This window comes from Lissotriton vulgaris, chromosome 11 (genome assembly GCF_964263255.1).
Source record: "Lissotriton vulgaris chromosome 11, aLisVul1.2, whole genome shotgun sequence".
Lineage (NCBI taxonomy): Eukaryota > Metazoa > Chordata > Amphibia > Caudata > Salamandridae > Lissotriton > Lissotriton vulgaris.
Genome location: NC_141699.1, coordinates 1,105,468,182 through 1,105,992,050, shown reverse-complemented (window position 1 = coordinate 1,105,992,050; position 523,869 = coordinate 1,105,468,182). Strand labels below are relative to the sequence as shown.

General features: G+C 43.1%; 1 protein-coding gene and 1 non-coding gene across 2 annotated transcripts; one reads left to right on the top strand and one right to left on the bottom strand.

Annotated features, from left to right (window-relative positions):
- Positions 1–38,714: 38,714 nt before the first annotated feature.
- On the bottom strand, positions 38,715–423,806 carry LOC147684246 (putative cation-transporting ATPase 13A4). Its single transcript, XM_086944646.1, has 30 exons — positions 422,776–423,806; positions 389,751–389,924; positions 346,844–346,990; positions 333,860–333,930; positions 333,685–333,765; positions 323,879–323,948; positions 323,104–323,238; positions 296,823–296,895; positions 291,859–291,990; positions 291,111–291,281; positions 263,665–263,822; positions 241,060–241,248; positions 234,404–234,465; positions 230,891–231,041; positions 228,888–228,971; positions 171,067–171,223; positions 166,659–166,776; positions 159,195–159,319; positions 151,565–151,728; positions 143,932–144,054; positions 141,672–141,751; positions 104,218–104,260; positions 94,158–94,267; positions 85,535–85,631; positions 68,958–69,030; positions 63,417–63,591; positions 57,250–57,428; positions 45,807–45,895; positions 41,285–41,365; positions 38,715–39,008 (listed from the first exon to the last, which is right to left on the bottom strand). The coding sequence occupies exons 1-30, from the start codon at positions 422,839–422,841 to the stop codon at positions 38,811–38,813; spliced, it is 3,576 nt and encodes a 1,191-aa protein (XP_086800772.1). The 5' UTR covers positions 422,842–423,806; the 3' UTR covers positions 38,715–38,810.
- A 65,095-nt stretch (positions 423,807–488,901) lies between these two features.
- LOC147684245 (small nucleolar RNA SNORD16) lies at positions 488,902–489,001 on the top strand. The gene has a single exon (XR_015301963.1). It is a non-coding gene; the product is annotated as a small nucleolar RNA SNORD16 (small nucleolar RNA).
- The last annotated feature ends 34,868 nt before the right edge of the window (positions 489,002–523,869 follow it).

Below are 523,869 nucleotides of genomic sequence, written 5' to 3'. Positions count from 1 at the left end.
TCTTGCGCTTTCTTTGAGGCATTCAGCACTTTCATGCAATGGGCCCTCTCCGCGAAGTATGGCATCACAGCTGTGTCACATTACCTGGATGACTTCCTTTTCATTGGGAGGGAGGGCACACAGTAATGTCAGGAGGGCTTGGATTGTTTCATCGATTTGGCTAGTCACCTGGGGGTGCCATTGGCGCCGGGCAAGACTGAAGGTCCGGCTCAGGTCTTGACTTTCCTGGGCATTGAGCTTGACACGCTCACGGGTGTGTCTCGACTCCCGGCCGAGAAGGTACAGGGACTGAAGCTGGACATTCAAGACTTGCTGGGTAGAGACAAGGCACCACTAGGGGTCATTCAGAGTCTCCTAGGCAAACTGAACTTTGCGGCCAGAGTCATCCTGGTGGGGCGGGTGTTTGCGAGACGTTTAGCCAGGGCTACTGCAAGGGTCCACAAACGTCATCACTTTGTCAAATTGTCTTCGGGCCTTAAGAAAGATTTGCTGATGTGGGCCGAATTCCTCACAGACTTTAATGGGACTGTCATTTGGAGGTCCCCGTGGGTGGAGAGCCCCGAACTCAGTATGTTCACTGACGCCTCTGGGCGGGAGGGCTTCGGTGCAATTCTAGGAGAGCTGTGGTGCGCGCAGGAATGGCCCAACACCTGGCGCAAGTGAGGGATCACTTCTAACATAACTGTCCTTGAACTTTTTCCTATTGTGGTGTCATTACATCTATGGCCAGGCCCATTGTCCAACAGGAAGGTCAGTTTTGGTCGGACAATATGGCGTTGGTGCAGGCAATCAATGGTCAAACTGCTAGTTGCCCGTTAGTTCTGTCCTTACTCCGTGAATTGGCCAGTAGGAGCTTGCGCTGTAATGTGGAATTTAGAGCTAGGCACATTGCGGGGGTCAAAAATGTCGCGGCTGACGCTCTTTTTCATTTTCAGTGGGACCGTTTCCGGGCGGCCTGCCCACAGGCGAGAGAGGAGATGACCCCCTTTGCACCAGGACTTTGGCACATCTTGGAGTGGAGCAGGAGCTGAGAGAGTTAGGGGAGAAATCCTTAGCCCCAGGTACTAGGAAGCGCTATTCTAGTCATCGCTCTACATTCCACAAAGCCATTTCTGACTTAGGTTTGCAGGCCCTGACACTGGAAGACAGGGTTCAGGCCTTTGTAGTGTGGGCCAAGAAACAGAAGAAATCACACTCCTGGGTCTGCGGCCACCTGGCAGCCATTAGTCACGAGGCTAGGTTGAGCGGGGGGGTGATCCAGCCAAGTCTTTTGTAATCAGGGCCGCTTTGAAAGGTTGGGTTCAGGAAGAACCTAAGATCCCTGATGACCGGTCCCCCATAGACTTTCCCTTGCTGCAGGCCATGTTAGCGGTCTTGCAGTCGGTGGTACATTCACAGTATGAGGCGGCCCTCTTTTCGGCGGCTTTCATCCTGGCATTCTTTGGGGCTTTTCGGAGCAGTAAGTTAGTTGCACGCTCCAAGGCAGATCTCTCTGGGGACACCCTCGGGGTAGCAGATATTTCTTTTGAGGAGGGTTTGTCCATCACGCTCAGACGGTCCAAGACTGACCAGGCTGGCAAAGGGTCAGTCATTAGATTGGCCCCCCTCGGGGATCCCCGTTACTGCCCGGTGTCAGCCTTACAAGCTTTTCTGGCACTACGGCCTGCGGGGTTGGGTTACCTCTTCGTCCATTCTGATCCTAGCCCCCTGACCAAATATCAGATGGATAAAATAATGCTTGCCTGCCTGGACTGGGCTGGTTTGTTGAAGCAAGGGAAAAAGTTCTCCAGTCATTCCTTCCGCATAGGGGCGGCTACCTCTGCTTTCAGAGCGGGCCTGCAGCCAGATAAGGTTCAACTGGTTGGGCGTTGGGAGTCTTCTTGCTATAAACGGTACATTAGACCCTGAACGGTTTTCCCAACATGTACATTTTGTATAATTTGCTTGCTGTGTTGTGATTTTGGAGGTTATGCCTCTTTGCTGTGTAATATGACTCAATAAACATTCGTGAATATATTGCGTCTTTCTTTGGCAGGATCAAGAGTGTGGGTCGTGGGGCACTCCATGGTCGACAGGTTGGGCCAGTGGGCAGCGATCAGGCATTGGACTCGTGGCTTTAAGATCATGGACTGTGTTTGGTTGGGTTTCCCTGGCATGCGCTGGAATAGCTTGCTGTACCGGCTGCGGGAAGCCCTCGCTTTAGCAGGACCTCCTCCTCAGCACTTGATAATTCACCTGGGTGGCAATGACCTTTCAAATCTGGGGAGATCTACTTTGCTGCAAAAGATGAAGACTGACTTGGGGGTCATCTGTGGGCTCATGCGCGAATGCGAGCTGGTGGGTGAAATAGTGCCTAGGAGATTCTGGCGGGGCGCTAATTCTAGTGAGGCAATTGAGAAGTCTAGGAGGCGGGTCAATGGTGCCATGAAAAGGTTCACCCACCGTAGAGGTCTAGGCTTCATCAAACATGACATGATTCAGGATAAAGTCAAAGGTTATTTTGAGGCGGATGGTGTTCACCTCACACCTGTTGGCTTAGACCTCTTCCTCCTTGATTTAAAAGAGGCACTCATGAACAAAGGTTTCAGGTAATAAGGGTAGCAGTGGTGTGGGGCCCGTGCGGCAGCGGGTACCACCGCACGGGCTGTGGCGGAGTTACTGGGCGATCCGGAAGAAGAGAGGTGCAAACACTGTACTTCAGCAGGCACATAGGGGTGCCAGAGCCTAACCTGTAACCTCATGGGAGGTGCAGGAACTCGTGTCGGTGCCCCAGTAGTCCTTCGGGCGGTTGTGGGCCTGTGCAACCGGGGGTTTGCCAAGTCACGCCCCGCAATGGGCGTGTCTAGTATAATTATGGTAATTGTGCAGCAGTTGGGTGGTTCGCCACTGTGCTGTTTGGCTCAACAGGCGGGCAGGTGGCGAGAATGCGGCCTGCCCTTGGATCGCCCGTAAGTTAACCCACCATCATTACATATGTTGTATGTAATAAACCTGCAGCAAATTTTCCCAAACTTAACACTTGTGTCTGTGTGTTATTTGCGGGTTTGGGCATTGTGGGGCGGGGGGTTCTTGTGGCCCTGATGTGACTATGCGCTTGCCCGAGGCCACGCAGTGGCCATCAGGAGGGCGGGCCCCTAGTCACGGAGGGCTGCCTTGCCCATGTTTGGCCAGCCACTCCTCTCACGGGCAGGCCCTCCCGGTGGGAGGAGGCATGTCCATGACGCACGTCCGGGCGGCTGGGAGGAGCCTCCAGGGGTACTTTACTCCCCTGCCTCTGTTGGGAGGCCTCTTTGCCGCTCCGGACGGCGTCGCACTGTTTCGTCGGGACACTCTTTCCCCACCCTTCCTCGAACCCAGAGTGTCTGATTGAGGGGGGCTCTTGGGGAGCTTTTAATGTGTTCCTTTTTCGTTGCAGGCGGAGTTACTGGGCGATCTGGAAGAAGAGAGGTTCAAGCACTGTACTTCAGAGGGCACATAGGGGTGCCAGAGCCTAACCTGTAACCTCATGGGAGGTGCAGGAACTCGTGTCGGCGCCCCAGTAGTCCTTCGGGCGGTTGTGGGCCTGTGCAACCGGGGGTTTGCCAAGTCACGCCCGCAATGGGAGTGTCTAGTATAATTATGGTAATTGTGCAGCAGTTGGGTGGTTCGCCACTGTGCTGTTTGGCTCAACAGGCGGTTAGGTGGCGAGAATGCGGCCTGCCCTAGGATCGCCCGTAAGTTAACCCACCATCATTACATATGTTGTATGTAATAAACCTGTAGCAAATTTTCCCAAACTTAACACTTGTGTCTGTGTGTTATTTGCGGGTTTGGGCATTGTGGGGCGGGGGGTTCTTGCGGCCCTGATGTGACTATGCCACTGTTACAGGATTGCTCCCTTCATATTCTCTTCGCATTCAGACAGGGCAGGGTTGTCCCTCCTTCGAGGCGGGAATCAGAGTTCAATGTTTTGAGTTCACTCAATGCTTTCACCAGGGGGGATGTCCCTGCCCTCTGACACCCAGGGGTGGCGTCAACCAACGTGCCAGTCCTTGTCCTGGCGTGCAAACCACTGTGCACAGCTTAGCTGTGTGGTCACAGCACTTGCTCCGTGTGGCACTCAGGGCACTCGGGATGCTCTTGACGCCTCCGGTAGATTGAGCTCCAGGCTTATGGCAAGCGAAAGCTCCCCAGTGGCCCAAAACAGGCAAGCAGGCAGGCAAGCAATCTAACCTCTCCCCGCCTGCAAGTCAAGGGCCCTTCTGTCCCGGTCGGGATACCACTGCTTAGCGCTCAGAGGAAATCGGGCAGGCCCAGCATCTGTGCTAGCCCAGCTCGGGGAAGCTGCGCTCACCTCCTTGTAGACATGCAGCCCTGGGCACAGGTATCTCTCTGGTGCTCTAGTGCTCTCGGTTTCTGCCCTGTTGCACCATTCGTCACTGCTGCGCCATTCATAATTTTTTCGCGCACACCGTCGTACCTTGCGCTCGAACCCGCCCCAGGGACAGTTCCGCCACAAGTCAGCCCCTGATCAGAGTACTCCCAGTCCGCTGATCACCGGCCGCCGTAAATCCCGGGCGCACAGCCCCTCAAGCAGAATTGAGAGCCAGGGGGGCTAACTGCTGGGTGCCACAGGGCGCGGTACAGGCGTCCTTCAGCGTCGCTCCTCGCTGCCTCACTACCTCGCCGTCGGTGGACAAACCCGGCACAGACCATCTCCAATTCCTCTGATCCGACTGGGCTGAGTACTGCTTCTGCACTCGCAGGCACTGGGTGCTTGTGGAAACACCTTGGCAGGATGAAGAGCCAAGCTCTGCCTCCCACAGAAAATGCCTGAATGGTGACTGATTGTCTGGTGCCTAGTGCAGTGACAAAGCTGGGGCCACACGCTCCATGTTCCACAGACTGCTACAGACTGCTACAGACAGCTGGTGACCACCTGCTCCTCACACCCAACACTGGCTGGAGATGTAGTAAGGCAGGGTGACTGTTCTCATGTGAACCCGGCTCTCGCTGCCTTCCACCCCCATACCGCCTCATGCCTGAGATTTACAGGAGGGTGCGCGGCACAGGAGATGAAAACCGGAGTAGGCAACACAATGCAGAGGCTTCATAGAGCAACAGAGTGGCAGAGCTTTATGCCGCCGTGAGCCACCCGGTACAGACGCGCAGTGGAGTTTTTTCCCCGCTCGCGATCGCGAACGGTAAATTCGAGAGCGCGAGCTGCCGCTCGAGTAGAATATCTACCACAGCAGCAGGAATATCATCACAAACTGCAGTTCGCACTGCACTCTGCCACTCACGGAACTTCACAGAGTTTTTTAATGACTTTGCAGAATTTTGCGTAGCAAAACCCTGCGAACCATGCCCAGACCTGGATGATACATGTGAAGGAGAGGAGCGTTCGAGTGAGGAGGTGGACTGCAGTGCCACTATAGAAGTTCAGCCACATCAACAGTCCATCAATGGTAAAGTTCAACATGTGGACAAAGCAAGTAGAGAACAGTGCCAGATGTTGAATACACTGGCATGGTCATAAGTACAGCCCAAAGGAGTAACTGGGCATGTGACACAGAGAAATGCTAGGGGCGACTTACACTGGAATTGGCACCTCCCGGGTGGTGGCTGTTGTTGGTGCCATAGGTGGTTGAGGTACACACATATCAGGGGCTGAGGGTGTGCCTGCAGCAGCATTTCCCTGTGCCAACAGGTAAGGCAGCAGAGCACTGAGGCGGGTCTACTGGTTTTTCAACACAGCTTTACCATCGCGGTGGTAGGCAGCCATTGCAGGTGATATGATGAAAGTGGTTCTGCGTGTGCCCCATATGCACTCTCAGTACGTTTCCCATGTTACAGTTATCCTTGAATACATTGTTCATTCATGAAAGAGGATTTGGTGTTCCACTCTTTGCCCTTGTCTCGTGTCTCTTGAGGCTGTAGGTTGCCTGAAACACATCCTAATGCAAATGCTGCAGTTCAACTGGTTTACCTATTGTAATGTGATCTGGGCCACCTCTCACCACCAGAGCCACAGGGGTTTGATTTCTAAACTCTTGGCACAAGGACTTGCCAAGCAGTACAGTGTAAGAAGTGTTTCTGTTACTGATGAATCCCAGAAGATTAGGTCAGGGGCATGGTAGAACACCAAACCCTCTTTTGTCAATGAATTCCACACTCAAAATAGCACCAAGAAACAGGAGAGATACTTTAAAACGTTTATTATTAAATCCCAGTCTAATTAATAAAATATGAGTAGAAACCACACATTCATTCCATGATCAGCGAAAACAGCAAAAACATTTTGGTTAAAGAGTTCTCAACATCCTAACACCCTGAAGATATTTCTAAGCACTATGCTTAGTTTTAGCAGAAGCAGTAAATAGCATGCCTGTGGTTCGAGTTTCTTAGCGTGGATCGCACAGCATACCTGGCTTCATTAGGAAAATAGGAACTCAGCCTTTCTCTATTACAGCTTTGTCTGGGAATGAGAAACAGTGTGCCGTTGAAGGTCACTGCACTGCTACCCGGCATCACCCCTGAACCTGCTTGGCGCTGTACACAAGAGTGACCTCTGGCTTGAAAGTTCTAGCGGTAAGTCCCTCCCACCTATGATAAAATACCTCGGGCATATTATCAAGAATGGCGTTAAAAATTATTGCTGGTTTAGCAGCAGAAAACTGCAGCTAAATTGGCGATAATGGGCTTGATAATATGCCTTTGAGAATTCCCATAGCAGCCCAGGTTCTGGTGTGAACCTGGTCTTCTATGGAACAAAATGGTATTGACCCATAAAAGGGTGGGGGGGGCTCTTCTCAAAGAGTTTAATAACTCAACTAAACACTGTGTTGCCCCTCTACTTGATATTTACAAAGCCCGTGCGGTCCCTGGGTCATTGTACGGAGCCGAATTATGGGGTCTGGGTAAAGTGGATCTACTGTGCAAGGCGGAAAATAAATTCATCAAAGACCTCCTTGCCATACCATCAAGTAGTCCGACTATCCCAGTGCTCATGGATGCAGGCTGTAAAGCGATAGGGGACCAGGCTCGCCTTCGACCCCTCTTGCTCTGGGCCCGACTGTGGAGGGTACCGGAGCTAAAACCTTATGCTGACGGCCTGGCTGAGGTGATGCACTCTGACGGATGGCACAGAATCAAATGGTTGAAGAACATCAAACACCTTCTAGGGGACCTAGGCTTGGATTCCTGCTGGGATAGCCACTCCGCTCCCCCGAAGGAGACCCTAAAAAGACTGTTCTGGGAGTGGGTCCGCATGAAGCGCAACAGTAATCAGCACCATTGCAAAGCCACCGCAGCTTTCCTGTTGATAAAAGATGTTGTTGCCTACGAGCCATACATGGACCTAATAACAATTGCCATGGACCGGTCCCTGTATATTAAATTTCGGCTGGGGCTGCTACCCTTGGCTGATCTCTGCTCCAGGTGGAATAACTCCCAGCCCTCCTCACGATACTGTGCTCTCTGTCCCGACAAACCAGAGACTGTGCCACATTTTCTTTTTGAATGCCCTGATTACGGCCGACCAAGAACACGCTGGCTCGGCCCTATCTGCAGAGAATTGGGTACTCGCCAGCACTCTGTCGCCCTTCGGATTCTTTTAACTGACACTGCCCCCTCGATTGTTTGTGCCGTTGCTAAGTTCTTAAAATGGGCTTGGTTGATTAGACTTAGAAGACTGTCAGTATCAATTTAATCCCTTTTTAACTAATTTATGATGGTTTAACGTGTTTTTAATGCTTTTATTTATTGCACAGTCATACTTTCTTCGACATGCTGTTTTAACTTTTTGTATCGCTTTTATGATATATGCATATCGAAATAAAGCAATCAACCAACCAACCTATTGGAATTCTCCAGGGCATATTATCAAGCCCATTATCGCCACTGTAGCAGCATTTTTTTGCTGCTAATCCGGCGATAATTCTAACGTCGTCCTTGATAATATGCCCCCTAGGATTTTAAATTATCAGATGCCCAGTCTTATCTTAATATTTATGAAACAAAACTGCACTTGCAGACACTAAAGTATCCACAAGACTACACAAACATGATGGCAAACGTATCACCTCAATTCTCATAAAGATTATATGCCTCTAAAACTAAAAACAACAAAAACATGTCAACTTCTTCATTGAACGGCCATAATGTTAAGCTCTGTCCTACAGGCACCGTTGTTGAAAAACCTATTGGGGAAAAAACAATATTTACCTTGGACTTTGAGCCAGCTCGTTGCATGTCATTGGTTGGATTTCTTGTCAATCTTATTTAGTTGCTTTTCATTCAATGGCTTTCCTTCCTCTTCTTGTGTTTGTCCCTCCACGAGAGCATCCTTTTGTTTAGGTGACCTGCATCCTCTTGCTGCTCACATTCATGAAACTACTTTTTCTTTTAGCTCTCTATGGGAGGGCATATCTTTCATTGATCTAACTCCATCTCCCCTGTATACCGCTTCCCCATTTACAGCTTTGCCTCCTGAACTCTTTATATTGTTTTTACCCCAGCTTGTTGATGATTTCCTGACCCCTTTCCACTCATTATTGCCCTATCACCTTTTATTGTTTCCCTACCCCTTGGTAATAACTGTCACTGCTCATCAGCAGCATTTACTTCCCCCATTCTCTGCTTCCCCTTTGTCATCCATCCCACCAGTTCTTTTTTTGCTTTAATTCTTTATTTCTGTAATTGTTTAGGAGGGCCTGGTAGTTAGAATTTGCTACCGGTCCTGCTCATTTGTCATAACAAACTTTATTGGATTTTTTTAAAGTACAGCTCCAAGGGAAGCCGCCATCTTGAGACATAAAATTAAAAAAATGGCTGTGGCATCATGCCATATGTGCACACATTTCTAGAGCAGTATGCACACCTAAGTGTCATCACGGCGGAGCTGCCACATCGTCCAGGAGCGTGCACGAGGATACATATCAGTGCACGGATTCTGAGTGCACACAAAAGAGTCTCCTCTGATCAGTGCAAAAAGAAGAATTGGTAGACGGAATGCTGAGCAATCAGTCTTGACCCTGCTCCCCATGGCAACAATCCAGCTTGAACTGCCAGCCTAGGTCCTCCCTGGACCAGAAAAAAGCATCCTAGGACCAGTTTTGGGGTATTACCACTCATCAGCCAGGATAGCCTGAATCCAGTGGCAAGGCGAGCACAGGACCATTATGCTGGTAGCAACTACATACATTACATACTGGTATTAGCTGCTACATAGTCATTGTGGTGTCTAGGCTTAACAATCCTTCTGCCTGACCTTGTTACACTATGTTCTGCTTCTGCACTCTCCTCTTTCCTTTTTATGTTCTCAATCTTCCCAGCATAATCTATCTTCTGATTCTCCTGCAGAACAGTGAACAATTGGCAAATAAACACATGTTGGGAGACGTATCATCTACCCAAATATACTTGCTTACTCTGGATTCAACATTGAATTTGTCGTCTTTAAACAATGACAATCATTTAGCATGCCACATTTGCAATGAATTTAACAACTCATAAAAGTTCAAAATATCTACTCTCCCCCTTCTTAACAAGTCTTTCCTTCTTCACCTTTAAAAAATCCACCACCTTGAGGTTAACCTTCTTCACTGCATGCAATGAATCATATCTACTCTTATATTTCACTTGGCTCATTAACATTTGGTTTCTCAGTCCCATGGGTGACCAATCAACCTTCTTAGTCTTGGCTAGCCAACCCATGTTATCTTTAATGCTAGGTGTTTTCCCTCTGATACGTTCAAAATAACTATACTCAGTTTACTCACACCATGCCAACCTGTAAGCCCCATCAGTTTTCATTAATTTGTTCTCCCAATTCACATTGTTACGGTTAACTAACTCAATGATCCCTTTTATCACTCTATTAAATCATTCAACGTTTCCATTCCCTTTGGATGGCAACGAGCTGTTGTTTTGTGTATTATTCTGGTGTTTTCCATGAATTTCTTGAAAACATCTGAGATAAAGTGTCCCCCATTATCACTGACCACAACTTTGGGTAGTTCTTTTCTGCAGAATATCTCTTCCAAACATTTTACCACCACCCAGGTGTCAGCTTTTTGTACAGTTTTGATTTCTGGCCATTTTGAGAAATGATCCACAGCAGCCAGGCTGTGTCTGGATTTCCCATAAACATCCTGGATTCGACCAAAGTAATCCACCCCTTTCCTCTCCCACGGCATTTGAGGAAATTCTGTGGGATGTAGATGTGGTTTGAATGCAACCATTGCCTTATCTGAGTTTACACATTTCATGTATTCCCTTACCACATATACAATTTCCTCCTTGCCACCAACAGGATTGTTTGACTCTAAGGTTATTTTTTACAATACCCAGATGACCCTTGTGACATAGATTAATGATTCTATCACAAAAATAACTGGACGGAATCAGTTTAGCACCTCTCAATAAGAAACCTTCCTTCACAAACTACTCATTCTTCACTTCCCAGAATGCAGTCCAATCCTTGTCCAAAGGTTTTTTCTCTGGCCAGCCTTCCTTGACATTCTTCATGACCTTCAGTAACATGCAATCTCATGTCTTCTTTTTGCGGCAATGGTAACCTGCTTAAAATAATCTGCAATTTGATTGCAAGCTCTTAGGACATATTGAACTTCAAACACATAGTCCAACAGTCCCATGGACAACCTGGTTCTCCTAGGTGAAACATTACTGAGACCCTGTGAAGTGAGAACCTTGGTCAAGGGTTTGTGGTCACTTCTCTCTACCACCTTAGTTTCCCAAATGAAATGTCTGAAGTATTTTAAACCCCACACGCAACCTAGGGTTTCACTTTTTATAACAAAGTACTTTCAGGGATTCACGGGTAGACACCATATTTGCCACAGGGGAATCGCGCTGGTGGTCTTTGCCTACAAACCTGCGGTTCTCTTGATGCTGTGCTCTCATGCACATCTTAAGCGCTGCACTCATGTGACCTTCTGAGCACACTTTCAGTTCATCAAGGTCTTGGGAATGAAGGGTTTAGAGCTTGAAACCTTTGGTCACCTTTTGGGAAGATCATTAGGGTATCTCTTCCCCTACATGCATGGCGGTTTATGCTTTAATTGCACTCTGTCTCAGATTTTTTCCCACGCCTTGGAAGGGGGTCTGAATACTGGTGAGTCATCCACAGTTGGCAAGCCATACACAACAACAGTCATTCTCAGCTGCTGAGTCATCCACAACAACAACATGAGATGGCCAACCAAGATCTCTCGTGACCTCAAAGTCTCAGTTGTCATTTTAAAGCTCTGAACTATAAGTAGCCTGGCTCCTGAACATTTGATGCTTTGCCTCAAGGAATCGAGACTTGACACATCTCATGCCCAGTCTCCAAATTCGAATCACACGTCTTCATATAGCCACGGTAAGAACTCTATTTAGAGTCCTCCCACTTTGATATAATTCCAGTGGCCACCATGCTCATTGGTCATGGCTTGGTCACCTTGCTTGGACCTCCGGACGCAAACCAGGATAAAGGAAAGCTTTGTACCTCTAACTGCCAGTGAAACCTCTGGGCATTCAAGCTGCTTAACATTCTAAAAACAGTTACGCTATGGTTATTTAGCTGCCCAGCTTAGTTTGTTGTTTACTGTGTATATTGTGTTGTCTTTCAACCTCCTTAGGAACTCTATATGTTGTGCAATCTGGTGCTATCATATGAGAAGAAACACTAAACATTGGTGTGCACTTGTCAGCGTACTAGTGGAGATCCCGCATCTACTAGGTAGAAGGTTGATACTCTACACGAGTTATGTGCTGTGATATATAATTAGGATTTCCTGTTTACATCTTCTATTTTTGGTAAATTCTGTTGGGGTTTTTTCAGTATTTCCCAGTGATTTCAAAACCTTAAAAAACAGTGGCTATCAGTGGTTACACATTTTGCGCCATAGTATTTTCTCCTCACTAATTCCTTATCCTGTATGAGATTTACTTGCTGTGTTATACTCTCAGTAAATCTGCATCAGGAGGGAATATTTTGACTGCGCTTTATGGGTAGAACAAAGGCCATCCAAAGTCAAAGCACATTTTTATAAAAAATTCAAAGATTTACACTGAATTCTCTAAACTGGAAGATTCTCTGGCATCTTTTGCTCACAGCTCAAAGATAATAATGGATCCTTCTTCCACAGTTTTAGGGAAATCTATCACCAAACGACTAAAAAAGGACCCTCCATCGCCACCTAAGTCAATCTCGCTGGTGTCTATAGAAATGTTGTTGGAGGAAATCAGAGCTTTTTGCCCCTTCATAGAATAGACTAATACCAATTTGCAAACCTTAACGGATATTTTGCCTCAACTAGAAACAAGGGTCTCTTCAATTGAGCAAAGCATGTCCTCCTTAAAAGAAACCCGCGTCAATGTTTCTCAACTCCATTCTCAATTCTCCACTCTTCAAAGACAGGTCGAGGACCTAGAAAATTGGAATAGGCGAAACAATTTACGTATTTACGGCCTGAGAGAAGGACTTGAAGGATCAGACTCTCTTGCTTTTTTCAAATCATTCCTTCCTAAATTACTTCACATGCCAGAAGGAAGTATCCTCAATATTCAGCAGGCACATCGGTTGGGATATGTTTCATCTAACGCCTCACATGCACAAAGGCCAAGAGGAGTCATCTTATATTTGTTAGAATATACAGACTTGTTGAAAGTATTATCAGCGGTCAAAGCTTCCCCGAGATTTACATGGTCAGGCTCAACTTTGTTTTTTGCACAGGATTACGCTAAAGCGACTGCCAACAGACGTAAGGCTTTTCTCAACATGAGAGCTGATCTTCGTTCAATAGGAGCTCGATACAGCCGTTTTCATCCCTGTCTCTTCAAAGTTACGTATAATAACAGAACGATAACATATAAAGATTCGCTTCAGTTACAAAGTTTCATAAACTCTTGCAAAACAACTGCCATAGATTCCTCTGGTCATCCTTCTTCATTCAATACTTGACACTATATTTTTTCCAAACAGATTGCTCAGGCTTTCTTCTCTTCTTTATAACACTTGATAGTTCATAAAATGTTTTTCCTTGGTTTTGACAGATGTGTTACCCTCAACAAGTTTCAAGATCTATACATTTCTTATTGTAAGTTTTTGGTTATTCTTGCTCTCGTTCGTTCCGGTATTTACCCTACCTTTTAGTATTTTTCGACTCCACAGATTTTGATCCCTTGTTTCATGGTGTCTCCCTGATTCTCCTTTTGGCTGATCCTGGTTATGTCGTCTGTTCCATGTGGTTCCACCCCCTCCCTTGTGTTTTCCTGATCTCTCCCTATGTAGGTATGTTATTTTCCTGCATTTCTATCCTATTGTGTTCCTAATCTCCTTTTTTTCTCCCCTTCCAAACGTACCTCTTCTTCTTTTTTCGGGTGTCATTTTCTTCTCGTCTCCTCATGTTCTTTCTTATTTTCTCACCTTTCTCCCTTTGGTTACACTTAATACTGTTGTTGTCAAGCTCCAGCTTTCATTGTTAAATACTTTTGTCAGCACTCATTAACTTCCCTATAATTTCCTTTTCAATGACAGTTCCAACTATGTTTATTCTCATGTTATTGCTCTATCTTATCAATTATGTTGTTGGTTTATATCACTTTCTGCTTATTTTCTTTTCTTCATCTCAGTTGTGCTCCTTATACGCATGAAACTTTCTTTTTCCCATGTTCTTTTCTGATGGTCCACTGAATTGGTTTATTATTGCTCAATTTCTTTATTTTTCATTCCTTTTAAACCACCATGCCGTTGAAATTGGTATAGTGGAATGTTAGAGGACTAAACTCTCCCATAAAAAGACAGAGATTCCTGACTCATTTGACTAAACTAAATGCAGATATAATATTTCTACAAGAGACTCATCTCACGGAGATTGAATCATTAAAACTAAAAAAAGGTTGGGTGGGGGAAATGCTCTATTCTAACGGTGATGGCAAACGTAATGGAGTCATGATACTCTGCCACAAATCACTCCATATCAACTTTATTTCACAAGATTCTGATGTGGAGGGTCGGTGGCTTAATGTTAAAATGATGTTGAAGGATGTTCCAGTTTCTTTTTTAAACGTTTATGCCCCTACTAGTGGTGATTTCTCTTTTTGTCCTTCATTAGCAAAGCAAACCACTCTTTGTATGGAAGACAATTTTATACTAGCAGATGACTGCAATCAGAGTTTTGACCCGTTTATAGATTGGAATTCCAAAGTTTCATACATCCCTAATAAATCTCACAAATCTTTTACCCATGCTATCACCCAGCATAAACTTCTAGATGCATGGAGATTATGCAATCCTGTCACAAGAGAATATACTTTTTACTCCCCGGTTCACTATTCTCAATCACAAATTGATTACTTTTTTGTATCCCATAATATAGCGCAAGCTCTTATGAGTGCTGGGATTGGGCCCATATTGTTGTCAGATTGTGCCCCTAATTCTATCTGCCTACACATTTTGCCTAAAGCTAATGCTCCCAGGAGATGGCGATTTAATAACTCTCTTCTTCTGGATTCAGCATTTTCTTCTTCCTTTACCGCCTTTTTTGATGAATATTTTTCCATAAATCAAACCAACGCTCTATCCTTCTCAACCATTCGGGATGCCTTCAAGGCTTCAGCAAGGAATTTTATCATAAATTATGGTGCTAGAAACACAAACCCTTCTCCAAGATATAAGGAGACTGGAGCATTCTTTTTACACATCTAATTCAAAAGATGTTCTCAATGCCTTCATAAAAGCAAAAGTACAGTTTAACAAGGATTCAACAGACAATTCCGCATTATATCTATTGAAAGCCAGCACAACATTTTATGGTGGTAAAAATAAGGCAAGAACATTTTTGGCTAAGCACTTGAAAACCAAAAATAACAAGTTTAACATTGATTCTATTTATGATGAACAGTCTACCTTAAAATTTAAGGATGCAGACATTTTGAATCAATTTTCTATGTTTTATAAATGATTATACTCCTCTAAAACAAATCCCACAGACCTTATGTTATCTCACTTTTTTACAACTATACAAAAACTATACATCTTAAAAAAGACAAGCTACCCGGACCAGATGGATTTACTGTTGAATTCTTTCTCCATTTTTCCAAACTACTATTATCCAATTTACACCTCTTGATTAATTCTTTTCAATCCCTAGGAAATTCTGTAGGCTCCTTCTCAGAAGCGCACATATGTCTCATACCTAAAGAAGGTAAAGATTCGAAGTATTGTAAAAAATGTAGACTCATTTTTCTTGTTACTATAGATTACAAAATGTTTTCCAAAGCACTAGCCCTACGTTTAGATTTTCAAGTACCAAATATATTAGGCAAGGAACAATCTGGCTTTGTGAAAGGACGAGTGATCTCAGATAATACAAGACTCTTTTTTAATATCTTATCAAAAGTCTCACATCTAAAACACTCCCTCACAGCCATAGCGCTAGATGCGGAAAAAGCGTTTGATAGAGTTGAATGGCAATATTTATTTTACGCCCTCAAATGGTTCGGCTTCGGTCCAAAATTCATATCCCTAATCTCATTTCTATATTCTAATCCACGCACTGCTGTGTGTGCTAATGGTCTAATAACACAATTTCTTTTACCTCGGCAGAGGAGTACGTCAACGCTGTCCTCTATCCCTTTTTCTCTTTAATCTAGCCCTCAATCAATCAATCAATCAATCAATCAATCAATCAATCATGTCACTTGTAAACCACACTACTTACCCGTGAGGGTCTCAAGGTGCTGGGGGAGGGGGGAGGGGAGGTGATGCTACTGCTGAAAGAGCCAGGTCTTGAGGAGTCTTCTGAAGACCAGCAGGTCTTGGGTCTGCCGTAGCAGGGTGGGGAGGGTGTTCCAGGCCTTGGCGGCGAGGTGGGAGAAGGATCTGCCGCCGGCAGTTGTTCTTTGGATGCGGGGAACTGCGGCGCGGGCGAGGCCGGCGGAGAGGAGCTGGCGGGTGGGGGTTTAGAGTCGTCTGTTGAGGTATGCTGGTCCGGTGTTGTGGAGTGCTTTGTGTGCATGGATGAGGAGCTTGAAGGTTATCCTCTTGTTGATGGGGAGCCAGTGCAGGTCTCTCAGGTGGGGTGTGATGTGGCTGCGGCAGGGGATGTCGAGGATCAGACGTGCAGAGGCGTTCTGAATGCGTTGAAGCCGTCTCAGGAGTTTGGCTGAGGTTCCTGCATAGAGGGTGTTTCCATAGTCCAACCAGCTGGTGACGAGGGCCTGGGTGACCGTTCTTCTTGTTTCGGTGGGGATCCACTTGTAGATCCTGCGGAGCATGCGGAGGGTGTTGAAGCAGGAGGAAGAGAAGGCGTTGACCTGCTTAGTCATGGAGAGGGTGGAGTAGAGGATGACCCCTAGGTTGCGTGCGTGGTCGGTGGGTGTCGAGGCTGTTCCCAGTGTGGTCGGCCACCAGTAGTCGTCCCAGGCTAAAGGGTGGATCCAGGGATGAGAACCTCCATCTTGTTTGAGTTCAGCTTCAGTCGGCTGTTCCTCATCCATTCGGCGATGGCCTTCATTCCTTTGTGGAGGTCGGTCTTGGGGGTGTGAGGGTCTTTGGTGAGGGAGAGGATCAGCTGCGTGTCATCGGCGTAGGAGATGATGTTGAGGTCATGCTGTCAGGCGACGTGGGCAAGTGGTGCCATGTAGATGTTGAACAGCGTCGGGCTGAGGGATGAGCCCAGGGGTACGCTGCAGATGATCTTGTGGCATTGGAGCCGAAGGGGGGGAGGCGGATGCTTTGTGTTCTGCCGGAGAGGAAGGATGTGGTCCAGTCCAGGGCCTTCTCTTGGCCCTTGAACCATTTATCTCAAGAATTTGTCAAAATATACACATACTGGGTTTTGAAACACATACAACCCAAGTTAAAATTGCAGCATATGCTGATAACATTTTGCGTTTTATTTCAAATCCTAGTGATTCGATCCCTGTCTTTTTAACAGAGGTTCATTCCTTTACGTCAATCTCTGGGTATAAATTAAATAGTGATAAATGTGAGATTTTACCCTAAAGGAAATATACCTTTAGAGCAGACTTCACCTCTACTAATTTTACTTGGAAGTCCTCTCACATTAAATATTTAGGATTACATTTCACACCTACCATCCCGGGCACAGTAACTTTATGTATGAATAATTACTTTCAGAAACTTTCGGAGCTTACAACTAAATGGCATTTACTTTATCTATCTCAGTGGGGTCACCTGGATACTATAAAGATGATGCTCTCTCCAATAGTCTTATATACTATTTCCAACATTCCAGTCCCTATTTCTGGTAAATTATTTAAAACTGTTAACTCCATACTCTCCTCCTTTCTATGGAATAAGAAGAAGCCTTGTATGTTTATTTCCAAGTTAATTTGTCCCAAAAATGAAGGTGGCGTTAACTTTCCCAATTTCTCCGCTTATCAAAAAGCATTTCTGCTACATCAAGCCTCATATTGGTTGCTTGACTCTGCAGCAGAGTATCCTTTATGGACATCAGTTGAAAATTCGTTTCTATCCCCTTTTTCTTTTCAAGAATATCTTTCCTTTTCTTCTAAGTCCCAAGCACTTTCCACTCCCTTAATTAAGTTCACTTCCAAACTCCTTGGCCCACTCTATCCCTCTATTCCCGATACTCTTGACTCTTTTCTTGAATCAACTATATGGCACAACAAAACTTTGTTAAAACGCAAAATTTATTGGAAACCTTGGAGACAGAATGGTTTAATATGGGTCCATCAATTATTCTCACACTAAGAATTCATTTATTTTTCTTCACTTAGGCAGCCATATAATATACCCACTTCATTCATCATACCATACTCTTAAAAAGGCTGTGCTAGACATATACACCCAATTGGTTAACAAATCTTCCATGATTGAAACAGGTCATTTACCTAAGGATCTGTCCACGCTATTGCACACTCAACAAAAGCATCTAATATATATTGTTTTTTACAGTCTACTGATACGATTAGGCAAAAATCCAGTATTGAAACAGCCTGGGAGAAAGATTTCAATACAGTTTGTGGAACAATATTTGGACCAAAATATGTAAATCTTCACAAGCAGCTAGCTTAACACAAACACTGTTTTATATATATAACAGACTTTTACTATCTCCGAATGCCGTAAGTGAAAGATTATCCCATATACTAGATACTTGTTGGTCCTGCACATCTGCAAACACTGCATCTGTTTCCTATGTTGTTTTCATGTTTGCCAGTGCAGAATTTCTGGAAACGTGTCTGGACTCAAATAATTACATTTTTGATACCAATATCTCATTTTCTGTTATAAACATCGTTTTAGGTAGTCTATCGCCAATTTGGAGTAATTATGCTTTCAATATCAAAAGTATCGATTTGTTAATAGCGGTTGCTTTTCAGCAAATAACAAGAAACTGGAAAGATTTTATGAAAATTTCTTGTAGAGCCTGGTGGTATGATATATGCCATTATCATATGTTAGACACATTCCTTGCCTTTCCTATCCATATGGCAATGAAGCGAATTCAGTTATGGTCACCTGTCACAACGTTCTTTGATATTTGTGCAAAGCAACATTACTAATTACACCCTTCCCAGCCAGAAGTACTTAAACCCCATGAATTTTCCAGATTTTCACTCGAATATTTATTGTATTTTTCCTTGTCATCTCATTATTATGGTTTTTTATCTTTTATTTCCATTTGTGTATTTATGCTGGAGTATATATGTGATGTTTTGACTTACGATTAATCATATGTATTGTATATTGAGACCTTTTTGCCTTTAATAAAATTCTCTTTTGAACTGAAAAGAGTACTTACCTCAACCCAATAGGATACAAAGAAGAGGATGACCACAGTGATGAACAAATAAATTCGCCAAAGGATGGAAATGCAGACAAGCTGTCAAAGGACAAACATGAATACCTTTGTAATAGCTTCTTAAGGAGTCAGCTGAACACTACATTTTCCTAATCAGTATCCAATGCACATGGGGCCATCTGTCGAAAGATGACCTTGTTTGATCTAATCAGTACTATTGAAATGGGTAAATATGATGTCAGTAATTACTGTGATGTGTGCAGGCCCGATAACGGCAAAACCAATAAATGCAATATCAATGTATGCCATAACCTGTGCCTGCACAACCGTGCCTGTACCAGTCAATGCAAAGTTAATGTATGTCATAACATAAAATTGCTTTATTGTACCTAATGAACTGTGTATAACAGCAGCCAAAACTTTGTACACAGAGAGACTTTGAGCAGATGCACTTTGTCGAAGCTCTCAAGCCACAGCCTTTAAATAAACCAACTTGTTCATGTTTTGTAAAATGCCTCTTGTCATGTCATTTATTTAAGGTAAACTAATATATGAGCAACAGCACCATGTGGCATGCAAGACAAGAGCACCCTCCTTGAAATTAAAAACTTCTAAAATATCAGGATCAATTTTAAGGTGAATTTTGCTGCTCAGTTTAATTTCTGATTAGCATGGTTTAATTTCGGATTATTATATAATTTATATATTCTAAAGTAAAATCAAGTTGCATTTTATGACTGTCCATCAATTCTTTGCTTTTGCCCCTCTTGAAAGTACTTGAATCTCCCATTGCCGGAGGGTGAAGAGATGCAGAAACAATTCAAATTGAATATCAATTTACTTTTTTAATCCAATGCAGGGGACATTCTAAAATAAGGGTGACTTTAAGGAGCAGGAGCCGAACCTGGACAGATATAGGGACACGACTTGGCTCAGTTAAGAAGGTAGAGGTCATTGGCTGTCCGCTTAATCTTAGCCTCATTCATACATCAGGGCTCCTGTCATTAAGGAAGAGTGTGCTGCCTCAGTGGAGCCGATGAGGTGGAGATAATATGCGGTAGATGACCAGAAGGGGGGATTATTCACAGATCTAGGGGTTTACTTGTTACCTTGTCAATTGGATGGGAATATGCTATTCATAAGAAGAATGAAATCTGTGTAATCTCGTGCTGTAGTTGCCACTATCTTCACCCTCCATTGGTGTCTTTGTCTGTCCATCATGATTGGTGGGCTCTTGATCTTGTATGGATAGATGGTCTTACACATACATATTAGTATTTATTAATTTTGGAGCTATCTGGGGAGCAACCGGGCACCATAGAGTTTTGGGGATGGGATGCAGGGAAATTAACATATTTTTGAGTTACACAATTACAATTCACATTTTTACAACTTCATTTCACTTCTAAAGTCAAAGCCCATGGTAACATCACAGACATACTTGTAGCACTGGAAAGTGAAAAATATAAATGAGCAAGTTTTAAGATATTGGTGGCTCAATCAGAGAGATTCAGACTAGCAGTGTGAGCAAAAAAGCATATTTTTTTCTTGTGAGACTAAATGATGCTCAATTAAAACTTTGCAAAATTACAGTTTCATATGTGTTTCGTGTCTTGCATGACTTTTCTTAAGTGGTTATGTACTTTGTGTAAGAAAGTTGTGTGAGATTCCACCAGGAGACAAGTTTTAACAGAAATATCTCTTGTAGAGACGTTCCCTGGGCTAACCAGACTCCCACTGGTATCTCAGGAGACTACTTTGAGAGAGGTGCCCTCTTGCTTCAAACAAAGTCCACAAAAATTAAATTAGTGAACATTTTTGAAAATGTAATGAATTCTGCTGGCAGAAACTGAATGTCCCACAGGCCTAATTCAGATACTTACATTCAAAAAATATATGGTTCAAACTTCCAACAACCTCTCTAGACTGCAAAGAATATAAGGCCTGGCGGCACTTACATATTCAGACATTTTAATCTACCAACTGCAGAAACATTGATACTCCCTGAGCATGTTGTTTACTCAGGTTATATTATATTTGTCATTGATATGACATGGCCTTGAGGTAAACAGACAAAATATAGAATTCAAAATATAGAATGGACAAAATATCGAATGGACAGAATATAGTGGTGAAAAATATCGAATTGATTTAGTAATTTTTATCCCTACGCTATCCAACGTTTTCCCTACTGTTGCACTCTCTGGAGTGGGAATAGTAATTTTTACCCCAACGCTATCCAACGCTTTCCCTACTGTTGCACTCACTGGAGTGGGAATAGTAATGTTTACCCCTATGCTATCCAACGTTTTCCCTACTGTTGCACTCACTATTTAATTTTTAATATTTAATCATTTGAAAAGTATTTAAGTATTTTTAAGTATGTTTTACTTAATTATCTTTATTATTTCATTAATTTTAAATTACTTTTAAGACATTTAAAAAAAATCAATATTTTGACTAACTATGGGCCCGATGTAGGTCGGTCGGTAACGGCCGAAAATCGGTATTTTCGGCCGTTACCGACCGGTATTCAAGGATTGGCATGTAGGGGCACAATTTTACAGAATCGGTAAATTTACCGATTCAGTAAATTTACCGATTCTGTAAAATACCGAATCGGTATTTTTACCGATTCGGTAAATCTCAGATGTAGGTGGGACTCTTCTGAGTCCCAAAGGCCCTACAAAATCGGTATTTTACCACACAATCCTATTGTGTGGTAAAATACCGAATTCAGGTGTGCATGCACATGTGTGCATGCACACCTAGCCATGTGATAGACAGACATGCCCTTAGGGCATGTCTGTGTGCCACATGGCGCACATGCCTATTTGTGGGGTGCCAGAGGGTGTCAAAGTGACACCCCCTGCACCCTTGCAAAAATCGGTATTTACCGATTCTGTAAATACAGAATCGGTATTTCCCATTGATTCCTATGGGCTTCAAAGCCCATAGGAATCAATGGGAAATACCGATTCTGTATTTACAGAATCGGTAAATACCGATTGTTACAGATTCGGTATTTCAACATCTGGAAATACCTACATATCCACCCTTTAGATTTACCGATTTTTAATTACCGAATCGGTAAAATTCGGTAATTAAAAATCGGTAAATCTAATTTACCTACATCTGGCCTTATATTTTTTAAAACGATATTTTTAATTCGATATTTTTGTACTTACCTGTTTGTAGATAGGAATTCGATATTTTTGCATTCTATATTTTGGCATTGATATTTTGGTAAGTCTATATTTTTGTATTCGATATTATGTCAGTGTCGGCTTTGAAATGTAAGTTCTTCTCCACCTCTAAAATGTGAAAAGGCATGAGTAAGCAAACAAGTATGGCTGATGATACTGTTCTAAGTGGGCTAGTAATGGAAAATACCTCTCCATTGTTGATGAATTGTCTCATCTGAAGAGAATAAAACACAATTTAAGTGCTCTTCAAACCATCAGGAGAACAGTGATCCACACATTAGGAAAAGGTGCATTTGCCTGTCAGATTACAGATGACTGCCTCTGCTCCAAACTGAGAAAGTGGTTGTGGAAGGCGGATACCCCAAACTCTTTGTGTTATCCATGTAGAGGCTCTTTAGGTCCATCTGCTGAAGTACTGGCAAACCATGAAGATGGAGATGGAGTCTCTGGCGGGGGTGGGGGTGGGCGCGCCGGCAAATGGATTTGAGGCAATTGGTTTAAGCTGCACTTCTGGGGCTTGGCTGCAGCAAGCGGGTTGTTCAGGGGGTTACAAGTGTGTGTGTAATAAACTGCTCATTGTATCGCCATTACTGACATTACATAGGGTTGGACTGGCCTACAGGGCAATCAGACAGTGCCTGATGGGCTGGCCTGACAGGCGTGTGCGTAGTTGCTTTTTTGGCTGTTTGTGAGCTGGGTTTATGGGCTTCTGAGCTCGTTTTTACTGTTTATTTCCCTGACAATAAAACAAACATTGCCTGCAGCAAGCTCAAACCCATGCAGTCTTCCATCCCTTGGAAAACACTTTTAGAGCTTATCTTTACAAGTTCAAAACTGCCATAATTTGCAAATGTGCACTTTTTTACCTCTCTAAATTACTAGAGGGGCTACTTTTATTTTGGGGCCCGGGACTATTTTATGTCCCAGACCTCCCTGATTACAAATTAACATTGGCCTTTTTGGAGTCAGTTTCAATATTCTGTCCAGAACAAGTCATTTTAAGTGTTTGCATACACACACAGACACAAAGCCAATAGGTGTGCATTGCCAGCAAAAGCCAAAGCCTGTTTCATTTTCTCTGGCATGTTTCTCTTCACATAAAAGGGATTTTTATTTAACACCCTTTACATAGAGTTTTAAAATGAGCCTTTGCCATAGACCTGCTAAATTAATCGTCTGCTGAGCCCCTTTGAGTTGCAGACAATATTTGGAGCAGGAATATTACCCTGAAGAATGCACAGGCCTGGCTGATCCTCCATGCACCAGAAAACAGGAGTGAAAAGGGTAATGATGAACTCACTTAATACAAAAATAAAGAAATCAAACTTACAACACATTTATGAATAACAAATCATCTATTTTCATATTTCTTTCTACAAGTTACACAATTTACAGAGAAAATCCGATGCTGGTCTGCGATGAAATCAAGAACAGAGCAAAGGGGAATGAACCCCATTAGCACCCCGAGATCACACCCAGGGCAAAATATGCCCCATATATATACATACTAGCAAGACAAATGCTGTTCAACCTATTAGGATGTGTGAATGTTTTCAATGATTTTTGCTCAAGCACTTGTAAAACACCAGCATCACACAGACTCCTCACAGAGGAACTCAATGGAGCCTTTAAAATGAGCCTCTAAATATCCCTGCCCCCTCCATGTGTAAAGTATCAAAAGAAAATAGGGATAAATAATCACTAATACAACCTCATCACCAACATTGGCGCCCTGTCTGAATCTAAAACTGGCACTGCATAAAAAGAGTAGCCTGATTTCACCTGCACTTCCATAAAATGACCTCTAGATGTCAGCAGGGCTCCATTGAATGATTTCGACATTGTAAACCCTAACACACTCCATTGTAACCCTAACTCTGCTTGTTATGTACAAAATAAATAATATCATGTGCTGATCTGGCCTCAACCATGTTCTTAGCGCCACAGAGCTAGTGTGTGTGCCTGAGCCTATGGCAGGGTTTGTACTGGAAGGGTCCAATCCAGTACAAACACTATTCTTATTCCCAATTTAAAACCACCCCCTCTTTGTATGTCTGCTGCACAGTGCAGCAGACATGCAAAGTCGGAAAGAAAGGAGAAATAAAAGCATGTGTCCTTTTAAGGCCTCATTTGAAGGGGGGGTTCACTTTTGGGGCCAAACCCTGTCTGCCATTGCTAGTAGATAGGGTTTCGCGTCAAAAGGCATGGATGGCTGTATGGGAATGTACCACCCCCTTGGCGCTAAGGGTACTTTCCAGCGCAAAACAAGTTTTTGCGCTGGATAGTAAATTAGAAAAAATACATATTATGCTGGTTCGCGTCTCTGTTTGTAAATCCACCCCTAAATTAGCACTAGATTATCCAAGTCCATCCTGGGTGCTTCCTTACACATGCTAACCGCTCTCCTAGCTTTAGATGATGTCTCCAACAATATTACAACTTGAGGTCCCTTTATTAAAACAATGAAGCATTGATGATGTACAACAGGATGAGGAGCAATCCACTCTGAGGGAGTTAACAACTATAAGGTAACTGATGTACACGCTGGATGTCATTTCTTCCCTTCCGGGATGTCATTGTTTACACCAATTAAACACATGTTCAAGTGTTAACAAACATGCTGTTTATAGATATGTTTTGTGGCTGGAAAATGGTCACGTGCTTTGGGCAGCCAGTCACTGATGATCCCTTATGTTTTGCCCCTTCCCACCTTGCTTAGTCAGCCATGGGCTTTCTGCAGTGTGGCCCTGTCAGTGTGCTGGGTTGGCTTCTCTGCGGTGCTCCTGAGAAGGACTTATCACCTCTTGCTCTCAGTCATGGGCATATGTACCGAGACTTCTCACTAGTGACCAGATGGCCTGGGATAATGAGTACCAGCACATTTATATTTCCATTTCATGCACTGGCTGCAGAGGTGGCCGCGTCTCCGTGCACACTTCATCTGAACCCCACACTGCAGTGCACAGATTAAAATGAGGAATTCTGAAGACCAGATGAAAAATGGTGCAGAACTCATGATTATCAAGGAGAGTTTGAAGAGAACAGTGTTTGTGGGAAAACCTTAAGCTTCATCTCTAGTGGCTCTCAGTGTGGACAGACCAGATCGGGGAGAGATGCTTAACAGCCACTTATGAAAGGATGCCAGTCCAATCTATAACGTAATTCGTGGGACTGGGAGCACCTCGTGGTCTAAACTGGCTGGGACACAGCCTCACCCTATGGTGAATACCAACCCGTGCGCAACGCAAACACTGATGGTCGACATACCCACCTTCCTGCTTCAAATATGCTGCCTCACCATTTTTGGACATAAGTTTGTTTATTAGCTGTAGACTGCTAATATCTGGCACTGTGCAACTTTTTAGTAACCCTGGGCGGAGTTTGCAGAGTTGCACTACGCAAAGTGCAACAAAAACTCTGTTGCACTACACGGAGTACGGTAGAAAAATGCCGTTTGTGGTGATTGCACAGTGCCGGGTGCTTGTCCGCACTGTGCAATCATTGACAACAGCACCATGCACAGAGCAAGCTTACTTTTTCTGCCCCTCGAGTAGATTTTTACTAGCGCGGCAGCTTTCTCAATGCGAATGGGTAGTTTCTCAACACGAACATACGCGACCACTAACAATGAGAAACCTAACCCCCCCCCCCGAGTTGAGAAATCTCGCCGGGAGGATTATTTCCCATGCTTGAGCTTGCCAACTTGATGTTGGTGATCGCAATTGAGGATAAATCTCGCCAGGAAAAAAACTCCGCTCCGCTGCGTGGAGCTGTGTTTTTCTGAACTCCGTGAGCTCCGCGTAACGCAGAGTGCGGGAAACTCTGCAAACTCCGCGAGCGGTGCGGAGTTCACCGCCCAGGGTTACTTTTTAGGGGACTGGAATTTTTGGCACTTGGCAACATGTTGCACAATCCTTCCTCCTGTTGGTTTTGGGGGGAGAATGAAAGGATCATGGGGTTGGGCTGGGCACGTATCTTGACAGATGCTAGCCAAAACCACTCTGAACATAATTGCCCTAATGTCATTATTAACTCTTGCTCAGCTTTCAAGTTTTGGTGAGGATGTGTCTGTCTGACTCTAGAACAACACAACATTAAATAAAGAAAGAAGTGAGCTTTTTCAAATAGTTATTACAGTTTGACCATCCTGATGAGATGGGAGCATATGGGCTAGAGCTCACTTTGCTCATTACATAAAACATCTCTGATTGATGACATGATTGGTGCTCTGGGATAAACTATTTCACCTCTGCTGGACCTGGCCCTCTCTGCAGAGTCACCCCTGTTAGATTAGACCCGTAAGGGCTTACTCAATGTCATGTTTAAGTTAGCATTCGCTATGCCATTTTCTTTGCAGGCGCCATTTTAGGCTATTCGAAATTGAGCTCCTCCATGTCTGAGAAATGGCCTTTGCTAAGTTTTGTTTCTGAAATGATAAGTTTTGTTTCGGGAATGGATAAACTGTTCATGCCAGCGCACAGCTTTCTCTCTAGATAGAGGCCCTCTCCAACTTGTCTGGTGGAGGGTACAGGGTGAAACAGCCTTGGACTCTACTAGTTTGTGCACGATATGAGAACCGAAACCTTTTTGTATTTCACTGTTCAGCTGCATCTGCTTGGAAAATTCCATTATGGCCGTGTCTTTGCCCAGCTATGAAACATACATAATGATTCTCTATGGTGGCTGTTTTTAGTTCCCTGTGTAGCACTCCCAGCGGCTGTACAGATGGGGCTCCCCTCTGAATGTATATAAATAAAACTGTTATTCTTTTATATTCTCCACTGCCAGACTACTATTCATTTTGGTACGGAAGGCGAAGAGGTGGTCATCAGTGACTCTGGTGGCCCCAAGCGGGTCACTTTCTTCATCCCAAACATTTAGACTTCACCCCTCCTTTTTGTGCTGAAATCGTTATGGCTTCATGCACTTTAACACTGCTAACCAGTGCTAATGTGCTGTGCTCACTCCCTAAAACATAGCAAATTGGTTTGCACCTGATTGTTAAATGTATTTTACTTCGAAGTCTCTAGCAAAGAAATATAACCAGGGATGGTAAATTAAATGCTACTAGTGGGCCTGCAGCACTTATTTTGCCACCCACTTAAGTAGCTCCCTAAAACGTGCCCAGGCATGCAATTGCAGCCTGAATGCAGTTTTTTTTAAACTGAGAATTCGACTTGGCAAAATACCCCTTGCCAAGCCTTAAGCTCCCATTATAGAACATATAAGCCACCCTTAAGGTAAGCCCTAAGTCCCCCATAGGGCAGGGTGCACTGTATTTAAAAGGTTGGACATGTACTTCTAAGTTTTAAAAGTCCTGGGAATGAAAAACACCCACATTTGTATTTCACTACTGTGATGCCTACCTCGCCCATCAGATAATACTGGGTTGCCTTATTTCATTTAATAAGTGGTAACTTTTTATTGGGATTTAACATCCACTTTCATGGTACAGTTGGATTTTAAGTTGCAATTTTAAAAATTCCACTTTTACAAAGTTGGCAATATCCGCCCCTCACTATTTGGTACCAGCTGCCTCTTGCTGGGTCATATGACAGGGTGTGGATGGCACAGACACATAATAGAGGGATCATAGATGGGCCGAGCTCCTATTGCAATTCAATAGGCTATGCCCTGCCTTCACACAAAGGACTTGGCACTGGTGCATTGTGGCTGCAGCCAGGCTGGAGACAGAAAATTACAAGAATTTCAAAAAGACTTCATTTTCTGGACCTGCATAAGGACTGTCAGAGCACTGCCTACTGCTGTGGTCTGCAGTGTACTACGGAAGACTGCTGTGCTACACCTGGAAGGACTGCTCTGCTGTCTGACGCCTGCCTTGAACTCTCAGAGACCTTCCCTGCTGATTGAGCACTGTTCCCCGTCTTGCAACTAGGACTACCCGAGTGACTCCAATGCTAGTTGACTGGCCTCTTGATCTGACCCTCTGGGTCAGAATAGGATTCTTCCCCCTAGTACCCACACCCGGACCTGGCCTGAGTGAGTCCTGGTCCTCCAAGTGGTGCATCTTCATTCTGGGACCTATGAAAGTGGTGATGAAGGTGCCCAGATAGCGAAAATCCAAAACTTTAGATCGAAATGATTTGGGTAAAAACTCCTCTGAGAATTGAGAGGAGACCGGAACCACCCTGCTGTTGTAAACAACCGTCAATGCTAAGCTCCAGATCTCACAAGATGAATGAAGAGTCAGCACCAATTATTATAGTACGGGACTTGTGGAAGGCATTTCTGAGGGGAAGGATTAGCAGAATGTATATGTACAGAAGCAGGAACAAGAGAAAGGAATGGCTCTATATAGAAATAAATATAGTGGATACAGAAAGACTATTAAAAAGTCAATAATTAGAAGAAGAGAGAAACACATTTGTGCAAACACAATCGAGTCTGCAGAAAGATCTTAAAGTTAACTTGAAAGTAAAATATTATAAAGAATGGGACATAGCAGAATATGCCATTTTGAGTATGGTGGAAAGTGTGGGAAGTTCTTGGCCTGGAAAGTTAAGGTACACAAACCTAGGACAATCATAAAAAAAGTGTGCAACTAAGATTCAGGCTTAATGTAAAACATTGATAAAAAACTTGGAGATATTATTCTCAAATTCTATCAAAATCTATACACAAAAGATAACAAACTGGATAAAGTAGAATTAAATAGATGAATAAAAAACTATTGTTTCCTGATGCTACAATAGGGTCAACGAAGGTATATGAGACACAATCGAGAAAATAGTTAGGAAAATTAAGAAGGGCGAAACACCAGGCTCAGAATGCATACAAATGAGGTATACTTAACATTAAGTTATCAGATCATCCCAATTTCGAAAAAGCTATTCAATCCTATATCTATGGAAGGAACCCAGCTGCTATCTACATGAGCTGAGGTCATTGTTAGTGTCATCTTAAAACCAAATTAAACACTGAGGGCCCGATTCACAGAAATAACTTAAGATAAAATCCTAAACTTACTACTTTTGGTATTCACAGAAGGTAGGATTTTGTCTTAAGACAGATTTAAGACAGACTTAAGACAGACTTAAAACAGACTTAAGACAGACTTATGACAGAATTTTGTCTTACGTCTGTCTTGAGTCTGTCTTAAGACAAACTTAAGACAAAATCCCAACTTCTGTGAATACCAAAAGTAGTAAGTTTAGGATTTTGTCTTAAGTTAGTTCTGTGAATCGGCCCCAAATTGAGGGTGAATCATATAAATCTGTTTTGTTGCTAAGTTGTGACTACAAATTGTTTTCTAGTATTCTAGCAGGCAGATAAGCAAGAATGCAAGAGTTTTGATACACAAGAATCAAAATAGCTTTCTACTGAGCGGATATCTTCACAAGCCAACACATGGTCTTAGAGAGCTATAGATCAGTCTGCAGCACTTAAAGCACTCTTAGCGGTCATAGCACATGACTCAACAAAAGCATTTGGTAGAGTTTTTGGGAAATAATGGCATTGTTGACTCATTATGGTTTAGGAAAACTGCTTCATAGATTGGTACATTCAGGAAGCAAGAGCTTAATCAACGGAAATTTGGCCACGCAATTCAACATTATTTCATTTGTTATTTAACTTGTACATTCAACTGTTTGCACACACAAAATCGGATGAGAAATTAATATTATACCATTCTCTTTTTGGGGATTTGAAAATGAAGATTGCTTTATATGTGAATTACCTGAGATATATTTAGGCAGATTTGCAATATCCTCACCATATATAGAGCATTTTGGTGAATGACTTTAAGATGGAAATCATGGCTAGGAATTTACCTGAAGGGAAAATCATTTAAGAGTTAATGTGTATGTCTGTGAATAAAGGTGGCAAAATCTTGATATACCCGTGGACGTACATATTATTGTTAGAATCAAGGGTTTTCATAATGGTATATGGTAAGAGATATCATGTTAAAATGACAATTTTGGCCTGTTCAATATTACACCCCTAAGATTCAATAGCAATATAATGGTGAAATTAAATGCAAAAATGAGTAGCTTTATATTGAAGTTTAAGGGGGGCACAATTTCTTGAAATGAATTGCGTAGGAGATTGGAACAAGGAGGTGAAGCAATACTAGGTTTCAAAATTTACTGCTGGGGTTGTTGCAGGGATTCTGCTCAAGAACAGAACTATGCATAGGATTATGGGACCTTAGTGCATAGAGACTGAGTCTTCTTTCCACCTTAGTGCCCACAAGCCCAGAACTGACTAGCTATAGTGCCTCCCTTGCCCTCCTACTCACTCTCAGAGAAACCAGTGATTAGACATACCGGAACACAACACTCGCGAATCTCTAAGGACTCGTGGTTACAAGACACACCCTTTCGCTCACACTCTTGTTCTTGGCCACAATAAGTTCCTCTATCAAGATATAAATATCATCAATTGACCTTGGGGATTTAATCAAAAGACTGGGAGTGGAAGTAGATTAGACAAATCAAACTAGATCCATAAAGTACAACAACAAGGAAGAAGGAAGTTGCATTATGGTCCTGGATGCTACATAGAGCAGCAGACATAGACCAGAACTCATCAAATTATCTGTGAGAGGAAGATTGGCCTACAAGGGATCTTGAAAACGTAAGGAAAGTATCGATGAACACTCTTTACATTCTGATTTTGGTTGCTGCTCTCAGGAAGAACCATTTGTACACCCTCCACAGGTTATACTGGCATCCCTCGAAGCTGTTGATTATGAAGAAACAAGCAGAAGACAGGGGAAATCAATGTGAGATTGAGGAGGAAATGATCTACACATGTTGAAGAGCTGTCTGAAGATACAATTATTCCAGCAAAATGTGAGTAAGATATTACAGACAAAGATGCAATGGACAATGAAGACAAGACAGCAGGGAGCAGCTGTGCTAGAACTATAAAGGGTTCCTTCTGTGATACTGATGGAAAGGAGAGATATATTTAGAAAATGGACCAGGCAGCCAGTCCCTCTGTATGTAGAATATATTCATGTATGTAGAATATATTCATGTATGTATAATATATTCATGCTCTAGAACTGGAATCTTCACTTGTGAAAAAGGCAGACTTTTGACATCTGGTTGACTAGTGAAGCAACGCCATTGATAAATCTCCAATTACACCTATTAAATTTGGAGTATATTTGGGTCCGCTGTTGATGTAACATAGCTGAATAATTAACTCAGATGATTGGTTGATAGAAAAGATAAGTCATCTGTGGAGGTGACAAGAAAAGGCTCCATCAAACACCGAACTGTGGTAATCCCTGTTCCAGGTTTGTTCCTTTATATTCTGGGGATATAAAAAATGGAGAAAAAAACTATTTCCTCTTAATTAAAAGATTACAAATTATTACACATCATACCTGACGGGACTCCACTACTTCTTTTACAAGGGTATATTGTAATCTTTCCTTTAACAAACTTCATAAGTCATAAATATATATTGTAAACGTTTTTTAACCAGTTAATACATATATTCCACTTTTTATTTCTTTATTATATTGAATGAATGAATGAACCGGTTCTTATCACGCGCAAACTTAGCCCAATGGGCGTCAAGGCGCCTAAATCAAATATAGCAGCAGTGTCCCCCCTTCTACAACCTTCTCTCATTGGTAAGCTCTCTTGAAGAGGCAGGTTTTAAGAGCCTTTTTAAAAAGTTTCAATTGAGGGAAGGGTTTTTATTTGGATAGGGATAGAGTTCCAAAGCTTCGGAGCAACCACAGAGAAAGCTCTGTCTCCCCATCTGGCTAATTTAGCCCGAGGAACAACCAGTTGGCAAAGTCCCGAAGAGCGAAGATCTCGTGTAGGGACGTAACATGTGAGAAGGGAACCAATGGCGCTCGAGGGGCCTTCTACCAAAGCTCTGTAAGCCAGGCATAGAATTTTAAACGAAATTCTGTAGTGGACAGGGAGCCAATGGAGTTCTTTCCTGGCTGCAGTGGCGGAGGAGGATTTAGGGAGAGCCAGAGCAAACCGAGCTGCCGCATTCTGCACCATCTGCAGTCGGTGAACAAGACTGCAATATTCACTTTTTGTATTGTGGTGTGCAATTTGTTCTGTAATCACCTCGTTTTTAATTGTGGCTTTATTGACAGGTATATAGGTGATATTAGGCCTGGGTAAAATTTTAATTATACTGGCATAGTTTGCTTAGTTTTGGGAGGTTCTCATTATGGCTATTGCACAAAATTCCTGACATAATGCCACTTTGCGTAATTACATTACCTAAAGGTACAACTTTACTGCAAATGTGCCATTCAGAGTAAAACATTTTCTACGATTGTACAGGAACTACAGAACACAAGTCATTGCATTAAAAAAGTAATATGAAGCACATTTTGTGCTAAAATGTAGCACAAAATGACGGATTTGTAGTTACTCGAAATATCACATAGTTTCACATAATTTTGTTGAAAGTTAATTTAAATTAAGCCAAAGCAATTAACACAAGTTTTGCACACCCCTAGTTATTATTTTTGTTTTATAGTCTTTTGTATCTACATTATATTCAGGTTGTTTATTTTGGGATGCAATGATTTTTATGGACCTATCTTTGTTTGGCCACTTTTCTTATAGGTGACTATTGTTTTCAATCCGTTAGTTTATGACATGTTTTATCGGTGTTTATCGGTTGCATTTTATTCATAGCCATGTGTACTCCTTACCTTGCATCTTGCTAAGTGTTGCTTCTCTCTTTTGCTCTTCTTGAATAACTCAGTACAATATTCTGAACACAAAGCACATGTAGCATCCCATTTACATCACGTGGGAGGGACAGCATAGTACTATTGGGGCTTCTTTGTTGCGTTGTCTGCGCTCCTTGATTGCATAGTGATTCATGTATCTCTGCGGTAGGGCTTGAATTGTTTCATTTAATCTTCCTTCTCTCCCAATGGGCCCCCCAACAGTCAACAAGCTTTACTTGATGTAAGATCTTGCATGTCTAAAACGCAGCTCAGGTAGAGAGTATAGTAGGGCATCACTAACTATATGCAACTTTACGCAGCCGATGTACCTTTGCAGAGGCCCACCCCGATGACCGCAGTCCTCTTGTTGGATACCCAAGAGTATTCTCTCCCACCATTTTAAGTACTGAAAACCTTTTCAATGACCATCTGCCTTTGTTGATCAGAACATACCAGTCAGAATGCTGACCCCTCATGCATACAACAGGGCACCTAAGCCTAATTCATCTCCAAGTGCTGCTGATTCAACAGCACTGCTGATTTACTCCTCTGCTACTAATATGGCTTGTATACCCAGTATTATTACAACCGGGTTGTGCAACCATAGCCCATTGGTCATATCTGTGTCCCTTCATGATAAAGATGCTATAGAAACTGCATGCATTATAAAAGTCATCCCAGGCAGGCTAATGGTGTTTGTGTGAAGTGGGCAGGGATAGACCCATGGGTTGTGCTGCAAAACTGAGAATTATGAACTCAGTCGAGTTCAATCACTGTTTAGGTAAGTAGGTGGATCATGATAGGCCATTGTGCCCCTTTGGGTCACTTAATTTGTTGAATTTTGATAAAGTTGCAAATGTGAATACAATGTCGCAATGAATAAAGTTATGAAAAGAGAAAATACATGAACACTTCTCAAACACTTTTTGTATTACGATTTGAATAATTCAAACTTTATTGAACAGAGTACAGACTCGAGACGCTTTCCACAGGATGAAGACAATGCTGGTTTAGTTTGTTTATTCATATCTCTCACTCAGGAGGTTACACCAATCTGCACCTACTACAGAAATACCAGACTGCACTTTGAATACATGTGGGTGCATGAGTCTTTCCCACATTTGGATTTGGTTAAACACTTAGTACATTACTCACACGACCCCTGGGACCCAGCTACTTTAGGTATCATGGGTAGTTTGATTATTTATGTACCCAGGCTTCCAAACATTTGGGAATTGGCCTGCATAGCTCCTTTAGGGATTATTCGGCTATGAACCATTCGTATAAAAACTACAAGCAGGCACAAGTCCCAACGAAGAGGGAGTTACGAGAGGAGGCCTGGTCAAATATGGCCCATGCTGCTGTGACCATGGATATGACATTGTTTAGAAGCAGGGTGAAGGAAGGAAGGCCCCAGGACCCGATGGGGTACCAGTTGGTGCGTCTAAAGCATCAGGGGAATTATGGGGTCCGATCTTGGCTCCGCTACTTTATGCCGCCACTGAGGGTACGATTCCCTCTTCCTGGGCTGCATCAACTGATGTACCTATATTTAAAAAGACGGATACATCTGACCCCAAATGCTAACGTCTGATTTCCCTCTTGGACTCCTCAGCCAAACGGATGAGCAAAGTCCTCTTCCAGAGATTTGGGTTCAGGAGAGGCCTGGGGACTGTGTGTTAATCTTGACCTGCTTATCAGGAAGTATACCAAAGCTAAGGCAGGGTTGCTCTATCTATGTTTTGCTGATCTAAGCACAGGGGCGGCTCCTTCGTATTGGCGATGGAGTGTTGACCCATTGGCTCAGAGGTAGCAGATGAAAAATCTTGTTTTATTTTTAATTTACCGGTTCAGAGCCAGCCCTATAGGGAGGGGTGGGGATGGGGTATGGGAGGGGGAGGAGGAGTGCAATGTGCACTTCCAAGTGTGGATGTGTATTTGGCCGGCGGTCTCAGACCAGCCAAACACACATGCGCACTTAGGTTTCTCCAACGTGGCTGGATTAAACAGCTGGGCTGGAGAAACAGCACAGACGCCGTGTCCTGAGCTTAGCATCTTTTTAGACCACTCAGTCCAATCCCATGCGAGAGGCACAGGGAATACGCAGGGAGTCTGATGCTGCTACAGTACCTGCTGAGACAAGGACGAGCAAGGCAGGACGTGGCTGGCAACCCAAGGTAAGTGTTTTAAAAAACAAAAAAAATTACCCCCCTGCACCCCTCCATACACCCACCACCTCTTCATCATGTCGGACGCCACTGTCTAAGCAGTGCTTTCGAACTGGTAGACCACTTTATTCTTTCTACTACCTTGATTTCCCTTGGTGCCCCGGAGGACATAGTCTGCTTCCTTTCATGACTGTATGAAAATCTGTCTCCTAAAGTCCTGTGCAGACCCAATGGGGAAGGTTCCCCTTCATTTAGAATTAGGATGGAAATCAGGCAGAGTTGTGTATTGACACCTTTTCTGTGTTCGCTTTTTGTTAATGGAGTCAAAGGTGCCTTTCAGGCTCTGCAGGCTGACGTGCCAATTGTCACTTGTACTTCTGTTCACGTGTTGTTATGTGCGGGCGACACAGTCCTGTTATAAAGGATGCCTTTTGGCCTTGAAAAAACTGATGGATGCATTTGGTGACTTCATGGGAGCTAGAAAATGAAGATCAGTAAGGCAAAAACATACACAGTGGTCTGTGGCAAAAAGGTGAAGAAGTGCAAGACCTTTCAATGCTAATGCTCACTGTTGGAAAATTGTCCTCTCTGAAGGGTCATCCCAAAGTTTTGCCTTTCCCCTCCTCTTTTTATGATCTTGTTTTTTGGACTCTGAAAACGTTACCACTGCCAACCAGTGCTAAAGTGCTTGATCTCTCTTCCCTAAACATGGTAACATTGGCTCATACCCAATTGTCATTTAATTTACATATAAGTCCTTGTAAAGAGCACTTCATGTGCCCAGGGCCTGAAAATTAAATGCTACTAGTGGGCCTGCAGCACTGACTGTGCCACCCACATAAGCAGCCAATCTTTCCAGCCTCCCTTTGCAGGGCCTATGTTTGTGCAGCAGTGGGGGTGAGGGGTCTAGCGTGTGTAAATGTAAGGATGGAGTGAATTAAAAAAGGTCAGTTAGTCCGAACCAATATTTATTCTGAAGGTGAACTTCCTAGATTGAAAGAAAGAGAGGGGCAAAGAACTGGTCGTAATGTGTTCAATGGTATATGTCCTGCTCTCATATGATCAACATGTTTTGTGTCTCTAAAGTCATAGTGATCGGGAAACTTCTTCAGGAACAAAGTGGAACTATCTACACTACAAGGTAAGTGGAATCTACATACCCCTTACTCTGATGTTAGACCTATACTGTCTGCAAAATGTGTATGCAACATTAGCCGGCGGTATAGAAAGGACACCAGTTGGGTCCAGCATGTGTAACGCTACTCAGCGTTTGACCTACCCTGCCGCCGACATCGAGATGATAGGTCGATCCCGGTGTCGGCGGCAGGGTAGGTCGAACGCTGAGTAGCGTTACACATGCTGGACCCAACAGGTGTCCTTTCTATACCACCGGCTACTATTGCATACACATTTTGCAGACATTATAGGTCTACCACCAGAGTACTAGGTATGTAGATTCCACTTAGGATAAGTTCCAAACATTCATACAAATAAAAGAGGAATTCGGTCTTCCATCGCATCAATCCCTAAAATATAACCAGCTCAAGCAATGTTTGGAACAACAATTAGGTTCACATTCTCTGGTGGTGTCAAATTCACAGATAGTATCATACCTAAATACCTGGGGAAAACATAAAGGAGTGATATCTGGTTTATACGGAGGTTTTACAGCACATCTTTTTTTTCTCAACACAGACCCTACAATTTAAATGGCAGTCACGACTTTCAATTTCTTACACTACTGATGCATGGGAGAGAATGATAGAGAATCTAGATAAAGGAACGTGTATAGCTCGACTTACATTTTGTCTATTTAAGAGTCTTCATGAATGGCAATGGGCTCCTGCAAGATTAAAGAAAGCTGGTTTAATTTCCCATGGCAATTGCTGGAGATGTGATAATACGAACTGTGACTCAGCACACATTATATGTGACTGTCCGTTGATTCAACCTTTCTGGGCATATGTGGGAAAAATCTAATCTTCTACTATGCCTTTACATCTTCAGTTCACTCCTGCTGTTATCATCCTTCATGACCTTCGGTTATCTCCAAAACTCACCAAACCCCAATGTCATCTTTTTCACACATCAATGGCCACAGCAAAAATATGTATTCTACTCCATTGGAAATATCCATCTCCCCGTCGCAAGAAGAATGGTTGACAACTATGTTCCAAACCGCATCACATGAGAGAATAATTTATAATCTTCAAAACCAAACTGACATAGTTCTTCGCGTTAGGTCACCTTTCCTGAATCTGAATAGTGGCATGGATATAGATGACGATATTCCAGGAGTGGATACTAATACCCCTTGATCTGACTTTTGACAATATACTTTCTTTCTTCCTCCCTCCCCTCCCTCCCTCCCCCCCTGGTTCTCATGCTTTCTTATTAATATACTAACTTATAGTTTTGTTGTATTATTATTTTATTATTCCATTATCTTATTAATCTCTCTTTTCTAATTTTCTTCTATTCTTTTCTCATTTCTCTTCATATAACTTTTATTGATATGCTCTGTTAGTTCTTATATCAACTATTTTTCCATATTCTATTCAATACTCCTTTCTCGATATATTTTACAATTTTAAAATTTAAAAAAGAATTACTCCTCGAGGGCTAAGGAGATTTGTCATTTTCTATATTTGTAGCTATATATAATGTTTAATCTTTATACTCATTTTATATATCTATTGAAATAACCTATAATTGATTCTTTAAGAATTTTACACAGCCAAACTTCTGGAGAAGTGTGGCTCACTGATTAGAGGAGGCAGACCCTGAAGCAGACGTCAGACCCGGGACCAGGGTTCAATTCCCGACGCGGCAGGGTCTTGAGCCCAAATGTCCACGGACTCGATAATTCTCGCTTCGGTGCCCACTCAAATCACGGGTTCACACTCTGCAACTCTGGGCATTAGCTTGCTTAATCTCCACAACGGCCCCCCGCGGCGGGATGCCTGGCTTTCACCTTGGGGATGCCCAATACGGGTTATCTCACAGGGAAAAGCCAGGATGGGTTCCCAAGGCAAGCGCCGAGATGCCCCAGGGTGATTCGAGCGCTAAATAAGAACATACAAAAAAAAAAAAGACTCCAACGCATCCAGAACGCCTCTGCACGACTCATCCTGGACATCCCTCGACACAGCCACATCACCAGACACCTGAGAGACCTGCACTGGCTCCCCGTCAGCAAGAGAATGACGTTCAGACTCCTCACCCACGCACACAAGGCTCTTCACGACCTGGGCCCCAAGTACCTCAACGACCGCATGACCTTCTACACGCCCACCCGCCAGCTACGATCGACCAGCCACGCACTCGCCACCGTACCACGCATCCGCAGAGCCACCGCCGGAGGAAGATCCTTCTCCTACCTGGCAGCCAAGACTTGGAACTCCCTCCCCACCCACCTTCGGCGAACCCAAGACCATCTCTCCTTCTGGAATAGCAGCTCAAGACCTGGCTGTTCAAGCAGTAACATACCCCTGTCCTCCAGCGCCTTGAGACCCTCCCGGGTGAGTAGAGCGCTTTATAAATGCAGTGATTGATTGATTGATTGATATATTTCTTTTATATGTTGCTTGCATTATTTAAATATTTAATATTTCTCCACACCATATTTATTCAGGTTACTATTTATCTTTATAGTTGTAAGTGTTATTTATTGGTGCATAGTATTTATCATATATGCATTTTCTCGTTTTCTTTTCCATATATTTTGTATATTTATTCATATCATTCAAATTGTAAGTTATTATTAACTTAATTGTACTTATGATGATATTTTCTCAAAATGTCAATACAATAATTATAACACAAAAAAAAAGATAGTGACACTTATACTGGAAACTTTAAGTTTTATGTAAAAACGTGTCCTTCTGATCAGTACATCGCTGGAGGTTGTGCATATGGAAGACATGTCAGGATACCTTGGGTCAAGCTGAGCTTTCTGCGATTATTCTCACACATTGAGATCCAACAGACCTATTTTGCTGTCAAGATCGGCATTGATTGGCTCTGAAAATTGTGTGACATTTAGCGGTGGCCAGTTTGGGTCCTTCTCCAAGGATCTCTGCAATATCCTATATTTACTTTTAGATTTGTACTTAAATAATATCTTCATGGTGATCCAGAACCTGCGATTGTCAACAATGTATGTCTAGAAAATAAAAATCAAGTGTTAGATAAAAAAACAGTACATATATACAATCAAACAATAGTAAAATCAAACAAATGTAATACTCATCTTTTAAAAATTATTGGACATTAATCATTACAATTTGACAGATAATTAATAAAGTCAATACAATATTTGTATTTAATTTTATGTACAAAGAGTTTTCCAGGCTTCCAAACGCCTTCTGAAAAACCTGAAACCTTTATTCGGACACCAACAAAGTCACAGTGTAAATGTATTGCCCTCAACAAATGAGGGGGGTTCTTTGTTCTGACCCGGTAACTGTAAACTCCTCACACAGGAGAACACAATTGATGCATATTAAGAGTCATAAATACACAAATGTATTTTTCTGGATCTGGAATTCCATTTCTGGACAAAAAATGTATTATTATTTTATTTTTTTCTTTGAATGAAGTGGTAGCGATTAACATTTTCCGGCTAGACAGAAAAGAGAAACACTGATCAATAAACATTTTAGCAAGGTAAGTAATTGAGTGGTAGGGAGTGAAAAAGACATAAATGTAGGTCATGCTTGGGTGAAAGCAAAAAGAAACATAACCAATTCTGGAACTTTTCCGAAATATCTCAAGAGAAGCATCAGGTCCTACCCTTACACGCTTAATAAAAGTAATAAAAAAAAATTGCCCACAAAGCATGAAGCTTCCGACAAAAACCACCCAAAGCTGCTTGGGAAGAAGTATGTGCCTCCAAATATCTTACATACAATCTACCAGTCACTTGACAGTCTCTCAAGCTTGTCCATTAGTGCAAACATCCTGAATCAAAACACATTTGAATTAAATGTACAGTTAATAATCAACTGTGAGCTCTCTTAAATAAATGAGTAATATTTCTTGACATAAAGTCCTCATATTCCTTAGCCAGTGCCCCATCTAAATGCCACCAAATAAAAGCCTCCTTAATAATTACATTTCAATATAATGATGAGCCGTCAACCTGCAAGACTTCAGTTTGCACCAAGCAAGCAAAACTGCCCTAACATGAACCCCTCTGAGACAGGAAGCAACTTATTAATCATAGTCAGTGACAGTCTAGTAGTCCAAAAGATTAAATCTAGTATCCCAAGTTCATGAATATTACAATATGTCTCATGAAATAAATTTGACAGATGTAGACAAACATAAGCTGATGACCATCCATGGACATTTAAAAAGCAGCTATCTGATATATTTAGCACAAAACATGATTAAGGATCTTCAAAAAAGGTATCCTAGGAAAAGGTGATCAGCAAGGTCTCCAGAAATCTGCCTTGAGATGGAAGAAATGCATAAACTTGGCATTCAGAAGAGGTTTGTGTTGAATGCTTCCTACTGTCTCTAGCATAGCTTCTTCTTGTAGGGGGGTCTCATACACAGATGTACTCATGTCAATGCTTAAAATGTGTGATGCCTGGAAGTTGCTCAAACCTGAGAAGTTCACTTGGCTGGGCAGGCAATGTTGTTTCTAGGTGATATATATGTGCTGCTGTTTGTGTTTCACCAAATCTCAGACATGAACATCCCCGTGTATCAGCTATAGCCTATCAGATATGTATGTTTTTTTTTGCTGCAGCAGTTAGCGTCAAATTAGCCTTAGTAACTGGTCTTCAGTCACTATGCATCGCACATGATAAAATGGAGGGTACTCCCTTCCCAAGGCCCACCTTAGAAGTTTATATGCTTGATATGTATTCTAACTTTGCTTGACAACCCCTAACTTGCAGCAGGAGCAATTGTCTGGAATTCTGTGGGATAGAGAATAACATGCCTGAATCAAAAATATGTGGTGTGTATTTATGCCCCTCGTCTGCTTAAGTGTGAATTACACAAGAATTTCCAAAACGGATTCACAAAGCTGCCCATCATACTTCTGTTCCTAAGGAGTAATCCACACCAATGCGATGGGGAAGACACAGCCACTCCCAAAAATGTACAGTGAACCATGTCCAGAACTTCAGGAGTATTTTACACCAAAGATAGAAGTAAAACAAAACTAAAAGAGAACTCAGTTTGTGAATCTGGCCAAATGTGTGGTAGGCTACACCTTTCCAGTGCCAGCATAGGAGGTGAAACATCCCAGCAGGTTCTTGTGCCTTCTGAAAACCCATTGGTTCCACAAACAATAAGCATGAAACTGCCTCCAAAGCACCATCAATAGTTCCAAAAGATGGGAAAGATCCTTCTCATTAAAATCTCATTACCTTACCTCACAGGTATGTTTTGGGAACACCAACAGAAAAATGGTAAATACCTTACCTCCACAGTGTAGGCTGCAATGAAACTCACAACCACCATTAGGATCAATGAGGTCCTCCAGTAAGTGGGAGTGCAGACAAGCTACAAGAGAAGAACACACTGACTGAGTTTATTATGCTCTAGGTGGATCATTCACCAAGTTCATTGGCATTTGGATCTTTAGGGCATTCAAGGATTGTCCAAAAGCATTCACTGGGCCTGGACTGTAAAGAAGAACCTTGTAGCAGCACCATATGCATAAGAGGACCTCATGTTGAGTCTTAAAAGACATGGCTCATGTCTCAAGGCAGAAAATACCTCTACTGGCTTGGGCTAGAGGACCCTGTGCATTTAAAATGCCCATCACAATACACAGGAATATACACAGATTCATGTGACTTTACTTAATAGTGACTCTAGTCAAACAGAACCCTAATACGAACAGGCTTTAGACCACTCCATTCAGCTCCTTCCAGCTTTCCCTCCATGGGCTGCAGCAGATGTTTAGCTGTGATACTAGCTTGGACTTCTGTTCCGCCAGCTCTGAAGTGGAGACATCTCACAAAACATTCAGAATTCCCCTAAACAGGTTCTTCTTTACCTAAGTTCTTCCCTGCTTGTAGTACTGCCCTGCCATAAAGCACATTATATACATGTTGGTCAACTGAACTCAACTCGATTTGTCTCAATATTATTGAATATAATCGCTCATCACATGAAACCCTGTGTGCCAAGAGTAGAGGAGAGATTCTGCCTCTAATACTTCAAAAAGGCAGGATTTAGACATGCTCACACTCCCCATTGCAGATAATGCTGAGAGGATGGGTCACTGAGTGAATGCTTGCACACTGACACATGTTGTACTTTGGAGATCATGAGTTCTAATCCTGGCACTAAAGACAGCCTCACAAGGTGATTAAATATTTTCACATGGTTAATATTAACATGTGTTAATGACACTGGTTTTAAACAGCAGAAATGGGCTATGGCATAGTACATTAAATATGTTTGATGATAAGTAATGTCAGTAGTGCTAGAGGTCAGAGGAGGGGATCTGCACTTCAGGGGTAAATAATGGGGTGAACAAATACACAAATATATATGAGGGGTGGAACAAGGGTCATTCAAATCCCCCTCCTCTCACCAGATCTTGACGCTAAGAAATTTGATTATTCTTTGGAGTAAGTGACAATTCACCTCAAGGAATAATATCAGTCATTGTCGGAATTAACCCGCAAAATCGCTAAATTAATCTGAACTCAATGCCCTGCTAGTCATGGCAGGGAGATGATAGGCTTAATTTTGGGAAATGTGTAAAGAATACATGCAGTACTAAAACAGTCAAAATGCAAAATAATAAGTCAGTGATGTCAGATTCACAACAAAAATTTAGCAAAAGTAACTTTTAGAACATTACCTTTTCCCTGCCTGATGTTTCTGGAGGCTAATTTGCATTGGCTCTAGCTTCTCCCAGCTACTAATTAGCCTTGAATGGGTGTTGGAATGCCTCAGAAGGCTCACCATAATGGTCAGAGATGACTCCCCTGAACCCCACAAATACAGACAATACTTAATTCATAGTGTATTACTAGATAGATATAAGAAGGACCAACACAGTATTGAATTTCACCATTTCAAAAATGGTCTAGTAACTACGAAATATACAGTGTTTTCATAAAGCTTGAATAAGGAATGACAATGAAATCCAGTGTGAGAATATACTATGAGGTTTTAATGGCATGTAGTAGAACAAGCCCCACATAGGGAGGCCGCCTCACACCACGTCATTTGTGACACTGCTTTCATTCCTGAGCTTTTTTACCTACAGTGTGTTGGTTTAACTAGTTCAATGGAAACAAACCAACACTACACCAAACACACTGCGGTAGGTTGATTCAGCGATGCCCTGGACTTGAAGCATTGTCCACAATGACATGGAGTGGGCCGGCCCCACCTGGCACTGAAATAATTAATGATGATTCAAAGAAGTTTGAGGAATGAGCCTGGACCAGGCACCCTGTAATATCTTAGTTATTATAAAGGGAAGCTCAGGCAAGTATAGAATTTAAGACTATATTTTGTGTGCCGTATTTTTAGGAGCACAATTTTAAACTAAATGTTAAAAGGACTCCTTAGAGGATTAGGTCTGAATTAGATTCAAAACATTGCCTATCTTTTCAAATCATTGTTCTATCCAAATCACAGTAATTGAGCAGACACCCAAAGACTCAACAGGCTATATCTAACATTCCATCTGATTTAAGACTTCTCCAAGTGGATCCAACACAGAGGCATTGATCCCACCAATTACCTCACCACAGCAGGTCTGAACGTGCTACCTGTTTCATGCACTGAGATCTCAGTATAACACAACTCATCTCATTTGCTGCACTTTACACGTGTGTTTTGCTATTCTTTTGTCTCTTACCATTCTACATCCCCTCATGACCGTATTGGAAACGTATAAACATGATAATAATAAGACGCTGGAGGCATACACATTGCACTATCCTGCTAAAGAATGTTCAGGATTCTTATACTTTCACCAAGAATCTCTTGTGGTGAGCTGGATGGAGTGGAATCCCTGTTACTGCATGTTTCCTGTCTTTTCTTTGAACAGCAACTCCTATCTCCGTCCCCAACCAGGGGAATCTAACATCCTACATGTGTTTAGGCTGGTTGCAGTGCAATGGACAACACACAGCTTTGGGGTGTACGTGTTCATACAGCCCATGCCATTTTCAAACATGCTGCTACAATATACATTCTGTGACAATACATGCACTTTGAGTACAGGCTACTACAGTACATCCTTCTGTATTAAATGCTACTACAGTGCATGATGTTACAATAAAAGTTACTTCAACAAATGTTAGAACAATACATTTGATTACAACAAAGATTGTTTGACTACACCCTATTAGAATGCATGCTATTACAATGCATACTATTGCAATATATGATATTACTACAAGCTATTATAGTACGTATTCTAAAACAGGACTCACTATTCCAATATTTTGTTAGTCAAATACATGCCACTATGGCAATACATTCTGTCATATACATACTGTGATATATGTTTTACAATTGATGATCTTACAATACTCACAAGGAGAAGATCCCCACATGTGCACAAACCACAGTCAGGATGCTCACGCTGAGAAAGGTCGCAACACTAATGCTCGCACCACCAATAGAGTATCATTTGCTCCAGGGTAGAGCTCTGGTTAATGGTTTGTGACAATAAAGGTGACATACCTTTCATTAAACCTATTGAAGAGAAGTCAGATTTTCTGCCATGGTTATTCGGAAAAATGAGCTGTGTTTAGAAATAGCACCTGTTGCCGAGTTCCTTATGCCTCCTGGACGTTTTGAGTCAGGAATAAAAATTTCAAAATAACTGATAACTTATGTTCATGCTGGAGAGCCATGAACTTTTGTCTATTGGCAGTTTCCACTCATGATAAATTAGCACAGAGGGCTAATGTGCCTGCTGCGAAGAACATGTACAACGCAAATCAGCGTACTGCATTGTATGCGGCTATCTTAGCAGGTTACTGCTTTTGCCACGGAGATCCTTTTCCAGTTCATAAGATACAGCCCAAATATAGCCCATTGAGCTATGAACTGTCATCAAAGAGCTGCATGAAAACTGAAGCAGTACATAACTTAGAACTCTTCCTTTTTACCCCAGTCTTTCATTAGCCTAATATTCCTAAAAAGGGTTCATTTCAGTACATTCTTATTAGTAAAGCCAATCACTGTGGTACATTTTAAATTCTGAGTTTGTGCTTCTCCAGAGCAAACACTCTTAAAATATCCTGCCTACTAGTATCTGTGATTCCTACACCATGTAGTATTCAAAGTATAATTTAAGATTTCTTATGGACTAATTTACAGAAGTAGGATTCTTTGACTCTGTATAATGTGTGTGTGATGTAAAGTGCTCTGACACCCTATAATGGTATTAGAAACACTATAAAACAAATGAAATGCATGTCAAAGAGGAGCTATGGAGAGTTGAGGGGTAGTTGTGAAATGTGGTAGCAGTGGCGACCCGTGCTGGTAGGAGCAGTGGGGTGGTAGGGATTCAACAGACGATGACGAGGGAAAATGGATCACTTGAAAAATGTTCCCTTATCTTCATCTGTATAATCCCCTCCACTACGCCTCATCACTCATACCTTCATGAGCCGCTCCAGTGTGGTAGAGAGAGAATTCATGGAAAATGTGTATTTGGGGAGCACCAACAAAGACTGTTACACTGGGCACTACAAGCGCTAAACCCGGCCCTGTTTTAAATAATTTAAGTCTCCGCAACGGTAGTCCTAAAATGTAACTGTAATGAAAGACATACCAAAAAGTGTACTTTTCGTAAGAAACTGAACTGCGTCTGTTATGATCATTGATAATATTTTAGGAACAAGATATTCAAAGTTGTAATGACATTTCTGATCAGCAGAGGGCGCACACTGAGTTATGCATTAATGGACCACCCATTCTCATATGAGAGTAAAGCATGTAAGATCCCCTCTCTTACCTCCAATGCAGTCTCAACATCTCCACTGCTTGTAAACGTCAGAAAGAGGAAGACTGCAATTTGTGCGACCAACAGAAAGGAATGTACATCTGAAACAAAAAAGGCAACATGGATGCAGACCAACCTTTTAACCTGCAGCATTTAGTAATGTTCTACTCACAAATGTTCATACCAAAAATTCTGAACATGACAACCAACATCTTGTTGTGTGGGATTAGAATGATTAATTAGTCCATGTTGAGAGTTTCGTGTTGAAAGCAAGACCTTGACCTATCCATCACACATGTGCTTTAGCAAACACGCATGTGTGATACCCAGTATGCACCTGTATTCAATCTACCTTTTCTGCATGGTCAATGCAGATTCTTTCCTTTTTCTGGTAGACTTAAAACTCTGTGCACTGTTACCCTACTAAACAACAGTAAATTAACCCTGCTCCTCCTTTAAGTATAGTTAGATTAGTTTAAGAATGATTGGCATATTTACTGTCTGTGTAAGGCAGTAGAATGCTCCTTTGAAAAATATCTATGGTCTTGAAAGTTAAATACTACTTGTGGTCTTTGACATCCAATACAATGACCATAAAAGAAAGTCTTAAGGCCTACCCTGCATAGCCTAATTTATGTAACTTAAACCTGCACAGACCTGTTAAAATCAACCTTTTGACAGGTAGGAAAACCTGATTTTAAATATTAAGTAAGTTACCCCTAGGTAAATCTTGCTAACCACATGGTAGGCTGCAAAATATTTAACTATGGAACATGTGTGACATCATAAAAGGCAGATTCCATCAGGGATTAAGCTCAAAACTTCTTTGCCACTGGTCAGGATAAAACTGACAAAGAAGGAAAATTTGAAGTATTGAATATACACTTTAATCTACAACTTTTGGCCTGTAGCAGCTACAGATGCCATTCAAAGATGTATTTTTTATATTTAATATAAGTCCAACCTAACAATGAAGTCTGATTTTTAATAAATATTTTGAAAAAGTAGATTTTAGGACTAAACCCTTTACCCGCCTGAGCTTTCAGAGGGCTTATTAGCATTAGGCTCTATCAGCTCCATGCCTGTACTTGGCCTGGATGAGGTGTGGACGAAGTGTGAGATTCCTCCCAGAAGCTTCACAATAGGTCAGCTTGATCAACAAATCAACCTGAATGGGCAGGGAGGAAACCTCTGAGTGCAGCAGAATATCAAGGGTGGGGCTGTGGACATCCTGTTGGTACACCAGTGTCAAATCCAGACTGAAAGCTCTGCCTGAAGCACATGTAAAACACTGGAGCACTTGAAAGGTAGTAAACAGGATGCCAGTGCAATTCTTGTGTCTCCCCTGTATGGGTGCTACAGGACTCTGCTTTTCTCTTAGCTGACATCTTTGCCCTGGTTTGTTGTGGGTGATGCGCCTGCTTCAAACTGCATGGTAGTGTTACATATGGGAGGAGAGTAGTGATTTCCCAATGACAGTCCCAAACACACCCAGCACTAAGAGCCCAAGTTTTGTGCAGCATTTTACTTTTTGTATGGCATTTTGAGTCTGTTTATATATAACAACTGATTTTTATATCAAGTGAGCTTGCATATATGAAACTTTTGCTTTGTGTGTCTGCATATATTTTTAATATTTATTACTGATTGTGATACCAAATAAAACCACTTTATGATAAGTCTAATCTTCTGCAATCACTCGACTAAGACCCATTGGCAAAGGGCTGGGTCTATTCTTCGGTGGCATGGTGGGAAATGAACAATAAGTTGGATCCCACCCTGAGTGCCAGTGGTTAGACTTATTGCAATCATCCTCCCGTCACCTTTTGTGTTGTTGATTGTGATAGGCCTGAATGTCATATTTTGCATTCAAAATGTAATATTGACCTAACAGCGGATGCAACAAAATAGTAAATTTCAGCTTAAAGCATTCCAAGTCATAGATTCTATTTGCAATCCTTATCCTTTTCTGAAGAGCTTGGCTATTAAAAGAAAACTGATCTTTGGGCAAAAAGTACATGTCTCTGTTGATAGACAATATTGTGCTCTTGTGATCTATGTACACACGTGTCTCTTTAAATTCCAATAGTTTGACCCTACATACATGTTGGAGATTACCATCTTTTTGTATGGCATTCTCCCTGATTGTTGCCTTCTTATGCTGAACGTAGAACTCTGCAAACTTCACTCCTGCTGACTAGTGGTAAATTGCTTGTGCTCTCCTTTTTAAGCATGTAAAAATTGCCCACGTTCCAAATTACATTTACTTGTAGGTCCTTAGTGTAGGGTGCCACATGTAACCAGGCCCTGTAAAGGCTACCAGTGGATTGCAGCACTGTTTTACCACTCACTAAAGTAGCCCTGTGCAACATTCACTATAAAACCTGTCTCCAGCCTGTACTTCAGCCTGGCTGGGAAGCTTCAAAACAGTTGTTTTGACCTGGCGAAATAACCCTTTTCCCCAAACCTAAACCTTCCTTTTGAATACTTATAAGTCCTCCCTAAGGTAGGCATTCAAAATCCATCAACAGGTGCATGGGGCAGATGCATCAGTTTCCCTGCTCGCAAAAGTCTTGCGCTACCATGGATTTGTCATATTTAAAGTACGGTGCACCATGGTTCAAGGATTGACAGATACGTTAGAAATTCTGATGCATCTGTAGGTGTAGAAGTCACGCATTGCTGGAGTTGTGTCGCAAGCACAACGAAACTCCAGCAATGCATGGGGAGGCCTCTATTTATTGTGCTCCGTCACTCCTTATGCCTGCTCCAAGCAGGTGTAAGGTTTTGACGCAGTGGCGTCCTAGAAGTGGCAAAGTGAAATCGTGTAGATTTCACTGCATCACTTCTACGAGGCTTTCCTGCATGGGAGCACCCACCCTGCATACATTATACCTGATGGAGGTATAATGTTGTGCAGGGATTTACAAAGTGACCCATCTGCCTAGATGCGTCACTTTGTAAATAGGGCGCAATGTGGCAAATATTGACTGCATTTCGGGCGCCGCGGATGGATGAATAGGTCCTAGGAGGAACCAGACCGAACTACTCGGTCTCTTTCTCTGCCAGGCGACCCATGAGGCTTTTTACATTGAAATAACAGAAAAAGCTTGAGGGAATCCCCCTCTAACAGTTACAGCGCCTTAGCGTGCGCGACACATAGAGAAAATAACAACACTCACTTAATATAGTTTATTATTATTTGCACTTTTCACCCCTTTTTGGTCCTGAGGAAAGCCAGCTTATAACAAAGGCACTGGCTGAAACATGTAGACCACACTGGACGCTGGAGGTCATTGTAACTCTCCCTTAAAACGTCCTATTGCCTTTTTAACCTGCTAACAGAGGCCCAGTTCATTAAATATTGCTAATACCCTCGGGTGCTGGGACCTCCTGGATAGCATTTTAATTTCTCACCTTCACACCCCTTCACTGCACACTCAGCAACATACCAGCTCCGCAGTCACCTGGCGTTGAAGCACACCCGGGGCACATTCGGTGCCACTGTGGTGGGCCCGATGATGAAGCATGCCACCGACTAGGTCGGTGGGTGAGGGCTTTCAAAGGAAAACAGTGTTTTTCCCACATATTGTCACTGCTGACGTACCAGAGTCTCCCTAATATTTCCCTTAAACTAGCTAGCCTTTATTGATTTATAAATATTGTACGCCACCACTGTCACAAAAAGTGGCACAACGGTGGGTCATAAATAAGCCCCTTGGCATTTAAAAGAGGAACATGTCTATTTAATGTTTTACATGTCCTGGCAGTGGAAATGCTGCAAAGATGTTTTTCACTGTGGCAAGGCTGGCTCTTCCATAGGTTACCACCTATTTACACTATTACATTTAACAGATGTGTGGAATTCCTATAGCTCGATGCCCGGGACATATTGTTTGAGGTCAAGGACAAGAAGTTTTCATTTTTCCTTTTTCCTTGGGACATGCAGGTCCAACCCCCTGCAGCTCACTACTTTTGATTGCCGGATTACACCACCACAGTATAGGTCAGGGAAGGGCACTGCCTGCAGTTATGATAACATTTGTGTCCTAATGTTAATACTGTTTGAACTTGTATTTATGGTTCATTAATACAAAGCTTTATTATAAGGGTGAGTGCTCTAAGGAAATGTTGTAAGCTCAGACTGCACTACTGACAGTAGTACCAGTGTAAAAATGTGCACACACGTTTGCAAAGTTTAGCAATATAAGGCTATGTATAATGCTCCCAGAATGCTCTCTGATTAGATGCAAATTTATGCATAAGTTTGAAAGCAAGATAGATGATTCTTTGCTTCCAAAATAAAATATTTTAGAGACACAGGTCCCTTACAAAAACAAATATATAAAGTAAAGTTTACACAGAACTACATTGCGACCTGTGTAAGTTTTCTCCAAGTGGACAAACATGTTTATTAAACAAATAATCCGAAAGAAAAATAAGGTATAAATAAAGTGCAGTGGGTAAGAACTGGGTTGGAAATCACCAGATTTCCAGACCTCAGGCATTTACATCCATAGTGACTTCACATACATATTTACAACAGTCACAATTGTAAAAAACATTCTATGCTCCACATGAATCCTCATAAATAAATCTGTATCAAGATGTGGTTGTCAACGGCGTTTCGATCCTGGCTAGATTAGGGGGATCATTATCAGGACAGCAAGGTAAGTGCCTTAGAGTTAGCCTGTATCAGGCCAGACATTAATAAGGAAGGGTGGGGGAAGGGAAAAGGACAAGAACAAGAAGGGGGCAAAAGAAAAGAACAAGTTAGGGTGGGTTCGGCGTGGAAAGTTTTGCATATGTCAAGGTAAGCTATACAACCCAAGTTCGTGGTTGGGCGAGGTGATGATGACATTGAACTTCACAATGTGAGAATTGAAAAACTCAAGTGAGCGTACACCAAAGTGCTGATAGAGTAGATAAAGGATTTCTCATTCTAAACTTATCAAAAGTAGGAGCGGAACAAGAAAGTGCTTGGGATAACGTGGTCTAAAAACAAAGTGAACATGATAATTGGCCTAAGGTCAACCGACTATACGCGAGTGAGTGAGGGTGATCCGCGACAAGAGGATATGGGCAGAAGTGTGCGAGAAGTGCGGAAACAGCGCACTTACAAGGGGTAGCCTTTGCTCTTGCCTGAAGATTGGTGGTCCGAGGAGGGGCCAACTCCATTATGAATGACCCAGAACCAATAACGGCACCTACGGCATGAATTAAGGCGTAGAGGGGCATCAATTCAAGATTAGAGCATTCTGCAGAAATTTGGCTGTGCAGTGAAAGTGAGAATGTCATAAAAACACTTATTTAAGGGTCAGTAACCCTTGCCAGGTGCAGCGTTCATGGAATAGGGAGGAAAGTATAGATTAACTGGTTAGTAGTCACTTTACCACAAGTCCCAAGGCAACTTGCAAAGGAAGCCTGGAAGAATACAGACACTATTAGCTACCGTCAGGCATGTCAAGTAATTTGAAACCAGAAGTGACATATATCTGAAAACCCTTACCTCTTGTCACATGATGGGGGAATATTACAATAGTGCAGCGCTGTACGGGAGTGCTGCGTTGGTGACTCGGAGTGTGGTATAAAAAGTGTAGCGGCCATATGTGATGCACATGTGTGTAAATTACAATGTGACCAGGAGTGAAAAGGGAGTGTAAGCGCCATCTTCAAATGGCAACCAGGGTGAATGAGGAATAGAGTAATGGGGCTAGCACTGTATGGTGGAAGAAATAAGAGAGATGATTTCAAAAACCTTGCAATTTTCATAATTTTACAACCATAGTGAACATATGAAGACAAGTAAAATGAAAAAATAATAATAAATTAGTCATACCGGCAAAGCAATCATACAATTATTAATACTCTGGTATGAAGTGATCAATTGCCTGAGAATCGGTTCTACAAAGAATACAAGACAATACATGTATACAGTCCTCACATTATTATGCGGGCATAGGGATCCCCAGGCAAGAAAAATCAAATGCGTATGCCATATTGGAAAAGGAAGTAATAGAATTAAAGAGATGCAGTAAAGGACAAATATAATAAAACAATAAAAAAGGACACAAATAGGAAGAGGAATGGAATAATACATTTGACAAAATTAACATTAAGTAGACATTGAGCCAAAGATCACACGGAAACTTGCAATAAATACATTTAAAAGGGTAGGCTGAGCTTGCCAGGCTCTAAGATGGCGGCGTGTTTAGCCAACTCTGCTCTCCGTATACATCGATCAGGAATTATTTGCTCTTCACCCAAGGCCTGCCATTCGCTCTTTGGCAGGAAGTGTGCGGGAACCTTGATGCTGCGGACCCGTGCCGAGATCAAGCCAAAATAAAGACCTCCCGCTTTGCAGCACACCATTGAGCAGATGCGACCTGTGACACAGTTGGGAGGCCAGAGAGGCAGCGTTGCTTTGCCGCAGCTGCCTGACAATTATCAGCCCAACATGCAACTGCAATTTACTATTTAAAAATGTTTTTGGTGCCTAAATACTAATCAAGAGGTAAGCATGAAATTCTGAATAGAGGAAACATTCTTAAACTTCATAAGGCAGTGCATTCCCTACTGAAAATCTCTTCAGCGGACATAGAATGTAGTGAATTTGTAGACCCATCAGATAATAAGAGTCAAGAATCAACAGTTGTCACTTGGTTATGTAGCCCTATGGCTAAAGAGTACTTCAGGAAAAGGCCGCCTACAGTCCTGGGGTATCCAAGTTGAAATGGTCTCTCTACCTGCCAATCCAGCACCTGTTGCCTTGGAAAATCCGATAAAAAAAATGAGCAATCATGGAAACAAAAGACAACCATACTCAATTCTGGTCAATTTGTTAGGGAGTACATCTTGCATATCATCCACTCATCAAATAAAGAAGATAATGCTAGATGAAAAGGAAAATATGAAGCTATATACAGGTTGGCTAACCAATGCCTTGCAGTGGAAGAATTGAGAATTGCTCTTGATTAACCCTGGGCGGAGTTTGCGGAGTTGCGCTAGAAGGAACTCCGCAAAGTGGGCAAAAAACTCTGCCGCGCTATGCGAAGCTCTGCAAGCAGCATAGTGCGGTAAAAAAAATGCTGTTCGCTGTGATTTTCAGTGCTGCATACTTGTTCGCAATGTGCTATCATCGTGAGTGGCACCATGCACAAGCAAGCAAGCGCTGCTTTCCTTTCTGCCGCTCAAGTAGATTTTTACTCGAGCAGCAGCTTTCTCAACGCGAATAGGGAGTTTCTCAACATGAGCAGTTGCGAGCTTATGCGACCACTTGCAATTAGAAACCTGATCCCCCGTGTTATTTTCCACGCTTGTGCTTGCCAACTTGATGTTGATGATCGCGAACGAGGAAAAATCTCGCTGGGGAGATGGATTTTCCTCTCTCGCCAACTTCAAGTTGGTAAACGCGAATGAGAAAAAAAACTCAGCTCTCCTGCGCAAAGGGGATTTTTTGGAACTTCGCGAGCTCCACGTAGCGAAGAGTGCAGAAATCTCTGCAAACTCCGTGAGCAGAGCGGAGTTCACCACCCAGGGTTACTCATGATATCAAAAGGTCCACAAAATAGAAGAATCTCCAATGAAAGAAATAGGATTATTAAATATTTGCTCTTGGGATATCATTGGTGCACTAACCCAAGGTCAGTATAAAAACCTCATGGAAATCTTAAAAAATTATCATAAAATATACTTGCAAGAGACATGGGGATTACAACTGTAAACAATAAATGACCATCTAGGTTTTTTCTTCCCAGAAATGAAAGTGAACAAAGCCGGACGCCCAAAAGGAGGTTTGGCAACATTTGTAGTAATTGCGTTAGAGAGAGAAATAGAACCGATTGAACCGGAAGATGTACTAAAGATGTGATAAAACTTACACAGTGGCATAAAATGCAAAAACTCCTCTTTTTTTCTGATTAATCTCTATATTCCATGAAGTTTAAGAACAAGGACTTCAATGCTATCTGAACTCCTGAAAAGAATTCTTGAAAGCTCCCAAGAAGGTTGGTTTCCAGATATTATAATAATAGGGGACTTTAATATGAACTTATTAAAACCATTTCCGCCAGATGAGAAAATAAATCAGCAGGACTAAATGTGGTCAATACCAACACAGACTAAGAGAGATACAAATAAAACATCGAGTGATGCAAAGTCAATTGCACTAATAAAAGACTTTAAATCCCGGGCCTAAGAATCTCAATTGGAGATCTGCAAAGACCCTGCTCCGCAATGGACCTATTATACCACATCTTCAAATTCCATGCTAGATTATACTTTAGCAACTCTTTAGCTTTTGCAACAAGTGGCATCTTTTAGAGTACTGAAGACAAACAAAACTGATCCTGCTCAACATATGACAGAAATGTGTGTCCAAAATCTGTCTCCGTCCGAAAGCGCCTTTCTTATCTAGAGAAATAACTTCAACCAACAAAAGCTGATACGGTCTGAGCACACACAAGTAAGAACAAAAGATAGAGCTGAAATGGTAGCAGATGATTGCTGAAGTAAAGATTCACATAATCCAATAGCAAAGTTTTCCCTCTATCCTGGGAAATTAATGGACGATCACTACACTGTCAGACGTAAAAGGCCTTTCAGAAATACATCCAACTTCGATGAAGAAAGTAAGATAATAATTACGGCACATTGTTGTGCACTGAGAACTGAGCAGAATCGGTCTTGGAGAGTGGCCAAGATATTTCAAGAAATCAGTGGGGCATAATATCAAGCCCCTAGCCGCCATCCAGTCCGAGATTGCCAGGAGATCATCCTTAAACTTGACCGGTGTGCTATCGCACTTCTTCGAGAAAGCCAGCACCAATTGGGTGTCGTCGGCGTAGGACACCAGGGATAGTCCTCTGCTCTTTGCCACCTCTGCCAAGGCCAAGGATCCACCATGCAATTGGAACAACAAGGGACTCAAAACGGAGCCCTGCGGGACTCCCCGATGTAGAGCCACCTTTCAAGAGTGATATGGAGGGACCAGAAACTGGAAAGACCAGTCCTCAAGAAAAGACCGCAGCCAGGCCAGTGCTAAGTCTCCCAATCCCACTTCCCCGAGACGCTTCAAAAGGATGTCGTGAGAGATTGTATCAAATGCGGCACTGAGGTCTAGGAGGACCGGTGCCGCAGAGTCCCTGATGTCAGACTCCCTCGGATGCTCTCTGACACGGTGAGTAGGGCAGACTCAGTGCTGTGCCGTGGCCGAAAGCCATGCTGCGTTACATCAAGGATGGCGTTCTGCTCAAGGAATCCTGCCAAGATGGAATTCACATGGGATTCCATCAGCTTAGCCAGGAATGGAACCTGGGAGATTGGTCAATAGTTCCCAGGGTCGCTCGGGTCCATAGAAGGCTTTTTTAATAATGGGACCACTTTGGCGTGTTTCCATAGGACAATGGGACAGAAGCTGTATTCAAGGATAGATTCATCAACTCAAGATCATATCGGAGAGATGGAGGAATATAGTTGACGATGAAGGGCAGGTGGCAGAGGATCCGCCGGGGAGCCGGATCTAATTTTAGAGCTCAAGATCTTATAACCGGACAGAGTCGAAGGAGGAAATGAGAACAGACTACCTGCCCCTGGGTTGCCAGGAACACAGGACAACTCAGCTTCGGAGTTGAGGGACAGCGTCGGCAGCCCCCTGTAAATCAGCTATCAGCTAGTCTAATGACTGCCTTATGGATTTCAACCACTTGAACATGTATTTGATACATTCTCTTCCCTGTGTTTGTATGAATTAGAGATGAAAAAGTAAATATAGGACTCTTTTCATAATGGTATGCTTTTATGGTGAGATTTGTTGCATCAAATAAAGCTGATTTTGATTTGATTTGATTTGACTCTTGCCGACCGTTACATTTAGTAGTGAAGTACTTCAGGGCAGAGATGCTGCACTTTCAAATCTAATCTCTTCGAAAGTATTTAGATGACTGTTCCACCTTCCTGAAGAAGCATGCCCTTCCCGGATAAGACTGGAGTTTGGTCCAGTGCAAAGGGCCTATGTAAAAACCTGGAACCGAATAAGGTCAGCATCCAAAAGCCAGTTATGCCAAGCTTTGTGGCAGGAGATACATAGGAATGGAATAGCACCAGCACACCTCTAGCTGGAATCAACAAATAAAGGACTGAGGGACATATTATCAAGCAAGGCGTTAACATTATGGCAGTTTTAGCGGCAGAAATCTGCCACTAAAGTGGCAATAATGGGCTTGATCATACGCCGTAGAGAATTCCCATAGAAGCCCATGTTGACACCAGAACATTGGCTTCTATTGGAATTCTCAAGGGCATATTATCAAGCATCGCCGCTTTGGCGGCATTTTTCAGCTGCTAAAACGGCGATAATTTTAACTCCGTTGCTTGAAAATTTGCCCCAGGGAATTAAAAAAAAATGGGCGAATTCCCCTTCTCCAGCTGCTTTAAAAAAAAATGTCATTAGTGAAATTAGCCAGTAGATAGCATGCCTGGTTCAGGACCAATGAATAAAAATACTAAAGTCTCAACCATATCTTGAAGATAGATGGTCAAGATGCTTGAAAATTGATTTTATGCATTTCCATTTAGGCAGCATGCCTGGAGAGACATAAGGAAAAATTGGAACAAGGCCCCCATGGAACTGCTTGGTAGGCAGTGTAATAAAGGGGTAGAAAATATAGTACACATCACATGTGTATGCCTGGGACTATTACAAGAAAGAAAGAAGGCATTTGCTCAGAGTTCCATTTAACAAGTGGGGAAGACATACCTGTGGCAAGGCTGTCATTACAAGCTTTAGAGCAGGGGTCTCCAAACCGGTCCTGGAGGGCCGGATCCATTCCAGATTTTTAAAATTACTACATGTATCTCAATGGGGATATCCCAAAAATCTGGTAAGGATCCGGCCCTCCAGGACCGGTTTGGAGACCCCTGCTTTAGAGCCTTTAACTCCAAGATAAGCTGCTGATTCACAAATTTTAAAAAAGTGATTTGAAAAAACTGTTAACTACTCCCGCGCACTACTTGTCAAAAAAGAAACCTTCACAGCTATTAAAATTGACATTTGTAGATGAACTTTTCTAATGCAACTCTCTGGTGTTTTGACACATACTATGGCTAAATTTGTGCACTTTATGAAAAACATAGCACAGCACATCTGCACTTTAAGATAAGATACAGGACTCTACGGGTTTGAAACAGCTGCTGTGGACCTGTCTTTTATGCATGTATCATATTGTATCAATATTTTTTAATATAATGTGTTTTTAACTCATTGCATAGACAGTGTTATATATTTTTTGTTTTAAAATCATTATTTGGAATTATTGCATGATAAGAATGTCTTTATCAAATGTAATTTAACTGCTACGGTTTTAAATAACTATGCATGAATAAACTTTATTTACTTACTTCTATGTAATGTGTACATAAACAGTCACAATACTTCAAACATAGAAAACATACTCACAGTTTGTGTAAAGGGGCATCCTGAAGGGCTTCCCCTTTGAGACCACAAATGCAGTTATGATGCAGCCGAAATTAGTAATCACCCATAAAGATGTTGTTTCAAAACCTTGCCCAAGAGATGCTTCTTTCTGGGTACCATTTAGTAAAGCAGACATGCTTTCATTTTCAGAGATACAAGCACTGCCAAGAATAACATCAGTGTTTTAGTACATAATTCCCCCAAAATATTTGATATGAATTCAGTGCAGAACATTGTAAAGTTTTCATCACATTTAAATTTCAAGCTCAATTACGGTTATCACCACTTTCCGTAACTCGCACTATACCCATGCAAACCATAACTTACACACCAAATGCAATGCTCATGACCTCACCATTTTTTTTTACAGAGTTTTATATAGCGCAAACTTGGCCCGAATCGGGCATCAGAGCGCCTTACATTGCACCAGTTGCATTACATGAGAACACATTCATTTTTTTTTCTAGGCACAGGGAGATTAAGTGATTTGCCCAGAATCACAGGAGTCGAACCCAGTTCCCCAGATTAGAGGTCGACCGCCCTAGCCGTTAGGCCAACTCCTCTCCCCTTAATCAAACTGATGTACTTACAAATGTTTTAATTCATTTAAATGAATGTGGAGAATCCCCCATGGGTGCGGAGACTCCTCACTCATACCTTTACGAGTCGTAAGTCCCTTTCTTAATTCCTAACCAATACTGCACATTAAATGTATTTTTGTGGGATGAATTTCTGAGGTATTTTTAAGCATATGTTCTAGTGTTGTAATGAAAGCCAAACATAACTTCACTTTGACCTTTGTTTTTTTCAGTGGATTCATTTTTTTTATATATATCCCAGCTCCAAGCGTTCCCTTGGCCCTACCCCAAGGCTGGCTTCTAGGATAAAAAAATCTATGCTTTACTATTAACAGCAGAATGTCTCTGGAACCCCAAATTGGTAAGGTAATGGGTTATGAGTTTCACCAACTGAACAGCCTAAACTCTATTCTTCCTCTTCTGTCTCAGAAACATGTGAGCCTGGTGGTAGGTGTCATGGATACCTCTAGGCTGGAATACTGCAGTGTACATAACATGTCTCTCTGCAGCATCAGTAGGACAACTACAGAGAGGCCAAAAAGCAGCTGTATGGGCAGCGGGTGGCTCAAGAAAAGAGATCAAAACACCCTGGCAAGGAAGGCATTGCCTAAGCCTCTGGCAGAATCAAATCAAAATGAGCATGCTGTATGTACTAACACTACTATCATTTAGGACCTGGGTATCTCAAACAGAGAGTCTCTCTTTAAACTGAGAGTTGTACTTTACATAGTCATGATCAAGTTCTACCAATTATCCCAAAGAATGCACTCAAAGCAAGGGGCTGTAGAACCTTTTCAAACACAAGCCAATTCTCCTGAATTGCCTTCCAGCAAAACAGAGTGCTACCCTTGTTCACAAGCTTCACACCAGCCAAAACACCCATTAATTATAATCCTGAGAGTAAGATTGACACCTAGAAACCTCATTGACGGTAGTGTGTGCCTAACAAAGGGTATCTTTCATTCAGTGATCTATAGAAAGACTGTGTTGATTGCTAATGACATGATGCAGAACTACAAAATACGTAACAGTGTGAAGAAAGCGTTTACGGCTGCTATGATGTGTACGCATGCTGAGGAGGGTGGTGTTGTGGGCAAGGGGTGGACCAAACATGGAGGAGAGTGGGAAGGATGTCCTTTGGAATGCCATTTACAGTCAGAAACCGGTCTTAGGATGCTTGTTTCCAGTCCAGGGAGGACCTGTCCTAGCAGTTCGGGATGGACTGTTCCCATTTGGTGCAGGGTCAAGACTGATTTGCAAATGGCTGGGTCCAAACTGGAATGGCGTGGTGAGCAAAAAAACGATGGATTTAGGCCCAGATCTCTGTACTGGGGTTAGTGTATGACATTGTTCTGCATTCTGTCCATCAATTGTTCTTTTTGCATCTGTCACCCCGAGTGGGACGGGTATGCCCAGACATGGGTCCCGTGCTCGCCATGCCACTAGATTCAAGATAGCCTGGCTGATGAAGGGTGAAACCCCGAAACCAGTCAAGGGATGCTTGTTTCCAGTACAGGGAGGACCTGGCCAGGCAGTTCGGGCTGGACTATTCCCATTGGGCGCAGAGTCAAGACTGATTTGCACATGGCTGGGTACAAACTGGGATGGCATGGTGAGCAAATAAACAATGGATTTAGGCCCAGATCTCTGTACTGGGGTGAATGTATGACATTGTTCTGCATTCTGTCCATCAATTGTTGTTTTTTACAGGCTACAGACCAATGGGATTGAAAATAATTGATGCAGGCATGACATGAGGTTGGTGCAGATCGAGCAGCATGGGACGGAGAGTGAGACTGATTATGCGAAGGTCTCGCCATTTTAAGAACAGTGAGTAGGAGTGAGAATGAAGTAATGCAGGAGACTGATGAGATGCACTATTGACCCAAATGAGTGCAAAATGAGGTTATGCAGGGCCAGCATGAGGCGGGTTCACATAAGGAAGCTGATTTTGACTCTGCAGGACAACCAAGTCATCAGTAAGCACTGAGGGCCTCATATATGGGTTTCTGATGAAGGGCTGTTCAGCAAGTCGCCTTGCAGCACTACCCTGTGTCAAAAGGAAAGGGCAAGAATGCACCATACTTATTAAATACAGTGCCTTCCTGTCCTTTCCCCCTGTGCTGGTGCGATCTTGGCAGCCTAGCACCAACACAGGCACCCTTGCGTTGTTGGCAGGATTGTAGAGGTGTAGGAAGGGACACCTGCTTGCACGAAAACAATAAATAGCGGAAAGAACGAGGAAATACACATATTTCTCCTTGTCCCAGGTTTACAGATCCTTGTGAATCTGGGAAACCGTCCAAACCCATGGGTATTGCGTGGGAGCACCCACTGCAGTGCCCATGGAATGCCACCCTGATGCAGTGTAAGGCAACGCAGCAACTTGCACTGGTTTGCCTTACACAATATGTACGAGGCTATTGAAAGCCACGCAAAGTGGCTTTGCGTAGCCTCGTAGATATGGGCCGGCACTGGCAGCGTAAGGGGCTTGTAAATACACTCCTGAGTGTGAATGTGGTTCTAAATTGCTACCAAGGGGTGCGGTTAAACCATGCATAAGTGTGAATGTGGTGTTGACAACGGAGGTGCATGCACACCACTCAACAGTGTGAATGAGCTGGGGAATGGCCACCAGCAGGTGTGTGCACACCCCACATAAGTGTCAATGAGGTAATGAATTGCCACCATTAGGTTGGTACACACCAAGTACGATTGTGAATGAAGTGATGCTGGACTGCCAGGAAGTGTGCACACATTTAACGGGATTGTGAATATGGAAGTGATTGGCCTCCAGGAGTTGCAGACAAAGGACCCAGACCTGTTATTGAATTGATGAATGAACATCAGGAGGTGTGTTAACACCACACAGAAGTGTGAGTGAGGTGAAGAAAGAACACCGGATATGTGCACACCAAGTCTGGGTAATATCCACATCATTTTCTTTGTGGAACATGCATGGAATGAGCAAACCATTTTGTCAAAATTACTCATTATTATGCAAAATGCCTGATTTGGTATTTTGCATAATTCTTTGCACCCACTGGAGTTGGAATAGTAATTTTAACCCCTACGCTATCCAACGCTTTCCCTACTGTTGCACTCTTTGGAGTGGGAATAGTAATGTTAACCCCTACGCAATCCAACGCTTTCCCTACTGTTGCACCTACTGGAGTGGGAATAGTAATTTTAACCCCTACGCTATCCAACGCTTTCCCTACTGTTGCACCCACTGGAGTGGGAATAGTAATTTTAACCCCTACGCTATCCAACGCTTACCCTATGCTTGCACTCTTTGGAGTGGGAATAGTAATTTTTACAATATTGTTATTGTACGTTAATAATATTGGCTAATATTTAATTATATTTTGTTACTATATATATTTTAAGAAATATGATAAAATAATTTTTTTTTTACTTTCAATAATTATTTAATTATTATAAGTTAATTTAAGTATTTATAAGTATATTTTAGTAATTCATTTTTAATGCCTTAGTGCCTTAGTGCCGCATTTGACACTGTTTCACATGCGGTACTAATAAAATCTCTTCGTTCAATGGGCATCTGTGGCCCTGCCTTAAATTGGATCACATCCTTACTTGAAAATAGAACCTTTCAAATTTTCTCAAATTCCGTGTACTCTGATACATACACTTTTAAACATGGAGTCCCTCAAGGCTCAATTTTAAGTCCATTACTTTTTAATTTATATATGAGCCCTCTTGCCAAAATAGCTAAGGATACCGGACTGATAATGTTCTCCTATGCTGATGACTCTCAGCTTCTCTTTTCCCTTCCACCAACAGGCAATAATGATCCTTCCACCCTGAGAATAGGGCTTACAAAGATCGCTGGATGGATGAAAAATAATTTCCTAAAACTAAACGGTGAAAAAACCGAACTTATAATCCTAGGAAAAAACAAAGAACTCTGGGGACCTCAACATTGGCCTCAGGAAATGGGCCCTCCTCCGATTCCATCCAATCAGGCCCGAAACCTTGGCTTTGTTGTTGATGACACACTCAATATGCACCAGCAGGCCATAAAAACATCAGCCACCTGCTTTGTCATCTTGAAGTGGCTAAAGAAAATCTGCTGGATGCTACCAGATCATACTAAAAGAACTGTCATTAACGCCCTAATAACATCTAGATTGGATTATGCCAATGTATTATACTTAGGGTCCAACAAAGCCACAGTTCGCAAACTACAAACTGTGCAGAATGCTGCTGCAAGACTGCTAGGTAAAATCCCTATCCATGCACCCACTACCAAACTCATACGTGAATTGCACTGGCTAAAAATTGAGAATAGAATTAAATTTAAATCACTATGCTTTATGCATAAAATCTCTGCAAACAAAGCTCCTAAATATCTGCAAAGTCTGGTACAACGCTACCGTCCATTTAGGACGCTGAGATCTGCAACAGCGAACAAATTTGCTGTGCCCAAAATAAGACTATCACGTATGGGAGGCAGATCCTTTGCCTACCTTGGTCCCTATCTGTGGAACTCCATGCCACAATCTGTGCGCTCAGAGGCTAATTACATCAGATTCAGAAAAGCCATTAAAACCTGGCTGTTCAACATCTAAGCCAGCTGTCCTTCTCTCTACACTGAATCACAAGCGCCGGGAAACCCTTTGTTGGGTAGCTGTTTGCGCTATACAAACTAAACAAACTAAACTAAACTAAACTTAATATTAATTAAATTTAACATTGTTTTTAGTAAAGTCGATATTTTTTACAACTATATTTTTGTCAACGATATTTAAAACTCAATATTTTTGTACTTACCTGTTTGTACATAGAAAGTCGATATTTTGACAGTCCATATTTTGTCAACGATATTCTTGAAGGTCGATATTTTTTAGTAATTAATTTTTAATATTAATTTAATTTAACATTGTTTTTAGTAAAGTCGATATTTTTTACAACTATATTTTTGTCAACGATATTTAAAACTCAGTATTTTTGTACTTACCTGTTTGTACATAGAAAGTCGATATTTTGACAGTCTATATTTTGTCAACGATATTCTTGAAGGTCGATATTTTGTCATTCGATATTATTTCAGTGATCCGGGGTGTACACATTGAGTGGGAGTGTATATGAGGTCATGCAGAACTACCAGGCAGGGTATACACATTGAGTGGGGTGTATATGATGTGATGCATAACTGCCAGGTGGTGTCTACACATTGAGTGGGAGTGTATATGAGGACATGCAGAACTACCAGGCGGGGTGTATACATTGAGTGGGAGTGTATATGATGTGATGCAGAACTACCAGGCGGGGTGTACACATTGAGTGGGAATGTACATGAGGACATGCAGAACTACCAGGTGGGGTGTACACATTGAGTGGGAGTGTATATGAGGAGATGCAGAACTACAAGCGGTAGGTGCAAATTAAATGGAAGCGTATATGTAGTGATGTAGAACTACCAGGTGGTATGGACATATTGAGTTGGTGTGTATATGAGGTGATTGTGGGTGGTGAGAAGGTGGTTTCACATTAAGGAGTTATTTTTTTAAGAATGACACACAAATAATCTAGAAATAAATATACCTGAACACATCAGTGTTGCTGTACCATGGCTGCTGCTGGACCAGGAGATAGGTGCATACCACGGCAATCAGGTTGCAAAGAGAATTAACCACAGTGGAGATCACAACAGGAAGGGACACCAGGTGCCTCAGAGGTCTGATCGGAGATAGCTCTGGGGATGCTCTGTTTAAAGTTACTGAAAGGCAATTAAAACATGCATGTATTTATATGCCAATAAATTTCAGTTGAAAATTAGTATACAACGTTATGGTGCCGTCTCATAAATGGATTTTCTTGTTTAAAAGTCCTGCATTGCAAATCCTGCCCTCATAGATGAAATGAAGGAAGTGACAGTGTGATGCCAAACAACATATCCCAACTCCACTGAATATCTGAAAGTACATGGCTATCCATGACAAGATATCTGAAAGAGTGAACATCATCAGATGAGTGTGGGTGTGTGAGTGTATCAGGATCAGTGGGTTTGTGGGTGTCCCTAGGTGAAAGTGGTTGCAGTAATGAGACTAAGAATACTACTTATAGTGTTGTGTTGACACTGTAAAGTGGCCATAAACTAATTCTGCTGTCTACTTAACTAGCCTCCTTAATTAATGGAACACCAATGTCTTTAAAATCATTGATAGACTCTTAATAATAGAAATTTATTAATATGGACCCACCTGTCTCCTTTGAATTTTCAAATTGATTAGGAGATCTCTAACGGTCTCAATTTTCAAGTCTTTGGGTACATTTCCCATCCTTTAAATCTTTAATGAATGTGGCAGGTACTAGATTTTGTAACACAGAAATGAATGTGGCAACTACTTTAAATATCTCATGGAGAATAAGGCAAGCTTGAGATAAAGATAAATTGTCCTGTAGGGAATGTTGTCGGCCAAAGACACTGAGCGACATATTTATGAGAGGCTGGCATCACGTTTACACCCCTCAAAGTCATACATGCATGACGCATGCCAACCACCAGTGCCTGCAAAAAAAAACAAATGGGATATGGAGGCATCAGGATGTTTCTTTGGACTTCCCTCATAATGGATCTGTGGGTATCTGCAGTATTTGGTTCTCAGAACATGAAGCTGCCAAGGAATCTTGCCAACCGCAAACATTTCAAATAAATAGACACGCAGTGTAATCCAGGATGGTTGGGCTTTCATGGATCCAACCGACATTTCTTAACAAAAATGTTCTATAGACACTAAATGTTGGGTAATTTACCTATTTTCCTCACCTTTCCAAGAGGGAAAGTGCTGTAATCTGGGGGATCTCCAGGAAACAATGGTAAACCCATTTGTGTACTTGGCCAATCACCATCCACATGACTGCCTCCCAAATGTTAAATGGAGACATCAAGTTTTAACCTTTAGAATGATGTTCTTAACAGCAATGTGGGTAGCTGCAGTATTTGAGCCCAAGGTTGACCATCACTGATATTTTTGTAAAATAGACACCCAGATAGGTCCAGGATGGTGTAGCTTACATGGATCCTGCCTCACACAGTTTCCTGAGTAGAGGAAGGGGGACTGGGTGTTGGATTAGAGGTCCAGTGCCTGGGCTCCTTAGCTTATATCACAAACATAAATTTAGGGCTACTGTTCCTGGAGAGGGAGAGAATCAATAGCAAGCTTGTATTAGTCTGGAACAAGGACACAGGGGCAGTCAGCAAAACTGTTTCATGTTGCCCTCACACATCCCCAGGGGTTGTCATGCTACGTCATAGGGCCTTTGCTCTTCGTTGGACCTGCGCTGCAATGCCCAATGGTTCCCCCAAAGGGTAATTTTAATGGAGATCTTTTTTTTTAAATGCTGTATGATGAGTGCAAGGTAGAGTATAGGTGGGGTGGTTTCTTAAATGTAAAGATGTGAGTTAAAAATGATGAGGGAGGTCTCCAACTATTCTTTAATAACTGGACCGCTGTGCCAGATTGAAAGGCTTTATAGGTAAATGCTAGACCTCACTCCTCACTTTTAACTCACTTTTTTACACTCAAAAAACCACCCCACTTATACTCTATATAACACTCATCATATGTCATTTCAATAAAATATCAGCGTGAAAGTGACCCTTCGGTGGACCTGTTGGGCATTGCAGCGCTGGCTCAATGAGGTGCAAACGCCCTATGATGAAGTATGACATCCCCCTGGGGTTGTGTGAGGGCAACAGGAGACAGTCTTGCTGACTGCCCCCATGTCCTTCCTCCAGTCTCATACAACCTGCCTATATAGTCTCTCGCTCTCCAGGAACAGTAACCCTAAATGTGTGTTTGTTACATGGATCTTTCCACTTGTTGACACTCAGACTGTCCTGTAGATATCACATTTTGGATAAAATTACAGTTTTGTCTCACATTTCTTTTGGGAACGTTTTGGAATTCGCAGTGATAAACAAATGCCCTACTACTATTGACCACACCCTTCTCCTGATGAATCCCTAGCCTTCTTGTGTGGGTGGGTCAATGTTTTGTTATTGAGGTCTTCATATGGTTACAGTTTTGGTCCTTTCCTATGACGTGGATTAGATCCATAAACACAAGGGGCGAGAATTTCAGTCAGGAGAGATGAAAGTACGCAAGGTGTTAAGACCCCGGCCAAATTGCTGCAGAGACCGCCCTCAAAAGAGAGAGACAAGTGGGTGCATTTGGCATGTTTCTAAGGTTTGCAGGGCATGCTGGGCAAGAACACAATAAAACAAGTCACAACACCCTGTGTTGCTAGTTTTTAGAAACGCCCATGCTTAGTAGGATTTCCTAGGTGCCAGCGGACCCACTGCCCGAATACTGTACCATTCCCCACTGCAAGTGAGAGGAAATGTTGATTTCTTTGGTAGTATTGTTGACATATCGGCTGGCATAAAAGGAGTAAACTACCATTACGCCTTCACCCAAGGACAAAAAATACTGTCTGTGCCACATGCTCCAGTGCTCTACCCTAATACTTTTCGCATATTTTTTACAGATAGTTTGGTAGGTTTTAGCTCCTCCGTGTCGGCAGAGTAGGGCTTTTACCCACCATATGCCCTTCCTCTGGTGTGGCCAGGAAGCCTATCAGTCTATCAGGGAAAAAAGTGAAAAACAGAATGGGGTGCAAGTGTTGCTCATCCTGGAACTGGCCTGCAGACCCTAGGCACCAGGGATTGCTTTAAAAAAAGTGCGTGATGTCAGTTTGTCTTGAACTTGGGGTCTATCCCCAGACACCAGTTAGTCTTTATGTTGCCCCATGGTGGCAAAATGGGAAGAGTTGCTCCCTCTCTGTCGACTTATATATCAAAACTATGCCTAGAAGAATCCAAAGTTCTACTGCTTGTTCTATTGTATGTTTACAATATTTAGATTCTAACCCCAGGTGGCAGAAGGACTTTTTGGGCTCCAGAAGTGGGAAATGTAGCCCAACCAACCCCCACTACTTTTAAAAAGAAATATGGTTCTGAATTTGACATACCATGCACTTTCCATAGTGCACTGGATAGGAAAGACCCCAGTCCTCACTGCAGGAGTGAACTGTGACATTTAATGCTAGTGCTAAGAGAGCACACATGGCAACATGTTGAAACCCCGCTTTGTTTGTCACTGAAGGCAAACTGGCCTCTTCCCAAGGGACACACTCAGCGTCAACTTTGCAACAACACCATGACCTCCAGGAGTAGAAAAGTTTGCATGTGCTTTAGGGGTGGACTGTACAGCCATGTACCATGAGGGGACAACCCTAAAGTCATTCTGTAAATAAATAAATAAATACATCTATTGTGCCAGGAGATGCAGGCTCCCATCAGTTTTTTATACATTTTAACTAAATGTCAATCGATGGTGTTTAGTGTACTTTATGCCCCCCCCCAAAAAAAAAATGACAGACTGGGGTTAATCCTGCAGTATGCCACCCAGGGATGCAAAAGACTGTTTACTGTGAAGTCATTCCTGAGACCAAGATGGTTCCTCACACCCCAACCACCCCTGTTCTATTTTTTTTTGTATTAATTACCCAGGTGTCTAGTGGTCTTTATCCCCCCTGGGAGAGCAGATTGGGGGTAAACAAAAAGCCCTTTGAAACATTTGGTTGGTGTGCAGAGCATTGCCCATGCAGGTAGGGCCACTTCATTGACCTTTCATAGTCCTGGTGGGCCTGCAGCTGGGATGCACCAGGAAGCAGTACCATTGGAAAGGGTACCTTATCTCCTTTCCGACTAGACCTCTCCCATTGTGCTTGGGATGCTGAGATAGGTCCCTGTTACACGGTCACTGTGAAAGCAGCCAGAGTCTCAAGGCACATGTCATGCTGCACATCACAGCAAATAAAAAATGCATCTCATGCTACAAGGAGTTTCTGAAGTAGTAAACACAGGTGAGATGTTTGATAGCCGTACATGAGTTTTGATAAAGGTTTACAGTACATACACTGATAAAGATGTCTCATAAGCTGATAAAACGATTTCTTTGTATGTATGATAGAGGAGCTTAAAAAGTGTGTTAGATGTTTCTAGGATTTTTTTAAATAGATATGTACAAGTAAGTATGTTCATATATATGTGCAGGTTGTTTGATAGATGTATGAGGTTTGTTTGATAGCATCATGCAGGAGGAGTGTTCATTTTGTACAGTGTATTCTTTATAAGGTGATTGTTTTATGAGATATAATAATTGAATTGCCACCCAGGCCGCACACTGTTGAATGCACATATATTTCCAGTCATTGTCGACACAACTTCTTTGGTGTCACCTGTGAAGAAGTGAATGAAGTGTTGTTAAATATAAAACATATTCATTAAACTTTGTGATTACGTCTTATAATTGATGATTGTGAATTATTATTGAAAAGTACCCAGTTGAGATTTGATCTTGCAACATCCACAGAACATTTCTAAAACACATATTGGGGCATATTTATAATACTTTACATAAGGCAATGTTCAAAGCAGGTTGCTGCACTGTGTTGAGTGGATGGAGCTACCTCTATGCACTGGTACGGCTATGGCTGCCTGGCACTAATGCAGGTGCCCTTGTACCATGGTGCAAATATCCCTGCATCACAGGCAGACATTTTTTGTGTAGGAAGGAATACTTTCTTGCACAAAAACAATCCTTAGAGGCATATGCCTGTTAATACATAGAAATAGAAAGTAAGAAGGAGAAAGGAAAATATGTCTCCCTGTTAAGCCTCTGTTGGGTATGCACACCATTAGGGATCAAACACAGGTGTACAACTCCTTGTAAATCTGGGTGTGTGTCAAAATACGTGGGTGGATGCATTTGAACACCCAAGCAAGTAACACACTGCCCAACACAAAGCAATGCAAGACAGCACTATGTGCTGCCTTGATGTGAATTTGTCTTGACTAAGTCACGCAATGTCACTCAACTTGACTTTACGTAGCTTAGTAAATGCCAACATGGATTTTGCATCTTGGCTTCACCACAAAAAGTGATGCAACCTTGACACAACATTTTACTAAATCTGACATTAGTGTTCAGTGCCACTTTCAAGTTAGCTCTTGCTGTTCAGCAGGGATATCCAAAGCTTTTGAATTTGATACAACACACAGGTATTGAGTCTTACTTGTCAAGTAGGTGGGAAAGGCGATGGCCATATCTTGAAGGAGAAAGTGGTAATTTCCAAAAACTCTGTTTTCCTAAAAAACATACCGAAAAAATAAGATGGTCGATTTAGCAATGAAGTAAAGACATGATTTAGGTAGAATATGTGACAAAAGAGTGCAAACAATCCAAAAGAAGACTTGTCATGACACCATAACCAGTCAAAACCATCATCACCATGCCACCAGTACCATGCAGTGCGCCTTTCTTAATCCATGACGGCACAAAATGTTTCCTAACGCTGCTGCCGCCATCTTTAATTTCGACCACATGGAAATGGCATCCCTTCTTTCCAACCAGACAGAAACAGATCATGGAACTAGCAAAACTCCCATTTTATTGTAAGTTGACTGAACGCTCATGATCTGCTGTCAGTATATTCTCGTTAAGTCCTCATTCACACAACAGCCATCAGCCTCTGTGTAACCCAGAGACACCAGAAGAAGAAAGAAATCAACATTTACAACACAGCACCACAATTTCAGCCTCAGGATAAATATCAAACAAAGCTGGACCAACAACTTGGTTAGATGAGCTCCACACCCACATTCAAAGACACTGAGGGGGGGATTTACTTAGATTTACAAAAGTAAAGCAAAACGGGCCAAATCCTTTTTTCCTAATTAACTTTCCAGCACTGAACTTGTTTAGCGCTGCAAATAACGTATTTGCGCTGCTTCGCGTTACTTTGCGCCACGGGCGTGCCAAGGGTGATGCTTGGGCGTTCCGATGCAACCACCCAAGGTTTCTCATACTAAACCCAATTTACTAAATACAGTAGAATGCGCTTAGCGTGAGAAAACTGCGACTCTTTTCAACGAGGTGCAGGGAAGGAGAAATGCTTTTATTTCGCCTTTCTTTTCCGGCTTTGCATGTGTGCTGCACTGTGCAGCACGCATACAAAGTGGGAAAAGCTTCCCCTTGTGTCTAGTATAGTATTTTGTACAAGAAGGGTACCCTTCCTGTACAAAACCTATGCTACACTCATGCACACACCCCAGCGCTGCGGCGCTAAGGTGTGCGCATGGCGCACAGCAGCTAAAATCAGCGCTGGTGCAAGGGAAAGGGGAGGAAAGAGCCATATATTTGAAGATATGGTGCTCCCTCCCTGTCGCGCAACGCAGCACAGCCTCGTGCGGGGCTGCACTGCGTTGCACGACTTTTTTAAACATCTCCCCCTGAAATTGGTGGGTTTTGTAGAACATACAGTATTGAAAAAATGGTTCCATTCATAAATCAGCATCCCAAAAATGACATCATACATTTGAAGTGCGGGTGCCTGGAGGCTCATAGTGTATCATGGTGTATGATGCCAAAATGTGTAGACGAACCGGTTGGAGTAAACTGTGTCTTTCGTCTCTGTGGGTTGCCATGGCTAAAATGTTAATTCTTGGGGAAACAGTGAAGGAGAATGATTTAAGGAATTGAACAGAATCCTATCCATGCAGACACTCAGTGTGTATACAACAAATAGCACTAGCCCCAGTATTTCAGGTAGGTAGTTCTGTGCTGAATGAGAAGTGGGAGGAAACACAATTGTAGCACACAAACTGAGAAACAATGGATTAACACAGTAGAATACACATAAGGATTCATGAGAAACCGACAAATTAAATTCAGTGAATTTGTTTTTGTTTCATCAGCCCTACCTGTCTCAAACCTTTATAACTGATGTTACCTCCTCGCCCGCGGAGGTGAATACCACTCGCAGAGCTTCAACCACAGTTGGGCATTCGTGATAAAATGTTTTATCTGGATAGAAGTAGGGATCCAGAGGATTTTTATTATAATGTCTCAGGGTATACTCAAAGGTTTTTCATTTTTATTCATTGGGTGTCCTGGGCAAGATTAAAAAAATCATTTGTTTGAATGTCTACTGAAAGCAATGTTTCATACATCTGCTGGAAAGTGTGCCTACATGTTTCAGCCATCTTACCTGGCCTGAGGGAGCATTGTATTTCTTCATGACTTGGAAGATCCCAACCTAGTGAATTTAGAATCTCATCCAATCATAATAGAAGCATACAGCTCTCATACCTGTATTTTCAGCAGATCTTTAACCTTGTTTGGGATTTTATCTAAGTCAATGGCTCGGAAGGGGTTCACTTCCTTGTAGTCATGCATTCATCCAGGGTAAAACCTCTCCACTGCACCTAGTTGGTCTTGTTTCTGCACCGATGAAGAAAAACAGTACCCACTGCAGTCTCAGGTGCATCATTTTCCACAATAAATATTCAAGTTGTATCTTGATGTTAAGGAAAGGTGCCTGGGCAAAGAATCTCTTCAATTCATGGAAGGCTTCCCCAGTCTTATCCATCCACAGGAAGCCCCCTGACAGATTTTCCTTTATAAGAGTCAGGGAGATGTGACTTGTCATTTTTGCAAATTGCAAAAAAGCTGATAATAGAAACTTGCCAGTCCGGAAAAACTTTCAAGGACAATTCGGAATGTCCCATATCTTGTAGGGGTCCTCAGAAATTGTCCACCAAGGAGACAGTACACAGACACACACAAGTACACACACATATATAGACATCATTTGAGATGTCATCAGTGATGTCATGAATGATGTAATATTTGACACCATAAGCAGTGCATTGCAGGTACGCGAGTTATAGTTAGCAGAACTAACTATAACAGAGGAATTTCTATGGTTTTGTCTGAGTGAAATGTCCAACTAACTATAACACCCCTGAAACCTATGTTTTTTCTGTGAATTTCTAAGGTTTTTTAAATGCTAATTTCTAACTATAACGTCTCTGAAACCAATGGTTTTTTCAGTGAATTTGAACGGTTTTTTTAAATGCTATTTTTTAAGTGTAATACTAGTTACACCTATGTTTTTGTACTGATTTTTTACAGTTTTTTAACTGTTTATTTATAAATATTTTATTCATTAAATAACATTATATATTTTTCTGAAATTTGCACAAAAAAATTTACAAAAATATTCAAACTGAAGCATTCTTTAATTTTTGTGTTTTATTTTTTTATTTTAATATATTTATATTATTTTCGTTTTTTCCCAATTTTTTTCGGAGTCGCGCACCCAAAGCGAACACATCAGGGTGGGTGCGTGGATCCTAACCGCCATTTTAGAAAAGTCGTGAAAGTTCCGCGTACAATGTGCGACAGCTGCATGTTTTTCAGTTACATCATATACATTTAATATTACGTGATGTGCCCGATTGGTAGGCGACCAGTCCGCGACTCCTGCTCCAAGCATTTGTGACACATGCGTATTACGGTACGCGATGATTGCGCAGTGGCGGGTCCGGAGTCCCGTCATATACGTGCTGGGGCACGCTGTGCGCGTGACTCCTGCAAAAAACTTTTATGTTCTAAAATGATATGCATGTGTCTTTAATATACATATTACAGAAAGAGATTATCTAAGATATTCATAAAAATAATATATTTGTACTTATGATAAACGAATATTATTTTTAAATATATTTTTGCGAAGTCGCATCCGTGTGTGATTCGTAAGCGCAGTGCGTGGATCCCATGTGACCTAAAAAAAAAGATTTCATTGGTTCATAACCTTTCCCACTGTAACTATTGAAGGACCCCACCCATTTTAATCATTCTTGTTGGAGCATCTTTAGAAAGACATCTCTTTTCCTAAAAGAAACCCTTTTGCTTGTTTTTTTGGTGTTTTTCAAAAAATCAAACAAAATGGCTTCTGGACAGCAGCAGCAGCAGGAGGAAGTATCTTCTGAAGAAAAATTCTTGCAGGAGGCACCACGTCCACAGAGGCCGGAATCTGTTGTGTGGAAATTCTTCACTTTTCCACCTGGAGACAAAAAAGTAAATGCGAGAAAGGTGACGTGCAAAATTTGTGACCGAGTCCTGTCAAGAGGCAGTGAAAAAAGATACTCTTGTGGCACTGCTTCTATATACAAGCATCTCCGGACCACACATCCTCTCAATCTTGCTCGGGAGGAAATGAGGCGAGCTGCTTTGAACCCCTCACCTGCTGGGGCAAGTATGTCTGATCCCCTGATCCGTTCCTCCTGCCCTTTATGGTCCGTTATGCTGCAGCTTTCTCTACTGTCTGTCCATTATGGTCAGCTTGCTACCATTGCCTCTTTCCCCTCTGTTCTCTGTTGTCCATGTGCATGGGCCTGTCCCCTCCCTATTGCTTTCTATGGATTTTTGTGCTGCACTCCTGTCCCGCATGCCCTGTGTGGTGTATTGTGTGGCTGCAAACCCTGATGCCTGCTCTGTAGGGTCAGGTTGGTGCACCTCTCCATGTCCCACCTGTCCTCTGTTATCCGAGTCCATGTCCCTACCCCAATTCCTCTAGCCTTCCATGATCCAATGTACCATACTTGCTAACATTTTAAACTTGGTAAGAGGGAGATTTTGAAAAAAACCTGGAGTATTGATTTTCCCCTTTGACTTACATTGAAAAAGAGGAGATTGTAGACAGGAGACAGATCAAATAAAGCCTATTGGGGCTTAAAAACATTGGACGTTTCCTGGCTGAATCGGGTCTGTTGGCATGTATGGTTGTACTACCACTGCCTCTTCTTTCTGCCCACAATGGTCTATTACATTGCCACAGCCTCTCTTGCCAGTCCTGTATTGTCGGTGTGTTGCCCCTGCCCCCCCTTTCCACTGCCCTCCAAACTTTGTTGTGCTGCCACTGCCCTTCCCGCCTGCCCAGTGTGGTCAAATTGTTGTCTCTACACCCTCCTACCTGCCTTCAATTTTCAGAGTCCGTGCCCGTGGCCTCTGCCTATCAACAGTATCCTAATGAACAACTAGATTGCTAACATTCTATATTTATTACAAAAGTGTGGAACTGTCAGGATTTGCATAGCAAGTTGCGATCAGCAAAGGGTTAAAAGAAAAACAAAGACCAAATTGAACACTTATAGGAAATGTCCTTCTCACAAGAACAAGTTGCCAATGACCAAACTCTTTGTACGACAATGTCTACTGACGTTACAGAAGTCTGGTATGTCCGCCGTTAACTCCGCGCCAGAATGGAGTCAGTGGTCTAGTCTTTTTGGGCTCGCAGTGAGCCAGGTGCCTAATGCTCGTGTTCTAGAATAGAACTGTGCACTTCAACCATCGTTGTGACAGAGACGGTTGCATTTTCGTCTCGTTACGCTCCTGTTCTGCTTAGGTGAAATATTTAGTCTAGTCAGAGTTACAGTTAGTATTCGAAGTTTAGTAGTCTCCTTTCTAGACGCCTAAGTGGAGAAGTGTGGCTCAATGGTTAGAGCGGCAGACCCTGATGCAAAGGTCTACCCCGGGACCAGGGTTCAATTCCTGCCTCTCCTCTTGGGCTAAAATTTCCTCGGACCTGATAATTCTTGCCTCGGTGCCTATTCCAATCATGGGTCCCACTCTGCAACTCTGGGCAATAGCTTGCTCAATCTCCACAACGGCCCCAACAACGCTAGGATGCCTGACTTCACCTTGGGGGTGCCCAGGAGTGGGCACTTCACAGGGAAAAGCCAGGAAGGGTTCCACAGCGGTATGCGTACAATCGCTGAGATGCCTCATGGGTGATTCGTGCGCTATACAAGTACTACTACATTTACATTTACAAAACTTCAACGCATGCGCACTGTGGGATTCCAGAACACTACTCTCTTCTTCAAAATTCTACTAAGTAGTGCCCCGAATGCTGCTGTGCGAACACCAGAGACTTGGAGTGTTATTTGTTTTCCTGTGAAGCGATGGTAGGAGGTGTCATCACCAACAACAGCCAAAAAACTTGTTTTACATGATTTGCCTATGAAGTGAATAGAGCAGTAGTTTCTTCAGAGGAAACAGTCAATGTATGTAGAAGTTTGTGGAAAAGATAAAACTCGACATTGGTATTCATAGAAGAGCAGTTTACCGTGTATAAGGTAATCTTAGTGTACCACATTTAAAATATCAACAGACCCATAGAATAATTTAAGGTTTGGCTCACAAATGTGTTTATTTTATAGGTACAGATGTTGCACCTCTAATTAAATTCCAAAGGAAAGAAGCAATAGCCTAGGGGTTTACTGGTTATTACAAAAGTGATATTTAAAACAGTAAAGTGAGAATAAAAGTAAGTGTTGTTTGCTAAAGGTTTATTCCCACTGCAGGTACAGCACACTAGACCACGAAGAGCCCAGCTGATCCAAAGCAGCGTGCTGCACATAGATACCAACACCAGGCTGTCTCTCTTGTTTCTCCACTTCCCCTTTCCCCCCTGCTAGTACGTTGCCCAGAAGAGTTGTAACATTCAGGTGACGGTCTGGTGGAGGGGCGTTGGGACCATCTTCGGCTCCTGTGGAACAAGTTCTGATTTGTGACAGGAACGCCTGACGTCATCTTGATGTAATCAAAACTGTAATACCAAGAGCATTTCCTTTAGAAATGTTATATATGAGAGGGTCTTATTTGCATCAAAATGATGGTTAGTGCTCTAAAAAACTAAAATGAGGACATATTTTCTGAGTTTTCAAATAGCGACAAAGCACTTTTCAATTATTTGTTATCTTTATGTTTTTTTATCCAGTTGACCACTTGATTAAATGTTGCACTTAGGGGAGAGGATGTGGTGTTTCTTCTAGAGCTGCAGATTTTGCAACTGGGAAACCAGGTTGGAGTTTCTGCTTCAGCTCGACATTCTGTGATTCTGGTCAAATCACTTAATCTCCCCATGTCTGAAACCAAATGAATTTGTTCTTGTGTGATGTAACCAATGCTCATGTAAAGCACTCCAATACATGACAAGTCTGCACTATAAAAAACTGCAAAAACACAAAAATAAAAAGTGTTTTGCACACTTCTGTCATTGGGCAATACTTGGCTACATCTAGGTGATATTTGTGTGACATTTGGGCTCTTTTGTCTCTGGTGGCCATCTTGGGAAACTTCTTTGTTATTAAGTTTCCTAATTTCCACATTTACTACAGTCTCCTCAGTAGGAAATACTTTCAGTTTTTTTACTTTGATTCCATCAAGAAGGCATTCAGATGTGTCACACATTTGCCATAAATTCAGAATGTTAGCATTCTGGTTGCTTATTAGATCACTGTAGTAAAGCTACTGCTCACCAGGGACGTCTGCTACTGTATTGAAAGTGCATGTTTCAGTCTGCATGTCAGAAATGTTTAATGAAATAGAAGAGGATTTGAGAAGTCACTCAAAATGTGCCCTAATTTTTATTTCTGTAGCACTAATCATACTTTCTATGGCAAAATGAACCCCCTCATTTTGTTCCTTTTTAAAATAATTTTTTTAAGAGTTACCACTCTATTCCAATCAAGATGGCTTCAGGTGTGCAATACGTTTATCATAAGTAGGACTGTTAGCGCTCTAGTTGTTCTTTAGATCACTCTGGGAAGCTTCAGTAGAATACAAAGGAATCAACTGACGGTCTCTGCCCTTGTTGGATGTACACGTTTTACTGAGAATGTCAGAGTTTATTCTCACATGACTGAGAAAGATAATGTGAATTTAAAGAACATATGCTCTCAGTTTAGCTTAAAGATCACCTTCCAAACCTCTGTGGGAAAAGCATGAGAAAATAGTTTTCTCTCAAACAAGATTCATGATATCCCAGCAGAAGGCTTTTTCACATGGTAAAATCACCTTAGAACTCACCACAATTCCTAAAACGAGTATGGTACCATCAACAAATGGTTTATAATGTAACTAGTCTTAAAACCTTCTATTAACTGCAATGCTTTTTAATGAGGTGCTATCATGTATATTGGTCCTAAGATGGCTGCCAACACTTCTTGGATGAAGTGCTGACAGCCAATCAGATCTCAAGATGAGATGTGCCGTTAGGCTCTGCCCAGATATATATATTTCTTTTTCCATTAATTGTTAAAAAAGTACTGAACGGATTTACACCATTTAACAAAATGGGCTCTTTCTAAACCAAAGGGCTACCTTTTTGCCAAAGTTGGTGTAATTCCGTTCAGCAGTTCGTGCTGTAACCGTGTCTAAAGTTTCCTATGGAAAATTGTGTGGCGAAAACATGTTTTGGGATCCCCCTTTTTTTTCTCGGCCCCCGCTTGCCGAATCATCCCGAAACTTTTGAGATAGGAGCGGACCGAAGCGGGCCATAAGTTTGTGAAAATGTCACGAAGATTCGTGAAACGGCGCCAAAGTTATTGGGAATAGAATGTTGAGATTTTCCTATGGTAACTAGGTCCTAACTATAACTACTGACTGGTGACCACCAGTAGGTAATATATATATATATATTCCAGATTGAGTCAGCAACACCAGCACTGTGCATAGACACGGGCCTTAATATTGTCACAGCTTTAACGCCATTTAAACCAAGATCCACGTTCTGCCCCCTCATGTTGAAAGATAATATAGATCTATTTCAAGACAAAGTCTCTCTTGAGCTAAATCGACTTTTTCTTAAACAGACGAAAATCAAAAACAAACATCACTATTGTGAGGCCGCATACCATCAATTGATTAAGAAACTACAAGGTGATACAAATATCATCATCCGCCAATCAGACAAGGGTGGTAATGTGGTGTTGTGGCCCAGGAACCTATACATGGAAGAGGCTTGGGGTCAGCTCAATGATCGAGACTGTTATAAAAGAACCAACATGTGTGATGTCAAGCAGGCTTGGAATATGGTATCTGGAAAACTAATGGCATGGGGGAGTCTTGGTCTTGTTTCAATGGATGAGTACAAGTTCCTCAAAGTTGTGAATCCAGTGATGCCGGTGGCATATTTCTTCCCGAAGATACACAAAAACAGCTGCAAACCTCCAGGGCGTCCAATAATATCGGCATGCAAAAGTATCCTGGAGAATATGAGTAAATATGTTGACTTCTTTCTCCAAGAATATGTCAGGAATTTACAATCATTTGTTCTTGACACCGGAGATTTGCTCATCAAGTTGAGGGATGTACAATGGAAACCAGGGTATATGCTAATCTCACTGGATGTTTCCTCCCTTTATACATCTATACATCATAGGGATGGACTTAAAGCAGTACAGCGCTACCTTAACAATATACCTGTCTGTCTCAAGGATCATAGTAGAATGCGTCTAGATATGATTGATCTATGTCTGCACAACAATTATTTCCTATTTTCCAATCAGGTTTTCCATCAGGTAAGGGGGGCGGCTACGGGGGCCTGCTTTTCTCCCAGTTATGCCTGTCTCTATATGGGCTACTGGGAGGAACAGGTCCTCCTACCATCTTACCCGCACATATTTGCAAACAAGGTCATCAAATGGCTTTGCTATATCGACGACCTCCTGATTATTTGGAATGCTTCTGAGGAGGAGGCATCTACCTTTATCACTGATTTAAATTGTAACACTTTGAATTTGGGCTTTACTAGTCAGATGAGTTGTACCTCGATATGTTTTTTGGATGTGGAAATTTACATTCACAATCTGGAAGTACACACTAGACTCTTTAGAAAGCCGAGTGCCGGCAAGGGCGTGCTTCACGCATCTAGCCATCATCCAGCCCATCTGATACGCACCATCCCATATGGTGAGATGCTGCGTATTAGAAGGATATGTAGCTCAGATCTGGATTGTAAATTAGCCCAGAATGAGTGCAGGGCTAGGTTTTTGAGAGGGGGATATCCGTCAGAGATTGTGGAGAAAGCCATGTGTCGAGCAAATACTGTGGGAAGGGTGCAATTAGATCAGTTGCCCGCAGAGACACGTCCCACATCTCATGATGAGAGCAGACTGATTTTGACGTATAGCAGGCAACATCAGGCTATACGTAAAATTATACGAAAATATTGGCCCTTGATTTCCAGTGACAATGTCCTGGGGCTTCAATTGCGCACCCCTCCTAGTATCACATTTAGAAAGGCTAGATCTATGCGTGATAGTCTGGTTTCGAGTACTCCTGAAGTCAGTGTAGCAGGAAACTGGCTATCTGGCAGCAAAGGGTTTCTCAAGTGCTCGGTGTGCAAGGCATGCAAAAATGGTATTAACAAAAGCGAGTACCTGATTCCCTTCAGTGACAAACCAGTTCGTATCCGATCCAAATTGACTTGCAAAACCGAGTACGCGGTGTATGTGCTGGAGTGTCCGTGCAGCCTACGTTATGTGGGCAGCACCAAACTACCAGCACATAAGAGGATACTCCAGCACCTCCAAGCCATTACCAACGGCCACACCGCGTACCCGGTTGCAAGACATTTAGAGGAAGTTCATAACAAGAATCCAGAGGGGTTGAAATATATTTTAGAAGAGGGGGTGACCGAGAGGCACTCCTACGCAAATTGGAGACACGCCATATAATACTGTTCGATTGTATGATCCCCAATGGTATGAACTCTTGTGAAGACTTTTTTACCTGCTTGTAAATATTCCTGAAATTTGTGGAATTTATTGCTGACATATCAGTATTTTTGCTGCTCTTCCAACCAAATGAATGGTTTTTAAACTTTTTTATGCATTTTTGGTATTAGATGTGACACTTTTTAATAAGAAATTTTACACTTGGTTTTGATATTAGCGTGCTAGTATTTATTTGCAAACTTTGCCCACATACATTGCACTAGATTGCTGTTTGCACATTAGATATAGCCCACATGGGCTTTATTCTTTTCGAAAAATGCAATGATTTATATAGGCGAATTTGACAGTAATGAATAAAGGTGGAGGAGACATTAGAAAGGGTTCAATTTTATTTATAAGCTGGGCCATGTTCTCCACCTATGTCCATGTTGAACTGTTTGCATGATGGATAAAAAACACAGTAGCGAAATGATTAGACATGTATATATTGATTTTAACTAGAAACCTAATTTATTCATGAACTAGTTTTTACATGTTTTTATCGATTGCACTGTTCTTTTAATCATGCATATCAACTGCCTTTTTTATAATTGCATTTTACAGTTATTGCCCTTTTCATTGCATTGAATTCAAATGTATATTTTATAATACAGAGAGGGAGACGTTAGTCTGTCTTCCATGCTTATGCATTTTTACTAGCACGCTAGCACTTTAAAAAGGTCACCTTACATTTTCCGCATTTGTCATGTGATCAAGGCCCTTCGCGGGCTGAAACGCGTCATGGTCGACTTGGTGTTTGTGCTTGAATAAATAATTTATGCACCAGCTAAGGGTTCATCTCGTCTTTTGCCCAGCAGCTTTTAAGACGTTGTATGCCTCATATATACATACTAGCGGACCGTCCCGACGTTGTCCGTGTAAAAACAGGCTAGGCAGCAATGGTTTTAGTACTGAAAATAACATTTACTTCAAAACTTCATGGTACACCAAATTTCGTATTTCATGAGAATCAGGAAGTAGAATAAATTGGTTGTCGGAATTCCCCGACCTCGATAGCGCAACATATAACTGTCCATGAGTGAAGCAGTCCTCTCGTAAGTCTATCCCAATGACTTTGTATGTCTGACCTTGTGATTTGTTAATGGTGGCTGCAAAAGCAATGTTAATAGGGAATTGTAAGCATTTGAATTGAAATGGTAGATCAGTAGGGATCATGGGTATCCGGGGAATATGGGCTAACTGTCCTGCAGCAGGGCCAGTGAGAATAGTAGTCTCTATTACATAAGGTAAAATAGATTTAACTTGTAGGCGCGTCCCATTGCAAAGATTTGGTGGATGTAGGTTTCGTAATAACATGATAGGAACACCTACTTTCAATTGGAGTGAATGAGGGGGAAGCCCTGAAGGGTTAAGTGAGTGGAAGAATTCTTGGGGATAATGCACGGCGTCTTGCGTATCTAATACTGTATCAATGGAATTATATATTGTGGTTTCACCTGGGAATAGTTGTAGTATGTGTTCATTAATATGATGCACTGCAGAGGTTCGGGCGGCAACTATAGACCTTTCGCAAATCCATGTGTAATCTTTCCTGAGAAGATGCTGGGTGTCTGGGTAAACATGTTGTATGAGTTCATGTAGGGAACAGAGACGCTTACCTAAGTTTTGTATGTAGATAAAGCCATTTGTGTCAGGTATGTCTCCATTACCCACTTCTATTAGAAGATCTGCAAATTGTGTATCTCTACCTCCTAAATGTGTCCTCATGTTAGTGCGCAAGGTAATAGATTGTACAGAGTTCCATAGGTGTGATGCTTTTAAGCATGCTTTTAGTATATCAGCCCGCGTTCCTCTAGGCACCACAGGAAGAGTTTGGCGGAAGTCATCAGCAAACACAAAAGTAACACCTCGCATTATGTTGGATGAATTTCTAATGTTTTTGAGAGTTCCTTCAACTGCCTCAATATGTGAGCGGTGTGTCATTGTACATTCGTCCCACATGATAAGAGACACATTTTGAAGCAGTGTCCCCAAATGTCAGTTTTTCCGAATAGAGCATATTGAATCCTTTTCAAGGGAAGCTGTTAGAGGCAGTTTAAAGGTAGAATGTGCTGTTTTCCCAGCTGTTAGCAAAGTGGCAGCTATTCCAGATGAAGCAACAGCTAGAGCCAATTTCTGAGAAGATCGAACTTTGGCAAGTATGAGGTTGATTAGGTAAGTCTTTCCTGTGCCACCGGGGGCGTCTATGAACAATAGTTTGCCTTGCTTCTTTTCAACACTATCAACTTTGGTGTTGTAGGCGAGTTGTTGATCGGGAACTAAGTTAGGCAAGTGTTGAACAAGGTAGTTATTTAGCTCTGGAATATTGTGTGCGGTAACGATATTGTGGTATCCAGTTAGGTTCGTTCGGACAGCTGGCGGCAGGCTGAAATCTTGTAAGGACTTCTCGCTTAATAGATACAGCGAGTCTTCAATTTCTATAACTCCTTGGTTTATGATTTCATTGTTGATAGCAGCCCGTCCCGACGTTGTCCGGGTATGAATTGCTGCCAGCCAGTAGTATATTGTTTTGTAGGATTTCGTTTTGATAGCATTTCTTATCTGTGACAGGCCTGTGAAACGCTCCGATTCACAGTGCACTGCTGATGCACTTAAGAGTGTGTGTTCAGTAGTGTGTGAACTCGAGTTTCCCTACTATATTTTTCCTTGCAATATTATATAGCGCAAACTCAACAACATGGCATGAGCACAATTTACATTACAGAAGAACACATTCATTTGTGGTAGGCACAGGGAGATAAAGCGATTTGCCTGGAATCACAGGATGTTGAGCTGATGCCGAGATTCAAACGTAGCTCCCCAGCACTAAAGTTCGCAATTCTAGAACTTGTGGCAGGAGGTGTGCCTAAAAGTGTATGTCGGTGCTGGCCATCAATGAGAGAGACCTGTGCATTTTTCAAATGGGTGGTGAAAAAATATGAGTATGTTGCTGGAGATGTGGGCCGCCGTGCCACCAATGTACTTACCTGGGGAGGGTAAACACCGCATACCATCACTCCGCATACTTTCATTACGAAAGTACCATGACTCCGCAATGCCATTATAACGCATGGCATTACATTTTATATGCTTTTACCACGCATACATTTACAACGAAATTTGTTGTAAATGCATGAATGGTAAAAGCATGTTTTTTTTAATGTTTGGATAAGGTAAGTATGGGTATAGGGGTATATGTTTTGGGGGTACTGAGGTATATGTTTTGGGGTGTTTGGGTATTTTAAGGGTTCAGATATAGTTTTGGGGTATGGGGTACAGGGGTAGTTTTAGGATTTAGGGATAGGTATGGGTTTTGGGGTACAGGGGTATTTTTAGGGTTTAGGGGTAGGTTTGGGTTTTGGGGTACAGGGGTATTTTAAGGGTCCATGGCTAGGTTTGGGTTTTGGGGTACAGGGGTATTTTAGGGTTCAGGGGTAGGTTTGAGTTTTGGGGTACAGTGGTATTTTTAGGGTTCAGGGCTAGGTTTGGGTTTTGGGGTACAGGGGTATTTTTAGGGTTCAGGGGTAGGTTTGGGTTTTGAGGTACAAGGGTATTTATAGGGTTCAGGGCTAGGTTTGGGTTTTGGGGTACAGGGGTATTTTTAGGGTTTAGGGATAGGTTTGGGTTTTGGGGGACAGGGTATATTTATAGGGTTAAGATGGGTTAGTGTTTAAGGGTGTTGGGGTATTTTAAGGAGTGAGGGTGGGTTATGATTATGGGGTGCAGGGGTATTTAAAGGGAGCAGGGTGGGATTAGCACACGATATGAGACATGCCATGAAGGGCGGAACATACCACACGCCCCCAGCATTTGTCACGCCCCGTAGCACACGCCCACAGCACAACGCAGACACGCCCACAAGGGACTACTTCGCTGTCACGGGACTTTGACCTTTTAAATGTATATGGTGGGCGTCTGCATAGCCTATGTCTTTCTGCTGCAACTGCCCTTTCCAACGCTGTATTGGATTGTTGTGATTGGTGCTGTGGTTCCTGAGATTACCAGCCTCAAAGGTTTGGGCTCTCTCTTTATTATATTAGTATGGATATATTTATCTATAGTGTTAAATATTTGTGGAATTTATGTAATATACATTATATGACTGTCATACACTAAAATGTTTACAATTTACTACTTGAACTATATACTAGAAAAAGCATATTTCTGTACCTTTTTGGGTGACATTAATGTTAAATTATATTTTATTTCTGATAATTCTGTATTTACCATTAGAAGTATAAGGATACAATATTTGGGGAAACTATAGTTTTGACATGATATTTGTGTCAACCGACATTGTTTACCTCGATATTGTTAGTGATCGGTTGTGTCAGCGGCACATGGTCAGCTGGGTAAAAGCAGAGGTAAATTCAGAGATTGTAATCCAGTGAAGAATGTGATGGCAGCACTGTGGGATAGATTATTGATTTTACTCAACCACCCTTACACTATCTTTTCCTGGAATGAATACCCAATTCTAATTAGTGAGAAAAGGTGCTAAAATATATAGTAATTTGAAGTTGTATAAAGTAGGATGCTCAAGGGAATTTGAGCATTTTACCCCGATAAGAGCTGTCATCTGTTACCCAGAGGGGAAGAAGAGTGGATCAATTGTTTTGCTGACTATAGGGCCCATGGCTTTGTTTCTATTGCACTGCCTCCTTTAATAACAATTTCATATCTGTAGCATTGAGATCTTCAAGCTCTTTAGTTCCTCTACTCCTTAGATGTGTTATTTTTCCTCCTGTTTGCTGCTGCCTCCCTCCACGAAGCCTCTCTGAAGGCGAGCCATCAGATGAGGGGTGGGTAATTTTTCTTTTATTGAACGGGACAGCAATCTTCATTGGCCTCTTTTCCACATGAGCTGACCAACGGATTGTCTATGTCTCAGCAGCAATTTTCAACTAAAATCAAGCACAACAATTTATTGTGTCAGGCTCATGCAGACGCTTTCTGCATGCACACTCTCTCTGACCGAATTTCCAAGCAGGTCCTGAAGAGACTTCAGACCATTTGGAACGCCACCGCTAGACTCATGATCAACCTTTTCTGCTACACCACCATCTCACCTCACCTCAGTGGGCTTCACTGGCTCCCCAGTCACACACACAGCCAGTTCAAGATCTTCATGCACATCAACAAAGCCCTACACCACATTAGACCCATGCACTTTTGCAATCACCCCATACACCTTAGCTCTGTCTCACTCTTGAGTGCACACACTCACTGCATTCACAAAAGCAGTGCAGAATGCCACTTGTCCTCATACTGCACACCAAAAACATGAAACAACCTCCCGCAACAGATCAGAACCTCCTCCTCGCTACTTGAGTTTTGCAGGAAGCTGAAGACTTGGCTCTTGGAATAATTTGGCTGTGACAGCACTCTTACAATCCTGCTCAGCACCAGAACACCCTCTACTTCTAGAGCACTGTACAAATCAACATAACACAACATTCAATTTAAGTGGTCATATTAGGGTCCAGTGTGTAGTTTGGGTTACCGTTTATTATGTTGAGCATTGATTTCAAGGTTTTACCTTCAAACCTTTCTACTGGATCATCTGTTTCTTCTCTAGGAAGCAGAATTTTGCTCCATATAAAGGACCCCGCCAATTTTTCCTCTCCAGAAAGTTCTTTGCAAATTTGGGGGCCTTTTTATACAACCATCTTTCAATAATTTGTTCTGTTGAGCTGCTTCTCAGGTTTCTTTTACACTTCTAGAAGAGGGACTGCCCTAGCTTGCTATCAAGCCCTAATATGGGTAGTTACTCGTTCAAGTTCATTATTGATGATCTGCTAAGTATAAACCTTTTTTCACTTTTGTCCACCAAATAAAATTATTCAATGTAGATTTCTTTAATCCACAATTTTTGTCTTGCTATAGTTCTGTTTTGGCATTAGTACTCAACAAGTCTCCACTTGCAATAACAAGGCTACCCCAGAAGTAAATGATTTCAAAAACGAATTTATTTATGAAAAATGTTTAGCTATGTGTAAAGAAAGGCACATAAAAGAACAGCATGAGGCCTATTTGGTCCTATATATATTGTGAAAGTACAAACAACTATATACAAATGTAAAGAGATAATTTAATTAACCATTTACTATCGAACTGATCATTGGAAGTGCTATAAATCAATTTTTTTTAAATGCATTAATAAAAAGTGTCATAATGAGTGAATTAATATGTGGGTACAGATTAAAGTGTTCAAATCCTGGTTATTTAATAAGGTTAACCTTACCCAATAAATCAAAAGAAGACAGTTGCAGACCATTAGGTTGGTAATGATGATGTATTTGATGACACAGAAGGAAGAAACTAGAGCACAACGCCCTTCTCTGTAAGTGAAAAGCAAGAAGTTCGGTCAATATGTTAGGACACATTTCGATAATTTCATTGAAACATTTTTCATTGGATTTTATCAAAGGAGAATTATTTTTTAAATAACATCAATGGGGTTTCAAAGAACATATTATCAATGTATGCCTGCCCACCATCTACATAATGACAGCCCATATCAAGAATAAGCACCCTTCTGTAATAGTAAAAAAGCATAATGGGTTGTTCTTCAGTACTTAATGAAAAGTGTTCATTAATAGATCAACTTATGAAGGTAAATCAATGTGAGAAGAATTATCAGGTGGTTATCTTGGGGGAAACATTAGCCTGTTGCATTTGACCATGAGCTCATGTGCTCTGTAAAGGGAGACACCCCTACATACTCTGTAGTGATTTCTAACTTAGTATCTAACTTATCCCATAGCCATTTGATTCCATAATTCTAGCTACATGGTATATGTGGGGAGCTCATCTGTGCCCCAATTGGCCATTATCACCAATTGGGTGATCATTAAAAGCTATTGGCATAATACCTGTTTTGCCCACTTCACTGGGTATTTGTGGATGATTGCTTCCCCCAGTAAAATGTAGTATGGGTTATTTATAATTGAGAAAGATAATATGCCTTTAATTGATGACCAACCCATCTCCCGTATTTCTTAGATTGTAAGTGTATGAAACATCAACCTTTTTAATCAACATCCCCATGCAAAAATAATTTCTTATGTCTGATAAATCGCTGTTTAGTCTTAATGGCAAGTAGAACCAACTCAACTGACTTCTTTATATTGTACACAAATTAATGAGACATAGATTCTGGCGCACATCTTGCCACATGAATCTGAATTGGTCCACTTGTCTAGGTCCTTTACCCACAGTAGCTGAGGGGGAAGTGATAAACCTCACCAAGGAAAATGTTGAAGAAACATTTGAAACTATCCATTGTATGAGTTAGAGCTTGTATAAACGGTCAGTTTCATGAACCCACGGATGAATAAAAGGGAAAGCCTCCCTTTTACTCGGACAGCATTAAAAATCTTTTAGATAGTCCGGCTTTTCTTCCCTTAGATTAATGTTTACCTGTGGAAATATCTACCTGAGGCACCTTGATTGCCAACTTATCACCTGGATAGAAATATTCATTTTGACAGCTGCTTTCCTACCAGCCATGAAATGAAGAGCTGTACTCAATTTTGAAGATACTTATCTAGACCTATAACAATAAAGGATAGGGAAAGACATTCAGTTCTCCTACATTTCTTACAATCATGCCCCCCCATGTACTGTAAGCCTTTCCTGGCCCAAACATGTTGAGGTAGATGTTGGAAAATGAGGCATTAGTTGAGTGGCCTGCAAAAGTAATTGGACTACATATGTCTTCCTTTGTAAACCAAACATCCAATTCTAGCACTTGACTCTCATAGAGTAACGCTTCAGAGCAGTCCAAGACCAACTCAAGGGAGGTGGAGTGGCTGGTAATCCCCATTCACAGATAGACATTAATAACATTCAATAAATGATTATCCGAACTGTACTTTCTTTAGAAAACGGAAAACGACATTGTTTACACACGCATTACTCAACTATACAACAATTTACAAATTTACACAAGCTGATGAAATTACTTTTGGGTAACATTGCATAATGTTACCCAAAGGAGGGGGGGGGGGGCGGCTAGTACCATAACTCACATGTCTAAACAATATCTTGTCCCTAAATGCCACGAGTTGAAAATAACTTGGAGGAAGAGCACTTAATACTGACACCAAAGCAAGTTGCTGTCCACCTCCATATTTCAATAAGCATTTCACCATAGAAATACATGCAATAAGTACATATAACCGTGACTAAGGGCACCTAATACTGGCAATAAAGTGTGCAAACCTTAATCTTGAGTGGCTGTCGGTGTCATTATTCAAATAAAGCATGAGCAAGAATCAATGTCTAAGCATGACTGGAAGTGCGGTGTACTCATTATAACTGTCAATATGAATAACACAATTTGATCTCATATAATTACAATACTGTGCAATTATAATTAGTGCTTGCAGGATACACTTCAAAAATGTTCATCATATAATACTGCATTTTAAACATATTGCCCGATTCACAGAACTAACTTAAGACAAAATCTTAAACTTACTACCATTTTGGTATTCACAAAAGGCATTCACTCATTTTGGTATTCACAGAAGGCACTTACTCATTTCGGTGTTCACAGAAGTTATGAGCCCTAACTTTAGGACTCCTAAATGCCTTCTGTGAATATCGAAAGTCTTAAAGTTAGGATCTTTCTCAGTTTAGGAGTCCTAAAGTTAGGGCTCCTAACTTTAGGACTCCTAAATGCCTTCTGTGAATACCAAAAGTCTTAGAGTTAGGATTTTTCTCAGTTTGGGAGTAGTAAAGTTAGGACTCCTAACGTTAGGACTCCTAAACTGAGAAAAAAAAACTACATTTATGACTTTCAGTATTCACAGAAGGCATTTAGGAGTTCTAAAGTTTGGCCTCCTAACTTCTGTGAATACCGAAATGAGTAAGTGCCTTCGGTGAATACCAAAATTGTAGTAAGTTTAGGATTTTGCCTTTAGTTAGTTCTGTGAATTGGGCCCATAGTCCTTAAATAACACCAAGTCTGTAATTACTACACATATAATTACAGACTTTACCCCTACAGGATGTCAACAATCCAATATGAAAGCTCACATTGAGCAACTTTTGGTCACTAAGTTTGCAACCATAATCATTGCCCCTAGAGGGCACAGACAACCTAGCTGTAGAGGCTGAGCTCCAGCCTAGGGAAGACTTGAAAATATTTGCAAATCTGGGGTTCATGATTCTCTTGGAGTTCCACCTAGCTTAGCCTGGGTACTCTGGCAATCTTTTTGGGGGGAGGCTGCACTGCTCCTGCAGATCACCCAATCCGGTAGCACCATTTTGGGAGTGACCCGCTTTCCTGGGGGAGTGTGATGAAAGTTCCTGCGGCCCTGGGCTTCTCTGGGCTCAGCGATGGGGTCCTAGGCCCCTTCCTTTGAACCTAGGGAGTGCGACTGCACTCCCTTGGATCAGTTTTTTTGCTGGGCCCCAGGGATCGGGTCCAGGGCCCCCTTTGACTTTGGCAGGGGGAAGCATGTTGGCACTCCCCTCATCTTTATTTTCTCAGGGCCCAGGCATGGGGTTATGGGCCCCTCCTTCCTGCTGGGGGAAAGCACAATGGTTCTTCCCCTTCAACTCCTTCACTCTTGGGGCCGTTCCAGGGCCCTGTCCCACCCGGGGACACTGCTGAAAATGGCAGGGGAGCCCTAGCTTCATTGCTTGTGTCCCACAAAAGGCAAAAGATCACAGCATTTTTAATGAGGATATGTTGGGTCCCGCAGGTCCAAATTCGACTGCCTTTGGCTCCTCCTGCTCCTGGTGGCGCGACCTAGCTAACTGAAGTACTTTCATATGATCTGGTCATGCCCATCACTGTCAAGATTTTGGGGCAAAGTCTCAGAAGGCCTATCGCACCTGTTGGGAATAAATTCCTGGTCATCCTTGGACTCCTGTCAATTGGGTCTTACTCTACTGCCTAAAACAACTGAAGTGCTCCGGCACTTTACCCACCTTTCCTTACTACTGGCGAAAAGAATGTTAACATAATGCTGGAAGTCACAACGATCTCCGCGGGAGGGGGTCTGGGGGGAGGAGGTTTTACGTTGGGCTGCCGCGGAGGGCGCGGCACTGTGGCAAGAGGAATACAGAGGGCTCCACAAGAAGCCAATATCGTTAGATTGGGCTTTCCTGCTGGAGTGATTCAGTGCACACATTACACAAACAAAGCCTGAAAGGTACAAGGAACGACTATTCTTCCCAGCTAACTGTCAAGCACATTAGGCACTTTCCAATGCATTGACATACCTAGGCCCCTCATGTGCCCCCAACCGCCTGCCCCCTTACCTAAGACACAACCACCCAAACTGATTTCAGGAGAGAGGGTTAAGGAGTTTGTTTTCTTGTTTGGGACATTTTCTATCACTTTGCTACAGTACATACTTGCCTATAATGTAATACTATTGCCTTAACCCCGTAGACGGATCTGTTTTTATTGCATAATACTGTACACAAAACTTGCATAAATGAAACAGGCATGTAAACACGGATGTAATTTGTTGATGCAACATAGGCACTTTGAAAAACCAATAAAATGCTTAAAAAAAAAAAAAAGAATAGGCAGTGGGAAACTGACATCCTAGGATCAGATGTACAACCCTTTTTTGTGGCCACAAATGGGAGATCCTTCTGCAAAAAAGGGTAACAGCATGTACAAATGCTATACTCAACCCAGAAAAGCTGAGTATAGGGCTGCCATAAAAATCTATAAAATGGAGATAAAGACAGCACAAGTTCTTTTTTATGAAGGGAAAATCAATGCGGCGGCGAATGCCCCCAGGGAAATCTTCAAAATCGCTAAATCCCTTATTTCGCCTCCTGCTGAGCGTCCCTCTGCTGAAGGCGCTCAAAACCGTTGTAATGATTTGGCCGTCTTTTTTTCTCAAAAGATTCAGGCCATATACTCCTCATTTAACAACACCACGGATGATCCGAAATCCCTCATCACCCCTGACCCCTCTGTTCCTTGTAAGCTGGAGGAAATCCCACTCCTCGACAACCCCGGACTAGACAAACTGATCCCTAAGATCACCCCTGGCTCTCCCAACGACCCAGCACCTCCTCAGACCCTCATCAAGGTCTTGGACATCGTTCGTACAGTCATCTTAGACGTTCTTAACGCTTCCATCTCTTCCAAATCTGTTCCACCATCTTGGAAATGTGCGATGGTGAAGGCTTTGTTAAAAAAAACCAACCTCGACCAGAGCAACTGGGCAAACTATTGCCCTATCTCTCTTCTTCCGTGGCTGAGCAAATTGCTTGAGAGGCACGTGAATAACATCCTAATGGACTATTTAGAGTCCAATAGCCTATTGCGTGCCTCTCAGACAGGTTTCCGTCCTCAGCACGGAACCGAAACCGCCCTCCTTGCGGTAACGGAAGAAGCGAGAGCCGTGCTGGATCGGGGAGGAAAAGTCGCCATCATTCTATTAGACCTCAGCGCCGCGTTCGACATGGTTAACCATGCCACGCTATTACATCGACTGGCAGGCATGGGCGTGTCGGGCGCGGCCCTAGAATGGCTGACATCCTTCCTGGATGAGCGTTTTTTTTCAAGTCTTTGAGGGTGAAGCGGTGTCTCCCAAACACCCACTTAGGTGCGGGGTCCCCCAGGGCTCCTCCCTAAGTCCTACCCTTTTTAATGCCTACATGGAACCTCTAGACAGGATAGTCCATCCCTTTGGTGTGCGTATTGTCACCTACGTGTCGATACCCAATTGGTGGTCTCTTTAGACCACTCTGAGGGATCGTCCCCCACCTTAGGCCCCTGTCTAGAGGCTGTTGCCAGATGGTTGCAATCTTCCTGCTTAAAGCTTAATGGGGAGAAGACAGACATCATCCTACTGGGCAACCCTTCTCCCTCTGCCCTTGCATCCATCTGGCCACTATGTTTAGGCCCGTCCCCCGTCCCTAAGTCCCAGATAAAGAGCCTTGGGATCTGGCTTGATAAAGCACTCAACTTTTCGGTCCAGGCTACCAAGACGGCCGCCACCTGTTTTAGGCTAATGAGGATGCTGCGGAAGGTGCTCCCTCTGCTCCCATTCCAGGCGAGGAGGGTCATGGTCCAGGCCCTGATACTCTCCCGCCTGGACTATGGGAATGCTCTTTATATGGGAGTCCCGACCTCCGTCACTCAGAAGCTCCAAGTCACACAAATCAGTGCGGCTCGCCTACTTTACAACATCCCCGCTGGCAGTCAGCTAAGAACGCCCTAAAGGAACTTCACTGGCTCCCTGTGGCGGCAAGAGTGCAATTTAAGGCTATGTGTATTTTACACAAATCGTTCCATCGAACGGGCCCTGTAATTCTACACCCTGTGGTCACGCCATATGTTCCGTCCCGTTCCCTTCGCTCTTGCACCCTTCAGCTGGCAACGTCCATCAAAGTCAAGAAAGCCCGCTGGGGAGGCCGCTCTTTCTCTCATACGGCGGCGAGACTTTGGAACTCCCTCCCGCTTTCTCTGCGGGAACACAACAACCATATGTCTTTTAGGAAGGCCCTGAAAACGCACCTGTTTGCTAACACCTGCTGAACTACCCTGAGCCCGCACTAAGTAATCATTCACAAGCGCTGCGAGGCCTCCGGGTAGCTACACGCTATACAAGTGCAATTTTCATTCATTTCATTTCGTGAATCAGTGACTCGCAAAATAGCATTTGCAACTCTTGCTATTAGGAAGGGGCGTCCATTCCTAATAGCGAGTCACCATGCTATGTACTAATGTTTTGCAACTGCATTTCCTGCCACAAAACACTTGCAGTTTACCACCTTTAAATATTTAACCCTTTGTGAATGGCTGAGAAAATATTTTATAAGAGCAGGTAGGGGCCCCAGAGACCATTGCCTGGCTTTAAAAAAATGAAACTGAAAAGTTTCATTTTTCTTTTTTAAATGCATCAAGTTTTTCTTCAAGGAAAACAGGCTGCATTTAAAACAAATCTGCTTTATTGAAAAAGCAGTCACAGACTATGTGTTCTGCAGACCCCAGCAGGCCACCATCCCTGTGCATGCTAGCCATTCCGAATGGGTCGCTAATTGCGCCTGCCTCATTAATAATAATGAGGCATGCAATTTGCGACCCCATTAGGAATCGCAAACAGTGTCTGAGACACTGTTGTGCATTCCAATTAGCGAGTCGCAAATTGTGAGTTGCAAATGCAACGCAATTTGCAACCCACTAATTGGTGAGTGGAACATCTGCCCCTAATCCCTACAGCGTTGCGTCCATGGGCTCTGCCTCCATTGTAGTGATAAGGCTCCAAATGTTGCATCAACGGGCTCCTTGAGCATGTCAAAGATGTCGCTCTTCCCCCGCCCAAGTCACTGTGACCGCCACCGACAACCTGTCAGTGACGGCTTGCCTCACATCGTAATCAGACCCTAAGCGACTGCATTATAGCTAGACCAAACGCTTTGCTGAAAATTTTTTACATGTGTGGAATTTGACAATGCATGTTAACAGTTGAGTGAAATGCTTTGATTTAACTATTCTTTGCCGTTTTGTTATCTCTGGGACCCTCCGGTGGATCTTTCTCATTGTGTATATTTTTATAAATTGGTGTCGGATTTCTTTGCTGTCTTGTCAATTTCTCTTTCAATAGTTTTGATGCTGTTTAAATGCTTCACACATGTTCCTATGTGTAAACCTTGCTTCTCAAAGCCACAGCTACCCAGAGTTGAGCTGAAGGTTTGACAAAAGAAACTCGAGGGCCCTAAAAGGATTAGTAAGTGCACTACACAGTAAGGTGGCACAACCACACCATATAATGCACCCCATTTCCTTGCACTCACCAATGCTGGGAAAAAGCAAATTAACATTTCTTTCAGTACGGAAAGAATATTGAGATAAAGAATTGATGTGTCGAACAGTGTGATGATTGACTGTAAAATAGTTCCTCATATACCAATAGAAGCACTTTCTATAGGATGGAGCCAATAGTTTTAGATTAGCGGGAATTGTCCTCAGGGCGGAGCCAAAGCCCATTCTATGTCTATTTTAAAGAATCAGTAACAATAGGGCTCAATCAGCGGGACTGTCGAGCCAGAACTAACAAGGGACACATGACTTCCTGCCCTTACTTGGCCGTGTGGATTCCACCTGCTGGTAAGCTGGCACCGGGCCAATACCGAGGAGGGTGCTCTACTGCTGAACAGAATACCCAGAAGGCAAAATATCCCCACTCTTCAAAGCTTTGAAGGTACCTTGACTTTAGAATAAGAGTCAGCTGAGGGGGTGGTGTGTCAGATATTTGACAACAGAATACACAAGTTGTAGGTTAAGCTGGATGGTGTTGGCAGTAGGTGTTTGCCATACTTTGTGAGAAATAATGATTGCTGCTGTAAATGTAGGAACAGAACTGAACTCTTCTTGATTATACACTGATTCTGATACAAAGTGAATCCAAGAATAGAAGGCAAGCACATAACCAGATTTAGAAAGATGAAAACATGGATTTAAAAGTTTCAGCAATATTCAAGCTATCAGCAGACATGTGACCCATACTTTAGCAGTAAAGCCATGCTCATCCATGTACAGTGCATTAGTTAACATGTACAACAGAATCGATTGTTACATATGAAAGGGATGTAGTTTTGTACTTTCTTTCAATGAAGGTGCAATACACCCTCATATTGAAGGTTCACTATATATGGGATAGAGTACCCCCTGAAATACACTATAAGGCTATTATTAGTCATTGAGAAGTTCTATTATTATATAGAGAAACAAGCCCTAAGGCTGTGTTGCTCTGTAAGGTCATGGATCTCCTTGGTGACTTGTAATATCCCCAGACTGTGCAGCAGGGGTCCATCCTCTCATAAACAATTTGACAACTTTATAGGGAAGACTTTAATTGATAACAGACTGACAAACTTACTTGATTAACTTTGGGACACACTGAATGTTGGGTGTTTTGGAAGTGAAGGGTGAGGCCACTGACGCCTCCTGCTCTGACAGGGAGATCCCCGCGTGGGCCATTTTCAGAGCCTGAAAGAAAACCACATATGCATTTGAGGAACTCATCTAAGAGCCACTAAATCAACTTTTGAAGGAAGGCATGCATCATTTCCACCATTTTCAGACCATTGTTGGACCACTCATGGAGTTGTCCAGATCCTGAGGACTTCAGATCAGATTCTATAGGCCATGTGCGTGTCTTCTATGTGATTTACCACTGTGCAGGGGGGCATCCACCCAGTGGTCAGGTTGGTAAAATAGACCAGGCTAAAGCTTAGTATACCTGTTCTTAGACTAAATCTGCATAATTGCTTTCTACAGAACCCCCACTGTTTCTTTTGGCTTTGATATTTCTTATTCCCAATGCTTATAGTTTTGGAATTCTCAGGTGTGAAGACCTCAACAGGGCTGCTCAGCATGAAGCAGAGATCACAGCATGTCTTGTCCATGTTCACCAACAAGACCAGATTGTTAAATTAATTCCTAACCACTTTCACTGACCACAGGCAGAGAGAGTGCTGTGTTTCTGTTCCCACCTGAAGTCACCACGGCAGGAGCAGGGAAGGATGGTGGCTCACGTCTGGCACACAGGTGTGCCATGGATACAGGAAGCCGGAAGGGACAACAGGGGCTTTGGGACTTCCTCTGTATCCCAGCATGGACACAAATGCTGTGTGTGTCCAGAGTGAAACAGGGACATCTATTATAATAACAGAAAAAGGAGGAATACAGTTATTTTTCACTCATCAGTCTCATAAAAGAGCTGCTGCAGGGCCCTGATCAGCTGGGGGTGGAGCACTCCATAATCCTCAGAGAAAGAGCAGGGACACTACAAATGTGTTGCTGAAGGTATGTGGGGCTGCCAGGTGTTTGACAATCCCCACAGAAGCCCCACTAAAGTGTTCTCCAAGTTGCACTCACTCTCCTAGGGTATTAAATGGGTGACCCACTTGGGAGTTTCCACACACTTTCAAGCACTCCTACAGCTTGGGATTTGGCTGATAGGCTCTAGAGTGTAGGAACCTTTGTTAGTGGACACTAATGCTGTGCTTGCAGCAAGTTACAAGTGGAAGAAATACATCCTATTTTATTGAAATTGTAATGAATAATAAAGGTGGCAATGATTTATTCAATGTTTTAATGAAAGTCAGAAAGATATTGTTTAGATTATCACCAGATTAATAGTCAATAACAGCTTTAATGAATGTCCACATGACTTCCTGCCCATACTTGGACATGTGGAGTCAATATAACAGCTTTAATGAATGTCCTCATAAGGTGGTAAAGGTGGTATTGACCATACCCTTTTTAATGGTGTTGTAGCAATTTGTGATAATGCAATCTGCTTTTTTGAATGTGCTGACATCCAGACAAAGCCAGTAGGCCCATATTTCAATAACTCTATATGGTGTCTAGTATATGTGGAAAAGTCATGGTGTTAGGGTTCAGGGTGTTAGGGGTGAGGACTGTTACGAGAGTGTCACCCGCCTACTTATAAACATTTGTAAATTAATGCATAGTAAAGTACTTTCCCTTTTTATAAGTAAATGCACTAGCTGGACAATGATGTACTGGTTTGTTGTTTACCTGGCAATAAAAAGGTTAAACTGATGTTATAGTTAGGTATCGTAATAAGATCTTAGCTTACATTTAAGCCAAAAAAGTTCACTGGAAAGGCTATAGTCTTGTTATAGTCAGTACTGGCTGCAACCGGACGGGTGGTGGGGCGGCGGGGGAGGGGGTGAATGAAAAAGAAAGCAAGTTACTTACCTGCAATGGCCTGCTGCCGCCTCTCCTCCATCCTCCAACTCTTCATCTTCGTTTTTCCTGTCTCTAGCAGGAAGCACCTGGGCATACAGGCTCCCTTGAGCCTATCACAACACTGAAATGCAGCGTTGTGAATGGTCTGATTGCCGTGGTTCGGTGCTCAGATGGGGACAGGGAGCCTGTGAATGTTCCTCATCAGGCTGTGCAATGCAGTCTTGTGGGGAACATACAAAGTGTGCATGACTGTTTGGCCGGCCCGAGAGGGCTGGCCAAACAATCATGAGCACTTAGGGAGTGCCAACCACTCCTCCCCCTGCTTTTGCCAGCTCCGCCCCACCCCAAGAGCCGCTGATTTCAATAGGAAAAATAAAACGATGACAGCATCATGTCAATATCATTTTATTTTTCCTTTTGAAGAGTGGGCCGATGCTCCTTCACCCTAGCGGAGGAGCCGCCACCGGTTGTAGTTAGATGTTAAAATGAGATAAAAATGAATGTTTAAAAAATGAAAAAGCTCTGAGAGTCGTGAGTTATAGTTAACGGAGATAACAATAAAAATATGGCCCTTCTCTGCAGAGAATGACATCACATATTACATCACCCATGATATGTTAAAACACATCTTTGAGGACATCACATATGACATCCCAAATGACATCATTGATGGCATCACTGATGACACTATTCAATCATAGGAACAGTATCCTACAGGATTCCTGGGCTTGAAGTGATTCAACACAATAGAACAGTACTTGAGGACAGCATATGGTGCCAGTGCTGTACCCCGCACCACAATCCCTGTGAGAAGCTGCCCCCTGCCCTGGTTACAGTTCAAAGGGCTCTGCCTACAGCAAACTTAAACATCCTTAACAACAAGCCTTCTCCGCCTATTTTCACCCTCAACAATTTGGATCCAGGACCAGGTGAAGGGGAAGAACTGATCAGAGCTTGTTTTGGGTGTAGATCACAGAATCCCCCACACAGAGGCACCAAGTATGCATGTAGGACCTTCAGAATCCACCATCATAATGCTCCTGGGCCTGTGGAAGATTCAGAAAAAACTGTCCTACTGCCAGAAGGGCTGCCCTGCTACTGGAAGGACACACTTGATATCTGAAGAAGGAGGATTTTGCCTGATTGGTTTGAATGCAGGCTACACAGGGGGACCCAAGGGTCAGTTGGCTGAACTCCTGTGTGAACTTACAGAGAGACAACAACCTTCCAGAGGCCTCCCTGCAACTGCCCAACACCAACTGGATCTGCATGGACCTGCCTGAGCCGCTGCTGAAGTGAGTCTTGATCCCCGTGAGTTGTACCGCAGGTCCTTGACCATTGTCTGGCATCAGTCTGAGCCCCTCCTCAAGTAAAAGGTGAAAATCCTGAAGTTTTCGCTCTTCACAACCTCAAATGGTCTCATTTGCACTAAGATTCTGCAGTCTGAGGGAGCTGCCCATGCGAAGTTCCAGTGGGACTTGCTCTTTGCACCAACAGCGACCCTCGCAACGACCGCCAACACAAGCTGTGCATTTTGCGCCAACAGTGACTGTCTGCGATGACCCACCAAAGTGAAGGTCCAGTGATGACCAGCTCTTCGTGCTAAGGAAAACTGGTCCCGAAATCTCGACCAGCTCTTCACGCTGAAAGGCTTCTCCTCACAACCCCCTCAAAATGTGAACAGAAAGCTTTGCACTCTACCCAAACATAAACGCAATCTTTTTGATTTGCTTACTGATGAGGCGCCTGATGCGCTATTTATCACTGAATCTTGGCTCAACGACAACTCTGGCCCTGATATCGCCGAAGCACTGCCCAGTGACTATGCCATTGTCCGCTGTGACCGTCCTGTAAGGACAGGAGGCGGTGTGGCAATAATTTTCAATAAAAAATACCAATGCCATGCTGATTCTATTACTCTGAGCAAATGTGATGCTCTTCACTTCAAGCTCACTCTAAACCCCAATTCGACAATTACTGGACTTTTAATGTATTGTCCCCCTGGCACTACCAATTCTTGGTATACCCAATTTTTGGATTACATAGCTTCTGTGCTCGTATCTTCCAGTAACTTTTTTGTTATTGGTGATTTAAACTTACATTTGGACAACCCCAATGATAAGGCTGCTGATAGTTGTATCACCGATCTTGCTGCTATGAATTTAACCTTACATAACAAGGGCCCCACCCATAGGGGTGGACATCTTTTAGATCCTATTTTTTCAAACTCTTCACTAATAACATGCTTTCCTGCCTTACCTGTCCCTTGGTCAGATCATTATCTAGTTAAATTCACTGTAGCTACCAATAAGACTCTGACCACATCAAATTCCTCCCTCAATTTTAAAAGGAGAATCTGGAAGAATTTGGATACTACAGCTCTCAACTCAAAACTGCTTGATCTTTTGCCTAAATATCAACCTAACTTAGACAATATGAACTTAGCTGCTAATTCGGTGAACTCTTGGCTCTCTGAGGCTATAAATATCTGTCTTCCTCTTACAGACAAAAAAAATGTTGTCCATAATTCTCCCGCCCCATGGTATAATGAAACTCTTCGTCTACACAAAGCTCAATGTAAGAGATTAGAACGGGCCTGGAGGAAAGACTACTCTACTGCTGCCGGGCTTACGTATAAAGCCGAACTGAAACTATACCACAAGGCCTGTGTTCACACCAGAGCCACTTATGCCACAAATTTGATTACTGAAGCCATAAATAAATCAAATGTTTTATTTAAAGTGGTAAAAGACCTTGCTGGTTCACAGACAGTCGCTATACCCCCTCCTCTTTCGAGTAAGAAATGTGACGAACTTGCCCAGTATTTTACATCTAAAATCGACACAATCTATAGAGATATTAAATCACTTGAGGAATCTACTGCCTGCCCTTGGTCACCCCCTATTACCACTTGCCCTTCCCTGGCCTCTCTGCAGACTTGGCCTGACCTTGTACCTGCCACTCTCTTAGAAATTCTAAACAATATCAAATCTGGCTCACCCATGGATCCTGTACCTATTTCGGTTCTACGCCAGCTTGAACCTTCCCAACTTGAAGTGATCTGTTCTTTACTTAATGCTTCCCTTGCTTCAGCCACGGTCCCCCATTGCTGGAAGCATGCAATGGTTACCCCACTTCTCAAGAAACCCACTGCAGATCCTAATGTTGCTGCTAATTTCCGGCCTATCTCATTGCTGCCAGCCTTTTCAAAAATTTTGGAAAGACACATCCATCAACATCTCTCACGTTTTGTCACTTCCAATAATCTTCTTCACTCATCTCAATCTGGCTTTCGCCAAGGTTTCTCCACAGAAACCACTCTATTAGGTGTTACTGAGAACATTCGCCAATTATTAGATCAAGGTCAAACAGCTGCACTGATTTTGCTTGATCTCAGTGCAGCCTTCGATACTGTCTCCCACAATATCCTTCTCGATAGCCTTGCCTCTTTTGGCATTTGTGACAAAGCCTTACTCTGGTTTTCGTCCTTTCTTTCTGATAGGACCTTCTAAATCTTCTCTAATACTTCCACTTCGAATATCTACAATTCCCCTCATGGTGTTCCCCAGGGTTCTATCCTTAGCCCTCTCCTCTTTAATCTTTATGTTGTCCCGTTGGCTCATGTTGCACAGCTTTCTGGCCTCAATCTTTTCACTTATGCTGATGATTCTCAGATTGTGTTTTCCTTATCTCAAGCAGACCCTTCTTTACCTTCCTCTCTGCAATCTGGTCTTAGTGACATTTCTCGCTGGATGAGCCGTAATTTTCTAAAACTTAACAGCGAAAAGACGGAGGTGCTTGTCTTCGGCAACAAGCCTGACCTTTGGAGTCCGAGACATTGGCCGTCAACCATGGGCGTTCTACCTACTCCATCTGAACGTGCTAGGAACCTCGGGGTTCTCATTGACAGGGACCTGTCGATGAAAGACCAAGTCAATAAAGTCTCAGCCACCTGTTTTACTATTCTTAGATGGCTGAGAAAGATCTTCTGGATTCTGCCATCTGACACCCAAAGATCTGTTGTGACGGCCCTGGTGACCTCTAGATTAGATTACAGTAATGTGCTCTATCTGGGGGTTACCAAGACGATCTTGCGTCGTCTCCAATTGGTTCAGAATGCTGCTGCCCGGCTCCTGTGTGGATGCCGGAAATATGATCCAATCACGAAACGTATTAAGCAACTTCATTGGCTTAATATTGAAAATCGTGTAAAATTTAAGGCACTATGCTTTATGCATAAGATTAAAATTGATGTTGCTCCCATTTACCTTCGAGCACTCGTCAAGCCTTATTCACCCACATGCTCACTCCGCTCTTCCTCCCAACAGTTGTTCTGCGTACCTAGGTTCAGGCTCTCCAGAGTGGGAGGCCGTTCCTTTGCTGTACTGGGGCCCAAACTGTGGAACTCCCTTCCCATCGACTTACGAATGGAGCAGTGCCATCTCCGTTTTCGAAAAGCCCTAAAGACCTGGCTGTTTGCCCAATAATTCTTCTCCTTCTGGATCAATCATGTTGTTTACTGTCAATTAGCGCCGGGAAACCCTTACGGGTAGCTGTCGCGCTCTATAAGATTAATAAATAAATAAAATAAATAAATAAATAAATTGCACTGGACTTGAGAAGGTTACATTTCAGCTGGACGAACCTGGTCCCTGTTTCTGGCCTGCACTCCATCATGGACTGCCTGAACGTATGTCTGTCCCCTAGCCCAGAGCAAACTGGTGGAGAAGCGTGGCTCAGTGGATAGAGGCGGCAGACCCGGAAGCTGAGATCGGCCGTGGACCAGGGTTCGATTCCCCGCCTCGGCGGGTCTCGGGCTCAAAATTCCACGGAGTCGACAATTCTCGCTCCGGTGCCTACTCGACTCACGGGGTCACACTCTGCGACTCTGGGCAATAGCTTGCTTAATCTCCACTACGGCCCCTCGCGGCGGGATGCCTGGCTTTCACCTTGTGGATACCCGGCCGGGGTATCTCACAGGGGAATACCAGGACGGGTTCCCTAAGCAAGCGCCTTGAGACCCCTGGGTTAAAGTGTTGCGCTATATAAATCGAAACACATTTACATTTACATTTACATCCTTGAGTGTTGCTTTCTGCTTTTTTCCCCCATTTCCACTAAAAGCTTTACATATCAATATCTATGGTTCTACTGATTGGGTTTTTGTCTTTCTGGTATCATTTCATTTATTATTATGTACTCTATTTTTCCAAATTGGTATGGGATTTTTCTTGTGTTGTGTTTTTACTTTATTATTGTTTACATGCTGAATAAATATATTACACATTGCCTCTAAATTAAGCCTGACTGCTTTTGTGCCACCGTACCAGAGGGTTAAGCACAGGTTTATTTACTGGCTTTTTTGGTTCACCCTGACAAGGATTGTGGCTGTTGTATGAGAAGGGCTTACACTCACCTCAACCAGCAACACAAAGTCTCACACCCAATTAATCAATAATGGAAACACGGGGACCCTCACTGAATAACTATTGGAAGCCGGGGACTCCTGCTGGGAGGCAGGAACCCTGGACAAAGCATTTTTGATGACTTCATTTCCACCACAAAACAATACACAGAAAAATACAGACACAACCATTCATCAAACAAATATGCAAATGATGAAATATTTTATATAATTCAAAAACAATAATTAAAATAATCAAAATTTTAACGGAAAGGTTGAAACTTTTTCAAATTAAATTAAGGCCAATCATCATCCAAATCTGTATTCTGTTTAATGCTCTTGCTTTGCTCCCACTATTCAATCTGAGGATATTGACCTCATTTTAAACCTCTAATTTCAAATTCCTTGACATTTACATTTTGCTTCTTCCCTTTATTAATCAATTTATATTATGTCATTTTCGAAGCAGTCGCCACCCCCTGAGTAGGCTTTGCAGACCCCGAGGGGTACCGGACCCCGGTTAAGAACTATTTTATTGGATGGCAACAAAAAAACACATAGCACTTGCATTTTTATTTTTCAGCAATCCACTTCATTATGTGTTGTACACCACGTTAAGCTTCTTATGATGAGCACCAATGAAAACTGCTCTCTATATTGCATGATACAGCCAGGATGGGGGGCTGTTGTACAGGCGTAGATGAGGGGCTACACTTAGCAGACTCAGGATCCTCTCCACGTGAAGCTTAATCTTCCCTTCAAAACATTGCACTACAGATCCATGAAAGGAACCTAGGCATCAAAGCATCATGATGATAACTGCTCCTACTCCTGAAGAAACCCACAGCAGACCCTACTGAACTTAAGAACTACCGCCCCATTTCGCTCCTCCCATTCCCCGCCAAAGTCATTGAGAAAGCCGTCAACAGTCAACTCGCCGCCTTCCTCGAATCCAACAAATCCCTCGACCCTTCACAGTCCGGCTTCCGAGCCAAACACAGCCCCGAGACCGCCCTCATCTCAGCATCAGACAACATTCGAACTCTACTGGACAACGGAGAAACAGCTGCCCTCATCCTACTTGACCTCTCCGCAGCCTTCGACACAGTCTGTCATAGCACTCTGATACAACGCCTCAGCAACGTCAGGATACAAGGAAAAGCACTGGACTGGATCATCTCGTTCCTCGCCGGAAGAACCCAGAGAGTCTGCCTCCCCCCTTTCACCTCAGAAGCCACCAAAGTCATCTGCGGCGTACCACAAGTATCATCACTCAGTCCCACCCTCTTCAACGTATACATGAGTCCCCTCGCATCCATTGAGTGCCAACACAGCCTCAACATTATCTCCTACGCAGATGACACCCAGCTGATCCTCTCCCTCACCAAAGACCCAAACACCGCCAAAACCAACCTACATGAAGGGATGAAAGAAGTAGCCGAGTGGACGAAGAACAGCCGTTTAAAACTGAACTCGGACAAAACGGAAGTCCTTATCTTAGGATCATCCCCCTCCCCCTGGGACGACTCCTGGTGGCCACCGGCCCTGGGAACCGCACCCATACCAACAGGCCACGCACGTAACCCGGGCTTCATTCTGGACTCCTCCCTCACGATGACCAGACAAGTCAACGCCGTCTCTTCATCATGCTTCAACATCCTACGTATGCTCAAAAAGATCTTCCGTTGGATCCCCATCGAAACAAGAAAGACGGTCACCCATGCACTGGTCACAAGCCGACTGGACTACGGAAACACCCTTTACGCCGGAACCACAGCCAAACTACAGAAAAAACTCCAACGCATCCAAAACGCCTCAGCCAGACTCATCCTAGACATCCCCCCCAAGCTCACATTTCCGGTCACCTGAGAGACCTCCACTGGCTCCCCGTCAACAAGAGAATAACGTTCCGCCTCCTCACCCACGCACACAAAGCCCTCTACGACCTAGGACCCGAATACCTCAACACGCGCCTGTCCTTTTACACCCCCACCCGACAACTTCGATCGTCCAATCAAGCCCTCACGCAATTCCGCGCATCCAAAGATCCACCATGGGGGGAAGATCCTTCTCCTACTTAGCGGCCAAGACCTGGAACTCTCTCCCCACCCACCTTCGCCTTACACAGAACCACCTCTCCTTCAGAAAACAACTAAAAACTTGGATATTTGATAAGTAAAGCTCCCCCCTCCCTCAAGCGCCTTGAGACCCTCTGGGTGAGTAGTGCGCTATACAAATTTAAACTTGACTTGACTTGACCTTCACCACATTGTATATTGGCATATGGATCAGATGGGACCCCCTTTTTTTCAAGGACCATTGCTTAGGAAAAGCCAGCTTGACTGGGTTGTGTAGCAGTCGGTGTGAATATGGTTGAGGAATTGACCTGCTGCTGCTTTGGTTGATAATTTGCGTATAACTAGTCGGCTGGAAGCCAGTAGGGTCTGGAGACAGCTAATGAGTATAGAGGCAGCGGGCTGTGTTTTCTAACAAGTGGTCTCTCTATTCATCTACTGGATGCACCACCAGCTCAGTTCATTGTTTGGCTTAATAAAGGGGCAGTGGGCAAGGGCCAGGTTTAGAGGCAGGGCGTATTGCAAAAGGGGCGTGGCCACTTCATATGAAATGGGCAACATGATATACCACCCACCGATCCTGTATCTACAAAATGTTCTATTTTTCTGAACAGTGAAATATGTTTAACCTCAAGAGGCAAGTAAGTGGGCAGTCTTAAATGTACACTATTGAAATAACCCTTAAGTTCCCTAGTAAATAATATATCGGAAAGAAGAAACAAGCAGGTACTTTTACTCACCCCACAATCATTAGCTCCATCTCCGCACATCCCAACATAGTAACTGTAATAAAAAATAAATAATGACATTATTGTCTGGAAAAAGGTTTGCTTTATGAGTTCATTTTCATTATAACACAAGGGAGCCTACAGCCCCTTATATGGAAGCCAGTCCCCTACTTATTACAGTTGATCGGTGGCATCATAATCCTCCCTGTGAGTAGCCAAGTTCAAGGGTAGGCCCCGAAGTAACATCACAGCTGCAGTTTAAACAACCAAACAAGAACTGGCTGAGTATTCTTGTGATATGTTTTTTTCCCTAAAATTAACAGTGATCACCAAACTGCTTTTTGTTGTGTTTAATTTCACACTACAGATTACGCTTTTATTCTGCAAGTCTCCAACCTTACTATCGCTTTAAATTGGGACAGCTGATGGTGTAATAATGTATTTTAAGGAATACAATACTCTGCAATATTTTAAAAGAATATTGCAAACCAATAGGTGTGTCATGATCTTATTAAGGTACTCACTTTTTTTTGGTTACATTATTCTATATGGAAATGATATTGCTTGGTTTCTTACAATATCTTAATTATGTATGGCCCAGGGTACTACATAATTAGAATTAGAATAAAAACCTGTCTCTAATTTCCTTATTACAGTTGTTTCGTTACATCTCCACTCACATGCATTTGGAAAATGATGCAGCTGCTCAATGGTAATAACTTATTACAGTTGTGTTCTACAGTCATAATGCCTACCATTAGAGCCAGAAGTCACAGTGAAAACAAAAACGGAATTTTCCTCAATGTGACACTTTTTTGTAAAATGAAAAGTGATCAGAAGGAAGGAGAGGTTTATGGCAATGTGTTTATTTTTTCTCCACAGAGTTAATATTTGGAATGAAAGAATCTTCTTGTGTATTACTACATATTGTGACCCATACAGATTCTCTATTTTTGTTTGGTCGGCAACCATGTTATCTCTTTCACATGTTAAGTAAGACACTAAGGAGCAGATTTACGTGGCACTTGCAACGCATTTGCCCTGCCGCTGTGTCACTTCTGTGACGCAGCGGCGGCGTAAAGCAAGCGTCATGCTGCAACGGAATTACAACGTGACGCATCTCGGGAGATGCGTCATGCTGTAACCCCCTATGCCACATTATACCTGCGTCAGATATAATATGGGCATACTTTCGCAGTGTGGGCGGGCCGTCACAGGAAAGCCTCGGAAAATTGCCTGTGTGAAATCTACAAGATTTCACTCAGTCACTTTTCCAACGATGCTGCGTCTAAACCTTGTGCCTGCTTGAAGCAGGCGTAAGGCGAGACGCAGTATGTTGGAGATAGGCCAGGTTGGAACAGTGCTGAAGTGGCGTCGTGCCCACGACATGACTCGAGCACTGAACCAACCTTACGCCACCAGATACGACACGCATATGCCTATCGGTGCGCCACGGCGCGCCGCAGTGTAAATGCGGCGCATCCGTGCTGGCTCACGGGTAGTTTACCGTGTCACAAGTATTCTGGCGCATCCCTGCTGATTTACAGAGATGCGCTAGAACTTGTAAATCTGCCCCTAAAGATTTTAGTAGTTTTTTTGAAGGGTGATGGTGTGAATAAGTATGACTAGTAAAAAAGTACCTTCTTCCTTACTTTGGAAGGTTTTTACAATTCACTAAGATGCGAGTTCTGTGACTTTAAAAAGCAGCTCAGCGTGGCGTTCGGCCTCATTCCTTTACATGTTCATGGAACTCCTCTGTCATGACCAAAATCTTTCTAATGTACAGCATGGGGTTCACTATCACATATATAATATTGCAATCATGACCATACAATGGAAAAAGATGCTCTTGATTTTGCCTTCTTAATGAAAGTTGGAGCAATGAAAAGATGTACAAAGACCCACTCTAAAACCAAGATATGAGATTTGACACTGGCTGGTTTATGAAAGTGTATGCCATTCGGGACGAGACCTGTAGATCACATCACAAATGAATATCACCAAATGATAGCAAAGCGACCTACCTGATGAATCTCAGGCAGGCAGGTCAACATTTGTGACCCCAGAGTAAAAAGCTGTGGATGTTGTAATGATGGTCTGAGAGGGACAGCAGATCCCCATCCTTGCCTTTAATGCCCCAAACTGAAACAATAATTGTAAAGCAGCCAGTGTTCATGAAAGGGATTAGTGCCGCTTTAAGAAATGTTCGAGTGTTTTCATTCTGGGAGCACATTGGGGAGACTGGAAAACCTCACCCTTTGAGAAACAGATAGACCTCCTTTAGAGATATTGGTACCTGATCACTGCTTTGTGACTGTAATTTCTGCAACAATATTACATGGACTCTCCAAAATAAGAGGGGGGTGCTATTGACAATCCCAATTCTAATAGGGATACATACTGGATCACAAATCCATTTTTGGAGTTGGAAAGTCTTCTATGACTCGACAAAGGAGTTTTATACATTTGAACACAAGCTTTTACAGTCACATACCTTGAGAATTTGAGATTAGCGGGATTTGCCACCATAGCATCTTTTTGTATGTTGGGAAAGCACAACAGGTGAGAATGTGACATGAATAGCTGACTGAAATTAAGTTTTAACATTGATAAAGTTGGGGCATGGCTTGACGGCCGAGCGTGATAGCTAAGATGAGGTGAAGCTCCTGACACAGAGGGCCTCAAACCGCCCTAAATATCAGTATATTTTCCGTTCTCACGCCAGGAGCACAGCGGAGTGCCAGGAGAACACCTGCTGTGGCTCCAAAAATCAAATCACTGCGCCGAAGATCGGTGGAAAAGAGGAGCCGCATAGAGATGGGGCCTGAAACCCCCAGGCTTGACTTCGACAGCAGCTGGGCAGTAGTACCATGAGTAGGGGTGGGCAGAATTTGCGAAATTCACTTTCGCAAATTATCGCAAAAATTTTGAAAATCTCCGCGAACATGCCGAAATATCGCAAAGACGCAGAAGATTTTTTTCCCGCCCGTTCGCGATATTTTCTGCGCGAGCACGTTGAAAAATGTCTCGTCAACTTACCCATGCGGTCGCTCATGGGCGCGGCCATCTTGTTTTCACTTGTCCCACCCGCCTGCGGTGGAGAATGACGTGTTCGGGTTCTCTCGCTACTTGTCGTGTTCTATATGACGTGTCCGCGTCCTCATGCTCTCGCACGCTGTGGGGAATGACGTGTTCAAGATCTCATACTCTCGCGGTGCATGATCGAAAGACGAATTACGTGATTGCGCGACAAATTACCTTAATGCGGGCGCGAACTCTCGCGAGATAGCGCAAATGGCTACCAATATTCCAACATCTCATGGAGAACGCGACCGAAACGGGAAAACTTGTTGGCGAACGCAAGGATTCAGGTAAGGCGATTACGCGCATGCGAGAATGTACTATTTTTACAGCGCGAGCAAGAAAAAATTTCAGGTACGATGCAGATTGCAGAAATTTTGACATTTTTGCGCTCTCCGCGGAACGCAAAAATGTCAAATTATTGCAATTTCCGCGAGCGGAACGGAATTGGCGCCCAGGCCTAACCATGAGGGGCGGCCGCAGATGTCAGGAACTGGCGGTGCCCCGGAGAAGCATAAGCCTCATTGCATAACCAGACTCCCGGAGCCTACAATCAGGGTATCTCTCGCTTTCCTCCCCCCCTCTGGACTGTGGCAAGCATAGCCACCGGGGGGAACAAAATGCAAAATAGCGAGCTGTGACATAATGACTCCACCTTGCCGGACGCCCAGCGGGAGTATCAGGGACAGTATACGTAGGGCCAATGAGGGGAATGTGGATCTTAAGGGTCGAGATTCCACCCATGCAGATAAGCCCGGTGGGGGGGAGCTGGGTATGGGCTAAGCGCAAGAGGCCTTCAGCTGAAATGAAACAGCATATAATAAAGCACATTGGAAAGAGACTAATTAAGAGTGGGGGGTCACAGGAGCAAACTACCCCGGCTACGTGACCTACAAATAAATCAAAAATAGTTCAGGAAAATAAGCATTATTTTAATGAGAACAAAGGGATGGTTCAATCGGCGCGGACCCTTCGGGAGGCTTTTAAAAGAGTAATAAGGGGACACGCGATCTCCGAGATCTCAGGAGGGAAGAATGAGAAACATGCTAGACTTCTCTGATTAGAAGAGGAAATATTGAAACTAGAAGAGGGACTCACTATATCCACAGAGCAAGACAAAACACACATTCTAAATTTGACAAAAGAGGAATATAGAAATGAGGCGAGAGAAGCGGCCAAAACAATGATTAGCCATAAACTGGGAAGCATGTACGAATCAGGGGAAAAAGCGGGAAACTATTGGCTTGGTTGGATAAGAGGGAATTAGGGAGCCGACTGGTTTCAGAGCTATGGACAGACACTGGGAGACACCTCACCGACCTGCAGGGCATCGCGGATAAGTTTGCTTGATATTATGAAGAAATTTACACATCTAGGACCACAAGGCAAGAGTTGGAAACAAAAGAATTGATCACAAAAATTCATCTGCCGATACTGGCAGAAGAGGAGAAAAAAACATTGGAGGGAGACATGACACCAGATGAAATTGCCCAGGCCATATGCTCTCTACAGACAGAAAAGGCGATGGGCCCTAAAGACCTTCCAATAGAGCTATACTCGCTCTAACTATGAGGTTAAGGGCGTCCAGAAGACTATGGCTGATGTCAGAAGACCCTGGAATAAATTAACACCAGAGAGCTTTAGGGAGAAATTTACCGAACCTAACTGGGCCGAATGTGGTGACAACGTCACCACTGCACTAGCCAACTTTAATGAAGCCGTAACCACTTCCATTAATCATGTTGTTCCTTTTAGAACATATAAACCACGCCCTGCCCCAAAACAAGAAGTCTGGTTCACAGACGATCTCAGACAACTAAAGATAATTGCACGGAAATCAGAAAAACGATGGAGAGTCACACGTAAGGCAGAGGATAAAGAAATTCATAGGACTTCCCTAAAAAGTTACCATAAAGCTATTCGGTCTGCCCGGAAACATCACATAGCAGCCCAATTATCAGCAGCTGGTAAAAATGCTAAAGTCCTCTATCAAATCTTACAGACCTTTATCAAGCCTGCAGCCTGTGAAACAGAGGGGATTGAGTCTCAGGAACTCTGTAACAACATCTCACAGTTCTTTGTTAGAAAAATAGAAGGCATTTACGCTAAGATCTTAGCCTCAAAATCTACCTCTAATAACTTGAGAACTGTTGACAGTATGGTTCCGCCACACCTTAGCACAGCAGAAAACAATGCAAGCAAGCTTGTTGAATTCCCCCCTATATCAATGGAGGACATAAGCACTCTAATCAATCAAACTAAGAGTGGATGCCCTTCGGATATTATTCCAGCTCGGATCATGTCACTTCTGAGGGATGATCTGGGTGCCGGAATTCGGCGGGTAGTCAATCTATCCTTGAGGTCAGGGGAAGTCCCCCTAGACTGGAAGCGTGCTTTGGTGAGGCCTCTAAGGAAGAACAACTCCATTCCTTGGACTGACCTCACAAACTTGAGACCCATCTCTCTCCTCCCTTTTTTAGGGAAGCTCACCGAGAAGTTTGTTAACCGGCACTTATCCAAATACATCGAGAGTGCAGGGGGACTAGACCCCTCCCAATCGGGTTTTAGGCCCAGGCACAGCACTGAGACCGCCTTGCTGTCCGTCGCTGACAATCTTCATATGCTTCAGGATAAGGGGTACTCCGTTATCCTGGTGTTGTTAGATTTGTCAGCGGCGTTTGACACTGTGTCACATGATATCATGACCACCAGACTAGTTGACATCGGCCTGGGAGGCAAGGCGTTGGCCTGGTTAAGGAGTTTTTTCACCAAACGCACTCAGAGAGTCATACTTGGTCCCTACCAGTCAGAGGAGGTGGAGATCTCAAAGGGGGTGCCACAGGGCTCCTGCTTGAGCCCAACGTTATTTAACATCTATGTGGTCCCCCTAGCTAACATCATGAGATCCCACAGGTTTATCCCCGTATCGTATGCAGACGATACACAACTCCTCTTTCCGTTTAGAATCAGGACTCCTGAAGTGCGTAACTCCTTTGCCCAGGGGATGAAAGAAGTGGCACATTGGATGGCAGCAAACTTCCTTCAGTGTAACGTCTCTAAGACGGAGGTGATGCTCTTTGGGGAAGCCAAACGTCTGTGGACTCCTGACTGGTGGCCGCGAGATCTAGGCCAGTCCCTGAGCCCAAAGTGGTAGTGAAAGATCTAGGAGTTAAACTGGATCAGGAGCTCACTGTTAAACATCACGCTACTCAAGTAGTAAGCTCCTGTTTCCATGTTATTGGGCTTCTCCGAAGGGTGTTCCCCCTGTTACCTGATACCACCAGGAAAACATTAGTTCAGTTGCTCGTGCTGAGTAGACCGGATTACTGTAATGGTTTGCTGCTAGCCGCCAATGAGGGGACCACTGCCAGACTTCAAGTTGTGCAGAACACGGCTGCACGCCTTGTTCTCAATGCCCCGGCTCGGACTCCTTCAAAACCCCTACTCAATAAACTCCACTGGCTCACGGTAAAACAAAGAGTGATGTTCAAAACTTGTTGCATCATCCACAAGTGCCTTTCCGGTAAAGGCCCGGATTATTTAACAAAGAAATTCATCCCATACATCCCGCAAGATCTCTGAGATCTGGAGACCGTGAATTACTATGCGCCCCCAGATTCTGGAAGACACGACAAGGAGGAAGGGCTCTATCAGTAGCATGCCCGAAGCTTTGGAATGAACTTCCATTTGAAATCAGATCATGTAGGGAACACTTTCCCTTCAGGAAAAAATTAAAAACTTTCCTGTTTAATTATTAATTCTGGTTGAGCATCTAACAACACATGACAGGGTTATTTGCTTTCTGATGTTGCCAAAGGCGTGGAGATACTCCTCAGGGAGTCGATTCCCAGCGCGGTATAAGTTTGCAAATAAATAAATAAATAAATAAAATAATTACAAGCTGCAACCAGATAAAATAGCCTCTCATCTCAGGTCAATGTTCGTGGAGAGTCTTGAGAAGGGACTTATTCCACAAGACCAAAAAATAGCCACCCTGGTAGTAATACACAAAGATTGGAAACCCAAATATAGTTGCACATTGTATCGCCCTATATCGCTGCTGAATGCAGAGGCCAAAATACTAGCTAAATTACTAGCCACCCAATTGATCCGAGTTATTCCTGAGCTGGTCCATCCCGACCAGGCTGGATTCATGACGTCAAGGAACAGGTCCCTGAATCTACACAGAGTGCACAGGGTGATGGGAAGGGTGGACACCATCATGGAAGATGCAGTGGTGGTATCCCTCAAAGCTACCATGGCGTATGACACCATAGAGTGGTCATATCTCTTTGCTGTCTTGGAGAGGTTGGGATTTGGTCCTAAGTTTATTAACTGGGTCTGACTCCTATATATGGACCCACTTGCACAAGTCGTAGTAAACAATAAAAAAATCAGCCATATTTCATCTCCGCATGGGGACGAGACAGGGGGGACCATTGTCCCCACTGGTATTTGCGCTCACACTTGAGCCCCTAGCCTGAGGCCTACGCTGAATGGAAGTTTGGGAAGACCGCATATCGCTCTACGCAAACAATATTTTGCTGTATTTGGCCTCGCCAAATATATCTCTGTGTAGAGTTCTCAACATCTTCACTAATTTTGGTACATACGCCGGATACACTATCAATTGGATGAAATTGCTCATTTTTGTACTAAAGGGAAGAACACCAACCCTGCCAAAAGAGTATCAACTTAGGATAGCAACTTAGGGGTTTAAATACCTAGGAATTTTTATCACTAGAGATCCCAAATTTTTTTAGGTATCTAACCTGCTACCGCCACCACAGCGACTGAAGTGTGATGTTGAACACTGGAAGTCTCTTCCATTGTCGCTCTTGGGGAGAGCTGCATTGTTTAAGATAATGTTGCTACCTCGTTTTGATACATTCTTCAAACTTCACCTGCTCTAGTCCCCATATTGCAATTCAGACTGGTAGAAAGTTTCAGACTGGTAGAAAAAACACTTCTTGGGGAAATAGTATGCCAAACATCTCATTCCCAAAGCTAGTGAAAAGCTGGTATGATGGAGGAATCCATTTGCCAAACATCAAAAAATACTTCTGGACGGCAGAACTAGCGGCCATTAATCACTGTATATATCGACCCCTAAAGATCCGGGATATGCCATGAATGGGTGGCTACTCCCCGGTAGCAACCACACATGAGCACTGTATTCAAAGCCCAAAAAATTCCAACTGACAGGCCCCACAAAACACTCTGTGCAGGTGTGGCACTCAGTCCAAAAACTGAGGGATTCCGAAACCTACAGGTGCAACATGCTCTGCAGGCAGTGATTCCGAAGGCAGAGACCCCTCTGAGGCCTCTCCTCTTCAGGATAGGCCTTTGGACGGATACAAGCCCAAGAAGGCAATTTCCCTGACATATTTAAAATTGATAAATAACTCACCGGATCCTCTTCCACAGCTCCGTGTAAAATGTGAAAGCGACTTAGCAGAGTTAGAAGAGGAGGAATGGATGGAAGCGCGAGCATTACCAAGAGTGGGGGCAATATCCTCTAACTAAAACTGGTGCAGTTGAAAATACTGCACATAATTTATGTTACCGGGCCAACATTGGTCAAGATGGGATTAACAGCTAGATTCATGTAGCATTTTTGCGGGCGCAAACGGTGCGAATCGCAGAATTCGGCCGTTTGCACCCGCAAAAATGGCATTTGAAATTCATCATTGGGTCATGTACTCGCAATTTGAGAAATAGCAAAAAATTGCGATTTCTTAAATTGCGATCGCATTTAAGGAATCTCAATTTGAGATTCCTTAAATGATATTCATGACCCAATAAAAAATTGCGAATTCGCTATTTTTTCCCGCTATTTACCACAAAGTCAGACTTCCTGGTAAATAGCGAAAACTTAGAAAAATGCATTTAAATGCATTTTTCTAAGTTGCATGTTACACACACACATGTTCTTTGGACATGTGTGTGTGTGTAGCATCTGTGTAAATTTACATTTCCGGGGTGTTACAGGGTGTCCTTTGAACACCCCTACACCCTTGAAATCGCAATCTCATTTGCGATTAGCTAATTGCTAATCGCAAATAAGGAATGACTCCCCATTCATTCCTATGGGCCTTAAATAAGGAATGACTCCCCATTCATGGGGAGTCATTCCTTATTTGCGATTAGCAATTAGCTAATCGCAAATAAGGAAGCTGTAGGAATCGCAAAAAATATTGTGATTCCTACATGAATCCCGTTTTGCGAGTCTGGAATAGCGATTCCTTAATAATCGCTATTTCAGACTCGCAAAACTTCACAATGATGAATCGGGCTGATAGTCCTGAGTCTGGCTGTCGACGACTGTGTGGCCGAGAGCTCAAATTTATTTATACAATATGGCGAATGCCCCTATATTAGTAGATATTGGAGTGATGTTACCTCATGTATGGGGAACTTATGGGAGAGACAATAACAACTGAAGCAAGCGGTTTCTATGAAATATATGGGAAGCAACAGACTTGGGTAGCACAGAGAAAACATGGGTGACGCTAGGATTGATGGTCGCCAAGAGGAAAAAAATGGATTAAAATATGGGGGAAATGGAATGAATATAGGGGAAATATATGTGAGCCACCTAAGTTACTGTCACAGTTGCCCCCAGAAGAATTAATACCCTAACATGCCAATGCTCTCTGCCAAGAAAAGGTTTTACATAACAATACTGCACAGTGTGCAATGTGACACCGTCTATCATGCTATTTTTAGTTTAGTACATGGAAACTGTGACTTTTATTTGGTTAACAAAAAAAGAATTAAAAAAATGGATAAAGTTATAGTAAAGTGAAAATGTTCAAGAAATTCCATATTTTGCTTTGTTGATTCTTGTCTAATATCTGGAACGAGTCAATAAGAAGACATGTCGCCGATCTTGCTCTCGCTCAACTATTATCTTATAGAATTGTGAAGTGTTTTCAAGTTAGCTTGCATTGTTCATGAGTTTATACATGATATTTCAATGAATGAGTGTGAGAGTGAGTATAGATGAGTGAACGCGGGGGAGTAAAGCAATGTGAATGAGCTACAGTGAGTGAGTGTGGAGGAGAATGTGACAAGGAGTGTGAGTAAGTCAGGAGTGTCACTATTAATGGTGCAGTAAGTGCAGTTGCAAAAGGGCCCAGAGGACTGAGGGCCTCCTGAAACATATTTATGAAAGCAGAGTGTCCCCTCAGGATTTCATATTAGAGTCCCTGTACACCAGTAGTTGGGAGTGAGGGTCAGTGATTGTGAAACAGTGAGTGTAAATGGATTTGAGAATGAAATTAACAGTGCAAATCAGTGGGTGTGAGTGTATGGGTGCATTGTGTGTGTATGAGTTAAAGTGAATATAAATCAGTAGTGAGAGAGTGTGAGTCAGAGGAAGGGAGAGAGAGAGACAGAATGAAACAGAGAGTAATTATGAGTGAAAGTGGGTAAGAGTGTGTTTGTTAACATGTTTTCTACTTGTGAGTCTGCTGCTGGTCAGGGCACACTCAAGATAACTCTTGGGTATGTGGACACTCAAGATAGCTGGCTTTCATTGACAATTCATTGATTTGATGTTATTCTTGGCATATGAGTGAGCTCCTGTTGTAAAATGTGGGCCCTGGACATACTGGTTGTAATTAATGCCATGGGGCAGGGGCACCTAGGGCAAAATGATGGTACTGGCATACTGGAGGTAGAACTTGGTGACCACAGCACATTGGGAGTGGGGTCTGGCAGGGGGAGCAAAACACAAGAAAATCCTGGCTTTGACATGTGAGTAATATAAGACATATGGGTCACCCATGCCATGTGGCTAGCATCAATAGCAAAATTCTGGTACTGTGATTGTATGTGCAGCTCATTGCATAAGTGATTACCATGAACACATTCTGGTATTGTCACACTTGTATGAATTCTTACGATATAGGGGACACAGAAGACAAATGTGGAAAACAATGAGGTGAACCTGTGTCAAATATTATGGCCTACCACTTAAGGGATCATGAGTCACCACTGCCTTGAAGAAATCAACTTCTCTTAACCAAGCTTTATTATGGAGTGGTCAAAGAGTCCGAAATGTCATTCCACTCTCTATTAAAATTATTTTAACCCTTTCAAGAGGGGGCTCAGTTTACTACTCTTTCAACACCATTTCTAACTGGATTATGTGTGTGGACACTTTCAACTTGAATAATGATTTAGACCTAGTCACCCACTGCTTTAGACTCGTGATATTTGTAGTACTTTGTACATATTGGCTCAAATGTGCATTAGTTACTTTTCCTGTCTCCGTAAGGTGTCCTGGTGGGTGTGGTTCACTTCCTAGAAAACTATAAATAAATGCTCTAATGCCATCAAGTAATGTAAAGCAGCCTCTAAGCTACAAAACATATTACAAAGATAAAGTGTGTTTTACATGTTTTAATTTGAAGTTATTCTACCCAACCTTTCTTGAACAAACCATAGCTTTGCATGCCCTGCCAAGAACAGGGATGTTTGCACAAGGTCTCACTGCTGGCACTGTTGGCGATGCACCAGGAGAGGAGCTTAGCCTTTTGAAAGTGAAACATACAAGGGTTTGGAGAGCCGCGGCTGGTCCTTTGGGGCCATGCCCCCCATCTTTTGCCCCTCACAAACAGTGTCTGTTAGGCTGATTAAAGGTCAGCCTGACAGACACTGATCATTTTCAGGTCAAACATCCAGGAGCTAGACATGCGCTAAATGCGCTGGCTCCTGGCGCCAGAGTTGAACTTTACTGGGCTGAGAAAGTCACAGCTCCTGTGGGCGGGACCTCTTCAGCTCAGCAAAGGTCTCTGAAGCCCTCCCCTCAGTGATGAGGGGTAGTGTCACTGATTGTCTTAAGCCCTGAAGCGCCCAGGGTCGAGTGTCAATCAGTGACACTTCATCACAGAGTGGGGTGGGGTCAGCAGTCTAACTGACCCCATCCCACTCTGTGATGATGTTAGGACTGCTGCCTTCCCTCATTGGCTGACTGTATTGCTCTGCCCTCCCAAATAATAGAAAATACCACCCTCCCACACGCAGGCAGAAACACGACGAAGCAATAAACACACATGGAAAGGGATATCACTCTCCTAAAATGAGGTATTAAAAACACTGTTTTCAAAATAAGCAGATAATAATAATGGACGTCCACTGTAAGAAACCAGAAAGCTGGATACACTAAATACATCAGATAATCATAACCACTGGAGACTTAAATGAGGACACAGACACACTCGCACATCACAATACAATTACAATCAAAAATGACACATCACTGGTTTCAAACACTGCACCTTAGCCCACTACTGACTGGGGCATTCACAGCCGGGGACAAGAGACTCAGCAAACCGGGAACTCCTTCACTGAAGTAGATGCATCCGCCTCCATTCAGGTCCAATTCCCGCTTTCCAAGTCAACAAACCCCAGTTTTATAATCTCAAACCACTAGAAGTTTCAGAGAGGTCTGTGCCTAAGAAACATACTGGAGTTGACCACTCTTCATGTAAGCATTCCAAAGGCAAAGGAGTTCTCCTGTATCCTTCTGAGCTCCCACATGTTCCAGCCCCTTATCTTAGCAAAACTTATGAAAGTCTCCAAGAGTACAGAAAACAACCTTGAACATGAATAGCCTAAACAACTTGAGTGACCTGGGGGCCTGCCGTGTGCACAAAGCTCAAGCGAGACAGATTCAGAATGCAAGATGGCATGAGGGCATGTCAAAGGCAATAGTAAGAATTTCATAATATATACTAATGTACTACACAATGCACATTTGAGCACCACAGCTTATACCACTTCCCTGCTAGACCGAGAAGTACATTCCACACCTCTCTCTCTCTCTCTCTCTCTCTCTCTCTCTCTCTCTCTCTCTCTCTCTCCCCTTCTCTCTCTCTCTCTCTCTCTCTCTCTCTCTCTCTCTCTCTCTCTCTCTCTCTCTCTCTCTCTCTCTCTCCCCTTCTCTCTCTCTCTCTCTCTCTCTCTCTCTCTCTCTCTCTCTCTCTCTCTCTCTCCCCTTCTCTCTCTCTCTCTCTCTCTCTCTCTCTCTCTCCCCTTCTCTCTCTCTCTCTCTCTCTCTCTCTCTCTCATCTCTCTCATCTCTCACATGCTTTCAAATGCACATTCTACTCTGTCTGTTCCTGGCAAGGCTGCTCTACTCTGTGAAAGAACTCCCTCTCTGCAGCTACAAGGAGACATGAAACAAATCTCAAGGAAAAGTGCACATGCAGGAAAAATGATATCATACATTCAAGCTAGGATAAAGTAAAACACCAAAGGTCAATTAAAACAATGGTAGTCAAAGGTCATCACGTGGTCCCAATATATGGGGGTGCCTCTGGCACTACACTGACCTTAGGTCAGCCAATGAGGGAAGGCAGCAGTCCCAAGCCTCCCGGGACCTCTGAGGCAGAGCTGCAGGTAAGTTGTTTTTTTTTGTTAATATTTGGTGCGTTTGTGCGTGTATGTATGAAAGTTTGGTAATGAGTGGTGTCTCATCTGTTATGGCCCTGTTGGATTTTGAGCAAAAACTTCTCCGAGAACCAGGAGGAGTCTAGGACCACCCTGCTTGCAAAGAAGCCCCTGGAACTGTCTTCAGCTACAGCCCTCTTCATCAACTCGGTGGAGATTTTTGAGTTGCAAAATAGAGACTAAGGGTCAGATTTTTCACACATTCACAAAACGCAACACTGCAAGACACCTTGCTATGCTCCTTGAAAGGGAGAGGGCAGGAATGCGCTGTATTTTAACATTATACAGCACTTTTCTGCTCTCTGCCTGCGCTGGTGCACAAGCTGTGGCATAGTGACAACGCTGGTGCCCTTCACCATGGTGCAAGGGTGTCTGCATTGTAGGCAGTATTGTTTGCACAAGAAAACCGGCTGCAGCTTTTTTCTCATTCTATGTGTGCTTCAGAATGCAACACACATAGAAAAGGAAACACACTAGGAGAAAAAACATATTTCCACTAGTTATGTCTCCCCTAGGGAGGCATAGCAGATTGCCTCTTTCAAAGGACTACCACGAATGGTAAGTTTGGGAATGTGCCAAAATAGATGGTTGAATGTTTGGGAACACCTACGCAATACCCATTGAATGCCTCCCTGGGGCACAGTACCACCGGGCAGCAAATTGTGCTCCCTTGCACTAATCTAGATTTGCTTAGCAACACAGGGCCATACAAGGTTAAATAAAATAAAAGGACAATTACGCACTTATATAGCGCACGACTACCCGGAGGCATCTCTGCGCTTGTACGAATACCACCGAGGAACCCTTCCTGGCCTTTCCCTGTGAGGAGCCCACTCCTGGTCACCCCCAGGGTGAAGGCCAGGCATCCTTAGCGTTGTGGGGGCCGTTGTGGAGATTAAGCAAGCTATTGCCCAGAGTTGCAGAGTGGGACCCATGATTAGAATAGGCACCGAGGCGAGAATTATCTGGTCCGAGGAAATTGAGCCCGAGACACGCCGAGGCGGGAATTGAACCCTGGTCCCGGCCAGACTACTGCATCAGGGTCTGCCACTCTAACCATTGAGCCACACTTCTCTACAAGGTGACCTTGCTTTGGTTGGTAAATGTTACTTATGGAATGTGTTGCCTTTGATGCACAAGAGCAACTCAATTCCCTACTAAATCTGACCCAAGTCTGAATGAAGAAATCTTCACTATGGCATTGACCCAAGGCTTACAGACTCTAACACTCCCTCCTTGGACACATCCTTGGCCTCAGAACTTGCTTTCTCGGAAAAGTTTTCCTCAAAATGTCTTCTAAGTCAGAAGGCAAGCGCTGACCCGGCCCGATCCACTTCCTGTATGTGAACCGCACTCCATCGCTATTGGACATATTATTTAACTTTGACACTGTCTCGCACAACTAGCTGAAAACTGTTGATATTTTTATCTTTTAGTTGGTAGTTTTTAAAAAAAAATGTAAAAGTTCAGACCTTTGGTTCAACTGAATTATCGTCATTTTGGTGTCAAAGTAGTTATCAAAATGAACTCTATTGTTCCAAATCAGTGTGGGGATTTTCTTGTGTGGTGATTTCACTTTATTAATGTTTGTGTGCTGCATAAATACTTTACACATTGCTTCTAAGTTTAGCCTGTCTGCTTTTTGTGCCAAGCTACTCAGGGCTTAAGCACAGGTTAATGTAGTGACTTTTTGTGGTTCACCTTGCCAGGGATTGTGGCTGTTGCTTGACCAGGACTCCCACCCCAGTCAATCAACAACCCAATTCCTCACAAAGATATTTCTCTGTTGTGTGCTGAATGAAGAATACCCTTGAACCTCTGTGCTATTGAATGGCAAATGTAACCCAAGGAGGAGGAGCTCTTTGCGTTCACATAACAATTGGGGGCATATTTATGTAGGAGTTGCATTGTCCTTGCACTGAGCAATGGGGCGCAAGGAAGACACAACTCCTAAGTTTGATTTATTAAGCTACGCACAGCAATGCTGCATGGCTGAAATATCCAGAATAACACAACACAGAGCAAATTGCTGCTTTGTGTTACTCTGCCCCCTGGCAGGCTTTTCATTGGTGGGGCATGCGTGTTTCTTACATGGAGCCGGAAGCTTTCACACACATCAACGTGAAGAAAGTTGCTTTATTCAAGATAAATCCAAACCCCTTGCAGGCAGCCACTCGCTGACACCTCCAGCTCGCAGATACCTCCAACTGTTACCCCACCCCTGAACATTTCAAATGAATGTCAGAACAGTTATGCAGAGTAGAGGTGTCAAAAGTGGGACAGATGAAAGACCAACTCCTCTAACATTAGTGCATGCTATACATGGAATATATCACCTTTCCCCCTTTTTCTAACACATAAAAATAAATTGCAAATAAAAATAACAAACCGGTACCTTGCCCAAAATTAAAGTTACAAGATATACCACAAACTACAAAACAATATTAAATTGCTAGATATATCTGATAAAGGCTTATAACCAATATAGAACAGTACAACCCCCTGCTGAAGAAGCCATCCTTAGACCCAACAGACCAGAACATTTCAGACCAATCTCCCTCCTCTCCTTTCCAGCCAAGGGCATAGAGAAGGCCATCAACACTCAACTCTCCGAGTTCATCAATGTTAACCACATCCTGGACAGGTCCCAATCCGGTTTACGAAACAACCATAGCACAGAGACCTCACTCCTCGTTGTCACAGATGACAACTGCTCCCTTCTCAACTAGGGTGAAACCACAGCCCTCATCCTACTAGGCCTCTCAGCCGCCTTCAAGACTGTCTCCCACTGTACCCTATTCTACAGACTTCACGACGGCGGCATCCATGATAAGGCTATGGACTGGATCCATTCCTTCTTCACCGGCCAGACCCAGCGAGTCAGACTACCACTGTTCCTCTCGGAACCCACAGAGATCAGTGGTGGACTCCCTCAGGGATCCTCCCTGAGCCCAACCCTCTTCAACATCTACATGGCCCTCCCTCACTGCCATTGTCAGAAGCCACAAACTCAACATTGTCTCCTCTGCCGACGACACCCAGTTGATTGTCTACCTCACTATTGAACCCTCAATTGCCAGAACCAACTTCCACAGTGGAATGAAGGCTGTTGCATCGTGGAGGAAAGAGAGCTGCATCAAGCTCATCTCGGACAAGACCGAAAGTTCTCATCCTGGGACGACTCCTGGTGGCCAGCTACTCTGTGTGCTCCCCCCACCCCAATGGACTACGCATGGAACCTCTGCATTATACTGGACTCTTCACTCACGAAGGACCACCAAAGCATCTAATTTTCATCAGCCTGTTTCCGCATGCTCCGCCTGCTCTGGAAAAAAATTCTGATGGATCCCCACAGAATCCTGAAGGATGGTCACCCACGCAGTCATCACCAACAGAGTCGACTACAGCAATGCACTCTACACTGGCGTCACCAAGAAACAGCTCAATAAACTACAGAACGTCCAAAACGTGGCTGCCAAGGTGGTCCTCGACATTTCCCGCCACAGCCACATCATGCAACACCTCCAACAACTTCACTGGCTCCCTGTCAACATGAGAATACCTTTCAAGCTCCAAACTCACTCCTACAAAGCCCTACATAACGAAGGACCAGCGTACCTGATCCACTGCCTCACATTCCACATACCCACTAAACAACTCTGATCCTTCCAACTAGTCCTCACCTCCATCCCAAGGATCCACAAGACCAGAACCGGAGGAAGATCATTCTCCAACCTCACCACCAAGACATGGAACACCCCGCCCCAGCACCTCAGGCGATCAGCGTCACTGACCCGATTCAGGAAGGACGTCAAGACCTGGCTCTTTGAATGATCCTCCACCCAGTCTGACCAGCAGCTCCCCACCCCCAGTGCCTTGAGACTCTAAGGGATTAGTAACCGTGCTTTACAAGTCCCTGATTGATTGATTTGTGAATGCTAAAATGCAACATTTCAAGTCATTACACAGTCTTTAAATCTTTCGGGAACGTTGCTGACATGATTCTCCAATGTAGATGAAGTACAACTCATAATTTTGTACCCCACAGATTCATTGTACGTCTGTATGGTGCCCTTCACCTTGACTAATCTTGCAAAATTCCACCATTGTTCATTTTGCAATTTTACAGCATAACCGTCTTTGCTTACTTCATCCACACAACAAGCAGGACCAAACCTCAATTTACCCTTGGCACATTTGGCATCAGGTAATTTCACACACACATAATCATCCTTCTCCAACACCATAATTTTAGCTCTTTTAATGATGTCATACCTTTCTGTTCTTCTTGTTTGACTATCCTTAATCCTATTGGCAGCCAGCTCAGTATCATTGTCATTGACACTGCTGAAATAGATTTTGGGCACAATGTCCAACTAAGCTGACGTCAACCAATCCGGAGTACCTCTGCCCCTCAATGCTGAAAAAGGTGCATTACCTGTCCCACTATGAGGAGTGTTGCGATACGACCAGAGCATGGCGCACACAGCATCCCTCACATCAATGACTTCAAGTACAGCTCCCATCCTTGTTGCCAATGTTACAGGGAGACAGTAGCTTCCATGCAAATCAAGGTGAAAAAAGTTGCTTTATACAAGTGAAATCCAAACTCCTTGTAGGAAGCCACTCGCCGACTCCTCCATCTGTCACCTCACCACTTAACATTCAAAATAAATATCCGATTGGCGATGCAGAGCAGATGCATCATGAGCCGGACAGAACACGAGCCAACCCCCCTAACATTAGTACATTGAATATAGCAGGATTCCCACGTACCGTCCATGGAGCTTGGCTCATCCGCAGGTTTACATCAGTGGTAAATCTGTGAATGCATCAAAATGCAACGGTTCACCGGGTGAGGCGTAAGTAGAAGAAATAGCTTCATTTCTGCTCATTAGTTCCTCTTTCAATATGTGCTTAACCCCTTGCATGCTCATGATGAGCTGAGCTCGTCATGGCCTTTAGAACGCTAGCACGCTGGGCTAATTCCCCTGCTGTGCTGAGCGTTCTAAAGAAACAGGTGAGGCCAAGACGAACTCAGCTCGTCATGAGCATGGGAGCACTGCGCGTGCCCCCCCCCTTCCCCCCAGCACAGCAGGGGAATGTGCCGAGCAGCGAAGGGGTTAATTCTGCAGCACATCTAGAAAGTGGAAAATGCCTCCAGGGATTGTGTTTGTGCAGGAAGGTTTTCCTTCCGGCACAAAAACACTCCTGCTTAAAATGCAGGCACCCTTCCGCCATAGTGCAAGGGTTACTGCGTTGGCGCTAGACAGCACATTGTGTGCCAGCGCTATGAAAAGACAGGAATGCGCTGTATTATGTTAAATACATTCTTTCCCTATCATGCAGAACAGCAAGTTGACTTGCTGCTCTGTGTGATGATTTCATAAATATGCCCCTTGGTGTTTTGCTATTCACCTATCCATTATGGCTCCCCAGAATGTTTTGCTTATTTTAACCCTATTTCCTAACTTATGTTAGGGTTACACTTTATGCAGCATTATACAAACCCTTGTATGTTTCACTTTTAAAGTCTATGCTCTCCTTCTGGCAGTGCCAGCAGGGCCAGCAGTGAGCCCTGGTGCAAACAGCCCTGTCCCTGGCAGGACATGCAGCTCTCAGATTTAATCAAGAAAGGGGGGAATATAACTTCTAACTAAAGCACGTAAAATAAACTTTAGCTGTGTATTAGGTTTTGTAGCTTGGAGGCTGCTTTAAATAACTTGATGGCATTAGAGCATTTATCTGTATTTTTCTAGGAAGTGAACAACACTCACCAGGACACCCTATGAAGCCAGGTGGAGTAATAAATGCAAATTTGAGCAAATATGGACAAAGTACTTCAAATATCACAAGGGTAAACCAGTGGAGCGTTAGGCTTTAATCATTACTCAAGTTGAAGGTGGCCCCTCCTGTAAATATTCCAGTTAGAAATGGTGTTGAAAGAGTAGGATACTGAGCCCCTGTTGAAGGTAGTAAAAGAATGTTAATAGAGTTCACTCTTTGACCACTCCATGATAAAGTTTGGTTGAGAGTTGTTGGTTTCTTCAAGGCATTGGTGGCTGGTGATCCCTTAAAGTAGTGGCACATAATATTTGACACAGGTTCGCCTTATTGTTTTCCACATTTGCCTTCTGTATCCCCTACATCTTAAGAATTAATTCCAGTGTGACATTGCCAGAATGTTTTCATGGTAATCCCTTATGCAGTGAATATCATGCAAAATCACAGTAGCAGAATGTTGCCATTGATACCAGCCACATGGCATGGATGACCCATATTTCTTATATTACCCACATGTCAAAGTAAGGATTTTCTTGTGGTTTGCTTACCTTCGCCAGACCTCCACTCCCAATGTGCCATGGTCACCAAGTACTACCTCCAGTATGCCAGTGCCATCATTTTGCCCTAGGTGCCTCTCCCTCCCATGGCATGAATTACAACCAGTATGTCGAGGGCCCACATTTTACAACAGGAACCCACTACTATCCCAAGAATAACATTACATGTGTCAGTGAAAGCACGCAGTATTGAGTGTCCTCATTGGCCAAGAAGTATTTCGGGTATGCCCTGACCAGCAGCAGACTCACAACTAGAAAACACGCTAACAAACACACTCCTGCCCACACTCACTCATAATTGCTCACTGTCTCATTCACTCTCTCTTCTGCTGACTCACACTCTCTCACACATTCTGATTCATATTCACTTCCACTCACTCCTTCACACACAAATGTGTCCATACAATCACACTCACTGATTTGCATTGCTAATTTTACTCACATATTCACTTACACTCACTCTTTCACAATCACTGACCTCACTCCCAACAGCTGGTGTAAAGGGACTCTGATTTGAACTCCTGGGTAACAGGTGCTCTGCTTTAATAAATAGGTTTCAGGAACTCCTGTGGGACTCATGCGACCTGGGTACCAAGACAAGAGAGAGTGCCTTAGTTGTGGTTTTGCCCGAGTCAAGCTAGGAGTCATTTGTTTGCCCTCTAGGCACAACAATCCTTTCTGAAGCCCTCCCTGGCTCCCCGCGGTTCCCATTATTGCTATTTCCCCTCCCATCTGGGCTAAACCATTTAGCGCAGGGCACGTGTCAAAGGGTAGTCTATATTTGATAATAATAGAGGTATTAGGAAGTGGGATGGTACGAGAATCAATTGCCATGAGGCCATCGACTATGGCTCTATTGAAAAAGCTAAGTTTCACTAAATCATTTGGCATCCCTGATAAGTTTATCCTTTCCATATGCTTTATGTCTTCCCTTATAATGGAGTAGCAGTGTCATGTTTCCCTCAACAAAAAGGTTATTTTATTCTTGAGTGAGTCAGGGTCCTCTCGTCTATCACTGGGGAGTTTTGGGACCTGCACAAGATGGATTTCCACTTCATCACGCTGGACACAAGTTTTAGTGTAAAAGCCATCTCTAATACCCCTCTTATAAATGGTCAAACCAGGCTAGACATAAGGAAGCACCCCTCATCGAGTACCAACTATCCTATATCGGGTTCTCTTCCCACCCCCCTGCCCTGGGAGGTGGACCTCGGGATATAACTTGTCTACCACTATAGCCATTGTACCATTGTGGCATCTTGAGTGGTTAGTAGGAACTCAACTGTAATGCTGGATGGGAATTCAGTGAGTCTGTTGAGTTTTGGCGACAACTGCATCCCTATCATGCGTCCTTGCTGAGCCAGATTGGACGGGGGAGAGCCCTTATGGTCTTTAACTAACACTTTTGTTTGAGTCACTGGGGATTGAGCCCTTCCAATGCTCACCCTCCCTTCAAAATCAGGAACCACCTTTCTTGGTGATGCAAAAACATCCTTGAGGCACTAAATAGTGTATTTTACGCTCTGCAATAGGGACAGGTCTTCATTACTTGTATCATTCAATCCAAAATTAACACACACTTTTGCTCCATCAATCACCTCTGAGAGCGCCGGCTATCTATTGTGACATTCAACGTAATCTACCTGAACTTCTGCGAAAGTGTCCAAGTGCTGCTCACGAATGCCAGCGGGTGGTTCTGTATTTCTACTTCGTAGAATATTCCTGTTACCCATTCAGGGCTTACTAACCATCTATGGAATTTGTTTTAAAACCTTCTTAGCAGGGGGAGGAACAGGAAATAACTCTTAGTGCTGGTGAAAAAATATCAGAGTTATCGGGGTTAGCAAATAGAGCAGAAGGAAGGGTGGTCGTTGTTAGAGCACTTTCTTGGCATTCCATGAGAAAAGCATCCATCTCAATGGAGAAAATAGCACCAGAGGACATTTTCTTGGACAGTAAGTCACCCTGAGCTTTATCCTGAACTTTCCTTTTAACCCCTTCCGCGCTGCTTGAATGTTCGCGCTGTGCGGGGGTTTTATTGAGTGGGCAGGATTCAGACGGCCGCTGGCCGTCGTCTGCGCACGCCCACCGTTACTTTGGATGGCCGAGGCCGTCCGAAGCACACAAGGGGTTAACTATTACTAGACAATAACAACAACCACCAAAAAAAACACTACTGATGCACAAAACCAAATCCCATAACTTACAGTTTTCTTAATCAGGAAAATACCTCAAGGGATCCCAAAATGTTCCAGAGGATTGTTCACCTCCTCTCTTACTCAGAGCCTCACTACTGGGGTGTAGTTAACTCCTTGATTTGCCGCATTCCAACCGGTCACAATTAGAGGCAAGGAAAGAGGAGGAGCATAATGGTATCAAGGCTAAAACAGAAAAATACCCTTCGATAAGGTGCAAAGCCCAGCTGAAGCGAGAGCAGTGCAGAGAGTCAAAATCCACAGTGAAGGGGGGTTGGGGAGGTGGCCCTGCCTCCTCTTGTCACTGATGGTTGCAGGCCGGGCCCACCCTTGGCCCGGGCTTTACCCGGGCGCATCCCATGCTGCAGGGTAAGAGGTAGCACGTTTGCCACACCTCCCCCATGAAGCCAGCAGCAAAACCAGGCAACTGGTGCACCCTGGGACTGGGATTCCCACTAAGGTGAAATGCAGCAAGAGTGGCGAGATGGTGGCCCCCGTGAGTCAAGGGCGTGCAGCCAAGCGTCCCAAGCCGTGGGGTAAGAAGCTGGTATCTGAGGGTTCAAGGCAGGTTCCAGGCATCAAAGCAGTCCTTCCCGGTACAGCAAAGCGGTCTTGAAGCGTGCACAGGAGGTCACAGCAGTAGGCAGTCCTCTGAGGGTCCTTATGCAGGTCCAGAAGCAAAGTAAAGTGTGGGTCTGGTGGTCCTTTTTTTATACCCTGGTGCTCTTTCTCTGGAAGCTGGGGGAAGCTTCTAGAAAGGTTCTCTGAAGTTCATTGAATTTCCTGACTCCACTGCCCCGGCACCAAGCTAGCTGCAGGGACAATGTGGAGTTGAAAAGTCCTTTCTGTGAGAAAGCAGAGAACAACCTATTCAGTTGGAGGTGGGCCTGCCCTCACCACTGCCCCTCATCCTGCCCATTCAAGCACACCACCTAATCCATCTATTGTATGACTGCCTGTGAGGAATTTGCAAAGTCAAATCATCATGTGGCTCAAGGCAGGTGACAGGCAGAAAAGGGCTAAGGACAGGAAAATTACAACTTTCTAAAAGTGGAATTTTCAAAATTGATGTGTGAGGTTTTCATCACTTTGCCCATATTTACTCAAATATGCATTAATTACTCAATCTATCTCTGTTAACTGCTCTGATATCCTGGTGTGTGTGTGCACTTCCTAGAAATATACAAACAAATACATATTTTGATGCATCAAACAGCCTCTAAGCTAGATTTATTAGGAATGACTGTGTTTTATATTCTTTAATTACAAGTGACTATTGTCACATGTTCTTGTTTAAATCAGACATGCCATGGACAGGGCTGTTTGCTCATGGGTTAACTGATGGTACTGCTGTGGCGGTACTGGAAGTGAAACAAAAAAGGGTTTGTATACTTCTGCATGGAGTGCAACTCTAAGATAAGTTAAGAATTGGGATTAAAACAAGCAAAGGCATTCTGGAGACATAAATAAATATGTGGGTAGCACATCAATTGACCCTTCTCTGAGCTTGAACTAGTTGCACCTCCTGGAATTATAATTCCTAGTCAATTGCATAGTGGTTTAAAGTCATACTCACATCAGCACACAACAGAGAAATGTCTGCAGACAAATATTTTTATGATGCTCACAGAATAAAAAAGCAATGACAAATGCAATAGGTCTTGGTATATGAGATCTTTTGTTTTTTTTGGAGTGGAGTGCAGTGGAGTGGCAAAGCATGACGTGAAGTGGCATTGGGTTGTAGGAGAGGAGAGGCATTGTGTTGCGTGTAATGGAGTGGCATGGTGAACTGTGGAGTGAAGTTTTCATTGTGTGACATGGACTGGCATTGTGTGGTGTCAAGGAGAGGGAAGTGGAATTGTGTGGCATGGAGTGGAGTGCAGTTAAATTGTGTGTAGTGGAGTGGAACTGATAGGAGTTGAATTGTGTGGCGTGGGGAGGAATTGTTTGGTATGGAATTGTGTGTCATGGAGTTGAATTGTGTGGCATGGAGTTGAATTGTGTGGCATGGTATTAAGTGACATTGTGTGACATAGAGGGGCATTGTGTGGACTGCAGTCTCATTGTGCAGCATTGAGTGGCCACCCACCTCAAAACGTTGAAGACATGGATTTTCCCAGCAATAAATCAGAAGAGACTCTGGATACCTCCTGTCATTTGACTATCAGCTGAGTGGAAATGCTTTACTTTCAATGCCTGCCATCTGAAAGTCTGCTACTAGCACAGGGACACACAGGTGATGTAACCATGCGCTCTATAAATGGATAAATAAAATAAATAAATAAAAGTGGCATTGTGTGGAGTACAGAAGAGTGACATATGTCATGGAGTATAGTGGCATTGTGTGGTATGGAGTGGAGTGGGGTGTCATATGTGGAGTGGAGTGCAATTGAATGGAGTGGAGTAAAGTGAAGTGAAGTGGCATTAGGTGGCATGAAGTGGGTGGAGCGTTGTGGAATAGAGTGGAGTGGAGTGGTATTGAATGGAGTGGAGTGGTGTGATACAAAACACAGTTGAGAGAAATTGTGTGGGTGAAGTGGAATTACGTGATGTGGAATTTTGTGGCATGAAGTGTAAATGTACAGTGTACAGTAGAGTACAACTGTGTGGTGTGGAGTTGTGTGGTGGAGTGTAGAAATGTGTGGCATGTAAATCTGTGGCATGGAGTGGAATTGTGTGAAGTGCAGTGTAGTGGAATTTTGTGGGGTGAAGTGAAACTGTGTGGCATAGGGTAGAATTGGGTGTCATGCAGTGGAATTTTGTGACGTTGGTTGTGGTGGGGAATTGTGTCGAGCAGAGTGGATTTGTGTGGCATGGAATCAAGTGGAATGGAGTGGAATTGTGTGGGGTGTAGTAGACTGGAGAGGAGTAGAATTGTGTGAAGTGGCGTGGAATTGTCTAGCATGGATTGAATTTGTGTAGTGAGGAGTTGAACTTTGTGGCATGGTGTGGAGTAGAATTGTGTGATATGGACTTCAATTGTGTAGAATGGAGTGGAATTGTGTGGTGTGGCATGGAGTGGAATTGTGTAAGGTGAGATGTAGAGAATTGTGTGGTGTGGAGTATAAATGTGTGGTGTGGAATTATGTGGAGTTGAAATGAGTGGAGTGGTGTGAAATTGTGCGGAGTGAAAGTCTGCAGCATGGAACAGTGTGGAATAGAGTGGAATTGTGTGAAGTGGAATGAAGTGGAATTGTGTGCTGTAGAGAAGAATTATTATGTGGCGTGCAGTAGAACTGTGTGGTATGGAATTGTGTGTTGTGGAGTGGAATTGTTTGGCCTGGAATGCAATTGTGTGTCATGACAAGCAATTGTGTGACGAGGAGTGAATTGGAATTGTGTGGCGTGGAATGTAATAGCATTATTTGGCATGGAAGAGAAGACTTATGTGGCATGAAGCAGAGCAGAATTGTGTAGCATGAAGTGGAATGTAGTGGAGTGCTTTGAAGTGCAATTGTATGTGGAGTAGAATTGTGTGGTGTGGAGTGGAAATGAAAGGCATTGAGTGGAGTGACATTTTCTAAGATGCAGTGGAATTGTGTGGCATGAAATTGTGTGGTGTGAGGTGGAATTGTGTGGTGTGAAGTTGAATTGTGTGGCATTGGGTGCTAGGGGGTGGAATTTTGTGGCATTGAATGGTGGTATGGACTGAAGAATTGTGTAGCATTGAACTGAACGGCATTATGTGGTGTGGAATTGTGGGGCTTGGAGTTTAGTGAAAGTGTGCAGCATGAACTGTGTAGTTTGGAATGAAATTATGTGGCTTGGAGCAGAGTGGAAGTGTGTGGAGTGGAACGAAGTAGAGTGGGGCAGTGTATACATTGTGTGGCATGGAGTGGAGTAGGGTAGAATGGCATTGTGTGGCATGGTGTGGAGTGACATTGTATGGTGTACTGTAAAGTGGAAAACATTATGTGAAATGGAAAATGTTACACCTATCAGCCTTATTCCCACAAACATTTTGCCTTCATCCTTACTATTTTTGCAGATTGTGTTTTTGCTGGCTTACCTTATTACATTTATTAAGCTGTAATTTACAAATGAAAACAGGTAACCAGTTCATGTTCAGTCTCTTTGGAATTGCAACAAAAAATCCTAACATGTTGAAGTCTGATTTTAAATTACAATTTTTTTTAAATGGAATGATGATGTTTTTTTCTATGCATCAATATATGAATGTTTATAAACGAATGACAAAAGAAAAAAAGTAAAATTAAAATTACCAAGATAAGCTGAAGAAATGTGTTTACTTTTGTGCAGAAATTAATTGCACATTTAAAAGATTGCCTTTTCCTGCCTTAGCCATTAAGTGCCTGCAGTATGTCTCTGGGTCACATGAATGGGTGTAGTTGACAGTTGGCCTTTGTGTATCCCTTCCAGGCAGCCACGCACCACAGAGAGCATAGGTGCATCTGAATGGGCCATCGCTGACAGGAGGTGGGTGTAGCAGGGACTGCCCTTAAGTGGTTGCAGTCCTTTCTCTCCGATAGATCTTTTGCGGTATTTGAAGAAGATGTTCTTTCAAAACAGACTCCTCTGCAGTATGGCGTCCCCCAGGGATATTCTTCAAGCCCTACCATGTTTAACATCTACATGAGGTCCCTTGAGGACATTGTGCTTCCCTGGGGGGTCCAGCTGGTCACCTACGCTTATGACACCCAGTTGGTGGTGTCCCTCAGCCGACATGATACTAGTGACAAGAACCTGACCTCTTGCCTGGTCAGAGTATCTGAGTGGATGGATCTGTATTTTCTCAGACTCAATGGTTCCAAGACGGAAATTATGATGCTAAGACACGCGGCTCCCCCTAATTTAGACCCTTGGTGGCCTAGCTGTCTTGGTCCTCCCCCTTTACCAAAGAAACAAATCAAGAGTCTAGGTGTCTGGTTGGACCCTTATCTTAAAGTTTCTCAGCACAATCGTGTAAAGTTGCTGCTACCTGTTATGGTCTGATTAGACTGATGAGGAAGAATCTGCCTCTCCTTCCTTTTGAAGCTAGACGCTTGCTGGTTCAAGCCCTTTATTTATCGCGGCTGGACTACGCCAATGCGGTCTACCTGGGCGCACCGTAGGGAACTATTAAGATTCTACAGATTATCCAGAACTGTGCCGCTCGACTTCTAATGAATGTGCCAAAGCGCAATTCTTCTAAGTCAGCACTTTGTCAGTTGCACTGGCTTCCAGTGCAGCAAAGAATCAGGTTTAAGGCCATGTGCACCGTCAATAAGTCCATTACCGGCAACGGACCCCCTTTGATTCAACCTATGCTGCAATTATATGAGGTTTCCCAGACACTCAGATCTAACAATAAAAAACTTCTGACAGTCCCTAGGATTAAACGGGCACATATGCGTTGCCGACGTTTTTCGCTTCACGCAGCAAAATTCTGGAACCAGCTTCCCGACTCTGTTCATCTTGAACCTAACTATCTCCGTTTCAGGAAACAGCTGACAGCCTTTCTTTTTCCATGATTAGTGAAGAATGATTAGGTGTCACAATTGCGCTGGGATGCCCTAGGGTAGTCATGCGCTATATAAATGCGTATTCATTCATTCATTCATGGGAGGGAGGAGCTGGGCACAGCCCTACCTTCGCTTGAACAGACTATGTCATGCCTCCAAACAAAAGGCTGCATATACTATGTAGTTAGTAGGAGCCAATGCAGTGGAGGCAGGGCACCTGCACACCTCAAAGGGAAGGCTCTAGAAGGCACAAATGGTATAAATATTGGACCTCAAACACCAACCCTTCAGTACACTGTCCACACTATCTCTTGTCTACACTGCCGCCGTACACTTCTGGACCTGTGGCTACAACGCCAGGACGAGGCACTGCTGTGCTACTGAAACAACTGCCACTCTGCTGGATTGATGACCATTAGGGGATGCTGTCATGCTGTGCTGACCTGCTGCTTTTTCCTTGATGAGGGTCAGGACCTGCGTTTCTTGAACCCAGAACCCCATAGTAACTCCAATAGGTAGTTGGTTGGTCTCCTGATATGAATCTACAGAATGCAACAACCCTATATCTGCACCTGGACTTTGCCAAGTGATATTACCCCAGTCCTAGACCCACAGACGTGGGCCTAAGGTGCTTTGCCAGCCTCAGTTGGTCCAAACTAACTGATGCATCTTCCCTGCTTCGCAGTGCAACCCTTAGCAAAATCAACGGATCACTGCAGCTGCATGGTTCGCAGCCTGTCGCCTCATCGGAACCGCTGTTGTGCAATGCCTCCTTGCCACAGGCCCTAGCATCCCTAATTGACAGCAGCCTCAACAATGATGCCTGTACTCTGCATCTCAGCCTCATAGCTCATTGGAACTGACTAATCACCCTGACTGCACAACACATTCTTAAATTCTCATCACAAGTCTTCATCATGGGGATCCTCGACGACGATGCTGGATCTCACAACGCAGCCCCGCCACATCTCAAATCCGATGCATTGCTTCAGCTATGCAGCGAGTCTTCTACATTGACCCACGCAATGCTCCACAAACCAGTATTTAAGGAACTTTGTTGAGCGGATTTAACTTGGTCCCTGTAGCTGGCTCATGCTCCATTGTGGTCAGACTCAACTTGTGATTTTATTCTGGTCCCCTGCGACCAGATATCCACAATTGGTGCTTTGTGCCTTTTCGTGCTATTTTTACTAAACATTTTAAACCTGAAAATCGCCAGGTCTACTGATTGGATTGTTGGCGTTTTGGTCTTTTATTTAATTTATTTACAATTGCTCTATTTTTCTTACCTGGAGTGAGAATCTTTTGTTGTGTTTTTTTTTACTGTGTTACAGTTTGAAGTGTAACCCAAATACTTTACCCATTTCCTCTAGGATAAGCCTGACTACTCTGTTCCAAACTACCAGGGGTTTGAGCGCAGGTTAATTGGGGTTGTCCTTATGGCTTCATACTGAGAAGAATTGTGATTGTTGATTGAGAAGGGTTTCACCCTCCTCAACCTGTAACCTAATTTCTCACAGCCTGAGATGCCACTGATATGCCCTGTAGTACTTCAAAGCCTTTTGCTATATAAATACAATTATAATCATATATTTTACCAAAGATTGCGACCTACAATGTATGTAAATATCTGATACTCAGACCGTATCAGCATTTTAATATCTGTAGAGTTTTATTCTGATTTTGCTAAGGTGGGCGTACAACAGCTGGATCCATTCCTGATATTACCTACTGGCGGTCGCCAGTAGGTAGTTATAGTTAGGATCTAGTTTCCATAGGAAATCCGCAACATTCTATTGGGAATAACTTTGGTGCCGGTGGACGAATCTTCACAAATTTCTCAAAGTTCGTGGCCCACTCCTTCCCTGAAAATGTGGGGGGATTCGTCAAGCGGGCCTGAGATAAAAGGGGGGTCCTAAAACGTGTTTTCTCCATGTTAATTTCCATAGGGCGGTTGAACTCACTTTTAGCCTGAACGGCTGAATGGATTTCCACCAAACTTGGCAAAATTGTAGGGACTGGTAGCCCGATGTGCCTTTGCTATGTCTCAAGATATGTGCTCCAGTGGATTTTGAGTAATTTAGGTTAAAAAAAATATATATATCTATGGCAGCGCCCCGGTACGCGCACCAGGGAGCGCTCTGGGCGCGCCACGCGGGGTGCGCACGGAAAGCTGATTGGCTCTCGGGTGTCTGTAAACATTCGAAACAGTCCGGCCGCCATCTTGTGTCTCGGTAGGATAGAGACACAAGAGGTGGAAAAAAAAAGGGGAAAATGACCATAAGGGGGCAGGGTTGCTCCCCCCTGACCCCCTAGGTTTGATGTGGGGGTTATAAAAGGGCCCCGTGGAGCAAAATATATATATATTTATTTTTTGATTTGCGCGGGGAAAGCGCCCGGTACGGGCACCGGGGAGCGGCCCATGGGGAAAGAAGGATGATAGAGTTTTTAAAAAATGTAGCCTTTTTTATAAATTGGAGGTAGTTCTAAACAGAACTGTTTTTTTTCTTCTTTTTGTTGTTTTATATTTTTTATTGTTTTTTTGAACATTTTTTACTTTATTTGGGTTTTCTGAACAGTTTTATATTTTTTTTGTATTTTTCATGGGGAGAAACGAAAAAACAGGGAATTGATAATGGCTCAACTGGAGCCCAAAAAAAAGAAGAAAAAATTAGGGTTTTTTGGGGCATTTGTGGTTGTCCCCAGCTAGGACTATGAGCTTTATGCTCAGTTCACCATCAATCAATCAATCAGTGACACTTATAGAGCGCGCTACATACCCGTGGGGTCTCAAGGCGCTGTAGAGATGGTCTTCCCACAATGAATACAAGTAATTCGGAAATCCGCAAACCGTGGCTGAATGCAAGGGATTGTCTCCCTTGCCTCTGGTCCCGACGGAGTGGGTTGCTTTCTTTTGGAGGTGGTGCTTGTAGATTGGGGAGGGTTAGCGGCCAGTTCCCTCATCTCTGCAGCAGAATAGCTCATTGGATGCTTGCGCTGCATGTGGCGAATCATGGTGTTGTTTCCGAATGAATATTTTTTATTCGGGATCCCCCTAGAAAGTTCCATGCCACAGATTAGGCAAGTCACCTTGGCCGCATTGACTTTTTTCTTCCCCTCTGGGATAAAAAAAAACTCCCATACAATGTGTGGTCTTGGCTGGTATGGGGTATTGTGTTCTTCAAGGCATCTTCTCCTCCCCTCCTCCTCCTCCTCCTCCTCCTCTTCCTCCTCTTGTTGACCACCAATGTAATCTTGTGGTGGTCCTCTTGGTGGTTGTGGTGGTGCAGATGCTCCAGCTGCTGCTGCTACTGAAGCCATTTTATAGTTCAAAAAGGTACAGAGAGGTACAAACAGGTCTTCCTCAGTCAAAGGACAAAGTCAGAATAAGGAAAAAAGGTGGGGTCTTTCATCATTTGGAAAAAAAAAAGGCCTGAACCAATGAGAAGTGTTATTTTCAAGTCACAAGACCAGGGATTTCATCATTATGAAACCAAAACTGTTCTGCACCAATTAAAAGTGTTATTTTCAGGTCACATGACCGACGCGCTTACGCGGTGCACCCCCGCACGTCACATGTTTACGTTGCGCGATCGTATTCGCTCGAGTGCTTCCGGGTGCATTTACGCCGTGCGTATCACGCGGACGCGGCTACGCGATACGTCACGATTATGTTTTCGTTCGCGGCAATAGCGATTACGGGACGCTCTCCGGAGAGCGTCCCGGGGCGCTTCAAAAGACTACGCTCTCTGGGGCGCTCACCGGGGCGCCCCCCGGGAGCGCTCCAGGGTAAAAAAAAATTATAATTTTTAAAGACAAATAAAATATAGGATTCATTCATTTTAAAAAATATTACATTTCATAGCTATCGACATTTGCTATTAACAACATTTTGAAATTCAAAGAAAAAAACATAGGTTTGGGGCCTTATATATAGTTAGGAATTAGCATTTAAAAAACCTATGATATTCACTGAAAAAACCATAGGTTTCACATCAGTTATAGTTAGGAATTAGCATTTAAAAAACCTGTGAAATTCACTGAAAAAAACATAGGTTTCACATCCATTATAGTTAGGAATTAGCATTTAAGAACCCTATTAAATTCACTGAAAAAATCATAGGTTTCACACCAGTTATAGTTAGGAATTCACTGAAAAAACTATAGGTTTCACATCCGTTATAGTTAGGAATTAGCATTTAAAAAACCTATTAAATTCACTGAAAAAACCATAGGTTTCACACCAGTTATAGTTAGCTGGAAATTTTACTGACATAAAACCATTGAAATTCCACGTTATAGTTAGTTGGACTCACTATAACTTGCGCGCCTGCAATGCACTGCTGATGACGTCACATATTACATCACTCATGACATGGTCATTGACATCACTCATGACATCACTGATGACACCATCCTTGTGACAGACTGACAGACCTCCTTTCAGTGTAATGTAACCCTTGAAACACATATTGAAAAATAGAAACTAACATTTTCTTAAAAATAGAGATACCCATACCAGTTACAGCAACCAATTCAGTAATTCCACCTTCTATATACACATCCTCTCATTCAGCAACAGTTCTAAATAGTCACTCATACATATACTCACTCATCATATGTAGTGATACACATATACATCCTGTTACACACCGACAGTCATCCAAAAGTTACTCACACACATACTCACACATTCAAATAAACTATTGAATATCCATTTATTTGCATATACAACTATGCACACACTACCACCTTACTTCTAATGAAACTTACACATGCTTACTCTCTTAAACAATCACTTATAGAAACACATACGTATTTAAACAAGAACTCTTTCAATCTCTCACTCCCACAAATACTCACTTATAAACATCAATACTCACATATACTAAATTAAAACAGATGTAGTTACTGATAAAGACACTAGTGAGGCAGTCATTCAGTCACTAACACACACATATACACACTCATCCACCCATACAGTCCTGCACATATGCTGTCTTTAAAACACATACAAACAGTGAGTCAGTCATTGGTGCATCTATGTGCTAAGTAATACCCCCACCAAACCATACAGACACTCATACTGATACTAAAAACAACATCTAATAACCCATATACACACACATGTAGCTACTCACCAACCCATGCAGCCACTTATACACAAAGTGAAACACTAATACATATATTTAAATATTTAAACATTACTCACTAATATATGTATTCACTAAGATACACTTAATAAGCCAGTTAACCAATCCATTTTTTTAAAAAAACATCCATTTAGACACTTATTTAAACATTTATTCTTCCATCGAATTTTACATACACATATAGAAAACATATTTATTTTTCAGAAAGACACACATTCACTGGATGGTGTCATCAGTGATGTCATGAGTGATGTCACTGACCATGTCATGAGTGATGTAATATGTGACGTCATCAGCAGTGCATTGCAGGCGCGCAAGTTATAGTGAGTCCAACTAACTATAACGTGGAATTTCAATGGTTTTATGTCAGTAAAATTTCCAGCTAACTATAACTGGTGTGAAACCTATGGTTTTTTCAGTGAATTTAATAGGTTTTTTAAATGCTAATTCCTAACTATAACGGATGTGAAACCTATGGTTTTTTCAGTGAATTCCTAACTATAACTGGTGTGAAACCTATGGTTTTTTTCAGTGAATATATATATGAGTGGAATACATGTACATACCATGAATCTATGTGACACACTTACAGAGTCAGGGTAGGTGTAGAATTAAGGGCTAGAGGCATCTGCCCTTACAACACTACCACAAGAGGCCACATGATGGCGCCACATTGCTACAAGTGGAATCAATAATACCTTGTTGTTAGAGGTGAGGGAATGTGTGGTGAAGTAGTGTGGCTCACTGATTAGAGGCGGCAGACCCGAGAGCAGAGGACGGCCCGGGACCAGGGTTCGATTCCCGGCGCGGCAGGTTTCTGGACCAGGGTCAGCGGACTCGATAATTCTCTCACCTCGGTGCCCACTCTGATCAGCGATCACACTCGGCAACTCTGGGCATTAGCTTGCCTCATCTTCACTAACGGCCCCACCAGACTGCCGGGGATGCCTGGTCTCACCCTGGAGATACCCATTAAGGGACCATCTCTCAGGGAAGCCAGGAAGGGTTTCGCAGCGGTCGAAGCGCCTTGGGACCCTCCGGGTAAGTAGTGCGCTATATAAATGCCTATACATACATACATACATACAATGCTCAGATGGGATGCTTGCATTGTTACTTGTGCTCCCAAAATACAATAGTTACCTGTACTGATGCTGTACATCTCTTTGTCCTGGTCAGTGTGACTGCTCTACCCCGCGCAGCTCCATCACTACGCTCAGCTCTCTGAGCTCACAGTTGCAGGATGTTCGAGGCCCTCCTCCACCCTCAGGCTCCTGCCTGTGCCTCATCCCTGGTGGTCCAATGGGATAGCACTCTCCTCTTCTGCTGTCTTGCCTCTGCCCTTCTTGACTCTTTCCTTTTGTTCCCTCTTTTTCTCTTTCCTTTCCTTTCCTTCTCTTTCTTTCTCTTTCCTTTGTTGCCCTTCTGTCACTTTTCTCTTTTTTTTTGTTTTTCCCTTGTTTTTCCCCACTGCTGCTGCCACCGCAGCCTCTCCCCCCTCAAGTGTGTCCTTCCTGCTCCCACCTCCCAGCTGACCTGCTCTCCAACCGATCGCTACTTAATGGCATCCACTGCATGGCCGTGCAATGGATGCACACAGTGAGCGCTTTGCTGGTGCTCCAAAGGCACGCTAAAGGCATACCGTCTGCGTCCATTCGCAAACTGACTGCGACCAGCACCAGGGACTCTGGTGCTCTGACCTGCGTCAGCTACAGCTCAAGCACCCTCCATGATCTCAACCCCAAACGCAAAAAGAACTGCCAGCTCTTGAAGCCGACCAACACCCACGGACCTCTCTCCTGTCTACACTGCCTCTGCACCTTCCCCCACCTCCTTTCCCAGAAGCATCTCTGAGCCTACTGGACATCACCTCCCACAAACCACTCAACTGCATCCACCTCAAGATATGTTCCCTACACAAGCACGCCACAGAAATCTGGGACCTCCTCAACACCTACTCGCCCGATGTCGCATTCCTCACAGAAACCTGGACCAATGCCAAATCTGCACCCAATATCGCCACCACCATTCACAACAGATACAAGATATTGCACAAGGACCACCCAATCTGTCCATCACCGTCATCTACACAAGCACCCTCTGCATGACCAACATCTCAGATGACACAATGACCCTCATGCAGCAACTCCACTTCCCGATCCAGACCAGCCCCAAAATAACTCTCCGCAGAACCCTCATCTACAGGCGACCCGCCCCCGTTCCCTTAACCAATGCCATTATCGACCTCATTGCACCCCACTCCATCTCATCCACGGACTACATCCTACTGGGAGACCTAAACTTCCACCTGGATAACCATGACAACTAAAACAGTGCTTCTCTCCTAGAGAACCACGCCAACACAAGACTGAAATAACTAGTCGCTGCTCCCACGCACACATTGGGACACACACTGGACCCTGCTTTCATCAAAGGAAACAGCATCTCCTACAGCCATGCCACGGAACACCTCTGCACAGATCACCACTGCATCCAGTTCTCCTTAAAAAAACACCGTAAACAAGCACCCCCACCACCTCCCCCACAGATTCTGGACCAAAGTCATGAAGACCATCTCACCTCTGCCCTAGTCAGCACCCCATCAGTGACTACGTCAGACGCAAACACCGCAGAGTGCCACCACCATCGCTGGATCATGAACTGTCCTGACACACTTGCCCCTCTCAAAAAAGCCACTGGAAGACACATTAAGAAAACAAGCTGGTTCACCCTTGCACTCCAAGAATCCAGAGGCTCCTGGAGACAACTCGAAATTACATGGAGGAACTGCATAACCCCAGAAACACACAAGGCCTACAAATCAGCCACCACTGCACACCAACAACTCATCAAATCCACAAGGAAGAAATCCCTCCAAGACAGAACACTCACCAATGCACACAACATCAATGAACTCTGCTCCATCCTCTTGGAATTAGCCAAACCCTGCAGAGAAACAACAGATGTCCCACCCTCCCAAGACCTCTGAAACAGACTCAGCACCTTTTTCCACCATAGATTAGGATGATCTATGACAATTTCAACACCTAAGACCACCTCTCTGCTCCAGCTTCCCTCTCAAGTAATGCCACCCAACAGGCCCTGCTCAAATGGATCCCACTCATGACCATGAACAGGATCCACTCCCGAGCACTATCAGACCCCTGCCCACACCACATCTTCCACAGAGCCACCTCTGCCATCGCACCTGACCTATGTTGGATGACCAACTGCTCCTTCGAGACCGCCACCTTCCCTGATGACTGGAAACACGCCAAAGTCAACCCCCTCCTGAAAGAAACCATCTATGAACCCGACGGACTTCAGGCCAATCTCCCTGCTACCATTCGCAGCCAAGGTCATCCAAAAAGACCATCAATACCCGCTAGCAAACTTAATTGAAGCTAACAACGTCCTGGACATCTCAGGAACCAGATTTTGAAGCAAACACAGCACCAAAACCACCCTACTCACCACCACTGATGACATCCGCTCCTTCCTTGACCAGGGCAAAGTCGCAGCTCTCAGCCTCCTGAACTTCACAGCGGCATTCAACATCATCTCCCACCGCACCCTGACCACCAGACTCCATGACGCTGGCATCCATGGCAAGGTCCTCTACTGCATACGCTCCGTCTTCACCAACAGAACCCAGCAAGTCAGACTCCCTCCCCACCTCTCAGAACTGACAGAGACCAATTGTGGAGTGCCCCAGGACTCCTCCCTCAGCACCACCCTTTTCAACATCTACATGGCCCCCCTCGCAACCATCATCAGGAACGACGAACTATGCCGACAACACCCATCTGATCCTCTCCTTCACCAACAATCCCAAAAATCACCAAACGCAACTTCTAAGAAGGGATGAAAGCCATCACCACCTGGATGAAGAACAGCTACTTGAAATTCAACTCAGAAAAGACAGAAGTCCTCATCATTGGCATCACCCCCTTCGCATGCGATGATTCCTGGTGGCCCTCCACCCTCAAAAATCCCCCTACCCCAAAGGACTACACACAAACACTCGGCATTGTTCTAGACTCTTCGCTCACAATGAACCGCAAGATCAACTCCATATCCTCTATCTGCTTCAACATCCTCTGCATGCTTCAAAAGACTTTCAGTTGGATTCCAACTGAATCAAGAAAAACTGTCACACACGCACTCATCATCAGCAGACTGGACTACGGCAACGCTCTGTATGCTGGAATCAACAAGAAACTTCTTCAGAAACCCCAGACTGTCCAGAACGACGCAGCTAGACTGATCCTCGACAATCCCCTTCGCAGTCGCATCACCCAACACCTCTGCGATCCCCACTGACTTCCACCTGAAAGCGAAATAATCTTCAAACTCCTCACCCATGCATACAAGGCCCTTCACAACACTGGACCTGCATACCTGAACAGCCATCTCTCCTTCCATGCACCAAAAAAACACCTCCGATCCACCCAGCTCTCTCTGGCCACAATCCTACGTATCAACAAGACCAGAACAGGAGCAAAATCCTTCTCCTACCTCGCAGCCAAAGCCTGGAACCAACAAACTCCGCTCCTGCAATATCCCACATTGCCCTAGTTCTGTAAGACCTGGTTCTTTGAATGACCCCAGCACTCAAATGAGCCACCCCTTACCCCCAGCGTCTTGAGACCCACACCGGTGACTAGCGCATTTTACCAACCGTGATTGATTGATTGATTGTGCGGCAAAAGGATCAATTTGATTTCAACATAACAATCAACTCCGCATAAAAGGAAAAAAAGCATAGCATACTCTAGTTTTTGGAATTCTTCGACCAGGCTGGTTTTCTGTTGTGGAGACATTCTGGCAAAAACAACCCCATTCAGAAGTAACTGCAAAGACAAAACCAATACATACTGCATCAGGGACTCTAAAGCAGGTGGAAATAAAGGAAACAACCTGGACTATTATTAAAGCTAGGTTCAACAGAAGAAGACACATTCTGACTTTATTTTTTATCATTGTGATGCTTGATGTGAACTCAATCAAATGACTTTGATTCAAATGTACTATTTGTCAACTGGTTTGCAATGACTCAGAGTAGTCAGTTTTGAATCTGTGAACTGAGTCTCCTCAAAATAACTTCAAGCAACACCAGGAAATGAGGCTAGAGTGATATGTTTTGGATCACATTCTTTTGGTGATATAATGTAGGCAGGCCCAGGACCCAGATCCCCTGGTTAAACACCCAACTTACTCCCTTGGTTACAGACACAAAACTGAATATTACCTCATCATTAGACCATTGAACAACGCCCTGTGAAAAAGTCTGACACATTAATGAAGAAGAGCAAACATTTCATTGTACTTTTGATACACCTATAAGTCCATGATGTGATGCACTGCTATTTAATACCTGCTGGGCAATAACATATTCGGATATATGTGTCCAGTAATCTTTTAGACTGCATTTCTCCTGTTGGTTCCGCTGTCTGAAAGCTTCCTCCAGAAGCCAAAGGAGTTGGAGCAGTCAGAGTATGGACATCAGATCACCCGCCCTATTTTGAGCAGATGATCTGATGTGTTTGTTTCTGTTTGAATCCTGGCAATCTGGAACCAAACAAAACGACTCAACATCCTCAGAGAAAACTCCACAGGTGTGGGCACCATTAGTGTTTGCTTTTTTTATAAAACTGCCACTTTAGGAGTAAACAAAAATGTTTGGAGCACAGCTACCTGAAAGTTGACAGTAACACACCAAACTAGCAGTGCCATCTGGGGAACCACCATGGCTGCATTTGCTCTGAAGACACAGAGATCACAGCTGGGGCAAATGGTGATCTCCACACATGGTGGTCTTGCGGGTCAGGGTGGCGGGTGTAATATCTTTCTCCACCCTGTTGGACAGAGTAAAGACCGCCACGGTATAGATCAGGTCCTATATTTGAACTGGTCCATGTTAATATCTTCCCCTCACTTTTCCAGTCCTGGCATCTTTCTCCTTGAGTTCCTAATGACTGCCCCTTCCTTGCCAGACTTTCATTTAAGTGTCTCCTATGCAGATCCGTTGTTGCACTGATATCAAATTATGATCCCACGTCTCGTAGAGTACTCTAGGGCATTCTTTCACTGTCAGTCCAGCAAAGGACTCCTCAGTTGGGTCTTTACTAGAGAATGTCAGGGATCCACCATTCAGTGGAATAGACTCTTCTCAGGAAGGCACACTTCATTGTTGTTCCTCTTTTCCACTCTGAAGATTTCAGTGTGTTTGATGCAATCACCCTCTGTCGTTCAGAGAGTAATCACTGGCATTTACAAGGCTACCTGCATCACACCCTCTCTTGTGTCCTTCTCTCTAGAACAATTTCAAACTTAAAAGCATCAGCAGTCAAAGCCATGGTAAGTGACTTGTTTGCTGACTTCACTCCACCAGGCCTTGGACTCACAGGCTTCCACAACTTCCTGCTCTACAGGGTGCACAGATCTATGTGTTCTTCTCTTATGGTAGCTGCATCAGGGGACTGTAAGCAGCACAGCAGACCCCCTATACATTGGTTTAACCTAAACATGCACCTTCAAGGTGTCCAGCCTGGAGCTCAAGGATGGAGGTCTTTCTGTGCCACATATTTCTTACTCTCACTGCTTCTTCCATTAGTCATGAATGGCTTCTTGGGTGACACTACTAGGCACTGCCAGCTGCCCCTCCTGCTTTCCATCCATGCCAACCCTCTGGGCATGACCTTGGTTCAGATGAGGACACAAAACCTGGAGTCCCTTGGAAGGGACCAGTGGTGGCTCAATGAGTTTTCACAATCTTTTATCAACCTGCACATTTATATGGGACAACATTGTATAACCTCCCCTCTTCTGAAGGCAAAATATCATCACATTTACATTTATTTTTTCTGTGGTAAAAGTGATTAATATAGTCAATCAGTAAATCAAATTCATATTTTTGTGACAGTGCTCACAGACCTTTACAAAGAATAATGCATGACCTGTTCCAAAAATGATCCTAAACGAATGACACATCACTGTACGTTGGAATATGTTCCTCACCTGCAACACTTACTTTTGGGAGCATGCTGTAGAAATGCTGCATTATGACCTGATAGGATTTCCCGCTCATGGCAAAATAAAATTCATCTGCTGCATATTTAGGGGTGGGTGTTTCATCCATCCTTACGAATATGTCCTGTTGACAAAGCGAGAGGTAGTTTCAGATATGTGAATAAATAATATTTTTATATTTTGTTGAAAAAAATCAGGATACTTTCAGAGCCAAAACAAAGCACAAAACAAGAAAAAATATGTTGTTTTTTCTTGGCACACGTTGAAGTGCATCTTGGTAGGACCTTTCACAGAATCAAACAAGAGTCCTCTCATCTCACTCATCACTTAATTCACTTTCCCAGGTGCTTCTATGGCAACAACAAATGCGCCAAATACTCATCACTATGATAGAAACAGCTGCACTTGTGTTAATGGGGTAAAGGGGCCAGCTTTACTAACAAGTGGTGCACCACAGTGCGGCACACAAAGTTGCTGAGCTGCTCTGCGTCACCTGAAGAGGGCAGAACTGTGTCACATCTTGAAAGCAACAGGTCAGTTCTTTTCTCTCCATGTGTTGGCACAGTTTGTGATGCCCAGCACCAACACAGATACCCTTGCAGCATAGTACAAGGTTATCTTCCTCTACAAAAATTAACCATTTGGGCTGTGAGAAATCAGGTTTTTGGCTGACTTTGGTGAGAACCCTGGTCAATCAACAGCCACAATCCCTTGTAGGATGAACCACAAAAAGTCACAAAATGAACCTGTGATTAACCCTGGCGAAGCTTGGTACTAAAAGCAGTCATGCTTAACTTACAGGCAATGTGTAAAGTCTTTTTGAAGCATAAAAACAGTAATAAAGAAAAACATAACGCAAGAAAAATCCCACACCAATTTGAGAAAATACGTACATTTTAATAAATCATTTGGCACCAAAATGACAGAACTCCACATAGTAGAATGGGAGATATTAATTTTTATGTTTTTTGTAAAAACTATATCCTAAAAGATCAAAGCTCTTACCGCAGACTGGATCAAAGGAAAAAAATAAGGCCTACCGTAAAGGAGCATGGTTCAGAAACAAGTACTGTATTGGGCCTGGCAAGAGCTTACCCAATCTAATTTCTGAGAAAGGTGCAAATCAGCAGGGCAAGGCTCCAGGAGGATTCTGAAGAGGGAGTGTAGTCATCGGATAGCCTTGGATAAAAGCCACGTTGAAGATCTTTTGGATGCAGTCTCTTAAATGGAAGTCAAAAAGCTCCAACAGGGGGAGGCAGAGGGCTGTAGCCAAAGACAGCTTCACAAGGCCATATACCAGTTTGGTGAAGGACAGCTGAAAAGGATTTGTTGCGGCTGAAAAGAAAGTAGCGGAAGAAGTCGCAAAGTCAATCCAATCTGTGATGTTCCTCAGGAGGATAGGTGAGCAGGTTGATCTTGTTCTCCTACTGGTTCTCAGAGGAGTTTTTGACCACAGATTTTCAAAATCCTTAGTTATGGGATTTGGCCACCTGGGCACCTTTAGTATCACAATTAAAGGTCTAGGACTGGCGGGACACCTCCAGGTTGTTCAGGACTTACTCAGGCTGGGTCCAGGTGCAGGTTCAAGAAGGTGAAAAACGTTTGTGTCCCTGTGACTCTGAACTAGACGCCATCAAACTAGCCCTTGAAGTTACTCTGGTAGTCCTGGGTACAGGTGAAGATGCAGAGCTCAACAGTAGGCCATGCCTTTGAGGGCTTAAGGCATGCTCCAAGCAGAAAAGCAGTCATTCCAGCTACTGAAAAGCAGTCTTGAAGAGCACACAGAAGGCCACATCAGCAGGCAGTCCACTGAGAGTCTTTCTGTAGGTCCAGGAGTAAACAGAAAGTGTGTCTGAAGGGCCTATTTGTATACCATGGTACCCTTCTTGTGGAAGGTGGGAGAAACTTCTAGAAAGGTTCTTTAAAGTGCATGGAATTTCCTGCCTCCTCTGCCCTGGCTTCAAATGAACATGTGAAGGTGTTAGGTCCTGTATGTGAAGACAGAGCGCACCCTATTCAGTTGCAAGTTAGGCTGTGCACATATCCTGCCAGCAAATGGCCCACTGAGGCACACCTAATTCCTCTAATGTCTGACGGTATGGAAGGAGTTTACAAAGTCTAACTGCCAGCTACACCCAGTCATGTAACCCAAGACAAACTTCAGGCACAAAAGGCTAAGAACAGGAAAAAAACAACTTTCTGAAAGTAGCAACATGACAAGATGATGGACACTGTGATGAAACTTTCAACCATTCACCCACAGTCAAAAGATATCTATTAAATCCATCATTTATTTGCTCACTATGTCACCCCAGTCTGGACCCAGCCATATGCAAATCAATCTTGACCCTGCTCCTCATTGGAACAATCCAGCCTAAAATGCCAGGCAAGGTACTCCATGGACCAGAAAAAAGCATCCTGGGACCGGTTTTGGGGTATCACCCCTCATCAACCAGACTAGCTTGAATACGGTGGCACAGCAAGCAAGGGCCCATGTCTGTGTATACCCTTGGGGAGCAGGTTCAGGACTGATTTGCATATGGCTGGGTGCAAACTGGAATAGCATGGCAAGGAAAATAAACTATGGATGTAACCCATATCCGTGACTGGTGGTGCATGTTTGATTTATTCATCATTCCTCCCATCATCAGTTCTTTTTGCATTTGTCACTCTAAGTGGGTCCCTTGCTCACTATGCCACCAGATTCAAGCTAGCCTGGCTGATGAGGGGTAATACCCTGAAACAGGTCCCAGGATTCATGTTTTATGCCCAGGGAGAGTCTAGCACTTTGGGCTGGATTATTGTCATGGAAAGCAGCGTCCACACCGATTTGCATATGGCTGGGTGCAAACTGGAATGGCATGGCAAGCAATGAAACAATTGTAATGTGTTTGGGGTGAATGTTTTGCTTGATGAGCATTCTGTCCATCATCTATTCTATTAACTTTCTGAAAATGGCAATTAAACATCTGACTTAACCATTAGAGAGGTTTTTTCTTCATTAGTTCTTAGATACCAAACATGAACTGTATATCTGGTCCCAATCAAAATTAAGCACTCATTAGAAAGTAATAAAGCAACCAAATGTTATCCTATGTAACAGGTAGGCATCACCATAGTGAAAAACGAGTGTAGACGTTTTTCACTAACAGGACATGTAAAATGTAAAAGTATATATCCAACCATTAATTTACAATTATTCCTGCCCAGTGGCCTACCTAGGGTTTACCTTAGAGGTACATGATATGGAAATTGGAGTTTAAGGCTTGGCAAAGGGGTTATTTTGACAGTCGAATTGGAAGTTTAAAACTGCATTCTGACTTTAATGGCAGGCCTGGGAAATGATTTACAGTACTACTTAAGTGTGTGGCACAATAAGTGCCGCAGGCTCACTGGTAGCATTGAGTTTACAGGCCCTGGGTATATGGTACACCACTGTACAAGGGACTTGTAAGTAAATTAGATATGTCAATCAGGTGTAAGCTAATCAAACAATGTTTAGGGGAGTGAGCACATGCACTTTAGCACTTTACCACTGGTTGCAGTGGTAAATTGTACACAGTCCTAAGGTCAACAAAAACAAATTGCAGCACAAAATTGGAGGTGCGAATGCCAAACTTTCAGAGGGAAGACCATCCTAAGGCTGGCAGGTGTAACAGGCTATTTGTTTTTTGTGTGTGTGCTGCAAAATCGAAGAGGAAATAGCAAGGATAAAAAAATATATATATTTTTTGTTTTGCCAGCATCAGTGAGGCACACTATTGTGGGGCAAATCAATACCTGTGCGTCATTGAACATGTGAGTTTGCATCAAAATACATGTTTGGGTGTACAGGAATGCCAGTGCAACCCCCACTGAATGCCTCACAGATGCAAAGTAATGCAAAGCAGTGTAATGTATTTGTTTTGTATTTTTACAAGGCAATGTATACAGCCATATCCTTTGCTTTGTGGCAAACAAAAACGATTTTGCTTCAAATCTGCGTAAAGAAAGTAATGCCATACAGATGCAAAACCTTTGTAAATCTGTGAGTCTATTTATATCATAAAGCTTGTATCATAGACAGGGGTGGATTCACAAAATTAATTATGCTAGCATCATTTACAATTGATGGAATTAATGTGGTAAATTACTGTAGATGTGGGAGAAGTTAGCAGCAAAACCTCCAAACAAGCACAATTCACCTTTTAATGAGATGGCCAAGGGCTCTATTATACAATTACCACAAGATTGTGGGCCTGATTTACAAAGGTCCTCCGCACTCATGGTGTAGACCTCTGCCCCTAGTGCAGACTATCCCATGACTGTGGGGCTTCCGCTATGAGCATGGGGGCCCCTAGTGAATCAGGTCCTGCGGCTGTTTTTTGGGTGGACTCAGATCTATTCCAATTAGTAACTCACCTTTTTACAATTTCCCTCTCAGGACGGTGCAGTTGGGCTCTACACTATAGTCTATCAACAAACTGTTGAGAGAAATGATAGTCACCTAGGTAGTTTTGAAAACTGCCTTGACTCAGCCTTTTACAATGAGGGATTAATGGCATTATGTATAACATGGTCGATGGCCTGTTGTCCGCCAGGGTGACGGAATAAGCTACTCGATCAAGCTGGTGGTAATTTATAAAGCATTGGTAGGCTCCACTTTTAAGGCAGTTCCTGTCAAATCATTTCATTATTTTGTGCAGGGCTCTGTTAATGTGACAGAGCCATATATCAGTTTTCTTTTTATTTTCATATAGAGAGTCCCAAAACAGGATGTTCTTTTTGAAAATGTTATATTATGTTATGTTATGTGGAATTGTAGAGTGCAACCAATCACATGTGAGGTTATCCAGGTGCTGGAGCAAGCTTGTAGGTCTAAGACTGAAGGTGTTGCATGTCTGTCCCACAGACACAGTCAATGAGCCAGGTCTGTAGCTTCTTACCAAATTCAAGAAGTTAGGAGGAGACCCTGATGTGTTGAGGTAGGTCCTTTCATGTCTTGACTTCAAGTAGAAGAATTCCCAACCCCCAGCTTAGCTTTTATGGATGCAGGAGGTGCGCAAGAGAGAGTGGGACTGAGCGTAGTTGTCTGATGGGATGGTGAAAGGAAAGTCAGTTTTTGGTCCGGTGTTCTACAGTACTTTGTATGCATGCTTGAGTAGCTTGAATTGACTGCATTTGAGTATGGGGAGCTATAAAGTTCTCTGAGGTGTGGTGCATCTTGAGAGGTCAAAGATGAGTCTTGCTGCAGCATTCTGGATGGTCTTTAGACAGTGGGGGAGATGGTCAGAGATCCCTGCGTAGAGTATATTGCAGTAGTCTAATCTGCTTGTGATGAGGGTTTGCATGTCACTGTGTCTAGCATTCAAGGGAAGTCATTTGAAGATCTTAGGGAGCATGCAGGGAATATGAAACAGGAGGCGCTGATTGCATTGACTTGTGCTGGCATGTTGAGCTTGTCATCCATAATGATTGCCAAGTTTCTGGAGTGGTCGTTTGGTGTGGTTCCAAACTATGATGGCCACCAGGTGGAGTCCGAAGGAGAGTTCTGGTTCCCAAAGATTAGCACTTCTGTCTTGTCAGAGTTGAGTTTCAGACACTAGGATCTCATCTAGGAGTGGGCGGAAGTTGCGAAATTCACTTTCGCAAACTATCGCGAAAATGTCCAAAATCTCCGCACACACGCGGAAATATCGCGAAGACACAGAAGTTTTTTTCCCCCACCTGTTTGCGATATTTTCTGCATGATCACATTGAAAAATGTCTTGCCAACTTGCCCATGCGGTCGCCATCTTGTTTTCACTTGTCCCGCCCGCTAGCGATGCTTATTTCCTGTTCGGGGTCTCGAATACCGTGTTCGCCATCGCAAACTCATGCGGGACAGCGCAACCGGCTACCAACAATCCAACATAGGAAAACTTGTTGCGAATGCAGGGACGCTACCGCGCGCCCTCTAGAACGCATTTTTAAAGTGCGAGCAAGAAAAAACTTCCATTTTGCAGAAGATTGCGAAAGTTCTGACATTTTCGCGCTCTCCGCGGAAAGCAAAAATGTCAAATTATCGCAATTTCCGCGGGCGGAACGAAATTTACCGCCCGGGCCTAATCTCATCCAGTCTGCTCCGTTGATCATGCAGATGGAAAAGTAGGCTCTGTTGGTGGTGAATTTGCTGGTGTAGAATATGATGACAATGTCTTGTGATCTGATGATTTTGTCAACTGGTGTCATGTAGAATTTGGACAGGGTTGAGCTAAGCGATGATTCCTGGAGTGCTCAGCAGATCAGATTCTAGGATTCAAATGTGTATGATGATATTCTGACTCTCAGTGTTCTTCCTGTGTGGATAGAGCTTATCCAGTGTTGGGCCAGTCCTTAGATGCCTCTGTTGTGCAGTCTTCTGACAAGGGTGGGAGGGAGACTGTACCAGGGCAGCAGAGAAGTTGCATAGGATGAGCTCTGCAGTTTCTCTATTGTGCATTATGATGGAGGCTGCAATGAGTTCAGTTTCTGTCTTGTGGCTGCTCCACAATCCTGCTTGTGCATAGTCCAGCAGGTTTTGGGGTTCTAGGGGGTTGGTGAGTTGTTTGCTGATGGCCTTCTCTATCACTTTGGCTGGGTATGGGTGTAGAGAGATGGGTCAGAAGTTGCTCAGCTCACTGGGGTCAGCTGATGGCTTTTTGGGGACGTGTTGACTGCTTTATGTTTCCAGTCTTCAGGGAAGGTGGTAGATTTAATGTAGGGGGTGATGGGGTGAGGGTGTTACTGATTGGTTGTCTTCCCATGTTGTAGATCTGGTGGGGCATGGGTTCCTTTTGGGCTCCTGAGTGGACAGGTTTCATGTTCACTGCGGTGTCTACTATGTGTCTTTTGCATTAAGTCAGGTGTTTGCCTTGTTTGGTGGTGGTCAGGTTAGCGATGAGATCTTAAGGTTTGATTGTGGTACGATGTTGCTGTAGATCTTTTCTATTTTACTGTGGAAGATGCAAAAAGAAAATGCTCCCATAGCAATGGGAGTCCTCTTCCATGGTGAGGAGAGCATTTAGAAGTTTCCACTTGCCATTAACACCAGGGTTTTCCTAGCAGTGACAGGCAGTGAAATCTAACCTCTAGTTCCATTCATCTAATATAGGTGGGTGGAACGAAGAAGTCTCCCTCTGATGGCCCTTACTCTGCAAGGTTGTTGGAGATGTAGTAGTCTCCTCTGTGAGTAAACCGAAGGTCTGCCCACATAAAGATTGGGTGGGTAGACCATTATCTTCATGGTAAAGAGACTCTATTGTGATGGCGTATTGATAGAGCCACAATATAAATCAGCTTCTAAGATTGTTAGTGACATAGGGTAAGTCAATGTAGTTAACCCAAAACCCAAAAGGTCAATTGGCAGTGGCACAGAACGTTTAAACCAGTTGTGTGGTTCTGCTCAGACTGGTATGAACATTGCTGAAGGCCAAGACGTGTTATGGATGCCTCTAAATATCATTGCAGGTAAATGTGGGTATAAGAACATTTGATTAACATTTCTCTAGAGTTGCAAATTCTGTTTGACTTCATCTTACATTTAACATATCAGGTGCACACTGCTAATGTCTCTTCCAAATGATTCATTGTAATATATCCCAAAGTAGATAACCTAAGTAGAAAGAGATAGCTACATTAATCACCTGCCCATTCCTCACACCATCCTTCTGGGTTTGAAATGTAAGCGAGGCGGGTATGGATCCTTTTGGCTCATTGGCCTCAACCACAATCACCTTGCTTCTTTTTGGGATCATGCCTGAATGTTTGGCAACAGTAAGAGCGGTCTGGAGGTTGTCACCTGTGAAAAAGAAAAAGATTGATCTAAGTAAACTTGTTGTGAAACGATGAAAACAACTGTTATACATCACTGTGAACCATTTACCATACAAAGAAATGATGTGTCATTAAGCATAATAATGCCTACAGAAACTTAGCCCAACATAAATATTGTTTAAAATTATACCATTCCCTGGGTTGAAATGAGCATCACAATTCTACAAACTGATGGTGGTCAGCAATGGGATAGTCAAGGGTACTCTTTGTATCAACTTCAGGAAATTATATAGTTTGACAGGGTTCAAACATGAATCAATAGGTAGGAGGCAGCATTAATACTCTAAGCAATGTTAATGAATGTATTGATGTATTAATGGCCTTGGTGTTTGCCCGCGAAAATGATAATAATAAATAACCACAGCAAATCCATATCAGCATGTAAAACTACAGTGTTTTGAACAAATGATCATTTGTTGGGGTTAAATGTAATGGTTTCACTAGCAGAAAGCAAATAAGTAAACTCATAATTCTTCCACACAGATAAAAATATTAAAAAACAATTGAGCACCGGAACAAAACAAGCACCTTGAAAATAGCAATACGTGTATTGCTAGAAGCAGAAGACCAACTCATAGAGTTAATCCCACTTATAAAATCAGGTGTGCCACAAGACCCCTGCCCCCCTAGTATAATGCACATGATCCCTGCTCAAATACCACAATATTTAGGGCAGATATTTGATAACATGTTTGCAGAAGGGTTGTTTCCCTCTCCCTGGAAACTAGCCTTGATTCTCCCCTTACTAAAAAAAGATAATTTGAACACCCGGGACCCAAATAACTATCGTCCAATATCAAGACTTCCCTTTGCTGTCAAGCTGGTAGAAAAAGTAATGAACCAACAACTCTCTGAATACTTAGAGGAAAACTCTCTGCTGGACGACACACACCATGGTTTTAGAAAATAAACCACAGCATAGAGTCTGCCCTGATGGTAGCAGCAGAGGATATACAAAAAGTACTCGATAGGGGGGGACAGTAAAACTGATTCTGATGGAAATTTCCCCAGCTTTTGATATGGTTAACCATTAGATCTTGGCTGACCGTATGCATAGGCAAGGGATGGAGGGAACAGCCTTGACCTCCTGCAATATTTCCTGATAAAAAGACAAAATAACGTGATGATGGGAAAGTTTGTCTCCACGTCTTTCTCCCTGCCCTGCGGAGGTCCCCAGGGCTCAGCACTGAGCCCAACTCTTTACCTTTACGTTACAACACTTGCGGCAACTAATAAAAATGTTGGTCTCTCCCAGACATCATATGCTGATGACACCCAAATTGTGGCATCATTGGCAAATCCTAAAAATAGTCTTGGTGCGGATTTCAGCTCATGTATGAGTAAGGTAAGCAACTGGATGAATCGCAATTGCCTTAAACTAAATGCCTAAACAACTGAGCTCATCATCTTTAGCAATAATCCTTCTTTCTGAATACTGGACTGGTGGCCACCAGAGTGGGACTCACTACCTGAACCCTCAAATAAATTAAGAAACTTAAGTATCCTGGTAGACAAAAAATTTAAATTTAAGGACCAAGTAAACAAAATAACACTGGCCTCTTTTTGCTGTCTAAGACTAATAAAAAAGCTAAACAATATTTAGCCCCCTGAACTTCTGAAAACAGTAACAATGGCATCGGGTCTCTCAAGGATTGATTACTGCAACAGTCTGTATCTTCCTCTTGCAACGGGTCTTCTTAAGCGGCTTAAGACACTGCAAAACATTGCGGCCCTTTTTCTCCTAAAAATTCTGAAACATGAGTCGGCCAGAGGAGCCATTAGGAAATTACACTGGTTGCCAGTCGAGCAACGCTGTAGCTTGAAGGCTCAATGGCTGGCCTATAAATCACTGCATGGACTCGCTTCAGACCATTTGAAGAAGAAATTCAAATGGTATATCCCAGCAAGGACACTTCTCTCAGGCTCTGCTAGAAACCTGACTGTCCCCCCTTTCAGGAAAACTACCTGGGGTGAGAGAGCTTCTTTAGGGCCACAGCCATGCTCTGGAACAGTATGCCACTGACACTAAAAGCTGCTCCCTCTCTACTTTCATTCAGAAAAGCCTTAAAGAGCGGGCTTTTCACACAGGAGTAGAAGATATTAATGCACCTGCTTGATCTGACAATATTATTGCTGCAACCTAAATCAGACGTCCACAGAGCCAAACGCCATAGGGCATGAGTTTGCGCTTTATAAGTCATATTTCATTACATTTTATTTATAATGTATGTCTTTTGGTTGAATTGCAGTAAATATATGAATACATCTCTCAAAATTAGTCTAAGCTTTCTCAGATGTTCTGTCAGCTGCAATTGGGCACAATGATTCATGTTTTTCAAAAGATAAATAAATGTATGGGCCCAATTCTTTTTATTAACCCAATCCACGCTGCGTGAATTTTTGCGCTGTGTGGGGGTTTTATTGAGTGGGAGGGATTCGGACGGCCTCCAGCCATCATCAGCACACGCCCACCATGACGTTGGATGGCCGGGGGCTGTCCGAAGCACACAAGAGGTTAAGCTTGATTCATTTGACAGTTGAGTTTTTTATCTGAACTACTTTCAAACTGTGATATCTTAGCAATTGAGCAAAATATCTTACCCCTAAATCAGTACAAGGTCAAACACTCCATATTCTCCAAAGTCCTACCTTGTATAACAGGTTTTTATATCCAATATTTCATTTGATGTCATAAGTGTTAAATGCAGCCCATATTCATAGAATCACAGAACAGGGAGAAGGTGTGGTCTGAAAGGTCTTTGGTGAAAATTCTGACATACATTCTACCATTTCCTCTCTCATATTGAAACACTGTTTCTTTCCTTTCATTTTTCCCTCTCAATTACTACAAATGAAGTATTTTCTTTTACTCCTGATCAGTTCATCGGGTCCAGGTACATTGAGTCTTCGACCCTCATTCTGGTATCGCATAGGCCCAGCACCGACAGGTAAACAGTGACAGACCCACCAACATCCATTAAAGCGGTCCAGCCACCGGATTACAATCCAGCGGTAGGAAGCATCTGGGGGAGGGACTGACTGCTGATGTTCCGACAGTCTCTTTGGAAGCAGTGGTGGAAATGTAATACCTACAATAAATGCTATAGGGATTACAATGTCTCTTTCCGTTTGTCTTTCTATTGCAGTCCGAACATTATGGGGCCTCAGGGACAGCAGTGCTGCCCCCCTATCTCCATGCAGCGTGTGCCAGGCACCACTTGGTGCCTAGCACAAGGTGCATGAATGTTTGAAAACATCAATCTTTCTATTGTAGCTTGTGCTGCAGGCCTTTTCTCGCAACGGCACAAGATGCAATGGAGAAGTGTGGCTCAACGGTTAGAGGAGGCAGACCTGGAAGCAGAGGTCAGCCTGGGACCAGGGTTCAATTCCCGGCTCGGCGGGTCTTGAGTCCGAAAATGTCCACGGACTCGACAATTCTCGCTCCGGTGCCTACTCGATTCATGGGTTCACACTCTGCGACTGTGGGCAATAGCTTGCTTAATCTCCACAACGGCCCCTCGTGGTGGGATGCCTGACTTTCACCTTGTGGATACCCTGCCGGGGTTATCTCACAGGGGAATACCAGGACGGGTGCCCTAAACAAGCGCTTAGAACCCGGGTCGGTAATTTGCGCTATATAAATACATGTACATTTACATTTACATTTACAATGGAAAAGTGGATGTTTCTGCCTGCCCTAGGGTAGTCGCATAATAATTCATTTGGTGGAACAGCCAACTAATAGTCGGGCGGATTCCATCGCGGTACAGTCAGATGACCAACTTCGTAATAGGCCCCTTAGTCCTAAATATACATTAAAAGTATTAAATATAAAAATACAAATTTTCCAATACAAGCTGGAACACTTCAAGTTATTCAAACATATGTACAAGGAAGAATGGTTTAGCCTCACTAATCAATGCAAATTTCTAAGACTGGTACCCATGTTATTCATAATATGTGTGTAAAGAATAAATTGATACCTTAATCTCTTAAAAATAGATAGACTTTACAAAGTAAAATTAAAATAAGATATCAAGTGGTATTTTGTGTTGATTCTTTGACAATCTAAACTTAAGTTTATGAAGAATTCAGGTTTACCCAAATGTATGCAACTTTTGTTAGTCTTTCTTAAATACAAGATTATATTATTAATTTGCAATGTATAAACCTATTGTTGATGTTTTAGGAAATATTTTACTAATATTGATTACTTACAAAAAAACTTTATTTGTGATGAAATCTACTTCTATTTTTGTTTTCAGGTAAATGGATATTTATAGATATTATTTTTTAATTGAACTATACTTTTGTCAATGAAATATGATTTAAAACAAATATATACTTTATGTGTAATTTAAAATACATAACGTTCTCCCACACATCAGATCCTCATCACCTCTTCTTACATTCTACTAGAACATGAAGATTTAGCTCTTCGAGTAAGTCCTCCTGGAGGCAAGCCTTAATTTCTTGCTAGCTCCATGATATACTCATGAGTGTGCTATAAAAATACATATAACATAACAAGAAAATAAATTCATTTTAATGTAATGAAAAAATAGTGTTTTTTAAGTATTGCAACTTTTTAAAATGTTAAATACACTTTAAATAAATAGTTTTCACATGTTAAATGATATTATTGATATTGTTTCACATGCATTTTGGCATTAACCATTTTTGTTAATTCTATAGTTACCTTTGTAAATTACTATTATTGTAATCTATATTTTTGTCTTACGTATTGTTTAACTTGACATATTTTTGTAGCAATATATTATGTAATCAATAGTTTTGTTCTTTTAATTATATTATATGGCTACAATATTTTAGTCAATACTGTGATCCCTATATATTGGTAGGTCAATAGTTTTGTATACGATACTCAAGACTACAGCCAATATTAGACAGAGGTGATACTTTTATTCACCACTTTTTAGGCTTACCAGAGCCCATTCTGGAAACTCACTAAACAATTTCCCACTCAATTCGTGTTCATATTTCAAGACTCTAAATAATGATGTTAGCAGAAAACTGCTGACCAGTCCCAAGGCACACTGTGTCAGATGAGCCTGAAGGCTGAATCCATTTGAGCAAGATTAAACATAATAACTTTCAAATTCCAAACATAAATTATTTAATGCATAATAAATAAGTTGCCTTACTGTGATATATTCTCTTCTAAAGTTCATCATTCACTGTGGAAAATGAATGTCCAAAGCAATTCAAATACATTCCACTGTTCAAAGATCAAAATCCCAATGCATTTTGGGTCAGTGACAATTTATAAGGGAAGCTAAGGCTAAAATTATCAGTAAAACAATGCAAGGTATTGGGAAACTGTGTGCCACACCTCGTGAAACATGATTAAAAATACAGCAAGCTGACTAACCGTATAACAACACGCTCATGATAGAAGAATCCAGACATATGAGCTAATGTTAATCATGCAACCTTGTGATGCATGTAATGGTAACAAACATGCTTAGACTAATACCTCGCGTGCTCACTGCCTATTGTTTTCAACACTATCAAAGTCAACGAGCCTCAGTTCAAAATACTGTGAGTCTCAACAACATAACACCAATCTCAAAGAAACTAGTAATGTATGGGGTTGTATACTGGTTTTTGAATTTTGAAATCCAAGATGGGTGCTACCCTGAAGATGAAGAAATGAACCGAGGTGATTGCATACAATATATTACAAATGAACATTGCAAAACAATACATCCAACAGAAACAAAAATTGCAACAATGGTTTAAAGCTATCCCATACAACATATCATGAATAAGGTTCATGATACATCTCAAAACATATAGAACATTTAGAAAGATCGTATAGTTCATGGGGTTTGGTAACCTCCAGCAGAAAAGGGGACTTTTAGTAATCACAGGTTTGCAGGAAGGCTTGCACTAGTGGTAGGGAGAGTCCTATATATATCTCATTTCAAGAGGAAAAGGATGCCTAAGGCCATCTCAGGGAGAAACAATATTGCAAATACAAAGAAAGATGACTTTACCTATAAAACTTCAGTATGCAGGATATATTTATAATTTGAAACACCTATCCAGCAATGGACCTAATTCATCAGATTGACACATCACATTGTCTCACTCTTACCTTTTTTATGCTAAAGGAGTTTGCTTTAGCCTGCCCCAAAGCCAAGCTGACATTGTGGCGCGTTCAACTGATGCAGCCTTCCGCTTTATCACAATTGTCCTTGTCAAAAATATTAAACGTAGATAATTTTATCTTACGCAGAAAAAACAAGACAAGAATAGAGGTTGGTGGAACTCACGGAGTTTCACTCCCTGGACTTCCGCAGAGTTACATAAAATCTCTTGAGTTCCACTAGTGGGTGGATTTCGGATGTTGTGCTGCTCATGCTGATTTTTAGAGCCGGGAGCTTTTTCAGCGGTGGAAAACCAGCATGAACAGCACCACAATGTGTGCCAGAGGGCACTGCTTCTTTCTGCCGCTCGAGTAGATTTTCAACTTAAAAGGCAGCTTTCTCAACGCAAACGGCCACAAACTTCTGTCACTGCCTATGTTGAGAAATCACATCAGGAGGCATCTTAGCACCTGAAAATGTGGCTATGGGATGCAAATTCTCGTTCACACTCTTCAACTTATCATTGGGGGAGCTGTGCAAAAGAAAAAATTCCATCATGCAGAGGTTAGCGGAGTTTTGTCGGAACTCCGTGTTCTAAGCAGAACATGGAGTGGGCAAAAGTCTGCGAACTACGCAAGCAGAGTGGAATTGTTTCGATCCCTACACAAAAACCCAGTTTTATTGGACTCAATCCCTTGCAAAAATACAATTGTAGGAATGTTGAAAGCAGTTAAAAATAAACAAAGTACAAAGTTTGGCAACTTTGCAAAACCTTATGGGCAACAGCTACTTTTTTCTCTACTTGTATTACTAGTTCCACCCCTGAAAATCCAGCACCACAAAGTCACATAAGGGGTTTGCTCATATTTATGAGAGTCATAAATGAATGTGTTGAGTAATCCCTGATAATGAATACTGTGCTCTAACAGCGGTGCTCTTTCCATGCACTATTTTTTGTATCTCCGATCACATGAAGGAAAAGAAGCTTTGGGAGAGAACGTAGCCTTCGACCTCGAAGCTGGGGAACCGGGTTTGAGTCTTGGCAACGAAGCTCAACATCCTGTGATTCTGGGCAAATCACCTAATCTCCCCGTGCCTAAGAAAAAAGAATGTGTCCATTTATAACAAAACTGGTGCTCATGCAAGTGCTCTGATACCCGATTTCTCGGGTCTAGTTTGTGCTATATAAAACTCAAAAAAAAGAAAAGCTCTCACTTACCAAACCGGCTGGAATGTCTTCAGCATTATCACCACCATAAAACTGACTACCAAAATACCTAACCTGCCAGCATAATGAAGTAATGACTGCTTCATATACCTGTGATCATAACCGCCCTGATTTGAGCATTCAATAGCTCCCGTAATGCCGGCTTGGTCTCAGCCTTGTTTTTATTTTCCATTACAAGAAGTCCAAGAAATTCCAGGTCTGATTCTACTTCTTCCCTAGAAGAGCAGGCAAGGGAAAAAGAAAATATCAAAGAAGGAGAAATTACCACTCAGAGCACAGCTTTGTGAAACAGTCTTTTGAACATGATCAAATATAATGTGCCATGGTGCATGCATCATATTTATTGTTAGAGATCATTTACTTATTCTTGTATTTATTTACAGTTTTAATACTATTACTGCACCAAAGAATATTGGGGTGCTTTATCAACAATTCTATTAAATGTATTACAATTTAAATAGATACAATTTCCAACATTTTGACAGTTCTTCTATGGAACTCACAGGAACCTATAAAGAACAGCAAAGAGCCTTCACCACCTAACAGGTAGTATGAGTGTGTAGATAGTGGTCTCCCCACCAAAAGCTGTCCATAGGACCATGATTGTGACCACGATTGTGCGTAGTAGGGGCTTGGTAACCTAATTGGCGTGTTTGTCTGGAGGGAGTGATTTTAGTACTCTTTATAAAGATATGCAATAACATACAATACAATGCAATTGTAGAGAGCGCAGCTACCTCTGAAGGGGGGTCCTGGCGCTAGCGGAAAGGATTACCTACAGGAACCCAAGCAGAAAGATTCTAAAAGGCAGAAGTCCAATAGTTAAGTTGTTGGGCTGTTTCTAAAAACCGTTTCTAAGTGATTACTTCTCAACCCAAGAGGAAGTGCATTCCACAATTTGGAGGTCAGGAAAACAAATGATCTACCTCCTCTTCTGGCGTTATGAATTTGTGGGATTTGGAAGAGATTGTGTTTGTTAGATCTTAATGATCTCTCCTGGACTTTCAGCTTAAAGCAGTGCATGAGATAGAGTGGACCTTTATGGGAGTAGGTTCCAATGGCAAAGATCAGTCCCTTGAAGTAGATCCTTTTATTCACTGGAAGATAGTATAGATAATGTAAATGACTTGACACCAATGCCCGGAGGGAAAATCGGGAATTTGCCGGACAGCAGAATGCTAGATGATTTGAAGATACTGATACAAGCTGTTGGTGTAATTCAATCTCCACATGGATGAGCTGCAGCATCCTCCTAAGGGACCTAAGAGTGAAGAAGCAAGTGGGGGCTAGTGCCTGGAATTGGGGCTCAAGTGTAAGGTCAGAGTCGAACTTCGTCCCAAGGTTTCTTACCACAGAAGTCAGAAGGAGGAGGGGGGTTAGCCCATTTTCTAATACCACCAAAGGTTGGATATAGTGAAAGTCTTGGCTCCAAAGAAAATATTATCAGTCTCATCTGAGTTAAGCTTCAGACAGCTTTTCTTCCATCAAGTCCACAACTGATTTGCGACAGAGTTTGAAAGAGTCCAAGGTAGTGGGTGTTTTTTCTTGGAAGATAAGGATGAGCTGTGTGTTATCTGCACAGGATACATCTCTCACTCCCCAAGACTCTACTAGCTTCACCAGAGGCTCCATATGTACATTAAAAATGGTGGGGCTAAGAGACGAACCCTGAGGGGCTTCACAATCTAGCAGCTTCAACGCTGAGATAAAAGGTGGAAGGAAAACAGCTTGGGGGCATTCAATAAGAAAGGCTTTCAACCATAACAAGGCGTGGTCTTCAACGCCTTAACCGTGGCGGTTTTAATGCCGCAGTGTGGGCGTTCTAAAGGGTGGGCGGGGCTGCGTCGGCCGTTGGTCGTGCGCAGCACTGGGGAGGGAGTGCTCGTGATGGCCGACGGCAGCACATAACAGGTTAATACCGATTGTTTCAAGTCTCTCAAGCAAAATAGCATGAGAAACCATATCAAATGCAGAGGAGAGGCCCAGAAGCATAAACATGACTGATGTGCCTGAAACCCAGTTTTTTAAAATATATTCTAAGACTTCAAGCAGCTGATTAGACTCCAGAAAATATGATATTTACTATTGACTTTTTTCTCAATAAGTTTAGCAAATGTAGGAAGGAGTGAAATTGGTCTAAATTTACTGAAAGCTTTAGGGTAAGCTGATGGCTTCCTAACCACGGGTAGAAGCTGAGTTTTTTACCAGCTGGAAGGAACCAGTGCCTGTTCAAGGGACTCATTTTAGCAGTCTGTTCAAGATAGGATTCACCATGGGTGCAGCAAGTTTGTGGATGGCTGGAACCAGGGACCCAGATTGGAGCTAGATTTGCAACTTGCAAGTTCAGCTGTTGATTCTTCTGCAGTTATATGGACGAATCTAGCAAGTGATTGGCTGGAATAGAAGAAAGACATTGGTCCTTGATTAATTGTACCAAGAGAAGGTAGTTTACGTTGCTGTGGGAGTTTGAACAACCCTCAAGGTTTTTTTGCAGCCTCAAAGATGGATGAGGAAATGAAATTGTTTTGCCCTGATTGACCAGTGTCTTGGTATTTTTTTAGAGTAGCCTGGTAAATAGTTTTGGTGCCCTTGTCATATTTGTATCTCCAATGCATGCTGATTTCTCTGACTTAAGGGAATCAAGGCACAGAAGGCTTAAATCTCTTTGAGAAGAAGGATTTCAAAGGCACAATGGTATCTATAGCATCTGGTACCCAGTCATTAGACATGATGCATCCTGCTCTAAATCGCCTAACCCATGACAGGAATTGGACAGACGACTCTATAAGTAGGGAGTCTGAATTGTTATGCAATTGCCTGGATGCAGTCCTCTTGGTCCTTGTGAACCGCTAGGAGCTGGGGAAACTATGTAAAAAGAGACCAGAACATGGTCAGACCAAATTAATTCCAGATCTGGTTGTACTCCGGCAGTTGCAGGATTTGCTAAGACAAGGTCCAGTGTATGGCCTGCTTTGTGTTAAGAGGGTACCTTAATAATCTGATCTAAGTTAAAGCCTTCCAAGGATGTCAGAAATTCCTGTGCAGGTTTATTGTTCAGGTCAACCACAATGAAGGTTAAAATCACCCAATACCAAATAGTAGGCATGGAGATGGGATAGTCAACCTAGTGTGTCAATAAATAGTTGGAGAGAGGCAGTTAAAGCATCAGGAGGACGAAAGATGGGCATGCCAGATTCTCCAAAGCTATGGGCTAATATAATGGTAAAGGACATCCCTTCAATATTATTGAAGTTGGCTAGTTTTGATACAGAGCAGGAGTAGGAGGAACGGTGTAAAATAGCTTCCCTCTCCCATGTTCGTCAGTTCTATCAAGGTGCTTGATAGGGAATTCTGTGGGAATCGACATAACAATATTGGTTGCCAAACTGTCTTTAAGCCAGATTTCAGTTACTAGTTTATTGCAGATTGTGCAATGAATTCTGATGCTCGCAAGCTCTAGAGCACTTGCCGGGATCATTGGTGTACTGTAGCCTTACTTGGTAGTGTATCTCCTGGTGGCAAATGACGCACACCTTAGGATGTGGACAGAGTACTTCCATTGTGCTCCCTTTCTGACCGAGCAAGATGGTGTGAGCGGATTTTTTATAAATTCTTGAGCATGCTTGTCGTGACATAAGAATACTTTTATTTACACAAAGTGCACTTTACCATCTGGGCCACTACCTTCTTTCTTCACTTGGAACTGTAAAACAAATTCCACACAATGATAAAAAAAAATAGAATCTTCCAAGCTGCTACGTAGGATCTTGAGCAGGAGACGCCATTGTTTTTTAAAAGTAAGCAAAAAACACCAACAATGAAACAAAACTCTTGATGTGGATGCACAGGTGTGAATTTTGACAGCCACACATAAAGGATGAAAAAACCGGGAGGGGTCTTTCTCTATAAATGATTTAAAGCTGTTTTAACCAGTAAAATTCATTTATTCCTGTGTTACCTGGGATTCGGGATGTTGTCACAATGACGGTGCAACGTCATCATGAGTCCAGAAAATATATTTAAACAAATGTTTTATACTTCATTTCCTAATCATTATAAAAGTTCCTTTATTATTTTTGTTAATCACTTACCTCAAACATTACTTTTAAATACTCTATATATGTTTTTAAGTACTGTCGCTGGTTTTGTGAACTTCTGCGATACTGGATTATACGGATCGGGACGGATCGCAATGGATTGGCAATTCTCAAAATAGGTAATAAAAAAGCAAATTCTGCAAATCCTGTTAATATGAAGCAACCGTACCAATAAACTTAGATGCGTGACCATGGTGCAGCAGGTGAAGTGAGACTGGAGTGGCAAGAAGAGTGCAAGCAGCTCACTTCAAAGAGATCATCATTTGGTTTGTAAATATCAAGCAACAGCGTCAATAATTTCAGGTGTCTAACCAATAAGCGGTACGTTCAGTGACATGAGAGCAGACCCAACAGTGGATGACATCTGTTCACCAATACACCTTTGTGTATATATATATATATATATATAAAACACTCGCAGTCACTGGATGATGTCATCATTGATGTCATTTGAGATGTCATGAGTGATGTCTATGACCATGTCATGAGTGATGCAATATGAGAGGGTATAAGCAGGGCATTGAAGGGGTGAAACGTATATTTAGCTCACTAATTATAACAGCTGAATTTCTCTGGTTTTGTACGAGTGACAGCTGAGCCGAACCATAACATCTCTGTAACCTTAGTTTTTTTCAATGAATTTCTAAGTTTTTTCTTTAATCTCATTTCCTAACTATAACGTCTCTGTAACCTTTGGTTTCTTCAGTGGATTCCCAAGGTTTTTTAAATGCTAATTCCTAACTATTTAAATGTAAATCCGTTTTGTAAAGCACAAACTACTCACCCTTATGGGTCTCAATTCGCTGGGGGCCGTCGTGGAAATTAAATGAGATTTTGCCCAGAGTCACATGGTGCTGAGCTTAGCTGGGGCCGGGGATTGAACCGCGCACCCTGTGCTCCGACGTCAGCTGCCCTGGCGGCTGCACCACACGTCTCCAACTATAAAATCAGTGTAACCTTTGGTTTTTCCCAGTGAATTTCTAAGTTTTTTAAAATTAGTAGTCATGTTTGTAGAGTGGTGGCAAAAGGGGGCATGGCCCTCAAAGACCTCTTAGCAATCTAGCTTTGTGGAACTTATTGGAGATAATAAGAGGGGTAGTTGACCCGAAGGACGTTCTTTGGGGCCATCTACGCCTCCTGTTACCTCAAATATAGTCCCACAGAACAAGATTGCTGAGACCTGGTAGGAGACCATGCCCCCTTTCAATACCACTTGCAAACTGTCACTTTAAGCCCTGGGCTGCTAATACTGTAAAAGTCTTAAATTGTGAATTCTCTACTGTTCATTGTGAAACTTTTGAGCTCAGAAAACACTCAGTGAGGGCTTATGTCATGTTAAAGTCAGTTCTGGGGATGGCACATTATCTTCTTTCCTTAACTAGCGCTCATGACAGATTTGAAATCACTCATTTTAGAATGAACTATCTTCATTTTCTTTTAGCATCCCCGGCTGGATGTTTCCCTCTAAATCAAATAGGACCCATTGTGGGTACAGATTCCCTTAGGGCACTCTACACTTCTTACTACCGTGCAAATTTCTCCCCTTGGCAAAAAGGTGGTTTCTCCGGCCCCTTCTAAAGATCCTGAAGTTTAGGCATGCTAAAGTGGCACTTTTGTATTTACAGTAGCTGCCAAATGCTTATACCCTATGTGCAGTGACAGGTTTTCTGAGGGCTGCTTACAGATCCCGGCTCTCTAGCATTGATTAATCTGTGCAAGGCCAGCGCACATGAAGCTCCATTTATTTGATGGTGTGTACTGTTTACAATTCTTTAAGATTTTTAGATTTTTAAAACTGATGATGCATTAGTTTTAGGTGTTGCTTTTATCCCATACTGTGTATTTTTTTTTATGTATTGCTATATCTTTAGGGACGCTTTTGCTTCCAAATAAAGAAAGAATTATAATAATAATACAGGAAGCTGATGACCTTGAGTATATGGGTCCATGTATGGGCAGGAGCTGACTGTCCAGTAAACCTTGACATTAATTACATGATAGGAATATTGTTTAAATTGCCTCAGGTCCTCCACCCTATTAATTTAGGAAAGCATCACAGCACATGAGCACCATCCATACCCTGGTCCTCACCTGGCCAGAGAGTTCACCGCAGCATATGATCACCATCCATCCATTGGCCCTCATCAGGACACACGTATGTGATCCTTACTTTTCATTTGACTTCATCAAGTCAGATTGCTTTTCAGCATTGAGGACAAAGACTAAAGACAAGGGTGTTGCTGAACAAAAGTTTAACACACCACAGACTTTGCTGCAACACCTCTCTACCACATTCATATAGGTAAACAAAATACTAACACCTTATTTTTCTCATCAGCACAGGGGACAAAGAGGAGTTTACAGTGATGCTTGTTAAGAGGGGAGTAGTATGTGTTTGGAGATTAGTTGGCTGTCACAACCTGTCTAGTCTGCTCTGGGCCAATCAGTCTTCCCTGTCTCAGGCTGAAGCCTGGCTCCTGAGTGGCTGGACACATGGGCACTTATTTATGAGGCCTTGCGTCAGTTTTGCGCCGCTGGTGCGTCACTTTTTGTGACGCACCAGCGGCGTAAAATATGCGCCTTGTTGCGCCATATTTAAAAAGTGACGCATCTAGGTAGATGCGTCACTTTTTAAACCCCTGCGCCACATTATACCTGCGTCAGGTATAATGTATGCAGAGGGGGCGTTCCCTTGCAAAAAGCCTCGTAATAGTGACGCAGTGAAATCTATGAGATTTCACTGCGTCGCTTTTAGGATGCTGTTGCGTCAAAATCTTGCGCCTGCCTCACAGCAGGCGTAAGACTGATGCAAGCCCTTTCACATGGGGCTTTCCCCATGTGAAAGGACGCATTGCTGGAGTTGCGTCACTTTTGTGACACACTCCAGCAATGCGTCACTTTTGCGCTTACAGATGCGTCAGAAATACTGACGTATCTGTAAGTCCTTGCGCCATGATGCGTCATACATTAAATATGACGCATCATTGGTGTCGCAAGGAGGGCGCAGTGAAAAGTGACGCATTGCTGTTTTCACGCAGCGATGCGTCACTTTTCATAAATGGGGCCCATAGGGTCTTTGTTGGTGGAAACCTGGGATGATGGTGACTGAGGACTTGTTCATCCGGAAACGGTGAACTGGGTTGCGGTGATTTGGGAGATGTGTTGATAGGTTGCTGTTAAACAATTTAACACAATTATTTTCTCTTTTGTTCTGGGAGATTTCACAAGTGAATTCTGCACTTTCTTTATCACAAAAATCCACTTAATTTGTTGGATTTTCTATAAAAAAATTGAAGAAGAATCTTGTGAAGTTTGTAAAGTTGGTGAAGGTTTAAAACAAACTGCATTCTCTCTTTCTGATCCACGAAGAAGGCTGATTTAGGATCAGTAATAGATTATATTTGCATGTAAGTGACAATTTTAACCATCAGATCAGAGTTACAACCCTGTGGCTTACCTTGGGTAAGTGTCCACTCCAACATCTGTCTTCAGAGCCAGGGTTTTATATGCCAGTCCGATCACCCTGAACCCTTGCAAAGTGTAATATTCAAGCTCACTTAAGAAATTTAAAGGCACTGAGTGGGAAAGGATAAACAATATTCTAATCACTAGTGTATACCACTGCATTATATTTACATAATGTTTTCTATTAATCAATAATCAATATAGCAAGCAGTATCTTTATTAAGAACAATTATTCATGAAACAAGGCAAAAGGCAGTTACACAGTTGTATAACTGTCTGAATTCCCCAAAGCTTATTAATGTAGTAATAGTTCATGGTTGTTAAAATATTTCATGTCCCTTGTAGCTGAAGTTGTTTAAGAAGCAATTTTTGTAATGAAAAAGAATTCTACATGTTTTCCCAGTAACTGCAAGGAAGCTCTGCATTTCTATAAAATCTGAATGTTCCCATGTTCAGACTAAGGGCCCAATTAGGATCTTGGTAAACAGGAATATTCCCTCACAAACGTGACGGATATCCTGTCCACCGTATTACAATTCCGTTGCATCCTATGGAACTTGTAGTAAAGCGAATGGGATATATTTTATGTTTGTGACGGAGTATCCTATCCGCCAAGATGGTCGTCAGGTCCTAAGTCCATCCTGTACCTAGGGAACCAAACTTCTTCAGGGAGGTATAAGGAAAATCGGCATGATATACATATATATTTTTCAGGGGGAAAAATAAAATCTGTGTAGAAAAAATGTAAAGATGAAAACAATAGTCTTAATTTAATGCCTATTACAGGTAACACTACATCAAACTACAGTTCCTGTATTCATTAATAAATAGAAAAAAAGTTATTGAAATGCTCTCTTCTCCAGTCACTTTAATTGGATCTTCCAGTCAATACCTGTTTCCTCCTCATACACATCTCTTCTTATCATGGTCTCTGCACCTTCCAACACATTGACTTGTACTTTCTTTATTCACCAGTGTTCTGTATGTATGAACGTACAGTTTTTTTTCTAGAAGGTGGATGACGAGAGAGAGGAGGAGTAGGAACGAGAGCGGCAAGGCAGGGTAAGTGGCAGAAAGACAGGGAAGTCCCTTCTTTAAATCTTTTAAATGATTTGGGAGGGGGAGGGAGTGGCTAAGTCTGCTCCACCACGGAGGCAGAGTTTTTGCCTACTCTACATTCGCCACGGAGTGCAGAGTAGGCAAATCTCAGCAAAATCCGCCAGTGGATCGGAGTTACCCGCCCGGGGTTAGTAAAGAATCTATGCAACACTCAAACAGTAATAAGGTGAAAACACCAATTGAAAACATAGATTACATTTTAATACATTATCTGACATCAAAATGAGAAACATACTATCAGTAGCAGTGAAGATATGAATTTGTAATGTTTTTAGCAAAAACTAATGCCTAAAATATCAAAGCATCAACCACAAACATCTAGTCAGGAGAGACCAGGTTGAAAATGAAAAATCTGACTGAATGCGATGGAGCACAGGCCAGATACAAGAAGTGGATTGGGCCTGGTCAGGTCTTACCTTCATACTTGAAAGAATTTTCAAGGAAATGTTCTGAGAAGGTAGGGTTCAGTGGGGCAAGACTGCCGGCGGTGTCCAGGGAAGGAGTGCTGTCGTCAGGAAGTCTCTGGACAAAGTCTCGGTTAGGATTTCTACATTCAGACGTAGGGCCTGATTTTGAATTTGGGGATGTGGGGGAGGGATGGCACACCACCTCCCCACTCCGCCAAACCTCATCACTGGCCCCCCCATAAGATTAAAAGTTGTAATCTGGGCAGGTGGTCCTGCGGCCTCTGGCACACAGCCCTGCCTTTCAAAGGCTTGTAGGAGAGCCTTAGAAAGGACAGCCACAGCACTTTCCAGGATGGCATGGACTGTAAAGTCCATGCTGTGCTGGAACAGGAGGGGCAGAAAGACAGGGAGCATACCATGTGCCCCCAGGCATACACTTCCCCTGCACCGAGTCACCAGGGGGCCCTGTAGGACCCCCTAAGTTTATTCACTGCCATCTTTTTCATGGCAGCCTCATCACCATAAAAATGAGGGCATTGAGGGAACTCATAATATGCTTTGCGGTCTATTCAGGACCCTATGAGATCCTTCCACAGAAAAAAAGTTAATTGGTTGCCATCTAGGACCGAGCCACCAAGCTATGTCTCATGAAACAACTCCCCACTGGGGCTGTTCACATGCTCTGGCAAACCTATGATGTGCACATTGCTTCTGCATGAGGGTACCTGTGAGACGTTTCTGCATCTCTTTGACTGATGGGTGCTTCATCACTAAAGTAAATTCAATTAGTGCTTCCCTTTCAGTGAGGTTTTAGCAATGTGCTCTGAGCAGACATGCCTCCAGGGCCATAGCTTCAATTTCAGATTCAAGAGTAGTCTCAACATCGAGAATAGCCTGCAAGATAGCATCAAATTTACCTGAAGGTTCTGAAAGGGTTGCTTCCATGTAAATGTTGGAGCCCTGTGATGGGCCCTCTTCAGTATTTGGAGGGCCTGCTGCCACCCTGTGCTCCACACCCTTGGTGCCCCATTGCTTCACCATCATAAGTCTTTCGTTTTGGTTATTACTTGGATCTCGCTATAAAAGACCCAGTCTGCATGTGACCGCTTAGTGCCCGCATTGTGGAGTTTGATCATCAGTCTCTGATTAATAGGAACATTAATGTCAGGTCAGACACCCTGGGGTATAGACCATATACATTTATTCGCAGCCGGTAAGGGGTGATTTGCCCCTATTCTTCAAGGCACCATCTCTCAATGCCCAATGCAGAGGGAGGCAATGTCCACTAATTTACGGGAGTTGTGGCAGATTTTATTGGCCTCTGTTTCTATCAATCTCTATAGCAAGGTATGGATTGAATACTTTGGTGCCCAAGGGGCCACAAGGCCTGTGCACCATGTGACGTCTTGAAAATATCAATACAGGTAACACAGCATTATTATAGTCAAGATTCCCACTAGGCCTCCCAGTCCCAACCATTGTCCAATCCTGCAGCCATTGTTAATAAAGTGACCTCCGTGACTCTGCATCTCAAGGTACCCGGGCTACTGCCCGAGGATAGGCCCTACAAGGAAGTGGGTGCCTCCCTATATGCAGCTCCCTCAGGATTCTGAATAGATTAGCTTCTGGAGCAGGTGCGAATGTTGTTCTGGAGGAGGGAGGGTATTCTCTTCTGGAGTGGGGGCATATTCTCTTCTGGAGTAGGGAATAATTCTCTTCTGGAGAAGGGGTGTATTCTCTTCTAGAGTGGGTGAATTCTCTTCTGGAGCAGGGGGTTTAATTCTCTTTTAGAGAAGTGGTGTATTCTTTTCTGGAGCAGGGGTTGATTCTCTTCTAGAGCAAGGGTATATTCTCTTCTGGAGCAGGGGGAATTCTCTTCTGGAGCAGGGGGTCTATTCACTTCTGGAGCTGGGTGTATTCTTTTCTTGAGCAGGAGTGTATTCTCTTCTGGAGCTAGGCCCCCGACCACTCCAAAATAAATTCAACTGGTATAAGCCTACCCGCTCTCTTCTTTCCTCATCGTTAAACCTTATCAGCGTTTCCAGAATCAAAAAAGCCACCTGTGGGGGAAGAGCGTTCAGTATAGCTGCAGCTCATTTATGGAACAACCTCCCTACTGACATCAGAAGAGCAAACAAACCGATGGCCTTTCGGAAAAAGGTTAAAACATGGCTCTTCCCAAAAAATCTAATTGATTAGCACCTTGACCACTGTCCTCTTCTGTTCTACAGGATTCTCAGCTATATGAGTACCTAGCGCCAGGATGCCCATAGGGTTGCAGAGCGCTCTACAAATGCCATAAATAAATAAAATAAAGGGTTGAATTCTGTTCCGGAGTGGGGGTTTACTCTCTTCTGGGGCAGGTGTGAATTCTCTTCTGGAGCTGGTGTATTTTCTCCTGCAGCACAGATGAATTCTCTTCTAGTCGCGGGGATATAATCTCTTCTGTAATGAGGGTTGTATTCTCTTTTGGTGCAGGTGTGAATTCTCTTCTAGAGCAGGGGTGGAATGTTTTCTGGAGGGGAGTGTATTCACTTCTGAAGCAAGGGGTGTATTTTCCTCTGGAGCACGGGTGAATTCTCTTCTGGAGCAGGGGTGAGTTTTCTTCTGGAGCAGGGGCTGTATTCTCTTCTAGTGTGGGGGTAGATTCTCCTATGGAGTGGGGGTGTAATCATGACTGGTAATAGGGAGAACTCACTTACTTTGTAGATGTGGCTTCCCACAATGCGTTACTCCCACAATTCCTTGGCATCAGTCAGCCTCACGAAGTGGCAACCATGTATTACCAATATGTTTAAACCTGTGGCTAAAGTACATAACTTGCTATGCTTTTAGCATTTTTACAGACTGTGGCATCACAGAAACTCTACCTACCTGTCTGTGGCCGGCAAAACCTGACAACCATTTCCGGTGCTCCTTTCATAAAACCCATCAACTCATTCGATCCAATGACCTGGGTAACAACAGACATCCGCTGCAGACTTGAGGAAAATGGAAATTGTTGCATAATAACAACTCCATCAACTGGCACCTTTGATGAAAGCATAAAACAATACATTGAAGCATTAATAAAAAGATCTAATGCAGGTCTGGTTAATTTGCAGTCTAATGTAAAATGACAAGATACTTTTAGTGAAACATTTCTCATACAAATAGGTAGTTTAGATTCTCCCTTTTATGCTGCATGTAGGAGGATGCAGAACATTGTGGGATGCATGCAGCTGTATACAATTACATCCGTCTACAGTCTAGTTAAGGAAATTAAAACAACAATGATTCCTTTCACAAACATTAATGGGCTTATCACGATGTCGGTTGGAGTTGCCTCCGACTGCCACTGCCTCTGACTCGGGACGGACCGACTTCAGGCCAGCGGTTCTGACCGCCTGATTACGATGCGTCCGATCACTGTTCGCCGCATACTTACTTTTCTCTATGGGAGCTTATGTCATAGCTGTAAGCCGACCGTAATACAGGCGGTGTGTGTAAAACCCTGTGCCTTGTGGAAGGCACCCCATGGTGTCTTGAACACAGTAGGCACACCATGATGCCTACAAACTGCGTAGTGCATGGCTGGTGGCCCTGTGTACTTGTCGGCACTGTACAATATTTGCAAATGGCATCTTGCACAGTGCCAGTTATGATAAAATAAGTATCTCATCTTTATATGCTAAAGAGCATATAGTACTTTCACAAAAGCAAAACTGAAAAGTTAGCAAGTAGTGAGAGAGGTGATGATTTTTGGATCCTCCCTAACCTAGGGAGATAACCAAGCAGGTGCCTTGAAAACAAAAAGCACATCTTGTTGAACGATTCGGTGGTGCTTTCATCCTCTTAGGACCACTTCAAGCACAAATATTGGCAAAAAAACAATCCCAACCAAAGGCCTTGCAAAGCATTATGGGAAAAGAATAGCAGTGGGCAGTGAATATTAGTATCCAATATCAAAATAATTCTACAAAGAGCTGCAGTTCAACTAGTCGTTACAAGATGTCCCTCACGAATCAAATGCGAAAGCATTGAAATTATTCTTACATCAAGCTGCAGTTCCACTAGTCGTTACTAGATGTCCCTCACGAGTCAAATGCAAAAGCTTCATGAAAGAGTTTCAACGCTTTTGCATTTGACTCGTGAGGGATATCCTATGCATAGCCCCAGGAAGGTGGTGGTCCCCGGGGACAGGGGTCAACAACAGACCCCTGTATTCTAATTTGTGTATACCCTGGGGAGGTGGTGGTCCCCGGGGCTGTATGGGGAGGGCAGGAGCACCCCCACACTTACTTTTAATGTATGTTGAGCCGGGGAGGTGGCTGTCCCCAGGGCTGCGGGGGTTGCAACCCCCCCACATTTAAACATTACAGCCCCCAGGGAGGTGGCGGTATCCGAGGCTTGGGGGGCCCACAAGGCCCCCCAAGCCTAAATGTAAAAATGCCCCAGGGAGGTAATGGTCACCAGAGCAGCGTGGGGGGCAGGAGCCCCACCACACTGTTTTATTGTTTTAGCCCCTGGGAGGTGGTGATCTCCAATGCTGTGGGGGCCCCCATGGGACGGGGGCTAATAAAAAACAAAGCTCAGGAACCAGCGATTAATTTTTGTTTTATATTCTCGTCCGGATTTGAACACCCACCGCTAATTCGGCTGTTTTTTTTTAATGTTTATTTTGGCACTGCGGGTCCTTGTGGGACCCCATGAGCAGGCCTTGGGGGTCAGGGTGTTTCTACCTCCCCATTTTCTTTTTTCAAATCTTTTTTCTACTGTTTTCTTGTGACTTGGTTACCCAGTCACAAGATGGCTGCCAACACATTCTGGTTTGGAGAATGAAGCTCTTGATCGGGAGGGTTCGCAAATCCTCCTCGGTGCTCAGATATCGATATTTAAAAAAAAAATTCTCACCAACTACTGAACGGATTTACACCATTTACAAAATGGGTGCTTTCTGATCCAAGACCTACATTTTTGCCAAATTTTGTGTAATTCCGTTCAGCAGTTCAGGCTGTAGCCTGTTCCAAAATTCCTCTGGAAATGAAAGTGTGGAAATGCGTTTTGGGACCCCCTTTTTTCTCAGTTGCAGAGAGGTGGTGGTCCATGGCCACGCCCCTTTTTTCACCTCTCCGCAACACAACTCTGTTGTGCTTACTGAAGGTACCTGGTGGGCTAGTTGGCCCCTGGGACCCTTAGTCTTCAAGGGGACTTATTCCCCCAACTTAAAGCATGCAACTGAGCATCAGGTCCAACCCCCTCCCTTCACCACTATGCAAATGGGCCCTCTGGCATGTTGTAAGTTGGGGAAATAAGTCCCCTTGAATCCTGAAGGTCCCTTGGGTCCAACTAGCCCACCAGCTACCTCCAGTAAGGGCCACAGAGCTGCGTTGAAGAGAGGTGTAAAAAGGGGCATGGGCTTGGATCACCTCTCTCCAACGCAGCTCTGTGACACTTACTGGAGCTACCTGGTGGGCTAGTTGGCCCCCAGGGACCCTAAGGATTCCAGGGGAATTAATCCCCCAACGTAAAACAAGCCAGGGGGCATGTTTGCATAGTGGTGAAGGGAGGGGAGGGGGCGGGACTGATGTGAAATGTGTGTACTTATCCAAACACTCCGCCAAATCCCAATCACTTATAAATTCACCATGTACTCTCCTTGTAGTACTCTAATCACCCAGTCACTACCAATGCACTCATGCAATGACCCATGCACTAACTTATGCACTGCTACAATATCCTGAGCAGTAACCATGCAGTCCAGCCATTGCCATGTCAGTACCCATGCACTCCTTTAATCACCCAGCCAGCACCATGTACTTATCCAGTCACTCCACCAAAACCCAAGCACTTATAAATTCACCATGCACTCTCCTTGCAGTACTCTGATCTTCCAGTCAGTACCCATGTACTTATGGAATGGCCCAGGCACTAACACATGCACTGCTACAACCGCCTAAGCACTTCCCATGAAGACCTCTAACCACCTACACACTACTGATTCACTCCTCCAATTACCCAGGTAGTACCCATGCACTCCTGAAATACCTCTGTCACTACCCATGCACTCCTCAAATCACTCAGCCAGCACTATGCACTTATTAAATCCCTCCGCCAAAATCCAAGCACTTATAAAATCACCATGTGCTGTCCTTGCAGCACTCTAATCATCCAGTCACTACCCACGTAGTCATGCAATGATCCAGGCACTAACACATACACTGCAACAATCCCTGTGTACTACCCATGCAGTTCTCTAACCACCTAGACACTTCTTTTTCGCTTCTTCAATTCCCCTGGTAGTACCCATGCAGTCCAGAATTCCCCTGTCATTCCCCGTACAGTCTTCCAGTCACCCAGCCACTAGCATGTACTAATTCAAACACTCCGCCAATACCCAAGCACTTATAAATTCATTCAGGCACTCTCCTTGCAGTATTCTAATCTTTCAGTGAGTAGCTATGTACTCATGCAATGATCCAGGCACTAATGATCACTGTTACAATCCCATATGCCCTACCCATACAGTCCTGTACCCACTTACACACTTCTCATTTACTCCTTCAGTTCCCCAGGTAGTACCCATGCAGTCTTCCAATACCCAAGCACTTATGAATTCACCACGCACTCTTCTTGCTTTACTCTAATTATCCACTCAGTACCCATGTACTAAAATGACCCAGTCACTAACACATACACTGCTGCAATACCTTGAGGACTACCTATTTAGTCCGGTAATCTCCCTGGTACTGTCTATGCAGTCCTCCAATCACCCAGCCAATCCTATGTGCTTATCCAATCACTGCGTCAAACCCCAAGCAATATAAAATCAGCATGCACTCTCCTTGTAGCACTCTAATTATCCAGTCACTACTCATGTACTCATACAATGACCCAGGCATTAACTCATGGCAAATACAGAGCATTTAAAAAACCTTTAGAATTCACTGAAAAAAACATAGGTTTCAGGCACGTTATAGTTAGAAATTAACATTAAAAAAACCTTAGAATTTCACTGAAAAAACCATTGGTTTCAGAGACGTTATAGTTAGTTGGAAAATTCACTCATACAAAATCATAGAAATTCAGCCGTTATAGTTAGTAGACCTAACTATAACTTGCGCCCCCACAATGCACTGCTGATAACGTCACATATTATACCACTCATGACATGCTCAGTGACATCATTGATGACATCACTGATGACATCTCAAATGACATCAATGATTACATCATCCATGTGATCATGTGAATCACCTCCTCATACCCTAATAAAACCTTTCATACACCCACTCTAAATACAGACCACCAATATCGAAACCATAGACAGACCAATAGCAGTTAGTACCTACCTGCTCAGTGATTCATATGTCTACACACACATCCACCCACTAACCCATACAGTCACTCCTACACACAGTCATTCATCTATACAGCCACTGATACATCCACTCATACACACATATAGACACTCACACACTGCCACTCACCCAAAGAGTTACTCATACAACTGGTCAGTCATGCAAAGAAACTATCACACACCCATGTCCTTGCTTATACAGTCGTATACACACCACCGCACTTATTTATACAGATACTAATACATACTTACTCTCTTAAACAATCACTCATGGAAACATGCATTCATCCATGCAGATACTCTTGCAATCACTCACTTCCAAATATAGTCATTTATATACTCCAACACTCACAACTATTTTCCTTTAAAACATATACAGTTTCCCACACTTGAACCACTTAGACATCCATTCACTCAAAAACACACCATACACACACTCACCCACCCAAACAGATGTTTCCATATGCACTCTTGAACCAATACACCCAGTGAAACAACCTCTCACATATCTATGCACAGAGTCACACAACCCCCACCCACCCACAAAGACACTCAGGCACCCATACAGATACTCAGATAACCTATAAATAACCCATACAGACACTCATGTAGCTACTCAACAAGGGGCATATGTAGGTAATTTCCATTTTGCGATTTCCAAATAGCGATTTTTAAGGAATCGATATTTGAGAATAGCAAAATGGAATGTAGGTAAAAATTCGCAGTTTTTTTGTGAATCTCTAACATTCCTTATTTGCGATTAGCAAATTGTGAATCGCAATTAAGGAATGAGTGTCCCATTCATTCCTATGGGCAAAAAGGCCCATAGGAATGAATGGGGATACATTCTCAGCTTGCGATTTTCTGTGTGAAAATCGCAACTTGAGAATCGCAATTCCAAGAGTGCCAGGGTGTCCAAAGGACACCTGTTGCACCCTTGGAGTGTGCCTGTAAGTACATGTGGCGCACATGCATGCCGTAAGGGCATGTCTATGCGCCACATTGCACTTTGCATTTTTTTAAAAAAATGCAGTTTTGAAGGAAATGGCAAAATACCATCTACTTGAAGTAGGTGGTATTTTGCGATTCCTTATGCAAAAATGGCAATTTTCAAAACAGCCCTACACAGCATTTAAGGAATCGCAAAATTGCGATTCCTTAAATGCTATAAGCAAAATAAGGAATTGCAATTTTTGCGATTCCTTATTTTGCTAAGTGGCACCTACATATCAAAACGCCGTTTGCGATTCGCAAACGCCGAAATTCGCCGAATTTCGGCGTTTGGGAATCGCAAAGGGCTACCTACATATGCCCCTAAGCCATGCAGCTGCTTTCACACTAACTAACAGACTAATTAAGACATTCACACAGTTTAGTCACTAACCCATGCATTTAGTAAGGCACATTTAATCACTCACTTATACAGTCAGTCACACACCTACTAAATCATCCATTCAGACACTCATACACACACTCATACTTCAATACACCTTTGCATATATATTCATAAAACATATTTTTATACTCTACAGAAACACATATTGACTGGATAATGTCATGAGTGATGTCATTTGAGATGTCATCAGTGATGTTATCAGTGGTATCACTGAGCATGTCATGAGTGATGTAATATGTGATGTCATCAGCAGTACATTGCGGGGGCGTGAGTTATAGTTAGGTCCACTAACTATAACGACTGAATTTTAATGGTTTTGTACAAGTGAAATCTTCAACTAACTATAAAATCCCTGAAACCAATGTTTCTTTCAGTGAATATATATATATATATATATATTATTATATATATATATATATTTTTATATATATATATATATATTTTTATATATATATATATATATATATATATATATATATATATCTATATGCAGAAGCTTTCTGTCCTTTCCTCCAGCGGCAACACAGAAACACTGGACCACCAAACAGAGTGTAAGTCGAAAGATTTATTCTTCCTTGTCTCTACTTCGCATGATGCGTTTCGGGTAACCAGTACCCTTGATCACATGACGAGTCAGCAGTGCAGCACAGGTTTAAATATACATTTTTTCATTTTTTTCTCTTTCTTTTACCCATGTGACCAAAACGAGTGTAAAAATACTTAAGTGTGCAAAGAACGCAAAATCCACAATATTCCTAATGCACCATATACAATCTTCAACAATGAATGTTTGTATAACAGCATGAATGCATAGTTTGTAAAGTGCATATTTGTAAAATGCGTATGACATCCATTTGTTACTCACCTGTGCATAACAGCATAAATGCATTATAGCGTTGTGCAAATCTCGCAATCTACATGATAATATAACTGCATAAATGTAAAAGTCTGTAAAGTGCATGTATAGCAGCATATTTGTCTTATTACGTTGTGCAAATCTCACAAATGCATGATTATATAGCAGCATAAATGCAAAGTCTGTAAATTGCATAATTGTCTATGGCGTACAACATATATCGATCAGTCCTCCATAGATAGCAGCAAAGAAGCAAAATTAGTTTGTGCAAATATCGCAAGTTCAAGATAATAATATAGATATAAACAATAAATAGCAATAAATATTAATACATAACATAATATTTAAAATCCTCTATTTACATAATTGATAAATATGACTCCACAAAATAAAATGTGATCGTACTCTCAGCTAGCTTTATGACTATATGTCTGCATAAATTCTAAATTTAAAGTTATACCTTAACATAAGCTGCTTAAATACTATTGTGTATTGTAAGAGCATCAAACTCACTTCTCAAGCTCATCACAGGACTTAATGTGATTCTACTGCTAATACGATAAAGACTTTCAAATAAAGATGTCATAACATAGTGGACTTGCAAAAATACTAAAGTGCTAAATTCCATGGTGTAAAAAATAATAAAGTGAAAATAAAAAAATGCATGACAACCCATATATTCTAATTCAACGCCTGAGTCCCTCCGGTGAGCCGACCAGAAGAAATGCCGCCAATACCCAAGCCTGAGTATATTACTATGGATTTAAAGTTTTACAAAGCATATATCAAAATTTCCTCATTGCAAGCCTACAAGAGTGTAAATATTGATAACTATTTTATTTCTACAGTTACTTCGTAATTAACCATTTTTAACAACAAATAAATATTAACAATTTAGAAAAATGTGTGCATATCCTCCGTCGTGTTGAGAACATTTGGGCATTTACTGTCCAAATTTAAAATATACCTCGTTTTCCACTGTCTCAACAGTTTTTCCCTATTGCCTCCTCAACGAGGCACGGTGACGGAGTCAATTACAAAATAGGATAGATCATTGATGATTTTATCATGAAATTTCTTGAAATGTCTAGCGACCGGATACGCCGGGTCGCAATTAATAATGGCTCTTATATGCTGCAATATTCTCACGTGCACCTAGAGCTTTGTGCTTCCCACATATCTAAGCCCACAGGTGCACGTGAGAACATGTACAGCATAATCAGTGTGACAGTCATACTTGCCAATGATGTCACATTCTTTCTCTCTAAATGGGGTGCTGTATTTAGTGGTGTTTATACCAATTTTACAAGCCCGGCACGATGTGCACTTAAAAAAACATTGTTTAGCTATCAGCCAAGTTTTGATCGTGGCTGTCTCTATTTTGGACCTGGATAAATGAGTCCCCATGGACGCAGACTTTCTGAATGTCACAGTTGGTTTTGACGGAAGTTTATCATTCAGAATACCATCTGTTAAGATGATAGGCCAGTTCTTATTATTGATAGATCTTATTTTACGTTCCTGGGCACTATAAGTTGTAATTAACCTAGGTGCTTCTTCAGCCTCAACTGTGCCATCCTCTCTTGGTGTTTCTAAAGGCAACAATGATATTCTGGATCTAGTCCTAGCTTTTGTTACAGCCTGATCCAATATCTTTCCTGTGTAGCCTCTTCTTCTCATTCTATTCAAGGTCTCAAATTGACATCTCTCAAAGTCCTCAGATGTACGGCAAATACGTTTGAGCCTAAGGATCTCCCCATAGGGGATACTGGCTATGAGATGTCATGGATGTGTGCTCATCGCATGCAATAAAGCATTCCCTGCGGTTGGTTTTTTAAAAGCACTTGTTTGTAATGCGCCGTTCTGTACATACACGCTGACATCTAAAAATTCAATTTTCGTTGGGTTGATGTGTGAAGTAAAGTGCAAATTAAAACTGTTGATGTTGATTCTTTCAATAAACTTTTCTGCACTAGCAACATCACCCCTCCAGATTAAAAAAACGTCATCAATAAATCGAAGCCAGTGCTCAATCTTATTGTCAAAGGTTTCTTTGTAGTGTTCCATGAGGACCTGCTTCTCCCTGAACCCTACGTGCAGACACGCGTAGCTTGGAGAAAAGCAGGCCCCCATGGCCACTCCTTGTATTTGCCTGAATATACTGCTGCCAAATGAGAAAAAGTTTTTGTTTAAACACCATGTAATCAATTATGACAACATTTTGTTATGTAAAACATATTTAGCAGGCCGAGTGTTTAAAAAATGTTCTGTTGCTTGTAAACCACACTTAAGTTCTATGCTGGTATACAGCGACTCTATATTTAGAGTTATTAAAATCAAATCATCCGTCCATATGATGTTGTCAAGTTTCTTTAAAAAATCTCCAGTGTCCTTCAGATAGGAGGGCATACTCTTCACTAAATCTTGTAAATAAAAATCAATGTATTGCCCTACTCGCTCCGTCATACTATTGATTGCCGAAATGATCAGGCGGCCAGGAATTGGGACTATTCCTTTATGAATTTTCTCTAAAGATATAATGTGGGCATCTCTGGATGTACATTTAACATAAAGTTGTATTCATCTGATGTAATTTGGCCCTTATACTTCCAATTCTGTAGTTCCTTTTTAGAGGCATCCTTAGCTTTATCATACATCTTCATAGAAGTTTTTTCATAACATTGATTATTATTAAGGTGTCTCATGGCTTCTGCTTCATATTGTGATCTTGGCCATAGCACGATGTTTCCACCCTTGTCTGATTTCTTCACAATAATTTCAGTATTGCTACTGATCTTTTTAATGAGATTTCGATATTCAAGTTGTTTCTGCTTGACCTGTTTCTTTTTAAAATGGACCTGACGATGTAACTTTTTTTTAGATCATCACTGACTCTGTCATGGAAGATGTTGACGGCATCTTTTGGCATCATTGGAAGAAACGATGATTTGGGTTTAAATGGACTTTCCCCAGCTCCCTTTTGAAGTAGATCGATCTCACCCAATCTCACTTGTGTTGAAGCTTGAGAATTAAATAAATCTTCGTTCCCAAGGTCATGTATTGCTAATAGTGCTGGTACATCAGCAGCTTGTAAACCAATGTTTGTATGGTGAGTGTGCAACTCCTGTTTGTTTGCCAACCCAGTTTTGAGTGCAAAGAATTTTCTCATTTTCAGCTTTCGGATGAAACAAAAGATATCCACATGGGTTTTAGCATAATTAAAGTCAGTTACTGGACAGTAATTCAATCCTAAAGCTAAAAGTTGTTCTTCAGCTGTGGTTAATGTCATAGGGCTCAAATTCACAAATTCAGCCTCTATTTCTTGCACCAATAGCCTCTTCCTTTTTTCGCCTTCGCGTTTGCGTTTCTGACGCTCTGTCCGCCTGACTGTAGCCCGCTTTTTTCTTTTTCTGGTTGGCTTTTCTCATTCCGTGGTCTCAGGGATTTTAACCGAGCCTCCACCAAAAAATCCACCTCCTCTTCTAGACTCAAAATCACCATGTTAGAGTCTCTGCCCCCCATCTCATTGCTTGACTCACTAGTTAGTGATTCTGTGTCTGTCTCAGGTGTTGCTTTATTGGTTCCTACAGCACCAGATCTTAGCACATTGGGTTTTTGTGTATTTTTTACTTTTAATTTCCGCACACTATCATATTTTCGTGCAAAGGTATAAATTTGCCCCAATTGATAGTCCTCTTGATCGTGGGCAAATTTATGTACCTTTTTATGGTTTTGTACAAGTGAAATCTTCAACTAACTATAACATCCCTGAAACCAATGTTTTTTTCAGTGAATATATATATATATATACCCGTGATCAAGGCGAGGTGATCGCTGAAACGTGTTGGGTTTGTTCCATCTCTCAATTTGAACATGCTGGAATAAATTAATCCTTATTTGCAACTCTACGTGGATGTGATATTTTTATCGGAGCGGAGTGCATTTGCAGAACCTGTTTTCTGCTGTAAAACTTATATATATGTATATATATATATATATATATATATATATATATATATATATATATATATATATATATATATATATATATATACAGTTACCCCCGTGTACTGCCTTCCAACCCTGATGAACTGTGGGTGATGTAGCCAGGATTTCAAGACTACAGAAGGAGTGCTCCAAAACAACAGGGGGCGGAGCTCTCCGACCAATGAGGGAGGAGGAGGAGATACATAAGGTAGAGATGGAATGGCGGCTCGTGTGTGGTGGCATCTGACGAGGCGAAGGGTCGCCGAAATGCATAATGCCCAGTGTCCACATTAAAGACTCCCAATTGGATTCCTCTGTGTGGCCTCTTACCTCTTGTAATTATAGGGGTGTGTTTGGCTGTTTCACGCGCTGGCCAGTGGCATGTTAAGGGCCCCGTTCCACTTAAGAGGCTGGAGCGTTGCTGGCAACAGTTGTGGACTCGACCAAGGTTTTGGTAGCTCCGGCCCGCCTCGGACTGCGGCAGCTTGGAATTGGGCTGTTTGCCCGGAGCAGCTCGACATGGTGCGAGGAGCCGGGAATCATGTGTCCCGACTCACGGCCCGCCAAGCCTATGCAAGAGAGGCTGGAACGTTAGTGGGGGCCTGAGGGAGTCGTCGGACACCATGCCCACACTGGACAAGCTACCGGTACAGCAATCATCCTCTCTCCCCGAGTAATCTAACATCAAACAGTTACCCCCGTGTACTGCCTTCCAACCCTGATGAACTGTGGGTGATGTAGTCAGGATTCCAAGACTACAGAAGGTGTGCTCCAAAACAACAGGGGGTATTTGCAAACAAAACAGGTGATGGACCGAATGTGGATCAATGTCACACATTCACCCCAGTCCAAAGATCTGGGCCCAAATCCATCGTTTTTTTGCCCTCCACACCACCCCGGGTTAGACAATGGCGATATGCAAATCAGCTCTGACCCTGTGCCCCATGGAAACAGTCCAGTCCGAACTACAAAAGCCATGTCCTTCCCAGAACGGAATCAAGCATCCGAGGACCGGACCGGTTTCGAGGTAACACCTCTCATCAGCCCGGCTAGCTTGACTCCAGTGGTGTGGAGTGCCTGGGACCCACGTCTGGGCATCCCCAGCGCACTTATGGCGGTATTTGCAAACAAAACAGGTGATGGACCGAATGTGGATCAATGTCACACATTCACCCCAGTCCAAAGATCTAGGCCCAAATCCATCGTTTTTTTGCACTCCACACCACCCCGGGTTAGACAATGGCGATATGCAAATCAGCTCTGACTCTGTGCCCCATGGGAACAGTCCAGTCCGAACTACAAAAGCCATGTCCTTCCCAGAACGGAATAAAACATCCGAGGACCGGACCGGTTTCGAGGTAACACCTCTCATCAGCCCGGCTAGCTTGACTCCAGTGGTGTGGAGTGCCTGGGACCCACGTCTGGGCATCCCCAGCGCACTTATGGCGGTATTTGCAAACAAAACAGGTGATGGACCGAATGTGGATCAATGTCACACATTCACCCCAGTCCTAAGATCTGGGACCAAATCCATCGTTTTTTTGCACTCCACACCACCCCGGGTTAGATAATGGCGATATGCAAATCAGCTCTGACCCTGTGCCCCATGGGAACAGTCCAGTCCGAACTACAAAAGCCATGTCCTTCCCAGAACGGAATCAAGCATCCGAGGACCGGACCGGTTTCGAGGTAACACCTCTCATCAGCCCGGCTAGCTTGACTCCATGTGGTGTGGAGTGCCTGAGACCCACGTCTGGGCATCCCCAGCGCACTTATGGCGGTATTTGCAAACAAAACAGGTGATGGACCGAATGTGGATCAATGTCCCACATTCACCCCAGTCCAAAGATCTGTGCCCAAATCCATCGTTTTTTTGCACTCCACACCACCCCGGGTTAGACAATGGCGATATGCAAATCAGCTCTGACCCTGTGCCCCATGGGAACAGTCCAGTCCAAACTACAAAAGCCATGTCCTTCCCAGAACGGAATCAAGCATCCGAGGACCGGACCGGTTTCGAGGTAACACCTCTCATCAGCCCGGCTAGCTTGACTCCAGTGGTGTGGAGTGCCTGGGACCCACGTCTGGGCATCCCCAGCGCACTTATGGCGGTATTTGCAAACAAAACAGGTGATGGACCGAATGTGGATCAATGTCACACATTTACCCCAGTCCAAAGATCTGGGCACAAATCCATCTTTTTTTGCACTCCACACCACCCCGGGTTAGACAATGGCGATATGCAAATCAGCTCTGACCCTGTGCCCCATGGGAACAGTCCAGTCCGAACTACAAAAGCCATGTCCTTCCCAGAACGGAATATATATATATATATATAGAAATATATATATTTATATACATATATATATATATTTATATATATATATATATATATATATATATATATATATATATATATATATATATATATATATATATATATATATATATATCACACAAGCTAGGTGCTCCTCAGGGGGATCCTTCGTCTTCGAGGGGTGGCTCGTTGCCGGTGGAGCAACCGGTATTAAATATCGTAAGTAACAAGGGGTTCCATCGATCACTTAGGTCAAATAACACACGACAGGCCATACCTTAAGTCAAAAAATCCTGGTTTATTACAGTCATAAACCAAACGTGACGCGTTTCACACTTCAAGAGCGCTTGTTCACACAATTTGGACTTAAAAAAGTTACTCTATTTACCAACTCTCGTATCGTTCCAAAGAAAAGTGCAATCATAGAAAGCGGACTGGAGTAGTAATAATGGGCGCCATCATTGAATATACAGACTCAAGTAATATAGTGAATGTAAAATACATAGTGGCAACCAAAATTATACTGAAACAAATAGTGAGTGTATAAATCTGGAAAGGTTGAACTCGGTCTGTGTAAGAACTATAGACCAAGTAAAATGTATTGACGGGAGAGAATTGGCCGCCGCAATGCATTTTGGGTGATATAGTTCATAGCCCAATTTATCATAAACAGTTTGTTTTAGCATGATCTAGACAGTTAATAGAGAGAGTATCATATATGTGCTGTTTCTAAATAAAATGGTCTGGTACTCATGTATCTTAGTGAACTATTAGTAAAAGAGATAATAACAGCTCAAATTGAGTCATATTATTTAGGCTTGTTAGTGCCTTATCTCTATGATGGTAGTCCCCATTATGTCATATATTCACAGAGAAACCAGAAATGAACTGCACATCGCGGAGCACTCGATAAGTAACCAGAATTATGTAGATACACAGTGCTCAAAAGAAATAAATATGTCATGAAAGTGCATAAATGTGAAATAAACAAGGAGACAACGGTGAAAGGATTAGGGTGGCACTGCCGCAGTCCTGAGGCATAGTCCCTCCCTTACATCCTGTGATAGAGAAAAGAGAAAGAGAGACAGAAGTTAGAAAGATATGTACAAGTAGCATTTCACTTGATAGACATTACACAATATTCTATACAAGTTATGCTATATTAAATTCCTGTGATACAGTTCACATATCTTTTTCACATATATCATAGGATGCAAAATGGCGCTAACTATTCATTTGGTGTCATGCAGGTGTATGGCCATCTCCTCATCCATCTTGTGCCCTTTAGGATATCTTGTGCACATGCTGAATATTTGTCTGGATTCTTTTTGCCTGAGTTTCAGAGTGCGGTTCCCCCCTCTCACTTGCAAGGGCACCTGTTTGATAATGAAATAATTCAGTTTAATGGGATCAGAAAAATGATATGTCTCAAAGTGTCTGGCCACTGGATATAGCTGATCTTTTTTGCTAATGGCTCTCGTGTGTTCCAAGATCCGTTTCTTGGCCATGTGAGTGGTACTACCCACCTACATCAAATTGCATAGACAGACTAAGATATAGATCACAAATGTGGTTGTGCATGTGAGAATTTTTTTTATGGGTTTCATGCTGTTAGTGCTAGCGTTCCAGTATTCTTTGACCATGTGGCTGTGATTACAGGCTTTACAGTGGCCACATGGATAAAACCCTTGAAAATCCACCCCTCTATTGACAATGACTTTGCCTATGTTGTTATGAACGAGGAGCTCTCTAAGATTACGCCCACATTTGTAGGTTATCATGGGTTGGTCAGGAAGTTCAGGACCGATTATGGGGTCTCCTTTCAAGACATGCCAGTTTCTATTGATACATCTACATATCTGATTACTGTTGCCAGTATAGTTGAGAATAATACGACTAACTGGCATTTCAGTGGGTTCATTAGTTTTAGGGGTGTTAATGAGTAAGGATTTACGATCTAACATCTTCACTTTCTCAACTGCTTTCTTAACCACCCAGCTCGGGTAACCTCTTAGTGTGAATCTCTCAGTCATGAGCTTTTGTTCCTTGAGAAAGTCACTTTCTCGGCTACAATTACGTTTGGCCCTGAGCAGCTCACCGTACCGAATACTCCATTTAAGAGTTTCTGGATGGCTGCTCAGGCCATGTAGCAAAGAATTACCCACTGTGTTTTTGCGAAAAAGAACAATCTGTATAGCGTTAATTTTGATCTGTACTTTGGTGTCAAGGTATTCTACCTCTATGTTACTGATATTGCTGGTTAAGACAATGTTAAGTTTGTTATTATTTAGTCTGGCGTTACAGTCAAAGGCTTCATCTTTAGTTCCTTCCCAGATCATAAAAACATCGTCAATATAACTGAGCCAAGTAACGACTCCCGTAAAATCAGGTTTGAACACGTCATTACTCATGATGTCATTTTCCCAGGCGCCCATAAAAAGATTCGCAAAACTGGGCGCAAAACATGTTCCCATTGCTGTCCCATGTCTTTGAACATAGATCTCATCATTGAAAAGAAAAAAGTTATTAGTAAGACAAAATAAAATCATATCCAATATCATGCTGGTATGTTCTAAATAGCAGATATTCCTTTGTCTCCAATATCTGGTACATGCTTCTGTTCCCTGTTCATGTTCAATTATAGTGTGCAAGGAATTGACATCCATCGCTATTAGTAAAAAGTTACTTTGCCACTGAATGTCATCCATTTTTTCTAAGAAATCCTTAGTGTCACGGACATACGAGGGTAATGTCATAACAAATTCTCTAAGAAAGTGATCGACATATCGGGAGATGTTTTCCAGGACACTTCCTTTAGATGAGATTATAGGTCTGCCTGGAGGGTCAATTCTACACTTGTGAATTTTGGGAAGTAGGTAGAGCAGAGGTAAAATAGGATGGTCATTTTTTAAGAAACAATATTCTTCCCATTCAATGAGACCCCTGTCTTTCCACTCCGAAAGTTTTTCCCATATAGTGTGGATGCTGTTGTTGTATTCTCTACGGTTGGATTTGTTGTAGGTTTTCATATCATTAAGCTGTCGTTCAGCTTCTTTGATATACATCTCCCTTGGCATGATGATAATATTTCCCCTTTTGTCGGCAGGTCTCACCAAAATACTCTCATCTGCCTCGAGATCTTGAAGGAATTTTTTCTGGGATAGAGTCATATTATGTTGGAATTATTTCATCTGTTTCGACCAATTTTTACTTCTAAGGTCGAGCATGTCTTTACCCACTAACTCTTGAAAGTTGTTGATATTATCGTGGTTCATCTTAGGTACAAAGGTGGACTTGGTTTTGAACCCAGTACAGGTAGCTAGGTCATGTTTTATTTCCATGGCATCTAGGGTCTGTACGGTGTCAATACTACAGTTTGTGTCAGAATTTACATTATTCAGTTCATCAAAAGCAACCAGGGCATCAATATCCCCAATGACAATTTCATGTTCACGTTGGGTGGTTTTATCTGCGTTGCTTGTCTTGTTCTTGGCAGGTTTCAGTTTGTGCCACTTTTTAAGATGAAGTTTCCTACAGAATTTGAAAATGTCAATTTTTTCATCAACGTAGTTCATGGGTGTAGAGGAACAGAAAGTAAGACCCAGACAAAGGGTGCATTTATCCTTAATGCTAATATCTTTGGAGGAGAGATTAACAATGGTTAAGTTTACCTGTTCGTCATCCATGATTATTTCCTCTTGTGTTGAGCCGATTTGTTTCCCACTTGCTCCTGAGCGTTGTTTGGCTTGTTTCCTCCTCTGTTTGCATTTCTTCCGCCTCTTGTTCTGGTACCCCTTGGTATTCCTCTTGGATTCACTTCCGTGGAGTCCTTCCTTTCTCTGAGTCTGGAGGATGATCTGGTTGCTTGCCGGCTCTGTTTCATGAGTCGGTATTCGTCTAAAAACATTCCGACGTCTTGTTACCCTTTCTACTTCCGAATCCGATTATTCCAATCTGCTAGTAATTTCTGAGTTTTCTGTGTTAGTGTCACTGGTACTTCCTGTTTCCCCATCTTGTTGTGTGATCTGGTAATTTTTTCTCGTTCCAGTGCTTCAGCTTCATAGAGATGATCATATTTCCGACTATGTGTCAGGATATGTCCTGACTCATAGTCACCGCAGTCCCTATGTAATTTGTATTGTTTCCTTTGTTTAATCTCTTCTTCCATTGTTTTCAGTCTCTTTTTCATGTCTTCAATGAATTTGGTAATTGTTTCTTGATCCGTATGTTTGTCGAGTATGTCAGTTAGTTGTTCAATTTCTTTTTTAATGTTAACCCTGTCTGACCAGGCATATTTCACCAAAATTTGTAACATTTTACGGGAACTTGTGACTGAATTTTGTGACCACTCTTCAAGCATCTGCGGATCAGGTGAATCGTAGGAAGGAGTTAAATAAATTCTCAGACCTCTGGGAATAATATTTTTATCTAGGTAGTCTTTCAGTGAGGTGGCTTCCCACCACTTAGAAATCTCAAGTTTATGCAATTTTTCAAATTTCCTCAGTGTTTCCATGATTGTTTTATCAACCGTTGAGGGAAAGGGAGTGTTTTTGCCCACTCCTGGTGCCCGTGCAAAGAGCACTTGCGCTGCTTCTCTTCTCTCTTTGTCGTCTTCCATGGTGCACTTGGATCATAAAATCGATCCATTTGACTTTATCGGGATGGTTCTCTTGTGTGTATTGACCCCTCTGTTAGTTATACAGAGTTCCCCTTTGTCTCGTTTTTTTGGATGTGTCCTGTTAATAATGCAATGAATTACGAGTTCGGGTGAAGTAGCTCCACGTTAAAAGAGATCATTCAAGACTCAACGTTTCCTTTAGGGAGTCTGTAAGAGACCATATAATGTGGCATACTCTGGACCATAAATCGTAAACAGATCAGGACTTGTGAATCAGTCAGTCTATACAGTGTGGTCCAAAAGTAAGTTCAAAATGTCTTACCTACACGGTGCATCCAATCCAGGATGTCGTGTGTTTCACAAAGCTCTTCAGGTTAGTACATCCAATGTCGGAGACCACGTAAATCTCCTCAATCAATATCACACAAGCTAGGTGCTCCTCAGGGGGATCCTTCGTCTTCGTAGGGGTGGCTCGTTGCCGGTGGAGCAGCCGGTATTAAATATCACAAGTAACACGGGGTTCCATCGAGCTTTTAGGTCAAATAACACACGACAGGCCGTCCCTTGAGTAAAAAAATCCTGGTTTATTACAGTCATAAACCAAACGTGCCGCTTTTCGCACTTCAAGAGCGCTTGTTCACACAATTTGTAGAAATAAAGTTACTCCATTTAACAACTCTCGTATCGTTACAAAGAAAAGTGCAATCATAGAAAGCGGACTGAAGTAGTAATAATGGGCGCCATCATTGAATATACAGACTCAAGTAATATAGTGAATGTAAAATACATAGTGGCAACCAAAATTATACCGAAACAAAGAGTAAGTGTATAAATCTGGAAAGGTTGAACTCGGTCTGTGTAAGAACTATAGTCCAAGTAAAATGTATCGGCGGGAGAGAATTGTCCAACGCAATGCATTTTGGGTGATATAGTTCATAACCCAATTTATCATAAACAGTTTGTTTTAGCATGATCTAGACAGTTAATAGAGAGAGTATCATATACGTGCTGTTTCTAAATAAAATGGTCTGGTACTCATGTATCTTAGTGAAATATCAGTAAAAGAGATAATAACAGCTCAAATTGAGTCATATTATTTAGGCTTGTTTGTGCCTTATCTCTATGATGGTAGTCCCCATCATGTCATATATTCACGGAGAAACCAGAAATGAACTGCACATCGTGGAGCACTCGATAAGTAACCAGAATTATGTAGATACACAGTGCACAAAAGAAATAAATATGTCTTGAAAGTGCATAAATGTGAAATAAATGAGACAACGGTGAAAGGATTAGGGTGGCAGTGCCGCAGTCCTGAGGCATAGTCCCTCCCTTACATCCTGTGATAGAGAAAAGAGAAAGAGAAAGACAGAAGTTAGAAAGATATGTACAAGTAGCATTTTACTTGGTAGACATTACACAATATTCTATACAAGTTATGCTATATTAAATTCCTGTGATATAGTTCACATATCTTTTTCACATATATAATAGGATGCAAAATGGCGCTAACGATTTATTTGGTGTCATGTAGGTATATGGCTATCTCCTCATCCATGTTGTGCACTTTAGGATACTTGTGCATATACTGATTATTTGTCTGGATTCTTTTTGCCTGAGTTTCAGAGTGCAGTTCTCCCTCTCACTTGCAAGGGCACCTGTTCGATAATGAAATAATTCAGTTTAATGGGATCAGAAAAATGATATGCCTCAAAGTGTCTGGCCACTGGATATAGCTGATCTTTTTTGCTAATGGCTCTCGTGCGTTCCAAGGTCTGTTTCTTGTCCATGTGAGTGGTACTACCCACATACATCAAATTGCATGGACAGACTAAGACATAGATCACAAATGTGGTTGTGCATGTGAGAAATTATTTTATGGGTTTCATGCTGTTAGTGCTAGCGTTCCAGTATTCTTTGACCATGTGGCTGTGATTACAGGCTTTACAGTGGCCACATGGATAAAACCCTTGAAGATCCACCCCTCCATTGACAATAGCTTTGCCTATGTTGTTATGAACGAGAAGATCTCTTACGCCCCCGTTTGTAGGTTATCATGGGTCCGTCAGGAACTTCAGGACCGATTATGGGGTCTGCTTACAAGACATGCCAGTTTCTATTGATACATCTACGTATCTGATTACTGTTGCCAGTATAGTTGACAATAATACGACTAACTGGCACTTCAGTGGGTTCATTAGTTTTAGGGGTGTTACTGAGTAAGGATTTATCATATAACATCTTCACTTTCTCAACTGCTTTCTTAACCACCCAGCTCGGGTAACCTCTTTGTGTGAATCTCTCAGTCATGAGCTTTTGTTCCTTGAGAAAGTCACTTTCTCGCCTACAATTACGTTTGGCCCTGAGCAGCTCACCGTACGGAATACTCCATTTAAGAGCTTCTGGATGGCTGCTCAGGCCATGTAGCAAAGAATTACCCGCTGTGTTTTTGCGAAAAAGAACAGTCTGTATGACTTTATTTTTGATCTGTACTTTGGTGTCAAGGTATTCTACCTCTATGTTACTGATATTGCTAGTTAAGATAATGTTAAGTTCGTTAAAATTTAGTCTGGCTATGAAGTCAAAGGCTACATCTTTAGTTCCTTCCCAGATCATAAAAACATCGTCAATATAACGGAGCCAAGTAACGACTCTCGTAAAATCAGTTTTGAACACGTCATTACTCATGATGTCATTTTCCCAGGCGCCCATAAAAAAGAATTGCAAAACTGGGCGCGAAACATGTTCCCATCGCTGTCCCATGTCTTTGAACATAGTTCTTAGTATTACAAAAAAAAATCATATCCAATATCATGCTGGTATTTTCTAAATAGCAGATATTCCTTTATCTCCAATATCTGGCACATGCTTCTGTTCCCTGTTCATGTTCAATTATAGTGTACAAGGAATTTACATCCATTGTTATTAGTAAAAAGTTACTTTGCCACTGAATGTCATCCATTTGTTCTAAGAAATTCTTAGTGTCAAGGACATACGAGGGTAATGTCATAACAAATTCTCTAAGAAAGTGATCGACATATCGGGAGATGTTTTCCAGGACACTTCCTTTGGATGAGATTATGGGTCTGCCTGGAGGGTCAATTCTACACTTGTGAATTTTGGGAAGTAGGTAGAGCAGGGGTAAAATAGGATGGTAATTTTTTAAGAAACAATATTCTTCCCATTCAATGAGACCCCTGTCTTTCCACTCCGAAAGTTTTTCCAATATAGTTTGGATGCTGTTGTTGAATTCTCTATGGTTGGATTTGTTGTAGGTTTTCATATCATTAAGCTGTCGTTCAGTTTCTTTGATATACATCTCCCTTGGCATGATGATAATATTTCCCCCTTTGTCGGCAGGTCTCATCAAAATACTCTCATCTGCCGCGACATCTTGAAGGAATTTTTTTCTGGGATAGAGCCAGACTATGTTGGAATTTTTTCATCTGTTTCGACCAATGTTTACTTCTAAGGTCGAGCATGTCTTTACCCACTAACTCTTGAAAGGTGTCGATATTATCGTGGTTCATCTTAGGTACAAAGGTGGACTTGAATGCACTTTTCTTTGTAACGATACGAGAGTTGTTAAATGGAATAACTCTATTTGTCCAAATTGTGTGAACAAGCGCTCTTGAAGTGCGAAACGCGTCACGTTTGGTTTATGACTGTAATAAACCATGATTTTTTTACTTAAGGGACGGCCTGTCGTATGTTATTTGACCTAAGTGCTCGATGGAACCCTGTGTTACTTGTGATATATATATATATATATATATATATATATATATATATTCAATGAAAAAACCATAGGTTATAGTCCATATATAGTTAGGAATTAGCATTTACAAAACCTTATTTTACTCGCATAAAACCATTGAAATTCCATATATAGTTAGATGCGCTAACTATATATCGCGCACCCGCAATCCACTGCTGATGATGTCACATATTACATCATTCATGACATGGTCAGTGACATCACTGATGACATCACTGATCACAATATCCAGTGACTGTATGTTTCTGTAAAGTTAAAATATGTCTTACATATTGAAGAATGAGTGGATGTATAAATGTCTGGATGAAAGATTTAGTAGGTGCATGACTGATTGTATGAGGGAGTGATTAAATGTGTCTCACTGAGTGCATGGGTTAGTGAATAAACTATATTAGTTTGTGCATCATTATATCTGTTGTTCTGTAAACTGCTGCATGTGTTGATCAGTAGCTATATGAATAACTATATGGGTTATTGATTGGTTGCTCAAGTATTTGTATGGGAGACTGAGTATATGTGTGAGTGGCTGGGAGGTGTGTGACTGTGCATAGATGTGTGAGCAGTTGATTCACTAGATGTATGGTTTCAAATGTGCATGTGGAAACAGCTGTATGGGCGGTTGACTGTGTGCATGAGTGTATTGGTGAGTGAATGGATATCTCAGTGCTACATGTCAAAGTAAGTACATATGTAAAACACAGTACATGTGAGAGTTAACATATATAAATAACTGTGCATTAGAGCCAGTGAATGTGTGAATGGCTGTATGGATCATTGTGAACTTTTATTAGGGATTATATAAGAGAGTAAATATGTGTTAGAATATGCTTCAATAAGTAAGGTGTGTATAACTGTATAGTTGAGGAATTGGAGGTGTGATTGATTCTTTGCATGACTGTCTAGGTGTATGAGTAACTCCATGGATGAGTGACAATCTGTGAGTGTCTGTTTTCACTGAGTGTATCTAAGGATATATCAGAGTCTGTAGAGGTTCATCGTATTAACACATGAATGATGTCATCTGTGATGTTGTCAGTGATGCCATTTGAGTTGTCATCAGTGATGTCATTTGAGATGTCATCAGTGATGTCATTTGAGTTGTTATCAGTGATGTCATCAGTGATGTCACTGACCATGTCATGAATGATGTAATATGTGACATCATCAGCAGTGGATTGCGGGTGCGCGATATATAGTTAGCGCATCTAACTATATATGGAATTTCAATGGTTTTATGCGAGTAAAATAAGGTTTTGTAAATGCTAATTCCTAACTATATATGGACTATAACCTATGGTTTTTTCATTGAATTTCAATGGTTTTTTGAAAGCTAATATTTGTATCTGTAAAATGTATTCTTCTTTAAATCATAAAATATATTGTACATGTTTTTTATACATTTAAAAAAAAAAAAAAATTGTTCCGCTCCTAGTCCGCGAACTGGTCAGCTTCCCGTTAGCTGAATTCAAAGCCGCGACTTGGTGCGCGAGCCGGTAATCGTTCCTTAAGCGTAACTGTTACGTTATCATGACGTTTTGCGTTGTCGCGTAATACGTTTTCCGACGCGCCAAGTTAGCGGACCCGGAAGCGGATTGGATAGTGGCGCAAAGCGCGAAACGTAAAGACAGCAGGTCATGTGACTCGATAATAACACTTTTCATTAGTTCATTTCACTTTTGGTTTCCTAATGATGTAATACTAGGTCATGTGACCTAAAAATAACACTTTTCATTGGTTCAGAACTTTTGCTTTTCCCAAATCATGTAAACCCCTCCTTCTTTCCTCACTCTGACTTTCATCTTGGTGAGAGAAAGACCATTTACCTGAAGTTCAACAATGGCTTCCATTCTTGCTGCAGCTGGTGCACCCCCACCACCACCTCCACCTCCTCATAAGAAGAGAGGACCACCAAGTCAATTTACCTCCAACAGAGAGCAGGAAGAGGAGGAAGAAGAAGAAGAGGATCCACATCAACAACAATTTATCCCAGAGTTGCCCCGTGTTTCAAAGAGAAAAACTAGTTTCATCTGGCAGTTTTTTTCCATCCCTCCAGGGGAGAAGAAGGTGAATGCGAAATATGTCACCTGCCTCATCTGTGATTACAGATTGTCAAGAGGCACAGAGAAGAAATATAGTATGGGCAACTATACTATGCATCGACATATGACCAGGTGGCATCCCTTGAACTACAGCCGGGCTGAGTTAAGGGACCTACAAGACAATCCCCCGACAACTCCTGTGGCCAGATCTAACTCATCAATGTCTTTGTCAGGAAGAGAGGCACAGGAAACTGTGCCAAATATTCAACCAAATTTCCAACATATGAGGTTTACTTGTATATATTGCGGTGCAATGTTGTCGTATGGGAACATGAGAATCAATTTGATTAATATGGTGTTCGAAAACCATAAGTGCCCTAATGCACCCAAGAAGTAATTTTTTTTTTGCTCCTGTTGAGCCGTTTTCAATGCCTGTTTTTTTGTTGTTTCCCCTCCATAAAAAACACAAAAAAACATAAAACTGTTCTAAAAATACAAAAAAATCAAAAAATGTTCAGAAAAAAAAAAAATATATATAAAACAACAAAAACAAAAAAAAAAGTTCTTTTCAGAACTACCTCCCCTTTCAAATAAAATTGCTAGAATGTTTATCACTCTGGCAAGCTCTATTTCTTTTGGTTCGCTTCAAGTTCGCTGACCGGTTCGCGAACTTTAAGCGAACTAAAAAAATATTTTTTAAAAAAAAAGAAGAGTTAGTATAAGGGAAGTAAACAGAGAATAATGTAAAAAGAAAGACAGCTATAGAGAGTAAATGAGAGATAGTGTCAGTGACATCATCAGCAGTGCATTGCGGGTAAAAAGAGTAGAAAACATTTACCTTATAATTCTTGTTACCTTTTTAAAATATTTTTTCATACTTTCAATCTGTAAAACAGAGAACAAACATTTCCAAAAATATTAAAACATGTACTTAAAAATTAGAAAAGACAAGGGAAAAGGTTCAAGAACAAACAGTTTTTCAACAACTTTGACATTTACAGAAGTCTCTGCTTCTCTACGTCCCCTACACAATCCTAAATATATATATTTTACAAAAAACTGTATCTTGATGTTGAAGATGTAAAGCCATCATAAAATTGTCTCTAATATTTTAAATGATAGTTTCAGGATGCAAATAAGATGTCTGCTTTGAAGAGCTTTCTTTGAGGTGAGGCCTATTCCTTTTAAAAAAAACAGTACCCGGAAATACAGCACTATAAGCATTAAAATTGACACTTACAAAAGACTCAGTTTTTCCATATCTACCTCACATTTCTAAATGTATATCATAAGTACAAACAGAAGAACATTAATTATACATGTTAAATGGTTTATTTTTGCTGTTCTCAGAATGTATCAAATTTCACTTAAATCAGTGACTTGAAGATATTCATCATGTAACAGCGGGGAAAAAAAAACACAATCAAAATGACTGTGTTTAAAAAACCCATACAACCTAAGAAATCTGATTTCAAAACTCCTTAAAATTAACTTACTTTCAATGACGTCGAAGGATCTCCTATGAACAGCATCCACTCTATTGTGCTATAAATATTTTCAGCCCGCCACTTTCTGAAAGAAAACCTCCATCGATACGAAAAATATGTTACATAGAAAAAAAGACTTCTCTCATTCTATCACATGTTTCCACTAGGCCAAATCATGTTGCCGCGATTCGCAAGTCTTGTAATTCTTCCAATCAAATCCCGACATTTTCTATTTTCGCAACTTGCAAAAAGAAAACATTTGAGATTATTTTCACAATCCTGGACTACTAATATCTTACTCTTCTTTGTCACTCATGTTCTCCTTTTCCTATGACACTGATACTGCTTACTATGAAGCAGACTTACTTGCATCAGGTTTATATAGTCGGATTTTACAAAATAACATTATAATTAAAAGTTTTGGACCAATAATCTAGACAGCATTGCAGACTTACATTCCCTCAACTTGATGAACCTTTTCCAATTCTTCACAGGAAATCTCGAGATTCTTTCTTTAAAATTTTGGTTTTAAAAACACCAGGTAAGAATTTTTAAGGTCAAACGGCAATTTTTTTTTGAAACTTACAACGGAATCATTGCAGAATGACCAGCCGTTTCGAGACTTTAAATAAGCTGTATAATGTCCTGAAGTTGTTGAAGGACCATCGTGATAGATAATTGCTACAGTTACAAAAGTCCTTCCTGATATTGAAAGCTGAGAAGCCACAAAATTTTTTATTAAAGTTGACAATTTTGATCCATCAGGCCTACATCGTTGGATCATTAAAATGACATACTGTCCATATCTACGTATAAGTAATGTTGACATCATTTCAGATTTACATTGGCTACACTGCATGTTGTGATCCGCTGCATTTACTAGCTTATTAAAGGAGACTGATTTACTGTCTGGCAAAGTTAAGTATATAAATCTTTCTGAGTCTACACTAGTAGTACTTGATACCCTACAATTCTCGCAGTCATGCTGCCATTGATAAGAAAGCCCAAACAGGTGATCTACATCTACACCCTCAACTTGCAATATATCAAGCATATACATTAAAAACTCCTGACAATCTTGCTGATTATTTTCAGAGAAGTCTGTTTGACCTGAACATTCATCTAACAGATAACGAACTTCAGACACACTTTCTACTTTTGTTCGATCAGTGCTACATTTCTCGAAAACAGAATTCAACAAACAGCATAAAATTTGTTCAGAATTCAACAGAATCTGTTCTTTTAAACTCTCTAGTGAAAAGAGAACATTAACCACTACATTTGCATAGCAGTTGACACCAGAACTGTTTTCAAATTGAAAACCGACAACATCTTCAACAGAATCCACTTTCTTTCTGCTAACAATTTTCGGTTCATTGACTTTTAGTCTTTTTGCAACAACCTCCCTACTATTACTGCTATTTCTACGTTTGCGGCCTACCACACGTTTCTCAAACAAAGGATATTGAGGCAAATGTGGCGCATACTCTCTTCTTAACCTATTGTATTCCTTAACACAATCTAGATCCGCACAAATGTTTGTGACATCACAGTCAATCAAGTACAATCCCGATAAAGTTCTAACTCGTGACAATGCCACATATGCCATACCCTCCTTGAACACAGAACTGCCAATATTCACCAATGCACAGTCTACACTTAAACCTTGCGATTTATGGATTGTCACCGCATATGCCAAGCAAACAGGAAACTGTTTACGGCGAACATATAAATCTTTAACAAGCAAAAACCTAGCAGAACAACGACCAATTTGCTGTACTTCCTCAATGCCATCAAATTTAATTCTTAAAAATTCTATTCCATCTCTATTTCTGTATTTCTCAAAATCAACAACATTACCCATTGATCCGTTTACCAGACCTCTTTCTACATGTAAATTCCTTCTCAAAATAATTCGGCAATTTAAACATACATTCAAAGTCTTTTCAAAACCCGCTGTTTTAGATATAGTCTTCTCTAATGAATCCAATTTTGATTTCAAATTGTCTGACAAAATAATTGTTGATCCCATATGCTCTAATTTGTCGATAGCTTCAAGTTTCACAATCTCTTGCTTTTCTAAATTCAACATTTTGTTGTTGAAGATGGCACATTCTGCAAGAGTTGGCATGAGACATATCCCGGATTTCTTCTCAGTAATTTTCTGAAAAATATTCTCAGGCACAATCTCTTGTTTGGGATATAAATTTGACAGTAATCGTGCATTTAAAGCTTCTTTCCCATGCTCTGTCACTTTTCCAATTCTAATATCTTGTAGAATATTCTTGTAATCTTCATCCTTTGCCTGACGCATATTTTGATGCAGTTCTGCATAATTGAAGTTTAACCATATATTGACGTTGCCAATGCTCCCTAGGCACTTCCTGGTATCTTCATGCGTGAGTATTTTGAACACAGGTTGACCTTTTACTGGTGTCAGCTGCAGAAGATCTCCGAAAACAATGATGTGTTTCCCACCAAATAACACATCATATTCAGTTTTAAGTACTTCTTGCATTCTCAAATGCACAAAGGCAAGCATGACATTGGAAACCATGCTTACTTCGTCAATGATAAGTAGTTTCATTTTCCTCAAGACTCTTGAAACTTCACAGCAAGCATCTCCAGATAACTTGTTGTATTGTAATTTGTTGTCATGCTCCACCGGCAGCATCAGTAGACGATGCAAAGTAATACCTTTAATGTTATGTGCTGCCAGTCCAGTAGGAGCGGTGACAACACAAGACAGCGATGACTCAGTCCTTTCCTGCAAATAACAAGAGATTGCTTTAATGAGGAAACTTTTTCCAGTTCCCGCTTCTCCACTCACGTACAGTCGGACAGGCTTCAACGATGTACATGAGCACTTGTTCTTCTCATGACTTAATCCGTGCTCAATTTCCGTGGTAACTTCATCATATATTTTCCTCTGCTCAACGTTGAGTTGTTTTTCCAAGTCTTCTAAGTTAACTGAATCCTCCTGAGCATGTGCCATGGCTCTTTCCACTTCATTCATAGCAGTGGCAGCTTCATTTTCGATAATAGGTCCTCCAAGTGGATCTTGACTCAATGAAACAGAACTCTGACTGTCCTGAGAACTGTCTCTGGCAATCTCGGCTGCAATCGTTGCTTCCTGCTCAATTTCCAAAGTTAGCATTTCTTGATATTTAGAAAAAGCAGGACATTCTATGGACTCCTTGGCTGCATTGAAAGAGTCTTCGTAACAGAGGAAATCTCCAAGCAGTTCCTCTTCTGCACGCCAAGGCTTGAAAAGTTGCAAAAGTGCTAAATAAAAAAACTCCTTTTTTGCTGGAGATTCACCACTCAATTTTCGATGGTTTACTAATTGGCATTTTCTTTGCTTGACCAGGCATCCCTCACTTCCAATTACAGCATACACTCCTTTCTCAATATCTTCTTTGATGTTCCTCTTGAATATATAATTTTGGAGAACCTCATATAGACAAACATTCTCAAGGTGACTGCTTCGATTTGGATAATATGTATCCAACATGTTGGTCTTCAAAATGTCGGTACTGTTTGGTTCCTTTTCCGCCAAATACTCAATTTCCCGGACAGGTTTTAGAACTCGATTTCGCGTTGCAGCAAGACCAAGACTCGCCCAAACGAGACTCCTGGATTTGGCATAGAGACTTGCTGAAGACAACCGGTCAGAACATTCGTAAGCTCCGATTTCTCGATGCGACAACATCTTCAGACTGAAACTGTACAACTTCTTGCTGAGGCTCTTTTCATGAGAAATATCCTCCCACATATCCTTCAGTTCGGTCTTTTCTTTTTTGGTGATGTAAGATGTCACATACCGAGCCACAGCCATACAGTTGTCAGCCACAAACTGTATATCCATGTTAGCATTCCACATGGACAAAATCACTGGGTTGTAGTCATTGATGTACTTGGACTCTTCGTTCCTTTTCAAATTGTATGTATTTTTGGGTGATTTCCTCGTCACATTATGTCGCAGCGAAGACATCAAACTGTTCACTCTTCCTTTAGAAATCACCGGTCGTGGAAAGTTGAAACGACATTTGGTGTAGAACTTGTCCTTGTTTCTGAATTTACGACGACAGTACTTTCCACAACGATGGCTTTGGAAACGTAGAACTTGTTCTCTTAGACTTTTCTTCTCTGTTGCGTTTGGAACAGCACACGTAGAATACTGTTCGATGAAATTCATCACTAAGTCATCCGGATCTGTTCCAAATTTAGGTGCATCCTTGATCCACAACAACATATGTATATGAGGGGCACCTCTTGCTTGGTACTCCTTTCTCCAGAAGAAATCCAACACCTCTCCAAGAGGTGGATTCTTTTTATTTGTGATGAAAGACATCATAGCTTCAAATCTATGATTGAAGTACCTGCATACATTCACTGGATCCAAAGAACACAGTTCTCCAGGTGTCTTGAATTCAATGTTTTCAATATTTCCATTTGCCTCTCGTAGAAATTCAAGTAAGTCTTCCCAGCCATACTCGGCACAGCTCAGAGTGAGGAACCATGTTGGAGTTCCTAAGTTCCTCAGCATACATTTTAAATCACCATGACGACGGTACCAGTACTCATTAGTACCACGCTGACACGCCATGAGATTAATTAAGTGAGAATCCAAAATACTGTCTTGGACATTGACTTTATGCATAAAGTCACTTGCCGAGATGTTTCGCATCTGTATACCACTTTTTAAGATGTGGTTCACTGCATATGACAGTCCAGACAGATCGCTTTCAAACAGGAGATGAAACAAATAGGGAATGCATTGCCGAAACCTAGGATCTGCTGCATACAATCGTAAAGTCCGGTATTCAGACGCAGGAATTTGATGAGGTCGCTCATCATATCTTCCTCCTTGACCTGTGGGAAATAGCTGTGGGAAACACCGAGCTTCCAAACTTTCCTCCCAAACACTAATGGGACTCCCTTTGGCTTGTTTCATTTGAAACAACTCAATAGCATTCCCCATGACTTCCTTGGAATGCAAAGGATGAACACTATAATGTTCATATATTTCTTCACTTTTAGAGGCCTCTACTTTCTCAATTTGGCCAGCACACAAATCGCTATCCTCTTCATCACTTACTTCCTCTTCTGCAACATATACATTCTTATAGTACTTATTATTTTTCTTCAAATACACTGTTGCCTTTTTGACTTTCCTAACATCCACTAAATCTTGCCATATTTTCTTATTCTTTGTCGGAACCCCATTAACCAAGATAACCAGAGGTTCCTCTTCCACTTCTTCTATTCCAATTGTATTAATGTTTTTGTTCAAATCTAGAGGCAAATAAACAACTCTTCCCTTTAATCCTCTCTGTAAATCTGCTGGAGGCAACTTCCCTGTCTTTGGCTCCATTCTTACAATAGCCTGAAAGGGATGGATACTTTGAATCAAAATAGATTCATAAGTATTTAAATCCTTCAATTCAGAAGGAATCTCAACCAATTCCAGATTATTATGAACTGCCCTAGCAGGCATCTGGTTTTGGTTTAATTTATTACAACAATAAGTACACACACGTTGATCCGATCCCAAATCAAAATAATTTTCTACCATCAAGTATGTGGCAAAATCCTTCCATTCACTATTATTTTCCCTTTCACTTTTTGCATATAAATCCACTACCTTAGTCTGATTCTTATAATAAGTGCGTCGACAACATACACAAGTGAAATTAGGCCTCTCACTTGATTTCATCTGAAACGTGGCAATTTCCTTCTGAAAATTATCTGTACTGGAAACCTGTACATTATCTTCCACATTACCCTCTACTTCTGGGTCAATTTGAACATTCTCATCTTTACTACCAAAGTAACAAAACTCAATTTCTTCACAAATATTCTTCACATCTATTTCAGAACCATGCAAAAGAGCAGCACATAATTGTTTAAGCATAATTGCTGGACTCTTAGCATAATACAACATTCTCACTAATTTTCTCACTTTATTATGATGCACTGCTAGCATCCTGAAATGATGAAAAACACTCTGGCATACTCTCCTGGAAAGACAAGCCAGTGAATGACCACGCAAACCTGTCATTTGTCTCACTCTGCAAGGATCTAAATCTTGCAACAACTTCATTTTCTGCTTCAAACTTTTCTTATTAAATGTCCGTATAAAATCACAAAGCAAATTGATGGAAACCTGTCGCACACTGCAAATAGAACTACACTTCCAAATGTACACAGGACCCTTAGGACGTCTTCCTAAAACCTCATCACTTAGCGCCTCTTCTGTCTCTGTTGTCACAAGTTGTTCTTTTTCAACTGGACAACCATCCTTCACTTCATAAGCTCGACCACTGATGTCAACTGCATACACCAAATCATTATCCTGAAAATAACTCTCCTCATTAAAAAATGCCTCAGAACTTGAACTATGCATCCATTCTCCGGAAAAAACTTCACAAAAGTTAGTACGATTTACTACTCTCTTCCATCTACTTTTTGTTTTGAAATCAGAAATTACCTTGCTTAGTTTCCTAATTCTATTGATTACCAAAATAAACAACTTTCGCTTAATTTCAAAAGCATGATCAATAATTTTCTCTACATTTTTCTTCTTCTTATAAAATGCCGCTTTCTGTTGGCCTTTCTTTTTAATATTTTTCAATAAATTAACTAATATCCTATTACGGAACATTCGATTTCGAATGTCCCTAAACTGTTGTTTCCTTCTACTATCATGCACAGAGTTATCTCTTCCTCTACCAGTAACATTTGTGATGGGTCTCTCCTTTCCATTTAAATTACTTTTCTTTTTGTGAACTGAAACATTTTTTTGAGCAAAACTTTTTTTACTACAAATATTTCTTAAGAATGATTTCGTGCTCTTACCCGGACCTTTCTTGGTGTTTTGACAAGTATTTAGGGAAGAGGACTGCTGCAATAAAACATCATCCTGCTGTCTTTGACGTTTTCTAGCCTTTCTTATTCTACTTTTGGAAGGCATTTTACAAACTATGAAAGAATCTGCAGTTGAATCTGTGGAAAAATATAATATAAAATGTTATTAACCACTATTACCAAACAGTAAATAAATAACAGTCATCTAAAACTTAATGCCGTACTAATTATTTAACATAGCAAATATTTTCCACCAGCACTGCATCACAAAAATGACACTCAATGGTATAAAACAGGCATACAACACTCATAAATCACTCCCTAATATTTTAAATCATTAATTCAGGATGACGATAAGATGTAGCCTATCTAAAGATTTGTTTAGGCCCAGATCTTTAGACTGGGGTGAATGTGTGTCATTGATCCACATTCAGTCCATCACCTGTTTTGTTTATTTGAGGTGAGGCCAACACATGGTTGCAGATAAGATTATCACTGAAAAAAAACAAGGTAAAAAAACATGTGAAGGCCTACCAATGAAGTAAATCATTAAATGAAAACCAATACATTTCTGGAAATATGCACTACTAGTGCTTCATAAGATGTTTTGGGTCATATTTATAAGGCATTTGAGTGTCTAGTATGCTATTTTACGTTGTTCATGGTGCAAATTTATTGTAAATACGCTCCCACCTGCAGTTGGCAAATTTAGATTTTGATTATGGGAGTTAGATAGGCATGTTAATAATTTCCCAAAAATGGTGTATAACCCCAAACAACCTTTGAAGCAAATGCTCTTAACCATGTTATCCACCTCCCATTGGATAACATGGCTAAGAAGTGCTTGCAAATGTGAAAAAAAACGGCCGCAATGCATGAATATCGCAGAAAAATCAGCGGTATTCATACATTTTCCAGCAAATGCTCTTAGCCATGTTATCCACTTCCTATTAAATAACATGGCTAAGAACTGCTCAGGGCCCCATGAGGAACGCTTTCCATTTAAAAAGGGAAAAATAACATCAAAAACACTAAAATGCCTTCTAAATATGACCCCAAACAACCTATGAAGCTCTAACAGTACATATCCTGAAATTTAATTGATTTCAAAATTCGTTTTTAAACACAGCATATAAATCAATTGTATACCTGCATTCATGAAGAAATGACTAAAAATGTCCTTGAGACACATGAAAGTGTTTTCTGGAATGCCCTAGCACCATTTTTGGGACACTATTAACATGGCTAGGTAACTCCCATAATCAAAATCTAAATTTGCCAAGCGCAAATGGGAGCGTATTTACAAGACACTTGCCCCAAGAGGAACACTTTCCATTTAAAAAGGTAAACATAACATCGCAGAAAAGTCAGCAATATTCATGCATTATCCACCAAATGCTCTTAGCCATGTTATCCACCTTCCATTGGATAACAGAAAGCTGATTGGCTCTCCGGTGTCTGTCAACATTCTAAATAGTCCGGAGCGGCCGCCATCTTATCTCTCGGTAGGATCGAGAGAGAAGAAGAGGTGAAAAACGAAGGGGGAATTTATTGAAAGGGGGCAAGGTATACCCCTCTTGACCCCCTAGGAATGTTGTTGGGGTTATTTAAGGGTCCCGTGGGGAAAATAAAAAAAAAATGATTTTTCACGGTAGAAGCGCTTCACGGGCCGCAAACTGGGCCGCAAACTGGTAGCGAAACGGGAATTCGCCATTTTGTGCTTCGTTTTAATTGTTTAGAGACAAAAATTATCGCCGCACATCGGCCACAATGCATGAATATCGCTGAAAAGTCAGCGATATTCATGCATTATCCAGCAAATGCTCTTAGCCATGTTATCCACCTTCCATTGGATAACATGGCTAAAAACCGCTCTGTGCGTGAGCTTTTTTTTTTTTGTTTTTTGCTGCGTGACGTTTGTTAACGTTCGATTCGATGGAAATCAGGAAGTGTTGAACACCATTTTGTCACTGCGAGTAAATATTTTATTATAAATGAATCCTTATTGATAAACATTGTCTGCGCCATCTTGCGTTTTTGTCCAATGCCACAATTTTGTCGTGCACGGCAGCCATTTTAGATGCCTTGACCAGGGCCACTCTCTGCACGCCGCCGATTCTCAGCATGGCTCCCCACCCTCGCACGCATCTCCCCCACGCAATGGTCACCCCCGCTCTCTCTCTCATGCATGGGCCATATACTTCCCCCATCTGCGCTGCTCTTCTCTGAGAATCACACCCTGTGCCCGCTCGACACCTCCCTTTCACCCTATTCACTACCGCACCCTCTGACACTTCTCTTCCTCTGTGTCCGATTGTCCAGGCCGGACCTAGGCTATCACCTAGCCCTGCGGATGTAGTTTATGGCCCCAGCTGTAGAGTATCCAGACATGCCAACCCTCCCGATTCAGGCGTGAGACTACTGATTTCAGTGCTAGTCTTTCGCTTCCCGATTCCTGCAAGGAAAAACCCGGGGGCATATTTCCAACAACTAGCGGTAATTTTTGTCTCTAACTTGTTTAGAGACAATAATTATCGCCGCACTTCGGCGAATTTTATCGCACATAAATTGATTTCTTAAATCGTTTTTAAAAACAACATATCTGTTTCAGCTTACATAACAAACCATGGAATGGGCTCCATGTACCACAATAACTTGTGTTACTGCATGCCAGAATGTTACACCAAATATGCAATTACAATTTCTCTATAAAACTAATTCTATTACTATATCACTAGAGACAAAACCACATTTTAAAAACACAGCTTTCTTCATCATTTTCTCCTTAAATCATACTATTCTCTATCTAAATTAAATAAATCTTTTCTCACCTTAGCAAATATTGTTTGAGTTTTGAAAACAGTCTCAGAAATACACCAAATTGTCTTCAGCAGAAGAAAAAGGATGCACTCCAAAGGCTGCAGCTATTGAAAGCACAGAAATACAGATATTCATTTCACATATCTCTCATATTAGCCAATCATACCTCTTCCCTCACTTTTTTCAAATCAAAACCCTTCCCCCCTCTGCCCTCTCTCCCTTGTTTCCATAGCAACCACCTCCTGGAAGACCTCTCATGTTTGCAAATTCACACAACAATGTTTCAATTGAACTCTGAACTCTCAGTGCACCTGCGTATCCAGAGCAATCTTTCAATAAATGTTTCTTCCTTGACCATTCAAATTACATCTTTCAAAGAACACATCCATCCACCCTAACTTTCTGTTTTCAGAAATGGAAATGCACCAATCACTGCTAATGAATCATTAGCATTGTAAATCCACAGTTTTTTTTCTTTAGAAACTCCTACTGTTTCAACTGCCCTTTCATTACCACACTTCATCTGACTGCAGAACAACCTTCTCCCACCATGTTTAAGGTCTGGATTGTTGGACATAGTTACATCCACTGGGCTCAAAGGTATGCTGAGAGCAGAAATTTACCTAACCTCAATTTACAAGATGTGGAAATTAAGTGGTTGGGCCAAAGAGGATTAAAATGTCACCAATTGATACCATTGGTGAAAACCTTTATGCATTTGCCAAAACCTGACCTGTTAATAGTGCACTGTGGAGGTAATGATTTGGGCACTTTGACAGGGGTAGGTCTGGAAATGCTTTTAAAGGACACCTTTGAGCAATTAATGGCACTTTTTCCTCAAACTGCCTTGGTATATTCCAATATATGCCAAAGACAGAAATGGAGGTGGTCCAACCAATTTTGTCCACAAATTGAGAAAGCGAGGAAGCATGTAAACAAATCTGTTTCAGCTTACATGAGAGACCATGGAATGGGCTCTCTGTACAACAATAACTTGCGTTACTACATGCAAGATATCTACAGAGGAGATGGAGTTCACTTCTCAGATGAGGGCAACAGAATTTTCATTCTGAATTTAAGACTGTGCATTGGTACCTACTTATAAGTACCTAAATGTACCATAAACCCAAAAGCTCTTCTCAGAGCTACCCTACATCTGATCACTCACAATTATTATTTTTCTCTAACTTTTTTCACTAATTTTCGACAAAATTCGCTCCCCGGAGCGCTACCCGGTTTGCTAACCGAAAGCTAACCTCGCGGAATTTTTAAAAAAAAAGTTTTTTTTCCGCACATATAAGCCTCCTCAGCCACGCTCAGAAAACCTAGGGGGTCAAGATAAGTCTACCATGACCCCTTCTACCCATTCTAAACATTATTTGCCCTCCATCTTGTATCTTAATGCGACCGAAACACAAAATGGTGGACTCCCGAGACGCTTAAGGTTCGCTAACCGGGCCGCTTCCCGGAAAGCGGTCCTAAAAAAAGGCGGGAAAGTAATTTACAGAAAAACGACTAGAGACACTCTCACCAAATATAGATTAGCTCATACTACATAACAATCTCTTCCATTCTCACAAATTTTATTGAAATTCCATTTAGCCATTTAGCCTGTAGACCTCTCCAAGTACCGTGAGGTAAATTACTTCACAAAACACATCTGAATTGTTGGAATTGACAACCAATGAAAATGTTACTTTCATTTTCTACTTTTATTACCTGACATTTGATTGGTTATATACCTGTATATATATAAAGGGAGAGAAGGAAACACAGCCATTTTGACTACTACTTGTTGTTGTATATATCATTTAGAATATCACTAATAACATCTACTTGTTTCTAAAGGTAAGTTGTTATTTTTAAAACTGAAGTATATTGTGCACTATAAGTAAATATGGTAAACTTTTTCAGATAGTTATATACTATCCCTCTGTAAGAGTTAGACATTCAGAAAGGCTTCTTTATTATAATTATGGACTGATTTAGGTTTCTGTGGTATAATTATGAATTTACTTAGGCTTCTTCACAGGCACTTTTTAATAGTACTACTTCACGCCTGAAACCATACAGTGCCCATAGATTACTTCTCTGTTATAAACTCACAAGTGCCTGTCTGAACTTAAACCCAACAGTGCCCTATCTCTACTGATATATTTATTTTTTATGCAAATTACAGCAATAAAATGGAAGGTGAGCAGAATGTTTCCTTCGAAATTGTTCTGGAGAACAACACAGAAAAAGTTATTGAGGACAATGATGACTCAGATTTCATGGATGAATCACGGGACCATGAATTAGTTCAATGTATAGAATCTGTGGATCATTTACTTCATTATGATGACGGTCAAATGTTGGAACTTATGTTCACTGAACAAGAACACATATCAGACAGTGAAATGCTAGACGTTGTATTAAATTTTGAAAAACAATCCGAAAAATAAAATTGTATGTAATATTAAAAAATTGTTTGAGTCTTTAATCATTTTTATATGTAATTCATAAACTAGTTAAATGTTAGAAATGTTATTAAATTTTGAAACACAATCACAATAATAAATAATTGCTTAAAAACAAGAAAAACAACAAACAATTAACATACAGTATTAGAAAAGTCTTTCATTCTTTTATCCATAAAGTTCGCTGCCCAGAACGCTTTCCGGTCCGCGAACTTGGCGCTTACCACGCAAAAAAATCTTTTTTTTTTTTTTTTTTTGGACCCTCCTGGGCCCTTTTAAAACCTCCACATAAAACCTAGGGGGTCAACGAGGATCTACTATGCCCCCTTATGGTAATTTCCCCCTTTGTTTTGCCCTCCTCTTGTCTCTCGATCCTACCGAGAGACAAGATGGCGGCCGCTCCGGACTGTTTAGAATGTTGACAGACACCGGAGGGCCAATCAGCTTCTCATCGCAAAGTTCCGTTACGCGAAAGGTTCGCTAACCGGATAGCTGCCCGGAGCGCTGTTACAGATATATATCTTGATTTAAACGTTAATTTCTCAAAATCCACTGAAGCACATATATTGAGACCTAGCAAAGGCACATCGGGCTAACAGTCCCTACAATTTTGCCAAGTTTCGTGAAAATCCATTCAGCCGTTCGGGCTAAAAGTGAGTCCAACCGCCCTATGGAAATTAACATGGGAAAAACGTGTTTTGGGACCCCCCTTTTTTCTCGGCCCCCCCTCCACAAAACCCCCCCAAATTTTCAAGGGCTGCTCAGAAACAAAATGTGCCATTTTCCTGAAAATTTCAGCCAATTCCGTCCACAAACGCCAAAGTTATTAGGCATAGAATTTTCAAAAGTCCCATAGAGAAAAAATCCTAACTATATATACCTACTGGCGACCGCCAGTAGGTAATATATATATATATATATATATATATATATATATATATATATATATATATATATATATATATATATATATATATATCCTATCCGTGTGCGGCAGGACTGTGTTTAAAACTTTCATTTTGGCCCACACCCTGTTCATAGACTCTGGGCGCTGAGGAAGGCTGGATTATGCCGAAATGCATACGCCACTGAGAGTCACAGCTTCAATAAAGGTGTTCCCTGTCTCCCCCCCTACTTGGCCTCTGCTTATTTTTCTAAAGGAGTGTTCTGCATGTTCCACGCGATTGCCAGAATCGCGTTACAGAGGTCACCGCACTTAAAGCAGGCCTGGACTTCACTGGTAACCGCTTCGGCGCTGCATCCCTTCAGGTTACTGAAACTTTGCCAGGCTCACCACCAAAGTACGACACTTGGATTCTGGCGGAGTTGGAGGCACTTGTGCACCACAACGGGCAAGCTGGATTTCCGGACGAGTCCCCGCTATGTTCCTGTCAATTCTTCGGAGGTTTGTGCGGGTCAGGGGACCGGAGGGGACACTTTGTGAGGAGCAACTTACAGGACACCAGTGGATGCCAAGATGATGAGCCTCCGCCGCAGCAAGCACCACAAAAAAAACCCCTGCATCACTCACCTTCATGAAGTGCTGCATCCTGGGATCTGTAGTTTCGCTGCAGTCTCCCAGCTTCAGGTGCAGTAGATTGAACACTCGGGAGGAGGGGTCATTGGCTAACCTATCCGTGTGCGGCAGGACTGTGTTTAAAACTTTCATTTTGGCCCACACCCTGTTCATAGACTCTGGGCGCTGAGGAAGGCTGGATTATGCCGAAATGCATACGCCACTGAGAGTCACAGCTTCAATAAAGGTGTTCCCTGTCTCCCCCCTACTTGGCCTCTGCTTCTTTTTCTAAAGGAGTGTTCTGCATGTTCCATGCGATTGCCAGTATCGCGTTACAGAGGTCACCGCACTTAAAGCAGGCCTGGACTTCACTGGTAACCGCTTCGGCGCTGCATCCCTTCAGGTTACTGAAACTTTGCCAGGCTCACCACCGAAGTACGACACTTGGATTCTGGCGGAGTTGAAGGCACTTGTGCACCACGACGGGCGAGCTGGATTTCCGGACGAGTCCCCGCTATGTTCCTGTCAATTCTTCGGAGGTTTGTGCTGGTCAGGGGACCGGAGGGGACACTTTGTGAGGAGCAACTTACAGGACACCAGTGGATGCCAAGATGATGAGCCTCCGCCGCAGCAAGCACCCCAAAACCCCCCCCGCATCACTCACCTTCATGAAGCGCTGCATCCTGGGATCTGTAGTTTCGCTGCAGTTTCCCAGCTTCAGGTGCAGTAGATTGAACACTCGGGAGGAGGGGTCATTGGCTAACCTATCCGTGTGCGGCAGGACTGTGTTTAAAACTTTCATTTTGGCCTACACCCTGTTCATAGACTCTGGGCGCTGAGGAAGGCTGGATTATGCCGAAATGCATACGCCACTGAGAGTCACAGCTTCAATAAAGATGTTCCCTGTCTCCCCCCTACTTGGCCTCTGCTTCTTTTTCTAAAGGAGTGTTCTGCATATATATATGTATATATATATATATATTACCTACTGGCTGTCGCCAGTAGGTATATATAGCTAGGATTATTTGTCTATGGAACTTTTGAAAATTCTATGTCTAATAACTTTGGCGTTTGTGCACGGAATCGGCTGAAATTTTCAGGAAAATGGCACATTTTGTTTCTGAGCAGCCCCCGAAAATTTGGGGGGGTTTTGTCAAGGGGGGGCCGAGAAAAAAGGGGGGTCCCAAAACGCGTTTTTCCCATGTTAATTTCCATAGGGCCTTTGGCCTCACTTTTAGCTCGAACGGCTGAATGGATTTGCACGAAACTTGGCAAAATTGTAGGGACTGTTAGCCCGATGTGCCTTTGCTAGGTCTCAATATATGTGCTCCAGTGGATTTTGAGAAATTAACGTTCAAAACAAGATATATATCTGTAACAGCGCTCCGGGCTGCGCTCCGGTCCGCTTACTTTTCGCGAAACGGAACTTTGCGTGCAGAAAGCTGATTGGCTCTCCGGTGTCTGTCAACATTCTAAACAGTCCGGAGCGGCCGCCATCTTATCTCTCGGTAGGATCGAGAGAGAAGAAGAGGTGAAAAACGAAGGGGGAATTTAATGAAAGGGGGCAAGGTATACCTCTCTTGACCCTCTAGGAATGATGTTGGGGTTATTAAAGGGTCCCGTGGGGAAAATAAAAAAAATATATATTTTTCACGGTAGAAGCGCTTCCCGGGCCGCGAACTGGGCCGCAAACTGGTAGCAAAACGGGAATTCGCCATTTTGTGTTTTGTTTTAATTAAATTACTAGGTATAAGGGGGTGCGGGAGACGTATCCTGACCCCTTATGTTTTCTGAGGGTGGCTGAGGAGGCTCATATATGTTGATACATGTCTTCCAGCGGCTGTGCGTGAGCTTTTTTTTTTTTTTTTGCTGCGTGACGTCTGTTAACGTTCGATGGAAATCAGGAAGTGTTGACCACCATTTTGTCACTGCGAGTAAATATTTTGTTATAAATGAATCCTTATTGTTAAACATTGTCTGCGCCATTTTGCCTTTTTGTCCAATGCCACAATTTTGTCGTGCACGGCAGCCATTTTAGATGCCTTGACCAGACCCACTCTCTGCACGCCGTCGATTCTCAGCACGGCTCCCCACCCTCGCAAGCATCTCCCCCACTCACTGGTCACCCCCGCTCTCTCTCTCATGCATGGGCCATATACTTCCCCCCATCTGCGCTGCTCTTCCCTGAGAATCACACCCTGTGCCCGCCCGACACCTCCCTTTCACCCTATTCACTACCGCACCCTCTGACACTCCTCTTCCTCTGTGTCCGATTGTCCAGGCCGGACCCAGGCTATCACCTAGCCCTGCGGATGTAGTTTATGGCCCCAGCTGTAGAGAATCCAGACATACCAATCATCCTGATTCAGGCGTGAGACTACTGATTTCAGTGCTAGTCTTCCGCCTCCCGATTCCTGCAAGGAAAAACCCGGGGGCATATTACCAACAACTAGCGATAATTTTTGTCTCTAACTTGTTTAGAGACAAAAATTATCGCCGCACATCGGCGAATTTTATCGCAGATAAACCTTGCTATTAGCAAGGTTTATCGCAAATGCGATAAAAAACGGCCGCAATGCATGAATATCGCTGAAAAGTCAGCGATATTCATGCATTATCCAGCAAATGCTCTTAGCCATGTTATCCACCTTCCATTGGATAACATGGCTAAAAACTGCTCAGGGCAGGTGTTAGCTTTTGGAGATATTCGCGCTTAGCGCGAATATCTCCAAAAGTTGGTAATAGGAGATAGCGATGGTTAGGGACTGTTTCCAGTCGCTAACATCTTGGCACGCCCACTTTGCATGTCATTAGTGATAAATATCACTGACATGCAAAGCGGGGCCCAATGAATCCTTATTGATAAACAGTGTCTGCGCCATTTTGCCTTTTTGTCCAATGCCACAATTTTGTCGTGCACGGCAGCCATTTTAGATGCCTTGACCAGACCCTCTCTCTGCACGTCGTCGATTCTCAGCACGGTTCCCCACCCTCCCAAGCATCTCCCCCACGCACTGGTCACCCCCGCTCTCTCTCTCATGCAGGGGCCATATACTTCCCCCCATCTGCGCTGCTCTTCCCTGAGAATCACACCCTGTGCCCGCCCGACACCTCCCTTTCACCCTATTCACTACCGCACCCTCTGACACTCCTCTTCCTTTGTGTCCGATTGTCCAGGCCGGACCCAGGCTATCACCTAGTCCTGCGGATGTAGTTTATGGCCCCAGCTGTAGAGAATCCAGACATACCAATCCTCCCGATTCAGGCGTGAGACTACTGATTTCAGTGCTAGTCTTCCGCCTCCCGATTCCTGCAAGGAAAAACCCGGGGGCATATTACCAACAACTAGCGATAATTTTTGTCTCTAACTTGTTTAGAGACAAAAATTATCGCCGCACATCGGCGAATTTTATCGCAGATAAACCTTGCTATTAGCAAGGTTTATCGCAAATGCGATAAAAAACGGCCGCAATGCATGAATATCGCTGAAAAGTCAGCGATATTCATGCATTATCCAGCAAATGCTCTTAGCCATGTTATCCACCTTCCATTGGATAACATGGCTAAAAACTGCTCAGGGCAGGTGTTAGCTTTTGGAGATATTCGCGCTTAGCTCGAATATCTCCAAAAGTTGGTAATAGGAGATAGCGATGGTTAGGGACTGTTTCCAGTCGCTAACATCTTGGCACGCCCACTTTGCATGTCATTAGTGATAAATATCACTGACATGCAAAGCGGGGCCCAAGATGGTCGCTATCTCCTTTTAGCTGTCACTAACTGGTGTTAGCGACAGCTTGGTAATAGGGAGATAATTTTATCTCCTTTTTTTTGGCTTTTAAAGCCAAAAAAGCGGAAATAAACCCCCTTGATAATATGCCCCACGATTCCTCGGGGGTTTCAGCTGACAGGGCTTGGTATTGTGTTACGTGCTAATTCTTCCAGGAAACGTCAGAGGGTCGATGTAGGGGTTCTAGAAGGGGTGATAAACCATTTAAGCCTCATGAACATGCGCATGGTCTTTTAAAGATTTGTGAAGTACTCGGGGCGGCGGTGTGTGTGTGCCCTCTTTCAGGAGCGGGCGGGGGGGCACTGCCAGCAACTTGCCAGGCCAGGCAGTGTTCAACACGTGCATCACCCTTTCTCTGCCTGCTATTGCGCTCCATGCTTCGGAAAGGTAAGAAAAAGAACGTGCATTTGAGTTTGAAATGTCCGATCCTGTAGCAGTACACTTGCAAAGCCCACCCATGACAATAACCCGATTCAAGGCCCCATTCACCCGATTTTTAAAAAAAATATAGTACTCCAAGAAAGTTGGATTATAAAACTTTATTAACTTTTAAATATAACGAACGCAACAAAAACTGTAAATATATTTAAACATTTTTTGATAAAAAAAAACAACAATGGTCAGAAGCTGTCTTTTGTGCGAATAGTCCCAAGGCAGCACAACGTGCTGAGTTGTGGAAGGCACCCAGGTGAAGAACCATCCCTTCTTTAAACCCCATGGTGACCAACTATAGTTTCAATGAGTGCTATGTCCCAGGTTTTACATAAAGTAGTGTTTACCTAGAGTGGTGCTGTGTAGGACACTCTGAATGGAAATTAACCAGAACTATAACGATAACAACAACAACAACAATAATATAACTTTTATGCCCAAATTACGCAAACATTTAGCTAATCTGCTAAAGGGGGGAGTCGCAATTTCTTTACAATAATCAATAATGAAAAATCAACATCAATAGGGTTGTACGTATTCCCGATGCAGCACTATAGTGCAACATACACAACACCTGGGGTGTCAAGAGTGAACAGGTTCTAGCTGCTTAACCAATGACTGACAAATGCTATATTAAACACTTACTATGTATAATACTTGCGTTCACAATAGTTTTACTTTACAAAACAGAACAAAAGATGTCCCCTGTAAGTAAACCCATATTAGCTGTTTCAGTTATTGAACATCCTAAGGTTTTATGACATGGGGAACAGTGGTGATATCCTGGGCCACCTATCCGTAGCCTCTCTAATCTCCATTACAATGTGTTTCTTTGTTCCTTAAAATGTCATCTGTGTCAACCTCTTCCGAGAATGCTGATGCGTTAGGGATTTCCTTGTGTTTCTTAATAGCATTGGTGTCTGCACACTTCTTTGTCAATTCTGTGAACATGACAGCTGCTTCATAGACAGACGATATCTTTGTTTAGTCATTAGTGTTAAGTGTGTCTGAAACTACAGTGCCCTTCTGTTTTTCTTTCTTCAGGCTCTACAGAGTTTTGTGTGTTGTTCTTTTGAGCGACAAATATTCCAGAGGTTTCAGGTTCACTTGTTTTGTCCTGCAGTGAGTTAACAGCTTTAGAGACTTCATGTTTATTTGCTATGTCCTGCTGTGCGCCAACTGCTTCAGAGACGTCAGCCTCATTTGTTATGTTTGACTAGATCCTGGACCTGCCCGGCCGCGCCCAAAATGGCGCCGGTGTAAATGGGACTCGTAACTGCTTGTTGTGTACTGGTTGCCCAACCTTGATATCACGAGATACGTATGCAGTTTTGAAGCACATGGCGGAGGCTCGTCTGCTGTAGTGGGGTGCCCCTTTATCGTTTCAGTCGCCATTCCGCCCGCTTTTGCTACACTGTGCCTTTTCCGCCATTCAGCTGTTTACCGCCCGCTCTTACGGCTACAGCGTCTCGCTCACCATGTAGTTGAGTTGCTCCCACTCTTGCGGTGCAGCGATAGGCGGCTGCCACAGGACTCTTAAAATGGCGGCCGGCTCTTCGGATTTGGGCCTGGTCCAGTAAAATGGCCCTGGGAGACCTTGGAACTCGGACGCTTGTCTGCCAGGGCTTGGGTCCCATTCTCGAAAGCGTCCCCTCAGCCTTGAAGATTGTACAAAAGTCTTGGGGGCCCTCGACTCCCGCAGGCTTCCGGTGGGGAGCGGCTGCCATGATTGCTTGCGGAATGGCCACGACAGAGCTACGAGATGGTGGTGCTCTCATGGTGACGCCAGCTTCAGTCTGAAACATCCAGAAACAAGGTGGGGCTTTCATCGTTTGGGAAAAAAAATGTTCTAAACCAATGAAAAGTGTTATTTTTAGGTCACATGACCTAGTCTTACATCATTAGGAAAACAAAAGTAAAATGAACCAATGAAAAGTTTTATTAACAAGTCACATGACCTGTTATGCTTACGTTACGCGCTGCGCGGCGCGCTCTGGATCGTTTACGGGAAGCTGCGCCTTGCGCACCGGAGCACTTCCGGGTGCGCTAACGCGGCGCGTCATATGACGCATTACGCGACAACGCAGGTCCAGAATATAGTCAAAATGTCTTCACCAACCAGCGGTCGGAATACAACCGCTTTCAGCAGTCCAAAAAGTTCTGTTAAATCTTAAGACCGGGAGCAACTCAACTACATGGTGAGCGAGACGCTGTAGTCGCAAGAGCGGGCGGTAAACAGCTGAATGGCGGAAGAGGCACAGAGTACCAAAAGCGGGCGGAATGGCAACTAAAACGGTAAAGGGGCGCCCCACTACAGCGTGTCTTCAGGTCAAATGGATTGTGGGACAAGGTCCAGAATGGAAGAGTCATCAAAAGGCAAAAAATTCCGCCGGACCCCGGGAGCCGGCCGCCTATGTTGGGGGCGATCTCAGGCCAGACCAGGGCAACACGACTTGGGGAGGGGGCAGGAGCCAAGCGCCCCCTCCCAGTCCGCGCCATCTCACCGCCCCTCGGGGGCCTCCGTCAAGCGGTTTAGGGAGGCACCGCATCACATTGTTTTCCAATGCAGTCAGGTCCACAAACGGACCTCACTTACTTTGAATAGTGAAGCTGCAGCAGGTGCAAATAAGGTTTAGACAGTGTTACAAGCGCTGCTTAGAACTCTGAAGTATGGCACTCAACATCCAGAACTTATGCCATTTGTGTAAGGCAGTGACATCGAAGCAACTCAGGGACCAAAAGCATGAACGAACACTCACGTATGAAAATCTTATTTGGGGAAGGGGCAGGATCCAAACGCCCCCTCCCAGTTCGCGCCACTACACCGTATGTAGAAAATCTGAAGCCATCGTTCTACAAACTCTCAACGCTTGCTATCAGTGCATGAGTTTCATGCTCGATCGATTGAGCTAGCCGGATCGGGCAACAAAAAGTATAAAATAGTTATGTAAAAAGTTATTTAATAAAATGTTTTACCCTGTTTCTTTGCTGGTGTGTTGTCTATATTTATAATATTTGCATAGGGTTTGTCGTTATTTTGGGCGGGGTGGGTGACGGAGCCGAGCTGTCTTGCAGCCCTCATGGTGTGGAGCTCAGTTCATTTCACTATTTTCGTATTTCTCATGAAGGGTTGTTCCTAATGTTTGTATTTTAGCGAGGTCAAAAAGAGATCCAATTAGTGGTCTACTGATTTTGCACGATTACTTTTATTTTTTTACACGATTTTTCACTATCTGCAAAGACTAAACAGAGTATTGCGACTTTGTGCTTGTTTGTAAATAGAGAATGATCCAAAGAGAACCAATTCTAAAACAGTAAATGCTTGGATAACAATCAATCAAAGGGAGAGACAAGCAGGTACGACGGATTACAACGGGGGTAAAGGTCTGCGTTAACTACCCTTCACTATCTGCAAAGAGAGAGTACTACTAAGAGAAAAGAGGGGAGTGGGGGGGGGGAAGCGTTTAAAGCACATGAGCGTGCATAAACACGAAAACGTTTTTACCTATCACGTACTTGACATTTGACAGCTTTTGATATTTGCTATTAAAAAACCATTGAAATTCACAGAAAAAACCATAGGTTATAGTCCATATATAGTTAGGAATTTGCATTTACAAAACCTTGAAAATTCAATGAAAAAACCATTGGTTATAGAACATATATAGTTAGGAATTTGCATTTACAAAACCTTATTTTACTCGCATAAAACCATTGAAATTCCATATATAGTTAGATGCGCTAACTATATATCGCGCACCCGCAATCCACTGCTGATGATGTCACATATTACATCATTCATGACATGGTTAGTGACATCACTGATGACATCACTGATGACATCTCAAATGACATCACTGATAAAATCACTGATAACATCTCATTTGACATGACTGATCACATCACTGATGATATCATTCATGTGATAATACCATGAACCTCTTCAGACTCTAATATAACCTTAGATACAATCAGTGTAAACAGACAGTCACAGACTGTCACTCATCCATGGAGTTACTCACACACCTAGTCAGTTATGCAAAAAATCAATCACACCTCCATTTTCTCAACTATACAGTTATACACACCTTACTTATTCAAACATATACTAACACATATATACTTTAATCTCTTATACAATCCCTGATACATGTTCACAATGATCCATACAGCCACTCACACATTCACTGGCTCTTATGCACAGTTATTTATATATGTCAACTCTCACATGTACTGTGTTTTACATATGTACTTACTTTGACATGTAGCACTGAGATATCCATTCACTCACTAATACACTCATGCACAGTCAACTGCCCATACAGCTGTTTCCACATGCACTTTTGAACCCATACATATAGTGAATCAACTACTCACACATCTATGTACAGAGTCACACACCTCCCAGCCACCCATACACACACGCTCAGTTTCCCATACAAATACTTGGGCAACCAATCAATAACCCATATAGTTACTCATATAGCTACTGATCAACATATGCAGCAGTTTGTAGAACAACAGATATAATGATGCACAAATTAAAACAGTTTAGTCACTAACCCATGCACTCAGTGAGACACATTTAATCACTCACTCATACAGTCAGTCATGCACCTACTAAATCCTTCATCCAGACACTTATACATCCACTCATTCTTCAATATGTAAGACATATTTTAACTTTACAGAAACAAACAGTCACTGGATGTTGTCATCAGTGATGTCATCAGTGATGTCATTTGAGATGTCATCAGTGATGTCATCAGTGATGTCACTAACCATGTCATGAATGATGTAATATGTGACATCATCAGCAGTGGATTGCGGGTGCGCGATATATAGTTAGCGCATCTAACTATATATGGAATTTCAATGGTTTTATGCGAGTAAAATAAGGTTTTGTAAATGCAAATTCCTAACTATATATGTTCTATAACCAATGGTTTTTTCATTGAATATATATATATATATATATATATATATATATATATATATATATATATATATATATATATATATATATATATATATATATATATATATATATATTTGCCTATTGGTAGTCACCAGTAGCTAGTTATAGTTAGGACCTAGTTTCCATGGGAAAAGCATCTGGGAGTCTTGGAAAGTGTGGGGGTGATCCGTGGAGAGGGGACTAACCTAAGAACCGCACACGCGTGTGCTTGTTGTTTTGGCCCACGCTATTGGCCTTTGTGTGCGTTTTTTTAACAAATACAGCATGCAATTGGCCAAAGGCGGGCACATTGCTCCGCCCATGGCTTATTGGTATCGGTTACTCACACGGCCGCCATGTGGTTTCAATTATCGTGCACTGTTGCATGCACGATAATTGAAAACACATGTCTCGGTGTGGCAACCGGGCGCACACACCAGCAGGTCCCGCAACTCATTTTGTCCCCGTGTCCACCATTCCTCCCCTTTCTAGTCATTTCTTGTTGTATAAAGTCACATTGCATCGGATTTCACTGGGTGCTGGGAGCATTGCCTGGGACTTTTGTAATGTATTTACTATTTTTAAACGTGCGCTCTGTGTATACAGCATGCTGTAAACTGACTTCCAATGCATGGCACTGACCACACCAGAGTCCCAGAGGTAATTACATGAATTCCTTAGAGGAAACCAATGCCGAGGGGACTTTCGCCGGGCAGGCCAAGTGCTTGAACGTACACTTGATGTTTTTATTCTTTTATAGCCGTCTCGTCGGACTGGGAGGGACTCATTACCCGGAGTTATCAAGATGCAGGTTTCCGTACTTTTTTGTAGAGCAGATTTGTTTTCATAGTGGATCGTTTGGTATGCACCATAGCCAGTGCGGAAACTCACAGGCACGAAGAAAGTTCAATAAAGCTTTAGTAAGATGACTGACTAGAACTATTAAAGATGGCATTATCGCCAGACCTCCCAAGAACCTCACCAAATTTGCTGACCTCTTTTCACTCCTTAAAAAACATGTTCACAACCCGTCTCAGTCCACGCTCCTGCCGATCCACATCTCGCCCAATCCGCCTAGTATGCCTTGCCATGCACTTAACACTCCTGCCAATGACCTCATCACTGAACGTCCCGGCCCTGACACCCTCTCACAAACGCATGCCAACCACTACGTGCCCACTCCACCGAACCTTGACCTTCAAGTTCCGTTGGCCTCCGAAGCTCCTCCTAGGGACCACCTCACTTACCAACCTAGCCCAGCTATCGTGCTTCCAGAACATACCCTCAGAAGCTTGTCTAAACCCTCAACCTGCTGTCTGCAGAATATTCCTGCACTCCGGGCTACGCAAACTAATCTGAGTAGCACCCAGGCAGCCGGCCTTCAGCCTGCCCAGACCCACCTCCAGTCTACCAGCACACTCTATCAGGAAGGACCTCTCCTCGGCTACTGGCCCCCTGCCGGCCGGATCCTACCTCCTTTCGACACATTGATGACCTTCACCGCAGAGCCACAGAATTGACCCTGGGTATCCCCAAGTCCATTCTGGACCTAAAGCAACTTCTTCACATCACCGTTCTCTCCTTCTCCAAGTTTTGGTTCTCGCAGAAGGCGACCCATATCCTCCTTCACGCCCCACCTCTTTCCCTCAGACACCTGCTCCCCCGCAAGCAACCCTGCCCCCTCTCAGAGGAGGAAATTCTTGCTCTCCTCCATTCCTACAATCCCACCCCTGACTCGCCTAATCCCTCAGAACTCTCGGAAGAAGAAGTGGCTGACACCCTCAGTAGTTATGACTCAGCCTTAACCACCCCCCATGCCCAGCTGACCTGAGGGAAGTACTCCCTATCAACACAATTGTATATAACCCTAATAGACCTGCTACCCTCTGTACCAGAGGGGTGGTAAAAAGCAACCTGCCCAGAGTTCCCGTCTCTGATCCTACCCCGGGCACTCACTCCGGCCCGTCCCTAGCCTGCCTCCTGATAAATTGCCTGTCAGCTGTAAAACATGCATTTGATGTAGCCGACCTCATCTTGAGACACAAATTGGACCTAGCAATCCTGTCTGAATCTTGGCTCAAGGAATCCTCATCGCCATACCTAGACCTCCTTGTCCCACCCAATTATAACATCGTAAGGATGGACAGGCACTCAAAGAAAAAAGGAGGTGGCATTTCCTGCGTCTACTGCTCCAACTTCCTGGTTACAGAACTGCCGGTGGACCTTACAGACTCCTGCGAATACCTCACACTCGCTATATCCAACAACACCTCACAGCTGTGTAAACTACACATCTTTTACCACCCACCAGGCAAGAACGACACCTTTACGGACCTCCTCAGGGAAATCATTGCATCCAAGATTTCCCCAAACTCCAATGACATCTCCCTTGGTGACTTCAACTTGCATTGGAACGACCCTAAGGATCCGCAGGCCATTGCCATTATAGACTTTCTTGGCCGATCAAGCTCTTATCCAAGCCTGCTCCCTCCCCACACATTCGAAAGGTACCAACCTAGACTAGATCATTGCTAAAGAAGCAGCAATCAAACTTATCTCTATTGACCCTTGTGATTGGTCTGACCACAACTCCATTACCTTCCTCCTGCCCAGCACCCATATGACATGGACACCTCAACCTGTGATTCCTAAAAGATGGGTTAGAGACACCAAGAACCTTGATCTAGAGAAATTGGCAGCGCTTTGTGATACCGACCTCCCCCCTCAATGCACTTCGGTCGACAACCTAGCAGATCATTACTCTTCTACCATATCCGACATTCTGATGACCTGCCACCACTAAAACTAAAAAGAACCCAGATCAAAGACCGAAATCCCTGGTTACGCGGATCCCTCAACAAGGAGAGGAGATCCCTTCAACAGACTGAACGTAACTGAAAACAACATCCTTCAGAAGCACATTTAAAGCTTCTCCGCCAGGACAGGAATGCCTACAATAAGAAAATCCTCAACTCAAAAAAAGAATTCTTCAGAACGGAACTGGAGAACGCCAAAAATCGACCTCGCAAGCTGTTCGACTTGGTCAAACACCAGTCCAACAAACTAGCGAAATCCTCCAAAGAAATACCTAATCCCCTAAAAACAAGTAAGGAATTCTCTTCATTCTTCTGCGACAAAATCTCTGCCCTAGATATGGAACTCAAATCCGCAACTCAACGCCAAAATCAAAATCTGCCAGCTCTACCTCTTCGCCCCACGTTGTCCTCCCAAACCTAAAAACCTAGCACACTGGTCCAATTTTATAACCTATGACGAACACTCTATCTTGAACATTCTTGCCTCTTTAAACCCGAACCATCACTTCAAAGATCCTCTTCCTTCTAACTGTCTAGCTGCAGCCTCTCAAGCCATCATCCCTTCCTGGACTGCAATAATCAATGCCTCCCTCCTCCAAGGCTCAATTCCGGACCCACTCGAGGCTCGCCAAGTTGTCCCCATCCTAAAAAAACTCACTCTGGACCCTGCTTCCGCTGAGAACTATAGACCCATCTCTAACATCCCACTCCTAGCGCAAGTTCTGGAAAAATGTGTACAACAGCAATTGAGCCTACACATCAACAAATATCACTTGTTACATGACTTCGAATCCGGGTTCAGATCAGGCCACAGCACGGAAACCACCCTCCTCCACATTGTGTATGACGGATCACTGACAGAATATCGACAGTCAAAATATCGACTTGCCAAAATATCGAGGTAAAAATTTCGAATGCCAGAATATCGACTTCCTATCTACAAACAGGTAAGTACAAAAATATTGACTCAAAAATATTGATAGGAAAAAATATAGACATTCAAAATATCGAATTTTTTAAATATCTTAAAAGTGATTTAAAACTAATATAATAATAAATATAATTAATTTAAACATACTTAAAATACTGAAATAAACTTAAAATAATAAATAATTAATGTAACTTCAAAAATAAAAATACATTTTTTTTAAAACATATATATATATGATATATAATATGTATAATAAATATATACATATTATTAACAAAACGTATACAATATTTTTTCCGTAGGATAGCGAGAGGGTTACATTTACTATTCCCACTCCAGAAAGCGCAACAGTAGGGAAAGCGCTGGATAGCGTAGGGGTGAAATTACTATTCCCACTCCAGTGAGCGCAACAGTAGGGAAATCGTTGGCTAGCGTAGGGGTAAAAATTACTATTCCCACTCCAGTGAGTGCAACAGTAGGGAAAGCGTTGGATAGCGTAGGGGTAAAAATTACTATTCCAACTCCAGAGAGAGCAACAGTAGGGCAAGCGTTGGATAATGAGAGGGTAAAAATTACTATTACCACTCCAGAGAGAGCAACAGTAGGGAAAGCGTTGGATAGTGTAGGGGTAAAAATTACTATTTCAAATCCAGAGAATGCATCAGTAGGGAAAGCGTTGGATAGCGTAGGGGTAAAAATTACTATTCCCACGCCAGTGAGTGCAACAGTAGGGAAAGTGTTGGATAGCGTAGGGGTAAAAATTACTATTCCCACTCCAGTGAGTGCAACAGTAGGGAAAGCGTTGGATAGCGTAGGGATAAAAGTTACTATTCTTACTCTGGAGAGTGCAACAGTAGGGAAAGCGTTGGATAGCGTAGGGATAAAAATTACTATTCCCTCTCCAGTGAATGCAACAGTAGAGAAAGCGTTGGATAGCGTAGGGGTAAAAATTGCTATTCCAACTCCAGAGATTGCAACAGTAAGGAAAGCGTTGGATAGCGTAGGGGTAAAAAATACTATTCCCACTCCAGTGAGTGCAACAGTAAGGAAAGCGTTGGATAGCGTAGGGGTAAAAATTACTATTCCTACTCCAGAGAGTGCAACTGTAGGGAAAGCGTTGGATAGCGTAGGGTTAAAAATTACTATTCCCACTCCAGTGAGTGCAATAGTAGGGAAAGTAAATACTTCATATATAAATATAAATAACATACATATTAATACCAATTACAAAATAATTAAAATATTTTAAAATTTTATAAAATATATTACTAAATCAATTAAAATTACAAATAAAAATTAACTAATATTAATAATTAAATACTAATACTAATTATTTAACAATTACAAATAAATTAATTTACAATATAAAAATACTTAAAAATTAGACACAAAAAATATTTAAAAAATGTAATTACTTACATTTAAATTACTTCCCAAGCTATTACACTATAAACACAAAACCCACTACAGAAAATAATGTAATAAAAGTAACATATTTATCAATTAATCAATTACAATAAATTACAAATTGTATTTTAAATAATTACCAATTAATAATTAATTAACAATTAATTCTATATAAATAACAATAAATAAAATAACATATTTAATTATTTATAATTAAATTGCTTCCCACCCTATTCCCCTATAAACCCACAACCGGCTACAGAAAATAAATTACTAAAATTAACATATTTATCATGTAATCAATTAAAATTAATTACCAATTATATTTGAAATAATTACCAATTAATAATTAGTTGACAATTAATTTTAAATAAATACCAATAAATAAAATAACATATTTGATAAATTATAATTAAATTACTTCCCACCCTATTCCCCGATAAACCCACAAACCGCTACAGAAAGAAAATTACTAAAATTAACATATTTATCAATTAATCATTTGAAATTAATTACCACTTATATTTTAATTAATTACCAATTGATAATTAATTAACAATTACTTCTAAATAAATACCAATAAATAAAATAACATATTTAATTAATTATAATTAAATTACTTCCCACCCTATTCCCCTGTAAACCCACAACCCGCTACAGAATTATATTACACAAAAATTAAAAATTAATGTTAACTTACCTTAAATTCGATATTTTTGTTGTCTATATTCTGTCTAGTCGATATTAAGTCCATTCTATATTTTTGATTCGATATTATGTCCATTCTATTCGATATTAAAATTTTCTAGTCGATATTTTGGTAGTCTATATTCTGTCTAGTCGATATTATGTCTATTCTATATTTTTTACTCAATATTATGTCTAGTCGATAATAAAAACTCGATATTTTGACTCTATACCGTAGATGACATTTTCCAAGCCCTCGACCAAGGCAAAACCTGTCTCCTAATCCTCCTAGACCTTTCCTCTGCCTTTGACACGGTAAACCATCAATTTCTGCTGGAAAGCCACAAACTCAGGATGGGGTTGGAGGGCTCCGTCTTTGAATGGTTTATATCCTCCCTCCAAAACGGCACACAGAGAGTCCTCATCAACGGCAATCTATCCATCCCATCTCCGGTCACAGTTGGAGTTCCCCAAGGATCTACCCTCTCACCTCCCCTCTTCAACCTTTACCTGGAACCTCTGACTGAGGTTCTACGTGCCGCTAGCTTCTGCTACCATATGTATGCTGACGATACTCAAATCTACATAAAAATCTCTTCCCCTGAGGACACTTTCTCCCTGAATGAGGCCTTGAAGCTAACAGTCCACTGGCTCACCGCCAACCAGCTTAAACTCAACGCAATTAAAACTGAATTCCTCCTGATCTCTCCTAACGAACCCAACCCAGACATCCAAGGTTGGATCGCGATAGGTAATGGCATGCGATGGTAGCTACCAGCTTCTTTAATTCAACAGCCCACGCCTAATATTTAGGAATAGAATTGCCAAGAGGTGTGCCTGTTGATTTTAATCACATCTGTTTGTCACGAGCGGATTATTTGGTTCTGCTACGACATTCTTTTTCAATTCTTGGTTTTTGTTTGGACACACTTTTTCTTTCCTTTTGAACTGAATGACGACCAGTGATGAGAAAAGGGGCCCAGTCTGGTGAGTACTTGCCAGTTACCCCGAGGGTGGTGTTCCCCGTGAGGTGTCATTCTGTTCTTTACACATTTTTTGCAGAAATCTGTCTGCTTTCAATCTCATGTGGTGGATGCACAATCAGTTCTGGGAACAATCAAAGTCCTAACCTTTCCCTGAACACTAGATACTATTGCGATTGAACATTTAACCTTCTTTTATTGTATTTTAAATATAATTCTTTTGTATGATTGAACATGTCCATATCAATTTTTATCAACATAATTACATTTTTTATGTCATCATAACACTTTGTTGTTCTACCTCCCTTCTTGTGTTTATTTTATTGTACTGTGTTCTTGCCAGATATTTACGTTGATTTTGCCTGGGTATTTACCTTTGTCATAGATTAAGCTTTCAGACATCCTGTGTTGTTGTTCTAGGCGACTGTCAAGAGTTGTTGGCCAATATGTTTTCTTTTTAACTTTCTAAAAATACCGGACGTATTGCTTTAAATACCCCCGAATAAATGATAGTGGATATGGGAGTGTAACAGAGATCATGAACATGTGACTGGTCTGTTGCAAGATATACTGACATTACTTACGCCCAAAGGACAGGGTTCATTGATTGTTGATGTCTCCATTACAGCATCACTGGAATCAATGGAGATAATATCAACATTCCATGCCATTGAATGGATTTTAAAACCTTATATTATCAATTATCAACATTGTCGACAAAACTTTAAATAAAACATAAAGTAGTAGAATCTTACTTTGACTTTCACTGGGCTTCCCCTGCAGCACTGAGCAGACTCAGCAAGGAATTCAACACTCCTCATCCCATGTACAAAACTACAGGTTCCAGGCAAGTTTTATACCCTCCCTTACTGTTGCACTAATAAGGAGAGGAATATACACATTCTAAACCTGTGCAAAGGTTATGGGGTGCTCATAAAGCTCACTTGATCAGACCAGTGAATATTTTTTCAGCTACTTTTCATGGTTGGTTTATTTTTGTTATTCGGCTTCGCGGTACATCTCAATTATTTTTAGGCTGGGTGCTCCTTCCCTTCAAAGAGGCTCCCAGCAAAGGCTTTATATTGCGGCAGCCCTTAGAGGCCAATCAAACACTCACACCCAGTCAAAAGATCTGGGTTTAATCCATCACCGTTCTTTAGCCCACTCTGCCACCCCAGTTCAGACATGGCTATATGCAAATCAGTCTGACCCTGTGCCTCATGGGAACAGTCCAGCCCGAACTGCCAAGCCATGTCTTCCCAGGACTGGAAACAAGCTTCCGAGGACCGGTTTCGGCATTCCAGCCGTCTTCAGCCCGGCTTGCTTGAATCCAGTGGCAAAGTGAGCAAGGGACTCACGTCTGAGCATACCCTGCCACACTTATGGTGGCCAAAAGCGGTACAAAAGGGGGTGGTGATGGACGGAGCACCTGAATCAATCAAACACTCACCCCCTGTCAAAAGATCTGGCTTTAATCCATCACCGTTCTTTAGCCCACTCCGCCACCCCAGTTCAGACATGGCTATATGCAAATCAGTCTGACCCTGTGCCTCATGGGAACACTCCAGCCCGAACTGCCAAGCCATGTCTTCCCTGGACCGGAAACAAGCTTCCGAGGACCGGTTTTGGCATTCCAGCCGTCTTCAGCCCGGCTTGCTTGAATCCAGTGGCAAAGTGAGCAAGGGACTCACGTCTGAGCATACCCTGCCACACTTATGGCGCCCAAAAGCGGTACAAAAGGGGGTGGTGATGGACGGAGCATCTGAATCAAGCAAACACTCACACCCAGTCAAAATATCTGGGTTCAATCCATCACCGTTCTTTAGCCCACTCTGCCACCCCAGTTCAGACATGGCTATATGCAAATCAGTCTGACCCTGTGCCTCATGGGAACAGTCCAGCCCGAACTGCCAGGCCATGTCTTCCCTGGACCGGAAACAAGCTTCCGAGGACCGGTTTCGGCATTCCAGCCGTCTTCAGCCCGGCTTGCTTGAATCCAGTGGCAAAGTGAGCAAGGGACTCACGTCTGAGCATACCCTGCCACACTTATGGTGGCCAAAAGCGGTACAAAAGGGGGTGGTGATGGACGGAGCATCTGAATCAAGCAAACACTCACACCCAGTCAAAAGATCTGGGTTTAATCCATCACCGTTCTTTAGCCCACTCCCCCACCCCAGTTCAGACATGGCTATATGCAAATCAGTCTGATCCTGTGCCTCATGGGAACAGTCCAGCCCGAACTGCCAAGCCATGTCTTCCCTGGACCGGAAACAAGCTTCCGAGGACCGGTTTTGGCATTCCAGCCGTCTTCAGCCCGGCTTGCTTGAATCCAGTGGCAAAGTGAGCAAGGGACTCACGTCTGAGCATACCCTGCCACACTTATGGCGGCCAAAAGCGGTACAAAAGGGGGTGGTGATGGACGGAGCATCTGAATCAGGCAAACACTCACACCCAGTCAAAATATCTGGGTTCAATCCATCACCGTTCTTTAGCCCACTCTGCCACCCCAGTTCAGACATGGCTATATGCAAATCAGTCTGACCCTGTGCCTCATGGGAACAGTCCAGCCCGAACTGCCAGGCCATGTCTTCCCTGGACCGGAAACAAGCTTCCGAGGACCGGTTTCGGCATTCCAGCCGTCTTCAGCCCGGCTTGCTTGAATCCAGTGGCAAAGTGAGCAAGGGACTCACGTCTGAGCATACCCTGCCACACTTATGGTGGCCAAAAGCGGTACAAAAGGGGGTGGTGATGGATGGAGCATCTGAATCAAGCAAACACTCACACCCAGTCAAAAGATCTGGGTTTAATCCATCACCGTTCTTTAGCCCACTCCGCCACCCCAGTTCAGACATGGCTATATGCAAATCAGTCTGTTCCTGTGCCTCATGGGAACAGTCCAGCCCGAACTGCCAAGCAATGTCTTCCCTGGACCGGAAACAAGCTTAGTAATATGGCATTGGTTTGCAATCGCACACATTTTACCCAGAAGGTATAATGCAGTGGGCACACTGTCTTTCAGTAAGCACTGCAGACCTAGACTATGAGTGCTCACTCACAATATAAGGCAGGGAGTAATCCAACTGATTATAACTGCTAAATGTGGAAAAACATCAGTAGTCAGTGCCAAGGCCTTCTGTTTGGCTGAGCCAACCACTGCATTTCACAGAGGGTGCTAAGAGGAACAAAATCCATATTTGGTGAAAAGCAGAATACCTTTCCAGCTCTGGCTCCTGGTTTGATCACCATGCTTGAGGATTGGTTGTCCTTGTGTTCATCGGAACTACAGTTCTCAATGGTCTAGGAAAAAATAAAAGATACTCAGCAATGTATAGAATATAAAAATGCAGCAGAACTTCATTGAGAATGAATATATTTGGTTCTAGAAATGTAGTTATCGAACAGCTGTGCTATCTGACTTCCCAGGCCAAACAAACAAATGGTGAGGTCATACACATTCACCGACAAGCAGATCAATCGCAAACATGGCAGATGGAAAAGTTGACTAAATTATGTGGATAGAAAAGACAAAATGTGCTAACCAATGAACCACATTCTCTGTCAGTAATATTTTGCTATTTTGAGATTTAGAAAAACACTGAACACAGTTTTGGCTCATGTGTTACCACATTAGTACCTTATTCTTGAAATCAATGCACATCTACTATAAAACATATGAAGTTGAAACTACTAGCCATGAATTTTACAAACAGAACCTCTGAGTTTGTTCTTTTACTGATATATACCTGGTTTTTGCACATGAGGAAAACAGTTCCAAGATGGTAAAAGTATGAAGAGGCCAATTTTTTAAGAACATATTGCAATTCTTGATTGTTAATTTACGCTGTTTGTATCAAATTGTGTTTATTGTGCAGTTCACAAAAAAGTGAGTCCTATATTACCTGGGCATATTTGTGTCAGCTGTATTTGAATTTATATTAAGCGTCGGTGAAGAATCCGGCTCTGCCGGTGGAATTTGTGGAGTTTTGTCCAATCTGCACTCCATGTGGAGTTCAGAAAACCCCATGGAGTGATGCGGAACGAAGTTTTTTCTCTCAAGTGGCTAGCCAAAGGTAAGTTGGCAAACGCTCACGAGAAAAAATCATGCACTAGATTTTTTTTCATCACAGGCAGTTGCAGCAGGTCGCAAACACTCTCTTCGAGAAATCTGCCATTCGCTATGAGGAAGCTGCCGGTCGAGTAGAATGTCTATTGGAGCATCAGAAAGCAGCAGTGCCCTCTGGTTAGGCATGTAGTGTCACTTGGGCTGATTTTACCATGTGGGACAAACTCCCGGCACTAAAAATCAGTGTGAGCAGCACAACAGAGTTTTTCTGGCACTCCACGGAGTGCAGTGAACTCTACCCAAGCCTAATTTATATATATTACAAGCTGTCAGTGGCACTTCAATTTGTGCATCTATCAACAAAAAAAACTATTTACTATCCAAATTGATGCCAACATTTGACACTACACAATGTATTAATGACAAATTACAAAACTGCCAACAGCTTTTGACAAATGTATCAAAAACAAGGCCAGTGATTTTTCTGGAGGAATTGCTCTTCCCTCCCTTATGCTTGTTGTATTGTCTGTTTGCTTTTGTTTGTCTAGTTTTAGGTTTAGGTGCACCAAAGCATTTTCATAGCAATATATTTTGATCTCTTGAACATTGCAGAAGAGGAAGATTTATGCCAACATTTTGATGTGTAAGGCCACCACACCACTTTTCTAACTCTGTCCACTTCTTTTCCTGCACCTACTCAATTAGTGAGGTATCCTAGAGAGAACTAAGGGCCATATTAGCAAGAAGCTTGTTAAAATTATCGCTGTTTTAGCTGCAGGAAACTGCCGCTAAAGCAGCGATAATGGGCTTGCTAATATGCGCTATAGAATTCCATAGAAGCCCAGGTTAGATGTGCAGGACATCTAACCTGGGCTTTTATTGGAATTCTGTAGCGCATATTATCAAGCCCATTATCGCCGGTTTAGCGTCAGTTTCCTGCCTCTAAAACGGCGATAATTTTAACGAACTTCTTGCTAATATGGCCCTTGTTCCATCTGAATAAGGGCATTTCTTATCAGAATTCCTGACATTATATGCCACTTTTACAATGCGAGGTACATTTCTTTTTTTTATTTGTACCAAATATCTGCTCTATGTAAGCAATAGGATGTTACCAAATATTTCTAGCCAATATTTAATTATTCTGCTTTACCCAGGCAGTTCCTTCAAACATCTTGAGGTCCAGTGGATCTCCCTGCAGTTTACCATCCAGAAAGATGAGTGAGTGACAGCTGGCCAGGGCAGCTAACAGTGGACTCCAAGGCAATGCATCAGCATGAGTGAACCTGTGAACAGTCTGAAAACTGAGACAAAAAAAGAAGCCAGAGGCATGTGTTTAACAACTTTGCATCAGTTGAAAAAAGCATGAAACAAAGAGCAAACATTCACTTGAAAATCTTGCTAAATATAACATCTGTCTAGTGATCTAAAGGGTAGCCTGCTAGAAATGAAACCGAATGCCAAGGCAATCTTTGATAATCTTTTTTTTTCAAAGTCTTGTATTCAAATAATTGATGAAATCAATGATTTATCAGAGTTATGTACTGCTCCTGTTGAAAAACAAAAATATACCAAACACAAGACTCTCCGAGAACACCTGACGTTTTACAGTCATAGTCACCTTGATCGAACAATTAGTAAATCTTTGTTGGATGATATGTTTCACCTCAAAATGTACTATATTCTACATAGTAATAATAAATTAAACCATTTAAATAGAATCACAAAACAGCCTCTAAAAGAAATCAGTTACTCTCTTCATACCAATATCAATATTTTCAAAAATGTATCTGAGAATTATATTTATGCTTCCCTTTTCCAACACATGCTAAAAACATATCTAATATGATGGAATATGTGACATTTTAATAAACTTAATAGTAATATTTTACTTAAATTTCATAAATGTCATTTAAGATGCATTTATTTCAGTCTAAGTGAATATTACTATAGTTACAATGGCCATGTTCTTTTACATGATAGCAAAAGTAAAACCATTCACTGGCAACGATGTCTATTAGTAAATCAACAATATCTCGCTATTAACAACTCATTTTCAAATGTATATTGTGAATCTGCTTTGAATATACATCAGGGTCTCTCATTGTCATGGTATGACAAGTACAAGTACTTTTATTGGATGATTCTGAACTTGCTTTTCCTCCAAGATGAGATACTTTCCAGAACATGTTCTTTTTGGAATCAGTGTAGAATGAATTAATGATTGCACTCAAATTAATGTAATACATTTTTTTTATTTGTGTAACTCTCTTACCCCCTTGTTGCATATCCATTAATTGCAATTATGCTTTCTCCTTCATAGGCATGCAAGTGAGTCAACAACTGAAATTACTCTATTTACTAAATATATCTGAAAGCAGGAAACTAATGACCAACCTGTCACTAGGAAGCAAGGACAATTTGTTATTTTCAAGATTAGTGATCTTGTAAACCAATGATGCGAAAAGAAATTTACTGGAAAGAAACATAACATAACTCCATTCAGATGAACCTGGAGTTTGAAACTCATGTATAATTAAATTGTGATTAATAGTTGGCAACAATAATTGAAATTGTAAATCATAGGAACATCTACCATTGTGCATTATTTAGTCATGCATCCTGTATTGTCTTTGCAGATTCTCTGGCTTGCTTCTCTATTAAATAACATGTTAGTGATGGTTGTACTTGAAGATGCAGTTTTACTGTCCTGGCTGAATATGTGTGCCTTCCTCCGAAATCCAGGGCCTCATTCACAACATTTTGGCAAAGGGCAGCATCGAAAGGCTTCATGCTGCGCTACCCTACATCAAAAGAAAAAGGCAGGAACGCAATGTATCTATGATATATGACGCATTTCTGTCCTCTTTTACTGCCCTGGCGCACAGATGACTACCTTGCACCAATGCAAACACCCTTGCACCGAGGTACAAGGGCATCCATGTTGTAGGAATTATTGGTTTTTGTGCAGGAAGGGACACCTTTTTGCATAAAAACAATCAATGGAGGTGTTTTCCTCTTTCAATCAGCACAGATAGAGAAAGGAGAAAACAAGGAGAAATAAAGTTATTCCTCCTTGTTATGCCACCCCTGGGGATGCAGATTTCCACTATGTTGTAAATCTGGGAGTTTGTCAAAATTCATGGGCGTTGCTTCAGAACACCCATCGCAATGCCCATGGCACACCTCCCTGATGCAGTGCGAGACAACACAGCACATTGATCAGTGTTGCCTTACACCAAATCTATGAAGCAATGAAAAGCCACACAAGTGGCTTTGTGTGGTCTTGTAGATATGGGTCTGCTCTTTGCACTGCGGAAGAGTCAAAAAAGTGTTGCTCTGGCGGCACACAGGGCTTGTAAATAAGTCACACATTTTGGATTTTGTTTGAAAAGGCCTCTTGAATATGTTTTCATCCATAAGGCACTCCACTGCAATAGAAAATACATCATATTGTTGGGTAGATGAGAAGGGGGAAATTCTATGAGCAGCTAGTCTTGATTTATGAATAACTACCAAACGCATGCTGAGCTTATACTCTGAGGAATGAAAGAAACAGAGACCATTTTACAGGATAAAGTGGGAAGATAAAAACATTCCTGCTGTTGAGAAACATGGATGGCTGCTAAACCCCTTGGAGCATGCTTCAAGAACATGTTTTAAGTACTGTAAATACATTCTTTTTGGACAGACCCACAGGCACAAATGGGCATTGGACTGCATTGGCAGCCAGGATTCCCCTGCTGGAAAACATGATTCCTTGACATTTGTGTGCTGGAAGTTGTTAAGGTCCTACACAAAGATGAAAACTTGTCACTAGTTAAATATTCCCTGTTAACCAGCTTTGTACAGGGTGAAATATGTGAACTTGTGAATGCGTTGCTGAGGCAGCGGCCCCTGCACCATTTCCTAAAATCACTGATTCACTGGAAAAAGTCAAATAGCCGGACCTAAAAGAAATTAAATGCCTTTGGCTATGAATCCTGCCAGACTGTTGACTCATTGTAATACATAAAATCATATAAGGGTTTGGAAGACTATGGGGGCCCTGGAGCATCACTCCTAAATTTAGTTTGGCCACTTTGTCTTACCTGTCCTCTACCAAACTTATCATTTTCAGCTTTTTCACTAAATTTGGTTTAGGGATATATTAGGATTCAACATTTAAAAAAAGACTTTACATTCTCATTATGTGTCTACATATTAGAGATCATTATGTGTTTGTATAGACTTGAAAGGACAATGGCAGCACACTTGCTTCTGACCCTGCATGCAGTGTTCAAATAACACAGCTGTGACACTGCCAGTTAATGTCATAGCAGACTACCAGATGCCTCGATGGTTGTAGGGGGAGTAGGTATATGGACAGAGAGTCTGATTTAGGAAGCTGTTGCAAATCTATGACTTTTAAAGGGGGTAGAGGTACACAGGGGGCCAACAACAAGATATTGTACTAGTCAAGATTGTCCAGTAGCAGATTGTTAAGGATGGATGTGGCATTCTGGACTGCTTTCCTGTATCAGCTGAACTTGTTATTGTACCTGACAGCATGATGGGAGGTGCCAATACTGCCTTTAACGTTGTACATTGATAACAGATATTCAGTTCTCATTGCCATAATTTGCATGGAAAAATATGTATCCTTTGAATTATTTCCCAATCATACCTTTGCCCCTTTGATGGAATCAGCCCCCAGAGGTCCATGCCTTCTTCTGTGAGGGTGCCAGTCTAGGTTTAAAGGGACATCAACACATGAAAAACAGCAACAACTCTTTCTAAAGTCACCATGTAATTGTGGTATGAAACAATAAATGTATTCAAGCCTGAAACAAATTAAATACATGCATTTTCCTGTCTACAATGTATTGATTGACCAATTAACCTTGGCAGTATATGGAGTGTTGTTCAGGCTTGTCTTCACCAGTCCTCGTCTTTATGAAGTCCTCCTCGTGTACCACCCTTAGAGAGCTCAAGTCAAATACGCAGGACACTTTCAGGATGGTGTGGTACTGAGGGATTCTGGCGGTGTGGTAGAGCTCGAGTGTAGTTATGAGTATCCTCTTAGGCAACTCACTCAGTCAAATGCTAACTGTGGGACAACTGTTGTTGGATATGGAGGAGACCCTCAAACCATGACTGGGGGCTCAACTGGTAGATTGAGGAGACCATCAGGGGGTAGTCTCCTTAAGAGAACCTCAAGTGCTGTTGAGGGTGTGAATGGAATAATGAGAGCACTTCATGTAGTGAGTTACTGAAGAAGTTATCATGTGAGAATGGAGACCTAAAATAGAATTCTAGGTAGATTATTTGGTGATGGTATATTGAAGAAAACCACAGGTGGTTGCATACAGAAGAGTTCGTAAGACCCTCAGGTGAGGAGTAGAGGGGACCCTTAGGCAACAGAATATTGAGAACCTCAGGTGATTGGGTATAGAGAAGACCATCAGGCAGGAGAACATCAAGGACCTTGATGTAGTGGAATATTGAGGAGTTCCTATGGATTTGTACGAATGAAGAGAACTTCAGATGAAGGAATACAGAGGAGACCCACATCTGTGAGTAGCCTCAGAAAGTCATCAAATATATTGATGCTGAATAAACCCTGAGTTGTTCTTGTATCAAGGAAACTCAGAAGAAGTGAAATATTGGACATGAGCATCATGACTGTTCTTTTGTCTCTGCTGTGAGCCATCTCCTTTAGAGTCAAACAATTAAATTGCACAGAGTGTTCTATACTGGGATGTTTGATAATTCAGACATTGTAAACAGATATTCCACAACACTCCTAAGCCTGTCTTTGTGCAAATGTCCTCCTGAATCATTATATTACATTACATGAGGTGTAGTGGAGTTTAAGCAGTTAGCCAAGTGTCAGCATGAGCTGTCACCTCCTGTCATGAGCAGTGTATCAAAAGTGCCTTGTTAGAGTATCAGCATTTCTGTTCAATGTAGTTTTAACCTTGGACGTGGTTATGTTGAATAACAGTATTTTAATAGAGGCTTTCAAACATTTGTATATATTATGACAGCTTCATTAGAATAAATTGAAAATATGATTATTACCATTAAAAATGCATTTACTAGCTGATAAAGGCCACTTACATCCCCTGGATGACATGGTTAATTGATATGTAAAAAGAAAAATGTAAATTGATACTTGTATAGCGCACTACTCACCTTCAAGGGTCTCAAGGAGCTTGTACGAATACTGCTGTGGAACCCATCCTGGCTTTCCCTGTGAGGTGTCCACTCCTGGGCACCCCCAAGGTGGAGGCCAGGCATCCTTAGCGTTGTGGGGGCCGTTGTGGAGATTAAGCAAGCTATTGCCCAGAGTTGCAGAGTGGGACTCCATGATTGGAATATACACCGAGGCGAGAATTATCAGGTCTGTGGAATTTTGAGCCCAAGACCCGCCGAGGCAGGGAATTGAACCCTGGTCCCAGGCTAGACCTCTGCATCAGGGTCAGCCGCTCTAATCATTGAGCCACACTTCTGTGGCTCAATGATTAGATATGACATCTACCTGTAGCTTCATGGTTAATCAGTGCTGATTTTACGAGTAGTATCCTTACAACTACCTACCTTTTTATGTGCTGATACCCTGTTGCGAGTGCCCAGATTCCGCAGTCGAAAATATGATACTGGTAAAATTCCTTTGTGAATTGCAGAAATTTGTAAACTTATACAAAAGTATAAGTTCACCTTTGTAAATCAGCCCCAAAGTGTTCTAGTTATGCTTAAAATTACTTATTTGAGCAAATCAAAACACCAAAATACAAAAAGGCCTCGGGATTGCAGGGATAGCATTACAAAGGCTGCAGTGATATCAGCAACCATAGACCAGGCACACACAGATGAAGACACACACACATTTTATTCCTAGAACACACAAACACAGCTATGATCATGTACCACACACATTGAAACACATACATACACACATATGCTTCAAACGCTGAATATACCTTAAAGGACACACATACCAAGTATGCATGCATGCATATACAAACCACACAAACAAAAACCACACCATGAACATAAATGTTTTGAACACTCACAAAACATTAACACAAACTGCATTGACACACAAACACTCACACACTCTTACAGTCCTACAATACAAATACACCACTATTTCTACACACAAGCACACACACACAGTTGCACGTGCAAATGCTCACAAAAATATAAAGCACACACAGCATTGACTATACAGCACAGACAACAAAATGTACACACCTTCCATACTGTACACACCAAAAGCACGCCCTACATATATGGTGGGAACGAAAAACTATACAGCTACACATGCAGATATACAACCTACACCATGCACACACTAGCACTGTACAGAGCAAACAACATACACACAACATTGAAAGACACATACCCACACACCACATACACTGCACATACAGATGAATGTACAAACACATACATAGGTGTACATAACACACTCTCCAGGATCACTTACAGAACCACTAACTACCCACACTAATGCACAAAATAAACACAAGCACACTGACACCCCCTCACACACACACAGACACAACAAACACACACAGCATTACCATTAGTAGAAATTAAACATGGACACGAAAGCAGTCTTACTATACACTTTGCAATCCCACAGATACAAAAAAACATGTCTCCATGTAAATATCAAACAGACCTTCACCCACACAGACACACACACTCATCTAATTGAACATTTTCAGATCTCTATTCAACTTAGCTTACAGCATCTCCTCCAATTGAAACAGCAGAGGTGAATAATTATTTTGGGTCTATACATGAATTTGTACATATTTGTCAAGCAGGTTTTTAAAGAAACATATGGTTAAAAATTATTAGCAATTGATGCAGAATCCTGAGAGATTATCGGTATACAGCAAGGCCATGACTTACAAAGAGTTCACGCAATGAAGCCCAGCTGCGTTGCATGACATGGAGAGAGCAGAACTGTACCATATCTACTAAGAAGTGGAGAATATTTGCTCTCTTCCTGCACTGGTGCATTTCGACTCCCAAGAGCCAATGCATGTTCCCTTGCTCTATTGTTCAAGGGTGTCTGCATTGTTGTCTGCATAGCTTTTTTTGCAGGAATGGGCTCCTTTCCTCTGCAAAATGTTTCATTTTAAGGCATTTTTTAGGTATGTGTTCTGTAAACTGGTTTGCATATGGCTGGGTCCAAACTGGGGTGGCATAGTGTGGCACTGTCATGTTGATGGAGTCACACAGCATTTACAGGAACCACTGTGATAGCAGTTCCAGTAAATGCTAGAGATGTCCACTGGGCCCTGGACATCTCTAAAGTTGACATGCAGATTACCCTTACCATGGCAGGAGTAACTTTACTACTACTAAATGCCTTTTGTGAATAGAGAAAGCCATAAATGTAGGATTTTGACTCAGTTTAGTAGTAGTAAGGTTAGGAATCTTAACTTTACTACTACTAAATGCCTTTTGTGAGTACCGAAAGTCTTAAAGTTAAGATTTTGTCTCAGGTTACTTTTGTGAATTGGGCCCAGAGTATCCCAGCAGGGATGGCTGTGGTGATGTCCGGTGTTGAGGTTGTGGTCAACTGGAGGTCTGATGCAGCATCATCCAGCAAGTACCAGAACTCCATGGTGTGTTCACTGAGTGAGCTTGTGTTGAGAAGCAAGCATGAAAACACGGAGTGCTGTGCAGGTAGGTGTTGGTTTGATGGTGCTTGAGTGTAGGAGTGTCTGATGCTGTTGGTGTGGTTGTGGTGGTGTTGGAAGAAGTGGGTGTGATGGTGCAGGCGAAGGCTCCTTCAGTGTTGTGCGGAGCAGCAGCACTGTGGCGAGTGTCAGCAGTGATTGAGGGCTCGTAGAAATGCAGGGGGGTAATTGTCGGTCAGTGCAGGACTATGGGTGGGCGGAACTCATGGAGTTTCATGTTACCTAAAAACTCTGCGAGATTCCATGGAGTTCTACGAGTGGTGGAATTTTGATACGTTCAGCTGCTTGTGCTGCCTTTTAGCACTTGGATTTTCTCACTCACCAACTTAGTGTTGGTGAGCCGAGTGCGAGAAAAACTTTGCCAGTGGAGCAGAGTTTACTGCCCATCTCTAGGAAGGACCAGGGTTTCTAGAGTGGGCTTGCCTTTAGTGCATTAGTAGTATGCCCTCTATGAGCGTCCATGCTTTAGCCACCATTACCATTAACCAGTTCCTGGGAATTTTAAGGAGTGCAGGGGGTGATGGATGAGGCCAGGAGGGTTGTGGGAGGTGACAGAGCGGGAAAGAGCAGGAGGCACAAGTGGAGGAAAGTAGCAATGGGGAGAAGTAGTACAAAGAAAACAAGTGGGAAATAGGACAGAGTCAGCAGTCACAGAGAAATGCAACAGTGGCAATACACACAAGGAGGAAACAGTGGCAAACCAAACAAAACCATGTACAAAATAGAAAGACTGGCAAGACAAAGGCACAAACCAGTGGCAAAAAAGGGGCACAAAAGAGGAAGCCTGGCTAACAAAGAGCACAAACAGTGACAACAAAGATTGGCACAAAAGGGAAGGACTGGCAAGGCAAACGGCTCCAAACAGTGGTAATACAAATAAGCATTGGCAAAGCCAATAGATTTCACCTGTGTGAGATCTATTGGCTTTTTCAGCGTTAATTTTTTACATGTTGCATCGCAGCATGAGCTGCAGTGCAACATGACAATGTTTTTTTTTAAAGCACTATGATGTGGCCAGTGTTGGCCATATTATAGCACTTTTTTCCTTCAAGCCATGTTGCATGTTTTGGGGGGGCAAGCAACATTAGAGAGAAGGGCGGGCAAGTCTGAACAAAACCACGGACAGCAGGAGGAGGGCAGGAGGAGGTAAACCACTGACAATGTGGGATGGGTGGGGTCTGGGAAACCATGAGCAGTGGGAGGATAACCCAGGGACAGTGGAAGGAGAAAAGGGGGATGAGAAACAATGGATAGGAGAAGGAGGGTGAGGGAAGACAGCAGGAGGAGGACAGGGCTGGGAAGCCATTGATAGAAGGAGGAGGGTGGGGTGTGGGAAGTTAACTTGCGGACTGCAGAAGGAGGTCTGCCTGGAGTGACCACAGACAAGACAGGCAAATAAGTGCTGCTGCCAAGTACTGAAGTATCATAGATGATAATAGGGAATCTCAGAATAGACCCAGACATCAGACCCTCAGATGATGGCGGCAGCCCACAAGAGGAGGGCTTGTTTAGCATGGCCAATATGTTTTTCTTCTCTCTGAATGTTGGACTGCACACCTTTAGGCTCTTTTTCTGAGAAAAAAGGGAAAAGATTCAGGAGTTCCCTAAAATCAAAAAAACAACAACAACTGCATCTGTTCAAGATAATAGCTTTGTGAAAAATTTGAAGAAAACAGGGAAAATATTGTGTTATATTATGGCTCTCAAACTGGAACAGAGGATGAACTTTCCAATTGCCTTCCCTAAGATGTCGACTGGTACAGCAGGTGTGGGATGTCGGCTGATCCCTAGGACCTGAGGTGGATGATCTGACCAGACTTATTGAAATCGACAGTGCACTGGCAGTGTTCTGCAAAGCCATCTATGGAGAGGGAGGCCTAACTGATAATGCAGTACCTTTTACAACTGGCTTCAAAAGACAGATACAGACCCATGTGGGCTCAAGTACACAGTCTTTGGCCTTGAGAACAAACCCTACAAGCCCTTTGATGCTACGGGAAAGTACATGGACAAGCACATGGAGGAGCTTGGTGGAGAGCTCATTTTCGAGCTGGGGATGGTAGAACATGTTGGAAACTTATGGGAAGAGGATGAGGATTTTAAAATCATCACACAGGAGCAATAACATAGGGTAGAGGGATATGGGAGGGACTGTGGAGACATGCACTCTATTAGAGTGCATGTTAAAAAGTGAAATAAGAGTACCAGCAGGAGGCTGCTGTTTATGGAAGGACACTGACCACAGGCAGATAGCTCTACTCATTCCAAGCTCCGAAGCAAGTGTTTTTCAAAAAACATTAACAAGACAAAGAGAGAAAGAGAAAAATGTGGTAAAGCAAAAGCGCAAAAGGGCGAACAGTGGCAAAGTCACAAAAGAACAGTGGCACAAGAAAGAGAGTGAGAGCATTGTGAAAGGAGTGAAAGAGAGAGAGTTGGTAAAATAGAGAGAGAAGACGGAGGCAGGAGCCTTGAGGAATTGGAGCCGGGGCCACAAGGGCATTGACCACAGTCACAGGTACGTCCCAGGGGCTAGGGCTATTACCTGCGTAATCAGCCACAGAGAATAGTAAACCATGTGAGCAGATGAACACAACCCATGATAAAAACAACTACATACCTTGTCAAAGCAGACGAGATTGAACCAGCCCAAAAGGCTTATCTTCTTAGGGCTGATGCAGAAAATTCCACTCTTTTTCAGCCTCTTCTGGGCATACATGATTACCACTGCCAGGCCAGCTGGGAGGGCAGGGGGAACCATAGTGGTCACTATAAAAAGTCCAAGTACCACTATGTCCCCCACAGGTACCTAGGAAAAAGAGCATTCAATTCAGACACTTCGGTTGTAGCAAACAACTTTCAAACACCTTCATATGATGTAAACATCAGAGCTAAGCTCTGCTATGCAGAATTATACTATCTGGAATTAAATGTGTGTATGAATATTAAAAATAAAACAGAACACCAGCCAATGTAAACAGACATTCCATCTACATTGTTTTACAGGAAAATGTCATCTTTAAAAATGTTCAGAATTAAAGTGTTACCGGGGGTGGGTGAAGGTGAAGAATCCTCACCCTTGATTGTTTTGAAACTGGGAGAGCTTCTCAAACTACAAGGCCTGTAAACTGACTAGTATCTTGAAAGGGTCCCTGTGCTACAGCAAGCATGTAGGGCTGTGGGTGTGTTGGACCTGCCCCTCTCTGCAGGGTCACCCCAAAACATATCGCCTTTTACCCTTGCTTACCCCTCCTATAGGATAACATTGGGGATTCTTTACTTCATTTAATAAGCTGTAATTTCCAAATTGGGAGAAGGTAGCAATATCAAGTTTGATATCTTTGGATTTGAAGAGAAATACCCCATTTAATGAAAAAGTCACATTTGTTAATATGATTTTAAAAATGCCACTTTTATAAAGTTAAAAATACAACAATTGGGGGTTGGGCCTTTGTCTACAACCAAAATGGGCCTCTATCTACAAGCAAAACAACTAAAAAAGTAGGTGCTTGTGTTTCTTTTTGTCTTTTACTTTTTTTCACAAGATCATTATACTTAATAAACATGACCTGTAAATCAATTATGACATATTACAGCTGGCAGAAAGTTGCCATTTGTCTGTTATGTTATGTTATGTTACTTTTGCTTGTATAAGGCGCACAGCTACCCAAGGGTTCCCCGGCGCCACCTGAATATACACAAAAGGGGTAGGTAGGACCTATTGATTGAATAGCCAGGTTTTTATAGATCTGCGAAAGTGAACAAGACTAGTCTCATTCCTCAGTAATAGAGGTAGAGAATTCCACAAGGTTGGGCCCAAGTATGAAAAAGAGCGACTGCCCACCCTGGCCAGTCTATGCCTCAGGACCCAAAATTTTGCTTGATTTACTGACCGGAGAGAGCGAGAAGGGATTTAAAGTTTGTTAATGGAATTCAGATATTAAGGGGCCTTGCCTATTTTTATCTTATTTTTTTATTTTTTTTTTTGTCTGTGAAAGGAAGGGAGACAAGTGTCAACCGAGTTAGAGATCCAATTTATGATAGTATTTAGATTTGTCATGGAAACCAGGTTGATAACAGGCATAGTTTCAATTAAAGATTTGTTGAAAAATTCCATGTCTAGTTTACCCCAGTTTCTTGAATTTATCCAACTTCTTAGGTTGGATACAGTTAAGTTGGTCAACTCTATTATGACCCTGAAATCCACAAGAAAGAGATCAGACCAGGTCACAGGAAGAGCCGGAGAGCAGCGTATGCTGGGAATATTAAGAAAAAATGGATCTAATAGATGGCCAGCCTCATGAGTAGGGCCTATAATAGAAAGCATGATGTTCATGGCCACCAAATAAGATATTAAAGTAGTACTAATAGGACAGGTAGAATCGTCAAAATGAAGCCTAAGATGGTGAAGTTAGCTGCTCTAAGTAGGTAGGGAGCAACCAAGTCAGGAAATGCAGAAGCCCACAGGCCAGCAGGGCCAGGGAGGCGATAGAGTGGTATTCCTGAAAAGGTAAACTGAGGGGTTCAGGTGAGTTGAAATAACATAGCCTCACTGCCATTCCAAATTAATTTATTGGTTTTACACTTATACTAATTATCAAAAATATTGGCCAACCCGCCATCTGCTTTTCCTACACGATCCTGCCTTACTATTGAGTACACAGCTGGGAGCGCCACCGCTACATCAGGGCCTGAACTTTCATGGAGCCAGGTTTCCGTTAGGAAAATTGCATCCGGGAGTACACTGATTAAGAGATCAAATATATCTGCTCTATGTTTTGGGAGTGAGTGACAGTTCATACTAAAGGATCTAAATTCTCTATTCGTACTTTTTACTTCTGCCCCATGGGCATAGGTGGGGTTACTAAACTCTGTGTGTCTCCTTTGAGACTGCGGAATCAACATATAGCCACATTTGTCAAAGCTCCTGGACATAATTTCAGTGGAAGAGGGGTGCATCTGTATGCAGTCTATATGAGGAATGGTGCACAGATTTTTCAATGGTTTGGAAGAATATGTACAAGGGGCTGATGGTACAGATTCAGGGATTCTGGCCCCTAGGCCCCTACTGGCACGGACGGGCGCAGACGGGCTTGCCTTTGGCGCGCCTGCTGCACGTCCGCTGAGCGTCCTTTCCGTGTCCATTAAATAGCTTAATAGGTGGGCAGCGTGCAGGAAATAGATCGTTTAGCAACTACAGCGCTACCCACCCAAAACTCGTGGCTACCCGCAGAGGCAGTCACGTAAACTGGAAATGTTACTTATTAACAAAGAAGTATAGCACACTCCGTGAGCAACTAAAAAAGTCAGTTCACCCAAGCTGGAACCTTTTTTTAAAAGGAGTATAACACACTCCTTGCACAACTAAGAAGTGTCAATTCCCCCAATTATTTCCACAATATGGTGCAGCATCAAATGTTTTAAAATTAAAGCAATTTTAAAAGAATTGTCAGCTAACACAGATTATTAAAAATGATTCAATGACCAACAGTCCTTTTGTTCCTATAGCATGACCTTGATCACATGACTGTGTGTAACTGACAGTTTGACTTCATGAATTCCCACCAGTCACACATAGAGGGAGTAGGTTTGGCTCAATGAACCATCTTCTGGCAAGATAGGGATTGCGGAGCTGAGCATAGCTACACCTGCAACAGAATAGCCTATGTGCTGCCTTCACATAAAGGGTCTCACACCTGACACCGTCACTGCATTTAGCTGGGAGCGAGGGTTGGGGAGTCATTAAATTCGATGCATTTTAAAGTCACTGTATAGAAGCTTCTGCCACCATCCAGAAGGAGGACACCATGGTATAAAAATGGGACCTCAGGACACCAACTCTTCAGTACACTTCTGGTCCTGTGGATACTCTTCTGGGAAAAAGGCCTGCTGTGCTGCTGGAAGGACTGCTACTCTGCCGGTCTGCTGCCTTGAAGGGCTGCTGCCCTTATGGATTGCTACCCTTTTGTACTGCTGCGCTTCTACCTCTGCCCGGGTACACGGACTGGATCTTCATGTGTCCCAGGGTCTCCAGACTGACTCACTAGGGATAGTTTACTGGCCTCCTGTTAAGAACCAAAGGGACATGAAAGGTTTCCTTTGTCTTGAGCCCACATCTGGACCCACTCTTTGTGAGTTTTGATCCCACGCCCCCAGTACAGAACAGTCCAGCCCGAACTGCCAAGCCATGCCTTCCCTGGACCGGAATCAAGCTTCCGAGGACTGGTTTCTGGCATTCCAGCCGTCTTGACTGTTCCCATGAGGCACTGGGTCAGACTGATTTGCATATGGCCATGTCTGAACTGGGGTGGTGTGGAGTGCAAAAGAACGATGGATTTAGGCCCAGATCTCTGTACTGGGGTGAATGTATGACATTGTTCTGCATTCTGTCCATCAACTGTGGTTTTTGCATTTGTCACCCCGAGTGGGATGGGTATGCTCAGACGTGAGTCCCATGCTCTCCACACCACTGGATCCAAGCAAGCCGGGCTGAAGATGGCTGGAATGCCAGAAACCGGTCCTCGGAAGCTTGTTTCCGGTCCAGGGAAGGCATGGCTTGGCAGTTCGGGCTGGACTGTTCCCATGAGGCACAGGGTCAGACTGATTTGCATATGGCCATGTCTGAACTGATGTGGTGTGGAGTGCAAAAAAACGATAGATTTAGGCCCAGATCTCTGTACTGGGGTGAATGTATGACATTGTTCTGCATTCTGTCCATCAACTGTGGCTTTTGCATTTGTCACCCCGAGTGGGATGGGTATGCTCAGACGTGAGTCCCATGCTATCCACACCACTGGATTCAAGTAAGCCGGGCTGAAGACGGCTGGAATGCCAGAAACCGGTCCTCTGAAGCTTGTTTCCGGTCCAGGGAAGGCATGGCTTGGCAGTTCGGGCTGAACTGTTCCCATGAGACACAGGGTCGGACTGATTTGCATATGGCCATGTCTGAACTGGGGTGGTGTGGAGTGAAAAAAAACAATGGATTTAGGCCCAGATCTCTGTACTGGGGTGAATGTATGACATTGTTCTGCATTCTGTCCATCAACTGTGGTTTTTGATTATTTTAGAAACAAAGCATCACTTTTAAACAGCCACAGCATGCATTTATTGCCCACATTAAGGTGGTGGTCAGTCTTGTTTTATTTTCCTAGCATATTATTGCAATTAAATATTTAAAAACACATTTACCCATTACAACACCAATGTGAAACCAGACTTAATGGCTTTGCAATGCTAGGTTTCACAGTTGTTGAAACCTGAAAGTGTGGGAGCCTTTTCTTGTTTTTGACACTCACAAGCAGCTCCTTCTAGTCCAACTGAACACTTTCCACAAAGAAGATGGAATAGGACACTTTAGACTAGTTTGAAGTGTCAGATCCCTAGCTATGTTGTTCAACTTCTCCAGGGAACTGATGAGGATTTTGAAGGAAAATTGGGGGTCCCTATCCATTGGTATCTGAAGTTACCTAAAATTGTCCTCAGGTGAAGACATCCTGCATAGGTCTTTCCAATATTTGAATCACGCTAGCGTAATTCACTAATTGTGTGAATTTATTGTGACGTTTCTAACGTGAAATTCCCCAAACTTACACCACGACTCAACTTTTTATATCTACATGCTACTCTCTCTAAAACCTTACAGTTATGAAGCCTTTTGTTGTAAAAGTTTACCCAGACGCACTGGAAAAATAAAAAGCGAGCAGCTGTTGATCGCAATATTTTGTTCCAATGCACTCTTGTGCCAACATTTTTTTATGAGGATCCATTTTTCACTTTAATTTTGCAGCGCTTTTGATTATTCCTGCAAAAGTAAATATAGTAAATTTTGCAACCCCTACTTCTGTGCCTCAACACATTACTTTAACTATAGGATACATAAAAATCTCCTAAAAATGAACTTACATGAAACAGAATTCTTAATAAACAGCTCTAAAGCCTTCTCTCAGAACATCAAATAAGGTCTGACATGCTGTCTGAAAATGGCCTCAAAATCATTACTAGTTCACAAACTAAATCTTTTGAATCCACACTAGACTCTCAAATTAAAATGACCAAAAATATATTTTTAAAACCTCCAATTTCTCCGCCAAAGAGGATTAAGTTACTCGGGGACATATTACAGGATATAATGCCGTCACAACTTCACTTTTTTTAAGCTGAGGCAGGGTTTTTTTTAGCACCATATTTACAAATTGATGCTATAGCCCTTTAGCATCACTTTTTCACTGTTAGCGGCCATTTTTTCAACATTAGTTTAGCTAGCAGCATTTTACGAAAAATGATATGCAAGGAAGGTGTCCCCAGGGAAAAACATTCACAAAACTGATGCTGCCATATATACGAGGATTTTCCAAAATGTCACTATTTTTCAAAAACTGCAGCAGTTTTTTACCACTAGGCAAAAACTGGTCTTAAAAATTATGCTAGCATACAGGTAGAAAAGCAAAACAGACCCAAATCACTTTGGCAAGCTCAACTATGCGATGGATCTTCTGCTTTTACAGCTAGGAGCACCAAGGAGCCCACCACAGATGCAGAGCAGAAGCACCTCATTGCCCTCTGGGAGGAAAAGATAATTGCCTATTTCATGCACAAGAGGGAGTCCATTGTCCACCTCCTACACCAAATTGCACCAAGGCTGCCGCCAATGTCCCTCCTCAGGCCAAACTACTGCCTGTCCTGCACATGCTGGCTTCTGGAACTTTTCAACCCACCACTGACAGAGTGGCAGGAGTCTCCAAGGAATTCTTCTCCAGGTTCCTTCCCACTGTCCTGGATGCCATCATAAGCCTCACGCCCCAGTGCCTCCACTTCCCCAACACAGTGCAACAACAACCGCACATCAATCAAGGCTTTTATGCCATTGCTGGATTTGCACATGTGTTGGGGGCAATGGGCTGCCCACATGTGCAATTTGAGCCTTCTACTGCTACATCCATCCCATATCAACTGCAACAGGAAAACCATTTATTCAATGAACATGTAGGTAATCGTTGACAATCTGGGCATTTTCATCAATGTCCTTGCCAAGTACCTGGGCAGTGCACATGACTTACTCATCGTCCTGCATTCCGCCATCAATGAGCGTTTCCAGAATGGGACCTATAGGAATAGCCTGCTAGTTGGTAAGTACATCTCATGAACATGATGGACCACAAGGCACTCAATCATGTAGGACTATGTTGACATATCAGAATTGGGTTGAATGAGACATTCCATGTATGGTTGGTGTGCCCCCATATACTTGTCCCATACTACATGACATATGTGCAGCACATTTACTACATGTCACATATGCCAACACCAACTAAGCCACTGTAGCCCAGATGTACAACTCAAATGGCCTGATGGGGTTTTATCAATCATGATGCACTAGAGGAACAGGTACCCAAATCATGTCAATATGACAAGGCTAAGTATGTCTGCATGACATTGCAAGGCCTCGTAGGTATGCACTAATGGAAGCCAAAGACAGAGTGCAGCTCTCATTCGCCCTACATTAAGGAGTTCTATCATGGGCCTTGCGTTGGCCTTTTTCCATCCAACATCAATGAAGATCATAAACGTTTACACACATCCTATGTACAGGGGCCCTGCAACAGTGTGGCACTAACTTGCCTCCCAAGGAGAGGTGAAAAGAGGATACATAATCACTTGCCTCATTCTCATGTCTAATTGCAATGTGTTCAGCATTCTGCATGACACATTGAATGATGAAATAGTGCAGTTTGTTTGGAATTGGTGCTGGAATGTGTCCCTTAAAACAATACGTCACGTCCGACTCGGAGCTGCCCATGTGCACCATGGTGAAAGGGTGGCATGCTGCCACTAGTCACTATTATGTGAATTTGTGAATGTGGACAAACCGTGGATGTGCTGTATGTCAACTGAAAGGCACATTCCGTCACTACATGTTGGATGCAGGTTAGCACCGCTTTTTCATTACCATTGATGCCCAGTGGCTACAAATGCTACTGAGGACCTGTGTGCTTAAGCAATTGTGTCAAAGACCCTCCCATAGCTAAACAATAGTTAAATAAGGCTTTCAAAAACATTGTTGTAATCACTTTCTCAAATCTGTGTATCACATGTCAATCCCACGGGCAGGAGGCATGGAGATCTATCCCTCACATGTATAACTGAGAAATATGGGCATATCTTAACCTCACTGAATCAACTCAACCTTGCTACATTACATCACACATCATATGCACACATCACCTCCAAAGTGCACAACATGTATTTGTTTTTGGTGAAGAAACCAATACAGCAGTCATCCCAGGTAGCAGACTGTGAGGCATGGTGCCCCCTCATGCACAAACTACATCCCCATGAGAGCCAACAATACTGTTTTCCGAAAAATAATGTGGCTGTCATGGAGATATGCTGCACTGCTTCCGCACAGACACACAACCATGGACACTGAATCATGTGAAAGATATGGCCTACACTCTCCCCAAGATGTATGGCACTGAAGTGTACGCAGTCAATCTTTCACATTGTAGAGTGCAACATTACCATATATCTATTAAGTGAGTATGGGCGAAATTTGGGAATTCGTATTCCACGAATTCACGCGAACTCGCATTTGCAATTCGCAAAATCTGAGAATTTGTGCGAATTTGCGTATTTTTGGTTTTATGCGTGTTCACGGGGCTTTTTGCGTGTTCGCGGGTCGCTTGCACGGCAAAGTTACACATGCGGTTGTGTATGGGCGCAGCCATCTTGTTTGCATGACGTGTTTCCGTTTCCGGGCGCTAGTTGCATGCTTGCGTCATATGCAGCGCGCGATTACGTGTTCGTGGGCGTTTTCGCGTGCTCGCAAGGGAAATATCGCGCAAACTTACCCACGCGGTCCTCAATGGGCGCGGCCATCTTGTTTTTCATTCATTGCTATGGTTCTGTGCATGCTTTCTAATCCTCCTTTCATCTGTGCAATCCTTTGTTTCTTTGGACTTTTTTAAATCTTTTCTACTCTATATCTATCCCTCTTTTTTTCTGATCTATATTTTGTGTTTTTTTCAACTTTTCGTTACTTTTAAAGCTACTTTTTAAAACTTTTTTTCTTTACTTTTTCCCTATTCTTTCCTTTTTTTTTCTTTCTTCTGTACAGGACCATGGCAAAGGGAGCCGGGAAGGAGAAGGGGAAGGGTCCCGCACCCCGTACCCGGCTCCCTTGTGGGCGGTTACGAGGGGAGGAGTAATGGCCAGGGAGATATTCAGCCCGGTGGAGGTGGGCACACTGACCTTTTATGTGCAGCGCCACCTCTCCAAGACCCTGGCAGCAGGGGGCAGGCTCACGTCAGGGTATGCCCTCCGGGAGCGGCGCCAGCTTGGGGAAAAGGTGTGCCGGGCCATGCAGAGGGAGTCAGGGGTCCAGTGCACCTACCAGCAAGAGACGCACCGGTGGTCGGACCTCCTTGACCGTGAGCAGGATCTGCTCCACCTGCTCAGTGTGGAGATCCCTGGCCTTGGTGAGTAGCTATTTAATAACTACTTTGTTTTCTTCTGCTCTGTGTTATATTGCTAATATATGTTTTTCCCGAAGAGCAAGAATGCTGCCAATTCGATTACATTGCAGGAAAATTAACGTTTAAATAGCTTCTGTGATTGCAGGTGCTTGCCTGCACAGTGGCGTTGCTACTATGCTTACTTGTTTGCAACTTTGTGCTCATTTGGCCTGAATATGTATGAGTGTAGTACTTTACAGAACTGCGTAATGCTAGAGAGACTAGAGACTCAAGTCTAGTCCTTCCTTTGTACTCCTTCTGCCACTAAGAAGAAGAGATAGTGATGGATTGATAGGTTCAGGTTGAGTATATTATGACTTGTTATTAGTAGTAGTCGTAGTAGGACATTTTTTAGTGCTCTGCAATCATGATGACGGACTGTGTCTGTCACGTCGCGTGCTGCTGAGTGCTGGCAGTTGTAGTAGAACCTTTTTGTTGTTGGTTTAGTTAGTAATTTACATAACTTTCCAAGTAGACGGTCTGCGAATCCAGCAATACTGTACTAGTGTCCCCCTAGTTGACCAGATCAGATAGGTCAATACATGTAGTGCAATTGTTGCTAATTTGTTTCCCCGAGATAATTTAGGATTGTGGTCAAAGAAATCAAATATTTCCAAAAAACAATCATTCATTTTGTGTTTATTTCATGATCATCAGCACCTCCCAGGGGCAAGACGACAGCACCACCCCAGACTCCGGCGGAACAGAGTGGGCAGGAGGAACGGTCCACTGCAGGCTCTTCTGCTGGCCCCAGTAAGTAGTTCTGTTTTTAAGATAATTATACTTCCCTAACACTATTTTTTACAAAATAGTCTTTGATCTTCTTGTAGACTGTTTCTACATTCTTATCCTGCCTCTCTACCATCACTATTTACTATTATTTATGAGTCGGTCTGTGTAGGTAGCTAAGCTTGCCTAGTCGGTAAACGGTGTTAAACAAAACTCTGACCCAGCAATAGCTCTAGAGGCACTCAGTGCAGTCCTCTGGGTTGCCCTTGCTGTCTATTCCAGTCCTCTTAATGTTAGTGCTTTGACAATTTCCAACAACAAAATGTCAATGTCCACCGAGAATAAACTATTAGTTGTCTTTTTGATTTGATAGTAGCACATACCATACCGCTAGTGTTTCAGGGACTATTCTGCACATACAGAAGTATGGACAAGAGAAATAGGACATTGTTGATGAAAGGTGCAGTTCGACTTTCCACATACCTCAGTCAGAAGTAACTGTGTGGGACTCGGGAGCCCTCACCTTGTTGTAACTTCAAGTCCTCCTGGTGGTGATGGGGAGTAGTTGGTTCTGTCTGTAATTATAAAAAATGTTGCACGTTAACCGCATGCGTGCGGCGCGAATTCCCCGCCTATGCTGACTCCGCCTTGTGCGGGCGGAGTCATGACGGAACGGTTCCGTCATTAGCACAGCTCAGCCGATGCTGATGACGGAACCGTTCTGTCATCAGCATCGAAGGGGTTAAAGAGCAAGCATTCATCAGTTGTGCCAAAAAGAGTTGCATGTTATGGCTAAGCATATAAGTTAACACCCTCCCCAAAACTGTTACTTCTTTTCAGTCCCAATAATTAAAAATTGTTTAACATTTTCTCTTCCATTACGAGACAAAGTAGGGGGTGGTGTATGGCATCTAAAAATATGACATGTTTTTTTAGGCGTCACAACATCTGATGCAGCACTTGACACCACCTGTGCCGGGGCCAGCAGCACGGAGGGGTCCACTCAAGCGGTGGCGCCACCTGGAAGAGCTGAGGGGGATGGCTCAGCAGCGGCGGACGGTGATAAGTTATAATTATACTCCTTACTTATTGACATTTCAGAGTAGGCTCGCAATGTACAGTAGAAAGTACACTACTACAAGTACACTGTACTGTTAAGAACACTTACTGATTTAGAACTAAATTTTTTTTAGCCAATCACGGAGAAGTCAGTCACCCTTGACTTAGCAATAGCATTAGCGCGGTAGTTCTCGAGTAAGCAATGGCCCCTCTTTTTGACTTGAAATCAGCTGGGAAACTTTTATCGTGAAGCCAAGTCATATCAGATGAACTTGAGGGATGTGATGAACAAAAAGGGAAAGAACTTTGGGTCAATGGAAGGACGAGCGAGTCGTGACATTTATGACTAAAGAATGATACGTGTTTTTGAATGCAGACAGAGGTGGCTGATAGGAAGGAATCAGATGCATGGCTGCTTGAAGCAAGGATGGTTGGAGGAGAAAGAAAAAAATGACTGCCTGTGTGGGTCAATCAGAAAATTCATGTGTGGTGTGCATTGCAATATATCATTTGAGTGAAACTCAAATGCAAGTCAAGACGGTGGTTTACCAAATAAAATGAAAAGGGTGTTATTTAGTTATTGAGAAAAAGTTAAGTTGTTACAGTTGAGACATTAAGAAGAATGATAGACGTTTACTTTGGAAGCCTGGATGGTATCTTCTTCCTCATACATAGCAGAGGTGTATGTAGAGCAGACACTCAGTGCATGAAGAGTGTTACTTTGTTCAAACAGCATGTCCGTGCCAGAGTAGCAAAGCAGAGGAAATCCATATACTACAAGTTGTGATTGTTCTAAAACTCTCCCTTGCCTAAAATAACAGTACAGTAGTTTACTTTGAAAGCACGGCATATATTGTGTATGTATTGTATAGTTGACAATTATATCAAGTCAAGTCCCTTCCTCCGGCAATAATGGTTACCACACTCACTTCCTATGTTCATAATTTTCTTTCTGCTGTGTTAATCATGGGTGGACTATCGCTGTTGTTCACTCAATCTATTAGAATAAAGCACCTAAAGCCATGCATCACATAAGCAAAGAGATCATGTGATCGGCTGGAGACATGATCAGAAATGAATAATCTTAATTTCCTTTTGTAGTACTGAAGGCTCAGGGGTGGGCAGTGCAAAATATAAATTCCATTGAGCAGTAGCCCTTGATGTAACAGAGTATGGCCAGTGCCACCCCTATACAAAAGTAAGAGCTTCCCCATCCCCACCTGCATATAATGCCTAAAGGAATGCATGCAAGTCTGCGTCATCATGGCTTGTGTCTCTTTTTCTTGGGTGCAAGCTGACTGAGCTGGCATTATGCCGGCTACCACAAGTTCACGTACAAGTAATTTATTTCCCAAAAGTAGAGAAAAAAAGTTGAATACTGGTGCACTCTCTGACTATTTATTGAGTCCATAGTGCTGCCTGGTAGTAGATTTCCTGAAACTCCCACTGTTACAGGCCTACAAAGACGGCAGAAAGATACATGCCAAAATGTTATACTGTGCTTGCAAATTGCTAGTGTTACTGTGAGACAACTTTCTGTTGAATTATTTTGTGTTATTGTTAAAGAGTATTGGTTACATTATTTTTCATTCTTTCTTCATATAGATGCTCCCAAAAAGCTCACCAGAGGGGAGATGGCTGTCCGGGCCAGGGCCCAGAAGATGGAGGCCATTCGTGTAGAATATTGCCGGTTTTGGGCTCGGAAAAACGAGGAGGGAACCTCAACAACCTCCTCAAGCACTGCCCCTGTGTCCACCAGCCAGCAGCCTCCATCCCAGCACCGTGCTGGGGCAGCCCCCCGCCGTCGCTCAGCTGCAAAAAAACCATCAGCAGCTGGCCCCCTCAGAGCCTGGAAGGCACGCGTGCGCCGCCTAACGTTACGAGTGGACTTCCTGGAGCGCAAGGTGGACGACCTCGAAAAAAAGCTCCGGGACCTCAGCAAGGATCGCCTGCCCAAACACCGCCGGAGGTTACTGTGTCCCTTGCCCCTTTTTTAAAGACTGTTTGGGGGGTGGGAATCGTGAGTTGGGGATTATTTATTTTTGTACTACTTGCAATGGACCATTGTTTGTGTTAGGGAGGGGTGGGACTAGTTTATTTTTGTTAGGGGAAATACATCATTATTTATTTTACATTCTTCAACATAGTGTACGCTTTGATCCTATTTTGTGGGTTGGTGGGCGGGAGTTAAGGCACGTTTGGTTTTCCTCAAACTTACCAGCATGAATTATCTAAAACGTCCAAAAATTTTCAAAAGTGCCACTAACAGAGTTAGTGAATTCAATTGGCCTACTAGTACTTTACTTGTACTACTATCAGTCTCTCCTCCGCATCCTAGCCCATCTTTCTACCTCCCCAAAATGCTTATCTTACCTGTGATTCATGTTTGAGAATAGAGCTAGGCACAGCGCGGCTGCATGGCAAATGGCGATTACACCATCCCGGACCGAAATCCCATTGTTGTGGTGTTAGTAGGAGTGGTACCACACTAGCAGTAGCAGCATATGAAAAACACAGTAAAAAATGGAGACATTGAGTGGCCTGAGAGGACTATTAGAAGGAAGAGTAGCCTACGCAATGCTGAAGATAAGTATGGGGAGAAAAGAATTGCATGGATGATTATGGCTAGAACAAGAACAGTGACACAGCAGCGTAACACAACAAGTCTTCTTGACATGTAGGAGGATGATGTTGACGATGGATCCAATCGATGGTGGGCATGAAATTCAGAATTTATTTTAAAATACTCATTGTTGTTTTTTTAACCAGAATAACGATATCCTAGGATTCATCTAGCTGCCTTAAAATTTAGTTGAGGAGGTTGCTTGCACCTTATCCTCCCCAGCAAGTGTGTGGAATTATTGTTGTTATTTATTTACACCTCAAAGAAAACCACACAGCCCAAGGGAAGAGGGTTAGGGTTTTGGCTAATGTTGCATGTTGCATGTTTCCGAGTAGCTTGAAAAAGTGTGTCCAGGTCAACAACTACACTTTACTTGTCTCTAACCCCTGCAAAAGAGACCCAGTGTGCAGTGATGCACATGTAATCAAGGGCTTGGCAACTGGTCCACATGTCTGTTGTCAAGTGGATAGTGTGAACAGCACTCTTCTGCAAAGCTGCCCCAATCACCTCCAGCACATCTTGATGTGGTGCTGGAACCGCAACTCTGGCAAAGTAGGACCGGCTAGGAACCTTCCATTTAGGGCAGACTGTTGCCATTAATTCTAGAAACCCCATCCCTTCCACAAAAGAAAAAGGGAGAAGGTCCAGCGCTAGCATTTTAGCCATCTTTGCATTATACAGACGTACCGTTGGGTGGTTGCGTTCAAATGGCGCCTCCGACCAAAACATGCTTCTAATGGTGGGCTGGACCGTTTTACGTGATGATGATGATGCAGTCTTCAAACCAGTTAGGCTCATTGATGGACTTTTTTGCATTGGTGTCCGTCCCAGACTCTTAGTGTGCCTCATACATGTTGCAGAGGTAGAGGGTGTGGGCGCTACCACTGCAGTGCTGCTGCCAGGGGTACTGGGTGTACCAGAAAAAATGTCACTCGATTCTTGACTTCCCCCTGCACAATCAGCCCCTCGTCAGCATCAGATGCAATGTGAATGGATACATTTGTATCAGTTCTACTTTGTTGGTCTTTTGCAATCTTACTTAGGTGTGAATACCACTGGATAGGGTGGTGTTTTTTGAGATGACCTCTCTGGCCTCCGGTACCATAGTTGGTACCAAGCTTACCCCGACTAACGGATACTTTACAAATCGAACAAACAACCATGTTTTCCGCCTTTGCGCTAAGAGTAAAGAAGTCCCAAACTGGGGACTGGTGATGTCTGCTGGTGGTGGAGGTGCTACTTTGACTTTCAATGTCAGATGAAGTGGAGAATGGGCGTAGGTGAATTTGTTTCTGTTGTTCACTTACAGCACCACTACTTGAGGTCGAGCTGGATGGAGGTCCCTGCCGGCCCTTCTGACTAAAAAAGATGGAAGCTGTAGGTCATGTTGGTGTTGTAGTTAACTTCGTTGGTGGTGGTACCACTGCCACGCCGCCCACATCCCGCTCAGCAGCCATTCGGGATAGGGTCAAAATGCCTTTCTGCTGCATGCCCACTGGGGCTGGAGTGACGACTGTGATGACTGGGTCATCATCAGACTGTTCATCAGCAGCAGAAGACACCACTTCTTGTTCGTCGTCATCACACATAAGTCGAAGCCTTGCGGGAACCTTCGTTTTAGGCTTAGCTACCTTTGTCGGCTCATGGCGTGCCTCACTCTCAGACTGCATTTGTGGGTTCCAATCAGGATCAAGGTCATCAGAATGAAGGGGGCTTGAAGAAGAACTTGTAGTAGTAGTAGCCCTCCTTGACCTTTTTCTTGCTGGGGATCTGGAAGACAATGGATCATCATCAGGAGGAGTGGCTTCCGCGGATGATACCTCCTCTTGAATGTCAATTTCCTGATGTGCCCCTACTTCTGGAGGAACAAGTTTGTAGGCAGGTGTGCCGCTCCATGAACCTCTAGTTGCACTTCTCCATGCACCTGTCCATGCGCTTTTCCTTGCGGCTCTACTTGCGCCTCTCCTTGCGCCTCTCCTTGCCCATGTACTTGTGCTTGTACTAGTTGCACTTGTGGTTGTCGTTGCGGCTGCGGTTGTTGAACACTCGTCAGCTGTGTTACACCCGGCGTTGATTGGATGGTACTGTCTTGTGATGAGCCAAGATCACTGGTCGATGGTGATTGAACAACCAAAGTGGCTGCAGCAGCAGCACTCATGTTCTTGGACCTAACTTGGCGTGGTGGCACTGAGCCCAATGAAGCGGAGGTGGTGCTTCCAGCTTGGTCCGCAGCGGACACCGCTGCTGCTGCAGGCGTAGTTTTTTTTCCCCAAAAAAGGTGTTGGTGGGCACACCAGTCTCCTTGGTAGGTGGTGCCACTTGCTTCTTCTCTTCCTTCTTACTGGCACTGGCAACTTTTTTCGCTGAGGCGCTACGGCCACCTTTCTTTGGGGCCATCTTCTTGAGATGTCAGAACAGCAGGCCGCAGTTGCACAAGTTGCAGAGTTGTTTTGTCTGTGGCCACACGTGACGACACGTGATGTTGTGCTGCACACACCGCTGCAGGACTTTTTCCTGGCACTGGTGGTTCTCTTGTGCACCTAAAAGCAATGGAAGCCAGAGGAACATCAGTTATACACCAGGAAAAGTCAGAAAACACTCAGAAATCACCGCAATCCAATGCCATCCATGCCCTCAATGATGTTTAAGTTCAAGACACCTCACAGAAAGACTAGGCCCATGCACTACTGAGTACCCCTGGGCATAATGGTTGAAAGCAAGGCAAACTGGGTGCAGGCCTGAGCAAACTGCCTGGCTTCAAAATGGCCCATTGACCCCCACCACATGGCCAGGCCCTGTCTGTCCAAGGCCTCAAAATGGCCCCCACCCACATGGCCAGGCCCCAACACCACCGCAAAAAGTCAAAAAACACACAAAAATCACCACAATCCAATGCCATCCATGCCTTCAATGATGTTTAAATTCAAGACACCCCATAGAAAGACTAGGTCCATGCACCACTCAGTACACCTGGGCCTACTGGCTAGTGAGGCTTTACAGGCACCCCAAAATTTTAAAAAAATCAACATATAACAGTGAGCTAAAATTCCATGACATAAATGAGAATTAAGTAAAAAAAAATCAAAGAAACAGTTGTATCATTCACCCATGACTAACCCTGGGCCTACTGGATACTGTGGCTACCCACAATATATATTTTGTTAAAGTTGTGAAAAAAGTTTTAGAACTGTAGTTGCCTCAACTGCAATGCCCCAAACAAACAACACCAAATTACTTGTAAAATCTCAAGTCCAAAAGTGATCCAAACTCCAAAGTCCAAAAAGTCCTCAAATACAAATATCCAGCAGCAGCCACAAAATGTAATCCTTCCAGCTCCAGATCCAAATCAAAAGTGACCAGGACATGGACAAAGCACTGGGAGGAGCCTGCTGGACAGGAACAGGAAGTTGGAGACTTTCACCCCACCCCAAAAAATGGACTCCTGCACCAAAAAGTGCAGCCAAATGTCAATCTGAGGAGTTATTCTGATCAAAATCATCATTTTCACAAGGTTTATGCTTCCTGCAGTGGATTTCTTGTGCAGAATTGCAATTTTTGCTATTTTGGGAACGCAAGCTGTTTAAATCTCGCGCCGGATGTCAGCTGCGCGCTGCATCTACGTGTTCGGCATTGTTTACTCCCGCAATGCGTGATCTCAGGCCTTTATGACATACTTGCGTTGTTAAACTCCCGCTGTGCCGCGATAACGTAATTGCAATCGAAAAACTCTCACGCGATCACGCAGCAAGATCGAAAATGGCGCAGCACACGCAAACCGGGAGAAACACAACTTGGCGGACTCAAAATCACGGTAAGTCAACGCCGCACGCGCGATATTGTATTTTTTAAGCGCGACCAAGCAAAATAATTCGTAGCTTGCGAATTTGCGGATTTTTGGCCAAATTCGCGCGATTTGCGGATCGCGAAATTGCCAAAAAACTGCAAATTTGCCCGCAAAACGAATTTTACGCCCATGCTTACTATTAACACTTGGGTACAGTAACAATTGTGGACTCTGTGCACTGCCATGTGTATACTACCATGTCCCGTATCCACATACACCCACTAACCTTCCCATGACTGTACAGATAGAAACATGTTTCCTAAGATTATCAACACAAAATGTGTGTGACAGAAGTAAGACACATCACCAGCTACTGTTACTTGTCGTCCAATCAGACAGGTATCAGTTCAGGATTTGCTATTTTAGCCATAAATTGACAGAATAGATGATTGTGAGACATGTGCCTTCTCAACGGTAAAGAGGCTAACCTCATTGGTGACAAATCTTCACCTGCATGGCATTGGCACTCATGTGAATGACAAATACTAAGTGTATGTCAGAGAACATCACACTTGTGTGTTTAGCTCTGTGTTAGCCATTGCCAAATCCAACATTCCTGTATTCCACACAATGTCATACCATGTTCATGACAGTTTTCAAGATGTCTGATGCAAGCAGAACATGGACCAGATTGGAAATTAATTTTGGGCTACCCCTTCTCATGAGTCTTGACTAATACAACACCTCCTTTCTTTGAAGCAGACTAAGGTTACGCTCTAATGCCAAGGACCATGACTCCTGTAAAGATCCTGCAAACAGAAGCCCAGTAGACCTACAATCATGCCTTATGCTGCACCAGATCCATCACTGAGCAGACATTCGGAGTACTGAAATCATGTTTCCGCAGCATTGCTGTACTTATTTATTTATTTATTTTATTTTTATTTTAGGCGATTTGTAGAGCGCTCAACTACCCGTGGGTGTCTCTGCGCTGAGTGAGAGAACTAGTTCATGAGGAGTTATTGCTTAAACAGCCAGGTCTTTATCTGTCTGCGGAAGGAGAGCAGAGATGTGGAGGTTTTGATGAAGGATGGAAGACTATTCCAAAGTTTAGTGGTGGTGACTATGAAGGATCTATCTCCCCAGGAGACTTTCTTAGTCCTAGGGACTTGCAGTAGTCCAGCAGTTGAGGATCGTAGGGATCTGGTAGGTTCGTAAGGACGAAAGGAGTCTTTCAAATACGTTGGTCCTTGATCGTGAATTGCCTTGTAGGCAATGCAGAGAGCCTTGAACTTGGCTCTCTTCTTCACTGGCAGCCAGTGGAGCTCTCGGAGTGTTCCGGAGATAGAGGCGTACTTGGGGCATCCAGTAATCAATCTGGCCGCCGCGTTCTGCACCAGTTGCAATTTCTTTAGGACACCTTCTTGAGCGTTGACTAGCAGTCCGTTGCAATAGTCAATGCGGGCCATGATGAGTGCGCTGATTAGAGTTTTTCTCATAATCATCGGAAGGTAAGGTAGAAGTTTTTTTATCATCCTCAGAGTGTAAAATGAGGAAGATACTACCGCGTTGACGTGGTGCATGAGGGTGAGCTTGGTGTCCAGTATAACTCCCAAGTTCCTGGCTTTGGTTACGGGGAGGGGGGGAGGTCCCAAGGCATCAGGCCACCATGTGGGAGACCAGGCAGGGGAAAGATTGCCGAATAACATCACCTCCGTTTTATCGGAATTCAACTTCAGACAGTTTCGTGTCATCCAATTGCTTATTGCCAGCATTCCCAGATTGAAGTTGGAGGCCACTTCGTCTCCGTTGTTATTTATGGCTAGGACAATCTGGGTATCGTCGGCATAGGATGTAACCGCCAGGTGATGGATTTTTATGGTCCTCGCCAAGTCCGACACATAGATGTTGAATAAAGTTGGACTTAGCGAGGATCCCTGGGGTACACCACAAGGAAGAATGAAGGAAAGAGAATTGAAGTTGCCGAAGGTAACAGATTGAACACGATTGGTGAGAAATGAGGCAATGAGATCCTTAGCTGAACCCATGATGCCCGTCGATTCGACACGGTCGATCAAGATGGAGTGATCGACCGTGTCGAAGGCCGCAGACAGGTCCAGCAGAATGAGCACCGCCGCACCTCCACCATCCAAGGACTACCTAATTTCCTCTGTGGCTTTGATAAGCGCAGTTTCCGTCCCGTGTCCTTTACGGAAGCCAAATTGTGTTTCGTCCAGACAGTTGTTTCGCTCTATAAAGTCGGAGATTTGTCTGTTCATGATTTTCTCTACAATCTTGGCAGGGAGCGGGAGGCAAGCGATTGGACGGTAGTTGGCAACTATGGTAGGATCAAGAGAGCTTTTTTTGATAATAGGCTTGACAATGGCTCTTTTCCAAATGGAGGGAAAAGTAGTGGACAGGAACATAGCATTAAATATCTCGGTGAGTTTAGGGCTTAAGATTTCAGGGAAGTTTTTGAGAATGGAGGGAGGGCACGGGTCTTCTGGGGAACCGGAGTTTGTGGTGCCCAGGAGATGGGACACCAGTTCAGAAGAGATTTGAAAGAACTTTTGGAAGGAGTTGGAAGGGATTGTTCGAGGGGGATTGGTGGAATTCGTGGCCGGCGGAGATTGATCATTATAGACGGAGTAAGAGTGTCCAGTGTCACTAGCATGAGCTTCAAATTGGGAGAAGATGTCAGTGACTTTTTTTTAAAAATGATTTGCCAAAGAATTGCATAGATCTTGGGGATACGTGACTGGGGTAGATCGCTTTACCTCCCACCTATGGTCTGAAAAATTATCTTGGTGTGCTGCACTTTGCATAATATATGTGTCACGATCAATGTGCCATAACCAGATCAGACTGGGGATGAGGATGAGGAGGAAGATAAGGAGCCTCAGCAACCTGGAGCATCAGTTGCAGCAATAACGCAGAGGGACAATATCATCAATGATTTCTTTACTGAAGCAGGATTGTCCAACATCATAGGAAACATTGATGAAAAATTGGACATTGTACATCTATCTGTAAATAAAATGTCAGAGCACTAATACTGTGTAAGCATTTGAATTCCATACTACCACTCAAATTCCACATTTGATCCACTCATATATGTCACGAAGATTATGTATGTAGCAATGTGTACAAAACAGCCTTGAATATCCTCTGGTACACGTACAATAGAGTGCATGCCAACTACCTGTAGCAGATAGTCCTTCATTGCCAGCTACAATGACCCTGGTGTGGTAGCGTTGATGGTGGGCAAAGGCTGTGTGTGTGTCTCTCCTGATGCCAGCCATGTGCTTTGCCTCATACTTGTGGCTGACATTATAGGCCACTCTTTGTATGGTGCATCTGCAGGGTTCCACATGGGATGAGTATGGGAACACACTACCAAAACGACAGTCTACATATGCTTTAAATACTAACTTACCCACATGTCACATTGAGAAAGTTGTCTCAATTAGCACATACAAAACCTAAATCTACATATCATAATTTGCCAATGGTACCGTGCTGCATGTGTACACCCACTTTTATGCACAAGCAACACTGTCTTGATGCATAGGGTAGGTATGGAGTAACTTATGCAGCAATATATTGAAGGACACACCATGGAATGAATGGTGACCTACCAGACCACAATCACCACGAATGAGGAATGTGGTGGCCACAAATGATGACACTGCCATTGTCCTTTGTGGTATGACCCTTGGATACGAATAGCACTTATGCAAACAATTGAATAGGACAATCCATACATCCCCTTCCAGGTGTGTTCTTGCAATAGCTGAACACTTTAACATTTTAACTACAATCTGACGCCTCCACTGTGCGGCACAGAGTTATTTGGCTGGAGGCTGAGCTGTCATTGATGTGGTTTCACTGACCCCATAGAAGTGGTTGTCTCTGGCATCCCTGGGGAAGCTGATGCAGTGCCAATGGGTGACATTAATAACCTAGCACACAGAGCACCTCTGGGAAGGTGCACCATTGTGCAACCACCGGTGTGTGTGCACTATCCTTAGTATGTTCGATGAACCGGATGATCCCACACATATGTACACTTAATTAAACACAAATGCCACATGTGCAAACAGTGTAAACAGTTCAACTCTACCCCTCACACACAAAACAACAGGTACTGTCAATATTTACATGAACTGCATATCTCAAAACATAACAAAACATAATGTAGATCTCTCGCATCCCCCAAAAATGACGCTCCTCCATTCAGCATGAAATATTGCTGCCGCCGCATAAGTGATGAATAATGCTTTCCCCCCGTAAAAAAATTCAATTGTTAGACCTTTAGTGAAATAGACCCATTGAGCATCAGCGTACAAAAAATAACAACACATAGGCTGAAAACGAGCGACATCCACCCAGAAAGTGAAGCAATGGATGAGGAGAAGTGATGTAACGGATCCTGAATGCTGCAAATCAGGAACTGTAAAGTTACTTTCACTTCCACAATAAGTCAAAGTTTTACTGTCTGTGCTCTTCAGTGAGTGGTGGTGTATTGATTGTGCTGGAGAGTGTGTTTGGAGATTTTGTTGTTTTTGCATTGTGTCTGCTGTCCTAGTGCTGTCCATTAAGTCATTTTTGTGTGTTTTAGTGGTATATTGTTGTTTATTGTCCTGTGTGCTGTCGGGTGTTTGTCTCCTGGGATATATTTGTTATAGGGGTATTTTTTCTTTTAAATAATGGCAGGATTGCACACACATTTTATAAGCCCCTGATTAATTGATTGACCAAGTTGTGAAGCAGGTAGCATAAAATCAGGACCCTTGAAGTCTGGGGTTCCAACTTGGTGGTCAGTTAGAAATTTCAAGGGTTGACAAATTAACTTGTTGGTGAGTGGTAGAAAATAGGGATCTTATTATCTGATCTACTTTGTCAGAACCAGATCAGACAGATTGTAACACGGTTTTAAGATATATCACTTTCTAAAAACAATTTATAGATAGGATGAGATTTTTTCTATGGTGACTCCTCCTCAATACTTATTGATAGCAATGTTCATACTAAAAATGTACAGGATTACTCTGTAAAAACAATGGCTGCTTATGGCATTAAATTGTGAGGTAACAAATTGATAATTGATGAATTGGATGCTCTCTATTTGGAATTTGCTTTTTGAGTTCTTTGACCTAGGTTGTACAGCAGGATGCTTCATGCATTTTTTGAGTTTTTCAGATATTTTGTAAAGGAAGAATGATTCAAGTATGAATCAAACAGTTGTTGCCCATCAAGAAGACTAGGGGCCCAATTTAGATCTTGGCAGAGGGGAATACATTAGTACAAACGTGATGGATATCCGGTCCGCGTATTACAATTCCATTATATTCTTTGGAGATCATAATACAGCGGACGGGATATCCGTAATTTTTGTGATGGAGTATTCCATCATCCGAGATAAAGGTAGGGCATAAAGGTAGAATAAAGTGAGACCAAAAGAAAGAACTTCATGTAAGTGTTGTTATGGATTGCATGTACATATGAGATCCTACTTACCCCATTACTTTTAAGCACAATCGCCGAATAGGTGAATCCCATAAGAGATATGATCAGAAGACCGAGGATGAATCTGACTGCATCCCTGTAGAGCTTGGCATCAACCGGCTTTGAATAAAGAATAGACCTCACCAAATCACCCTTCGCTGTGTTGAAACCTAGAAGGACAGATTGTCACAAATATGAAAAGCACATTGGGAATTTCATTGAATCAATCAACAAGATTTATAAAAAATGGCAAACTACCTGTGAGGGTTTCAGGGCGGTGGAATTGCTAGCTGCTTTGCAGAGAAAGCAGTGAAAGAGGAGGCAATAGCAGGAGAAAGCACTCAGAAAAATGTGGGAAAGGAAGGAAACAGCAGTAAAAAACCAGGCAAGAGAAGCCACTCAGACAAATGGGAGAGAGGAAGGAGAAAGCAGTAAAAATAACAAGGCAAAAGCAGACGAAACCACTCATAAAAATGTTAGAAAGAAAGGAGAAAGCACTCAGAAAAATGGGGGAAAAGGAAGGGAAATTATTATTTTTTAAATGAAGCAAACCAGGAGAGAGCACTCTGGATACTAGGAGAAAGCGGAGCAGTGCAGCAGCACGGGAGAGCTAGGGCTGGGACCTGCTCAATGTGGTCAAGCTGCGGCCTCCATTAAGTAGATCTGGGAAGAGGGAGGCGGTGGGCAGTGCTATGTGGGAGGTGAGAAAACAGGCAACAGAAAGGAGCAACAAATTAGTAAAAAAATCCAAAAAGCAGTGAGTAACAAGGGAAAAACAGGCAAAGCACTCGGAAAAATTTAGGAAAGGAATGAGAAAACATTAAGAAATTAGGGAAAAGCAGTAGAAAGCACTCATAAAAACGTGGAGGATGGAGAGCAGTGCATAAGTCTTTTGACATTACTATACCTTATTATTCCTTGTCCATGTACCAACTATTTAGCTGGAGTACCAGTATCTTACCGGCTAAGGAGTTAATAAAAAAGTCTGGAATTTGTATCCCTCTAGTGGTTAGAACTGCTCACTGTTTCCAACCTGTAAATCTTTCTTTCACGTGTGCCAGGTGCAGCATCGACCCAGGCGCCCTGACCCTTGTTTCTAAAACATCAGGTATACCCATAATGGGGAGACGCAGGGTGGTGGCGGACCCTACAAGCAAAGAGCCTTCACACATTGGCAGCACTATGGATGCTTTTTTACTGCATGCAGCTGGGGTCCTGGACAAGGAGATTGAACGGGTTGTCTGACGCCTATCTCGTTCACCGGTTCACTGTTCTGCTCTGATCTCCCCAACCGTCCTGTGGCATTTTATGCTTTTAGTGGGAAAAGGGGCAATATGGACTTGTGGTTGATCTATTTCTGTAGTAGCGCAAAAAATAACAGACTGCAATGTGCCCCAAGGAAATGAGCAGCTCTATAAAATGAGAAGCATCCATACACATGCATAATTCCTAAGCTACACCTTCCTTTCAGAGTAAATAATAATAATAATCCACATTTGTAAAGCGCGAACAATCACCCGTAAGGGTCTCTAGGCGCTGGGGGCCGTCGGGAAGATTAATCGAGCTATTGCCCAGAGTCACATGGTTCTGGGCTAACCTGCTGCCGGTGTCAGGGATCAAACCGTGATCCCCAGATTCCAACGTCAGTCGCCCTGGCCGTGGCGCTACACCTCTCCCTGACTGTTTGACTCCACTGCCCCATGCAATTTAAATTCTAAAAAAAAAGTACTGGACATTTCATTGAGCTTGCAGTATAATCCGACATTTGCATGCCCAAGAACATAAATTGCCTATCTTGTTGACACTCAATCCCTGCTCCAGTCCTCTTCGGTAGACCAGGTTGTGTTGCCATCTCAGGTTGGGTGGCATTGTTCCTCTCTCTCCAGCAGTCGATACACAGCATGGCGTGCTCTCACCAGTTCTACTTCCAGCTTCTGGGTCCGGACCAGGAAAGCTTCCTGGTAATGGCTTGAGTGCAGGAGGCGCACAGAGGAAGTGCCCATCGGTGGGGGTAACATGGAACCGAAGTAAGAACACAGGACCTAGTCAACTCCAGTAGCACACCCAGCAACGCCCATCTGGAGGCAACTACGCTACATACGCTTTAAGCAGTCTTATTGTCAGCTCTGGACACCAAATTGGACCCCATTCTACACAGTCTTTCTGCACTGAAAAAGAACCTCAAAAAACTAGCAGCCTCCTTGCAAAGGGACTGTGCGTCTCTTACTGCAAACCTTCCCCCTGCAAGGCATTTATCTTGTACTGCTATCCCTAGCTCCAGCGGCAGTGGTGCGGGGGTAGGAACATAGTGGAGTCCACAGCAGCACAAAGGTCAAACCTTGTGGCAGCAGTTACTACAGACCAATCATGACCAGGCCTGCGCTACCCAATTGCCCAATTATCAGTAGGGGGGTTAACATCCCAAGCTCTTCCACTTCCCAACCTCGCCAACCTCAGAGTGTAAATGTTGGTGGTCTGTTTCGTTATGCTGACAGGCGAGATGGTCCTGATGGTATGCCCCCTTCCTGCAGTGTGGGCTCTGTTCACCTTCCTTCTGAGTCCACCCACTTGTTGTGGTGCTAGCCAACGTACCGCATCTTGAACCCGGGACCAAGGAAGATTTTTATCAGCTAAAGAACAAGGTTGTGCACTGGTTCAATTCTAACATTGCCCTCGGTCCTCGGGTGGAAAATCAAATTTGTGTGGTGCGCCAGACACCGTGCGTTGATGTCACAAACAAATCTTGGCAGGCGGATTGTATCATTGTTAATTTTAACAATTCATCTATTGTAAATCACATTTTAAGCCCAGTAGTGCAGTTCGATTATAGGTGCGGGAGCTCTGAAATTCTGGCACTCCTGTTGTTTTTTTTTTATCGACCGAGTACTCCCTATTTGGGACCCCAACGTGAGTGGCCTTTTGAGGAGGGTTATGGGGGTCACATGGAAGGGGTTACAGGAGTCAGCACTGTAAACAGATTTGCTCCACTGCGTACTTTTGAAGATTGTGATTGACTCTGTGCAGGTCCTTCGGACCTTGTGATCCTTTTCACACAGGGAAAGATCCCATCCCCAGAACAGGTGACGAGTAAGAACGGTGGGTGTAAGTTCCTCTCTTGGAACATCACGGGTTGGCAAGTAAGATCGACAACCCTGGGTGGCTGGCCCTTGTGAAATGATTTGAGGTAATATGTCTCCAGGAAACCTGGTCCATTGAATACAACTATCACCTGGATGGCTATAAAACCCTCTTTGTCCCAGCTATCCCGTCCTTGTCAGGGAGAGAAAAAGGGGGGCTTATTATATTTGTCTCATTAGCCGTCCTTTACATTTCAGCATATGTACTCCATGCCTTGCCCAACGTACAAGTGCTGTTGCTGTCTCGTGGCTAGAGTAAACTCCTTTTGGTACATTTTTACAATGCGGGAGCTACACACGAGAGTGAGTGTATTTATAACACAGTTGCTGTCAGTATTGCGGGGTTGCATCCTGAATATCCAGAATTGTTATCTTATCTTCTTAACAGGGGATTTTAATATCCACATGTATGGGGATATTACATTAGGGGGAGTGGAAGCCATGGGTTGTGCAGGACAATCAGGCCTGCTTATGGAACAAACCCCTCAGGGTATTGAGCTTAATTTACTCCTTTTAGAATTAGACTTAACTCTAGTCACGAATAAGCTGCCCCTGGGGAAAACAGACATAAACATTGCCCATGTAGATACTTGGACTCCCATTCTTACTGCTGTTATTAATGCCTGGGTCCGGGTTGGCCACCCTGATACTTGGGCTTTATCGACTATAGTCCTGATATTTAAAAAAGGGTGACTGGGACAGTACTTCATGTTACAGGCCCAATTCCCTCCTGGACTCTGTGGTGAAGGTGGTGGGCCGCATGCTTCTTGATAGACTGGTATCCTGGGGGGATGAAAGCAATTTTTTATCTGAGATCCAATGCAGCTTTCGCCCGGTCGATCCACTGTGGAGCAGTGTCTAAATCTGTATCTTGTCCTGAATAAGTACATGGTGGCTCGTGCCTGCCCTATATATCTAGCCTTTATGGACCTGTCCTCAGCCTTTGACTGTGTGAAAAAGTCCAAGCTATGGCAGCTGAAGTCATCCATCAGCATCGATAATAACATCCTTGTGTTTCTGAGGGATCTCCATCGAGATTGCAGGGCAGTAGTACGTTACTCAAAGGACTTGAAAGTGTCTTGCCAGTTTAACATTAAGAGAGGGTGTGCCAGGGGTGTATCCTCACACCCTTCTTTTTTAATTTATACATCAATTCTTTAGAGAAGGCCCTCCTAGCAACAAAAGCAGACACCCCCCAGGTAGGCAAGCGCAGCCTTCCGGTCCTCTTATATGCGGATGACACAGTCCTCCTGGCAAGGACTGCAAGGGGCTTACATCTTCTCCTCAATTCTTTTGCCTCATTCATGGAGGAATTGGACTTGTTGGTGAATCATTTTAAATCATATATTATGCAGGTGGGGCCCGGCAAAGCAAAGCAGCCCACTTTTAAACTGGGATGCTCTCCAATACCTAAAGTAAATGTTTTCTCCTATTTGGGAATAGTGTTTGACGACTCCTTGACCTAGTGAAAGCCTCTGCAGCAGTTTTTAACTTTGCCAGTAGAGTGGGAGGGAAACCAAAAGAGGCCCTCCTGAAGTTTTATCAGGCAAAATGTATCTCAAAGGTTAGATACAGGAGTGAGATATGGGGTCATACCAAGCTTTGGGCTGTGCGGAGCACTTAGAACTCATTCTTGTGAAGAGTTCTCTCTGTCCCGCAAGGCACGCCATCGTATGCTGTCCATGAGGAACTGGGGATGTCTTTTCTTGCTGATGATCTGGCCTTCCGCCCTTTGGCCCTGTGGCTTAAGATTTGGCCGAAGCAAGAGAATACACTTAGCAAAGTTGTGATACTTTCTCTTGATCATGCCTCACGTATTTGCTGGCTCCAATACATAGGAATTGGACTCGTCAGGCTAGGAAGAGCAGATCTTTACACGAAACCTGAAGGAATTAAAAAAAGGGACCTTGTTTGGGCCAAGGAGATTTATTTAAGAACACGTCATTGTGATAGAGAGGGTAAAGAGCTGTGTAAACCTAGTGTGCGAAAGTATGCTGTACTGAAAACTGTGCCTACTATTGAGCCTTACCTTTTAGGGCTTAAAAGCATTCTCGACCATTTCTTATTGACAAGGTTTCGGCTCAACCTCTTTCATTACTTATTAGCACACCCCCAAGGTTCCCATAGAGGCCAGTGCCTCATGCCCTGTGACTGCGACAGAGAGTCTCCTCAGGACATGTTGCACATTTTAATGTTTTGTACTTTTTATATTGTATCTAGAAAGCTATTTATTATTCCCATTTTAAAAAAAAAAAGGGTTTTAGGAGGGTGGGACCAGCATTTATCTTTTTACAACTTTTCACTAGCGATACCGTCTTGTACACTCTCAATTTTTTACGGGTCGCCAACAGACTTAGGAAAAGCTGTTACTAACATTTGCATTTGCATGGAAAATCATGTACTTTTATTCTGTGTTTTGATTATCTGCATTTTTTCGTTTTTGTCAACCTGTAACCTGAATTATGGAATATTGTAGGTTGTTTGACTTTCATGGTTTTATTTTTAAAGCCGAATAAACTTTGTTGAAGATGAAAAAGGTGCAAGGAAGTGACATGCTAACTAATCTAAAACAAATGGTAGGACAATTCATTGAGTATGTTGCTACATACTCCATGAATTGAGCTTTGAGGGCTGAGCACTGTGTGCTGGCGGGAGATTTCAACTTCCACATGGATGAGGGTGAGGATCCGGATGTGAACAAGTTACTCGATATTATGCCCCCCTCGGTCTTGTGCCTTTTCTTTCTGGCCCCACACACGACAAGGGTCACACTCTGGATCAGATTTTTTCCACGGCCCCTTTAGAGGACATAGAGCTTGTTCCGGTGCTCTGGTCTGACCACAGGCTGGCCAGGTTCTATGTACCGGGCAGGGAGAAACTGTCTAGCAATGCGCCTAGACAGCATGGACCTGTTTCTAGGGCATTCCATCGTGTGACTCCTGAGATGCTAGCTCAGTCTTCTCTTGACCATCCGTGTCCCCTCTCAGGTGATCTTGAGCAGGATGTGGACTCTTTGCAGCTGTGGCTGACGGAGAGGCTGAATGATTTAGCCCCTGTGTTGGCTCCCCGGGTTACATCAAAGCGGGTTTCTGCTCCGTGGTTCACAGAAGCATTGTTTGCCTCTCGTCGCCAGTGCAAGGTGGCTGAGAGGGCCTGGCGCTCTCAGTACGATCCGATGGCCAGACTTGCATATAGGACTGCAATCAAAGCTTATCATCGTGATATCCTTCGTGAGAAAAAGGCTAGGAGGATAGAGGCAGCCTCCAATTCATGCAAGGAGATCTTTACTGTTGTGAGGGAGTTTACGGCCCCTAGATCTAATCTCTCTCAAACTGCTCCCTCTGAGTCGAGGGCCTGTGATCTTGCAAAGTTTTTTACGGATAAGATTAAATTGATCCAGGACTCCTTCCCAGGGAGGTCGGTCGAAATGCCTCCCAGCAGTGGGGTTGGGTCAGTTCCAGCGCCTACCCTGGATTCGGCCTTGTCTGTTTTTCCGCCTATCTCCCCTTCTGCGTCACTGGCACTTTTGGCCAACCTTAAATCGGGGTCGCCGTTAGACCCCTGCCCGGACAAATTTCTGGCGAAGATGACGGCTGTGGTAAACCCATTGGTTAATCCACTTTTGAACCTCTCTTTGAGGGAGGGGATGGTCCCGCAGGCTTGGAAGCGGGCAATGGTGATCCCCCTCCTTAAAAAGCCTGGCCTAGACCCCGAGGTGTTGGCCAATTATAGGCCTATCTCGCTCCTTCCAGTGTTGGCTAAAATTATGGAGAAGCACGTTCATAACGTGCTCTCTGTTTTTTTAGAAACCAACGACCTGCTGCACTCTACTCAATCTGGCTTCCGCCCTAATTTAAGTACCGAGACGGCGCTTTTGGATGTGACTGAGGCCATTAAGGAGGCTCTGGATTCTGGAGGCAAAGCCATGCTTGTCATGCTTGATCTGTCGGCGGCCTTCGACACCGTTCCCCATGAGGGGCTCCTCGCCAGACTTTATAACATCGGTCTGAGGGGGACGGTGCTCAGCTGGTTTACATCTTTCTTAGCTGGCCGTCGACAAACGGTCTGGGTCCCCTCCAGCTCCGCTGAGATGCCGCCATTGGGAGTCGGAGTTCCACAGGGCTCTGTGTTGAGCCCGACTCGTTTTAACATCTTTATGACCCCTTTGGCGGCACTGGTGGAGTCCTTTGGGGCCCAGATCGTTTCTTATGCAGATGACACCCAGCTCCTCTTCACGTGTAAGAAAGGTGAGGATTTCGATGGAGAGACCATTCGGGAATGTCTCGGGCTGTTTTCAATTGGTTTCAGCAGAACAGCCTTAAATGTAACTCTGACAAGTCGGAGGTGCTGTTCTTTGGTTGTACCTCAGACCCTGACTGGCAAGCATGGTGGCCGATTGATATGTTCCCCCCAGCACAGGCATCCCAGCTGGCAAGAAATCTGGGAGTCAAGATCGATAATGGTCTGACGCTGAGATCTCAGATCCTCGGTCTTATGGGCACTTGTTTCGGCATTCTCAAGATGCTCCGGAAGTTTCTTCCTCTGCTCACAGAAGAGCACAGGAAGATTACGGTGCAAGCCTTAATTGGCTACAGATTGGACTACGTCAACGTCCTTTATCTGGGTCTTCCGGATTATCTTGTACAGCGGCTGCAGGTCGTGCAGAATTCTGCTGCATGCGCCATCTTTGGCCTTCGCAGGCGAGCCAGAGTGTCCGGCCTTCTGCAGTCGCTCCACTGGCTGCCTATCCAGAAGCGGATAGTTTTTAAGCCGCTGACCCTGGCTCATAAAGCACTTTTTGGCTCGGGAGCAAAATATCTTCAGCGTAGGCTTGTTTTTTATCGCCCGGCCCGATCTTTGCGATCTGAATCTCTGTCTCTTGCGGCGGTTCCCCGAGTAAAGAGGGCCCGTATTGGGGAATGTTCCTTTAGTCTGAGGGCACCACAGCTCTGGAACACTCTGCCTTTGGCCTTACGCAGTACTTCTAATCTGCTGTCCTTCAGGAAGGGCCTTAAAACCTGGCTTTTTACCCTTTAGTACATGTCACTCTGCTGTTAATGAATGTCTGTATCTGTTATGTTTTTCTTTTTATGAGCTGCCAATATAAAGTGCCGGGACACTCCAATGGAGTAGCCGTGCGCTATAGAAATTAAATTTAACATAACATAACATAACATACATATTCATGGCCCACATTATCCACTTTGACGCTTGGTATGGGGACTATGCATGCATGGGCTGTGGGTGGGTAATTTAGTGTTTCTTATGAGAGTGTGAACTGTCTTATATAGAACATTTCCATTGCCAAATCGTACATCAATTGTTTCTCAACTGATTGATATTTAATTCTAATAATGGGGTTTGTTTGGTGGTTCCATAGGCAAATCTCAACAACAAATGCACTGTGAATAAATGAAGGAAACTTTATTGTTCAGTAATTTAAAAATTACAATTAAAACCCATGGAAAATGAGAGTGCCCTATCATTAGATTATTACATAAAAGTGTGTTTAAAGGCTAAAGTATTAGGACACGGAACAACTGCAACTAACTGTAAAGTGTCCGGACCCGTGACACTGTTAGCGTTACTTGTTGTAGGCTGCTGGTAGTTTGTTGCCTGCAAGGACCTGGTTATGGTCCGCAGCATAGAAAGGTAAGTATTGTCTGGGAGCTGGCAGTTAACCGTGTATTGTTGCATTCATGATGTCTGTAGCTAACTAAATAAATAAAATGCAGGAAGCAATTGGAAATGTCTCAATAGAAAGGTGAAATTAAACTAAGTGCTGTCAGTCCATTTGGCAATATAACATGGGAGAGTGCTGATTGCTGTTGCATAATGAAGTCCAAAGATAAGCAAAGTGCAATCAGTGCATTGGTGTAAAATGATTATGTCCTGTACCGAGAGGAAAGTGCTATCAGGGCTTTGGTGTAAAAAGGTTATGTCCTGTACCTAGAGGAAAGTGCTATCAGGGCTTTGGTGTAAAAAGGTTATGTCCTGTACCTAGAGGAAAGTGCTATCAGGGCTTTGGTGTAAAAAGATGATGTCCTGTACCTAGAGGAAAGTGCTATCAGGGCTTTGGTGTATAAAGATTATATCCTGTACCTAGAGGAAAGTGCTATCAGGGCTTTGGTGTATAAAGATTATATCCTGTACCTAGAGGAAAGTGCTATCAGGGCTTTGGTGTATGAAGATTATGTCCAGTATCTAGAGGAAAGTGCTATCAGGGCTCTGGTGAAAAAGATTATATCCTGTACCTAGAGGAAAGTGCTATCAGGGCTTTGGCGTATATAGAATAAGTCCTGTATCTAGAGGAAAGTGCTATCAGGGATTTGGTGTATAAATATTATATCCTGTACCTAGAGGAAAGTGCTATCAGGGCTTTGGTGTATAAAGAATATGTCCTGTATCTAGAGGAAAGTGCTATCAGGGCTCTGGTGAAAAAGATTATATCCTGTACCTAGAGGAAAGTGCTATCAGGGCTTTGGCGTATATAGAATAAGTCCTGTATCTAGAGGAAAGTGCTATCAGGGATTTGGTGTATAAATATTATATCCTGTACCTAGAGGAAAGTGCTATCAGGGCTTTGGTGTAAAAAGATTATGGGCCAGATGTAGGTCGACATTTACCGACTGTTAACGGCCGATTCGGCCGTTACCGACCGGTAAATGGCTATTCCAGATGTAGGTGGCCTATTTTACCGAATCGGTAAATTTACCGAATCGGTAAAATACAGAATCGGTATTATTACCGAATCAGTAATTTTGAGATGTAGGTGGGACTCTTCTGAGTCCCACAGGCCTTACCGAATCGGTATTTTACCACCCAATCCAATTAGGGCATGTCTGTGTGCCACATGTCCCACACGCCTGAAATCGGGGTGCTAGAGGGTGTCAAAGTGACACCCCCTGCACCCTTGCAACATTCGGTATTTACCGAATCGGTAAATACCGATTCGGTAATGCCCATTGATTCCTCTGGGCTTCAATGCCCATAGGAATCAATGGGCATTACCGAATCGGTATTGCCGATTCGGTAAATACAGATTCTTACAGAATCAGTAATTCAATTACCGATTCTATCTACATCTCCCCCCTTCTATTTTACCAATTCATAAATACCGAATCGGTAAAATTCGGTATTTATGAATCGGTAAAATATACTTACCTACATCTGGCCCTATGTCCTGTATCTAGAGGAAAGTGCTATCAGGGCTTTGGAGTATAAAGAATATGTCCTGTATCTAGAGGAAAGTGCTACCAGGGCTTTGGTGTATAAAGAATATTTCCTGTATCTAGAGGAAAGTGCTATCAGGGCTTTGGTGTATAAAGATTATGTCCAGTATCTAGAGGAAAGTGCTATCAGGGCTTTGGTGTATAAAGATCATGTCCAGTATCTAGAGGAAAGTGCTATCAGGGCTTTGGTGTATAAATGTTATGTCCTTTACCTAGAGGAAAGGGCTATCAGGGCTTTGGTGTAAAAAGATTATGTCCTGTATCTAGAGGAAAGTGCTATCAGGGCTTTGGAGTATAAAGAATATGTCCTGTATCTAGAGGAAAGTGCTATCAGGGCTTTGGTGTATAAAGAATATTTCCTGTATCTAGAGGAAAGTGCTATCAGGGCTTTGGTGTATAAAGATTATATCCTGTACCTGGAGGAAAGGGCTATCAGGGCTTTGGTGTATAAAGATTATGTCCTGTACCTGTCCAGGAGCACTACGAGGAGCGGCGGACATGGTGCGTGGGAGGAGCGGTGACGTGAGGAGCAGCGGACAGGCCAGCGGCGGTGCGAGCAGCGTACAGGCGGGAGGAGCGGCAGCTGAGGTAAGGGGACCCATGTCGGGGCAGGCGGTGGACGGGCTGGGTGGGGGCCCGGGCTGCAGGAGAAAAGAGAATGATCCAGTGTTTTATGGTGAAACAGCAATCATTAACACACCTCTAGGCCAAAAAGATTAGCTATGATGTAAGCTTTATCTATACTACTATAATAAAGGAAGAACTTTCAGCCTTTGAGGCGGGTAAACTTGGGAACCACAGCGCCAATCCACACACCCGATACACCGTTGGAATCGTCAGGGTGTGTAGATGGTTATAGGCTATATAAATTTTAAAACAAAACGTTATTTAAAAAATTTACAGTAAAAAAAAAAGTAGTCCCTCCGAAGTAGCGCCGGCCGCGACGTGCGTGCTCACGTCAGGAGCGCGGGGAGGAGCGGCGTCCAGGAGCGCGATGAGGAGCGGCGGACATGGTGAGGGGGAGGAGCTGGGATGTGAGGAGCAGCGGACAGGCCAGCGGCGGTGCGAGCAGCGGCGGCTGAGGTAAGGGAGCGGCGGACATGGCGCGGGGGAGGAGCGGTGACGTGAGGAGCAGCGGACAGGCCAGCGGCGGTGCGAGCAGCAGACAGGTGGGAGGAGCGGCGGCTGAGGTAAGGGGACCCATGTCGGGGCAGGCGGGGGACGGGCTGGGCGGGGGCCCGGGCTGCAGGAGAAAAGAGAATGATCCCATATTTTTATTGTGAAACAGCAATCATTAACACACCTCTAGGCCAAAAAGATTAGCTATGATGTAAGCTTTCCCAGCCAATGTACACTCTGTAGAAAGGATTGGTCAGCTGTACACCTCTGCAAAGAAGAACAGACATATTTAAAGCAGTATATCAGCAGCAGACAGGCGGGAGGAGCGGCGGCTGAGGTAAGGGAACCCATCTCGGGGCAGGCGGGGGTCGGGGCAGACGGGGGTTGGGGCAGGTGGGGGACGGGCCGGGCGGGGACCCGGGCTGCTGGACAATGTCGGGCGGGCGGCGGTCGGGGAAGCCTGTTGCTCCCGGACAAGGTCAGGACGGGCTGCTAGTTAAATATAAACTAGCGTGCGCGTCGCTGAAGAATTGGGTGCGCTATGTTCTGATGGTGTACTAAGCAGGACGAAGAAACAAAAAAAAACCAGTACCTGCTGCAAAGCCTTCGAGTAAATCTATGTGTAGGCACACCGGAGGTTCGTGGAATACTTGGCTGGAAAAGCAATGAAAGCGTGCGCATCGCTGCAGAAAACACCGATACACAATAGGCAATAGCCTATCGCTGAAAATATAATCTGAAATGAAACGGCAAAAGAATGTTTACTGCACATGAGATGACGATAAAATGGCAAACTAAAATGGTGGCACGTCAACGTGGGAGATGCCGGGAGGTTCAAGGTGCGTAAACGTCCCCAAACGTCGTGAATCAGCCCGTGAATCAGCCCACAGACTTGCCACAAAGAAGACGTCACTGAAGCCTCGGACACCGTCGGAGGACTGACGAAAGGACAATGACGAGAAGGTGAGGCTGCTCGCACGAGCTGCATGCTGTGTTTTGAAAAGAAAAGCGGCGGACCAACTGCCAATGTGTGAATACATGGTCCGTCCATTGTATGTATCAGATAGTGTTTACTTTTAACACGGCGGACCAACTGCCAATGTGTGAATACATGGTCCGTCCATTGTATGTATCAGATAGTGTTTACTTTTAACACTCCCAGGAGATTAATTACACTGCGCTGCCTGTTATCTTTTGAATTCTCAACAGGACTGCTCCACCTCGTGCCTCTGAAGAGCCTCATTTATGAAAAGTGACGCATCGCTGTGTGAAAACAGCGATGCGTCACTTTTCACTGCGCACTCCCTGCGACACTAATGATGCGTCATTTTTAATGTATGACGCATCATGTTGCAAGGACTTACAGATACGTCAGTATTTCTGACGTATCTGTAAGCGCAAAAGTGACGCATTGCTGGAGTGTGTCACAAAAGTGACGCAACTCCAGCAATGCGTCCTTTCACATGGGGAAAGCCCCATGTGAAAGGGCTTGCGTCAATCTTACGCCTGCTGTGAGGCAGGCGCAAGATTTTGACGCAACAGCATCCTAAAAGTGACGCAGTGAAATCTCATAGATTTCACTGCGTCACTATTACGAGGCTTTTTGCGGGGGAACGCCCCCTCTGCATACATTATACCTGACGCAGGTATAATGTGGCGCAGGGGTTTAAAAAGTGACGCATCTACCAAAATGCGTCACTTTTTAAATATGGCGCAACAAGGTGCATATTTTACGCCACTGGTGCGTCACAAAAAGTGACGCACCGGCGGCGCAAAACTGACGAAAGGCCTCATAAATAAGGGCCCAAGTGCTTTGCCACTCGTGCTGTGTTTATACTGAAACAGCATGTAAAACAAGATTTAATCACACTCTGTCTCTTGTGCGTGTATAACCGGCAGATCACATTACCATTTCAACTTCAGTTGTGGTTTAAACATTTCCATGCTTTTATTTTCACTGTTCCTCACTTTCAGTGCAAATAAATAAATCTTTTCAATGACGTACGGCTGCCTCCCCTCTGCCCTGACTTGCTCATTTAGACAAAATAAATTCTCATGTTATCACGTTAGGCAGTTCTATTCAAAATAAAATCTTCACTCTTCCTGCGCAGATTACAATGAGAATGTTCCACACATCCAGCGCTGATAACATTAACGATGTTTTAGAATTACAGTATTTTCTTACAGATCTTCTTTTCCTCTTTTTTTTTTAATAAAATAAGTTAAACACGAGTCGCAGAGGTTTTTAAATGTCGTGAAAGAATCAAATAAGTCTATTTACTCTTTCATCCTTTCTTTTTAAAGAATGCTGAACAAAGATTAATGTCTCTTACCAGCACAGTAGTCCCTGACGCTCTACAGTATTAACCAAGCAATGCTCACAATAACAAGTAGGAGCTGGTAGGAAGAAGGGTTGTACAGGGACTGGCACACTTAAGTTGTATGCAGGAATAGACTGGCACATCCGATTTGGAGGGCGACCAGTGGATAGTCACTGGTGGGGCTTTGTTGTTGGATGGGGTGCCAGTAAACTTTGAATAGTTTTAAGAAATTCTTTTTCCTTACTTGAAAATCTTGATCATGAAGTTTCATGGAGATCCTTGAAGTTGCAAGCCGTGTAGGTAGTCCAAACGTCGCCAAATATAATAAAATAATCTGTAGCCGAGTAGTATTGATTGATGATGGTTTATTGATGGATTTCAGGTTAAATCATGTAATCATTCAAGTATCATTCAAGTCTCTCCTAAGCCCCACCAGGAGCAGCTCTCTTGCTACTCAGCCCTCTCTTCCAACTGTCATCCATCCACCAGGCATTCAACACATTCTATATGACCTCACACACTCCAACATTCCACCATTCATACACATAGGCTGAGCAGCAAGACAGGTTAATGGGAAAAAGCACATGGCATCCAAACCAGGATACTACAGAAAGGAATGAGAAAGCATTAAGAAATTAGGGAAAAGCAGTAGAAAGCACTCATAAAAACGTGGAGGATGCAGAGCAGTGCATCAGTCTTTTGACATTACTATACCTTATTATTCCTTGTCCATGTACCAACTATTTGGCTGGAGTACCAGTATCTTACCGGCTAAGGAGTTAATAAAAAAGTCTGGAATTTGTATCCCTCTAGTGGTTAGAACTGCTCACTGTTTCCAACCAGTAAATCTTTCTTTCACGTGTGCCAGGTGCAGCGTCGACCCAGGCGCCCTGACCCTTGTTTCTAAAACATCAGGTATACCCATAATGGGGAGACGCAGGGTGGTGGCGGACCCTACAAGCAAAGAGCCTTCACACATTGGCAGCACTATGGATGCTTTTTTACTGCATGCAGCTGGGGTCCTGGACAAGGAGATCGAACGGGTTGTCTGACGCCTATCTCGTTCACCGGTTCACTGTTCTGCTCTGATCTCCCCAATCGTCCTGTGGCATTTTATGCTTTTAGTGGGAAAAGGGGCAATATGGACTTATGGTTGATCTATTTCTGTAGTAGCGCAAAAAATAACAGACTGCAATGTGCCCCAAAGAAATAAGTAGCTCTATAAAATGAGAAGCATCCATACACATGCATAATTCCTAAGCTACACCTTCCTTTGAGAGTAAATAATAATAATAATAATCCACATTTGTAAAGCGCGAACACTCACCCGTAAGGGTCTCTAGGCGCTGGGGGCCGTCGGGAAGATTAATCGAGCTATTGCCCAGAGTCACATGGTTCTGGGCTAACCTGCCGCAGGTGCCAGGGATCAAACCGTGATCCCCAGATTCCAACGTCAGTCGCCCTGGCCGTGGCGCTACACCTCTCCCTGACTGTTTGACTCCACTGCCCCATGCAATTTAAATTCTAAAAGAAAAGTACTGGACATTTCATTGAGCTTGCAGTATAATCCGACATTTGCATGCCCAAGAACATAAATTGCCTATCTTGTTGACACTCAATCCCTGCTCCAGTCCTCTTCGGTAGACCAGGTTGTGTTGCCATCTCAGGTTGGGTGGCATTGTTCCTCTCTCTCCAGCAGTCGATACACAGCATGGCGTGCTCTCACCAGTTCTACTTCCAGCTTCTGGGTCCGGACCAGGAAAGCTTCCTGGTAATGGCTTGAGTGCAGGAGGCGCACAGAGGAAGTGCCCATCAGTGGGGGTAACATGGAACCGAAGTAAGAAAACAGGACTCAGTCAACTCCAGTAGCACACCCAGCAACGCCCATCTGGAGGCAACTACGCTACATACGCTTTAAGCAGTCTTATTGTCAGCTCTGGACCCAAATTGGACCCCATTCTACACAGTCTTTCTGCACTGAAAAAGAACCTCAGCAAACTAGCAGCCTCCTAGCAAAGGGACCGTGCGTCTCTTACTGCAAACTTTCCCCCTGCAAGGCATTTATCTTGTACTGCTATCCGTAGTTCCAGCGGCAGTGGTGCGGGGGTAGGAACGTAGTGAAGTCTACGGCAGCACAAAGGTCAAACCTTGTGGCAGCAGTTACTACAGACCAATCATGACCAGGCCTGCGCCACCCAATCGCCCAATTACCAGTAGGGGGGTTAACATCCCAAGCTCTTCCTCCTCTCAACCTCGCCAACCTCAGAGTGTAAATGTTGGCAGTCTGTTTCGTTATGCTGACAGGCGAGATGGTCCTGATGGTATGCCCCCTTCCTGCAGTGTGGGCTCTGTTCACCTTCCTTCTGAGTCCACCCACTTGTTGTGGTGCTAGCCAACGTACCGCATTTTGAACCCGGGACCAAGGAAGATTTTTTTCAGCTAAAGAACAAGGTTGTGCACTGGTTCAATTCTAACATTGCCCTTGGTCCTCGGGTGAAAAATCTAATTTGTGTGGCGTGCCGGACACCGTGCATTGGTGTCACAAACAAATCTTGGCAGGCAGATTGTATCATTGTTAATTTTAACAATTCATGTATTGTAAATCACATTTTAAGCTCAGTAGTGCAGTTTGATTATAGGTGAACTCTGAAATTCTGGCACTCCCGTTGTTTTTTTTTTTTTATCGACCCAGCACTCCCTATTTGGGACCCCAACATGAGTGGCCTTTTGAGGAGGGTTATGGGGGTCACATGGAAGGGGTTACAGGGGTTAGCACTGTAAACAGATTTGCTGCACTGAGTACTTTGGAAGATTGTTATTGACTCTGTGCAGGTCCTTCGGACCTTGTGATCCTTGTCACACAGGGAAAGTTCCCATACCTGTAACAGGTAACGAGTAAGAACGGTGGGTGTAAGTTCCTTTCTTGGATTATCACGGGTTGGCAAGTAAGATCAACAACCCTGGGTGGCTGGCCCTTGTGAAAATATTTGAGGTAATATGTCTCCAGGAAACCTGGTCCATTGAGTACAACTATCACCTGGATGGCTATAAAACCCTCTTTGTCCCAGCTATCCCGTCCTTGTCAGGGAGAGAAAAAGGGGGGCTTATTATATTTGTCTCATTAGCTGTCCTTGACATTTCAGCATATGTACTCCATGCCTTGCCCTACGTACAAGTGTTGTTGCTGTCTCGTGGCTAGAGTAAACTCCTTTTGGTAAATTTTTAGAATGCGGGAGCTACACACGAGAGTGAGTGTATTTATAACACAGTTGCTGTCAGTATTGCAGGGTTGCATCCTGAATATCCAGAATTGTTATCATATCTTCTTAACAGGGGATTTTAATATCCACATGTATGGGGATATTACATTAGAAGGAGTGGAAGCCATGGGTTGGGCAGGACAATCAGGCCTGCTTATGGAACAAACCCCTCAGGGTATTGAGCTTAATTTACTCCTTTTAGAATTAGACTTAACTCTAGTCACGAATAAGCTGCCCCCAGGAAAAACAGATATTAATCCCACTTTTATCGGTAGAGGGTGTGAGACTTTTGTAGATTTTACCATTGTATTTACCCCCTTCTTTTCCTTGGTCACAGATTTTTCTGTCCAGACAAGTGAATTCAGTGACTATAATCCTAGCTGTATAATACCAGGCTGATCCCGTGCACATGGACGTTCCAAGGTGGGTGCGGGAGGAGTCCCTCTTAAAGTGGGCGAGGCAGGGAGGACCTCAAAGTGGGGGTGTATAGAACCAGAGTTATTTCACGAGTCCCTCGAAACGCATTGTCGTGGGGAGTTTGCCACATGTCTCGACAGCGAGGCCAGTGCCTCGGACATCCTGGGCACTTTTGGTACCATGTCCACCGTCATATGGAGGCTTCTGCGTGCCCCGGATGGGGGCAGGGAGCCAGCAGACCCAAGATGGTTTGATTCTGTGTGTTAGCAGGCCTCTAGGAAGTTGAGACAGGCTCTGAGCGACAGGCCCTGAGACACGGTGGTGGTTAAAGGTCTTTGCAGAGCTTATAAGGCTGCACTAGCATCTCGCCAGTCCACTTTTAAGGGTGAGAAGGGATTCCGCCTGACCTCTACATTGCCCATGTAGATACTTGGACTCCCATTCTTACTGCTGATATTAATGACTGGGTCCGGGTTGGCCAGCCTGATTCTTGGGCTTTATCGACTATAGTCCTGATATTTAAATAAGGGTGACTGGGACAGTACTTCATGTTACAGGCCCAATTCCCTCCTGGAATCTGTGGTGAAGGTGATGGGCCGCATGCTTCTTGATAGACTGGTATCCTGGGGGGATGAAAGCTATTTTTTATCTGAGATCCAATACAGCTTTCGCCTTGTCGATCCACTGTGGAGCGGTGTATAAATCTGTATCTTGTCCTGAATAAGTACATGGTGGCTCGTGCCTGCCCTATATATCTAGCCTTGATGGACCTGTCCTCAGCCTTTGACTGTGTGAAAAAGTCCAAGCTATGGCAGCTGAAGTCATCCATCAGCATCGATAATAACATCCTTGTGTTTCTGAGGGATCTCCATCGAGATTGCAGGGCAGTAGTACGTTACTCAAAGGACTTGAAAGTGTCTTGCCAGTTTAACATTAAGAGAGGGTGCGCCAGGGGTGTATCCTCACACCCTTCTTTTTTAATTTATACATCAATTCTTTAGAGAAGGCCCTCCTAGCAACAAAAGCAGACACCCCCCAGGTAGGCAAGCGCAGCCTTCCGGTCCTCTTATATGCGGATGACACAGTCCTCCTGGCAAGGACTGCAAGGGGCTTACATCTTCTCCTCAATTCTTTTGCCTCATTCATGGAGGAATTGGACTTGTCGGTGAATCATTTTAAATCATATATTATGCAGTTGGGGCCCGGCAAGGCAAAGCAGCCCACTTTTAAACTGGGATGCTCTCCAATACCTAAAGTAAATGTTTTCTCCTATTTGGGAATAGTGTTTGACGACTCCTTGACCTGGCGCCCCTTGCTTAAGCGCCAGAAAGGGGACCTAGTGAAAGCCTCTGCAGCAGTTTTTAACTTTGCCAGTAGAGTGGGAGGGAAACCAAAAGAGGCCCTCCTGAAGTTTTATCAGGCAAAATGTATCTCAAAGGTTAGATACAGGAGTGAGATATGGGGTCATACCAAGCTTTGGGCTGTGCGGAGCACTTAGAACTCATTCTTGTGAAGAGTTCTCTCTGTCCCGCAAGGCACGCCATCGTATGCTGTCCATGAGGAACTGGGGATGTCTTTTCTTGCTGATGATCTGGCCTTCCGCCCTTTGGCCCTGTGGCTTAAGATTTGGCCGAAGCAAGAGAATACACTTAGCAAAGTTGTGATACTTTCTCTTGATCATGCCTCACGTATTTGCTGGCTCCAATACATAGGAATTGGACTCGTCAGGCTAGGAAGAGCAGATCTTTACACGAAACCTGAAGGAATTAAAAAAAGGGACCTTGTTTGGGCCAAGGAGATTTATTTAAGAACACGTCATTGTGATAGAGAGGGTAAAGAGCTGTGTAAACCTAGTGTGCGAAAGTATGCTGTATTGAAAACTGTGCCTACTATTGAGCCTTACCTTTTAGGGCTTAAAAGTATTCTCGACCATTTCTTATTGACAAGGTTTCGGCTCAACCTCTTTCATTACTTATTAGCACACCCCCAAGGTTCCCATAGAGGCCAGTGCCTCATGCCCTGTGACTGCGACCGAGAGTCTCCTCAGGACATGCTGCACATTTTAATGTTTTCTACTTTTTATATTGTACCTAGAAAGCTATTTATTATTCCCATTTTTTTTAAAAATGGGTTTTAGGAGGGTGGGACCAGCATTTATCTTTTTACAACTTTTCACTAGCGACACCGTCTTGTACACTCTCAATTTTTTACGGGTCTCCAACAGACTTAGCATAAGCTGTTACTAACATGTGCATTTGCATGGAAAATCATGTACTTTTATTCTGTGTTTTGATTATCTGGATTTTTTCGTTTTTTTCAACCTGTAACCTGAATGATGGAATATTGTAGGTTGTTTGACTTTCATGGTTTTATTTTTAAAGCCGAATAAACTTTGTTGAAGATGAAGAAGGTGCAAGGAAGTGACATGCTAACTAATCTAAAACAAATGGTAGGACAATTCATGGAGTATGTTGCTACATATTCATGGCCCACATTATCCACTTTGACACGTGGTATGGGGACTATGCATGCATGGGCTGTGGGTGGGTAATTCAGTGTTTCTTATGAGAGTGTGAACTGTCTTATATAGAACATTTCCATTGCCAAATCGTACATCAATTGTTTCTCAACTGATTGATTTTTAATTCTAATAATGGGGTTTGTTTGGTGGTTCCATAGGCAAATCTCAACAACAAATGCACTGTGAATAAATGAAGGAAAATTTATTGTTCAGTAAATTAAAAAGTACAATTAAAACCCATATAAAATGAGAGTGCCCTATCATTAGATTATTACATAAAAGTGTGTTTAAAGGCTAAAGTATTAGGACACGGAACAACTGCAACTAACTGTAAAGTGTCCGGACCCGTGACACTGTTAGCGTTACTTGTTGTAGGCTGCTGGTAGTTTGTTGCCTGCAAGGACCTGGTTATGGTCCGCAGCATAGAAAGGTAAGTATTGTCTGGGAGCTGGCAGTTAACCATGCATTGTTGCATTCATGATGTCTGTAGCTAACTAAATAAATAAAATGCAGGAAGCAATTGGAAATGTCTCAATAGAAAGGTGAAATTAAACTAAGTGCTGTCAGTCCATTTGGCAATATAACATGGGAGAGCGCTGATTGCTGGTGCATAATGAAGTCCAAAGATAAGCAAAGTGCAATCAGTGCATTGGTGTAAAATGATTATGTCCTGTACCTAGAGGAAAGTGCTATCAGGGCTTTGGTGTATAAAGGTTATGTCCTGTACCTAGAGGAAAGTGCTATCAGGGCTTTGGTGTATAAAGGTTATGTCCTGTACCTAGAGGAAAGTGCTATCAGGGCTTTGGTGTATAAAGGTTATGTCCTGTACCTAGAGGAAAGTGCAATCAGTGCATTGGTGTAAAATGATTATGTCCTGTACCTAGAGGAAAGTGCTATCAGGGCTTTGGTGTATAAAGGTTATGTCCTGTATCTAGAGGAAAGTGCTATCAGGGCTTTGGTGTATAAAGGTTATGTCCTGTACCTAGAGGAAAGTGCTATCAGGGCTTTGGTGTAAAAAGATTATATCCTGTATCTAGAGGAAAGTGCTATCAGGGCTTTGGTGTATAAAGGTTATGTCCTGTACCGAGAGGAAAGTGCTATCAGGGCTTTGGTGTATAAAGGTTATGTCCTGTACCTAGAGGAAAGTGCTATCAGGGCTTTGGTGTAAAAAGGTTATGTCCTGTACCTAGAGGAAAGTGCTATCAGGGCTTTGGTGTAAAAAGGTTATGTCCTGTACCTAGAGGAAAGTGCTATCAGGGCTTTGGTGTAAAAAGATGATGTCCTGTACCTAGAGGAAAGTGCTATCAGGGCTTTGGTGTATAAAGGTTATGTCCTGTACCTAGAGGAAAGTGCTATCAGGGCTTTGGTGTAAAATGATTATGTCCTGTACCTAGAGGACAGTGCTATCAGGGTTTTGGTGTATAAAGAATATGTCCTGTATCTAGAGGAAAGTGCTATCAGGGCTTTGGTGTATGAAGATTATGTCCAGTATCTAGAGGAAAGTGCTATCAGGGCTTTGGTGTATAAAGAATATGTCCTGTATCTAGAGGAAAGTGCTATCAGGGCTTTGGTGTATAAAGAATATGTCCTGTATCTAGAGGAAAGTGCTATCAGGGCTTTGGTGTATAAAGAATATGTCCTGTATCTAGAGGAAAGTGCTATCAGGGCTTTGGTGTATAAAGATTATATCCTGTACCTAGAGGAAAGTGCTATCAGGGCTTTGGCGTATATAGAATAAGTCCTGTATCTAGAGGAAAGTGCTATCAGGGCTTTGGTGTATAAAGATTATATCCTGTACCTGGAGGAAAGTGCTATCAGGGCTTTGGTGTAAAAAGATTATGTCCTGTATCTAGAGGAAAGTGTTATCAGGGCTTTGGAGTATAAGGAATATGTCCTGTATCTAGAGGAAAGTACTATCAGGGCTTTGGTGTATAAAGAATATTTCCTGTATCTAGAGGAAAGTGCTATCAGGGCTTTGGTGTATAAAGATTATATCCTGTACCTAGAGGAAAGTGCTATCATGGCTTTGGTGTATAAATGTTATGTCCTGTACCTAGAGGAAAGGGCTATCAGGGCTTTGGTGTATAAATGGTATTTCCTGTACATAGAGGAAAGTGCTATCAGGGCTTTGGTGTATAAAGATTATGTCCTGTACCTAGAAGAAAGTGCTATCAGGGTTTGGTGTCAAAGGATCATGTCCTGTACCTAGAGGAAAGTGCTATCAGGGCTTTGGTGTAAAAAGATTATGTCCTGTATCGAGAGGAAAGTGCTATCAGGGCTTTGGTGTATAAAGAATATGTCCTGTATCTATAGGAAAGTGCTATCAGGGCTTTGGAGTATAAAGAATATGTCCTGTATCTAGAGGAAAGTGCTATCAGGGCTTTGGTGTATAAAGAATATGTCCTGTATCTATAGGAAAGTGCTATCAGGGCTTTGGTGTAAAAAGATTATGTCCTGTATCTAGAGGAAAGTGCTATCAGGGCTTTGGTGTATAAAGAATATATCCTGTATCTATAGGAAAGTGCTATCAGGGCTTTGGTGTATAAAGATTATATCCTGTACCTAGAGGAAAGTGCTATCATGGCTTTGGTGTATAAAGATTATATCCTGTACCTAGAGGAAAGGGCTATCAGGGCTTTGGTGTATAAATGTTATGTCCTGTACCTGGAGGAAAGTGCTATCAGGGCTTTGGTGTATAAAGATTATGTCCTGTACCTAGAGGAAAGTGCTATCAGGGTTTGGTGTCAAAGGATCATGTCCTGTACCTAGAGGAAAGTGCTATCAGGGCTTTGGTGTAAAAAGATGATGCCCTGTTTCTAGAGGAAAGTGCTATCAGGGCTTTGGTGTATAAAGAATATGTCCTGTATCTAGAGGAAAGTGCTATCAGGGCTTTGGTGTATAAATGTTATGTCCTTTACCTAGAGGAAAGGGCTATCAGGGCTTTGGTGTATAAATGTTATGTCCTTTACCTAGAGGAAAGTGCTATCAGGGCTTTGGTGTATAAATGTTATGTCCTTTACCTAGAGGAAAATGCTACCAGGGCTTTGGTGTATAAATGTTATGTCCTTTACCTAGAGGAAAGTGCTATCAGGGCTTTGGTGTATAAATGTTATGTCCTGTACCTAGAGGAAAGGGCTATCAGGGCTTTGGTGTGCAAATGTTATGTCCTGTACCTAGAGAAAAGTGCTATCAGGGTTTGGTTTAAAAAGATTATGTCCTGTACCTAGAGGAAAGGGCTATCAGGGCTTTGGTATATAAATGTTATGTCCTGTACCTAGAAGAAAGTGCTATCAGGGATCTGGTGTATACAGATTATATCCTGTACCTAGAGGAAAGTGCTATCAGGGCTTTGGTGTATAAAGATTATGTCCAGTATCTAGAGGAAAGTGCTATCAGGGCTTTGGTGTATAAAGATTATATCATGTACCTAGAGGAAAGTGCTATCAGGGTTTTGGTGTATAAAGATTATGTCCAGTATCTAGAGGAAAGTGCTATCAGGGCTTTGGTGTATAAATGGTATGTCCTTTACCTAGAGGAAAGTGCTATCAGGGTTTGGTGTAAAAAGATTATGTCCTGTACCTAGAGGAAAGTGCTATCAGGGCTTTGTCAGTAAACTATTTGTTTTTGAAAACTACAAGATGAGTAGCAGCAATAAAAAAATTATATCTTGCCTCTAGAGCCCAGTGAAATCAATGATTTAATAGTAAACTGATTGTTCTTACAAATTAAAGAATAGACACAGCACATTAGCAACAAAAAGTGGTGTCCTGTCACTGTGAGGATTGCCCTTCAAGGTGTTCCTCAGGGAGCAGAAAGCTGACATTAGAGAATTACTTTTCCTTGGGATTGAACAGCAGTGGCTAGTAAATGTACCGCTTGAGTCAAAAATGACCCCCAAAAACTTCTACTCTTTCGCTGATCCCAAGGATAAGCCTTCTAGATAGAATAAGTGTGGAGGGCTTCGTCTTTTGATTAAGTTGGAGCCCGTGCTTTGCCATATGTTGCTGTAGGATTAATTAGCATGTGCAGGCCAAACAAATGTACTGTTAACCATTGATTCAACAGAAGGTGCAAATGCTTTGATATGCTCGTCTGCACAATTTCCTTTCCCTCCTTCAAGAAAGAGCTGAAATAACCATTTTTTTACTCTCTAATCCACAGACCAAACAGGGAGGTCTTCTGGGAACTGGGCTTTTAGGTGTTCTCCCCATCCACCCTATTGATGGGTGAGGCTGAAATCAGGACCACTAGCTGGTTAGCCTGTGAGTGGGTTCACTCTCTGGATAGATGTGCAAGTGTTTCTTTTTGTTATTTGTCCTCCCCTTTATCTTCACCTTTTCTTGACATGGTGATGTTCCCTGCCTATTCATTCAGGTACCATTCTCTTGTGTACATGTTTTGTCTGAGAACATATTTGAAAAGGCTCTAGCTTACCAGTTTTCAATCAGAAGCTCAATGAGCATGGAAGTAATGTGTTTTATTCAATACACACATTATCCTTAATTTCAGTCATTTTTGTTCACTGCTTTTTAATGTCTTTTGGTGCCAGTCATCACCCTCTAATAACTCTGAAATGCTTTTCTTCTTATGGCGGAATATCAGACTGAACAACGTGCAATTAGACATAAGATTCAGGAGATAGAGTCAGGGTCCACCATCCTGCATTCTTGTGTCATGATCCAGGAGAAGTGGATTTAGACAAACAAATTCTTGAAGACTTAACTTCCATTTTAAGATATTTCCTCGATGTAGAATTCAGCTCTGATTTGTGTATCCAGGCTATGCCACAGTTTGAGCCCAATGCTGCCATGGGTAGGTCCCCATGTTCCAGGCTGTTGCAGGGACATTTATTGATATGGTGATGAGAGACAGATTGAAGGTTGTGAAAGAGATGCATTGTGGGGTTAGCTTTTGTAGGTAGGCTAGTCCTTTTCTCCACTGGGCCTTACATTCAATCCAATCATTAAACGGTTCACTGACAGAATATCAACAACAATAATCTGATATAAAAATATTGTATAAAAAACATCTAACCAAAAATTTTGTTTTTCTATACTTGTGTTGCAAATGACAAAAATATTGAAAATAAAATAATGTTGTCACTAATATAGTTGTCAAAAATATTGTATTTTAATATATATAAACATAAGTAGTAAATATAAATATAGTAAAAAGTAACATTAATATAATGGAAATTAAATATCTTTATTTAGTTTGAAAATATGCATACCTACTATACTTATTTATAAAAATAAAACACACATATATATTATGATATAACAAGCAGGATCCCAACTGCTTATGGCAGCAGTTCAAATGGGCGCAGACCTCCACTCCACAAGCTGAATTTTTGATGCCAAATCACCAAGCCATTACGATAAGTAAGGTGCAGCAGTGCGTATTTATTTTAGCAAAATGAAAGAGCAAGTGCCCTCCCTGATGCGTTTCTTACATACATTTAATTTAATTTAAAACTATTAAGAAAGGAGGGGCCATGCGTCTTCCCTCTTGGAGCCTTAGATAGCCATGGGAACCACCCCCCAGGGCTGGCTACTGCTATGTCCCAGGGTGCCAAACCCTGGCACAAAGCTGTTTGCTGTGGCTTGGCAGGAGGTTTACCACACCCGCCAAGCCACAGCAAACACTCTTTTTCTGAAAAGTGAGAACATAAAAAATGATCTTGTTTGCTGGAAGTTGGGCATAATTGCCTTTAGACAGAGTTAGCTTAGCTGCTCCCTATGTCTAAAAGCAATACCTGCTCCCAGAGGAGGATGGGAGCTGGCAAAGACCACTGGGGCATTGAGGCTCCCCTATGGTCCCAGTGGAGGCACCCAGCAGACATGGGCAGGCCTCAGGGAATGGGGTCCCGAGGACTTAAATTGGACCACGTGCCCCGCTCCCCTATTATAGGTTTGCTGGAACATGAGGGATGGGGTCCCCAGGGGCCATATCAATCTGGGGAGGGGGGCTAAGCAGCCCCTCCCTCCAAATATATATATATTTTTTAAAGACTGGACCCCAGAGAATGAGGTCCCTAGGGCCAAAATCGGGCCCGCGAAGTATGGCGGGATGGCCCTCCTTCCCTAATAAAACAATAAAATATGTTTAAAAAGCCAGTCTCAGCAAGTTGCCGTAGGTCCTGACCCTTTCTCCATAACTATGCAAACACTCCTCATAGCGTACTACTGTTTGGGGATGAACCCTTGGATTCTGAGGGTCTTTTGGGGGACAAGAACTACTCCCGTTACCTTCACTAAGTCCCACATAGTGTGATTGCTGAATGCTGCTCGAAAACCCGATCCCCTTTCTCCACCACTCTGCAAATGCACCTCCTAGCACACTACTGGTTGGGGGATAAAGTCCTCTTGTATGCTGTGGGTCCATGGGGGCCAAGAAGATCTCCTTTTACCTCCAGTCTGACACAGCAGGATTCCTGAGAGCTGATTGGACGCCCGCAATTTACAGGGATGTTATAGTTAAGCTAGAGAATTTGGAAAACCTTTGAAATTTACTGAAAACCCAAGGGTTACAGGGGCCTTATAGTTAGGAAATGGAATATAAAAAAAGTTAGAAATTCACACCAAAAAAAGGTTACAGGGACATTATAGATAAGCTCAGAATTTACTTGCATAAAACCATTGAAATTCAGTAGTTATATTTACCTGAGCTAACTATAACTACACCCCCGCAATTCCACTTCTTATTACCTCACATATTACATCACTCATGACATGGTCAGTAAAATCACTGATGACATGTCAAATTACATCACTGATTACATAATCCACAGAACCACTCACAAACTCACACACAACCTCTCATACCTCTACTCACATATCCACACAATCACTCACATACCCATTCATAAACACATACCAGTACCCACAAATCCACTCACTCCTCCATAGAGCCACTCACACTCCCACTCACCCACTTGTGCTACTACTCAAACAACCATTCACTCACCCATACAGCCTCTCATACAACCAGTCTCTCACCCAGACAGCTAGTCACAAAGTCACATACCCACCCAGCTACTCACGCAACCTTTTATTTACCTACACAGTCACTCACCAACCTAGTTACTCACCCATACAAGCACTCACACACTCACTCACATGACAACATAACCACTTACATACCCATTCACAAATCTGCTCACTCACCCATACAGCCATTCACACAGACACTCACTCTCAAATATTGCCACTCAGAAACCAAACACCCACTCAACCTGCCACTTACTCATCCTTGCAATAAAGAATGACAAAACTGTTCCATATATTTATGGAGTAGATGAATTAAAATTTTAGAAAACATATTTGGATTGCTGTAGTATCCATAGTATACCTTGTCATTCTAAAAATAACTAAAATGTCTAGTGACATTGAGTAGTACAGTCTTCCATTGCAATATGGTTGAAGTAATGTCAATCGACTATAAGAACTCACCAGTCTGAAGTACAACTGCTTTTGCGGGTTCCATCCTTGATGTTTTTGACTGTATGAGCTCAGTCCCACAGAACAGGATGTGCTTTTTGTAATCCTCTTTTCTATGGATTTTCCATGGAATGGAGTTGTTGATGTTCGGCAGTGGGATCTTTGTAACCGGCACACTCTCACCTAAGGGATCAAATGTTATAACGTTAGACAAAGGACTGCCCATCACCTTTTTTCCAAACCCTGCAATCCTTGTCAAAACTGCAAGAAGCCATTTTGTGGCAATAAAACACTATAGTATTCTGACTTTTTTGGGGGATTGGCTATTCAATGCATATATTTTAGCAGCATGTTCTGGATTGATCTAAACTGAATCTACAGTTTTTTAACCCTTTGCAATACAATGAGAGGCACCTACCATTCAAACAACTCTAAAAATGCTTAATATTGTAAAATATAAGATGTGCTGATGTCCACATGCAAAGGCCCGTCATGTACTGGGATTCATACTTGCTATCTGCTTTGCTTTAATGATGTGATTGGTTTTTCAATTTTAACAGAAGCATAAAGATACTGTCCTGACAACAATAGATGCAATAAAAATGGTATAAAATTGAAGAATGCGGGGAAATTTCCACATTAGAATGTGATTCTTAAAGATATGGTACTTGTTGACTATACAGCTACCATTCATTTGGATACCTGTAGTCATGCCTTCTTTATTACAGTATCTGTAATGATGCCCTAATCAGCATATTACCTGTAAGCATGCCCTCGTCGACAATGCAGCTCCCATTAATGAGGATGGCATCACATGGAAGGTACAGTTTCTTTCCAGGTAATAGGATGACATCTCCTGGGACCAAATGGCGCGATTCTACCTCTTTGCAATCTGTGAACAAAATATTCATATGGAAATGGAACCACATTCATATTTTAATAAATTAACATTAAAATAATGACACAAAAGTATTGTTTGAAGCCTTGAAATTAAAGTGCAAATCCTTTGTAAGAAATAAATAAAACAGATAAACGTTTAGATATTTATAAAGTTTTATAGAAAATATTTATAGTATGTTTTAAGCTATGTTAAGCAATTCCAGGGATCCATCTGAGCTACACCTTGAATCCAGCTTTGGACATTAAATCTTGCCCCTCTTTTCAACTAAAAATGTATGTCTTTTACCCTAAATCAATGCTTTCATGCTTATTTAAAACATTAAAATCAGGTGTGTCATGAAATAGAATTATCTGCAAAATTTTCCAAAGGTCACAATTACAAACCAAGTTAATTTTAGTAAAGATTTAGGGCCAAGTTGATGAGCCTCTTTGAGTCACTCTTGCACCATGCAAACAAGGTAATGTAAAATGAGATTTGTGAAGCCACACAAAGCCACCCTGCGTGGCTTCAAAAATCTCGAGACTGTAACATATCAAAAAATGCAGCTTTGCATTACTCTACACCAGGGAGACATTTCAATGGGTGTTGCATAAGTGTTCCCACGCAACATCCAAGGATTTTGACACATTCCCAAATCCACAAAACAAGTAAAACTGGAAATGTGTAAACAAAATATACACCTCCCCAGGAGAGGCATAACAAGGACAAAGATCTTTCTATGAGTGCTGAATTCTGCAGCACACATACAAAGAGCAAAACGCCTCTCTGGATGTTTTTATTCAGGAAAGTGCTCCTTCATGCACAAAGACAATCTTGCCTACAACACAGACACCCTTGCACCATGGTGCAAGGGGGCCTGTGTTGGTGTTAGGCTGCCAAAATGTGACACAGGAAAGCGCTGCACGGTAAATTGCTGTGCCACCCTGTACCACAAAAGCCATAAATATGCCCCTTAGTGCCCTAAAGATTTAACAAGATTAAAGATGCAAAAGGGTAAAGCAAATCAGCAGGGCCATCTCTATTCCAAATCACCCAAAATGTTTGGAATCTAGTAAACCTAATCTTGCTAATTGAATTGAGGACAAGTATAATTTTTAAAGGATTCCTTCCTGTATCAACCTTATCTAAATTCAGGTCCAATTTTCCGTACTTCTGAACTACAACAGTCCCAAGACTTTCTTGAAAACGTTTTAACCAACTTTGGAGATAAATCCCCATTGACTCAAAGAAGATGAACAAAGACACCCACATGCTGGATCCCAGATAGCCTTTTATAGGAATTATATTTTTTAACTAGCATTAGAAAACACAATTTGACAGTTACAAAGTATGTATTTCTGGCAACCTAATTGAATTCCTCATTGGATAAAAAATGAAGACCTGACTTAGACTTTGATGGATGGGTTACATTGTCACAAATGTGACAGATATCATTTTTGCCATATTATGTGTCATTGGATATAATTGTTCTTTTAATGAATCAGACACATTTGTGATAGAGTATCCCATTTACCGACTCAAATCAATATGGTGTAATAGTGTGCATGAGTAGTTTCTACTCCTCGTGAGGAGTGGGCCTTGCAAGGCTGATATCCTGTAGTAAATTTGAGACCGCCCACATATACAAACATTTCTGGTTATCAATAGAGGTGAGATGTATTTTTAATTCCACTGTAAGTAAGTAAGTAAGTAAGTAAAATTTCTATTGTATGTAGTTAATTAAAACCTTTACAATATTGATAACATGAAAAAGAAAAAACACGTGATTTAAAACTGTAATGAACAAGCGGACAAATCATTAAAAAAAGAAAACTTTCTGTAACGTCTGTGTGCATGATATACTTGCGGATGTAACTGATTAATTGCACATTCACACAGTCAAATTTAATTCCACTGGTAAAATTGGAGGAATTTGGTAATTTCGCGTTACTCTTGTAATGTGCAATTACTAATAAATGTCTCCGTTCCATCAGGGGAATTAATCTGCAGTGTTTGTTTTTTAAACAGGGCCCTATGAGGGAGCAGTCACTCTATGTTTAAAACAACTGCAGTGTAAACATTTATCTGCAGTGGTTTCTAAACATAGAGGGACAGATCCCTTTAACGGCCCTGTTTAAAAACCACTGACTACACTGCCGTTCATACCCCTCGGCACCCTTACATACTTTGCAGTGATGACCTCTCTTGTACTAATAATAAACTCTGATTTGTCCCCATCTTCTGCCCCTTCATTCTCTTGCCTCACCTCTCTTTCATTTCTGCTTTAGTTGTGTGTGAATCAGGATGTGTAAAACTTTGACAGTGTGTGCCGGTGTGTCGCAAAGAGACTGAAAGATAATTGTATGTTTCAGTGTGAGAAAGTGAGGTGTCTAAATAGCTTGTTCAAGGAGTTAATTAGCAGCAATTTCTAAGCCAAATTCACAACCTAATCTTGATTAGAATAACTAACCAGCTTCATGAATCTGCTGTAGAGAGCTGCCTGTGGGCTGTTAGTCTGTCCTTCTTCCCTGTGCCGGCGCACAAACCGCAGTACACCAGTGCAGACACCCTTGTATCATTTTACAAAAACAAGGAGAAAGAAAAGAATTCTGACGCATTCCCAGGTTTACAAAATGTTGTAAATCTGGTAATGTATAAAATTTCCTTGGATGTTGCATGGGAACACCCAAAGCAAAAATCCATGGAATGCCCCTTTCATGAAGAGTTATGCGTGAAAGGGAAACATATTTACAAGGCCATGAAAAGTCACGCAGGGAGACTTTGCATGGCCTTGTAAATATGGGGAAGCACATTGCCCTGCCGGTGTCTCAATAAAAGTAATGCACCGCCAGTGCCATGGATTGTAAATAGGCCCCTGAGTATTTATACATTTTCTAATGTTTCTTACAGAGCCAGTGCCCCCTGCAGTGTCTAGGCTCTCAACAACGGAGCTGCGGTCAGACGCACCTCACTGCCCTGGATATATAATGCAGAAGCTTTTAAGGACACCAGCATGTTTGCAGAACTAAAATGCAACAGTATATATCTCCTCGGTTTGTGGATTAAATGGTGTTGAAAACCTCTCTTCCCCATTCTGTGCCGGTCCTGTTTCTAACCACGCTCCTCTTTCCTAATGTGGGCTTTTATATGACATCAATTGGTCTCAAATCAACAATATTAGATGGCACAGTTACCCCTCACACAGAGCTACGTGAAAGGAAAGAAAGAGTTAACCCGTTTTCTTCTTCACATATGCTGTTTCTAGATTACATCAAGCAGGTGCAACACCCATTGCGGGCTGAGTTCGAGTCACAAGATGGATGCCAACTCTTCTTGGTTGAAGTGTTGGCAGCCAATTAGATCTCATCATACCATGGTTGGAGAAGGAGAGTCATCCACTGTTGCTTCTGCAGATCCGGGTTGTGTGAGTGAGGGATAGGGAGCCAGAGAGCAGGTGTCTAGAGGGTTGGTGGAGGTTCAGGCAGTAGTTGACGTATGCTATTCCCTGGTATTATGAGGCTCTTTAGATGTCGATCAGCATCTTTAATTGACAACTCTCCCAGATAGGGAGCCTGTGGAGCTTCATGAGGTGCGGGGTGATGTCCGTCCACTTCAGGAGGGGATGTTGAGTCTGGACACTGAATTCTCTATGGTTTGTTGTCTCTTCAGGAGGTGAAAGGTGATTCCTATGTAGAGTGCATTGCCGTAGTCCAGCCGGCTAGTGACAAGGGCTTGAGTGATGGGTTGTCTGTTGTTGATGTGGAACCATTTGAAAATCGAATGAAGCATGAAAAGAGTGAAGAAACGGGCAGCAGAGACTGCATTGATCTGATTTGTCAAGGTCAGCTTGCTGTCAAGATCACACTCTCCACACCACATACATGATTTTGCAATGGTATTTAAAATTAGTATTTTAGTTAATAAAATACATTTAACCAAACCGGGATGCAAGAGGGTAGATGTGTGAACAATCACATTGAAGAGACTTGATGACTATTAGCTTTGTTTCACTGTGTAAAGTATTTGAACCACACCATCTGTGAGGCAACAAATAATGTTTTTCTCCTGTCAGCTTCCCTGTGCTGTTTGAACCTTGCACTGTTGTAACAAATGTGTGAATATGTGTTGATTACTTCAGTTGCTCTAAATACCATATTATCTGGCCATTATTTTTTACAGGTGTGTGGGGGGGGTGAATTTGTTTGTGGAGGGTATACGGAGGGTGTTTATTTGTACATAAATGGTCTGGAATTAGGAGATTTAACATAATCAAAGTATTGTATATATCTCAGAAAATGCCAATATTTCTGCTTCAAAAATATATAGATTATTATTTGCCCTTTAGATTTCTGTGAGGTGAGGGGCATGCAGTCATTCTCCTAACTGTTCATTTGCAAAGCAATTCTAATAATACATTGTTTCTTTTGAGTCTCAGTTATTGTTACAGTTTCTTAATTTTCTAAGTGCTGGAACATTAAGTGCCTCAGAAATTAATTTTTAGATTGCTTTATGTGAATTTAATTTAGGTAAAGGAGACCTGGATGGGGGGGGCTAACTGTGTGCCTTGCAGGGGGAGGCCTCGGGTATTACTACTCCACTGTGACAAGCACACAAAAATAAGACAGGTAGAATAACACTGTTTAGAATCCAAAACCTTCAGAAATTAACCCAAACAACCTCTCTTTAAGGAATGCACTGCTTCCTGCCACAAGTTGTTACAGATAATTTCACTCCCCTCTTTTTCACGAGTTTGAATGTTTGTTTCCTTTCAGCTGCAAATAGTTACAAACTAGAACATGAACATGCAAGATACATTTATAAACTCTAACTTATTTGCAACTCACCTCCATCTTTTTGACACACAGTAACGATGACGCTGTTGTGGACCTCAACAAGGTTATGAAGGTTGATGGATTGCTGTGGAGTTAAGGGTTAAAAGGAGCAGAGTTACAGACCTTAAAACTACACAGCACCAGGGCAAGTCCACCAGTTTCCGAACTCACTGAAGAATAACATACTCATTCAACCCTTTCATCCACACCCTGCAGAAACCAGCACATATTTACAAAAACCTGACCACAGTGCGGATGAGTCGTGCTACCAGGACCTAACATATTCATTATATGCGGTCTCCACAAATATCATACATTTATTATAAAGGTTTAACTAACATGGTTGGAAGACCTCAGAAATTTAAAGAATGCACAATTCAGGTGGTTTTCATATTAAAAAATAGATATATTCAATGTTTTATCCACTATCTATCAAATGTCCAATCATCTACTCAATTCTAATGGGCCTCAGCACATTGATAAAGCCTTCCTTTCTCAAATCAAAGGCCTTCACCTTCTGTTCATGGTCCATATGGAGTGAGCTAACAATGCTTATGTGCACTGTGCGCTGATTATTGTAAAGCGGTTTATATCAGCACCTATTGTACTGGACAATTGAGACACAGTCACCCTCATCCTCCTCGACCTCTCCGCAGCCTTCGACACAGTCTGTCATAGCACCCTGATACAACGCCTCAGAAACATCGGAATCCAGGGAAAGGCACTGGAATGGATCACCTCGTTCCTTGCCGGAAGAACCCAGAGAGTCCGCCTCCCACCATTCAAGTCAGAGGCCACTGAAGTAATTTGCGGCATGCCACAAGGATCCTCACTCAGTCCCACCCTCTTCAACATATACATGAGCCCCCTCGCGGCCATCGCACGCCAACACAACCTCAACATCATCTCCTACGCTGATGACACTCAACTTATCCTCTCACTCACCAAAGACCCTAACACCGCTAAAACCAACCTACATGAAGGAATGAAAGAAGTAGCCGAGTGGATGAAGCACAGCCGTCTGAAACTGAATTCCGACAAAACAGAAGTCCTTATCTTAGGTACCTCCCCTCTGCCTGGGATGACTCTTGGTGGCCAGAGTCCCTTGGAAAAGCACCCATCCCGACAGACCACGCACGGAACCTGGGCGTCATTCTGGACTCCTCACTCTCGATGACCAGACAAGTCAACACCCTTTCATCATCTTGCTTCAACATTCTTCGCATGCTCAAAAAAACATTTCGCTGGATCCCCACCGAAACTAGAAAAACGGTCACCCATGCACTGGTTACTAGCCGCCTGGACTACGAAAACACCCTATACGCCGGTACCACCGCAAAACTTCATAAAAAACTCCAACGCATCCAGAACGCATCAGCCAGACTCATACTAGACATCCCGCGTAACGACCACATTTCTGGTCACCTGAAAACCCTCCACTGGCTTCCCGTCAATAAGAGGATAACATTCCGTCTCCTAACCCACGCACACAAAGCACTTTACGATCTTGGACCCGAATGCCTCAACACACGACTGTCCTTCTACACCGCCTCCCGCCAGCTTCGCTCCTCCAACCAAGCCCTTGCTGCTGTACCTCGCATCAACAAAACCACCATGGGAGGAAGATCCTTCTCCTACCTGGCGGCTAAAACCTGGAACTCACTGCCCATTCACCTTCGCCTCACTCAGAACCACCTTGCATTCAGAAAGCAACTTAAAACCTGGATATTTGACAAGTAATCCCCCACCCTTCTCCAAGTGCCTTGAGACCCTCTGGGTATGTAGCGCGCTATATAAATTATTTGAATTGAATTGAATTGAATTAAATTGTAAACACATTTTCTGGACTCCACAGTATCCAACATACCATATCACTGATATGATTAGATCATTGTATTGGGTTCCCTTCAAGAAGAGTTTTTGTACACTTTAACTCAAACAACTCTGCTCCAAAGTAACTCTTAGCTTCCCACAGACTCCTGGTTGTGTCTAATTGAGCCAACCCCCTTAGGGTTTTAAAATACACTTTCAAAGTATCTAAGAGAATAATAAACCATTACATTTCAATAAAATGCTTTTCAACTGTGACCCTGAGCAGTTAACTACTGAATTTAAGGGCTGATTACGTACGATGGCGCTGAACCCACTGCCAACTGGCTGTCGGTTGCGGGTTCACCGCCATTGTGAGGCCATTTTCCGCCTGCCATATTATTATGGTGGGTGGTACCGTGGCAGTCAGAAACTCCAACCACCACACATATGAGAGCTGCCCTATTTCTGAAATGGCAGCCTACCAGACACCGCCATAGGGATTACGATGGTGCATCCCCGTCAGCCTTTCCATAGCGGTTCACCCACCATGGAAAGGCTGGCGGGGATGGAGTTTGGGGGCCCGTAGCGGGCCCCTTCCCCACGGGCACCTTGGTTTTGGATTTGGGGGCACCTATTGTGCCCCACTACATTTCCCTGCACCATGTGGCAGGCACCACATAGTGCCCGCCACGTAGTGCAGGAAATGTGAACTGTGCCATTTTTACATTGCGGCCAGCAGCACCCACCGCAATGTAAAATATGGGGAGTGCGACTGCCGTGGGACCGTCGCCTTGTAGGCGGGTGGTCTCACATCCCGATATGATGGAGGACGGACTGAAGTCCGTCTCCCATTGTAAGCACCCCCCTAGTTGTTTTTGCCATACTGGATTTCCAGAGCCAGCATACCTCATTGGGTTAGAGTGTGGATTAACAATCTGAAAAACAGAGATTTAATATAAGGACCAATTTAAACCTGCAGAAAATAAAAATATTCCAAAAGTTCTAGGAGTTGCTGTTGTTGTGCCTATCTATACCAGGATCTAGGACCAGGCTGTGCAGCTTGTGTATTAAACTGACATAACAAAGTAAATATCTTTGCACTTAGGAGAATTCTTGCAGGCAGTTCATTCAGACAACAATAGAAATATATCATGTCTGAAATCACTTCTACTCCTTCAGAAGGCCTGTTACCCTCTAGTGAAACAGACATGAAGGGGAATATTTACAACAAAATGCCAGACTCTGACATTTTCAAAATGCAAGTTTGTGCCGAATTTGCAAAAATACTGCACAGCCCTGCATTTCCCACAGCATGGTGCTAAAAAAGCTGCCTAGCCTTGTTGCAAGGGTGCCTGTGCAGCAGCGGTAAATGTTTATGTGCAGGAAGGGACACCTTCCTGCGCATAAACAATCCATAATGGCAATTTGCTCTTTCGATATGTGCTGCAGAATGCAGATTGCAGCACACAAAGAAAGAGCGAAAAGCAAGGAGATATTAATAATTTTTCCTTGTATCGCCATCCTAAGACAAGGTATTACCTGGCCTTGGTTTTTGGCGCTGCCCCAGTCTTGTAAATCTGGGGCAAAGTCAAAAATCAATGGATGTAGCCGAGAAATGCCCACGGCAACACCCACTGCCTGCCCCTTTTCCTCAGTGGACTGTGGTGAAAAGGAGCATTTTTACAAGGTGGCGTTAAGCCACGTTAAGGAGCTTAGCCCTACCTTGTAAATATGGGGAATGCCGCAAGGCCACCTAAGTGTCAAAATAGTGACGCTCCAGTGGTGTTAGCGGCTTGTATGTGTGCCCTAAAGTGTTGCAAAGGCAAGATGGAAGATAAAGAGAAGCCTTTGCATAAAGCAGCATTCTGCAGTGCTACATTTGCACGCATAGCTAACAAACTATCAATCATCAACAGACGATCAAATTAGCATGAGGAAAGTGGAAACAGCTGCTATGGTCCAAGGGCCTGAGCCGCAAAGGTAAACCTCCACTTTTGAGTAAGGTTACTTTTTACTTTGGCATAAAAAAGCATGAATTTCATTTTACTAATAGAAATGTTATGACTCGGAGAATTTGCACTTGTGGTGAGGACTCCACACATAAAAAGATAGGCCTACCCATTCTTTTTATGTGCGGAGTTCTCTGCCCCGACTGCAAAGTCTCCGCAGCAGTAAAATTATTATAAGAAAAATTAAACTCATTGTTATGAAGTACAATAACGCCAGTAGAAGATGAAATAACGCAGGTTTATTCTTCAAGTTATCAGGTAAGTATAAGACGTGATATCCACACAGCATAAGGAAAGAACTGACACTAGGATCTACTGAAGGCTTTCAATAATAACATTCTAGAACAGAAGGTGAGAAAACTGCCTTAAGCAACAATGATGAAGCATATGCAAAACCAATTAAGGATTGTCCTATCCACACAGCATAAGGAAATAACTGACACTAGGATCTACATGAAGGCTTTCAATAATAATATTCTAGAACAGAAGGTGAGGAAGCTGCCTTAAGCAACAATGATAAAGCATATGCAAAACCAATTAAGCATATTACACACCTTTCCCCTTTGCATGATTGTTTTAAAACAAAATCATGAAGAGCCACTGGAATTTTCCTTTCACGACAACTTCTACGCAACACAGTTTTCCCAATGTTTGTTTCTTTGTGACCATTAGATGTAACAATGACATTTTTGTGCAAAGGAGCAATTCTAATCAAATTCCAGATGCGACCATCAATTAACTTGACAGCATTTCAAAACATTTTTTGATAACAAAAGGAGGAGAATATTTTGATAAACCACTAATTCTCTTGTGTAAGCGAACTTTCACTCTGTCACCCACCTGTACAAACAGCATTCCTACAATCGAAATATCTCCTCCTTTTTAAAGCCTTTAATTTCTGAGAGTCATTATAACTATCAGAAAAACTCTCACCAAAAGTGGTTTTAGGATCAAAATCATGACATTTGTCTCTCATCCATGGTTGAAACAGATGAGTATTAGGACTCCGTCCTCTAAACAGCTCAAACAGTACTTTATTAGTGGTGGAATGAGGTGTGAGACGATAGATTCTCATACATTCAGCAATTTCTAATTTCCAGTCTTTTCCCTGAGCTATAGCTATCTGTACAGACTCCTTGAGGACTCGATTAAATCTCTCTACCATCCTGTTGGTTTCGGGATGATAGAGTGAGCACCGTTTATGTTTAATTCCATTCTTAGTTAAATACTCTTGCATTTCTTTTGAGACTAACTGGACCCCATTGTCGGTCAGTAGAGAATCGGGAAGTCCCTCCCTAGCAAAGATTTCTTCAAGAAAGTGAATAACATCTTTTGTCTCTGTACTCCTTACAACTTTAATTTCCGGCCATCTGGAGAACATGTCTATTAAAACCAACACGAAATACTGGTCAGAAGAACTAAAAATGAGTCCCAGCAGATCAACAGCAATTTCCTCCCAGCATCTAGAGGGTTCTTTACGTATTAACGTAGGTTAAACTCTCGTTGTTAAGGTTTTATCACATGTATTACACGGTGCACTATCTCTCACAACACGCTCAACTTGGAGATCAATACCTGGCCTCCAAAAGTGCATGCAAATTCTTTCTTTAGTCTTTGAGACACCAAGATGTCCCTGATGAGCTTGTTGGATGATTCTTGATCTGACACAGGTGGGAGGTATAAGTTTCGTACCTCTCCATAATACTCCAGAATTGATAGATAATTCATCACGAACATTCCAAAATTTGCAAACATCCTCATCAAGACCTTTCATACTCTTCCAACCTTTAGTGATTAACTCGGAGATTTTCACAAGGACCGCATCTTTGCTTATACAGTTTTTCCACTCATCCTCACTCACAACTTCAGTAATAATTTCACACACCTTGTAGTCATCATTTTCCCACAAATCACCTATGTTCTCAGAGTCTACATTCAAATTTGTCTGAACGAGATGGGAGAGACAATCAGATACTTTGTATTCTATGCCAGGTATATAACTCACTACAAAATCGTAGTCTTGGAGAGCAATGACCCATCTGCAAAATCTTGAGGAGACAGCGTCTAGGTTTTTTAAAGTAAAAAGATCTTTCAAGGGCTTGTGATCTGAACGAACCAAGAGTTTCCCCATAAATTTTGTTTTAATTTTCTGATGGCTCAAAAATGCAAAAGGTTTCTTTTTCTATAACAGAATACGCATTTTCTGGCCCTACGAGAGCTCTTGAAAGAAACATGATGGTCTCTTCCTTCCCATCTTTTACTTGTTTAAGAATGGCACCCAGGCCTTTAGAGCTGGCATCCGTAATCAAGATTGACTTAGCAGAGGTGTCAAAACTGTGAAGAGAAGGGGCACTTCTCAGGGCATTCTTGACATCAAATTGCTCCTTGCATTTTCTAGACCACACAAATGTTGTCCCTTTTTTTAAAAGTGCTCTTAAAGTATATGTTCTTGAAGCAAACTGGGGAACACATTTAATATAGTATTCTGCCATCCCAAGAAAACTAACAAATTCATCTCTATTCTGAGGTTCCGAAAGGCTGGCAATAGTTCCAACTAAATAATATCTAGGCCTAACACCTCCTTTGGTTAACTTATGTCCCAAATAATTCAATTCACTCAAATTGAACTTGCATTTGTTCTCTCGAAGTGTCAAACCACAAGACTTGAACCTCGACAAAACCTCTCTAAGCCTTTCATCATGCTCCCTTTGTGACGAACCATGTACCAAAACATTGTCTTGATATACCTTAACACCCGGCACATTCTGCAAAACATTTTCCATAGCACTTTGGAACACTAATGCAGCCGAGTTAAGACCGGAAGGAAGGCGAGTAAATTTATATGTTCCAAAGGGCACAATAAAAGATGTTAAATCCATGGAATCCTGATCTATCTTGATCTGATTATATGCTGCCCTCAGATCTAACGTACTGAAAACTTCTGCACCCTCAAGTTGGGTCAACATCTCAGAGATGTTAGGAAGTGGGTACTGGTCGGCATCGACAGCACGATTGAGATTGCGAAGGGCAACACATAACCTAATCTCGCCAGAAGCCTTGCGAGCCAAAACAACTGGAGCTAACCAATCGCTTGCCTCTGTTTCTACAATGATACCTTCACTCTTAAGTTTTTCTAATTCATTCCACTTAGGCTCCCTCAGTGCCAGGGGTACATTTCATACTTTGCAAGAGACTGTAAACAGAGCCAGGTTTGAGTATAATCTTATGAGTATAATCAGAGAGACACCCTAACTTTCCACTGAAGACCTCATCAAATTCTGACTTTAAATCGTGAGTATGAGTAACTTCAACTGGATTCTTAGAATGACCATCTTTATATGTAACCTTGTCTATAACTTGATTGGTAGAGGTGATAATAGGGTTTCTCAGAACTATACAAGGATCAGCACCAGGGACCAACATCACACCTAGGTCGGCTTGATGGAACCAACTGATAATACAGTCTCCCCTGCAGGATATGTAAATCTTTCCAGCAGTAATTCTTCCTTTATACTCAATCTCACCTGTAAAATAACCAAATAGTTGTATTGGCTATCCTCCATACGCTAAAGGTTTAATGTCAGGTTTGAAAATTTTAACTTTGTGACATGTTAGAATCATAAAACCCCTTAGGGATTAAAGTAATTTTAGCACCAGAGTCAAAAAGCATATTAACCGTACAACCATTTACTTGTACCCCATCAATCAGATTGTTTGATACTTTGTTAGTACAGTCAACAGATTGATCCAAAACTTCACCACAGTGAAGTTCATCTGATTCCGAATCAGAAATGAACACTTCTTATACACGTTTGTTTTTCTTATACATTTTTGTCTTACACGCCTTTGTAAAATGACCTATTTTCCCACACGTTTTACATTCAGCAGACAAGGCAGGACTAAATTTATCATTCGCCAGATGGCCAACAGTGTCACAACAAAAACACTTTATATAAGAACCTTTTTTTGAATTTGCATTGGCAGAATCTTTAAATCTAGGTTGTACATTGGTTGAATCTTTACATTTTGAAATGCTAGGTTTTGTCACACTTTGAACTTTATCAGTAGTACTAGCATTTTTCCACGCATGCAAGAGAGTGTTCAACACGTTTGGCCATTGAGATGATCTCATCTAATTTAGGATCATCTTTTTGCCACAACTCATCCTTTATCTTATCTGTGTTGCATCCCAACATAAATTGGTCGCAGATGCGTTCTTCAAGAGTGTTGTCAAATTTGCAGGTAGCTGCCAATTTCCGTAAGTGAATAATATATACTTCAACAGACTCTTGAGTAAGTTGCATCCTCCTTCCAGAATGGTATCTTTTTAAAACCGTGCTTATTTTTGGAAGATAGTGCTTGTCTAACTTTTTAAGACAAATCTCAAATTCATTTAAGCCGTTAGATTCTTCATCATCAAGTTCGGGTAGAGGTTCAAAAAACGTCTTGACCCTCAGATCCCAAGCAATGCATGAGAAGAGAAGATTTCCTTTCTGCACTCAAGGAGACACCGCAGACTCTCGCATAATTAAGGATTTTTTTTCCATTTAGACCAACGGATTGGAGGATCTCTAGGGTTTCACAAGAAAAATGGAGCTGAGGTGACGTTCTGCATTTTACAGTAAAAATAAATGTAAAGGCAAACACAAATGAGGGTCAGTTGAAGTAAAGAACTGTGATGGCAATGACAATACTTATTAAAGGTGTGTTTATCCCATTTGAAGTACTTGTGGAGAGTAAATAAGAAAAGACAAACACAATATAGGTGAGGTGTGTTAATCACCATGATAATTGAGCTTGGTAATACTGGTTAGAAAGACAAACACAAAATGAGGTGTGTTTATCACCGTGGCGATTGAAGCTGCCAAGGCTTGTTGAAAGACAAACACAATATATGTGTGTTTATTACCGTTGAAGTACTCACAACACACACTAAGTTATCCTGGGCTTACCCTCTGGTAGCTTGACACAGAGCAGGCAGGCTTAACTTAAGAGCCAATTTGTAAAGTATTTTGTCAGCATTTTGAACAATAACCCAGTGAAAACAACACAAAAGACTCAACACCAGGTTAGAAAAATATATTGGACCCGATTCACAGAACTAACTTAAGACAGAATCCTAAACTTACTACTTTTGGTATTCACATAAGTTAGAATTTTGTCTTAAGACAGACTTAAGACAGACTTAAGTTAGGATTCTGTCTTAAGTCTGTCTTAAGTCTGTCTTAAGACAAAATCCTAACTTCTATGAATACCAAAAGTAGTAAGTTTAGGATTGTGTCTTAAGTTAGTTCTGTGAATCAGCCCCAATATGATTTTATAAATAAATTCGATATGCGATATAGTCAACAAGGATGCAAGGTGAAGCATAGTCGATGTTTCGGTGTGGAGCCACACAGTGGATGAAATGCATACGTTTTCTCGGCTCAACTGTGGTGATGGGTCAATTCCAAGTGTGAGCACTGGTTCTTGATGAGAGGAGCGGCTGATGCTCATGAAGCAGGCGATGCGTCAATCCCAAAGTCAATGCACTGGTTCCAAGGGTGAGATGCCGGGACCGCTCCACACAACTGCAACCATGAAGCAGACTCAGTTTGCAGAGTCAAGGAGCAGATGCAAGTAGTTTATGTTTTTGATATCCATGAGACTAGGAACAGCAGGCAAGCCAGCAAGCCCTTGGAGTCACTCTGGCTTCAAGTGTTGCAGGCCCAGTCCTTCTCACCCAGTCACAAGAACAGCTGGCAGAAGGGCAGTTCATCAAGAGAACAGCAAGCAGAGTCCAGTATTGCAGCAATTCAGCAGAGTAGCAGTCCTTTCAGTAGCACAGTAGTTCTTCCTCCAGATAGAGTAGTCACAGGTCCGAAAATGTATTGATTTGGTGGTGTCAGAGGTTCAGTATTTACACTGGTTGTGCCCTTGAAGTGGGGGAGACTTTAAAGAAAGCTTTGAAGGGCACAGAGTCTGTGCCCTTCCATAACTGGCTTCAGAATCACTACAGGGGGTATGCAATGCTTTGTGCGGGGACAGGACACAGCCCTTTCATGTGTAAGTGTCAGCTCCTGCCTGCCATGCTGCTCAAATGGTCCACCAGTATGCAGATGGCCTCTCAGTCACACCTACCCTTCCGTTGTGTGTGGTTGTCCAGAGGGAATGCAGGAAGCCAGTGTCACCCACCCCAGACATGTATTCCATAGACAGGCAGGAGGAACCAAATGGCTAAAGTAAGCAAATACCAACTTTCTAGAAGTGGCATTTGCTAAACTGGAATTTCAAATCCAACTTCATCATAAGTTGTGATTTTAAATTGTAACTTCAGTGATGCCAAACTTGAAATGTCAATCTCTTCACAATTTTAAATTACACTTAAAAGATTTAATAAGGTAAACCCAATGTTATCCTAAGGGAGAGCTAGGCCTTACAGTATTGGAAAACTACCAGGACATGTAAACTATTGAAAGTACATATCTTTCTCTATTAAATACATGGCACCCTGTCCAGTGGGTTACACAGGGCCTGTTTGTGGGGTGACTTACATTTATAAAAAGGGAAAGTTTAGGCCTGGCAAGGGGGATACCTTGACAGGTCGAAGAGGCAATTTTAAAACTGTACATACAGGCTCTGCAGTGGCAGACCTGAGCCATGGTTAAAGGGCATACTTAAGTGGTTGGCACAATGAGTTTTTCAGGCCCACTAGGAGCATTTTTAATTTACATGCCATGGACACATGTAGTGTTCTTTACTAGGGGTTTATAACTAAATTATATATTCCAATTGGGGTTAACCCAATGTAACTATTTTCAGGGGAGAAAGCAGAAGCCCTTTATCACTGGTCAGCAGTTGTATAGTGTTCAGAGTCCTAAAAACTAGCAAACACAAGTTCAGAAAAATGGAGGGAGACCAACAAAAAGTTGGAGGAAGACCATAGTAAGGCTGCCAGGTCTAACAATAAGATTACGCTAGAGGGCGCCCCTACGAGCAATGGATCCCTTCCTTGGCTGAAGCATCAATTAACCTGGGAAGTCCTGGGATGCCAGAAGGGTAAGTGGCAGAATGGGTTTTGTCTGTCCCATCACTTATGGCACATGAACCTCCGTCTAGCCCTTGTTTTGATCATAGCTCTACAGTGTCCCAATCCCAACCACTGGATAGCACCACTTGGCAAATTGTAAAGCCAAATATTGTCACACTCCTGACACCTGCCCAAATCTTTCCATCTTTCATTTCAAGAAATCTACCAAATAATGCATTCCCAGAACTTAGCGTGTATTTAAAAGAATTTGGGTGCAAAGAGGCAACAGGTAAGAATAGGTGAAATTTCATTGTTATAGGTATTCAATAAAGGATCCATCACTATTCGGTTCACTGATGCAATATCGACACCTAAAATATCGGCTTACAAAATTGTCGAGACACTAATATCTCATAAAAAATATCGACTATATATACTTACCATTCAAAAATACAAAAATATCAATACAAATATTGTTGTTAAAAAATCTATTTAAATAATATGGAATACAAAAATATTTGAAACAAAACAAAACATAGAATTTAATAAAAATATCAAAACACACGATATTGACAACATAAATAGTGTTAACAAATCAAGTACAATTCTAAAAATAAAATACACACATTAAAATATATCCAAACAAAAAGATTGCCCTCAGAAGGAAATGCCATGTGATGTGAGGATGTGAGGAAGATTTATATAGCGCACTGCCACTCCAAGGAGCATCATGGTGCTTAGACTCGTGAGCTGAAAGATGGTAACATTTACTGTTCTCACACATTAAGAAAGGGATTTAAACAAGTGTTTTAAAGACTGAGTCAGCTAGGCCTTAAATCCAAGTTTTGAGAAGTTTCCTGAACTTATGTTCGGAGGTGATTGCACGAAGTTGATAAGGCAATTTGTTCCATGCCTCAGCACCTATTACTGCCAGAGTTTTTCCTCCTTTTGTTGCTAATCAAAATTTTGGAACAATCATCAGATTGGCTGTTGCTGATCTAAGTTCTCGAGTGGGATGGTATCTGTTAAACTTGTTATACAGATATCGTGGACCATGCTTGTGAAAGACCCTAAAGGTGATCGTGAGGACCTTATACAGGATGCGCTTCTGGATGGGCAGCCAATGGGGCGCATCCAGCGCGGTCGAGGCAGAGGATTTTCTTGGCCATCTGAGGACCAGCCTTGCTGCCGCGTTATGAACCATCTGCAATCTATGCAGGGCCGATTTATTTGCCCCTGCATATAGGCTGTTAAAATAATCTATTCTGGATGTAATTAGCGCCACCGCGACAGTACCTCGGGCTGATAGGGGCAAGAGATCGAAAAATTTCCTGAGGCCCTTTATGGTGTTGAAGCATAAGCCAGCAACTTCTCTAGCCTGCTGTTTAAAATAGAGGGTCTCATCAAATTTAATTCCTAGATTGCGTGCTGCCATGATGGTGTTTGCCGGGGCTTCGTCTTCTTTTGGCCAGCAGGTAAGAGCAGAGAAGAGGTTGTTTTGACCAAACGGCAGGATTTCCGTTTTGGCAGAATTACATTTAGGATGGTTATTGTTCATCCATGCAAAAGTCGCCGTCAGACACTCTTTCTGAATTGGTTCGGCTTTTCCCGAATCTTCATCTAAGACTAGAACTAGTTGAGTGTCGTCGGCATACGCTATAGTACTGATGTTAAAGGAGGAGATAAGATCGATCAGGGGGACCATATACAGGTTGAATAAAGTAGGGCTCAAACTTGAGCCCTGAGGAACCCTTGACTGAACCACCTTCTCTTCGGAACAGAACTGGCTTAGCATAGTAATCTGCCTTCTGTGCATCAGAAAGTTTTTAAACCACTTTAATACGGTGCCCGCTATGCCTGCATTGGCCAGGCGATGTAATAAGATAGCATGGGACACCGTGTCAAACGCTGCAGATAAATCTAATAGGATCAGGACTGCCCTCTTGCCCTGATCCAGTGCAGCTCTTATGGTCTCTGTAGTGGACAGAAGTGCGGATTCTGTGGAATGCTGAGCTCTAAAACCAGCTTGATTTGGATGAAGAATATCATTCTCCTCCAAATAGGCCGAGAGCTGCTTGTTGACAAAAGCTAGATAGAGCTGGGAGTAGTGAAATGGGCTGTAAATTAGATAGGACCGTGGGGTCCCGTAAAGCTTTTTTCTGTAGTGGTCTAACAGCTGCGACTTTCCAGCATGCTGGAATCTCCCCTGTTTGAAATGATGAATTGAGAATTGAATTGATCACAGGGTTGACCTCCTCTTTTCTAGCATTTAGCAGCGCAGGGGGGCAAGGATCGAGCGGTGATCCTGATTTGATTGTAGAAATATCTTGGGAGGACTCTTCCAGACTAACCATGGCAAAGGTTTCCCAACCTACTGAGTGAGGCTCTTTGTTTTGAATGTTAAGTATTGCCTCTAGCCCCTCCAGATTGACCTGAGGGAAATCTTTAGTAAGATTGATAATTTTCTGATCAAAGAAAGTTGCTATCTCATTGCAAAAGGTCTGAGATGGCGGAATTTCCTGAGAAAGAGTTTTTGGGTTTCTGAAACTATTAACAATTTGGAAAATTTCCTTTTGCTTATTTTGTGAGGTTTCAATCAGATTAGTGAAATAGGTCACTTTTGCGCGTTTAATTGACGCGTGATAGTTTCTCCTAGCCATTTTGTAAGCCTCCTGATCATTACTATTGTAGTGTCTACGCCATCTCTGTTCTAGTATTCTCACTTTTCGTAGTGTTTCTTTTAGTGAACTGGTAAACCAGGGAGCGGATGTTTTCCCTTGTCTAGATTTCTGCTTTTGTGTCCCCCGAGATTTCATTCTTTCCCTGATGGTCCTCATCCACCCCTCATAGCTTTGATTATCAAGTGTCACATCCCCTAGCAAAGATGGTCTGCTGTCCTTCACTCAGCTGTTAAGATCTGGTTGCTCTATAATTTTCCCCCAACGTGGGGTAGGTGTCTCCTTGCCTGACCTAGCCGTCTTCGTTACCTTTTTGCCATCGGTTCCAGGGCTGAACGCGATGAATTTGTGGTCCGACCAAGTTTGAGTCGAAGGTGATTCAACCTTCATAGTGTCTAGATTAGAGCTGATGCAGTCTAGGATATGCCCAGCTTTATGTGTGGGTTCCGTTTTTAGTACCGTCAGCCTCTAAACATGTAAGATCTCTTTGAAACATAACGCATTAGGGTCACTGATGCTATCCAGATGGAGTTTTAAATCATCTAATAAAGTAAAGTTGGCCGATTTGAGAGTTAAATTCCTTAGAACTTCACCCACACTTTCTAAAAACTAAGTCGCTTGTCCAGGGGGGCGATATATCAGTGCCCCAGAAAAGGTAAATGAGTCATGGGCCTGAAAGCTAAAACTAAGGCATTCTGCTCCTTTTATATCCGGTAGTTCCATAGTGGTAAATTTGAGGGTGTCTCGATGGATAATAGCCAGCCCTCCACCTCGCTGAGAGGGTCTGTCCAATCTCTGTATGAGGAAGCGAGGAGGCAAAGCCTGAACTACATCAGGATTAGACCAGTCACTGAGCCATGTTTCTGTGACTAATAAACAGTCCAGATCATTTTCTGAGATAAGATCGTATATGTGAAGTGCATTCTTGCACATGGAGCGGGCTTTACTGAGCCCCCCAGTTAAAAATCTACGTATTGGCTTCTTCGACGGTCTTTGATAGGGTTCTAAATTTTGTTTACAATAAAGACAGCTAGCGGGGCCTACCCACTTATCGACATTAATGGCCTGGTGGCAGTGCTTAGATGTAGTATTCAAATATAGTATATGATCTATAGATAGCTGACCTGTCATAGAAATCTGAGCAGTATGGGCCACCCCTAGCCTGTCCTTAGCAAGGATGGGTGCAGACGAGCTGGACTTTGGCTTGACTTCGGCGCAACATCGGCGCGTCTGCTGCGCGGAGCGGTGGCCAAATATCCTTAGTAGTCCCGTCTGCAGCGTTAGAGCGCTGGGACTTGTATTTCCTCAAATATGTACGTGAGGGAAACTGATCGTGCGTCTCCGGTCACAGCACCTAATAGTCTGTGTTAGCTCGGAGGGGACAGTGCAGGCTATTGCGGATTTTAAGAGTGTCAAGAGTCAAAGGTAAAATACAAAATGCGGCGCAAATGAAAATGGGTGAGAAACTAAAGACATTTTTCAAAATAGTGACAGACAAACTATCACCCGGCTTTCCGCCTCAGGTGCGCAATTTTTAAGTGGACATCACAACCATCATAGGTTGGTCTCAATTCTTTAATGTAGGTTCAGCGAGCACAACAAACGACAAGAAATCATGACGGAAATCATATGGAAATCTACTAAAACATAACACGCATAAAATAATATTAAAATAAAATAAAATAATTAAGCAATAGAAAACATTTATAATACTTTTTTTTCAAATTCATATTTATAAAATGTTTAGTAAATAACCAATAAAGTCTATAATTAATAAATATAAATAAAAACTATTTAACAAATAACATTTACTACCATTAAAACATCACTACACATATATTAAAGGCAAATAACAAATTTTCAAACATATTGAAATATTTATATTACTTAACATATATACATGTAATACGAAATACTCCTTTCGATGAATAAAAGATTTGTTCACTAAACCCACACATAACTGCCAAAATATTTAAACAGACTCTATACCAACCAAAATAATTAAAGTATAAATAACAAAAACCAATATAAACATTCAACTATTTAAAATAACAATATAAAAGAAGCCAATTAAGTAACAAAAAAATTACTTTACAGCCTACAAAGATTGTAAGAAGACGAAATACTGCAGGATTGCATCCCCAAATGAAGATCTTCAAAACCTTTACATCAAAAAATATAAATACAAATCTGACTACACTTAAAACAAGTAAAATGTACCAAATTAAATAAATAAGTGTATGCCCATTTTTTTCTCGTTTCTACAGATATAACACCTTAAACTAACAAACCTAACCAAAGAGTAACCTGCAGAGAAAATAAACTGTGCAACATATGAGATATGACCAACAACCTATTATTGGCACAAGAAAATAAACTAATCATTTACTAAACAAAGTATGACCACTAATTTATTTTGAGATGTAGCTAACTTATCTGCAAAACAAAATTTCCTAACAAATTAAACTAATAAATATTTTCCGACTTTTTTCCTTTATTCTACAGATTTCGCCAACTGCAAAGAATCAAACTACTTTAAATAAACAGAAATATCCACCTAAAATAGTAAATATTATTTTAAATAAACTAGATGAAAAAGCTATTAACCACCAACTGCCCCTAACTAAACGAAACCTAAAAACGTTTAACTCTGAATACAAATTATATTTCTCCTCCCAACAGATCAAAACAGCAATGTGAAAGTAAGAAAAATAAATAAATAATTTCAAAGAAAATACAAGCATAACATATATGTAAGTATTTAAAGAAATAAAAATGTATTCTGTAAATATAGCCATTACAATTACAAATGTATATTTATGTATACATTTACAGTATAATCCAGAAAATGAGAGAAGGGGCTAAATTCATATCCTCTCAAAAAGATTTTTTTTTTGCTCTGTTACAAGTGCTATACACGTTCAGCCAGGAAAGAACATCGTCTAACTATATTCATTGGAAATGTACCAAATACTACCGTAATTGCTGCTATGGGAGGGCAACAACTAGGTAAACTACAGTGATAAATGTACAAGAGCATAATCACCCCCCAACATCACTGAAATTGAATTCAGAGACACTTTAGAAAACATTAAAGAAGAAAGCACTAGCTCCCAACAGGCAAGTACTCAAATATTAAAAAATATCTTAACCCATTTTCCAGAGCACGTAACTGGCCAGTTACCTGCCATCCCAATACTGAAACGCATAATGGCCCAAACCAAAAAATCCACCAGCCAAACACCACCAATCCCAAAAACATTTAGAGAAATAGAAATCCTACCTGAATTCACAATTACATACACAAAAAGAACAATTCCTTCTTTATGACAACAAAAGTCATGATGAAAGAATGATTATCTTTGCCGCCCCTACTAATGTACAAAAACTGGCACAATGCAAAACATGAATGACAGATGAGACATTTATAATATTCCCCAACCACTTTAACAACTATACACAATCCACGGGGGACACCACAACACTAATATCCCCTTCATATATGCTTTACTATCTAATAAACAATATACAACTTTTATAGAACTCCTAACACAAATTAAAGAACTACTAATACCTACTACCTTAAAAAACATAATCATTGACGTCGAGCAAGCAATGATACAAGCTATTTAAAATATTTACCCACACTCAGCAATACAAGCACACAACTATCACTTTAACCAAACTATATGCCACCATCTACACAAGTCTACCTTAAGTGTAGAATATGCAACAAATAGCATATCAAATAAAAAATGTATAACCCTAGCCTATGTTCCCATAACTAAAGTAGCAAACCACAAAAACCTACTAATAGAAAGTCTCTTCAACTAAGCAAATGAAGCAAAATTACCCTCCCCCCCACCACCTTGACTATTTTGAAGACACATTGATAGGGTGACTACAAAGACGCCAATCAAAATTCCACATTCCTTGGTAGAATATGTATGACATTACACCAGCTCAACAAGCTACATCTAACAGCGCACTGGAAGGATGGCATAACACATTCCAATCCACATTACAAAGAACACAACCAACCATAGACAAACTTCTGAAAACTATGTAAAAAGAACAAAGCTACCAGGAACTTAGACTAGACCCATCCTTAACTAAAATGGGCCTAAACTAATTAAACAAACCAACACAATGTATGAACATTTGCAATATAGAACAAGACTATATTAAACACCCAAGGACTAGAATACCTAGAAGCAAAAGCAAGATCTCTTATTTAACATTATTACAAACAAAAAAAGTACCTAAAACAATAACCAAGATACACTAAAAACAATTATTTTTTACATTTTGAATGTATTTATTATATCAAAAATAAAATAGTATTTTAACCATAATAATTGACGTGTAATATAATTACAATAAAAGCTATTACTACCAATTAACCAAATTAGAAAACTAAACAAAGTAAGTAAACCATCAAATAAATTATTGCACATAAATTAGTACATACAGGGCCTAATTACGATGTTGGTAGGCACCACACAGTGGGGTACAACATAGGTGTCCCCCAGGTCCAAATGCGGAGGGCCGGAGAAGAAGAGGGCCCTTAAAAGGGCCCCCAAAGTCAGTTTCTGACAACCAATTCATGTTGGAAAGGCTGGCATGGATTGCCTGTCAGCAATCGACATAATAATCCAGACGGCAGAAACGCCGTCCTTAAGGAAATGATGGTGCAGTTCCGACTGACCGGCTGGCTCCTTGAGCATGTCAGAGCCAAGTTGCAGTCACCCGCTATTATACTAAAGCAGCGGTTTAAAAGTTTAAAATTACAATGTTGGTCGGAAAGACTCCAACCAGCAGTTGGAGGATTTCCAAGCCACATTGTAATTAGGCCCAAATTGTATTAACAGCAAAATACATAAAAACATTTATTTTCCCAACCATATATAAAAAAAATTAAAACATCTGACAATTTTGTTGCAAATCATTGTCCTTAAACAAGTAGAAATCACAAACAACAATGATCCAAATAATATTGCATAAAAAGTAAAAATCCCCCCCAAAAATGAAAATATACAACCGTACAAATAGTGATCCAAAGACGCAATCTTCTCTTTAGTCGAAGCACCAAAAACCCGAAAAATAGATTAAAAAAAGAAACGCTCCAGAAAATGTACTCAAAAATAGTAGTTTCAATGAAACTATATAACATTTCCTTTTAAAATAAAAAATAAAATGCATCTTCATCCCCACCATAACTCCAGAATGTAACTCTGCAAAAAATTAACTCAATGCCTTCTCGCAAAAACAAATACATTCCTACATTGTAATTTAAGAAAATAAAACATAAATTACAATGCATGACATAATTAATAACACATAACTAATAAACTACTACAGTATCCATCAAAAATGAATCAAAAAATTAACACTGAATACTACACTACCAAAACTACGCGACACTACACAATAACATTTAAAATACAAACTTTGTACTCTAAATACATCTCTACTACCTCCCCTAACCTCATATTACCTAAAAAATAGTTTAAAACAACTTACCTTGACCAAAGAGGCGCAGCTCTCAACCACGAGCTTCTCTCTGTAAACTAAACAACAATATAGATAGATAAAAAAATTAAATAAAAAAAAAATCGCCACTTAATTCAACTAGAAAACAGACTATTTTCCCATTGAAATGAACAGTGCAAAAATAGAAATTAGCAAAATATGCTTACCTTTTTGATTAATTTCTTTTATTATAAATGTTAAAAATATTTTATATTCTCTCTCTCTCGCTCTCTCTCTCTCTCTCTCTCTCTATATATATATATATATACTAGCAGCCCGTCCCGACCTTGTCTGGGAGCTTTCAGGCTTCCCCCTATCCCCGCCTGCCCCGACATTGCCCAGCAGCCCGTGCCCCCGCCCGCCCTGTCCCCCGCCTGCCGCCTGGCCCGACCCTTGCGTCGCCTGAGTCAATCCCCGTCCCCCGCCTTCCCCGACCCCCGCCTGCCCGGACATTGCCTTTTGGCCGTTCCCCGCCTAGCCCGACGCCCGCCTGTTTACCTTTTCCGCCGCTCCTGAGTACAAAGCTCCTCGCCGCTCTGCTCCTCACCGCTTGTCCGCCGCCGCTCCTCCCCCGCGCCATGTCTGCCTCTCCGTGCTGCTCTTTATGTATCCGCTCCTCCCCTGCGCCATGGCCGGAGCTCCTCTCACACCGCTCTGACGCTGCTCCTCGACGTGAGCACGCACGTCGCGGCCGGCGCTACTTTGGGGGGACTACTTTTTATTCAATATTAATTTTTTAAATAAGGTTTATTTTTAAACTTTATATAGCCTATAACCATCTACACACCCTGACGATTTCTACGGTGTATCGGGTGTGTAGATTGGCGCAGTGGTTGCGGAGTTTACCCGCCTCAAAGCCTGAAACTTTCTCCTTTATTATAGTAGTATAGATTATAAAGAGAGAACGCTCAGGCTTTTGTGCCTGAACAACGTTGTTAGTGGGTGTTAGCGTTGTAAAGAAATAATATCCTTTTAAATATCCTTAGTTATGTTTGTGATCATGGGTAAGTGTGGTTATATTTTCCACAAAGCAAAGTAGCATCAAGTAGCGTAAAGCGCCGTCAATTACTATACATCATGCCTCTTTTTGTAATGTAAATGCGGCAGCATCAAGTAGCGTAAAGCGCCGTCAATTACTATACATCATGCCTCTTTTTGTAATGTAAATGTGGCAGCATCAAGTAGCGTAAAGCGCCGTCAATTACTATACATTATGCCTCTTTTTGTAATGTAAATGCAGCTTATTTAAATCCTCCTGTTTTTTGTGTTCCTGTCCGCCCCCTGTGGCAACGTGTAATGTAGTGGTATTTTTTGTTAGAAGTGTAAGGAGTGTTATGTAAATCTTCCTTTTTTAGTTTCACTGCCAGCCCCCAACCATCAAGTAGCTGAAATCTGCGTCAATTAGTATACATCATGGCTCTTTTCTCAATGTAAATGAGGCTTATTGAATTCCTCCTGTTTTTGTTTTCCTGTCTTTCCCCTATCTTAATGTGTAATGTAGTGTGCCTGTAATGTGAATTTTAATGAGTGTTTTTTAAATGTTCATGGTTTTGGTTGAATGCCTGTGCCCCCTTGTTGAACCTGTGATGTGTTGTACATATTTTAAATGTGTTGTTTTTTTTGGCTAATTACAACGAGGGGTCAGAGCAGGGCTATTTGTTTCCCTCTGCAAGCATGTCCGCCCCGTTGTAATTTGTATTTTTGAGTATATTTTTCAATTAGCATGAATTCACGTTGTGTAAAGTGTCCTCAATGAGGCCCTGCTTGCCCCCTTTCCAGGGCCTTGAAACAGCATTATTGTGGCTCGTTCTGTGCCCTCTCACAACCGGTAAGTCCACACAGCAACAATGCTCTGACTGTGTATTGTGAGCGCTGTGTCCAGGGACTGCTGTGAACTCGTTTTTTTGCTTGTCCCGGCAAGAACGTTAGACTGTTACTTAAAGTCCATGATGCCTCCTTGTGTAATGTTATTGAGGCTTGTTAAATTGTCCCTGATTATTACCCTGGCTGCCCCTCGTACATGATGCCTCGCTGTAGAATGGGAAAGAGGCTTGTTCTCCATGAGTATTTCCCTGGCGGCCCCCTGTGTATCCCCTTTGAACAACAGTGCGCAACTACAGAATTGTTTTTTGAAGAGAGTACATGATGCCTCAATGGCTTGTGGAAATCGCCGTGCAAATTTTTCCGTGGCCTGTGAGAATTTGTCTTGCTCAGTTGTTTGCCCGAGTTAGTGGCCCCGACAGCAATAATGCTCCTAGGAATCACGTGCGTGTTGGACCAATGGCTGAAGGTTTTTATTAATTTTCTTTACAATGAATGTGGTACTTGTGTGATTGCTTGCGTGATTGGTTATTTATGTAATGTGTGTGGCGCCATTGGTTGTTAGCTGGAAGGTGCGGTGCTTGCGTGATTGGTTATTAGTGTAATGTGTGTGCGGCGATTGGTTGTTTTGCTGGAAGGCGCGGTGGCGCGATTGGATGGTTGTGCAAGGTTGTTTTCTGGGAGGCGCGGCCAAGAGTGTTGCGCGATTGGATGCTTGTGAGGCTTGCCCAACATTGATCGGCTTTTCGTCCTGAAGCCGCACCCTTTGCCTCACAACCTTGCTGAGGCCGCACCCCTTTGTTTATGTTGCCTCGAAACCCTGCGGAGTCAGTGAGTACTAAGCCTATTGCACATTCCAAATTAGCAATTTTGCACATATTTTAAAAACGATCATTCCTAATTTTCGATTTGCTCATATTTTAAAAACGGTCATTCAGAAATTGCGATTTTGCACATATTTTAAAAACGATGTTTATGTCCTGAAGTGGACGTGCATTAAACAGTGTTTTTGCTGAAGTTGCTATGTTGTGTGTGTGTTTGCAGAATCTGTTGGTTGCTGTGTTGTGTGTGTGCTATCAGAATCTGTTGTTGTGTGTGTGCTTAAGTGCTTGAAACCGAGTGAATGCTGCCCCTCTGCCAATGCTACCGCCCATATTGAGAGCAACGCCCACAAGGAACTACTTTCTCCGGAATGTTGTTTGCCCTTCGTAATGTATATGTTGTACAAATGTATAGCCTATGTCCATCTCCTGGACCTCCCCTTTCCAATGCTGTATTGGGTGTTCTGATTGATGGTGTACTTCTGGAGTTTACCCGCCTCAAAGGTTCCCAGTTCTCGCTTTATAATAGTAGTATAGATATATATATATTATTTTATAACAACATTTAATATATATATTATATCTGATATTGTAAAATGCAATTAAAAAAATGTTTACAATACTTCAAAAATGTAAAATGTTTGCATAAGAGAGAGGAGTTGGCCTAACGGCTAGGGCGGTCGACCTCGAATCTGGGGACCTGGGTTCGGGTCTCGGCAATGACTCCTGTGATTCTGGGTAAATCACTTAATCTCCACATGCCTAACAAAAATGAATGTGTATTCATGTAATGTAAACTGCTCTGATACCCGATTCGGGTCAAGTTTGTGCTATATAAAACTCTGTAAAATAAAAAAATATATATGGTGTTAAAAAATACCAATTTATAAATACTTCAAAATATTGTTTCCAAAAATAATTTTATGTTTCAACATAATAAAAAAAATTCTAAAATGAAATAATACTATCTAACATACAGTGCCCAATTATGATGAAGCTTTCTGAGCCTCTTCGCCGTTTCAATTTCGACCACTGCACCTGTATTAAGAGGGGTTCAAGGAGCCCGTCGGCTAGTCGGAGACCGGCAAATAATCCCAATGGACAGAGTTTCCGGTATTGGGATTACAATGTTGGTTTCCGACAGGCTTTACATGTCAGTCAGTTTCATTTCTCACCAACATCATAATGAGGCCCCATGTGTGGTCGCATTGTAATTAGTTATGCGGAGCCGCAACCACTGGGTGGGTGGTTCACATACAGATACAGCGTCCACCCGACATTGTAATAAGGCCCTAAATATTATTTAATACACATAAAAACTATAACAAAATGACTGCATAAAATTATTTTACATTGTAAAATACATATTAAATAATATTATCTCTATAAAATTATTTAATATGTATGAAAATGTTACTGAATGATTTTGAATAATTTTTGTCCGATATTGTTTTCAAATATATGTAATCCTAAAAAATATATTTATTAAAAAAATGTAAGAAGAATACTTTGTTCTACATACAAAAAATGTACAAATAAAAATTATGTTTTCAAATATATATATTTTTTTTAAATTTCAAACAATATGTACCACTGTGCATAAATACAAACATATACAAAAATACATCATATTATTTATATTTTCTATTTCTAATAAAATGTAAAAATGGCAAAATATTATTTTTGTGAAAAATTCTAACATAAGATGTTAACAACAAACCTCTAATAATTTAAATGGTATGCCATATGTTCAATTCAATAATAAAATATTTTGGGCCCTATTACGATTTCGGGTGGACTTGAGTCCGCCCGACACTGTATCGGTGTGGGAACCAACTGACCATAAATTGGCAGTTCCACACACCGTATTATGATGCAGCCCCACATGAGGGCCGAACACGATGCTGTCAAAAAAGGCTCCGACCACTGGTCGTAATTTGCCTGTCGGATTCCTTTCCACCCAAGTCATTACAATAGAGGCAGCCAGAAATGATCCGACTGGTCCTTCCCACTGGCTTCTGAAAGGCTCGGGAGCCCATCCGCCAGGCGGAATTCTGTCAGTAATACAAAGGATGGCTCTTTCCGCCCTTGGGATTACGATGTCAGGCTTCGACAGCCTTTCTGTGCCTGCCTTTCTGACACAGAAAGGCTGTTGGAACTCCACAGCTGGGCCCCCATGGGTTCACGGCCTTCGGTTGGAGGCCGAGTGTGCTCCCTCTGTTGATCAATGCACCCCGTGGCAGGCACCTTGAGGTGTCTGCACGGGATGCAGCAATGAAATGCCCTCAATGGGAGCATGCATTCTGGCCAGAATACATGCTCGCATTGTAATTTGTAGGAATGCGACTGAAATGTGTTCGGGCACAACCTAATAAGTCAGTCGTGACCACTGACTGGGTGTCGGTAGGTCCCATGACCGAGACAATATCGGGCGGCATTTCTCCGCCCAACATCTTTATAGGACCTTTGGTGTGGTGGCAAACTCTCCATGAGATGCCTGCCACACAGTGCAAAGAATTTACACAAACTCCCATTTCTCTATGGGAGCTTGTGCCGATGGCTGACATGAGGACAGAGGACGTGCTGCAGAAATTTGGTGCAAAACCCTGCCTGCTGCCTCAAGGACTTGACCATCATGATGTGTAGTCTCATTCTGCTGCTGTGAGGCCTACAAGAAACCCAGAGCACCTCCAACCCTTTGACAATCATCAGAGAACTTCCTTGTAGTAGAGGAACTACTCCCCTGCAGTCTGCAGGCAAGGATCCTGCAGAGTCCGGTTCACCAACTTGCTGCTCCCCGATGACTCTGCTGCGGCAACCTCGCAAAAAGAGGTAAACCAGTGTCAGAGGGTCAGATCTGTCCCCCCACCAAATGAAAGGACACCAGGACCTACCGGAGCAGTACCATGGCAATATCTGAGGTACTGGACCACCTGCAGCCAAGAAGAAGAGTCTAATCCTATCGAGTGACATTGAGATCCCTGAGACTCACTTTGTGATTGGCCCAGCTGTTTGGAAATCTTTCCTGTAACCTGCTTTCACCTGACCTCTCAGACTATCTTGACTCACAGAGCCCGGCTGACCTATCTACTCTGCACCCACCCTGCCTGGCCTGGGTACCGACAAACCAGCTGTGCTCCCATGGTCCTGAGGCCATTTTGACCCTATCCCTTGTTTGAGGTCCCCCGACTTACCTGTAAGTCCTCCTGTGCAGCCTATTTTTAGGTGGCCACAAATCTTTATAGAGCACCAGCTACCAATGACCTCAGCACCCTGCTCTCAGCTAAATCCAGGACACTCCAGATGATCCAGAAGAACACCGGACATGGCCCTGCTACTTACCTAAATATAGACGGTAGACTTAGAGAACCAGCTGAATAATTTTTAATCAATTTTTCTCTTTTTCCCGGTAGACTTCGATGGTGCATTAATTGAGCACAACTAAAAGTAATTTTCTGAAATTTGAAAATTCCTACCTTAAAAAGTACTTACCTGTGAAAGAAGTTCTTGGTCTTAAAAATTATATATAAATCAATGTTATTTTTACAAACTGGTCTTGGATTTATTCTTGAGTGTGTGGCTCATTTATTCTGTTTGTGAGTACAACAAATACTTAGCACTACATTTTGATAAGCCTAACTGCCTACCCACACTACTACAACTAGATCATTAGTATTATCTACTTTTGTCTCTGTGTACCAATCTGGGAAACACTGGACTCTCTGCACAGTGTACTTCATTTTAGTACACAATATAGAGACCCAGCTTCATACACATAGATTTTTTCAAACAGAATAAAATATGGGCATTTTCAGATTATGATCCAGAGCAGAGAGTTTGGATAATTGGTACAAAAATATACAGCAGTTAAATCCAGTTTTTCTAGAACCAGAACATCACATGCTGCCAGAAAAACTGATAGACTAGACCACCTGTAGACTGAATAGAATTAACAAAACATTACTATATCATAGAACTTGACTTATACTCTTTTTTTAGAGATTAGATTTGTAATCATACATAAAAGTTGAAGGACCCATTTAAACAAAATGTAAATCTTAACCTGTAAGTTTACTTGCTTGTATGAGTGCGGTTTTCTGAACTTTAAGAATTCGCAAATGTGCTGTAGTGCTGGGATACCCCCGGGTGACTACGCACTCTACAAAATTTTTTAATAATAATAATAATAATAAGTAGACTACTTTTGGAAACCTGGAACAAGGACAGGTTTCCACTAGTGCTTCATGAAATGTTTTGTGAACGTCTGCTTGCATGCATAGGGTTGGATTTATGCATACTTAATTGTACATAAGGTACAAATAAACCTAATAATATATTTGGATCCACTATTTTTTTCAGTTGTTTGCACTGAGAAGATATACTTACCTTAGGAAATATCCATTTCTCAAGCCATGACAGAAGTTTATCTCCAATCATTTCCAAGGTAACAATCCTGAATGTTAACATTGCTATTTCTGTATGGGTTACCTGATCTGTGTCAGAGTATAAAAAGCTGTCTGTAGTCATGAACATAATGGCATTAGCTTAAAATGAACTTCCCCAAAGATAGGACCCACAGGTGAATATAATCCACTTGGCCAACACACTCACCTTTCTGAGATCATGCACTGTGATACCGATGGATATGATTGTAAGTGTCAATATTGCAAATGAATATTCATAGTAAGCATAGGCCACCCAGAGGCTGATGCTGGCAGCTTGAAACCAATAGAATGGATTGAGGACCTGCAACAAATGCATAACATGGGTTATGTTTCTGTGATCAATGCATATCTCATACTGACTATGCCTCCACCTTTTATTGCTTTCTCACCTTGTACCATTCAGAATTTGTCAATCAATCAATCAGGGGTTTGTAAAGTGTGGCTACTGACCCATAAGGATCTTGGTGGAGGAGAAGGGCTTTGTGGCAGAAAATTTGTCAGACCATGTTAAATGTCCCTTACAACACAGATGGGATGACGGTAAAGTTTCTTTAGCAGAAAATCTAATCAAATTTCACTTTTTACTGGTGTGATATTTTTTAGAAAAGCACATATGTAAACCTATTGTCACATATGCAGATTTTTCTAAAAAAAAAATAATGTGAAATTTGACACCATTTTAAACAGTTATTACATTTGACAATCTTCACAGGCTTTGGTGTGTAACCTAGCATAAGCGTGGACGTCTTAGTGCATGGTCTCAAGTTTTAAAAGTATAATTCCACTTATGGTCATTATGTCAAAAAAGAGACCCCCTCTTAGAAGGAGTATCACAAGAGCTGTTATCTTTTCATGCAGTATACATTCATCAGTACACTTTGTAATTATAAAATGTGCTTTAACATCCAATTAACACCGCTTTCTCTCCAGCACAAGCATACCTCTTTGAAAAGTAGTTTCCAAATTGGGATGATATCCACTTCAATGGTATTTGGCCCACAGATCTTTTCCCTAAAATAGATTGTTGATTGACAGTGTTAGTCTCTTTAACCAATCCTTCAATTCCAGACTCATTATGATAACTAAGGCAGGTCCACTAACACTTAACACTTTCTTATTACACATATGAAGCAGGAAACACATGTGCACACAAGACGCTATCGGGCACAGGCCCAAAAATAAATCATGCCCTTTTAATTTTCCACCGACCTGTGCGAAATCTAAGATATGCCAACCTCTTCCAATCCAGTGTACCTAATACAAGGAGAGTGCGATCAGGTGGACACAGCTTTTTCTACAATGCCTCCACCCTATGGAACTCCCTCCCGCCCAAGCTCAGATCCACAACAGATTACCTTACATTCAGGAAACAGATAAAAACATGGTTATACCAGAACCTGCAGTAAAGACTCTAGGGGGGTCATTAGGATGGCAGACGGACTTTGTCCGCCTGCCATCATTTCGGGGATTGGGAACGCCCGCCATAAGGGGGGGGGCCCGTGTGGGCGATTAGGATGCGCCCGCCACAGTGGCGGGCGCAGCCTGCATTCCTGTCATTGTGGCGGGCGTGCACTCAACACCGCCCGCCACAATGTCAGGAAGGCATGTTGTGCACTTCCATGCACAACATGGCAGGCACAGTGCGGTGCCTGTCATGTTGTGCATGGAACTGCTGGGGGGTACCATAGGTACCCCCCATGTGCCACCCCCCACCCCCATCATCCTGGGGGCCAGCAACAGGCCCCCAAACACAAACACTGCCTGCCTTTCTGTGGCAGCAACACCGCCACGGAAAGACACCCTTCCGCCTGCTTCCTGATAGGGATGGCGGTGTCTAGCAGACACCGCACCCATATGAAACCCTTTTCTGCCCGGTCAACTCATTGACCGGGCGGAAAAGCGGCAGACGGTCTTCCCGTCCGCTGCAGTCCCCCCCTCCCATACTAATGTGGCGCGCGAAATGGGTGGCCGGCGGGCTAGGATGAAGGGCGGATCGCCACTGCCATGCGGGCATTGGCGATCCGCACTGCATCCTAACGGGCCCTTAGGTTTGTTTATCCGTTGCTGCGTAAGCGCTGGGATGCCTACGGGTAGCCATGCGCTCAACAAGAATTAATTATTAATAATAATAATAATAATAATATTAATAATAATATCTGCCAAAGGTTTGTTTTTTTTGTGTCTTTTGGGCTTAGGGCTCATTTGGGTATTACAGATGGGGCACTACGTTGACTAACGTGGTACTCAATTAACCATCACAAGAACCGCCAGGGATCTTAGAAATAGGTGAATTTTCTCATTTGCATGGTGGTGGTCCTGATACTTGGAGGCCCTGAGTTTCTATGATGATGCTCCCATGTAGGCTCTTATGCAACTGTAGATAGGAGGACACAATCCAAGCCAGACCATCAAGTAGAGGAGGGGTATGTGGTGAGGGCACGGAACGTATTATTGGGATCAAGGAAGGCACTGTTGTGGACTATGCTAAGTTGAGAAATGAACTATTACATTGTTAAACCCTATTGTGCAAGAACACAACTAAAATATCCTATCTGATGGCTTCTCACTGAAATAAGTAAACACAAATCTAATTAAATAAATATATTGTTCAATGTGTATTTGTAAATTAATGGATTATACTTTACTCTGTTGAAATCCTCACTCAATGTAATTCAGATTTTTAAAAACTGCTTACTTTTTCTAAATCATTTCTTATTCTGAGTTCTGTCAATGGGGAGAACCCCTCTTTGTAGCTTGCTTTCAAATCACCGCTCCCTTTCCCAAACTACTTTCTTACCCCTACATAATTTGCTCCATGTCTCTGTAATATGGTTGCTGCTGTGCATTTTTTTATGGAATTGGTAACGCTCAGCTCTTTGAGCTGGAATTGACATAGACCTTAACAGTGGTCTGAACCCTGCAAGTCTCCGTTGTGCCTAAGGATTTTAGAAGCGGATGGAGACTTTGAGGGGTGCTCAGCTTAAGTCCTGCAGTTGGCATATAATTGCTCAAGGGTATTGTTAGTTTCCTATAAATCTTCCATAGTGGGCACCACATTTAAAAGTACAAATTGTACAATTTCACACAATTAAATTCATTATTAGATATGACGCACAGACTTCATGTATTAGTTGCGTAGAAATGTCTTTATTCATACATTTCTGTTTTCTTAAAAATAATTTTTCTTCAATGCAAACTGCACACACAGGCACTGCAGTGGCAGGCTTGAGGCAGGTTTGAAAGGCTACTTGTGTGGGTGGCACAATGAGTGCTGCAGGCCCACTAGCAGCACTTGAAGTACAGGCTCTGGGTATATGGCATACCATTCTATAAGGGACTTACAATTACAAAAAATATGCCAATCAGATCAACACCACTGTTGTCATGTTTAGGGGAGAAACACATGTACTTTTATCTCTGATCAGCAGTGGCAGAGTACTCAGAGTCCTAAGGACAACAAAAGGTATCAGCAAAAGTGGGAGGCAAAAGGCATAAAATCGGGGGAATGGCCACCCCAAGGATGATAGGTCTAACACTGGAGCACTGAAATCCCAGACTGTCCTGTTACATGACTGGCCATCATAAACCAATAATCCAGGGAACTGTCCTTGGCTCAGGCCACTGCTAATATCTGCATCCTGAGGCTTTGGAGTACCCCCACCTGCCCTACGCCGCAGTACTAGTTCCGTGAGTTGTTCGAGGTGGCCGCTTATGAGCGGATCAAAGCCAGATGTTCTGACCATTATGATCATTTCATAGACACTTGTTGGCTCTTCCTCCAATAGTCCTGAGCACCACCCCCTCTACATGGCCCCCTCTAAATCAGGGTCTGCCTGCCTTGTTTACAGATGGCCCCATGCACTCCCACCACCTGCCCTTCTACGTGTATACCTGTATTGGCCTTCGGTTCACCCCCTGCATTTGCCAGTCTTGCTCCCATTACCCATATTCTCTACACCCTGTGGGGTATTGACCTAGATTATGTCAAACGTGAATCCCACAGATATTAAAAATTATAGGCCTATTTATCTACTGCCTGCTCCATCTAAATTATTGGAGAAGCACCTCAATTCACTGCTGGTGGCTTATTTGGAGTATAAACTACTTGATCCATCTCAATTTGGTTTCAGAACCCAGCATGGTACAGAAACTACATTGGTGTCAGCTGTCGATAGTATCCGCTCAATGGTGGATGCAGGGCAGGCCGCAGCTTTGATCATTTTGAATCTTTTCGCAGCCTTCTCCTGCTCTGTTGGCTGATCGACAGTGGAACCTGGGGCTTTCTGGGTCAGCATTAGATCTGTTAACTTGCTGTACGACATCCTGTTATACATGACGTCGCCTAAAGCTTCACTGAACTGAGCATTGCATATTTTTTATCCAGGCTGTAGGATAAATTGGTCTAAATCAGTCATTTATTACCTCAGTGGCAAGCTCCCCTCCCTGCCCAGAGGGACTATTATTAATGAAGAGGGATTCAATAGAGGGATTCATTAGAGGGATTCAAATACCTGGGAATCTATGGGACTCATTTATGAGGCCCCTTGCACCATCGGAACGTCACTTTTTGTGATGTTCTGTGCCGCAGACGCATGCACGATATTTATCAGGCAGCACTAAGCCACTTTTTTTGGCTTAATGCTGCCTGATAAATATCAGTCCCTTCAACGCAGTGTTCTGCGTTAAAGGGGCGTGCAATGAGTGTTGCTGGGGGTGTTCCCAGCAACATCCATAGCCTTTTGAAACTGCCCCAGATTTACGAGAAATCGTAAATCTGAGGCAGTGCCAAAAACGTACCCCTCCCAGGGAAGGCGTAAGGGAGGTGCAACGGGGATAATATCTTTATTTCTCCTTGTTATTTATTTTCCTATGTGTGCTGCATCTGAACTAGCTGGGAACACGATATAGCTGAGATGGAGGAGGAAGAATGGTTAGAGGCAATTGCCTCCACCAGGGAGATTGCTATCCCCTCCAGGTTGAGACTCCTGCAGCTTAAAATACTCCATAGAACATATCTCGGGTGCCCGGCGTTGGTAAAGATGGGCTATAGAACCGATTCAGGGTGAAGGAGATGGTGCAGACAGGAGGGCACCTTTCTGCATGTCATTTGGTGCTGTCCACATATACAAAGCTATTGAGCTTAACAGTTAAAGTGCATGGAAGAAGTGGTGGGGAACAAAATAGAAAATAGTATAAAGATGTGCCTCCTGAATATATGGGGTCAAACTGACTCAACCAGTAAGGGGAGAACATGGGTGACAATGGGACTGATCATCGCCAAACAAAATATAGCAAAACAGGAAACACCGTCAGTACTAGAAGGTTAAAGGGACATAGACTTGTGCATGGTGACTGAAAAGACAATTTACGAATCCAGAGGATGTTCAAAAAAGTGGTTACAGATTTGGGAAAAATGGAACGATTACAGGGGAGGAATTTGTGAGCCCCCCAAATGGGACAGGATCCGGGCCTGGGGTAGCTTAAATATAAGTAGGCCAGACATGGAATCGATTGAAGAACTTGTATGAGCTATGGTCAGTGTTATAGTGTGGAGATAAAACTGCAAAAAAATATATTTGTCAACTTGCATTTAGAAGGATAGAGCCCAGTTGGTTGTTATTAAGCACTTTAGTTCTGATCCGATCCTTATAGCCATGTGGGATGCCTCAGGGCTCCTCCCTGAGACTGACTCTTTTTAATATTTATGTCTCCCCGCTGGCTAAGTTGATATGGTCCTTTGGACTGCAGGCCCTATCCTATGCTGATGAAACACAAATTATTGTGCCCATCAGTAAGGATATGGAGGCCACAGCTATCAACCTCAAGACATGTATGCATGCAGGTAGTACTGACCTTGGATTCCTCTAGACTAGACTACTGCTATAAACTCTATTTGGGGATCAATAATAAGCAACTTCCAAACTACAATTAGTATAAAATGCTGCCGTGAAACTGATACTTGAAATTCTCAAACACCAATCAGTCTCCGAGGGGATCTCTAAATTACATTCGCTACCAGTGAGCAAATTCATTACCCTTAAGGCCTTATGCATTGTTCATAGGGTGGTGCAAAATGTTGGTGCCAGAAAACTAGATATCTTTGGTCGGCTAGTTACAATTTTGTAGTCATGTACAAATTTCCAAAGACCAGGTGGGGGGCAGGACTTTTTCTGTGGCCGCAGCAAAACTGTGGAGTTCTCTTCCATGAGCCATTAGTGATCTTCAAGAACAAAATAGTTTTCGGAAAGCATTGAAGATATGGCTTTTCATTATTTAATTTATGGCACACAATTTTCATAGCGATACGTGTTTTTCTTTGGTCTTTTTCCTAGGAGTTCTCCCTTCTTGAGCACCTTGATGCCTTGTGGTTATTGTGCACTTTATAAATCTATGTCATTTTGTTTCATGGCTGATGCACAGATTGGACTACCTCCCTCTCAGAGTGCCCCCAGGCTTAACTCCACCAACCCCTGCTCGTGCCGCCACTCTTCACTCTGGGGCACCACTCCCTTCTCCTTAGGGGTACCCTGCAGTAGTATTGACTGCCCCCATTTTGCACCCCTCCCCCTTTCTTTCCCCTTCTCTACCTTCCTTTTCATGCTCATTCCAGGGGGAGGCTGGTCTATTACTCCTCCCGCGCCTCCCCGTATTCTCCCTCCCCTCCCTTCCCTTCCCCAGCTGACCACACCTTCTGCCATGGTGATTCCAGGGCCTGACAGGTCCTTTCTGGGTTTCTCCAGCTCTTGACCTTTGCCGAACCCTTCTGGTTGAACCCCCAACCCTCCTCACTGCTTCTTGGTTCTCCTAGTTTGTATGCATTGTTTTGCAAATACCTTTTTTTTTTGTTTTGCTCATGTTTTCATAAAGAGTGTTTCAAACTTTAAAAAAGGTACAACTGATTGGGTTCAAATAATGGACAACACCACTTCAGGACACTTCTGCACCTGTAGATGCTCTATCCGAAAGATGGACTGCTTTGCTGCTACAAGGACTGCCACTCTGCTGGACTGCTGCTCTGAAGGAACTGCTGCCTTGCTGTACTGATCTGACGCCCTCTTACCTGGGACTTGACCTGCATCTCTTGAACCCAGAACTCAGAGCGACTCCAAAGGCTAATTCGCTGGCCTCCTGACCTGAGCCTCGGAGACTTAAGAGGCTACCCTGTCAAGTGGTGTCACCCTAGTCCTAGATTCTTGAGCTGAAGGTGCTCTGCCAGTCTCTGTGGACACAGCAAAACCGATGCATCTCCTCTGCTGCGCGTCACAATCCCAAGCTGAACCACTGCATCGTCGCTGCTCAATGGATTGTATCCGTCAAAAAGACCCACATCACATTGCAGCTCTTTGGAACTGCGGCGTTGCCCTGACTCTGATGCAATCTCAGTGCAGGCCCTCACATCCCACATTGATGGCAGCCTTGACTCCAACACTGGACTCTACATTGCAACCTTGCAGTTCTTTAGAACCAATGCATCGCCTCGACTTCACGGTGTATCTTCAAAATTGGACTTCACATCACAGGCCTTGTCAACAGGATCCTCAATTACAATGCAGGCCCTCGAACTGCAGCCTTGCCACATCTCAGATTCAATGCATCACGTGGCTTCGCAACACATCATCAACTGTCATAGAGCTCATACTTTCTCAGTCAAATCTGCACATTTGTCAGAGAACATAAACACCAAAAGGATATGTTTGCGTTAGTCCTACTAGCTTGCTGTGCACCATCTGTACCCTTAACCTGGTAAGGTGATAGATAGAATATGTGACCTAAGAATATGGCAACCCTGACTACCCAAATAAATCATGGTAACAGATCTAATACTCTTTCATTTGGCAACTCATGCATATTCAAATAGATACACAAGAAAATCACAAAGTGGCATTTCAGAATTTATTGAAGCATTATGATTCTTTGGTGAAACACATGTGCTGAGATTATTAATGGGAGGAAACAGAATAGAGTATTCAGCATTACGAGAATGGTGAAGAAGATAAAGAGTTCAACCATTGTACTATTACATCGATTGTATGCTTGTAAGTAAAGGCATTTATGTTTTGTGCTTGTACGTAGCGCTCCCTAACCTAATGTACTTACGGCGGGTAAATCTGCCAAAATCTCTGAAGGGTGATATAACTCCCCTGTTATCTGTGGGTAAGTGTCATCAAGGAACCCGTCTTGGTGTAGAGAGGGGCTCTGTCCCTCTCAGGCTGTAAACAGAAATCGACTGGGACGGAATTCCGACATGGGTGACACCAGAAGTGTCAGGAACATGCTCCTCCAACTAAACACAGGAGAGATGCCATTTATATAATAAACCTCATCCATTTTCCATGCCGAAGCTCAAGTCAGGCTGCGATTATTGATTCTAAGTCCACAGAGCTGTCGCCGACCGTACAAGAACAAATGACAACATTTTGCACGCTGAACTTAGCCCTTGTACTGAGTGTTCAAGGTTTGTGATAAAAATGCCAATGAAGAATTGTGAATGTAAGCGAAGCTTGTTCACAGAGTATTATCCTATAAAGGCATGCAAGTAAATGTGTAGCAAATGTCAATGTACTAGAAATATGTCAAGTTTAAAACGTGAACATGTAAGATGATGGTGTTCTTGCCCTGGCCTAAGGTGCTGCTCATTGGCCCTGTATCCAAAGGACAAGCTGGTGGATCTTGGAAGGTTTCTGTTCCCCAGTCCAAGATGATACAGGAAATTCTGAAAAGACCAGGAAAAGGTTCAGTTAGAACCAAGGATTCCTGAAGGTCATCTTCGGGAGGCACGAGCTTAGTTATGACTTTTTTGAGACAGATTGAATAAAAGTAAACATTCTACTGTAGGAGGGATTCTAATTTCTAATCAATATTTAAATGCATAGTTGTTTATTAAGAAAAACATTTTTGATTAACTAATTTAAAAAAATAGTTTCAAGATAAGATAATAGAGCTATACTTTTTATTTTGTACTTTACATATATATATATGGAACAGCTGCTGGTTGACATGCTTCTCTAGAACTTTCGAGAGAACAGGAAGCAGAGAAAGAAGTCTGAGGTTGGATAGATCAGCAGAGTCAGGCTGGGGTTGCTTCACCAGAGGCAAAATGTTAGCCTGTTTCCAGTCACGTGGTACTATGGCCGATGAAAGAGAGGCCTTCAAAAGATTATTGGCCAGTTAACCATTGACACCTACCCCTAACCCAAAAGGCCCAGGGGCATGGCTCAGAGAGAGAGCCAGACTGAAGGCTACAGATTGCTAATAGTGATCCTTCCAATGAGATCGGATCAAAGCTATCAAGTGAACGGGTTAAATCATGTATTAGGCTAGACTGCTGTTTGTCCCCCATAATCTCCTCCAGCTGCATAGAAGGGAGGAGTCTGGCTTGAATATTAACAATCTTATTCTGAAACTAGTGAGCCAAGTGTTCACACCAATTCACAGTGGGTTCCTCAAAACCTACACAAGCCTCCAGGGACGTGGAGGTATTCACAACTTTAACATTTCCCTAGACTTGATGCCTGCTTTTATAATTCTGTCAACAAAATAGAATTGTTTTGTAATTTTGATCTCTTAATGATATTTTTTAAAGCAGCTTTATATTTAGCTTTAGCAGTCAGGTTATATTATAACCTCTACAGTCTTTCAAGATGTTTACATTTACTCTTGACCTCTTTGAGGGAATCTGTGTACGAGGAACAGTAAGACTTAGGTCGGCGTGACCGCTACACGTTAGGCCACAAGTTCACAGGTAGAGGAGGCAATCCAATTCTCCAGGAGGCCCGCATCAGCAACCACAGCACCCGAGAGAGCAGGCATTTACCCTTCCAAAGCCCTACAAAATGCCTCTGACTGAATCTTGTGAAAAGCTCTCGACACCCGAGACATTGACCTAGTGGTTGGGTCCTCCCTACACATGTCCACCTAAATTTAATCAGATAGAGGTTCGCCCAGACTAGCAGTGTGGGAGAATCTACTTCCAATATTACATTAGAAAGTATTTGATCTAGAACATGAACTGCTTGATATGTAGGCTAGAACACAAATTGGGGCAAGGTAAAGGCAGAAATGCTTTCTTGTAAGGAGACTACCTTCGTCTCCTCAGTGATATCCATATGGAGATTAAAGTCTCCCAAAAGAATAAAGTGAGCGTATTCTCACTTTACATTATATTTTTAGTTTTCCCTCTACTTTGTCTTATAGCGATCTCCGCTCATGTGGTAGACGGCTCCACCTATGCGTAAATAGGTACTATTTACTCACACATTTGGCTTCACTCCCTTGTTTCTGGGAGTAGGGACATGTAAGTTTACATTTTGGAGTAACTTTACACTTTACTTTACAGTTACCGAAAGGTGTATGGGTACATTTACACATGACATGAGTAAATCTAAGCACATAAATTAAGGATCAAGGTGTTTTTGTGAGTGTCAGAAAACCAATTGAAGCAGGTAAGTGAGCGGTTATTGAATACCTCTATACAAAGCCTGGCGTTCACACCTACATGTGCAGATATGCAGAGGGGCAGAAAACATTTTGCTTAACTCGTCCCCCTCCATAGCTTACTCACAATCCGTCCAGAAATTCATTGTTTGCATTCACCACTTTTAACTGTTACAGAGCACCTACAGGACATGAATGTGAGTGAGACCAAGAGGAGTATAGGCCAACATTGTTTTGAAAATTCTTAGTCAAATGGTACCATTGATTTGTTGTACAAGACCACTATAAAGCAGCTTTGCATGCAGGAGCTCACCACATGATGTGCTCTTCGCTTGTAAATCCTGATCCAAATTTTGAATGTATCTCTGAGCAGGAGTATTTGTCTTCCAGAACCCTGCAATGAGTAAAGCAACATCTGCCAGGTTAGAGATCATTTGTAAGAGGATGTCTGACTATTGAGACACATGTGAACAGCAGGCTTAGCTCACCCAATTTTCTGGAACTGCTTCTTGGAACTGTCCCAGACATAGCGAATTTTCTGTACCTGGATGCACCTCACCTGCAGAGTAAAACAAGCTCAAGAATGCAAATAAAGTATTGACTGATAAGAATACTCCTAATAAACCAACTGCAGGCCCAAATGAATCTCAGTCTGCAGATGAGAGAACTTGAGCACTGGTTAAGAAGGATAAATGGGACAAAATGTTGGTCTTAGGCCTAGTGCTGAACCTGTGCTGCTTGAGGTTTTCTTTAGTGCAGTACAGGTTTGTTTGATTAGGAATTTCATAAAGTACAACATTCTTAATGACAGACAACAAAGAGAACTCTGAGGCCCTGACACCTTATATCAATACACTGACACAACATTACAGAAGCAATAGCGTAATTGCAAAACTACCAACAAATGAAGGAGGAGAATAAAGGCACAGAGTCATTATCATTATCCAACTATGAGGAATCATGATAACCACTATTAGATATATCCACTACACTCAACACCGTCTGCCATCAAAGAGACTTTAGAAACTCAAAGTTCCTGATCATCCATCAAAAAGGATCTCCAGCCATCTTAAAGGCCAACAAGGGCTACTATACGTCAATTTTGACTTTGATGTCAGCCAACGGGTAAAGGTGCGTGGAATGTTCCTGTAAAATCCTGAATAAGGGAATTGGTGCTTCCCCGAAAAACAGCACGTTGGCATGGAGACTTGACACTGAGTGTGAGTGCAGACTGTGAATATATTACTGGTATGGAGCCACGACACAAAAACTTGATCACTGTTGTTGAGCACTTTGGATTATCGATGGATTGTAGAAAAGCCTTCTAACTATGTACTTTGAATAATCACATCCAAAACCTTCGAAATTTGGGTATAGTATTTGTAGTGATCCACAGAGATAGAAGCCAGTGATCACATGGTATCAAAACACCCTACTCCCAGCAAGGTGTAGATCAATCTAAAAACCAAGGTTATGCAATTAGAGAATAGAATATAAATGATACAGAAGCACACATAATGTGTAGTTCATCATATAAATAGCTAGAGGATAGTCAATTATTAAATCCCAGAAGTGTTATTCCAAATTAGTTCAATGCTTTCACATGGCTCTTGATTATGGATTTGTTTTAACTGCAATAATAAGAAAATCACTATAAGAGACATATTTCCCTTTTTAGGGTAACGTCAAGAACAGAGGCTAATCTCACCCTTATAATATCAATAACCAGCAATGCCAATAGGCTGCTACTTGTCACCTCATCTTTCGTATGATAATAACTAAAAAGGTTCCAAAACACTGCAGCAAACCTGTTGCTTCACTGTTGCTCAATACCACGGTACTTTAAGCATATCTTTGGCTACCAGTTGAAAGATTCTTGATTCTAAGACACTGTCTTATCCACAAAGCCATTCAAGGGAAAGGCCTGCAATACCTAACACAACAATTCCACTAATATTGCAAAACATGGACTTTTCTTAACATTAGCACCTTGAGCTATTGTTCAAGAAGAAATCCTTGCCATCCAACCTCTGAAAATTCACAACCACTCAAAATTAAGGGATGGCGGATGCACATGTCTATTCCCAAAATAATGAACCCGCACAATTGGATACTCTGATTTTAGCATTAAACCATTTGGAGCGCTTAGCAATAAAATAGCCAAAGTCTCATGATCACGACATGTATGATCTGATCTGAGGAACACACCACAGTTTGACCACGAATGACCATATTTTCTGGTCACCCTCTCCAAGATCCTCTTCAGATGACAGCAATGGTGCACAAATTGCAGAGGAGGCATTACAACTGGATATCACATCAGCCAACTGTGACCAGTGCAGACTGTGGGACAAGCGCACACCTAAGCAGTCCAGATGAAGCTCCAATAACAGAGATAAACCACTGCAGGGTAGGACCACCATCAGAATATCATTGCCAAGATACTGAAACAAACCACTCAGGGGCAGGATATTAAAGTACTGGAGATCACTATGAATGCAGCACCCTTCCAAGTAAGAACACCCCTATTGTGTAGCATGCCACACACTCAAGAAAGTGCTTCAGTGCCCCACCTAGGCACTTGAAGCACTGTATAAATGTTTAAATGCAACACATGAAATGATGTGAGAAGGGTGATGGTATGAGGGCAATCATTCATAGCCACTTACATTAATCTCTTGTAGGAAGGTGGAATCTGACTACATGGTTGCCCCCTCTTTTTTTCTGGTGTTTTGATGGTTTTTGAATTAGTTTGGCTGGGATCCTGCTATTCAGGGTCCCAGCCCATCTGCTTTCCTCTCTAAATGGATTCCAAGTATTTAGGTACACTCCAGTTTGGTTACCGGGGTACTCTTATGAGTCCCTAGTATATGGTAACTTAGGTACCTAGGGCATAGGTACCCCAGAGGCCTACCAGGGGCTGCAGCATGTATTATGCCACCCCTGGGAAGCCTTCAAAATGGCACCACAGGACTGCTGCTGCATCCTGTGTAAGGTGGTGCATGCACCCCTTATTTAGATATAGGTTACCTATATCTACCTTAAATCACTACATACTTAAACCTATCAGTCACTCCTATGGCAGGCCTTACCAATCCTGAAGGCAGGGTGCTGGGTTTTGTGTGAGAGGGTGCCCATGCATGAGCAGGGCCCCTCTGCAGACTTCGGAACCTATTCTCTGGGGCTGTTCTGTGATGCTGCCAGACCATATACTCTTAAGTGCATTATAACCTTGTGGTAAATGCTAAATTTGGAATGGCTGCACAGAAACATGTCATATTTGGTGTCAAACACTTTGGAATCCTAACCCCCCCCCCCACCAGTCCTGGCGGTGGGGGTAGAATTCCACCCTGCTAGAAGGAGAGACATGTACACACCGGTATACCAGGTATCAGTTTAAAAGAGCCCTGGCATCACAAAATAGATGCTGCAGCCACAGACACAAGTCTGGCCTCCTGCTGCTGAACGAAACTCCAGCAGGGGTAACTTGGACAATAGGTTTCATGTCACAGGGAAGTATAACCACCTCCCAGACAGGCTCTAGTGTATTGGGCCTGGGTGGGCGCACTCCAAGTGTGCTTTGAAGTCTGCACTGGGGGCACATTTGGTGTCCCTGTGCATAGCACAGTTCAAACCTGTTGCAGGGGATACCAGCCCCTGCTCTAGCGTGAAACTGGACAAAGGAAATGGGTGCAGCCACCCCTCTTTCCAAACCCTCCCATAGGTGGGTCCCCAGAGTATGTCCAACCCCTTCCTTGGGTATAAGAAAGGAATCCCTGGCTACAGGACTGGGGATTACACCTGGATGAAACTCTACTACAGATATCCTCGAACTTAACAGTCTACATGACCAGATGACTGAAGAATCTCCTTGGAGTAAAGGAGTTACTCCCCTGCTTGGCAGGCACCAAAGACGCATCAGACCGGTCTGCATCTCCGAAGCTCCCGCCGGACTCCGAAGTAATTGCAGCCCAGGAGGTGGATTTCCAGAATTCTCCGAGGCTGACCTGAGTCCCCAGCAAAGATGAGGCACGCAGCCCTCGTGAGTACGTGGAACCAGAACCCCTGGACACAATGCACATTTGTAAGTGCATTTGCTTCTTGACGTTCCTTAAGGCTGTGCATTGGATTACTTGTAGCCCACATCCCGAGCACCTTTTCCACTGAAGATTGCTGGCCTACACTCCACAAGTGTTCCGTGAGCCGGCCCTTTGTGTTTTCGCTCGAGGTACCTTCATGATCCTTGGTCCGTAGACTGGTGGGTCCCTGAGAAGGCAACTTTGACTTTCCATGGGTTTTCCTGGTTGCTCCAGATGTGCCCTGACTCTCCACCACTTGGTGAGTACCTCGGACCTTGCTGGTTTGCGCCGAAGCATTTCTTCACTTTCTGCGTGGGTTGCTGTTGCCAAGGCTTGTGGGGTCCTATCCGGTCACCATCGCCGCAGCACTCGACATCCTTTGTGGGCCTGCTCGAATCCAGCTCCTGGTCATCGTCGACGCATCATGGTCCTCATGGCTACAGATTCGAGCTTCACCTCTTCAACCTGAAAACACCCGACATCGGTGGGCATTCGTCTATCGTGCCCCTGGTCACTGGCAAGTGACCCAGACTCTGTTCCCTCTGCTTTCAGGTTCTTCTCATCATCGATCCAGGCTTGGATCACACCGGACACTTTTCACTTCGACGGCAGCAGCACTTTGCAGCACCTCGCTATTGAAATCAATGACGATTCTCGACACCAAAAGACACCTATACACCCGGCTTCCCTGGGTGAGGTGACTCGAGTACTTTGGTGCTCCCGTGGGTGTTGGCCCTAGAACCCCTTAACTGTAAAGGGGTTCCCTCAAAGTCCTCTCCTAAGTCCTAAGTGTCCTTAATCTTTTAATTTCCAACTGCGACTTTCCCCATTGAAGCAAGCGGCCTCTCGTGGCTGTGTTCTCACAATGCACCTGTCTCCCGTGGTTCCTCTGTGTCACTACCTTGGGTGGTTCCTTGGGGGCCCAGTGATTCTACAGGCTCTAGGCCTTGTGTCAAGTCAAGTTGTGATTCTTATACCACTTTCTTAATATATGGTTTGGTACGCCCCTAGGGCTCAACGTATATTGTGCTAATTTACTGTGTGATATTAAGTATAACGAATGTGCTTTTACCTCTAGCCTCATAAAGAGACTAGCAGGGTGTGTTTAGAATAAATACAAATATTTTAAATATATACCTGGAGTGGTTGTCCTTTCATTTAGCCATTCAAGAGATTATAGGCTGGTAAAACAAGCTGCTTTACATTCCTTCAAGACTAAGCCTGAAGGCTGCTCTCCATAGCTACCAATAGAATAGCTTTCAAATAAGGTTGCCTTTAACTTATCACCTCTAAGGGGCTGTTTGGACTGGTATAAGGTGCCCACTGTAGTTAGTGGACAGCATATATCAGGCCAACTTCTCACATCTCTGATTACATCAAATCCTAAAAACGGAATAACAAAAAACACAACCAGTATGTCTGTGCATCTTAGCCTCTGCAGAACCTTTTCTTAAACCCCTAGCCCACTCGCACAAATCCACAGATTAACTTTGCGTAGCCTCAAAAGGCTATCCTCCTGGAGGCACCAGTCACAACTTCACTTAAGGCACCCTTACTTTATCTCACATATCCAGATGAGCTACAGAACCGTAACACTGACATACACCATCAGATCCCCTGAAAAACCCATCACATAAACCGACCAGTACTTTCATTATAGGCAAGGGGCTTGTAGTGTCATCCCTCTCAGAGACTGCATCAGCAACAGTCACAAACTGCAAAACTACCAACAAATGAAGGAGGAGAATAAAGGCACAGAGTCATTATCATTATCAAACTATGAGGAATCATGATAACCACTATTAGATATATCCACTACACTCAACACTGTCTGCCATCAAAGTCTCTTATGGAGACTTTAGAAACTCAAAATTCCTGAGCATCCATCAAAAAGGATCTCCTGCCATCTTAAAGGCCAACAGGGGCTACTATACGTCAATTTTGACTTTGATGTCGGCCAACGGGTAAAGGTGCGTGGAATGTTCCTGTAAAATCCTGAATAAGGGAATTGGTGCTTCCCCGAAAAACAGCATGTTGGCATGGAGACTTGAATTTTGGAAAAGGTGATGGACAGAGTTTCTGAATGATGCAGAATACTCCTACCCAGTCAAGAGATCAGGGCTTGATCCATCGCCGTTTTTTAGCTCACTGCACCATCCCAGCTTCAGAACCTGGCTACATGCAAATTACTCTGTTCCTGTCCCAGTGCATGATGGGAACAGGGCAAACCAAACTACCAAGCCAATTCTTATACTGGGAAGGAGACAAGCTACCGGGGACCGGTTTCTGGCATTTCAGCCGTCGTCGGCCCGGCTTGCTTGAATCCTGATGGTGCAATGAGCTAGGGACTCACGTCTGAGTATACCCTCCCACACTTAGTGTGGATAAAATCAATTTTGACACTGAGTGTGAGTGCAGACTGTGAATATATTACTGGTATGGAGCCACGACACAAAAACTTGATCACTGTTGTTGAGCACTTTGGATTATCGATGGATTGTAGAAAAGCCTTCTAACTATGTACTTTGAATAATCACATCCAAAACCTTCGAAATTTGGGTTAAGTATTTGTAGTGATCCACAGAGATAGAAGCCAGTGATCACATGGTATCAAAACACCCTACTCCAAGCAAGGTGTAGATCAATCTAAAAACCAAGGTTATGCAATTAGAGAATAGAATATAAATGATGTGTAGTTCATCATATAAATAGCTAGAGGATAGTCAATTATTAAATCCCAGAAGTGTTATTCCAAAGTAGTTCAATGCTTTCACATGGTTCTTGATTATGGATTTGTTTTAACTGCAATAATAAGAAAATCACTATAAGAGACATATTTCCCTTTTTAGGGTAACGTCAAGAACAGAGGCTAATCTCACCCTTATAATATCAATAACCAGCAATGCCAATAGGCTACTACTTGTCACCTCATCTTTCGTATGATAATAACTAAAAGGGTTCCAAGACACTGCAGCAAACCTGTTGCTTCACTGTTGCTCAATACCACTGTACTTTAAGCATATCTTTGGCTTCCAGTTGAAAGATTCTTGATTCTAAGACACTGTCTTATCCACAAAGCCATTCAAGGGAAAGGCCTGCAATACCTAACACAACAATTACACTAATATTGCGAAACATGGACTTTTCTTAACATTAGCGCCTTGAGCTATTGTTCAAGAAGAAATCCTTGCCATCCAACCTCTGAAAATTCACAACCACTTAAAATTAAGGGATGGAGTATGCACATGTCTATTCCCAAAATAATGAACCCGCACAATTGGATCCTCTGATTTTAGCATTAAACCATTTGGAGCACTTAGCAATAGAATAGCCAAAGTCTCATGATCACGACATGTATGATCTGATCTGAGGAACACACCACAGTTTGACCACGAATGACCATATTTTCTGGTCACCTTCTCCAAGATCCTCTTCAGATGACAGCAATGGTGCACAAATTGCAGAGGAGGCATTACAACTGGATATCACATCAGCCAACTGTAACCAGTGCAGACTGTGGGACAAGCGCAAACCTAAGCAGTCCAGATGAAGCTCCAATAACAGAGCTAAACCACTGCAGGGTAGGACCACCATCAGAATATCATTGCCAAGATACTGAAACAAACCACTCGGGGCAGAATATTAAAGTACTGGAGATCACCTTGAATGCAGCACCCTTCCAAGTAAGAACACCCCTATTGTGTAGCATGCCACACACTCAAGAATGTGCTTCAGTGTCCCACCTAGGCGCTTGAAGCACTGTATAAATGTTTAAATGCAACACATGAAATGATGTGAGAAGGGTGATGGTATGAGGGCAATCATTCATAGCCACTTACATTAATCTCTTGTAGGAAGGTGGAATCTGAGTACATGGTTGCCCCCACTTTTTTTTCTGGTGTTTTGATGGTTTTTGACTTAGTTTGGCTGGGATCCTGCTATTCAAGGTCCCAGCCCATCTGCTTTCCTCTCTAAATTGATTCCAAGTATTTAGGTACACTCCAGTTTGGTTACTGGGTAACACTTATGACTCCCTAGTATATGGTAACTTAGGTACCTAGGGCATAGGTACCCCAGAGGACTACCAGGGGCTGCAGCATGTATTATGCCACCCCTGGGAAGCCTTCCAAAATGACACCACAGGACTGCTGCTGCATCCTGGGTAAGGTGGTGCATGCACCCCTTATTTAGATATAGGTTACCTATATCTACCTTGAATCACTACATACCTAAACCTATCAGTCACTCCTATGGCAGGCCTTACCAATCCTGAAGGCAGGGTGCTGGGTTTTGTGTGAGAGGGTGCCCATGCATGAGCAGGGCCCCTCTGCAGACTTCGGAACCTATTCTCTGGGGCTGTTCTGTGATGCTGCCAGACCATATACTCTTAAGTGCATTATAACCTTGTGGTAAATGCTAACTTCGGAATGGCTGCACAGAAACAAGTCATATTTGGTGTCAAACACTTTGGAATCCTACCCCCCCCCCCCCAGCAGTCCTGGCGGTGGGGGTAGAATTCCACCCTGCTAGAGGGAGAGACATGTACACACCGGTATACCAGGTATCAGTTTAAAAGAGCCCTGGCATCACAAAATAGATGCTGCAGCCACAGACACGAGTCTGGCCTCCTGCTGCTGAACGAAACTCCAGCAGGGGTGGCTTGGACAATAGGTTTCCTGTCACAGGGAAGTATAACCACCTCCCAGACAGGCTCTAGTGTATTGGGCCTGGGTGGGTGCACTCCAAGTGTGCTTTGAAGTCTGCACTGGGGGCACATTTGGTGTCCCTGTGCATAGCACAGTTCAAACCTGTTGCAGGGGCTACCAGCCCCTGCTCTAGCGTGAAACTGGACAAAGGAAATGGGTGCAGCCACCCCTCTTTCCAAACCCTCCCATAGGTGGGTCCCCAGAGTATGTCCAACCCCTTCCTTGGGTATAAGAAAGGAATCCCTGGCTACAGGACTGGGGATTACACCTGGATGAAACTCTGCTACAGATATCCTGGAACTTCGCAGTCTACATGACCAGATGACTGAAGAATCTCCCTTGGAGTAAAGGAGTTACTCCCCTGCTTGGCAGGCACCAAAGACGCATCAGACCGGTCTGCATCTCCGAAGCTCCCGCCGGACTCCGAAGTAATTGCAGCCCAGGAGGTGGATTTCCAGAATTCTCCGAGGCTGACCTGAGTCCCCAGCAAAGATGAGACACGCAGCCCTCGTGAGTACGTGGAACCAGAACCCCTGGACACAATGCACATTTGTAAGTGCATTTGCTTCTTGACGTTCCTTAAGGCTGTGCATTGGATTACTTGTAGCCCACATCCCGAGCACCTTTTCCATTGAAGATTGCTGGCCTACACTCCACAAGTGTTCCGTGAGCCGGCCCTTTGTGTTTTCGCTCGAGGTACCTTCATGATCCTTGGCCCGTTGACTGGTGGGTCCCTGAGAAGGCAACTTTGACTTTCCATGGGTTTTCCTGGTTGCTCCAGATGTGCCCTGACTCTCCACCACTTGGTGAGTCCCTCGGACCTTGCTGGTTCGCGCCGAAACATTTCTTCACTTTCTGCGTGGGTTGCTGTTGCCAAGGCTTGTGGGGTCCAATCCGGTCACCATCGCCGCAGCACTCGACATCCTTTGTGGGCCTGCTCGAATCCAGCTCCTGGTCATCGTCGACGCATCATGGTCCTCATGGCTACAGAGTCGAGCTTCACCTCTTCAACCTGAAAACACCCGACATCGGTGGGCATTCGTCTATCCTGCCCCTGGTCACTGGCAAGTGACCCAGACTCTGTTCCCTCTGCTTTCAGGTTCTTCTCATCATCGATCCAGGCTTGGATCACACCGGACACTTTTCACTTCGACGGCAGCAGCACTTTGCAGCACCTCGCTATTGAAATCAATGACGATTCTCGACACCAAAAGACACCTATACACCCGGCTTCCCTGGGTGAGGTGACTCGAGTACTTTGGTGCTCCCGTGGGTGTTGGCCCTAGAACCCCTTAACTGTAAAGGGGTTCCCTCAAAGTCCTCTCCTAAGTCCTAAGTGTCCTTAATCTTTTAATTTCCAACTGCGACTTTCCCCATTGAAGCAAGCGGCCTCTCGTGGCTGTGTTCTCACAATGCACCTGTCTCCCGTGGTTCCTCTGTGTCACTACCTTGGGTGGTTCCTTGGGGGCCCAGTGATTCTACAGGCTCTAGGCCTTGTGTCAAGTCAAGTTGTGATTCTTATACCACTTTCTTAATATATGGTTTGGTACGCCCCTAGGGCTCAACGTATATTGTGCTAATTTACTGTGTGATATTAAGTATAACGAATGTGCTTTTACCTCTAGCCTCATAAAGAGACTAGCAGGGTGTGTTTAGAATAAATACAAATATTTTAAATATATACCTGGAGTGGTTGTCCTTTCATTTAGCCATTCAAGAGATTATAGGCTGGTAAAACAAGCTGCTTTACATTCCTTCAAGACTAAGCCTGAAGGCTGCTCTCCATAGCTACCAATAGAATAGCTTTCAAATAAGGTTGCCTTTAACTTATCACCTCTAAGGGGCTGTTTGGACTGGTATAAGGTGCCCACTGTAGTTAGTGGACAGCATATATCAGGCCAACTTCTCACATCTCTGATTACATCAAATCCTAAAAACGGAATAACAAAAAACACAACCAGTATGTCTGTGCATCTTAGCCTCTGCAGAACCTTTTCTTAAACCCCTAGCCCACTCGCACAAATCCACAGATTAACTTTGCGTAGCCTCAAAAGGCTATCCTCCTGGAGGCACCAGTCACAACTTCACTTAAGGCACCCTTACTTTATCTCACATATCCAGATGAGCTACAGAACCGTAACACTGACATACACCATCAGATCCCCTGAAAAACCCATCACATAAACCGACCAGTACTTTCATTATAGGCAAGGGGCTTGTAGTGTCATCCCTCTCAGAGACTGCATCAGCAACAGTCACAAACTGTAAACTCAGCGGTGAGGTCAGGCAGACTACTTCCAGGAGCTAGGAGTGGAGGCTCGCTGAAATACATGGAGAGCACAGACAAAATGGATGCAGGTCGGTTCTCATTCTAAGATGTTGTTGTTTGTATAAATACAAGAACAATTTGTTTACTTCACTCAGTATGATAATGTGACAGTATAGGGTAATCAGCTTAGCTTTGAAAAAGATACTAGCAAGAAGAACTTCAGAGATAATCCTAAAAGAAGTTCCAAATTTCTCCTGCCAAGTCATAACTTATGAATTATGTTGTTTATGTAAACATATTTCTATTCATTCCACTAAGCAGCAATTTACCCAAGGCATTGAATTTAAAATATTTACAAAATTCTTGTTTTTTGTCACACCCTTTGTAGATCTATTCTACTGTCTCTATACTCCTCTTGATCAATCTGTCTCTCTGATCTCTTATTCCTAGTATTTTATAAAGTTTATGAGCTCTATCTCTCTATGTGTCTGGACAATTTTAAAATATGGACAGACTCCTTTTCTGGATGAGAAGGAATCAGTTCTTATCCAAGATTGTCTTAACCTCCCTCTGCTTAGCATGACTCCAGTAGCTTCTAAACAGAAGATGTAACTCACCCAGATGCTGGCTGACTCGATTTCTTGCCTCACAAGTGTGGGAACCTGTTTAACCTGGTGACAATCATGCACAGTGTGATGTCCTATGTCCTACTCTCATTCGGGCCCTTGTTCTTCAAACACCTAAGGGTGGTATCTTAGGTATGCTGAGCGTCAAACTAATTATTACCTGTCACATAGTTTTTTTGCTGAGGCTGTTGCTCACCTTGGGCCACATGTACATATGTAAATGTTTGTGATTACCAAATATCACTTTTTTTGCAATTTGCTATTTTGTAATTGCAAACACCCATGAAGAAATGTGTGTTTAACATATTTTACGATTCCCAGACCTACCTGATAAATATTCATGATGTAGGCCTCGGTTTGCGACCCATTGGGAATCATAGAAATCACAGAGATGGTGGCCTGCTGGGGTCAGCAGACTACCAAGGATCGGTATTTGCTTTTCATTAAAGCAATGTTTTTGTATTGCTTCATTTCAGCCTGTTTTCCTTTAAGAAAAATGGGATTTGTTTCAAAAAGAAAAGTTGTCTTTTCATTTTTTATGAGTGGCAGTGGTCCGTGGGACCACAGCCTGCTCTTAAAAATGTTTTTATAAACATTTACAATGGGGCAGGCGTTTTTGAGAATGGGATTCCACCTACTTGAAGTAGGTGGTAAAATGTAGATGTTTTGCTAAGGCATTTATTCTTACATACCACTGCAATTCGGTATTAGGAAGGACTCTATAAACACGCCCCTTTCTAATACCGAATCACAAACCCAATATGCAATTCGGTAACTGGTTGCCAAATCACAATTAGGGTTTTGTGTTGGCAAACGGGCCAAAATCTATGAATCCGCCAATTTGCAAAACACAAAAAATCTTTTAAGTTAATGAACTGTGAGATGAAATGCTTCTTGTTGACATCAATATGTATTTATCACACCCACATTCTTGGCAATACCAGAAAGTTGAGCTACACTTGATCTGGTGATATTATTTTACTCTTGTGCAGGAGTTTCTGAGTGCTGTACTCACTGCTGCGTAGGAGGGTATCGCCCCTTAATGTTTATATTTTGTATCTACTTTCCTTCTTTACTTTTCACCATTGCAGTTAGATCTGGCTAAAATGCTGCCTAAGTACTTTGGTCTTTCTACATGTCTGCACAGAGAATGAACCTCAAGACATTCTGTGAAGCTCAGCCAAGCAGGACCCAATACAGTAAGATCACTTTTGTTGACTCTTGAGGTATATGGTTGTTGGGTAACTTGTGAACTATATTCCAGATTTCCTTTTAATAGTTTTAGAGACACCTGTCAGTGGTTTGATGTATTACTTTGATTATCTCACCTTAGAATAAGTTCAGTGGTTAATCATCGGTGAATTAAAGCTGCCACATCAGTGCCAATGCTTGTTATCTCACTGTGGTATTTGATAACCCAGAAGTAACAGAACACTTTGCACAGAATGTTTTTATTCCAACTACAGTGTTTCAAAGTGAAGTGCTGCACAAACATCAATATGTGTGTGAGTGCAGAAGGTCATGTCAGGTCTGGTGTGAGAGTGAAAAGAGATGCAGTAAAACCACATACTTTGGGTCAAGTGCCCAAGAGAACATAAGAAACAAGTGCTAAAGGTTCAAAGGCAACAAATACTAGACACATGTCTCTGCTTTTGAAATATTTGACTACATGTACGAGAAACAATGATTTTTTGTGCACTTAAAAGCTATTTATTGTTTATGAAATAGTGAAGATCGATTAATACTTATATAAAATTATCTTTCTCAAATGTAGACTTGTAATACAACTTACTTTGAGTTCTGGCTTCATGATCACTCTGTTTACAATGCATGATTCATCCGTACTGATCACGTCACCTTGTTCCCTGGTGCTCATGTATGTCGGCTCATATAGGTATATCCAGGTGACCTTCTTCTTGATGGATTGTTGGAAAGTATCCTAAGAAAAGATAAGGCAGAACACCTACATTTAGCCAAAGCAATGTGCAGCAACATTTCTGATTCCTTTTTATTAACATACCCCTACATTTAGCCAAGGCAATATGCAGCTATATTTATGAATCCTCCTACTCACATACATGCAACTTATTAAGTCCATGTATCTTACATGCACTCACATGAGACAATAGTACAAACATTTGAGCTTCTGACCAGCTTGTCCATTCTGACCAGACCTTGAGCGGTGACAATTTTTCAATGCCTCTATCAAGGCTTGGAAAATGTTGGTGCCAAGAATGATGGGAAATCTTGGCCACACCACACAGACAAAACTATCATAATGCAATATGAATGCATGCCAAAATAGAAAAAAACAAGGCAAGGCCAAAATACCTCCTAACCCATAGCTGGATCCATGGATTGTAATGCCTCACTTTCTATGCTGTCCACTTATTGTGGTGGTTTTCCTTTTCTAGTTTCTAGGTTTAAACGTGTTAGTTTCTAGGTGCAGACTCCTTAAGTTTCTGTTAGTTTCTAGGTGTAGACTTTGTTAGTTTCCAGGTGTTAATTCGGTTAGATTGTAGGTACAGACTCCGTTAGTCTGTAGGTGTGGACTTTGTTAGTTTCTAGATGTAAAATCCTTTAATACGGCAGGGCTCCGGGTCCTACTCCTACCTCTATTTGGACCTTTTACCTTGTTTCCCACAGAGGGGCTTGACTCAGAGCGATATCTTTGGGCACAGCTTGCCTGCTCCATTTTATGACACGTGAGTACTTGTGAATGTATATTGTGTATTTTAAGGTGGTTGAGATAACAGCAATGGACATCCTGTACCGTGAAATAACTTTCCAATCTTGTGAAGACACCTTCATCCTTTTTTATAGTAAAATAGCTGGAGAATGTCCTACATTCGAGAATACTCTAGGCTTGATATAGAGCAGATCTATGGAGACCTTAAATATGCATTAGTATACTGTGTTTGTTAGAACTGGTAAAAGAGTAAAACAACTACTCCTTCTCATCTTCAGAAGGCCACAGAAGCACTTGCTGCCTGGATCTTCTGGGCCACGGTGTCCAGTGTAGGGCACCGAGTGGCAGATCCGGTGTAAGTATGGTGTTGTATTTGTATAGAACAGACAGAGCCACTAGCTGCTGAGTAGAGTAGAGGGTCATTTTTAAAGTATTCAATAACTACTAGTACTACTATTTATACTACTACTACTACTACTACTACTACTAATAATAATAATAATAATAATAATCGTAATAATATTATTATTGGCACAGAGTGCCAGATCTTGTGTAATTTGTGTAGGACAGACCGAGCCACAACTGAGCCGAGGGTCATTTGTAAAGGATTCAACTAAGACCCTAATAATAATAATAATAATACATTTACATTAGCTGTTTTACAGTTTTCTGTCCATATTAACAAAACCGTGCAAATACACAAATTGCAAACTAGATAATAACTTCTTGCATATGTATAATCTTTTCTTAACAACAATACCTTAAAACGATAATACTTTTAAAAAAATGCATCTTATCGAACGTCGACTTTAGCAAAGACTCTATTTAATTTGACTTCAAGTATAAAAAACAGGGCAACTGCAATTGCTTCTGGATCAGACTGTAGGTTCAGTGCCATTGCCTATATAACATAATGGAGCCCGGCTTCAACAAACACAAATTTTTAATATATTTTACTTCCATTACCTTTTTCACCGGACATAAATACATAGTGGAAGATTTATCAATATTCCATGCAGCGCAGCAAGCCACCTTGCTGCGTGACAGGGCTGTAAGGCGCCATATTTAGCATAATACGCTGCATACCAGTCCTTTCCTTTCACTGGCTCACAATGTGCTGCTAGCACCAACTCAGGGAACCATGCACCATGGAGCAAGGGCGCCTGCATTGCAGACATGATTGTTTTTGTGCAAAAGGGGCACCTTCCTGCACAAAAACAATCCTCAGAGGCATTAACCTCGTTCTATGTGTGCTGCAGAATGTAGGACACTGAGAAATTGGAAACAATGAGGAGAAATAAATATATTTTCCTTGTTGCATCTCCTCTGGGAAGGCGTAGCTTTTTGATGCTTTCCCAGGTTTACTGCTTTTGGTAAATCTGTGAATGCACCAAAATCCATGATTGGATGCATGGGAACACCCATGCTCCACCCATGGAAGATCTCCCTCTGGCAGAGTAATACACTGCAATGATTTGCACTACCTTGCGGTACTCCAGATTTATCAAACAAAGGAGAGACACGCAAGATGGCCTTGCGTTGCTTGATAACTCTGACTTTAGTGTTGTGTCTTGCTTGCGCGGCACAAGGGCGACGCAACACATTGATAAATATGCCCCATAATGTGTGCAGGTCATTGGGTCTTCACTGTTGACATTTACATTTAGCTGGCCCCATTCAGGCTATATTGATTTGCTTGCAACCCCACCCGAAATAATGACAGTTCAAATTTGGAATTGGCACACTTAACAAGTAATTGGTTTCACAATGTTCCCTTGCTTCAAAAATTGATGTGAGGATGCATTTGATACTGAAATATAGCGGTAAATTATGGATTTACATTTCACATACTTACACTTAATTTTGCAAAGTTTCCATAACATTTCCTGTAATTAGGTGAAAGCAAATTACAGACATTTTGAACACCCCATCTCCCTAGTAACTTCTTCTTCGGTATCTTCTTCTTCTTCTCCTTCTTCTTCTTCTTCTTTTTCGTCTTATCCTCATTATCATTTTTATTTTTATTTTTCTATTAGTCTTATTTATTATTCTTATTACTATTACAATAATCAATCATCAATATTATTAATATTGTTATTTCCGTTATTGTTGTTTTAATAATTGGTATTACGTAGGTATGGTGTGATATAAAGAAGTAATCTTGCCCTACATTATTGAACAAATACAGGATGAAGAGAAAGGTCCCTCTGTTGGTTGACAGTTAAGCTATCCATGCGTGTTTCTAAGCATATGACATCAGTTGTATGATAGATTATTCACGACAAAAATATGAATGAATGAATGAAATATTATTTATAGTGCGCTACTATGCCCAATGGGCGTCAAGGCGCCTAAACCAAATAAAAAGCTGTTAGCAGACAGAAACAGAGCCTACTGGTATGCCTTAATAAAGAGCCAAGTTTTCAATGACTTCCTAAAGAGGTCGAGGGAAGGAAGCAGTTTGATTTCAAGGGGGAGTGAATTCCACATCAGAGGTGCCAGTATGGAGAAAGCTTTGCTCCCCCATCTAGCCTTCTTGGCTCTGGGAATTACCAGTTGATTAAGCTCGCTGGATCGTAAACATCTGCTCGGAACATATCTGGTGAGTAATGAACCAAGGGCATCAGCCGAACCTGCAGTTAGGGCCTTATATGTAAGGCAAAGGAGTTTAAAAGTGATCCTTGAGGGAATGGGGAGCCAATGGAGGTTCTTTCTCGCTAGGGTCATAGATGCCAACCAAGGCAAAGCGAGAGCAAATCGCGCTGCAGCATTCTGTATGACCTGCAAACGCTGAAGCAAGCCCTTGTTGGCCCCGGCGTACACTGAGTTGCAGTAATCAAGCCTTGAGCCAACAAGGGCAATCACCACCTGTTTCCGTGCCTGAGGGGACAGATAGTGCACGATCCTTTTCAGGGTCTTGATTACACCCCAACAGGTGGCCACCGTTCTGTTGACCTGTAGCTCCATGGAGAGCTGGGTGTCAAAGATGACGCCTAGGTTCCTGGCAGATTTGGTCGGTGTAGGGCAGCTACCTAAAGAAGGAGGCCACCAATCACCTGACCACATGTCCTGGTCCTTGCCAAAGACCAGGACCTCTGTCTTGTCCCCGTTCAACTTTAGGGAGTTGGCGACCATCCACTCTGCAACAAGTTGCATGCAGGCCCTAAAGTTAGAAGCAGTTTCACTAACAGAGTGGGTCAGGGATACCATAATCTGCGTGTCGTCAGCATACGACACTACCTCCATCCCCTGAGATCTTACTAGTCTTGCAAGGGGGGCCACGTAGATGTTGAACAGGGTCGGACTCAATGCCGACCCCTGTGGCACCCCACATTGCAAAGACTTAGCAGGGGAGAGGTATTCACCTAGCATGACACGCTGCTCTCGTTGATGTAAAAAGGAGCTCAGGAGACTGAGCGCCGGTCCAGCTACCCCTGCCTCCCTTAGCCTAGATGTTAAAGTCAGGGGAGACAGGGTGTCGAATGCTGCTGAAAGATCCAGCAGCACCAATACGGTGGTGAGACCCAAATCTACTTTTCTGCGGATGTTATCCATGACTTTCGTCAGGGCAGACTCCGTGCTATGTAGCTTTCTGAAGCCATGTTGGGACCCGTCCAGGAAGCCTGAGGTGTCAAGGAAGTTTGAAAGATGGAAATTCAAATGGGTTTCCAACATCTTAGCAGGGGCTGGCAGCAGAGAGATGGGTCTGAAGTTCTTCAGCACTCCAGGGTCTAGAGTGGTCTTTTTCAGAAGCGGCTTTACGATGGCTCTCTTCCAGAGTGACGGAAAGATACCCTGTTCCAAGGCTCCATTCATTACTTCAAGCAATGGAGGAAGAATGATCTCTCTGCAGTTCTTTAGTACTTTAAGAGGCACTGGATCAAGAGGGGATGAAGATTTAGTTTTATCCAGCAGGCTATTAAGATCTTCTAGAGAGAGAGCAGGGAAGTGTTCAAGGGACAGAGGGGAGTCTTTATTCCAAACTTCCAGTCGTGTAATTTGCAAGGAGTCCTCCGAACTAAGCAAGTTCCTCTGCAACTTTAGGGCTATGTAAATATCGTCTATCTTTTTGTAGAAAAAGTTTGATATATCATCACATAGCTCCTGGGAAGCAACTACTGGGTCAGGAACCTGAAGAGAGCAAAGGGAGTCTACAATTTTGAAAAGCTCTTTGGAGGATGTTAGAGAGCAGGTTAGGTTGGAAAAATAGTCCTGTTTTTCCTTGATGACTCTCCTTTTATACTCTCGTAGTAGACTCTTATAACCTTCTCTATCTTTGTGATCCCAGGATTTACGCCAGGCGCGTTCCTTCTGTCTGCATTTTTGTCTGAGAAGCCTCAGATCAGCAGAGAACCAGGGGGCAGATGGCTTCTGTCTAGCTGCAGGTTTCAAGGAAGGGGGGCTAGTTCGTCAGCGGCTCTGATAATGGCATCAGTGAGTTCTTGGGCCGATTCATCCACCTTCTGCTGAGTAGGGATACTGATGTTACGAATAAAAGGGGCAAGAGCCTCCTTAGTGAGATTTTTGAAACTCCTTTTAGATTGTTTTTTACCAGTGGCCATCGTAACATCAGGGCAGGGAATGTTTAAAGACAGCGGGACTGCTAGATGGTCAGACCAGGTAATTGGTACCGGTAAGCCGACCTCTAGTCTAGAATCGTTGGAAAAAATCCCGTCAAGGATATGACCCGCCTGGTGGGTCGGGTGGAGAACTAGTTGGGCAAAATCACATGCCTCCAAGGAATTGAGCAGAGAGGAAGTATCTTTTGAGGCAGAATCCTCTAGATGGAAATTAATATCGCCCAGAATGGTGAAGTGAGGTCTACCAAAATAGGGTTCCAGAATTCTGAAGAGTTCAGGGCAGAAGTTAGCTCTGGACCCAGGGGGCCTATAGAGTAAGATGCCGGAAAAGGAACTCACCGGGCTGTGCACAATACAAAAGTATAGCGCCTCAAAGGGATCCGTAGAGACCGATAGGGGTTTTATAGTGCAAGAAAGAGTAGATTTAAAAAGGATGGCTATTCCACCACTTCTACAGCGTTCTCTATCTAGCCTTAGGAAGGTGTATCCTTCAGGAATGGCCAAAAGCAAGTCGTGGCCAGCGGACTCAGAAGCCCAAGTTTCTGTGACAAAGACCCAGTCAGGATTCCTCAAACAGACAAAGTCGTGAAATTCGATCCCATGTTTGATCAGAGAACGAGCATTGATCAAAAAACCCTGTTTGGGTTGGGAGATATGGCTAGTGGACTGAAATGGGATAGAATGAATGCGGGCCTGAGTAGGACAGGTAAAAGAACTGTTGCAAGAGGGACATAGACGGGCCCGGCTCAGAACCTCGGGTCTAAGCCGATGATGGCAACGGAGCGCAGGGGGTCTCAGGGAAAGAAGAGTACCGTACAAGTTCTCCAATGAAGAGGGAGGCTGCACGCCAGAAGGCCCAGGGTCCCGCCCGTCCTGCAGCGCGTCCTCAGCGCGGACGGGCGCAGACGGGCTGAACTCTGGCGTAACTCCGGCGTCAGTCTGGCGTCCCCGCAGCGCGTATCCGCTGCGCGTCAGCATGGCTCTCTTAAGTATACGCCTAGCGTCCTCCTGGCGACTAGAGCGCAATACCAGCCAATCAGCGCTAATGCTCGACCATCCCCATCCAAGATGGCGCTAAAAACGGACCTGCGCCGGGAAGCGGACCCGCCAAACAGCGGTGAGTGTCCCAAAGTTAAATGCAAGTAAGGGCCAGGCGCTGTCAGCGCAAGTTAAGAACAGGGGATAATAACTAAAATCTCAAAAGAAATAAAAAACAAGGTAGTATTAAAACGAGCAGCAGCTCGGTTCCTGAGGTGCATTAAGCGCGTGCACACATCGACTGCCAGCTATAGAGGAAGAGCAAGAGATTTACCTCTCTTAAGTATACGCCTAGCGTCCTTCTGGCGACTAGAGCGCAATACCAGCCAATCAGCGCTAATGCTCGACCATCCCCATCCAAGATGGCGCTAAAAACGGACCTGCGCCGGGAAGCGGACCCGCCAAACAGCGGTGAGTGTCCCAAAGTTAAATGCAAGTAAGGGCCAGGCGCTGTCAGCGCAAGTTAAGAACAGGGGATAATAACTAAAATCTCAAAAGAAATAAAAAACAAGGTAGTATTAAAACGAGCAGCAGCTCGGTTCCTGAGGTGCATTAAGCGCGTGCACACATCGACTGCCAGCTATAGAGGAAGAGCAAGAGATTTACCTCTCTTAAGTATACGCCTAGCGTCCTCCTGGCGACTAGAGCGCAATACCAGCCAATCAGCGCTAATGCTCGACCATCCCCATCCAAGATGGCGCTAAAAACGGACCTGCGCCGGGAAGCGGACCCGCCAAACAGCGGTGAGTGTCCCAAAGTTAAATGCAAGTAAGGGCCAGGCGCTGTCAGCGCAAGTTAAGAACAGGGGATAATAACTAAAATCTCAAAAGAAATAAAAAACAAGGTAGTATTAAAACGAGCAGCAGCTCGGTTCCTGAGGTGCATTAAGCGCGTGCAGACATCGACTGCCAGCTATAGAGGAAGAGCAAGAGATTTACCTCTCTTAAGTATACGCCTAGCGTCCTCCTGGCGACTAGAGCGCAATACCAGCCAATCAGCGCTAATGCTCGACCATCCCCATCCAAGATGGCGCTAAAAACGGACCTGCGCCGGGAAGCGGACCCGCCAAACAGCGGTGAGTGTCCCAAAGTTAAATGCAAGTAAGGGCCAGGCGCTGTCAGCGCAAGTTAAGAACAGGGGATAATAACTAAAATCTCAAAAGAAATAAAAAACAAGGTAGTATTAAAACGAGCAGCAGCTCGGTTCCTGAGGTGCATTAAGCGCGTGCACACATCGACTGCCAGCTATAGAGGAAGAGCAAGAGATTTACCTCTCTTAAGTATACGCCTAGCGTCCTCCTGGCGACTAGAGCGCAATACCAGCCAATCAGCGCTAATGCTCGACCATCCCCATCCAAGATGGCGCTAAAAACGGACCTGCGCCGGGAAGCGGACCCGCCAAACAGCGGTGAGTGTCCCAAAGTTAAATGCAAGTAAGGGCCAGGCGCTGTCAGCGCAAGTTAAGAACAGGGGATAATAACTAAAATCTCAAAAGAAATAAAAAACAAGGTAGTATTAAAACGAGCAGCAGCTCGGTTCCTGAGGTGCATTAAGCGCGTGCACACATCGACTGCCAGCTATATAATTAAAAAATATTGAATAATTTACATACTTTGCACTTACAGTAAAAAATATTGACTAGGTAATTATATTGAGTTTTAAGTGTTAAATGGTATAATAACTTTCAAAATACATGTTATGTTTAAAACTGACAGTACAGTTTTAAAAAAGTATATATAATGTAAAAAAAATTATCATAACTCACCAAATAATATTTACTTTTGAATACATACAAAAATAAACACTACATTTGTTGCAAAAGGGATTCCCCCCATTTAGTTTACCAAGATTTTTTGCTTTTTGATCAACTGGTTTGGATTTTGTACCGTGGATGAGTCTCACTACTTGCGTCTCACCCACGGTAATACCAGGGTAAATGGACACAGTAGGAAACTAATACAAAGGTGTTAATTTTTCTTCTTTAACGACTCCTCTGTGTTCCCACTCTTTGGAGGGTTTACTTGTTCATCATGCTGGTCATTCTCTTCTTAGCATGCTACAGGGATGAGGTAAGTACTCTTACTATTGCAGACTAGTGTGCCTAGATAAGTTCAAGTTCAAGTTCAGGAATTTGTATAGCGCACTACTCACCCAGAGGGTCTCAAGGCGCTTGGGGGGGGGGGGGTGCATTATTTATCGAATAGCCAGGTTTTAAGTTCCTTCCTGAAGGAAATGTGGTTCTGGGTGAGGCGGAAGTGAGTGGGGAGAGAATTCCAGGTTTTGGCCGCCAAGTAGGAGAAGGATCTTCCTCCCATGGTGGATCTATGGATGCGCGGGACTGCGGCGAGGGCTTGATTGGACGATCGTAGTTTGCGGGTGGGGGTGTAGAAGGACAGTCGTGTGTTGAGGCATTCGGGTCCAAGTTTGTAGTGGGCCTTGTGTGCGTGGGTGAGGAGACGGAACGTTATTCTCTTGTTGACGGAAAGCCAGTGGAGGTCTTTCAGGTGACCGGTAATGTGAGCTTGGCGTGGGATGTCAAATATGAGTCTGGCTGAAGCGTTTTGGATGCGTTGGAGTTTTTTCTGTAATTTGGCTGTGGTTCCGGCGTAGAGGGTGTTTCCATAGTCCAGTCGGCTAGTGACCAGTGCCTGGATGACAGTCTTTCTTGTTTCGGTGGGGATCCAACAAAAGATTTTTTTGAGCATACGAAGTACGTTGAAGCAAGAGGATGAGACTGCGTTGACTTGTCTGGTCATCGAGAGGGAGGAGTCTAGGATGAAGCCTAGGTTACGTGTGTGGTCTGTGGGTATGGGTGCTGTGCCCAGGGCCGATGGCCACCATGAGTCGTCCCAGGCAGAGGGGGATGATCCTAGGATGAGGACTTCCGTTTTGTCTGAGTTAAGTTTTAGGCGGCTGTTTTTCATCCATTCAGCTACTTCTTTCATGCCTTCATGAAGATTGGTTTTGGCGGTGTTAGGGTCTTTGGTAAGGGAAAGGATCAGCTGGGTGTCGTCAGCGTAAGAGATGATGTTAAGGTTGTGTTGTCGCGCGATGGATGCAAGGGGACTCATGTAAACGTTGAAGAGGGTGGGGCTGAGTGATGATCCTTGTGGTACTCCGCAGATGACTTCGGTGGCCTCTGATTTAAATGGGGGGAGTCGGACTCTCTGGTTTCTCCCGGCGAGGAACGAGATGATCCAGTCCAAGGCTTTTCCTTGTATGCCGATGTTGCTGAGGCGTTGTATGAGGGTGTTATCACAGACTGTGTCGAAGGCGGCGGAGAGGTCGAGTAGGATGAGGGCAGCGGTTTCTCCGTTGTCCAGTAGTGTTTGGATGTCGTCTGTCGCTGCAATAAGGGCGGTTTCGGTGCTGTGTTTGGCTCGAAAGCCGGACTGTGAGGAGTCGAGGGAGTTGTTGGATTCAAGGAAGGTGGCGAGCTGTCTATTGACGCTTTCTAAATGACTTTGGCAGGGAATGGGAGGAGGGAGATGGGGCGGTAGTTCTTAAGTTCAGAGGGGTCCGCTGTGGGTTTCTTCAAGAGGGCGTTGAGTTCGGTGTGTTTCCAGCTTTCTGGGAAGGTAGCGGAGTTGAAGGAGCAGTTGATGACATCACGGAGATGGGGTGCGATGATGGACTCTGCTTTGTTGAAGATGTGGTGGGGACAGGGGTCGGTTGGCGAGCCTGAATGGATGGAGTTCATTAGGCGGATGGTGTCTTCAGTGGTAATTGGGTTCCAGGCGTTAAGGATGTTAGAGGGCGGTTTAGGTTCGGAGGTGGGTGGAGTGGACTGTTCTTTGGAAATGTTCACAAAGCTGTTATGTATGTCGGCAATTTTGTTGTAGAAGAAAGAGGATAACGAGTTGCAGAGGTCTTGGGAGGGAGTAATGTCGTTTGAGGCTGTGGTGGGGTAGGTAAATTCTTTGACGATGTTGAATAGTTCCTTGCTGTTTTGGGCGTTGTTGTCGAGGCGATCTTTGAATGCTGATTTCTTGGTGGATCGGATCAATTGGTGGTGTTTGCGGGTGGCTGTCTTGAAGGTGGTTAGGTTGTCAGTGGTTGGGTTTTTTCTCCATGTTTTCTCGAGAGTACGGCATCGTTTCTTGGATTTCTTAAGGTCCTCGTTGAACCAGGGGGCTTTTTTGCTACCTTGTTTGGTGTGGTGGTTTTTAGAGGGTGTTAGTTCGTCCGCGCTGTGAATGATTCATTGTTTGAGTTTGGTGGCCGCTTGGTTTGGGTCCGATGAGAGGGCGGGAGGGTTTTGTTTGAGCGATGTGAGGAGTTGGTCGGTGGTGATTTTGTTCCAGTTTCTTCGTGGAATAGGTTGTGGGGGGTTGTGGGTCGAGGTAGTTTTGTAGCTGAAGTGAACACAGCTGTGGTCCGTCCAATGGAGAGCTGTGGTGTGATCGAAGGAGATGTGCTTGCTGGAGGTGAAGATAGGGTCGAGCGTATGTCCGGCTATATGGGTGGGGGTGTCAATAAGTTGTTTAAGACCAAGATTGGCCAGGTTGTCCAGAAGGGTGGTGGTGTTGCTGTCGTTTTTCTTTTCCAGGTGGAAGTTGAGGTCCCCCAGTAGAATGTAGTTCTCGGAGGCGAGGGCATGTGGGCTGATGAAGTCAGTGATGTCTTCGCTAAATTGTTTACGGGTTCCTGGTGGTCTGTAGATGAGGGTGCCTCTGAGTGTGGTCCTGGTGTCGGTGTGGATCTGAAAGTGGAGGTGTTCGGCTGTTGCAAGGTTATCGTCGAGGCTGGTCGTGATTCTGATGGTGTTCTTATGGACGATGGCGATGCCTCCTCCTGTTTGGTTGGTGCGGTCTTTTCGGATTATCTTGAAGGCGTCCGGGATGGCTATGGCGATGTTGGGCGCTGAAGAGGGGTTCATCCAGGTTTCTGTAAGGAAGGCGATGTCTGGTGAAGCAGTGTCGAGTAGGTCCCAGAGTTCAGTGGCGTGTCTGTGGACCGAACGGGTGTTCAGCAGGATGCACTTCAGGTGGTTAGGGCCGGAGCTGTGTTTGGAGTTAGTGGATTTGGTGTGGGTCTTGATGCAGGCGAACTTGCAGGAGTGGCAGGCGAAGGGACCGTGGGTATGTCCTGGGGCAGCTTCGTAGCATTGTGGTGTGCGTCAGGGGTTGAGGGCTAGGAGGGTGGCGGCATCGTACATTATGCGGGTGGAGTGGGTTTTGCGAGGACCAGGGGGTCTGGCGCTGGGCGCGGTCCAGGCGCGGACGGGCGTAGATGGGCTTACCTTTGGCACACCTTCGGCGCGCATGGGGCGCGACCGCTGTTGTGAATGCTGCGCGCATAAGCATCTGTCATATGTGGATGGTGGAGGGGGCGGGGGCGAGGGAGGGTCAGCTGGGAGGCGGGAGCTGGGAGGAGACACTGGCCAGGAGTGGACACAACAACAACAAAATCGCTACTTAAACTGAAAAGCGAAACAGGGCACAGCCGAGGACCGGCAATGAATAAAATAGCAGGCTACGGCAATTTAATTCCCAACAATGCAGCGCTAACGTGCACAATATTAATCAGCAGGTACAATTTCAATTTTATAAATGAGCAGGCTACGTTAGTTTTGATTCGGCAATGCTGCGCAAATGGGCACTATTAGCTCTGTGCAGGCTACGATACCAGGCGCTATGTGAATGCGCGCGGTCACGGGTCCAGGCAGCAGGGTAGCAGGCAGCAATGAGGCACACGATCAGGCAGCAAGAAATGGAGCATGGGGGAGCGACCGCTTCGGGGCAAGCCCAGGTGGTCACAGCGCTAGGAAGGAAGGGACGAGCTTACTCTGTCTGTGGGAGGGAGGGTCAGCTGGGAGGCGGGAGCGGGGAGGAGACACTGGCCAGGAGTGGACACAACAACAACAAAATGGCTACTTAAACTGAAAAGCGAAATGGGGCACAGCCGAGGACCGGCAATGAATAAAATAGCAGGCTACGGCAATTTAATTCCCAACAATGCAGCGCTAACGTGCACAATATTAATCAGCAGGTACAATTTCAATGTTATAAATGAGCAGGCTACGTTAGTTTTGATTCAGCAATGCTGCGAAAATGGGCACTATTAGCTCTGTGCAGGCTACGATACCAGGCGCTATGTGAATGCACGCGGTCACGGGTCCAGGCAGCAGGGTAGCAGGCAGCAATGAAAGGGAACTGTTCCATTTAGATCTAGAGTTCCAATAAACAGTCCAGAAAGTCAACCCTAAGTAAAATCAACAATTCACCAAAATATAGGCTTCTCATTTGGTCTGGCACAATTAAGCATGGGCGGAAAATCCGTTTCGCTCGCGGATTTTGCGGATTTTCGGTAAATTCGCAATCCGCGAGATTCGCGAATCTCCCGCAAAATCCGCAAATCCGCGAGCAGCGGATTTTATGGCTTGCTCGCACTGTTCACGTGAGTTCGCGGCTTCCCAGTACAACTTCGCGCCCCGCGAATAAGCGCTAAATTGCAGAAATACGATCTTAGCAAAACTGAAACTACTTACCAGGTTCAAAAGTTCAGGCTCATCATTAGTAGCCATTTCCTGTAGTGCTTCCTGAGGGGCCCCTCCAGAGTTCAGTTGCCTACTTGCAACTATTATGTGACCCTGCTCTGAACCTCAGAATAGTTACACATATGCCACAAAGGTCCTGAATTACAGCTAAGGGAGACAAGCAGGAGCCAGGCTGGAAGTTCAAATCCATTAATCAGCCCCTAATTCATTATTGTCAGTTGGGGCAGGGCAGGTGTTGTAACTAATTTTGCAACAATGAAAGCACTTAGCAAGTGCAAAAGATCACTAATCAGGAAGCACTAAGGAAGCAGGTGCCAGCTAAAAAAATATTCTGTGACACATTAATCAGCCCCAAATTAATTCAGGTCACTTGAGGCAGGGAAGGTGTGCTTTGCTTTGCCACAATAATGTACACTGACTGGACAACCAGAGGGTGCTGTGATGAAACAGAGGGTGGCATGGGTGGGCCAGAGGGTGGCATGAGTAGTCAGAGAGTGGCATTGGTGACAGAGAGTGGCAGTGATGAAGAAGAGTGTCCCAAACAGGCTGGACACGTAGAAACAACAAGTTCGCAAAACTTGCGACCCGACAGGTAAGTTCGCGTTTGCGAAATTGTACAAAACACTCGCGAACTGGCAGAAACCCGCGCGAACACAAAAAAAAAAAATCCGCAAATTCGCGAGAATTCGTGGATTTTGCGAATTGCGAGTTCGCAAATCCGCAAAATTCGCGAACGCGAGATTCGCAAAATTCGCCCATGCTTAGGCACAATAATATAAATTTAGTTTACAGATGTTGGATTCTTATTGTAAATAAATATATTCTTTTAATATCGGTTAGTTATTTTTTACCAGAATCGGTTAGTTATATTTTTACCAGAATCATGTACTGAATATGCTGAGTTTGTACAAGATAAGATATATTCCTTGTTGGGTTTCGTCCATTCAGTGCCCCCAGATTTTATTTTGTGCTTTTTGGATCACAAGGTTTTGTACTTATTGTAGGCAAATTTTACTACATGTGTCTTACCCACAGTAATGAATTGGCACATGGACTGCATGTGTTTACCGCCAGTGTCCACCCTTTAAGATAAGGACCCTGCAATGCATCTAGGGTAAGGGGCACTTAGCTGGTTACATGTCAACACATGTGCACACATGTGAGGGCAGGCACTATGAGACTTCCATCATGCTCCGCTCTGTAACTACACACATATAGCCTAGCACTGGGGAGACTCTGCAAGGCTAGGTTGTGGCCTGGGATAGACGTTATAATATTAGTGGGCACCCATAAGTAAAGTCAGTATTGTTAACTGTTCTTCTGAACTAACACAGTATTACACAATTAGGGGGTAATCTGCCTTAGAGTGCAGAATCACTTCCTTTTGGCCCAGAAAGTCCAGCATGATATCAAACTGGAGTGGAAAGTGTGCATCCTGTTCAAATACATAAGTGTGAAGATCATACAATGTCTCTGGCTCAGCTCATGATCAGAGTCCAGGGTTTTTGTTACCCTGCTGGTCCAAGTTAATTACCCTGCTCCCCAGCAGAAGGAACAAAGGCCTCCTACACAAAAAGAAGTCATTAAAAGTGCATCCTCAGATCCTGAGGAGGAAGGCTTTGGGAATAAAATCTATTAGTGTTAATCAGCTGGCACACTATATCTGGGTTGGAAAAAGTCCAGGGCTACTGAACAAAGGAGGAAGCCCAGACAACTGGAGCCAACACAGGAGCTGACAACTGTTTGAAGTTTTGTTGGGAAAAGACCTGGCAGAGATGTCTGCGAGGCGTGGAGCTGAGGCTCTCAGAGGAGATCTCAGAGGAGATGTGACCAGTGAATTCTGAACTGTGCCATCTTGGACTGTCCCAGCAAGCAGTACAGAAAAGATGTGACAGGGGTCTAGAGTTGATGTGGCATCCTATGATTGGCCAGGCATGCCTGGCTTCCAGAACATTCCATCCCCATTTAAAAACTCTTGCACAAGGTAGAAAAAGTGTTTTTTGCTGTTGGGCTCTGGACACTGGGACTACGACTGCAGTAGTATGCATGAGCAGCTCGAAGAATGGCCTAAAGGAACAAGGAGTGTACCCCCAGTTGACCCCTAGACCAGTGGGATTCTCCAAGGGCTAATGAGGATTGACCCCTTACTTCCTCTGAGGACCAATTGATGGAAGATATGTACTTCTGTGTCCCAGCAGGAGGTCAGGAGCACCAGACAGAATGGAAAAGAGGAAAGCTGTCAAGGGAGCCAGTAAAATCAGCTCCCTGCAGAATGTGCCCCCTTGGAGGTGAGAGGGTCTGCTAAATCTGCTCCTGTTGGTTAGACCTCGTTACCAGCATGAAAAAGAGCACACTATTACCCAAATCTTCTGAACAGGCCTGAGTTATGGACTTTTGACGCTTTGTTACCTTTGACCACCTTTGAAAATGGAACGCTAGGGGTTTTTCAGTGTTCTTAGATATTATCTCCAGGGTGGGCAATACTGGGTGGTCAGCATGAGATTTAATTAATTATTTCAAGGGAGGAGGCGTACATGAGAGTTCCACTCTTTGTCCCTGGGGATCCCTATCTCCCCCGGGGCCAGCATAAAGAAGATTTGGGAGTCAGGGACCCCAGTCCAGGGACCCACAGCAAAGGAAAGGGCTGAGAGTGCCCCGTTGTAGTATTGAAGAAAGGACACTCCAAGCCAGACAGTTTACCACGTAGATTTATTGAGGTGGTAAATTGGATACAGAGAGGTGAAGTCAGAGTCTTAGTAGGAGCCCCACCAGGAGCAGCTTCACTGCTGCTCAGCCCTTCATCCAACTGATTCACGCATGCACACATTCCAAACACTAACATTCCATCAAGCAGTCATCCATGCATGTGTCTGGGTGTCAGAGGCCACACAGCAGGCTGCGTCTTGTCCACATTGAGCACAAGTGGGAAAAGAAGGCCATGCTGGCTCCCATGTGGGATTAGGGAGGTGACTGAGTTTGAGGAGGCTGGTCAGGGTGTCAGGGCCTTGCCCCCCCCCACAGGCCCCATCACTCCAGTTACTTTGGGCGTGTCTCAGGTGGGACCAGACACCTCAGGATAAAGAGGAAAAATGCCAAGGAAAAAGACAGGGGGATCCTGACCACAACAGGAACCCACTGTTAAAATATTCAGTGCCCCTAGCTGCCTTAATGGATGCACATTTCAATATTGTTCTTCTTCTTGTGGTCACCTCAGGAGGGCAGGAGCACACCAACAAGTTTAGGAAGTGCTGCAGGGGCAGCTAGAGTTGCAGCACCCCCAGAACACAATTTAAAAGTGACTCACGTCCTAACATTAAGGAACCCAGAGGATTTTTGCATGTTTTTAAAGCACTCCCGAGTTTGGAGCTTTTGCTCTGCAGCTCGGAGTGCAGCCATCTCTGAGGGTTGGTTCTATGGCTGCATTTTATGAGGCCTGAAAGTATAAAAAAATTATACAGCCACATAGTTAATTTTCAGTACTTTATTATTCATTACACTGACAATGATTTTTTGATCAATGTTGAAATGCTTTTTTGACTTTATGGATTGTATTGACACATGATTAATGACTATAGTGAAATGTTGATGAGTTTCGACAATTGCTTTGTGGTGCACTTTTGATATAGCCAATATGCTTACTTTATACATTGTGAAGATCCTTGATAAAGGTAATAGGCTTGTTGTTTTTAAAGTGATACCCTCCCTATATTGTGATGTCTCTCTAGTATAAGTGGGGGGTAGTGTGATTTTCGGGATCATGACCCCTTAGGTTTCAAATATGATTGCAGAATGTCATATAAGGTATTTTCAATCTGCCTGATGTATTTATTTGCAAACTAATGTGTAGTATTTAGTAGTATGTGTGTAATAAATGAACTGACTGGATATATATTTTGGGTGTTATTATTTTGGCCAGCGAATGGTGATTACTAGCTCACAACACCTCCCATGAAAAGGCCTTGGATTATTACACTACCCTGTAAGAATCAAAAGCGACAATGGGGTGCTTGGTAAAGGGAAATTGCACTCCTAATATTTGAGTAGGCACAACATCCTGCACAACCAATAATAACCCAATTTCCTACAACATTTAAATAAATAATCTATTAATAAAACACAAATCATAAGATAAAAATATGAATATTAATAATTAGAATAACAAACCCTTAGTATTTAAAAATATTAAAATAATATGTAAATGTAAATGTAATGTAAATGTAGGTGTACTTATATAGCGCAACCTGTCACCCAAAGGGCATCCTGGCGCTTGCTTAGGGAACCCGTCCTGGTATTCCCCTGTGAGAGGCCCCCGGCAGGGTGTCCACAGGGTGAAAGCCTGGCATCCCGCAGCGAGGGGCCGTAGTGGAGATTAAGCAAGCTATTGCCCAGAGTTGCAGAGTGAGACCCCAGGAGTCGAGTAGGCACCGGAGCGAGAATTATCGAGACCGTGGAATTTTATGAGCCCGAGACCCGCTGAGGCGGGGAATCGAACCCTGGTCCACGGTCGATCTCAGCTTCCGGGTCTGACGCCTCTAACCACTGAGCCACACTTCTCCACAATATGCATAGACCAGGGCCGGTCCTAGGCATGGGCGGTATGGGCAGCTGCCCAGGGCCTCGCGCTCAGGGGGGCCCCCCGCAGACCGCAGTGAAAAGTCACAGAGCCGCTGACATGAACAGGGGCGTAACAAAGGCCCCCGCAGTCCCCGCAGTGGGGGGGGCCTAGCTCTCCTGGGGGGCCCTCACGCTCCCCTGGCAAGCCTCTTCACGAATTAAATGGCCGACTGGCGGTCTCTTAACATAATGGTGCGCACGCACTCCTCGAGGGGCCCGGCGGTGGGGGGGGGGGCGCCAGGGGCCCCTTCACACTCGGCAAGCCTCATGAATTCAATGGACAGCTGGCTGCCTCTTAATATAATGGTGCGCATGCACTCCTCGGGGCCCCGCTCCAGGTCTCCCTCGCTCAAGGGCCCCCCTTCACACTACTACTCCGCAAGCCACACAGGCTCTTAATTAATTAAATGGTCGCAGTTGCACACGCAAGCAGGGGGAGGGGGGGGGGGGGTGGTCGGTGCTTCCGGGCTCTGAATCTTTAGGGGCATAATGACTTATCCAGTGACTAAGGGTGGCAACAAGACAACCTGCAATATATCTGTGCCTTTGTTTTAATAATATTATTTATATTGAAAAACGTGTTTGTGTTACACGACAACTCTTCACGGTTATCCTGCGTGATGTGTAAATAGTGAACTGGTGGGGGCGGGCGGGCAATGAAGTGATTTGCTCAAGCAAGGTCCACACATACACGAAATGGTGCACGGGCCCCGGCCAGGCCGCTGACTGAGGCTCTTTATTAATTAATTTTACACTGTGGTGGGTGGGGGCGCCCATTTGTCTGCTCAGTCTTCAGGGTGGGGCAGGGGCTGATGACCGATGTCATTTGAATTTGTCAGACATGCGCATTGCAATTAAAAGTGCGCTTAGACTTGTGAGCCTGAGGTGAGGGAGGCATCCAGGACCCAGCCACGCCACGCCTACCACCAGAGACTGAAAAGGACCATCACCGGCCGGGAATTAATTTAAATTCTTACTAGCCCCTGCTGCCCTGCTAGCTTCTTTGCCCTGCCTTTTGTGCTGCCCGCTCGCGCCTGCCTCTCAGTCTGAAGCTGCTGGCCAGCCCTCAGGTCAGGTGAGTGAGTCTGTCCGAGGCAGGAGAGGGGCCCCCGCGCTCCAGGGCCCCCTCACTCAGCAAGCCTCTTTTACTATTCATTATGAATTCAATTGTGTGCACGCCCGCCACTCGGCCCCTTACAATAAATTAAATGGTGCGCACGCACGCCTGGGCCCTGGCTGGGCCTCAGAGGCACTTCATAAATTAAATGGTTCGCACGCATGGAAGAGGCTGTTCGAGGACGACCCAGGTTGTAAGCACCTCTCAGCACTGCAACTGTGCCCCTGTGTATGTCGTGCGATCTAACGCGTTGGTAAATATATAGAAATACATATTCCTGAAAAGCAATCGCCATACGTTTGTATGCAGATCTGTTTAAAACGTCGTTTGTTGGAATTAATTGGGACATACATGTGAAAACAAATGCAGTTGTTTTCAATGACTTAAGAAAGGAGGCAGTTTATTTTACACATTTCTCACCACCTGCATGCAGGTGGTAAACAACTATTGCATTAAATCAGTCACTAGTTTGGAGAGACTACTGTGCATGTAACTCCTTGCCTGCTGAAGCGTCGCCTGTTTGCATTTCTGCTATGTTTTCAAGTGACAGAGACCGAGTCAGTGGAGTGAAATCACGTGTTGTGAAGACCCTATGTAACACTTCGGCCTTGTGTTGTGCCTCTGAAAGACCAATACTAAAAGACTGGGACAGGGTCAGCTGTTTAGCCTGGCAATTAGGTTCTCTGCGCCCAACCCCACATCTGGCTATAGAAAACAAACTAAGACAGCTTGTCTGCAGTCACAGTGCAGAGAATAATTCTGACAAATGGGTGCTAACATTTGACTTTGAAAAATAGGGTTTGCAGAGCCACTACACTTTGTTATTAAAATAATGCTGAAGCGTAGTCCATTTGCATTTCTGCCATTTTTTTCATGGCTCGGGCACATTATATGTTAATTTACTGTCCATATGGCAGGCCCGTGATCGGCAGCTGCCTGCAGCCAGTGGGGTGCCAGTCCGATCATGACTCAGAAGTTCTGCATTGGCATGGCTGCAGGCGTGGCTCCTGGTAGAGGCCCAGGCTGTGACAAGCGTGTGTGTTTACATTCTGGCCACCTTAAGTTAGCGGTTTCTGTCTCAAAACTACATGAGGGTAATTTTAACAGGTTTCTGACAATTTTGGCTATGTTGTATGGGTGATTATTGAGCCGGCCTCAGCCTGTGAGGATAATGGAAAATGGTGCTCAGCCTGTCTGCCTGCGAGTCAGCTAACTGACACTGTGTGACAGGCAGCTGAGATACCTGGATCCCTGTGTAACTTGTCTTCTTCATGTTGAAGCCTCACACATCCTTCCTGTTAGGCCGGGGGTCCCACGTTACATGGACAGAGAGAGGCCCTGGAGTCCTGATGTTCTCCTGATTGATTGCTGGCAGATAGGGGGCCATAGGCTGGCAATGATTTCTGGTGCTTTGCTGTAGTTTTAACATTTTGTTGGAGTTTCTTGTTGCTCAAATGGGTATAATTTCAGATATTCTTGTTTCCCTGTCTTCATTGCTTCATTTTGCTCGCGAGAAACTGTCACTCATAGTCATTGAAATGTCACTCATAATTACACTGAAATTATGAAAATGTCACACATAGCAATTTTAAATCTTGGCATCTATGCGTAAGACATCACTTTGCGTGCATGTCACAGAAGAGGTACGCAGTAGGCAGTTGTGTGTCCGATGGGTGCTATTGTTCTTTGAGTTGAAAGGTACAAGGTTCGCTATGGTGGCTCCGATAGATAGGGAGCTGAAAAAGGTAACATGCAATTATATAACTCTATATTTTAGTTTCAGGTTCAAATGGCCGAAAGTACATTCAATCCTAAGTACCAAGACTGTAGCTTGATCCAGGCACAATATCACTTGTATGTACCTTTATACCCGAACCAAGAAGAGATGCCTGCATATTATAACCAATACTCCAGTTTGCCATACGTTAAACTCAGTGACGAAGGACACAGGCCATATTATTTGCTAAGCCCTTCCTATCATTCAATCAAAAAGCATCTCCTTGTGCCCCACATGTCTGTATGTATATCCACCCCATGCCCCTCTATTCCCTGTTGTGCCTGAAAGAAGGCACATGACCTAACACTGATGAAGCCATTCATCAGTGACAGCTCTCAGCTACTCACACTCACGCATGTTGGACAGTGTGTAACTGCGCAGTTTTCGGCAGCTATGCCCCTCTGCCTTATAGTTGTGTTGTAACGCTTAAAAGATAGACATGCCTATGTTCCTTGCATCTCTGTTCCGAAGCAGAGAGTCGGTTGCAATCTGGCGTGCAGGTATCCTAGACAAACTTTACTTTATCTTTGCCCGAAGAGCAGCCCTCTGGGCCAAACGTGTTTCTGTTCCTATTCTTTAACAGGACACCTATTTGGTAGAGTAATTTAACTGAGAAGGAGACCATGTTCCTTGGCTTACAAACAGAACATAACATAATGGGGACTTATATGCAGGGCTTTCAGTGGACCAGGTCTTGCCAGTGCATAGCAATGGCAGTTCTTATATGCAGGTGCCAAGACGGGTCCCTAACAGGGTCTCCCTTTTTGCACTCACCATGAAAAAAATACATCTTACCTCTGCAGCAGTACCACCCATTTTTGCCTTTGATGTAACTTCACAGAGACTCGTTATAGTTCTTTCCCAGCCCTACTATTTCATAACTGAAACATTTTTAGTAACTTTTGATCTGTTTGAGCTATAAACAATTTATTAGTAAAAATCATCAGATTATGCAGCAGATGATGTATTATGTGGCAAATATGCATACTGGGAGTTGTAGTTTCACACTGTCCAATAAATGTTGGGCTTTGCAAGAGCTAAAAGGAGGGGGAAAAAAGCCACTGTTCAACTCTGGTCCATTTGTGTTAGCAAGCGGCTAATTTCTTGAACAAGTTTATAAATGGTGGACGTATGATCATATGGGCAACTGCTGTTTTCCACGATCAGCCCCTTACCATAACTAACTTTCCATTCCATCTAACTAACAACACTGCCATGAGCAAGCAAAGTATGTCTGTTTGTAATGCACACTTGTATATGGCTAGAAATACAATTGTTAAATGTGGAACCTTATGATATTTTGGACTATTAAACCATATATACTTGGTGGGAGTGATGCCATTTAATAGGACCGCACTCGAGAGGCCAGTGGGGTGGGAATAGCCTAAAGGCTGGCCGACAGGTCGGTGAATTGGTTGGTTTTTTTTTGGCTGTTTGTAGGCCGATTTTATTTGCTGGTGGGCTGTGCCAATACTTGTCTGTGGTTTTTTGGCTATTTGCGGGCTGATTTTATTGGCTGGTGAGCTGGTTTTTATTGTTAATTTATCTGATATTACTACAAACATTGCTGCAAGTCCAACTAATCATTAAAGCAGCAGGCAAGTGTTACACTCATGGATATTTGCTCACCTGTTTTCCATCCCCTCTACTTTTTGTCCATGTTACTGATATCCACATTAGTTTGCTTCAGTGATGCCAAATAAGATCAATAGTGCTGCGAAGTCACTTTCTATCATGTCACTTCTTGTGACGCAATATGCAATTAGAGGGGCCTCACATCTTCCCTTTCGCCCGGGGCCTCAGAAGGCCTAGGACCGGCACTGGCATAGACAATAGTAAAAACATCCAAATAAATATAATAAGTATTATATAAATTATGTAAATTAGAGTAATTTTTAAAATTAAATCACAAAAAACTATCTTTTTTTAAAATTCTTGTAAAAGAAATAGACTTGAGCTTGTCAAAATTTCTACTCCAACCTGACCCACAGAAGGGTAAAGGGTTGGACTTGAAGGGGTGAAATTTAATAGTCCCACTAGAAACCCAATTACTCCCAATAAAAAAAATACATACAAAAATGCTAAACTTTTAATATATTACCAAATTGAAACACCCAAAAATAATTATACATAATTAATGTTAATATAATGATGGTGAGGATGTGGTGTTACAGCCAGAGCTGACAAATTTGGAACTGGGGAACCAGGTTCTAGTCTCAGTGTTGGCTCAACATCCTGTGATTCTGGGTAGTTCACTTTATCTCCCTGTGCCTACAAAAATAAATGTGTCCTATTATAATGTAATGTAACTGCTGCTCGTGTAAAACTCTCTAAGACCTTTGGGTTGAGTTTGCTACATAAAACTGCACTATATATATTAATACCATTTTGCAATACAAAAACTAAAAATAACTCACAAAATAATAACAAATGATATGTTCAACTATATTAAAAAACAATATAAAATATTTATAAACAAAGTTCCATTCTTACCTGGAGTATTCTGCCCCACAACATTTCTGACATCGCAATATTTTTGAGACAAAATTTCCATCAATCAATATTTCCATAACACGCCTGCTGGATTTTTTCATAATGGTCTTATATTTTCCTATATATTGGCTTTGACCCCTTTGTTGAATAAAAACCATGTGGGTAAAAACAATGAGGGTATCACAGCTATAAACCTCCAAGACATATTTAACTGGAAATATTTGCTCATGTCTTTGTTACCTTTAAAAAACACCCTCTTCAAGGTCCTCTAAAGAAAGGGAAGTGTTGACCAGGATGAGAGGCCATGGTGGAGGCATTCACTGGGCCTGAGAAACTTTATTCCAGCTGCAATTATAAGACTGGATATAGGGGGACCAGTGCCCTCACCTATTTGAAGCTTGGCATCCCCACCAGAGACTATTGCCTATTTAAAGACAGGGTGTGAAGTTGTCAGTGCCCTTCACCAGTTTAGGGTAATCTTCTGTGCAAAACACTTAAAACCTTCAGTGGACCCACACTACACAAAACCAACAAAAGAAAATAAATGGTATTTGTAATTAAGTCCGGGTGGAGCTGGCGTAGTGCCTCTATGCGGAGTTCCACGGAGTTGGAAAAAAAGTCTGTGAAACTCCACTCCCTCCCCTTCCATAATTAATTATATATCTTTTTTAAAAGGCACTTACTTGCTGTGGCGGCCTCCTCCTCTCCATGGCCGCTCTCCTTCCTCGTCTTCTCTGTCTGTTTCTATTGGAAACCCCTATGTTGTACGTCTGGCACATGCGCAAGTGCACATGCAAGATGTACAACATAGTGGTTTAAAATAGACAAGGACAGTGAGGACGAGGAAGGAGAGTGGCCATGGTGAGGAGGAGGCAGACGCAGCAGGTAAGTGCCTTTTAAAAAAAAATTACAATTAATTAGGGAGGACGGAGGGGCTGGCTATCTCCGCTCCATCACAGAGTCAGAGTTTTGCCTAAACTCCGAGTTCGCAATGGAGCGCGGAGTAGGCAAAACTCTGTAAACTCTGCTGGTGGAGCAGAGTTGCCCACCCGGAGTTGCTTGTAATATGGCGGATGATATATCTGTCATGTTTGTGAAGGAGTAACCCATCCGCCAAACTCCAAATCTGGGCCAATGTGTTTAATTGGGGGTGAGGGGAGATTAGAGCCTCAAAAAACAGTTTGGGATCAGAACCTAATAAATTTATTTTTTTAATAACATCTCAATCTTTATTCCATCAACAACAATTGTCACCTCTGGTCAGATAACAGTCTATTGGCATTAGAACCTGCCATTACTGCATATATGCACACTGATGACAGAAGGGAAATAGAACTGAGCAAAAATAATGCTTAGCATAATTCTCCGGGGGCTGTAAAAAAATATCTTGAGTAACACAATCACAAGCTTTCAGCTACTAAACAAAAACCTCCAGAAACAAAACCTACAGCAGGAGAGTGACAACTCTGGGGAACTTTCTATGTAAGGCAAAACTCTTGTGCCTCAGTATTTTGTGACCACAAAAAACACAAAGCTTAAGGGTGCATGAGCTTGTTATAGGTTGTGCCTCTTTTAAGATTAGTTTGAAGAGGATTTTTTTTGGGGTGTACTTCTATCTGATTTGGTCAGTGGCGATTGATAGTGGTACTGATAATGCTCCAGAATTAAGAAATGTATTACCAGATGTAAGGTAATACAATTACTCCTGAGATTAAGTATTTATTAACAGATATAGTTTTGCTCCAGTGTCAACTCTGCAAAGTGGATATTACCACCACAAAGCAGTATGGTGGTAGAGGAGCTCAGAGCACCAGTCTGTGGAACCAGTTGAAGCTAAACTTTGAGATTCTTAACACTCAATGCACAGAAATGGGCATGACTGTAGAATACCAAATAAAAGGTCCAGTGAATGCTCCCACTACAAGATCCTGGGCATCCTCTGCATCAGCAGGTTCCTTCCCTCCAATCGCTCCAAGACCAACAGCCCAACTCACATCAATCCAATCCACACATTGTAAACTGAAATCCTCAACCACATTAAAGTGCATGCTTCTAAACTGCCGGTCAGCAGCCAAGCACGCCACTGAAATAGTGGAGGCTATCGTTCTCCATGAAATCAACTTATGCTTCCTGACTGAAACCTGGCTAAACAACCGCTCCTCAGCCATTATCAACCTACCTACCCCTGGGGTTTCTCAATCATTCTTCGAGACCACAAAAACCATACCGGTGGTGTACCAGCTCTCATACACAAAAAGGACCTCTGCCTAAAACCCTTCCACACAATTGAATACTCAACTTTTGTATACCTAGGAGTTCATCTCCCCTCTGAAAACTCTAATCCCATCAAACTCCACATCATCTATCACCCCCAGGTGAAAAACAATTATCTCTTGAAGCACTGGCAGACCTTATAACACTACATCAATCAATCAATCAATCAATCAATTGTTTATAAAGCACGATCACTCACCCATGAGTTTCTCAAGGCACTAAACTCCATGAAGGTTTCCACAGACCTAGGAACCCAAACTTGCACCTGAATGATGCCAACTAGATAACAGCACAAGACCTATCCACCCTCCTTGAACTGAAAGTTCTAACTCAACACCAAAAAAAACCCCCACAATAAAGGTTCTACCCTCGATGCAATCATCTCCAACCACAATGGCATATCCCTCCACTTTATCATTCCCCTCAAATGAACCGACCACCACCTAATTCTTTTCGACCTCAACATCCTACTATAACACAAAAATTACTGAACTGCTTGACACCATCGCTCCCCTAAACTCAGAAAATAAAGAAGCATCCCCTTCAGATCCTGGTTCAACTCAGACCTTATCAAGGAGAGACGACAACTCAGACTGATTGAAAGAAACTGGAAAAAACCCTCACCAGCGCATCTCTCTCAAAAAACACATCAACTGAAAAAAACGTCTTTCTTCTGAACCCAGCTGGACCGGTCCATAAACAGACCCAAGGACCTCTTCAATATCATCATACACAAACTTCCTTGATCCCCGAACATCCTATTGATACCTCCAGCAAGCACTGTAAAGAGTTCGCTAAATTCTTCTCAGACAAAATAACAAACATTGAACTCTAGTTGGACCCTCTCACCCCTCTCCTACTACTAAAGCCACGTAGAGAACCCAAACCCACTATCACCAATCACTTACATTTAAAAAAACTACACAACGTTGTCCAAGTTTGAAACCATCTTTGAAAAGTAAGTCTTCAAAATACTATCATGCTTTAATCCATCCTTCCACCTTTCTGACCCTTTTCCCTCCTGATTTGTCAAAAATCTCAGACACATCATCTCTCCAACTTGGACCAAAATCATCGACTCCTCCCTATCCAGCAGCTATATTCCAGGTACGGAGACCACATTCCTGAACATTATTGATGATCTGCATAGATTCCGTGATGATGGCGATGCCTGTCTCCTAATCCGCTTGGATCTCTCATCGTCCTTTGATACCATCAACCACAACTTTCTTCTAAACACCCTTTCACCACATGCTCATTGGTACTGCCTTAAATGAAAGATCCCACCTAATCAAGATAAATAATTCCACATCACCAGTGGCACTAGTCAAACAAGGAATGCTGAAACTCTACACGGAACCGCTTGCTGGGATCCTAAAACAAGCCAAGACATACTACCAACTTTCAGCTGATGACACCCACATCTGCATATTATATTATGGTTCTTGTTAGACCTGTCTGGCTTTTTGGCGAAGTCCCTCCTAATTTTTATTTATTTTGTCCCCCTTTTTGCCCCTCATACCCTTGTTAATTTTTGTGTCTACTGACTTTTTGTAGGTGTTGGTCAGGGGGATAGGTGTTTTCTTTTCCCCCTCATAATCTTTTACCTTAGGCCCAGAGGCCTGTTCTGACAGGAAAGTTGGCACCACCTAAAATGGTGGCCACCAACTGCCCCAACTGTCACCAACAGAACCTGGCCATAGCCTAACATAGGGCATTCCAGAACCTTCTGGTCCATTCTGGACCACTGAAGGGCAGCCTATATAAGGCGGAATGCGGGGCAGCCATTTTGTCTACCTGTGGAAGTCAGCTGGAGGACAGGCTGTAGCCAAGGGTGGGAGAGGTTAGGCATAGGGTTGACCTCCTAGATAGGGAAGCTGCCTTGGGTTGTCACCTCAAAATCCCCCTTTTGGGTTATTTGTCCTGACCCCGCTGTGTAGGATTACTGGAGACCCTGGGCGCCTAGCTTGCCCCTTGTCCAAACTGTACAGGGGAAGTTCGAGGAGAAGGAGACTGCAGTGCTGCGGTGCGCAGTCCTCTGCCCAGCAGAAAGAGACTCAGGAAGGATAACCTTCCTCCCTAAAATCCCAACCCCGTCTTCATCTCAAGTGCTAAAAGGACTTTGTGAGGAGAACTGGGTACAGGATCAAGCCAGCGCTGTCCCTACCTTCCTGGGTGCTGGGGAAGGCTGGTGTCCTGAGGAGCCCTGGCTGGATCTGCAGACAACTGATCCCTGGAGTCCTTGGTGGAAGGCATCAAGCGTTCTGAAAAAGCGCCCAACCCCGGGATCCACTGAGCCTGGGAAGCTTGTCAGGGCTTCCCTTCGAAAGCGGGACCCCGGGGGCACCTTCCGCGCTCCAGTCGCGTTACCGAGTGGAGTCCCGGTTGACAAAGAAGAGCCTGGGCGAGACGCTTTGCTAAGGCGCCATCGCGCATGCCCAGTCGGCGATAATATTTCCTCAGGAGGGGCCTAGGACCGAGCAGGCCCGGTGCAGTGTCGCTTCTCCCCCGCGCATGCGCAGGAGAGCCCGGGGGCGTGTGGAAGCGCCGACGCGACGCTGAGGAGAGCTGTCTGGAGGCAGCCTCGGCGAGTGGCAGAGATCAAGTGGGGCGCCGAGGGACAGATCCTGGACGGTGAGGAGCAGCCCTGTGGCGAGGCTGCATCACCGTGTCTGCGCTCCGTTTTCTGTGCTCTGGAGAGGTCTCTGCTCCTCTGAGAGGGAGCGAGGGGGCCGGGTAACAGCGGTGAAGAGCCCTCGAGTCCAGAGGGTGAGCGGAGGACTCGACTGCTGCCTGCTCATACAAGTAAGCGGGGAGGAGTGAGGGGAGGCGAGGGAGAGCTGGTTAGGCCTCCTTTTCGTCTGGTTTCCTTCCCACACTGGTTGAGCCTGAAAAGAAGAAGGAGGGGGGAGAGCCTGGAAAACGAGGGGCTTAACTGTGGAAAAACTACCTAAAACAAGGAGCCTGGCTCTTGTTCATTAATGACAGTTGGCCCCCCTCTGATGGAGTAGAGTGTCTGAAAGGCAAAATAGAAGCACATTGCATCATTAACTGTCCTATGGACTTAGAAGGGTTATCTACCAGACCTGGTGGTGGTGTATATTCAACTGTAATGAGCTATTGGAATTAATTATCAAACTGCATAGTAATTTAAGAGTGTTATTGCTATTGCTGAGACCAGTTATAGAGTATAGGTCATCTTTAGAAACTATGCCTAATTAAGCGCTAGAAATGCTAGGAATGTACAGCTGATGATTTAAGCTAGCACCTTGACAGAGTCTGTGACAACTTCCCTGACTAATAAGATTTGTGCTTTCATCTCATAAGGAAATCTACTTGTATTTAGAAGGCGCTGGGGTTTTTCCTCCCAAGGTTCTAGCAAAGTTATAATTCACCGGATTGATTCTAAGGTACAGTTTATCCTAATGTACAAGTGTAATAGGAGTTCAGGGATATAGCAACTGCTTTAAAGACAACGTGTTAATCTGCTATTAATTTCAAAAGTGTAACTGCTGATTCTAAAAGTGATTTGAAATGTTTTGAGATAATTACATGTGAGCTACTTATATTTGACAACACAGAGAACATTATTTTTATATAAAGCAGTACGTATTTTCATATAATTTTGGTGTAGTGTTTTCTTTTTGAGTGCTATTGCGTGGAATTACTTTTGGGTGGTCTGCAACCTTTACACTGTGCCTCTGAGATGCTAGTCTTGCCCTAGGCCAGGCTACCTAATTCCAACATATTGGTGCCTAGCGGTGGGATTGCGGACTTGGTTGCAGCTACTTACTAGTAATTTGACGTGATACACCCAACCTACACCAGGAGTTTTCTCCTTGCGGCCCTCCCAATTAGTCTTTTTGTTTTTTCTAAATTTATTCCTGGTGGTGGGTGGAGTTGGCTTAAGGTTGCCCTTGCCCCTTTGAAATTTCTGGTGTGTATCCAGGTTTGCCAGACTCACAATGGAGTTTGCGGTGGAAAACCTGGAAGTCTATTCCGTGCCCCAATTGAGAATGTTCTGCCAACGAATGGGGGTCTTTTTCAAACATGGTGCTAGGAAGGGGGAGCTCCAGACTAGCCTCAGGGCCTGGGTGGAGGCACACCAAGAGACAAAGGAGGAGGATGAGGAGGTCGACCAGGACACGGTGGGGGAGGTGGAGGAGTTATTCCGCCATGAGGGGGAAAACTTGCTCACCGGACCAGTGTCCTATTCCAGAAAGGGCAGTAGTATTTCTGGGAGAAGCCTAACGGAAGCCGAGCTCACCGATAGGAGGGAGAAAAGACAGCTAAAGTGGGACTTGGCTAAGATGGAACTGGAGAAAGAGGAGAGGAGGATGGTCCACGAGTTTAGACTGAAGGAACTGGAGCTCCAAAGTCTGCAACGGGGGTCCTCTCCTGTTAGGAATGGTGGCAGCGAACCGAAAGAGTCAGCCAGGGAGACCAAACCCTATATCCCAAAGGACCTGATAGCGAGCTTCAGTCAGGGGGATGATGTTGCTAAGTGGCTGGCCGCTTATGAGGTTTCTTTGAAGGTTCATGGAGTGCAGGAGAAGCACTGGGGGGGTAGTTTGTACAAGTACATGCCTCCTGCTGGTCGGGACACCTTGCTGGCCCTGGATCCAGAGGAACAGACAAACTACCCCACCATGAAGCTGGCGTTATTGAGGAAGTTCGGGCTCACCCCAGAAAGGTACCGACAGAAGTTCAGGGGGAGCCACAAGATGGGCACTCAGAACTGGGTGGACTTCCTTGATTACGCCAGAAAGGCCTTAGAGGGTTGGGTCAAGGGCAGTGAGGTAAAAGATTATGAGGGGCTGTATGATCTGTTTTTGAGAGAACACCTCCTCGAGAAATGTTTTCCCGAGCTGCGCCAACACCTGGTAGACAGCAAGCTGACCAATCCCCGGAAGCTTGCCGAGGAGGCGGACATCTGGACAAGTACCCGGGTGTCCACCAAGGGGACTGGAGGGGAATCTCAAAAAGCCGGACAGGGCGCCCCCCAGAAGAAGGAGGGGGGGGAGAAAAAGAAAGAGTTCTCTAAAGGTCCCCAAAATAACTTCCAAGGGAAGGGAGCAGGTTTCACCCCTAGGGCAAACCCGCCCCGGAACCCTCATCCTGGCCAAAGCCAGCAGCCCAGGGTTCTCCACTGTTTTGAATGCGGTGGCGTTGGACATTATAAGGGAGATGTCAGATGCCCAAAGAGACCACCCCCTCCCACCGGAGGAAAGTCACCGGGAGTAGCTAGTGTAGCGCTCGGGGAGGAGTTGCCCTTAGATAAGGGGGGTGAGTGGGCGGGTGTCACCTTAGTGTCCCTGGGAGAGCGGGAGATGGTGCCAAAGATCCAGGTGCCCCCAAATACTACAAAGTATGGGCAATGGGTTACCATCAATGGCCAGAGAGGGGAGGCTCTGAGGGATACAGGAGCCAGCATGACTATGGTGAGAAGTCAGCTGGTGTCCCCAGAGCAGGTTGTTCCTAATGTACTCCACCCCGCCGCGATGGCTGACGGCAGAATGGGCCACTATCCAGTGGCTGAGGTTCCCTTTGAGTGGGAGGGGGTTGCAGGTTCACTTCGAGTTGCCGTAAGCCCTGCCGTGCCAGTCGATTGTCTGTTGGGGAATGACATGGAACACAATACTTGGAGAGAGGTGGAATACCGGACGCATTCTGCAAAGCTGGGTACACCTGACTGGGCCTGTGTCAGCACACGGTCTGCGACTGCCCGGAGAGGGAGTTCGCCTGGGTTGGAGCCTGGAACAATGGCCCAACCCGCTGCTAAGAAGGGACAGACCCGGAGACAGAGAAAGCCTGCTCCGGCTTCCACACCCCATGAGACAGATCGGCCACCTGCGGTGGTGGACCAGGAGTCCGTGGAGGGGGAAGTAGACTCTCTGGAGGATTTGCCCATCCCTGCGGAGTGGCATGTGGAGGGAGGTCCTACCAGAGAAGAATTCTGTAAGGGGCAGAGGGAGTGCCCCACCCTTGAGGGACTGAGGCGACAGGCTGAAGCCCAAGCAGCAGGTGATGTTACGGGACATTACCATATTTACTGGGAGGATGGACTCCTCTACAGTGAACCCAAGGTACCCTCGCCTGGTTCATCGAGGGCCTTGGTAGTCCCGCAACAGTACAGAGCCTTTCTTTTGGAACTGGCTCATGCCATACCCCTGGCAGGACACTTAGGCCAGGACAAGACCTTTGCACGGCTTGTTCTCCACTTTTACTGGCCTCAGATGAAAGCGGCGTCCAACACATACTGTAGGACATGTGTAACCTGCCAGGCCAGTGGGAAAACAGGGGTGAAGCTAAAAGCTCCCCTGGAACCACTTCCAGTCGTTAGCACCCCCTTTGAGAGGGTGGGCATCGACATTGTAGGGCCTTTGGATCCACCAACAGCAGCTGGTCACAGGTTTATCCTGGTACTGGTGGATCATGCCACACGGTACCCAGAGGCAATACCTCTGAGGACAGTCACTGCACCTGTAGTGGCAAGAGCCCTAATGGGAATCTTTACCCGAGTGGGATTTCCCAAGGAAGTTGTGTCCGACAGGGGGACCAACTCCCTGTCAGCTTACATGCGGGCAATGTGGAAGGAGTGTGGAGTGACCTACCGGTTCACCACTCCTTATCACCCCCAGTCGAATGGACTGGTTGAGAGGTTCAATAAGACCTTGAAGGGCATGATCAGAAGTCTGCCCGAGAGCCTGCGGAGGAAATGGGATGTCCTCCTACCCTGTTTACTCTTTTCCTACAGGGAAGTGCCCCAGAAGGGAGTGGGCTTCAGCCCCTTTGAGCTTCTGTATGGGCACCCTGTACGCGGTCCTCTCAGCCTGGTGAAGGATGGTTGGGAGAAATCTCCCAGGAAACCCCCCCAGGATGTGGTGAGCTACATGCTGGCCTTCAGGAGCCAAATGGCGAAGTTGTGGAAGCAAGCTTCTGACAACTTGGAGGCCAGCCAGGCAGTCATGAAGGAGTGGTACGACCACAATGCTCACCAGGTGGAACTGGAGCCTGGACAGAAAGTGTGGGTGATGGAGCCTGGAGAGCTTAGCGCCCTCCAGGATCGCTGGACAGGCCCCTTTGAGGTGTTGGAAAAGAAGGGTAAGGCCACATACCTGGTGGACCTTAAGACCCCTCGACAGCCCCTACGGGTGCTACAAGCCAACCGACTCAAGCCCCACCATGAGAGGCCCGAAGTCATGCTGATGATGGTGACTGACGGGGAAGAGGAAGCGGAAAGCGAACCTCTCCCAGATCTCTTTTCGTCCCAAGAGAAGGATGGGTCAGTGGAGGGAGTGAATCTCTCTCCTACTCTCACTCCTGAGCAACGGGAAGACTGTCGCCAGATACTGGAGCAGTACTCTTCGTTGTTCTCCCTTGTCCCGGGAAGGACCCACCTGTGTACCCATGATGTGGACACAGGAGACAGCCCACCAGTGAAGTCCAAGACCTACCGGCTGTCTGACAAGGTGAAGGCTAGCATCCATGGAGAAGTTGCCAAGATGCTAGAGCTGGGAGTAATTGAACCTTCCAACAGCCCTTGGTCCAGTCCGGTGGTGCTCGTGCCAAAAGCCGCACCACCAGGCACCACACCTGAACTGAGGTTCTGTGTGGATTACCGAGGACTGAATTCAGTGACAAGGACTGATGCTCATCCGATCCCTAGGGCGGATGAATTGATTGACCGGCTAGGAGCTGCCCAATATCTGAGTACCTTTGACCTCACTTCAGGGTACTGGCAGATCTCCTTGACAGATGGAGCAAGGGAAAGGTCAGCCTTCTCCACGCCTGAGGGACACTACCAGTTCTGTGTGATGCCCTTTGGGCTCAAGAACGCCCCAGCCACATTTCAGCGGCTGGTGAACCAGGTCCTCTCTGGAATGGAGAGTTTCTCTGCTGCTTACTTGGATGACATTGCTGTCTTCAGTAGCAGTTGGGAGGACCATCTGCAGCATTTGCAAGCCGTTCTCCAGGCCCTGAGACAAGCTGGATTGACCATCAAAGCCAGCAAATGCCAGATTGGGCAGGGGTCGGTTGTGTACCTTGGACACTTGGTGGGTAGGGGGACTGTGCAGCCCCTGCAGGCTAAGATTGAGGCAATCATGGCCTGGGAACCCCCCAAGACACAGACTGAGGTCCGAGCTTTCCTGGGCCTCACAGGTTACTACCGTCGCTTTGTGAAGGGGTATGGCACTATTGTAGCGCCCCTCACAGAGCTCACCTCCAAGAAACAACCTCGACGGGTAGTTTGGACCAAGGCTTGTCAGCAAGCCTTTGAAAAGTTGAAACAGGCAATGTGTGCGGCACCGGTCCTGAGGGCCCCAGACTTCTCCAAGGAGTTCATTGTCCAAACGGATGCATCAGAACATGGCATTGGGGCAGTGTTATCGCAACTCAATGAAGAGGGCCTGGATCAACCTGTAGTCTTCTTATCCAGGAGGCTGCCTCCCCGGGAACAGAAGTGGAGTGCCATTGAGAGGGAAGCTTTTGCGGTGGTGTGGGCTCTGAAGAAGCTGCAGCCATACCTCTTTGGCTCGCACTTCCTGGTTCAGACCGACCACCGACCCCTTCGTTGGCTGATGCAAATGAAGGGGGAAAATCCCAAGTTGTTGAGGTGGTCCATCTCCCTACAGGGAATGGACTTCCGGGTGGAACATCGGCCTGGAGTGGACCACGCCAATGCAGACGGTCTCTCCAGGTATTTCCGCCTTAGTGATGAGGACTCCCAAGGGGTTGGGTAGTTCTCCCCACTTTCAGCTGGGGGGGACGCGTGTTAGCCCTGTCTGGCTTTTTGGCGAAGTCCCTCCTAATTTTTATTTATTTTGTCCCCCTTTTTGCCCCTCATACCCTTGTTAATTTTTGTGTCTACTGACTTTTTGTAGGTGTTGGTCAGGGGGATAGGTGTTTTCTTTTCCCCCTCATAATCTTTTACCTTAGGCCCAGAGGCCTGTTCTGACAGGAAAGTTGGCACCACCTAAAATGGTGGCCACCAACTGCCCCAACTGTCACCAACAGAACCTGGCCATAGCCTAACATAGGGCATTCCAGAACCTTCTGGTCCATTCTGGACCACTGAAGGGCAGCCTATATAAGGCGGAATGCGGGGCAGCCATTTTGTCTACCTGTGGAAGTCAGCTGGAGGACAGGCTGTAGCCAAGGGTGGGAGAGGTTAGGCATAGGGTTGACCTCCTAGATAGGGAAGCTGCCTTGGGTTGTCACCTCAAAATCCCCCTTTTGGGTTATTTGTCCTGACCCCGCTGTGTAGGATTACTGGAGACCCTGGGCGCCTAGCTTGCCCCTTGTCCAAACTGTACAGGGGAAGTTCGAGGAGAAGGAGACTGCAGTGCTGCGGTGCGCAGTCCTCTGCCCAGCAGAAAGAGACTCAGGAAGGATAACCTTCCTCCCTAAAATCCCAACCCCGTCTTCATCTCAAGTGCTAAAAGGACTTTGTGAGGAGAACTGGGTACAGGATCAAGCCAGCGCTGTCCCTACCTTCCTGGGTGCTGGGGAAGGCTGGTGTCCTGAGGAGCCCTGGCTGGATCTGCAGACAACTGATCCCTGGAGTCCTTGGTGGAAGGCATCAAGCGTTCTGAAAAAGCGCCCAACCCCGGGATCCACTGAGCCTGGGAAGCTTGTCAGGGCTTCCCTTCGAAAGCGGGACCCCGGGGGCACCTTCCGCGCTCCAGTCGCGTTACCGAGTGGAGTCCCGGTTGACAAAGAAGAGCCTGGGCGAGACGCTTTGCTAAGGCGCCATCGCGCATGCCCAGTCGGCGATAATATTTCCTCAGGAGGGGCCTAGGACCGAGCAGGCCCGGTGCGGTGTCGCTTCTCCCCCGCGCATGCGCAGGAGAGCCCGGGGGCGTGTGGAAGCGCCGACGCGACGCTGAGGAGAGCTGTCTGGAGGCAGCCTCGGCGAGTGGCAGAGATCAAGTGGGGCGCCGAGGGACAGATCCTGGACGGTGAGGAGCAGCCCTGTGGCGAGGCTGCATCACCGTGTCTGCGCTCCGTTTTCTGTGCTCTGGAGAGGTCTCTGCTCCTCTGAGAGGGAGCGAGGGGGCCGGGTAACAGCGGTGAAGAGCCCTCGAGTCCAGAGGGTGAGCGGAGGACTCGACTGCTGCCTGCTCATACAAGTAAGCGGGGAGGAGTGAGGGGAGGCGAGGGAGAGCTGGTTAGGCCTCCTTTTCGTCTGGTTTCCTTCCCACACTGGTTGAGCCTGAAAAGAAGAAGGAGGGGGGAGAGCCTGGAAAACGAGGGGCTTAACTGTGGAAAAACTACCTAAAACAAGGAGCCTGGCTCTTGTTCATTAATGACAGTTGGCCCCCCTCTGATGGAGTAGAGTGTCTGAAAGGCAAAATAGAAGCACATTGCATCATTAACTGTCCTATGGACTTAGAAGGGTTATCTACCAGACCTGGTGGTGGTGTATATTCAACTGTAATGAGCTATTGGAATTAATTATCAAACTGCATAGTAATTTAAGAGTGTTATTGCTATTGCTGAGACCAGTTATAGAGTATAGGTCATCTTTAGAAACTATGCCTAATTAAGCGCTAGAAATGCTAGGAATGTACAGCTGATGATTTAAGCTAGCACCTTGACAGAATCTGTGACAACTTCCCTGACTAATAAGATTTGTGCTTTCATCTCATAAGGAAATCTACTTGTATTTAGAAGGCGCTGGGGTTTTTCCTCCCAAGGTTCTAGCAAAGTGATAATTCACCGGATTGATTCTAAGGTACAGTTTATCCTAATGTACAAGTGTAATAGGAGTTCAGGGATATAGCAACTGCTTTAAAGACAACGTGTTAATCTGCTATTAATTTCAAAAGTGTAACTGCTGATACTAAAAGTCATTTGAAATGTTTTGAGATAATTACATGTGAGCTACTTATATTTGACAACACAGAGAACATTATTTTTATATAAAGCAGTACGTATTTTCATATAATTTTGGTGTAGTGTTTTCTTTTTGAGTGCTATTGCGTGGAATTACTTTTGGGTGGTCTGCAACCTTTACACTGTGCCTCTGAGATGCTAGTCTTGCCCTAGGCCAGGCTACCTAATTCCAACAGTTCTGATGTGGGGAGGGAGCAGATTCCAATCTTTTGCAGTTAAAGACATACATTTTCTCCACCACCCCCTAATTTGCAAGCCTAAATCAGTTGACAACCAATTTCTGAGCACCCATAGAGCAGAGATTTCTCCCCAGTCAATGCCATTTGAAGGAATGCTGCAGAAAGTCAGGGCCACATGAGGCAGGCATAGGGCCTTCAATGTAATGTGTTGCCTGGCAGGAAACCAGTAGAGCTTAGTGATGATCTGTGCAATGGACTTGTGTGTAGGGATGTGTGCCAAGGTTCTGGCAGCGCATTCTGTAATACCTGTTACCTGTTTAGATGTTAATGCTGCATATTAAAAAAAGGGCATTACAATAATCTAATGTGGCTAAAACTAAATCCGTAATGACATTTTTTGGGGAACTTAAAAGAATGAAACAAAATACTTTTTTTAAGCATCCTGGGACGTAAACAAACAGAAGATTTAATTGTGTAGCCATTAGCCCAAATGTCAGCTTGTCATCCACAACACACCATTTTTTTCACCTTCCTCACTGAAGCAAGAAGGGTGCCTGTTTCCTCAGCCCACCACAATGGGTACCACAGGGAAGGGTAAGTGCCAAACCAGATGACCTTTGTGTTCCCCTAGTTGAGTTGCAATTAATAATATTCCATCCACTTTCCAATTGCTTTCATATAGTCATAGAAGTTTCCACCCGCAAAATTATGGGGGGGAGGATAGAGTCACAACAATTTGGGTGTTATCTGCATAGGAGATACGATCCATACCAAATGATCTTTAACCATTCGTCAAAATCTTGTCACCTATAGACCTAAATACCTTGCTCTCTCTGATACAAACCTGGCTGACCAACAACCGCCTAAAGCTCAACTCCAACAAAACTGAGCTTTTGCTTATCTAGCCAAATATTAACCTGCTTCCTATCCATAACTGGCTTGACAACATAATGGCACTGAGCTGTAAATTATTCACCTCCAATTCACTTAAATCTCTGAGGATCAGTCTCGACAAGAACCACAACATGGAAGACCACATCAGCGCCTCAGTAAAAAGCACATCCTACACACTAAAACACCTTAAAAGAGTAGACCATTCATCCTCCTTCATGAACTGAAGAAAGTCACACAATTCTAGACCTCTCCAAAATGCACTACGGCAACGCAACAATCAACAGCACCCCAAAGATCCACCCCCTACCAATGAAGTCCAGACTCGACACAGCAGCCAGACTTGTCTCGCAAGAGAAATTGAAGCAAGATATATTGAAAACAACTTGCATAACCCACAAAGCCATCTACTCTGGACAGCTAAACCTACCTCACCAACAAACTATCAAGATTGGGCTGAAAGAGACCCCTACGAAGCTCCTGATTCCATTCAAATTCTCGACTAACAAATCTCTCACCTGCTCATTCTCCAGGAACTCTTCCAGAATTTTTAACGCCCTTCCAAAAAAACTATGTGACAACTGATCCTACCTACACCTCAAGAAAAACCTCAGACTTTTCTCTACAAATACTCAAACAGTTCCTCCTAAATCAAATCTTCCCAACAAGCTACACATGCCGTCCTTGGAATAAGCTATCCAACCTGACCCACGATGCTATGCCTCATGCCACAAACACTTTTAAAAACCTCAGAACTATATTGGCAATCCTCTCCTTCCCCATTGTAAATTTCACCCATTATAAAATGCGTGCTTGCTACCTGTATTATATCTCCTGTATCCAACCTATTGTTTTAAATCTCCTGTAATCACTATTTATGCATCCCTTGTAAACCGGTCTGATGCCATCGGGCCAAGTTTGTGCTATAGAAACTTGATCTAAAGAAATAAATAAACAAACCTATCCATTAAGAGACATGTTTACCTCTTGTATTCCTTCATTTAGAATTTTATTTAAAGCCCCGGCACTCTGAAATGAACAAAATGTGACACAGAATATTTTGCAAAAATAAACTTAAATAAATACATATATTTCAGCATTTTTGGTTTTATGTTCAATATTTTGAGTAACATTTGTTAATTTTAGCTTAGTTCTGATTTTTTTTCTTAAATAAGAGTAAACACACAAATGCATAACCTAATGGTCTAGCCCCCAAAAAAATTCCTTTGCAGGCCACCAGTGAGAATTTTATTTAGCTTTGCTTTAGGTTGTATCCCCCAGGGATGATTGAAGGTTTGGCTGCTGAGCGTCCAGTCGCTGGTTTGGCACAACAGACACCTTCACTGCTCCATGGACATCATTTGTCCCCCTAATAAGGTATTCTACCTTTACTACAATAGAAGCCATGCCAGATAAAAAAGCAAATAAGTGAGTAGTTGGTCCTGGTCAATTTGAAGGCCCCTGGTGTGGATGGTGGTGCTGGAGGGCGGGCAGCAAATATGAGGGGGGCATGTACTGCTCCGTTCATTGTGTGTTTAGCATGCAAGCAAGATCTGAGCACTGCCCGCAAGCCCCGCAGACCCACTCAAGACTTTGGGCCCGGTGTTTACATCCTGTAATTATCAGGTCTGAACTTTTGATACACAGTAATAACAGACCCAGAGGCATCAGGAATGTTGGAAGGACTGGAGTAGTAGGGTGAATACTACTCCAGGTCAGGGTGAATACTACTCCAGGTCACTCATAATTTGGGGATTAACTGGTTTATGTGTCATTACCTTGATGTTAGTGTAAATTCATCCCTCATTTGTGGTTACATAGGTATGGCAGTATGGCAGGGTTTCAGCTGTGGTTTGTTTGACAGGACATCCACAGTATATTTAAGGTTGTTGGTCATGAGTGACCTAAGGTTTTTATTGAATTTTCTCGGCATTCAGAGTCCAATGCGTTTAGACATGTTCATGAAAGGGGATAAGAGAAAAGTGTGATGATTTCTGTTTGAGTTGGTTTATAACTTATAAACACCCAACACTACGGAATTTGATTATGATGGGTTGAATCAAATGTTCCCATTTCATTGACATCCAGATATAAGAAAGCAGTGCTCACTACCAGCAAATTGGAGGTCGCGTCCACGTCTACATTTTGGGACCAGTACCCAAAAGCATATTTGAGTACAGAATGGGATGTTACAAGAGTACTCGTTAACATACTCAATGCAAAGTTGTGGATCAGCCACCAAACTTTGAACTCCATATTAGTGCAAATAAAAAAAAGAACAGTCTTTTCTATTTCCACTATTTGCATAAGAATATTCAATGAATATTCCTGTTTTCTGTGATTTGGAACTGATTTACAAAGGATTGTAGAAATCCATAAAAGAGTACTTCAGGAGGACTAATTTACTCCAAAATACCTTATGGAATAGCCTCAAAACATTTAATGGTACGTTTGCATGTGTATGTCCCAGCATCACAAACATCCTAAATCTTTTTACCCAAATCAATTTCTCAAGGTGATTGGCTGCATCTCTTGAGATCCAGTAGTAGGGAAATTGATAAGAGTTATCATAACAAAGGGCTTGATTGAGATCTTGGTGGACGTGTTACTCTGTCACAATGGTGACTGATATTCCAACTTCCCAAAAATAGATCCCAGAGGATATAATGGGATTTATATTAGGGCGGACGTGTTATCCATCACTGTTGTGATGGAGTAACCCATCTGCCGAGATCTAAATCAGGCCCAAACAAAATACTCTTCTGATACCTCACAATATTCTGCACAGCAACTCAAGACTTTGGGATATCCAGCCAATTCTATATACTTCCAAGCAGCTTTTGAGCATATGTTATTCCCACTATCATTAAGTTTTGAGGTTACCTGTCATATCTATAGCTAATGACATGACAATTCATTGGCTGTTTTCTCCTGCTGTTCCATTGTACAACGTTATAAAATTTAATTGCTTTTATCTACCTTTGAAAACTTGAGCTGCTAATTCCTTAAATCTCCCATCAGGAGATATCACACCTATCTTACGAAACAAGCTTCAAGAAACCTGTTACCTTGCTTGTGTATTTAAAGTGTGTGAAATTCTTATATTATGCAGTGTGTTTTAGTTTTTTTTTATTTGAGTGTGCATCTTGAATTCAAAAGTCTCAAGAGACACCAGAGGCAGACCGGTTCACACAGAATATGTCAGGGTAAGAGACATGTTCTACTAGGCATGGCATATTCTACTAAATCTAGTTTCTGACCGATATCGGACTAGACTTTTTTTCATGGTGGGCTGCTTAGGTAAAAAAAATATAATGCAAGATATTGACAAATCATGTTTTGCTCTTAAAGTATCATTTTGGTAGCATTCAATCCACATGTGAAGTCTTAGCAGTGCCCTTTATAACCCCCCCCCCCCCCGGGTAGATTTAAAAAATGCAAACACAAAGCTGAAAAGTGTCCCATCATAACTCCAATGAACCTATGAAATGCTTTGCCCAATAGAAAAATATCATCTTGTTCATCTAGGTGCCTGTTTTCAGTTACTACTAATATTTTTGCCCATCCCAGGTTAATCAAGCATCCATTCGCTCGGTTGAAGAGAACATCTTCCCTTGGACATACTCAGAGCATTGGACTGCATGCACATCAGTTATGGGTCATAGCAGTGACCCCTGGTATGCCCTTCACAACCCATGGCACTGTATTTGTGACCTTTGACCTTAAAGGTGTCAAAATCAGTGGCAAGAACACATTGGTGTCTCACGTTCCTAGCATCAAGCTCCAACCTCTATTTCCGCTCACTTCGTTTTACGCTATAGTGAATAATAATCTGTAATTCACTATTCATGAAATACAAAGTAGAGCAGCAGGGTCTGGAGAGGGAGCTTCACTGGCATCCTAGGATAGTAAACTGAAATTATTTTCAATGTATAGCATATGCGTGCATGTGGGTGAGTTAGAATGCTGGTAAGAGAGCATGTACAAATATGAGCATGTATGTTAGCATGTGGGATAGTGATAATGGGTGTGTGTGTGCTACAAAGTGAGTGTATAATAAGAAGAAGGAAGTCAGAGTGAGAGTGAGCAAGAGAGTGGGAATTAGTCAGAGATAGTGTGAGAAGAAAGATCTTGATGTTATCAGGTCTAATGTTATGTGACATCATTTCCGGTGTTGTGAATACAGTAAAAGGGTGTAGGACATCACTTCCACTACCTCTGGCATTTTAGTGAATCAAAGCCCTCGCTGGGCTGAAGATCTTGACAGGTTCTTGCCCTTCTGACTAAATAATATTCACTGGGGGCAAATCTTCATACTGTCTTCCATTGCTCAACTCCTGGAAAGAGCCTTCATTCTTCATCGTCTCCGGACAGTTTGGACAGAGCTGCCTGACTCCTATACTCATCAGTTGTCCATCGTCAGTGAGTCTAATCAGTACCACTAACATATCAACGCAGGTACAGCACACAACTCAGTCACACAATGATTCACTCTACCTCTCCATCACAACCTTTGGATGTCATATCGCTTAGGCACTTGCAACCAATCCATTCATATTTCCCAGTCATTCAAATGAGCACTTGCTTGCCTGCAAGACCCTCCTCGACCTGGTCCTCAAGATCGAGTGCAGAGGGCCTCCTTAAGTATGTTAAATGTTGTCTAATGCCCCTTTAATGGACATAGGGCAGGCCTACCACAAACTCAACTCTCATCCACCACAGCATTTGACTTGGTCACTCAAATTGTGGAAATCTAATCCATTCCACATTATTACTTATATTTCAAACATGATGTTGAGCACCAGGATGTGTGAATGTACCACTGGACCCCTGATGCTATTTGATTCTTAACAAAGACTCTTAACACATGCCTTTTTTACCATGGTTTCTTCATCCAACTTCTGTGAGTTTTCTAAGATCCATGGCACAACATCACTGCACTTTGTTAAGATCTACTGTTTGCCTTTCCTCTTGCCTATGTATCTCCTCTGTGCTGCTCAGCCAGGATGAGTGTTGGTGTGCTTGGAGATGTCTGGAATGTTGGATGATTGATGATGTCGTGGAGTGCATGGGTGCCTGGTGAGGTTGGGAGTGTCAGTTGAAGTGTGCAGGCTGAGCAGCAGGGTGGCTGCTCCTGGTGGGGGCATCACCTGGACTTTACATCTTCCAGTATTTATCTGAAGCTGTTATCTTATGAATAAATCTGCAACATACTTATATACCACTTGGCTACAGAAGATCTTTTTTTTACAACACACTTCATAAAGATAAACACTTAAACGTTCAACCAGATAGGGCACACTTTTACCAGAACCCACTGCGGTTCTTGAAGGAGCTGACCATGTCCCTGTCCTCACAACTATAAGTGGGTCATCCTTCGGCTCTGCCCAATCATCTCCAGACAGCTGTAACATGTGGCTACCAATGTAATTGTCCTTTATTGGCTCCAGCTGGTGCAGGACACACCAAACAGACTAGACTGAGGCAGATATAGCAAAATGTTGTGCTTACAAATTCTGAAAATGTTTCACACCTAAGTGAATCATCTACAAAGCCCCCACCAAGTTTTGAAAAGCCACCTAACTGAAAAGCCACCTCACCTCTCATCCCAACCATTTAGCAATTAGTGTTTAAGATAAAACAAACATACTGTGGTTTGAAGTAAAATAACATCAGCATCTTCCAAGGTGCAGGGGGTGCAGTGAGCCCAGACATCCCACTCTGGCTTCCAATAGAACAGCAGCTTCAGGAACCCCAGAGAGAAGAGGTACCCAAAAAGGCAGGCGATGACGCGACACGTCTGTGTCCTGAAGCCGAAGAGCTCCTAAGGATGACAAATAAAGGATACTGAAGCAAAACCAAAGCAAGTTTTAAACATTATGTGATACAAATATGGATTATTGTTGGTGATGAACTCTCAAACAGGATGGCAGAATTATCCTGCCCAAAGTGCACAGATCAATCAGCTTAAGAACTCACAACTTGAAAGAGTAGGTTGTACTCCTCATACAGGCTCGGGTAGCTCTCATATATATTTCTACAAATGTAAGGCGTTCACACATGTCATGAAATAACCACCATAGAAGAAAGGAGTTTCCTTGTGCCACAAAGAGAGTTCATTTGATTATTAATATTGTTTGCAGGCAAACCAAACACTAGGACTGTGGTCTCTTGGCAAATGACAAAGAATGCACAGGTAAGGGACTTGCGTTTGGAAGATCCAGGTAATTGAAAGTTTGTGGATGCACAAGAGGTCCAGTCATTTGTAACCAGAGCAGCAGCAGGTCCCTAATCCAATTGCTGAACAATGAAGGATTAACTGGAAGTTCCTTCCATGTTTATGAGTGAGAAGAAGAGAAAGAGTCAGAGGAGGATCAATGACTCCTGATTGGTCATAGCAGCTGCTTTTTGATTATTAAATGGAAGACTGGTTAAGGAAAGCTCAATGTGCAAAGCAAGCCAATTAAATTAAACCTGTCTGACCACTACCAGCCATCCCTAACCGCGGAACAGCATCCATTATGCCAACAAGCAGTGTAGGTGCATGGGAGAAAAGATATTCCATTGAAGAAACCAGCCAAACTAGTATCCTCTCTAAACTAAAGCTTTGCTTTCCAGATCTGGCAAAGATGGCTTTCTAATTTACTTCAGGCAATTGTATGTATGCTGTCTCCTCTTGATGCCCTCTACCCTTCTCTTTGAGCCACAATGTACAAGGTGTAGTAGTTTCATGGCCTGAGTACAGGGTAATGAAGGAGTCCAAACGCTATGCAAATGTACGTTATTGAATCATTGACCCTGTCTGATCAAGGTTCTAACTTTGCTGGATATGTTAGGAAGGACTGATATTGGATCACTGTTGCTGAAACTGGTCAATACATTGTGCCTTTTAACATATTCACAGGACAAACAGTTTGAAACTTTCATGAAAGTGGAGATAGCCAAAAAGGGCTAGATGTGGGGAAGTGGTTCTAGATTAATTTTGTCAGAATCTCATCTGATTTACATATTGTGTCCTAAATATTATCTAGAGAATCTTGCTCCATTGGAGCTAATATTAGAAAGCCTATAAGAAATGGGGCAGTACATTTGTAAATGAAATTTAGGATACAAAAATGTATGTTAGACAATATGTTTTCTAAGATATTCTGACAGACGGCAAACCCAGGGTGCATGACGCTAAAGTCACCTTTTGGGAATCTAAGTTTGCTAGGATCAGTCAAATAATGACACTGTCAGCATCCACTGACACCATGTACCGCACTGTACATTTCACATCTAACAGCACCTTCAGTATATTCTACTAAAATCCTGCTCTGTATCTGTGAAGCACTGATTTGAATCAGCGTTTGGCGTTCAATCAATTTGGAGGTCAAAGTTAGTAAAACCTGTGACAGATGAACCTATGAAGCTAGCAAGCATACGCAACAAAAACTGTCCTGCTTCATCAGTCAGAGGAACCTCAGTTTCTATGAGAATGTACCTGATGTACAAGGCTCTTCAATGAAATAATTTACTCCCACTGCATGATGTCATTGAAACTTTGCTAGATGCCACATTCGGACGACTGATTTCTCAGGAGAGATTTGTCATCTGATAAAACCATGATGTGCCTTGGAAGCTTTTTCAAGGGGGAGCTGCTGATACATCAAGGTGTGGAAGTTCAGTCGAAGAGCCAGGTCTTGAAGTCCTTCCTGAATAGTGTCAATGATGCAGATTGCCTGATTGTGGCGGAGCAGGGTGTTTCAGGTCTTAGACGTGAGGTAGGAGAAGGATCTTTCTCCGGTTCTGGTCTTGTGGATCCATGGAACGAAGGCCAGGGCGAGTTGGGCGGAATGGAGTTGTCTGGCTGGTGTGTGGAAACCTAAGCGGTGGTTCAGATATTATGGTACTACATTATGTAGTGCCTTGTATGCATGTGTGAGGAGCTTGAAGGTGATTCTTTGGTTGATTGGGAGCCAGTAGAGTTGTCAGGGGTTTTTGGTCATGTGGCTGCAGCGGGGGATGTCGATGACCATTCGGGCTGCAGCGTTATGGATGTTCTTTAGTTTCCTGAACTGTTTCTGGGTGTCACTGGAGTAGATTGTGTTGCCATAGTCATCTCTTCTAGTGATGAGTTAATTGGGTGACCTTCCTTCTGGATTCTGTGGGGAGCCATCTGAAAATATTTTGAAGCAGGCGGAGCGTGTGGAAATAGGATGAGGATACTGCGTTGATTTGGAGGTTCATTGAGAGCAAGGAGTCCAGTGTGATGCTGAGGTTGCGTGCGTGGTCTGAAAGGGTGGGAGGGGTTCCTAGCGGTGCGGGCCACCAGGAGTCATCCCAGCCTGTAGGAGTGGGTCCCAGGATGAGTACTTTGGTCTTTTCCATGGTGAGCGTGAGGCAGCTGATTTTCTTCCAGTTAGCAACAGCCTTCATTCTGTTTGAAAGTTGATTCTGGTGGCTGTGAGTTCATTGGTGAGGGAGGTGATCAGTTGAGTGTCGTCAGTGTAGGAGAAGATATTGAGTCCGTGGCTTCTGAAATTGGCTGTGAAGGAGGACATGTAGATGTTGAAGAGGGTGTGGCTGAGGGAGGAGCTGTGGGGTACTCCGCAGCTGATCTCTGCCGGCTCTGGGTGGAACAGGGGTAGTCTGACTCACTGTGTTTGGACAGTTAGGAAGGAGTGAATCCAGTCCAGGGCCTTGTAGTGGATGCCAGTGTCATGGAGTTTCATGATTAGGGTGCGGTGCTAGACAATGTTGTTGCCCGCCTAGAGGTCCAGTAGGATGAGGGCAGTGGTTTTGCCCGGGTCGAGGATGGAGCGGATGTCATCATTGGTGTCGAGAGGCGTGGTCTCGGTGCTGTAGTTACATCACCTTCCAAGCAATAACGCTTGAGGTTAACTATGCCTGTATGTATTTGTGTAGTGATATGCTGTGAACCCAGCTGGGGGCACTGGGCTTGATTAAAGTAGAATGTTCTGTGTCACAATTATGTGCCAAACACTTGAGTAAATCATAACAACGTTTTGGCCACTCTGACTTAATAGTACCCCAGGTGATTTTTCTTTTCGTGCTACCTTTCTAGTTGTATATTTCTATGGAAGTGAAAAAAATGGTGAACCAGCTCATCCTCAGTACAGATTCTCTAAGGACTACAACCCACAGGGAAGATAAACAAACGTCATCGAGAATCAGTCCACAAGAAGATTTCATCGGAAGATAGTGGGCTAATCTGGGAATCTGTAATGAACAACAGTGGACTGTACAAGTGAGGGTATAGTGGAGAAAGCGGAAGAGAGATGAGGGTGCTCGAAAATAAATGTTTTTCACTGATTTTGTACGAGGTATTTAGTGAATGGAAAGCTGCAAGTATACTAGTCCCAATCAAAACACAATGATAACAATCTTTGATTACAGTCTGATGGCTAAAGACATATTGTTAAAGGAAATGCTAGAAACCCAGACATTGTTTATTTAAATCCACATTTCAATGTTTTAAGAGTGCTCTGATTGGCTACCAGTAACATGAGAAACATTTTGATGGCTCCATTATAAGACTCTGGTCAGGAAAACTTGTACTTACTTCCACCTGGCGGAGGCATTTTTGAAACTCCAGACATGTGGGAGCAAACACAAAGTATGCCACGCGGCCCCCTCCCCTTTATTAAAAAAAGTCTTTGGGGGTGGAGTCCAGAGTGCGTAATGAGGCTCGTAACCCCATGCCCCTCAAAATAGTTAAGACCCTGTGGTATTGAGTTCCCAGGGCCTAAAAAGGAACATGAGGGGGTCACGTATCCTGTCCCCTAGAAAATTATTGTGACCCTCTGGATGGGGATCCCGGGCCTAATAAGGCTACAGGAAGAAGATGCACAGCCTTACTACCCTTTAAAAAAAGGCACTGATGGGTAGGGGTCCCCAGGGCATAATGAGGCTTGTGGGGCATGCAGCCTTCTCCCCTTTAAAATCGTTAAGGTCCTAAGGGATGTGGTCCCCAGGGCCGAATAAGGCTCAGGGAGGGGAGCCACGCATCCCCCCTCCCCTTTACAAAAAGAAGGTGCTGGGGGATGGGTTGCCTAGGGCCTAAGGAATCTCGGGTAAGGAGGCCATGTGGACCCCTCTGGTTTAAAATAGTTAAGACCTTGGAGGATAGGGTGCCCAAGGCCTAATGAGGTTCAGAGAGGACCACGCAGCCCTTCCCATTTAAAAAAAAATATGGCCCAGGTCGATAGGGTCCTCAGAGCTTTAAGAGGCTCAGGGAGGGGTCCACATGGCCCCTTCCCATTTATAATACAACAGGTTCTGGGGGTGGGGTGCCCAGGACCTAATGAGGCTCACTGGGGGGGGGGGCTTGCGACTCCAGCCTGAAAATACTCATGGCGGAGGGCTATGCAAACCCCTCCCTTTTTTGTCCAGGGGACTGGGGTACCTGAGGCCCAAGAAGGCTTTGAGAGGTGACAGCATGGCCCCTCCCCTTTTTATAGAACTGGCCCTGGAGATGGGGTTACGGAGGGGGCTGCATGCCTCATCCCCTTAACGTATATGTTTTGCTCCAGGGGTTGAGGTCCCCGTGACCCGAAGGCCAATCCTATTCTGTGCACACCAAAGGCTGTGCACGGTGTGGGGTTAGTAGCCTGCTGGGATTTTGTCACAGGGCTTAGCAGCAGGCCAAGCCCTGTGGCCAACAAACTGCTGCACATGGTCACAGGCTGTGTGCAACTTGGGGTTGGGTGCCTGTGTAGAGTTTGAAAAAGGGGCTGGATACAAGTCAGGCCCTGCAGCTAAACCCACTCAACACACAACCAAAGGCTATGGGTGGCATAGGGTTGGTTGCCTCTGGGTGGCTGTCTGTGGGGAGTAAGATGTAGTGCCTGGCTGCAACCAACCCTATGCCACCCATAGCCTTTGGAAGTGGAGGTCGACGTTTTTCTTATGTTGCCTTCAAAAAAATGGAATGAGCTTCCGGAACATATTCATTTGGAAGAAGATCATCTCTCCTTTCGAAAAATGTTGAAGACTCATCTATTCCCAGCCAGATAATCAGCTCATATCTGTCCGCTCTTTTCTTAGCGCTGGGAGGCCTACGGGTAACCATGCGCTTAACAAATGTCTTTTTCATTCATTCATTTGTGTGTTGAGTGGGTTAAGCTGCAGGGCCTGACTTGTATCTACGCCCTTTTTCAGTATATATTGCTTACGTCAACTCTTGTATTTACTTGTTTTATTATGTATGTATGTGTGCACAGGATTTAGCTATACTCTTTTGCTGTAGGATCTCCCCTACACACATTGAGGGGTTACAAGGTTCTCCCCTTCCTGGTCAGCACCATACTCACTAGTTTACCCAGACACACCAAACTTAAATTTGCTGAGCGCAAAGACTTCCTATGCACTAAAACCCTTAACTTAGTTATATGAAATGGATAAGAATCCCAGAAATTGGCTACAAATAGAGAACATCAGAGCGCCATCATCACTGGAAAAAGTACTATACGTATGACCCCCTTCAAATATCCAGAATACACCTGGGTATCAATGATAGTAACACACCATTGAGAAACAACTAAGAAAATCCCTCTCTACAAATAGTGAAAACATATGAAATGATTTACCTATATAATTGTAACTCCTTAGAAAAACTTCCACAATTTTTATTATTTTCACAAATTATCCCAATAAATCACTTCTTAAACAAATCTTTATACTGCAACTCCCATAATGCAAGATGACAGGGAACAGGAAAAAAGGGCAGAATAATGCACCATGTGATGTTCAAAATGTTTTTTATTGGCCCATGTGCCTGTCGTCATGTAAATCATGATCAAGTTCTCAGAGGAGAACGAAACACATTGGTGTGGCTTTTGAATACCTGATGGAATGAAAATAAAGAATTGTCAAACACCCAATCAGGGAGTGCGACCCTATTTCCTTTGTTTCAAAGGATCTGGAGAATATATATATATATATATATATATTCACTGAAAAAACCATAGGTTTCACACCAGTTATAGTTAGGAATTAGCATTTAAAAAAACGATTAAATTCACTGAAAAAACCATAGGTTTGACACCAGTTATAGTTAGCTGGAAATTTTACTGACATAAAACCATTGAAATTCCCATGTTATAGTTAGTTGGACTCACTATAACTTGCGCGCCTGCAATGCACTGCTGATGACGTCACATATTACATCACTCATGACATGGTCAGTGACATCACTCATGACATCACTGATGACACCATCCAGTGAATGTGTGTCTTTCTGAAAAATAAATATGTTTTATATATATATTTGTTAAGGACGATGGAAGAATAAATGGTTAAATAAGTGTGTAAATGGATGTTTTTTTTTAAAGAATTGATTGGTTAACTGCCTTATTAAGTGTATCTTAGTGAATACATATATTAGCGAGTAACTTTTAAATATTGTAATATATGTATCAGTGTTTCACTTTGTGTATAAGTGGCTGCATGGGTTGGTGACTGACTCACTGTTTGTATGTGTTTTGAAGACAGCATATGTGCAGGAGTGTATGGGTGGATGAGTGTGTATATGTGTGTGTTAGTGAGTGAATGACTGCCTCACTAGTGACTTTATCAGTAACAAGATATGTTTTAATCTTGTATATGTGAGTATTGATGTATATAAGTGAGTATATGTGAGAGTGAGAGATTGTAAGAGTTCCTGTTTAAATAAGTATGTGTTTCTATAAGTCATTGTTTAAGTGAGTAAGTATGTGTAAGTTTCCTTAGAAGTAAGGTGGTAGTGTGTGTATAGTTGTATATGCAAATAAATGGATGTTCAATATTTTATTTGCATGTGTGAGTAACTTTTGGATGACTGTCGGTGTGTAACAAGATGTATAGGTGTATCACTACATATGATGAGTGAGTATATGTATGAGTGACTATATAGAACTGTTGGTGAATGAGTGGATGTGTATATAGATGGTGGAATTACTGAATTGGTTGTTGTAACTGGTATGGGTATCTCCATTTTTTTGAAAATGTTAGTTTCTATTTTTGAATATGTGTTTCAAGGGTTACATTACACTGAAAGGATATCTGTCACTTTCTCACAAGGATGGTGTCACCAGTGATGTCATGAGTGATGTCACTGACCATGTCATGAGTGATGTAATATGTGACGTCATCAGCAGTGCAATGCAGGTGCACAAGTTATAGTGAGTCCAACTAACTATAACGTGGGAATTTCAATGGTTTTATGTCAGTAAAATTTCCAGCTAACTATAACTGGTGTCAAACCTATGGTTTTTTCAGTGAATTTAATCGGTTTTTTAAATGCTAATTCCTAACTAGAACTGGTGTGAAACCTATGGTTTTTTCAGTGAATTTCAAAGGTTTTTTTAATGCTAATTCCTAACTATAAGTCTCACTTTATAAGTAAGACTGTTAGCGCTCTAGTTGTTCTTTAGAACACTCTGGTACATTCTGTCATTGGGCTATAGTTGGGCTACATCTGGCTGATATTTGGGCTACATTTGTTTTTTTTGTCTCTGGTATTTTTATTTGTATTTGTATTGTGTATTTATAAAGCGCAACTATCGCTCCGGAAGGAGCATCCTGGCGCTGGCTGCATAGTAAGCAAACAGTTGCTGGGGCGGAATTAGATGGCGGCCATGACATATTCGTCTGGGAGATTGAAAATCCAGGTTTTTAGTTGCTTCCTGAACTGGGTTTCTTGAGTCTGAGACCTGAGATTTTTGGGCATGGAATTCCAGGCTCTAGAGGACAGATAGGTCAGGGTCTTACCACCTTTGGTTTTGAGGTTGAATTTAGCTAGTTTTATCAGGTTGTCATTAGAGGATCGTAGCGTCCTGGAAGGGTTGTAGTGGGGGTAACGCCTGGTAAGATACTTTGGGCCTGTGCTATTAAATGCCCGAAAGGCGATGATTAGAATTTTGAAGAGTTTCCTTTTGTGCAGAGGTAGCCAATGAAGGGTTTTCAAAGCAGATGATACTGAAGATTTCCTTGGTAGTTTTAGTACTAATCTGGCTGCTGAGTATTGTACACTTTGGAGTTTTTTCAGTGTAGATTTTTTCACTCCCGCCATCAGGCCATTACAATAGTCGAGGCGGGCGAGGATTAAGGCCACTGCTACCGTCTTTCTTGAGTCAGTGGGTAAAAAGTCAAAAAACTTCTTAAGAGATTTTATGATACCAAAGCAGCTTCCTGCCACATTCCTGACATGTTGGTCAAAAGATAACTCGGTGTCAAACAGGACTCCGAGATTTCTTGCTGTCGCCACGGTCTGAGGGGGAGCAGTGGAGTGCTCTTGCCACCATATGCTGGGACAGAAATTGAAATTCTTTCCCATCGGGAGAATTTCTGTCTTGCTGGTGTTACATTTAAGATGGTTTTCTTCCATCCAGTGGAATACATCCTTCAGGCAATTCTTAAGATTTTGTTCAGCATTAGTGGAATTTTCGTCTAGTGGCACAATGAGTTGAGTATCATCGGCATACGATGTCACAAGTATGCAGAATGATTCAATCAGGGAAATAAGAGGGACCAAATAAACATTAAATAGTACAGGGCTCAGAATGGAACCCTGAGGAACTCCCGACAGAACCTTTTTTTCTTTGGAGAGGAAAGGGCCTAATGCAATGGTTTGGGATCTATCTGTTAGAAATGATGTAATCCACGCTAGAACCACATCTGAGATACCAATGTCTTTTAATCTTCCTAACAGTATAGAATGCGAGATGGTATCGAACGCTGCTGTGAGGTCCAATAAAATCAGGACGGCGTTCTTTCTTTGATCCTGCCGCAGTTTTATGGAGTCTGTCAATTCGATTAATGCCGTCTCTGTAGAATGATGAGGACGGAAACCTGATTGTTGGGGATGGAGTACATTGTATGTTTCTATATGGCTTTTTAGCTCTTTATAGACCATCTGTTCAGTACTTTTACCCAAGACTGGGAGGAGTGAGATTGGGCGTAGATTGGCGAGGTCTGAGGGGGATTTATTTAGCTTTTTCATCAAGGGTTTTACAATTCCCTGTTTCCATTCTCGTGGAACTGTGCCTGTATTGAGAGAGGAGTTTACAATCTCATTTATGATGGGATCATTCACCACATCAATTAGCTGATGGAGAATTCGTGGGGGGCAGGAGTCAGAGGGAGCTCCTGATTTACATGCTAGGATTACTTTGCGTGTTTGGGACAGACTGACCGATGTAAAAATTTTAAGACTACCAATTGTGTTTTCTCCCTGATCAGAGAGGGTAGAAGTCTGAGAGACTCGGGGTGTAGGAAAGTCTTTCTGTATTAAGTCAATTTTCTCCTCAAAGAAGTCAGCTATTTGATTGCAGAATTCTTGGGATGGAGGTATTTCGGGCTGTAACGCTCTGGGATGAGTAAAAGTCTTGACTATAGAGAACAATGTTTTTTGTTTTTGTTTTGCTCCCTTGATGGCATTGATATAAAAAATTTTCTTGGCGATTTTTATACTGCAATGATATGCCTTCCTAAGCTGAGTATAGGAGTTTCTATCTGCAGAGTCGTAGGTTTTACGCCAATTGCGTTTGCCTTTTTTACATAGTAGATGGGCTGTGGCTAATTCTGGAATAAACCAGGGGGCATTTGTCTTACCTATTTTCTCCGTACGTCGAGAACGTTTGGGTGGAGCACGTTCTTTGATCTCATGCTGCATCCAACTATGGAAGCATTTTGAGTCTTGTTCTGCGTCACCAGTCAGACTGGGGATCTGTGTCGGAATGATGGGCTTGAGTTTAAAACTGTCCTCTATCATTGTCCAGTTAACATTTTCTCTGAATGCTGACTGGATTTAACTAAATTCTGGGGACGTGAGGTTCTAATGCAGAAAGGGATCAGACTGTGATCTGTGCAGATTTGTGGGACAGGAGATTGGGTTTCTAGGAGGGGAAAGTTGGTACAGACCCCATCTAATATGTGTCCAGCTTGATGTGGGGACTGTTTTATCCTTTGTTGTAGGTTAAAAATTTCCAAGGTCTGATGAAAATTAAGTGCCTGCATATCCGCTTTGGATTCAAGGTGCAGATTAAAATCACCCAGGAGAGTGAAATGCGGGTAGCGGATGAGGAGCTGACCTAAAGAGTCACTAAGAGATTCTAAGAATCTGGTTGCACTGCCTGGGGGGCGGCAAATTAGTCCTCCTGAAAAGGAGGAAGTCTTGTTTAATTTGATGGAAAAACCTAGGCCTTCAATTCCTTTGAGGGAGTCTAAATTGAATGTGTGACATTTGATGTGATTTCTTAACACCAGGGCTACTCCTCCGCCTCTCCCCTTCAGTCTATCCTGCCTAAAGATGGCATAGCCTTGTGGGAGGGCGATGGCTAGGTCTGGGTTACAATTATCAGTGCGCCATGTTTCGGTTATGAGAAGGCAATCCAGGTCTAACTCGAGGATGAGATCTTTCATATCTTGGCTATGGTTGCACATGGAGCGAGCGTTAATCATCCCTCCTTTAAAGTATGAAGTATTATCGACCGAGTTGGTTAGAGGAGCTATTGTCTTAAGCGGGGACCAAGAAGAGGTCCACCTGCAAAGCCTACAGCTAAACGGCCCTTCAGTGTTATTCATCTCAACCTTACAAGTACAGCTTTTTGCTATGTGTAAACTTCAAAGGAAGTTAGCCTGGTACCTTATGATGGAAGGTCCATGTCCAGAGTTTCCTGCGCCTGTCGCGTTCTTGGCGCGGACGGGCGCAGACGGGCTTGCTTTTGGCGCGCCTTCGGCGCGCTGGCGGCGCGCCCGCTGCACTCGTCCGCTGCGCGTCCGAGAGACGCACATGATTTGTAGGCGAGGAAGGCGATGTCGGGGGCGTGGCCTCAAAAAGGGGCGTGGCCTCGGTCTACGCCGAGATGACGGCGTGGGGGAAATGTAGGTGGTGGGGGCCACAGCAGCGCTAGATCCGCTTGCGTGTGACCGACCTGAGGTGTCTAGGAGCGAGTGCACACAAGATAAAGTGATGATTATACACAGGACAATGTTTTTAAAATTGTTAAAAATGCTCTCGGCTTTCGCCTCAAGAGCGCAGTCTATCCAGGTGCCTGGCGCTTGTATTCAGCGCTTTATAAGGCGACGTCGGGGGGCGTGGCCTCAAAAAGGGGCGTGGCCTCGGTCTTCACCGAGATGACGACGTGGGGGAAATGTAGGTGGTGGGGGCCACAGCAGCGCTAGATCCGCTTGCGTGTGGCCGACCTGAGGTGTCTAGGAGCGAGTGCACACAAGATAAAGTGATGATTATACACAGGACAATGTTTTTAAAATTGTTAAAAATGCTCTCGGCTTCCGCCTCAAGAGTGCAGTCTATCCAGGTGCCTGGCGCTTGTATTCAGCGCTTTATAAGGCGACGTCGGGGGGCGTGGCCTCAAAAAGGGTCGTGGCCTCGGTCTTCGCCGAGATGACGGCATGGGGGAAATGTATGTGGTGGGGGCCACAGCAGCGCTAGATCCGCTTGCGTGTGGCCGACCTGAGGTGTCTAGGAGCGAGTGCACACAAGATAAAGTGATGATTATACACAGGACAATGTTTTTAAAATTGTTAAAAATGCTCTCGGCTTCCGCCTCAAGAGCACAGTCTATCCAGGTGCCTGGCGCTTGTATTCAGCGCTTTATAAGGCGAAGTCGGGGGCGTGGCCTCAAAAAGGGGCGTGGCCTCGGTCTTCGCCGAGATGACGGCGTGGGGGAAATGTAGGTGGTGGGGGCCACAGCAGCGCTAGATCCGCTTGCGTGTGACCGACCTGAGGTGTCTAGGAGCGAGTGCACACAAGATAAAGTGATGATTATACACAGGACAATGTTTTTAAAATTGTTAAAAATGCTCTCGGCTTCCGCCTCAAGAGTGCAGTCTATCCAGGTGCCTGGCGCTTGTATTCAGCGCTTTATAAGGCGAGGTTGGGGGCGTGGCCTCAAAAAGGGGCGTGGCCTCGGTCTTCGCCGAGATGACGGCGTGGGGGAAATGTAGGTGGTGGGGGCCACAGCAGCGCTAGATCTGCTTGCGTGTGACCGACCTGAGGTGTCTAGGAGCGAGTGCACACAAGATAAAGTGATGATTATACACAGGACAATGTTTTTAAAATTGTTAAAAATGCTCTCGGCTTCCGCCTCAAGAGCGCAGTCTATCCAGGTGCCTGGCGCTTGTATTCAGCGCTTTATAAGGCGACGTCGGGGGGCGTGGCCTCAAAACGGGGCGTGGCCTCGGTCTTCACCGAGATGACGACGTGGGGGAAATGTAGGTGGTGGGGGCCACAGCAGCGCTAGATCCGCTTGCGTGTGACCGACCTGAGGTGTCTAGGAGCAAGTGCACACAAGATAAAGTGATGATTATACACAGGACAATGTTTTTAAAATTGTTAAAAATGCTCTCGGCTTCCGCCTCAAGAGCGCAGTCTATCCAGGTGCCTGGCGCTTGTATTCAGCGCTTTATAAGGCGACGTCGGGGGGCGTGGCCTCAAAACGGGGCGTGGCCTCGGTCTTCACCGAGATGACGACGTGGGGGAAATGTAGGTGGTGGGGGCCACAGCAGCGCTAGATCCGCTTGCGTGTGACCGACCTGAGGTGTCTAGGAGCGAGTGCACACAAGATAAAGTGATGATTATACACAGGACAATGTTTGTAAAATTGTTAAAAATGCTCTCGGCTTCCGCCTCAAGAGTGCAGTCTATCCAGGTGCCTGGCGCTTGTATTCAGCGCTTTATAAGGTGACGTCGGGGCGTGGCCTCAAAAAGGGGCGTGGCCTCGGTCTTCGCCGAGATGACGGCGTGGGGGAAATGTAGGTGGTGGGGGCCACAGCAGCGCTAGATCCGCTTGCGTGTGACCGACATGAGGTGTCTAGAAGCAAGTGCACACAAGATAAAGTGATGATTATACACAGGACAATGTTTTTAAAATTGTTAAAAATGCTCTCGGCTTCTTCCTCAAGAGCGCAGTCTATCCAGGTGCCTGGCACTTGTATTCAGCGCTTTATAAGGCGACGTCGGGGGGCGTGACCTCAAAAAGGGGCGTGGCCTCGGTCTTCGCCGAGATGACGGCGTGGGGGAAATGTAGTTGGTGGGGAACACAGCAGCGCTAGATCCGCTTGCGTGTGACCGACCTGAGGTGTCTAGGAGCGAGTGCACACAAGATAAAGTGATGATTATACACAGGACAATGTTTTTAAAATTGTTAAAAATGCTCTCGGCTTCCGCCTCAAGAGCGCAGTCTATCCAGGTGGCCATCTTTGGGCTACATTGGGCTACATTGGGCTACATTTGGGCTGTAACATATATATAGCCCAATGTAGCCCAATATATATTTTTTCAAAGTTAATTTTCTTAAAAACCACTGGAGCATATATCTTGAGACATAGCAAAGGCACATCGGGGGACCAGTCCCTACAATTTTGCCAATTTTTTTTTTGTATATTATTTTTTTTTTAAAAAGCGTAGTATTATGAAGCGCCGCGGGGCGCGTACCGGGGAACGTCCCGTTAGCGCCAATATGGCGAACGAAAACATGAACATGATCGTGACGTATCGCGTAGCCGCGTCCGCGTGATACGAACGGCGTATGCGCACCCGGAAGCACTCGAGTGAATAAGATCACGCAACGTAAGTGATGTCATTTGAGATGTCATCAGTGATGTCACTGACCATGTCATGAATGATGTAATATCTGACATCATCAGCAGTGGATTGCGGGTGCGCGAAATATAGTTAGTACAACTAACTATATAGGAGCAATTTCAATGGTTTTGTATGAGTGAAATGTCCAGCTAACTATAACACTAACACCCCTAAAACTTATAGTTTTTTGAGTGAATTTTAAAGGTTATTAAAATGCCAATTCCTAACTATATAAGGCCTGAAACCTATGGTTTTTTTAAGTGAATTTGCAAGGTTTTTTAAATGCTGGTTTTTTCAGTGAATTTCAAAGGTCAAATTTCAAAGAAAAGTCATAAACCGTGTCCGTGGGTCATATCTGCACAAATACCAATATTCCGAACGATCGAAAATGACTTTTCTTGAGATACATTTTGATTTGGATTATCATGTCCTATACTTTGGAATTTTTGAAAGACTGACTATGAGGATGCTATAAATTACTCAAGTCTGCCCGAATTGTGTTGGTAAAATTGATACCTAGTCACTTTGAATAAGAATGTACTTACGTCTCATCTAACATTTGGAAGAAATATCTAGTTATATGACAACAGGATACCGACATAACTTGAAGGAAATAAGAACGCCCTGAAGAAGTTCTGTGGTACAGAACGAAACGCGTCGGCTGGCTGTGGTACATAAACTTAAGGAAAATAAAAGCATTTGAATATACACCAAGATTCAGCGCCTCAATAAGGACTCTAAGTGATATGATTTGATTGGACTTGTGGTGCAAGTGGTGATGTGCCAAACTTTGGAATATTCTCCACTACTCTCTACTACTTACTCTCTCCTACTCCACTACTCTCAAATACTCACTCTCTAATACTCATTCTCTACTACTCTACTACTCTCTACTACTCTCTCTCTACTACTCACTCCCTACTACTCACTATCTACTACTCTCTACTACTCACTCTCTACTACTCTCTCTCTACTACTCACTCTTTACTACTCACTCTCTACTACTCTCTACTACTCACTCTCTACTTCTCACTCTCTACTACTCTCTACTACTCACTCTCTACTACTCTCTCTCTACTAACCACTCTCTACTACTCACTCTACTACTCACTCTCTACTACTCTCTACTACTCACTCTCTACTACTCTCTCTCTACTAGTCTCTACTACTCACTCTACTACTCACTCTCTACTACTCTCTACTATTCTCTCTCTCTGCTAATCACTCTCTACTACTCTCTACTACTCATACTCTACTACTCACTCTCTACTACTCACTCTTTACTACTCTCTACTACTCACTCTCTACTGCTCTCTACTACTCACTCTATTACGTACTCTCTACTACTCTCTACTAGTCACTCTCTACTACTCTCTACTACTCACTCTACTATTCACTCTACTACTCTCTACTACTCACTCTCTGCTACTCTCTCTACTGTTCTCTACTACTCTCTACTACTCACTCTCTACTCTATTACTCACTCTCTACTCTCTACCTCTCTACCTCTCTCTACTTCTCTCTCTACTAGTCTCTACCTTTCTACCGCTACCTCTCTACCTCTACCTCTCTACCTCTACACCTCTACCGCTCTACCTCTCTCTACACGCACACATATACACATATATATATGCATATATATGCATATGCATTTATATATATATGTATGTGTATGTATATATATATATACATACATATATAAACATATATAATCTGTATATCTATATAAATACAAATATAAATGCATGCATACATATACATATATGCATACAGATGCATGTTATTTACATGAAAGTTTAAAAAGCACTAATAAAAGCAAAGCTAAAAAGCCACCTCATTACAAACAGAATGGCTTTAACTTAAACGAGGGCGAGATCTATTGCATTTTCAATGCTTGTTTACTTTGGTTCCATCAAGAAGGCATTCAGATGTGTCACACATTTGCCATGAATTCTGAATGTTAGCACTCTAGTTGCTCATTAGATCACTGTAGTAAAGCTACTGCTCACCAGGGAAGTCTGCTGCTGGTATTCAAAGTGCATGTTTCAGTCTGCATGTCAGACTTTTTTAATGAAATTGAAGAGGATTTGAGAAGTCACTCAAAATGTGCCCTAATTTTTCTTTCTGCAGCACTAATCATACTTTCTATGGCAAAATATACCCCCTCATTTTGTTCCTTTTTAAATTAAATATTTTAAGAGTTACCACTTTATTCCAATCAAGATGGCTTTAGGTGTGCCATACCTGTGTAATAAGTAGGACTGTTAGCACTCTAGTTGTTCTTTAGAACACTCTGGGACATTCTGTCATTGGGCTATACTTGGGCTACATCTGGGTGATATTTGGGCTACATTTGGGCTCTTTTGTCTCTGGTGGCCATCTTGGGAGACTGAATTTTTTAATGAAATAGAAGAGGATTTGAGAAGTCACTCAAAATGGGCCCTAATTTTTCTTTCTGCAGCACTAATAATACTTTCTATGGCATAATATACCCCCTCATTTTGTTCCTTTTTAAATTAAATGTTTTAAGAGTTACCACTTTATTCCCATCACGATGGCTTCAGGTGTGCTATACCTTTGTAATAAGTAGGACTGTTAGCGCTCTAGTTGTTCTTTAGAACACTCTAGGAGGCTGCAGTAGAACACAAAGGAATCAACTGACAGTCTCTGTCCTTGTTGGATGTACATGTTTTACTGAGAATGTCAGACTTCATTCTCACATGACTGAGAAAGATAATGTGGATTTACAGAAAATATGCTTTCAGTTTAGCTTATAGATCCCCTTCCAAACCACTGTGGGAAAATCATGAGATATTAGTTTTCTTTCAAAAATGATTCATGATATCACAGCAGAAGGCTTTTTCACATGGTAAAATCACACCACAATTCCTAAAATGAGTATGGCACCATCAACAAATGATTTATAATGTAACTAAAGTCCTAAAACCCTCTATTAACTACAATGCTTTTTAATGAGGTGCTATCATGTATATTGGTCCCAAGATGGCTGCCAACACTTCTTGGATGAAGTGCTGACAGCCAATCAGATCAGATGTGTGGTTAGGCTCCGCCCAGATATATATATTTTTTTGAACCTAAATTACTCAAAATCCACTGGAGCACATATCTTGAGACGTAGCAAAGGCACATCGGGCTACCAGTCCCTACAATTTTGCCAAGTTTTGTGGAAATCCATTCAGCCGTTCGGGCTAAAAGTGAGTCCAACCGCCCTATGGAAATTAACATGGGGAAAACACGTTTTGGGACCCCCCTTTTATCTCGGCCCCCGCTTGACGAATCCCCCCAAAACTTTCAGGGAAGGAGCGGAGCGCAGCGAGGCAAATTTAAGAAAAATTACAGGCAGATTCCTCAACCGGCGCCAAAGTTATTCCCAATAGAATGTTGCGGATTTCCTATAGAAAACAATCCTAACTATAACTACCTACTGGCAACCGCCAGTAGGTAATATATATTTATATATATATATATTTTCTCGCTCCCAGGTTGTCCACCTTTGAGTAGCACGCGAGCAGCAGCTTTATTTATGTGTAGGTGAGGACGGGGATCCGCTTGTAGATGCCGCCCCGTAATGGATCTGCCCGACGCGTTTCGAAGCTCCATCTGCTTCTCTTCAGGGGCTTTAATGGAAGTGGTGTGCGCACCCGCTACACTTCTCCAATTTCATATGACTCACCCGCCGATGGGAGGCTCCAATGAGACTGTGCATTCTGGGAAGTGTAGTGCGGAAAGCACACAATCAAGTCCTGTATGGACTCCACAAGTGGGCCCGTCCTCGATCCCATGTACGGCTGCTACTTCACTGCCGTGACACGCAAGGCTGGCGGGGTGGTGCATACTCTGCGGCTGGACGGCCGCATATAGATTCTCGCTCCCAGGTTGTCCACCTTTGAGTAGCAAGCGAGCAGCAGCTTTATTTATGTGTAGGTGAGGACGGGGATCCGCTTGTAGATGCCGCTCCGTAATGGATCTGCCCGACGCGTTTCGAAGCTCCATCTGCTTCTTTTCAGGGGCTTTATCGGAAGCGGTGTGCGCACCCGCTACACTTCTCCAATTTCATATGACTCACCCGCCGATGGGAGGATCCAATGAGACTGTGCATTCTGGGAAGTGTAGTGCGGAAAGCACACAATCAAGTCCTGTATGGACTCCACAAGTGGGCCCGTCCTCGATCCCATGTACGGCTGCTACTTCACTGCCGTGACACGCAAGGCTGGCGGGGTGGTGCATACTCTGCGGCTGGACGGCCGCATATAGATTCTCGCTCCCAGGTTGTCCACCTTTGAGTAGCAAGCGAGCAGCAGCTTTATTTATGTGTAGGTGAGGACGGGGATCCGCTTGTAGATGCCGCTCCGTAATGGATCTGCCCGACGCGTTTCGAAGCTCCATCTGCTTCTCTTCAGGGGCTTTATCGGAAGCGGTGTGCGCACCCGCTACACTTCTCCAATTTCATATGACTCACCCGCCGATGGGAGGATCCAATGAGACTGTGCATTCTGGGAAGTGTAGTGCGGAAAGCACACAATCAAGTCCTGTATGGACTCCACAAGAGGGCCCGTCCTCGATCCCATGTACGGCTGCTACTTCACTGCCGTGCCCCCCAAGGCTGGCGGAATGGTGCATACTCTGCGGCTGGACGGCCGCATATAGATTCTCGCTCCCAGGTTGTCCACCTTTGAGTAGCACGCGAGCAGCAGCTTTATTTATATATATATATTGGATATTAGATCACCCAAAAACATAGAAGTAGGAAATCATCCGGCACTCCAAGGTAGGAAAAAGTCTTCACTTTATTTTACAAGACGAGGTAAAACATCAACGCGTTTCGGGAGTCAAGCTCCCTTATTCACGATGTTTGGCCACCATTTTGGCAGGGTTAAAATACACAATACAGTGGTAGTGAAGAGCGATGAAGGACACATAAATCAGAGTATATGGGTTTCATTCTGTCATCTGTGGGGCCATTTTAAAACATGCAATTTAAACAACATTCAATTATCTTAATAGACTGAAGTAATATCTTTTCAAAAGCCATTTCAAAGAATACATTTGTAATTCTTTACCTTTTCACAAAAATGCAAGTGCATATGAAAAAACTTATTGGCAATTACTTAGTTTATGGGACAACATCCCTGACAGCAAGCGCCCCTACATATTAATGGTCCCACAACTTTCTTGTTCATGGAATCTTAATTAGTTCATAATTAATTAAGAGAAAGAAGACATATAAAAGTGCTATAAACACCAACAGGTACATAATCTCATCAAGTACCTTTCTCTTGCCCTTATTGCATTTTGCTTAAACTAAGATATATATATATATATATATATATATATTCACTGAAAAAACCATAGGTTATAGAGCATATATAGTTAGGAATTAGCATTTACAAAACCTTATTTTACTCACACAAAACCATTGAAATTCGCATATATAGTTAGTTGCACTAACTATATATCGCGCACCCGCAATCCACTGCTGATCATGTCACATATTACATCATTCATGACATGGTCAGTGACATCACTGATGACATCACTGATGACATCTCAAATGACATCACTGATGACATCTCAAATGACATCACTGATGACATCACTGATGACATCTCAAATGACATCACTGATGACATCACTGATGACATCTCAAATGACATCACTGATGACATCACTGATGACATCTCATTTGACATTACTGATCACATCACTGATGACATCATTCATGTGATTATACGATGAACCTCTTCAGACTCTATTATAACCTTAGATACACTCAGTGTAAACAGACACTCACAGACTGTCACTCATCCATGGAGTTACTCACACACCTAGTCAGTCATGCAAAGAATCAATCACACCTCCATTTCCTCAACTATACAGTTATACACACCTTACTTATTCAAACATATACTAACACATATTTACTCTCTTATACAATCCCTGATACAAGTTCACAATGATCCATACAGCCACTCACACATTCACTGGCTCTTATGCACAGTTATTTATATATGTCAACTCTCACATGTACTGTGTTTTACATATGTACTTACTTTGACATGTAGCACTGAGATATCCATTCACTCACCAATACACTCATGCACACAGTCAACCGCCCATACAGCTGTTTCCACATGCACTTTTGAACCCATACATCTAGTGAATCAACTGCTCACACATCTATGCACAGAGTCATACACCTCCCACCCACCCACACACACACTCAGTCTCCCATACAAATACTTGGGCAACCAATCAATAACCCATATAGTTACTCATATAGCTACTGATCAACACATGCAGCAGTTTACAGAACAACAGACATAATGATGCACAAATTAAGACAGTTTAGTCACTAACCCATGCACTCAGTGAGACACATTTAATCACTCACTCATACAGTCAGTCATGCACCTACTAAATCCTTCATCCAGACACTTATACATCCACTCATTCTTCAATATGTAAGACATATTTTAACTTTACAGAAACATACAGTCACTGGATGTTGTCATCAGTGATGTCATCAGTGATGTCATTTGAGATGTCATCAGTGATGTCATCAGTGATGTCACTGACCATCTCATGAATGATGTAATATGTGACATGATCAGCAGTGGATTGCGGGTGCGCGATATATAGTTAGTGCAACTAACTATATATGCAAATTTCAATGGTTTTGTGTGAGTAAAATAAGGTTTTGTAAATGCTAATTCCTAACTATATATGGTCTATAACCTATGGTTTTTTCAGTGAATTTCAATGTTTTTTTTAATAGCAAATATCAAAAGCTGTAAAATGTATTCTTCTTTTAAAGGAAAAATATATTTTATATGAATTTAATATTATTTTTTTATGTATATAAATTTTTTGAGGGAACAAATTTATCAACTATCATGCTGAAGAAGAGTGTGGGGAAAAAAACCAAAGAGGAGGACTAAGAGGAAAGAACAATCAGTTCAAAAATACAATTGCTTTAAAGCATGAAGTGCTTTTCCACACATTTACATTCAAATAACCCATATTAGAACATACAAAATATCTACAGAGGAGACGGTGTACATTAAATTTTAGACTCTTCATTGGTACCTACATGTTGGTACTTACATCACCCACACAACACAACAGCTCTATTCAGAGCTACCCTACCTCAAAGCACTCTAAAATATTATTTTACTATTTCCCTTGGTTTTCCCCTTGTTACGCTTTCCGCAACGATACCCAGTGCGCTGACCGGGCGCTAACCGGGCGAAAATTTACATATATGGGCCTCCTCAGCCACCCTCAGAAAACCTAGGGGGTCATGATATGTCTCCCGTGCCCCCTTATACCCATTCCCAGCATTGTTTATCCTCCATCTTGTGAATAAATTCGTCTGAAACACAAGATGGCGGACTCCCGTTACGCTACCGGTGAGCTACCTGGTTCGCGTACCGGGTAGCGCTTCCACCGCGAAAAATCGAAAAAAAAATTATTTTCTTTTTTTGCCCCATGGGGCCCTTTAATAGCCCCCACATCAATCCTAGGGGGTCAGGAGGGGTCTACCCTGCCCCCTTTCATTCATTTCCCCCTTCGTTTATTTCCACCTCTTGTCTCTCGATCCTACCGAGAGACAAGATGGCGGCCGCTCCGGACTGTTTAGAATGTTGACAGTCACCAGAGAGCCAATCCGCTTCTCCTCGCGAAGTTCCGTTACGCGTCTGGTACGCGAACCGGGGCGCTAACCGGGACGCTGTCACAGATATATATATTTTTTTGAACATTAATTTCTCAAAATCCACTGGAGCACATATCTTGAGACCTAGCAAAGGCACATCGGGCAAACAGTCTCAACAATTTTGCCAAGTTTCATAGAAATCCATTCAGCCGTTCGAGCTAAAAGTGAGTCCAACCTCCCTATGGAAAACTCAATGTTAAAAACACGTTTGGGACCCCCCTTTTTTCTCGGCCCTCGCTTGACTAAACCCCCCCAGACTTTCAGGGGACACTCAGAAACAAAATGTGCCATTTTCCTGAGAATTTCAGCCAATTCCGTCCATCAACGCCAAAGTTATTCAACATAGAATTTTCAGGAATCCCTATTCAAAAAAATCCTAACTATATATACCTACTGGCGACCGCCAGTAGGTAATATATAACATTTCTATGGCAAAATGAAACCCCTCATTTTGTTCCTTTTCAAATTAAAAGTATTAAGTGTTACCACTTTATTCCAATCAAGATGACTTCAGGTGTGCCATACTTTTGTCATAAGTAAGACTGTTAGCGTTCTAGTTGTTCTTTAGAACACTCGGGGACATTCTGTCATTGTACTATAGTTGGGCTACATCTGGCTGATATTTGGGCTACATTTGGGCTCTTTTGTCTCTGGTGGCCATCTTGGGAGACTGCATATCAGAATTTTTTTAATGAAATATAAGAGAATTTGAGAAGTCACTCAAAATGTGCCCTAATTTTTCTTTCTTCAGCACTAATCATAATTTCTATGGCAAAATGAACCCCCTCATTTTGTTCCTTTGCAAATTAAATGTTTTAAGTGTTAACACTTTATTCCAATCAAGATGACTTCAGGTGTGCCATACTTTTGTCATAAGTAAGACTGTTAGCGCTCTAGTTGTTCTTTAGAACACTCTGGGACATTCTGTCACTGGGCTATAGTTGGGCTACATCTGGCTGACATTTGGGCTACATTTGTTTTTTTTTGTCTCTGGTGGCCATCTTTGGGCTACATTGGGCTACATTGGGCTACATTGGGCTACATTTAGGCTCTAACATATATATAGCCCAATGTAGCCCAATATATATTTTTCAAAGTAAATTTTCGTAAAAACCACTGGAGCATATATCTTGAGACATAGCAAAGGCACATCGGGCTACCAGTCCCTACAATTTTGCCAGGTTTTGTGAAAATCGATTCAGCCGTTCGAGCTAAAAGTGAGTCCAACCGCCCTATGGAAAACTCAATGTTAAAAACATGTTTTGGGACCCCCTTTTTTCTCAGCCCCCGGTTGATGAAACCCCCCCAAACTTTCAGGGGACGCTCGGAAACAAAATGTGCCATTTTCCTGAAAATTTCAGCCAATTCCGTCCATCAACGCCAAAGTTAATCAACATAGAATTTTCAGAAATCCCTATTCAAAAAAATCCTAACTATATATACCTACTGGCGATCGCCAGTAGGTAATATATATATATATATATATATATATATATATATATATATATATATATATATATATATATATATATATATATATATATATATATATATATATATATATACCAATAAAATAAACTATTTAGAAACCAAATCATTTTAAATAAAATAAAAAAGTAAACAACATATATTTCTTACAATTTTACAAAAATATTTACACATTACAAATATTAATATTTGTCAATATTATAATATTATAATTTTAAACAAGCAAAAAACAATGTAAATTTTAACAATATAAACTAAATTATATAATTTTATATTTAATATACATACTTTTCCCACTGCAATTTATACAAAAGTAAGGAAACTGTTCTACTAAAAAATGTATAAAATGTACTACTCCCACTGCACACTACACAACAGTAGGAAAACTGTTACATCACACAAGGGTTACATATTCTATTTCCACTCCAGTCAGTGCAACTGTAGGGAAAGTGTTGGATTGCAAAGGGGTAAAACTTACTATTCTCACTCATGTCAATGCAACTCGTTTGAATGGTGAGGGGCTACATTTACTATTCCTACTACAGAGGAGGAGTACAATTTTCTATTCCTACTCCAATCAGTGCAACAGTAGGGAAAGTGTTGGATTACGGAGGGGTAAAATTACTATTCCCACTCCAATGAGTGCAACAGTAGGGAAAATGTTGGATTGCGGAGGGGTCACCTTTACTCTTCCTACTTCAGTCAGTGCAACAGTAGAAATAGTGTTGGATTGCAGAGATGCTAAATTTACTATTCCCATTCCAGTAAGTGAAGCAGTAGGCAAAATACTGGATTGCAGAGAGGTAAAATCTACTATTCCAACTCCAATAGTTTTAAAAGTAGGGAAAGTGTTGGATTAAGGAGGGCTAAAATTTACGGTTACCACTCCAGTCAGTGCAACATTCGGGAAAGTGTTGTATTGTGGATTGGTAAAATCTACTATTCCCACTCCAAGGAGTGCAACAGCAGCGAGAGTGTTGGATTGTGGAGGGGTAACATTTACTATTCCGACTCCAGTCAGTGCAACAGTAGGTAATGTGTTGGATTGCGGAGGGGTAACATTTACTATCCCAACTAAAATAAGTGCAACAGTTAGGAAATTGTTGGATTGTAGAGGGGTAAAAACTATGATTCCCACTCAAATGAGTATAGCAATAGGGAAAGTGTTGGATTGCGGAGGGGGTCAAATTTACTATTCCCAATCCAGTCTGTGCAACATTAGAAACAAACAAATTATCTTCAACACAATAAAAGAACTGAGAAAAATTAGTAAAAAAATAAAAATATAAATATGTAAAAAAATACAAATATATTTTTATTAAAAATAAAATAAATACATATGACAATGTTAAATATATATTATAAAGAACTACATATATTATTGTAATTAAAATAAAAGACATTCAAATAAAAAATTGTATTTTAATATTAGTTATTAACATGCAACGTAAAATGTAACTTTAAAAAACGAATTTTTTACGCTATGAACATAAATATTTATCAATATAAGAAGTATCAGCAGTTAAAAATGTATTAAAACTTAATTATAAGTAATTTAATTTTCACAACATACCCCCACAAAACAAACATTACACTACTAAAATGTAACTTATCAAAAGTTAATTACACAATTATCATAATTAGTAATCAATGTAAAATAATTAATCTCAATTACAAATGTATTATAACTTGAATAAAAATACTTTACTTCCCACCCTATGCCTTTACAAAACCCACAACCCCCACAAAAAATGTAATTGCACAACTAACAGAACTACCATTTAAATCATTATTATTAAAACAAAGTTAAATATCAATAGCTTGTCAGGGCCAGACTGGGAACCAAAACCGGCCCTGGCAAAGTGCTCGGCCCCCGTCCCCCCCCCTGCAGGGGGAGGGGGGCGTTGAAGGTGGCGCTGAGCTCTTTGCCAGGGACGGTTTTCTGCCGATTTTGTTACAGGGACGATTTTGCAGCTATGAAGCAAAAACGGCCCTGTAACAAAAACGGCCCCCAGGGGCCTAAAACCGGCCCCCACCCTTGCAGCGCACCGGGGGATTGCCCGGTGCCCGCTACGGCCAGTCCGGGCTGCAACCTGTACCCCTATACACCTCAGAACCTGCACCTAAAATAAAAAATACAAATGTTATTAAACAATTAGCATAAATAATTATCAATTAAATAAATAAATGTAATTAACATCGAATTATTAACTAATTACATTTCAATTATTTCCCGCCATGTACACCTATAAACCCTACAACCTGCTCCTAAAATGGAAAAAAATGGAATTGCACATTTAACATAATTAATTACCATTTGAATAAATATTATTAATTAAAAATGAATTATTAATTTGTTGTAGATAAACTATTTTCCACCCTTCACCCCTATAAATACACAACCCACTACAGTACAAAAAATCTGATAAAACAATTCAATTAAATTTCGTAAGTACTAAATTCACATCATGCTCACTTAAAATATATGCTAAAATACATAGCAATAATAAACAACTATAGTAAAAATAAATAAACACCTATATTTTTGTAAACGTTAATAATGACTTCAATAGTTTATAAATTGATATTACTTACCTTAACATCGATATTCTTGACAACGATATTCTTGAAGGTGATATTTCCATATCTCGATATTTTGGAAACAATATTTTGGTATGACGATATTTTAACTTTGATATTTTGACTGAATACCTGGCAAAATGCACCCTTGCATTCAAAATGGACCTGGGCATGCATTTTGCACTAAGAAAATAGTGCTTAATGCAAGAGAACACAAACAGAAACAGCGAGCAGGCTCCAACTTACTAAGTTGCTTGTTTCTGTAGTCAAATTTTTGTGCCAAATTACATAGGATTATGTGAACGAGGTAATCACATTATTTTCAGTAATTTCACGTCAAAACTCAAAAGATTAATGTAAGATTACCAAAATTACTCCAATTGTTCAAGCATAATAAGAAGATTCACTCAGGCCTATTTTAGGTAGGTGGATGAGATTCCTTTCACATGAATTATGGTACACAATTGATAATTATAGATACATAGGGCCTCATTTTGATGTGTTAACTGGAAGTGTTTGAATGGAAGACAATTAGAATCAAGAAGTTCTGATAGGATCAATATCATCATTATTGTTCCATGTGAAAAAGATAAAAAAAGATACATCAGCATGTGAAATGGACTTTGAAGAATATTAAACCTCTATTTTAGTGCAAGCTATTTACAATAAGAGGAAATGATGGACATCCCACATGTGAAACAATCTCTCTCTTAAGCTAATTACATGCCTGATGGGTTTTTCATCCTCTTCTAATTTGAGCGTGACATCGTTGGAAAGAAAATAGTTTTCCCTTTCTGCAATGCTTTTTTCAAACTAATCCCTAAGAAGGGACCACTAGACACCAGGGCATATATTGTAGAAGTGGGGTTTTTGCTTCCTTCCTTGATTGACCCTCCAGGGGGGATACATTTATATATTTATGTTTTCCCTTCCCTGGGGGTGTGATCACCCCCACTAGGAAAGGAAAATGTGGCAACCATATTGGTTTTGAGTTTTATACTGCTTGAGACCTTTCTGGCTTTCCCAGGCAGCACAAAAGGTATAAAGGCATCAATGAAAAATGGAGTACTTCCCTTCTGCAGTGATCCCTTTTTCAAATTGATTCCTGCTCGTGGATCGGGGATTGACTGTGATTTATGATCAGGGACTACTAGGCACCAGGGATTTCATGTTAGAAGTTGCCCCCTTGCCATGTTCGACCCCCTTCAGATGCATATATTTATGTTTACCCCTCCCTGAGGGGGCCTCGATCACCCCCCCATGGAAGGAATTGTTTGGCAGCACTTTTGGTTTTTAGCTTTGTGCTAACAGGGGCCTTTCCAGCATTCCCAGGCAACGCAAAAGGTGTAAAGGTATTGCTTGGAAGAGGAGAGCTTCTCCACTTTCCAGAGATGCCTTGATGGAACAGATCACAGCTCATGGACCACAACAGCACTGCAACCCACAAGCAGGATTCCACTGGATACCAGGGATTATAATTTTAAAAGTGAGGGTCAACCCTCCCACCCATGGTAGACCCCCCAGTGGGCACAAAATTATATATTTATGTTTTACCTCCACTGGGGAAGGGCAGGTGGCTCAAGGAAAGGAATGATTGGTGGCCATTTTGAATTTAGTTTTGTTCTTCCCGGGGCCTTGCCAGATTTCCTGGGTAGCACAAAATGTATTAAAGCATTATTTGGGAGGGGATAGCTTCACCCCTTTCCAGCGATGCCTTGGGGAAACAGATCGCTACTTGTGGATTGTGCCTACATTGCATTTCATAAGCAGGGATAGCAAGGAATTCTTACTTTGTGTAGGGGGTTGGCGGCGCCTGGCATGTTTGACCCCCCCTGTATATTTTTCCTTCTTTGGGAGGGACCATATTAGGCCCTGAGGTGGGGCCCCGGATGGCCCCCACAGAGAAGGGGAACATTGCTGACATTTTTTCATATATATACAGAGATTTTCAAGAGCCCCCCGCTCATGGGTGGACAGCCACAGGTGTCACTATATAATATTTTTGATTTATTTTCCATGGGGGACTGATTTGTCCCGCGAGGTGCATGATCTACCTGCTAAGAAAGTGAAAATATGGCTGCCTTTTATTTGTACATGTGCCCAGTGTTTTTGACAGCCACTTATTTTGCACAGTGTTTTAGGTGTCCCCTCCCCGGGCCGCAATTCAGCCACTGATTAGTGTGACATTCACATTTTATTTCCATACAGCAGAGATTACGGGACAGTCGTGAGCCCACTTCAGACAGTGGCCAGTTATTCATTCATTCATTTTAGAACAGCCAAGGTATATTGGGAAGCCATAAAGGGTAAGCTGAAGCATTGCCCTATGCTGTTGTGTGTGGAAGCAAAATGTGTATAGCAGATTACCTGAGCAGCTGCTGAAGTGGATGCAGCAAAGCTGGCTAGACTTACCATGTGATCAGCACAATAACTGATAAATGGCTGAAAAGTGCTGTGGGAAAGTCATATATGAATGACATAAGAACTGATCAGTGCCTGATGTGGGCTGTGGTCAGTGGAAGCAGGGGGACATATGGTGCACATGGCTAACTTCACTGTGAGTCCCCAGCATTCAGCTCTTTTACAAGGAGCATGTCCAACAAATAATTTTCTCCAGACATCCAGGACAAATCTACCATTATGAGCTTTTGTCTTATTGTGTGTGTTGCAACATCAACTATTTTTCTTTCTTATTGCTTTCTCCTTGCTTTGTTGGAGAAGTTTTGGGCAGCGTTGAATCTTTGGAGACGTTCTTTGTGTCAGATAACTGCGAGTCTGAGACTGTTGTTGCTATGAACACTGTACTGCACTCTCACAGCATTACATTATTTCACTTCGTAGCACACCTTTTCACCCCCCTTTCCACAAATATCTCTGCATTAGTCCTAGGACAGAAAGGTTTTGTTAGAAGACAGAGATGGCCTCTTGTTGGATGACTGCTCCAGAGGCTTGAATAATGGGGGAGAGCCTTCAGGCAGGGTCTGAAAATGAGTTGCCATCAAAAGGACAGGGCCATGGATCAGGATCTAGGAGTGATTTTTCAGTTGGAGTCCTTCCGATGAGGACTCCTCTTCCAGTGATTCGGAGAAACATGACCCTGGTATTCGGTATTTGGTCCCTTAACAAGCACTAACTATTAGGCAAAGAGCCAGTGACTGTGTATACCATGTGGATTGCAGGCAGACAGGGTGCAAAGCACTGACAGAGAACTCGCTTAGCAGACTCCTAATTTAGTTCAGCCAGTAGTTCCCTCATTCACTGGAGATGCTGGGTGTATGATATATACAGAGCAAATATTTTGTCTATTGACTACTTCCAGCTTTTCTTTGTATACTAAAAAGTTTATGAGGGTGCATGGAGGAACAGTGGGGGCTGCACTTTAGGGCACAGCTATGGGCTTCCACTTCACTGTGGGAACTGAAAAACCTACTGGGCCTAATGATGAAGAGGGCAATAGTCCACAAACCAACCGTACAGCCCTACTCGTTTGCACGTGAACTTTGGGTATCACCCTGTCTCACACCTTCAGCGTTCATGAGCTGAGACATGACAATTCAAGTGCATTGCACTGGGACCACCCAAACCATGACAGGTTATTCTAAATTCCCCCTGTCGTTGAACATTTGTCTGCCAAGTTTACACCTGGAAAGAATATAGTAGTGGAGTCATTGGTATTGTACAAAGGGTTACTGATTTTCATGCAGTACATACCCAGTTAAAGAGCTGTTATGGTATCAAGATGTACACGTTGTGCTGTATAGTCAGGGAAGGACTACGCGATAAATACTACAGGTTGTCCTTCCATGTTAGGAGTTAGTGAGAAGATTGTATGGGAGCTTTCCCATCTCCCCTTCAGTGGAAAATGTTATGCGTCCAAGTTAAATGTTGTCCCATTTCCTGTAGCAGGCACTAGACCTACCCACACAAGTGAGGTACCATTTTTATTGGAAGACATGTGGGAACACAGAATAGTAGAACAGTTGTTATTACTGATTGGATTTCACTGCATTTGTGCCCTCCAAATGTAGGCAGAGTGCCCGGGGAATCAAGTTAGTTTAGGCACACACAAATTCGGAGATGTACAAATACCCACTGCTCCTAAACTCCATACCTTGTGCCCATTTCGTAAATACATGGGTCTCCTTGATAACCATGTTTCACTCTAGATATTTCACTGTATGAATTGGTCCATACATAATGACAAATCATTGTATAGTGCAGCTTAATTGTTGGCCCTGTGTATTTCAGGTTTTTGGTGTATCTACAAACCATATATATAAACTACACCAGAAGGGTCTAGCATATGCTCTTTATATTGCTTTGTAAATCACCCAGTGTGACAAAAAGATACAGATCAAAACGTCAACACAAATCGCTTTTTTTCCTAATCATTTTCAATATTTCTTTATTTCAACAGTTAGTTTCCTGGAAGAGCCTTATGGGACCTACACATATGACCCCTTGCTGAATTAAAAAATCTATAGTTTTCCAGAATCCCCCATGGTTTCACATTGGTTTTCACCACAACCTGGGAATAGGTTAGACGTATAAAAAATATGAAAAGTGGGTTACATCTTTGAAAAATGTGAAAAACTCTGGTAAAAATATTTTTTTTTTCCACTCTGCATGATATGAAAGCTGGAAGGTTGTGAATTTAGCTCTTTATACTTTTTTTGGATGCCAATTTAAAAAAAGAAAACATCACACTTATTTTTCTCCTGAAAATGTAACTTTAAATATATTGTGCCAATTTTTACTGTCCCTTCCAAGGGAATTCACATGCCCTGGGTACATTTAGAATCCCCAGGATGTTAGAAAAAAGGACGCAAATTAGGCGTGGATACCTTATAAAGAAAAATTGATATGGAGTGCTAAGCACAAACTACTCCAAATATCAGAAAAATGGCTCAGCACTAAGGGGTAGAAAATCATCAGCAGCTAAGGGGTTATCCATTCTCACACTAACACACTAATGCATGGATGGAAATATGCACACATACACACACATGTACACCGTGCACCCACGGGCATGGACATACAAGCACCTGCTGCTGCTTTAGTAACTGCTTCTATCTACCCAGATGGTCAGGGCTACCAAACGTAGTTGCAGAAAATGCAATATATAAATATCAGCCTTTTCCCCAGAGACGTCTTTAAATCTAATTTCCATGTGTACCCTTTCTCCAGTTTAGACTCACTGGGGCAGAATTACGAGACCCATGCGCCGCTGGTGCATCATGTTGTGTGACACACCGGTGGCGCAGCCTGCTGAGTGATATTTACAAGCACAGGTAAAGTCACCCTGCGTGACTTAACCTGTGCTTGTAAATATCGCCCCTGTTCACGCAACACTTTGCGTGTTAGGGGCAGGACATGGGTGTTCCTGTGGGTGTTCCCACGTAACACCCCTATCCACTGATGCAGTTCCAGATTTCAGGGAAATTGTAAATCTGGAAATGTGTCAGAATGCTATGCCACCCCAGTGGTGGCGAAGCCAGGTGCAACGAGGAGAAATGTTTTCATTTCTCCTTGTTTTTTCCTCTTTCAATGCGAGCTGCATTCTGCAAAACACATTGGAAGAGGAAATCACCTCAATTGATTGCTTTTGTGCACAAAAACTATCTCCCCACGATGCATGTATCCTTGCACCATGGTGCATGGATGCCTGTACATGCGCATGGCAGCAGGGGGAAGTTCAGAGATGCATCATATTGTTGTAAATATTTTGCATCCCTGTGCTTCGGAACTAACGCAGGGAGGCACAGCAAAATGATTTGCTGCATCGCGCTGCGTTAGTTTCTTGTAGATCTGCCCCTATATACATCTAGGAATACTGGCTCAGGGTGGTGGTTTTGGCTTGCACTTCAATTACCCTTTAACCAGGCAACATTTGCCCTTTCTCGCACACTGCAGAGCACCCTACCAATGCCTAAGCATTTAAAAGGTGGCCTTCTAGCAAGTTATCAACATGTCGGGATACTTTGGGCCTAATTTATGAGACCTTGCGTCAGTTTTGCGCTTCCGATGCATCACTTTTTGTGATGCAATGGCGGCGTAAAACATGCCTCCTGTTGCGCAGTATTTACAAAGTGACGCATCTAAGCAGATGCGTCACTTTGCAAACCCCTGCGCTACATTATACCTGCGTCAGGTATAATGTATGCAGGGGGGGCGTAATGTATGCAGGGGGGGGCGTTCCCCCGCAAAAAGCCTTGTGGAAGTGACTCAGTGAAATCAATGAGATTTCACTGCGTCACTTCTAGGACGCCGTTGCTTCAAAATCTTGCCCCTGCCTCACAGCAGGCGTAAGACTGACGCAGGCCCTTTCACATGGGGCTTGCCCCATGTGAAAGGACGCATTGCTGGAGTTGCGTCACTTTTGTGACACACTCCAGCAATGCGTTACTTTTGGGCTTACAGATACGTCAGAAATACTGACGTATCTGTAACTCCTTGCGACATGATGCATCATACATTAAATATAACGCATCAGGTATGTCGCAAGGAGTGCGCACTGAGAAGTGACGCATCGCTGCTTTCACGCAGCGATGCGTCATTTCTCATAAACGAGGCCCTTTATTCTGTATAATACACTGTTATTTTATTCACTATGCATGTGTTTTGCATCAAACCACCTTTTATTCCTAAACCTCGGACCATCACTGCTGCTTCCACGTCTCTCTCATCCTCGGTTTTACACATATTTCAAACTTCCCCATCCTTATTTTAAATCTTGCATATTTACAGACTTAAAAGATTAATCAAATTACATGATTCCTTGTCACTGCTGACTGGTGGCATTAAAAGTGCACCCTGCTGTAATTGTTTGTGTCTCTTTAGTGCTACCTTTACTCTTGTCATCAGATCACACCTGGGGGCTCACTCCCCAGTAGACTACCACAGGCAGCCACTGGACCACATGCCTTAGGGAGAAAAGACCTCTCCAACGGGGGTCACTTTAACAAACAAGAACCACAAATAAGAATATTATAAGCGTGTGGAATCATTCTTGTGCAGCCAGTAGTCATTAGCTCAGATTACTTGCTGTATTTAAAGGTTTCTTTCCAAACGATCTCGCGGACACCGCTGATTAGAGATAGTTTAGTCTTCAGCAGGGTTTATCTGTCACACAAGGTCCGTACTGAACAACATGATAATGTGGGAGAAAACATACAAATGTGTTACCAAAGCAGCAAGAACACTCGAGTGCGCAGGAGCACTGCACAAGCAGGCACACACATTCAAATAACGTTTCTTTGTGGCAGTGAAAGTAAAACTCACCATCTCGTTCTCCTCCCCTTCATTGAGGAGCGCCTGGTGCTCCTTCTTTGGCCTCGGTTTGCCCATCACTGTGTGGCTGCTTCAGCTGCCTGTCTCTGTCGGTCTCAGCTGCCTGTCGCTTGCCTGCTTCACCTGCCTGTCTGTGTCTGCAGCAGCTGCCTGCCTCTGCCTGCAGCAGCTGACCGTCTCTACGGCAGCAGGTAAGCCTGTCTCTGCCTGCTTCAGCTGCCTGTCTCTGCCTGCTTCAGCTGCCTGTCGTTGCCTGCCTCTTCCTGCAGCAGCTGCCTGTCTCTGCCTGCTTCAGCTGCCTGCCTCTTCCTGCAGCAGCTGCCTGTCTTTCCCTGCTTCAGCTGCCTGTCTCTTTCTGTAGCAAATGCCAGTCTCTGACTGCTTCAGCTGCTTGTCTTTGCCTCCTCCAGCTGCCTGTTTCTGCCTGCTTCATCTGCCTGTCTCTGCCTCGTCCATCCTGTCTCTGCTTGCTTCAGCTGCCCCCTCTTCCTGCAGCAGCTTCCTGTTTCTTCCTGCAGCTCCTGTCTGTCTCCTCCTGCTTTAGCTGCCTGTCTCTGCCTGCTTCCGCTGCCTGTTTCTTCCTGCAGCAGCTGCCTGTCTCTTGCTCCTCCAGCTGCCTGTCTCTGCCTACTTTAACTGCCTGGTTCAGCTGCCTGTTTTGCTCCTCCAGCTGCCTGTCTCTGCCTGCATCTGCTGCCTGTCTCGTCCTACAGCAGCTGCCTGTCTCTGCCTGCTGCAGCTGCCTTTCTCTCCTGCAGCAGCTGCCTGTCTCTCCTGCAGCAGCTGCCTGTATCTCCTGCAGCAGCTGCCTGTCTCTCCTGCAGCAGCTGCCTGTATCTGCCTGCACCAGCTGCCTGACTCTGCCTCCTGTAGCTGCCTGTCACTCCTGCAGCAGCTGCCTGTATCTCCTGCAGCAGCTGCCTGTCTATGCCTGCAGCAGCTGCCTGACTCTGCCTCCTGCAGCTGCCTGTCTCTCCTGCAGCAGCTGCCTGTATCTCCTGCAGCAGCTTCCTGCCTCTTCTTGTAGCAGCTGCCTGTCTCTCCTGCAGCAGTCGAGTGGGAGCTCTGGAGGGCTGCTGGTAAGGATGAACTTATGATGTGACTGTCCCTGCCTCGTGCTGCTCCCAGACACTCCCCCCCACCCCCTTGCACCCCACAGCTCAGCACAGCCCTCCTCCCCTCCAGGGGTTGTTGCCTGCAGTTGTTGTGGAATGTGACTGAACCAGCGGGGCACCGCCCAGACACTGAAAGAGGCACTAGAATTAAAAATTGAAAACTGATTGAACTCCACGTCCCTGCAGGGCCTTGACCCCTTGACCCCTTGACCTGGTTCACTTTCTCAGGAATATCGGAAACCTGTGGCACCAGCTCTGTGGAGTGTATAGTTTGTGTAGGAAAAGAATCGAATCTCTGTATTAGACAATTATTTTAAATCGTTGCTGTTCCATCGCACAAAGAATAAAGCAGCTGAAAAAATCACCAGAACAGAAATCAAACCCCAGTGACTGTTGCTCTCAGATAAATAAGATTCAATGTAAAACCAGGGTTGGACTGGGGCAGAAAACAGACCCGACACCAAAGTGAAACTGGCCCATATTGTCAAATCAGATCGATAAACAAGCGGCCTTGTTTACAAATAGAGGCAGTTTTGAGGCTGTAAACACATAGACCCTCATGCAGGGCAGCACGGCAAGCCCCCCTGCTGTGCTGCCCTCATGCAGGGCAGCACGGCAAGCCCCCCTGCTGTGCTGCCCTCATGCAGGCCAGCACGGCAAGCCCCCCTGCTGTGCTGCCCTCATGCAGGGCAGCACGGCAAGCCCCCCTGCTGTGCTGCCCTCATGCAGGGCAGCACGGCAAGCCCTCCTGCTGTGCTGCCCTCATGCAGGGCAGCACGGCAAGCCCCCTGCTGTGCTGCCCTCATGCAGGGCAGCACGGCAAGCCCCCTGCTGTGCTGCCCTCATGTAGGGCAGCACGGTAAGTCCCCTGCTGTGCTGCCCTCATGCAGGGCAGCACGGCAAGCCCCCCTGCTGTGCTGCCTTCATGCAGGGCAGCACGGCAAGCCCCCTGCTGTGCTGCCCTCATGTCGGGCAGCACGACAGGCCCCCTGCTGTGCTGACCTCATGCAGGACAGCACGGCAAGCCCCCCTGCTGTGCTGCCCTCATGCAGGGCAGCACGGCAAGCCCCCCTGCTGTGCTGCCCTTATGCAGGGCAGCACGGCAAGCCGCCCTGCTGTGCTGCCCTCATGCAGGGCAGCACGGCAAGCCCCCTGCTGTGCTGCCCTCATGCAGGGCAGCACGGCAAGCCCCCCTGCTGTGCTGCCCTTATGCAGGGCAGCACGGCAAGCCCCCCTGCTGTGCTGCCCTCATGCAGGGCAGCACGGCAAGCCCCCTGCTGTGCTGCCCTCATGCAGGGCAGCACGGCAAGCCCCCCTGCTGTGCTGCCCTCATGCAGGGCAGCACGGCAAGCCCCCTGCTGTGCTGCCCTCATGCAGGGCAGCACGGCAAGCCCCCCTGCTGTGCTGCCCTCATGCAGGGCAGCACGGCAAGCCCCCCTGCTGTGCTGCCCTCATGCAGGGCAGCACGGCAAGCCCCCTGCTGTGCTGCCCTCATGCAGGGCAGCACGGCAAGCCCCCCTGCTGTGCTGCCCTCATGCAGGGCTATTTAGAAAAGGGGGTGGTGATGAACAGAGTGTCTGAGTTAAACAGACCACTCTTACCCAGTCCAAAGATCAGGGCTTGATCCATCACCGTTATTTATCTCACTGCCCCATCCCAGCTCAGAACCTGGCTATATGCAAATCAGTCTGTCCCTGGCCCAGTGCATCATGGGAACAGGGCAGACTAAACTACCAAGCCAATTCTTCACCAGAAAGGAGACAAGCTACCGGGGACCGGTTTCTGGCATTTCAGCCTTCTTCGGCCCGGCTTGCTTGAATCCTGATGGAGCAGTGAGAAAGGGACTCATGTCTGAGTATACCCTGCCACACCTATAGTGGCCAAAAACGATTTAGAAAAGGGGGTGGTGATGAACAGAGTGTCTGAGTTAAACAGACCACTCTTACCCAGTCCAAAGATCAGGGCTTGATCCATCACCGTTATTTATCTCACTGCCCCAGGGCAGCACGGCAAGCCCCCCTGTGATGTGATGTGATGTGATGTGATGGGGTTTTTATAAAGCGCAGGCTGCACTCCAAGGAGCATCTTTGCGCTGTAGAAGAGATTCAAGATACGCCTGGTAGGTAAAGAGAGGAGAGGGGGGGGGGTATCTAGACTATGTTTTTACATTGTTCTTCAGAAAAGGTGAAGATCCAAGTTTTTAGGGCCTTTCTGAAAATCGCTTCAGTGGGGATTTGACAGAGATGAAGGGGGAGAGAGTTCCAAGCTTTGGAGCCTAGTACCGCCAGGGATTTTCCTCCTTTAGTCTTGAGTCTGAATTTGGGAATGGTGAGAAGATTGGACCCTTGAGATCTGAGGCATCGTGTGGGGCTGTAGTGTTTAAACATATTAAGTATGTAGGTAGGTCCCTTTCCGTTGAAAGCCCTGAAGGTGATCAGTAGGATTTTAAAGAGTACCCTTTTGTAGATGGGCAGCCAGTGTAGGATGTTCATTGCTGCTGTGGCCGAGGTTCTCTTTTTCCATCCTAACACAAGTCTGGCTGCTGCATGCTGAACCATCTGTAATTTGTGGCAGACTTCTCTATTAGTCCCTGCATATAGACTGTTACAGTAGTCGATGCGGGAGGTGATGAGGGCTACTGTGATCGTTTTCCTTGCGGAGAAGGGGATTAGGTCGAAAAATTTCCTGAGCCCTTTTATGAGTCTGAAGCAGGTCCCTGATACGGCAGTGGCTTGCTGTTTGAAGCTCAGGGAGGGGTAAACACATAGGCCCTCATGCAGGGCAGCACAGCAAGCCCCCTGCTGTGCTGCCCTCATGCAGGGCAGCACGGCAAGCCCCCTGCTGTGCTGCCCTCATGCAGGGGAGCACGGCAAGCCCCCTGCTGTGGTGCCCTCATGCAGGGGAGCATGACAAGCCCCCTGCTGTGCTGCCCTCATGCAGAGGAGCACGGCAAGCCCCCCTGCTGTGCTGCCCTCATGCAGGGGAGCACGGCAAGCCCCCTGCTGTGCTACCCTCATGCAGGGGAGCACGACAAGCCCCCCTGCTGTGCTGCCCTCACGCAGGGGAGCACGGCAAGCCCCCCTGCTGTGCTGCCCTTATGCAGGGCAGCACGGCAAGCCCCCCTGCTGTGCTGCCCTCATGTAGGGCAGCAAGGCAAGCCCCCTGCTGTGCTGCCCTCATGCAGGGCAGCACGACAAGCCCCCTGCTGTGCTGCCCTCATGTAGGGCAGCACGGCAAGCCCCCTGCTGTGCTGCCCTCATGCAGGGCAGCACAGCAAGCCCCCTGCTGTGCTGCCCCCATGTAGGGCAGCACGGCAAGCCCCCTGCTGTGCTGCCCTCATGCAGGGCAGCACAGCAAGCCCCCTGCTGTGCTGCCCCCATGCAGGGCAGCACAGCAAGCCCCCTGCTGTGCTGCCCTCATGTAGGGCAGCACGGCAAGCCCCCTGCTGTGCTGCCCTCATGCAGGGCAGCACAACAAGCCCCCTGCTGTGCTTCCCTCTGCCAAAGTGAAAGGGAAGGATTTCACCTCACTTAACAATACAATGCATTCCTGTCCTTTGTGCCTGCGCGGGCGGCTTTATCCCAGCCGAGCGCCGATGTCGGCTCCCTCGCAGCATGGTGCAAATGTGTCTGCGGTGCCTGCAGGATCTGTTCTGTGAGGCAGGGACACCTTCCTTCCCAACCCAGAGAGGCGTTTTTTCTTTCTATGTGTCCTGCAGAATGCAGCACTCATGGACAGAGGAAGAAACAAGGAGAAATGAAAAGATTTCCTCCACTCGTTACGCCTGCTCCGGGGAGGCGGAAGGTTTTGGCGCTTCCCCAAGTTTACGTGATTAAGTAAAAATGGGGCAGCATCAAAATCCACGGGTGTTGCACGGGAACACCCACTACAACACCCATGAATGAGGAGTGCGCAGAGTAAGGCCACACTGCGACCTGGGCTTCCTTGTCTTGCTGCAGATCTATGAGATCATTCAAAGCGGACTTTTGCGGGTCTCATGGGTATGGTTGAGAGGTATTCACCACCGGAGCGTCGGAAAAAGTGATGGTTCGGCAGTGCAAGCCTCTCCTAAATAAACAACATGATGTATACTTGGACGACTGCATGGACTTGGTCTAGCTGCAGGCAATGTTTGTAATATTATCAATAACAAACACCGGCTCGGCAAACCATAAAGGAGGCCCACAGTCAAAAACAGCCCATATATGACCTGACAGACCAGCTCATTGGGCACTGCCTGTTTGCCCTCTAGGCCAGGTTTATCCTATTTAAAACTCTATCCATGAGTTTCAAGAAGCAGCCAGTTAACTCGGAGTCATACACAACTTAACAATTCTTTCACTGACTCAACCCATTCCCTACAATTTAGTTGAAGAAAGAAAGAAATGTCTTCCTCAAACATGTCAATTCACTGCAAAAACAAAATTATATATAGTAATGACTCTTTGTCAAGTGCAAAAAATCTACATATAGTGACCATTTCAGCATTGGGTGCCCGGTTCACAAAGGTAAACTTAGACCAGAAGTCTAAGATTAGAACCGAAGTCTAACCTTAGACCTGAAGTGTAAGTTTAGACTTGAAGAGTAAGTTTAGACCTGAAGTCCAACTTAGAGCTAAAATGTAAGTATAGACCTGAAGTTTAATTTAGACCTTAAATGTAAGGTTAGACCTGAAGTCTAACTTAGACCTAAAATGTAAGTTTAGACCTGAAGTCTAACTTAGACCTAAAATGTAAGTTTAGACCTGAAGTCCAACTTAGACCTAAAATGTAAGTTTAGACCCGAAGTCTAACTGAGACCTAAAATGTAAGTTTAGACCTGAAGTCCAACTTAGACCTAAAATGTAAGTTTAGACCTGAAGTTTAATTTAGACCTAAAATATAAGTTTAGACCTGAAGTCTGACTTAGACCTAAAATGTAAGTTTAGACCTGAAGTCTAACTTAGACCTAAAATGTAAGTTCAGACCTGAAGTCTAACTTAGACCTAAAATGTAAGTTTAGACCTGAAGTCTAACTTAGACCTAAAATGTAAGTTTAGACCTGAAGTCTAACTTAGACCAAAAATGTAAGTTTAGACCTGAAGTTTAATTTAGACCTAAAATATAAGTTTAGACCTTAAGTCTAACTAAGACCTAAAATGTAAGTTTAGACCTGAAGTCTAACTTAGACCTAAAATGTAAGTTTAGACCTGAAGTCTAACTTAGACCTAAAATGTAAGTTTAGACCTGAAGTCTAACTTAGACCTAAAATATAAGTTTAGACCTGAAGTCTAACTTAGACCTAAAATGTAAGTTTAGACCTGAAGTCCAACTTAGACCTAAAATGTAAGTTTAGACCTAAAGTCCAACTTAGACCTAAAATGTAAGTTTAGACCTGAAGTCTAACTTAGACCTAAAATGTAAGTTTAGACCTGAAGTCCAACTTAGACCTAAAATGTAAGTTTAAACCTGAAGTTTAACTTAGACCTAAAATGTAAGTTTAGACCTGAAGTTTAACTTAGACATAAAATGTAAGTTTAGACCTGGAGTCTAAGGTTGGACTTCAGTTCTAAGTTTACCTTTGTGAATCGGGCCCTTAGTCGGCCACACCAGAAGCCTCTTTGTTGTATACTGAGCAGAAATTCCTTCAAATCCTGCCTTACATTATTTTTATTTGTGTTTCATACCATCCATCTGTGATGTTTTAGTTCACAAACAGTATGGCCTAAAGACACAGATGAAAGTTTTGCTTCTTTCATTGCAAGCTTTTTTTATTTGTCGCAGTCGTAAGCCCACATTCTCTATGACTTTAAACTGTAGAAACAATTCCATGAGCATCTGTTTTTGTGCTGTGCTATGAGGAAGGCTAAACAGTGATCCATAGGGGCCACATGGTGGGGTATCCTACCATTTAGAAGGTTTTCTATGGAATATTATCTGTCCTTATGATAATGTGGCCATGGGGGTCCCTATATCACCCCATGATTGGGCACCACGCAAACCTCAAAGCTTCCTAATTTGTCGCATAAAGAAGCTTTTAAGAGATGTTTGTATTGCCGCCAGGTACAAGTTGTACTACAGCGTTCAGCAAGCTTGCCATTGCTTAAATACCAACTTCCCCTTTTAAAGCACTTCAGTCCAAAGAGTACCACCAAAGTCTTATCATTATAAATGTGTACATTGTTATTATGGCAGTATTCGCATAATTTGTGCAACTTTCTTTGAAGACCAATTGCGGCTTTGCCTAAGATCACAGTTCAGAAAAGGGGGTGGTGATGAACAGAGTGTCTGAATTAAGCAGACCACTCTTACCCAGTCCAAAGATCAGGGCTTGATCCATCACTGTTATTGATCTCACTGCACCATCCCAGCTCAGAACCCTGCCAAGCCAATTCTTCACCAGAAAGGAGACAAGCTACCGGGGACCGGTTTCAGCCGTCTTCGGCCCGGCTTGCTTGAATCCTGATGGTGCAGTGAGCAAGGGACTCATGTCTGAGTATACCCTGCCACACCTATAGTGGCCAAAAACGATTCAGAAAAGGGGGTGGTGATGAACAGAGTGTCTGAATTAAGCAGACCACTCTTACCCAGTCCAAAGATCAGGGCTTGATCCATCACCGTTATTTATCTCACTGCACCATCCCAGCTCAGAACCTGGCTATAAGCAAATCAGTCTGTCCCTGGCCCAGTGCATCATGGGAACAGGGCAGACCAATCTACCAAGTTGGCAGGGTATACTCAGACATGAGTCCCTCTCTCACTGCACCATCAGGATTCAAGCAAGCCGGGCCGAAGACGGCTGAAATGCCAGAAACCGGTCCCCGGTAGCTTGTCTCCTTTCTGGTGAAGAATTGGCTTGGTAGTTTAATTCAGACACTCTGTTCATCACCACCCCCTTTTCTAAGATCACAGTGTCACCAGCATATAGTGAGATATTTACTCAGGATGGACTGGGGCAGAAAATAGGACCAGGCACCAAAATGAAAATGGCCCTCTTTGGAAAAAGATATAGCTGAAAATGTGGCCAATGTTTGTAAATTGGGCCAGTTTTGAATTTGTAGAACACATGCTATATTGTTTTTTCACAAGATATAGAAGCCTGCATGAATGAAATATAAACAAAATCAACAATAACAAGCATTGGCAAAGCCAGTGCACTCAATCTTAAAGACTTATTAGTGCAGCCATTTGTTTCTTGATGCTGTGCAGCGTTGACGTAGATGCTGCATATTTTAAAGGAAAGGTTTGTAAAAAAAAAAAAGAAGCAGACGTATGATGACACAGTTGCGGGGCTGTAACATTATGCAGGCACGTGAATGCTCTAAATATGCGTGCAAGCCTACACAAATGATGTAGTCCAGCAGCCATGGAAAAGCACGTTTGTTTTTTAAATTTGTAAATGGGGTGCCATAGCCAGCCTGATAGGGCACCAACATGGTTGTCAGTGTGGAGGGGAAGGGCAACAACACAGGGGAGAGCAGGGTACGAACAAGAGCAACATGAGGCGGGTGAAGGGCACACAAGCGCATGCGTGAGAGGCAAATATGAGCACAGGTGGGGCAACAAGGACACTGGTGAGAGACTAAAGCTTTCAGTAAAGAGTTGGGGGATAAAGAGCACAGTTGGGAGAGAGCAACACTAAGGGGGAAGAGAAGCCCATCAGGGAGCCAGCGTGCAAACACATGCATTCTTATGGGAAACTGCAACAAAAGAATAACTATCCCAGAAAGCACAAGCAGTGGAAGAATGTATGAAAGCACAATGCATGCCATTTCAATGTGGTTTCAACAACACAAGTTCTCTTACAATGCATTAAAATTACAACGCAAAATGTTACCACCCATATGCCTTTACAAAGCATGCCTTTACAACAAAGTTTATTGTAATAGCAAGATTGGTAAAGGCATATGGGTGAGTAAGGTTGCGATTGAAAATATGAGTGATAAAATATGAGTATTTTACAGGTAAGTATAAACACACACACTCACACACACACATATCCATACTAATATATTAAAGAGAGACGGTGGCGGCCGGTGACTTTTGAAAAGGGTGAGGCGTAAAAGTTGTGCATGAGTTACCTGCGGCGAGAGAGACTGACGGCCAAAAGAGGGGTTCAGGGAATTTCCCCCTGAGAAAATTTTGAAAAAAAGAGTGGCCAAATGGTGCATTTTCAAGCAAATTTGAGAAAGCAAGTTGGTTAAGATATCAATCAAAAGATTTCATATGATAATGACATAGATAGCAGCTTGACCAGTATATCCACAGAACTTCATAACAGATTTTGCCATAACACCTCTGAATATGCTAGTGAAGTATCTTACATCTGATGCTGTGATGGCAGAAGTGCCTCGTTATAGGAGCAAGACTTACTAAGTGTCACTGGTGGTTGGTGAAGTCTGAGAGTGGTGAGCTGAGAGGGGGCACAACATTTTTATGGAAGTCCATGGCGATTTACTGTGCATATTATTATGGGGTTACATTAGTTCTCAGGCTAATTGACAGAACGGAGTTACACATGTAGGGGGGGCCAGGCAAAGTTATTTTCATTGTAACAGTAGAGTGCACTGTTTACAATATATATTTTGTTATTGGGGGAGATCAACGCTGACTCATTCATAGGCCTAGCGAAAAAGTGCCACTTGCAGTCCAGTCTGCATCTGCAGCGTCTGAAGAGGAGACTCCCTTGCCCCTTGGCCTTTCCATAAATAAAGTCAAAATCCGTGGGAGTCAGAGACTTTTGGCACATCAGCACACTACCATCTCTCTCAAGATAAGGGCCTGCACTTACCCAATGATAGAGCCTATGTAATTGTAAAGCGACAATAAAGACAAAAGAGAGTTGATCAGGCCACATAACCTCAGAAGCTTGAAAACACTGTAGTTTACAGTACCCTTTGATAATGGAAAGGCAAGATTCCCTGCTCTTCACATGGGCGAACAAAGCACACTTTTTTACTGTTCGCTCATTGAAAAAATGTAAATAAATTCAGTCACACTTCATCCAAGGAAAAGGCCAGACATCCATTGTAATCTGAATAGTTTCTAATCTGCAGTGTGTCTGAGTCATGGCCAGCAATGCGTGCCCTACTGCCTAGTAGCAAGAAAAACACAAAAGTAACTTTTCATATCAGGGTGTAAGATGGTTGGAGCGCTTACATGAGCACCAGTTACGTTGCACAAAGACACATACATTTATTGTTAGGCACGCACGAGGAGATTTGATTGTGATTGCCCAGGATGACAGGAGGTTGAGCGAACGCCGAGACTCAAGCCTGGTTCCCCTGCTTGTTATTTATAAATCGTCACAAACACAATTTATTATTAGCAGCCAGCACCCTTAAAAATAAACAGCATCCCTAGCCTACAGCTGCATATTCGAACACTGATGACGGCGGCGTTGGCATACCATAGAAACACTACTTAAACATAAAACAGAGTGTTGTATTCTCTGCTCTTATGTTTTGCTGTATCTCTTTAAGTCTGACATTCCATTTTCCTGATGTCATTTTCTACTGTGTTCTGCCTAGTCAGTTAGCTCCCTGCTTTCTGATGGGAACACCAGTTATTCTCTGTAGTGCATAATAAATGCCTTATATCCTTTTATTAGCCTCATTACTTCATTTACATCACAGAGTTTACCTTTTGTTTTACTCTGTGCCCCCCGGTTCTGTGGCTTGGAACATGCTTGTAATTTCGACCCGGGACATGTCCAGTGGCGAGGGGACTCACGAGGTGATTAAAGGAGGGGTCTTGCTTGCAGCGCTCCCTGCCTCCCTCATGTGCAAAACAGTGGCAAAGTGCACAAGTGAGAAGAGAGGCAAAAGCAGAAATGGTCATCTGTATGGTCTGAAAACGCACAAGAAATCCGAATTCTTCCCACTTAAGTGTGCTCTGGGAGTAAATACAAATACCCACTGCTCCTAAACTCCATACCTTGTGCCCATTTCGTAAATACATGGGTCTCCTTGATAACCATGTTTCACTCTAGATATTTCACTGTATGAATTGGTCCATACATAATGACAAATCATTGTATAGTGCAGCTTAATTGTTGGCTCTGGGTATTTCAGGTTTTTGGTGTATCTACAAACCATATATATAAACTACACCAGAAGGGTCTAGCATATGTTCTTTATATTGCTTTGTAAATCACCCAGTGTGACAAAAAGCTACAGATCAAAACGTCAACACAAATCGCTTTTTTTCCTAATCATTTTCAATATTTCTTTATTTCAACAGTTAGTTTCCTGGAAAAGCCTTATGGGACCTACACATATGACCCCTTGCTGAATTAAAAAATCTATAGTTTTCCAGAATCCCCCATGGTTTCACATTGGTTTTCACCACAACCTGGGAATAGGTTAGACATATAAAAAATATGAAAAGTGGGTTACATCTTTGAAAAATGCCAAAAACGCTGGTAAAAATATTTTTTTTTTCCACTCTGCTTGATATGAAAGCTGGAAAGTTGTGAATTTAGCTCTGTATACTTTTTGTTGATGCCAATTTAAAAAAAGAAAACATCACACTTATTTTTCTCCTGAAAATGTAACTTTAAATATGTTGTGCCAATTTTTACTGTCCCTTCCAAGGGAATCCACATGCCCTGGGTACATTTAGAATCCCCAGGATGTTAGAAAAAAGGACGCAAATTAGGCGTGGATACCTTATAAAGAAAAATTGATATGGAGTGCTAAGTACAAACTACTCCAAATATCAGAAAAATGGCTCAGCACTAGGGGGTAGAAAATGATCAGCAGCTAAGGGGTTAACCATTCTCACACTAACACACTAATGCATGGATGGAAATATGCACACATACACACACACGTACACCGTGCACCCACGGGCATGGACATACAAGCACCTGCTGCTGCTTTAGTAACTGCTTCTATCTACCCAGATGGTCAGGGCTACCAAACGTAGTTGCAGAAAATGCAATTTATAAATATCAGCCTTTACCCCAGAGACGTCTTTAAATCTAATTTCCATGTGTACCCTTTCTCCAGTTTAGACTCACTGGGGCAGAATTACGAGACCCATGCGCCGCTGGTGCATCATGTTGTGTGGCACACCGGTGGCGCAGCCTGCTGAGTGATATTTACAAGCACAGGTAAAGTCATGCTGCATGACTTAACCTGTGCTTGTAAATATCGCCCCTGTTCACGCAACACTTTGCGTGTTAGGGGCGGGACATGTGTGTTGCTGTGGGTGTTCCCATGCAACACCCCTGTCCACTGATGCAGTTCCAGATTTCAGGGAAATTGTAAATCTGGAAATGTGTCAGAATGCTATGCCACCCCAGTGGAGGCGTAGCGAGGTGCAACGAGGAGAAATGTTTTCATTTCTCCTTGTTTTTTCCTCTTTCAATGCGAGCTGCATTCTGCAAAACACATTGGAAGAGGAAATCACCTCAATTGACTGTTTTTTTGCAGGAAGGTGCCCCTTCCTGCACAAAAACAATCTCCCCACGATGCATGTATCCTTGCACCATGGTGCATGGATGCCTGTACAGGCGCATGGCAGCAGTTTGTGCGCCAACGCAGGGGGAAGCTCAGAGATGCGTCATATTGTTGTAAATATGTTGCATCCCTGTGCTTCGGAACTAACGCAGGGAGGCACAGCAAAATGATTTGCTGCATCGCGCTGCGTTAGTTTCTTGTAGATCTGCCCCTATATACATCTAGGAATGCTGGCTCAGGGTGGTGTTTTTGGCTTGCACTTCAATTCCCCTTTAACCAGGCAACATTTGCCCTTTCTCACCAACTGCAGAGCACCCTACCAATGCCTCAGCATTTAAAAGGTGGCCTTCTAGCGGGTTATCAACATGTCGGGATACTTTGGGCCTAATTTATGAGACCTTGCTTCAGTTTTGCGCTTCCGATGCGTCACTTTTTGTGATGCAATGGCGGCGTAAAACATGCCTCATGTTGCGCACTATTTACAAAGTGACGCATCTAAGAAGATGCGTCACTTTGCAAACCCCTGCGCTACATTATACCTGCGTTAGGTATAATGTATGCAGGGGGGGCGTAATGTATGTAGGGGGGGGGCGTTCCCCCGCAAAAAGACTCGTGGAAGTGATGCAGTGAAATCTATGAGATTTCACTGCGTCACTTCTAGGACGCCGTTGCGTCAAAATCTTGCCCCTGCCTCACAGCAGGCGTAAGACTGACGCAGGCCCTTTCACATGGGGCTTGCCCCATGTGAAAGGACGCTTTGCTGGAGTTGAGTCACTTTTGTCACACACTCCAGCAATACGTTACTTTTGCGCTTACAGATACGTCAGAAATACTGACGTATCTGTAACTCCTTGCGACATGATGCATCATACATTAAATATAACGCATCAGGTATGTCGCAAGGAGTGCGCACTGAGAAGTGAGGCATTGCTGCTTTCACGCAGCGATGCGTCATTTCTCATAAACGAGGCCCTTTATTCTGTATAATACTCTGTTATTTTATTCACTATGCATGTGTTTTGCATCAAACCACCTTTTATTCCTAAACCTCGCCCCATCACTGCTGCTTCCACGTCTCTCTCATCCTCGGTTTTACACATATTTCAAACTTCCCCATCCTTATTTTAAATCTTGCATATTTACAGACTTAAAAGATTAATCAAATTACATGATTCCTTGTCACTGCTGACTGGTGGCATTAAAAGTGCACCCTGCTGTCATTGTTTGTGTCTCTTTAGTGCTACCTTTACTCTTGTCATCAGATCACACCTGGGGGCTCACTCCCGAGTAGACTACCACACGCAGCCACTGGACCACATGCCTTAGGGAGAAAAGACCTCTCCAACGGGGGTCACTTTAACAAACAAGAACCACAAATAAGAATATTATAAGCGTGTGGAATCATTCTTGTGCGGCCAGTAGGCATTAGCTCAGATTCCTCGCTGTATTTAAAGGTTTCTTTCCAAACTATCCCGCGGACACAGCTGATTAGAGAGAGTTTAGTCTTCAGCAGGGTTTATCTGTCACACAAGGTCCGTACTGAACAACATGATAATGTGGGAGAAAACATACAAATGTGTTACCAAAGCAGCAAGAACACTCGAGTGCGCAGGCGCACTGCACAAGCAGGCACACACATTCAAATAACGTTTCTTTGTGGCAGTGAAAGTAAAACTCACCATCTCGTTCTCCTCCCCTTCATTGAGGAGCGCCTGGTGCTCCTTCTCTGGCCTCGGTTTGCCCATCACTGTACGCCTGCTTCAGCTGCCTGTCTCTTCCTTCAGCAGCTGTCTGTCTCTGCCTGCTTCAGCTGCCTGTCTCTGTCTGTCTCTGTCGGTCTCAGCTGCCTGTCGCTTGCCTGCTTCACCTGCCTGTCTGTGTCTGCAGCAGCTGCCCGCCACTGCCTGCAGCAGCTGACCGTCTCTACGGCAGCAGGTAAGCCTGTCTCTGCCTGCTTCAGCTGCCCGTCTCTGCCTGCTTCAGCTGCCTGTCGTTGTCTGCCTCTTCCTGCAGCAGCTGCCTGTCTCTGCCTGCTTCAGCTGCCTGCCTCTTCCTGCAGCAGCTGCCTGTCTTTCCCTGCTTCAGCTGCCTGTCTCTTTCTGTAGCAAATGCCAGTCTCTGACTGCTTCAGCTGCCTGTCTTTGCCTCCTCCAGCTGCCTGTTTCTGCCTGCTTCATCTGCCTGTCTCTGCCTCGTCCATCCTGTCTCTGCTTGCTTCAGCTGCCCCCCTCTTCCTGCAGCAGCTTCCTGTTTCTTCCTGCAGCTCCTGCCTGTCTCCTCCTGCTTTAGCTGCCTGTCTCTGCCTGCTTCCGCTGCCTGTCTCTTCCTGCAGCAGCTGCCTGTCTCTTCCTCCTCCAGCTGCCTGTCTCTGCCTACTTTAACTGCCTGGTTCAGCTGCCTGTTTTTCTCCTCCAGCTGCCTGTCTCTGCCTGCATCTGCTGCCTGTCTCGTCCTACAGCAGCTGCCTGTCTCTTCCTGCAGCAGCTGCCTGTTTCGACCTACAGCAGCTGCCTGTCTCTGCCTGCTGCAGCTGCCTTTCTCTCCTGCAGCAGCTGGCTGTCTCTGCCTGCAGCAGCTTCCTGTCTCTCCTGCAGCAGGTGTCTGTTTCTGCCTGCAGAAGCTGCCTGTATCTCCTGCAGCAGCTGCCTGTCTCCTGCAGCAGCTGCCTGTCTCTCCTGCAGCAGGTGTCTGTTTCTGCCTGCAGCAGCTGCCTGTATCTCCTGCAGCAGCTGCCTGTCTCTCCTGCAGCAGCTGCCTGTCTCTGCCTGCAGCAGCTGCCTGTCTCTCCTGCAGCAGCTGCCTGTCTCTGCCTGCAGCAGCTGCCTGTCTCTCCTACAGCAGCCTATCTCTGCCCCCTCGGCTGCCTGTCTCTCCTGCGGCGGCTGCCTGTCTCTGCCTGCAGCAGCTGCCTGTCTCTCCTGCAGCAGCTGCCTGTCTCTGCCTGCAGCAGCTGCCTGTCTCTCCTGCAGCAGCTGCCTGTCTCTGCCTGCAACAGCTGCCTGTCTCTCCTACAGCAGCCTATCTCTGCCCCCTCGGCTGCCTGTCTCTCCTGCGGCGGCTGCCTGTCTCTGCCTGCAGCAGCTGCCTGTCTCTCCTGCAGCAGCTGCCTGTCTCTGCCTGCAGCAGCTGCCTGTCTCTCCTGCAGCAGCTGCCTGTCTCTGCCTGCAACAGCTGCCTGTCTCTCCTACAGCAGCCTATCTCTGCCCCCTCGGCTGCCTGCCTCTTCTTGTAGCAGCTGCCTGTCTCTCCTGCAGCAGTCGAGTGGGAGCTCTGGAGGGCTGCTGGTAAGGATGAACTTATGATGTGACTGTCCCTGCCTCGTGCTGCTCCCAGACACTCCCCCCCACCCCGTTGCACCCCACAGCTCAGCACAGCCCTCCTCCCCTCCAGGGGTTGTTGCCTGCAGTTGTTGTGGAATGTGACTGAACCAGCGGGGCACCGCCCAGACACAGAAAGAGGCACTAGAATTAAAAATTGAAAACTGCTTGAACTCCACGTCCCTGCAGGGCCTTGACCCCTTGACCCTTGACCTGGTTCACTTTCTCAGGAATATCGGAAACCTGTGGCACCAGCTCTGTGGAGTGTATAGTTTGTGTAGGAAAATAATCGAATCTCTGTATTAGACAATTATTTTAAATCGTTGCTGTTCCATCGCACAAAGAATAAAGCAACCGATAAAATCACCAGAACAGAAATCAAACCCCAGTGACTGTTGCTCTCAGATAAATAAGATTCAATGTAAAACCAGGGCTGGACTGGGGCAGAAAACAGACCCGGCACCAAAGTGAAACTGGCCCATATTGTCAAATCAGATCGATAAACAAGCGGCCTTGTTTACAAATAGAGGCAGTTTTGAGGCTGTAAACACATAGACCCTCATGCAGGGCAGCACGGCAAGCCCCCTGCTGTGCTGCCCTCATGCAGGGCAGCACGGCAAGCCCCCTGCTGTGCTGCCCTTATGCAGGGCAGCACGGCAAGCCCCCCTGCTGTGCTGCCCTCATGCAGGGCAGCACGGCAAGCCCCCCTGCTGTGCTGCCCTCATGCAGGGCAGCACGGCAAGCCCCCCTGCTGTGCTGCCCTCATGCAGGGCAGCACGGCAAGCCCCCCTGCTGTGCTGCCCTCATGCAGGGCAGCACGGCAAGCCCCCCTGCCGTGCTGCCCTCATGCAGGGTAGCACGGCAAGCCCCCTGCTGTGCTGCCCTCATGCAGGGCAGCGCGGCAAGCCCCCCTGCTGTGCTGCCCTCATGCAGGGCAGCACGGCAAGCCCCCTGCTGTGCTGCCCTCATGCAGGGCAGCACGGCAAGCCCCCCTGCTGTGCTGCCCTCATGCAGGGCTATTTAGAAAAGGGGGTGGTGATGAACAGAGTGTCTGAGTTAAACAGACCACTCTTACCCAGTCCAAAGATCAGGGCTTGATCCATCACCGTTATTTATCTCACTGCCCCATCCCAGCTCAGAACCTGGCTATATGCAAATCAGTCTGTCCCTGGCCCAGTGCATCATGGGAACAGGGCAGACTAAACTACCAAGCCAATTCTTCACCAGAAAGGAGACAAGCTACCGGGGACCGGTTTCTGGCATTTCAGCCTTCTTCGGCCCGGCTTGCTTGAATCCTGATGGAGCAGTGAGAAAGGGCCTCATGTCTGAGTATACCCTGCCACACCTATAGTGGCCAAAAACGATTTAGAAAAGGGGGTGGTGATGAACAGAGTGTCTGAGTTAAACAGACCACTCTTACCCAGTCCAAAGATCAGGGCTTGATCCATCACCGTTATTTATCTCACTGCCCCAGGGCAGCACGGCAAGCCCCCCTGTGATGTGATGTGATGTGATGTGATGGGGTTTTTATAAAGCGCAGGCTGCACTCCAAGGAGCATCTTTGCGCTGTAGAAGAGATTCAAGATACGCCTGGTAGGTAAAGAGAGGAGAGGGGGGGGGGTATCTAGACTATGTTTTTACATTGTTCTTCAGAAAAGGTGAAGATCCAAGTTTTTAGGGCCTTTCTGAAAATCGCTTCAGTGGGGATTTGACAGAGATGAAGGGGGAGAGAGTTCCAAGCTTTGGAGCCTAGTACCGCCAGGGATTTTCCTCCTTTAGTCTTGAGTCTGAATTTGGGAATGGTGAGAAGATTGGACCCTTGAGATCTGAGGCATCGTGTGGGGCTGTAGTGTTTAAACATATTAAGTATGTAGGTAGGTCCCTTTCCGTTGAAAGCCCTGAAGGTGATCAGTAGGATTTTAAAGAGTACCCTTTTGTAGATGGGCAGCCAGTGTAGGATGTTCATTGCTGCTGTGGCCGAGGTTCTCTTTTTCCATCCTAACACAAGTCTGGCTGCTGCATGCTGAACCATCTGTAATTTGTGGCAGACTTCTCTATTAGTCCCTGCATATAGACTGTTACAGTAGTCGATGCGGGAGGTGATGAGGGCTACTGTGACCGTTTTCCTTGCGGAGAAGGGGATTAGGTTGAAAAATTTCCTGAGCCCTTTTATGAGTCCAAAGCAGGTCCCTGCTACGGCAGTGGCTTGCTGTTTGAAGCTCAGGGAGGGGTAAACACATAGGCCCTCATGCAGGGCAGCATGGCAAGCCCCCCTGCTGTGCTGCCCTCATGCAGGGCAGCACGGCAAGCCCCCTGCTGTGCTGCCCTCATGCAGGGCAGCACGGAAAGCCCCCCTGCTGTGCTGCCCTCATGTACGGCAGCACGGCAAGCCCCCCTGCTGTGCTGCCCTCATGCACAGCAGCACGGCAAGCCCCCCTGCTGTGCTGCGCTCATGTAGGGCAGCACGGCAAGCCCCCCTTCTGTGCTGCCCTCATGCAGGGCAGCACGGAAAGCCCCCCTGCTGTGCTGCCCTCATGCAGGGGAGCACGGCAAGCCCCCCTGCTGTGCTGCCCTCATGCAGGGGAGCACGACAAACCCCCTGCTGTGCTGCCCTCATGCAGGGGAGCACGACAAACCCCCCTGCTGTGCTGCCCTCATGCAGGGGAGCACGGCAAGCCCCCCTGCTGTGCTGCCCTCATGTAGGGCAGCACGGCAAGCCCCCTGCTGTGCTGCCCTCATGCAGGGCAGCACGGCAAAAGCCCCCCTGCTGTGCTGCCCTCATGTAGGGCAGCACGGCAAGCCCCCTGCTGCGCTGCCCTCATGCAGGGCAGCACGGCAAGCCTCCTGCTGTGCTGCCCTCATGTAGGGCAGCACGGCAAGCCCCCTGCTGTGCTGCCCTCATGCAGGACAGCACAGCAAGCCCCCTGCTGTGTTGGCCTCTGCCAAAGGGAAAGGGAAGGATTTCACCTCACTTAACAATACAATGCATTCCTGTCCTTTCTGCCTGCGCTGTCGGCTTTATCCCAGCCGAGCGCCAATGTTGGCTCCCTAGCAGCACGGTGCAAATGTGTCTGCGGTGCCTGCAGGTTCTGTTCTGTGAGGCACGGACACCTTCCTTCCCAACCCAGAGAGGCGTTTTTTCTTTCTATGTGTCCTGCAGAATGCAGCGCTCATGGACAGAGGAAGAAACAAGGAGAAATGAAAAGATTTCCTCCACTCGTTACGCCTGCTCCGGGGAGGCGGAAGGTTTTGGCGCTTCCCCAAGTTTACGTGATTAAGTAAAAATGGGGCAGCATCAAAATCCATGGGTGTTGCACGGGAACACCCACCACAACACCCACGAATGAGGAGTGCAGAGAGTAAGGCCACACTGCGACCTGCGCTTCCTTGTCTTGCTGCAGATCCATGAAGTCATTCAAAGCAGGCTTTGCGGGTCTCATGGGTATGGCTGAGAGGTATTCACCACCGGAGCGTCAGAAAAAGTGCTGGTTCGGCAGTGCAAGCCTCTCCTAAATAAACAACATGATGTATACTTGTTTTGCAAGGTATGGACGACTGCATGGACTTGGTCTAGCTGCAGGCAAAGTTTGTAATATTATCAACAACAAACACAGGCTCAGCAGACCATAAAGGAGGCCCACAGTCAAAAACAGCCCATATATGACCTGACAGACCAGCTCATTGGGCACTGCCTGTTTGCCCTCTAGGCCAGGTTTATCCTATTTAAAACTCTATCCATGAGTTTCAAGAAGCAGCCAGTTAACTCGGAGTCATACACAACTTAACAATTCTTTCACTGACTCAACCCATTCCCTACAATTTAGTTGAAGAAAGAAAGAAATGTCTTCCTCAAACATGTCAATTCACTGCAAAAACAAAATTATATATAGTAATGACTCTTTGTCAAGTGCAAAAAATCTACATATAGTGACCATTTCAGCATTGGGTGCCCGGTTCACAAAGGTAAACTTAGACCGGAAGTCTAAGATTAGAACCGAAGTCTAACCTTAGACCTGAAGTGTAAGTTTAGACTTGAAGAGTAAGTTTAGACCTGAAGTCCAACTTAGACCTAAAATGTAAGTTTAGACCTGAAGTTTAACTTAGACATAAAATGTAAGTTTAGACCTGAAGTCCAACTTAGACCTGAAATGTAAGTTTAGACCTGAAGTCCAACTTAGACCTGAAATGTAAGTTTAGACCTGAAGTTTAATTTAGACCTAAAATGTAACGTTAGACCTGAAGTCTAACTTAGACCTAAAATGTAAGTTTAGACCTGAATTTTAATTTAGACCTAAAATGTAAGTTTAGACCTGATGTTTAACTTAGACCTAAAATGTAAGTTTAGACCTGAAGTTTAACTTAGACCTAAAATGTAAGTTTAGACCTGAAGTTTAACTTAGACCTAAAATGTAAGTTCAGACCTGAAGTCTAACTTAGACATAAAATGTAAGTTTAGACCTGAAGTCCAACTTAGACCTAAAATATAAGTTTAGACCTGAAGTTTAACTTAGACCTAAAATGTAAGTTTAGACCTGAAGTTTAATTTAGACCTAAAATATAAGTTTAGACCTGAAGTCCAATTTAGACCTAAAATGTAAGTTTAGACCTGAAGTCCAACTTAGACCTAAAATATAAGTTTAGACCTGAAGTTTAACTTAGACTTAAAATGTAAGTTTAGACCTGAAGTTTAATTTAGACCTAAAATATAAGTTTAGACCTGAAGTCCAATTTAGACCTAAAATGTAAGTTTAGACCTGAAGTCCAACTTAGACCTAAAATGTAAGTTTAGACCTGAAGTTTAACTTAGACCTAAAATGTAAGTTTAGACCTGAAGTCCAACTTAGACCTAAAATGTAAGTTTAGACCTGAAGTCTAACTTAGACCTAAAATGTAAGTTTAGACCTGAAGTCCAACTTAGACCTAAAATGTAAGTTTAGACCTGAAGTCTAACTTAGACCTAAAATGTAAGTTTAGACCTGAAGTTTAACTTAGACATAAAATGTAAGTTTAGACCAGGAGTCTAAGGTTGGACTTCAGTTCTAAGTTTACCTTTGTGAATCGGGCCCTTAGTCGGCCACACCAGAAGCCTCTTTGTCGTATACTGAGCAGAAATTCCTTCAAATCCTGCCTTACATTATTTTTATTTGTGTTTCATACCATCCATCTGTGATGTTTTAGTTCACAAACAGTATGGCCACGAGACACAGATGAAAGTTTTGCTTCTTTTATTGCAAGCTTTTTTTATTTGTCACAGTGGTAAGCCCACATTCTCTATGACTTTAAACTGTAGAAACAATTCCATGAGCATCTGTTTTTGTGCTGTGCTATGAGGAAGGCTAAACAGTGATCCATAGGGGCCACATGGTGGGGTATCCTACCATTTAGAAGGTTTTCTATGGAATATTATCTGTCCTTATGATAATGTGGCCATGGGGGTCCCCATATCACCCCATGATCGGGCACAACGCAAACCTCACAGCTTCCTAATTTGTCGCATAAAGAAGCTTTTAAGAGATGTTTATATTGCCGCCAGGTACAAGTTGTACTACAACGTTCAGCAAGCTTCCCATTGGTTAAATACCAACTTACCCTTTTAAAGCACTTCAGTCCAAAGAGTACCACCAAAGTCTTATCATTATAAATGTGTACATTGTTATTATGGCAGTATTCACATAATTTGTGCAACTTTCTTTGAAGACCATTTGCCGCTTTGGATCACAGTGTCACCTACATATAGTGAGATATTTACTCAGGATGGACTGGGGCAGAAAATAGGGCCAGGCACCAAAATGAAAATGGCCCTCTTTGGAAAATGATATAGCTGAAAAAGTGGCCAATGTTTGTAAATTGGGCCAGTTTTGAATTTGTAGAACACATGCTATATTGTTTTTTCACAAGATATAGAAGCCTGCATGAATGAAATATAAACAAAATCAACAATAACACGCACTGGCAAAGCCAGTGCACTCAATCTTAAAGACTTATTAGTGCAGCCATTTGTTTCTTGATGCTGTGCAGCGTTGAAGTAGATGCTGCATATTTTAAAGGAAAGGTTTGTAAAAAAAAAAAAGAAGCAGACGTATGATAACACAGTTGCAGGGCTGTAACATTTTGCAGGCACGTGAATGATAGAGATACAAGTCCCTTCTGGTGGTAGGCGATTTTAATTACCACTGGGATAAAGTACCCAGAGACCCCATAGCGACTGAGTTTGAAGCCAACCTTTCGGTGCTCAATTTGCAACAGTTAGTGATGGGTCCGACTCACTTGAAAGGCCATACATTGGACCTTGTTTGGTCCTCCCTGCCTAATACAGAAATAACGGAGGTTAGTCCATGCATCTGGTCGGACCACTCTATGATAAAATGCTGGGTTCCTGGTGACCTGGTGAGGGACGCCCCAAATAAGTCACGGAGAAATATTCGACCTTGGAACAAGGTAGAAGCAGACCTTCTAATCACGACCCTGCTCTCCTCCACTCCCCCTAAAATGCATGGTACAGACCTGGACCATGATGCTAGGATGCTAAAGACCTGGATGCTCGCCGCTCTGGACAAACTTGTCCCTGAGCAGATGGAGAGCATTAGAACGAAAGGGAAAGGAGCGCCATGGTTTGACGCCTCCTTGAAACAGAAGAAGCAAGCCCTTCGTAAGGCAGAGAGAAGGTGGAGGCTCCACTATTGTCAAACAGAGGCTGAAATTTTTAAAACCTTGCTCTCAAAATATAAGGCTGACATCCTGGAAAGAAAGGCTGTCTTCTACGAGGGAAGAATTAGGGAAGCAATAAATATACAGCGTGAGACCTTTACGATACTAAGGGAACTCACATAAAGAGAAGGGAAAATCTCAGCGTGTGATCAACCAGACTGTGACTCCTTCCAAACTTTCTTTCTTCGGAAGGTACAGGATATCATCGCTGACATCAACGCACGACCAGCCACAACTATGCTGCCTAGTCTGATTGCTCAGGTGCCATCCATGACTTTGAATAGCTTCTCTTCCATCGACGATAAGGGCCTAACAGAACTAGTCGGACAGATCAAGTCAGGGTCAAATATCGATCCTTGTCCCCCAAAAATTTTTAAAATGGCCCTGCCAGGCATCCAGCCTCAGGTACTGAGTTTACTGAACAACTCATTGAAAACAGGTTATCTGCCAACTCAGATGAAAGAAGCCAGGGTCTCCCCACTCTTAAAGAAAGCAGGAATGGATACGAAAGCCTTAAAAAACTACAGGCCCATCTCGCAGTTACCTTTTCTAAGTAAGATCTTAGAAAAGTATGTCCTCAGCACCCTAGCCGGCCATCTGGAAGAACATCATCGCCTTCATACCAGGCAGGATGGATTCCGGCCCCAACATAGCACAGAACTGGTCATGGCCTCAGTTGCCGATGAGTTAAGAGTCAGGGCAGACAATAAACAACCATGCGCCCTGATTCTCTTAGACTTATCGGCGGCCTTTGATACCGTCAGCCACACCATCTTGCTGGACCGTATCGCGAAACTGGGGATTTCAGGTCAGGTGCAAAAGTGGCTAGAATCCTTCCTGTCAGGTCGTACCCAGAGAGTGCAGCTAGGAGACCAACTGTCTGAGACCAGTGAAGTGACATGGAGAGTGCCCCAGGGGTCGGCTTTATCCCCCCTGCTTTTCAACATCTACTTACAACCACTGGTGGAGGAGCTGATGCGTATGAACTGCGAAATTTTTAACTACGCAGATGATACCCAGCTATCAGTCCAGCTGGATGACACCAAAGAGGCCCAGGAATCGGTGAGGAACTTGCTCAGCTTCACAGTCAACTGGATGACCAACAATTTGTTGAAAGTGAATGCTGACAAAACGGAGGTGCTGGTGATCAGCAACAAAGAGGACCCCTGGAGTGACCTGTACTGGCCTCCAGAATTGGGAACCACCCCATCTCCTGGCACTGTAGTAAAAAGCTTAGGGCTTAGGATTGACGTGGATCTTTCAATGGCCCCTCAAGTTTCTGCTGTCGTCGGATCCTGTATTGGTGTACTGAGGCAACTACGAAAATTAGCCCCCATTTTATCTGCCACCACCCTGCAATCAGTCGTATCTGCCACAGTTATCTCAAGAATCGACTATGGCAATGCTTTGTATCTTGGCCTGCCACAGAAGCTGCTGAGGAAGCTGCAGGTAATACAGAATGATGCAGCCAGGTTGATTCACTCCCTGCCCAGAAACTCGCATGCAACCCCCCTGCTTCAGAAGCTGCACTGGCTTCCAGTGAAATTTCGAGTCCAGTTCAAATGTCTCTGTGTGGCCTATAAGGCACTTTTTGGAAAAGCCCCAGAGTACATTAAACAACGTTTGAAGAGATATATTCCTGGAAGACCCTTGCGCTCTGGAACAATCTCCAATTTGATTCAACCTCGGTTTAAATTAAAAACCAAAGGAGGCAGGGCCCTGTCTGTGCTTCTTCCACAACTGTGGAATGAGCTCCTGCCCACCCTGAAGGAGGAATCACAGCTTCTACCCTTCAGAAAGAAACTAAAAACCCATCTTTTCAGGAAGGCTTTTATGACAGTCTAGGCGGTGGAACAGCTGAGGGTTTTTCAAGGGCATCAGTGTGTTATGTTTTTTTTCTGTTAAGCGCTTAGAGACCGGCGGTGATAGGCGCTATATAAATACTCCTAACATAACAATGCTTTAAATATGCGTGCAAGCCTACAAAAATGATGTCGTCCAGCAGCCATGGAAAAGCACGTTTGTTTTTTTAATTTGTAAATGGGGTGCCATAGCCAGCCTGATAGGGCACCAACATGGTTGTCAGTGTGGAGAGGAAGGGCAGCAACACAGGGGAGAGCAGGGTACGAACAAGAGCAACATGAGGCGGGTGAAGGGCACACAAGCGCATGCGTGAGAGGCAAATATGAGCACAGGTGGGGCAAAGAGGACACTGGTGAGAGACTAAAGCTTTCAAGAAAGAGTTGGGGGATAAAGAGCACAGTTGGGAGAGAGCAACACTAAGGGGGAAGAGAATCCCATTAGGGATCCCGCGTGCAAACACATGCATTCTTATGGGAAACTGCAACAAAAGAATAACTATCCCAGAAAGCACAAGCAGTGGAAGAATGTATGAAAGCACAATGCATGCCATTTCAATGTGGTTTCAACAACACAAGTTCTGTTACAATGCATTACCATTACAACGCAAAATGTTACCACCCATATGCCTTTACAAAGCATGCCTTTACAACAAAGTTTATTGTAATAGCAAGATTGGTAAAGGCATATGGGTGATTAAGGTTGCGATTGAAAATATGAGTGATAAAATATGAGTATTTTACAGGTAAGTATAAACACACACACTCACACACACACATATCCATACTAATATATTAAAGAGAGACAGTGGCGGCTGGTGACTTTTGAAAAAGGTGAGGCGTAAAAGTTGTGCATGAGTTACCTGCGGCGAGAGAGACTGACGGCCAAAAGAGGGGTTCAGGGAATTTCCCCCTGAGAAAATTTTGAAAAAAAGAGTGGCCAAATGGTGCATTTTTAAGCAAATTTGAGAAAGCAAGTTGGTTAAGATATCAATCAAAAGATTTCATATGATAATGACATAGCAGCTTGACCAGTATATCCACAGAACTTCATAACAGATTTTGCGATAACACCTCTGAATATGCTAGTGAAGTATCTTACATCTGATGCTGTGATGGCAGAAGTGCCTCGTTATAGGAGCAAGACTTACTAAGTGTCACTGGTGGTTGGTGAAGTCTGAGAGTGGTGAGCTGAGAGGGGGCACAAATTTTTTATGGAAGTCCATGGCGATTTACTGTGCATATTATTATGGGGTTATATTAGTTCTCAGGCTAATTGACAGAACGGAGTTACACATGTAGGGGGGGCCAGGCAAAGTTATTTTCATTGTAACAGTAGAGTGCACTGTTTACAATATATATTTTGTTATTGGGGGAGATCAACGCTGACTCATTCATAGGCCTAGTGAAAAAGTGCCACTTGCAGTTAAGTCTGCATCTGCAGCGTCTGAAGAGGAGACTCCCTTGCCCCTTGGCCTTTCCATAAATAAAGTCAAAATCCGTGGGAGTCAGAGACTTTTGGCACATCAGCACACTACCATCTCTCTCAAGATAAGGGCCTGCACTTACCCAATGATAGAGCCTATGTAATTGTAAAGCGACAATAAAGACAAAAGAGAGTTGATCAGGCCACATAACCTCAGAAGCTTGAAAACACTGTAGTTTACAGTACCCTTTGATAATGGAAAGGCAAGATTCCCTGCTCTTCACATGGGCGAACAAAGCACACTTTTTTACTGTTCGCTCATTGAAAAAATGTAAATAAATTCAGTCACACTTCATCCAAGGAAAAGGCCAGACATCCATTGTAATCTGAATAGTTTCTAATCTGCAGTGTGTCTGAGTCATGGCCAGCAATGCGTGCCCAACTGCCTAGTAGCAAGAAAAACACAAAAGTAACTTTTCATATCAGGGTGTAAGATGGTTGGAGCGCTTACATGAGCACCAGTTACGTTGCACAAAGACACATACATTTATTGTTAGGCACGCACGAGGAGATTTGATTGTGATTGCCCAGGATGACAGGAGGTTGAGCGAACGCCGAGACTCAAGCCTGGTTCCCCTGCTTGTTATTTATAAACCGTCACAAACACAATTTATTATTAGCAGCCAGCACCCTTAAAAATAAACAGCATCCCTAGCCTACAGCTGCATATTCGAACACTGATGACGGCGGCGTTGGCATACCATAGAAACACTACTTAAACATAAAACAGAGTGTTGTATTCTCTGCTCTTATGTTTTGCTGTATCTCTTTAAGTCTGACATTCCATTTTCCTGATGTCATTTTCTACTGTGTTCTGCCTAGTCAGTTAGCTCCCTGCTTTCTGATGGGAACACCAGTTATTCTCTGTAGTGCATAATAAATGCCTTATATCCTTTTATTAGCCTCATTACTTCATTTACATCACAGAGTTTACCTTTTGTTTTACTCTGTGCCCCCCGGTTCTGTGGCTTGGAACATGCTTGTAATTTCGACCCGGGACATGTCCAGTGGCGAGGGGACTCACGAGGTGATTAAAGGAGGGGTCTTGCTTGCAGCGCTCCCTGCCTCCCTCATGTGCAAAACAGTGGCAAAGTGCACAAGTGAGAAGAGAGGCAAAAGCAGAAATGGTCATCTGTATGGTCTGAAAACGCACAAGAAATCCGAATTCTTCCCACTTAAGTGTGCTCTGGGAGTAAATACGAGCAGGATGATCCCATTTCGCCTGTCTCAGAGTCTGTATTGCAGAATCATAATCTCGCCACAGTAAAGTTTGAATCGAAATTTTCAATGCGTCATGCCAGAGGGTAAAGGGCACATCGAAGGAACGCTGCAGACAGCTTAAAACGAAAGGTAAAAAAAAAAACTGTTGCTGATCTGTTTCGTGACCCCGCGTGTGAAACCTCTCAAAAATCAGGTTAATAATGAGCCAGAGGAAGGCACAATTCTATGGACAGCCGCCTAAAGTCAGCCAATCCAGGCGCAGCATTAACATCGCCACTGCGCCAGGATTGGCTAAAGAGCAGGGCTAATACTGCCCATAATGAGACCCGGCTCCCTCGGGTCTCTGCCTGTGTTAGTGCTAGGGGAGGAGGAGGAGGGAAGGGGCTACTGCGTGTGTGCGCATGCGTGGGCAAGTCATAAAAATGACTTGTCCTAAATGCGCACACACTGCTGCTGCCCCTGCCCTCCCTGCCACGCTGCAGCTTTCTCCCAGCATACCACTCACTGCCGCAGGCCCGCCTCCCACACCCGATCACGATGGAATCACTATAGTTAGTGACTCCGAGTCCGACCGACCTCAAAATAAATGCATTATGACTTGGTAAATTTTACTTTTGGTATCAATGCAGTGACGGTCGTCCATGGCTAGTGGGGCAACGCCCCAACGCCCCCAATGGACGAACCGCCACTGAAGAGAGAGCCCAAATCTTTGAGGCGGGTAATTTCAGGAACCACAGCACCAATCACAACACCCAATACAGCGTTGGAAAGGGCAGTTGCAGCAGAAGGACATAGGCTATGCAGACGCCCACCATATACATTTAAAAGGTAAAAGAACCGTGCCAGCAAAGTAGTCCCTTGTGGGTGTGTCTGCGTTGTGCTGTGGGCGTGTGCTGGGGATGTGACAAACGCTGGGGGCGTGTGGTACGTTCCGCCCTTTATGCCATGTCTCCTATCGTGTGCTAATCCCACACTGCTCCCTATAAATACCCCTGCACCCCATGATCATAACCCACCCTTACTCCTTAAAATACCCCAACACTCTTAAACACTAACCCATCTTAATCCTATAAATATACCCTGTACCCCAAAACCCCAACCTATCCCTAAACCCTAAAAATACCCCTGTATCCCAAAACCCAAACCTAGACCTGAACCCTATAAATACCCCTGTAGCTCAAAACCCAAACCTACCCCTGAACCCTAACAATACCCCTGTACCCCAAAACCCAAACCTAGCCCTGAACCCTAAAAATACCACTGTACCCCAAAACCCAAACCTACCCCTGAACCCTAAAATACCCCTGTACCCCAAAACCCAAACCTAGCACTGAACCCTTAAAATACCCCTGTACCCCAAAACCCAAACCTACCCCTGAACCCTAAAAATACCCCTGTACCCCAAAACCCAAACCTAGCCCTGAACCCTAAAAAAATAATGCTGTACCCCAAAACCCAAACCTACCCCTGAACCCTAAAATACCGCTGTACCCCAAAACCCAAACCTAGCCCTGAACCCTAAAAATACCCCTGTACCCCAAAACCCAAACCTAGCACTGAACCCTTAAAATACCCCTGTACCCCAAAACCCAAACCTACCCCTGAACCCTAAAAACTCTCCTATACCCCAAAACCCAAACCTAGCCCTGAATCCTAAAAATACCCCTGTACCCCAAAACCCATACCTATCCCTAAACCCTAAAACTACCCCTGTACCCCATAACCCAAAACTATATCTGAACCCTTAAAATACCCAAACACCCCAAAACATATACCTCAGTACCCTAAAACATATACCCCTATACCCATACATACCTTATCCAAACATAAAAAAAAACATGCTTTTACCATTCATGCATTTACAACGAATTTCGTTGTAAATGTATGCGTGGTAAAAGCATATAAAATGTAATGCCATGCGTTATAATAGCATTGCGGAGTCATGGTACTTTCGTAATGAAAGTATGTGGAGTGATGGTATGCGGAAAGAAAGTTGCGGAATAATGGGTGTTTACTCTCCCCCGGTAAGTACATTGGTGGCACGGCGGCCCACATCTCCAGCAACATACTCATATTATTTCACCACCCATTTGAAAAATGCACAGGTCTCTCTCATTGATGGCCAGCACCGACATACACTTTTAGACACACCTCCCGCCACAAGTTCTTGAATTGCGAACTTTAGAGCTGGGGAGCTACGTTCGAATCTCGGCATCAGCTCAACATCCTGTGATTCCAGGCAAATCACTTTGTCTCCCCGTGCCTACCACACATGAATGTGTTCTTCTGTAATGTAAATTGTGCTCATGCCATGTTGTTGAGTTTGCGCTATATAATATTGCAAGGAAAAATAAAGTAGGGAAACTCGAGTTCACACACTACTGAACACGCACTTTTAGGTGCATCAGCAGTGCACTGTGAATCGGAGCGTTTCACAGGCCTGTCACAGATAAGAAATGCTATCAAAACGAAATCCTACAAAACAATATACTACTGGCTGGCAGCAATTCATACCCGGACAACGTCGGGACGGGCTGCTATCAACAATGAAATCATAAACCAAGGACTTATGGAAATTGAAGACTCGCTGTATCTATTAAGCGAGAAGTCCTTACAAGATTTCAGCCTGCCGCCAGCGGTCCGAACTAACCTAACTGGATACCACAATATCGCGCCGGCACACAATATTCCAGAGCTAAATAACTACCTTGCTTAACACTTGCCTAACTTAGTTCCCGATCAACAACTCGCCTACAACACCATAGTTGATAGTGTTGAAAAGAAGCAAGGGAAACTATTGTTCATAGACGCCCCCGGTGGCACAGGAAAGACTTACCCAATCAACCTCATACTTGCCAAAGTTCGATCTTCTGGGAAATTGGCTCTAGCTGTTGCTTCATCTGGAATAGCTGCCACTTTGCTAACAGCTGGGAAAACCGAGCATTCTACCTTTAAACTGCCTCTAACAGTTTCCCTTGAAAAGGATTCAATATGCTCTATTCGGAAAAACGGACATTTGGGGACACTGCTTCAAAATGAGTCTCTTATCATGTGGGACGAATGTACAATGACACACCACTCACATATTGAGGCAGTTGATAGAACTCTCAAAGACATTAAAAATGTATCCAACATAATGGGAGGTGTTACTTTTGTGTTTGCTGGTGACTTCCGACAAACTCTTCCTGTTGTACCTAGAGGAACGCGGGCTGATATACTAAAAGCATGCTTGAAAGCATCACACCTATGGAACTCTGTACAATCTATTACCTTGCGCACTAACATGAGGACACATTTAGGAGGTGGAGATACACAATTTGCAGATCTTTTAATAGAAGTGGGTAATGGAGACATACCTGACACAAATGGCTTTATCAACATACAAAACTTAGGTAAGCGTCTCTGTACCCTACATGAACTCATACAACATGTTTACCCAGACATCCAGCATCTTCTCAGCAAAGATTACACATGGATTTGCAAAAGGTCTATAGTTGCCGCCCGAAACTCTGCAGTGCATCATATTAATGAACACATACTACAACTATTCCCAGTTGAAACCACAATATATAATTCCATTGATACAGTATTAGATACACAAGACGCCGTGCATTATCCCCAAGAATTCCTCCACTCACTTAACCCTTCAGGGCTTCCCCCTCATTCACTCCAAATGAAAGTAGGTGTTCCTATCATGTTATTACGAAACCTACATCCACCAAATCTCTGCAATGGGACGCGCCTACAAGTTAAATCTATTTTACCTTATGTAATAGAGACTACTATTCTCACTGGCCCTTCTGCAGGAAAGTTAGCCCATATTCCCCGGATACCCATGATCCCTACTGATCTACCATTTCATTTCAAACACTTACAATTCCCTATTAACATTGCTTTTGCATCCACCATTAACAAATCACAAGGTCAGACATACAAAGTCATTGGGATAGACTTACGAGAGGACTGCTTCACTCATGGACAGTTATATGTCGCGCTATCAAGGTCGGAGCCGTACATCGGAAACATTATCACAATGGGGAGAGAGGAGTAGTATCTTGCTACTTTAAAGGGACAGTACTTGTGGTCCTCATTACAGCGATTCCTGAAAACCTGCAAGGGAAGCCGTGTAGTCCGCAAGCCGACATAGTTTGGGGCACCATTGTGTGTTCGGGCACTGCATTACTTAATGCGTGCCTGCAGTGGATTCCAACTGTCCCTTGCTATGGAACAAGCCATGGTTGAAACTAAGGGGTGGACTACTTCTTTAACTCATTTTAAGTTGGGAGATTAAGTCCCCTTCAATCCTGAGCATCCCTGGGGTCCAATTAGTCCACGCGGAACCTCCAGTAAGCGCCTCAGATCTGCGTTGCAGAGAGGTGTAAAAAGAGGCGAGACTTGGACAGCCTCTCTGCAACGCAGCCCTGTGGTGCTTACTGGAGGTACCTGGTGGGCTAGTTGGCACCCAGAGACCCCCCGTATTGAAGGGGAATTAATTCCCCAACTTATTATGCACCACAGGGCACGTTTGCAGAGTGTTGCTGGCCTAGTCGATGCCGGTCTTTTATAAAAAAAAATTAAGAAGCGGAGATGTGTGGCCTCCCTTCCTTTTCTATTTTATTGGCCCTGGGGACCCCATCCCCCAGGGTCTGACCTGTATTTTAATTTTTTATGAAAGGGGGCCCTCCTCCTTGGGCCATATTCGGCCCGGGTACCCCATCCCCCAGGGCATGGCCGTGGTTATTTTTTATTTATTATCTTTGGAGGGGGACTGCGTGGCCCCCTCCTCAGGCCATTTATGTCCCTGTGGACCCCATCCCCTGGGGCCAGCCTTTGCATGTTTTTTTTTAATAAAAAATCATTTTAGTTATGGGGGAGGGGGGCCACTTGGCCCACCTCCTGGGCCACTCCTTCTCCCGGGGACCCCATTCCTTGGGGCCTGGCCTCTTGTTGGGGACCTTGGAGCAAGCCCCAATGCCCCGATGTTCCCAGCCGGCTCCCCGCATCCTGCGGGAGCCGGCTTTGCTTTTCCACACCGGGAGCTGCTGACATGCAGCTCCCCGTGTGGAAAAGCAATCTAGTTTGGATATTGGAAGAGAGAGCAGGTTTACTGCTCTCTCTTCCAAAATCCAAACCAGTGTTTGCTATGACAGGGCGGGAGCCGCAAGGCTCCAGCCCTGCCATAGCAAACTGCAGTGTCCCGGGGGTGAGCAACCTGCGACAATGCAGAAGCCGGCCCTGGGGTGTGGTGGTCCCCAGGGCCATCACAGCCTCCAGGAGGGGGCAGCGCAGCTTCCCTCCCATCACATCCACAGCCCCGGGAGGTGGGGGTCCCCAGGGGGTTTGGGGGTCCATAAAGGACCCCGAAATTAGCATTTTAGTGCTCCGGAAAGGTGGCGGTCCCTGGGGCATGTGAGGGGGCTTGAGCCCCCCACACAGTTAGATTTTTTTTTTAAAAGAGAAGCCCCGGAGTTGGCGGTCACTGGAGCTGCAGGGGGCAGTGTGCCCCCACAAATAATTGATGAAAGCCCCGGGGGTGATGGTCCCCGGGGGCTTGGGGGGCCTTGGAGGTCCCCAAACATTATAGAAACATGCCCCTGGGGGTGGCAGTCCCTGGGGCTGCAGGGGGGCCGTGTGCCCCCAACAAATATTTTATCAAAGACCTGGGGGGTGGCGGTCTCTAGAGCTGCGAGGGTCCCCCTGGCCCACCGCGATTTTATTTCAGCATGCCCACGGGACTTGGCCCATCCGGGGCTAAATAATAACAAAGCGCAAATTTGGCCGATTTTCTTTTTTTTTTAAATGCTTTTTTGTGTCTTGGGGATCCTTGTGGGACCCCTTGAGCAGGTCTAGACAGTCCGGGTGTTTCTACCCTGCCCCCTTTTTTTGTTTTTGCGTTTGATTTTCTCTTTTCTTGTGCCTAAGTTACTGAGGCACAAAATAGCTGCCAACGCTTGGAGTGTTGACAGCCAATTAGAATAAAGCTTGTGGTCGGGAGGGTGTGCGGATCCACCGCACCTCTATATATCGAAACTTTTTTGTCAAATTTGGTGTAATTCCATACAGCAGTTCGTGCTGTAGCTGTGCCTAAAGTTTCCTATGGGAAATAACAAGGAGAAAACATGTTTTGGGACCCCGCTTTTTTCTCGCCCCTGCTTGGCGAATCACCTCGAAACTTTCAAGATAGGAGCAGACCGGAGCAGGCCATAAGTTTTGAAGATTTCGCTAAGATTCGTCATCCGGCACCAAAGTTATTGGGAAAACAAAAAAATGCTTTTCCTATGGAAACTGGGTCCTAACTGGCGATATTACCTACTGGCGATCGCCAGTAGGTTATATATATATATATATATATATATATATTTATATATATATATACACTGAAAAAACTATAGGTTTCACACATGTTATAGTTAGCTGGACATTTCACTCATACAAAATCATTGAAATTCCCACGTTATAGTTAGTTCAGTTAACTATAACTCGCGCGCCCACAATGCACTGCTGATGACATCACATATTACATCACTCATGACATGGTCAGTGACATCACTCATGACATCACTGATGACATCTCGAGTACCCGCGAGTAAACAGACCCCCAGGGGCCGGAGCACCGATGAATCAAGTCCAGAATCATGGACATCACGAAACAACAAATTCCGGCTCCCCTCAAAGACTCCTTATCTTTAAGGAGAGAAAACTGAATAATCAATATAATCCCCCGCCAACATAAAGAATAATCTAGAAAGGTGGTGTACAAAACAACACACCGGTTGTCCCACGCCGTATGCTAAGATAACTTCGACCAATTGATTTGGTTACATTGATACAGAGTGTGTGGTCCTGATGAGAACTCGAAAAATATGAAGAGTTCGAAACGCGTAGACCTTGTATTGTATTATGCCATAAGAATGTAAAAGAATTTATGTATTTCTTGTGAAAATTTACAAATAGGCCTAAAGGAATATCTATGGCATTATAGATATATGATTTACATTGAATTCTGAATAACTGTCAATATGTAGCTTGTATTGTAGAGTGTGTTTGAGTGTGTTTGATTGTGATTCACAACTGAGTGTATGTGTGAGTGTTGGTAGGGGAGTGTTTTAAGTGTACATAATGTGTTTCATATTTTGTATGTTATATGTTTTTTTTTTCAAACTAAAAAATGATCTAATGAAAATCAAAAAAACTCAAATGAAGTAAAAAATCAATAAAATTGAAGATTCATTCAAGAGACATAGATCCCCTCACTTTTTGTTTAAATCGATTGTGAGATGTTGATATTTTGAGAAACAATTAATGGCAGCATTGGCGCTTTTTCGATTGTTGATATACTGTTCTCATCATTGGCACCATCGAGCTCAATAAAGAAAATGTGTCCAAGAAACACAAAGGAAGAAAGTTTTGTGAAAATATGCAGTGAAGGAAGACCACAAGGTAACCAATAAAGTGTCAAACAACATATAAAACCACACAGCAACAAAGATATGCAATTTTATTCTGTCTCTTGTGTTGGGTATGGAGGTTAAAAAAGGAAGTAGTTATGGTTACTAGCTATCCAACCAATACTACTTTACTTGCCGACATGTTTCATTGCCAACAGAATTTTTGGCAATTTCTTCAGGGCGTCTTATATATTAAGGCCACTGCATATGGACAAATTAGTCTTCACAACTGAAAAGACATAAAAACACTTTTGTATCAAACCTGCTAATAGAGCATGTGCCACCTCAAACCATTCGCATATAACTTAATGTGAATTACCCTCATTCGGCCATCAGTACTTGTACAAGCCGTGAGGGTAGAGTTGTCATGAAACTGCAACCGCAAATGTAGGTTACTTTTCCTTCCCCTTCAATTTTCTGCGAGGAATAAAAATAATAAATAAAACAAGTGTACCCAATACACGCTGTCTTTCTATCGTATTGTAAAAGAATGGTCGCTCACACCGTACTTTTCTCCACCTGCACTTCCAGATACACACTGACCCCAAGACCAACCTCCGAGGCACCCTCATCTACAGACCCCCGGGACCACGCACACAATTCAGCGAAGACATCGCAGACTTCATCAGCCCGCACGCCCTGCCCTCCGCCGACTACATCCTCCTAGGGGACCTCAACTTCCACCTGGAGAACAACAACGACAGAAACACCACCGCCCTGCTGGAGAACCTCGCCAACCTCGGACTCAAGCAACTGGTGAACACTCCCACCCACTACACCGGCCACACGCTTGACCCCGTCTCCTCATCCAGCAAGCACATCTCCTTCAGCCACACCACCGGACTCCACTGGACCGACCACAGCTGCGTCCACTTCAGCTTCAGAAAAACTGCGATCCACCACCACCCGCAACAGGTTCCCCGCCGGAGCTGGAGCAAGATCACCGCCGAGCAGCTCACCGCCTCCCTCAGCCAGAACACACCCACCAACACAACGGACCCAAAGGAAGCAGCCAGCAACCTCACCAAGTGGCTGACCACCTGCGCCGATGACCTCGCACCACTAAAGAACCCTCCCAGCAGACCCGGCAGCAAGAAAACCCCCTGGTTCACCAATGAACTCAAGGAATCCAAGAAGAACTGCCGCACCCTCGAGAAAGCCTGGCGGCTCGACCAGACCACAGACAACAGGACCGCCTTCAAGCACGCCACCCGCAAACACCACCAGCTGATCCGCACCACCAAGAAGTCGGCACTCAAAGAATGACTGGACAACAACGCCCACAACAGCAAGGAACTTTTCAGCATCGTCAAAGAGTTTTCCAACCCCAGCGCCGGAAACAACGACATCACTCCCTCGCAAGACCTCTGCAACTCACTCGCCACGTTCTTCCACCGCAAGATCGCCGACATAGATAACAGCTTCGACGCATAGACCATGCACCCTACCGCCGTACCAACGCTTGCCACCACCACCCTCTGCAACTGGACCCCGATCAACACCGAAGACACCACCCGCACGATGAACTCCATCCACTCCGGATCACCAACCGACCCCTGCCCACACCACGTCTTCAACAAAGCCAACGCCATCATCGCACCCCATCTCCGGGACATCATCAACTCTTCCTTCCACACCGCCACCTTCCCGGAGAGCTGGAAGCACGCCGAGCTTACCGCCCTCCTGAAGAAACCAACGGCGGACCCCACCGACCTCAAGAACTACCGTCCCATCTCGCTCCTTCCCTTTCTGGCTAAAGTCATCGAGAAGACCGTCAACAGACAGCTTGCCGCCTTCCTCAAGACGAATGGATCCCTCGACCCCTCGCAGTCCGGGTTTCGGGCCAACCACAGCACCGAGACCACCCTAATCGCAGCCACCGACGACATCAGAACCCTGATCGACAATGGGGAAACAGCGGCCCTCATCCTCCTGGACCTCTCTGCGGCGTTCGACACCGTCTGCCACCGCCCCCTAGTGAAGCGCCTCAGCAACATCGGAATCCGAGAGAAAGCACTGGAGTGGATCATCTCGTTCCTCGCCGGAAGAACCCAAAGAGTCCGCCTCCCCCCGTTCAGATCCGAGGCCACCGAAGTCATCTGCGGCGTACCACAAGGATCTTCACTCAGTCCAACCCTCTTCAACGTCTACATGAGCCCCCTCGCAGCCATCGCACGCCAACACGACCTCAACATCATCTCCTACGCCGACGACACCCAGCTGATCCTCTCCCTCACCAACGACCCCACCACAGCCAGAGCCAACCTACACGAAGGGATGAAAGACGTCGCTGACTGGATGAGGAACAGCCGCCTTAAACTGAAATCAGACAAGACAGAAGTCCTCATCCTGGGATCATCACCCTCCGCCTGGGACGACTCCTGGTGGCCCCTGGCCCTGGGCACCGCTCCCAAGCCAACAGACCACGCACGCAACCTGGGCTTCATCCTGGACTCCTCCCTGTCGATGACCAGACAAGTCAACGCCGTCTCATCTTCGTGCTTCAACACCCTGCGCATGCTCCGCAAGATCTTCGGATGGATCCCCACTGAAACCAGGAAGACCGTCACCCAGGCACTCGTCACCAGCCGACTGGACTACGGGAACACCCTCTACGCCGGAACCACAGCCAAACTTCAAAAAAGACTCCAGCGCATCCAGAACGCCTCCGCACAACTCATCCTGGACCTCCCCCGACACAGCCACATCACCGGACACCTGAGAGACCTGCACTGGCTCCCCGTCAGCAAGAGAATCACGTTCAGACTCCTCACCCACGCACACAAGGCTTTCCACGACCTGGGCCCCAAGTACCTCAATGACCGCATGACCTTCTACACGCCCACCCGCCAGCTACGATCAACCAGCCACGCCCTCGCCACCGTACCACGCATCCGCAGAGCCACCGCCGGAGGAAGATCCTTCTCCTACCTGGCAGCCAAGACCTGGAACTCCCTCCCCACCCACCTTCGGCGAACCCAGGACCATCTCTCCCTCAGAAAGCAGCTAAAGACCTGGCTGTTCGAGCAGTAACATACCCCCTCCCCCAGCGCCTTGAGACCCTCCCGGGTGAGTAGCGTGCTTTATAAATGCTGTGATTGATTGATTGATAGGAAGGTGTGTGGAGGACAGAGCCTGCTGGGTGATGGAGTCCAGGGAAACACTCCTCCTCCCAACCAGCACAACCAGACCACTAAGAACCATGCTTACCTGATAGTGAGTGGATCTACTGATAGAATGGCTGACACTGGGGACTTCTGTCTGGACAACTATGCCCTGCTGGGAGTTGTGGAGAAATAGGCACCAGTCATCTGTGTCAGAAAACGTGCAAGTACATTCACACTCACTGTCAGGGAAGATGAGTTACAGGTAGGCTTTTGATGATGGGTGGGACGGTCTGTGTTGGACAAGGCCTGATGTGACTTGCAGCCATTGCAAATACTCACTCACACACTCAGCCATGCTAACTCCTCTGGGCCTACGCTTACCTCACAGTGAGGTGAAGTGTACTCGCAAGGTGGATGACACTGCTGCATGGTATTGATCCTGAAACCAACTCCCATTAAGGCCCTGTGCACAAAACATCATGCAACTGTGTCAGCCATCTTGTTAGTACACTTCCATTCACTGTCAGGAGCCATTGCCACAGATGAGCTGGCTGTGCTGATTGGGAGGAGGAGTTTTTGCCATGACTATATCTACCATCTGAAGTGGTACTTAGTAGGTGCTGAAGTGTGCTACACTAATACTGAGATGGTACTGCTAAGGTGGTGTTGCACTTGTGCAGAGGTGGTGCAGATGTGGTGCTGATAGATGCTGGGGTGGTGATGCGGTGGTGCTGCCCTGATGCTGAGGTGGTTCTGTACTGGTGCTGAGTTGGTGCTGAAGGGGTGATCAGGTTGGGTTGAGTGATACTGAGTCATTCTGAGGTGGTGCTGAGTGATGCTGAAGTGGTGCTGCACTGATGCTGAAATGATGCTGCTGAGGTGGTGCACTCACTTTTTGAGAGCTTGGGATCCTTCACAAAAAAAGGCTGCTGGCTCTAGCTGAAGAGTCCTCCAGGAGGGTGGATTCCTTCTGCGTTTGGTCTCATTGACCTAGATTTGCTACTGTGGATAAGCTCAGAGTGGGAGAACCATGAATCCTCAGCCCAGCAGTAATGCTCCTCCGTCAGATCGGCTTGGTATGTTTGTCCTGGTCCTCTGGAATTCCTTTGGCCAGAAAGGTTTACAGGTTTTCAAGAGTGGTAGGAGAAGTTCAGCCAGATGCAATCGCGGCTCCTAGGACCTCAGGAACAGCAATTGGGGGTCAAGATTTACTGCAACAGAGGCAAAGAGAAGGAAAACAGCCTTTACCACAATGTTGGAACCCCTCATGCCTTTACCATGCATGCTTAACCACACAGGCGACACTACCATGCAAGTTTTTACAACACAGGAATTTACTACAAAAATGCCTTTACCAAGCATGCCTTTACAAAGAATTTTGCTGAAAAACACATATATGGTAAAGGCATATTTGTTCTAAAATATTTAAAGGTAAAAATTTATATGTAGTAATGTTTTTTTGTTTTAACTGCTTTAAGTGTTTTTATATATATATATATATATATATATATATATATATATATATATATATATATTTATATTAGAATTTAGGGAGGGTTAGGGGTATCAGACGGGAAGTCAATTTTTGGGGTTTAGGGTCTTTATGGGTTTTTGTGTGGCAAGCACATTCTTAGTGTTTAGGGTGGGTATGGGTTTTAGGGTGTTGTGGGTTTTTAGGGTTTATGGTGGGTTTTGGTTTTTCAGTAGCAAGGTTATTTTTGGGGTTTAGGGTGGGTATGGAGTTTTGGATGGTAAGTGAATTTTTTAGCATTCATGGTGGGTATGGGTTTTTGAGCAGCAAGGGTATTTTTAGGTTTAGAGTGGGTGTGGGCTTTTAGATGGTGAGGTTTTTTTTTAAGGTTTATTGTTTAAGGAGGGTATAGGTATTTGAGTGGGAAGGTAATGTTTTAGGATTTAGGGTGGTTATGGGATTTTGGGTGGTGAGGGGTGTTTACACTGTGTATGGGTCTTTGGTTGATAAATGGGGCTTTAAGGTCGGTATAGGTTTTGTGAAGGGTATTTTTAGTGTTTAGTGCAGATTTGTGTTTTTGGGCAGTAAGAGTATTTTTAGGGTTTAGGGTCGGTATGGGCTTCGGGGTAGCAAGCGTGTATTTATGTGTGTCTATATATATCGCCAGTTGGGACCTAGTTTCCAAGGAAAAACAATGTTTTCCTTGCCTAAAACTTTGTTGTTGTTTGACCAATCTGCATGAAATTTTCCCAAAAAGTATCAAGGTAGGTTCTGTGTGTCATAAAAAGTTTGGGGGTGATGTGTGCAGTGGGGTCAGAAAAAATAAGGGTGCATTTGTAATGTAGACTCCCATAGGAACTTTTAGGCATACCTACAGCCCGAACTTCTGGATGGAATTACACCAAATTAGGCAGAAAGGTATATGTTGTTACGCATATTGTTCTTCTTGTTATTTGGTACAAATCCATTCAGTAGTTTTTGAGAAATTAAATCCAAACAATATAGTGATATCTCTGGCCACCAATATTTCATGACAGTTTTGCAACAATTTCTCAAGTAATCACAACTGCACATGCCAATATGAACGCTGTGATTGGTAGGATGCAACCTAAAAAGAAAGTTGCAGATGTCATTTTATCTATCAGGATGGGTTCCTGGGGCTAAAATTTACTGTGAAAGCAAACATAAGGGGTCAGGGTAGTGGTACTCTGAGCCCATGTTTCAGAAATGGTGGTGTTAGTGACACAAGTTATGTCCAAAAAGTTTTTTTTAATTGCGCAGGATATTTGCGACAAGACAGCGATCACTAGCACGATCCCCCCGTGTACCATTGAAGGGAATCAGGGACATCATGACTATTGCAGCATCACTGCGAATATTGGTAGAAATATAAAACAAAAAATATATCAGTGGATCAATATTACACAGTGATTTCGAGACTATAATAGAATCTAGTGTGATGGTTAGAATTAATTATGTTGTTATAATTTTTTAATGTGGTGGTAGCTATCCCGCTTTTGCGTTTTCACAACATATTCACGAGTTCCGACATCATTGTGAACCCCAGCGTGACTGTGAAAATGGAAAATAGATTTTATAGGTGCTTTTTATAGAAACTTGCTAGAAGAACATGACTTTAGAGAATACTGTAATATACCCCTAGTGTGTAAAATACTTCAACATGTGTGCATATATATGTGTTTTAAAATTTGTGAATAATGTGCGATTGTCACAGTTAACGGCGTTGTCATGACTCCCCGAATAACAGCAAAAACAGAAATTAGAACTTAAAGATGGAGTTTAAAGACATTTAGCAGGAAAACATGACTTTAAACATGTTTTTAAAGATGCATGTATATAGTAATATATGTAGTGCAATGTTTAGGATGGATATTTTTAGTTAATATTTTTGGATGTGGTGGTGACAGTTAATGAAAAAAAGGATCTTTATAAAGAAAATTAACAATATTTCGGGTACTACGGTGGTCCTGACATGAGCCTTTGTGTTGATTGTGTGTATATGACAGCTACACATAAGACCAGATGCAGCGTTTCTGGTAACTTAAAAACACCCTGTTGCCTTTGCCTGTAAATTGTACTCCATCATTTCTATAAATTCCATGTATGTCAAAATGCAGATGGTTGTTATAGATACAGCCCTTGCAATGGTCTCTGAGGACTGCAGAAACAGTTTTATTAACATGTTTTCTGGCTTTGTCAATCTGTGGACAAAATTGATTTGACCACTTCCATTTCTGTCTTTGGCATATACTAGAGTACACCAAGACAGTGTGAGGGAAAAGCGACATAAGTTCTGCAGAGGGATCTTTCATTAGGATTTCCAGCCCTACCCTAGTCAATGTGCCTAGGCCATTGCCACCACAGTGCACAATCATGAGGTGAGGAGCTTGGCAATCCACAATGGTTTTAAGCACAGACAGGAACAGATGAGCCTATAACCCTCTCTGGCCAAACCAAGTAATCTCCACATTTGGCAAACCCAGGTCGCTGTCGATACCTCTCTTTTTTGCTCCCTCTTTAGCCCAATAGACATGGCTGTGGTCACAATCCCCACAGGAAGCATTTTCAAGTGAAGGAGCAATAGCAGTTAGGAAAAGGCTGGAGCTGAATGATGTAGTTTTTCAAAAGAAAAGCAGTTAATATGGCATTTTCTTTTTTTTTAAACATGTATTTAATTGGATGTTGTCAGTATGTAAGTGAATACAATTAAGTAGTAGGCTGCATGCATTACCAATAAGTCCTATTATTGCCAGTCCTTCCAGAATGTGCCTTGAACTTGTGACCTACTGATTCCACTAGGTTGCTACACACAGTCGGCTAAGAGTGTAATGGTGGAAGGGTGTTAAAGAGGTAGATTTTTTTTTTAAAAAGGAGTCATGAAAACATTTAACTAATTATACATTTTAAGTTTCAAGATTCAAGACTATGTAGTACACTGTTCTGAAGTATTTGAATTAAAAAACACTTAAGGTTAATATAGGTTGGACTCCCTTTTTTGTGATTACTCTGCAATATTCGCAAATACATTGTGAACAAACTAGACCAGAATCTCCTTTTGAAAGAGAGGGAAAGGGTTACCAGACACTAACCATTCACAAATGGAGATAGAGCACTCTAAAATGAAACATATGTTTTCATTTGCTGCCGTTTAAATCATCACAGATTGGAAGGTGGAAGAGGGTGCCATTTTATTGTTGCTTTGTATGAGAGTGGTGTACCATTCCTGTGCTTAGTTTTTACAAATCCTAACTGTATTAAAAGTGTTTAAAAAGAGCTAAAACAACAATACAATCTACAAACTCAATTTGCTGTTATGTACATAACTTTTTAGGTATTCAAAAGAAATTAAATTAGAAATGAAGTTGTATATGGGAGTTCGATAAAAAAGAGTATCACAGTGATATGAAAAAATGATATAAGATGAATTGTATTTATGAAAAAGTATGTGTTTAAGATGTTAGTACCAAATGTTTTGGGAAGAAAGAGGAAAATTATTTAGTGGCCCTTTATTCTATTATGTAGTTTATATAAAATAACAGTATAGTATTGTTGAAAGTTACAATGAGGAATGTATTTAAAACTAAGAATGCACCGGCCAAGTACAGTCTCCATACAATTACTGTGCTTCTCTGTTGTTTGGGAGAATTCTTTTTTCTTTGCTGCCCTTCACCCCAGGTCGGAGACATTTTCTTGCACCCCGTTGGTTCGGTAGTTTTGAGCAGCTGCTCATTTGTCTAAGCTCCCCGTGCCCTGCCATCCCCCCACCACCTCCTTTCGCTCCATGTTATCCATCAACTTTCCACTCTCTGCTCTCTTTCCTGTGACATACAGTCACCATCAAAAAATGCTGCTGCATTGTCCAATTTCGGACATTGAGAGCATCGATGTTCCACTTAGTTAACAGCAACATTAGCCTGACATCTATTTCTTTTCTTTTTTTTAGTCCTCTTATGTTAATCAGTGCATCTGTGGAGAAAGAAGAGAAAGCCAAATTAAATTCCAAATGACCCAGCCAGAGTGATACCCGCTCACTCCACAAGGGAGGGGATGGTAGCCATCACGGGATTCTACTCTTCAGGATAGGCATACTCTTTTCTCCAATTCGTACAGGTTCCCAATCTGTTGTCACCAATCCCTCTTGATTACTCTCTTAGCTTAATGAGAATATCCTGTACCTTCCTCATTCTTAATCATTGAATTAATGGAACAATCTTTAGAAAAAAAAGAGAAGGTTAGGTTACATGTTGAGGGTTACCTTTGATGCTAAATAAATTCCCACAAGTGGGGAGAAAAAGGAGATATCAACTTAGAGTGAAGAGGAGGTTTCAGTCCAGCTATCCCAAATATTCCAGTGTTTCGTTCTCTTATTGGAGAGTATTGCTCTGTCCATTTCAGCAATTCTGTGGATTGAATTTAACCATTCAGATTCTACTGGTGGAATAGGTAAAATCCACTTGATACACAATTCTCTTCGAGCCAATAAAACTTAGATGAATATGAGAGCCTTTAAAGATTTGTTAATGTTAACCCCCAATTCTTTCTCCGCAATACCCCTAAATATAACCAGTGCCAGACTCACCTTTACCTCATGGCGCACCAATTCTGACAGAATTTTACCCACTTTCTGCCAGAATAGTTGGCTAGAGGGACACCACCGGAACATGTGTGCTTCATCTACATTCGGCTCTTTTTGCAATACCTCACTGATTGCAGCACCATCTTAGCCAATCTTCCTGGAGTCCAGTAAACCTTATGAATAGTAAAGAGATGGTGTTTCTCTGGTTTTTCGCTGACCTCACATAGAGCCATAGTAACGATATAGATACTTCCCATAGTGCTTCAAGGTCAATCTCCGGTAGCTCCCTCCTCCATGTCTCTGTGTTCCATGTAGTCAAGTCTTCTATCGAATGTATAAGTGCCCAGTACCATGTTGAGACTTCTTTCTGCAGACCCGGGCATAAAGCTATTTTGGCCTCATAAGATATGTTTTGATCTCCAGTCTGTCTCAGAGATTTAGCCCAGCTTAAAAGCTGACAGTATTTAAAACGGGAGACCGCTCCTTCTGTAAGTTCTTGCAAATCCTGCCAGGCTATTAGTTGGGCGTCTTCCAATAACTCGCCCCATCTCCAAATTCTCTTTTCCCTGATCGGGGTTGCTAGATTGTCTTGCAAGCATTCAGGGGTACCAGGGGAATTCCATATTGGGGCATAGTGGCTGTAGTATGAAATGTTTAACATTTTCATAATGTGGATCCACAGTATACAGGCGCATTTAAGAGACTTTAATCTGATCTTTTTGAAAAATGTAGGGTATCCAAACTTATTGAGAAAATGATTAGATATGTCTGGTGGACCATACGTCAGGGCACGAAACAAAGGGGTGATATTGTTGGAGTCTTTTAATAGCTGTCTAAAGATTTTCAAGTGAAAGGCTCTCTGGTAGAATAAGAGATCTAGACTTGCTATGCCCCTATTTTTCTTTTTCTCCCTACATTTCTTTCCAAGCAATTCTCTGCCTTTTATTTCCCCAAATGAAGCTATTAAAAAGACCTTGGACTTTTCTAATCTACTCTAACTTAAATTCTAATTGTGTTAAAAATGAAGTTGTATTTGGGTAAAATAGATATCTTCAGTAAATTTGATTTTCCTAGAAAGGATAACGATAAAGATCCCCACTGCTGTAGTTGTTTTCTAACTTTAGATGTTACTGAGTCAAAATTGATTTTTGCTAGATTATCCAAGTTCTGAACTATCTCAATCCTAAGATATCTTATGTTTTTCCTAATGAAATTCCTCTTAAAACAGGTATTCCACTGCATGATCTCTGTTTTAGAGGTATTTACCGCGTATTCTGATAATTTACTGAAATCATCAAAATTTTCCCAGATAGCTGGTATTACCGGTTCCATATTTAAATATCGATAACAAAAATCTATTTAACAAAAATATCAATGTAAAAGTATTGATTACAAAAATATCGACTCCCTATACTTAAACAGGTAAGTACAATAATATTGACTCAAAAATATAGATGTAAATAATATAGATGTAAAAAATATCGACTTTAAAAAATAAAATACCTTAAATTAAATTAATTAAATAAAATTAATATCATCAACAAAATAAATAAATTTAATTTATATCATAACTAATTATAACAAATAAACTTAATTTAATAAATATAAACACAAAACATGTGTACATATACATATATTTACTTAAATACATTTTATTAACTATTATCTTTATTTACTTTCTAAACTTTAATAATTATATAAAAATAAAATAAACACATATATAAAACATTTTAAATAAAATAAAATATTTTATATTTAATTAACACATTTAACTATAAAAAATACATACATTTAGTAACGAAATAAAAACATTAGTAGTTAAAACATTGGATAGCGAAGGGGTAAAAATTACTATTCCCACTCCAGTGAGTACAACAGTAGGGAAAGCGCTGGATAGCGTAGGGGTAAAAATTACTATTCCCACCCCAGTGAGTGCTAGAGTAGGGAAAGCATTGGATAGCGGAGGGGTAAAAATTACTATTCTCACTCCAGAAATTGCAACAGTAGGGAAAGCGCTGGATAGCGGAGGGGTAAAAATTACTATTCTCACTCAAGTGAGTGCAACAGTAGGGAAAGCGTTGGATAGCGGGAGGGTAAAAATTACTATTCCCACTCCAGTAAGTTCAACAGTGAGGAAAGCTTTGGATAGCGGAGGGGTAAAAATTACTATTCCCACTCCAGTGAGTCTAATAGTAGGAAAATCGCTGGATAGCAGAGGGGTAAAAATTACTATTCCCACTCCAGAGAGTGCAACAGTAGGGAAAGCGTTGGATAGCATAGGGTTACAAATGACTATTCCCACTCCAGAGAGTGCCACAGTAGGGAAAGCGTTGGATAGCGTAGGGGTAAAAATTACTATTCCCATTCCAGAGAGTGCAACAGTAGGGAAAGCGTTGAATAGCGGAGGGGTAAAAATTACTATTCCCACTCCAGTGAGTGCAACAGTAGGAAAAGCGCTGGATAGCAGAGGGGTAAAAATTACTATTCCCACTCCAGAGAGTGCAACAGTAGGGAAAGCGTTGGATAGCATAGGGTTACAAATGACTATTCCCACTCCAGAGAGTGCCACAGTAGGGAAAGCGTTGGATAGCGTAGGGGTAAAAATTACTATTCCCATTCCAGAGAGTGCAACAGTAGGGAAAGCGTTTGATAGCGTAGGGGTAAAAATTACTGTTCCCACTCCAGAGAGTGCAACACTAGGGAAAGCATTGGATAGCGTGGGGGTAAGAATTACTATTCCCACTCCAGAGATTGCAACAGTAGGGAAAGCGTTGGATAGCGTAGGGGTTAAAATTACTATTCCCACTCCAGTGAGTGCAATAGTAGGGAAAGCGCTGGATCCCAAAACAATAAAAAAACTAAATTATCAATATTTTTTTAAAATTTAATTTCCAATATAAACATAATTAATACATACATTTAAATATATTATTATTAACAAAGATAATACAAAATAATTAATTACACATTATTTAACACTATAATATCCACAACACACACCTAAAATTAATTACACAATTTCATTTAATATTTACTAATTAATTCATGAAAATTAATGTATTATTATTTAATATTTAATCAATATAAAATTAATTACTTACCAGCTTTCACACAATATACACATATAAAAACCACAACACACACCTAAAATTAATTACACAATTACAATTAATATTTACTAATTAATCAATGGTAATTAATTTAAAAAATATTTAATAATTAATCAATAAAAAATAAATTACTTACCACCCTTCACACCATTTACACATATAAACTCCACAACACACACCTAAAATTAATTAAACAATTAACATAATTAATTATTAATTGACTAATTGAAATTAATTAACAACTAATTAATAAACTATTATAAATAAATTAACACAATAATTAATCAATTAATTTTATATAATTAAATTACTTCCCACCCTATTCCCCTATGAACCCACAACCCTCTACGGAACTAATAACTCAAAATTAAACATAAAATAAATTAATAACTAGTACAATTCTAAAAATATAATAAAATGACAAACAATTCTCATTAACAACACTAAAATACATAACATTATTAATAAATCGATATTTTTGTAAACTATATTTTTGTAAACGATATTTATTACAACTATATTTTTGTAATCAATATTACTTACCTTTCAGTCGATATTCTTGTCAACTATATTTTTGTTGTCGATATTTTTTTCAAACGATATTTCTGCAGCGATATTAATGTACCACGATATTTCTCCGTCGATATTCATGCTCTGCACCGGTATTACCGGGTCAAGATGAGTTGTAAAAATCACTAAATCATCAGGGTATAGACCAATGTTTTTTTCCTAGTTATTACAGATGAATGGAGGTGTACGTTTGCATTTTCTCAACTTGATGGCGAGTGGCTCAATGTATAAATTGAAAAGGATAGGGGAGAGTGGGCAACCCTGTCTAGAACCTCTGCTTATATGTACTGTATCGGAAAGAGAGCTATTTACCAAGACCCGGGCCATAGGGTTTCTATATAGAGTTTTGCTTGCTGATTCAAGTATTTCCTCCATACTAAAATGCTGAATTACCTCATATAGAAAGGGCCAACTAACCCTGTCAAATCCTTTTGCCGCGTCACACGTTATTACCGACAAGGGTTTTTCATACTCTATAGCTAAATCTACAGCTCCAATTAATTCATGCATAAGGTCCTCTAAATGCCTCCCCTTCATGAATCCATTCTGGTCTTTATGTATAATTGGGCACACAGACACTCACCTCTTGCATGCCGTTAGCGAAACGGCACCTATCTCCCCTCCATCACCGCCATGAGGGCAACAGCATTTGCACCAGTGATACCCACGCCGTGAGGGCAACGGCTGTAGCTTCTTCCCGCCGGATCCACCAACAGCGGGATAACTACAGCTCCCAGCTGCCCCGGCGCACCAGTGACGATCCTGACTCACCCGGAGGTGCTTGAAGAGAGAGGAGTGCAGAGCGCGCTTTGGGGCACACAGACACTCACCTCTTGCACGCCGTGAGGGAAATGGCACCTATCTCCCCTCCCTGACCGCCGTGAGGGAAATGGCATTTGCACCAGTGATACCTGCGCCGTGAGGGCAACGGCTGTAGCTTCTTCCCGCCGGATCCACCAGCAGCGGGACAACTACAGCTCCCAGCTGCCCCGGCGCATCAGTGACGCTCCTGATGCGCCCGGAGGCGGTTGAAGAGAGAAGAGCGCCGAGCGCGCTTTGGGGCACACAGACACTCACCTCTTGCACGCCGTGAGGGAAACGGCACCTATTTCCCCTCCCTGACCGCCGTGAGGGCATCGGCATTTGCACCAGTGATACTCGCGCCGTGAGGGCAATGGCTGTAGCTTCTTCCCGCTGGATCCACCAGCAGCGGGAGAACTACAGCTCCCAGTTGCCCCGGCGCACCAGTGACGCTCCTGATGCGCCGGGAGGCGCTTGAAGAGAGAGGATTGCCTCCCGCCCCGTGGTACGCGCGCGGGGGGCGCCCGGGAGAAGCCCGGGACAAGGGCCGTCTGCGGCCGTCTAAGGCAGGGCAGGGCCACCCCTCTAACGTGTGAAGTACAGGATTAACTCTACAACCAAGGTACTGTGCAAACTCGGGTAGGGCAGTTGCCGCTTGATATCGACTGTGGGTTACATCAGACCAGTCGGACAATATTCTTAGCGAGTTAGAAGGGTCCGTGAAAAGTAATGGGCAAAAGAAAGGCAATGGAGGGGGGTGGAGCTTCTGCTATCACAAAAAAAGGGAAGAAGGCAAAAAAGATCCAACATGCTGCAACTAATTGTGTTTTAACTAGCATTGAATCTATTGTTGAGGATTGTGAATATATTTTATTGGGGGCCCCATCTATAAAAGAGGCGGGAAATCACGATCCCCTGTTCGATGGCCTGACACTGAAAAGGAGCAAAGTGATCCCTGCAATTTTTTTCCAAGAAGTCAAAGAATACACATCCTGCTGATGAATTGCATTCTATCCCTGTTAATCCCATTGAGGCAAATGTTATAGAGATTTCAGGGGGGGGTCACTTGAGTAGTAAGGTTGATCTTCCGGCCAAATCAATGGAAAATGTAGACCGGTTAATGCAGGAGAGACCATGTGAAAAGGGTATTACTTGTTCTAATCGATTTTCTGTGTTGGAAGGGGAATCCAGGGATTTAAGTGAGGTATTATCACAAGGACATGGGGGGGTTGTGGAGGTTATGAATGGTACAGGCGAATGCCTCAGATGTTTGAATTTTAATAGGACAATCTTGAAGAAAATTGAAAATTTGGAAGGGGACATAGCTTGTATTAAAAAACTAATGATGGAATCATTGAAGCAGGGGGAATTACATGTGCGGAAGAGCCCTCAAGCAGTAATAGTGTCCAAACTGGCAAAAGCCCCTAATACACGAGCAGTACCATCGAATGAATGCTCCTAAAACAGTAGGAGGGCCACTATCCGAGATTTCAGTGCAAACTTCTCTAGTTAGTATGCCTGCCGGGTAGAATATCACTAGTTCCTACGCTGAGGTAGCAAAACCGCGGGGACCACCATTAAAGCATAAGGATTCAAATGGGGGTAAAAACATTTTAATGACTCGGCAGAGGCAATTAAAGAGGTAAATGCTGGGGAAATTTGGAGAAACAAACGGATTAATAAACCATTCAGCTCCCCAAATGCCACTGTCTATATGACTGGGGTCACTAAGCTTGGTGTTGCCAATGCCTATGAGAGCAGCGAATCAATCCGCAATAAAACCATTCACTGGCTGCGCCATGTGAGAGGGTGCAGATCAGTTATCAGGGAAGACATGATTAATGTAAAAAGACTGTCCCTGTTTAGTTCGCTAACAGACTGCATTGAGATACAGCTTGATAATGCAGCAATTGCAGAGAATTTAATAGCCCTAGAGTACAGAACATGCCCCCCAGGCTCCCGAAGCATTCTCTAGACGGTTGGCCGCAAATACCAATGTGATCAAGCTGCTTTCATGGAACATAGCGGGTCTCCAAAAAAACATGGAAAATCCAGAATGGAATGAATTTATTGATATGTTTGAGATATGCATATAACCAGTGCCAGACTCACCTTTACCTCATGGCGCACCAATTCTGACAGAATTTTACCCACTTTCTGCCAGAACAGTTGGCTAGAGGGACACCACCGGAACATGTGTGCTTCATCTACATTCGGCTCTTTTTGCAATACCTCACTGATTGCAGCACCATCTTAGCCAATCTTCCTGGAGTCCAGTAAACCTTATGAATAGTAAAGAGATGGTGTTTCTCTGGTTTTTCGCTGACCTCACATAGAGCCATAGTAACGATATAGATACTTCCCATAGTGCTTCAAGGTCAATCTCCGGTAGCTCCCTCCTCCATGTCTCTGTGTTCCATGTAGTCAAGTCTTCTATCGAATGTATAAGTGCCCAGTACCATGTTGAGACTTCTTTCTGCAGACCCGGGCATAAAGCTATTTTGGCCTCATAAGATATGTTTTGATCTCCAGTCTGTCTCAGAGATTTAGCCCAGCTTAAAAGCTGACAGTATTTAAAACGGGAGACCGCTCCTTCTGTAAGTTCTTGCAAATCCTGCCAGGCTATTAGTTGGGCGTCTTCCAATAACTCGCCCCATCTCCAAATTCTCTTTTCCCTGATCGGGGTTGCTAGATTGTCTTGCAAGCATTCAGGGGTACCAGGGGAATTCCATATTGGGGCATAGTGGCTGTAGTATGAAATGTTTAACATTTTCATAATGTGGATCCACAGTATACAGGCGCATTTAAGAGACTTTAATCTGATCTTTTTGAAAAATGTAGGGTCTCCAAACTTATTGAGAAAATTATTAGATATGTCTGGTGGACCATACGTCAGGGCACGAAACAAAGGGGTGATATTGTTGGAGTCTTTTAATAGCTGTCTAAAGATTTTCAAGTGAAAGGCTCTCTGGTAGAATAAGAGATCTAGACTTGCTATGCCCCTATTTTTCTTTTTCTCCCTACATTTCTTCCAAGCAATTCTCTGCCTTTTATTTCCCCAAATGAAGCTATTAAAAAGACCTTGGACTTTTCTAATCTACTCTAACTTAAATTCTAATGGAATTGTGTTAAAAATGAAGTTGTATTTGGGTAAAATAGATATCTTCAGTACATTTGATTTTCCTAGAAAGGATAACAATAAAGATCCCCACTGCTGTAGTTGTTTTCTAACATTAGATGTTACTGAGTCAAAATTGATTTTTGCTAGATTATCCAAGTTCTGAACTATCTCAATCCTAAGATATCTTATGTTTTTCCTAATGAAATCACTCTTAAAACAGGTATTCCACTGCATGATCTCTGTTTTAGAGGTATTTACCGCGTATTCTGATAATTTACTGAAATCATCAAAATTTTCCCAGATAGCTGGTATTACCGGTTCCATATTTAAATATCGATAACAAAAATCTATTTAACAAAAATATCAATGTAAAAGTATTGATTACAAAAATATCGACTCCCTATACTTAAACAGGTAAGTACAATAATATTGACTCAAAAATATAGATGTAAATAATATAGATGTAAAAAATATCGACTTTAAAAAATAAAATACCTTAAATTAAATTAATTAAATAAAATTAATATCATCAACAAAATAAATAAATTAAATTTATATCATAACTAATTATAACAAATAAACTTAATTTAATAAATATAAACACAAAAAATGTGTACATATACATATATTTACTTAAATACATTTTATTAACTATTATCTTTATTTACTTTCTAAACTTTAATAATTATATATAGGCTGTCCTGTTTTCAGTTTCTATTTTTGGTAAATTCTGGTGGGGTTTTTTCAGTGTTTTCAATATCTTAAAAAACAGTTGTTATCAGTGGTTACACATTTTCACGCCACTCAAAACAACAGAAAAAGTGTTTTTCCTGTGTTTATGGAACGTTTTGCTTTTATCATTGCTTGCTTTCTGCACTGATAGAACATGGTATATAGATAGTGTACGTACAGTGTATATGAGGTCCAAAGAGATTTTTGCAAATTAATCTTATTGTAGTACACCATACAATACTTCTTCAGTGAGTCTTTGGTCATGTGCGCTAGCGCTTTCCTTCCCATGTAAACTTCTGTGAAAAGGCCCTCTCAGCATTCATAGCCCCTTGATCTGAGAACCGTCAGCTAAGGGACACAGTTGGGATGACTCTTTCTTTGATGCCACATAAAGCACGAAATGATAAATATTTGCGTTTTAGTTCCTGGGCATAGGAAAACAGTGCACCAGAATGGACTAAAAAGTCAATACCATCCCTCATTAACTCTGAAGATTGTAAAGATGCTTTCAGCATACCATCTAACAAGTGGCAAGGATCTCCTACAGGGAATCACTTCAGCTCGGGTATCAATTTTGACAGGTCATCACACACATTTTTTATATACTTAGCTGAATCACTACAAATACAAACAATATCACTCCAATCTTTGTTGAACTTGGAAAGAACCTTTTTTGCAGAGCATAACAAGTGACAATGCTTTCCATGTTTTCCAAAAGTCTGGTGTCATGTTTTCATCACTATCCCACATGCTTGGTGATATATATACTTGTCACTATACCTTGCATTTAATGTTTAAAGCCTGAGGTGTTGGCAATTCATCTACTATCAATACTGACCCACTAGAAACTATGGTCTGATGTATTAAGGGTTTTTACCCATTCTCTGTGGGTAAATGTGATGACACATATTAGGAAAGATTTTAATGAAACTAGCCATTTTACCTATCAGTGAAAGAATCAATTGCAGCCAAAATATCAAATGTGAGTTTGATATGTCCTGATTCTCCCTAAAGAACAAAACTCAAGCAGAATAATGTTAGCCAGTGTTTCTTACTGCTAGCTTGTATAACAAAGTTACATTTTATTGACCCCTTCAGTAAGAACAAAATGACTTTCACTTTCTTTTTCCTTTCTTTGAATGGCATTTAGTTTGTGGTTGTGCGGGTGTTTTTTCAGTGTTTATATGTTTTCACAGCTGAGGGCTATTTTTCTTTCAGTGGGGTTTTATCAGTTATTATAGGTTTAAACCTAAAACCCCACAGCCTAATTATATAAAAATAAAATAAACACATATATAAAACATTTTAAATAAAATAAAATATTTTATATTTAATTAACACATTTAACTATAAAAAATACATACATTTAGTAACAAAATAAAAACATTAGTAGTTAAAACATTGGATAGCGAAGGGGTAAAAATTACTATTCCCACTCCAGTGAGTACAACAGTAGGGAAAGCGCTGGATAGCGTAGGGGTAAAAATTACTATTCCCACCCCAGTGAGTGCTAGAGTAGGGAAAGCATTGGATAGCGGAGGGGTAAAAATTACTATTCTCACTCCAGAAATTGCAACAGTAGGGAAAGTGCTGGATAGCGGAGGGGTAAAAATTACTATTCTCACTCAAGTGAGTGCAACAGTAGGGAAAGCGTTGGATAGCGGGAGGGTAAAAATTACTATTCCGACTCCAGTAAGTTCAACAGTGAGGAAAGCTTTGGATAGCGGAGGGGTAAAAATTACTATTCCCACTCCAGTGAGTCTAATAGTAGGAAAATCGCTGGATAGCAGAGGGGTAAAAATTACTATTCCCACTCCAGAGAGTGCAACAGTAGGGAAAGCGTTGGATAGCATAGGGTTACAAATGACTATTCCCACTCCAGAGAGTGCCACAGTAGGGAAAGCGTTGGATAGCGTAGGGGTAAAAATTACTATTCCCATTCCAGAGAGTGCAACAGTAGGGAAAGCGTTGAATAGCGTAGGGGTAAAAATTACTATTCCCACTCCAGAGAGTGCAACACTAGGGAAAGCGTTGGATAGCGTGGGGGGTAAGAATTACTATTCCCACTCCAGAGAGTGCAACAGTAGGGAAAGCGTTGGATAGCGTAGGGGTAAAAATTACTATTCCCACTCCAGTGAGTGCAATAGTAGGGAAAGTGCTGGATCTCAAAACAATAAAAAAACTAAATTATCAATATTTTTTCAAAATTTAATTTCCAATATAAACATAATTAATATATACATTTAAATATATTATTATTAACAAAGATAATACAAAATAATTAATTACACATTATTTAACACTATAATATCCACAACACACACCTAAAATTAATTACACAATTTCATTTAATATTTACTAATTAATTCATGAAAATTAATGTATTATTATTTAAAATTTAATCAATATAAAATTAATTACTTACCAGCTTTCACACCATATACACATATAAAAACCACAACACACACCTAAAATTAATTACACAATTACAATTAATATTTACTAATTAATCAATGGTAATTAATTAAAAAAATATTTAATAATTAATCAATAAAAAATTAATTACTTACCACCCTTCACACCATTTACACATATAAACTCCACAACACACACCTAAAATTAATTAAACAATTAACATAATTAATTATTAATTGACTAATTGAAATTAATTAACAACTAATTAATAAACTATTATAAATAAATTAACACATTAATTAATCAATTAATTTTATATAATTAAATTACTTCCCACCCTATTCCCCTATAAACCCACAACCCTCTACGGAACTAATAACTCAAAATTAAACATAAAATAAATTAATAACTAGTACAATTCTAAAACATATAATAAAATGACAAACAATTCTCATTAACAACACTAAAATACATAACATTATTAATAAATCGATATTTTTGTAAACTATATTTTTGTAAACGATATTTATTACAACTATATTTTTGTAATCAATATTACTTACCTTTCAGTCGATATTCTTGTCAACTATATTTTTGTTGTCGATATTTTTTTCAAACGATATTTCTGCAGCGATATTAATGTACCACGATATTTCTCCGTCGATATTCATGCTCTGCACCGGTATTACCGGGTCAAGATGAGTTGTAAAAATCACTAAATCATCAGGGTATAGACCGATGTTTTTTTCCTAGTTATTACAGATGAATGGAGGTGTACGTTTGCATTTTCTCAACTTGATGGCGAGTGGCTCAATGTATAAGTTGAAAAGGATAGGGGAGAGTGGGCAACCCTGTCTAGAACCTCTGCTTATATGTACTGTATCGGAAAGAGAGCTATTTACCAAGACCCGGGCCATAGGGTTTCTATATAGAGTTTTGCTTGCTGATTTAAGTATTTCCTCCATACTAAAATGCTGAATTACCTCATATAGAAAGGGCCAGCTAACCCTGTCAAATGCTTTTGCTGCGTCACACGTTATTACCGACAAGGGTTTTTCATACTCTATAGCTAAATCTACAGCTCCAATTAATTCATGCATAAGGTCCTCTAAATGCCTCCCCTTCATGAATCCATTCTGGTCTTTATGTATAATTGGGCACACAGACACTCACCTCTTGCATGCCGTTAGCGAAACGGCACCTATCTCCCCTCCATGACCGCCATGAGGGCAACAGCATTTGCACCAGTGATACCCGCGCAGTGAGGGCAACGACTGTAGCTTCTTCCCGCCGGATCCACCAACAGCGGGAGAACTACAGCTCCCAGCTGCCCCGGCGCACCAGTGACGATCCTGACTCACCCGGAGGTGCTTGAAGAGAGAGGAGTGCAGAGTGCGCTTTGGGGCACACAGACACTCACCTCTTGCACGCCGTGAGGGAAATGGCACCTATCTCCCCTCCCTGACCGCCGTGAGGGCAATGGCATTTGCACCAGTGATACCTGCGCCGTGAGGGCAACGGCTGTAGCTTCTTCCCGCCGAATCCACCAACAGCGGGAGAACTACAGCTCCCAGCTGCCCCGGCGCATCAGTGACGCTCCTGATGCGCCCGGAGGCGGTTGAAGAGAGAAGAGCGCCGAGCGTGCTTTGGGGCACACAGACACTCACCTCTTGCACGCCGTGAGGGAAACGGCACCTATTTCCCCTCCCTGACCTCCGTGAGGGCATCGGCATTTGCACCAGTGATACCCGCGCCGTGAGGGCAATGGCTGTAGCTTCTTCCCGCTGGATCCACCAGCAGCGGGAGAACTACAGCTCCCAGTTGCCCCGGCGCACCAGTGACGCTCCTGATGCGCCGGGAGGCGCTTGAAGAGAGAGGATTGCCTCCCGCCCCGCGGTATGCGCGCGGGCGGCGCGCGGGAGAAGCCCGGGACAAGGACGGGCCGTCTGCGGCCGTCTAAGGCAGGGCAGGGCCACCCCTCTAACGTGTGAAGTACAGGATTAACTACAACCAAGGTACTGTGCAAACTCGGGTAGGGCAGTTGCCGCTTGATATTGACTGTGGGTTACATCAGACCAGTCGGACAATATTCTTAGCGAGTTAGGAGGGTCCGTGGAAAGTAATGGGCAAGAGAAAGGCAATGGAGGGGGGTGGAGCTTCTGCTATCACAAAAAAAGGGAAGAAGGCAAAAAAGTTCCAACATGCTGCAACTAATTGTGTTTTAACTAGCATTGAATCTATTGTTGAGGATTGTGAAGATATTTTATTGGGGGCCTCATCTATAAAAGAGGCGGGAAATCACGATCCCCTGTTCGATGGCCTGACACTGAAAAGGAGCAAAGTGATCCCTGCAATTTTTTTCCAAGAAGTCAAAGAATACACATCCTGCTGATGAATTGCATTCTATCCCTGTTAATCCCATTGAGGCAAATGTTATAGAGATTTCAGGGGGGGGTCACTTGAGTAGTAAGGTTGATCTTCTGGCCAAATCAATAGAAAATGTAGACCGGTTAATGCAGGAGAGACCATGTGAAAAGGGTATTACTTGTTCTAATCGATTTTCTGTGTTGGAAGGGGAATCCAGGGATTTAAGCGAGGTATTATCACAAGGACATGGGGGGGTTGTGGAGGTTATGAATGGTACAGGCGAATGCCTCAGATGTTTGAATTTTAATAGGACAATCTTGAAGAAAATTGAAATTTTGGAAGGGGACATAGCTTGTATTAAAAAACTAATGATGGAATCATTGAAGCAGGGGGAATTACATGTGCGGAAGAGCCCTCAAGCAGTAATAGTGTCCAAACTGGCAAAAGCCCCTAATACACGAGCAGTACCATCGAATGAATGCTCCTAAAACATTAGGAGGGCCACTATCCAAGATTTCAGTGCAAACTTCTCTAGTTAGTATGCCTGCCGGGCAGAATATCACTAGTTCCTACGCTGAGGTAGCAAAACCGCGGGGACCACCATTAAAGCATAAGGATTCAAATGGGGGTAAAAAAACATTTTAATGACTCAGTAGAGGCAATTAAAGAGGTAAATGCTGGGGAAATTTGGAGAAACAAACGGATTAATAAACCATTCAGCTCCCCAAATGCCACTGTCTATATGACTGGGGTCACTAAGCTTGGTGTTGCCAATGCCTATGAGAGCAGCGAATCAATCCGCAATAAAACCATTCACTTGCTGAGCCATGTGAGAGGGTGCAGATCGGTTATCAGGGAAGACATGATTAATGTAAAAAGACTGTCCCTGTTTAGTTCGCTAACAGACTGCATTGAGATACAGCTTGATAATGCAGCAATTGCAGAGAATTTAATAGCCCTAGAGTACAGAACATGCCCCCCAGGCTCCCGAAGCATTCTCTAGACGGTTGGCCGCAAATACCAATGTGATCAAGCTGCTTTCATGGAACATAGCGGGTCTCCAAAAAAACATGGAAAATCCAGAATGGAATGAATTTATTGATACGTTTGAGATCTGCATGTTCCAGGAAACCTGGAGTATGATCCCCCTGTATAAAAGTGGGTATTCTACCCATTTTATCCCGGCAATCAGTGCAGGGAGAGGTCGCCCATTGGGAGGACTTCATGTATGGATTAGTGTGGCCTTGAATTGGGCACTCACTGTGCGTAATTTATCTACTGATGACATATTACATATTTCCATTAAGGGCCCCAATACTGGAAGCGCTATGAGCTGTTTAATGTGTATGCTAGAGGTACCCCGGGAGGCCAAACTTCACCTACCATAGCATTACTCGAGGTGGCACTAGCGGGAATTCCCCCCTCGTCTAATGTTATTGTAGGGGGAGATTTTAATTGCACATATGAACCCTTAAGCGAAGAAGATCTCTTGGAATGTAGCGAAGAGGATTCAAGACTTTCTATCCCGTCCCTGACTTTGGCGCCAATTAGGAAATGGATACCTAGAGCGAGCCAACTAAATGCACTAACATTAGAACATAATCTACGCGCCCTGAATGGCAGGACCATTTCAGACCTAAATGGTGCGATGACTTTTAATAGACTTAGTTGCCCGTCCCGCATCAATTATGTTCTACTTGACACCCGTTCTTGGGACAGATTAGTGGATATGGAAGTTAGACAGTCGCAGGACAGTGACCACAATCCGCTTTGCATGAAAATAAGATGGGGGAACGGGAGGGACGCACCAAATGGTCCTTTACTGTCTGCAAAATAGGTAGTTCCATCTAATTGTAATCGTAAATTAAAATGGAACAGGGTGATGTGCCAAGAAGACAAACTAATCAGTATTAGAACATTGGAATGTTGGGAGCTCCATTGAAAACAATGGAGTGCTCTGGGCTTATAATGGCTGGTATAAGCCTGGACCTCCAACATTCCAATGTTTCTTTGTTCACAGTTCTGGCTGTGAACAAAGGCTTCAGGGAACCTAAGGGGATTCCAATCCCCTCATGCTCCCAAAAGGCTTTGTTTTTTTTGTTAGAACATTCTGTCCTCTTCTGACAGAATGTTCTAATAGCCTTATAGCCCTTCGTAGATGGGCTATACAGCTATTAAAGTCCCTCTCCCTTGTTAAAGGCCCTCGCCTTCAGCTCGGGGCCTTTAACGCTGGAGAGAGCCTTTAATAGCCGGTATAGCCCTCTACGGCGGGCTATAAGGCTATATTAAAGAACTAGTTGAAGCAGAGACTAGAGAACTTTTACCCTTTTTTTTTTGTTCAGGCCACTGAACAAAGTTCTAAATTCATGGACTCCTACAAGAGCCTAATAGAGAAAATTGACTTATTTTTTACTATTGGGGACACTAAAGGGCCTAGGAAGAATAATCTCACTAAAATGGGTTCCCCATGGTATACGGCTGAATGCAGGAAAAGGAGAAAGGCTATATCGATTTCCATTAGGAGTAAGGATGCGGTAGACTGTTAAGGTAGCCAGAAAGGATTACAATTATTGCATCAGAAGGGCAAAGAAGGATTGGGAGGAAGAGCATTGGCAACAACTTAAGATCGCTGCCTGCTCGAAGGACTCTACCCTGTTTTGGAATTTGATTAATAAATTCGATAGAAGAGGAGTAGAGCCCCTCCCTAACCATATAACCGAGCAGCAATGGCATTCCCATTTCTCAAAACTGTATTGTGATGAGAATGAAACAGGGCAAATTTTGGGGGCACCAAATGATTTAACTATAGACAGGCATGTACCTGTAGAACCCTTTGCAACCTGGGAAGTTCATGATGCCATTATGAGTATAACCCCGTCTAAAGCAGCAGGCCCGGACGGGTTACCAGTGATTTATTTATATATGACCCCAAGTTATGGACTGATTTCATTGCCCTACTAATGAACCTAATTCTTCGTGGACATTCTGTCCCAGATTCATGGAAGGGCGCTGAAGTAGTAACTATCTACAAGAAAGGCAATAGGGAGGACCCTGCCAACTACAGACCGATTAGTCTAATCGATGCTATCCAGAAAGTAGTTGGCAGGGTCATCGTCAACAGAATAGGAACTTGGCTTGAAGAAGGGAATATACTGACTCACTTTCAGGCGGGCTTCCGACAAAATGTGGGAACGATGGACCAGGTCTTCAGGTTCTGCGCTATATACTGGAAATCTGTGAACATCATGAAGGGGAATTTATATCTGGCCTTCATAGACCTGAAGAGCGCTTTTGATCTGGTGCACTGTGATAAACTGTGGAAGGTGCTGTTGGACATGGGGTTCCCGCAATACCTCCTGGAGTTTATTGTTAAACTTCATCAGGACAATTACGCCAGAATTAGATGGGGGAGTCAGGGGCAACTAACAGAGAGGGTGCCTGTGAACAGGGGGGTGCGCCAGGGCTGTGTGATGGCCCCGACATTGTTCTCCCTCTTCGTTAATGGGGTGGTAGACCATTTGAGGGAGGACACCGCCGACGCCCTGGTCCTGGCAGGGGAGAAAACACCCTCCTCTTCGCAGACGACACCCTCCTGATGTCCAAAAAAACTCCCTCGGGTCTCCAGAAATTGTTGGACAGATTTAGTCTGTTTTGCGACGAACGCGGACTGACCATCAATACCACTAAAATAAAGCTGATGGTACTGCCCCCATTAAAAAAAGCAAAGAGAACTTACATCACTCTCAATGGGTCGCCGCTAGAGGTGGTGGAGGCATTTGACTACCTGGGAGTCAGGATTAATAACAAAATCAAATGGGACTCCCATGTCGCCAAAATGCTCCTAAACCTTAAAAGAGTATCTGGAGTAATTCTGAGGAACCAACGAATGTCCATCAGCAGCCCTATAGCCCCGGCTCTTGCTGTTTACGAAGGGAAGGCATTAGCCTCTGCAGTTTACGGTTCTGAAATGGGGCAGTGAGAACACAGTTGATTTGGTTAGAGCCGAGAATAAGTTTCTGAGGGACTTAGTTTTCCTCCCTACCTCGACTCCACTGAAGCCCCTCTTTCATGACATGGGCAAACGCTCGATTTCAGATATAGTTTGCGTCCGTCCTTTGCTGTTCTGGGTGCGCCTGAGAAGGACACTAGAACTGGAAAATTATGCCTTGGTGTTGGACGAACTGATCGCCCTGAATAGTGCTAATAAGATACAGTGGCTTAATAAGCTGAGGCAGATGGTTATGAATCTGGGATTGGCTGAATTTTGGATCTCCCAGTCCCCACCTCCCAAGGAAGCTGTCAAAAAAATCTATTGGGAGTGGGTTCATGCTGAGGAACTGAAGAGCACAAAGTGGGGAGCACTAACTACCCAATTTCTGGAACATAAGCCCACTAGGAAGCTTGAACCATTCTTAGATTTCAATCAAGTTCCAAAAGACAGATCACTTTTTCTGAAAATGAGGTATGGGACACTCCCTCTTAATAAGTTCACAGAAGGCTGGAAAGGAACGCGAGCTCTACTTTCTACCTGCCCAAGCTGCTCATGTGTGACTGAATCCTTACCTCACTTCCTGTTTGCCTGTAAAGCATACCAAAGAGCTAGATCACGATGGTTAAAACCAGTATGCAGGGAGCTGGGAGTTTGTGACTATAGGGTCGCCCTACACATCCCCTCATCAGACACAACATCTCTGTTCATTGTATGTGGGGTTGCAAAGTATCTATCAAGTGCCTGGCTCACACGTACTAGGTCGATAAATACAAACAAAGCCGAGAACTTGCCTGCATAGAAAGTCCATATGTATACCATTGTCTTGCACTTTATTTCCTGTCAACAGGTTTTTTTAAATTGTACATAGAATTGTTATTGTCTTTTATATTTGTGAATTGGGTATACTATTTTAAAAGTAATTTTATGTCCGAAATGTATGTACTTTTATGATATGTAATATATCGAATAAAGTAATTCAATCAATATAATTGAGCCAACCATTCGCTCCAACCTTTTATTAAGAATCTGTATATATTTTATAGTCGCTGTTGAGCAGCGATATTGGTCTATATAATTCACATATTCTTGGGTTTTTGTCGGGTTTAAGAAGAATAATAATGGTTGTCAAATCCCAAGAAGGTGGAGTGCCTTGTTTTGAAATGTAAGCAGAGTTAAAAAAGTCCAACAGAAATGGGGCTAAAACTTCCCTCAACAGAATGTAAACCTTATTAGGAATGGCATCTGGGCCAGCCGCCTTGCCCTTTTTTAAGTTCTGGATTGATATATGAACTTCTTCAAGAGTTATAGGAGCAGATAAATCCTCTCTATTTTTAACACTTAATAAGGGCATGTCCAAGTCACTAAAAAATGTGTCGATCTGATCTTTAGTTGGAAATATGTCCTCTGTGTACAGATCTTGAAAAAAAAATCCTTCTCTATGGCTCTATCTTTCGTAATTATGTCACCCGTGGCTTGGTTTATCAAATCCTTAATATTGTTCCTTCTTTCTATCCGATTTTGCCTTCCATGTCAATAATTTGCCACTACCGTCCCCACATTCATAGTTTACTAATCTACTTGCTTCCCATCTCTTTTTCATTCTAAGTTCAAGATAGGCAGCTAACTTTGCCTTAGCCTTAACAAGATCATCTTCTAATCTAGCTTTTATGCTTACCTCTGAGGCGTGGGACAATTTCCCTTGAAACTCTCTTATCTGGCCTTCTAAAAGGGACAATTCCCTACTTTTATTTTTATTTTGCAGCGCGTTATAACTGGTAAGCATGCCTCTAAGGAAGGCCTTGTATGGGTCCCAAACCATGTTTATAGAGGCCGTATTGAGGTTAAAAAGAAAAAATTATTTTGTTTGATTTATCACGTTCTTAACAACTGGAGGTTCAAAAAGAAGAGCACAATTTAGGGTCCATCAGCTTTCCTGGGGCTTAGCACGAAGGTCTAATTGTAATAGGACTGCCGACTGGTCCGAAAGATGTTCCAGAAAATGAACAATATTCTTTAAAGAGTTATTTATACAGTAGGAGGTCAAGAAGAAATCAATCCTAGATCGATGCCCGTGCTTTTTATTGTGGAATGTAAAATCCCCTGCATGATTACTCTTCCCCACCCTCCCTCTTATGTGTTTTATCCTCCAGATATCTGCTAGGCTGAGATCTTGAATCATAGTTTCCAGAGCTGACCTCATTTTAAGAGTTGCCCCATTGCGTGCTTTGGATGTGGTATCCTTGTCTAAATCAAGAATAACATTAAAATCACCACCTAATAGTATGGTATCATTGTAGTCAAGAAGATGAAGCATCAATGTGCAGAGTGGGAGAGGATCATCTATGTTAGGGCCATGGTATGAAACAAAATTGACCACATGCCTTCACATCTTGCCCTGGCAATCACCCATCTGCCCAAAGGATCGACAACCACTTCAGCTATTGTACATTGATCCAATCTTTTAAATAAAATTGCGACCCCCTTAATTGTGACTAGTTGAGAAGAGAAAATACAGTGCTCAACCCATGATTGAGTTTAATGATATCTAGCTATTCCTCTTTTAACAGATGGGATTCTTGGATAAGGATTACATACACCTCCCTCAACTTCAGGTTCAGAGCAAATAACCGCCTCGGTTATGTTATCACCAGGTAATAATTCGGCGGAGCTTGAAAATACAATGGTGACAGTACTCGCAGTGCTAAGGGAGAGGTTCACAACGTCAGAGCTTAACCAACAGAAAATATAGGGGTACTGTGAGGCTATGGAGGAGAAGATTACATCTTTAGTGGAGAGGGTGGGAGCAATGGAATTGTTACAAGAGGAGATCTCAATTAAAGTGTCTAACCACCGAGAGGAGATCATGAAACTAAAGACAAACGAAAGGGAGCTCAGAGACAATCTGGAGTCTTTAGAAAATAACACAAGAAGGAACAATATCAGAATTCTACATGTTCCCGAGGGGAAGGAAGAGGGATATATTAAAACATTTGTGTGTACTCTCTTAAAAGAATTCAATTCCCACCTGAAATTTGACACTCTAGAGCAAGATATTCAGAGAGTTCATCGCAATCCCTATGTTGCATGTCCGGGAAGAAAAACCGCCAAGAGGATTTTGGTGAACTTTAAAACATACACCCTAAAAGAAGCTATCCTCGCGGCGGCTTTAAAAGCAGGCAACTGGTCTTTTCGCTTTAGATCGGACATTTCTCGTGAAGCACTAGATAAGCAGTGGGAACTCGGGAAACATATCCAAGACCTAAAAGACCTAGGTGCCACTGCCAATATCCACTTCCCGCCACTTTAAAGGTCATGAGGAACAACAAAATGCATACTTTTAGAGATCCAGAAGATGTAAAATCTTTCATAGATCAGATAAGGGCACAGACTTCAGTTTAGAAGAAAATAGTTAGTCTGCCAAGGGGTGAGGGAGCTCATACAAGTTGAAAGTATACCTCACATCATTAGGGAGGGTTCCCAGGGTGGGTAGGGAGGGGCACCAGTAAAAGTTCAGGAACATTTGCAAGATACACTGGGGGTGGGAGCATTTGGGAAAAAAAAGAAAAATAATGAAGGAGCATATTAGCAAAAACCTCGTTAAAATTATTGCCGTTTTAGTGGCAGGAAACTGCCGCTAAAACGGCAATAATGGGCTTGCTAATATGCGTTATAGAATTCCAATAAAAGCCCAGGTTAGATGTCCTGCACATCTAACCTGGGCTTCTATTGGAATTCTATTACGCATATTAGCAAGTCCATTATCGCTGTTTTAGCAGCATTTTCCTGCCGCTAAAATTGCGATAATTTTAACGAGGTTCTTGCTAATATGTCCTGTATTGTTTGAGGCAGTCAAATTGGTTTTCGTTTGATCATCTCTCTTTAACATTAAAGGGGTCATTATGATTGCGGTTTTTCCGCATCCTCGGGGCCGGCGGAAGCCACCGCCGGCCCCGAGGATGCGGAAAAACCGCAGCGGACTGACCAAAGACCCACCGCCACATTAGGATGGCTGGTGGGTCCTGGTTTCCGTCCGCAGCTTTTCCGCCGCGGTCGGATTACAACCGCGGCGTAAAAGCTCTAATATGGTGACGGTGTCTTCCAGACACCGTCCACCATATTAGGATGGCCAGTGAATTATGCTTTTCCGCGGCGGGTTTTCCGCCGTGGAAAAGCATACGGAACTTCACTGCGGGGGCCCGTTGCGGGCCCCCTAGGTGAATGGGGGGTGGGGGGTGCACATGGGGGGTACCTATGGTACCCCCCTGCATTTGCATGCAGAAAGCGGCAGGCACCGCTCGGTGCCTGCCTCTTTCTGCATGCAAATGCAATGCGTGCATTTTTAACATTGCCGCGGGTGCAGCTTGAAGCTGCACCCGCCGCAATGTTAAAAATAGAGGATGTGACCGCCACCCTGGCGGTCACATCCTAATTGCACAGGAGGGAACTCCGCATGCCATGCGGAGGTTCCCTCCTGCTCTGGGGTCGCGGACGGACGCAAGTCCGTCCGCGATCCTAATCGACCCCTAAGTTGGGAAAAGGAGGTTACTACCTACAAAAAACACAGAATTACATAGGTTATTGCTGAGGAAGAGCAAAAGGTTATCATTGATGTATTATGTCAGGATCTGAGAAAAGTAACTCCTGAGAATGTTAACATGGAACGTGAATGGACTGAGAGTGGGCCCAAGGAGGACTAACATTTTAGAATTAGCCTGACATCTAATTTCCACTCATCTTTACAACCATTTTATAAACGTATCTAATTCCAGTGTAGCTTCTTTCTTTAATATATATACTTATTGCCTTATCGATTGTACTTTATTAGTTTACATATAACCAGAATATTCTCTTTAGGAGGTTCCTTAGTCCAAGATGGCTACCTCATGAAATTGTCTTATTTTAGTCCTTTGAGTCTGTCTGTGGCAAAAGCAGTCGTTCTCATCTCCCAGCATGCTGCACTCTTGGAAACCGATTGCAGTAAGCGAGAGCATTGGTGGTTATTCATTCTTTTGTTTATGCGATTCTTAGTGTTACATGAGAGCCACAGCGCCAGTGTCTTAATGTTTGTGGTACAATTGTTCACTCCTTGCCTTTACACTGTAATCCACATGTTTTAAAATGTCAAAACATGACTCCATCTCTAAAACCAATATTATGACAATAAGTGGCTATTTATGTTTTTTTTTAACGTGTACCCCTAAACTGAATAACAATATCCACCTGACATGAGGTGGTGGTTGCGATGATTTGTAATTTGCTTCTTACCTGCTGGTTAGTGACAGCTGCCTGCTGTCCTTGAACTGCTACTGTGGGCTGATGATCCTTTTGAGTCGGAGCAACTTGACTGACCTGCTAACATCTCACCTTTATCTTCAGACGTAACATCAAGAAGTAAAGTGTTTATGTGGATCCCTAATTTATTGAGCTCAATTAATGCACAATTTCTTTATCCTTCAGGCCTGCGTCTGTCCCCTCTTAAAAGGGGAAGGTATTGGGAAAAAATGTCACCTTGCCTACTGTGTTCAAGGCTCATATTCATCCAGATATTATGAACTTTTGTTCAAACTAACTTGCAGAAGAACAACAGACAACCCTATGCTGTCAGTGAATTAGCAGATATGAAGCTTTTTTTACTTGTATTATTTTGGAATTCGTGGTTGTAGTGGTTGTGCCAGTTAATTTCAGAATGTTTTTGTGTGCACACAATAGGCATTTGTTGGATATTTCAACTGCAAAATGGATTATGAATATTGTCTGCTTCTCAGAATGTTGATTTCTACTTCATTGGTCCATGTCTCTAAAACGTATGATAAAAATATAAATTTTAATGGCATTAGAAAAGCAAGTTATACAAAGGGTCAAAATGTGTATTTGCCTTTTCAATATTTTTAACATTGATCAGTTACAATTCACCGTTGGTGTAAATAGGGATGTGTTCACCACTACAATGATACTGTTTTTTATTTTGTATTTTTTTTAGGACGTGCCTACCAGGCAGTGAAAACTGACCCATAAGCTTAGAGCCTACCCATTCCCTACTGTTGGTTGACTTTATCACTCATCTTTTTACTTCTTCAATAGCTTGTTTTACTTTCTCGTGTTGATCCTTCCCCTAAACCATAGCCTCAAATGTTCGCTTTTAAGGAACTACTTCTCTTAATATTCAAGCAATCATGAGTGCACCTTTTCCACCTGCCCCCTGGTGTTGCTCTTTCATCAGCCACATGCTCTGTGTGAGTGTAACTTGAAGAGGGGTACGGATCGGCCCTCATTTTCAGAGCCAGGAATACGTTTTGGTGCTACTGGAATGGTGTGCTTCACAAAAAAAGCATTTGCAATGCAATAGGTCTCGCATTTGCAAGAGTTTGAGCTATTGGCATTATAAATGACACTTGATTTTATTTACATGTTTTGAAAACCTGCAAGCGGTGCGTAAACAAGCACTTTGTACTTATAGTCCTTGCTTATTAGAAGCAAAGCTTTCAATAAAAGAGGCACAGTTACTGCCAGCATTGCTTCTAGTAAGCAACAACTATAAGTACAAAGTGGGTGTTTATACACTGCATACAGATTTTCAAAACACATACATAAAAGGCATTGTCATTTACAATGTCAATAGCTGAAGAAGTATAGAAGAAGGAGATAGGCATTGAAACAGAAAGAACAAGTTGAGAGGGTAGGTGATAAGGCCTTTGCTTTGAAGAGGAAGCTTTTCATTTTGATTATAAATAGAATGAAGACTCTTGACAAAATGGTGTTGTGCATGAGGAGACAAAACCAGAAGAAAAGATTAGTGAATAGAAGTAACTTTTGTACAGTTTTAGTAGCAAATGGATACATACTTCCAGTACAGAGTCTTTCTTTAATGAAGAAAGCTATCTCAATGATAATAGATTAGTTCATGGTTTTGATGAAAGAGGATGATGTTATGAATGAAGAATGGCACTCCTGTAGCAAAAGAGGTGATGGTTCCTAGAAATGTAGAGCAAGGTATTGCAAATACATTGACAGAGCCAGAGTTAAATAAGATAAACCCCTGTAGTGAATTACAATGTGATGGATATCAAGAGGGCTTCGCTCCCTATTTAAGTAAAAGGAGATTAAAAAAACTAAGAACCTCAAGAGAAAAAACGAGATCAAACTAACATTGCCAGATGCATCTGCACTAAAGGGGAATGGGATATTTCCTATATTTAATAAATCAGCAAAAAAGTAAAAAGATCGAGGGAATCTAAATGGGGCTCATATGTCCGATGTAAACAGGACAAGTCAGGAAAAATCCTCTCTCTCGGCTAACCAAGCTAAAGCCACAATATCAACTGATAAAGCATCAGAGCATGAAACAATACCATGAGTGGTAATCAATGCAATAATGACATAGCCAACTCCATCCATCGTTATGATACCCACAAAAGACCGACATGTAACAACTGTACCACAGCTAAGGTACAGTGAAGTGTTATACCAAGGAATAGAAAACACTAGTACTACCTTGGTTAACTTATGTACACAGAATGAGGACAAAACTATGTCATCACAAAGCAAAGAGGAACCCTTATTGAAAAAGATTATGGATGGAATACTAGAGATAACAGAAAAACTAGAAGTCAGGGAACCAAGTAGTTCAATAAAAACTGTAAATATGGAAAAAACAGAGGGTATGGATAATTGTACAGATTTGGAAAATGTACAAAGGGAATGTTTTGTGGGAATTCAATAGATAAAGTGGGGGGGACTCCAAAGATCAAACAAAGAGAAATTATGCCAAGAGACCCAGTCTCCATATAATGAATCTTCATGTGGTGACGAATATTGTATAATCGACTTTATACCTGTATACAAGTCAGAAGGCTATCATGACATATTAAATCGGCAAAACATACTAAAGTTATTAAACTGTTTTGAAAATTTGAAAGAACTCAACTCAAAATCACTCATGGCTGTTTGTTTTGTCTCAGATGATAAAGCCAACACAGAGTACGAAATCACAGGAACAACATGAGTATCTCAGAGTGTGGTACTAAAGATACTAAACATCAACGACTTGTTAACCGACTGGGGAATCATATTCAGACAGCCGGAGAAACTTAAATATCCACATATTTTGAGAACTGCCAATAGAGGTACAGAATATGAAAAACAATCATTAAGTTGTAGATTTCCATACAAAGGTGCTGAAGATAACATCAGATTTGAGAACTTTCAAATCACCACAAGGAAATAACAGGATAATAATGGAATTTCCGCTGATGCTCCGCGTTTAGGGGATAGGCAGTATCTATACAAGGCCAAGAAGTAGTCCTGAAAGATCTAACATAAGGAAAGTCAAACAAACTGAGTTTTCAATAGTGTCTTGGAATATATCGGGTTTTGACCAACAATTAAAAAAGGCCGGGGACAAAATGATGACCTTCCTACAAGGTCAATGTGTAATATGTTTACAGGAAACCTGGCATTCCAGGAATTTAAATATACAACATTTTATAACACATGAAATTCAGGCAAAAAAACACCTTCAGAAGATCAAGCGGAGGATTGTCGATTTCAATAAATAGCAAATTATGTCTGATAAGTAAAAAACTCAAAACACTATCTAAATATATACTGCCAGTTATTTTAATACATCCAAACCTTATTAAATGTTTGATAATTAACATTTATTTCCCTTCTCAATTAGTGAAAAATAAGTGTAGCTATCAAACGACGCTGAACGAATTGGAAAAAATAATGTCAATGAATGAACACATGGTAGTCATATTAACAGGAGATTTTAATCACACTCTGTTCCCCTGGCGGATAATCTTGAAACAGAGGATCAACCAGATATGGCTTACAATATTCCACAAGTAGTATTTCCTTCACAATACAAGGTAAAAAAAGATTGGTACCTCTTGTAGAGATACAAATGTCTTGTTGACAGATCTAGGATATTGAGCTCTCAATTGAAGATTAAAAGATGATCAACCAGCTTCCTTAACATTCCGTGGGCCGATGGGGTCTTCCACTATAGATTTTACATTCATCCATTACGCCCATTTTTACTTATGTAAAAAGTATGCCATTATACCTAGAGGCGAGAGAGACCATGATCCTCAAATGTTAGTCATCAACATCAAGCATGATCATTGGGAGACTCACATAATGGCAAAAGTGGAAGACTGACCACTGTAAATGGGAAAAGACTTATCTGGAACAATAAACTATAAATGAAGGCATCAAAACTGGAAACAACCATGACAGCCTGTACCGAGAAAGACAGGATTGTATTAAAGTCTGGTAACAACTGGTCGGATGCCTGGCAATCTATTCAAAAAAATATATTATCTAGTCTTGTCGCAAGTATACAAGAGCGGAGATTAAATGTCAACATTAAAGGAATCAAAGGGAATCTATTGTAAGGAGATGCGTTATATTTTAAAACTTTCAACATCGAATGAGAGGAACATAAAAATTTAAGAATAGGAGCTTACAGATAAAGCGGCATAGTGTGGATACTGCTCATGCTAAATTATATCATGCTATTTCGTCCAGGAATGAGCAAGCTTTTTGGTCCTTGTTGGGACATGGCATAAATTTGCATTATCAGCCAGATGATTTTTTTGTCTCAAGTGGGAAAATCATATAAAATCTTTATACAAATCATCTGTTATAAGTGAATATATGACAACTAACGCAGATGGTTCATTTGCAAAAAAAATTACTGAAGATGAAATTGTCAAATTAATAAAGAGTTCTCGCTCATCCAAGGCAGCAGGACCTAATGGTATCCCTATTGGCTTGATAAAATTTAACATAACGTTTTGGACTGCGTTGTTAAAACAGTTGTTCCTACAGGTAATAAATTGCGGAATGATACCATCTTCCTGGAAAGGAGAGATTATTCATCCAATATACAAGCGAGGCCCAAAAGAGGATCCGTCCAGCTATAGATTAATAGCATTGCTGGATTTTGAAGGGAAACTGTTTGCGAAGCACCTCCAGAATAAATTGCGTGCATGGGCGGAGAAAAAATCATGTATCCCAATAACGCAAATTCGATTTCGCTTAGGGTGTACGACCCTGGATAACATTGTTTCACTTGTCATGATGGGAAAAAAGGCAAACTTGCAGAAAATAACATTATACGCCTGCTTGTGGACTATTCCAAAGCATTCAATAAGGTCAACAGGCAAAGGTTGTGGAACAAATTAATAGCATAGGAGGTCGATTTTAAACCTTTTAAACGTCATTATTGCCCTGCACTCGGATACATGGGTCAGAGTGAAGCTGGCTCATGATAATACACTATCTCCAAAAATGGATACCACTAACGATCTTAAACAAGGCTGTGTCCTTGCGCCTTTAATATTCTCCTTGTACATTGCAGATATCAACTCAGTGTTAAGTTCAGATATGGGTGTGGCACCTTAATTAGGGGACAAAAAAATACCATTCCTAGCATATGCCGACGATTTAGTAATTTTATCTTTAACTCCTAATGGATCACAGCATCAAATGAACCAACTAGACACATACAACAAAATTAATGGTTTAATAGCTAACTTATCTAAAGCAAACATTTGGACGGTCTACACAATTGTGGACTTTAGGAGACAATCCAATAGAGGTAGTGGACCAATATAACTACCTCGGCGTAACATTCGACAAAAAGTTATCATGGTTAAACCATACGGTCTGTAAACGTGTCAAATCTATAACTATTACAAAATCAATTGCTAGATTTATATAACTGTGCGGAGGGAATGCAATTATCCCATCTCTAAAAGATTTACAGATGAAAATGATTCTGTTTATATTGTACTCATCTCCTACCATGAACAAGAAAGTAATTTTTGATCTTGAAAAATGTTTCATGAAAAGCGTACATACCATACTCCATTTACAACAGATCAGTTGTGTTAACTACATTATCAATTGTTCCAAGGCCGATTCATATACATTGAAACATCCAATAATGGAGGAACTCCGGAGAGATCTGCAAATTTTTATAATAATGATGGAAATAGACTCTTATGAACTGCCTGATATTCAGGAGATGGGACGAATGACCAGGGATGTGCAGAAAAAACTAATAGGTAAAACATTAAAGCTAACACAGTGGAACTTAGATCACCTACATGCCGGGAAATATAAACATACAGACTTAATAATTGACACATATACGTTGCAAGCTCAAGAATACTTGGGATGGAATATGACCAGCTGCATTAAATGGAAATAGGTAAGGTTTAGACAACTCTATATTCTGATAGGGGAGTTTGAAGGGACTTGAAATAGGGCTCTTAAAGATACTCAGGGATATTGGCTTTGTGGAACCGGCAAGGAAACTCTTGAACATTTAATATGCATATGCCCGAGACTTTTGCCCACACAGAGGTTATATTTATGCCCCATGTTTAATAATGCCAAAATAAGCACAACTACAGAGGTTGTACGCTATTGTTTTAGGCTCACAGGGCAAAGTGCTATCAGAAGGATGGTACAGTTTTTAGAACATGCTTATAAAGCATTACTTGACTAGATGATTTTTATCCGCTTCGTATATAGATGCAAAGACAGGTATTACGACACATGTATATCTTCTCTTTATGATACTACACATGGTAAATATCTGATTGTTTTATTCTATTTTTATGCCTGCTTATTTTCTATTTATTGTAATCAAATGATTAATGCAATAAAGTATTTATTTTTTTACTACTACTATTGCAGAAGAGGTACAAGAAAGGGACAGTCAGGCGCCTGTATAAAATGAAATTGTAGTAGTGTTTGTAGCATTCAACAGCAAACTATTGATATATAAAGGAAATTCCTATCTATCTTTCCAAGGCGAAGTTTAAAACACAAAATAAGTACATTAGAAGGATTGGATCCTTGCAAGGTTAGAAAGCATATACATTTTCAGGGACACTCACTAGCTTGTTTATCAAAGAAACTATGCCAAAGCACCTTTCATCATGTTATGATGTTAGCTGTACACCACTCAACAATACAAACTTTAGTTAGGAGGCTGTACTATGTGAAAATTCCTGTTTTATGTTTAGGAGAAAGAAATAAGGCACTTTTGCATGATGCTGTGGCAGGTGTAGAAAAGGTTGTGGTGATGATGTGCAGTTTCGTTTCTTTAGTCCTGAGCAGGATTTTAGGGAAAATGAAGAGTTGTTAACAGGAAGAGTTGTAGAACAGGACAGAGGTATTGCAGTTGATAGTTTTGAAGAAGAGATTACAAAATTTAACAAAGTGTGCTCTGAAAAAACAGATGTTTGTATATGTTGTCAACACACTCACTACAAGATTCAAACGTGGACTGTTGACTTGTATTTAAAAAGTGAAAAAGCAAATAATTATAACTGGCAAAAGTTAGCTGTGTACTTATTTGTAGAGGAACGCTTTGACCTACAGCAAGTTATATATAAGTACTGTTACAATAAATTAGAAGATAATAAAATGCCTGCTAGAGCTCTCCATAACAAGTCTGAACTGGTTTCTATTCTAGAAAGCACTTAAAGGTTTAAATATTTATGAGTCCATTTTTATCCAAAGTATACATCCATTTCAGGATGTATTCAGTATGGAGCCAAAGACAGGCAAGTTACCGCCAACAGAGCTCAAGAAAGGTCTGAATGGTAGAGTTGTGTATTTCACAGCGAAGGTTTGAACAAGTGCACTCCATGGTAATATAACTTCAATAATTCAACACGATAAGACTTCGGAACCATCATCTATCCTTTTACAACGGCAGTTTGACGAGCATGGAAATAAAAAGTTGACACTCGCAGTGTTAAAAGACATCTTATTACCATCCTGTGTAATTTACAATTTGCTGGTATCGGAGTTGGACTTTAAAAAAAAAATTGGTTTGATGTATATTGTACCCTCCTAAGGGAGGGCGGGGCATAAGTGTTAAAGCCTAAACAGTTTAAAATGATTGACACATTGGTTACCCATGAAATGATCCTTGGTGCATGTTTCGCAGTTTCTGAGTTGTAGTTCAGGCGAGTAATGATGTGTAACCGCTGGGTAACGCCATTGGTTAATTGAAGGGGAGGAGTGCGTAGAGTATTAGTTTAAATATGAGGACGCTGCACTGTGAAAATGAAAGTCCGTATGACAGGTATCAAAAGGTAGAAGTTGGGTAGCATTTGAAAGCTCGTGATACAAGGTGAACAAACGGGAAACTGGTCATTTAAATGTGGTATAATGTGTTCATCTGAAAAAGTGGCATAACATTGGTTGGGAACTTAGAGGGGAGCTTGGTTTAAGCATGTTAATACGTATAGCGGGAAAACATCAAAAAGTTGGGGCTATGTAAATGAGTAATTTGTTGAAATATGAAATGCAGTTGGGACGTATAATCGAAGGGTCATGTCTTTTTTAACTTTTAGTGAATCCCTGAAGAAGGGCTATAAGTTAAGCCTGAAATGCATTGGAGAATAATCACTAAGGATATGAATATTGTGTAAGGCATGCGACAGAAAGATGCCTGAGGCACATCTGCCATTTTAGAAGCTAAATATAAGATTGTTTACCTTGTAACTTGATGAATCAAGACGAATATCTTGGAGTACCTGGAATAAATGTATTAAATATTGGAGCAACTTGGTGTATTTGTGATACATTGTTGGCCTTCAGCAGTGCGTCCGAGGTTGGAGTGCGTAATCGCTTGACTTTTTTTTTCAAGAGTTGTGTATTAGCCATTAGATTTCAAGAAACATATTGAAACTGTAGGGCGAGATAGAGATCTAGAAGAAGGACTTTTAATTCTTGTAAATGATGTGCCTATTAAGAACAAAAAGATATAACAGGAATTAGTAGATGTTACAAAAGTTAAAAAAGCTAATTTATATCTGGTATAAATTAATGTTTACTAGAGAAATGTAGAAAGCCTGCCAGATTTCACACATATGGAAGATCAGACATTTCCATCAGCAGGTCAGATTGAGAAGGTGGATCGGTCTAGAACAGAAGAAAGCTATGAACATTATAACATCCACCCTTTGCATTCTAAAGAGGTTATTGGTGAAGCCATTCAGCCATTTCAAATGAAGGAAGCACAGGGGAGCTCCATTAAGTGTGTGGGAAAAAAGATTAGAAGCTCGACATTTCCCACATCTTTGTCCCACTGGAGTAGGTTTGACTACTGACCTCTGCAAATACCTGCAGCTGAATATAGATTTACTAGATTTTATTCAGAAGACCCTAGATTTCGTCAGTGTATTCCGTATATATTACACCTACTGTTTGAAAGTGAACTGTCTGGCCTTTCCTATGCTGTGAATCACATTTTAAAAACAGGAATTCATTTGCAGAATATATTGGCAAGATCATATCTGGAGAAAATTCAAGAAAAAGATGATCACTTGGAATACAATTTATTAAACCTAATGGCATGTCAATGTGGGACTAATAGATATATTGGTATCACCGTCTTGGGGAACTCAAGTGCATGTTGAGGAACCTAGGAGCACCTACTTGTTTTCTGACGCTCAGTTGTGCTGAGTATGCATGGGATGACCTGCTATAATTTTTGCATTAGGCAAATTCAAATATACAAGACATTCATCAGAAGACCCAAGAAGAACTGTGCTCATTAGACCCTGCAAATGTTTGCAGATATTTTAATCACAGATTTCAACCAATGGTGGCTTTCATCTTGAACAAAATAAAACTCATCTTGGTAACGTTTCTGATTACTTTTGGCACAAAGAGTACCGAGCCAGAGGTGCTCCCCATATTCACATGCTGCTGTGGGTGTTATTGAGCAGTATGCAACTTTCTCTATCCTAAAGGAGAGTGGTGAACAAATATTAGGACAACAATTTCTAAAATTCTAAAATTATAGATGCAGAAAATACTGTCAGTGAAAATACATATCAAAAGGGACATTTTATACAAGATGTTGTTTAGGATTCTTACAACCGGTCATTTCACAAGGAAGAGTCAACTGTTTTTTGTCTGCAATCAGACATACACTTACAAGGATATCACTGAACAAACCATACAACCTAAGAAGAACAGAGGCCTCCAAGTACGCACCAAGCAACATCAATTGACTTGTCTGGAACAAACTGTACATCCATGTTTACATTCCACATCTTCAGAATCACAGGGTTGTAGAATTTAATGTACTCGGAGGCCTTGGTTCTTCTTAGGTTGTATGTATTGTTCAGTGATTTCCTTGTAAGTGAAAAGTTTATTGATTAAAGTACTGACAAAGTTATCTACAGAAGATAACAGATTGCAAATTTTTCGTATGTAGTTGCTGCACAAATAGGCTTAGCTGCAAATAATATTAAAGGAGTTAGCCATCATCGATTATTAATGCTGCCTATTGAACATGACAACAAGTTAGAATACAACAAATTATCTGGTGATACTTGCCATGAAGTGGGTTGAATAATAAAGAAATTAAAGCTACTAATTAGTAATGAAGTCAGCATGGTGTCTAATCTAATTCTAGCTTTTATACATTCAAGAATGAATCAAAAATTAAAAAACTGAATGAGACGTGCTTTTTGGAGGAAAACGTGTAGCGCCTCATTGCGATGTCAGTCGGAGTTGCTCCAACCGACACCATCATGGTCTCGGGACCGACCGACCTCCGGTCGGCGGTTCCGACCACCTGATTGCAATGTAACGGTCGCATACTCCCATTTCTGTATGGGAGCTTGTGTTATGGCTGTAAACTGGCCGTAACACAATGGGTGTGTGTGTAAAATCCTGCACCCTGTGGCAAGCACCCCATGGTGCCAGCAGCACAGTGCAGGGATTTTTCAGAGGGTCACCCTAGGTACCCCCTTGGCCACCAACCGTAGGCTGCGGAGGCACGGCGACCCTTCTAGAAAGTCACTTTCTGACAGCCTTTCCATGTTGGAAAGGCCGGCATGGAAAGGCTGTCGGAAACCAACATCGTAATCCCAATGGCGGAAATAACATGCATAGAGGATTAAGGTGGGGGTTAGACGGGACGGAGGTCTCTGAGAGCCGGTTGGTATGATTGGCTGGTTGATGCCCTGGCCGCTGAAATCATAATTCAGTTGTCTAACCGCACACTGACCATGGCAGTCAGAAAGCCTCTATCAGCGGCCAGAAAGCTTCCGACTAGCAGTCAGAGGCTTTCCGACAGACATCGTAATCGGCCCCCAATTACACTTTGGAGACCTGCTACAACTAACTCCAATTAATAGGCAACCTGCATTCAAGAAACTAGTACATGATGAAACAAGGAATTTACTAGGGAGTATTGGAAATGTAAACATTTGGAAAAACTTTCAATACAAAGAGTTTATCAAAAATGTGCGCCAAATATCAGATATGCAATACAGAAATATACGAAATCACATAAGACTGGGAGTCCTTGCAAAAGAAGGAAAGAAAGTATTAGATATCCCATCTCATCAAAAGTCTGTTTCCAAATAATATTTCAGCTGCAGAAGTAAAGTATCATTTTGTTAAGGAAGAGTAGTCTCTTGTTTGTTTGATGCCTACTCCTAAGGAGTGTAGTAAGTTCAAAGAACAATTATTGCAACTGGAAAAGAAGAGATCATTGAAATTAGAGCAAATGATAAAATGGAAAATCAAGGAGTTACAGTGCTATTAAAAGAAAAACTGCAATCAAAATTGTACAGTTTAGAAAACTCAGTGGTGAAAACCGCATGATTAGAAAAACAGTTACATATCAGTAAAATCTTTTGTGTAATCTATCATTATAATTTAATGGTTGAAGAAGGGGTAGTAAATGGTGCAATGGGTAAAGTTATGAAATGTATTAATTATCCAAAAAGAAATGGTATGGAATACTTAGCCATAAAATTTGATGATGTTCATGAAGTTAAGCAGATTGGTAGATGTGTTGTAAGTTTCCAACTAGTGAAAGACGTGTATTTCCAGCGAAAGCAGATTCCAGTGTCTTTAGCTTATGCAGTATCTATCCACAAATGCAAGGTTTAAGTGTGGATACCGCTCCTATTAATATTAGTAGTCGTGTATGCAAAGAAGGAATGTCATATGTTGCTTTGTTGCGAACTAGAACATTTTCCGTTTCATTCCTGGTTGACTTTGATGAGAAGAAAGTAAGTACTGATGTGAACTGTGTAAGGGAGTATAATTGATTGAAAGGTCAATATGCTCCTCATTTAGACCAGTATCCTCTGTATGAAAAACTAATAATGTGTTCACCTCTCTATGGAACACTCTACCACAAGAAATCCAGCAGGCCCCTTCGGAACCTTGCTTTAAGAAGCTGCTGAAAACGTGGCTCTTCACCCAACCCTGCTAGCTCTCCTACTCGAGCCTCCAGGTCAACTGTGTTCTCCTAGCGCCGGGACACCTCCTAGCGAGGTAGCTGTTCGCGCTTTATAAAATGCAGTATTAAAGAGGAAAATATCACAGCAGTCTATCAAAGCTGAACAGAAAGACGAACAAAAAGAAAAACGACAAGGACCTAAGAAAAGAAAACTACAGCACAATGAGGAAATGGATAATTATCACTTAGGTAATAAATCAGGAGTGAAGTATTATGCAAATTTTGTGTTAAATGGACTGTACCATTTGCCTCATTTTACAAACACTGTTAAAGAAAAAGTAGATAAAAGAATGTCTTCACAAATATGTAGTTAACTTGAAGAAATAAGAAGTGTATTATACATTCTGCTACTAGAATAAGAAAACGTAAAGATGACTGTACTGGATCAGTAGTGTTTTCTCAAAATCTTCTTCAGACTGCTCAAGAATTATTAATAGGAATGTTAGGACTATTAGAGTAGGAAGATGTGAATAGCAATGAACTATTTGGTTTAACTTATAAATGGAACCATGACTGTGAAGATTGTGTTTTCTCAAAATCTTCTTCAGACTGCTCAAGAATTATTAATAGGAATGTTAGGACTATTAGAGTAGGAAGATGTGAATAGCAATGAACTATTTGGTTTAACTTATAAATGGAACCATGACTGTGAAGATTGTGAATTAAAGTCTAGCACTAAAATCAATTCTGAACAATTCCTCTTATTACAGATTGTAAAGCTGCACCCTTTAAAAATGTAACTAGAAATGCACATCAAGATTCGACCTGTCCAAACTACAAATCAGAACCTAGGTCTACGTTGTTACTACAAAGGTATGGAAAATATGTCATAGTCATGCACAAACGATGCAGAGTGGATGGTACTAAATTGGAAACTGAAATAACAAACTTTGTAGCTGGACAACTGTCCATTTCAAAAAGAACTTTCAAAACTATAGCACACATATGTCATGAAGGAGTTAATATAACCTCTGGATACTGCACAATATATTCGAATATAGCATTTTTACAATGCATGCTATAATATTGCATACTATTACAAAGGGGAAACAACACTTACAACGCAACGTTTACAACGCACTACCTTTACAATGAAACTTTTACACTGCAGCATCCATTACAATGCATGCCATTACAACGCAACCATTACAACGCATGTCACTACAACATATACCACTACAACGCATACCTTTACAACGCAGTCATTACAACGCATACCATTACAACGCATACCTACACTATCCAACACTTATTTATTTATTATTATTTATTTATTTTATTATTAATCTTGTAGAGCGCGAACAGCTACCCGTGAGGGTTTCCCGGCGCTAATTGACATTATAGCATAGTAGTCCAGTAGGAGATAAAGCAGAGAAAGCAAGATCTAAAGGCTTGGCAGCTTTCAGAAGGGAATTATTGGGCAAAAAGCCAGGTCTTAACGGCTTTGCGGAAGCAAAGATGGCAGTGCTCCACTCGTAGAGCTAAAGGAAGAGAATTCCAAAGTCTGGGTCCCAGTACAGAAAAAGAACGACCGCCCGCTCTGGTGAGCCTAAACTTAGGCACACAGAAAAAATGTTGGGAAGAAGAGCGGAGGGAGCGTGCGGGAACATAGGGTATAACGAGAGATTGGAGAAAGGTGGGGCCTGCGTCAATCTTTATCTTATGCATAAAGCATAGTGTTTTGAATTTAACTCGTTTGTCAAGGTTAAGCCAATGGAGTTGTTTGATGCGTTCGGAAATTGGGTCATATTTCCGACAACCGCACAGAAGCCGAGCAGCGGCATTCTGGACTAGTTGGAGACGGCGCATAACCGCCCTGGTCGCCCCCAGATAGAGCACATTACTGTAGTCCAATCTGGAGGTCACCAGCACCGTTACAACCGATCTCTGGGTGTCAGAAGGCAGGATCCAAAAGATTTTTCGCAGCCACCTAAGAATGGTAAAGCAGGTGGCTGCAACCTTATTAGCCTGATCCTTCATCGATAGCTCCCAATCGATAATGACCCCGAGATTTCTCGCTCGTTCCGATGGAATGGGTAAGTCTCCCATAGTTGATGGCCAATGTCTCGAACTCCATAGGTCAGGCTTATTACCGAAGACAAGCACCTCCGTCTTATCGCTGTTGAGCTTAAGAAAATTACAGCTCATCCAGCGGGAGATGTCCCTAAGGCCAGATTGTAAAGAAGAAAGTGATGAAGGGTCAGCTTGGGATAGGGAAAACACAATCTGTGAATCATCAGCGTAAGTAAAGAGTTTAAGACCAGAGTGAGCAGCAACATGTGCTAGAGGGACAACATAAAGATTAAAAAGAAGAGGACTTAGAATAGAACCCTGGGGAACACCATAAGGAGAGAGATAAGTGTTGGAAGTGGAAGTGTTGGAGAAAATTTGAAAAGTTCGATCAGTAAGAAAGGACGAAAGCCAGTGCAAGGCTTTGTCACATATACCAAAGGAGGCAAGACTACTGAGAAGGATACTGTGCGAGACAGTATCGAAGGCTGCACTGAGATCGAGCAATATCAGTGCAGCCGTTTCCCCTCGATCGAGTAGTTGGCGAATATTCTCAGTTACTCCTAAAAGAGTGGATTCAGTGGAGAAGCCTTGACGGAAGCCTGACTGGGAGGGATGAAGGACATTGTTAGTGACAACAAAGCGAGATAAATGTAAATGAATATGCCGTTCCAAGATTTTCGAAAAAGCCGGCAACAACGAGATTGGACGGAAGTTGGCAGCAACATTTGGGTCCGCATTGGGTTTTTTAAGAAGTGGGGTCACCATTGCATGCTTCAATCTCTGAGGGACCGTAGCTGAATCAAGAGAAGCATTTAACAGAGTGCAAATTGTATCAAGTTGAGGAAGCTCAAGTTGGCGTAAAACCGAAATGGGTAAAGGATCCATCGGTGAGCCAGACTTAACGTTGGTTAAAATTTCCAGGAGGGTAGCGGGTACAAGATTAGGCCAAGTCTTCAGTGAGGCCAAAGGGCAAGGGGTGGTGAGGGATAGAGATACACTGTAAATGTAAATGTAAATGTATTTGCATTTATATAGCGCACTACTTACCCGTAGGGTCCCAAGGCGCTTCGACCGCTGCGAAACCCTTCCTGGCTTCCCTGAGAGATGGTCCCTTAATGGGTATCTCCAGGGTGAGACCAGGCATCCCCGGCGGTCTGGTGGGGCCGTTAGTGAAGATGAGGCAAGCTAATGCCCAGAGTTGCCGAGTGTGATCGCTGATCAGAGTGGGCACCGAGGCGAGAGAATTATCGAGTCCGCTGACCCTGGTCCAGAAACCTGCCGCGCCGGGAATCGAACCCTGGTCCCGGGCCGTCCTCTGCTCTCGGGTCTGCCGCCTCTAACCAGTGAGCCACACTACTTCACCTGTTACACTAGCAACGGATTTCTCCTGGGCTGCTATGTCTTTATAAATTTTATCAATTTTTGATGTGAAGTACTGGGCCAGTTCATCACATTTCGTATTTGAGAGAGGAGGGGGTGTAGCAATAGTCTGTGAACCAGCAAGGTCTTTTACCACTTTAAATAGAACGTTGGACTTATTCATGGCTACTGTGATCATGTTGTTGACATAGGTGGCTCTGGTGTGAGCACAGGCCTTATGATAAAGTTTCAGTTCAGCTTTATACGTAAGCCCAGCAGCGATAGAATAGTCTTTCCTCCAAGTTCTCTCAAGTTTTTTGCATTGAGATTTATGGACACGAAGGGTTTCATTGTACCATGGAGCAGGAGAATTATGAACGGTATTTTTCTTATTTGAGAGAGGGAGGCAAGTATTTATAGCCTCGGAGAGCCAGGAATTTACCGCGTCTGCAGAAGCATTTCTGTTGTCTGAATTGAGTGGGTATTTGGACATGAGACCATACAGAGTTTTGTTAAAGGCGGTTATGTCCAGATTTTTCCAAACTCTCTTTTTAAAATTCATAGCAGTGTTAGCTGACGTCTGTGTTTTATTATTTATTAAATAATAAAACTTACCCTACTGTTGCACCCCCTGGAGTTAGAACAGTAATTTGTACCCCTACACTATCCAACACTTACCCTACTGTTGCACCCCTGGAGTTAGAATAGTAATTTTAACCCCTACACTATCCAACACGTACCCTACTGTTGCACCCCCTGGAGTTAGAATAGTAATTTTTACCCCTACACTATCCAATACTTACCATATATGCAATGTAATGGTATGCGTTGTAATGGTATGCGTTGTAAATGTAGTATGCGTTGTAGTGGAATGCGTTGTATAGGTAGTTTCAAAGATTTCGTTGTAATGGCATGCGTTGTAATGGAATGCGTTGTAATGGATGTTGCGGTGTAAAAAATGCATTGTAAAGGTATGCGGTGTAAAAGTATGCGTTGTAACGACATACATCCATTACAAAGCAGTTGTTACAACAACTGCGTTGTCAGTATGCGATGCATTAACATCACAAATCATGACAACGACTTGCACTAAGGGGCGCACTAGACTTAGGAATAGTATTAATTACTAATCCTACTCCAGTATGAGCAATGGTAGGGAAGGTGTTGGAATTTATTCCCAATACCTGAGCACCCCCTAATGCAAGTCATTGTAATGACTTGTGATGTAATTGCATCACGTACAAACAATGCGGTCGTTGTAATGGTAGCGTGATGCAATGACAGCATTGTAAACACTGTTTCCCATATATTCAAGATGTCAAACGGGATGGCCAAAGTGCAATGACAAACAAATGACATTCAAATGAAGACTGCCTAATATGTTACCAAAGTCATATCTGCGTTTTCAGAACCAAAGTTATAAGGACAATTTAGGATAACAAAATGTGATATTGTGTTGACATGTATATGGATTATGTGTTTCTGAGATACTATTTGGCCTATTAGGGGTATTTTCTATAGCAAGCTGTTAGAAATGAAAGACTTTTTTAACTGTGGGAAATGAATTTATAAAACATTACAGGACCACATTCTGTTACTACAAATACAAAGTAAATGAAGGTACTATAATACCAGCAGCCTAAAGTTACATCTAAGTCTCTTCACCACTAAAAAAATGACCTCTAGTTTTTCTGCTACAGCAACCTCTATGTAGTACTGTGTTCTATGTTTTTTGTACATGAATCAAGAACATTTTAGACATCATTTGGCCTAACATGGATGTTGTTTTGCAAAAGAATAATAAAAAATTAAGACTGTTTGATAATTGTGGACATTTTGTACCACATATTAAATATCAGAACCAGTTTTAACATATAGTTGCTTTCATTAAGATAGCAACCTATCAGCAAGCCACTATTCACACACTTGTAGTGAGTGGAAAGCACAGTACGACATATTTGTACTGATGTACTGTGCACATTTGGCACTGTTGAAAGTGAAGAAGTATGAAAGCTGAAAACAGTAAAAAACTGTAAACATTTTACTATGTTGTATTAAAATTTTGGGGGAAAATATTGTATCTTGTTTTGGTTGCCTAATGTTCAAAGTAAAATCCTAATTCATTTTTTTCTTTTTATATTTTTTCACAGTGGATGCAGTTTGGGATTTATTACGTGTGTCAAATCAGTAATAAAGTAATGGATTCATCGAGTCACTACTCATATACACTTCCCATCTCCCAAGCACTGTACTTCCACTCATCCAATCACCCAGGCACTACCTATGCAGTCATCTAATTACTCAGGTACTGCACTTGCATTCAACCAATCTCCCAGACACTACCTCTGCATCTAATCCCCCAGGCAGCACCCATGGAGTTATAGCATCACCCAGACACTAAGGATGCAGTAATTCAATCACATAGGCACTACACTTGCACTCTTTTACTCATCCAGGCACTGCACTTGCACTCATCCATTCACTCAAGCACTATAATTGCAGTCATCCAATCATGAAGGTGGAACCCATGGATTGATCCGTTCTCTCCGGTACTACCAATGCAGTCATGCAATCACCTAGGCACTGCACTTGCACTCATCCATTCAACCAGGCACTTCACTTGCCCTCATCGAATCACCCAGGCACTGGACTTGCACTCATCTAATCACTCAGGCATCACACTTGCATCACACTTGCACTTATCCATTCACCCAGGCAATGCACTTGCACTCATTCGATCATCCAAGCAGTGCACTCGTACTAATGCACTTATCCAAGCATTGCACTTGTACTCATACAATCAATCAGACATTACCCAGGCAGTCATGCAATCACACAGGCACTGCACTCATGCAATCACCGTAAATGTAAATGTAAATGTATTGGCATTTATATAGCGCACTACTTACCCGTAGGGTCCCAAGGCGCTTCGACCGCTGCGAAACCCTTCCTGGCTTCCCTGAGAGATGGTCCCTTAATGGGTATCTCCAGGGTGAGACCAGGCATCCCCGGCGGTCTGGTGGGGGCGTTAGTGAGGATGAGGCAAGCTAATGCCCAGAGTTGCCGAGTGTGATCGCTGATCAGAGTGGGCACAGAGACGAGAGAATTATCGAATCCGCTGACCCTGGTCCAGAAACCTGCCGTGCCGGGAATCGAACCCTGGTCCCGGGCCGTCCTCTGCTCTCGGGTCTGCCGCCTCTAACCAGTGAGCCACACTACTTCACTGAGAAACTTCACTTACTCATCCATTCACACAGGCACTACACTTGCATTTATGTATTCACTTAGTCACTGCATTTGCACTCATCCAATGATCCAGGCACTGCACCTGTATACATCCATTCACCCAGGCACTACACTAGCACTCATCCATGCACCCATGCACTGTACATGCACTTATCCATTTATTCAGTCACTGCACTTGGACTCACTCAATCATCCAGGCACTGCACTTGCACTCATGCAATCATGCAGGCATTGTACTTGCACTCATACAATCAGGCAAGCAATGCCCATGCAGTCCTGCTATCACCAAGGCAGTGCACTTTCACTTATCCATTAACCCAGGCACTAGACTTGCATTTATAAATTCATCCAGCAACTGCACTTGCACTCATCCAATCATCCAGGCCTGCACTTGAAGTCATACAATCAACTAGGCACTATGAATGCACTCATCAATTTACCCGTACAGTTATGGAATCCCCTAGGCACTGCACTTGCACTCATCTATTCACCCCGGCATTAAACATTCATTTATTCGTTCATCCAGGCACTGCACTTGCACTCATCTAATCACCCACACAGTTCACTTCTACTCATGCAGTCATCCAGGCACTGCACTTGCACTCATACAATCAGTCAGGCTTACCCATGCAGTTACGCAATCACGCAGGCATTGCACTTGCACTCATGCACTGATGCAATTACCCAGGTGCTACACTTGCACTCATCCACTACACTACACTAGCAATCATCCGTTCACCCAGACACTGCACTTGCACCTACCTATTCATTCAGTCACTGCACTTGGACTGCATCCAATCATTCAGACACTGCACTCACACTCATGCAAACATACAAGCAGTGTACTTGCACTCATACAAACAGTCAGACAGTGCACCTTCACTTCTCCATTCTCCCAGGCACTAGATTTTCACTAATCAACTCACCAAGGCACTACACATACACTCATCCATTCACTCAGACACTCCCCATGCAGTTATGTAATCACCTAGGCACTGCGCCCAGTCATCACACTTGCAGTTATCCATTCACCAAGGCACTACAATTCCACACATCCATTCACCCAGGCCCTATACTTGCACTTACCCATTCACCTAGGCATTACATTTGCTCTCTCATTCAATCATCTAGGCGGTGCACTTGTAGTAACCCACGTATTCAGGCACTGCTCTTGCACTCATCCATTCACTCAAGTACTACCTATGCAGTCATGCAATTATCCAGGCACTGCACTTGCACTCATCGATTCACCCAGGCACTACTGAGGCACTCATTCAGTCACCCAGGTGATACCCATAGAGTCATCCTTTCACTCATAAACTATCCAAGTAGTCATGAAATCACCTAGGCACTACACTTTCACTCTTTCATTCTTCTAGACAACTCCAGTTGTACTCATCCTTTCACCCAGACAAGCACCCGGGTTGTACCCATGGAGTGTCTTTTCACTCATGTACTACCCATGCAGTCATGCAATCACAAGGGCATTGCATATGCACTCATTGATTCACCCAGACACTGCACTTGCACGTATTCACTCACCCTGACAATGCATGTGCACTCATCCAATCATTCAGGCACTGCACTTGGACTAATACAATCACCCAGATCCTACCCATGCACTCATCCATTCATTCAGGCGCTACCCATGCAGCCATGCAATCACTCAGGCACTGCACTTGCCCTCATCCAATCAACCAGGTAATACACTTGCACTCATCCATTTACTCAGGCACTACTCATACAGTTATGCTATCACCGAGGTACTGAATTCACACTTATTCATTCACCCTGGCATTGCACTCGCACTCATGTAATCACCCAGGCACTACACTTGCACTCATCCATTCACCCTGGAACGACACTTACACTTATCCATTCACCTAAGGCACTGCACGTCCACTCATTCAATAATCCAGGCAGTGCAATTGTACTAATGCATTTATCCAGGCACTGCACTTGCACACATGAAATCAGTCAGGCATTACTCATGCAGTTATGCAATCACCCACGCACTGCACTTGTACTTGTGCAATCACCCAGACACTACAAATGCACTCATCCTTTTACCCAGAAACTATAATTGCACCTATTTATTCACACAGGCACTTCATTTGCACTCATCCAATGATCCAGGCACTGCACATGTACTTATCAATTCATTCAGTCACTGCACTTTGACTCATCCAATCATACATTCACTGAACTCACACTCATGCAATCATCCAGGCAGTGTACTTGCTCTAATACAATCAGTCAGGCATTGCCCATGCAGTCATAATATCAACCAGGCAGTGCACTTTCACTTAACCATTCACCCAGGCACTAGATTTGAATTTATTAATTCACCCAAGCACTGCACTTGCACTCATCCAATCATCCAAGCAGTGCACCTTTACTCATTCAGTCATTCAGGCACTGCACTTGCACTCGTACTGTAGTGTAGTTCTTATTTTCCCAATAGGCTCTGCGCATTGGAATAACATAAACAGCAGTGTAGACATAGGACTGAGGTCATCTAGGTCTCTACTGACTATGTTAGACTTAATTACATTTGCCAGCCCGCTCAGAGGTCACTAGAAACGTTCTCGAATGAACAGGGAGGAGTGAACTTCCCTGATTAGACAAGAAGGGATTCAGTTTCTGACAACCGCATAAACATGACAACTTTGCTCCCCCAGAATAAAGAGTGTATCTCTAGAGTCGTGTGAAAACAATAGACAGCTATTTCACTCAGTCAGTTGTGCATGCTTAGTTACACCAGAATGCAGAGAAATAGAGAGACAGGCGTTTTCAATAAAAAGGTGTCATTTTATTGAGCAGTCTTCTTTCTCATGCAAGAGAAATGAATTGCCACAATTGCAATACTTATTATAAAGTAAAGTGCGTACAGTAAAAGTAGTATTATGAAATAATACTGTAAAAGCGTTGATATGGTTTCTTAGCCATATGATACTTAAAATGGATAAAATATATACATACATAAAAACATTGACTAACGAACTCAACTGGTGCTTCTAAATACGCCTACCCCGGTGTACCTGACCTAAGCCTAATACGTGGGAAGGAGTAATGGTTATAGAATGAAGGAGGTCTTGTATCTCGTTTCTTAGGACTCGATCTCCCAGCAACCCGCGAGGGTGACTTGGGAACACCGGAGCTGGATTTCTTGATGTGAGAAAAGGCAGCTTCTTCAGCGCGTCAAAAGGGAAGGGCGGCTTCCTTTGGCTCTGGCAACAGCAGGGCTCTCGGACAAGTACAACGTCGCTCTGCTCCCAACCACTGTGTGTTTGCTTAAGGCAATGTTGGAATATTTATACCTGAAAGGTGCCAGGTTTGACGTAAGGTTGGACATAAAACGTCACTAAGAACTAACAGTTCTTTCTGGACTCCAGGAGTTCTTGTGCAAATCAAAACTAAAGCAGGGGGTTTTCCCGGGCTGCTGGAGGCTTGGTTTGTTTAAAGAACGCATTGTGCTTTCTAGGAGTCTATGGGAGTAGCCTTGCCGTGTTTTGGACTGCATGGGCTATTACTAAATATGGATATGATTCCTATGCCTTTATAAGGATATTATTAGTTATAACCACATAAGGGCATGAATCGGGAATATCGAATTAGGGTCCTAGATAGAAATACAACACCCACTCCACGTATTAATGTCCATCATTACTAAATATTAAGCAATATAAACATATAACGATGCATGTGTGTTTTCCAACCCACCCCAAAACACATAAATTGCATTTGAAATGGTGTATGGCTTATACACGAAAATGAGTATTGGTACTGAACGCTTTTTCAAGCAGGGTTATCATTAAGTTAAATGCATATATATCAGCTGAACGAATTGCAAAAATTACACAAGAAATGGCTCTGTATACAGAAGAGAAGGCCGAGACCATTTCATCACATATTTATACGATAATGTACATGTGCTAGAGGCTGAGGTAAAATATTGTCTCAAATGTCTCTAAAAATAGAAGCTCTGTTCTCTAAGAATAGTTCTACTTTAAGCAAAGTACCATGTCCTGGACAAAATGGTAAATATTTTGATATGAAAGAAAAATAATTTCGCTTTCAGGGGAAAAATAGTTCCAAATGTTTTCAGTTGCTTTGTTTAACAGAACTGAAGGCCAAATTCAGAGTCCAGGGAACGCTGTGTGCTTGTTGTTTAAAAGTTATTCTCGTTGTTCAGGGGAGAACATCATATCAGACAGGCTTGCAAAAAATTGGTCTACAACATCAGGTGAAAATTCAACCAAGTTTGAAAATACTGAAACTGTGCAGTTCTGTGCGTGATTGCTATCATCCATGTTTGGATCAGCAATGCTCACAGAAGGTTGTACCTGTTTGGTGCTGCTTTCCTCTCGTACTTTACCGCCACCTACTCGTAATGGTGAAGTCTCAACGAATGCTGTCATCAGAATAGGTAGCCGCTGGGGACAACACGTTGCATGAGTCGTTACGGGACAAAGCAAGGTATCGATATCCATTGGTACTGCTGATGGTAGTGTAAGACAGACGTCCAACACGCATTCTTCTCCGCATAGCAGACATCGAAGCACAGGTAAGATGCAATCTTGCCAGATTGGTCTGAATGAAAGAAACCAAGTTGTACTCAGATCTCTTAGCCGGGCCAATCCGAGGACCTTAGTGATACGGTCTCGGTATCGTATTGCTAGGATCGTTTCTTCCATCGTTGCTGGAGTCTTGTCTGTGGATTGACTTGCCATATCGGAGCAGGAGGAACAAAAATAAAATTCCTGCCACGAGTCCCAAAATTAAAGGTAAGCCGCCAAAGACAGAATGGACAAAATTCGGGAAGATGCCCAGAACTGTTTCAAAGGGTGCTAACAGTCCCGAAAAATCTGTCCTAAATACATGTGCGATGCCACTGGTATCAGACATGTTTAAAATTTGACTTAACATTTCTACGAAATGCACGGGGCAATTTGTTGATAAAAGGGTATGTATCTCTGATGTTGTCCTTGCAACTTGCAGATCATACGTTTCTTTGGACGACGTCAGTGGCGCAGTAGTCTGTAAAAGAATAGACTTCATTCTGCTTAAAGTATCAATTCGAATAGAAGAGATATTCACATAAGGCCATATTGCCGCCTCCATGTCTGGATTGCTGTTTGGATACAATACTTGCATACAGCAAACGACCCTGGAAGTAACAGTTACGAGATAGCATTGTCCTGGCACCATTCCACAACAGCTGTGGTCAGTTCTTATAACGTAGCTACCGTTGGAGAGTTGTCTGAAGAATGGTTCTATCTGTGTTGCAGGAGTGCCTTGCAGGTGACATGAAAGGTTATTTGAAGACCCTTTGCAGGCTCCATGCAAGATAATACCTTGACACAGAAGTGTACCACTTAGTGATTTTTTACAATTATTGCCACTAAGGAATACCTCCTTTTTCCCTTCAGTATAACATTTATGTGTGTAAGGTAAATCCCAGGTTGATTTGATGTATCCTTTACCCAACCTTTCATACTGGCCTGCTGGTATATATTCTTGGCAATATTTAAACTGGAAAGTTGTTATCGGAATAGTAATTGTTCCGTGTATTATCCATTTAATGACAGGTCTCTCTGACATTGTCAATGGCAATCTCTCAAGTTTTTCAATGCTCAGAATCGTATAGTCTGCTCCTTTTTGTGCCAAACTGATTTGTTTATCAGTAAGGTTAAAGATAGAGAATAATGACGTTATGTTGATTAGACGCCATGGCACGTAGCCTGAACGTAGGTTTTCCAACGTCCAGCCAAGCTGTACAATGGAACGCAATTGGGACTGACCATGTTGTAACATTAGCAAGTCTTGCTCTATTATATCAAAGGCAGATGATACAATGCTGTCCAGTGAATATATTCTGGAGGACAGAGTCGTTAACCCATTGTCCACTACAGAAAGTGATTTTTCCAAATGTATTTGATCAATTTCTCGTATTTTTTCCGCTGTTTCAATTTGCATTACTTTCCAAGCTTCGTTGTATGCAGCGTATGTACCGGCTGCTATGAAACGTTTTTGGCGCTGTTTGCGAGGTCCCATTATGAAATCTCGCAAGTCAGTACCTTCTTTAAGTAAAGAAAAGTGTTGCTTAATTTCAGCCAGTGTGGAATTCTGTAGCCACTCAAGGCATAATTTCCCTACACTGTATGTTATAACTATCCCTGGATGTTGTCTCTGGGAGTATCTTGGGTCTGGCCTGGTCAGTTTGAACCCCTGTTTTTTGTTCAGGAATCTATCTTGACAGTTATTTGTGTCTGTGGGCCCGATCAACCATTTTTTCCAATCAGGATTTGTTCTGTTTTGGAGAAAAATATGGGATACGTCTATTTCCACATCAGTAGTGCTATTACTATCAGGTATGGGATTCGGAATAGACGGTTTATTTAAGTCTTTTATCTTAGCTAAACCAAGACAAGTCGTCTGTTGAATGGTATCATTCATGAATATTATTTGTTCTGGGATCATGCAGGCTCTAAACAATGATTTTAGACCTTGTACCTGCCAGTCTTTTGTACCCCAGATGGTTTTTGTTTCAATGTTATTCTTCCAGAACTCAAAACCAAACGTAGACATTTTGTCATAACATTTTTCAGAATAAATCAATTTAGTGTTTGTTAACATTGTTTTCATTCCTGTTTTGTTTAACATTTTAAAATAAAACGTTTCTGGATCACTATTGTTAAACCCTGAGAAGTATGGAAATTTCTCATAGAATGTCTTCGAGCTGCCTTTTGGCGGAGTTGGACAATGTTGCCATTGATTATAATTAAAAAAATGTTTAGGTTGTGCAGATTTATGCAAATAGTGATGACTATAGTGATTGTAACAGTATAATTCTTCATAATTTGATGAACCCTGTAAATAATCATGTTCTGTAAATTTAGCTGACACTACTAAATCTGACATCATATTATTAATATTTTCAAAGTCCCAATCATCAGAAAAAGAACTTGGTATCACAAAGTCACTTAAGGAAACCTTAAACTGGTGTAGATACTTCAAGAGCTCAATCGGGCCATAAATATCATAGTCAGTTTTGTCCCATGCAATACCCCCAGGTATTGGGTTGGCTGTGATGTTCACTGATAATAGTTCTCTTTTCTCGATGTGAGAGGATCTGTGAGACTTTAAGACCAAGTTGATGTTCTGACTTGCTGTGTCCATTGTACTATATTTTCCATCAATGAATCTACCCAAACATAAAACCATGATGAGCCAAAGCAGGAGGAAAAGTACACCTAACACAGTCCAAAATTCAATCCATGGTGAAATCAGATATGTTTCTGTTAGTTGGTGAAAAAGCTTGGTCATTTTTTCTTTGAAAGTTTTTGTTGCTGGCTTGTCTCCATATTCACTTGGATCATCGGAAAAGTCATCAAAGTTGATAAAATATCCAGATGCAGTTCTGTCAATTGGTGGGATTGCTTCCGGATTTCCATTGATCTTTGCATTTTCTTTTGTTACATTTGTACATTCTGATGCTACATCGTTGTAGATTGGTGTATATTCACGAACTGTTGCAATTTGGGTTTCAAGAGGCACAAGTTCCATTGCTTTATTGCATAGTCCCTTTTTATTTACTGTAAGTTTATCGAATGTGATTAGTCTTTCAGTTTGAACCTCTTGGATTGTAGCAAAGTTTAGTCTTCTGCTATTTCCACTGGGCCTGCTATTTATTATTGGCCACATGTTTGTGGTTTCACCAGATCGATGGAAACAATTCTGTTTTCCTTTTTACCAGCAAGGGGAGGTATTACTACTGATCTTGTTCCGTTGATAGCTAAGGCAGGTACTGCTTTTCTGTAAGAAGGCCCAAATTCCTTCTTTACCGCGATATTTTCTCTGACCAGATCCCCAATCTTTGGAACCCAGACAGGTCTTGCTGGGACAGGTGGTTCTTCAGTGGTTGCTGGCTTACTCTTTATGTTACTTAGACTCTTTCTTGTTACAATCATGTCTTGGTAAAACACTCATAAAACGGGAACAAATTTCATTCTGGTTAGCTCAAAAAATAACTCAAATAGAGGCAGTATTTCCTATTACTACACCTCATGAAAAACACAGAATTCTGACTATCTGCCTCCCAATGGGGGTCGCACCACATGTGGAGGACTGTGACACTTGGGGCACGGTCTTTGCTTCCATCTACACAAAAACACATGGTGTTCCGTCTATGGCGGTCATACCAGATGTACTAAAACAAATTCAAAACGAATACGGTCCAGAACCTTCTTTAACTCTGGGTAGGAGAAGCAGCATGTGTGGTAATCCGCCAGAAATTAAAGGAGACAGATATAACAGACCAACCATTTGAACTCACCAGAATCATAGAAAAATACATTGAAGAACTAGGAAGAGATAGTTTGGGTGGGAAACCAGTAAAACCTCAACTAACTGAAAATCTTGAAAAAACATTTATTAAAAATAATCTAAATACTCCAAAGAAGGGCTGGGAAGGTAATAAACAATCCACTCCCAAGGAAAAATGTTTCCAGTCCAGAGGAAGGTCTCCTCAACGGAGAGTAAGATCTCCTGGCCGAGGAGGCAAGTCTCCCCAAAGGGAACCCTCTGAGAAAAGATACAGCCTTAGAGACAGGGAGAAATTGAGAAAACCTGATAGATATCAAGATATTGATACACGTCCCTCTCAATCTTTTCAGACTTCCTCACAGAAATCGGAAAGAAGAGGACGGTCAGAGCACAAGGAAGAGCAGGTCAAGTCCTAAGACAAAGAACCTGCTCATCAAAGTAAAAAATCACAATTTCCCAGAAAGAAAGACGCTGTAACAAATCTTTTGTCACAGCGTGTGCTGCTGGAAAATGTATCCATGAATAGAACACCTCTGTCTGCCGATACTCATGTGCCTCTATCACGAATATGACCGTACCACCTCTTGGTGATAGTCCATTTTCTATAAGTTTAAGAGTTATAGTTGTTCTTATATTGAACGGAATGAGTATAGCATTCGGATAATTTTCTTGGATGTTTGTGTCATCCGCTATGAGTTGAGCTGTTATTCTAGCTTGCTCTCTTTCGTCTTCACTTTCTCCCATTTTACTGACAGAAAGTTTTGTTGCAGATCAAGTTTCAAGGAAACAAAGATTAGGTGCACAATATTTTGGAACACTGTATCCTTCAACGTTGACTAAACCAAGAACTAATACATAGGATTCTCATCCTACTAAGTCCTGGCGGATATTAACCTTTCACCCACTCCAGACATCTATTGGAGTTTTTACGGGAGAAAGGGGTCTGTGTGAAAAGCATGACTGAGTTACACTAGTGTCTTGCGTTAGATTATTGCCTTACCAAACGTTGGGCGCCATGTAGTGTAGTTCCTATTTTCCCAATAGGCTCTGTGCATTGGAATAACATAACAGCAGTGTAGACGTAGGACTGAGGTCATCTAGGTCTCTACTGACTATGTTAAACTTAATTAGTTTTGCCAGCTAGCTAGCTCAGAGGTCACTAGAAACTTTCTCGAATGAACAGGGAGGAGTGAACTTCCCTGATTAGACAAGAAGGGATTCAGTTTCTGGCAACCGCATAAACATGACAACTTTGCTCCCCCAGAATAAAGAGTGTATCTCTAGAGTCGTGTGAAAACAATAGACAGCTATTTCACTCAGTCAGTCGTGCATGCTTAGTTCCACCAGAATGCAGAGAAATAGAGAGACGGGCGTTTTCAATAAAAAGGTGTCATTTTATTGAGCAGTCTTCTTTCTCATGCAAGAGAAATGAATTGCCACAATTGCAATACTTATTATAAAGTAAAGTGCGTACAGTAAAAGTAGTATTATGAAATAATACTGTAAAAGCATTGATATGGTTTCTTAGCCATATGATACTTAGAATGGATAAAATATATACATACATTAAAACATTGACTAACGAACTCAACTGGTGCTTCTAAATACGCCTACCCCGGTGTACCTGACCTAAGCCTAATACGTGGGAAGGAGTAAGGAAGTTTGCAGTTTTTAAGTTAAGTTATTTGCCAAGTATCGGAATCAAGAATTCTCTCCAAGGTTTTAATCAGCTCCGTACCTTGGTTATAGAATGAAGGAGGTCTTGTATCTCGTTTCTCAGGACTCAATCTCCCAGCAAGCAACCCGCGAGGGTGACTTGGGAACACCGGAGCTGGATTTCTTGGTGTGAGAAAAGGCAGCTTCTTCAGGGCGTCAAAAGGGAGGGGCGGCTTCCTTTGGCTCTGGCAACAGCTGGGCTCTTGGACAAGTAGAACGTCGCTCTGCTCCCAACCACAGTGTGTTTGCTTAAGCCAACATTGGTATGTTTATACCTGAAAGGTGCCGGGTTTGACGTAAGGTTGAACATAAAACGTCACTAAGAACTAACAGTTCTTTCTGGACTCCAGGAGTTCTTGTGCAAATCAAAACAAAAGCAGGGGGTTTTCCCGGGCTGCTGGAGGCTTGGTTTGTTTAAAGAACGCTTTGTGCTTTCTAGGAGCCTATGGGAGTAGCCTTGCCGTGTTTTGGAGTGCATGGGCTATTACTAAATATGGATATTCTTATGCCTTTATAAGGATATTATTAGTTATAACCACATAAGGGCATGAATCGGGAATATCGAATTAGGGTCCTAGATAGAAATACAACAGTACAATCAGTCAGGCATTACCCATGCAGTTATGCAATCACCCAGGCACTGCCCCTGCACTCATGCAATCACTCAGGCACTACACGTGCACTCTTCCATTTACCCAGGCACAACAATTGCACTTATTTATTCACTCAGGCACTGCATTTGCACTCATCCAATGATCCACACACTGTACTCCTGGAATCCAGGAGAAGGCACTGGAATGGATCACCTCGTTCCTCGCCGGAAGGACGCAGAAAGTCCGCCTCCCCCCGTTCAGATCAGAAGCCACCAAAGTCATCTGCGGCGTTCCTCAAGGCTCCACGCTCAGCCCAACCCTCTTCAACGTCTACATGAGCCCCCTCGGAGACATCGCAAGCAAACACAACCTCAACATCGTCTCCTACGCTGACGACACCCAGATGATCCTCTCCCTCACCAACGACCCCGCCACCGCCAGAGCCAACCTACACGAAGGGATGACAGACGTAGCCAAGTGGATGATGAGCAGCCGCCTGAAACTGAACTCGGACAACACGGAAGTCCTCATCCTAGGATCTTCACCCTCCGCCTGGGACGACTCCTGGTGGCCCCCCGCCCTGGGCAGCGCACCCAAACCAACAGACCACGCACTCAACCTAGGCTTCATCCTGGACTCCTCCCTCTCCATGACCAGACAAGTCAACGCCGTCTCCTCGTCGTGCTTCAACATCCTGCGCATGCTACGCAAGATCTTCCGGTGGATCCCCACCGAGACCAGGAAGACGGAAACCCAGGCCCTCGTCACCAGCCGTCTGGACTACGGCAACTCCCTCTACGCCGGAACCACCGCCAAACTCCAAAAGAAACTCCAAAGGATCCAGAACGCCTCAGCACGACTCATCCTGGACATCCCCCGTCGCAGCCACATCTCCGGACACCTGAGAGATCTGCACTGGCTCCCGGTCAACAATAGAATCACCTTCCGTCTCCTCACCCACGCACACAAAGCCCTGCACAACCAAGGACCAGCATACCTCAACAGCCGCCTCAACTTCTACGTTCCTACACGCCAGCTTCGATCGACCAGCAACGCCCTCGCCGCCGTCCCCCGGATCCGTAGAGCCACCGCAGGAGGAAGGTCTTTCTCCTACCTGGCCGCCAAGACTTGGAACTCCCTCCCGACCCACCTCCGCCTGACCCAGGACCACCTCGCCTTCAGGAAGCAGCTCAAGACCTGGCTGTTTGAGCAGTAGCCGACCCCCCCTCCCCTAGCGCCTTGAGACCCTCCGGGTGAGTAGTGCGCTATATAAATGTTGTGATTGATTGATTGATTGATTGTACTTGTATTCATGAATTCACCCAGGCACTCTACTTGTACTTATCCATTCATTCAGTCACTGTACTTGCACTCATTCAATCGTCCAGACACTGCATTCACATTCATGCAATCTTACAAGCAGTGTACTTGCGATCATACAATCAGTCAGGCATTGCCCATACCACCATGCAATCACTCAGGCAGGCAGTGCCTTTTCACTTCTCCATTCACCCAGGCACTAGACTTGCAACTAATAACTCACCCAGGCACTGCACTTGCACTCATCCAATCATCGAAGCACTGCACTTGTAGTCATACAAACACCTAAGCACTACACATATGCTCATCCGTTCACTTAGGCACTACCTGTGTGATTATGTAATCACCTAGGCACTGCGCTTGCACTCATCCATTCACCCATGCACTGCAATTGCACACACCCAATCCTCTAGGCACTCCACTTCCACTCATGCAATCACCTAGGCACTACCCATGCATTTATCCATTCACTCAGGCACTACTCATACAGTTATGTTGAGGAAAATGAAATTTTACATGGCCAATGTGTCCCCTGTATGTACCCCAACGTTTAGTGTATGTGCATGTCATTCATGCATTTTCCCTCTATGGCCTACAATAATGATGCCTCTGCATTTCCGTCTCACATTAGGATGTCAGTTACCAAGTCTTTCATGAAAGAAATGTTAATTATACATTGAGGCCTATGTTGCCAATGTATTTGCATTGTGCACGTTTAACATCAAGATGACATCGAGATGAACCCGTTTTGTGGCTCAGCCTGTATTTTCAGGTCTTCAGACACTCTGAAAGCTGCAGCTCAGCTACGTATCCCTGACCTCTCGCATACTTTCTGCTCAGCTGAGAGGGGCCCAGCCCGGCCTGCCAAGACAGTATTTTGCGCACAGTTATCTGCTTGCTCCACAGAAACACATTCCTGCCTAGTGAAGAAGGTAAACAGAACCCGTCTGCAGAGATAGGGCCTAGCTTTCTGTCTCCGTTTAAGTGATTTACAGAGCTCACATCCATAGAAAGCCCAAGGCCCCCACGCAATGAACGAAGAAATATATGCCCACACTGGCTCTTGTGATGAGCGACCTTTGCTTCAGATAATACATCCCCAGACATAAGATATCAGATAATACCAGATGTGCTGGTCGCCCTGACACTGAAGGCCTCCCTGCTAGGCTGAAAGTCAGCCCCCCCAGCTTCCCCCAGTTACACGTCAATTGCACGTCATGGCCAAGTTGCGCACACAAGTAGGGCAAAGTTCCAGCTGGCCATGCAACCCCCTCCATGTATCCACCCACCTATGACTCACCTATGACTCCTCAAGTGAACGCCCTCATGCACGCCCACATGTTCTTATCTCTCTTTCTCTTGCTCTGCCTGGAGCGCTCCTCCTTCTCTATGTACGAGATTCAATGTATAAATATTGTACTCTGTGAATAAAGTTTAGAAGACCCTTCCTGAACCTTAGTGGTGATGGAACCGATTCTCCCCTAACTCGAGTTATTGAAATAAAGCCCTTTTGAATCGGACACCACGGACTCTGCCTCTCATTTAATGCATGACCCTTTGTTTAACTATAGAAATTATGACAGGGTAATACTTTATTTACCACATATATCTGGCGCCCGAATAGGGACAAATCCCCTTCCCCACGCACCGGCGATGTAGGTCCAGCCCTTGCCCCCTTCTACAGCCGTGACGGACTTCAAAGCGCACCGAGCGGGACTTCCCGCTTACTCCCTCAGGCCCGCGGAGGAGGACGGACTGCGACCAGGCATCCACACGAGGCGGTGAGGATCGCGGATCATCCCAACCAGAGCCCAAGCCGTGAGAGAGCAAGGTCTGAGGTTTCCAGAGGTCCACCTGTCCACGCATGCGCAGTATCAAGTTTCCGAGGCCTTCAAGTTCTGCTTCCCGGTGAGTACCACTATGGGGAACGCATAAAGTTCAAGACGGTTCCACTTTTGTGGTCACGGTAAAGACGTGTCTGTTCACACGGACACGGTAAAGACGGGTCCACTTTCGTGGTCACGGTAAAGACGTGTCAGTTCACACGGACACGGTAAAGACGGGTCCACTTTTGTGGTCACGGTAAAGACATGTCTGTTCACACGGACACGGTAAAGACGGGTTCACGGTAAACGTGATCACGGTAAAGACGTGTCTCATTTATGGGACCGGTATGGTTGTACTGTATTCCAGTGCATAAAGTTAACTGTTTTCAAGTATATGTTTAACTCCATGTATCAGTTAAAATGTATCTGTTTTTAGTGCTTTAGTGTTGTAGTGTGAATGATTGTTTCAGTCAGTCTATTCTGGTGTATATTGTGTTTTCGTTAAATTAGTTTCAACATGCCACTGTTTTCAAAATTACGTCAGATAGGGACCAGGAAAGGAATACTCGAAGAGTCAGTTCCCGTCCCGCCTAGAGACACACCTGGTCATTTCATGTATAATAAGCACGGGCTAGATGCCATATTGTTTTTAGACTTATGGGTAGATTACACGAAGGATTTAGAGGAGAAGTATAGATGGCCTGCCTCTGGAACATGGGATTCTGAATGCATTATGAGAGTAGAGGAAGCGCTATGGAAAAGGAAAGTAAGACCCTCACAGAAAGATGCCATTGAGTTATGGCGTAAAGAGTCACATAGGAGAGCAGAGAAAGAATTCCACCAAGCAGAGAGAAATAAGCAAGCAGCGGAAAAAGCCAAAGACAAGGAACTGCGGGAGGAGGGGGAACGGGTCAAGGCAGAACAGGCTGATAGAGAAAGAAATGCCGTTGTTGCTGGTATTTATCCCGTCCTCTCAGAAGAACTAGCTAGAGTGACCCCCTCAGAAACACCCCGTAGGTCGCGAACGCCACCACCTGTACCCTTTAGAGTACGTAGAACAAAGCCGACAGCATCAGAGGCTTTTATTTCCTCCTATCTAGAAGAGCCCGCACCGGACTATGTAAACACAGATTTCCCTCCGCCCCCATCAGCGGATCAGCTCCTACAGTTTCAGCTTCCGCAGGTCGTGAAAGACGACGTAGGGCCCGGGGCAGTGGGAGGGGGGCCACCGCCAACGCCACGAACGCCACAACCGACTTCAACGCCATTTAAGCTTTCTGTAGATGTAGCAATTCCACGTTGTATATACGATCCAGTACCAGGAAAGGGTTCAATGCTCGTGATTTCACTAAGATTAAGAAAAGCCGTCGACTATTTGGTCACATTACCAGACATGAAGGAACACCTAGATAACATATACCGTTTCATTAGGACGGGGGAGGGACCCAAGAGTATAGAAAAGGCCATGGAACACAGAAAGGTGGAGGTTAAGAACTATATCCTACGTTTTATGATTAACTGCCTGATCAGGGACCAAGACAAAGGAGATGAGGATGTAAAGCATGGTTTAATAGAATGGAGTGATCACATAGATGCCGGTCGGCATGATAAACAGAAACAGACAGACAGTATGTACAAGAAAATACGAAAAGAAATAATAGCAATACACAAAGTAGAGTCTGACGAGAAGGGTGAGTCATCAACGGAAGAGTCAGACGAGCCGAAAGACAAAATGAATTATGTAGGCAAAGCAAGACAGTTTGACAGGCCTAAGTGCCTCGACTACCGTAAACAGGGGCCGGCCATAAAAGAAAGATATTCTCTTGAAAATCAATTCCATGCTACTGAAGAAGCACTGAAACGACGGATAGAGAACGAGAGATCCCACACCCCACACGAAAAGGAGTTGGCCCGGTCAGCCGTCCAGTGGGTGTCAAATTCTAAGATATATAGCAATGATATAGTGGCCCAGACTTTCTTGAGTCTTCCGCCGAACGAACAGCATTTGGCTGGTATTTACATGGTCCAACATTTAATAACGTTGTATGAGAGTCAATATTCTGATCCTGGTCCATTGTATAAATTACTGGACGACATACTCCTAGAAAGATGGACAGGCCTGGGTACTGATTTGATTAATGTCATCCTGGATCAACGACATAAGTACTTGACTTCTCTAACTACATGCATGATTCCCGCCCCACAACACGACAGAAAGCACCTATACATAGACAGACAGAACCCCCTACGAGAGGTACATCCCGTCAAAAATGCAGCGGGTGAGCTTCAGCGAGTGTATGTTTACACCCCCTTAACGAAATTAGAAATACTGGAAATGAAAAAGATGTTGCCTTGCCATGATAAAGACCCGGGGGGATTTCACCGAGAATTAAAAGACATTCTCCGCATTGGAGATTATACGTATGCTGACATTCTGAAACTATTGAAAGTACTGTTGCCTGCAGGTATTTATGAAAAGCTTAAGGAAAAAGACTGGGAG

Excerpts from the sequence above, each read along its gene's own strand:
- LOC147684246 (XM_086944646.1), bottom strand. The coding sequence starts at position 422,841 with ATGGGCAAACCGAGGCCAAAGAAGGAGCACCAGGCGCTCCTCAATGAA. Across the intron at positions 231,042-234,403 it reads ATTCCATCAAAGGGGCAAAG|TTTTCAGACTGTTCACAGGT; the intron begins GTATGATTGGGA and ends TTTTTGTCTCAG. Across the intron at positions 63,592-68,957 it reads CTTTCCCACCTACTTGACAA|TAACTTTAAACAGAGCATCC; the intron begins GTAAGACTCAAT and ends ATTGCCTTTCAG.